Here is a 503,200-nt window from a genome sequence, read left to right as displayed (position 1 = left end):
CTCCTTTAAATCTGCCTCCCTCTGCAGCCCCATGGGGAGGAGAAGTTCAGCTCTGCAGATATTTCGGTTTGGAGGTTCTTCCTGTGATTTTTGATTGATTTTAGAAACTCTTCCTCTGACAGCACAGCGTCCCGTGTGTTACATTACAGCCTGCGGAGGGTCCTACGGGGGTCCCCAGCTGATACTTCTGCACCACCTGTCATCAATAATCTATAAGCAGAGGATTTATCACTCCCTCGCCACCATTATAGCGCCAGATACGTGTGCATTAACCTGTGAGCCGCTGCTCTTCACAGGGAATCATTGGCTACATTGTAACTTATAACAATAGAAAACTTTCCTGGATCAATGCAAGATTTACTGGAGCTGCTGCTCATGGTGGGAGAACCACAAGTCTCAGAGGCGATATATCACAGACCTGAGGATTACTTTAGGGTCACGGGTGAGAATAATTTCCTGCGGATTCTGAGCTTCTGGTCACTTATATCTTTATATTTATCTTAGTTTTGGATCAATAATTCACCTCAATGTCTGATATTTCCACATCACTGCCATATAGTCCACACAGAGATCAGTGAGGTCAGTAACGATGGTGGCAGCCGGGCTGACAACCTCTCAGTCAGGATAGACAGTACAGGCTGGTTGTCAGCAGTAATAGATGAGCTGGTACCAGTGATGCGTCTCTAATATCAGCAGATCACGTGGCCGCTATGGGGTCCAGGAATCGCGGGGGCTCAGTGTCCTAGATACAAATGAAACCTATAATGGAGCAGGGAGCCGTCAGCTCTCTTCCATCACTTTCCCTGTTGGTCTGAGCTGTTATGTCTCAACGTAGCAATCATGATGGCGTCACTACACTGTGTCCACTGTTCAGATCTTCAGACTACACGCTACAGACCGGAAGGGCAAGGGAAGAATGGAAGGCTATGTGGGGGTCATTCTACTGTGGAGGGCTATGTGGGGGTCATTATATTGTTTGGAGGGCTATGTGGGGGCCATTATACTGTGTGGAGGGCTATGTGGGGGTCATTATACTGTTTGGAGGGCTATGTGGGGGCCATTATGCTGTTTGGAGGGCTATGTGGGGGTCATTATATTGTTTGGAGGGCTATGTGGGGGCCATTATACTGTGTGGAGGGCTATGTGGGGGCCATTATATTGTGTGCGTGCTATTTACAGTGTAGAGGGTTGTGTGGGGTCCTTCATACTGTGTGGAGGGGTGTGTGGACCATTATACCGTATAGAGTGCCATCATACTGTGTGGTCTCATGTCTAATCACATGTCATTTTATCAATGATGTCATCATCAGGGGGTGGAGCTGACAACCTCTCACACAGGATGTACAGGCTGGTTGTCAGCAGTAATATAAGTAGCTTACAATGGATAAGAGAAGATATAACATGTCTGTATTGTGCCTCTATACTCCAAGTGAAGATCATTTATAGTCCCTGAACCATGAGTCGCACATTTCCCACCATTTAGAGCCACGTGGAGGGCAGAGCAGTGGCACCTGCGCCTCTCGGTTTTATCTTGGTGTCCTTTTATTAGTGAAGGGTCCTCTTGGCATCAGGACTGGATGTTTGGCACTTGGTGCATTGTGTTCGTGATCCTCGCAGAGGCATCAGACTCCATATCAGTCATCGTCCTTCTAAGAGATTTTAACAAGGCACAAATAGATGAGTCAGAAAGTCTGCTCTTGTGTTCATATTTTACTTCTTGTAAGGGTCAATCATGATGATTCCTGCAGACAGCGTCAGTCCAAATATTTTACCAAAATCACTGTGTTTAATATCTGGGAAACATCGGTTCAGCCACTATGTGGTTTATTCATGCTTTCTGCTTTTTCCAGGGTTAACAATCACTGGTCATGATTCTGCTGGAGATGAATGTGACTGTCACTCACGAGTCTGTCATGTCATCTCCTGGGAGATCGGTGGTTAGGAAATCATTATGTATTGTGAATTGCAGGTCTTCCATTTAGCCTATTTGTTTTGTTCCTCATATTAAATGGATTTAGTTTCTTTTAGTGTTGATGCGGTTACCGACTCTTTCTATGCTTCTTATAAACATGCAGCTCCATCTCACAGCTGCTCCTGACCTGCTCATTTCCTCTCTCTATAAAATCTGGAATCCTGGTTCCCTAGAGTTGCTGTGCTGTAATTGAAGATCTTTTTGTGGTGGAGATTGTTGTATGCTGTTTTTGCGTGTATGCTTTCCTCATTGACCTTTTTCCCATTTGGTTTGTACCCTTCCCTATATTCCGCTCTACTTTTGGTCAGGGTTTTTTACGTTAGGTGCTTTTTGTTATCCCTGTTTGTTTTACGTGATTATACACTAGCATTTCCATCTCAGGCCTCTTGGGGAGGGGGAAGAGATAGGTTGGGGTATATAAGGAAGACAGTAAGGCACGTGGCACAAACCTCCTCACCATCAGAGGTACCTTTGGGAGGAGGGATAGTTAGTGCCCCAGTCCTAGGGACATTGCAGGGCCCCTTTCCCTAATCTCATACAGTCAGAGCGGGATAGTGTCTGATACATTCAGAGACAATATGATCTTGGGCAGGCTCAGTGGATGATAGTCGTCTATTCGTTAGTAGATTTCTGTAATGATCTGTGCAAGAATTGGCAAAGAAGACAAGTCTCCTATGGCACTTCCCTGAACCTCGTCTTCCATTCAGATTTTAGTATCAGCTGGGCCCAGTCTAAGGTTTGCAGGTTGGCCACGTTTCCGATTCCCTAAATTCTAGTGGAGTAAACAGGAAAGTATTGGATGGTCAAAACTTAGAGAAACTTAGTATCAGAGCTGTTATTACACTCAACCAGAATTCAGTATTGTGGGACAGAGGGTCAGGTAGATTCATCAGGCAGGATCAGAACCAGTACCACATAGAACCTGCAGGTTAGTCAGGCAGTCAGGTCACAACTTGTCTGATTACGTTCAGAATTAGATTAAATGACAAACGTTGTCAGCATAGACACCATTTCATCTGGCCCAGCGACGGCCGTAGCTTTACTTTAAATAAACCACTTTTAGTTTTCAGTGACCAAACAGTGGTGCCCACTCGTAATGTGCTCCGCAGCATGTAGAGCCATGGCATCCAACAACAAGACTGATTGCAGTGACACGGGATGAGGTCCATTCATGACACTAGTAATCTAATGGCAACAACCAGATTGGCAGAGAACAGATTTACTTCAAGCTTTTTTCATAGATTTTTCTCGGTTCTGATTCTTTTGTTGCCTCCATCACAATCCCAAGCGACACTTCATTATTTTATCTTCCTTCCTCCTGACCCTTGATCCTCCTCTAAACTATGGTCACGGCTTTCACCTTCATTCCCTACATCCTGCCCTTGACTATGATCCACTGGATTTGATTTTCTGTCCATTGTTTCTGACCACGGTTTTCGAGTTTCCAGTCCTTTTCAGTTTCATTATTGGACTTAAGTTTTTTTGAGAATTTGGGGAAGTACCCATTAGTCTTGGTTCCTCTTCTGGTTTTCCACCATTCTGAGATAATACCATCAAACGTGCTTCATATGGGATTGTACAACTTGTAGTCACCGGAGAAGGCTCTGATACATTGAGGGGCCTGGCTGAATTGGTCCTATATTATCTAGGATAATTTCAAGTATTTTATCATGGATTTCTGGTGTACAGCAAATGTCAGTGACTGTACTGTATCTTATCTACCGCCATGGCTTCTCATACACTCTCCGGCCATTCCTCTGTAAGGTCTTTGTCTCTTCTCCCATCCACACCATGTCCCCTTATTGCTATAACTAAAGCCATTGTCCAGGATCCTTCACCTTATTAGCGCTCCTCCTCTCAGTTTCAGAATAAAAGTTGCTTCACCAGAGACTTACTTGTAGTTTATAATAATTTCGTCTTAAATGATAAGATATGATCCCTTCAATGATAATCACCTGGTGATAAAACCTTCAGTGGAAGTAAATAACATTACACAGCGTGACGTGTGACACATAGTTAAAATCTGTGTTTGATCCCCTCCCTCATGCTGTCCTCAGATTACATAGCAAAAACCTGCTGATCAATTCCCATTAAATAGATAATGCAACTTCACTGGAGTCAGTAGTTATTGCTGTATTCTAATGTAGCAGATTTATAAAATATTCACAGAGATGCGTGTAAAAGTTAATTCCTTTAAATAATCCTAAAAAATAATCACTATGAAATCAAAGTTAAAAAAGCAAAAAAAACATAAAGGACATATAATATAAACAATGAGACTCCTCAAAAATACAGTGGAGATTCCCACAGAATTTAGATAGCAACACTTTTCATTTAACCCCTTTCCAACTTTGGGCGTAATAATACGCCTACTTCGGAATCCCTGCCTTTGATGTGGGCTCCAGCACTGAGCCCACATCTTTCCCGGCACATGTCAGCTGCTTTGAATAGCAGACATGTGCCTCTAACAGCCGTGGGTGGAATTGCGATCCACCCACGGCTGTTAACTAGTTAAATGCCGCTATCAATCTCTGACAGCGGCATTTAACTCGTGCTTTCTGGAAGTGTACCGGAAGTCCCACCCATTGGTGACCCCGTCACGTGATTGCAGTTCACCAATGGGTTGGCATGGTTGTCATAGCTGGATTGCTGTGAGCGCAACCTGGTGGTCGGCGCTCATAGCAAGTGAGCATTTCTTCTACATACAGGCGATCAGATCATTGCCTGTAAGTAGCAGCGTTGATCAAAGTGGTAAGCTAGCATGGAGACTATTGAAGCATGCAAAAAGTAAAAAAAATGTTTTTAAAAATATTAAAAAAATATAAAAGTTCAAATCACCCCCCTTTCACCCCATTCAAAATAAAACAGTAAAAAAAATCAAATATGCACATATTTGGTATCGCCGTGTTCAGAATCACTCGATCAATTAAAAAAGACTTAACCTGATCACTTAAAAAAAAAATTCAAAATGTCAGAATTACGTTTTTTTGTTTGCCACTACACTGCAATAAAATGCAATAACGGTGGATCAAAAGATCGTACCTACATCAAAATGGCATCAATAAAAACATCAGCTTGGCGCTCAAAAAATAACTGCTCACCAACCTGAGATCTCAAAAATGGAGACGCTACAGGTCTCGGAAAATGGCGCCCTTTTTTTCTTTTAACCAAAGTTTGGATTTGCAATGACCCCCCATGGCCTCAATACGCTTCTATGCACATCCTGGGGAGAACAAACAGCGACCCCTACCTGTGACACAGGTCACTGCCTCACAGGGATCAAAAAACGAAAACGCAAAAACAAAAATACCTCTGGACGGTAAGGAGTTAAATTAACGTATCAATAGGAAACATTTATTATAACACATTATTATACTGCATTAATTAGAATGCATTGTAAATATTTTTTTATCATTTGCACAAGTAGAATTAAAAAAACTAACATTTTTGGCAAGTAAACATTTTTTGTCATAACTTGTATCTAATACCTGAAGCTTGTGATATAATGAGACTTTTCCTTTAAATTCAGCCTGAAATCTGGCGGAGAACATCACTGAACATTAGGTTACCTCGTTACTGTGATTAAAGCTCCTAAGTGGAGTAATTATGGTGGATGGTGTATCTTACTAATGATATGATCAGGACGTGACAAGTCATTTTATTCACAAAAAATGCCTCCTGTGTAAAAGTTTCATCCATCGCACTGATTTCTCGTTTTTTCGTGTAGGATTCACATTATAATTCAGTGATTATTACTGGATAATTGCTTTTTATTCTTGATTCCTTTCTGGCTCTGGATCAACTTCAGGCTTCTTAATAAATGGAACAAGTCAGAATTTATTTCCGCTGTTACTCTCCTATTTGTTAAGGAAGATATTCTCAAGGGGGTAATTGGTCGCTTCTGGTCAATGTGACACAAACTGGAGATTTATCTTCACTGTTGGAGATAAAGTAATAACTATAAATATTAAATAGAGAAATAAACTGAAGGCGCTGATTCCACCGGTTCCATAGATGATCCCGCCATAGATATGATGCTGGTAGAGGCATCTTCTTGTCTTGTCACCTCGACCACCAGAGCGAAAATCTGCAATTTCAACGAACTTGTTATTTCAGTTTCATCGTCCTTTGTCTCCAGTAAGGAGGATCTGTGCCCTCTCTAACAGATGTCCCAAATTGTCCATTCCTTTTGGCTCGATGGTTGAACTGACCTAGGGTTGATATTAAGTGTTTCTATTAGATGAAACCTCCTCAGTTTGGCAAGACAATGGTCAAACCTCTTGTGACAAATTCATCTTCTGAAGAATGTGGGTCTTGTTTTTTTAATGACCTCTTCAATAATGGCTACATATGTGGAGAACCTCTAGATTGGCTCCATCCATGGTGAATTGGTAGCTGTATCAATAGTCAGCAGAGGAGCAAAGATGTCAGGTCCCCGTATTTTGGGTCTTCTGGACCAAATACTATTTAGGGTACGTGCACATGCTGCGGATTCCGCTGCGGATTAATCTGCACGGATTTTGCAAAAACCGCAGATAATCCGCAGGTCCAAAGACCTGCGGATTATCTGCGGTTTTGCCTGCAGTTTGGTCCTGCGGATTCACTATCTCCACAATGGTGGAGATAGGAATCCGCAACGGTTTCCGCAGAAAGAATTGACATGCAATTCTTTCTGCGGATTCAAAACCGCAGCAAATCCGCGCGGTTTTTTCCGCAGCGTCGGCACAGCGTTTTTTTTTTCCCATTCAAATGAATGGTACTGTACACCGCAGCTAAAACTGCTGCGTGTCCGCAGCGGCCAAAACCGCTGCGGAAACGCAGCGGAATCCGCAGCGTGTAGAGTATACGTTCATTTGACATCTTTTTTTTTATTATTTGCAAACATATGGATGTGATCCTTGCAGTTTACATTTACTTTTCTTTAGAATCTTTAGGTTTATAAAAGTAAAAACTATGGCCTCCGTTTTCGTGGAGCTGGACATTACATTCATGTGGTCCCCATGGCTGGGTGTCCATTAGACGAGTCTCAGTCCTTCTCAGCCCTTATTCACACTTAGATCACTAGACAAATGGTAAAGTTTGAATACAAGAGGTTAGGACAGTCCCAAATAGGGTCACCTTGATGTGGTGGGATGGCTTTTTTTTTTTAGCAAAATGTTAACTAAGTCCCTAAATATTATTTTCAAGCACTATTGCTATTTACAGCAGAGAATTTGCTTATTTTGTTTTAGGCTGTGTGCCCACGATGCGATTTTTAAGCGTTTTTGCCGCAATTTTCGGCGCAAAAACGTTTAAAAATCTTATACATGACACACACCATGCATTCCTATGGCATTCCGCACATGCTGTGCTAATGCTGCGCTTTTTTCCGCGGCGGAATCACATCGCGGAAAAAATCGCAGCATGCTCATTCTTTTGTGCGGAATCGCAAAGAATTGCCGCGATTCCGCACCCATAGGAATGCATGAGAATCGCTTACTTGCCGCATGTTCCCGCATGTGGCTATGCCCACCATGCGGGAAGTTAAGCGTCTCATGTGCAGTTGGTACCCACGGTGTGGAGGAGAGAGGAGACTGTCCTCCAGGCACTGGGTACCATACCACTAAAAAAAAAATAAAAAATAAAAAATCAGGATATATTTACCTTCCGACGTCCCGCGCTGCATTCCCGGGCCTCAGCGTTCCCAGTAATGCCTTGCAGCAAGGTCCTGTGATGACGTGGTCTCGCGAGATCGCTATAGTAACGTGAGACCAACGTCATCACACGTCTCGCAAGGCATCGCTGCGAACGCTGAGGCCCGGGATGGCAGCGCGGGACGTCGGAAGGTAAATATACCCCGATTTTTTTATTTTTTTTATCATTTTTAACATTTTATCTTTTACTGTTGATGCCGCATAGGCGGCCTCAATAGTAAAAAGCTGCTCACACTTGTCAAACACTATGTTTGACGAGTGTGACCAACCTGTCAATCACTTTCCAAGTGATGCTTCAAATCGCTTGGAACGTGCTTGAGAAAATCGCGGCAAAATCGGGAAAAGAATCGCGGTAAAGTCGCGGTGAAATCGCGCAGACAAAAACGCGTGATTTCTGGGAAGGAGTCCAGTTTTCATTGTGCGTTTTAAAACTTTTTTGGGGTAATTATATAGGGCCTGATACTTACAATTTACTGAAGTCACTCTTTTACTCTTGTGGTATTTGCTGGTGGTTCTTTACAACAAATTTTTCATAATGGCACACATGGTTAATGATTAGGCTAAATAACCCTGTTCTTTATTTTTGTCTTTATTTCTTTTTTGATGACTTTTCAGCATGAAAAGAGGAGGGGGCTGGAGCGAGAGGTATAAAAAAATATGCAACATTTGCTAAAAGTCACATTTTATGAATTTGTCTGAAACATGTGGATAAGTAAGATTTGCAGAAAAAAAGACTTTAAATGAAAAACAGCAAAAAAAGTAGCGCAAAATGTTTAGAGAATAAAGTGAAACAGCCAGAAAGGAGAAAATTACTCCAGAAAACTGGAGATATGGCAATGATGCATTGGGGACACAGTGTTACCCTATGGCCCCCGTCACACGTCTGTGTAAAACCAGTACCAGAAAAACGAGTATTGGTGCCAGTTTTGGATCAGTGTGTCCATTTTTGCCATCAGGGTTTTTTACGGTATGGATGAAGAAAGCTGAAATTACAAAGCTTGTCCTTTACAGCGTTAAACATGTATGGTACACGGATGATACGTGCTTTTCATGGACCCATAGTCTGTTTTTGGCCCCTGTCATCCGTGGTGCTTAAAAAAATGGACATGTCTCTGTGTGTGAAAACACGGACCTGTGAAGATCATCATAGGTTATAATGGGTACGTACGTGCTGGAGCCGTGAAAAAAAAGATGACCCACGTACTGGAAACATGTGACGGAGCCTAAGACACACGTTCATTATTCTCTACTATTACTTTAAATATATATTTTGTCTATTTTAGGTCTCAGTCAGAAATGAATTTTTTTCTCTTTCGTGAAAAATAAAAATGACTCATCAGTGCACTGGAATTTTTTTTTATCAGGATCTGGTCACCTGGTCAGTGTGAGCATTTTTTACCAGCAGTGTAAAAAAATAAAGAAAAAATTACAAAGTTGCTCCAACCCATTCAATGGCAAAAGCAGCAGCACATGGATTGCGCAAGGACGTCGTCCACCTGCTGTCTGTGATTTTCACAGGTTCCATAGACTTCTATGGGTGATTTTAATCCATGACTCGATAAAAAAAAAAAAAAGACTTGTCTGTTTTTTTGTTTTTGTGGAGACACTCAGTCCACAGAAAAAACATGGACAAGTTAGCAGCCATGTAGACTGCAATGGGTACTTGTTTTTGCCATTAAAGGGCAGTTTCACACGTCCAGATAATTCCGGTACCGGAAAAACCGGTACTGGAGCTATCCGTGTCCGTGCGCATACGGAGGTCATCCGTGTGACATCCGTTTGCTATCCGTATGTCCGTGTGTACCATCCGTGTGCTGTCCGTATGCTGTCCGTGAGTCCATGTTTTAGAAAAATTATTCTTAATGTTAACCCTTTGACTTTTAAAAACGCACACGGATCGCACACGGACAGCATCCGTGTGCGGTAGGTGTTTACACTTACCCATTGACTTGTATGGGTCCGTGTGATCCGTGCTGTTGTACAAAAATGGACATGTCAGCGTGTTTTACACACGGACACACGGTCCGTGAAAACACACTGACATCTGCATAGACACATTCATGAGAATGTGTCTACGCGTGTCAGTGTCTCCGGTACGTGAGAAAACTGCCACCACACGTACCGGAGACACTGACGTGTGAAACTGCCCAAAAACAGTGATTGGAACATGTACTTGAGACACGGATGTCTGAATGAGGACCTAGCGCAGTTGGTCAAAGCTGCTGCCATTATGACCGTGATTGCTGGGAAGGCTGCACAATGACGTTTACATGTCACACACTGCACAGTGAACAGATAACAATTGATATGTTTTCCTTCCCACTAAAAAAAATAACAAAGTTTTCAATGTAACATAAGTGATCTGAAATAGGACCAATATACAACTCATCCTGCAGAAAACATTCCTCATACATCAATTTCCACAGAACAAAAAAGTTACGGCTCTTGAAAGGCAGAAATTAATAAAAGTAAATTGATTTTGTCATAAAGATGTTAATAACCGAATAAGTGAAGTTTTCCTGCGGTGCTTTGTGTTAATGCTGCTGCTCATGACGTTCTCACTTTGACTGATGTAGAAATATACTCAGGGAGACGCCTGTGACCCATCTGCTGGGTCCAGAGATGTTCATCCTCCTGATCATCTGCTGTCATCACCGCTGTTTTCTACGGTTATTAATGCGCACATTTTACTTCTCGCACCAGATCGGTCTCCGCTCACGCGGAGGATCCCGGGATTATGGCGCCTCCTTGTGGATAAAGGGTCTGGAGAATTATAATGAAAAAATCTACAACTTTTTAGCATATGTTGTATTTACATTTTCAAGCCGTCTGCTTGCTGTCAGTGAATGAAAACTTTATGTATGCAGATTTTCAGCCTTTGGATGTAAAGTCTGAAGGTACGTTGTATCCAGTCTAGAAAGTATCCTCTATACACTAAACAGACTGGCACTTGTTACCTGAATTGATACATTGTTACCCCAGCACAGGTGAGAGATGAGTGCAGCTGTTTAGCTCACAGAGCATTGTCTACACTAGATACAACTGTATCACATCCTCAGCAGTGAGAAGAATTAGGACTGAGGTTCAGTCTCCTTGTGTAGCTGTAACGTGCTTAATTAAAGTTATTTCCATCTCGCACATTAATGCCTGTCTACAGAATCCACCTCTCAGACCGGCAGTCATCTCAAGAACATGGGGGACGCGTCTCCCTTCACTTCTACGGAAGTTGTGAAAATTCCCCTATAAATGCAATCTATTGTTCGCAGATATTAAAACACAGAGAAACACAGTACAACAAACGTGAAAAAATACTCTGCTGTAAAAAATCTAACAATAAACAGCAAGTGCTAGTAAAAACATGATAACAAAACAGGCTATTTAGTTGATACTTTTTTTGCAAAAATTGTATACTTAGCCGCTTTACCAGATTTGCAGATATTGGGGTGTTCTGCTCAGGTGCAATATTTTCTCCAATCACAAGATAAAAAATAATTGTACTCGTGTTGGAATTGGCTAAAGAGTTAGACTTTGCTCTAGATCTCCTGCAAGAAATGTTTAGGTTCTGATCTCCCCATATAAAGTAAAGAAAGGTGGCCACAAGCATTGTCAGTCATAGGAAGTTGCCAGGCCCGCAAGTTTAAAATAATGGTGACACATCTCCTTTAATAAATGAGTTTAGTTTTTGAGGTGCCAATGATATCATTCCAGATTCCATTGGAAATTAGTGTCAGTTCCAAAAGTATTCTCATTTTCTACTAATTTACCTTTTTTTAACACAAGGAGATGTTCCCATGCTCCCTGCCATGATTCTGTTGAATTCTCTGCATTGCATTAGCTGGCAGGGCGGCCAGGCACTAGCCCAGAATTATAATTAAGTAAGATTGGAAACACTCAGAGGATCTGGCTGCTCAGAATAAAGATGGTTCAGTATAGGCATATAATAAGAGGAGACAATGAGGTCTGAAACATCTCAGCCACAGAACCTTCTCATCCAGGCTTATGTAAATGAGACTTAAAGGACATAGACACTCTTTCATTGACTTTTTTTTCATTTGCTTTCTACATGCAAAAATTAGATAACTGGCTAATAATGCATTGGAAAATTCCACCCATTCTCTAGTGCAGAATCTACGCAGCTACTGTACATAGCTGGCTGTGTTGCTGTATATCTCCTGTGCATGGCTGGATGTCCTGCTATAGAGTCCGTGCAGCTACTGTACATAGCTGGCTGTGTTGCTGTATATCTCCTGTGCATGGCTGGATGTCCTGCTATAGAGTCCGTGCAGCTACTGTACATAGCTGGCTGTGTTCCTGTATATCTCCTGTGCATGGCTGGATGTCCTGCTGTAGAGTCTGTGCAGCTACTGTACATAGCTGGCTGTGTTGCTGTTTATCTCCTGTGCATGGCTGGATGTCCTGCTGTAGAGTCTGTGCAGCTACTGTACATAGCTGGCTGTGTTGCTGTATATCTTATGTTCATGGCTGGATGTCCTGCTGTAAAGTCTGTGCAGGTTCTGTACATGGCTAGCTGTGTTCCTGTATATCTCCTGTGCATGGCTAGATGTCCTGCTGTAGAGTCTGTGCAGATTCTGTACATAGCTGGCTGTGTTGCTGTATATTTTCTGTGCATGGCTGGATGTCCTGCTGTAGAGTCTGTGCAGCTACTGTACATAGCTGGCTGTGTTGCTGTATATCTCCTGTGCATGGCTGGATGTCCTCCTGTAGAGTCTGTGCAGATTCTGTACATAGCCATCTTTGCTGCTGTACATAATTAGTTGTGCTCCTGTGGTGTATTATTGCTGTACATAGCTGGCTGCGCCGTTGCAGAATTTGTATAGTTCCTGTAAATAGTGGATGAACTACCATAGAGTCTCTGCACCTCCTGTGAATTAGTTGCAATTAAATATGAGCATTTCCAGATTCGGTTTGGTTCTGATTCGTAGAATGGACCACCATTCACCGAACGGTTCGACAAATGTACCAGAACCCCATTAGATTCAATGGGAGGCAAAAACAAAGGCATAGACAACACCTTAAGGGGTGACAAAAAGCTTCCCAAACAGCTAAAATTAGGGGCAGACACCAATGGAAAGTGTCATCAATTGACTTCCAGTGGAAATTTGCAAATGGCACAGCAGCTGTCAGCCATGGGCAATGCATGAGGTATCAGGGTCTGGCTCAGCATTTACAGCTTGGAATTGAAGATTCAATGAGGGCCTGGTGGTTAAGGGAGCGGTGTAAGCCTTCTTAGCTGGGAGACCTCACACCTCATGCAACACCTCCCAATTATTTTTTTTTATTTTTTTTTTAACAAACATCAGTTTCATACAGTATTATTGTTAGAATAATGTAAGAATAGTAACACAGGTAGTTGAATTAAAGAAAAATTGTCACACAGCACCAAGTTTCAACAGAGTAGAAACAATATAATAGGCCTCTGACACACCTTCTACTTACACGGACAACCCACCAAATGGAGACCCAACTTGGACTCTCCACATTTCAAAAATATAGTTTGTAACAACAGCAGCAGTATCAACAGCAGGCACAGAAGCCACCACAAAGGTGGCACACACTAATAACGTGAGATCAATACATGACACTAAAAATGACACCATGGCCTAGTCTGCCCAATCTGCGACTGGGGTGTAAAAGTCATCAGAGATCTATGACTTGCTCATTTTTATGAAAGTTAGGCGGTTTACACTTTGAGGTGACAGCTTGATGCGCTTATCTGTCAGGACACCACAGGCAGTGCTGTAGACACGTTCTGAGAGAACGCTGGCTGCCAGGCATGACAAAACCTCCAAGGTGTGACAGGTGAGCTCCGGCCACTCTTCTATTTTTAAAGACCAAAATGTAAAACCCCCTGATGGCATTGATATTGAGCTCCAGATACTCCTGCACCATCCTCTCCAGTCGTTCATAACATGTCACACTTGTACTCTGTTCTGCTGGTGCACGGGCTGGTCTAAAATTTGTGTTAAGCGATTCACCAAAATTGCTTATGCCACTTACGCTGCTGCTAATGTTTTTTGCTATGACACCTTGAAACTCCCATGGTTACATGTCTACAACTGGGATGCAAACTGTGTGCCTCACTGCTGTCTTGGGGAAAACCACTCTTCAGATTGTCTGCAAGCGTATTTTGATATTCCAGCATGCAGGCATCTCTTTCCAGGGGGGGAAAGCATCTGGCTAAATTTACTCAAGTTCCGTGGATCTAACAGAGTGGCAACCCAGTAGTCAGCACTATTTTTAATCCTAAGAACATGGGCATCATGTCTAAGATAGTGCAGCAAGAAGGCGCTCATGTGTCAGGTGCTTCTATGAGGTCCAAGTCCATGCTGTCTTGGTGGTGGGGTAACACTCAAGGTTGCTTCCTCCGTCCCCTCCTGCCAACCACAGACAGCAGAGAGCATATCATTATCCTCTTCATCTCTTGACTGTGGCACGTCTATCACCTCATTCTCCTCAATTTGTTCCTCGGCTCCTGCATCTTCACTCAGTTCTTTTGATACCGTGAGCCCCCTTTGATAGCTGTAAGTCACTCTCCTATGGCACTTGCCTGTGCATCGACAGTCTGGAAATTTGAGATATTATCCCTTCTGCATCCTCCCCTGCTCCCAACTCTTCCCCTGGGACCACCACCTCCTCATGCAGACTATTCAAAGTGTGCTCCAGCATGTAGATGACCGGAATAGTGATGCTGATGATGGCATCGTCAGCACTATCTTAGTAGCCATTTCAAAACTGTGCAGAGGACCTTCACCTGTGCCCAGTTTGCAAGCGTGATTTGCACCTGCTTTGGCCCAGGCTATGCAAAAGGACATACTGCACCAGGGCTTGTTGCTGCAGGCGCTGCAACATGTGTAGAGTGGAATTCCACTGTGTTGGAACATTGCAAATCAGTTAACCGGTAGGCTGAAAGACCTCTGTAGCGACACAAGTCGATGACTTGCGGGGTGTGATCGTCGGAAGTGAGCCATTGCTCTAACTCGGCCTGGATACCTGTCCAAAACTCTTGAGCTGTGTGACTGCGATCTCCAAGGCATATTAATTTGAACACTGCCTGATTACACTGAGCCCTGGCAGAGCAGTATGGAGGTGGGGGAGATTTGCTCTGCACTGTTGGAACTCATGTCTGATTTAAGGGAGAGGCTGAGAGCACAAGTGGAGGCCCTAGAGGAGGTGGAGGAGGCAGTAGCAGTGAAGGAACTGTTAGATACAGAGGTCTATCCTGCAAAGACTTGTGAAGCAGCCTCTTCCCAGACTGCCCCCCACAGCCACCCATCAGTGAGATGTAACACTCCTGCCCATGTTTGCTTATCCATCTGTCAGTGGTGAAATACACCCTGCCAGATATAATTTTTTCAGGGAATGGGTGATATTGTCAGCGACATGCTGGTACTGGGGGACTGCGATGGCTATCAACTTTTGGAAACTGTCTGAATCCACCAGGTGGAAAGGCAGCTTTTCTGAGGCCAACAGATTTGAGATGGTGGAGTTCAAGCTCTTAGCTTTGCCATGTGTAGGAGGAAATATTCTTTTACGTGACCATAACTGCGGTACAGTGGGCTGGCTGCAGTGCTGAGAGAGGGCGGAGTACGGTGAACCAGACAAACTGCTGGACCGTGAGAGGTGCAGGCGGAGATGTTATGGTGGATCGAGAAAGATGTATTGTGCTAGGTGATACAAAAGTAGCAGTCATATCCACTTCCATAACAGCTGACCGGCTCTCAGTCACCCCAACTGTGGTGGGTAAACAAAGTTTATGGAGACCTGTGTGTAAACACTTGGAATGGTGACGGAGGAGGAAGAAACAGCAGATGGGATTGATGGGACTACCGGTGGTTTGCAAGGTCTGCTAGTCCGCAAGGTCTGCTAGTCCGCATTTTAGCGCAGTAAGATTCCCACACTAAGGCATGTTGATCGCGCATGTGCCGATTCTTGCATGTCGTCAAATTATTGAAATTTTTACATATGAGTTTTTTTGCTTTGCAAATTTGACAGATAATGTGTGTTGGGTCGTTCTTTGCAGTCTCAAAAACCACCCAAGCTAGGCAACCCTTGCATCCCCTGCAAACTGCACACTCCTAACCAGTGATGGCCACAGCCAGAGTTGAGGCTGAGGAACCAGTGCTTGTCATGGTTGCATTACTTTATGTCTGTATGGGAAGCTAAAACGCAACCTTCTCATCTTCCTCCTCCTCCTCTGCTGAGCTACTCAGCTGCCTACCTCTGGGTTCACACCAAGTGGGATCTACAACCTCATTGTCATCCTCTTTGTTCTCACCCTCCTCCTCTTCCTGCCCTGACACCGCAGTACAGTCCACATGCACCTCTGGTATCTGAGTTTCATCAGGATCATCTCCACCCTTAGTGGTTAACGTCTGGTGACAAGGGTCTGGATTCTGCTCAGATCCTACTTCATCGGCCCCAGATCCAACATGAAAAAATGTTGGGCATCGGTACAGAAACTTTCCTCCTCTTGACTCTGTTAATTTTTCGAAGCAGACCTCTGACCTCTGATGGCCATGGAATCGAAAGTATGAACAGCTCTGCAGAATGACCCGAGGTTCTCCACAGTCAGTTGGGCATTTGAAAAGTTTTGACATGGGGGGGAAATGAGTGATTGGGAGGAAGAGGAGGACAGGCCTCTTGATGCAGCACTTGCCATCCACTCGAGCACATGCTTTTTCCGAGCCTCATCTACAAGATATACCGCTGTGCAGCTGCCAAAGAAAGGGAGTAGAGTAGTCCGGCCAGTAACAGATGTTGTCAGTGGTCTTTGGATAGGATGAGACAGTGTTTGTTCAGTTGTGCTTTCATTCACAGTAACACCTAACTGAAGTACACATCGACCACCAAGCCTATTCCCCCTACCACCACAACCTCGCTTTTTTCCACTCATGTTGTAAGTAGCCTTCCCCTCTTGTACCCTGCTGTTTCTCAACCTTAAGGTACCGTCACACTTAGAGATGCACCAACGATCCCGACAACGATATGACGCGGTCAGGATCGCTGGTGCATCGCTAAGTGGTCGCTAGTGAGCTGCCACACAGGCAGATCTCAACAGCGACATAGCAGCGGTCGGCAGTCGCTACTTACCTGTCAGACGAGGCGATGAAGACGTCATCCCGCCCGTGCCCACGCGTCGCTCGTCTCCACAGCAGGAAGTCCAGCAGGAAGCTGACGACGAGAAACGGACCAGGCCGTTCTCGCGCGGTCAGCGGGGGAGCCGGTCGGAGGTAAGTATCACATGTAGCGATATCGCTAGCAATATCACTGCTGCGTCACAAAACCAGTTACGTTATAGCGATATTGCTAGCGATATCGCTAAGTGTGACGGGGCCTTTAGACCCACAGCTGTCAGTCACCTGTCACTAAATGAACAATCACATTATTTTCTTAGATACTGTGCCTGAACAACACTGTTATGCCTCACGATTTTTACGTGAAAAATCTACTTTGATGCTGAAAGATCAATTTCACACAGGACAGGATCCTGTCTATTTAACTGACAAGTTCACTTTCAGCACCATCACTAGCGCAGTAGCGACCTCTCTGCACTGTGACACTGAGCAAATGGCGCCAGCAAAACAAGATGTCCACTTTTTATATGGCCAGGGACATGTAAATTCAGCAACCAATCACACAAGACCTTGTGTCATGACATTGTGGATGATTTCTGTGCCCTGATTGGTTGCCATGATCAACATGCATAAAGTCAAGTGAAAAAAGTGTGCACCGTTCTTGTAATCTCTACAGATGCTCCTTTAACCTCTCTACAACCCCTCCCCCCATCAAACATGTCCCCCCTGCTCATCATATAGCACCACTATCCTAGCCAAAGTCATACAACAGCATTAGGCTGGTTTCACACTTGTGTTTTTTTGCGCTGTTTTAGCGCAAAAAAAGCATGCGTTTTTTTCCCTATACTTTAACATGGGTGCGCATATACTTGCGTTTATACGCGTTTGTATGCGCATGCGTTTTTTGTAGTGTGCGCTCGAGCGCACAAAATGCATCCTGTTGCATTTTTTGTGCGTCCGACTTGCCCCCAAAAAATGCATGCGGACGCAATGCGTTTTTTTTTACAGCAAAACATCCATTAAAGTCTATGGGTGCACATACGTGCACATTGTAATGTGCACGTATGCGCAAAAAAACGCATGCGGTTCTTTAAAAAAATGCACCAAAACCTGCAAAAAGACGCACACAAACGCATGATGCGTTTTTTTCATGCGTTTGTGTGCGCAAAAACGCGCAGCAAAAACACGCAAGTGTGAAAGTACCCTTAGTGGAAACACGATTATTTACTGTGACCAACTTTTGCCGACTTTGAGTAAAAATGCTTGTGAAACTGAAAATGAATTCAAGTGTTCTACAGTCGTGTCCAATTTGAGATTGGCGAATGTTTTCCGAACACGCTCGCTCATCTCTAGTTGCAATGCTGCTGATGAGTCTATACACCTCTTGTACTTAGCTGGCTGTGATGTAGCAGAATTTGTGAAGCTCCTGTACATAGCTGGCTGTGATATAGCAGAATTTGTGCAGCCCTTGTACTTAGCTGGCTGTGCTGTATCAGAATTTGTGAAGCTCCTGTACATAGCTGGCTGTGATGTAGCAGAATTTGTGAAGCTCCTATACATAGCTGGCTGTGCTGTATCAGAATTTGTGAAGCTCCTATATATAGCTGGCTGTGATGTAGCAGAGTTTGTGAAGCTCCATAGCTGGCTGTGATGTAGCAGAATTTGTGAAGCTCCTGTACATAGCTGACTGTGATGTAGCAGAATTTGTGAAGCCCTTGTCCATAGCTGGCTGTGATGTAGCAGAATTTGTGAAGCTCTTGTACATAGCTGGCTGTGATGTAGCAGAATTTGTGCAGCTCCTGTACATAGCTGGCTGTGATGTAGCAGAATTTTTGAAGCTCATGTACATAGCGGCTGTGATGTAGCAGAATTTGTGCAGCCCTTGTACATAGCTGGCTGATATAGCAGAATTTGTGAAGCTCTTGTACATAGCTGGCTGTGATGTAGCAGAATTTGTGAAGCTCTTGTGCATAGCTGGCTGTGATGTAGCAGAATTTGTGAAGCTCCTGTGCATAGCTGGCTGTGATGAAGCAGAATTTGTGAAGCCCTTGTACATAGCTGGCTGTGATATAGCAGAATTTGTGAAGCTCCTGTACATAGCTGGCTTTGATGTTGCAGAATTTGTGAACCTCCTGTACATAGCTGGCTTTGATGTTGCAGAATTTGTGAAGCTCCTGTACATAGCTGGCTGTGATGTAGCAGAATTTGTGAAGCTCTTGTACATAGCTGGCTGTGATGTAGCAGAATTTGTGAAGCTCCTGTACATAGCTGTCTATGATGTAGCTGAATTTGTGAAGCTCCTGTACATAGCTGGCTGTGATGTAGCAGAATTTATGAAGCTCCTGGACATAGCTGGCTGTGATGTAGCAGAATTTATGAAGCTCCTGGACATAGCTGGCTGTGATGTAGCAGAATTTATGAAGCTCCTGGAGGTAGCTGGCTGTGATGTAGCAGAATTTATGAAGCTCCTGTACATACCTGGCTGTGATGTAGCAGAATTTGTGAAGCTCCTGGACATAGCTGGCTGTGATGTAGCAGAATTCATGAAGCTCCTGGACATAGCTGGCTGTGATGTAGCAGAATTTGTGAAGCTCTCCTGGATGTAGCTGGCTGTGATGTAGCAGAATTTATGAAGCTCTCCTGGACATAGCTGGCTGTGATGTAGCAGAATTTGTGAAGCTCCTGGACATAGCTGGCTGTGATGTAGTAGAATTTGTGAAGCTCCTGGAGGTAGCTGGCTGTGATGTAGCAGAATTTGTGAAGCTCCTGGACATAGCTGACTGTGATGTAGCAGAATTTGTGAAGCTCCTGGACATAGCTGGCTGTGATGTAGCAGAATTTGTGAAGCTCCTGGACATAGCTGGCTGTGATGTAGCAGAATTTGTGAAGCTCCTGGACATAGCTGGCTGTGATGTAGCAGAATTTGTGAAGCTCTCCTGGATGTAGCTGGCTGTGATGTAGCAGAATTTATGAAGCTCTCCTGGACATAGCTGGCTGTGATGTAGCAGAATTTGTGAAGCTCCTGGACATAGCTGGCTGTGATGCAGCAGAATTTGTGAAGCTCCTGGACATAGCTGGCTGTGATGTAGCAGAATTTGTGAAGCTCCTGGACATAGCTGGCTGTGTGATGTGGATTCTCTGAAACTCCTGTTTGTAGCTGGTTGCGCTGCTGTACAGTGTGTGCGTCTCATGATTGACATAATTTAGTCATGCTGTTCTTTCCCTTTTAAAACAGAGAACTGGGGCGAATAATGAGATTACACCCGAATGTTGTATCAGAGACTCTTTAGTCGTAGGGAAGAGGAAATCACAGAAAGGCCTGTATAGCAGAAGAGATATTGGTACAGGAATGAGGCTGTGCTAATCACAGAATACATCTCCAGCATGTACAAATGTATCATTCCTTACCTTCTCCTGGTGCAGGATGAACATTTGTTTTATCCATTCTTTTAAGGTAATTTTATAATGGCACAAGATTTTGATTGAACGTGTCTGTTTATTTGCTAAAGATCTTATAGCTCAGCGCTGTACAAATTTTATTTTTCATTTCAGTTCAATGTATCCAAAAGGGCTTAGTCATTAATATGCATCTGCATACGTTTTTTTCTACAGAGTGAAAAAACAATACTTTAATGCAGGATATATGGTAAAAAAGTTTAGTGTCCAGTGACAGTCATTCTTTTAAATGAGATGCCTGACTGCGTCCCCCATGGATCCTGCACCAGCACTACTGAGGTCTGAGCCCTGATAGGAAGTATTGGCGTGTCATTCAGGCCGATGATTGACTGCAGCAGCTTAGGAGACTGGAAAGGGATGGCATCACCCATGTTTTGGATGAAAATCAATGTAAGCCATTGTATACATATACATTCCTAGCAAAAATGGTTGTGAACAGAGCCCTACCTAACCTCACTGATACATTGTAACAAACTCAGCAGAATAAAGATCTCTGCTGCCCAGATAGTTTATTTTAGGCCTCACTCACATCAGTATTTTGCAACAGTGTTTTTTATGCCAAAGCCAGGAGTGGAACATGCAGAGGAATATGATCACCGAGAGACTGACACCTGTTGCGTGTTGCGTAGATACTCCTGGTTTGGGCAAATTCTGATGAAATACTGAGGTGTGAATGAGGCCCTGCAGAGTATTTTCTAGACTGATACACTGTAGGAAACTATTGGCCTAAAACCCTGAGGTCTCAGAGCTCTTATATCTGAGCACGTTATAATGTGTTAGTTTAGAACATTCCGTACAAAGTAAACGCATCAGCAGCAACATCCATCCTGCCTGACAGTTTGTTACAATGTATCAGGGCATCATGCATCGTCTGGAGTCCAGGCTTTGTATTGTCAGGGATTTTATGTCATTTTTTAATACCATTGGTCCTTCATCCCCATCACTGGGGCCTTTCCTGTTTTGCACTCCCTGTGGTCAGTGATCTGCTGTAGGAGAGGGTAGAAATCCTCCATCCGTGGGGGCCGTTGTCAGGTTGCATATGACATTGGAGCATAAATTGGGGATGTGTGTGTGATTGATGGCGGGGCCTCCCGATAGTCGCAGGCTGCGCTATTCTTATATTACACATATTCAGCCTCAAATAAAAGCGTTTATAAATTGAATTATCTGGAACAATGAGTCCTTGTGCTGTGATTTCTCCGTCACGTTCTGCCATGTAATGAGCAGTTTCCGGACACAATGTCATTACCGCACCCGTGTGCCACAGATGATTGTTCACGCCGCAGCTTCCACAGCAATAATTTGTCGAGGTTTTAATTCTGAACTGACAACTGGAAATGCACAAAGAAACGTAATGAAGATCTATGGAAGCTTCACCTGTTAATACTGATGTGAGAAAATACATGTAGATATTCCAGAATCTACACTGAATCCTCAATTATTTTTTTCTTTTTATGCAGCGCTCACCAGGATTTCTTTTAACACCAGGAATGGAAATCGGAATCCTAAATCTGAAAATAACTCATTGATTGCGATAGAAGGAAGTAGTGGGCATGCTCAGTGACCTGTGCAGGGAGGCAGAGGGTGAGATGTCCACACTGCATATTAAAAGCTATAGATTATCGTAAATGTGATAAGTGCAGGTGTTACTGTACCGTGCACAACACTGTATCCATCACCGAATCACTTACTTGTGGGTGTGCTCTGCGTTATGTGCAGAGGTCACTGTGTAGAGAAGGGAAAGGAGGTGCTGGACTATAACACTTAAATACTGTATGGAGGAGGGCGGCGAGCATGCCATTTTATGCACAGGGAGGAGATGGACAATCTGAACTGTATCTATACTGATCACTTCTATGAGTGAAGGAGGGGTACATGGCTGGTTTGCTGTGGGACACAACTGAACTCTTTGCCCTGAAACCCTTCCTCTAAACAGGAGTCAGACCGGTGTAGGGCGTTGTGCTGTGGGGTTTGTGCTTTACTCACTTGTAGTTTGAGAGTCCTTGTTACCTCCCCATTCATAGGACCGGATCCAGTTGCAGCTACAGATATGACAGAAGACCATAGGTCCGGTTCAACAGGTTCAGCTTTTCTGTGCAAAATTGATAAAAGCAATTGCGGCACACATATTGAGACAGAGTCCCTTTTTGGTGCTGTTCCCTTGGTCCTGTGCCTTATCAGTCCTTGACTCCATTCTGCCCGACCTGTCCCCACCTCAACATCTTTTGTTGGTCCCAGGAGCTTCCTATCTGGCAAAAAAGTTTCCTTGAATCCCACATACTTTCCTTTTGCTGTGACCCAGCTGACATCTTCCAGGGGCCAGGGAGACATACATGACACTCAGTATCTCTTCTGGGCCCTAGGCCCAAGACTATTCCGGCATGCACACGAAGCTTGGGATGTGTCTTTCTTTTGTAAGGAGTCTTGTCTTCCGCTTTTGCTTTGTTTTTTTAGATCCTGTTGACAGTCATAATCTAGCACTTCCTGACTCTCCTCCATTCTGACTCTCACTCTTTCACTGACTAAATTGGAAAGTGCTTCCCCTAAAAAATAATCTAAACCCTCCCAACTAGTGGGCTACTCCAGTGTATTAACTATATGTTTTCCTGTGTAATGCAAACTATATCCCTATGCTGGTAATGGTACCCCTAACGTATAGACCTCCCCCATTCCCAGAGAAGGCCTTGGGGGAAAGCCTCAAAGAGAACCAAGACATAAACTGACCAAAAGGATAAAATACAAGAACTTTTATCACACACAAATAAACAGCAAACATCAGCACATAACCCTCTTGTTGCCACAATGTCTTCCAGTCATCCCCCCCTCGCATGAGTGTGCTGAGCATGCTCTGTGATGTGCAGAGGTCACTGTGTAGAGAGGAAGAAGCTTGCCATCACTGATTGACTTATATGAGGGAGGGTTTTGTGCATGCTCTGTTACATGTGTATTTAGATATTCTCCAAAATAAAGTGACACTGAAAATAAAACATGAACTTTTTAAACTTGTGACTTAATTATCCATTTTCCTATCAAATTCATGCAGACTTGATGTTATTACTAAGAGTTATTGTCACTTACCCTATGTGTTACAATCCAAAAGCGTACCAGGATGCCGGCTCAGGCAAGTGGGGTGCAGTTGTTGGTTCTCCAGGTGCTTAGAACCAGGAGTGAGACCAGGATGGACTTGGAAGATGCCTAGCATTGAGGAAGAGAATTCTAGGAGACTGTTAGTTGACATAAACTAATCAGGGGGTGCATAGTCTAAGGATGTGTGCACACGCTGCAGATTTTTTCTGCATAAAAATCCGCATCGCTTGGCAGAAATAGCAGGGTAAAACGCATGCAGTTTTCCCTGTGGATTCCTATACGTTGTCCAGCGGAATTGATGCAGATTCTATAGCGGTTTGGGCAGTGCGGATTGGAGAGAAACAGAGAGAGAGAATGTTCGTTGTTCCCGGAACGAAAACTGCAGCTGCTGTTCCGCAAAAAAGTGACATGCTGCGGAAAATAAACCGCAGCAAATCTGTGCGGAAATTTCCGTATGTGCACAGCGGATTTGCTATTCCATAGGTTTACAAGGTACTGTGAGCCGCATGGAAACTGCTGCAGATCTGCAGGACCAAAACCGCTGCGGATCCGCAGCAAAAAACACAACGTGTGCACGCACCCTAAGGGGCACTCAGTTCTTTTCTCTGTTCAGTCTCCATGGTCGGTAAATCTGCTAACCAGAGAAATCATCAATGGTACATTGCAGGTGACGTTAATTAGGATGGGTTATTCTGGAAATTTGCCACACAAGGGTTCCAAGGAGAAAACATCTTTCAATAGTTGACATTGACTGCAAGGTGTGCTGGGATCTGTAGTTTTAGAGTTATTAATAAGGTTAGTCTGTAGCCAAGACACGATGGGAGTGATTACATTTTATATACGGTACTGTAGATATAATGGTGATAGGATTTTTTTCCTATAACATTTTTAACTCATCATTACTGTATAAAATATAAAGTCATTTTTGCATCTCTTAAATGTATATACCAGTTTTTCTTTCATGGAATACTTTGATACCAATCTCGTTTCCTGTTACTAATCTGCAGGGAAATTTATTTGATTGAGAAGATCCATATAAGATGTAACCAGAGTGCGGTCACATTCATATATCATAATTACAGCCTATGGGAAGTGGGAGGACTGTGCATAAAAGCAGAATAATGAGAATTAATAATCAGACATTTACATCGTACAGTAAACCAAGCGACTCCCGAGCCCTGGTGCTGCCAGTGCTAGTGCATAAAACCAGAAAGGGGTAAATTTAAGGTCACTGCGGAGAACTTGGTATGGTATGTATTAAAGCATCTAAAACTGACAACTTTCAGTTCTGACTTCTCCTGTAAAATCATTATGCACTAATATAATTCTTGGTGATCCAGGTGTGCAGTGTCCTCCTCCTGTGCAAACTCTTCTTCCTGCGCAGTCACTGTGTTCCGTCTCCTCCAGTGCGATCAGTGGATGCAATCGTCACCGTGTTCAGGTCTACCTCCAGGGCGGTCGCTGTGTGCAGCCTCTTCCTTCAGGGTGGTCACTGTGTGCAGCCTCTTCCTTCAGGGCGGTCACTGTGTGCAACCTCTTCCTTCAGGGTGGTCACTGTGTTCAGCCTCTTCCTCCAGGGCGGTCTGTGTGTGCAGCCTCTTTCTCCAGGGAGGTCTTTTCCTCCTATGCAATCAGTGTGTACAGTTGTCACCTATTGCTCCTGAGCAGTCTTTTCCTCCTGTGCAGTGTCTGCAGTTGTCACCTCTTCCTCCAGGGCGGTCACTATGTGCAGTCTTTTCCTCCTGTGCAGTGTCTGCAGTTGTCACCTCTTCCTCCAGGGCGGTCACTATGTGCAGTCTTTTCCTCCTGTGCAGTGTCTGCAGTTGTCACCTCTTCCTCCTGGGCGGTCACTGTGTGCAGCCTTTTCCTCCATGGCGGTCTGTGTGTGCAGCCTCTTCCTCCAGGGCGGTCTTTTCCTCCTATGCAATCAGTATATACAGTTGTCGCCTCTTCCTCCTGAGCAGTCTTTTCTTTCTGTACAGTGTATGCAGTCATCACCTCTTCCTCCAGGTCGGTCAACATGTGCTGTCTTTTCCTCCTGTGCAGTCACTGTCTGTTATCTTGTGCTCTTCCAATCCCTCTTTTCATAATTCTTCATAAACTCCTGTGTGGTAAAGACTGTCAGCTACTGGCACAGAGACAGAGGGGTGATGTGTGGCTTCAGATCTCTGCTTACAGTACACTTTCTAGTGCTAGAAAGCGGCCGCAGATGAAATACATGGGGACAGAGTTTATTAAAGACACACAGCATAGGAGTCCTTTTCCATAATCTACTGGAATCTTTCACTCGGCACCTTATACCCAATCTTTTGCCATCTCTTACTGTTTGTGAATAACATTGGACCGACGAGGCTCATTCTCTGCTGACAGCGAGTTCACAGCTTTACAAATGTCTAGCTACTCTATAATTGTATGCAAGAGTAACATTCATAGACCGGAGCTGGCAAGTCTGACGAGACCTCGGATCACCATCAGTGTTCACGTGTACAGCATTTTACACTTATATCCCCAGGTTCATTAATATATGACAGTATGTACTGTTATGTGATAGGTGATGACTGGGCAGGGAAATGGTGGAAGAAGCCTTCATGTCATCACCTATAAGCTCTGTACAAGAGAATGGGAGAAACAGCAGCCGGGAGCTTTATAACAGAAACAGAAAAGCCATATAAAATGAGCTGCTGGCAGCGCACAGAATGTTACTTACTAAGTTTTTTGTGTGCCATATCTCTGTGATTTAAGGTCATAAAAATTCAAAGTTGGAAAATTGCGAAATTTTCAAAATTTTCGCCAAATTTCCATTTTTTTCACAAATAAATGCAAGTTATAGGAATGAAATGTTACCATTATCATGAAGTACAATATGTCACGAGAAAACCTTGTCAGAATCACCAGGATCCATGGAAGCGTTTCAGAGTTATTACCTCATAAAGGGACAGTGGTCAGAATTGTAAAAATTGGCCCGGTCATGAACGTGCAAACCACCCTTGGGGGTTAAGGGGTTAACGCATATGGTAAATGGTGTATAAAAAAAATGATTGTCTTCTCAGTCACCACATGGACTATAAAAAATACAATAAAAGTGATGAAGACATCATATAAGGTACCAAGAACAGTAAAAACTCGTCATGCAAAAACCTTCACACAGCTCCACCGGCAAAATAAAAAAGCTATGAGTCCTGGAAAATGGGGACACAAACCAAAGATCTGACATTTTTAAAACCAGGTAAAAAATATGATGACATTTTATATTTATATTATATGATATTACATTTATATTATAAAATTATATTAAATATGTCTATCTTTGGTGTCGCTATAAAAGTACTGACCGACAAAATAACATTGAATCATTGAATGAAACCCAAAATACAATGGCGGAATGTTTTCACCATTTCAGCCCATTTTTCATGTGAGTTGAATGATTTCATTTAAACTACGGTATATCTTGTTCTTGTTGAAGACCTCCCATGGCTATAATGACACAATAATGAAAACGTTACGGCTCTCAGCAGAAGGGAGGCGCTTGCTGACCCTAAGAAGAAGAGCCGGTCTATAATCACACACATAATAATAATCAGTGGCTGCTGGGACGGATGTTTCCTTAATGAACACATACTATCTGATAACATTGACTTGTTATAAACTGATCAGATCAATACTATTAACCTACAAAATAATAAATGTGACAACTATTGCTGGGACAGACTCTTCTTACGGATTTCTATACCTAGAATTCCCTGCACTTGGATTAATGCGGTTTTGTAGTTGTACATTTACCAGTCCTATAAAGGTCACATACTGTGGGATATAACTGCATAAATGACATGGAAATCGCGGGTCCTCCAGGGGCGGCTTATACAGGAAAAGGTTTATTTGTGCTTTAATATACAGAAAGGCCAGAATTATTCGTTCGATAATGCAGACAACCGCACTCAGCACCGGCAACCCAGCTCTATTATCAAAGGTCAGAATCCCAAGCTTTTTATGAACATACTTTGTAATAAACGTTGTAGAAGGAAGGAAGGAAGGATCTCAACTCATCTGCTGACAGTCTATATTAATACGGTCTCCTACTTATACATCATTACAGCCAGACGTTGAGAAATCACCAGTAAGAAACTGTTTATATAGTGTCACAATACTCACAATACCCCGAAACAGCTGTATGTGGATGGATACCATGTTTTGGCATCGGTGGTTTCCTTCATTGGAGACTGCCCTTCCCGTGGTTGCTCCTTCCCGGGCAAAGACCTGGCTGGTCATTGCTTGCGTTGAGAAACACGTGATGGTGTCTCCGCGGCTTCTGTTTTGCATGTTTTACATATTTCCCATAAGGGATGGGGGCAGTGCTTTAGAATCACTGCATTGAGAAACACGTGATGGTGTCTCCGCAGTGTCGGATGTTGATCTCCATGAGTTCATTCATCCTCCTTTTCATAGTCTTTTTACTAGGCATTGCTCCTACCAGCCAGTTTCCTACTCCACACTGATGAGGGGCAATACCCCGAAACAGCTGTATGTGGATGGATACCATGTTTTGGCATAGGTGGTTTCCTTCATTGGAGACTGCCCTTCCCGTGGTTGTTCCTTCCCGGGCAAAGACCTGGCTGGTCATTGCTTGCGTTGAGAAACACGTGATGGTGTCTCCGCGGCTTCTGTTTTGCATGTTTTACATATTTCCCATAAGGGATGGGGGCAGTGCTCTAGAATCACTGCGTTGAGAAACACGTGATGGTGTCTCCGCAGTGTCGGATGTTGATCTCCATGAGTTCATTCATCCTCCTTTTCATAGTCTTTTTACTAGGCATTGCTCCTACCAGCCAGTTTCCTACTCCACACTGATGAGGGGCAATACCCCGAAACAGCTGTATGTGGATGGATACCATGTTTTGGCATAGGTGGTTTCCTTCATTGGAGACTGCCCTTCCCGTGGTTGCTCCTTCCCGGGCAAAGACCTGGCTGGTCATTGCTTGCGTTGAGAAACACGTGATGGTGTCTCCGCGGCTTCTGTTTTGCATGTTTTACATATTTCCCATAAGGGATGGGGGCAGTGCTTTAGAATCACTGCGTTGAGAAACACGTGATGGTGTCTCCGCAGTGTCGGATGTTGATCTCCATGAGTTCATTCATCCTCCTTTTCATAGTCTTTTTACTAGGCATTGCTCCTACCAGCCAGTTTCCTACTCCACACTGATGAGGGGCAATACCCCGAAACAGCTGTATGTGGATGGATACCATGTTTTGGCATAGGTGGTTTCCTTCATTGGAGACTGCCCTTCCCGTGGTTGTTCCTTCCTGGGGAAAGACCTGGCTAGTCATTGCTTGCGTTGAGAAACACGTGATGGTGTCTCCGCGGCTTCTGTTTTGCATGTAATACTCAGTTATGGAGACACAAGATAAATAGATGTAGCCAAGAAAATCTGTATCGATTTATCATCTACCGGTGTATCTAGTCATATGAGCTAAAGATAAGACGATAGATATGAGATAACTAGATATAAATATCGGATAAATGGGAGATATTAGTTGTGCTGTGGACATTCATTTGCAGTCACAATTATCGCCCCCATTTGTAAATTAAGTTTAGTAGAAAAATGTTACAAACTTTCTGCTGTTTCCAATAAACCAATGAAACAAGAGCGACGTAAATCGCTGAACAATCAATATAACAAGTGGTTTCATCAAATTCACCACAAAATGCCACTTTTACTGACCGCTGCAGTCACAGAGTTATTAACCCCCTGAATAAAATCCATGGAAAGAGCATCTGTCTCCTGCACCCGATGTACCGTAATTACCAAGGACTTCATTAGTTACAGCACAAGTGCTGGAGATGAAAACACATCAAGTACCCAGACCTACTAGGAGATTGCTGGCTGTAATGTCAGATGACGTGTTAGAAATATGGAAAATTCAAGGGTGTGGTCCAAACAATTAGGATAATTATTGCTTTGCTCAAACCGGGAAAAGGATACAAAAAGAAACCAAGTCTGTGAATGTTCCTACAGATAAAGGTGGAAGAGGAGCTCACATAGGGACTTAGTAAACAGAAAGTATGTCAATTTTGCTATTACATCTTATTTACAATGGCAGGAACATTAGATCTGTTATATATAGTGGCATGTAAAAGTTTGGGCACCCCTGGTTATACTTACTCTTACTGTGAACAGTTCAGCTTAAATAATCTCTAAAAGGAATAAAGTTATAGATGACACAATTCCTTTGTATTTTAGGCAAAAACAAGATGTGTAGTCTCTTGTTTACATTTTAAAAATTATAGAAAGGAAAATGGGCCAGTGCAAAAGTTTGGGCTTTTTTGTAGATTTGCGTACTCAGATAACTTTGACCAAAGTGTCAGACCTTAATTATCCTGTTAGGGTTATGGCTTGTTCACCATCATCGTTAGAAAAGGTCAGGTTATGCAAATTTCACAGCTTTATAAAAACACAGCCTCCTCTAACCTTGTGCCAGAAAACAGCAGCCATGAGATCTTCTAAGCAGCTGCCTAGCACTCTGAGAATGAAAATGGTGAAGGCCTACAAAGCAGGAGAAGGCTATAAGAAGATAGCAAAGCATTTTCAAGTTGCCCTTTCCTCAGTTTGAAATGTAATTAAGAAATGGCAGTTACCAGGAATAGTGGAGGTCAAGAGAAGGACTGGAAGACCAAGCAAAATTTCAGTGAGAGCTGCTCGTAGGATTGCTAGATCGGCAAATCAGAATCCACTCTTGCCTGCAAAAGACCTTCAGAAAGATTTAGCAGACTCTGGAGTTGTGATACACTGTTATACTGTTCAGAGACACCAGAACAAATATGGCCTTCATGGAAGAGTCGTCACAAGAAAACCTCTCCTGTGGCCTCAGCATAAAATTCAGTGCCAGAAGTATGCAAAATAGCATCTTAAAAAGCCTGATGCATTTTGGAAACAAGTCCTGTGGACTGATGAGGTAAAATAGAATAATTTGGCCACAATGATCAAAGGTATGTGTGGAGAAAAAAGGGCACGGAATTTTAGGAACAGAACGTCTCGCCAACCATTAAGCATGAGGGTGGATCAAATATGCTTTGAGGTTGTGTTGCAGCCAACGGCACTGCGAACATTTTACGTGTAGAGGGTAGAATGGATTCAATGAAATTTAAACAAATTCTTGATGCAAACATAACACCATCTGAAAAAAGCTGAAGGTGAAGAGAGGAAGAGGATGGCTGCTACAAATGGATAATGATCCTAAACACACCTCTAAATCCACAATAGAGGACCTCAAAAGGCGCAAACTGAAGGATTTACAATGGCCCTCACAGTCCAATGATCTGAAAATCATTGAAAATCTGTGGCTAGACCTCAAAATAGCAGAGGATGCAAGACGACCCAGGAAGCTCACAGAACGGGGGGAATTCTCCAAGTAAGAATGGAGGAAAATCCATCAAACAAGAACTGAAAGACTCTTTTCTGACTACAAAGGGGTTTACAAGCTGTGATGCACTAAAAAATGGAAAGGGGAAATAAGGAAAGTCATCTCACCAAAATGCCTTGCATCTTGTTCATGAGTATCATCCGCGCAGCGCAGACTCAGGCAATGAAGGAAAAAATAAAAGAAAGTTCTCCAGCGATGAAAAAAATGGTCCCAATGGAGGGATAAAAACAACTTTTTATTTAAACCATTTAACATGGTACCATGACTAAGGCTTATCACTGAAACGCGTAGGTTTCTCATATGTGCATCATCTGTACACTTACCCATATTGGTCGCTAACAATTTTAAATGGTTTGGATAAAATGTTTTTATCCCTCCATTGTGACCATTTCATCATCGCTGGAGAACTTTCCTTTTATTTTTTCCTTTCAAAAGGGGACACTACTAGGTAATAAACCATGCAGGGTGCACAAACTATTGCATTGGTCTATTTTACATTTTGTAATTTTTAAAATGTAAAAGATGAAAATATATATTTTTTCCCCAAAATATAAAGGAAATGTGTCGATAACTTTAGGCCTTTTAGATGATTTCATCTTCAACTTGCTTAACTGTTCACAATAACAATAATTTTGACCAGGGGTGCACAAACATTTACATGCTACTATATATACACACATATATGTATAATATAAATATATAGACACAAACACACACTTACAGTATATAATATATACTGTGTGCATTGTATAGTGTTGTAAAGTATTTTCTGACACCTGCTTGAAACTTTTGCAACTCAGAAATTCTTTAAAAAATAGAAATGTTAATATTTTGAATTTTATTAATTGATCAATTAAAATCCCATCAGTATCAGGTGACCGCCCGTCGCTTCCATCATCAGTATCTGGTGACCGCCCATCGCCTCCATCATCAGTATCTAGTGACTGCCCGTCACCTCCATCATCAGTATCTGGTGACCGCCCTTCGCCTCCATCATCAGTATCTAGTGACTGCCCGTCGCCTCCATCATCAGTATCTGGTGACCGCCCATCGCCTGCATCAGTATCTAGTGACCGCCCGTCGCCTCCATCATCAGTATCTGGTGACAGCCTGTCGCCTCCATCATCAGCATCTGGTGACTGCCCGTCGTTCTCCAACATCAGTATGTGGTGACTGCCCGTCGCCTCCATCATCAGCATCTGGTGACCGCCCATCGCCTCCATCATCAGTATCTGGTGACCTCCCGTCACCTCCATCATCAGTATCTGGTGACCGCCCATCGCCCCCATCATCAGTATCTGGTGACCGCCTATGGCCTCCATCATCAGTATATGGTGACCGCCCGTCGCCTCCATCATCAGTATCTGGTGACCGCTTATTGCCTCCATCATCAGTATCTGGTGACTGCCCGTCGTCTCCATCAGTATCTGGTCACCGCCCATTATCTCCAACATCAGTATCTGGTGACCATCCGTCACCTCCATCATCAGTATCTGATGACCACCCATCTCCTTCATCATCAGTGTCTGGTGACTGCCCGTCGCTTCCATCACTTCCACTCGTCACTTGTACACAGGTTATGGAGGATCTCGGCAGGAGGTTGTGCCAAACATCTTGGAGACCTGACCCCAGATCTTCTGTGTATGAGGGTTCTGCGGATCCTTCTATCTCCTCTTTGATCCCAGACAGACTGGATGATGGGAGATCAGGGATCTGTGGGGGCCGGATCATCACCCCTAATTCTCATCATTCTTAATGACATTGGCTCCAAATTTATTCTGCAGTCCGGCAGTGACCCCCAAGATCCAGCCAATCAGACGCCACTTTTATGGTGTTACATGATGGGAAAGTGCCTGACTGAAATTCTCAGAATTGAGAAAAATGGGCAACATTAACCCCTTGACAGCCGATGACAGATATTTAGGTCATCGGCCGTGTCCCTGTCTTTGATGCGGGCTCATACGATGAGCCTGCATCTTTCCCCACACTTGATGGGTGATTTAAATAAGCCATCAAGGGCCCACGTCTGTTAACCAGTTCAATGCCGCCGTCAATCACTGATAGCGGCATTTAACATGCACCGACCGGAAGCACATCAATGATCCTGCCCCATCAGAGCCCCTGTCACGTGATCACGGGGTGACAATTGGTTATGACAGTCGGGGGTCTGCTGAAGACCGTAGAGCCAGTCATCACCACCCTCCTGTGAATGTTGGCTTATGGCCGGCGTTCATATATCATGATTTTTGCTGCACATAGCAGTGCTGAAGAACTGCTATGTATAGCACAGACTCGCAGCTTCAAGTTTCCCGAGAGGACTATTAAAACACGAAGAAAAAAAAAAGTTCAAATCACCCCCTTTTGCCCCATTAAAAAAATAACGTGTAAACTAAACTGTTGATAAAAGCTGCGGCAGGTGGTCGGCTGGTAAATAGTAAAACACGCAAGTCGCTGTCACTTTATTATAGATTGGTAAATGTTTCCTGGCGCCGTCTCCAGCGGACGCCCGTGACTCCCTCACATAATAGGATTTATTTCTATAGTGTGACATAACTTTTTATGGCCAACAGCAGCTCGTGTTTTGGGTAACAGATTTGAAGATTTTATTTTGCAGTTTGATGAGCAGATGTCTGGAGTAAAATATGAGCTAGAAATGTGGAAAAGTCTTTTATGGTCTCAAGACAATTATTTTCACAGGAATATATAAAGTTATTTAAAATTAAATTACAAAAACACAGAAAATTACCAAATAAACTGCAGCATTCTGAGTCAAGAAAAAAATAATTATCATTAACTTTTCCAGTAGAAAGAAGAGGAAAGTGTATAGTGGCATCATTCTATCTATAAAATATCTATCAAATTCACAGAAGCTTTATTGGCAGAACTAAATAAACATTAGCATTGCCAAAGCCAGCGGAAAATAAGGAAACGAGGAGATGGGACGGTGGGTATTAGTGGTGGTCAAGTCTCTGGAGCACTTACTTTCCCAGATTTCTGCCCAAGCGACACCCTCTGCACTTTGAGTGCTTGTGCCTATTCGGATTCTTGGAATATTGGACATCAGAGAGATCCGGTGCCTTGTTTTACTCTTCCAGAGGGAGGATTGGAGCATTTGAGGGTCCACAGGTCTCACGTCTCTTTCTCTTTAGGCCACTACGTTGTCTCCTGTTTGATGCACTCTCTCTATAGAGGCGTTCGTAGTGTCATGCTCTGCATTGAATTCATCATTTCCTAGGTCAGTAAAGCCTGAACAGTCTGGTCTAGCATTGCCGGTAGACCTGCGCGACGTGCATTACAACTTTCTGGGATACATCTTCAACCTTTTTATAGTTCTTAATATGAAAGGCACAGATAACATCCTGATCACATGTGGATTTTAAGCTCAACAGCTTCCAAAGGGGTTTACAGATTTCACATGGAGTCCTTCTAGTCCGGAGTCGTGTCCCTGGAAGATGGGGAGTTTCTGTCATCAGTGGGTAATATTCAGGAGTCATACTTCGTATTGCCCATTACCAGGTCGCCCCAGTAATTTCCACATTTCCCTTTAGGTTCTTTCCACCTCCCATTTCTTGCCCTCCTCTTTGCTTTTGCCTCGACTCCCAGAGTCTTCTCCATCGTCCTTGCACCTCATGGCCATGGCATTTCTTTGCACCAAGGTGTAGTCGTACCACTAGCGGACACAGACTGAAGAGGCCCTCGTGTAAGAACAGTATATTGGGCCTTTACAGTCCAATAACTCACCATAATTCACAATTCCACCTGCTTTGGAGATGGAAGTGGGCCCCGTTATCTCTTGGGCTCCTGTGTGGTTGCACCAATGAGAATTCTCCCCCTGAGGAACATGATTGCGCTATAAATGCAAAGCATTATCAAAACAATAAATAAAAGTAATAACGTCCGTAATAAAAGCACATGTGTTTTCTGCTGACTGTCTCCGCCTGACAGCAGCATGGTCATATGGCAGCTTATTTCTGACCAATCATTGCATGGACGACTGCCCTCCCTGGATGAATTCATAATTCATTATATGAAATTCATGAAATGTGAAGTTTTTATTGAACTGAACTTTTTATATTCTAACCTTTCTAAATAAAAGAACGAAGGACGAAAACATTAAACATAAAATCCTCTGCTACCACCTGAGGAGCTATTTGGCCCCCTGGATGGGTCACTTGATGTCGCACAGAGCGGCTACTCCTCGCAGGATCCAGTGGTCCGGGGGCTCACTGGTCTTCAGAGACACAGTGGTCACATAGTGAAGGTCAGTGCGCTCAGGCTTCTTATACACAGGACATATGTATGAACCAGTTTTTGTCACACCAGGTGAATTCATTGCAAATAGATGCACCACCGGCAGCATGGTGAACAAGACCTTTGGGATGCACTCAGTCAGTTTTCCAGTCTTCCTGTCCCAACCGGCTCCCTCCAGGAAGAGGCCATGTATGTACACTCCTTCCTGCGGGACACATAATAGGATTACTATTACTAATGCACAGGTAAAACCACACAAAAATATGTGAGAACAGGAAAGTGAGTCGGTGTAAGTGTGGAGACATGATTCTCATTGAACACATTTCAGTATGGAGAAGTGATTCGGTGAGATCGGTGATGGGCTGTGATCACATTGTCTTATTGGCCTCTGTGTAATGTAAAACACATACATATCAGTCAGATAATGTACTACACCTCTCATGTGCTGCATTGTCCGAGCCTGACAGCGTTACACAGTGTGTGTCTATTAGCCGGTCTCCTGCAGTCGATCGCACCAATATAGAGACAACAATGTGATCACCGGTGTGTATATTCATCACACGCCGCAAAGTTACAAGTGTCAGATATATACTGTATGTCACTGAGTGTTACATGGTTATTTTTTTTTTTCCATTTGTTTTTTGCACCATACTTGTGTAATACACTTCAGAAGTATTGCAGTGTATTATTGCCTATCAGCATAAATTTATTAGACTCATGTCTGGCAAAGCCTAATAGGAGTTACCAAGATGGCAGACCTGGGGGCCTTCATTAATCTTATTTTTATTAATTAATTTAATTAATGAACCAGTTGCCATGAAAATTCATTAGCACACCATGATCAAATTGAAGGGGTGATATCGCAATTCTAGTGCATCTAAGTAGTAAGTACCTGAATTCGGAACTAGTGTTTGTCTCGCTCGTTGCTGCAGAGAGTCAGCGATAATACGCGGCTGACACCCGCTGCATGTGGACTGAGCTCCATACATTACATGGCACTGAAAACATACATAGGGGTCAAACAATTAGTCCTAGGTCCTAATGTTATTACATAGGAATATTGCTGGTGGAGGTCTGGTAAACCCACCACCTTTCTCCACAATGTTGCATTTCAGGTCATGGATTTACTAGTTCACTGCATAGTGGGTGCGTACTCCGCAGGATCCCATGATCATCACATTGACAGTCAGTCAGCAATCCTTCAACAGTGGGAATGAAAACGGTGGATACTCACAGCGGGTGGAGCACGGATTTCTTCCTTCATGTGTTTCAATACTACATTTTGCATGGTCACACAGTCCAGCGTCCAGCCCTTGTGCTCCCGAGCAAATTCTTGTCTAATAGCGGTCAGGAATCCTGGAAAACACAGCGGATTAGGCCTCTTTCACACTTCAGTTTTTTGCATCAGTCAAAATCCGCCAAAAGGACGGATGGTGGATCCGTTTTTCCGACGGATCCGACAAATGAAGAATTTTAAAGGAATCGCTGCCGAGAGAGAGAGAAAAAAAAAACAAAAAAAAAAAAAACGGATGCAACGGACGGCAATCCATCACAATCCGCCAGTAATGGAAGTCAATGGGGAAAAAAAACGGATCCTCAAAAGAAAATTGCGGATCCGTTTTTTTCAAGACCTGGCGGATTGTGACTGATAAAAACTAAAGTGTGAAAGAGGCCTTACTAAATAGAGACAATATGGGAAACTGAAAACTCGGGATATAATTGGTTAACCGCACTTAAAAGATCGTCAAGTGAAAAACATTTGATTTCAATATGCATCTTTATCCTCTGCAAACCAGAGCGAACTGCGGCATTGTGCACCCCGGAGAATTAGTGACGAGGGACATTATCATGTGCCACCATATGCTGTAATATCTCTGATCCTTACACATACAGTGGGGGAAATAAGTATTTGACCCCTTGCTGATTTTGTACGTTTGCCCACTGACACAGACATGAACAGTCTATAGTTTTAAGGGTAAGTTAATTTTAACGTTGAGAGATAGAATATCAAAAATAAAATCCAGAAAATCACATTGTATAAATTATATAAATGTATTTGCCTTTTGCAGTGAGAAATAAGTATTTGATCCCTCTGACAAACAAGACTTAATACTTGGTGATAAAACCCTTGTTGGCAAGCCTAGCAGTCAGACGTGTTTTGTAGTTGATGATGAGGTTTGCGCACATGTCAGGAGGAATTTTGCTCCACTCCTCTTTGCAGATCATCTCTAAATCATTAAGATTTTGAGGCTGTCGCTTGGCAACTCGGAGCTTCACCTCCCTCCATAAGTTTTCTATGGGATTTATGTCCGGAGACTGGCTAGGCCACTCATGCCCTTAATTAATGTGCTTCTCTTTGAGCCACTCCTTTGTTGCCTTGGTTGTATGTTTTAGGTCATTGTCTTGCTGAAAGACCCAGTCATGACCCATTTTTAATAATGTCCTGGTGGAGGGAAGGAGCTTGTCACTCAGGATTTTACGATACATGGCTCCATCCATTCTCCCATTGATGCGGTGAAGTAGTCCTGTGCCCTTAGCAGAGAAACACCCCCAAAACATAATGTTTCCACCTCCATGCTTGACAGTGGGGATGGTGTTCTTTGGGTCATAGGCAGCATTTCTCTTCCTCCAAACACAGCGAGTTGAGTTAATGCCAAAGACCTCAATTTGTGTCTCATCTGACCAGAGCACCTGCTCCCAATCACTCACAGAATCATCCAGGTGTTCATTGTCAAACTTCAGATGGGTCTGCACATGTGCCTTCTTGAGCAGGGGGACCTTGTGGGCACTGCAGGATTGTAAACCTTTATGGTGTAATGTGTTGGCAATGGTTTTCTTAGTGACTGTGGTCCAAGCTGCCTTGAGATCATTAACCAGTTCGCCCTGTGTAGTTTTAGGCTGATCTCTCATCTTCCTCATGATCAAGGATACCTCACGAGGTGAGATTTTGCATGTTGCCCCAGATCGATGTTGATGGACAGTCATTTTGTATTTCTTCCATTTTCTTACTGTTGCACCAACAGTTGTCTCCTTCTCACCCAGCGTCTTACTTATGGTTTTGTAGCCCATTCCAGCTTTGTGCAGGTCTATGATCTTGTCCCTGACATCCTTATAAAGCTCTTTGATCTTGCCCATGTTGTAGAGGTTAGAGTCTGACTGATTAATTGAGTCTGTGAACAGGAGTCTTTTATAAAGATGACTATGTAAGACAGCTGTCTTTAATGCAGGTAACAAGTTGATTGGGAGCGTCTAACTGGTTTGTAGGAGCCAGAACTCTTAAAGGTTGGTAGGGGATCAAATATTTATTTCTCACTGCAAAACGCAAATAAATTTATATTATACAATGTGATTTTCTGGATTTTAGTTTTGATATTCTCTCAATGTTAAAATTAACCTACCCTTTAAATTATAGACTGTTCATGTCTTTCTCAGTGGGCAAACTCAGCAAGGGATCAAATCAAATACTTATTTCCCCCCCACTGTATCCCAGTGATTATTAGACTGTTTTCTCATTACACATTGAACTTTATATTAGTGATAAATTTAAGTCAATATTTTTTGCCTTTTTTTTTCTGAAAATATTTACAATTTTACAAAAATTAATAGAAAAATTAGCAATTTTCAAAATTGTTATTAATATTCTCGGTCAACAAACTAATAATGCCACATCAAAAAAAGTTAATTAACATTTCTCTTTCCGGCTTTATATCAGCAACATTTTTAAAATGTCTTTTTATTTTGTTAGGATGTTGTTAAAAGTTTAGCAGAAAATGTTTAAAGGAAATTAACAAAACTGATCCATTAAGTTTTGAAAGGAAAACGCTCAGTGTTTATATAAACAAAAAGCTCCACTAAAATTATAGAAAATTGCTTCTTGTAAGGTCCTCAACTGAACCAAATCATCGCTGAGCCCCAATCGCTGAGCTATTAAATCACCAATTTCTATTTTTCTAAATGATGTGCTGCCTTCATTTTTTTGCAAAAAAAAAAAAAAAAAAAAAAGGTGCACACAGGAGCTTCTCACAAAATTAGAATATCATCAAAAAGTGAATTTATTTCAGTTCTTCAATACAAAAAGTGACTCTCCTCTATTCTAGAGAGTCATTACACACAGAGTGATCTATGTCACGGGTTTATTTCTGGTAATGTTGATGATTATGGCTTACAGCCAATGAAAACCCAAAAGTCATTATCTCAGTAAATTAGAATAATTAACAGTAAACACCTGTGCAGGCTCCTAAACGTTTATAAAGGTCCCTTAGTCTGTTTCAGTAGCTCCACAATCATGGGGAAGACTGCTGACCTGACAGGTGTCCAAAGGCAGTCACTGACACACTCCACAAGGAAAGTAGATTTTCCATTTCATTTGGAAATCACGGTCCCAGAGTCTGGGGGAAGAGTGGAGAGGCCACATTCCAAGCTGCTGGAGGTCTAGTGTGAAGTGTCCACAATCAATGATGGTTTGGGGAGCCATGTCATCTGCTGGTGTAGGTCCACCGTGTTTTATCAAGACCAAAGTCAGCGCATCCGTCTACCAGGACATTTCAGAGCACTTCATGCTTCCCTCTGCCGATATCATTCACCAGCAGGACTTGGCACCTGTCCACACTGCCAAAAGCACCAATACCTGGTGTACACATAACAGTATCACTGTGCTCGACTGGCAGCAAACTCGCCTGACCTTAACCCCATAGAGAATCTATGGAGTATTGTCAAGAGGAAGACGAGAGACACCAGACCCCACAATACAGACAAGCTGAAGGCTGCTATCAAAGCAACCTGGGCTTCCATAACCCCTCAGCAGTGCCACAGGCTGATCACCTCCATGCCACGCCGCACTGATGCAATAATTGATGCAAAAGAAGCCCCCACCAAGTATTGAGTGCATTTACTGAATTTATACAGCAGAAAAGGGGCAGCAGTACTTACCTGCACAGGTCTCCGAACAAACGCAGCAAACCCATGTAGTAAAGATGGTGGCAGCATAAGTGCAAAATACTAATAAGACAACCACTCACAGCCTACCAATTCATGGAGGGGGTGATTGCTCAGCATATTATTGCACAAAAGAGGCTTGTATAGGAAACTGTTCACATGCAGGTAATGCACAGTATCTGGTTTACAGCCTATTAGTAACGCCCATACTATTTGATCAGGTGGGCTGGCCAGCACATGCATCCCAGGTGGACACTCTAGTTTATAAGACCTAACGTGCTGGGTTTTTTCTGTACCCTGAAAATTAAAGTGCAAAAAAATACATATAAATATGTGAGGTATTAGTCAATATTTTGGTCAAGATATGCAAGCTCGCAACCCGTGTCAAGGGTCCTCACACTTGCGAGTGCAGTGCCCTCTTTTGTGCAATCATATACTGAGCAATCACCCCTCAATGAATTGGTAGGTTGGGAGTGGTTGTCTTATTAGTATTTTGCACCTGTGTTGCCGTCATCTTTACTACATGGGTTTGCTGCATCCTGCATTTGTTCGGAGACCTGGGCAGGTAATTACTGCTTCCTCCTTTTCTGCTGTATTAATTCAGTAAATGCACTTGAATTTTTGGAGGACTTTTAGTCCTCTTTTTGTGGTTTTGCATTTACTGAACAGACATTTCAGTAGGACAACATTTTGGATTTTAAAATAATTTTTGAAGCTTGTGTTATAAAGTATTCTAATTTGCTGAGATAATGACTTTTGGGTTGTCATTTGCTGTAAGCCATAATCATCAACAGAAATAAACATGTGAAATAGATCACTCTGTGTGTCGTGTTTCTGTATGAGTTTCACTTTTTGTATTGAAGAACTGAAATAAATTCACTTTTTGATGATATAATTTTGTGAGAGGCTCGTGTACACACACACACCTAGACTATCTGATCCGTTACACAGGTTGGATGACACTGACTTTACTGCACTGATTGTTTCTTGGTTTCCCGGGCGCTGTGGAGAGCAGTCGCGCACCATCACAGTTTATGTGCCGCACCGCGTGGTCACACCGCCCCCACAGAATGTATTTAATGAATGTTTGTAGCAATAAAACAGCAGTGTGTGAATAAATGTTTTTATGCGGAAGGGATTACTGCTGCTGGAGAGAATATATTCAGGTAAAGAGATGAGTGCAGCGACGGCTGAGGCCACGTCTGGAGCGAGACACCACCATAAAAGAGAAACTGGAGTAACTGGTGACTGGTTTAATTGCTGTTTGAGTGCACGTTGTAGAAGTACAAACCCTGTGGATTGAAAAACCCCGCCATCCAGAAGACGTTCGGTCTTTCATCATAAATCCATGATGTGAACTGATTGTTTCTCTTCAGCAGCTCGGTGAACCAGAATCCGAGGGTAGCAGAGGCCCAAGACACTTTCCTCCAGATCCCAGGAACACGGGCGTTGTACATGTCGTCCAAGATGGCTCTAAGACTCTGAAGAAATGAGAGAGAGAGGTCAGTCCACTTCTCTGTAGTGAAGTCAAAAATTTTCATATTCTGGTCAACTATTTATTAGTTGTTTTTGGTGTGGGAAACCTGGGTGACAATCAATATGGCTGCTGTCACAGTTTTCATTAGGGTTGTCATCTAGTGCTCCGAGACCCATGAATTTCTCATAGATTTGCACCATCTGATGAGAATCATATACATCTGCAGGGCTAAAGCTAAGCCCTCAATCTACATAACACTGCCACTGCGGGTTATAGTTAATTTACAGACAAAATGCACAATTCGTGGAGAAAGGTTGAACTTGATGCACCAAGGATTTTTTTTTTTTCAACCTATGTAACAACCTGATGCAGGTCACATAGGGGCTCCCTCACCTACCCAGGATCACTTATAATTAAGAGAAGTTCAAAAATATTTTTCTCTTCAACATCAGAAGAGAATGACAAGTTATTTGGTGGTAACTAAAGACAAAGTACCAGATACAGAACATATTCCACATGTGGAAATATACAGTGCCTTGAGTCTTCATATCCTGTGAAATTTTTCACATTTTTTTCACTTTACACTCACAAACAAAAAAGTTTATTTGCAATTTTCTGTGATGTCATCACTAAGTAGCAAGTATTTGTGACGGGTAAAGGGAATGATACAGGGTTTACGAATTGTTTTAAAAATATGAATCTGAAAATTGTGCCATGAATTTGCCTTCAGCCCCAATGTCAGTACCTTGTAGGACCACCTTTTGCTTCAGTTACTGCTGCAGTCTTTTGGGGTCTGTCTCTGTACCTTTCTCTGTAGTCTTTTGGGGTCTGTCTCTGTACCTTTCTCTACAGTCTTTTGGGGTCTGTCTCTGTACCTTTCTCTGCAGTCTTTTGGGGTCTGTCTCTGTACCTTTCTCTGAAGTCTTTTGGGGTCTGTCTGCCCAGCTTTGCACATCTAGAGGTGACATTTTGTCCTTCCTCTTTGCACACTCGCTCTCGCTCAGTGAGATTGGACGGAGACATCTGTGATAAACAATTTTCACGTCTTGTCTCAGATTGTCTGGATTGGAGTCTGTGACTGGGCCGTTCACATACAGGAACATGCTTTGATCTAAATCCTCCATTGTAGCTTTGGCAGGATGTTGAGGGTCGTTGTCTTGCTGAAAGGTAAGCTTGTGCCCCAGTCTCAAGACTTCTGCAGACTATCAGGTTTTCTCCAGTAGTGCCCTGTATTTACCTCCAATCTTCCCATCACCTATGACCAGCTTCCCTGCCCCTGCTGAAGAAAAGTCTCCCCATAGCATGATGCTGCCACCACGTTTGACGGTGGGAATGGTGTTTTCAGGGTGATGTGCAGTGTTAGTTTCCCATCACACATCATTCTTTGCATTTAGCCCAAAATATTCTCCTTTGAACTCTTCTGAGCAGAGCTACTTCTTCCACATACTTGCTGTGCCTCCTACATGGCTTTTTGCATACGTGACTTCTTATGGCTTTCAAAAATGTCTTTCTTTTTGCCACTCTTCCAAAAAGGACAGATTTGTGGAGTATACGACTATTAGTTGTCCTGTGGATAGATTCTCTCACCTGAGCTGTGGATCTCTGCAGCTCCTCCAGTGACCATGGTCCTCTTGGCTGCTTCTCTAATCAGTGCTCTCCTTGCTTGGGATGTCAGGTTAGGTGGATGTTCATGTCTTGGTAGATTTGCAGTTGGGCCATATTCCTTATATTATTGATAATGGAATGAACAGTGCTCTGTGAGATGTTCAGAGTTTGTGCTATTTTTTTATAACCTAAACCTGCTTTACTGTTCTCCACAACTTTATCCCTGACCTGTCTAGTGAGCTCCTTGGTTTTCATGATGCTGTTTGATCCCTAATGTTCTCACACAAACCTCTGATGCCTTCACAGAACATCTGTTATACTGAGAAGAAATCACACCCAGGTGGACACAATTGACAAATTATGTGACTTCTGCAGGCGATTGGTCACTCAGGATTATATTTAGGAGTATCAGACTACAGGGGGCTGAATACAAATGTACTTTGCATTCACAATTTTCAGATTTATATTTTCAAAATATTTAAAAAAAAATCAAGTGTCATTTCCTTTACACGTCACAAATATTAGCTGCTTTGGTATCACATAAAATTCCAATAAAATACATTTAAGTTCATGGAAGTAACAAGAAAAAATGTGGAAAAGTTCTTGGGGTATGAATACTTTTTAAGATACTGTACCTGCAGCTAATCAGGCCTAGATCTGCCCCAATCTCTGGACCACCTTCATAAATTTGTCCCTTTTGTCCTGACCAAACCCCAAACCTATGCCTTCCCTACCTACCAACCTAAAAATAAAAAAATCTACTGATCACCCCCTAAAACTTGCCCTAAATATTGACTACCTCCCTGAAACAGCTATGTCCTGACCTCCCCTTATAAAACAGGCTGTATTTATTGGCTGACCTCCTATAACAGTCCATCCACTGCGCTCAGGGAGCAGAGACTCCACCTTGTGCATGTCACAAGTCTGTCCCTGACCACAGCTCCTCATCATCACACTTCCCGCTCCCCATGGGCTGTATATCGCCTCTCACCTCACTCATAATGACCGTCCCGTCTATGGCGAGCCTCAGCTCACTCAGGCCACTCCTCACGATGGAGATGACCTTTTGCATCCGATCTATTTCTTGAAGAAGAATCAGATTGATTGGGCTTAGCGTTCCGGTCTGCTCCAGCTGCGCTTTCACCTTAATAGAGCAGAACATGTAAGATTTCATCTGTTTCTATGTTGCACATACAGAAATATTAATTCCGTTCATGACCTTTTTCTGAAGATATGTTTTTCCCAGCCGCCAATGGAAGAAGAGTTGTAGACTGCTCATGATGTAAATGTTATACAGCAGAACGTGTGTGATGAGATGTAAGTGCGGGCTGATGGACGCGTTACGTTACACAGCGAGCTATGGCGGGTGCATAAAGGGCAGATGCTGTATATGAATTAATGAAAGCGCTTTCTGTTTATCACAAAGCAGCGGTCTACGGTATATAGCTTCTTCTTGAGAAGACCCCCAGCAACATAACACAGAAGAAATCTAAAATACGACCCGATGCCCGAGCACTGAGATCCATCAGCGAAAACCTCATCAGTGAGCACATCGCCAGCTCTCCTGAACTTCCCTCTAAGATCTTATGGCCAGATCCATCATTTGCAGGTTGTTTCCAATGGCATATAAAAGTTTGGGTGTCCCTGATCAAAATTACCATTATTGTGAACAGTTACGAATACGAAAGTTGAAGATTAAATGGTCTCTAAAATGCCTACAGACCACACATTTCCTTTGTATTGTAGCTAAAAATATATATATTTTCGTTTTCATAATTTAAAAATTATAAAATGGAAAATGGGCACAAGCAAATGTTTGTGCACCCTGCATGGTTAGTACCTAGTAGACCTTTTGCAAGTATCAAAGCTTGTAAACCCTTTTTGTAGCCATACAAGAGTCTTTCAGTTCTTGTTTGGGGGATTTTCCTTCATTCTTCCTTGGAGAATTCCTCCCGTTCTGTGAGATTCCTGGGTCGTCTTGCATCCTCTGCTGTTCTGAGGTCTCGCCACAGATTTTCACTGCTGTTCAGATCAGGGGACTGTGAGGGCCATTGTAAAACCTTCATCTTGCGCCTTTTGAGGTCATCTATTGTGGATTGTGACGTGCGTTTAGGATCATTCTTCATTTGTAGAAGCCATCCGCTTCCTCTTTCCATATTCAGCATTCTTACAGATGGTTTTATGTTTGCATCAAGAACTTGTTGAAATTTCATTGAATCCATTCTTCTCTCTACCTGTGAAATGTTTGCCGTTCCATTGGCTGAAACACAATCGCAAAGCATGATTGATCCATCCCCATGCTTAATGATTAGCGATATGTTCTTTTCCTGAAATTCTGGGCCTTTTTTTCCCCACACATACCTTTGATCATTGTGGTCATAGAGTCTTACTTTATTCTCATTGATCCACAGGACTTGTTTTCAAAATGTATCAGGTTTGTTTAGATGTTCTTTTGCATACTTGATGCATAATTTTATGGTGAGGACGCAGGAGAGCTTTTCCTCTGTTGACTCTTCCATGAAGGCCATATTTGTGCAGGTGTCTCTGAACAGTAGAACAATGTAACACAGCTCCAGAGTCTGCTAAATCTTTCTGAAGGTCTTTTTCAGTCAAGTGGGGGTTGTGATTTGCCTTTACAGCAATCCTATGAGCAGCTCTCACTGACATTTTGCTTGGTCTTCCAGACCTTATCTTGACCTCCACTGTTCCTGGTAACTGCCATTTCTTAATTACATTTCAAACTGAGGAAAGAGCAACTTGTAAACACTTTGCCCTCTTCTTATAGCCTTCGCTTGCTTTGTGGGCCTCCACCATTTTCAGAGTGCTAGGCAGATGCTTAGAAGATCCCATGGTTGCTGTTTTTTGGTACAAGGTTAGAGGAGGCTTGGTTTTCATAAAGCTTGGAAATTTGCATCACCTGACCTTTCCTAACAATAGTGAACAAGCCTTAACCCTAACAGGTAAATTAGGTTCTGAAATCTTGGTCAAAGTTATCTGTGCATACAAATCTACAGTATTGCATTGGCGCATTTTCATTTTTGCAATTTTTAAAATGAGAAATAAAGTTACGGTACTTTTTTTTGTTGCCTAAAATATTAAGGAAATGTGTCATCTCTAACTTTAGCCCTTTTAGAGATCATTTCATCTTGCTTAACTGTTCACAATAATAGTAATTTTGGCCAGGGGTGCTAAAACCTTTACATGCCAATGTAAGTCACTTTTCTTTTATTTTGTGGTAATTGCTGACATTTTCTGCGACAAATGGCTGGCACTAGATTAATCAGTTTAGCTTAGTGTCAGTAGGAGGTGGACACGGGTCTTTTACTATACCCAAATCTATCTCAGTTTTTGTCGTTTTCCAGTAATGTCTCCCCTTTTTCTTTTTCAGATGGATCTTCTTTACCTCTGGAGGGATACAGTCTGAACAGTCACACTGTACTTAGAGACTATGAGTACAGCATGTTCTGCCACCCTGTATCCTCATGTCTAGCTGGCAGAACCTCAACCCCTAACACATGAAGAGTGTTTAGGTGATCCAAACATTGGACCTGGCTCCCATCTCCTGCCCGCTCCCCCACCAGAGCCTGTGTTTCAGGAGGCATGGACATCCCACAACCCCAAGAGGCCCAGACGTCTATTGGAGGTCTCATCTTCAGGGATGGAAAGGTACATCTCTTTTTCTTCTCTCCATCAGGTTCCTGTCCAGGGGTGACAAGGAGAAGATAAAGATGAAGATAGAGCAAGATGGATAAAATAAGGAAGATGATGCTTTCCAGCCCCCCTAAAGTCACATTTTATTTCCCTAGGGCTTTATGGATTTTATAGACCTTTTTCGGTCTATAAGTGGCCTGTTCCCTTTTATTTCTTACAGGAAACTTTTGGGGCCTCTGCGCCGCGTCCCTCCCCCCATCTCGTTGGCCGCATTTTCTAATCTTGGCCATAACTTCGGCGAGGCTTAGTTCCGGCGGTTAGCTCCGCCCCCACCTCCAGTCTTTTCGAGCAGGCTTTTCTCCTGCCTGTCGCAGACACCCCCCCTCCGCTCCCCTAAGTGACACAGAAGTTGTGCGCCCTTTTCTTTCTGTGGGCCCTCCTCTTACTTCCTGCGGTCTCAATTTGCAGCCATCTGGACCCGGAAGGTGGCGTTTCTCTGCAGGTAATACAACATCTACTCCTGCAAATTCCCTGCAGCCCTGCTGGTCTCCTGGAGCTCCTCTACAGCTTGGAAGCAGACTACAGGACCTGCATCTCCTCCTGTGAGTAAGCTCTGCACTGCAGACAGACACTCTCCTCAGCATAATTTTTTTCTGTCCCCTAACCTTCTGACATTAGTTAGTGGGTCTGCCTTCTATCATGCCTAATCCTAAAAGAGAGCGCTCTCGCCTCCCTGCTTCTTCTTCCTCTTCTACTCTTGTCAGACACTTTTTTTGCTCTTCTTATAAATGCAAACTCCCTTCAGGTCAATCCTCTCCCTTCTGTCAGGACTGCAGCAGCCCCCGCTCCTGCTACCTAGGAGTTCCCTACTGTTCCTGGTGAGAGTGGACCCCTATCCCAGAGTGGGCTACCTCTCTGTCACAATCTGTTGTGGACCTCACTAAGGTGTCGCAGACCCTGGTGTCCATTCTTGACAGACTGCCTGTTGCTCCCTCCGCTGTTGCCAGCGGATCGCAGGACTCATCGGCTATGCCTACCAACATGGGCCGTAAGAGATCTAGGCGGGAATGTCGTTCCAGGTCCTCCTTTCGCTCCTTCTCTCCCCTGGCCTCTTCTGGCAGACAGCTTCTTCCTGGTCCTCCTCTCCTAAGTCACTCGCCAAGGCGGTTTCAGTTGTACTTTCCGAGGCTGACTTGGACCTGGATTCTGACCAAGCCTCTAATATGAGAGACATAGTCCAGCGCCTTATTGTGGAGATGAACCGGACCTTTAACGTCAAGTATACCACAATGGAACTCCCAGAACAGGCAGTTTCCTTTAGACAATCAATACCAACTCGTAGGGTAGTTGCCCCTCATAAGGAATTTGAGGAGGTACTTTCCAGGTAATGGAAAAATCCGACCAGACGCTTCCAAAGAGGGAAGCGCCTCGGCATCCTATACCCCTTCACCTTTTAGCTCACTGCGAACTGGACCGCTTCTCCAACTGTGGACTCTCCAGTTTCCAGACTGTCTACCAACACAGTTCTCCCTGTTATAGATGGCGCATCCCTCAAGGACACCAATGACAGGCTCATAGAGCCCTTTGCAAAATCAGCCTTTGAAACAGCCACTTCTACATTATGCCATACCTTTGCCACCACCTGGGTGTCAAAGTCCATAGCCGCATGGGCTAAGAAGCTCCATTGGGGCATTCTTTTATGGTGACTGACCGGAGGAATTGGCCGACCTAACGGGCCAGATCTCTCATACAGGAAAGTATGTGGAATCCGCCTCCCTGGACCCTGATTCATGTGCTTCTTAAGTGTCAAGCAATATAGTGGCCATCTGACGAACCATTTTGCTTTAGGTGTGGCAGGCAGAATATCTTCAAAGTCCCTTACCAACTTACCTTTCCAGGGATCTCGTCTATTTGGCTCCAAGCTAGACAAAATTATTAAGGAGGCCACCGGAGGGACGAGTTCTCTCCTTCCTCAGGCCAAACCTCAAAGTCCTCCTTTCAAGCGCAACTTTCGGTCCTTTCTGTCTTTTTGCCATTTCTCTTCAACAGAAGATTTCGCCCGCTAAGAGAGGCTGCAGGCTCGCCATGATAGGAAAATGGTTTCCTTCAAACCTACCCCCTCCTACCGTCCCCGTAACGCGCAGGGTAAATCCACCAGATTTTCCTCTTCATGACACCTCTCCGACACCCAGGGATTCTCCCAGGCAGGGCGTCCGACTTCTGTTCTTCAGGGATGTCTGGCTTGCCTTGGTGGAGGACGCATGGGTCAGAGAGGTTGTATTTTCAGGATACAGAATTGATTTTGTTTTGCAGCCCCAAGATCGCTTCTTCAAATTCTGTCCTCAAAAGAGATGCTTCTCTGGTTCCAGGGTTCTTCGCTTCCATTGCCTCCCTTCTCAGGTCAGGAGTCATTGTTCCCGACCCAGCCCAGGAACGTTTCACAGGCTTTTATTTAAACCTCTGTGTCGTGCCAAAGGAGGACAGCTCGGTTCGACCCTTACGGGATCTGAAAGCGCTTCAACAAAAGGGTTCGTCTGCAACATTTCGTTCAGTAATTGCTTCCATGGAGTCGCAGGAGTTCCTGTGCTCCATAGACATCCAAGACGCTGATCTCCATGTCCCTATTTTCTGAGGGCATCAAAGATTCCTCTGTTTTGCGGTGTGGCAGGACCATTGTCAGTTTGTCGCCCTACCCTTCGGGCTTGCAACCGCTCCCAGGGTCTTCACAGAGATCATAGCAGCGGTAATGGCCATTCTACAGATTAGAGGTCTAGTGCTCATTCCCCGTACCTCAACGACATTCTCATCAAGGCTCCATCCTTTTACCAGGCCCAGGAAAGCCTGTATCTTTCTCGAGACCCTGTCTCGACTTGGTTGGTTAATCAACAAGGCAAAGTCTTGCCTTGTCCCGACTCAGTGCCTTATATTCCTAGGCATGTTGTTCAGCACCCGTCAGGCAAGGGTTTTTCATACCCAAGGAAAAGAGGGCAACTCTCCAGCAGGGAGTTCGCTCTCTGCAGGGTCCTAGACCTCCATCGTTATGCTCGGTCATGGCGGTCCTGGGAAGGATGGTGGCAGCTTCGGAGGCGATCCCTTTTGCACAATTCCACTCCAAACCACTTCAGCAGGCCTATTGCAGTGGGACAAATCTGTTCCCTGGACTGCTCAGTTCGGATCTCCTCCCAAATCAGTAAGTCTCTAAGCTGGTGGCTGTCAACCCTGCTCATCTAACAGGGTCACTCTTTCATCCCCATTCACTGGCCTGTGGTGATGACGGACTTCAGGCTTCTTAGCTGGGGTGAGGTCTTAAGCAATCTGAACGTTCATGGACGTTGGTCACCGGAGGAATCTTCCATGCCAATCAACATCTTCGACATAAGCGTCATTCTTCTGTCTCTCCGCCACAGGGAGAGGCTTCTCAGGGGCCTATCAGTTTGAGTTCAGACAGACAATGGCATGGTGGTGCCATATGTCAACCACTAGGGAGGAACTCTTGAGTCCCTTGGCGATGTTCAAGGTATCCAAGATCTTGCTCTGGGCAGAGATGAAGGTTCTGTAGATATCTGTGGTGCATATTTCGCACATGGACAACTGGACCGCTGACTTTCTCGGTCACAAGGGTCTCGCAGCCAGAGTGGTCTCTACATCAGAAAGTCTTCCATCAGATTTGCCTTCAATGGGGCACTACGGTACGGATGTTGACCTCATGTCTTCCTGGTTGAATAGGAAGGTCCCACAGTTTGCTTCCAGGTTCCACAATCCTCTCGCTGAGGGCATTGACGCTCTAGCGATACCCTGGTCACAGTTTGCCCTTCCCTATCTGTTCCCACCTCTCCCCCTCCTTCCCAGGTTGTTGAAAATGATTAAGGCGGAAGGGATGCTGGTCATTCTAATTGACCCAGGAGGTCTTGGGTTCGCAGAGGTCGTCAATCTTCTCGCCGACGTATCCTTGGAGGCTCCCATACAGACCAGATCTTTCCCAGGGGCCGATCTTCCACCAGAATTCTCGATCGCTCGATTTAACGGTGTGACTGTTGAAACCACAGTTCTAAGAGCCTCCGGATTTTCAGGTTGGGTGATTCAGATCATGATCCAGGCTAGGAAGCCGTCGTCGTCTCGGGTCTATTATCGGACTTGGAAAGCCTATTTACGTTGGTGTGAGTCTAATCACATCCCACCTATGTCTTTTTCTCTCCCTTCTATTCCGGCTTTTCTTCAGTTGGGCCTTGACGCAAGCCTTGCTCTTAGTACGCTAAAGGGCCAGGTGTTAGCGCTTTCCATTCTTTTCCAAAAGAACCTGTTCTCAGGTCAGAACTTTTCTCCAGGGTGGAGCCCACGCTGCGCCCCTGTACCGGACACATGTTGATCCCTCAACTTAGTCCTGGAGACCCTCAGGAGTTCTCCCTTTGAACCACTTCGATAAGTCTCTCTATCTGTTCTGTCTTGGAAGGTAGTGTTTCTTGTGGTCTTGTGGCGATCACTTTCATTAGGCGCATCTCGGAATTGGTGGCTCATTCCGGTCACCCCCCTTTCCTGGTTCTCCACCAGGACAAAGTGGTTTTGCTATACCTTCTTTCCTTTCCAAGGTGGTGTCCACCTTTCATCTAAATGAGGATATTGTCCTCCCCTTCTTTTGCCCAGTTCAATCTCATCCTCTGGAGAATTCACTAAACAAGTTAAACCTGGTCAGAGAGATGTTTGTCTATCTGGCTAGGACCGAACCCTTCTGGAAGTTGGACTCTCTCTTTGTCATTCCTGAGGGTGCGCGTAGAGGCTGCAAGGCTACGATTTCTCTCTGAATCAGGATGGCAATCTTGAAGGCATACCAGGTCAAGAACAGAGCGCCTCCCCCTGGGATTAAGCCACACTTTACCCGGGCACTGGGCGCCTCCTGAGTAGTACACCATAGAGCATCCGCTCTACAACTTTGCAAAGCGGCAATCTGATTCTCCATCCACACGTTCGCCAAATTTTACAGGGTCCGTACTTACACTTCGGCAGAAGCATCTTGACTGGACTTTGTGCTGTTCCCTCTCTAGGGACTGCTTTGGGACGTCCCATGGTTTCCTGTGTCCCCCAAGGAAGTGATAGAGAAAACAGGATTTTTGGTTACTCGCCGTAAAATCTGTTTCTTGGAGCCTTCATTGGGGGACACAGAAAAAAAAATATCAAGTGTCAGAACTCTGCTGTTTTTGGTCACTGCATCTCCCTCAAAAAATTGCAACAAAAAGTGATCAAAAGTGTAAAAAACATGGGGGCGTGGCTATGTAGTGGTCGGGAGAGGACGCGTTCAGGGAGAGCTCCTCACATCCTGACTATCCTGTTAGCGGACCAGTGGTGCCATGGCGGACTTACAGGTATCAGACCCCCTGACCTGTGGGGCATCTCGGGGCCCCAGCGGGAGGCCGAATTTCGGTGGGCTGACGGCGGTGGAGGCTGGGGTGGCCGGCGGAGCCTGCACGGGGTGGCGGCCATTTTCAGAAGCGCGCGCTCTGGCTGTGAGAGACGCGGCGCTGGCTCCCTCCTTGCAGCGCTGAACAGAACGATGAGCACACATCCTGAGGAACTGAAGGGGAGTAGTGGTGAGTACACTGGAAGATTGGGCCCGCACTCCCCTCTGCTAAATCGCCCCTGGTCGGTGCTATTACTCCAGGGTCCTCTAGACTAGTCCCCGGTTGCTGTCTCTGCAGGCACTGTGGATTCCCCCCCAGCCATAGGGCCTCTTGGTCACTCCTCAGAGCCGGGTTCCACTCTCCTGTGTGGCCCTTCTGCTTTGTGCCGCCCTTGGGACGCTTATCATAACTCTGCTGTGCATAACCTGGACCTGGGGGTCTCCTGGACACACTATTTCTGTTACCCAGCTGTGCCATATTGCTATTGAGAATGAACCGCTCCAAGGGGGCAGGAGCAGCTGAAAAATTGAAAGAATTTGCTAGATCTGACCACTCTGATACTAACCGGTCCCTCAGAAATAACCCCTCACAGACTCAGCGTAAAAACCGCCCCTCTGAGGGTGAAGAGGAGCAGGAGGAATTAACCCTCAAGCAGGCATCTGAGCAACTGATCTCCTTAACTTGGACATCACTGAAGGGGAAAATAGAGGACGTGCATACCGAGGTGAGGCGTCTTCGGCAAGATATGCAGGCCATGAGAGGGCGCATTACGGAGGTGGAGACAAGGGTGTCCAAGGTAGAGGACACCATTGCACCCATGGAAGCCAAGCATACGAAAGCGGCGGGCTCGGTAAACGCATGGAGGCAAAAGGCAGACGACCTGGAGAATAGAATGCGTCTTAACAACATTCGGGTTATTGGTCTGCCGGAACGCTCGGAAGGTCAACATCCGGATCAGTTTCTGGAAGAGTGGCACGAATTCTCCCCAACATTTGCTGTTGAAAGGGCCCATAGGGTCCCTACAAGACCTTTTCCTCCTGGAGCCCCACCTAGACCTTTCTTGGCACATCTCCACAACTGCAGGGACAGAGACGTGATCCTACGTCTGGCTCGACAGAAAAGTCCCATCAAGTTCAACAATGCCACGATCTCAATTTTTCCAGATTTTTCCATGGAACTCCAGAAACAACGAGCACAATTCATGGAAATCAAGAAGCTGCTCCGGGAGAGGAATGTTGTGTACTCAATGATCTATCGGGCCAGGCTCCGGGTGGTCCACGAGGGTTCTTCTATTTTTTTTTACAGATCTGGCGGAGGCGGCTGAGTGGTTGCGAATCCACAAAGGGTTTGCTGCGAAGGAATCCTAATGTCTTTTATTGTTAATCAGAATCCTTTCCTTTTTCTTTATTATTAACGGTCTGATTGGAGCTTTTTCCACCGGCGTCCGGATTACCAACAATACCGGACACTGAGACCAGTGATGGTTTCCCCGTGTTTATTCCGTGTTGGGAGAGCAGGACTTTGCTCCTGTACTGTTTACTTTTCCACTTTGATGTTTTTTTGTAGTGGTATTGTTTGTTCTCTAGATATAATTCGCAGCCAGCAGTATTTTCAGTTTACGTGTGGTGTCTCTAAATTTTACTCAGATATTGATGTAGGCCATGTTCAGTGGAGTAAATATGGGGTCTGAAATGATATTTATGACATGGACTGTGAGAGGTATAAAAACCCCCCGGAAAAAGATCAAAGTTTTTTCGCAGATTAGACATTACCGCCCTCACATTGTGGCCTTGGTGGAGACACATCTGACCAGGAATACAGCCCGGTGCGTGCAGAAACCTTGGGTACAATGGTCTGTTCATGCATTCCATACAAGCTACTCGAGAGGGTTTCACTGCTGGTACACAGAGATGTTAGATGGGAAGCCAGGGTAACCCGGAGGGATCCTGAGGGACGATTTGTCTTCAAATATATGCATCAATAAATACCAAGAAATATGTAATTTTATGTGTTTACAATCCGCCTCCGGCTAATTTGTCCATTCTTCAGAAGGCGGTGAGTTTCGCCCTAAATTATCCGGACGCGGATGTTATATGTATGGGGGGACTTTAATATGGTTATGAGCAATTGTCTCGACAAATTGAGATCGGATGATGGAGCAGCTGGGGGGGTTCCTAAGCCGACAACAACCCAAGCGTCGCTGTTTATGGAGGGTAGCGGGTGGCTGGATTTGTGGAGAGTGCGGCACCCTGAGTTGAGAGAGTATACATGCCACTCATCCACTAAGCGCTCCCTATTGCGCATAGATTACATATTCGGAATCAGCAGTCTGGCGATGTGGGTGGAGCATGGTAGTAGAGGGATTTCAGACCATAGCCCGGTCATCCTCAGACTCAAGTACGGGCAATTAAATAACAGTATAGCTTGGAAGTTGTACCCTTTCTGGCTGAAATTGATAGTAACTCCCGATAGAACAATAGATCAATTGCATTGTTTCATTTTGTCTCACCAGGAACCTCAGGATATTAATAAATTTTGGGATGCCCTTAAGGCGTATCTGAGGGGCTGCTTGTTCTCCACAATCTTATATTAAGCGGGTAACCTCAAGAGAGGATGGGGTGGTGGAGCGGCGAATGAAGGACTCAGAGGCTGCATACATATCTAACCAAACCAGTGGCACTAGGATTGAGTGGTTGGCGGCCCAGCGACTATACACCCAGCATATAGTCACTAAGTCTAAGCGCAAATTATTCTTTGCTCGCCAATCCTATTTTGAACTAGGAAATCAAGCAAGTAAGCTTTTGGCCTATCTGGTGCGCCAACATAATACCTCTAACACGATATTGCAGATCCGTAGGTCGGATGATTCGTTGGTGTCTTCAACTGAGGAGATTCTTGGCGGCTTTTGTAATTATTATAAGTCATTATATGAATCTAAAAGTGGCTCTGATAGTCTGCAGTGTTTGGATTACTTGTTGGATGTAACATTCCCTACCGTAGATCCTGATCAGCAAGCCTTTATGGACACTGAATTTACTGTGGAGGAGATAGAGAATGCCATAACGGACATGGCCTCTGGGAAGGCCCCTGGGCCGGACGGGTTCCCTATTGAATTGTATAGAAAATACCGGGACATATTAACGCCACAATGGGAGGGGGGAATCTATGCCTGAATCCTTTTACGAGGCCAATATCATAGTGCTTAGGAAGGAGGGGAAGGACCCTTTGGAATGTGGCTCCTACCGTCCCATATCGTTAGTGAATGTGGACTATAAAATCTTTACTTAGATTCTAGCCACCAGATTAAATTCGATTATACTGAACCTTATACATCCTGTTCAGACGGGCTTTATGCCTGGTAAGAGCACTTAAATTAATATCAGAAGAGTCCAGTCACTAGTTCAATATAGTTCCCTAATGCCAAACAACAAATGGGCACTGGCATCGTTAGATGCCGCCAAGGCTTTTGACTCTCTTGAGTGGTCTTTCCTCTCCGCATGCCTACAGAGGTATGGCTTTGGTGATAAGTTCATAAAATGGGTTAAAACACTATATATGAAGCCCAAAGCCCGTATTATTGTGAACAACTCCATATCTGAGTCCTTTTCATTAAATAGGGGAACCTGTCAGGGGTGTCCCCTTTCCCCGGCCCTCTTCGCCCTTGCGATAGAGGCATTGGCAATATGTATAAGGTCTTCCCCTGGCATTAGGGGTATAGATATAGCGGGTCGGGTGGATACCATAGGTTTATATGCAGATGATACAGTTGTGGCCAAAAGTATTGACACCCCTGCAATTCTGTCAGATAATACTCAGTTTCTTCCTGAAAATTATTGCAAACACAAATTCTTTGGTATTATTATCTTCATTTAATTTGTCTTAAATGAAAAAAACACAAAAAGAATTTTCCTAAAGCCAAATTGGATATAATTCCACACCAAACATAAAAAAGAGGGTGGACAAAAGTATTGGCACTGTTCAAAAAATCATGTGATGCTTCTCTAATTTGTATAATTAACAGCACCTGTAACTTACCTGTGGCAGCGAACAGGTGTTGGCAATAACTAAATCACACTTGCAGCCAGTTGACATGGATTAAAGTTGACTCAACCTCTGTCCTGTGTCCTTGTGTGTACCACATTGAGCATGGAGAAAAGAAAGAAGACCAAAGAACTGTCTGAGGACTTGAGAAACCAAATTGTGAGGAAGCATGAGCAATCTCAAGGCTACAAGTCCATCTCCAAAGACCAGAATGTTCCTGTGTCTACCATGTGCAGTGTCATCAAGAAGTTTAAAGCCCTTGGCACTGTGGCTAACCTCCCTAGATGTGGACGGAAAAGAAAAATTGACAAGAGATTTCAACGCAAGATTGTGCGGATGTTGGATAAAGAACCTCGACTAACATCCAAACAAGTTCAAGCTGCCCTGCAGTCCAAGGGTACAACAGTGTCAACCCATACTATCCGTCGACGTCTGAATGAAAAGGGACTGTATGGTAGGAGACCCAGGAAGACCCCACTTCTTACCCGAGACATAAAAAAGCCAGGCTGGAGTTTGCCAAAACTTACCTGAAAAAGCCTAAAATGTTTTGGAACAATGTTCTCTGGTCAGAGGAGACAAAAGTAGAGCTTTTTGGGCAAAGGCATCAACATAGAGTTTACAGGAAAAAAAAAGAGGCATTCAAAGAAAAGAACACGGTCCCTACAGTCAAACATGGCGGAGGTTCCCTGATGTTTTGGGGTTGCTTTGCTGCCTTTGGCACTGGACTGCTTGACCGTGTGCATGGCATTATGAAGTCTGAAGACTTCAACACATTTTGCAGCATAATGTGGGGCCCAGTGTGAGAAAGCTGTGTCTCCCTCAGAGGTCATGGGTCTTCCAGCAGGACAATGACCCAAAACACACTTCAAAAAGCACCAGAAAATGGTTTGAGAGAAAGCACTGGAGACTTCTAAGGTGGCCAGCAATGAGTCCCGACCTGAATCCCATAGAACACCTGTGGAGAGATCTAAAAATGGCAGTTTGGAGAAGGCACCCTTCAAATATCAGGGACCTGGAGCAGTTTGCCAATGAAGAATGGTCTAAAATTCCAGCAGAGCATTGTAAGAAACTCATTGATTGTTACCGGAAGCGGTTGGTCGCAGTTATTTTGGCTAAAGGTTGTGCAACCAAGTATTAGGCTGAGGGTGCCAATACTTTTGTCTGGCCCATTTTTGGAGTTTTGTGTGAAATGATCAATGTTTTGCTTTTTGCTTCATTCTCTTTTGTGTTTTTTCATTTAAGACAAATTAAATGAAGATAATAATACCAAAGAATTTGTGTTTGCAATCATTTTCAGGAAGAAACTGAGTATTATCGGACAGAATTGCAGGGGTGTCAATACTTTTGGCCATGACTGTATGGTGATATTAATGGATGAGGCGGAGGAAACTTTGCCTCAAGTGATTGCCACCATAGACAGAATCAGTAAATATTCGGGTTTATATATAAATTGGGAGAAGTCCCAATTTATGCCCCTTGAGGCTCTTTCTCCAGCCGTGCATCGTTCCGAAACCCGTGACAAACCAACTACTACCCTAGTGCGAAACCATACGTAGGAACACCCTTCCCAACCAATATAATCTAGACATTAATAAAGGTTTAAGTGAGCCTTACTTACTAGGCTGACTCCGCGGAACCCCACGGAACAGCCGTCACGTGTCCTCCGCGTCGAGCACCGCAACTGCGATCTTCTCCATGGATCTACGCCGACTGCAGCCCTCCTGGGCCGCAGCGCCAGCGCCCAGACCGACTGTCCGTCCGGGAACGCTTGGCAAAAAGTCACCGGCTCGGAGCCTCAAACAGGGGGGGGGGGGGGGGGAGGTCGGCGCAACACCTCCTGAATCTGGCACCCAACGCCGGGGGAACGCGACGCCGGTCCACATGACCTGTGGCCCTTGGCTGCTGAAGGGTGGCCACATGACCGTGCCACCGCCCGCTTCCCCCCAGCGCCGCGAGAAAGGAAATGAGGCCGGTGACGTCACATACCACCTCGCCACCGGGCTCCTTGCCGCGTCATGTCACCGCCGTCCACCGATGCCGATGACCGCGCCGGGTCAGGTGACCACGCCGGGTAACGTGGCCGCGACGTGCGCGTCACCACTGTGTGCCGCGATCCGAAATGGAGGGGAGGCCGGCCACGTCACTCACCGCCCCGCTGTCTTGCTGCCTGCTTCTCGACTTCTGGCTCCGGCCCCGCGATGTCTTCTGCCAATGGGGCTCATCCTCCGCTGCAAACTTAACTCCGTGCTGAGGTGCTCAGGAGGCCGTGATCATCGCTGCCGCTTCGGAGGCAGAGGGGTCCCATCTTCTCCGCCGTCGCCATCACCGGACCATCGCTGCAGCTGTTCCTTCATCCACTGCTGGCCGCGCTGCTCCATCATCCTCTTCATCTGTGCCACGAGGTATTCCATCATCTGGATCCAAAGATTCAGGCTGAAGTCCCAGATGTGAGGGGCTGACGATTCCGGACGTCTGCAAGGTAAGGAATGACCATCCCCCCACAGTTCTGCCCTATATATCCATCCCACAACTGACCACTCCCTGCCAACTCACATTGCACCATAAGCCCCATAGCTCCACCCCACACCTTCCCCACAAACACAAACAAACAAAAGCACTAAACCTTAACCCTTCACTAACCCTCAGGCCTAGTGTTCATATATCCCATAACAGCACGCTCGACTTACAACTTAATATCTACCCATTGCTGGAACTGGTTAGAGTTAAATTAGCAACATGGAGCAAATTACCGCTGTCTGTGGCTGGACGCATCAACCTGATTAAAATGATATTACTTCCCAAACTTAGCTATTCCCTTCAGCACAGTGCTGTAATGGTACCTAAGTCCTTTTTTGTGAATCTTAATTCCCAGGCCACATCTTTTATATGGGGGAAAACCAGACCCAAACTTAAATTGTCCACTCTACAGAGGCCTAAAAAGGAAGGCGGGGCGGCGCTACCATATTTCTTTCTATATTATTTGGCTGGACAGGCTAAGGCTCTCAGTGAATGGATGCCGGGTAATGATCTCCCTAATTCTGAAAGTCACTTGCTTCACGCTGCAGGAACTGATTGCCCACTGGGTTTCTTGGAGTTGGAGAAGCCTGGTGTCCCTTGTCTACTGCCCCTGCTCAGTCTGGCACGATTACTATGGAGGCAGATTAAAAAAGTGATTGGATTTCGGGATATCATAGCTGAAATGCCCCTATGGAAAAACGCCTATTTTCCGATATTACTAAATCACCCGTCCACTGACTTTTGGATTCAACATCATGTCTACCTGATAGGAGACTTGTACGATCATGGGACTTTAATGTCTTTTGAGCAGGTACAGGCTAAATGTGGTGTCCCGAGATCTCAATTTTTCCGTTATCTACAACTAAGATCTGCTCTTCAGTCACACATAAGGTGTGTGGGTGTGGGCCGTGCCATTTCATCCCTACCATTGATAGGAATACTTAATTCACAGGGTCCCCAGGGCCTTATCTCCTCTTTATATACGTACATGTTGTCGGTGGGAGCAGAGTCTGCCATAAGCTCAGTTAAAGGGAAGTTGGAAAGACTCATCCCTAATACGCAGAGAGAGGAGTGGGAAGAGATCCTGGAGTCCCCGATCAGAGTATCACCATATATTATTAATAGAATGATACAGCTCTATATAATAAACCAATAATATTTGACTCCGATACGACTTTTTAAGATGGGTCGATTCCAATCATCAAAATGCTTGCGTTGTCATGCACCAGATGCACACTTTGTCCACATGATATGGCAATGTCCCACTGTCCTACAGTACTGGAAAGAGGTGACGCTATTCTTGTCATCACTGGTGCAAGCTCCTGTCCCTCTTGAGCCACTGGTCTACTTGTTTGGGGAGTGGAAGGAGGAGATTTGGGGTCACCATGTTGGGATATTTCTATGTGAAACGCTGTTCATGGCACGGAAAGTATTGGAACTACGGTGCATGGGCAATTCATGTCCCTCTCTCAAAACCTGGATTGATCTAGTAAATACGATTGTTCCATACGAGCGCACATTGTATCAGAATAGGGGATGCCCGGGTAAATCTGAAAAGATCTGGGAGAAATGGAATTCTTCTCATCTTACATTGTAGGATGGAGACATTGCATGTGAGACACTATGGTGAAGGAGCGAATTGGTAAATAGTTGATATAGTTGTAGTCTAGTTTAGGAATTTATAATCGATCTGCATTATCTAAGCGACATGATAGAGGCCTGTGATATACAATTGATTTACATGTTTATAATATATAGGCCGTTGTTCTTTGTATATGCTTGGGGGATTATGTATGTATTACTCGTATATTAATAAGAGTGTTTATGCTCTGTATAATGTTCATAACCACGAGCAAATATGTATGCTGTACATTACATCCTTTTCTTGTTTTGAGTTCAATAAACGAAAAAAAGTGTAAAAAACATGTTGACCAACTAGTACCAATAAATTCTAAAGCTCGACATGCAAACTCTCACACAGCGCCATTGTTAGAAAAGGCTATGTGCACAAGTTGCGGATTCCACTGCGGGTTTTTCGGCGCGGAAATGCAGGTAAAACCACAGGTAAAGTGACCTGCGGTTTTCCTGCGGTTTGGTCTGCGGTTTTTCCCTGCGGTTTCACACGTCTACTATGGTAAAGGTATGAAACCGCTGCGGAATCCGCACAAACAATTGACATGCTGCGGTTTGTAAACTGCAGCAAAACCGCGTGGAAAAATCCGCACCGTCAGCACAGCGTTTTTGAAACCCCATAGGGTTTCATTGTACTGTACATGGTCAGCGGAACTGCTGCGTTTCCGCAGGGCCAAAACCGCTGTGGAAACGCAGCAGAATCCGCAACGTGTGCACATAGCCATATGGGTCTCAGAAAAGAGTAACAGAAACTAAATATTTTCTTAAAAGGTTCTGAATTGTTTTTTATGTGCTGATGTAATCATACTTGACCTGGAGATTCCTGTAGAATCAATAAATGCCAAAAAACACACCAAAAAAACTGCGAAATTGTGCTTTTTTTCACTATTTCAACTACCGTAACTTGGATTTTGTTTCCCCATTCTTCAGTACATTGCATGGTAAAGTGCATGGCGTCAATTTAAATAGAAAAGTTATAACTTTTTGAAGGACAGAAAAAAATAAAAGAACTAAAATGAAAATTGACTGAGTAGGAAAAAGGTTTAGTGTGTGAATACAGGCTATGTAACAATTCCTGCAATGTGGAATAGACTGCTGCACCCCCACCATGGGACTGGGATACGTCCACACCCCACCCGTGCAGGCAGCAGGTCATATGAACCTTAAACAGAAGAAATTAAATATTTCTGGGAGAAGTGAGGGGTAATATAGTAGTGCACCTCATGAGAATTGTAGTCCGGGGGAAGCTTCTCCAGCATATCTTCAGCTATTCGACATACAACAGCTTCTCGTGTTTCGCCCGCTTCCTCCTGGGTTTCCTGGGGCTGAAAGCGGATTATGGTGTTTAGGATGGTAGCGACTGTATTACTCTGATACCTGTAATATATGTACTGATTATAAGCAAGGGGTGACTTGCTCCATTCACGGAGAGTGGGACTATTTACAGACGGGGTCCTTACGTAATATCAGCATTGGGGTGCAGGCCGAACACTAGTGGGGAGTCAGCCGCCGGAAGAAACTGGATGTGGTTCAGGAATTGCTGCACGGTCTTACAGTGAGGGATCTTATATCCCGTGTAGAAACAGAAGATGGGATCAAAGATCTTCTCACTGAACCAGGCCTAAAGGACAATAACGTAAGACAAGCATTTATATTACACAGGATATAATGCAGAAAGCTCAGAAGTTACTGTGACTCCCATAGACATTAATGGAGAAACATAAGGGACCACTGACCTCTTACTTCTCCTTTAGATATGGGAGGAATAAACAAACCCATGTAATGTGTCCGGTGGGAGACAGTCCACCAGATATGCAGGTACGTGTCCAGTGAGGGACACAGACCTCCTGGATAACAAGTACATGTCCAATGAGTGAGATAGACCCTCAGATTTAACAGGTACATGTCCGGTGGGAGAAAGTCCCCCAGATATACAGATACGTGTCCGGCAAGAGACACAGACCCCCTGGATATAACAGGTACATGTGTACATGTCCATCGAGTGATATAGACCCCTGTTGTGAATTCACTTTCTGGCCTGCCTCTGGTTGTTAGTGAAGGTAGTGGAGCTGGTTGTATTGACAGAGGAGTCGCGAGTTCTCTTTCCGGGCTCCCTCTGGTGGTTACAGGAGGTAATAGAGCTGATCTAATTGACAGAGGCCTGCCACCTGATAATGAGGACGACGATTGGACATCTGGAGTCTCTGACTGGATTTAAGACAGCCGACTCCCTCTATCCCTGCTGGTGATTTTTCCTGCCTCCTGAGGTCTTAGTTTCCAGTTCAGTCCCTGCATGCTCAAGCGAAGTGTTCTTTGCTATTGTTCACATTTGATTTGGTTTTGTCTATTCAGTTTTGTGTGGTCAGCCAGCCCGGCTGGGGCTGTGCTGAATTTCCATCCTTACGTTACTGTTTGTGTCAGTTTGTTTTTTGTCCCTTACTAGATTGACCTCTTTTTCGTCTGCTTTCAGAATATGCCAGAGTGCTGATATAGTGGGAGAAGTCTAGTGACTTCAGAGTTTTTGCTATCAGAAGTGTTGGACATTTTTACAGGGTTTTTTGCGTGATTGCAGACAGTGTCTTTCCTTTCTTGTCCTTTCTAGTTAGTGTGGGCCCCATCGTTTGATCAGCCTATTTTCCTGCCTGTGTTTGTGTTTTCATCTTGTCTCACCGACAATATATGTTTGGGGGCTGTCTCTTCCTTTGGGGTCTGCTCTGGGGCAGTTTAGATTTCCCCTTTTCTTGCTTTAGGCTTATTTAGTTCTCCGGCTGTGTCGAGGCGTCTAGAATCATCATAGGCACGTTCCACGGCTACTGCTAGTTGTGTGGATAGGATCAGGGTCCCCGCTTAGTTACCAACCTCTCTGGTTTTCTGTAGCTTAGCTTGGTCTTGTTTTCCTCCTCGGTGACCCAATCATAACAGACCCCCAGATATAACAGGTACGTGTCAGGTGAGTGACAGAGGCCCACAGATATACAGATACGTGTCTGGTGAGAGACACAGACCTTCTGGATATAACAGGTATGTGTCCAACGAGTGACATAGACCCCCAGATAGAACAGGTACGTGTCAGGTGAGTGACAGAGACCCCCAGATATACAGGTACGTGTCTGGTGAGAGACACAGACCTCCTGGATATAACAGGTACATGTCCAACGAGTGTCACAGACCCCTAGATATATCAGGTACGTGTCAGGTGAGTGACAGAGACCCCCAAACATATCATTAAATACCTGGTGAGTGACAAAGATCCATAAACACACAGGCACAAGTACATGATCGTCTGTCAGGAAAGAAACTTTTGGTCACTGAAGATGGTTGTTGAAAAAAAACTTTGGAAAGTCTCCATGTACAAGAGAATTTCTCTTGTGGGTCAGGGGACTGAACTGTCGGGGGTGGAGGGAGCTCACAAGCTTCTATTTTAGTGGTACTAATTGCCCCTAAACAAAAAAACTTCTGTTTCTATGGATACATGAATGATGAATGTTATCTGTACACCCGGATGACACGGGAGGAATGACGAGACTAAACAGTGATTATCAACATTACAGAGGGGATAATTACCAGTAATGTATGTATTATTATATGTGTTATGTACAGGCCGATATTTCGTATCCATCATCCGTCTGTCTCACATCAATCAATTTGATCTCTATTACATAGCTAACAATTGTGAGGCAGTGACCTGTGTCACAGGTAGGGGTCACTGTTTGTTCTCCTCGGGGTGCGCACGGAGGTGTATTAAGGCCATGACGGGGCATTGCAGTCGCAGGAGTAGCTATGATTGCAATGATGAAGCAGTGACTGATGTCACAGGTAGGGGTCACTGTGTGTTCTCCCCAGGTTGTGCACGGAGGTGTATGAAGGCCATAGGAGTGCATGGCAGTCACGGGCGTAGTTGTGACTGCAATGCAGACTAAAAATAACAAAAATAAGTGTTAGTCTTGGACATGCTAGTGTCCGAGGCAGATGAAGGGAAAACCTGCTCTAGGATGTTGTGTTGTGAAACAGACCGTTGGATAGTAGTTGTGCAGTCCGTTTCACTCCAGGCCCAGGTTTTTCAGGTGGCTAAAGGCCACAGGTTCTTTTGTTAAAAGCCCTGCAGGAAAGGGTATGGGTGTGTCAGGGCCAGAGTGAGTTGGTGCTTGTTACTGTGCAGAGCACGGCCTGTGTGCGGCAACACAGGACAGAGCAGAGCTAATAGACCTGGCACCTGCAGCGTAAACAGCGGTGCAGCCGTCCACAGTAACTGGTTTTGGAGGTGGATGTCCTATGCCCAGAAGTGAACCGGAGGTGGATGTCTTGCGCCCGAAGGAGGACTAGTGTGTTTAACGGCTGCAAATTATGGTGCTCAGCTGCGATCCAGAGGATATCAAGAACTGTTTACGGCTGTGTGAGTAATAAGACATTGACACAGCAGTGCGGTCACCCGCGGTAACTGGTCAGAGGAGGACTGGAGTGTGCAGTGATTGCAAACTAAACGAGTAAAGCTGTGGATACGGACATTTAATACGGCGCTGCAGTCGCCCACGGTTACTGGACAAAGGGAGGTCCAGCGTGTTTAGGGACTGCAATCTAAAGCAATGTACTATGTAGTGCTATGAAATGGACACTGAATATTATATGCACTTGTGTGAATTGGACTTTTTTTTTTAATCAAGTACTTTTAATTAAGGCATATATCAAAAATGTAATACAGTCTGACACAAACTTTAGACGTGAATTGTACTTTAATGCTGTGAAGTAACACATTAAAGAGACTTTGTGTTTGAAATTTGTGGGTCACTGCCTCCTCACTGCATAAGTGTGCTACCGCTGCACTGTACAATGTATTTATAAGATATAAGTCTATCACTAGATGTATTTATGTATTTCACTCACTTATATAACACCATTAACTCCCCAGACATCAACACTGTCCCTATCGGGGCTCACAATCTACATTCCCTATCAGCCTTTGGTGTGAAAACCACGAAACATGGGGAGAACATACAAATTCCTGGCAGATGTTGTCCTTGGTGGGATTTGAACACAGGACTCCAGCGATGCAAAGCTGCAGTGCTAACCATTGAGCCACCGTGCGAATGTATCGCATATCTATTAATCTCCATTTACCTTTGCCATACAGCTGAGGAGACGTTTATCTTGCTGGTCGGTGATACTTCCTCCGTATTGCACTTTTCCAATAATGTACCTCATGGTGCTCCAGGACACCCCCTACAGGTGAAGGGCAAGAATCATCAGACGATCGGTAGACAGAGATAGACACTAATGCATCTGCTGCTCACAAAAGATCCAATACATGTAATGTACAGAGGGAGTCAGAGAGGCCCACCAGTGATCAACCCACCACAGCACAAAATAAAGTATCACATCCAATAGAGGCCACATGTCTGTATGGTTAACAGGTCAGGCCATACTCCATCTCATATGAACATGGACCAGGCTCATTGTCACCATGAATCTCCATGGACGGATCAGCAGCATTAGGCGTGCAGCACTGCGGACTCTGCAGCGGAGCAGAACACATTGTATCACACGCGTCGTCACAACCGTGGCACGAGGACAGACTTACTTTCCTGACGCCGCACTCATCCAGATGATTCTGCACGAACTGAACGCTCGCCGAGAAGTCTGCAGAGCTGAACTCATAAGGAATATTCCAGCCCAGGGTGGAGTATCTGCGCCTCTCCTGCCAAAGGAAAACGATCTCAATGGGAAACGCGAGTTTATATTTACAGCTTCATTTACCCCAAGAAAGAATCCAAATCATCACCAACAATAACAAGAAGTCCCTCTATAGAGTCAAAACTCTACATAAAAAGCTAAGAAAATCAGAGATTTTTTTTTTCACGTCAGAAAGATATTTAAGAAATAATTCAGTCAATGGGAATACACTGGAAGTCAATGGGAAGGCTAAAATGATACCGGGAAGTTGCCTGAGTGTCTTTTTGAGATTTTTGGGTCAAACAAAGGATTAACTGCTTATTGTCTAAAAAGCGCTCAAATAAAACACGGAAAGAAAACTATTTACAGAAAACTGCAAAGAAAAACTTTCTCAATAAAAAAAAAAAAAAAAAAGTATTCTTCTGGGGCTTTCTGCTCCAAAGACGCTCTCAACAAGCAAGTCAATGTGAAAGGTCAAAATGCGCCCTAATAACGACTAGTTTGCCATTGTTTTTGTTTTTTCATTATCCTATGAAGTAAACAAAACAACCAGAATACAACAGTAAAAAGTAATTCACAAAAACCACAGGAAAAACCTAAAAAAACTGCGGACAACCAAAACTAGAGGAAAAACGCTTAGGAAACAGCCCAAACACAAAAGAAACTCTAGGAAAAAAAACTTCAGAGTTTCCTAGAGCGTCTTCTGCTGGAAAATCTCACTATCCTGAGTTTAAAAGACATTGTGTACAAATGGCCTAAAAGGGGCATGCAGAGAGTTTTACAAGAGCCCTGTACTCGGGTATCACCATTCAGGACTGATGGAAACAGCCGAGCCCTGTTGTCAGCCGTCACTGCCCCACAGGCTGACATTGTAGCACACATTTTCGACTGCTGTCTCATTCACATGGGGGACACAGGACGCCTGTTTACATGAGCTGGGGGGCTGTTGTGGAGGGAGTTCTAGCAATCAGACACTCATCATTTATCCCGTGGTTCTGGGAATATGATGTGGATTGGAATAATACAGGGTTCCCCAACTCCAGTCCTCAAGACTCACCAACAGATCATGTTTTCAGGATTTCCATAGTATTGCTCAGGTGATAATTGCATCACCTGTGCAATATAAAGGAAATCCTGAAAACATGATCTGTTGGTGGGCCTTGAGGACTGGAATTGGGGAACCCTGGAATAATGTAATACTGTGGTCGGTTGTGTTTCGGCTGTTGCTTCTTCCTTACTTTTTGTACTTTTGGCTCACGGTCTCGTTTGTGGTCAGGAATGGTGCAGGAATGGGATTGTGTTAGATCAGGGTTCCCCAACTCCAGTCCTCAAGGCCCACCAACAGGTCATGTTTTCAGGATTTCCTTTGTATTGCACAGGTGAAGCAATGATCACCTGAGCAATACTAAGGGAATCCTGAAAACATGACCTGTTGGTGGGCCATGAGGACTGGAGTTGGGGAACCCTGTGTTAGATCGTACATGTCATACCTGGTGTATATGGAGGGATCCGCTGTCTCATGATGCATTATTAGACATTTCTATCACATGCTGTATATAAGTATATACAGTGTTTATCTGTATATTCACTCCTCTTATCCCTCCTGGTGCATGTATGTTACCACCATGTGCCTCACCAATATCTACAGCAAATTCTCATATGTTCATTCTGCCATCTTCAACAATATATCAGACATAGCTCTGTCATTGCTGTCAGTATATATCGTGTTAAGTTAGTACAGGTGCCTCTCACTAAATTAGAATATCATCAAACTCGTCTGACCTTAACCCCATAGAGAATCTATGGAGTATTGTCAAGAGGAAGATGAGAGACACCGGACCCAACAATGCAGACGAGCTGAAGGCTGCTTATCAAAGCAACCTGGGCTTCCATAACCCCTCAGCAGTGCCACAGGCTGAACGCCTCCATGCCATGCCGCATTGATGCAGGAATTGATGCAAAAGGAGCCAGATCAAGTATTGAGTGCATTTACTGAACACACATTTCAGTAGGACAACATTTCGGATTTTAAAATAATTTTTTTCAAGCTGGTGTTATAAAGTATTCTAATTTCCTGAGATAATGACATTTGGGTTCTCATTGGCTGTAAGCCATAATCATCAACATTACCAGAAATAAACACATGACATAGATCACTCTGTGTGTAATGAGTCTGTAGAATACAGGAGAGTCACTTTTTTTTATTGATGAACTGAAATAAATTAACTTTTTGTTGATATTCTAATTTTGTGAGAAGCACCTGTACATGGCACGTGTACACTGATTTCCATGTACAGATGTGACATCACCTGCACGGCTGAGTGTAGAAATGCCAGACTGTACAGCAATGGCTTCCACATGGGGTGTCTGCAGCCATCCAGTAAATTCTGCTTGATCCCACTATATGTCCTCTTCAGGCCAGCACGCATGCCCCGGGGGGATTCATTGGTGAATTTGATAGATGCCTGGATAAAGAAAGTCACATTGTTAGTGTATCACTCTTGTTCCTCTGAGGCATCAAAAATTAAAAAAAAAAAAAACAACTTGGCAAGTTATCTAGAATACAAAGTTTGTGAGTGACCAATTTGTCTCCATGGTAACAGACTACAAAGTCTTGTGTAGTCGGATTTGTCACTCTTCACAGTCTGATTCTTTTACGTAGCGAGTGACCTCCTGTTCCCGGCAGCACCTCTCTGTCCGCTTCTACCTGAAATTGGGCAAATCTCCAACATTTCATTACTGATACATGTTACAGTTTATATGTACACAGAGAATAGCAGACATCTTTATCCTGCATTTCCATCTCCTCACATTTGGCATTTTGTGCCCCCCAGGGAGAGCACTAGTCAGTAACAGTCTGTACCTGTAGTAGAGTTATGGGGAACTGTCTATGCGGTTCTGTCGTCATCCACACCCTGAAAGTCTTGTGAACGGCTGCTGTAGTTTCTATGGTTTCCAGCAATTCATTCATAAAATCCAAATCCAGGTGACAATTTTGGAGCAGAATCCATCCTCCCTGGGTCACAGGTGAAAAGCATCTATAAGAAGGACTGGCTGATATCCCAAGACACTGGACATGACTACGTGACAAGTGAGACATTGATCTGGGCCAGCGTATTAAAGGAACGATGACCATGTAATAATGCAACAGTACTACGAGCCTCCAGCACATATACTACAAATTAAAGTTCTGACCCAAACTGACAGCTTCATAGATCTCCACAGCTGTCAGTCTGGGTCCTAACCCCTGTAGTGCACCCATAATCTGTAGGAGCTAATGGTAGGGAATATGCATTCACTCACCCTACAGTCAGCCCCTCCTCAGCATGAAATGCCTGACAATGGAGCGATGTGTTACCCTGCACAATGACTGCAGCTGAGGTGCATTTTACCATTAGAGACATGGAAGGGTTTTGATTGTGTATATCCGTTTTATCCATATGGTACGTTTGTCATCTATTGCCTATAACGTAATTATACCGGCTCCTTCATATGAGTTATACTGTAGGGTCTGCAATATGTGGAGACAATCCTATTACAGATCAGATGTCCTCATCTGTGTCATGTCTCTAAACGCACGTCAATTCATTTCATAGAGAACTCCTTCTGTTTAGGTTCCAGTGTCCAATCACTTCCACTACGAGAGCTTGGAGAGGCCTCGCTGAAGCAGAGCTGACTTGGTCATCAGGAGTACCTGTAGCTGCTGATGAGATGTCTTATTTGATCGTCTCGGCTCTGCTACATCCGCACAGTGTACTTGTGCTGATTGTCAGGGTTGATGTAATGTCTTACGGGCTCACCTGTTGCATGGACATCTGTAGGGCTCTGCGTGCGTGGACGGCTTGTCCTGGTCCCATTGATATGGCCTTGCATCCTTTATTAGAGCAGACAGTGGTTAATACATGTGATAATATGGAGCACAGAGAGGAAGGTAAGAAATATGTTACAGACAGTGGAGAAACATCATCTGCGAGTATAAAGGGTTAATAAAGCAGACGCTGTTAATAGCCTCATATTGCTCTCCTGTCCTCTAGCCTTGGATGAATTGTACATTGTGTAAAATCTCTGTCCTAAAATATCGCATATTGTTTCTGCTGCACATGAATCGATTTTTACCTTTTCTACTAAAATTCTAATGTATTTGTTGCAACTTTTCAACATTCAACTCTTCTCAACATTGAAACTACAAGAGCAAGAAAGCGAAGTGGTGGAATTCTGGAAATCCCAGGATGGAGACGTCACTGATCTGCAAATCCAAGCCTCTGAATTTCTCCAGTCTGGAGAATGAGCCTCGAGCAGAAATCCCGGCACCTCCGGCCTCGGTTGCTGTCACTAAGGCTATTAATGGTCGTCTGAGGAAGATTCTACCGATTGCACAATTCACCGCTGTGCTAGAGGCCTTCACGAAGGAACGTCACAATGGTCCTACTCCCGGGATTATAGTGTGTGGGGGACATAATCTATGGTAACCGGACCCCTCCATTCCAGGTGCTGTCACGTACAGTGTGGGAAGACTAAGTGCAACCCGAAGGGATGAGGGGAAGGGAGCCCTAGGTAAGGGGGGAGTGGGGACCCCTAACAGATCTAGCGTCACCCTGTCTGCCATAAACGTCCAGTATATAGGTTCTGCACCTATCACCAAGCAGGAACCTAATCCCTGCCTGACTCTTGCAGTAAGCTCTGCTTAGGGAAGAATGGGAACACTAGTCGATCCCCACTACTAAAGAAAGCTGGGAGAGACGAACAAGGGGAACACTTATCTTCAGTAGACTCGGAGAGGTAACATAGACGTCCTCCAAACACCAAAGAGGAGGATAGCTGACTGCTATAGCGCCAAGCCTCAACAGGGGAAAATGGAAGTATCACCGGCGATTGCCAGAAGCAGACACAAAGTCTATAAACACCTAGTCCAGATGTGTCAACTAGTTCCAGGGAAAGGTTGCCACTGGGTCCAAGAGTCAGAAGGACTAGGAAGGCATCTGCAAAGCCAACCGCTGAGACCTTCTGCATTTAGATTCTCAAACCATGATCATTCTATTCTACCAAACGTGTAACTAACATTCTATGATTCTATATACCGCGTAACCTGTATAACTTTTTGGCTCTCCTATATATACCGTGTATAACCCGTATACCTCTTCTCGATTCTCCTATATACCTTGTGTGACCCATATACCTCTTCTCGGCTCTCCTATATACTGTGTATGACCCGTAAACTTCTTCTCAGCTCTCCTATATACCGTGTATGACATGTATACCTCTTCTTGGCTCTCCTATATACCGTATATGACATGTATACCTGTTCTCGGCTCTCCTATATACCATGTATGACCCGTATACCTCTTCTCAGCTCTCCTATATACCGTGTATGACCCGTATACCTCTTCTCAGCTCTCCTATATACCATGTATGACCCGTATACCTCTTCTCGACTCTCATATATACCGTGTATGACCCGTACCCATCTTCTCAGCTCTCTTATATACCATGTATGACCCGTATACATCTTCTCGACTCTCCTATATACAGTGTATGACCCTTATACCTGTTCTCGGCTCTCCTATATACCGTGTATGACCCGTATACTTCTTCTCAGCTCTCCAATATACCGTGCTACCATGTATGACATGTATACCTCTTCTCGGCTCTCCAATATACCGCATGTGACCCGTAAACCTCTTCTTGGCTCTACTATATACTGTGTATGACCTGTGTATCTCCGATTGGCTCTCCTATATACCGTGTATGATCCGTATACTTCTTGTCAGCTCTCCTATATACCGTGAATGACATGTATACCTCATATGATATGTATACCTCTTCTCAGCTCTCCTATATACCATGTATGACCCGTATACCTCTTGTCGACTCTCCTATATACCGTGTATGACCCGTAAACCTCTTCTCGGCTCTCTTATATACCGTATATGACCCATATACTTCTCAGCTCTCCTATATACTGTGTATGACCCGTATACCTCTTCTCGGCTCTCCTATATACCGTACATGACATGTATACCTCTTCTCTCCTATATACCGTACATGACATGTATACCTTTTCTCAGCTCTCCTATATACCGTGTATGACCCATATACCTCTTCTCGACTCTCCTATATACCGTGTATGACCCGTATACCTCTTCTCGGCTCTCCTATATACCGTATATGACCCGTATACTTCTTTTCAGCTCTCCTATATACCGTGTATGACATGTATACCTCTTCTCGGTTCTCGTATATACCGTACATGACATGTATACCTCTTCTCGGCTTTACTATATACTGTTTATGACCTGTGTATCTCTTATTGGCTCTCCTATATATCATATATGACCCGTATACTTCTTCTCAGCTCTCCTATATACCGTATATGACATGTATACCTCTTCTCGGCTCTCCTATATACCCTGTATGACCCGTATACCTCTTCTTGGCTCTCTTATATACCGTGTATGACTTGATCACCTCACCTCTTCTATTACACCCACTATCAGCAGCTCCATCCATGCAGATCTTACCAAGTCTCAGGTTCTTGGCAAGTTCATCAATTTGACTAGTGGGGTCCGTGCCCCTAGAAAGCAGGCAGATGAGTGGAGTGCGAGTATCGCTTTCTTCCCAGGTCCTGACAAGGTCAAGAATGACGGGTTCTGTGTACTTTGCATTTAATGAATTTCTGATGTATTTCCGAGCCTCAGGCAGAGTGCGGTCAGGACAGCAGGACCTGTTATGTGGATGAGAATAGATGACAGCACAGTAAGAGGACGGCACTAGGATTGATGATGTTTTGTGGCACACGTTCTCTAAGTGATACTTGACCGGTGCTTCCGCATGTCACGTCACCCTGTATTATTGCTTATAAAACTCATCGCATCTGATGTAATCAATTGTTCACCATTTGTATTATCTTTATTTCCTGTCAGTAAAAGAAAATATTCATGTCTGTGTCTAGAGACTGAAAACTAGAATTACAGCAGAGCTGCTGAGGCGTCCCGGGTGTAAAGCCGACCGCCCCTCAGCTGATTGCTGCTGGTCCGGATGTAGCTAGAAATGTATTACACGGAGGCCTTCAGATGTATGAGACCAAGCAATACGGGGTCTCACAAAGCCTTCCCAGTAGCCCCCCACTCTAGCTAGAATAGGGCCTGGAGCAGGTGCTCGGCTCTATGAAATCCACATGACTTAAAGGGGTATATTAAAGAGGTAAAATTACTTAGATCAGTGCTAGTCTCACTGCCGGAACCCCACTGATGGTCAGAATGCTCTCGTAGATGCACAACCGTGTCTGGGAAAAAAGTATCTATGGGAGTAAAGACCACCGACTGCCGCAGCGCTGAGCTCAGACTCTGAACATCAGACGGGACGATCACTTGTGCTTCTTGTGCCACACTGGTCTAAAAGTTATGGCCTGTCCAGTGCATATCTGATCACCATTGTATTCTGGAAGACCCCTTTACTACCTTATCGGTGTTTGTGCTTCCACAGGACACGTCCACGCTGCAGGGAGACAGCCATGTCACATGCAAAATTGAGCGTGTTCATAGACATCTCGCTGCAAATGAAGTGATTAAGGAGCAGCGATGATACGGCAGCGGCTGAGCGAGCTGGCGGTTCACCACTGTGGTCTGGCCTATGTCGTCAGTACAGAGCTGACGGGCAAAACTCTGCCGCAAATGGTAATAAAATGAACGTAGGGGGTAACAGAGGCGTCCGTACCTGACTAGTAAGAGTCTATGGAAACTATCCAGGGAGCTGCTGTAGCCATTAGGAATAATTTCATCTTCAGGGGCTTCACGGTCAAACCAATTCCTCCAGCCCCTTTCATTCCGGGTCACCTGTAATTACACGGTGGGATTTATAAGGGGTCACAATGCCGTCCTAATAGAGGACCCAGGTAGATACACTATGAAGATTTGTAACCATAGATGCTCGTATGGCCCAGAACTCCATTATTCACAGACACGCTGCACCAAGCTGCTCATTAATGGCCAGACCTCAATCCATCTCCTTAGAGAAGACCTGCAATGTGGGGAACGCAAGTATGGAAAGTTGTCAGATCATTGCAAAAAGTGTTCATGATGTCAAAACAAATGCGTGAGTGAAAGAGCCTTCTCCTCCATACTGTGTGCGGCCAGAAAGCAGTCAGCGAAGAGCATGTGTGCAGGAGGCCGGGGAGATTGGGTTCCTCTGAAGAGGCGTCACTAGATTTATTATTGACCTGCGCCGATGTTTAGGGACAAATTATTTTACGTCTTAGGCTAGTTTCACACTAGCGTTTTTTTGTGCTGCGCCTCGTGCGCTTTCCAAACGCATGCAGAAAACGCATTAAGCGTTTTGCATGCGTTTGCTGTTTTTTTGCGCATGCGATTTAACCAGTTTGTCGCCATGTTAACTCTAAAAACGCATGTAATTCTAAACGCATGCGTGCGCATGTACTAGCGCACGCGTGCGATCCCATAGACTGTAATGTTGTTTTTTTGCACATTCCGTGCGCTAACGTGCGCATGCGTTTTTTGGCAGCAGTTGGGCGCATAGAAAAATGCAACATGTTGTGTCTGGCGCGCCTGGATGCACACCTGGAAAAAATGCAGCGCACAAACGCACATGAACTCGTACAAGCGCTATACCATGCGCCCGCCATATTAAAGATAGGTGAGCAATGTGCATGCGCATGATAGCGCACGAGGCGCAGCGCTAAAAAACGCAAGTGTGAAACCAGCCTTAATCTACTAGTGTAAAGCAAGAAAACGAAGGTCCTGATTCATCTAGAGCTTGGCATGCCGGACTTCATGAAGTATGCAGGAATACGATGTGCCACATTTAATATGAGCTTTGTACCTCTTAATGAATTTGGTGCATCTTACAGCTGCCATTGGAAGTAATGAACTGGAGTCAGGGGCAGTAGAATACGTCTGCTGTAATTTACAATCTTTTATGGCATAATTTGTGATTTTTTTTTTCCGCCGCCCCCTCCTGGCTGAGCTCCTCCAACTTTTCAAAAAGTTGCCTGGGCTGTCCGGGACTGATGGAAAAGCGCCAGAGAATTCTGCCTAAAACTTTTAAATGAATTGGGGCCTAAGAGTTGGAGTAAGTAAAGCCAGGTACACATTACGCTTGTGCCCAGTGTTGGGTGCAGACACTCAGGATGGATGTCCTCTCTTCACCATAGGGACCCATTGTCCCTACACTTTATGGTTTTCCCCTTCTTTCTGTCACAAAGCGGCCAGACGGAGGACAGAAGACACTTTTGGCCTCCGCCTGGTGAATAGGGGTCTATGGTAATGTGTCAGTGTATGTCAGGAAAAGCTCCCAACATACACTACAGGCTTAGTGCACAGACTCATGGAGCATCGGGCGTAAGAGGAAGCATCCAACTTCTGATCTGTCACATGGAGAAAGTCACTGATAATTCAGCTTCATCCTCTTCCACGGTCCATTGGACAGGACTAGTAAATGTGCGCTGTTTCTCCAGCATTTTTTTTTTTTAAACTCTATTTTTATTAGAAAATTTTCTTTGTTAACAATAAAAGAAAGGACAGAAAGAAAAAGCCATACAAATACATATCATGTTACAAATTTGCATTATTCAGAGAGACGCAATATCTCAGCTCTAATCAAGAGCATGTATCTCTAGTAGCAGTTTGTCCAAAAGTCGATGGCGTCTACTTCTTCTTTAAGATTACATATTTAAAGAACATCTTTGACTCTGCTATCCTCTTCCCTCCCCAACAATCTTTCCCCCCCCCCCCCAACACCCTATAACCTTTTCCTCCCATGCTTTGTGGAAAGCCTACCCGCTCACAGGCCCCATGACTCTCCATAATTGACTTTCATTGGCTCACAGAAATCATTTACTTCAGTTCAGCTTTAATCTTCCCAGTGTTCCCCCCAAAGATTCTTTGTGGTACCATGTTGTGTCCCTGAAAGGAATAACTATGCGTTGAATTTCCTCCTTGTTACAGTGTTCCACAATATAATGCCTCCACTTTGTAAAAAATCTAGATGTTTCGCAAGACTTCCTCTTCTCTGCTTCCAACCTTTCCATTAGCATTACATGTTTCAGGCGACCCGAGAGTTCTTTTATGGTGGGCATGTCTTTTTGCAGCCAGTTTGTTAGTAATATTTTTTTCATGAGCATTATGATTATATGGACGACTTCCGGGGGCCCCCCCCCCCCTTCATGAGCAACGGGGGACTTCTCCCAATAATGAAATAAGATCAAATCTCTCGGGATTTCATCACCCCAATCCCATATGTTCTTTATATATTTTCTAACCGCACCCCACATGTCCGCCACGTGTTTGCAAGTCAGTAGGCCATGGAGTAAGTCAGTAAATGGGACATTACACTTGGGACACTGCGTGAGTCTATCTGGCTTATCAGAACTCCTTGGAAACTGGAAGGCGTATATTGCCCTATGTATTATTTTGAATTGAGTTTCTCTCCAACTCTCATTAATAAGGGACTGTCTAGCTTTAGTCCACCCCTTCCTTATTTTGTCTCCAATAGCCCTGTCCTCCAGCTGCGATTCCCATTTTTTATAAAAGGTATCTGGATGACTATCTAAGAGCACCCCTCTCATCGTGTTATACAACAATGTAATAGACGAAAAAATTTTTGCTGCATCAACCATTTTATCGAACTCGTTGCATGTGAACTCCGCCTGCGTGTCTACTAAGTGGGACATGATATGATACCTAATCTGTTCAAATTGTAACGTTTGAAATTTTTGGAGATCAAATTTTTCTATTATTTCGGTTTGTCTTAGCCATCTGTTCTCTGTAGGATGAACCAGATGAGCTATCTCCTGTATACCCCTATCTCTCCATTCCTTAAACAGTTTATTCTCTACTCCCGGTAAAAACTCTATGTTGTTCCACATTGGGAGGTATTTAGATATTCGGAACGAAAGTTTATATTTTTTTCTCACCGTCTTCCAGGTGGCAATAGTATCCCGGAATATCAAAGAATTTTTGATTTTGGTTGGAAGCATCTTTAATCTTGCATGCAACAAGGACCTAAGATCCCAAGGTTGGGCATATTCCTTCTCTATGACATAGGCCGAATATTTACTCTCACCATGCAACCAGTTTAAAAAGTACCTTGTCAGACACGCTATATTATAATTTCTAATACATGATAAGTTTAAGCCCCCTTCCGTCTTTGGATTCATCATCTTTTTAAGACTTATGCGTGGTTTTTTGTTCCTCCAAATAAATTTGGAGAACGCAGAAGTCAATGCTTTTACATCCTTGTGTTTCAGCAGGAGTGGGATTGTTTGAAGGTGGTACATTAGTTTCGAAGTACTCATCATTTTAATAAGTTGTATTCTCCCTGTCAAATTTAATGGCAGATCTTTCCACTTTACTAGATCATTTACTATATTTGTTATTAATGGAGGGTAGTTTAATTTGTATATAGAAGATGGCTCTCCCCCTATTTTAATGCCTAAGTATTTAATATAAGATTTCGCCATACCCACCCCCAATTGAGCTCTATTTAATTTCTGTCTATTCGTCTCGTCCCACCTTCCCAGGGGAAGCAGTTCGGATTTAACCTTGTTAATTTTAAAGCCCGCATAATCCCCATATGTATTTATCGTTTCTATAGCCGATTCCACCTGCGCAAAGGGATCTCTAAGGAAAAGCAAAATATCATCGGCAAAAAAAGTAGCAAGCACTGCCTCCCCACCGATCTGAATGCCAGGAAACCGCTGCGGGTCAGACAACTCTCTCACCAAAGGTTCCAGAGCTATATTGAATAGCAGAGGCGACAAAGGACACCCCTGCCTTGTCCCCCTGGACAATGGGAACCTGTCCGAGAGGAAACCCGGAGTGTAGATCTGGGCCTCCGGCCCTGAATATAACTCTGTGATGTAGGACAGGAAGGATCCATCAAAACCCATTCTTGCCAACACCCTGAAAAGCCATTCCCACCTGACATTATCAAATGCTTTCTCAGCATCGATTGTTAGTAATGCTGGTTTTTCACTTGGAGTGGGATTAAGGTTTACCCTGTCCAAGACCAACATGACTTTTCTCAAGTTACTCGTTGCCGACCTACCCTTAACAAAACCCGCCTGTGATTCCGATATTAGGTTTGGTAATATTTCTGCCAGTCTATCAGCCAGAATTTTAGACATAATTTTATTATCTACGTTTATTAAGGAAATGGGACGATAGGATCCCGGCGACAGGGGATCCTTTCCTGGTTTTGGTAAAACTTTGATATATGCTAATTTGCTGGACCTCGTCATGGGCTTCCCTTCTAGTATCCTGTTAAAATTTTTTGCTAAAACAGGGGATGCTTCATCCTGTAAAATCTTAAAAAATTCTCCCGAATAGCCATCAGGGCCCGGGGCTTTCCCATTCCCCAAGTTCCTAATTGTCTGTTTAATTTCTTCTTGTGTGATGGGTGTATTTAAGAGTTGTTTTTGTTCATCTGACAACTTCGGGATATCTGGTTGATCGAGTAATGTGGTCGTCGGAAATCTCCGATCCGTCTTATCCATATAAAGGTTCTTATAGTATTTTCCCAGAATATTGGCTATTTCTTTTGGTTTATTTTGTATGTTACCATTTTGGTCTTTTAGATGAAAAGGGCCTTGTGCAAAGAATCTATTCCTGACCATAGAGGCCATCAGTTTTCCTGCTTTATTTCCAAATCTATGGAATTTGGCCTCGTGAGATGATTTAAATAATTGTTCCCTCTTAGCCATCCAAGTATTAAATTCTCTTTGCTCCATTAACCAGTTATCCTTATTTATTTTGTTGGGGTGACTTTGAAACAGGGTATAAGTCTGTCTGAGCCTGTTCGTGAGTTCTGTGTACTTTTCCTGTGTTTTCCTTTTTAAAGCTGACGTGTATGAAATTATTTTTCCCCTCATGACTACTTTAATTGTTTCCCATAGTAGGGGTGAGTTAGTCTCGTGTGACCTATTGTCCTCTCTTATCTCTCCCCACCACTCCTTCAGTTTTAATTCGAAATCTTCGTTGTCATGTAGATATCTAGGAAATCTCCATAAATAGTCTGTTCCTCTAGGGAACGTATCTGCCAGTTCTATTGTCACAGGCGCATGATCCGATATCACCAGATCATGTATTGTAGACGACAACACCCTGCCAAGGACAGACGGGGAGACCAAGAAATGATCTATCCTCGACCACGCGTCTCTGGCAGGTGAATAGAAAGTGAATTCCCTATCCTGCGGGTGCAGATATCTCCAAGTGTCAGTCAGGCCCGTGTTTTTTAGCATTGGGGAAATTACTTTATCTTGGCCTCTCAGCCCCGGTGTCCCCTGTGATTCGTTTTTTCTATCTTCTGAGACATTTACCACCGAGTTGAAATCCCCCCCGATTATCAGGTCATGTGTGGGATCTTTCAGTATCTCCTGTTCTAGAAAATGATAGTATGCTTTATTATTTTCATTGGGGGCATACACGTTCATTATTTTGTATGTGCTGCCTGATGCCGTTATGGTAATCGAGTGAAGCCTCCCCTCATAGTCCGTTTTAGTGTTCACCACCTGGTGTTGGAAATTTTTATCTATCAACAGTAGTACTCCTGCCTTATTATTAATAGCTGGTGACCCGTATGTTTTGCCCACCCACAATTTTTCCATCCTCTTAAAGTCTGACAATTCCAAATGTGTCTCTTGTAATAGGGCTATATCTGGCTTAATACGTTTAAGATGTCTGAGAATCATTAACCGCTTCTGTGGGGACTTCAGGCCCCTTACATTCCAGGTAACTATCCTCATAAATTCTTATTTATTATATATTTTTTTTTTTTTTTTTTTTTAAGTGGGCCAACTGTAGTTGACTTAGTAACACCCAACACTGGGATACGAGCAAAACTTCTCTGTCCATGTGAGCCAATTTCAAAATCAAAAATACAGTTATATCCCCCACAAACAAATTGAACCAAAATTAACCTTTTCCCTGCCCCTTTATCCCCTAAGGAGCCTGGAGAACATCTCCAGGATCCTTGTCCAGATTGGCATACCATTTTTGACTTCACTTCTTCCCCGCACCTTTTCCTTCCCTTGCTCCCCTCCCCCCTTTCCCCTCTCCCATTATTGCGTGATCAGTTATAAACAGACATATAGAATACAAATCCCTCGGGCGGTCCGAGAGGTGATCAGACCCCAGAAAGAGAAGAAAACAACTATACGTCAAACCCCAATCTGTCCTCAGTAGCGACCCAAACACCATTCTTCAAACCTTCCCGGATTGTTTGGACGTTCTCTGGGCCTTCGGTGAATCCGATACTAGATTCGGGCTTCTGTCCTCCGTGTATGTCGGCCAGTTCTTTAGATGCTCTCTGGGACTGTTTGCGCTTCCCTGCGATCTTGCATCCTCTGTGTGATCGACTCTCAAGGTCTTGAGAAACTTCTCTGCTTCTTTGGGATTGTAGAATGAATGTGAAGAGCCATCTTGATGTCTAATGTAGAGGGTTGCCGGGTATCTCAATTGGAACCGCACATTGTTTTTGTGTAGTTCTGTGCATATCACACTGAAAGCTCTGCGTTGCCTGGTCACTTCAGCAGAAAAGTCTTCAAATAAGAGCACTTTTTCCCCCCTGATTTCAAGGGGTCGTCTAAGTCTTTTATAGGACTGAATGACATCATTTTTGTCCGAAAAGTTCAGGTACTTGGTAATGATTTGTCTAGGTCTTATTTGGTTACCCATTTCGGACGGGTTCTTTTGGGGGCCAATGCGATGTACCCGCTCAATTATCTTCCCCGCCCCTAACCCCAAAGCCTCGGGGATCATATTTTCGCACAGATTTCTTAAGTCCTTTATGGGGAATTTTTCAGAGATTCCTATAATCCGGATATTGCTCCGTCTGGATCTGTTTTCCAGATCATCAATTTTATCTCTCAAAATCAGGTTTTCCTTAGATAATCTAGATATTGTTGTCTGATCATCATATACATTGTCTTCCAGTGTAGATACACGTGTCTCCACTGCGGACACCTTCTCAGCGGTTTCATCTAGTTGCTTCTGCATGTCATGCAAGGCCGTTCCTATGTATTCCCTCAGCTTTGACGTAATTTCAGGCAGTAAATGTCCTGCCACCTCCCCTGCCAGCTTCTTATAGTCCATCTCAGGTATGTGCGGTCCAGGGGGGTCCCGCTCCTCATAAGCACCGCAGTCCTCCATAGCAGTGGGGGTTGCAGGGGCACAAATCGCGTCAGGAAGAGTATATGGCTTAGGGGTGCCCTGGGTCTCCCTGGGCTTCCCAATCGCGGATTCCCCAGACTTTTGTGTCGCAGCCCTGCCGTCTCTCCTTCCTCCCTGCTCCCCTCTCCTCACCGTCTGCTTTACAGCAGCTGTTGCCGCCGCTGAGGTCGGCGCCGGCGCCATCTTGGAAGGCGCGCGTGTCTCTCCCCCTCGGTTTTGAGCTGCCTCTTTACCGCTGTTCCTGAGGACGTATCTGTCCATGCAGCGGTGCAGCAGGACCGGGGCTTCTTCCCCTCCCGTTCCCGGTAATCCGGGGATCAAGTTTGCGGTGTAGATGCTGCCTTTTAGCAGGGGGTTGGGGAGCGCTGGACCCTTGCTCCTCACATGCGGGCGCCGGAACCGGAAGTCGTTTCTCCAGCATTTTATTGTAACCTCTGCATTAGGGATTTCACATTTAAGGGGTTGTCCAGTATTTTGCTAAAAGTCTGCAGTTATTCCATCAATGCCCCGAATCCTCATCGCATGTGCACCGCATGCTGTCAGGATTTTCCGGCGTTGGAGGCGAGAGAGAGTTTGCGATTTGCCTACATCCGGCCACATTCTGACTAGACGTGAGCAGCCCCGCTCACTTCCTTTGTATCGAGCGAGGTTGTGAATGTCCAGCGCTTCTCGCAAAACACCGGGCAAACGTTTTAAGTAAATTTGCACTCATCCGCAGTGTGGAATTCTGAATAATGCCATATTTCTTCCAGGACCAGAGCTCGGACTGTCAGATATTAAATCCTCGGCTTTCCTTAAGTTAAGGTTGTGTTTCATTTTGTTTTTATATTGTTATGGTGCACATAAAATAAAGTAATCAACATCACAGTCTTGATTTGAAATGCTGTACCATTATTGTACACAGCTCCTGTGCACGTGTATGTGTCTCCATGGTTACAGGCTGCATAGCAATCACGTTTAGGCCGTGCTCCCACTAGCGTGTGTAAAAAAAATAAATAAATAATAGCTCCAAAATTTATCCAGAAAAGTAGGATGAGTGTCATGTGAGTACAATGCGATTCTTCTCACATCCATATGATCTCCGCATGCAATGCCATTTTTTTCTCTCGTTGGTCTCGATGAGTTTATACGCAAGTGGGAATGAGGCCTAAGACTACGGTCACACGGTCAGTATTTTACATCAGTATTTATAAGCCAAAACAGGGAGAAGAACAATCAGAGGAAAAGTCTAATAGAAACACGGCACCACTATTTTTGACCCACTCCTGGTTTTGGCTACAAATGCTGATGTAAAATACTGATAGTGTGAACGTAACCTTAGTCTGAGTCTTCAGGTTACTAAGAGGAGACCGATGGGAACACAACAGTCTGATCTGCGGGGTCGGACCTCACACAAGGAGACGCATTGTTTAAGAGCTGTATACACAAAATCCAAACAAACAATCAGATGCATTGACACAATATCTAAGCATTTCTGTACATAAACTGTAAATGATAAAGTCCTGCATGGAGCTGCATGACCCAGATTTGCTCTCACAATTGATGGTTTCCCATTATCTGGGGGCTGACATTCTTGTGTGACTCATTGGTGATTAAATCCAAGTAGACTGGAGGTGAGTTCTGAATGCGCCTTGATATGGGACTGGAGTACGTCCGCACAATATAGGTCTCTCTATCAGAGGAAAAGCCATGTAAAGCTCTGGGATATCTGTTCAGAGCAGTTTGCAGATCTGTCCGAAGTGGCTGGCCGTAGGTCATGTGTCACGTTTCCATGCATCACTTATTTTATACAGACTGTAAAATGCAGGACTGAAATCCTGAAGGATCGCCAACTTCTATAATTATGTGTACTGTCATCAATGACTCTTATCACTAATGGCATTAATTTGCCTGCACATTGTGCACTGGCAGACTGTGTGGGAGGGTTGTCATGGACTTATGGTGCTGGTTAAAGACTTGTCTGCCACAGTCAAGTGCCTGCGGCAGGTAATGGAGTGGCGTCATTTCTGTTTCTCTATCAAGTGTTTATCATCTGTTAGCAAAACAAGCAACAAGAGACATCCTTTATTATGATCATACTTTCCCTAAAAACAAGAGGGCCACAAAACTTCTGCTACCGGGACCCCTGGAGAACAAAGATGATTGCAGAGTGAATGGCACCAACCCTTGACCTAAGGCTGCGTGCACACGCTGCGGATTCACCTGCGGATTTTTCAGCGCGGATTTGCAGGTAAAACCGCAGGTAAAGTGACCTGCGGTTTTCCTGTGGATTTGCCAGCGGTTTTCCCCTGTGGATTGACACCTGGACAATGGAACAGGTGGCAAACCGCTGCGGAATCCGCAGAAAGAATTAACATGATGCAGATTTAAAACTGCAGCAAATCTGCACGGAAAATCCGCAGCATGTGCACTGCGGATTTGAAATCCCATTGGCTAACATTGTACTGTACACTGTCTGTGGAACTGCTGCGGATCCACAGGGCCAAATCCGCTGGGTATCCGCAGCAGAATCTGCAGCGTGTGCACATACCCCAAAATGGGTTTGTCCTACCTTATTGAATGGGTAAAATTTGAAGCCGCTCATGAACTCACAGAGGGATTATTCATGTAATAGTTTAAAGCTCATTACCTAGGTTACCGGCCACCCTGCAGTCTACCAGAGGTGGCTGGCTTCCCAGGCAAGGAGCGCACTCACACGATATTTACTATACAACTTACGGCTTTGAAGTGGGCTGTATCCAGGCTCAGCCATGCGCTGGCCCAATCTGTCAATCATCCAATGCGCACTTACCCTAGAAGCAGGTAGAAGGTGCGCTCCTGAAGAGAGGATCCGGATACAACCCCTTCAGCATTAAGCCTCATAAGATACCTACTAAGATAATCTGGGTAAAGTTACAGTAATCCAGAGGAAATGGTCTGATCTGATCCTGTAGCATGTAAGCCCAAAGGGCAGGGTCCCCTCTCCCCTCTGTATCAGTCCGTGATTGTTTACTGTAAGTGATATCTGTACTTTGTATGTAACCCCTTCTCATGTACAGCACCATGGAATCAATGGCGCTATATAAATAAATATTAATAATAATAATAATAATCTGTTTAACTTAATAGTGGAGGGTCTCTGCTTGGGACGCCTGCCAACATCTATTAACTCTGTAGGGAATTAGTTTGCTAAAAAAGACAATTAAAAATAACCCAGGACTTGGGATAAATTCATGTAAAACATAGGATGGGTGAATTAGGCTGGCTTTACATGTCCGCACTAAATAAGGATGATCTGCAATTATCCCTGACCTGAAGTCACAGCCACAAATCAGCATATGAAGCTGCAGGATCAGTTCAGGAAACGCAAGGCCAACCCGAAAATCCTAATCTGTACATGGGCCATGAAATGCGAAGCTGACCTTAGGTGCAGAGATATTCTCAGCCTTTGACAAAACTTCTAGATTATGTGTGAATGTGGCCTTATGTTATATTCACTGCCCAGGCGGTTAGCGTGAAATGAGCACTTTGCTGTAGGTATCAGCTACATTCTGATTTGCCATGCATTTTATGTTTACATCATTCCTCCTGTGATCGCCAGTCCTCGATCAGCGGTCAGCGAGCTTTTATTCCAGGGGGGGTGATTCACGTGTTCAGACAGATTACCACTCCTAGGATCCCACCTAGTATTACACAGTGTATTACAATATATAACATAATAACATAATACCTGAGCCATGAGCTCTGAAAACTGAGATAGTTTGCTCAATTCCACAAGATTGAGCCAGGTCGTGTCAAGGATCCACTTGAAAGGCTTCGGAGGACAAGACTTCAGGTCGAGAGCCGCTCCACCTACAAAGTGAATCACAACAGGACGCTTTAGAATTGAGGTAAACAGAAAAATCCAATGTATCATCCAGAAGCCGCAGTGAGAACGGAAAACAGCCGCTTGTGAATTTATAATAGGGATTTTCACATGAAAGCGATATGTCACAGAATTTTGCAATGACGTCTGCAAGATTTTGCTAAGTTCCGCGTGGATGAACCACATAAGGAGTTTGCATTATTCAAAGTGAATTTCTTTAATCACTAAACGATGACTGACTTTTTACGTTTCTAATATACTTTATATTTGACCACTTTTAAGATCGCTCCTTGCTGTTAGTGAGAAAAGTCACAATGAGAGGCCACTGTGCACATGGAGCCGATGAGATTTTTCTAAATGTGCTATGATTCACTGTAATGAGGGGTATACAAGGCCCTCGGTCCGCACAGGTTTTAGTCCTGCTGCTGTTTTTCATTCATTGGCCACAAACACATATCTTAAAAATGGTGAGAAGCTGACGGTCGAGTTTTCAGTGTTTTGCTCTATTATTTGTTTGCACCAAATTCATCCTTCAATTTTTCGCCTTTTCTGAAGTCTATTTTCTGTGTCCGCCCGTTTGCTTTTGTTTTCCTTTATTGACGTTGGATATTGGGCAGAGTTCGGGGTTTACAGATGCTTTTTCCTGATTCCTCATTTGCAACATTTCAAAAAGTCACAAAATTTATCACAAATGTACTACAGTCCTCCCATGGAGCGATATTATGTACGCCTGACATTTTTCCTACATCTTGTGAAATGTGAGACTTTTTGCACTAAACGTCACAAGACTGGTTATAGACAGAAAAAAAAATAAAATGTTTGACTTTGAGCAAAATTCATGAATAGAGTGTGAGTTCGCTGTTTTGATGAATTTAGTGAAGAAAACGTCAGAAAATTACACAAGATCAAAAAAAGAAAACACAATGATGAATAACTCCTTGATTTTGTGTGACTTTTTCCATTATTCAACATATATAAAAAAAAGTCGTGAAAAAAATGCTTAAAAAAATGTCTTACAAACATGTACCAGGTGGTGTGAGCAGACACTTCTACCGCACACTTACATCTGTTTATTACAAGGCTCCGGGATAAAAAGATTAATAACTTTCAGAGAATTCAAAATGGCCCAACTTTATACAAAGGTGTGGACCTTCTAATACATTTCTGGTGTAAAATCTGCCATAAGTAATGTATGAGTAATGTCAGTCATCCTGTGTTGTATCATATCGCTACCTGCATTTACACAGGAGTACCCCAGCTGATAGCGGCCATCGCTTATCCACTGGATAACTTACTGATTTAGGTCAGTGGGGACTCTGAAACCCCCAATAACTGGTGGAAAGGAAAGTCTACAGACCCCCCAGACCCTCGCTAGAATCATAGAATCCTAGAATGGTATAGTTGGAAGGGACCTCCTGGGCCATCTGGTCCAACCCCCTGCTCAAAGCAGAATTCGCTAAATCATCCCTCCCTATGCCTTTCTCTCTAAATATCATGTTTTTGCCCAGAAAACCAGTAATGGTGCCATATATTAGACTAAACAGATGTTGAAACATCATGATTGATAAAGATCTGATGTTGTGGTAGAGAGGGCCTAATTGCCAAGAAAGCAAACTTTTACCAACTAGGTTAAAAAGGTTGTATGTGCCCCCAGTGGGCGATCCTGAGCAAGGCAAACATGAAGCACTTGCCGGGTTTGGGACCTCCTACAGAGCACCCGTGACTTAATTTGCATATCTTGTTGTTCTTGAGCTTGTTTATTTGGCAATTCTAATTCTCTTACCCATTTCCCTGATATCCATTAGAGCCCACTGCCCGGGGGTGTTAATGGGCAGAGGAGGGCTGACTGCCCTGATGTCTGTGGGAAATTTAGGCAATAAAACATGAAATTCATTTACCTTGAAGAAAAGTTTGGAGTTCCTTGTGTTTGATGTTCCCCTGCTGGAGGTCGACTCTCAGTGCCAGGAGCAGTGTGAACAGGAACCTATGCTTCTCATACAAACCTCTGGTGTAGTATCTATACGCTTCATATGTTACATATTCAGTGATGTTGCTTTTTCGCTGGTGGAGGTGAGGACTTCTGTCTGATCTGTGAGACAGCACAAGGGCAGGATCGTGGCAAGGATTTATCATCTGAAGGGAGGGAATAACGTCCTCCTACCTGGCGATGGATCTATCGAACAGCTTGAGGAACTGTCTGAGTGACGTCGAGTACATGGCATTGACTGTGCTCATCTCCGAGGCCAGGAAATACAGGATGCTTCCCTGGGAGGCGACGGGGCGATATTCCATTTGGGCTTTGCCGATTTTCACTTCTGTGTCGGCAGCGATGAACAGTTTCTCGCTCAAGTCACTGACTATATGGTGAGTAATTCTCAGAACGTCCGCTAGAGCTTTATCTTCTACCAGAGATCCTGACAATGAGGAATATACTGTTATTAGTCAGCATTTGCCCTATATCACTGTGCTAATGTGGCATTAGAGAAAAGAAATCAGAGTAATTTCCCTAAGGAAAAGTCCAGAAGCGGTGGAATAATTCAGCTGTATACCACAGATGTGCAGCGATTCTGATGCAAAATCCGCATGTGCTGGACATTCACCACAAATCTCCCTCCTATACAGTAAAAGGGTGGAAGCTGTGATGAGACGCAACAGAAATACTGTAACATCATGGACTTAGTGTGTCTTTAAAAATCCGCAGATGGAAACATTACGGAGCGTGCGGCTGAGATCGGGAACTATTCACATGCATCGTGCTGAGGATTGCACCTGAGGAATCAGCAGTAAATCCACCATGTGGACTTGGTCAAACAGGTTTAAAAAAATGATTGCAAACAATGAATGCTGCAATTCAAAGACAGAAAGCAGAGATCTTTATAACTATAAGAGGAAGTGGCACAAAGTAGACTAGAAAGTTGTGGCACTTCCCATTATAAAGTTGATAAATTGTGCTTCCTACAGTAGAAAGTGGCAAAGTGTACATGAATCACTGTGGATTGATCAGGCCCGTCCATGAGATTGCACAGATACCTGTCGTTGCACTCAGCCGCAGCAGCAGACTGTCCTCCAGCTCCTTCATTCTGCGCGTGTTCACATTAACCTCCTGCATCAGTTTAATTCTCTCTGTTTCTAGCTCCTAGAAAACACCAGAGAAGGCTGAGACCCCCCCACGGGATGTACATCAAGTGCAAACCTCATATGTGACAAGAAGAAACTGCGCTTTTGTAGTCGGATGCATTATCCCTGTGCTGTGACATCACTGTGTGAATTATTAACTATTTATCTCTGTGCTGTCAGCCATAGGAGGCTGCGCCATTCACAGAGCACATCACTCAATAGATGATTAGCGGGTTACGCCGAGGACACCGTTACCTGCTGCTCAGCCAGGACAACTCTTCCCAGGAGCAGCTTGTCCAGTCCCATCTTTGTGACAGTGAAGTCTATTATTGAGGTCTTTGCATGGATTTCCGGAGTGAAGACAGGATTCGGCAGCTTACTGGTCATGTAGAGTCTGAACTTGTCCGCTACATCCACTACTTTATGCCCAACTTTCACCTGCATCAAAGGCAAAATAACAGTGCAATAATCAAGCTGAACAGCGGAATGACGAAGTAATATATTTAATGACTCAACATTTTTTTCAACATTTGCATATGTTTTTCTACAACCAAGGTAGGTGAAGAAATAAATGCAATGACTGATAGCATCCTCCATCCTTATCCAATATCGTTATTGAAAACAAGTACCACGTTTCCAGTGTGTCATCTATTGACCATAATGGGGGTATCCGGGCAATCCTATACAAAGAACATCACTTTTAGGCTCTGTTCACATGTCCAGTAATCATCCGTTAGAACAGGTCCAGCAGAAATCAGTTAAAAAGAAAACCTTTTAACTGACGGTCTGGCTAAAAAAACGGATTTCAACTGGATCCGTTTTTTTTTTTTTAACATTGAAGTCTATGGAAAACGGCTCTGTTAATTAGTCGTCAGGTTTTTTCATTTGAAAAGGATGTGTTTTTTGCTCACTGGATCAGTTTGAAATGGAAGGAAACGGACGGCTAATTAACTGATCCCGTTGTTCATAGACTTCAAGATTAAAAAAAAAAAACAGATCCAGCTGAAATCAGTTCTTTTAAAAATGGACAAAATGTTCTGTCTGCACAACTTTTTTGACAATAGATTGCTGCTGGATCCATCCTAATGGATGGTTACTTGACATGTGAACAGAGCCAGTGGTGCTGTGCCGCTCAGCTGTAAAAGGGGCTGCATGGACCATGTAAGTGATGGAGCCTCTTCATTGTTTAGATGCGGTTTCACACCGCTTTGTATTTGCACACATTGCACTCTAGGCTCAAGTGAAACTCAGGATTTTCTGCTCTCACAGCTGATATCGGCCAAGATCCAGAGACTCGAGCTACACATTAGTATATAAATACAATGACCAGCATGTGTCACCCTCTGTAAGGTGTGGATCATCATCTCCAGTGCACAGGAGTTCAGGCTAAGGCCGGGGTCACACTAACCGACGCAAAATACAGTCCGTAGTTTACAGGCGTAATACGGATGAATGGCCCCTAAATAGTGCTCCGTATGTCATCCGTAAGCAAGGTGTGGTCGCGTATTTTGCGCATGTCAGCATCCGTATGTAATCCATATGGCGAGATTTTCTCGCAGGCTTGCAAAATGGACATATAATGGAGCCCTATGACAGGGTTTCTAACAGAAACCAAAGAATAGACATATATATATATATATATATATATATATATATATATATATATATATATTCTATGTGTCTATATCTGTTCTTTCGTTTCTTTATTAAACCTGTCAGTGTGATTTTACTGTATAGCGCACTGAATTGCCGGCTTTGCTAAAAGACACCTGGTGCGTATTTCTCGCAAGTCACATGTGTGGTCCCTGTGTAATCCGTATTTTTTGCGCACCCATAGATTTGCATTGGCGTACTACGGCCGTAGTACGCTGACAATCGCAGCATGCTGCGATTGGCACGGACCATAGAATACGGGCGAGAAATATACGGCTGTTAGGAGCTGCCCCATAGAGAATCATTGGTCCGTGTGTAATGCGTGCTTTTAACGCCTCTCACTCGTCCGTATTCCTCTCTAGTGTGACCCCGGCCTTATAGGACTGGTGTAAGGCCGGGGTCACACTAACCGACGCAAAATACGGTCCGTAGTTTACAGGCGTAATACGGATGAATGACCCCTAAACAGTGCTCCGTATGTCATCCGTAAGCAAGGTGTGGTCGCGTATTTTGCGCACGTCAGCATCCGTATGGCGAGATTTTCTCGCAGCCTTGCAAAATGGACATTTAACGGTTTTGAGGCCTGCCAACTATTTAAATCATTAGCCTGCACTGTATTTATTGGCTCAGGAACAGGTGGCTGCCTCCATTCTGTCCATTTGTGACCTTGCCTTCACTAGGTGTGTTGGGGTTGTATGTGCAACATGGCAAACAGTCTGACTTTCAACACAACTGAGTAGGTTCTCTTCAACTAGCTTTTGTCACGCCGCTTTGGCCAACCATACCCAGTGATAGTGGATCCGCGGAGGAGGAGACGCATGTGGGTCCATCCACTTTTGAGGCAACGACTCACAAGAGGTCATTTTCACCGCCTCTATTCTTCTCTGCGGGAGCTTCCGGCTAAATTCTACCAATACTGTCGCATGAGCCTTGCAACATTTGATCGCCTCTTGGAGACAGTGAGCCCTGGGATAACCTTTCAGGACACAAGGATGCGCAAAGCGATATCTGCAGAGGAGCGACTTCTACTCACAATACGGTATGTACTACACAACCACATTCTCTATGTTCATGATGTCTTGGCCAAAGTATGTATTTTTTGCTTCTTGGAGTAACTTTTATGCCCTCATCTTAGTCCACATATGTGTCAACTTACAGACCAGAATGTTATGTGTAATATGTACTGAATATCACTAACTCATTGTGCAAACAAAGATGTGTGTGTTATTTGCTCTGAAATCCTTACAAGTTTTGTATGTATGGACCTGTTTGTTTTGTAATTTGTGCATTCTAAAATATTCCTTTTCTGTTGTTCTTCAGCTTCCTGTCCACTGGCCTGTCTTATGCCGCCCTCCACCATGAGTTTCTGATTGGAAGATCTACCACTTCTGGCATAGTCAGGTCAACATGTAGTGAAATCTTGACAAGACTACATCAAGTCGTCATGCCCGAGCCCAGGATGGAAGACTGGTTGAGGATATCAAGGGACTTTGAGGAGGAATGCCAGTTTCCAAATTGTATTGGGGCCCTTGATGACAAATATATCCGGGTGCGTAAGCCGCCGAACTCTGGCTCCCAATTCTTCAATTATAAACAATACTTTTCTGTTGTATTGTTGGATCTGGTAGACCCTCAATACAAGTTTATAATTGTTGACATTGGGGCCTATGGAAGGACGGGAGACTCTCGAGTCTTCAATACTTCCATTATGGCTCGGCGGCTACGCACCAACCAGTTGGATCTACCACCACCACGCCAGCTACCAGGCTCCACTCAAGAATCTGTCCCTTATGTTCTTGTGGCAGATGAGGCGTTTCAGTTAACACGCAATGTCATGAGGCCATATCCCCGGCGCAACCTGGACCACTGGCGCAGAATTTTTAACTTGCGCCTATCACGTGCTCGGCGACTGGTGGAGTGTTCCTTTGGCATTCTTTGTACCAAATGGCAGGTACTCCAGTCTGCCATTCAGCTGAGTGAACAAAATGTTAATGAAGTAGTGAAAGCCTGTGTGGTTCTTCATCACTTCACCAGGATACATGATTGTTCCTCCTCTGCTGGTGTTGTGCGTAGGGTGAGACCACCTATCAACCATCAACGTAGACCGCTCTCTGGCCTCAAAGTGCGTGATATTTTCACTAATTACTTTCTGGCACCTGAGGGGGAAACTTCTTGGCAAGAGCATGCTGTGTCTATGTTGTAAATTTTGGTTTGATGTGTGTCCAAAAATATATATTTCTACCCCTTCTGAATCTATGACTGTTTAATTGCATTGGTAAGCGTATGTTAGTATGCTGACACGGTTTTTGAGAATTGAGACAGAGACGTAAAGTGTAGTAGACAAATTTCTACTTTTGCCTTTTTTTTTAGGGGTTTTTTTTTTCTTAAAGGCAAACATATTCTTGCCCTATGTAAAACTTGGGCTATGGTCCAAACTGGCCATTTTGCAGATTTGAACATTGTTGCAAAATAAACTTTACAAACATATCTAACAAAAGATATAATGCAATAACAACATTGCAACATTAGACAATTGGATTCCAAAGTCAAAAAGAGGAGGTCTCCATCATCAAAATGATATAAAAAATATAATACAAACATTTATTATGAATGTTTTCAAATCATATTAATAAGCCACCATGACAGGCAAGGCTACCTTACGCGTTTCTGAGACATATTACATGTCTGCAAAAAAGACAATATTTCAGCGCACTATACAGGGAAACTCAAAGGATCACATTACAAGACTCACTTGATAATACATAGAGAGAGAGAGCGTGATGTTCTTGAGGCTGTTTGCCTTGATTTGGAAAGAAAGTTAGCTGCCCACAAATTTACGAATTTTATATGGACAGCACGCCTTTTCTATGTATTATCAAGTGAGTAGTCTATTTTGATCCTTTGACTTTCCCAGTATAGTGCGGTGAAATATTGTGTTTTTTACAGACATGTAATATGTGTCAGAAACGCGTAAGGCAGCCTTGCCTGTCATAGTGGTTTATTAATATGCTTTGAAAACCTACATAATAAATGTTGGTTTTATAGTTTTTACATCATTTTGATGATGTAGAGCACCTCTTTTTTACTTAGGATTGTGATTTTTAGCACCAGTTGTAACACACTGGACATCTCCTGCCATCAGTCCGCTTATGGACACTGATGTACAGTATGCATCAACAATTTGCATGTTTTTAAGCCACTTATAAATTGTGGAATGTTGGGGTAGGAGAAGGCAGAAGAGCAGCCTGTGGTTGCTGCTGACTATTTTGAGCATCATCGCCCTGTGTGGGGGCATACTGTTCCCCATGATGTTGGTACTGACCTTCCTCCTGTGACTGTTGGGGGTAGTGGCCAGAGTAATACTGCTGAGGGGCTTCTTGTTGGGGCGGGTAGGCCCGTGTCTCATACCCACCAATATAGCCATGTCGTCCCCAACCAGGTTGGAACCAGCCTCCATCACTGGGTGGGAAAAAGTGGCCATATTGGTGGTGTTGGCTAGAGGCAGACATATGTTGCTGCTGTAGGAAAGGTTGGGTAGGGGGAGGAAGGGGGTGAGGTGTAGGGCCATGTATTTGAGGATGTTCAGACCCTGCTTGACCAAGCATCTGTGTGGGTGGTCTCATGCGCATAAGATTTCTGGGGGAAAGCTGCCACGTCTCCAGATATTCAAAAAGCTCATATGGGGTATTGGGGGGTGTGCTTGCATCAAGCAGGATCTGAAAACATCCTCGAATACGGAGCCTCACCTCACGGGAAAGGGCACGAAGATAAAGGGCAAGGCTACGTGAGTATGCCTCCTCCCCATCATCTGCATTGACTCTAGATAGGTAATTTAGGACCCCAGTGTCCACATTGGTCCTGGTGTCTTGAACAGCCATCTGCCGCCTTCTTCGTCCTTGCCGGGATGTTACAGCAGCCTGTGGGGAGCCCCGGATCTGGGCAGTTGGGCTGCTGCTCATGTTGCCCTGCTCCTCCAGTATGGGTGATGGGCCAGCAGCAGACGATCCTGGTGGTGGTGTTTGTTGGGCAGGCAATGGGTTCTCGTGTGATGACTCTTCACCCATGCTTCTTGTTGGGGGAGAAGATGGGCCAGCCACCTCATCCCCTACAGGATCAATTATGGCCTCTGTCTCTGAGCCCGTTCCTCGATCCGTAAGGTTGGATTGAGTTCTGTTATGAAATAGAACAGAGGCAAAAATACATCAATATTTTTGGCCCTGTAAAGTATGGGTGTAATGTGGTGTGAGGTATCTACTTACGGTCTCAGATCCAGAATTGGGGCAAGGAAGGAGAGGCGGTCATAATATACGTATTTTCTTTTTACGTAGCCCGCATCCCCACTCCTGGACCGCTGCTGACGTTCCCGCCGGTACTGATCCCGGATGCTGCGCCAGCGTTTCATAACATCTTCCACTGCAATGTGACAGGAAATATTATCAATTTCACATATTTGATCGGTCACATTTGCTACCAGTAGTCTAGGCATGTGGCCTTCTGGGGTGTGCTTTCTAGCCAGGGTGGCATATCTAATTGGCCCATCCAGGCCAGATACACAGGGTCTGAATAGTTCATGTATCAAGTAACTACACTTAATAACTTGGTTGGCTAAGAGGATGAGGAGCTTGTGGCCTGGGCAAAATTATGGCAGTGTGAAACTATGTGTCACATCAAAATCTACCCGCCTCATGAGGAAAAAAGTAGAAGCACAGGAAGGGGAGGGGGGCAGAATCTGTATGCATTTTTGGTTGTGAGGTAATTTTAATCATTTTTGGGCCTTGTACTTACTCAGTTTCTGCTACTCCTCACGTGGCCGATCACCAAAGTCATGGAACATCTGGCGACATATGCGCCTCCATGACGCCTCCTTTCTTGCCCGGTTTGCATAATTGGCATCCCGTTGGTCCCAGAGTCGTGGCCGCTCCTGTACGAGTACAATGAGCATCTCCACATTTAAGAAATATGGCGCCATGACTCTGCTGTACTCCGTGGAGGCGTACTTCCTGGATGTCTGGAGCGCTATTTGAGGTGATTTGCATGTCTAGGCTTCCTGATGATGGATTGGGCCATTTCCTGTCACCAGCCAAAAGACCTGCGTATTTCTCGCAAGTCACACGTCTGGTCTGTGTGTAATCCGTATTTTTTGCGCACCCATAGACTTGCATTGGCGTACTACGGGCGTAGTACGCTGACAATCGCAGCATGCTGCAATTGGCACGGACCGTAGAATACGCCCGAGAAATATACGTCTGTTGGGAGCAAAACCATAGAGAATCATTTGTCCGTGTGTAATGCGTGGTTTTAACGCCTCTCACTCGTCCGTATTCCTCGCCAGTGTGACCCCGGCCTTAGGTGTCTGCGCGGCTGATACCATGAGGGTAAAAGAGCTCCAGTACCTTATCAAAGGGGTTGCCTGAGATTTCAACCATTTACATCAGCTGGAAATATTAGAAAATAATCTTTCCTGATGAGGTAAAGGGTTCGGGCGGCATGAATCAGATGCTGGCTGTGTTACTGCAGCTGTGAACGTTTTACACTGAAACAATGCAGCTGTGGAAGGCTGTCGGGAGCCATGTATCTCAGAGACAGCCACTGGCGGCTGCTCCCAACCACGCTCCTCAATATTAGGGAGAGAACTGTCAGTCTACAAGAGCAGAGAGAAGCCCCAGGAACTGCCTCAGACCAGGCAACCATGGCACATAGTACCTGGGCGGCTTTTAGGCTGTGTGCACACGATGCGGATTCTGCTGCGGATCCGCAGCGTTTCTGGCCCTGCGGGTCCGCAACAGCTTCTGCTGCGTTGTACAGTACCATTCTTTGCAATGGGAAAACCAAAAACGCTGTGCACATGCTGCGGATTTATCAGCGGGTTACAATCCGCAGCATGTCAATTCTTTGTGCGGATTCCGCTGCGGTTTCACACCTTCACCATTGTGAGGTGTGAAACCGCAGGCTAATCCGCAGGTAAACTGCAGGTATTTTGAACTGCGGATTTACCTGTAGATTTTTCAAAATCCGCACAGAAAAATCCGCAGCACTTCCAACTACGTGTGCACATAGCCTTAGGAGGATATTTTCCATGTACTTCTGCAGCACTTCATAGTGTACCACACACGTCTGCAGTAACTCCGTCACTGACTGACACCGGCTGCCCATGGTCCCCACGGTATGTTTTCTTGCAGCGGGGTGAGGACTGGCGCTCATCACTGTCCTTGGTATAAGACACATCTTTGATGCAGGAATATAATGGAAGACATGCAGGGACCACAACACCATCAGTGCTACAGCGGCAGGACATTAACATTTTTTTTTATGGCTGAAAACGTTGACTTTCTCAAACTCCTGGAATACTGATGCAATAAATGATGGCATCCTCTTATGAATGAGGCCGCACTAATAATTACTGGATGATGCGTCACATCAAAACACAAACCTTAAAGATGGTTCCAGTTTTAATAAAGTTTTGTTCTAAAATTTTATCCAAAGACGGATCGAGTTCTTCTGCAATATCTTCAATGAGAAGGGGTCTTCCTAATGACAGGCAGTCGTCCAAATGAGCGCAGAACGATTTGTGATTGATGGAGGTCACCTGTGATATAGGAGATGATTGTCAGGGTTTATTACATCCTGTGATTAGTGAGAGCTCAATGTATTGTGTTCCCGCTACATCTGATTTATCCCGTCTGTGCCTGTTGTCACTATTTTGTACACCTATAGTATATCAGTGCATGTACAATGAATGTATGATAAACGACGGCCCCACCACTGGGACCCAATTCTGCCGTAACATGGACTCCTATTTTCATACAATGAATAAGATACATAGAAAAAGACAGTCCTAATGTATGGTGACCACCTGGAGATCATTGATTTTCTCTTTGATCTTTATCCAAGCCTTCCCTTGAGCCTGCGGATCAATAAGGAGGGGATATCTGGTTGTCTTGGTCATGATTATACCATTTTGGATAGAAATATCATCTCCGGGTAAACCCTGAAGGATCCAATCGTTCACCTACAAGACACATAAAATGAAAATGGCAGTCACAAAGTATCCACAAGATACAAACAGGAGTCATAGACCCAGCAGACATACGAGATAATGTTCATCCCCTCGCCCACAATATCACAATGTCCACCTGCAATTTCTATCATCCTTATGGTAAAACTGGAGCAGCTTGTCGCGGCATCACATAGGGAGATGCATCCAGATCACATGTAGTAGATGTCAGAAGCCCAAGATAAAATGTCACACGTGTTATCAAACTAAGACGTTCTTTCACCTAGTTTGTAACAACTATAGATCAACCGAGCACTGCAGGAAGCTGCAGAGACACAGATGTGGATGTACAGGAAAAGGCCAAGGAGAGGCCGCAGCCGGGGACAGCGCAGCAGCGTGCAGCATGTCACAGGCACCGAGCACACTTCTGCCCCCTGCAGGAAGAGCAGAGATTGGCAATAGCTGGAATTATTCACAGAATATGCAAGAAGAATTAGTGACAACTGCATGACACACGCGATACAGTGAGAAGATTGTGTGTATCGTGCAGCATTCCTCGATAGTGGCTTTGTGATCGCTTATACATACTCTTCTTGATATTTTATAATTCAGCGGTTACTACAAGACACAGCAATGGCATCAGTCACTGCGATTACAGGGGAATGGACAAAAGAAGTCCCTTTAATGGTGACATGTCTGAAATATCTGCAATCAATGCAACAACCCAGGCAATGTAAAAGACATATGGAGAGTAAGATGAGGTGCAGGTTTTCTGATGTGGAGCCGCTGCAGGTAGGTGAAAAGATCCAGTATGAAATAATAACACAAACACATGGCAGAAAAGAAGGAATTGGGGTAAATCTGGTCACTGACATCATATACATGCCCCTCTGGAGGCAGGACAAGTGATGAAAAGTAGAGAGTGAAGGGACATGATATCCAAATGATCAGGTATTTGGCAGCTTCTTCCTCCGCACTGAGGTGGGACTCTACAGCTCTCATATAGGATAGTAATAAAAAGACAGGACTGAGCAAGCAATGCCGTACATGTACCTAACCCACACGGTATATCTCCCACACAGTGCTCAAATGTATCATCTGGTGTGTGACATCCTATCATCTACATATAAAAGTAACACACAGTATATACATATATACAGGATATATATCTGCAGTAGAGGAGTCTGACGTCACACTGCCCCCTGCCTGTCACCCGTGGTATAGACATCACTATAGTATAATGACGCCTCCTTACCGTTGGCTGGTCTATGAACATGGACACTATATTCAGATTTCCGGAGATCGGGATGTTTCTGCTTCTGATTTCTGTTTCCCACGAGTCCTTCAGCAGGAGATTCCTGAACGTTTGATTGAAAGGTCCACAGTATGAGAAGAAAGCGGCCACTATGAGGACATCACCAACGAGGCTAGAAGCAAATAAGCACAGTGCCCGCAGTTAATAACCTGTGTCCGCAGTTAATAACCTGTGTCCACCTTCCAAGTCACTTTTATTGATTGCACCAATAAATGTAAACTTCAAATAAATGCAGCAACTTAAAGGGAATCTGTCACCCCTTTTTTGAGATATCATATAATGATATCATTCAATTGTGTCACATAAGGATTCTCTTAGTACTTTTGCTTCCCCCTGACCCCGCACCTTTCATCCATAAATACCTTTTTTATATCGGTTCAGATATATGTAAACTGCCGCGGTCCGGTCCGATGGGCGGGGCTTATTCACCTGCTCCTCCCTCCCTGTCTTGCTCTGCACAAGAAGAAATGCATGAAAGGTGCGGGGTCAGGGGGAAGCAAAAGTACTAAGAGAATCCTTATGTGACACACAATTGAATGATATCATTATATGATATCTCAAAAAAGGGGTGACAGATTCCCTTTAAGGTTGACTCAACCTTTTGGTTTTGCTTCTGCAGCTCCTCTGCAGACAATACATCTCCATGGTAACAGACAACAAACCCCGTGTAGTCTGACCCTGCAATCTCAGACCATCTATCATTTGTGGCCATAAATGAAAAAAAATATGACTACAGCTGCAGGAACTAAAGGCATATTGCACATTTACTTTATTTTGTATTTTATTTGTTTTGAGAAATTTCTAAAAAATGTATATTAGATGCAGTTACAAGACAGTTACACCCCTATAATCTGCCACACAATGGACAAGACAGGCTGCTAATCTGACAGTGGGGAGCAACCCTTCCATGGCTGGTCTGGCTCACTTAAGGGAGGCAGCTGCTGTATACTGAGGAGAGGAGGCTGCTGCTGTATACTGGTGAGAGGACGCTGGTGACAGGGGAGGCTGCTGATGTATACTGGTGAGAGGACGCTGATGACAGGGGAGGCTGCTGATGTATACTGGTGAGAGGATGCTGGTGACAGGGGAGGCTGCTGATGTATACCGGTGAGAGGAGGCAGGTGACAGGGGAGGCTGCTGATGTATACTGGTGAGAGGACGCTGGTGATGGGGGAGGCTGCTGCTGTATACTGGTGAGAGGAGGCTGGTGACGGGGGAGGCTGCTGCTGTACACTGGTGAGAGGAGGCTGGTGACAGGGGAGGCTGCTGATGTATACTGGTGAGAGGAGGCTGGTGACAGGGGAGGCTGCTGATGTATACTGGTGAGAGGACGCTGGTGACGGGGGAGGCTGCTGCTGTACACTGGTGAGAGGAGGCTGGTGAAAGGGGAGGCTGCTGTATACTGGTGAGAGGACGCTGGTGACAGGGGAGGCTGCTGATGTATACTGGTGAGGACGCTGGTGACAGGGGAGGCTGCTGATGTATACTGGTGATAAGACGCTGGTGACGGGGGAGGCTGCTGATGTATACTGGTGAGAGGATGCTGGTGATGGGGGAGGCTGCTGATGTATACTGGTGAGAGGACGCTGGTGATAGGGGAGGCTGCTGATGTATACTGGTGAGAGGAGGCTGGTGACAGGGGAGGCTGCTGATGTATACTGGTGAGAGGAGGCTGGTGACGGGGGAGGCTGCTGATGTATACTGGTGAGAGGACGCTGGTGACAGGGGAGGCTGCTGTATACTGGTGAGAGGAGGCTGGTGACAGAGGAGGCTGCTGTATACTGGTGACAGGAGGCTGGTGACAGGGGAGGCTGCTGTACACTGGTGAGAGGAGGCTGGTGACAGGGCAGGCTGCTGCTGTGTACTGGGGAGAGGAGGCTGGTGACAGGGGAGGCTGCTGCTGTATACTGGTGACAGGGGAGGTTGGTGACGGGAGGCTGCTGCTGTATACTGGTGAGAGGACGCTGGTGACAGGGGAGGTTGCTGATGTATACTGGTGAGGACGCTGGTGACGGGGGAGGCTGCAGCTGTACACTGGTGAGAGGAGGCAGGTGACAGGGGAGGCTGCTGTAAACTGGTGAGAGGACGCTGGTGACAGGGGAGGCTGCTGATGTATACTGGTGAGAGGACGCTGGTGACGGGGGAGGCTGCTGCTGTACACTGGTGAGAGGACGCTGGTGACAGGGGAGGCTGCTGATGTATACTGGTGAGAGGACGCTGGTGACGGGGGGAGGCTGCTGATGTATACTGGTGAGAGGACGCTGGTGACGGGGGAGGCTGCTGATGTATACTGGTGAGGACGCTGGTGACAGGGGAGGCTGCTGATGTATACTGGTGAGAGGATGCTGGTGACGGGGGAGGCTGCTGCTGTACACTGGTGAGAGGAGGCTGGTGACAGGGGAGGTGCTGTATACTGGTGAGAGGAGGCTGGTGACAGGGGAGGCTGCTTTATACTGGTGAGAGGAGGCTGGTGACAGGGGAGGTGCTGTATACTGGTGAGAGGAGGCTGGTGACAGGGGAGGCTGCTTTATACTGGTGAGAGGAGGCTGGTGACAGGGGAGGCTGCTGTATACTGGTGAGATGAGGCTGGTGACAGGGGAGGCTGCTGTATACAGGTGAGAGGAGGCTGGTGACAGGGGAGGCTGCTGTTCACTGGTGAGAGGAGGCTGGTGACAGGGCAGGTTGCTGCTGTATACTCGGGAGAGGAGGCTGGTGACAGGGGAGGCTGCTGTATACTGGTGACAGGGGAGGTTGGTGACGGAAGGCTGCTGCTGTATACTAGTGAGAGGAGGCTGGTGACAGGGGAGGCTGCTGCTGTATACTGGTGAGAGGAGGCTGGTGACAGGGGAGGCTACTGCTGTATACTGGTGAGAGGCAGGTGACAGGGGAGGCTGCTGCTGTATACTGGTGAGAGGCTGGTGATGGGGAGGCTGCTGCTGTATACTGGTGAGAGGAGGCTGGTGACAGGGGAGGCTGCTGCTGTATACTGGTGAGAGGAGGCTGTGCTGTATACAGGTGAACGGGGAGGCTGGTGCTGCTGTATACTGGTGAACAGGGGAGGCTGCTGCTATATACTGGTGGCAGGGGAGGCTGGAGCTGCTGTATACTGGGGAACAGGGAAGGCTGGTATTACGGAGTAGTCCGGTATCACTGGTCATATCAGCAGTGCCAAGATCAGCCATGGCCTCACCGACAGCACAATGGTGTCTAATGAAGGAGACATCATTATTAGTGGTCCTAACAAGCTCATTTTTGTTGTATCTCAGTGAAGGATATAACAAAATCAGGTGATGGTAGGTAACTTCTGACAGACCGACAATCCTGATAATGTGATTCTTCAGATTATCGGCTGTGCTGTCCTCAAACGTTTATATTATCTGCTCCGTTTATTCATTATTTGTGAAAGATAGAATTCAGATGGCACCTATAACCACTCACATCATTACTTTCATGCACAAGGTAAAAATTCCGGCAGCAATGTCCTTGTAAAGAGCCAAATCCTTCCCGTTAGGCACAATGTACAGCTGTAATTACAGAACATCGTGACAACACAAAAGGGGCCGCCGCTAAAGGTCAATCAGCGCAAAAATTAACAGGAGCAAAGGCTTCTACATCTAATACGTATTAATGTCCTGATCTCGCAGGAACACGTTGTCAGGCCGCCCACACCAAGGTGATTGCACCCTTCTACACCAGGGGATGAACATGCCGATGTATATACCCACAGACTACAGATTTGTGTCATTTGCATGGAGGTAGTGATACAGACAAGAGTGCACTCTGTGGATATGAGGTAGGTGCAAGCTGAACCTGGAACTTAGTCCAGACGGTCATCTAGTGAAGAGAAAACAGCTGCATTCTGGGAAATTTTGATTTCCAATGCAAAAAAATTTGTATTGAAGACACCACAGGGGAATAGTGCGTTGAGGTAACGTTTCGACCCTATGTCGGGTCTTTTTCAAACCTCACTAGAAAAGACACATACAAAGATAGACATTAGGCTATATACAGTGATAATCACAAAAATGTACAAACTCTGTAGAGGTTTAAACAGATATACATATTTACACAATTACATATTTACACTATGTACAAAATCATCATGTACAGGATCGTTGTGTGCAAAATCATTGTAGAACAAAATTGTACAAATCAATGAGTTAGCCCATAGGATATTGGAGTTAGATCCAGTAAATATTGATTGAAGCAGGAGCTGGGTTACGGTAAGGCCAGCATAATAGAGCAAATGACATAAATGCAACTTAATTAGGCTGTGCAAGCATGGAGACTGACCTTAAAGCACAAGAGAAAAAGAAGCAATCAGGGCAGTATGAATGTGCAGGAGGGGCTGAAAAAAGATGAAAAAAAAACAAGAGATTTGGACCAGTATAGGACACTGCAGTAAGGAAAAGAAAGGGGGTAGGAGGGACAGAGGAGAGGCATACCTAAAGTGCCATACGTAGAAGTCCGGTCTGGCAGGGACCAGGCAGAGGTTCTGAGATGAGCTGAGGGAACAGGAAATGCAAGAGTTAACAGCATGAAAGCATTCTAAAGTAGCTCACAGTGCAGCAATGCTGCAGGACATACCTGGAAGCATGGGGCAGCAAGCGCTGTCTGTGGTGTAGTGTGCAGGGATTGCTGCACTGTGAGCTACTTTAGAATGCTTTCATGCTGTTAACTCTTGCATTTCCTGTTCCCTCAGCTCATCTCAGGACCTCTGCCTGGTCCCTGCCAGACCGGACTTTTAGATATGGCACTTTAGGTATGCCTCTCCTCTGTCCCTCCTACCCCCTTTCTTTTCCTTACTGCAGTGTCCTATACTGGTCCAAACCTCTTGGGTTTTTTTTCATTTTTCTTTTTTCTTTTGGAAGTGCATTGAGCAGCAGGGTGGTGTGCTGGTAAAAGGGAAAAAAAAACAAACAGACTTTTAAATCTTCTGCCTGAGCGAGTGTCAGTGAGCTGAGTGTGACCTGAGCGTAAGTGCGAACTGTGTTAAGTGTGTGACTTGTGATTCAGTGACTTTGGATTCAGGGAGTTTCCAAGGGAGGTATTACTGAATTGCTGTTATATTTTATTAATACTTTTTATTTATTTTTGCTTATAATAATAATAATAATAAATTTTATTTTTATAGCGCCGACATATTCCGCAGCACTTTACATTTCAGAGGGGATTTGTACAGACAATAGACATTACAGCATAACAATAATCACATACAGTAGATTATAACAAATACCAAGAGGAGTGAGGGCCCTGCTCGCAAGCTTACAGTCTATGAGGAAAGAGGTAGACACGAAAGGTGGGTGGTAACAGTTGCCCTGATTGTATGGACCAGCCATAATGTTAAGTGTGTATCAGTACAGACACAGAGGGCTAATGGATGCATAAAGCATGTGGGAACATGATGCTGGGAACCTGGTTATGGTAAAACTTTTGGCTCTGCCACACAGGGATAGGTTAGGTTAATGTGTTGAGGCGATAGGCCAGTCTGAATAAATGCGTTTTCAGGACACGCTTAAAATTGTGGGGATTGGGGACTAATCGTATTGACCTGGGAAGTGCATTCCAAAGAATTGGCGCGGCACGTGTAAAGTCTTGGAGACGGGAGTGGGAGGTTCTGACTATTGAGGATACTAACCTCAGGTCATCAGCAGAACGGAGGGCGCGGGTAGGGTGGTATACTGAAACAAGGGAGGAGATGTAGGGTGGTGCTGAGCCATGGAGGGCTTTGTGGGTAAGGGTAATAAGTTTATACTGAATTCTGGAGTGGATGGGTAGCCAGTGTAATGACTGGCACAAGGTAGAGGCATCGGTGTAACGATTGGTGAGGAATATGATCCTGGCTGCAGCATTCAAGACAGATTGGAGAGGGGAGAGTTTTGTAAGAGGGAGACCGATTAGAAGAGAGTTACAATAGTCGAGACGAGAATGAATAAGAGAAACAGTAAGAGTTTTTGCAGAGTCAAAAGTAAGAAAAGGTCGAATTCTAGAAATGTTTTTGAGGTGCAGATGACAAGAGCGAGCCAGTGATCGAATGTGGGGGGCAAAGGAAAGCTCGGAATCAAGTATGACCCCAAGACAGCGGGCATGTTGCTGGGGAGTAATAGTGGAACCACAGACGGAAATGGCAATGTCGGGTGTAGGTACATTAGTAGCGGGAGGAAACACAAGGAGTTCAGTCTTTGACAGGTTCAGTTTCAGATATAGTGAGGACATGATATTAGACACAGCGTTTAGACAATCGCCAGTGTTTTCTAGAAAGGCTGGCGTGATGTCAAGAGAAGAAGCGTATAATTGGGTGTCATCAGCATAGAGATGGTAATGGAAACCAAATCTACTGATTGTTTGACCAATAGGGGCAGTGTACAAGGAGAAGAGGAGGGGGCCTAGAACCGATCCTTGAGGAACCCCAACAGTAAGGGGAAGGTGAGAGGAGGAGGAACCGGCAAAAGAAACAGTAAAGGAGCGGTCGGAGAGATAGGAGGAGAACCAGGAGAGAACGGTGTCCTTGAGGCCAATGGAATGGAGCATAGTGAGGAGGAGCTGATGATCCACAGTGTCGAATGCTGCAGAGAGATCCAAGAGAATTAGCATGGAGTAATGACCATTTGATTTAGCTGTTAGCAGATCATTAGAGACTTTAGTGAGGGCAGTTTCAGTGGAGTGTAAAGAGCGGAAACCGGATTGGAGAGGGTCGAGAACAGAGTTTTCTGAGAGATAGCGGATAAGACAGGAGTGGACCAGGCGTTCCAGGAGTTTAGAGATGAAGGGAAGATTAGAGACAGGTCTATAGTTAGCGGCACAGTTTTGGTCGAGGGATGGTTTTTTAAGTAGTGGATGTATGATGGCATGCTTAAATGAGGAGGGAAAAATACCAGAAGAGAGAGAGAGGTTAAATATTTTAGTTAGGTGAGGGGTGACAGCAGGGGAAAGGGACTGGAGGAGATGTGACGGAAATGGGTCGCTGGTGCAAGTAGTTGGGCGAGAAGATGCAAGGAGCCTGCTTACTTCTTCTTCTGTGACTGGTTCAAAATCAGAGAGTGAGTTAGATGCAGTGGGGGAGGGAGGACAGTGCATGGTATGAGGGGATTTGGAGATAATTTCCTGTCGGATCTGGTCAATTTTTTCTTTGAAGTAATTGGCCAGATCGTCAGCTCGGAGCTCCGTGGTTGGGGCCTGTACTCTTGGATTGAGTAGAGAATGAAAAGTGTCAAAGAGACGTTTCGGGTTATTGGACAGTGAGATGATGAGGGTGTTGAAATAGGTTTGTTTGGAGAGGCTTATCTTTTTGTCTGGTGCAATCCCCATTAGGATGTGCTCCTCTATTGCCAATGCCATCCAGTGCACGACTTGTCTCATGTATGAAATCCTTGAACAGCCAGTCGAGGGTGCATACTGCTGTGCGAGATGTGAGCACGTTGTGCATTTGGAAGCAAAGTTACTGGATCTAAATGTGCAGCTGGTAACACTGAGATCCATAGACAATATGCAAAGGAGTCTCCTGCTCACTGAGCAGACGCTCAATGGGATAGATGAGAGGGGGATGCTAGGTTGGAGCTGCAGGACAATGAAGCAGCTAGCTGGGTGACAGAAGGCGGGGTAGAGGGCCAGGGAGGCTAGTCCTGATCTGGCACACCCCAATAAGTTTGCTAAGTTGGCAGATGAGGGGAGTGTTAGTGCAGGAGTAGCACTGCTGCAGCAAGGCAAGTCCTCTGAAAGCCGGAGGAGTGTCTGCTCCAGTAAGGGGGGAAATAGGAGAGCAGGGCAGGCCAGACAGGTGCTGGTAGTGGGAGACTCAATTATTAGGGGAACAGATAGGGCAATCTGTCACAAAGACAGGGATCGTCGAACGGTGTGCAAGCTTAAAGCAAGGACCTCCAAGGTGGTATTTTCGGAAATACTTCCTGTACCACGTGCCACGCCAGAGAGGCAACGGGATTTTAGGGAGGTTAATAAGTGGCTCAGGAATTGGTGTAGGAAGGAGGGGTTTGGGTTCCTGCAGAACTGGGCCGACTTCTCAGTTGGCTACAGGTTCTACGCTAGGAACGGGCTGCACCTCAATGGGGAGGGTGCAGCTGTGCTGGGGGAGAAAATGGCTAGAAGGTTGGAGGAGTGTTTAAACAAGGGACCGGGGGGAGGGTATTCCTTTTATAGGAGGGGAAGACAGTGCAGATAGAAAACTGGGCACAAATAATGAAATTGGGGGTGGCAGGGGGGGTGGGGTTAGAACAGTTAATAATTTAAGAAAGAATAGAGGTACAGAGAGATACATAAAGTGCATGTATACTACTGTCAGAAGCCTCGCCAACAAGATGGAGGAATTGGAGTTAATGTTGTTGGAACATAATTCTGACATGGTGGGTATATCTGAGACATGGCCGGACGAGAGCTGTGACCGGGGGGATAATTTACAGGGCTATAGTCTGTTCAGAAATGACCGATCAAATAAGCGAGGGGGAGGCGTGTGTTTATATGTAAAATCCTTAAAACCCATCCTGCGTGATAATATATATGAATCTAATGAAAATGTAGAGTCCCTGTGGGTAGAGATAAGGGGAGGGGGGAAAAATAATAAATTACTGATAGGGGTTTGTTATAAGTCTCCAAAAATAATGGAAGCAGCAGAGAATATCCTCATAAAGCAAATAGATGAAGCAGCGACTCAAGGAGAAGTCATTATTATGGGGGACTTCAACTACCCTGAAATACATTGGGGAACCGAAACCTGCAGTTCCAGCAAAGGTGATAGGTGTCTGACAACTATGAGAGACAATCACCTTTCACCACTGGTTCAGGACCCAACAAGAGGGGGGCACTGCTAGACCTAAAATTAACCAACAGGCCGGACCGCATATCAAATGTAAGGGTTGGGGGTCACTTGGGTAATAGTGATCACAAATTAATAAGTTTTCATGTGTCCTGTAATAAGATGTGTAGTAGAAAGGTTACAAGGACACTAAACTTCAGGAAGGCAAATTTCCAACGGATGAGAGATGATCTTGGTGCAATTATCTGGGACGATATCCTGAGACATAGAAATACACAAAGAAAATGGGAGATGTTTATTATCCTCCTGAATAGGAGCTGTGCACAATACCGTATGGGAATAAACCTGCGAGAAATAGGAGGAGACCACTATGGCTAAATAGAGCTGTAAGGGGTGCAATAAGGGACAAAAGAAAGCATTTACAGAATTAAAGCAAGTAGGTAGTGATGAGGCATTAACTAAATACAGAAGATTAAATAAATTCTGTAAAAAGCAAATCAAGACAGCAAAGACTGAGACAGAGAGACTCATTGCCAGAGAAAGTAAAAATAATCCCAAAATATTCTTTAACTACATAAATAGTAAGAAGCTAAAAAATGATAGTGTTGGTCCCCTCAAAAATAGTCTTGGTGAAATGGAGGATGAGGAAAATGCCAATATGCTAAATGATTTTTTTCAACAGTATTTACACAAGAAAATCCCATGACGGATAACATGATCAGGGATTAAAAATTCTCCATTAAATGTCACCTGCTTAACGCAGCAGGAATCACGGCGGCGTCTAAAAGTCACTAGAATTGATAAATACCCGGGCCCGGATGGGATACACCCCCAAGTACTGCAGGAATTAAGCACAGTCATAGATAGACCATTATTTTTAATCTTTAACCCCTTTCTGTCATGTGACGTACTATCTCATCCATGTGCCCTGGGACTTAATTCCCAGGGACGGGATAGTACGTCACAGTGATCAGCGGCGCCCACGTGGTGAGCGCCGCTAATCGCGGCCGGGTGTCAGCTGATTATCATAGCTGACACCCGGCACAATGTGTCAGGGGCGGTCACAGACCGCCCCCGACACGTTAACCCCTTGCACACCGCGATCAAACACGATCGCGGTGTACCGGGGGTTAAAGGGAAGCATCGGCAGGGAGGGGGCTCCCTCCGTGCTTCCCTGAGCCCCCCACAGCAGCGCAATGTGCAGCGCTGCTGCGGGGGGCTCTATCCCTGCAGGTCCCCGAATCCAAGATGGTGACAGGGACCTTCGGGGGCCTGCAGGGAGCTGGCTTCCTCAGTGTCTGCAAAGCGCAGGCATGAGGAAAGCCTGTGCAGTGCCTGTGACAGAACGCTGATTTTGTGAGTTCATTTTCCCCTTCACTACTGAGGCCCGAGGAACTCCCTCTTCTGGTAAAGAAAGGTAGTGAGCCTGATTATCAAACACCTGAGGCTGATGATGATGACTGGCTGAGTGGAGTTACTGACTGGATATAAGGCTGCCGACGCCCTTCTGCCCTGCGGGTGATTTCTCTGTGGGATCCTTGAAGACCAGTCTGAATTCCTGCTCCTCTAAAGCTAAGTTTTCTGCTCGGCCTTTTGCATTTGTGCTTAGACTTTGTTTTGCTTTGTTTTTCTGGATTTCTTCCATTCCCTGCTGGGGTGTGCTGAATTCCTTTAGCTCTGTCTTCTGAAAATACCTGAGTGCTGATTTAGTTTTTGAAGCCTAGCTGCTTCAGGGTCTTTTTCATATCAGCTTGTTGGCTTATGTCTTTGATAGGGTTTTGGCAGATTGCAGACAGCAACCTTCCTTTCCTGTTCTGTTTAGCTAGCTTGGGCCCCATCGTTTGCTCAGCCTATCTTTCTATCTGTGTGAGTGTTTTTTCATCTTGCTTCACCGTCATTATATGTTGGGGGCTGCCTTTTACTTTGGGGTCTGCTCTGGGGCAGTTTAGATTTCCTTTTCTGTCTTTAGGCTATTTAGCGCTCCGGCTGTGATCGAGGGGTCTAGGGCATCGTAGGAACCCCCCACGGCTACTGCTAGTTGTGTTGATAGGTTCAGGGGTCTGCAATCTGATAGTTGCCAACTTCTCTGGTTTTCTGGACGTAGCTTCTATTTTTGTGTCTGCCTCCTACGGTGACTCAATCATAACAGCTGATCTGTCACAGTGATCTGTGATGTGACAGATCAGCAATCTGTCACATGACAGGTATGTCCCCTGGGACAATGTAATAAAGTTAAAAAAAATTAAAAAAAATTTCCCTAATAAATTCATTTTTTTGAAATAAAAAAAACAAAGAATAAAAGTACACATATTTGGTATCGCCGCGTCTGTAATGACCCGCCCTATAAAACTGTCCAATTAGTTAACCCCTTTAGTGAACCCCTTAAAAAATAAAAAACTAAGCAAAAAATAATGATTTATTATCATACCACCAAACAAAAAGTGCAATAACGCGCGATCAAAAAGACGCATATAAATAAACATGGTACCGCTGAAAACAGCATCTTGTCTCACAAAAAACAAGCTGCCACCCAGCATCATCAGCGAAAAAATAAAAACGTTATAGCTCGCAGAATAAAGCGATGCAAAAATAATTATTTTTTACATAAAATTGTTTTTATTGCATAAAAGCGCCAAAACATAAAAAAACGACCGAAGTGAGGTATCGCTGTAACCGTACTGACCCGAGGAATAAAGCCGCTTTATCAATTTTACCGCACACGGAACGGTGTAAACGCACCCCCCAAAAGAAATTCATGAAATGCTGGTTTTTGTTCATTCTGCTTCCCAAAAATCGCATTAAAAAGCGATCAAAAAATGTCACGTGCCCAAAAATGATACCAATAAAAACGTCAACTCGTCCCGCAAAAAATAAGACCTCACATGACTCGGTGGGTCAAAATATGGAAAAATTATAGCTCTCAATATGTGGTGATGCAAAAACTATTTTTACAATAAAAAGCGTCTTTTAGAGTGTGACAGCTGCCAAATATTAAAACCGCCATAAAAGTAAATCAAACCCCCGTTATCATCCCCTTAGTTAGGGGTGTGTTGGGGTTAGGGTTGGAGTTATAATTGGGGGGTTTCCACTGTTTGGGCACATCAGGTGCTCTCCAAATGCAACATGGCGTCTGATCTCAATTCCAGCCAATTCTGAGTTGAAAAAAATCAAATGGTGCTCCTTCCCTTCCAAGCTCTGCCATGCGCCCAAACAATGTTTTACCCCCACATATGGGGTAACAGCCTACTCAGGACAAATTGCAAAACAACTTTTGGGGTCCAATTTCTCCTAATACCCCTAGGAAAATAAAAAATTGGGGGCAAAAATATCATTTTTGTGGAAAAAAATGATTTTTTTATTTTCACGCCCGGGAGTTATAAACTTCTGTGAAGCACTTGGGGGTTCAAAGTGCTCACCACACATCTAGATAAGTCCCGTGGGGGGGTCTAGTTTCTAAAATGGGGTCACTTGTGGAGAGTTTCAATAGTTTAGGCACATCAGGGGCTCTCAAAACGCACATGACACCCGCAGACCATTCCATCAAAGTCTGCATTCCAAAACGTCACTACTTCCCTTCCGAGCCCTGACGTGTGCCCATACAGTAGTTTTCTCCCACATATGAGGTATCATCGTACTCAGGACAAATTGGACATCAACTTTTGGGGTCTAATTTCTCCTGTTACCCTTGGGAAAATAAAATAATGGGGACTAAAAGATCATGTTTGTTGAAAAAATACGATTTTTTTATTTTCACGCCCAGTCGTTATAAACTTCTGTGATGCACTGGGGGGGTTCAAAGTGCTCACCACACACCTAGATAAGTTCCTTAGGGGGTCTAGTTTCCAAAATGGGGTCACTTGTGGGGGATTTCCACTGTTTAGGTACATCAGGGGCTCTCCAAAAGCAACATGACACCCGCAGAGCATTCCATCAAAGTCTGCATTCCAAAACGTCACTACTTCCCTTCCGAGCCCTGACGTGTGCCCACATAGTAGTTTTCTCCCACATATGGGGTATCGGCGTACTCAGGACAAATTGGACAACTTTTGGGGTCCAATTTCTCCTGCTACCCTTGGGAAAATAAAAAAATTGGTGACTAAAAGATCATGTTTGTGGAAAAAATACGATTTTTTTATTTTCACGCCCGGGCATTATAAATTCTGTGAAGCACGGGGGGGTTGAAAGTGCTCACCACACATCTAGATAAGTTCCTTGGAGGGTCTAGTTTCCAAAATGGTGTCATTTGTGGGGGGTTTCCACTGTTTTGGTACATCAGGGGTTTTCCAATCGCGACATGGTGTCCGATCTCAATTCCAGCCAAAAAAGTCAAATGGCGCTGCTTCCCTTCTGAGCTCTGCCATGCGCCAAAATAGTGGTTTACACCCACATATTTCGGGTATCAGCGTACTCAGGACAAATTGCACAATAAATTTTAGGGTCCTGTTACCCTTGGAAAAATAAAAATTGGGGGTGAAAAGATAATTTTTTGGGAAAAAATATGATTTGTTAATTGTACCGCTGTACGTTATAAACTTCTGTGAAGCCCTTGTGGGTTCAAAGTTCTCACCACACATCTAGATAAGTTCCTTGGGGGTCTAGTTTCTAAAATGGGGTCACTTGTGGGGGGTTTCCACTGCTTAGGTACATCAGGGGCTCTCCAAACTTGACATGGCTTCCGATCTGAATTCCAGCCAATTTTGCATTGAAAAAGTCAAAGGGCGCTCCTTCCCTTCTGAGCTCAGCCATGTGCCGAAACAGTGGTTCCCCCCCCACATATCAGGTATCAGCGTACTCAGGACAAACTGCACAATAACTTTTGCAGTCCAATTTCTCCTGTTACCCTTGGTAAAATAAAAAAAATTGAACCTGAATATTTTTTTTGTGAAAAAAAGTTAAATGCTCATTTTTTTTTTAAATATTCAAAAAATTCCTGTGACGCACCTGAAGGGTTAATAAACTTCTTAAATGTGGTTTTGAGCACCTTAAGGGGTGCAGTTTTTAGAATGGTGTCACTTTTGGGTATTTTCTATCATATAGACCCCTCAAAGTGGCTTCAAATGTGATGTGGTCCGTAAAAATAAAATGGTGTTGCAAAAATGAGAAATCGCTGGTCAACTTTTAACCCTTATAACTTCCTAACAAAAAAAAATTTTGGTTCCAAAATTGTGCTAATGTAAAGTAAACATGTGGGAAATGTTAGTTATCAAGTTTTTTGTGTGCCGTATCTCTGATTTAAGGGCATAAAAATTCAAAGTTGGAAAATTGCGAAATTTTAAAAATTTTCGCCGAATTTCCGTTTTTTTCACAAATAAACGCAAGTTATTTGAATGAAATTTTACCAATAACATGAAGTACAAAAAGTCACGAGAAAACAATGTCAGAATCACCGGGATCCATGGAAGCGTTTCAGAGTTATTACCTCATAAAAGGACAGTGGTCAGAATTGTAAAAATTGGCCCGGTCATGAACGTGCAAACCACCCTTGGGGGTTAAGGATTCCATAATAACAGGGTCTGTACCACAGGACTGGCGTATGGCAAATGTGGTGCCAATATTCAAAAAGGGGACAAAAGCTGAACTTGGAAATTATAGGCCAGTAAGTTTAACCTCTACTGTGGGTAAAATCCTGGAGGGTTTTCTAAGAGATACTATACTGGAGTATCTGAAGAAGAATAACCTCATGACCCAATATCAACATGGGTTTACAAGGGACCGTTCCTGTCAGACTAATCTGATAAGCTTTTATGAAGAGGTGAGTTCAGGACTGGACCAAGGGAATGCAGTGGATATGGTGTACATGGACTTTTCCAAAAGCTTTTGATACGGTGCCACACAAAAGGTTGATACATAAAATGAGAACAATGGGGATAGGGGAAAACATGTGTAGGTGGGTTAAGAGCTGGCTCAGGGATAGGAAACAAAGGGTGGTTATTACTGGAGCACACTCGGACTGGGTCACGGTTAGGCCTCTTTCACACTTCCGTTTTTGACAATCAGTCAAGATCCGCCAATTTTGAAAAAAACCGGATCCGCCATTTTTCTTTGCGGATCCGTTTTTTTCACCATTGACTTTCATTATTGGCGGATCCTGACTGATTGCCGTCCGTTGCATCCGTTTTTTTGAGGATCCGCCACAATGTTAGTGTCCGTCAACATCCTCAAAGATTTCCAAACGGAGCTTGCAACGTTTTTTTGCCCAGCGGATCCTCCAGACAGTGAATTAACCCCAAATTCTGTCTGGGTGTCGGACAAAAAAAAATCTGTCTCTCTCTCTCTCTCCTTCTCGACCAGCGGTTTCTTTAAATTTCCTCATTTTCAGGATCCGTCTAAAAACGGATCCTGTGCCATCCGTTCCCATCAGTTCAGAACGGATCCACTTGTCTGCCTTTTTGGCGGATTTTAACTGATGCAAATAACTGAAGTGTGAAAGAGGCCTTAGCATTGGGGTACCACAGGGGTCAGTTTTGGGCCCGCTTCTTTTTAACATATTTATTAATGACCTTGTAAGCACAGAGAGTAGAATTTCAATATTTGCAGATGACACTAAACTCTGCAGGGTAATCAATACAGAGGAGGACAATTTTATATTACAGGAGGATTTATGTAAACTAGAAGCTTGGGCTGATAAATGGCCAATGAGCTTTAATGGGGATAAATGTAAGGTCATGCACTTGGGTAGAACGAAGATGTATAATTATGTGCTTAATTGTAAAACACTGCGCAAAACTGTCACTGAAAAAGACCTGGGTGTATGGGTGGACGACAAACTCGTATTTAGTGGCCAGTGTCAGGCAGCTGCTGCAAAGGCAAATAAAATAATGGGATGCATTAAGAGAGGCATAGATGCTCATGAGGAGAACATAATTCTACCTCTATATAAGTCACTAGTGTGACCACACTTAGAATACTGTGTACAGTTCTGGTCTCCGGTGTATAAGAAAGACATAGCTGAACTGGAGCGGGTGCAGAGAAGAGCGACCAAGGTTATTAGTGAACTGGGGTGGTCTGCAATACCAAGACAGGTGATTACACTTGGGGTTATTTAGTTTGGAAAATCGAAGGCGTAGGGGTGATCTTATTACAATGTATAAATATATGCGGGGACAGTACAAAGACCTTTCTCATGATCTTTTTACTTTTAGACCTGTGACGGGGACAAGGGGGCATCCTCTACGTCTGGAGGAAAGAAGGTTTAAGCATACTCACAGACGCAGATTCTTTACTGTAAGAGCAATGAGACTATGGAACTCTCTGCCATATGATGTTGTAATGAGTGATTCCCTACTAAAATTTAAGAAGGGACTGGATGCCTTTCTTGAAAAGTATAATATTACAGGGTATATACACTAGTTTCCTTGATATTGAGTTGATCCAGGGAGCTAGTCTGATTGCCGTATATGGAGTCGGGAAGGAATTTTTTTCCCCAATGTGAAGCTTACTGTTTGCCACATGGGGTTTTTTTTGCCTTCCTCTGGATCAACATGTTAGGGCAAGTTAGGACAGGATATGGGTTGAACTAGATGGACTTAAAGTCTTCCTTCAACCTTAATAACTATGTTACTATTTATGTCATTTGCTCTATTATGCCGGCCTCGCCGTAACCCAGCTCCACGGCTGCTTCAATCAATATTTATTGGATCTAACTCCAATATCCTATGGGCTAACTCATTGATTTGTACAATTTTGTTCTACAATGATTTTGCACACAATGATCCTGTACATGATGATTTTGTACATAGTGTAAATATGTAATTGTGTAAATATGTATATCTGTTTAAACCTCTACAGAGTTTGTACATTTTTGTGATTATCACTGTATATAGCCTAATGTCTATCTTTGTATGTGTCTTTTCTAGTGAGGTTTGAAAAAGACCCGACAAAGGGTCGAAACGTTACCTCAACGCACTATTCCCCTGTGGTGTCTTCAATACAAATTTTTTTGCATTGAAAATCAAAATTTCCCGGAGTGCAGCTGTTTTCTCTTCACTGGATTTGCATGGAGGTGGCTGAAATCCATGTGCTACTGCCCAAGTGACTGGATGCAGATAAGAAACAGGTAGCGATTATAATCTCTGGGGTTACAAGGGATCGGACAGTTTTTGCTTTTAAAGGGCCCGTCACACTAAGCGATATCGCTAGCAATATCGCTATAACGTCACCGATTTTGTGACGCAGCAGCGATATTGCTAGCGATATCGCTATGTGTGATACTTACCTCCGACCGGCTCCCCCGCTGGTTATCGCTGATTGCGCGAGAACGTCCTGGGCCATTTCTCGTCGTTGGCTTCCTACTGGGCTTCCTGCTGTGGCGACCAGCGACAAGTGGACGCGGGTGGAGGAAGTCTTCATCGCCGCGTCTGACAGGTAAGTAACGACCGCTGCTGCGTCGCTACATCGCTAGTGAGATCTGCCTGTTTGGCAGCTCACTAGCGACCACTTAGCGATGCACCAGCGATCCTGACCGGGTCATATCGTTGTTGGGATCGCTGGTGCATCGCTAAGTGTGACGGTACCCTAACGTTTTAGAACTAATAAATAAAAAGTGCATTATACTTCTATAAAACAAACCTGCTGCCAGGGGACTAGACAGTAATGTCACCCCTTACATACTCTGTGTACTGCTATTAGGGATGAGCAGACCCGTGGAAGTTCAGGTTCGTCTGAACTTAAGTCCAAAGTTCGGTTTGGGTACCAGATCTTGACCCAAACTTGACCCTGGACCCCTTTTAAGTCAATGAAGACCAGAACTTTGGTGCTGCAAAATGGTTGTAGTAAGGGCTAGGGGGCTGAAAAAAGAAGCAAAATGGGGGTAACAGAAGGACAAACAAATGTGGAGAGGGGAATTGCTTAACCTGACATATAATAAATAAAAATTAAGGTGGAGGGATCCAAGCGGAGGAGTGGAGCATTGCCTTGCAAGACTAGTTTACAATATTTGTTAACAAATAATAAAATAAAATAAATGACTTGGGGTCCCCCCTATTTTTAATAACTAAGCAAAGGGACGGCAGACAGCTGTGAGTGGGTCTTATTAGGCTGGAAAGGGAACCACTTTGTATTACATCGGCGCATCAGGGATTATTTTTTAATAAATCAGTAAACCAGGGAATGTGTCGGGGAGTCTTTATCCAAATACTTTTTTTTTCTTGTGTGGGTTTCTTTAATTTTAAATACGGGGTTAGTTATGGGGGTGTCTGATAGACTCGCCACTACTAACCCTATGGCTTGCTGCCAGCTGACATTACTAAGCTGACATCAACCCCGAAAACTATTTGTGACGAAAGCACACCCTGTGCCACCAATATGTCAAGATCCCACCACTGACACGGGTATGTCAGCGGACGGAGGGATGCGACACACTGCCGGCACACGGCTATCACAGGCACAGTGGGGGCTTATCTTAGTTATCCCGCCACTGGTACCATGTGACAAAAATATACAGCAAGCTAATCTTGCTCTAACAAATTACCGCATGGGGGGTTGTTTTGGATGCCCCACCACTGCTAACAACCTTCCAAGAACTGCGGGAATTTATGGATATCCCACTTTCTCAGTTCCACTTTGGAACTCGCAGCTCTCCGGCGCCCCCTTACCCTCAGGTCAGACAGGGAACTGCACCTAGGATAATTAGTCGCCGCATGGGCTGCTTGTTGTGCATGGGTAATTAGACTACTGCAGTAAGGGAATTATCAATGCGTTGGCCGCGGCCACCCATTCAGCATGTAAGACCCTTCCGTACTGCCAACTAGCTGTCACGGGGGCTTAGTTCAACTAAGGCTGAAATACCCGGGGCCCCTGTGGTGTCCCTTTACTAGGGGAAACCCTGTCTGACCCTCAACCCAGGGTTTTTGCTGAAGGTGCAAATGCCTGAGCCTCCGACCTTTCCTTATCTCCTGCTCAGCCCTGCACTTAACCCTCCACCCTCCACCCAGTGAGAAGTCACCACCAAAGCTCCCACACAAATAATGACAGACAGGGAGAACTTAAACTGCACTGCGCCGCACACACACAGGAATAAACAGTAATGTGAACCGGGCACAACTAAACACAAATATGGGAAGGAGAAAGGATAACGACGGATCATACGACACCAGATATGAATCTCTCTCTCTTGAACACCTCCACTCCAGACCGGAACCACTTGGTATGAAACACAAGCTATAATCGGCGACGCCCATAGGCCAGCATGACTATTTAAAGACCGTGGGCGTGACTAACCATCCAACCTGGTCTCCAGCAGGATTAACCCCCGAGAGCCTGAAGATCAGGCCGGCGCCACTGAGGCTATAGTGGCTGGAGGTGGAACTACCTCTGCCTGCCGGATGCTGTGGTGTGAACAGCGTCCGACATGACAGTACCCCGTCTTCTACGAGGGACCCCAGGGCCCTCAAGACTCATAGGACCCGGCTTGTCCGGATGACGACGGTGAAAAGAACTGACCAGCCGATCCGCATGTATGTCTGAGGCTGGAACCCAAGACCTCTCCTCTGGACCATACCCCCGCCAGTGCACCAAATACTGAAGAGTACGGCGTACTACTCGAGAGTCCACTACCTTGGCGACCTCGAACTCTAACTCGCCATCCACCATGACTGGAGGTGGCATCGGCGTTGTGTCCACAGAGCCTACCACCTTTTTCAATAAAGCCCTGTGAAACACGTTGTGTATCTTGTACACTGCGGGAAGTTCCAACCGATAAGCCACTGGGTTAATAATGGCAGAAATCCTAAAAGGCCCAATAAACCTTGGACCCAGTTTTAAAGAAGGGATTTTGAGTTTTATGTTCTTCGTAGCTAACCACACCCATTCACCCACACACAGGTCCGGACCTGGCACGCGTCTACTGTCAGCCACCCGTTTGTACCTGGCACTCATGCTCAACAAACGCTGTTTCACCCGCCTCCAGACTGATGACAATTGGGCTCCTAGCTGATCCTCCTCCGGGACACCCCCGGAGTCACCCTGACGTAAGGTACAAAACTGAGGATGTTGACCGTACACACAAAAGAATGGAGACTCTCCTGATGACTCTTGGCGGTGATTATTTAATGCGAATTCGGCCAGAGGAAGGAAAGTAGACCACTCCTCCTGGTTGTCGGACACAAAGCATCGTAAATACTGTTCTAGATTTTGGTTCATGCGCTCAGTTTGTCCATTAGACTGTGGATGAAACGCCGATGAATGTGACAACTTGATCCCCAACCTTGAGCAAAAAGCTTTCCAAAACCTCGCCACAAATTGCGTACCCCTATCAGATACTATGTCAGATGGTACTCCGTGGAGTCTGACCACCTCCTTCACAAATACCTGAGCCAACGTCTTAGCATTGGGCAAAGAGGACAACGCCACAAAATGCGCCATCTTTGAAAAACGGTCAACCACCACCAGGATGACCGTGTTCCCTGCCGAGGCTGGCAAGTCAGTGATAAAATCCATGGAGATTTCTGTCCATGGCCTATTGGGTACCCCCAGAGGCTGTAGCGTGCCAGCAGGACGGGTTCGGGGTGACTTAGCCCTAGCGCACGTGATGCAAGCTGCCACGTACGAGACCACGTCCTGCCGGATTTTGGGCCACCAGAAACGACGCGATACCAGCTCTAAGGTGCCCTTCACCCCTGGGTGACCAGCCAGTACCGAATCGTGGTGTTCCTTCAACACCTTAGGCCGAAGATGCAGGGGTACAAATGATTTGTTGGCGGGAAGTCCTGGTGGTACCTCCTCTTGGGCCTCGGCAATCTCCGCCTCTACCTCAGTCGTGAGAGCCGAGACCACTACCCCTTTCTGGAGGATGGGTACCGGCTCTTCCCGAGGTTCTCCCCCCGGAAAACACCTAGACAAAGCATCCGCCTTGGTGTTTTTAGCCCCGGGACGGTACGTCACAAGAAAATTGAAACGAGTAAAAAACAATGCCCAGCGAGCCTGCCTAGGAGACAGACGCTTGGCCGACTCCAGGTAGAGCAGATTCTTATGGTCGGTGATAACTGTGACCTGGTGAGCCGCCCCCTCCAAGAAGTGTCGCCATTCCTCAAAAGCCAGTTTGATGGCCAACAACTCCCTGTTGCCGATATCATAATTCCGTTCGGCCGGCGACAACTTCTTGGAGAAGTAGGCGCATGGATGCATCTCGCTCAAGGACGAGCCTTGAGACAGTACTGCCCCCACTCCCACCTCCGACGCATCAACCTCTACCACAAAAGGTTTAGACACGTCTGGTTGCACCAGAATGGGGGCTGAAGCAAAACTATTCTTCAGACGCTCAAATGCACGTATAGCCACCTCAGGCCAGTTCGCCAGATCGGCACCCTTTTTTGTCATGTCCGTGAGCGGTTTGGCGACAGTCGAAAAGTGTTTTATAAATTTCCTATAATAATTCGCAAACCCAAGGAACCGCTGGAGTGCTTTCAGACTCTCCGGCCTCTCCCATTGCAACACCGCTTGCACCTTAGCGGTGTCCATTTTAAAACCAGCTGCGGACACAATATATCCCAAAAAGGGCAACTCCTGGACAAAAAATAAACATTTTTCCAGCTTAGCATAGAGCTGGTTCTCCCGGAGCAACTGTAACACCTGCCTAACATGCTGCAAATGAGTGTCCCGATCGCTAGAATAAATGAGGATATCATCCAGGTATACAATCACAAATCTCCCCAGGACATGAGCAAAGACATCATTAATAAAATGTTGGAAAACGGCAGGCGCGGTGGTCAACCCAAACGGCATAACCAGACTCTCAAAATGACCCTCAGGAGTGTTAAACGCCGTCTTCCACTCATCCCCCTGACGGACCCTTATGAGGTTATACGCCCCCCTGAGGTCCAGCTTGGAAAACCATTTTGCCCCCGCTACCTGGTTGAACAAATCCGGGATCAACGGCATTGGGTAGGGATCACGGATAGTAATCTGGTTTAACTCTCGGAAATCCAGACACGGGCGTAACCCCCCATCTTTCTTCTTAATGAAGAAAAACCCCGCGGCTACAGGCGAGGACGAAGGCCGGATGTGACCTTTACTCAGACTCTCCGCGATGTAGTCTTTCAGAGCTTGTCTCTCAGGACCAGAAATATTAAACATCCTGGCCTTAGGTAATTTGGCCCCGGGTTTTAACCTAATAGCACAGTCATAGGCTCTATGTGGAGGCAGTTCTGAGCAACCCTTCTCAGAGAAAACATCCGCGAAATCCTGCAAAGCCTCCGGCAGGCTGGGAGTCACGGCGGACACACATGTGGCCAAGCAATTGTCTTGGCAGAAACCACTCCATTGTACTATGTCCTGAGTTTTCCAATCAATTACCGGGTTGTGCCTGGACAGCCATGGAAAACCCAGGACCATTTGAGCTGGGAGATTACGGAGGACCCTACATGTAACCGACTCAGAATGTAGGACCCCAATGTGGAGTTTCACCTCTGCCACAAACTCAGTAATCTCCCCTTGAGGGAGGGGAACAGCATTAATGGTCACCACCTGTATGGGGTGAGGAAGTTTTTCAATCTTAAACCCGGCGGTGTGTGCAAACTCCTCATCTATGAGATTGGTGGCGGAACCGCTATCCACGAACACTGATATAGGTAGCTCTCTGCCGGCGACAATAACCTTGGCAGGGAGCATACATTGAGATACCATCATGGAGGATATGCATACGCTCAGTTGGGTCTCCTCCATACCCTCTGAGCTTAACAGTTTTCCGCCGGTGTGACCCTCTTAGGTAGTACCGGGCAAACGTTAACATAATGACCACCTTTACCACAGTAGAAACATGCTCCAGACTTCCGGACTCCCGGAGCGCGAGGCTGAACCTGTGCCACGCCAGCAATCTGCATAGGTTCAAGGGACTCATCTACTTCAACCACACCTGCACCTCTGTTTTCCCCCAGAGGTAGCGTCTCCTGTGCCCCCTGACGAAAACGGCGATCAATACGTATCACCAAACTCATGGCAGACTCCAATGATGCCGGAGTCTCATACATCAGGAGGGCTTGTTTCACCCTCCCTGATACCCCATGAATAAACTGGCTCCGCAGTGCTGGGTCATTCCACTGTGTGTCTACAGCCCAGCGGCGAAATTCCGAACAATAGTCTTCTGCCAAGCGCTCCCCCTGGCGGAGGGCGCGGATTTTAGATTCCGCTAGAGCCAGTCGGTCAGGGTCATCGTAAATGAGCCCGAGGGCAGAAAAAACATTATCGACCGAATGAAATGTAGCAGAGTCAGGTGGTAAGGAAAATGCCCATGCTTGGGGGTCACCACTCAGTAATGACAACACCAGCCCTACTCGCTGGGCCTCATTACCTGAGGATATTGGCCGCATGCGGAAGTATAATTTGCAGGCCTCCCGAAATACAACAAATTTGCGGCGATCGCCTGAAAATCGTTCTGGCAGCGGAAACTTCGGCTCTGCACCGATACCTGCAGATGCCGTTTGCACCTTTGCTACTACCAGGCCCTGCTGCTGAACTGCCCCATTCAACTCGGAGACCTGTATGGACAGCGCCGCCAACTGGCGGGTTATGGAATCTAATGGATCCATGGACTCCTGAAAAAATGTGGGCCGATTATAATGTCACGGGGGCTTAGTTCAACTAAGGCTGAAATACCCGGGGCCCCTGTGGTGTCCCTTTACTAGGGGAAACCCTGTCTGACCCTCAACCCAGGGTTTTTGCTGAAGGTGCAAATGCCTGAGCCTCCGACCTTTCCTTATCTCCTGCTCAGCCCTGCACTTAACCCTCCACCCTCCACCCAGTGAGAAGTCACCACCAAAGCTCCCACACAAATAATGACAGACAGGGAGAACTTAAACTGCACTGCGCCGCACACACACAGGAATAAACAGTAATGTGAACCGGGCACAACTAAACACAAATATGGGAAGGAGAAAGGATAACGACGGATCATACGACACCAGATATGAATCTCTCTCTCTTGAACACCTCCACTCCAGACCGGAACCACTTGGTATGAAACACAAGCTATAATCGGCGACGCCCATAGGCCAGCATGACTATTTAAAGACCGTGGGCGTGACTAACCATCCAACCTGGTCTCCAGCAGGATTAACCCCCGAGAGCCTGAAGATCAGGCCGGCGCCACTGAGGCTATAGTGGCTGGAGGTGGAACTACCTCTGCCTGCCGGATGCTGTGGTGTGAACAGCGTCCGACATGACACTAGCCCAACCATTTGCACACACCATGCTGCCACCAGCCACAATTCACTTAATCAAAGAGTTAATTAAGAGGGTCCGTGGCAAACCCCCAAATTAGTAGCGATTATCTAAAAAAGGCGCATAGTTCGTTTCTTAGAGCATGAAGACAGACTGATAATTTTATCATTTATTCCCAAAATGTGGGCAGTGATTGCACGGATAAAAGTTGTTACAAAGTTGAGACATTAAATATGTACATTACAAATATAAAAATAACATGGATGAAAAAACAGAAATTACACTTACAGTTGCTTATGGTTCTTTAGGCAACCCATGTGGCTCAGGGGAGGGGCAGCCAACCACACATCCCCGGACATCTGCAGGTCTTTCTAGCATGGCATCTGCAGCTTCAACTGAGGAATTGTAAGGGAGGGGTACCTTATAGCCTAGGGTCGGTTACATCACGAAAGGGGCAGTCTGAGGGAAGTTCAGTCCCCCTTTCTCCAAGTTGCCATTTAACTAAGAAACTTATGTAATTATTATTTCTCTGCCGCGAGGGAGGTGCACGCTAGAGCTTCTTTAATATCTCTCATTGTTTTATTTCACCCGCATGTCTCAGACAAAGAAATGCTGTCCCTTAACTAATCAACATTCCTTTCTACAATAGGAAATGGACGGTGTCCTGTTACCAAATGCAGGCAGAAAGCTGTAAGTGAATAAGGAGAGAGAAACAAAAGGAGGGGGGCTGCAGCTGTGTGACAAGGAGATTTTCTCCTAGAATGGAGGATCCTGGAAGGTTCCAACAAAATCATGCCTTACAGTACATTACACTTTTATCCCGATTGCCATCTCACCAGGGCAATCGGGAAGAGCTAAGAGGCTTAGGCCCCTTTCACACATCAGGTTTTTACATTCAGTCACAATCCGTCGTTTTTTGAAAAAAAACGGATCTGGCGAGTGATGCTGCTGGATCCGTTTTTTTCTAATAGACTTGTATTTTTGGAAATTCAAAAACTGAAAATTGGGGCGTGCAATATTATTTTTCCCTTTTACTTTCAGTGCAACAAACTCACTCCAGAAGTTCATTGTGGATCTCTGAATGATCCAATGTTGTCCTAAATGACTAATGATGATAAATATAATCCACCTGTGTGTAATTAAGTCTCCGTATAAATGCACCTGCTCTGTGATAGTCTCACGGTTCTGTTTGAAGCACAGAGAGCATCATGAAGACCAAGGAACACAACAGGCAGGTCCGTGATACTGTTGTGAAGTTTAAAGCCGAATTTGGATACAAAATGATTTCCAAAACTTTAAACATCCCAAGGAGCACTGTGCAAGCGATCATATTGAAATGGAAGGCGTATCATACACTGCAAATCTACCAAGACCCGGCCGTCCCTCTACACTTCATCGCAAACAAGGAGAAGACTGATCAGAGATGCAGCCAATAGGCCCATGATCACTCTGGATGAACTGCAGAGATCTACAGCTGAGGTGGGACAGTCTGTCCATAGGACAACAATCAGTCGTACACTGCACAAATCTGGCCTTTATGGAAAAGTGGCAAAAAGAAAGCCATTTCTCAAAGCTATCCATAAAAAGTGTCGTTTAAAGTTTGCAACAAGCCACCTGGGAGACACACCAAACATGTGGAAGAAGGAGCTCTGGTCAGATTAAACCAAAATCTAACTTTTTGGCAACAATGCCAAACAATATGTTTGGCGTAAAGGCAACACAGCTCATCATCCTAACACACCATCCCCACTGTCAAACATGGTGGTGACAGCATCATGTTTTGGGCCTGCTATTCTTCAGCAGGGACAGGGAAGATGGTTAAAATTGATGGGAAGATGGATGGAGCCAAATACAGGACCATTCTTGAAGAAAACCTGTAGGAGTCTGCAAAAGACCTGAGACTGGGACGGAGATTTGTCTTCCAACAAGACAATGATCCCAAACATAAAGCAAATTCTACAATGGAATGGTTCACAAATAAACGTCTCCAGGTGTTAGAATGGTCAAGTCACAGTCCAGACCTGAATCCAATCGAGAATCTGTGGAAAGAGCTGAAAACTGCTGTTCACAAACGATCTCCATCCAACCTCACTGAGCTCGAGCTGTTTGCCAAGGAAGAATGGGCGAGAATTTCAGTCTCTCGATGTACAAAACTGATAGAGACATACCCCAAGAGACTGCAGCTGTAATCGCAGCAAAAGGTGGCGCAACAAAGTATTAAAGGGGTTGTCCGGGCTTTACACATAATCTCAGTACATATCTGGGCTGCAGAATGCTGACAATAAGTAATTTACCTTCTGTGGCCAGTTTGCAGCTTTTGCTAGATATCATCTCTTGCTTGTAAGAAAAACGTCCAGGGGGGTGTGTTCTGGCATTGAAATGAGAACTGGTCGTGACTGCAGCTCTGGGTGTAACTGGAGTACAATACATTAGGTAAGATTACGGGTACAATAAACCAGCCGGTATTACAGGCATGCTACACCAGCCTGTGTTATGGACACGATGCACCAGGCTGTATTTCGGACATGCTACACCAGGCTGTTAGAGCACCAGGCTCTGAAGACAAAATGGTGGCGCAACACATGACCCGGCCTTTATAAAGACCGGGTCATGTGGTGAGCTGGTCAATCACAGACATACCAATACTTGAGATGGCTGTGATTGGGCCGCATGTGACCACAGCATTAGAGCTTGTTGATTGGCTGTGCTGCAGCCTTTCAACAAGCTTTATTAGCCTGCCAAAACTGAGCAGTAACACGGACTTCCGTTTCGAAGTCCGTGTTCGGGGTTTGGTAGCGAACACTAGGTGTCAGAAATGAACCACTAACTTTAATGTTCGGTTTCGCTCATCCCTACTGCTATGTACTCCTCTTCTGTCATTATTCCTTCCATCTCCATTAATTGAATACCAAGTCTGGATGAACTGTGTGCTCACTAAAAGACATAATTTAAAGGGGTTTTTCTTTAATTTACCAAGGGTGGAAATCTATGTAAAAGAAAGAAAAAAACAGAAATTCCCCCTGAAATTCCTTTCCTCCCTGCTCCAATGCCGCAGCTCTGATGGTCTACACTGGGACAGGAAGTAATGGTGTCCTGACTCCTGACCACCGGACTCTGCAGCCAATCAGTGGCCTTAGCTGTCAGCTAAATGGTGGTCATGGACATCATCACTTTCGATCCTGGTGTAGACCCGTCAGCAACAGGGTTTGATGGCCGTCTGTAACCATGGAGACACATTGGTCAGCATAGCGGCTGTATGCACTCACTAGTTTTGTACTTCTATATCCTTTGAAGTGAATCTATTTTGCATTGCTCCGCAGCATACGAAAATCCTTGTGAGGGCTGCTCTGAGTTTCTCTTGGTTTTATCTACCCAGTATACTTTGCATTAATAATGCCGACAGTGATGGTTTTCATTATAATTTGATGCACCTTTTTTTATATATGGATTTTTTTTCAAAAAATTATATAATATATACTGTATATATTTCCATATGTAAACATATCCTAAGACTCCTGCATTTGTAATTTCCTAAGAAATGTTGATGTTGGACTTGCTGATATGGACAGAAGAATATTAGCACATTCACAGTCATCACATCGACGGCTTTTTAATTTTTATGTCAATATCAGTAGTTTTTATGAGAAACCATTTGGCTGAACACATAGGTCAGCGCTTCATGTATATTAAACACCGGTTATACACAGAATATAATGCACTTGTGACATTTTCATTTCCACCATTTACTGTTCATAGTAAAATAATGAATTTACTGTATTACACGGCTTGTCATGGTTACGGGGGTAACCAATGTTCTTCACCGCACCGTGCTCATCAAATAAAGTGAATTATCGAAATGTCCTGACGGTAACTGAATCACGCCATTGTGTTTCATTTTCTAGTAATGTTATCTTAAATCTGACTTTTACTTTTTTTTTTCTACCTATACTGGCAGATAAAGATATATAGAGACCAGTACTTTCCATCTGAGCACACGAATATGGAGGATGACCTGGAATCAGGTTTACTGGTCCTCTAGTGATAATCTCCTGCTGATAACACTGTGATTACATCAAAACTACAGCAAGCATGTGTACAGAGCCTCTACCGGCAATGATACGTCAAACTCATAATATCTCAGGGATGGAAGTCAAGAATAAGGTATTTAAAATTTCATTATTTGCTGATGACGTTTTACTGACCCTCACCAAACTTCATATAACATTCCCTAACCTCATAGTCACTTTGAAGGAGTATGGACAGCTGTCGGGATATAAATTAAAACAGAGGCCTAACCCTTGAACATTCCCCCTATTATCCTTGACTATTTAAATACAAACTTTAAATTTAGATGGAAAACCGAGGTTATTAAACGCTTGGGGGTTAATCTGTCCTCTTCCTAAAACAATTTAGATAACGGTAACTCTCCGTCTCTTTTTGGAGAGTTGAGGAGGCTTTTGACTAAGTGGAGGCCACTTTCGCTCTCACTGATTGGCCGGATAGCTTCAGTTAAGATAACTCTCCTGCCTAAGCTACTTTATTATTTTGAGACTCTCCCCACTAAGGTCCCCCTTGGGAAAATTAGGTCTCTCCAAGCTGCTATAATGAAGTTCATATGGAACGAAAGACGCCATAGAACATCCAAAAGTGTTCCCACATCTCCTACATCACAAGGGGGCTTGTCTGTTCCGGATATCGTTAAATACTATTGGGCAGCATTCCTGAGGAGGATTCCCTCGTGGGCTTCATTATGGGCTTCCAATATCTGGACTGAAATAGAAAAGATAAGGTTGGCTCGATCCACCCGAACTCCCTTTTACGGTCGACAGATACCATTTACTTTGTTGGGCCCTGTGCAGTTTACGAGGGATCTGTGGCTCTCATGTGCAGGGCGTTTTGGTTTGGTCTCTCCCACTTCCCCAATGATATCTTTTATATACCAGCCTCTGATTCCAAACATTCTGGAACCGACAATCGTCCACCCGTGGATTTCAGCAGGATTATTTAGATTTGCAGATTTGGTGGATAGAAACACATTGGAAATTCTCTCGTTTGATGATATAAAATCTTAATTTGCTCTAACAGAGTTCTTCCAGTTCATGCAGATTAAGCACCTGGCGTCTTCACTATAAAGCTCATTGAAGGTTTCTCAGCCAACAAAATTTGAGAGGCTTCGTAAGGAAGTCACGTCAACTAAAGGGTTAAAATCAGATATTTAGAGGATCTTGGGTTCTCCTACTGATCCCCCCTTGAAACATCCGTATATGGTTAGATGGGAGTCTCTTCTGGGAAGGACGTTGTCTCCCCAATGCTGGCAGAATATATGGGAAAAGGCGTCCAAATCCTCTATCTGCACCCTTTATAAGGAAAACCAATATCAAATGTTGATGTTTTGGTATCACACTCCAGAGCTCCTTCATAGACTGAACCACCAGCTCCCAAATATTTGTTGGCGTTGTTGCATTGCACCGGGTTCTCAGTTCCACATTTTGTGGTCTTGCCCTGGGCTGGCAGGATTTTGGGAAAAGGTGAAAACCTTAATACAAAAGGTTCTATATGTGGAGGTGTGAGCTGGACCCTGCTATATACCTACTAAATGTTTCCCATAGAGTGATGGAGAAGAATTTGACCAGACCGCTGCTACATCCGTTGACGGCAACTAGGTGTTTGAATGCCCTTCATTGGAGACAGACTACTCCCCCATCTTATCAGAAGGTTTTGGATAGAATAGCCGACATCTGCAGGATGGAGCACATGACAGCCTTAATGAATGCGAGTTTGGACAAATTTGAGTCCGTCTGGGCTCCCTGGGACTATTTTAGGGCCCAAAACAACAGTTAACAGCATGTTGGTTTTTGAACAAGTTTCTTCATCCCTTCCCTATCTGCATGTCTCATCTTATTTAGTATTGTGGTTTTATAAAAATTGTAATACGAGTATGGAGTCATCTTACCTTGGCAACATTTAGAACTGCTATTGCACTTTCTGTTTTTTTCTATTCTATTGCACAATATGTTTTGATGCCACTGGGGGAACGTTTTCCAAGAGTTCATTCTAATTGTAATCCATTCTTTCTGACCCTCTAATTTGTAAGCCAAATTGTGGTTCTTTTGTCTCATTTCTGATTGTAAAATTTAATAAAAACTACAGTTATTAAAAAAAAACTACAGCAAGCAGACGAGTAAGTGACACATCACTGGACTCAGTGTCTCTGCCTCTACATTATACTACTATCAGATTAGGTGGCAAAAACCTGGTAAAAAGATTCCTTTAAATGTATGGTTGTTACCTTTCTGTGTAGGAGAGAAGTGTCGTCTCTCACATCCCCTAGGGCCCAGTGCAACTATATGTGATGTAATCTGAGAGCAGTATTGTGCCCACTCCCGTCCAATAAAGCCAGCATGAGCCAGACCTCAGTAAGCGGTGGCACCTGTCCTGAACCCTGCAATAAATCGCAGCCTGTATTTCTCATTTCAGGTAATATCAGTAAATGCTGGACACAGAGGATGAGTGGTGAGTGGGCTTTAGGTCTCTCTCTTTGCATCGGTGTCTGTATGAGGCTTGCGTTGTGAGAGGGGAGAAACAGCTGCTGATTGAGTCACAGCACAACTTTCCAGGATCAAATCAAGATGACCCAATGTACTTAAGCTGGAGTCACACATAGCGACTTACCAGTGATCCCGACAACGATATCAACGTGTCAGGATCGCTGGTAAGTCGCTATGTGATCACTGGTGAGCTGTCAAACAGACAGCTTCACCAGCGATCAGCACAGCGATTCCAAGCGCCCGGCATCGCTGTGTTCGTTAGCGTTGATGCCATATCCCTGTAAAAAAATAGAATAAAAAATATTGTTATTCTCACCTTCCGACGTCCCGCGCAGCCATCCTGCCTCTCTCCACGCTCCGGTCCCAGTGATCCTTTGCAAGAATGACCGCGAGACTTCGCGATCCCGCGAGAACGGACGTCATCGCGGTCATTCTTGCAAAGGATTACTGGGACCGGAGCATGGAGAGAAGCAGGATGGCTGCGCGGGACGTCGGAAGGTGAGAATAACAATATTTTAAATTTTTTTTATTATTTTTTACAGCTGATCGCTGGTCTCCCGCCTGTCACACACAGCGATGCGTGGTGGCCAGCGGGAGACCAGCGACGAAAAATGTGTCCAGAGGTTTCTTGCAGCGATCAGCGATACCGGCAGGGGGGCCGGTCGCTGATTGCTGTCACACACAGCGATCTCGCTGGTGAGATCGCTGTTGTGTCACAAAAATTGTGACTCAGCAGCGATCTCGCTAGCGAGATTGCTATGTGCGACTCCCGCTTTAGAGAGCTATAAACAAAAAAAAAACAACATAGCTATATTATAATAGTATTAGACATCTGCATGCACCCTGGGATGGTGGATATTTTCTTGCAGTAATAGGTGCACTATAAGGCTACGTTCCCACAATCAGTATTTGGTGACTTTTTTGACGTTGCAGAATTTCCGCACCATTTCTCCACCTTTTATGTAAATTAGGTTACTTACATTTTTTCATTGCCTTTTTCTGAGGGCGTGTTTTAACATGCGTTTATATGGTATTTTTGAAACTTAGCGGGAATTGACATTCTTACATGCAGATTACATGTGATTTTGATATGTTTATGTAGTGGGAATGCGCTAAAAACGCATGAGCATTTTTTACCAGTGGATTTTCCACATCTATTGCAAGTCTATGGGGATATTACGTACAAAAACTTGGCGTACATGCAAGAAAAATTAACATGCTGTGGATTGGAAACACGCACTGTAGGTGAGCTTACGCAGCATAAAAAAGAAGCACAGTGGGCATGGGATTACTAGAAATCCCATCCACTGTGCTGGTACTGTAAAACGCTGCATTTTTGTAGAAGTAAAAATATGCAGTGTCAAAATCGCGATAAAACTCATCGTGCAAACAGCAATGTTCAGCACACCCGCTTAGTTTTGGAAGTTGGCAGTTTTTCACTTAACATCTTTCTGATGTCTTTTCTGATGTGGCGTTTTTTTAAATATTGTATGTATTAATAAAGCTGAAGAATGGTCGGGTCACTTTTTTAAACCGTTTTGCTGCTTTGCAAATGTGAAGCGGTTAAAAGAAGTAACAAAAAAATCCGGGACATATTCACAGCAAGTCGCTTTTGCATTGCTGCACATTATGCGAATTCCTTTTGGGGTATTTTTTACTACTTTTTCAATTAGTTTTCAAACAAGATCTTCCTGAAAAAGACGCAGTGTGCGCTTATACTAATACTACGTGTGCTGGTATAAAGTATGCAGCCCCGCACGCTTAGAAGAACGCAGCAGCTACCTGTTCATCTGACATATCAGCACTCTGCTTTGTTCGCTCCATCTAATCTTCTCTCCGCTGAGACCTTCGGTCAGGGCTGATGCATTTTCTATTTTCTTTCTGCAAAGTTCTACCTCACGGAGAAGATTCTAGGAGAATAAATCGTAAGCGTGTATTACAACAGTCAATCACATTTTTCTTTATGGGGTTGGAAGCTTCATTTTTTATATACGGTAAGTAATGTGTTACAAACAATACATACAACATACCAATGTAATTTTATTCCAAGTTTACCTAATTTCTTGCATAGTAATGTGAAGCCCCCTGGTCAATGAAGACGCACGCATGGCAGGGAACTGGCCTTCTTTACATGGCCGCTAAAGGAGGGACACGTGACCAAACCGATCCATTAGATTCCTCCATTGTAAAGAAAGTGCAGTGCAGAGTCTTTTTTGTACAGTATATTCTTATATGCCAGGATTAAAGTCTTTACATCGGTAACGAATCAGCTGCTGATGTCGCACCGTCTTACCACGGTTCTAATGGCATTTCAATAACGGACGATGGATCTGAACGTTTTTGGGGATCTGAGCCGTCCTTTTCCAGTTTTGCTTGTCACTGGAGAGCGGCTGATGGTCCGTCATTTCTTTGTCTGTAAAAGGTGTCTGTCTTTATGAGGACAATGAAAGGACAGATAAAATATTTCATCTCCGCCGCCAGTTTTTCCAACTTTTTTTGTTAAATTCTCTTTTTATTAATGTATAATTGATAGATGGTAAGTACAAGTCGCACATACAGTACAGACCAAATGTTTGGACACACCTGTGGATTAACACATGTGGAATGGGGTGCTACACCAGATGACCTGGCCTCCACAGTCACCAGACCTGAACCTAATCGAGATGGTTTGGGGTGAGCTGGACTGCAGAGTGAAGGCAAAAGGGCCAGGGGAAGAGTCTTGAGGAGATCATCTGCATATTCCCAGTGCCTTCTGGGATAAGTGAAGAGTCTCCGCGAGCTCAACGATCACTGGGTTTTGGCTGTTGCAGCTGAAAAGAGGAAATCGGAAAACCAGGGGAAGAGTCTTGAGGAGATCATCTGCATATTCCCAGTGCCTTCTGAGATAAGTGAAGAGTCTCCGCGAGCTCAACGATCACTGGGTTTTGGCTGTTGCAGCTGAAAAGAGGAAATCGGAAAACCAGGGGAAGAGTCTTGAGGAGATCATCTGCATATTCCCAGTGCCTTCTGGGATAAGTGAAGAGTCTCCGCGAGCTCAACGATCACTGGGTTTTGGCTGTTGCAGCTGAAAAGAGGAAATCGGAAAACCAGGGGAAGAGTCTTGAGGAGATCATCTGCATATTCCCAGTGCCTTCTGGGATAAGTGAAGAGTCTCCGCGAGCTTATCCGATTTCCTCTTTTCAGCTGCAACAGTTTTGGCTGTTGCAGCTGAAAAGAGGGAATCGGAATTTCGGCTCATCTTTCATCGTTTTTAAGAAATCTCAATATGGAAGAGGCCAGGAGCCATTTGGTGAGCTGCATTTCTTGCTACATGTTCACAGACTTACCAGTGGAAAAGCCAAACTTCACATGCCACAAATGCAAGCTTGTGTCCCTGTTGGAGGAAAAGTTGCAAAGTCTCGAAGAGAGGTTAGCTACGTTGAAGATCATTAAGGAAGGTGAAGAGTTCTTGGACAGAGCAGAATTATCTCTTCATGTTACAGAAAGAGAAGAAATTCGAAGTGCACCTGAAGAAACAGAGGAATGGAGACATGTGACCCAGAGAAGCAGGAGGATCAGGAGGCAGTCAGCACCCATACTCCTCAGGAACCAGTACCAGGCTCTCACGCAGGAAACCAATGAAGAAATACATCAGGATAAGACTTTGCCCACAAACAGCAACCTTGTGCGCCTTCAGAGTCCTCCTGGATGGAGAAAGAAAAATGTTGTGAAGAAGAAACGGAGAGTGGTGGTCATGGGGGATTCCCTGTTGAGAGGAACAGAGGCCGCTATCTGCAGACTGGATATAACTTCAAGAGAAATGTGCTGTCTTCCAGGTGCAAAAATTAAAGATGTGTCTGACAGGATATCAGGACTCTTCAGACCTACAGATGACTACCCATTCCTGCTACTACATGTGGGGACAAATGACACCGCAAGAAACGACCTGGAAACCATCTGCAGAGACTTTGAAGACATAGGCAAGAAAGTGAAAGAACTGGGAGCGCAGGTGGTCTTCTCTTCCATCCTCCCAGTGGATGGCCATGGAACAAGGAGGTGGAATAAGATTCTGCAGGTGAACAACTGGCTACGTCGATGGTGCCGTCAGCAACGATTTGGATTTCTGGATCACGGAGTGAGGTACCTTTACGATGGACTACTTGCTAGAGATGGGGTGCACCTTACGAAGACTGGAAAACATGTATTTGGAAGTCGTCTTGCTACACTTGTAAAGAGAGCTTTAAACTAGAACAACATGGGAAGGGAAGCAAAAGACTAGAAAAAGCCATACACCTGACAAATGCTATTGAGAACTCTGCTATTAGAAGTGGAAAGGAAGAACAAAGACAAAAGAATCTAATTAATAAAAATATTGGAGAAAGAGAAACCAATCACAAACTAAAATGTTTCTATACTAATGCACAAAGCATGGGCAACAAACAAGGAGAATTGGAACTACTAACGCAGGAAAAGAAATATGATGTCATTGGAATCACTGAAACTTGGTGGGACAATACACATGATTGGAATACAAGACTAGAAGGATACAACTTATTTGCAAGAAACAGACTTGATAAACGAGGAGGGGGTGTCGCATTGTATGTTAGAAACGCGTATATCTGCACAGAGATTGAAGCTTCAGAGACTGGGAGATCTGTGGAAACTGTTTGTGTAAGAATACAAGGACAGAACAATGGAAAGGACACCATTGTAGGCATTTACTACAGGCCGCCTGTGCAAGCTGAAGATATGGATGAACTCTTTATGCATCAAATGGCCAAGTTCTCCCAAAAATATGACATAGTTGTCATGGGAGATTTCAACTATCCAGACATTTGTTGGGAATCTCTCTCAGGCAAAACTAACAGGTCAAGGAAATTCTTATCCTCTCTTGCTGACAACTTTATCTTTCAAAAGGTAGGGGAGAAAACAAGGGGAACTGCTACCTTGGATCTAATCCTTATAAACAGGGAGGAAATGGTTGAGGAGGTAAAAGTGGCTGGGACCCTAGGAGGTAGCGACCATGCTATTTTAGAATTTTGGATAACTAGAGGAGGAAGACCTGTGAAGACTCAGACATCAAGGTTAGATTTCAGAAAGGCAGATTTTAAGGGATTCAGAAAGAGAATTGGAGGGATCCAATGGCTGGATATCCTTAAAGACAAAAATGTCCAGGAAGGATGGGAAATCTTGAAAAATGAAATTCTCAAAGCACAATTGTTAACAATTCCGAAAAGAGGGAAGAATAGGAAGCATTTAAGGAAGCCAGGATGGATGAACACAGAACTTAAGCACATGCTAAAAAGGAAGAAAAAAATGTTTATAAAATGGAAAGAGGGAGGCATATCTAAAGAAGAATATAATGCTGTCTGTAGAACCTGCAGGGCACAAATCAGATTATCTAAAGCTGACAATGAATTGAGGCTTGCAAGAGATGTCAAAAGCAATAATAAAGGATTTTGGGGATATGTCAAAAGTAAAAGAAAAGTCAAAGATGCTATAGGATTTTTACAGGATGAAAATGATGAAATGGTAAGACAGGATGTTGAGAAGGCCGAACTTTTAAATTCCTATTTTGCATCTGTTTTCTCTCAGAAAGGAAATGTGACATCAACTGTTCTTCACTGTCCTATTAAGGGAATAGAAGAATCCAGGATATCTATTAACAGAAAGATAGTGAGGAAACACTTAGCTAACCTAAATGAATTCAAGTCTCCAGGTCCAGATGAATTACACCCCAGAGTACTGAAGGAGATAGCAGAAGAAATTTTTGAACCCCTCTCCATAATATTTGAAAATTCTTGGAGAACAGGAGAAGTCCCAGAAGACTGGAGAAGAGCAAATGTTGTTCCTATCTTCAAAAAGGGGAAGAAGGTGGACCCAGGCAACTATAGGCCGGTGAGTCTGACTTCTATACCAGGAAAGATCTTTGAACAAATTATTAAACAACATGTATGTCAGTACCTGGATAAGAATGAAGTGATTAAACAGAGTCAGCATGGGTTTGTAACTAATAAGTCATGTCAGACTAACTTAATTTCCTTCTATGACGGAATCACTGATTGGGTGGATCAAGGAAATGCTGTAGATATAGTATATCTTGACTTCAGCAAAGCATTTGACAAAGTATCTCATACAATCCTTATTGAAAAAATGACTAAGTATGGAATGGACAAGGCAACTGTTAGGTGGATTCATAATTGGCTTAGTGATCGGACCCAAAGAGTGGTCGTAAATGGCTGCACATCCAGTTGGAAGAATGTCTCAAGTGGGGTACCACAGGGCTCTGTCCCGGGCCCTGTATTGTTCAACATCTTTATCAACGATTTAGATGAAGGAATTGAGGGTAAACTGATTAAATTTGCTGATGACACAAAGCTAGGAGGGATAGCTAATACTAGAGAAGAGAGAGAGAGGATTCAAAAAGATATAAATAAACTGGAGAAGTGGGCAGCAACTAACAAATGGTTTTTAACAGGAAAAAATGCAAAGTATTACATCTGGGCAATAAAAATGAAAAAAAGCATATACAGAATGGGAGGAATAGGCCTAAGCAACAGAACATGTGAAAAAGACTTGGGTATACTAATAGATCACAAACTGAATATGAGTCAACAGTGTGATGCAGCAGCAAAAAAAGCAAATGCAATTCTAGGATGTATTAACAGAAGCATACAGTCTAGATCACGTGAAGTCATTATTTCCCTCTACTCCTCTTTGGTCAGACCTCATCTGGAATATTGTGTCCAGTTTTGGGCACCACATTTTAAAAAAGACATCAACAAACTGGAGCAAGTTCAGAAAAGAGCAACCAGAATGGTGACCGGTCTGCAAACCCTGTCTTATGAGGAAAGGTTGCAGGATTTGGGATTGTTTAGTTTGCAAAAGAGAAGACTGAGAGGAGACTTAATAGCTGTCTACAAATATCTCAAGGGCTGTCACATTGTAGAAGGATCATCTTTATTCTCATTTGCACAAGGAAAGACTAGAAGCAATGGGATGAAACTGAATGGGAGGAGACACAGATTAGATATTAGAAAAAACTTTTTGACAGTTAGAGTGATCAATGAGTGGAACAAGCTGCCACGAGAAGTGGTGAGTTCTCCTTCAATGTATGTCTTCAAACAGAGGCTGGACAGACATCTGACTGGGATGATTTAGCGAATCCTGCTTTGAGCAGGGGGTTGGACCAGATGGCCCAGGAGGTCCCTTCCAACTCTATGATTCTATGATTCTATGATTCTAACAAGACTGTTGGAAGACCATTTCCGGTGACTACCTCTTGAAGCTCATCAAGAGAATGCCAAGAGTGTGCAAAGCAGTAATCAATGCAAAAGGTGGCTACTTTGAAGAACCTAGAATATAAGACATATTTTCAGCTGTTTAACACTTTTTTGTTAATTATATAATTCCACATGTGTTAATTCATAGTTTTGATGCCTTCAGAGTGAATCTACAATTTTCATAGTCATGAAAATAAAGCAAACTCTTTGAATGAGAAGGTGTGTCCAAACTTTTGGTCTGTACTGTACATAACATATGTAATGACCAGAATGGAATAAGACGTAGAAAATAATTCCCACTGCTGAAAATATCAGTTACATGGATTGCGGCTTTTACGTTTTGTCTTTTTTTCATGTCACATCTAACTGAACACAGTCAATGTAGAATTTCATAAGACAACTTGCAACAAGTCCCAACTTTATCTCAACTATAGTATCAAATTTCCATTATAAAGCTTTGTGAATTCTTGCACTGATTTTTTTTTATTATTCATTTGCTTTGTAAATGTTTGTGTCACCATATGGGAGAGTCTTTCATGGACTGTTAAAAGGATAAAATCACTAAAGGAAATTGGCTGTGCTGTTAAATGAGAGCAAGCTAGTGAAGAGCGTGACATTCTAGACACAGACCTCACATCCAGCCTATATTACTGTGAGATACACACATAGCTCACCTCCACCCTATATTACTCAGAGACACATAGACATTACATCCAGCCTATATTACTGGGAGAGACACACAGACATCACATCCAGCCTATATTACTGGGAGAGACACACAGACCTCACATCCAACCTATATTACTGGGAGAGACACACAGACCTCACATCCAGCCTGTTAGACGTCAGGTTCCTGCAGCTGCACAGCGGGAATCCAGAGCCTTGCACCCAGTGGTCTCCCATTCTCCACCAACCGCTCAGGAGCCTGCACAGCAATCTCAGCGTCCCAGACGCTCTGCTCAGACCAGCTCCGTAGGACTGGTTGTTGCTGCCACCTATGGGTCAGCAATAGCAGCGCAGGCTGTCCTACAGCAAACCACTCCAGAGGCTAAGTCCTCTCGTCCCGCTACTGGGCATGCTCATAAGACGATCTCCCATTGGAGATCGGGAGTCACATGCTCAGGTCCTTCTCCTGATCTGATTGGTCCATCTCAGAGATCTGGAAGGTCCCGGCAGCGCACGGCTATAAAAGGCCCGCATGGCCGCTCGGCCATGCGCTAGTATAGACTCTTCTTGCTAGATGTGTGAATGGTGATGGATGTATGATTCTGGTGACTGACTTATTAAGATTCCCCTCCCTCTGATATTATGCATGTGGATAGGGAACCATTGAAAGAGTCAGCGCCAGTCAGTGGCAAACCTTAGGCCACTGTGCACACCGCACCTCTAAACTAACGTCCGGTGGTGTCGCGTCTCTCACGGCACTATCGCATAGCGGCTGTGTCTGCCGCCGCGCTGCATTCAGCAGCACTTATCGGCGTCCGCAGTAGCGACGCCGCACACACGGTAGGTCTAGACGGACACCGTCCCCTGTCTTGGACCCTGTCCTGTGACTTGATACCGTGCGTGTAATTTTTCTGTGACCTGTGAGTCTAACAGGTTCGGTGTTTATGTTTATGTTACAGCACCTCTGTGAGTTAACAGAGTCCGCTCTGCACACATGGGGTGACGTTAAACCCGTGCGCATTATACCGCCATATAGTGCATCTGCCATTGTCTAGCAGCAGTTTTAACACCTACTGCACGGTGGACCCCGGGCAGCGAACGCACTTTCTATTATTTAATATTTAGTGCGTTCCGCCGTCCCTAACACAGCCTATATTACTGGGAGAGACACACAGACCTCACATCCAGCCTATATTACTGGGAGAGACACACAGACCTCACATCCAGCCTATATTACTGAGAGAGACACACAGACCTCACATCCAGCCTATATTACTGGGAGAGACACACAGACCTCACATTCAGCCTATATTACTGGGAGAGACACATACACCTCACATCCAGCCTAAATTACTGGGAGAGACACACATACCTCAAATCCAGCCTATATTACTGGGAGAGACACACAGACCTCACATCCAGCCTGTATTACTGGGAGCTAAACATAGACCTCACATCCAGCCTATATTACTGGGAGGGACACACAGACATCACAACCAGCCTATATTACTGAGACACATAAAGCTCTCATTCAGCCTATATTACTGGGAGAGACACACAGAGCTCACATCAGCCTATATTACTGGGAGAGGGACACAGAGCTCTCATCCAGCCTATATTACTAGGAAAGACACATAGAGCTCTCATCCAGCTTATATTACTGGGAGAGACACACAGACCTCACATCCAGCCTATATTACTGGGAGCAATACATAGATCTCACATCCAGCCTATATTACTGGAGGAGACACACAGACCTCACATCCAGCCTATTTTACTAGAAGAAACACACAGAGCTCACATCCAATGTATATTACTGAAAGACACACACAGACCTCACAATCAAGCTCTATTGCTAAGAAAGACACACAGAGCTCTCATCCAGCCTATATTACTGGGAGAGACACACAGACCTCACATCCAGCCTATATTACTGGGTGAAATGCATAGATCTCACATCCAGCCTACTGTATATTACTGGGAGAGACTCACAGACTTCACATCCACCTATAATACTGGGAGAGAATCATACAGCTCTCATTCAGCCTATATTAATAAGAGACAAATAGACCTCACATCCAGCGTATGTTACTAGGAGAGACACACAGAGCTCACTTCCAGCCCATATTAGGGTACGTTCCCGCGGTCAGTAAACGCTGCAGGTTGGATGTACGCAGCGTCCAGATGTTACAGCATAGTGGATGGGATTTCAAGACATCCCATGTCCACTATGCGTGTACCGACACCTGCAGATCACCCGTGGAAATTGACATGCAGCACGTCTTTCCAGACCGCAGCATGTCAATTTTTCTTGTGGAGACGCAAGTCTCCGCAAGATAAATATCACCCGTACATTGTACAGTTGTGGCCAAAAGTATTGACACCCCTGCAATTTTGTCAGATAATACTCAGTTTCTTCCTGAAAATGATTGCAAACACAGATTCTTTGGTATTATTATCTTCGTTTAATTTGTCTCAAATGAAAAAAACAAAAAAGAATTGTCCTAAAGCCAAATTGGATATAATTACACACCAAACATAAAAAAGAGGGTGGACAAAAGTATTGGCACTGTTAGAAAAATCATGTGATGCTTCTCTAATTTGTGTAATTAACAGCACCTGTAACTTACCTGTGGCACCTAACAGGTGTTGGCAATAACTAAATCACACTTGCAGCCAGTTGACATGGATTAAAGTTGACTCAACCTCTGTCCTGTGTCCTTGTGTGTACCACATTGAGCATGGAGAAAAGAAAGAAGACCAAAGAACTGTCTGAGGACTTGAGAAACCAAATTGTGAGGAAGCATGAGCAATCTCAAGGCTACAAGTCCATCTCCAAAGACATGAATGTTCCTGTGTCTACCGTGCGCAGTGTCATCAAGAAGTTTAAAGCCCATGGCACTGTGGCTAACCTCCCTAGATGTGGACGGAAAAGAAAAATTGACAAGAGATTTCAACGCAAGATTGTGCGGATGTTGGATAAAGAACCTCGACTAACATCCAAACAAGTTCAAGCTGCCCTGCAGTCCGTGGGTACAACAGTGTCAACCCGTACTATCCGTCAGCGTCTGAATGAAAAGGGACTGTATGGTAGGAGACCCAGGATGACCCCACTTCTAGCCAAAACTTACCTGAAAAAGCCTAAAACGTTTTGTTAGAATGTTCTCTGGTCAGATGAGACAAAAGTAGAGCTTTTTGGGCAAAGGCATCAACATAGAGTTTACAGGAGAAAAAAAGAGGCATTCAAAGAAAAAAACACGGTCCCTACAGTCAAACATGGCGGAGGTTCCCTGATGTTTTGGGGTTGCTTTGCTGCCTCTGGCACTGGACTGCTTGACTGTGTGCATGGCGTTATGAAGTCTGAAGACTATCAACAAATTTTGCAGCTTAATGTAGGGCCCAGTGTGAGAAAGCGGAGTCTCCCTCAGAGGTCATGGGTCTTCCAGCAGGACAATGACCCAAAACGCACTTCAAAAAGCACTAGAAAATGGTTTGAGAGAAAGCACTGGAGACTTCTAAGGTGGCCAGCAATGAGTCCAGACCTGAATCCCATAGAACACCTGTGGAGAGATATAAAAATGGCAGTTTGGAGAAGGCACCCTTCTAATATCAGGGACCTGGAGCTGTTTGCCAAAGAAGAATGGTCTAAAATTCCAGCAGAGCATTGTAAGAAACTCATTGATGGTTACCGGAAGCGGTTGGTCGCAGTTATTTTGGCTAAAGGTTGTGCAACCAAGTATTAGGCTGAGGGTGCCAATACTTTTGTCTGGCCCATTTTTGGAGTTTTGTGTGAAATGATCAATGTTTTGCTTTTTGCTTCATTCTCTTTTGTGTTTTTTCATTTAAGACAAATTAAATGAAGATAATAATACCAAAGAATTTGTGATTGCAATCATTTTCAGGAAGAAACTGAGTATTATCTGTCAAAATTGCAGGGGTGTCAATACTTTTGGCCACAACTGTATTGGACGTCGTGAATCCGCACGGTTCAATGAACACATGTGGAATCATCTGCGTTCAAAGGCCGGCAGCAATTTGGTTGCAGTGGACATGTGCTGAGTCCAAAGCGCTGCCAATTACTGACCGTGTGCACCTGGCCTTACCGGGAGAGACACACAGATCTCACATCCAGACTATATTACTGGGAAAGACACACAGAGCTCACAATCACCCTACATTACTGGAAGAGACACACAGACCTCACAATCAAGCTCTATTGCTAAGAAAGACACACAGAGCTCTCATCCAGCCTGTATTACTGGGAGAGACACACAGAGCTCACGCTCACATCCAGCCTATATTACTGGGAGAGACACACAGAGCTCACAACCAACCTATATTACTGGGAAACATACACTGAGCTCACATCCAACCTATATTGCTGATAGACACCCAGAACTCAGATTCAGACGAAATTACTGCGAGACACACTGAGCTCACATCAGGCACACATACAGTATCTATGACTAGGAGAGACACACAGAGCTCACATCCAGTATCTATGACTAGGAGAGACACACGGAGTTCACATCCAGGGTATATTATGTCTGAAAAAAAATCAGCTATCCAGTTGTCCACTTCTGGAATGTATGCCATAAAAAGAGCAAATATGAGAGTCTCCAATTAGTAGATTGAAGCAATGGAGAAAGGACAGGTAATTGGCATAAAGTTTCAGGATGTTGGCTGGAAGAAGAGTTTCTTGTGGTGACAAGGCCCCCTGTTCTGATTGCAAATAAAAGAGATCCTTCAGCCATGAAGGCTGGTGTTAGTTGTGATCAATGTTCAATGAAGTAGGTAGTAGTTAGATAGTTGTAACAGAGAACTACCCAGTTAGGGCATAGCGAACTGCTAGTGGGATCTGAATCTGATGGAACAAGTTGGTTAATGACCAGTTCGAATAAGCTAAAGTCATTTGTTGAAATATATATACCCAACCAAGTCAAAAGGTATGAGGTATTATAGTGGTTGTCCATGCTTTGTGATAGAGGGTCAAAAAGATGTCAACCAGGCAGGAGATGACTGAGATGCCTTTGGATCAGGAACTCAATGTGTATAGTAGCATGAAAAAGTTTGTGCATCCCTGGTCAACATTACTGTTATTGTCAACAGGTAAGTAAGTTGAATATGAAATGATCTCTAATAGGGCTAAAGTTAAAGATGACACATTTCCTTTGTATTTTAGGCAAAAAAATATATATTTTCATCTTTTACATTTTAAAAATTACAAAAAAGAAAATGGATTGATGCAAAAGTTTTGGCACCCTGCGTGGTTAGTGCCTATTTGCACCCCCTTTTGAAAGTATCACAGCTTGCAAATGCTTTTTGTAGCCAGACAAGAGTTTCCCAATTCTTGTTTGAGGGATTTTCCTCCATTCTTCCTTGGAGAATTCCTCCAGTTCTGTGAGATTCCTGGGTCATCTTGCATCCTCTGCTATTTTGAGGTCTAGCCACAGATTATCAATGATATTCAGATCAGAGGACTGTGAGGGCCATTATAAATTCTTCAGATTGCGCCTTTTGAGGTCGTCTTTCCCTCTACCGGTGAAATGTTCCCTGTGCCATTGGCTGCAACGCAACCCCAAAACATGATTGATCCACCACCATGCTTAATGGTTGGCGGGATGTTCTTTTCCTGAAATTTTGTGTCCTTTTTTCTCCACACATACTTTTGATCAGTACTTGACTGCTGTTTCTTCTTGCTGGGAGAATTTACCTACCAAAAGGGAGTTGGACATAAGGGAATGTTACACATCTGTCTCTGGTCCAGGCCCTGCTCCCTTCACCTCAGTCTGCTGCCCTCTGTTGTGCTCCTTGTTGGGCTCTGCAGGTTGCTCATTGTGTTACATCATCTCCATAGGCCTTTTAAGGCCCACTAAGGCACATACCCTGCATACCTATAGTTCAGCAAGTTAACCCTTTTTTTGCTATCTGTGCATTAAACCTTGCTTCATTCCACTGCATCTGTACTTCTGATCCTGAGTCTCCTGTGTGTGTCCTGAGTCCTTGTTTCATGCGTGCCTTCTCTGCCTACTGCACTGACTCCTGGGACTCTTGTACCCACCCGAACCTTGGGCTTCAAGGATCCACTTCACCAGGTGAGTCGAAACAGAATAAGGACAAAATCCTATGTCCAGATCTTTTGAAGAGCTTCGTGTGCCAAGGATAGTTTTGAGGAAAATTATAGTTTTTGCAGAGGCCACTGTATACAAGAACTATATCCAAATGTAAATCAAAGAGGCTAAAGCCATTGGAAAGCCAACTTGTTAGAGCTTACCAAGATTAATCAGCTGAGCGTGGAAAATAGACGCTGCGAGTTTAGTGGTTTGTTAGAAGTTCTCATGTATGTAGGTAGTCTTGCAAAAGCTCTCAGGCTACAACCATCATTTCAGCTGGAAGGGCACCACACAAGATTCCCTGTTGTAGGAGACATTCCCATTCTTCCAAGAAGAAGCCGGGCTAGAGGGCAAAACTTCCTGCCTTTAAGGTTATTTAGCCTAAAATTCAAAATAATGGTAAAAACCATACTTACCTATGCCCAATTATAGTCACTCGCAAAGCTCCTCCTTGCCTCAGCTCCGGTGGAGAACCAGCACCTGTCACCCTGTCATTTAAATACATCAGATGGGGATAGAAAGAGACAACCCCATGGCTGGTGGGTAGCAGGAGCTCGCTGCACTGCTCCGCTCTGCTATTTTAGATGAAGGGGGGTGTAACAGAGATAGGATCTACAGTTTGCCCTCCATATTCTGAGCCACAGGAGGACATTGTTGACCCCATTTTAAACCTAATACTTAAAAAGAGAAAAGAATAACAAACTAATGTAAAATAAGAACTAAATGAGAGCGGTCTGCCTCCTTTCGACAATACGCTAATCACATTCACACATCCTTGGGTCTTCTGACTCGAATTTGACAGCCTCATACATTTCGAGAGACAGACTGGGCATCACAAGATAATCACTAACATGTTTTTTCTCAAAAGTGTCTGTAGCTTTAAGATACCATGCATAAAATAATGATCGTCAATGACCATCTTCACGTCTGGTCTGAAGGTAAGTGATCCACACTCACCATTTTTTGTAACCTGGCTCCATCGAGTTTGGCGCGTGCCATCTCCAGCTCTGCTTGTTTTTCATCCATCTGCAGCTGCATCCTCGTCAGGTCACAAGTAGTGACTTCCAAATGGTGACCGAGCCTCCGCAGTTTTGACTTGCAACAAAATAATGTAAAAACAAACATGCAACAATCAGTCAATTGTTTTCTTCCCAATTATGAAATTCAAAGGAGAGCACAGAGAATTCTAGAATAGTGCTATGTGATAACTGTTTAATGCAATATTAGAGGGGTTGTCCAGGACTATGACATTAGAGGGGTTGTCTCGTGACTCTATCTTCAGGAGAGCACCGCTCGTAGACCTCTTGACTTCCTGTTTCCTGGGAGATGGTACCGTCCTGATGATGGACAGCTCAGACCACCAGCATAATTTCCTAGATCTCATGGACTGTTGCTCTCCGATGCTGTAAGCAGAGGCATCTTTGCAAGGTGAAAAGCCTGCGAGTGCTACAGCCATTGCCCTAGGGAGATGTGACCAGAAATGATAGACTGCAGTAGTGGTATCCCGGAAACACACAGTAAAAAAAGAATAAAAATACAAGAGAGGGAGACATGTTAGTCACCTGACGCAGCGCTGGGAAAAGCTGGATTGGCCTCTTCTTGTACCTGATCATCACAGTAACACCGGAGCATATCAGCTGCCATAGCGCAGTATTGGCAGCATGAATCACCATACAGGTTCCCTTCAAAGGAAACCGGTCACCGGGTTTTCCCAATATAAACTACGGCCATCACTTTTATGGCCTATTTTGCAATGAAAGAGAGTCACCCACATGCACTGTTTGAAGATCCGGAGCAAAGGAAGCGTCCATTTCTTGGACGTGAACAATTGAAAAGAAAGAAAAATCCAGCTAAACAAAAATCCAAAAACTCTTCTTTATTGGTGTGAATAAAAAACACTCCAGTCAGCGATTTAAAATGCCATGGTAGAAGGTAAAACAACAAGTTTCAGGTAGTGAAACCCTTACCCTATTTTACAGTATTTTACTTATCTGTATCTAAGCCCCCAATCCCTCTGCATAGTATAAAAATACCTTTTATTATCCCCCCCATATGGTGTGGTCTGGTCAAATAGGCGCCAGCACATGAGCATTACAGTACTTCGCTATACCCTTGGCAGGGCAGAGAGAATTGCGCCTATGCAGAAAAGTTATGGAAAAAAACGTTTGGATGACGAAGGACGCGTCATCCATATGAAGTAAGCGGGAAGACAGCAACGAAGCAACACCCATCAGACTGGACTGCACCGTATGAGAGAATAATATAAGGTATTTTTCTGCAGAGGGGATTGGGGACTTACATACAGCTTAGTAGAATACGTTGAAAGGAAGATTTTGAGTATTCACACTAAAATCTCTTTCTCAGAGCCTTTATAGGGGGGTAGAGAAAACCATGGGTGGGGATCCAAGATGTCTGCCGAGGGAGCAGGGCACGTTCAAAGGAGCTCCTGCTTCATCTGAAGCAATCCACAACATCTAGCCTCGGAGCCGAAATAAAAAGGCCCCGGAGCTACCAAGACCATCTAACCTCACCAGAGGTTGCCTTATTTCCATCCCAAAGCCCTTTCTCCCATCTATAGAAGAGCTATAGCTGATACACACGGGAGACGGCGAAGCGTGGGTCAGACACAGGACCTAGAAGGCTGGATCTCCTTGCGGATCGTAGATGTCCGTTCACAGCAAGTGGATTGGAAAGAAAGGAACGGAGAAAACATCGATCGCAGGCAGTATAAACAGGTACCTGAACGGGGAATCCTGAGAAGCGGAAGATCGGGTGCACTGAAGCCGGCGGGCGACTGGAGACGCGGCGGGAATTCCCCTCCAGGAGGCCTAACGTCCATCTCCCCTCGCAGCTGCACGAGCCGTCCCCGGAGACAAATACAGATCCGCTTATCATTTCATCGATTCCGGTGGAACTAAGAGTGAGTCCTTGGGTGAGGTGGGAAGCGGGAGGGTGACGCTCCCCTCTTGCTAAGGCCTCTTTCACACTTCCGTTTTTTACAATCAGTCACAATCCGCCAGGTTTTGAAAAAAAACGGATCCTCAAATTTTTTTTGAGGATCCGTTTTTTTCCCATTGACTTGCATTAATGGCGGATTGCTGTCCGTTGCATCCGTTTTTTGTGAGGATCCGCCAAAAGTTGCTGTCCGTCACCATCCTCAAAAATTTCAAAACGGAGCTTGTAACGTTTTTTTCTCTGGCGGATCCTGCAAACACCTCTCTCTCTCTCTCTCTCTCTCTCTCTCTCTCTCTCTTAAATTTCTTCATTTTCAGGATCCGTCTAAAAACGGATCCTGTGCCATCCGTTCACATCAGTTGAGAACGGATCCGCTTGTCCGCGGATTATAACTGATGCAAAAAACTGAAGTGTGAAAGAGGCCTAAGCGGCAAGAATCTAACACCGCTGTTATCTGCTGATAGGCCTATAATTAGGTCCCGAAACTACAGTGACTTACATTGATAAAACGCTCCATAAGGCCTATTTGACTTTAAGATAGCCGCTCCCCCCTTCCTCTAAAGGTGGACTCGTGCAGTAGTAACCCTTTCAGGCCACCCTGAGCACAATCCTGCATCCCTTATATGTTCTGAAGACCGTGTGGTGCTGAGGATTCCTCACTGCGGGGTTAAGTGGAGTTTATCTGAGTAAATCGCTCATTCCTTTTTTTTTCTACTATGATTTGAAGAATTTGACATTTTACCCACCGGGGAAAAATAATTAAGGTGGTTCCGTGTGATGATTGAGAGAGATGAGGCTCTCAGAGGTTATAGGGAAGTCGCTTCCTATATCACAAAATAATGCCTACTGCTGAAAGAAACCGTTAAGCAGCTATTAAGGAATTTTCTTTTCTCTTCCTATACTCTTAATCTATAAAGTGCAACACTAGATGAGCTACTGAAAATTGTATGAACAAAACAGCACGTGATCCCCATCTAGTGGACATTTGAAACATACCAGCTGAGAGATCTCTTCACTCTAGCTTCAATTCTGTTACAAGATATCACATTTCTCTGCACTGTTCACTACCTGCAATTCCCAGCAGCGCAACGCACTGCATTACTTAAATCTATTAACAAAGAAGGACCATGGTCAAGATTGGAAGACCAACTGAAGTTAATGCTAATAGTGGCCCACAAACGTCCAAAAAGATGGAAAAATTTATCACAAAACAAAGCGGACCTAAGCAAGCACCACCGCAATATAAAGATGCAGACGACGATCTGGGGCTGGACGATTTACAAGAGGATCCCTCTGATTTCTCGGACTCAGATAAACCGATATCCAGGGGCTTCATTAAAAGCATTTTGTCTTCAGCCCTGGCTCCTTTAGCAAAAGACTTATCAACAATCAAAAAAGCTATTCAGCAGATAGGAGTCAGGGTAGAGGAGCGAGAGGAAGCACATTCAAAATTTTCTGCCTACTCTGGGGACCTAAAATCTGGTCTTCAGCAACAAGAGGATCATATCAATTCTCTTTATACAGCAATGGAAGACATCGAAAATAGGAACAGAAGAAATAATCTCAGAATCCGGGGTGTCCCGGAGGCCCCCCGACCAAGAAGATGTGCCAGCCATTCTCCATGAACTTTTTCTACCTATGCTAGACCCAGAGGAGGGAAAGATGTTAATTCTCGAGAGAGCACATAGGGCATAGAAACCCAAGCCCAAGCAATCAGAATTTCCAAGAGATATGTGTAGAATTTTGGACTTCCGCATGAAAGAAAAGATTCTAAAAAAGACAAGGTCGCTAAGCACCTTGGAGTGCAGGGGCTCTAAAATCCGTGTTTTCCAGGACCTGGCACCATCAACCTTGTCCAAAAGATATTTACTGAAACCTTTTACGGATGCTCTCAAACAGAGACAATTTTTTCTTCGTTGGCTTTTCCCATTCGGCCTCTTCATCACGGCAGACGGCAAGAGATTTACTGTCAAGACATCCTCTGACATCGCCAAGGTGTGTACAGAGCTGGACATTCAATTGGATCAGATACCGGATCTTTGTCTTGCCCGAACCGAATTCAGCCTCCCGGACCTGTCATCACAAGAATCCTGGAGAAGAGCGGGCAACTCCAAAGAGCAAAGAAATAGAAAAAGGCAAGCAGGGAAGCAGAACTCTTCCATCGTTTGAATTGGAGACCCTTATCCCTTGATCTTCCTGGCATGTAACCTCTCAGATGATCTATAAGGATTATCTCGCCTTCACATGGAACAATTTTACAAATTAGTCATGTTTTCTTCCGTTATACTCCCCCGATGGCTACTATAGTAGTATTCGTAATTTTGTTTATAACAGCAAAAGTTACTAATTTAGGGCAACAAGCCCTTGTTGTTGACTACATGTTAACGTTTTTGTCTTTTACCTTTCTCTCTTTCCTTTCACAACTTTTCCCTTGTCCGTCGGCAAATCACCTGTTATTTCACTCTGAGCCCTGGTATCCACTGACCTGTCACGGCTGACCGAATGCAAGAAACGACAATTGCGTCATACAATGTAAGAGGATTGAACGCACCAATTAAAAGAGCACAGGTACTGGCACACATTAAGAAATTAGGGACTGATATTGCACTTCTGCAGGAGACCCATTTTATATGGGAAAAAACCCCGAGTTTTGAGAAACACTTCTATAACACATGGCTCCACTCATTTTCCACTTCCAGGAAGGGGAGAGGAGTGGCAATTGGTTTTGCAAAAAATACACCCTTTCATTATCTAGATCAGCTCCACGACAAAGATGGTACTTTAGATATAATGTCATAAAGGGGATTTTCGCTCATAAACTGGTCACGTTAGGTTGTATATATGCCCCTAATGCAAAACAAGACTCCTGGTTTTCTAGAATTATGAAAGAGATAAGCCAGTTTACAGAGGGCACTTTGATTCTGGGGGGAAATCTGAATGTTCCTCTTGAGCCACCAATAGATTCCTCTACTGGGAACTCTAGCATTTCAAAAAACGCATTAACATGCATCCGAACAACTCTACATCTGCACCAATTGATTGACACTTGGAGATTTATTAACCCTACGGCACGTGATTTTTCACATTTCTCGCAGGCACAATCGTCCTAGAGCAGAATTGATTACCTATTCATCCCATTCCAGACATCTTCATATCTGAGAGACTCAGAAATAATTCCGAGCGTTCACTCCGATCACTCCATATTATTAAACAAACTTCTGATAGGCCATAGACCAATCAATAACCCTTGGAGGTTAAACGAAAATTTAATTGCGGACGAACCTTCCAGAAATAAAATAAAAAAGAAAATTCAGGAGTTCTTTGAAATTAATTTGAGTGAAAATACCCAATTCTCAACTATCTGGGAGACTCACAAGGCCGTAATCAGAGGTGAATTGATCTCTATAGCCTCGCATAAGAACAAAAGCAGGAAGGAAAACATGGAGACTCTATATATAGAGATTCAAACATTAGAATGGGATCAAAAGTCAAGTCAACTCTTGACCCCAATACCCTAACCCTGCTTACTCGGAAGAGACAATCTCTTAGAGATTTACTTAACAAAGAATCAATAAAAATCTACACCAGATGGAAACACAGGGTTTTTGCACATGGGGACAAAATGACGAAATTTATGACATCCATGATTAAAAAACGTAAAGCTAAATCTCTTATCTATTCGGTTAAAGGTATGGATGGAATCAAAATTACAAACCCAGATGGAATAGCTTGCGCCTTCAAGGAGTACTTGTCATGATCTGAAGTGATCTGACAGTTTTAAATTGCACTGGGTGAACTTTTTTTACTTTGGAAAGTTCCAAGGTGTCTTGACTGTCCCCGGTGGTGGTTAGTGGTATTGCACTTTAGGTTTTTGTGCACGTATTTATGTATCAGGTGTGACACCCTATAAAGGTGAGCTAGGGGTGTGCAATCACTGCCTGTGATATTGTGAGATTGTTTTCACTCTGGGGGAGAGCCTGGAGGAAGGATGGAGCTGGTGAGGAGTCCTGCGCAGCTTAGCCAGGGGGGACGTGTTTCAGCTATGGTGTCTGGACGAAGGGCTGGCATGGCGTGGTGGTGTCGCAGTGATGGTGTCAGCGGGAAGTGTCTGCATGGACTGGTGGAGTGGCGACTATGGAGAGTGGCACTCACCATGTGGGACTTGGCTGCTGAGCTGGACTCAAGCATGCTTGACTTCGTGTCAGAAGCTGAACTCATCCTTGGGACTCTGGTACTAAGCAGCTGCAACTGGTGGTGGACTCTGCTCCGAGGCTGCACTAAGGTGAAGGATCCTGTTATGGTGATGGATCCAGGTGGAGGAGAAGATGCACGCAGGTGGTGGGCTCTGTTGCTAGGAGCATACGCAACAGAGCAAAGCTAAGTGGTGTTTCCCCTGTATTGTCTCTTTCCCTCATGTGTGTTGTTAGTGCAGTGGTGGGATTAGTTTCCGCACCGACCTATTCCCTAGTGAGGGTTTAGGTTCAGGGCGAGCTAGGGCGTTGAGGTACGCGTGCGGCGCCCGGTGCGAAACCGGCATAGGGAACGTTAGGAGTGCAGGGACACCTGCTCAGGGGAGCTTAGGAGGTCTCCACGTCCCCCATTCCCTATTGCAGGGCCCACCATTGTTGATGTTTCCCAGGTCCCCCTTATTATTTAAATTCGCCGTACTGGAGGCGGGGTTTCCAGATTTTATGTATAACGTGTAATTCCCAAATTCGCTAGGTGGAGGCGGCGTATCCACCTGCACGTTTTATTATTTAAATGCGCCCCACTGGAGGCGGTGTTTCCAGGGTCACGTGTGTTATGGGTTCGCCTTGCGGAAACATCTGCGTCCAGACACACGTGACCATGACAGTACTACTCAGCCTTGTATGACTTAAGACCGGGAGAGAGTGTAGAACAACTTGAAAAAAGACGAATTAATATAAAAGAATTCTTACAAAATTTAAACCTCCCAACTTTATCTGAAACTCAGCAACTGGAGCTAACCGCCCCATTTACAATCAGGGAACTCCAGTCCACCCTTTCGAGTTGCCCTATGGGCAAGAGCCCAGGTCCAGATGGCCTTCCGACATCCTATTATAGGGCTTTCCGGGAGATACTGGGTCCGCACTTATTAACGTTGTGTAATGACATATTGAGGGGCGAAGCTTTTGCGGGACAAACATTAGAAGCACATATCTCATTAATACGCAAAGAGGGCAGGGATCCCGGACTGTGTAGTAATTATAGGCCGATTTCACTGTTGAACAATGATTTAAAAATATTCGCAAAGATGATGGCCACAAGGGTTAGCTTGATCCTAGACACACTTATCTCTTCTGAACAAGTGGGTTTTGTGAAGGGAAAGGGGAGATAACTCCCTGAGAGTACTGTACCTGATGCAACATGCGCATAATCATCACAAACCTCTAGTTTTGATAGGTACAGACGCAGAGAAGGCATTTGATAGGGTGGACTGGACATTTATGCGTGAGACCCTGGTGAGGTTTGGCTTTCCCCCCATGGTTATCGAAGCCATCTTTCAAATGTACAAGTCTCCATCCGCAAAAGTAAGGGTAAATGGGATTTCTCACCTCCCTTTGAGATCAAAAATGGCACACGTCAGGGCTGCCCCCTCTCACCAGCGTTGTTTGTCCTAACCATTGAATCGTCAATTCAGAGTATTAGACAACACCTGGCAGTAGAGGGCATTAGGATTGCGGACTCCTCACATGTAGTGGCGGGGTTCGCAGACGACCTTCTCTTGCTCCTATCGGACCCGGAGAGAGAAATCCCAGCGGTACTGGAGAAGTTTGAGGCTTTTGGAGAGCTTTTGAACTTCAAGATCAACTTAGTGAAATCTGAGGCGATGGGAATAAACATAAGTCCTAAAATGATCCAAAATCTAAAAGCAGCTTTTCCAATTAAATGGAACTCTAAATATATTAAATATTTAGGTATTAAATTAAGCCCACATTGGAACTCCCATTTCTCACTCAATTTCGTGCGCCTTCTTGATAATGCTCTGGAAACCATCAAGTCGTGGAGAGCTCCCTATGTCTCCTGGATGGGGAGAAAAAACCTCAAAGGATTTCTTTTACCCAAGTATAGTTACATCTCCAGAATGTTACCAATTACAGTTCCAGACTTGTTCTTCCAGAGAGTTCGGTCTCTTTTAGGAAGATACATATGGGGGGAGTTTAAAACCCAGAATAAGTTATAACACACTTTCCCTGCCTAAACACAAAGGGGGTATGGGAACACCAGATCCACAAAAATACCACACAGCGGCAACTTTATCACTACTAACTGACTGGGTGAGGGACAGCAACCAAAAGCTCTGGACAGGAATTGCGAATGAGTCATTATCACTACCAATCACTACTATACTACACTCGTCTACCGTCTTTTTAAAAAAAGTTTTCTCCCAAAACGCAATAACAAAGAACTTGATTAAGTCCTGGTCTAAATTCTCATCCTCACTGATGCCGCTCCCATCGCCTCTGATAAGAGTAAGAGACCTACCTGGCCTTTATTTAGACCGCTCTTATATTAAAGACACTGACTCATTACATAAGATAAGCGAAAGTCTGGATGATTTTATGGAAGATGCAGCGATCCTCCCTTTACAAGATTTACAAGCGAAATTCCCGCACTACCATATTAACTTTCGTCATTATAGTAGACTCAAAAATTCGTTCAGGTCATACTTACAATCTGGATTCCCATTTAGAGAGTTGACTGCTTTCGAAAAGTTGATGACCCAAACAAATAAACCAAAGGGTGTGCTGGGTAAGCTTTATCAAAGGCTCTTGACCCACTCTACCTCAGCTAAAAGAGCGTTCATATTAAAGTGGGAAAGAGACCTAGAGGTTGAGTTGCAAGAATGGGAGGTTGACAAGATATATAAAAATTCGCATGGTCCTTCTGGCTGTGTAAAGGTCCAAGAAAATTCTTATAAAGTCCTTACTAGGTGGTATGCCACCCCTGACACAAAAAAGAAATGGCAACCTGAGGCATCCTCTAATTGTTGGAGATGCCTTGGAGAGATTGGATCGTACATGCACATTTGGGGGCAATGTGATAAAATTCAGCCATTTGGGAGACAATTGCTTAAAATTTCGACAAAACTTTGTCAACTCCCAAACCCCCCATACTTGAAATTGATCTTTTTGAATTGGTCTGGTGAATTGACACAATTTAAACACAAAAAACTTCTTTTGTACTTATTAGTGTTACACCGCTCCGCCATACTCACCCGGCCTCCGCTCCCACGCCGCAGTCGCCCTCCGCTCCCACGCCGCAGCCTCTCTCCACCCGACGGCCGTGGCGGTCACATGAGAGGCCCGCGACCGATGCCTTACCTGCATGCTATGCGCATGCGCCATAGGCCGCGCCTCCTTCCTGCTTCTTATGCTCTGGCTGTGCCCTGACCCGGAAGCACCTTTGGACCAATGGCTGACCAGACGGGGCCATATCTGGCCGCTTCCCCCTGAGGGAGGCGCCTGATCGTTGTGTTTCCTGACACTCTGGCCTCGCTCCATCCACTCTGCTCCTGCAGTTCCTGTCTCGGCTGCTCCTCACAGCAGCTTCTCAGACCTGCTACCCGTGTTCCTGGTTACCTACTCCAGTCCTGCCTTCAGTGTTCCTGTCGTCCTACTCCAGTCCTGCCTTCAGTGTTCCTGCCGTCCTGCTCCAGTCCTGCCTTCAGTGTTCCTGCCGTCCTATTCCAGTCCTGCCTTCAGTGTTCCTGTCGTCCTACTCCAGTCCTGCCTTCAGTGTTCCTGTCGTCCTACTCCAGTCCTGCCTTCAGTGCTCCTGCCGTCCTACTCCAGTCTCAGTCTTACTCCGGTCCATCCTGAGCCGCCCCTCTCGGTACCGGCTACCGTGGTACTCGAACCCCTGGGCCTGCTCCTAACGGTCCCTGTATAGGGGTCGGTTCCACCTGGCAGCTTGCCCGGGGTCCCTCGGTGCCACGGTCCAGAGGGTCCACTCTCGGAGTTTCCCGCTCCAGACCACCCGCGCTAACAATTAGCAGCAGCTAAAATGCTAATTCCTCTATATTGGCTATCACAGAACGTCCTTCTCTGGCAGAATGGCTACAGAAAGTCAATCAAATATACGATATTGAAGAAATAATAGCTAGCACGACCTTTGGGACAAGTAAGTTCAACTTGATCTGAGCGCCATGGATATGCTTTAGAGAAACAGATGAGTACTTAAAACTACTAGACACTCAGTAAAATATCTTCAATTTATCTTAAGGTCAAATTAACAGAAAGTAGTATTGGTTGATCTTTCGAGCGAATAATGTAAATTCGCGGCTGACTGGACATTATTCCCCACTGTTCCCCCCACCCTACCCTACCCCCAAACTCTTTTCCTCTCTAGAACCTGCACTTTCCCTTACTTCTATCCTGTCTGTTTAGTTAAAAGTTCATATTTTACTGCGACGGCTCTAGACATATTTATTCTAAATTTATGTCAATGATCTTGTAATGGACTTATTCACAGAAGTTTCTGAAGCATTGCAACTACTTGTTCTATCAATAGCAAATTGTAATAAGTAGTAATTAGGAAATTGCTGATAATTTTTCAACGAGATCGTACATATTAGCTATGAATCTGATGGATATGAACCTTGCTTGTCGCATGTAATGTAATTTCTTCTTGTTTAAAATCAATAAAAAAAAGTTTAAAACAGAAAACCATGGGTGTAAGCTGCTGCCACTAGGAGGTTGACACTAAGCAGCAAGGAGCTAATCATTCTGTGAGAAAGCAGTAGGAGATGCAACAAGAAGGAATATCCCTTACTGGCACAACATAGGCATATACAAGGGTGGGTGCTGTGTCCTCCAGTGAAGGCTCCGAGAAAGAGATTTTATGGTGAGTACTCTATATCTTCTCTTCATTGGGGGATACAGGAAACCATGGGATGTCCTAAAGCAGTTCCTAGGATGGAATGAAACAGCTACTCAGCTAGTGCCAGTTGAAGCATAGGTGAGAACCATGTACAGTAGAATTTGGAAAAGGTATGGTCAGAAGACAGGAAGTGGCCTTTCAGAGCTGTAAAGCAAAAGCTTGATGGTGAAGAGCCCAGGAAGCCCCCATGGCACGTGTGGAGTGACAGTGATCTCGAGCAGCGATATCTTTACTTGCTATGCTTCCCGGATGGGAAAATGAATCCATCAGGCAACGGTGGCCTTGGAAGAGGGAAGACCTCTATGAAGAGCTTCAGGAACCATGAAAGAGAATCCAAACGTCTGAAGGATGAGGTCCTGGAAATGTAGAGGCGCAATACTCCGACAAGATCCAGCTTGTTGAGAGACATCTTCAGAGGATGAGAGGAAGGAAGTACGATGTTTTTTTAACTAGATGAAAAAGAGAAACCATCTTAGGAGGGATTAACCTCGATGTAGGCCCACCTTATCCCCATGGAACCCCAGTAAAGGCGAACAATAGGAAAGAACTCAAAGTTCAGAGACACGCCTGATGAAGGTGATCACTACAAAGAACGAGACCTTCAAGGAAGGGGAAAGGAACATTCCGAATGGATTTAAGAGGTAAACCCTGAAAAACAGTAAATCCCAAACTGAGATTCCACGGCTCGGGGGGTGAAGGGAGGGTCAGAGTGAGGAACTCCCAGTAGGAAAGTCTTGATTTGGAGACGAAAGGCCACGTTGTTGTAGAAAAGGCTAGAAGGCAAGGGGAACCTGACTCTGTAGGAAGTTGAGTGACAGACCGGAGACTAGGACTGACAGAAGGCCAGGAGAGAGGGAAGAGAAGAAGACACTAGCATGACCTAACAGGTCTCATACCATCAAAAAAAACCTACCAAGTGGGATGGTGTATGCGGGAGGAAGACTGTTTCTGCGATTTTATTATAGTTCTAATAACCTGATCAGAGAAACCAGTTGCCTACAATGCAGCAGCTATAGCATCCAAGCCGTAACCTGAAAGACTGTGAATTCTGGTGGAAAGGGCGACCCTAGATGAGTGGGTCTGGACAAATCGGAATCCTCCATGGGCGTCCGCAATCAGAATGATTACCTCCACAAAAGGGGCACTCCAGGGCCAGTCTGCCCTCTGGGGACAGACCCGAACTAGATGACGAACTCTTCTTCCGCCCAGAACTCCTAGAAGAGGAAGAGACATGAAAGGAAGAATTGCCACCCGGGAGCACCAGGACATCGGAGACGACTGGCATTGCGGAACATGAAAGCTAACTGAGAAACCTTGTTGATCCCTATGTACACCCTGACGATAACATTGTGTGTGCACTCCCCTTTGACCGACCAAACTGGTCAAAGACCGTTGGGGACAAGGACCAATTGCCCGCGGAGGGGCTCTCGCGGCATAGAAAATTGACTACTCAGTAGACCAATTTAGGGATGAGCATTATGAGAAAGACGCCGGCATGATCTGTTGAACAGGCTGCTGGTAGACTGATCTGCACCTTAGATCCGCCTGATGATAGATGTATGCCACAGCCGTGGTCGAGTAAGATTTAAAATGAGCCAGAGGGTCCGACAAGGAACCTGCCAAGAGAGGGGAGAAAAGGAGAAGCTCGGAGAAAAATGGCTCTGAGAATTGAAACATAGAAGGAAAGATAAGGCCTTTCTGAGCCTACCAGCAACAGTAATCCCTGAGGGATGAGGATAGAACACCGCCACTTACCAAGGAGGAAGTCTAGGGAGAAGACTACTTTGTCCCAGAATGAGGACAGAAAAAAGGCTAAAACACCCTGTGGACGGCAACACGTAACCTGATGTCAGATATTACAGTGGGCGTCAATAAAGGCTACTTCCAGACGCCGTACTTTATATTGGGAAAACCTGGTGACAGGTTCCCTTTAAGCGGATTTATAGTCTGTATTGGGCCATGTTCCCACATACAAAAATGTTGTTTTTTTCCACTTTTCCTTTTTGTTCTGCAGGAGTAAATATGTAATAAGAGTCTGCTCTGATAGAGTTTCTGCTGCTTAGTTCTTTTTATGTTTTTCCCCTTTCATTGATTATTTGGTGTGGATTTGAAGCAGGTATTTTTCATTGTGTTTGTAGTGAGAAACTCTGGGATTCTACAACTGAATTTTTTACATGTGCTTCTTTTCAGGTTCCTATAGGGAAATACACGCACCAAGAACGCACAGTACAAAGGCATCTTTAAACGCACAATGAGCAGGAGTTTTCGTGAAATCACATCCACTTTTCTTGAATAGTTAAAAAAAAAAGTTTCAGAAAAACCGCAGCATTTACATGTGGTAACATGCCTTATTCTGCAGCGCTGCCTTCCCAATTCTGCTGGTTGTCATAAGATTATCAAAAAGTAATCGTTACCAAAGTTTGGATGAGAAACCCCTCTGACATGTACAATTGTAAAGAGGTTCTCTCTCATGCGCCAGAGAAGACCCCTTACCTTTAGAGGCAGTACTTCCTTGTTGATTTCATGAAAGGTCGCCATTGACTGCGTCCATGACAGCAAACAGGCAGCTTTACCAGAGAGCTTCTTAGCATTGTCCATGGAGTAATCTTCCATACGGAAATAGGGCTGCAGTAATTCCACCATCTCCCCGTTCACAGAGTCCTTTGGGTACTGATGAAGGGACTGGAGGAATCCCGGCGAGCTCATGAGCTGTGGACAAACATCCCTGTGGTGATTCCTTACAGCACAAGCATCTATTACCGTAGAGTATGTACAGCATGTCACATAAGCAAGAGGTGGAAATCTACTTGTTACACATTTCTTACAGACCATATTTCACAAATTGTGGGAAATGATTTTACTGGAGATTTGTTTGATTGTTCCTGGCGGCTCAGACAGGGATGTTATGTTATCATAAGGCCAATTTCTACAAGATCCGTGGTAGAAACCTCCTGATAACGTCTGACGGACTCGGCGTCACTCTGACAACCTATCAGTCATTTATAATGAATGAATAATCTGTCCGGTGTGTACATGAGGAATATGGCAGCAGGGTAGCTCAGTGGTCAGCACTGTACTATATAAAGGGCAGCAGGGTGGCTCAGTGGTCAGCACTGTACTATATAGAGGGGCAGCATGGTGGCTCACTGTACTATGTATAGGGCAGCATGGTGGCTCAGTGGTCAGCACTGTACTATATAGAGGGCAGCAGGGTAGCTCAGTGGTCAGCACTGTACTATATAAAGGGCAGCAGGGTGGCTCAGTGGTCAGCACTATACTATATAGAGGGGCAGCATGGTGGCTCACTGTACTATGTATAGGGCAGCATGGTGGCTCAGTGGTCAGCACTGTACTATATAGAGGGCAGCATGGTGGCTCAGTGGCTCACTGTACTATATATAGGGCAGCAGGGTGGCTCAGTGGTTAGCAGTGTACTAAATATGGCGCAGCAAAGTGGCTCAGTTGTAAGCACTGTACAATATATAGAGCAGCACGGTGACTCAGTGGTGAACACTGTTCTATACATAGGGCACCTGGGTGGGTCAGTGCTGAGAACTGCACTGTATATGATGCAGCACGGTGGCTCAGTAGTCAGCACTATGCAATATATAGGAAAGCAAGATGGCTCAGTGGTTAGCACTGTACTATATATAGAACAGCACAGTGGCTCAGTGGTCAGTGTTGTTGCTTTGCAGTGCTGGGATTCTAGGTTCAAATCCCACCAAGGATAACATCTGCAGGAGTTTGTATGTTCTCCTCGTGCTTTCGTGGGTTTTCTCCGGGTACTCCAAAGACTGATGGGGAATGTGGATTGTTTGCTCCAATGGGGACAGTGATGATGATGTCTGTACAGCACTGTGGAATTAATAACTATAAAACTGAGTAAAATAAATACATATTTTTGGCCATTATATGACTTGTATCCTGCGTTTATCACCAGTTTTCCCTTCTGAGGGGTCTATCTCATCAGTTGTCTCCGAGCTGGTTGATAGCTATCTGCTATCATGTCTCTTATACACACATGTTCAAGAACTGCTGCTATAACAGTACTGAACTGAACTGCTCCATGATGTGCTCCAGGTGGTGTGTGCTCCACGTGGTGTGTGCTCCATGATGTGCTCCACATGGTGTGTGCTCCATGATGTGCTCCATCATCTCCATGATGTGCTCCACATGAGGTGTGCGGTATTATGTACTCCAGGTGGTGTGTGCTCCATGATGTGCTCCACATGGTGTGTGCTCCATGATGTGCTCCACATGGTGTGTGCTCCATGATGTCCTCCACATGGTGTGTGCTCCATGATGTCCTCCACATGGTGTGTGCTCCATGATGCGCTCCACATGGTGTGTGCTCCATGATGCGCTCCACATGGTGTGTGCTCCATGATGCGCTCCACATGGTGTGTGCTCCATGATGCGCTCCACATGGTGTGTGCTCCATGATGCGCTCCACATGGTGTGTGCTCCATGATGCGCTCCACATGGTGTGTGCTCCATGATGCGCTCCACATGGTGTGTGCTCCATGATGCCCTCCACATGGTGTGTGCTCCATGATGCCCTCCACATGGTGTGTGCTCCATGATGCCCTCCACATGGTGTGTGCTCCATGATGCCCTCCACATGGTGTGTGCTCCATGATGTCCTCCACATGGTGTGTGCTCCATGATGTCCTCCACATGGTGTGTGCTCCATGATGTCCTCCACATGGTGTGTGCTCCATGATGTCCTCCACATGGTGTGTGCTCCATGATGTCCTCCACATAGTGTGTGCTCCATGATGTCCTCCACATGGTGTGTGCTCCATGATGTGCTCCACATGAGGTGTGCTGTATTATGTGCTCCAGGTGGTGTGTGCTACATGATGTGCTCCAGGTGGTGTGTGCTCCATGATGTGCTCCACATGAGGTGTGCTGTATTATGTGCTCCAGGTGGTGTGTGCTCCATGATGTCCTCCACATGGTGTGTGCTCCATGATGTCCTCCACATAGTGTGTGCTCCATGATGTCCTCCACATGGTGTGTGCTCCATGATGTGCTCCACATGAGGTGTGCTGTATTATGTGCTCCAGGTGGTGTGTGCTCCATGATGTGCTCCAGGTGGTGTGTGCTCCATGATGTGATCCACATGGTGTGTGCTCCATGATGCGCTCCACATGGTGTGTGCTCCATGATGCGCTCCACATGGTGTGTGCTCCATGATGCGCTCCACATGGTGTGTGCTCCATGATACGCTCCACATGGTGTGTGCTCCATGATGCGCTCCACATGGTGTGTGCTCCATGATGCCCTCCACATGGTGTGTGCTCCATGATGCCCTCCACATGGTGTGTGCTCCATGATGTCCTCCACATGGTGTGTGCTCCATGATGTCCTCCACATGGTGTGTGCTCCATGATGTCCTCCACATGGTGTGTGCTCCATGATGTCCTCCACATGGTGTGTGCTCCATGATGTCCTCCACATGGTGTGTGCTCCATGATGTCCTCCACATGGTGTGTGCTCCATGATGTCCTCCACATGGTGTGTGCTCCATGATGTCCTCCACATGGTGTGTGCTCCATGATGTCCTCCACATAGTGTGTGCTCCATGATGTCCTCCACATGGTGTGTGCTCCATGATGTGCTCCACATGAGGTGTGCTGTATTATGTGCTCCAGGTGGTGTGTGCTCCATGATGTGCTCCAGGTGGTGTGTGCTCCATGATGTGATCCACATGGTGTGTGCTCCATGATGCGCTCCACATGGTGTGTGCTCCATGATGCGCTCCACATGGTGTGTGCTCCATGATGCGCTCCACATGGTGTGTGCTCCATGATACGCTCCACATGGTGTGTGCTCCATGATGCGCTCCACATGGTGTGTGCTCCATGATGCCCTCCACATGGTGTGTGCTCCATGATGCCCTCCACATGGTGTGTGCTCCATGATGTCCTCCACATGGTGTGTGCTCCATGATGTCCTCCACATGGTGTGTGCTCCATGATGTCCTCCACATGGTGTGTGCTCCATGATATCCTCCACATGGTGTGTGCTCCATGATGTGCTCCACATGGTGTGTGCTCCATGATTTGCTCCACATGAGGTGTGCTGTATTATGTGCTCCAGGTGGTGTGCGCTCCACGATGTGCTCCAGGTGGTGTGTGCTCCATGATGTGCTTCACATGGTGTGTGCTCCATGATGTGCTCCACATGGTGTGTGCTCCATGATGTCCTCCACATGGCTGTGTGCTCCATGATGTGCTCCACATGGTGTGTGCTCCATGATGTGCTCCACATGGTGTGTGCTCCATGATGTGCTCCACATGTTGTGTGCTCCATGATGTGCTCCACATGGTGTGTGCTCCATGATGTCCTCCACATGGTGTGTGCTCCATGATGTCCTCCACATGGTGTGTGCTCCATGTGCTCCACATGAGGTGTGCTCCATGATGTGCTGCATTATGTGCACCACATAGTGTCTGCTTCATTATGTGCTCCACATGAGGTGTGCTGCATTATGTGCTCCGCATGGTGTGTGCTCCATGATGTGCTGCATTGTGTGTTCCACATGGTGTGTGCTCCACATGGTTTGCCCCACGTACTGTGCTGCAAGACTGCCTAATGTCTTCTATGACTTTAATAAAGCAAAACCTGTAACATTGGCGGCAGATGTCACCTAATTTCATAGAATGATCAGGCTTACCTTTAGCGACTCTCCCCAGGATGGCTTACAGCAGGGCCTGGCAGGGTCCATGACTACTGAATCAAGCCTTTTTTGTAACAGCAGAAGGCAGCAATCCATGATTCTCATAAGCAGGTGTGATGGTTTTATCAGTTTTCGAAGTGCTGAAATATCTGTAGATTTTATTATCTACAAAAAAAAAATAAAAAAAATTAAAACCACAGAAAATAAAAGTATGTTACACCTTAGATCAGTAAAAAGTGAGGACAGCTGTAAGATTCAAGAGAGGAAAATTGTGCCCAGACCACCATCACCACCAGATGTATCCTGTCCAGACCACCATCATCAGCAAACTGCCAGGAAACCTGCCAGATGTGTCCTGCCCAGACCACCATCACCACACTGCCAGATGTGTCCTGCTCAGACCACCATCACCACCAAATTGCCAGGAAACCTGCCAGATGTGTCCTGCCCAGACCACCATCACCACTAAACTGCCAGGAAACCTGCCAGATATGTCCTGCCCAGACCACCATCTCCACACTGCCCGATGTGTCCTGCCCAGACCACCATCACCACCACACTGCCCAATGTGTCCTGCCCAGACCACCATCACCCTGCCAAATGTGACCTGTCCAGACCACCAAACTGCCAGTAAACCTGCGAGATGTGTCTTGCCTAGACCACCATCATCACCAAACTGTCAGATGTGTCCTACCCAGACTACTATCACCACCAAACTGCCAGGAAACCTGCCAGATGTGTTCTGCCCAGACTACTATCACCACCAAACTGCCAGGAAACCTGCCAGATGTGTCCTGCCCAGAACACCATCACCAACACCACAGTGCAAGGGAACCTGTCAGGTGTCCTGCCCAGACCACCATCATCACCATACTGCAAGGGAACCTGCCAGGTGTGTCCTGTCCATACCACCATCACCACCACCCTGCAAGGGAACATGCCAGGTGTGTCCTGCCCAGACCACCATCTCCCCCACACTGCGACAGAACCTGCCAGGCGTGTCCTGCCAAGACCACTGTAAGGAGGCCAGGGTGGCAGTCATGGCAATGAGGTGTACTGTTCCCACACCCTGGCGCCCCACAGATGAAAAACAAAATCTTCTGTCGTGTGCGCGCCTCTTCCGGATCCGATTCTTCGGCATCTGTGGTCGTCCTATATAGCTTTCTTCTCTGACCGCCTGAAGGGAAGCCACACCTCCAATTCTCTCGCCCACTAGTCCCTGGAGTGTGGGCCCGTCTCCGCCCGGGCCACAGACCGCTCCCAGCCCTGACGTCCAATGCATCCATGAAAATACATGATCCTCCATTGCATCACGACAGGTAATGGCGTCTCTCCTTCAGACAAGCTGGCTTGCTCTTCTGGGCCCCACCAGTTCATGGGTGGAGTTACTTCCGGCTGCCCCACCCATTCCTTTAGATTCTGCTGCAGGGGTCGGGGCGTCTTCTTCCGCCGCACCCATCTTGGGCGGGCACCAGTCACAATTGGCCGTGGCCTCATCTCAGGCCACTGTTTCTTTCACATTGGCGCCTTTTCCTTCTCAGGATGCCCATGATGGGCGGCACCACCCTCAGTTTTCGCACCACTGACGCCATCTTCTTGTCAGTGTTCGGTGCCATCTTTAAGTCATCAATAGCCACCATTTTTCACGGCTGTCACCTGCAAAGTTCCTCCGCATTCTGCTGACTATGCCAATTCTGTAAGGCAGCCAGGGTGGTAGTCATGGCAACCAGCTGTAGTGTTCCCACACCCTGGCGCCCCACAGGTGAAAAACAAAGTCTTCTCTGTAGTGTGTGCAGCCAAGTACTCACTGTCACTGCCAGGTTCCTCTCAGACTCTGTCACTCCGGCTTCACAAAACGTTTCAGTGTTACAAGACTTTTCAAACAATATAACTTTACTGGACAGCAATACTTTCATCACACAGGCAGCACACGGCAAACACAGAGTCAACTTCATATCTGTCCCTGCCATCCTGACAGACTCTATCTTCTCCTTCAGCTTCCTTCTCCTGGCAAGCTCACCTATCTCATTGGGCAGTCTGTGTCCCACTTGTATCCCTGGACAATCTGTGTCGCATCTGTTTTCGTGGATAATCCATGTCCCATTGGTATCCTTTGACAATACGTGTCCCATATGTGCCTTTCCTGTTATCAGCTCTTTATGCTGGGGCCCTTACTGCTATGACAGCTTTATCCCCCCAGCCTGCAATACTCTGCTCCACTACTGCTCACACGTCCTGGCTTTCAGATGGCTGGGCTTCTGCCCTCATCAGGAAGTATCCTGATTATCCTTTCCTGCTCTGTGCTGCCCCTCCGACTAACTTAACCCCTGTGCTTCCTATCTCCTATTCTATACTGTTCCCTATCTCTAATATTCCCCCCTCTATTCTATCCCACTATTTTCCTATATTATGTACCTATTCTAGCCCTAATCCTATGGACAATACATTATAATACATGATATCACAGTATATCAACAGTGAGGTGCCGAGGTGAACATGCAAACGGCGTCCGGGAAAGAGGAGGTTCCCCGCCACCTCCTTACTCCACCATCTCCACCACACTGCAAGGGAACCTGCCAGGTGTGTCCTGCTCAAACCACCATCACCACCACACTGCAAGGCAATACGCCAGACGTGTCCTGCCCAGACCATCATCACACTGCAAGGGAACCTGCCAGCAGGGCTGTGGAGTCAGAGTTATGGAAATTGAGGAGTCGAAGTTTTGGCCTTCCGACTCCACAGCCCAGGCAGGGCTGTGGAGTCGGAGCCCATTTTGGTGAAGTCGGAGTCATGGAAATTGAGGAGTTGGAGGTTTGGCTTACCGACTCCACAGCCTTGCCTGCCAGGTGTGTCCTGCCCAGACCACCAACTCCACCACACTGCAAGAGAACCTGCCAGGTGTGTTCTGCCCAGACCATCATCACCACCAAAATGCCAGGTCTGTCCTGCCCAGACTACCATCACACCACACTGCAAGAGAACCTGCCAGGTGTGTCCCGACCAAGCAGTAGACAGCCCCATGTGTCAGTGGGTAACGGGCATGATGGATTTGTAGAATAGCAGACCCCCAGGGGTACAATAGCAGCTATTTTATGATTCCTGTTGCATGAACTTTATTTACTGCAACCCCACAGACATGACCCCATGTAGCCACTAGATGGCAGAGTAACATCAGCATGAATGGCATAGCTGGGCAGCGTCTGTACCAGTCTCACATTTAATGCAGCATCTGCCTCCTCCAGAGTGGGCCGTACAGCCTCTAGTTTACTTTCTGCTGTATGTTTTTCGCTTTCCAGCTCCTCCATAATTTTCTGCGCTTTGTCTTTCACCAGCTGCATTTCGCTCTTCACTTTAGCTTTTGCCTGAGCTGCTAATGTTAATTCCACCAGCACCTGCAGGTTCACACAAAACAGGACGGAATGACAGCAATATAGGGAAAAAAAAGAAGAAAATGACTCTGGACTCTATATAAAACCTTAAAGCGTAATCTCTGCCCTTCATGTCTCAGATGGGGATAACTACATCCAGCTCCGACTCCAGGAGAGCAGCCAAGCTCCAATGTGACTCCTGTGGCACTGACTAGGTCGGCCTGTGTCTGCCCCATCTCTGAGCGGAGCTGGATGGAGAAATTCTCACTCAGCCATTAAGGTTTATTCCCATCTCAGCTTTTAAGACATAAAAAGACATAGGGTACCTAGCCTGGAGAATCTCAAATGCCCTTACTCTCATCTACTTACCTTGTCAAAATTCACAGATGCCTGGGACAACTCTCGCTCCTTCACTACTAGCTCCTTAAAAAACATTTTCACAGATTCATTTGCTTCTGCTAACTTAAAGAGCCCTTAGAAAAGAAAAAGAGAAAAAGGAGATTTTTGTGTACTCACCGTAAAATCTCTTTCTCTTAGCCTTTAATTGGGGGACACAGAACCGTGGGTGTTATGCTGCTGTCCACTAGGAGGCGACACTATGCATAATCTGAAAAAGATTAACTTTGGCTCCTCCTCTGCAGTATACACCCCTGGACGGCGTCAGCCTTCTCCAGTTTTGTGCAAAAGCATTAGGAGGAATATACCAGAAACATAACCATGCCTGTAAAAAAAAAGGCTACTATAAACAGGCTCAAACAACAATATGAGAACCCAACCGTAACAACGGCCCGCAAGGGCTACAGGGTGGGAGCTGTGTCCCCCAATTAAAGGCTAAGAGAAAGAGATTTTACGGTGAGTACACAAAAATCTCCTTTACTCTGTCGCCTTATTGGGGGACACAGAACCGTGGGACGTCCTAAAGCAGTCCCTGGGTGGGAAGCAGTGGACGAATATTGTGCCGACAGTCCCCTAGACTTGGAGTACTGCCGCCTGCAGGACCCGTCTACCCAGGCTCGCATCCGCTGAGGACTGGGTATGCACTCTGTAGTGTTTTGTAAATGTGTGCAGGTTAGTCCAAGTGGCTGCCTTACACACTTGATGTGCTGAGGATTGATGCCGAATGGCCCAAGAGGCCCCTACCGCCCGCGTAGAGTGTGCCGTGATACCGGCCGGAAGAGGAGAATTGTTGAGGCGGTAAGCCTCTTGAATGGTGGACTTGATCCACCTAGCAAGGGTGGCTTTGGAAGCCGGTAGGCCCTTGCGAACGCCTTCTGGAAGAAGGAAAAGTGAATCAGACTTCCGGAAAGGAGCAGTCCTAGACACGTAAACACGCAATGCCCTGACAAGGTCAAGCGTATGCAGAGCCTTCTCTACCCTATGAACGGGAGCCGGGCAAAGAGACGGTAGTGATATTTCCTCATTGAGGTGGAAGCTGGACCCGACCTTCGGAAGGAAGGATGGTACTGTACGGAGAACCACCTTGTCCTGATGAAAAACCAGGAAGGGTTGTCTGCAGGAAAGAGCTGAAAGTTCAGACACCCTGCGTAGCGAGGTGATTGCCACCAGGAAAACCACTTTCTGCGATAGAAAGCGGAGTGAGACCACCCTAAGGGGTTCAAAAGGAGGTGACTGTAGTGCTGTCAAGACCAGGTTGAGGTCCCACGTCTCCAACGGACGTTTGTAGGGGGGAACCAATCGGGAAACCCCTTGGAGAAAAGTCTACACTTGCGGCTTGTTAGCAATACGCCTCTGAAAGAGCACTGAAAGCGCTGAGACCTGGCTCTTCAGCGAGCCCAGGGATAGCCCGGCGTCCAGGCCTGACTGAAGGAACCCGAGGGCCTTTGGAAGAGAATAGGGAAGTGGAATCTGCCCACGAGAGTCGCACCATGTGAAGAAAAACCTTCCAGGTACGATAGTAAATCCTGGCTGAAGTTGGCTTTCGAGCCCTGATCATGGTTTTAACAACGTCCGGTGAAAAACCTGCTTGGGTCAAAACCCAGGTCTCAATGGCCACTCCGTCAAATTGAGAGCCCCTGAGTTCTGGTGGAAGAACGGGCCTTGTGACAGGAGGTCGGGACGTGTGGGGAGACGCCAGGGAGCGTCTGCTGTGAGTTGCACGACGTCGGCGTACCATGTACGCCTGGGCCAGTCTGGAGCGATCAGAATGGTGGGAACACCCTCTTGTTTGATCTTCCTCAGGACTCTGGAGATCAGGGGGAGGGGTGGAAAAATGTACAGAAGCTGGAACTGGGTCCAGTCCTGAACCAGGGCATCTGCTCCGAGCGATCGCGAATCGCGCGTCCTGGCCATGAAATTGGGAACCTTGGCATTGAGATGGGATGCCATCAGATCCACGTCCGGGGTCCCCCAACGATGACAGATCTGACCGAAGACTTCGGGATGGAGAGACCATTCCCCCGAGTCCATTCCTTGTCGGCTGAGATAGTCGGCTTCCCAGTTGTCCACGCCCGGAATGTGGACCGCGGAGAGTACCGACCTTGCATCCTCCGCCCACTGTAGGATACGCTTTACTTCGGTCATCGCCTGGATGCTGCGGGTGCCGCCTTGATGGTTCACGTATGCCACTGCCGTGGCATTGTCCGACTGTACTCTGATATGAAAGTCTGCCAGCAAGTGATGGAAGGCTTGCAACGCCAGGAAGATGGCCCGAATTTCCAGGATGTTGATGGGCATGGTCGATTCCCTTGGTGACCACCTGCCTTGCGCTCTGTGATGTAGGTGCACCGCGCCCCAACCCATAAGGCTTGCGTCGGTGGTCAAAACCTTCCATTGACCGGAAAGGATTTTCCCCTTGCAAGCGAGGTTGGCTTGAGCCACCCGTGCAGGGACCTCCTGGTGTTTGCTGATAACCGGAACTCCCTGTCGAGGGAGAACGGATTCCTGTCCCAGGACTTGAGGATGGCCAGTTGAAGGGGTCTGAGGTGAAACTGGGCAAATGGTACCGCCTCCATTGCTGCTGCCATCCTGCCAAGTACTCTCATGGTATACCGGAGAGATCTGGGGGACTTGCGGAGGAGTGTGTGAACTCCCAGACGGAGAGCCAGTGCCTTGTCCCTGGGGAGGATCACCAGACCCTTGGAGGTGTCGAATAGCATCCCCAGGAAGGTCAGAGACTGACTCGGGGTAGTCGAGGACTTCTGTAAATTGACTAACCATCCCAGGCGCGTCAGAGTGTTGATCGTGATCGAGACGTTGACCTCGCCGTCCTTGAGGGTGGAGGCCTTGATGAGAAGGTCGTCCAGGTATGGAACGACTACTATGCCTCTGGAGTGCAGAACATCCATGGTAGCTGCCATGACCTTTGTAAATGTTCTGGGGGCCGTGGCCAGACCGAACGGGAGGGCCACAAACTGATAATGGTCTTGGTTAATTGCGAATCTGAGAAACCTCTGATGGGAGGGAGCAATTGGTATATGCAGGTATGCGTCCTGTATGTCTATGGAGGCAAGATATTCTCCTTTTTCCATAGACGCAACGATTGACCGGAGGGATTCCATGCGGAAGTGACGAACTCGAACGTACTTGTTGAGTTGCTTGAGGTCTAGTATGGGTCGGACGCTGCCTCCCTTCTTGGGCACCACGAACAGGTTGGAGTAGAACCCTCGGAAGCGCTCTTCTGCTGGGACTGGCACTATGACTCCTGCTCGCAGGAGGGAAGAAACCGCTTGACGGAAGGCCTGAGCTTTGAGCGGGGATTTTGGAGGGACAGATGGAAAAAAACCTGTGTGGTGGGCTGGTAGTAAACTCGATTTTGTATCCTGAAGACACTATTTCCTTGACCCACTTGTCTTCTGTAATAGGCAGCCAGACCTGCTGAAAGAGTAGCAGTCGTCCGCCAACAAGTGGGGTGTCTTCGAGAGGGCATGAGTCAGGACGAGGGAAAAGTCTGAGGTTTTCCTCCTTTAGGTTTTGCCTGGCTTGCCTTTGATTGCCAGTTCCTGTCCGGCCTCTGTGCCGCCGTGTGTTGTCCCTGTGGGGGGAACGATTACGGTTTTGTGCTGGGCGTGAGACGGACCAGCCCGAAGAATTCCGAAAGGATCGGAAACGAGATTGATTACGCCTTTTAAACGTGCGTTTTGGTCTTAGTTGAGGGAGGGAAGTACTTTTGCCCCCGGTAGCATTGGATATCATTGTATCCAGCTTTTCACCGAAAAGACGGCCACTGAAGTACGGGAGATTTGTTAGGGACTTTTTTGAGGCCGCATCCGCTTTCCATTCTCTTAGCCAGAGAATACGCCGGATTGTAATGGCGTTTGATGCTATTCCCGCTATTCCTCTTGCAGAGTCCAACGCTGCAAGGACCATGTAATCTGCCACCACTGCAATTTGCACCGCCTGGTCCGCCATCTGAGGATTTGAAGCTTGAAGGCCCTTTTGCAATAGAGCAGCCCAAGCCATGATGGCCTTGGCTGCCCAGACTAAAGCAAATGCGGGAGCCAAAGAGGCACCTGCCGCTTCAAAGATTGAACGAGCCATGCGTTCGACTTGTCTGTCTGCTGTGTCCTTGAGGGTTGATCTGTCCGGCAGCGAGAGAAGTGTTTGTGCTGCCAGCCCAGAGACTGGAGGGTCCACTTCAGGCGGATCTGTCCAATCCTTGGTGTCTTTCTGTGGAAAGGGGTATTTTGCTTCCAAATACTTGCGATTGGCGAATTTTTTCTCAGGCTGCGAAAAATGCTTAGAAAGGATTTTTTGGAATTCCGGGTGATTAGGGAAGACCTTCGATGGTTTCTGAACACTTTCAAAGGAAATGTTGTGTTCTGGTGCTTCCGGGGTTGGATCTGAAATGTCCAGCACCCGAAGGATGGAAAAGACGATATCCTCAACTATCGCAGTATTGCTAGGGGGACTAGGGAGCAAAGCGTTCTCTGTTTCGTTATCTGAATTGGAGTCACATATGCCCTCTGAGTCCTGCGCATCGCTAAGGAGCTCCCTAGCGGGCGAACTAGAGCGGAGGTTTCCCGTAGTCTGGGATCATTGTGGAGATCCGCATTGTCCTTCTCTATCAGGGGACGGCCTCGGTGACCTGAGGCCACTGTGTCTTTCCCTGGAGGGGGAAGACCTATTGCTATGTGAGGACACAGCTGAACGCGACCTGTGGGTCCGCTTACGCCTCGAACTGTCGGAAGCGCCCTGATCATGAGACCGGACGTCCCTTTGCTGGGTAACGTTCATAGCCGAGACATGACCCTGCAGAGCCTGCAGTAATGTGGAGGTCAGGTTATCTATAGACTGTGTCATAGACTGCGACATCTGAGTTGCCCATTCCAGCGCAGTAGCGGTCGCAGAAGCGTTGGTAGGGACTTCTTGGGGTTCTGCTCCGTTTTTTTTTTTTTTTTTGGGTACAGTCCCGGCAGTGCGGATACGTGCTGCCGCTGGGGAGAGTGCAGACTGCATAAAAGCAGTCTTGCCTGGTTCTTTTCTTTGAGCCCGACATAGTACCTAGGCTGATTAATAGAGACCCTACAGGGGTATCTACGCAGAGGAAAAAGGAGTAGGAGAGCGCTATAGGTTATAGGAATTCACAGCTGAGTACCAAGGACCCAGCTGTGATCTTACCCCACCGGTGCTCCCCTTAGGTCCAGCGCTGATAAGCCCCATGTCCTGTGCCCCCCGGAGACTCTGTGCTGCCTTCCTCCAGGTGCAGCAAGATGGCCACCGGATTCTGAGGTGGAGAGGGAAGGGGGCGGAGAGCTGGAAAAGGGCGCGCTGGGCCATGTAAAAGCGCGCCCTTCCTGCCTCGATCCGCCCCTTCTATGACACTGCAGTGTCATTTTCGTCATCCGGGGGGGGCGTGCCAGGGGCGGGCTGGGGGGCGGGGAAAAGGCGGCGGCTTCGGCTAGGCCAAAGGCGGCGGCTTCGGCTAGGCCGAAGCCGCGGTCTAAATTAGAGGCCTGATGCCCAGGAGGGCTCCAGAGCGGCGCGGTAGTCCGGGAGGGGGTCGGATTTGCACCGGACCCCCCCAGAATGGGCGACTGGCTAGCGGTGGGGGCAGCAGTGCTAGCGGTTCCTGTGTGGGGGGTCCCTGGAGCGCCATGGAGCCACTGCTGCTGCAGAGGCAGGGGCGCAGAAAGCCCTGTCTCTGCTGTGCCACGTCTGCCTGCACCCTCCCCCGGCCCCAGCAGGATCCCACAGCTGGGCTGGGGTCCCTGGTGCAGAATGCTGTCTGTACTCCGACCCTACCTGCAGCGTCTCAACCTAATGCCCCCTGCGGGGGATTAGGGAGGGTGCGTCTGTCACCGTCAGGGGGTCTTCATCCTTGCCTCAACCTCAACCCAGACCCTGAAGGGGGTTGGGGAAGGAGGGGGGGGTCTCAACTTCGGACCAGTACCCGAGGGACTGGGGAAGGAGCGACATGGGGGACCGCCATCTCTACTTCAACTGGGCACCCCTAAAAAGGGGGCCAAGGAAGGAGCCATGCCGGGAGTCTCGCTGTAGACCCACTTTTCTTCATCTGTTCCGACGAAAGGAAAAAAAGAAAAAAAGGTGTGCCTCCTTGCGACACTAAGCAAAAACTGGAGAAGGCTGACGCCGTCCAGGGGTGTATACTGCAGAGGAGGAGCCAAAGTTAATCTTTTTCAGATTATGCATAGTGTCGCCTCCTAGTGGACAGCAGCATAACACCCACGGTTCTGTGTCCCCCAATAAGGCGACAGAGTAATATTACCTGCAGCCATAGAAGTGGATGAGAAACTGTAGGATGCAACATTGTATGAAAACTACAAATATGAACATACAAAATAAGAACCACAAGATCAGGAACGAGATGAAGGGAAGGATGAGCGAAGCCGACTGCAATGACTACAATCACGTTCTGGAGTATTACACGTCATACGGTCACGCGACTCATTTGACTGCGGCGTTTAATATTGTTCTTTACTTTTCTGATTGCTGTCGGTCAGGTGCAGGAGATGAAAGATGTGGCGGAAAAAAATTATAAAGTGTTGTTGTGTATTATAATGTAAAACCTGATCTTTAGTTTTTGTCCTGAACCCTGGAAATTAAAGGGTGAAGTGACACGGGCCATGGCAGGACCGATCAGAGCCGCATTTGTGTGTGTCCATTGCATGCAAACAATCACAGTTTCCATTTACTGACTACAAGCAGAGATCCTAAAACTTGCAATGAATTGCTACAGGAAGGATTTGATAAAACTGTATCATTTATTTGCCAGGATACTCATTTAATGATTCCTTCACAAAAGTCTTGTTTTCTTGCTTTTGTTTTAACTTGCAATTTTTTCAGTAGTTTTTCTTGCTGTTAGGCCGGGATCACACATGCAAGGCATACGGCCGAGTCTCACATGTTAATACCCGACACTGCCGCCGGCACTCAGATTGGAGCGTGCAGCCGCATAGCAATACATGGAGCCGCACGCTCCGCTCCTGAGTGTCGGCGGCAGTGCCGGGTATTAACATGCGAGACTCGGCCGTATTCCTCGCATGTGTGATCCCGGCCTTAAAAAATCTACAGAATACACTGAAAATTAAAAGTTTTTTACAACTTGCTGCAGAGTTTGTTGTTACAAAAAAAACAAGACGAAAAAACCCTTGAAAAGGACCAACAAAAATGTGACATTATTTCCTAGCACACTGGGACTGATTTACTCGGCCACAGCTGCCTGTTGCCTGTGCGGAGGTTTACTTTGTGACGTCTTTTACTCTCTGCACCTGACACTTTTTGTCATCACACTCCACAAGGTGGAAAGAAATCGCATTTAGAAGTGGTCTAAGTCCCAAAACTGTGTTCAAAATTGCACTGAAATCTGGCATAACAAAGCGGACCAAAGTCAGCCAAATAATTTTCAAAATTATCAAGCAGTATGGATGCTGGGATAAATCTGGGGCATTATAAAAATATAGAGAAATGGAATAAAAACAGCAGCACTGTGGATAAAGCTGGTACTGGGGACGATTAACCCTCTCACCTTTGTTCATGAGCTCGGCCTGCTCAGTGATATGTTTCCATTTTTCAGTGTAGATGCTTTTGTAGCCGTTAATAAATGACAGATACGACTTTGGCGTTACATAGGTCCTCCTCCGAAATCTGAGGGGAAATAATAAGGAGCTGTTACATAAGAGGAAACAGCCAGATCTGCAATAGCAGCAGATTTATATTGACAAATCCAATTCATTAATGGGGGACACATTAACAATTTGTGGAGGTGTTCATGTCCGGAGGTGGCCACGTTCGGAGGTGGTGATGTCCAGAGGTAACTCTGTCCGGAGGTAACCATGTCCAGAGGTGGCCATGTCCATAGGTAACCATGTCCGAAGGTGGGAATGTTCGGAAGTGACCATGTCCGGAGGATGCCACAATTGGAGGTGGAGATGTCCAGAGGTAACTATGTCCGGATGTAACTATGCCCGGAGGTAGCCATGTCCCTGTAACCATGTCCGAAGGTGGGAATGTTCGGAAGTGACCATGTCTGGAGGATGCCACAATTGGAGGTGGTGATGTCCAGAGGTAACTCTGTCCGGATGTAACTATGCCCGGAGGTAGCCATGTCCATAGGTAACCATGTCCGAAGGTGGGAATGTTCGGAAGTGACCATGTCTGGAGGTTGCCATTTCCAGTGGTAGCTATGTTCAGAGGTGAACATGTCCGGAGGTGGCCACGTTCAGAGGTGACCATGCCCAGAGGTGGCCACGTTCAGAGGTGGCCATATCTGAGGGTGACCACGTTTGGAGGCGGCCATATCTGGAAGCCACTTATCTCCAGCTTCTTACATGCTTGCTCTTTAGGAGGATCAGTACTGCTGTGCTATTCTCAGACCCCACACTAATATGAGGAGATATGATATGCCTCATACACCTGTCCCAATTCTATAAAGGTATGGACAGGACCTCGGCCGACCCCCTACAAGCCCTGCCATCAATGTGTGGTGGAAGTAGCAGGACCAGGGAAGTATTATTCTACATTGAGGGATTCTCATCGATGTCTGACCACAGGGGCCCCTTCTGCTCTATGACACAGTAATGTGTAAGTCTTCTGGTCTTTGTTCTGGGAGCTGGGGGTCAGTGGATGGACCCTCGTGATTAAACATGATATCATCAATATGCTGGACATCACAGGTAAAATACTCTTACTATGAATCACTGTCGGTTACCGGTGAAAGTAACTCGCACAAATCTCTGACATCTTGTCATGAATTACACCCATCGCCTCTATCACATGGGATTTGACTTCAGAGCTGCATGCGATGTGGAAGCCTGACAGGCAGTGACTGGAGACTTCTAATAAATCTTGCATCGCCCATTGATTGAACCAATCCATTGTGCAGCCGGAGATGAGAGCTGGAAACTTCAAAGACCGCATCCGAAACTTGTCACCAACCTGGACGGGACAAATATATACAGGTATATCAGGAACGTTCCCCAAAACAGGTATGGACCAGAGTGTTCACAATCACTATATCTGTACACAGCATGCTCTGATCATCCATTTATACCTCTGTCTGTAATAAGTGACAACTATGAAGCCTCTCTATTAGTATACCAGGTTACTTACTGGAAGAGCACGCACACTATGGACCTGTATACCGGATGTGCCCATGCTTGTACTATCACATTTATATAATGCATTGTCACCCACATCAAGTAAATTAACGGGGCATTGCCATGCTCTCCGAAGCATATTAATTTACATGCTGCATTACCGTACGCTCCCGACCTCCAGTCTGCCAGAAGCATGTGAGAAATTGTGCTAAGGTCTGATGAGACCAATGGGGAGTTTGTGGCCATAATTCCAAAAGGTGCAAATCTAACACTGTGCATCACCAAGAGAAAACCATATCCACAGTGACGCATGGTGGGGGCAGCATTGTGCTTTGGGGATATTTTTTGGCACCTGGAACTGTGGCTTCAGTCAAGGTGGAGCAACAGTTCCAAATATCAGACAATTTTGCACAAAAATCTTCAGGCTTCTGATAAAAAGCTGAAGATAAATTTCACCTTTCAGCACGACAACGACCCTAAGCGACCTCTAAATCGCCAAAAAGAACAGCTTCCCCGGAAGACGATGGAAGTTCTGGAACGGCCGAGCCCAGATCTGAATCCAAGGGACAATCTGTGGCGACCTGAAGAGGGCTGCAGGAAATGCCCTCGCAATCAAGGGAGAGCAGGCAAAAAAATCGCCAGTTCTAGATGTGCCACAGTGATAGACGCCGACTCAAAGAGATTGAATACTGACAGAAATTCACAGGGGACTGCAAAAAAGTGTTACTGTAGGGTGTGCAGATTTATAAAAACACTTTATCTGAGTTCTTTATTTTGATTTGTATACCAGAAAAGATTTCAGTTTATTTCTCAATGGATTTATACAGATTATCGGCGACATAAAAGGTGGAAAAAGTTCTGAAATTATTCTTCTTGGCAGGAATTTTTTTTTTAAAAGAAAAAACCTGACTTTTTACCAGGGGTGTGTAGACTGTATATTTTAGGGTAAAAGTGACTGTTCTATTACTGAAAGTACCATAATTACACTACATGGAGAGCATTCATACTTACAGGTGAAAAGCAGAGTATGACATGCAGGTTCCTCCTACACCTGGATACAAAATACTCATATAAATGATCAAAGGTTGGACGGTGATGTGGAAATTCCCCCTTCATTACTGGTAGCAAAGACTCGGTGATCTCTGACAGTTCTTCCTGAGAAAACAGACTAGGAACCTTTGAGGAAAGTGATGAGTGAAAGTAAAATATTAATCTCAGTTTCAGAATAATACATAGTAACATAGTTTTGAAGGCTGAAGGAAGACCTTATGTCCATCTAGTTCAGCCTATTTTTAGTGCAGCTGTTCTGCATTGTTGATCCTGGGGAAGGCAAAAAACCCACAGAGTAGAAGCCAATTTTCTCCATAGGGAAAAAAAACATTGACATATTATTGCTGCATTCTAGTGTGTGAATTATGTCCACTGCGCCAAACTTATATCCCCATACCTCTGTGGACGCTGGCTGTTCTGTCCAGCCATATAATTGCTGTCTAGAAAGTCATTTTTGTGTGTATTAATCCTTCATATATTTCATACTGTAAGGTAACAGCACCACCTGCTGGCCATTTAATGCATAGATTCTAGTTTAATTTGCAATGTATTGTGGGATTGTTCCTGTTACATCAAAGTCTTGTTTATGACACTGTGAGGGGAAGAGCAGCCATTATCCCTCCATATGTCTTAGGAGAAACTACATCATTCGTGTTCTTCATGCATCTTAAACAGCCTGCTCTAAGCATAGTTGGTAAGCACTATCTAGGTGTTATAATCCTGTGTTTATAACGTTGTTGTATTAAATAGGTAATCATCAGCTATGTATTACCTCACGGTACCTATGTATTACCTCACGTTACCTATGTATTACCTCATGGTACCTATGTATTACCTCATGGTACCTATGTATTACCTCATGTTACTGTGTATTGCAGACTATCTGTATTTTTATGCTCTGTGCAGTTATATATTCTGAAATGCTCCTGTTATTGCATCCTATAGTTTCACCCTTTCCTGTCACATCTGCAATCAATAAAAGAAGGTAACAATTTTACAGCCTCTTTTTCTTAAAAAAGACAGGGTGTTTAGCTACATGTCTCATTGCACACCCTGCTAACATGTATGAGGACAGTATAGTGAAACAACTGCTGAGAACAAGTTCAGAAAATCTGACGTTACAGAGCCCGCCATTATCAAAGCATACAGTTATTGCATACGGATATTGCAGCAACCTCCTAACGGTCGGACCGAATAATCGGACCATACGGAGCCCGCCATTATGCACGTACAGCCGACAAAGGGATATCACAGCGGTCGCCTAACTGTTGAATCATGTCTCAAGGACGAGCATCCTCTTTCAAGACGAGATCACGAGTTGGTTCCTCCAAGACATCATCCGTCAGCAATGCCACCGCTATTGCCCGCGCAAAAGCTGAAGCGGCAAAAGCAAGAAGCACCTTTGCTGAGGAGCAAGAGATAGAATTGAAACTACAACAAGCATGCCTGGATGAAGAGAAAGCGCGTCTTGAAGCAACATTATAGAAACTTGCTATTGAAAAAAAACAGCAGCTGCCACAGCAGAAGCAGAAGCCTTAGAAGCTGCCGTATATTCTGACGACGAACGCAGCAGTGTGCTAGGCCTACAACAAGTTACTCACGATCCATTGCAGCGTACTGCAGAGTACGTCCATCAGCATTCCGAATCAAATGACGATCCAGACCCACAGGCGAAGACACAGCATTTTGTCAACAAGCCAAGCCAACCAGATAATTCGGACCCCCAGAAAGCCAACTATCAGTCTCCCTACCAAAAGCAAAGAAATACACTTTGGGATGATACTGACTACAATAATCTTTCTCCAGAACAGAAGATCCGGAATTTGTCCCGGCTTAAAGAGAATCCTTTCGCTTCAGAAAGGTACTACAGCAGTTGGACCAAACCAGAGACATCTAACAGGTATGATCGCACAGCACACATGTACAACACTCCATCAGCTGGCATCAGTGCCAATCAAGCCACGATGGACTTTGCCAAGTTCCTTGCTCGACGTGAGTTGGTCACTAAGGGACTTGTAAAGTTCAGTGATCGTGCTGAAAGCTACAGGGCTTGGCGAGCCTCCTTCAAAAATACCATAAGAGACATAGGTCTATCATGTAGTGAAGAAGCGGATCTCTTGGTAAAATGGCTAGGAAGTGAGTCTGCCGAACACGCAAAGAGAATCAGAGACATTAATGTAAATTATCCAGATGTCGGCCTCAAAAGAATCTGGAATAGACTTGATGAATGCTATGGCTCAGCAGAGGTTATAGAAAGTGCCTTGTTTAAAAGAATAGAGGACTTTCCTAGAATAGCGAACAAGGATTATTCAAAGCTCAGAACATTAACTGACTTGTTAATGGAGTTGTGTGTAGCAAAAGCAGATGGAGATCTTGTGGGGTTGACATATCTCGACACTGCTAGAGGTGTGAACCCCATAGTTCAAAAACTCCCATATAACCTGCAAGACAAATGGGTTACATATGGTTCTAGGTATAAACAGACTTACAATGGACCATTTTCTCCATTCAATGTGTTTGTAGATTTTGTCTCAGAACAAGCAAAAATTAGAAATGATCCTAGCTTTGATTTCATGCTGTCATGTGCCAATAACTCTGTTAGTAAACCTCGTAGAACAACTGTAGAGGTCCACAAAACTAACATTTCTTCCACAGGTTCAGTTCGCAAAGAATTCAGCTCCGGTCAACAAGACAAATCCAAGGACCCAAGCAGGCAGTGTCGCTTACACAAGAAGCCACATTCCTTACTTAAGTGCAGAGCTTTCAGAGAAAAGTCATTGGAAGAAAGGAAGGCCTTCCTTAAGGAGAACCGCATCTGCTACAAATGCTGCTCTTCAACATCCCACTTCGCCAGGGACTGTGAGGTTAGTGCAAGGTGTACCGAATGTGACAGCACCGAACATAACTCAGTTCTACCCCCTGGACCACCATCGGATGCTTTGCCCCAAGAGCATAGCGGGGAGCTGAATGACTCAAATACTGACACTCCAACCATTACTTCTAAGTGTACAGAAGTTTGTAGAAATCTCATAGGAAGCAAGTCCTGCTCTAAAATTTCCCTAGTGAGAGTCTACCCGGCAGACGAAAAGGACAAAGCCATCAAAGTATACGCGATTTTAGATGATCAGAGTAACAGGTCATTAGCCAAGTCTGCCTTCTTTGATTGCTTTAACGTCAGAGGACCCAGTGCCCCCTACTCTTTGAAAACTTGTGCCGGTATAGTAGAGACAGCTGGTAGGAGAGCAACAGGCTACGTAGTCGAGTCTATAGATGGCCAAATGCGTCTGCCCTTACCAACCATATTGGAATGTAACCAGATTACTGGACAACAGGTCAGAGATACCTACGCCTGAAGTGGCATCGTATCATTCTCATCTGAAGCGTATAGAACGCCTGATTCCTAACCTTGACCCAGAGGCTCAAATAATCTTGCTCCTAGGGAGAGATATTCTACAAGTTCACAAGGTTAGACAACAGATCAATGGCACGCACAATGCTCCATATGCTCAGAGACTCGACCTTGGGTGGGTCATTGTAGGAGAAGTCTGTTTAGGAGGTGCATCCGACAAACCGACAGTGGTTAACAACATGTTTACCAGGACTCTCGAGAATGGACGTCCATCTCTCCTTCAACCATGTGAAAATCACTACTTCATAAAGGAGTTGCTACACAGCACTTCAGCACCAAGTATCTTAGCGAGTCGTGCCAATGATGATTGCATTCAGAATTGCGACCAAGATCACCTTGGGTGTACGGTCTTCCGCAAGACCAAAGAAGATAATAGTACAGCAATGTCATTTGAAGATAGACTGTTCCTAGAGATGATGGAGCAAGGAATGGTGCAGGACAAAACGAAGAGCTGGATTGCATCTCTACCCTTCAAGCCTCAAGACAACGTTTGCCTAACAACAGAGAACAAGTTTACAAACACTTTGTCTCCCTCATGCACAGCTTCCATAATAAACCAGAGATGAAATACCATTTCTTTACCTTCATGGAGAAAATATGTAAGAACGGTCATGCAGAGTTAGCACCTACACTTCAAGACTTTGAGGACCACTGGCACCATGTTAAACACGTCCACACAGCTCTACAGCTAGAGCAGTTGGAGAGTATGGTTGTCCGGGCTGTACGGCGGGAGAACTGTGCCAAAGAGGTCGACTGTTTGGCCAGTCAACGACCAATACCAAAGGATAGTGTTCTGAGGAAACTCGAAGCAGCAAGAGAACTGCAACTCTCTTCCAACTTGGATATGAAGGATGTAGAAAAATACCTAAGTGTACATGGGTGTACTTGGACTTTTAACCCACCACATTCTTCACATATGGGAGGTGTATGGGAGAGAATGATAGGTGTCGCAAGGAGAATCCTCAGGAAGGATCTGCAAGACTGACACACGAAAGCTTGACAACATTCATGGCCGAAGTGTCAGCCATCATAAACGCCAGACCGTTGACTCCAGTTTCCAGTGATCCTGATGACCCAACTGTTCTCACCCCAGCCCTGCTGCTTACGCAGAAGACCGACCCTAATTGCTCTCCACCTGGAGAATTTAATGTTAAAGACCGTTACAGAAGTCGATGGAGACAAGTACAGAGTCTCTCCAATGCCTTTTGGGACAAGTGGAAAAAACAGTACCTGCCTACTCTGCAACAGAGGAGAAAGTGGCAAACCAGCAGGCCTAACCTCCAGCCTGGCGATATAGTACTAATGAAAGACTGTCAGTCTTGAAGAAATGAATGGTCTCATTACCCAGACATTCCCAAGTAAGGATGGAATCGTACGTAAGGTGGAAGTAAAAATAGGAAAACAAGGCGAGACCAAATTGTTCCTCAGGCCAGTAGGGGAACTCGTTCTGCTGTTCTCGTCCAATAAACACAATAGTGACGTCGGCTGACGTCAAGCGGGGAGTGTTCTGTCCAGCCATATAATTGCTGTCTAGAAAATCATTTTTGTGTGTATTAATCCTTCATATATTTCATACTGTAAGGTAACAGCACCACCTGCTGGCCGTTTAATCCATAGATTCTAGTTTAATTTGCAATGTATTGTGGGATTGTTCCTGTTACTTCATAGTCTTGTTTATGACACTGTGAGGGGAACAGCAGCCATTATTCCTCCATATGTCTTAGGAGAAACTACACCATTCGTGTTCTTCATGCTTCTTAAACAGCCTGCTCTAAGCATAGTTGGTAAGCACTATCTAGGTGTTATAATCCTGTGTTTATAACGTTGTTGTATTAAATAGGTAATCATCAGCTATGTATTACCTCATGGTACCTATGTATTACCTCACGGTACCTATATATTACCTCATCGTACCTATGTATTACCTCATGGTACTGTGTATTGCAAACTATCTGTATTTTTATGCTCTGTGCAGTTATATATTCTGAAATGCTCCTGTTATTGCATCCTATAGTTTCACCCTTTCCTGTCACATCTGCAATCAATAAAAGAAGGTTACAATTTTACAGCCTCTTTTTCTTAAAGAAGACAGGGGGTTTATCTACATGTCTCATTGCACACCCTGCTAACATGTATGAGGACAGTATACTGGCCATAATATAGATTCTCACCCTGCACTTTCTTATAGGCATTTCCAGGGGTTTAGAGGGTGGCATCATGATGTGGCTTCAGGAGATCACCGTTCCCGGCCACCGGCTTCCTGATTTGCCAGCTTTGGGCAGTTCGAGGTGGCGGCATAGTTGTGCCACTGGTCGGACTGTGCTCTCGCTCAAGCTACTAGCAAAAGGCAGCTTAGTCTCTACAGCAATGCAAGGAACACTGAGGCTGGTCGAATCCAGCGATCCGGCCATCTTCAAAGCGTCGCGAGCAGGCAGTAAAACCCAGAGCCTGCTCACATCGTCCTTACCTAAATAACTAGACTGCGGTACATTAGACTGTACACTTAAAATACAATTTAAATCCCTCCGCTCTTGAGAACAGAGAGGATTACTAATAACTAAACTGTAAAGTTTCTCATTTTTACAAACAATTGGCAATTTTACCCATTTAAGAATGTGAGAAAGGCTCAGATGGATTGGTGAGATTCACCCTCACGGATCTGTCATAGATCCTTTAAAAGATAAGCTGGTTGATCCCCACAGTGCTGCTTCAGCAGTGAGAAGTTACATTTTGAAGATCAGTCTGCAAGTGCATTGGGGTGAGACGATGCACTTACAGCTCCTCAGCCTCCGCTGTATTCCATAACTAGCAGCACCCTCCCATGGCTGATTCACATGTCAGTGGTCAGTGTACCAGAGAATGCAACCTGTCAATCAGCTGGGGGTGGGGAGAAGTGGTGATGGTATTTCGCGAATACAGCGGCAGCTGAGGAGCTGTAAATGCATCGTCATGCCCCAATACATTTCCAGACTGAACTTCAAAATGCAATTTCTCGCTGCTAATGCAGCAGGATCATAAAATTGATCGACTGTCTTATCTTTTACAGGTTTACACAGTCATGTTAATTTTGCTGGGTAAGTGTTTGACAGATTGCCTTTAATGTCTATTAGTGCTGTAGATGAACACATCCTTGATGTATAAGTTAGAAAAGTCCCATGCATTATTTTATAGGAAAACCCATGAACATGTAATGGTCAGGAAGACTTAGCAGCTCTAACAATCATTTCCCAGTATAAATACAAAATAACGTCCCACGGCTTGATTTAGATTGACATGTAACCTGCAGTCGTCAGACTCACCACTGTGGTTCTGTGTTTCCTCATTATCTGAAGACTTGCTTACACTTGCCGCTGTTTCCATCATTAAAAGTTATCACTAATCCAAAAAGTGCTAAATTTATTTTGGGTTAACCCGTGTAAGTATGTGGGCTAGTCTTCAGATAATGAGGAAAGCCAAAGTGGCTTCAGCCCTCACAGTCCAGAGAGCAGGCCTCCGATAAGTCCATGTTAGAGCTGAGTGGCGGCTCCGCTATCTCCATCAGTACGGGGGAGAATAAATGGAGAAGAGGTGCACGTGTGTGATCACCGCTATAATAAGATGGCGCAATTCTGAGCCTTGTAGTTTGGATCGGTCGGGGTCTCAGCAGTCAGACCCCCAGCACTCTGCAAGTCATCACTCATCCTTATGATAGAGGATTAAGGGCTATTCACAAAATTACAAGTTAAGGCCGGGATCACACACAGCGAGATACGGGCGAGTCTCGCAGGTTAAAACCAAGCTCTGGCGCCGGCACTCTGGAGCGGAGCATGCAGCCGCACAGCAATACATGGAGCTGCACGCTCCGCTCCAGAGTGCCGGTGCCAGAGCTTGGTTTTAACCTGCGAGACTCGGCCGTATCTCGCTGTAGTGTGACTCTGGCCTAATAGTAGAGCTGGTTACTATAACACACTGCTCAGCTGAGCGCTTCCGCCCTTATGTTTAACACCTGGTTGGTGTCTCAGCACCTGGACCTACACTAAGAAAAACATCTAATATGTCTCACTGACGTTGAAAGTATAGTTACTCTTTAACCATCCGATGCTGGTGCCATAGCTGCTAAGTGTACAGATCAGAGATTCACCTCTCCAGAAGAAAGAATATGATTTATATATTCCAAGAAGGATTCTTCTCTAATATCATTATCTGTAAAAATAAATGTGATTCCTATTCCGTCGGCTCCAGCTGTTTTAAAAAGCACCTTTAAATCCTCCAACAAGTTAGATACTCCGTAAGATCTGGGGACGAGATTGGATATGTCAGATTTCTGCTGCACGTGAAGGAGAGAGATGTCAGCAGCTAATTACACACAAGTATCATGATTCCATTGTATAATAAATCACTTGTAAGATTGCAGGACGTTTGCACTTGTGTTGTTCGGATGCACAATTACCCCAAGAATGCACGGAACAAGTATTGCAAAAACACATCCATGGCATGGATAAAAGGCTGATACAAAGATGACAGGTGTAAGGTGACGGTGAGGCAGAGTGCAGCATTAGAGTGGTGTAGAGTGAGGGAGGGATAGAGTGTAGCATTAGAGTGATGTAGAGTGAGGGTGGGATAGAGTGCAGCATTAGAGTGGGACGGAGTGAGGGTGGGGCAGATTGCAGCATTAGAGTGGTGTAGAGTGAGGATGGGGAAGAGTGCAGCATTAGTGGGGAAGAGTGAGGGTGGGGGAGAGTGCAGCATTAGAGTGCTGTAGAGTGAGGGTGGGATAGAGTGCAGCATTAGAGTGGTGTAGAGTGAGGGTGGGGCAGAGTGCAGCATTAGAGTGCGGTAGAGTGAGTGTGGGATAGTGTGCAGCATTAGAGTGATGTAGAGTGAGGGTGGGAAAGAGTGCAGCATTAGAGTGGGATGGAGTGAGGGTGGGGCAGAGTGCAGCATTACAGTGGTGTAGAGTGAGGGAGGGATAGAGTGCAGCATTAGAGTGGTATAGAGTGAGGGTGGGGCAGAGTGGTGTAGAGTGAGGGTGGGGCCGAGTGCAGCATTAGAGTGGTGTAGAGTGAGGGTGGGACAGAGTGCAGCATTAGAGTGGCGTAGAGTGAGGGTGGGACAGAGTGCAGCATTACAGTGGTGTAGAGTGAGGGTGGGACAGAGTGCAGCATTAGAGTGGTGTAGAGTGAGGGTGGGGCAGAGTGCAGAATTAGAGTGGTGTAGAGTGAGGGTGGGACAGAGTGCAGCATTACAGTGGTGTAGAGTGAGGGTGGGACAGAGTGCAGCATTAGAGTGGTGTAGAGTGAGGGTGGGGCAGAGTGCAGAATTAGAGTGGTGTAGAGTGAGGGTGGGGCAGAGTGCAGAATTAGAGTGGTGTAGAGTGAGGGTGGGGCAGAGTGCAGAATTAGAGTGGTGTAGAGTGAGGGTGGGGCAGAGTGCAGCATTATTCACAGTCCTATCACACTGAGTGTGTTTTGGCTGTCTATGTACTCTATGTAGAAGAGACTCAGATTATCCCTTGCAGCTATAGCCTCAACTGGAAGATTAATCAACGAAGCAGCCCCAAGTCAATACTGAGCGTGCAGAGAGCAGAGTGCAGAGGTGCTGGTTACTGCGCCCTGGCACCAGCCACAGAACTAGTCACTCCAGCCACCATGACACTGCATTCTCTGCTGCCCAGTAATAGTCAGCACAGGAGAACATCTTTTCAAATAAAGCAATCAAGATAAAACATTTGTCAATAAAAGGGGGGTAGTCAAAGCCCCTATAACATGGAGGACCACATAGCAGCTTGCATCAGGGTGTTGGGAAGTCATATGGATCTGTATTACTCCACTTTCACACAAAGTAATAATCTTACAGTTCCTGCACGATGTATGGGTGGAAACAGTCAGCAAGCTATGCACAATCTATAACAACATGACTGAGTTTTTATAATGCAGGGAAGTGAGAGTCTTTCATCATCTGTACAGCACCAGGTGAAAATCAGAAAGTAAACCAGTGAAGTTCTGTGCAGGTAATGCTGGAAGATTACAGGAACACCTCTTCTATCAACGCTGTTATATGGAAACAAGGTCCCACTGATCTGAACAATTCTGTAGTAATCTCATACGTGCGACATAATTTACCTTGTGAGAACAATCTGGAATGTTTTATATCCTGCAATAAATGAGGCCAGTCGGGACAGGCTTTTCTTTCCTGACCCACTAACTCCTATTAGCAGGGCATTCCCACCGGGGGTGCGGAGGATGCGTGAAATCTGTGGGAAATATAATGACAGCAGTGGAATTATTTACATCCTAGGACAATAGCCCAAAATGAAGAAGACACAATGGACACAGAAGGAGATTATTACTGTAAAAACTAAACAGCTGCACAAGGCTGTGCTTCATGTGGTACAAGGTGTAATATTTTTAGCACTGTTTTGGGGTAAATATAAATTACGGCGTAATTTATATAATTTTTCTTTGAGACATAGGTATGCGACAGTATCCCTGACTTCTACAGCCCCAGGATCCCTGAGGCTCGACAGAAGTAAACTCTGGGTTATAGGGTGATGGAAGTCGGGTTCACAAGAACTGCGGGGGTTATAACTAGGACAATAAAATGCCCCTACACTGGCCTTACCCATAGCGCTAACATTGGGCTCACTAATACACATTGCTGTCATTGCCATTTACCCTAATAATATGCATCACTGTATCATTGAAAAACACCAAATCCCTCGGAGATCCCGTCACGGCCTCATTATAAAGATTTTGAAATTGCTTCAGCTTTTCAGTCAAAACTTCTAAGCCGTGAACCTGAAATAAAAGTGACCTGTTGAGACAGAGCTGCAGCAGTCACACACTTCACGTCTTACGGTGTCGATATCGCTCTCTGAGAGATCACATTACCATCTCGTATACTTTTGGGGCTTCGAGTACATTGCCTTTTTCATATTCAGCAGCTTCAGGTGCTTCCCTCAGAAAATCCACAAAATAGAAATCATGTTGTACTGCTGACACTAAGTGTGGATCCACCAGTTCCCGTAGGACTTGTGCGAGAGATTTATTAAACCAACTATGGTCTTCATGACACACAAACCTGAAACACACGGAGAATTGTTCCTGCAGACATCCAGATTGCACAGTTATGGTAATGACTCTGTTATACATCACCAACAATGGAAGCAAAAGGAAAATGTCAAGTGTTAAAAGGTTTGACCAATGTTTCATGCTGTGAATGTTGGGGAACTTATTGTAAAACCCCCTTTACATTTAGCGATGCACCAGCAATCCCGACCACGATACGACGACCCGGTCAGGATCGCTGGTGCATCGCTAAATGGTCGCTAGTGAGCTGCCAAACAGGCAGATCTCACAGCGATGCAGCAGCGGTCGTTACTTACCTTTCAGACGTGGCGATGATGACGTCCTCCTGCCCGCGTCCACGCGTCGCTCATCGGCGCCAGCAGGAAGCTCAGCAGGAAGCCGCCGACAAGAAATGGACGTCAACGATCTCACATGATCAGCGATAGCCAGCGGGAGGACCGGTCGGAGGTAAGTATCACCTGTAGCGATATCGCTAGCAATATCGCTGCTGTGCCACAAAATCGGTGACGCTTTAGCGATATTGCTAGCGATATCGCTATGTGTAAAACCCCCTTAAAACCCCATTGGGACAGGATTTCCTATAATAGGAGAAGATCATGGAGCGCCTTCAGGAAAGGTAGGACATAGCACAGCACCCCCTGAAATGTACGAGTGCCCCTGTAAGGCCGGGGTCACACTTGCAAGTGTGATGTGAGAAACACAAGAGAGTCTCTCGCAACAATACCCGGCACTGCCGCCGGCACTCGGACCGGAGAGTGCCGCTGCATGTATTTCTATGCAGCCGCACACTCCAGCCCGAGTGCCGGCAGTAGTGTCGGGTATTGATGCGAGTTTCTCGCTTTACACTTGTTCAGACCTGGTGAGCCTTCATGTACTGAGACCCCACTCCATGCTAATGGAAAAGGATCTATTGGAGGGTGTTGTTAAGACCAGCAAACCATTTCCTAGAACAGTTTTCCCCCATCGCTGTCAGCAAAGATATCGAATGATACTTATGGAAAAAGAAGCTTCATAAACTGACACAAGGGTAACAATAAATATCAGTTTCTTACCTGTCGGCAATAACTCTCTGACATTCATGCCTGAAAAGAGCGAGGAGGATGGGTGCAGTACTGCACTCCTCTGCCTTTATAGCCAACATTCCTTGCCAAATTCGGGAAAGGTCTCGTAGACTGAAGATGTAGTGACATTTGGAAGGTGTAGGAAGCATTTTCACCTGTGGGATAATGAACATCATGTATTACATCAGGTGAGGCAAAAACGGTCTCTAATGAAGGTACTATGAGATGCCTCCGCTCCCCATAGTCAGGGCACTATACGTATGTGCAGTATCACTTACAGTCCATGTTTCTGATAGGAGACGATACTCGGCATCACTCACCTTTGTCATTTGCCATAAAGCTCTGCTTGCCGGCACCAGTTTCTTTACCAAATTGCAGATTTCCCTTTTAAAGTTTCTACTGGAATTAAAGTGTCCGCAGCCTATGGTTCCTGTGAAACAAAGACAACAGGTATAAATGACGGAGACGACAGGTATGAATGATGGAGGCAACAGGTATAAATGATGGTGGCGACAGATATGAATGCTGGAGACAACAGGTATGAATGATGGAGGCGACGGATATGAATGCTGGAGTCAACAGGTATAAATGCTGGAGACAACAGGTATAAATAATAGAGGCGACGGATATGAAATCTGGACACAACAGATATGAATGCTGGAGACGACAGGTATAAATGATGGCGGCAACGGATATGAATGCTGGACACAACAGGTATAAATGATGGAGGCGACGGATATGAATGCTGGACACGACAGGTATGAATGCTGGAGATGACAGGTATGAATGCTGGAGACGACAGGTATGAATGCTGGAGACGACAGGTATGAATGCTGGAGACGACAGGTATGAATGCTGGAGACGACAGGTATAAATGCTGGACACAACAGGCATAAATGCTGGAGACGATGGTTATGAATGCTGGACACAACAGGTATAAATGATGGAGGCGTCGGATATGAATGATGGAGACAAAAGGTATGAATGCCGAAGACAATGGGTACGAAAGCTGGAGATAACGGGTATGAATGCTGGGCACAACAGGTATAAATGATGGAGGCGACGGGTATGACTGCTGGAGACTACAGGTATAAATGATGGAGGCAATGAGTATGAATGCTGGACACAACGGGTATGAATGCTGGACACAACGGGTATGAATGCTGGAGACGGGTATGAATGCTGGACACAACAGGTATGAATGCAGGAGACAATGGGTATGAAAGCTGGAGATAACGGGTATGAACAATGGAGGCGACGTGTATGAATGATGGAGACAACAGATATGAATGCCAAAAACGACAATATGACATTTTTAGCTCACATGAAATTGTCTACACTGTAGCAAACTCTCAGCTGTGACAAGTACAAGGTCGCTGGAGGTTTTCGGCTTCTGAATGTACACAAGAGAACTTTAAAACACTTAGTACACAAGGATCAGGCCATTAGCGTAACAGATCCAATGCGAGAGCATCAGATGCGATATGCTAATGACTCGGCTCCAGCTCTGCTGTGAGCGGGAGCCGAGTGTCAGTGATCTGTGCTCTGATCCTCTCGTATCAGGGAATCGCAGCACACCTGCAGAGAGGTGGACAAAGTAATTTTTCCATCTCCTCCTTTGCCGGTGTCTGCGGAAATGAGACTGCACTCGGGTTACATCCCTGTACAGTGTGATGTTTCTCACGCACCCATAGACGTATATGGGTGCGTGCGATCCAAATCCAAGATGCAGTTGCAGCATGCTGCCAAATTGGTATGAGAATATAATCGCAGATGTCAGCTGCCCTACAGAGTAACATTGGACTGAACGTATCCGATTACATCGCAAGTGTGAGTGAGCGCTCAGCCAGGACACTGCAGACAATAATGAAGAAAACACAGAAAATAGAAATAAGATTTACCAAATATATTATCAATAGATGCGTCGGAGGGTGGTGTATAGCTGAAAATCATAAAGTGTCTCTTTAAACGCTGTGGGATATCGCTCCGTCCCCCTCCTGGATGCACCATGGCCCCGATAATCTGCACGTCCACCATAGTTTTGAATTCTCCGGGCTTCTCCAGGCTATACATCCCTTTCATTTCTATCAGTTGGCGAATTATTTCACTGGTCGTCTGCAGCAAAAGGCACATGTCATTAGGAGAGATATGTGAGGTAAAGCAGGTCGGAGGGGACGGTCTGCCTCCAATCTGACCACTATTGTGGGATTCTGTAAGTTAAAGGGCCGTGATGCTACTTTTTTTAGGAAGGAGAATAATCACCATATAGGCTAGATGTGTCTCCCAGTAATATAGAATGGATGTGTCCCTCTCAGGAATTCAGGCTGGATGGTTCCCTCCCAGGAATACAGGCTAGATGGTTCCCTCCCAGGAATACAGGCTAGATGGTTCCCTCCCAGGAATACAGGCTAGATGGTTCCCTCCCAGGAATACAGGCTAGATGGTTCCCTCCCAGGAATACAGGCTAGATGGCTCCCTCCCAGGAATACAGGCTAGATGGTTCCCTCCCAGGAATACAGGCTAGATGGTTCCCTCTCAGGAATACAGGCTAGATGGTTCCCTCCCAGGAATACAGGCTGGATGGTTCCTTCCCAGGAATACAGGCTGGATGGTTCCCTTCCAGGACTACAGGCTGGATGGTTCCCTCCCAGGAATAGAGGCTGGATGGTTCCTTCCCAGGAATACAGGCTGGATGGTTCCCTTCCAGGAATAGAGGATGGATGGTTCCTTCCAAGCAACATAAAATGGATAGTTCCATACCAGTAATTTATGGTACGTCTGGAGGTCTGTAGGTCCTTCTCTAACTCATGTATCATGGGGTGATTTCTCCTTCTGCTGCTCATGGGTAATCTATTCCCCTTTGGGCTGCCAGACAGTGATACTGAAGAGGGAGTGATTCTTCTCCCCCTGGCATGAGGGCTGTTCTCTTGGTTTACCCTGGTACACAGTCTATAGCCTTCCCATCGCCCGCTGCTTTTCTCCAATCGACAGCTTGTGTGTTTTACCCTACCTTAAGATTTAGATACTTCCTTCCTGCTAATATTTTTAAAACTAAAAAAAGTGAGGGGGAAATCAGGGAGAGCCAACACGGCCAGGAGCATTGTGCTGTTGGACTTCTTCCAGTGGCAGCAGCACAATCAGCTATGTGTTAGAGCTCCACAGATTACACAAAATTAGGAGATTTTTAATGAAGATAATTATAAAGTGCTTAGATCTGCATCGAGGAAGCAAGGGTGTCCATATCCTATAAATCAGTTATGACCAAATGAACGCCTTTCCTTTTTATGTAAGTTGGTGTACGTACAGTGAGCAATCCCCCACTTGACAAACTCAAAGACTGGTGATGGATAAATCAAGGAATCAGTCTGATATCAGGATTATTGTCTTACAAAGTACATGAGGCTTGTCTTACTGATTTTGGTATTTCAATTCCTATTTAGTATATCCATATTTAAGTGAAACTGCACATGCTAAACTAAAAATGGTCAAAATAAAGTTTTTGAATCTGTTTTGAGGATAAAAGGGCAGAAGCACATACAGTTCATCCCAGGAAGAAGCTTTCAGGCGAAGCCAAGAGTCAAGCAAGAACTTGCATGCTGAGCTCTTTCACTATCTTACGAGTTGTTATTGAAATAGATTTGTGAGAGTTTAGTAAAATCCTTTTTTGGACAAGTGCATCTGGCTGGCTGCCATGTATTCGGATAATGTTTTAAGGTCTTTTAAATTCTGAAGATTTTGAAGGATGAAGATCATTCTTTCTATATCAATCTATATGCTGAGACTGCAAGTGTGGTGAGGGAGGAGAATCCAGGAGGATATTCTGAGGTGCCCAAAAGCCCGTTGATGCGGTAAAGTTCATTTCATCTCACCTTGTTATGGAACTGATTAAGTCTCATAAAGGATGATGATATTAATAATGATCAGTACCAAGCATTTCACAGTAGATCAGTAATTTTTATAATGACATTCATACTCCGGTAGTTACAGAAAATGATTCCTATGCTGCTCGCACTGTGATAAGATACCTGGTCTCCCCAGTCATTGACAGCCGGCAGGTTAATGTCATCAATGAACACGCTCATCTTTCTACCTCCTGAAGGGCCGTATGTGCTGCCTATGCGCTTCTCCACGTAGCTTTCCATTGCTCTCTACAAAGCAACATGAGACACAGAGCTCGGTGTATAAATAGGAAAATAACAGCAGAGAGGGTGCTATACACAGGTCGCCTTCCCGCCATCTGCCCTGCAGTCAGTCTTTTTTCACTATAAGGCCAGGATCACACATGCAAGGAATACAGCCGAGTCCCGCATGTTAATACCCGGCACTGCCGCCGGCACTCTGGAGCGGAACGTGCGGCTCCATGTATTGCTATGCGGCCGCATGCTCCGATCCTGAGTGTCGGCGGCAGTGTCGTGTATTAACATGCGAGACTCGGCCGTATTCCTCGCATGTGTGATCCCGGCCTAAGAGCCTGGCATTTAATGCAGAACCTCGAGAATGATCCAAGTGTAAAATGTCTCTGATCCTAGAGCAGATGTATCGGGGTAAGAGACGGCAATCACAAAGGTCTGCCTCTGATTTTTTCCAACTTTTTCTATTCTAAATAAATATAAATATAGTGTTCTTTTAGCTACAAAAATATTTTTTTCATTCACATCCACAGATTGTTATGACATTATTAGAGCAACTGCAAGAAAGTAATTCAGGGTAAGATTTTTAGTGGATAATTTGTGAAATTGAGGCCTAACTATTAATTCAGAAGTCAGCAGTATTATAAATGATGATAACTTAGCCACGGTTTACCATCCATATTACAGCAGAAGCACCAGGAGCCACCACAGCACTACTGAGCATAGGCGGTCATAATACTGGAGGTTAGATCAGACTTGTAGGCGATCTTTTTTACTCTTATGTGTCATACCTGAAAGATTGCGGGGTCAGTAGCTGGAGAGAAGTTTACTGATTTGGACACATGCGCTTCTACGCTGTATTGCTTCATGTAAGCTTTTATCATCACCGTTTTCCCGGTGGCCTGTTCTCCAGTCAGTAGAACGGCCTAAAAATCACAATGAGATCTGGTCAGCAACAGCTGGATACATGGACACAAACCATCCAGGAGGAATCGGGGGCAGAGGTGCACGTCAGCAAAGAACAATCTTCACACGTCTATACAGACGGGAGACATCTTTACTCCGTGTATATAAGAATGTGGACGTTTAGATCCTGGCTGCTTCTCATACGCTTCAGTCACCAAAATCATTACATCTAATATAATGCAACTTACCACACGTCTGTGAATTTATGTGAAAGCATCTCGTCTTACCTTTTGCTGTTTTGTAATCGTGTCTATCAGGAACTGAGTCCGGACAATTTCAATATTAGGTACTAATATGGAGGAGTAATCTGGAATGCTATTGCTCGGACAGGAATAATGTGGCACTCTTTTATTCCAATGCTCCCAGTCACCTACAAATAAAAGAGACTGGGAATTAGCTCAAGGACCTAAAATCTGGCCCGTAAGCACAAATTGTATTGTCAATATAGAGAATGAGATGATTTCATCACACCACTAGGAGGAGCTGACGGCACAAGCAGCCATAACTATCGTATAATGACCATAGGTAGAGCTGCACCATCAGTAGAGGCGCTGTACAAAACAAAGATAAGGCTGGTTTCACATTAGCGCATTTTCAGCGCGCGCACGGCCGGGGGTAGCTCCGCCCCCGAGCCGACTCTCTGCCCGGCGTGCCCGCCCCTTGCTTGTAGCGCCGCCTACTAGCGGACAGCGGCGCCTGCGATCGGCGCACCCTATCTTTAGCATAGGGTGCGCAGATCGTGCGCAGGTCGTGCGCTAGTTGCGCTTTGACCTGCGCTGCGCACTTTTGACGGTGCGCCGTGCGCGCCAAAATCAAACTTTTCGGATTTTGGCACGCACGGCGCACCGTCAAAAGTGCGCAGCGCAGGTCAAAGCGCAACTAGCGCACGGCCTGCGCACGATCTGCGCACCCTATGCTAAAGATAGGGTGCGCCGATCGCAGGCGCCGCTGTCCGCTAGTAGGCGGCGCTACAAGCAAGGGGCGGGCACGCCGGGCAGAGAGCCGGCTCGGGGGCGGAGCTACCCCCGGCCGTGCGCGCGCTGAAAATGCGCTAATGTGAAACCAGCCTAACAATGTATGTAGTGGATGCACTGACACAAGGACAATTTTAGTAGGACAGTACGAAGATACAGGACTATCAGAGGAACCTCCTGACTCATTACATGTACTACACATGGCACTTTAGAAAACATAATCCAGAGCAGCGATCCACTGTGCGAGACGTATTCCCCAGGGATCTATGTCAGGTGGTGTCTATGCCATCTATGTCAGGTGGTGTCTATGTCATCTATGTCAGGTGATGTCTATGCCATCTATGTCAGGTGGTGTCTATGTCAGGTGGTGTCTGTGCCATCTATGTCAGGTGGTGTCCATGTCAGGTGGTGTCCATGTCAGGTGGTGTCCATGTCAGGTGGTGTCTGTGCTATCTATGTCAGGTGGTGTCTATGCCATCTATGTCAGGTGGTGTCTATGTCAGGTGGTGTCTGTGCCATCTATGTCAGGTGGTGTCTATGCCATCTCTATCAGGTGGTGTCTATGTCAGGTGGTGTCTGTGCCATCTATGTCAGGTGACATAGACACCACCTGACATAGATAGAACAGACACCACCTGACATAGATGGCATAGACATCACCTGACATAGATGGCACAGACACCATCTGACATAGACACCACCTGACATAGATGGCACAGACACCACCTGACATAGATGGCATAGACATCACCTGACATAGATGGCACAGACACCATCTGACATAGACACCACCTGACATAGATGGCACAGACACCACCTGACATAGATGGCATAGACACCATGTGACATAGATGGCATAGACACCACCTGACATACACACCACCTGACATAGATGGCACAGACATCACCTGGCATAGATGGCACAGACACCACCTGACATAGACACCACCTGACATAGATGGCACAGACATCACCTGGCATAGATGGCACAGACACCACCTGACATAGACACCACCTGGTATAGATGGCATAGACACCACCTGACATAGATGGTACAGACACCACCTGACATAGATGGCACAGACACCACCTGACATAGATGGCACAGACACCACCTGGCATAGATGGCATAGACACCACCTGACATAGATGGCACAGACACCACCTGACATAGACACCACCTGACACAGATGGCATAGACACCACCTGACATAGATAGCACAGACACCACCTGACATAGATTCCCCAGGGATTAAATAAGCAGCGCAGCTTACCATTTTCATCTACTAGGAAGTCAAACATTGACTGTCGAGCCTCTATGTCTGCTTCTGGTAAGTCCAACTTGCATTTATGGTTTCTAAGGAAGGCCTCAAAGCGATCACGACAGTCCTGTTCAAGAAGAGCCCCTAAACTCCACATCAAGGCGAAGATGAAGAGTCTGTGAAGACGGCCATGGTCTGTCACGCTGTTCTCAGCTGTTGTAGGCATACAGCCCTGCAAGATATTAATGGACTGCGGGAGGAAAACAAGATGCATGTTCACACAGGTGACAAGGAGTAGCTGAAGGGGCATTAGAAAAAAAGGAAACACACAAACGTGATGCACTTGAAAATAAGTCCACTTTTTATTTATTTCTTTTTTGTGCTTTTTGTGTGTGGCAGAACTGCACACAGCGTCTTCACCCTCTCTTCTGGGAGGAAGTCTCAGAATCATTATCTGATCCGACCAATATACTATGGCCCTGAGTATTGAAGACCATTGTTGTTCCCGCCAGACTTGAGGAAGGGGCACGTGCACATGAATGCATGAGTGCACGAGTCTTAATGAATCAGGAGCATCTGAAAAGTCCAGTTTAGGACTGGAGTAAGATTTCTGGGGTAATGAACACTGCTGTTCGCCATGAATCAGACGAGCTGTAGCGTCACACTTCCACCTAAGCTTCACCCATTTTGTTGGAGTTGGGTGCGAAAATGACAAAAGTCTAAAAAATTTTCCTCAACCTGAAGTTGCACAAAATGTTTGCATCTTATCAAAGTGCTTTTCTGGTTTAAACAAATTTCCGTTTACATTTTGCAATCAACGAATGAGAAACAATTATTTTTTTCCACCTGAACGATTTTATGCACAATAATGGAATGTTCTGGACATATCGCCCGGTCATCCATCCATTGCCACAACGCAATGATCATGAACAATGAGTAGTTCGAAACTAACTGATTGTATACTTGAATAAATTATTCTATACACACTGAACATTGGGGTATAAGCAATTAGGTAAAACAATAATCCAAAGGAAACAAAGAAGAGAATTCGTGTGAGGAGAAAACATCTGGCATAGTACCTACCTGAATAATCCAATCTCATAAAATAATAAATCCTTGCTGCCACCTGACATAGATGGCATAGACACCACCTGACATAGATGGCATAGACACCACCTGACATAGATGGCATAGACACCACCTGACAAAGATGGCATAGACACCACCTGACAAAGATGGCATAGACACCACCTGACATAGATGGCATAGACTCCACCTGACATAGATGGCATAGACACCACCTGACATAGATGGCATAGACTCAACCTGACATAGATGGCATAGACTCCACCTGACATAGATGGCATAGACACCACCTGACATGGATGGCATAGACTCCACCTGACATAGATGGCATAGACACCACCAGACACAGATGGCACAGACACCACCTGACATAGATGGCATAGACACCACCAGGCACAGATGGCTCAGACACCACCTGACATAGATGGCATAGACAGCACCTGACAAAGATGGCATAGACACCACCTGACATAGATGGCACAGACACCACATGACAGACACCACCTGACATAGATGAAACAGACACCACCTGACAGATGGCACAGACACCACCTGACATAGATGGCACAGACACCAACTGACATAGATGGCACAGACACCACCTGACTTAGATGGCACAGACACCACCTGACATAGACACCACCTGACATAAATGGCATAGACACCAAGTGACATAAATGGCATAGACACCAAGTGACATAAATAGCATAGACACCACCTGGCATAGACACCACCTGACATACATGGCATAGACACCACCTGACATAGATGGCACAGACACCACCTGACATAGATGGCACAGACACCACCTGACATAGATGGCACAGATACCACCTGACATAGATGGCACAGACACCACCTGCCTGACATAGATGGCATAGACACCACCTGACATAGACACCACCTGACATAAATGGCATAGACACCAAGTGACATAAATGGCATAGACACCACCTGACATAGACATCACCTGACATACATGGCATAGACACCACCTGACATAGATGGCACAGACACCACCTGACATAGATGGCATAGACACCACCTGACATAAATGGCACAGACACCACCTGACATAAATGGCACAGACACCACCTGACATAGATGGCACAGACACCACCTGACATAGATGGCACAGACACCACCTGACATAGATGGCATAGACACCACTTGACATAAATGGCACAGACACCACCTGACATAGATGGCACAGACAGCACCTGACATAGATGGCACAGACACCTCCTGACATAGATGGCATAGACACCACCTGACATAGATGGTATAGACACCACCTGACAGAGATGGTGTAGACACCACCTCACATAGATTGGCGTAGAAACAACCTGACATAGACACCACCTAACATAGATGGCACAGACACCACCTGACACAAATGGCACAGACACCACCTGACATAGACACCACCTGAAATAGATGGCGTAGACACCACCTGACCTAGATGGCATATACACCACATGACATAGATGGCACAGACACCACCTGACAGAGATGAAATAGACACCACCTGACATAGATTGGCGTAGAAACAACCTGACATAGACACCACCTGACATAGATGGTGTAGACATCACCTGACACAAATGGCACAGACACAACCTGACATAGACACCACCTGACATAGATGGCGAAGACACCACCTGACACAAATGGCACAGACACCACCTGTCATAGATTGCATAGAGACCACCTGACATAGATGGCACAGACACCACCTGACTTAGATGGCACAGACACCACCTGACATAGATGGCATAGACACCACCTGACATAAATCGCACAGACACCACCTGACATAGATGGCATAGACACCACCTGATAGAGATGGTGTAGACACAACCTGACATAGACACCACCTGACATAGATGGTGTAGACACAACCTGACATAGACACCACCTGACATAGATGGCATAGACACCACCTGACATAAATCGCACAGACACCACCTGACATAGATGGCATAGACACCACCTGATAGAGATGGTGTAGACACAACCTGACATAGACACCACCTGACATAGATGGTGTAGACACAACCTGACATAGACACCACCTGACATAGATGGCACAGACACCACCTGACATAGATGGCACAGACACCACCTGACAAATGGCACAGACACCACCTGACATAAATTGCATAGACACCACCTGACATAAGTGGCATAGACACCACCTGACATAGACACCACCTGACATAGATGGCATAGACACCATCTGACATAGACACCACCTGACATAAATGGCATAGACACCACCTGACATAGACACCACCTGATATAGATGGCATATACACCACCTGACATAGATGGCACAGACACCACCTGACATAGATGGCATAGACACCACCTGACAAAGATGGCATAGACACCACCTGACATAGAAGGCATAGACACCACCTGACAAAGATGGCATAGACACCACCTGACATAGATGGCATAGACACTACCTGACATAGATGGCATAGACACCACCTGACATAGATGGCATAGACACCACCTGACAGATGGCATAGACACCAACTGACATAGATGCCATAGACACCACATGACATAGATGGCATAGACACCAGACATAGATGGCATAGACACCACCTGACATAGATGGCCTAGACACCACATGACAGATGGCATAGACACCAACTGACATAGATGGCATAGACATCACCTGACATAGATGGCATAGACATCACCTGACATATATGGCATAGACATCACCTGACATAGATGGCATAGACATCACCTGACATAGATGGCCTAGACATCACCTGACATAGATGGCATAGACACCACCTGACATAGATGGCATAGACACCACCTGACATAGATGGCACAGACACCACCTGACATAGATGGCACAGACACCACATGACAGACACCACCTGACATAGATGAAACAGACACCACCTGACAGATGGCACAGACACCACCTGACATACATGGCACGGACACCACCTGACATAGATGGCACAGACACCAATTGACATAGATGGCACAGACACCACCTGACTTAGATGGCACAGACACCACCTGACATAGACACCACCTGACATAAATGGCATAGACACCAAGTGACATAAATGGCATAGACACCACCTGACATAGACATCACCTGACATACATGGCATAGACACCAGCTGACATACATGGCATAGACACCACCTGACATAGATGGCACAGACACCACCTGACATAGATGGCATAGACACCACATGACATAAATGGCACAGACACCACCTGACATAAATGGCACAGACACCACCTGACATAGATGGCACAGACACCACCTGACATAGATGGCACAGACACCACCTGACATAGATGGCATAGACACCACTTGACATAAATGGCACAGACACCACCTGACATAGATGGCACAGACACCACCTGACATAGATGGCACAGACACCACCTGACATAGATGGCATAGACACCACCTGACATAGATGGTATAGACACCACCTGACAGAGATGGTGTAGACACCACCTCACATAGATTGGCGTAGAAACAACCTGACATAGACACCACCTGACATAGATGGCACAGACACCACCTGACACAAATGTCACAGACACCACCTGACATAGACCCCACCTGAAATAGATGGCGTAGACACCACCTGACCTAGATGGCATATACACCACATGACATAGATGGCACAGACACCACCTGACAGAGATGAAATAGACACCACCTGACATAGATTGGTGTAGAAACAACCTGACATAGACACCACCTGACATAGATGGCGTAGACATCACCTGACACAAATGGCACAGACACCACCTGACATAGACACCACCTGACATAGATGGCGAAGACACCACCTGACACAAATGGCACAGACACCACCTGTCATAGATTGCATAGAGACGACCTGACATAGATGGCACAGACACCACCTGACTTAGATGGCACAGACACCACCTGACATAGATGGCATAGACACAACCTGATAGAGATGGTGTAGACACAACCTGACATAGACACCACCTGACATAGATGGTGTAGACACAACCTGACGTAGACACAACCTGACATAGATGGCATAGACACCACCTGACATAAATCGCACAGACACCACCTGACATAGATGGCATAGACACCACCTGATAGAGATGGTGTAGACACAACCTGACATAGACACCACCTGACATAGATGGTGTAGACACAACCTGACATAGACACCACCTGACATAGATGGCACAGACACCACCTGACATAGATGGCACAGACACCACCTGACAAATGGCACAGACACCACCTGACATAAATTGCATAGACACTACCTGACATAAGTGGCATAGACACCACCTGACATAGACACCACCTGACATAGATGGCATAGACACCATCTGACATAGACACCACCTGACATAAATGGCATAGACACCACCTGACATAGACACCACCTGATATAGATGGCATATACACCACCTGACATAGATGGCACAGACACCACCTGACATAGATGGCATAGACATCACCTGACATAAATGGCACAGACACCACCTGACATAGATGGCATAGACACCAACTAACATAGATGGCATAGACACCACCTGACATAGATGGCATAGACACCACCTGACATAGATGGCACAGACACCACCTGATATAGATGGCACAGACACCACCTGACATAAATGGCATAGACACCACCTGACATGGATGGCATAGACTCCACCTGACATAGATGGCACAGACACCACCTGACATAGATGGCCTAGACACCACCTGACATACATGGCATAGACACCACCTGACATATATGGCACAGACACCACCTGACATAGATGGCATAGACACCACCTGACATATATGGCACAGACACCACCTGACATAGATGGCATGGAGATGTAGAAGAGTGGAAGGAGGTGATCAGAATAAGAGCGGGCAGACATTCACCTGCGTGATATAATTGTTCTCCAGAAGCTGCATTTTTGGATGAAGTTTCAGATTCATGAATGTATACGAATCCTGAAAGACTTCATCATACAAGCCTTGGAAAATATCTCTCTCTTCGGCAGGAAGTTTCTTTAGCCAAGCCTGTGGAATGAAAGAAGACATAAATCAGTAAGTAATTATTAGTAAAAATTGCAGTCTCCTCTGCATTGCGCCAAACATATATTGCAGGGGACCTGATGAAGGCTGGGTAACTGTACCTGTAATACCGGCCTCCAGGGGAGGACTGAAGAGCTAAGGAGGACAATGCCCACCCGAGACACTGTTCCTGGTGACGCATTCACTATGCTATCCACCTCAAATAGCAGCCTGCAGCATGGAGACATTGGGATACGGTCGCTGTTTGCCAATGTGAGCGTTTTCTCATCATCCAACACGGAATTCAGGTTCTCAATCCATATGGGATCTACAGGACCATCCAGGACAATCCAGACGTTTTCACCTAAGAGTAAGCAATAAGTTTCCAAACAAAAAGATAAAAAGGAAAACATACAAGATTCACAACATCCAAGTTTTTTAGTTAATAAATTCAGCTTTGGGGACATAATTCAGCTTAGAAGATGACTGAGCAGAAGAGAGGTAAGAGTTACAGACAAGAGACGAGCTCACAGACAAATCACTGGCGCTCGTTTGGATTTCTGTCATTGTCAGTGATACATAGAGGATGTAGAAGACAAACACTTCAAAATTTATTATGAAATCCCAATACAAAAAGTACAAAGTTGTAACCGAACATAAACGCATTTAAGAAAAAACAAGTCAATCTTCTTAATCATTCTAGTGTATAAAAGAAGGGAAATGTGCTGATACCTTTTTTTATTTTCAGCGTCTTCCTCCACAAGGCAGAGAATATTCCATCCTTCCAGTCATTGGTTGCTGTGTTCACTTGTCCAAACATCTGAGGGGCCGTAATGGCCTTCGGGTTGATGCGCAGCTCACGATGTGGAAGCCCACCCTCTGTCAGGGCTTTCATGAGCACCGTAATAAGTGAGGACTTTCCAGAACCACTTGGGCCAAGCGTCATTAGGCCGTGACGCGCTTCAGAGGCTTCGAACAGCTGTAAGACAATAAATTACCAGATGCTTGACTCATATGCCTGACGCCATTCTGGTCAGATAATCCCACATATTTCTTGCACACTTTTTTCCGAGGGTATGGCATTGTAGAAGTTCCTGCTGGCACAAGGTGCTGGCAACAGATCTCAATCACCCCACGACATGGAACATACAACAGCCGTAGGCTGACTGCACATCCTAGGGACACCATCAATATAGTGCATGGAATAAAGGCTCATTCTCATCATTAACATGGAGCACTTTGGTAAGGTGTCTGATCAAAGATGGGTGAAGACTTAGAGGGGTCCGATTACCAAAAGGTGAGAACTTCCAAATGCACCGTTGGATTGGATTAGTGGCCACCAATGTGTCACGGCTCAATTCTTTCTCTATTGGACATCAAGAAAAAGCTGGGCACGGCTCTCATCCCTTTAGCAGTTCCAACGACAATGAAAGCAGAGCTGACACACATGCACGGCCCCCAGTCTAATGTAATGAGGCAGTTCAGAGCCCTGTTCTTGGAATTAATGGGAGTCCCAGTGGTTTGACAAACACCGTTCTACAAGTTATCACCCATCCTATGGATAATAATTTCTAATGGAATACCCCTTTAACTCCCCTCCCGACAGTCGGCGGACATGTATGGCACGTGTCCACGGCGTATTAGTATTATACAGCCAGCACCCGATGCTACAGCAGTGACTGGAGCAGGCGCTGATCACTGCTGTTTAACCCTTTGGTGGCAATAAAGTGGCACAAACTGGCGGCGAGCTGTTCGAGATGCCCTTTGCCCCTGCAAATCCATCAAGGGGAAAATATAAATATAGGTTTTGCTCACTCAAATCATACTGACCTTGAGAATAAGGTCTCCAGTAGAGATGAACGAATTTGTTCGGATTCGGTTCCGAATACTATCGGCATCGAATATTGTTTTTGCAGCCGAACATCATTAGAGTCAATGGGAGTAGAAATTACTGAATATGTTCGGAACCGATCATAAGACAAACATTCGGCACGAATATTGCTTGAACGTGGCTCCAATATGTCAAAATCAGATTCGGTCATCTCTAGTCTCCAGGTCATCTTTACTCAGCAATGAACAAAGTAAAACACGATCCAAAAAACAATGGTGGAATTAAGCTTTCTTTAACATTTCACCAGACTTTGAAATATTTTCCCTCTTTTTCAATACATTTTATGGTAAAATGAATGGTGCCATTCAAAACTACTATTTGTCGTGCAAAAAACAAGCCCCTATTCAGCTATGGAGACAGAAAATAAAAAAGTTATGACTCTTGGAAAAAGAAAAACTGGAAGTGCACAAGCAAACATTGAGAGCGGAGGGAAGGAGATAAAAGGGACTGTCCACTCCCTGATAATACAGCTTAATCAATGCAGGACCCAAATTAAAGTAAAATAGCTTCTACTCCCCTCTTGCAGCGGCGCCATTCCAGTAATGTCGGCACCACTGTTCCTGACATTGACATGACATTGGTTTGTGACATGTCGGCTGCAGCCAACAAGTGGCCACTTGCCAGCTGAGGTGCAGCCGATCATTGAGTGCAGCCGACAAGTGACAACAATGTCATGTGACGGCAGGGCACAGCGGCGCCGACACTGCAGGAGCCCGGTAGACACTGCTGTCATTTTAATTTCGGTCCTGGATCGATTAAGCTGGGGCTGTCCGGGAGTAGACAACTCCTTTAAATATCACAACTTGAAATGAAAGCCTTCGGTTCAGTACCTGGATTAGTTTATGGTTCCAGGGCGGGTGATTTATGAGTCCAGATATTGCCACTTGATTTGAAACAGAATTCTGAAGATCGATGCATGAATTGCTGTCTGACTGGAAGCCGGGAAAAAGGTCATTGATCAGACCGTGGAAGAGAGGTTCATCTTCTTTAACCTGGGAGGAAAGTGAAAGGGATTTTACAATAATTCACATTGTAATCCCAATGTCTTGTCCCTGATAAAATAGTACAATAAGCTTATAGTTGCCCCCCACTATAGCAGCGATGCCCCTCTGACTCTGCTCCAGCTCTTTGTCTGCAGGGAACACTACAGCGCACGTCATCGCTGCAGCCAATCACTAGGTTTGGAGATTTCATGCTGACTACGTCGCCATTAGTGCTAAGCCCAGTGATCAAGCCGATAGGGTTAAAAAACAGATATGTGGGAAACCCCATAGATAAATGAAAAAACAGTAAAAACAAAACCTAGCTCCACATCTCTCAATGTAAATGATGTACAGCAATGTGCAAAAGTTTTAGGCAGATGTGGAAACAATGCCGCACAGTAACAAGTGTTCCAAAATAACAGTGCTAAAAAATTTATTTTTATCAGTTAACAAAATATGAAAGATTAACGAGAAATGTAAATCCCATCAGTCGTAATGGCTTGATCCATGTCCCTGGGTGCCTCATATGTTTCCACCATCAATACTGTAGATTTATCCACAGGCTCATCTATTATGACGCTTTGTCCTGGATCCCAGTAACAGTTCCTGACGGTGATCTGCTGTGGGACTCGCTATATAATCTATTCTAGCTTTTCATTTTTCTTCCCATAAGCTCTATTATGACATTTGGTCCCCTGCTGTGCTAGTACACTACCATAGTGGTATATGATACACCTCTGGGGAATTTTCCATCTGATTATCTACAGTATTCTCCAGTATCCCCTTTTTTCTGAAAACTGTTTTGACACTTGTCCATCATTTCTATGACATTGCTTCACCACCTGTACATGGGATCTGTATACTGACTATGGGATAAGAATTTGCATATGTAAATTTGGCTGTTGGCTAATTATGTTTTTCTAATTTAGGCCCCTGTTTTGGACAGAGCTGATGAGTCGGTAAGCCAAACCTCCGACTTTGACATTTCTCTGACTCTGACTCCACAGCCCCAGTCACTGCTGAGCATGGACATAAGGTGCAGCACAGATTCATCACAGCTAAACAGCGAGATCCTGAGATCAGGAACAGAACTGACATTTATTGGACATTTCGGAACTTTCCTAAATTATTCTGAAAATGTTTACAGCACATCCTGCACCCAATGTATCATATATGTTAGGAGTCGCAGTCGGTCCATTTTATACCAACTCCACCAAAATGGACACTGACTCAGACTCCACAGCCCTGGTGGTGGGGTCAACCTCTGTTTTAACACTTGCTTTTAATATATTCTTCATATTCTTATTATGTGTTTACTGTATAATAAAGATTTTTTCAATTTTATGTTGGCTGTTTTACTCCTGGAATTTCTGTAGCATTTTTAGTGTTTTCAGGAGAGCTTCACACAATATGGTCTAATGTAGGTCTCTGTATCTGGTGACCGCCCGTCACCTCCATCATCAGTATCTGGTGACCACCCGTCGCCTCCATCATCAGTATCTGGTGACCACTCTGAGGGGCCGGATTATTACTTCCAGGACTCCTCTTTCTTAATCACAGTGCCTGGATGTTGGGGGTCATTGTCCGGCTGAAGAATATATTTGGAGCTGATCAGAAGCATCCCTGATGATATCACATGGTGGGTAAATATCTGTCGGGATTTCTCAGTATTGACGACACCATTAATCCTGACCAAATCCCAAACTCCATTTGTGAAATACATCCACAGACCAGCTGGAAACTCCACCGTGCGTCACTGCTCCTGCAGACCGTCATCATCCTGCCGCTCTCCAGCCCCCGGGGATAAGCTGCTTCTGTTACAGCTGAATATTTTACCCATCAGTCCAGAGACTGGCTGATGTTTTTTTTTGCCACCTGACTAATCACATAAAGTCTCCGACTTTTTGAAAGTGACAAGTGTACCTAGAAAAAGTGATGGAGCCAACGGGCGGCCACCAACTATCCATGTGATTTATATTTCTTTTTTCTTCACCCCTTTTGCATTTGGTTAATTGCTCACAGTAAACTATTTTTACGTTTCTATTTTTGAAAGCTTCTCGCTTTGCAGCATTTGTTCCACACCTGCCTAAAACTATTGCACAGTAGTGTATTACTGCCTCCGTCTCTCACTGTAAATGGTGCAAATACAGATATTACTGCCTCCTTGTCTTATTTTGTAAATTATTCACTTATGCGGCTTCTTAAACCTGTAAACTATAAGTGTGTCCCCACTACCAGGACAACACTCACCATTTACACATTAATGAAATCACCTTCGCTTCTTTTTCACATTTACACAAGGTGACGGCGGGACACTCACCAACTTGGAAAGGTTCATGTCTCGCAATGCTCTCACCACGATGCTGGATTCACTCTCCTCCCGTCGTGCTCTTTTCTGTGACCCCAGTGTTCTCAAAACCGACAGGATGTTTCTCAATCCAAAGTCATAATGAACCTTAATAATGATATATTTCACTGATTTATAATAAGCCATAAGAATGCATCCACATACATTAAAGTGCACTGACAGCGTTCAACGCCCACAGAAAACAACTGGCAAAAGCGTTTTTACAACAATTTTTTTTTAGCCCCTAACAGTAATTACAGGAACATGCAAGTACAAATCACACACCCCACGGTCATATCTCATTACATAGATTGAGTTGGGAAAACTCCTGAAAATCCACATAAGATGGGAAATCCTGGGCTCAGTGCAGAGAAGCCAAGGTGAATATTTCATCACATACTCATTAAGGAATTCCTTAAAAAAAACGTTGAACCCTTGGGGTTGGGGTAAGGCTTCGTTCTATCACACTGCAGAAAATGTAAAAGAAAAGTCTCCAAATGTATACAGTGACCCTATTATTTAACCTATTAATGAAAAGTTTACAGTATAACAAATCTTGCATCTTGTACACCCCATGGACACATACTGTACAGGCCCAGAAAACTCTTGTTATGACCCTAAGCCCAGGCATACGTTAATGGCCACACACACACACATTATAAATACACTGCTCAAAAAATAAAGGCAACACTTAAACACCACCATGTAACTCCACGTCAATCACTTCTGTGAAGTCATCCCGTCCAGTTATGAAGCAACAGTGATTGTGAATAGATTTCTCCTGCTGTTGTGCAAATGGAACAGACAACAGGAAGAAATGATCAGCAATTAGCGAGACACCCCTATAAAGGAGTGGTTCTGCAGGGGGTGAGCACAGACCATTTCTCTGTTCTCATCCTTTTTGGCTGTTTTGGTCACTTTTGCATTTTGTCATTGCTCTCTCCCCTCGAGATACTGTACAGTAGCATGAGGCGGTGTCTACCACCCACAGAAGTTGCTCAGGTAATGCAGCTCATCCAGGATGACACATCAATGTGAGCTGTGGCAAGAAGGGTACTTGTGTGTCAGCACAGTGTCAGAGCATGTAGTAGACACCAGGAGACAAGACAGTACACCAGGAGACGTGGAGGGGGCCGTAGAAGGGTAACAACCCAGCAGCAGGACCACTGACTTCTACTTTGTGCAAGGAGGAATAGGAGCAGTGCCAGAGCCCTGCAAAATGACCTCCAGCAGGCCACTAACATGCATATGTCTGCTCAAACTGTCAGAAACAGACTCCTTGAGGGTGGTATGAGGACCCGACGTCCACAAGTGGGTGTTGTGCTTATAGCCCAACACCGTGCAGACCGATAGACATTTGCCAGAGAACATCGAGATTGGCAGATATGACACTGGTGCCCTGTGCTCTTCACGGATGATAGCAGTTTCACACTGAACACATGTGACAGACGTGACAGAGTCTGGAGATGCCATGGAGAATGTTTTGCTGCCTGCAACATCCTCCAGCATGACCAGTTTGGCAGTGGGTCAGTAATGGTGTGGGGAGGTATTTCTGTGGATGGCCGCACAGCCCACCATGTGCTAGGCAGAGGTAGCCTGACTGCCATTATATACCGGGATGAGATCCTCAGACCCACTGTGAGACCATATGCAGGTGTACTGGGTTTCTTCTGATACCTAACAAGGCTAACCTCATGTGCCTGAACTGTCAGCAGTTCCTGCATGATGAAGGCATTGATGCTATGGACTGGCCTGCCTGTTCTCCAGACCTGAATCCAATCGAGCACATCTGGGGCATCATGTTTTGTTCCATCCATCACGTTGCACCACAGACTGTCCAGGAGTTGACTGATGCTTTAATCCTGGTCTGGGTGGAGATCTCTCAGGAGAACATTCGCTGCCTCATCAGGACCATGCCCTGGTGTTGCAGGGAAAATCATACAGGCACATGGAGGCCACACACACTACTGATTATCTTGAGGCATTTCCACTGAAGTTGGATCAGCCTGGAATTTGATTTTTAGCATCATTCCAAATCCAGACCTCCATGGGATATTAATGCTGATTTACATTGATCATTTTTATGTTTTATTGTTCTCAACACATTACACTATGTAATGAATAAAGATTTGCAACTGGAATATTTCATTCTGTGATATCTAGGATGTGTGATTGTAGTGTTCCTTTTATTTTTTTGAGCGCAGTGTAATATATACACACACACACACACGCGGTTACCTGTTTCGACAACTGTTCTTCACAGAGATTATATAGGGCATGACATTTCTGAGACAAGGACACATTGTGCAGAAACCCGTAACTGGCGAGCTTTACTCTCAATATCATCTAAAAGAGCAGAACTAAGACTTAGTACATCTATAATATAGAAGAAAATCATCAGAAATGGTAAAGGAGGACTGGTTAACTATAATGGGGACTGATCAAATATAGGAAGGCAGGGGGTCATTAGTGTCATGTCGGACACTGTTCGCACCAGGGTGTCCGGCAGACAGCGGTAATACCCCATCCTACCACTTGGTTCTCAGCGGCGCTGGTTGGTCTTCTGATCCGGCTTGGATTGGGTTAACCAGGTTGTCATTCTGGCTGAGGGCTTAGCACGCCCTCTGTCTTTAAATTGTCCTGCGTGACTATGGGCGTCGCCGACTATAGCTCTTGCCTTGTGCTAAGCGATACCGGTCTGGAGTGGTGGTCTAAGGAGCATACGGTTTCTGGTGTAGCATATTCCATTGTTGCCATTTTGCCTGCCTGTGTTGTATTTTTTGGTTGCCCTTGCACATTATTGTATTCTCCTGTGTGTACACGGTGTGGTGCGTTTCCTTTATCCCTGTCCATACTTATTTGTGGGGTCTGGTGTTTGGTCTCCTCACTGGGTGGAGGGTGGTGGGTTCAGCTTAGGGCTGGACAGGAGACAAGGACAGGGTGGAGGCCCAGGCAGGCACACCTTCAGTGTAAACCCTGGGTTGAGGGACAGACAGGGTTTCCCCTAGTCTGAGGGACACCGCAGGGGCCCCGGGGTTTCAGCCTAAAGTTACCTAGGCTTCCCATGACAATTAGCTAATAGTATTCCATTCAATAGATCGGAAGGTGGAAGGTTTCCTGGATAATCAAGTGATATAGGAACCCATCAGCTTGTGTTTCGCCCCAATAGTTCCCCCTTTTCCTGTAGGATTTCTGTTACTTTAGTGTTGTAGGTAAACGACATCAGGTCTGTAATGTCCGCTCTCAGAAGCAGAAGCTGATATTTGTGTTTGCTGTGTCCCCAATGACATGAACGAGAAGGAGTCATTACAATATTCTGCACAAACATCACCTGTCTGTCAGGTACCATCATAGAAACTGTTCTAAACTGTATCTTCAGGTTCTCAGGGAGCTCCTGTCGGTCGCCATATCCTGGGTTCTAGGGGACACAAACATGCAGTTTGGTGGCGTTCCCAATCATTGGATAGTTCAGAAAATGAGAAAAGTGAAAAAAAAATTACCATGGTCAAAAATAATCCACATTCTGGATTTAGGTTGACAATGTCCCCATCACTGAAAATAAACTGCTTTCTTAATTCTTTTCGTGCAGTGAGGACAATACTGATTTGATGCGCAGCCACTGATTGCACCTGGAAATCGATACGGGTGAATTCATCAAAACAGCCCCAGGACCCTGACTGAGCGAGGCCTGAAAAGGAGAAAAGCGGAAAATATCTGCAACTGGTGAATGTGAATCACATGTGAAAAAGCAATAATGCAAATATTTAAATAAAATAGCAATTATTCAAATGAAATTGGTGCAGAAACTGGATGTAGGGAATGTCTCAATTTTTTGTTTTCTTTCCACTCTCTGCATCAATTTTGGAAAACTTTTAAGACTCTTGATTTTACAGCATTTAAAAGACCAAAATACAACTTAGAAGTTTTGCATTGAAGATCCCAGAACACATAAATTATACTAAAACAATGACAAAGGCCCCTGATGTGAAGCATCAACTACTTGAAATGCTGTAGAATTTTTGCGCAACTCAAACTTGTGCAGAGATTTAGCAACTTTTGTAATTTTTTGTTATATCCGGCCAGCTTCGCCTGGGTGGGAGGAGATGCATCAAGCACGCTTGACAAATGTGGTGTAAATTATGACATGGATGCGCCCCAGCCTCTGTGTAGTGTTACGTTTCCTGCGGTGGTGCATGGTAGTTGAATAATTAAGGGGAGCATCTTACTCCAGCACTTATTTTGCTATGGCTGGCGTACAAAACCCCAGCCATAGTAAAAAAAAAAAAATAAAAAAAAAAATAAAGAGAGAGTAGACTAGGGAAGCTTTATATGCATTTTTTCCAAGTCAGGAATCCAAATCTGAACGGAAGAAGTGCGAACAACTTCTCTTACCTTTAAATATTCTTCCTAGCCCCCTAAAGTCCATCTGATCAGAACAGTTGAACACCAACACGTATTTCCCCAAAGCTTTTCCCATGTCCTTCACAGTTTCCGTCTTCCCAGTTCCAGCCGGACCAACCACAGATCCTCCCATGTTCATTGCGATAGCATGAGCCAGCGCGATGTAACACCTGCAAAGGGCGGAAGAAGGTGAAAGTCTGGGAAACTAATTATCTTCTATCAGCTTTACAGACCGTGTGCAGTGACCACTCACATAAACACGTGCAGACTCCAGAAATCTCTACAAACGCGCTCTTTAAAAGGCCGGGATCACACATGCGAGAAATAAGGCTGAGTCTCGCATGTTAATACACGGCCCTGCCGCTGGCACTCAGCACCGGAGCGTGCGTCTCCATGTATTGCTATGCGGCCGCATGCTCCGATCCAAGTGCCGGGGACAGTGTCAGGTATTAACATGCGAGTCTCGGCCGTATTCCTCGCATGTGTGATCCCGGCCTAATAGGCACAGGCCCGAAGTCCCGAAATACAGACAATTCACACACGAGCAAGAATCCGATGAGGAATCCTTAACCTCTTTTAGGACCAGGCGATTTTTCATTTTCCTACCATCCTTCTAAGGCCTCTGTCACACATCAGTTTTTTGCCATCAGTCACAATCCGTCGTTTTTGGAAAAAAACGGATCCAATGACTGATGCTGCTGGATCCGTTTTTTTCTCATAGACTTGTATTAGCGACGGATTGCCGCACATTTCATCCGTCAATCAACGGATCAGTCGGAAATTCTTTGTCCGTCAGCCAGAGACAACGGACATAGCAACGCTTTTGGTCTACGTCGAAAAGTCGGACAGCGACAGATCCAGCGCCATCCGTCGTTGGCTATAATGGAAGCCTATGGGCGCAGGATCCGTCGCTGTCCGTCAAAAGACGGAAACCGGCGACGGATTCCGTTTTTAAAATGGAGCATGTCCGGAATAATTCCTATTCCTTTAATTTAACCCCTACAGCTGTGTTTTCCATTCAGGCACATATAAAAATCCTCTCTCTCTCGGGAAAAATTTACCTCAAGCTACAGCTGCTGCGACGGATTCGTCAAAAAAACTGATCCGTTGAATCAGTTTTTCACAATATGCCCAGGATACGTTTTTTCAAACTTTGACAGATTGTGACTGATTGGAAAAAATGATGTGTGAAAGAGGCCTAAGAGTCATAGTTTTTTTCTTTTATTCTGCTAACACAGCTGTACGAGGGTTTGTTTTTTTGTCGGCAGTGTTGTAGTTTTGAATGTCGACGCTCTCCCGGATAATGTAGTCAAAAACAAGAAAAAAAATCCAGGTGTGGTGAAATGTGGTGAAATGGAGAAAAGTATAAGTATGCAATTCACTGTTTTGTACAATTATGCCAATATCAAAAACTCATCTTAAAAGATTTTTGGCATAAATAAGGACATTTCCAAAATAAAATGTTGGTTTTCGTCTGAGCCCCATAACGAATTCTTTATTCTTTATTCTTCTTGCAATAGGCCAGAGTGAGGGCTTGTTTTTTCAGTGTCAGCTGATTTTATTAATACCATTTTGGGGTACTAACAATATTTTGGTCACTTTTTACAGCATGTTTTAGGGGAAGTACACAGATGGAAAACATAATTTCATTCTTTTCAATTTGGCAATCATCGTATGAGATAAATACTTGCATATTTTATTAGTTTGGATAATTACCTTTGCATCGAGACCAAGTACAGTATGTTACATTTTTTTACGTTTTGCTATTTACTTTTAGGAGAAAAAGGGGTGAATACTAATTTAGACATCTGAATTATTATGCAGAAGAGGGGTCTCAATCCCCGGACACACACCATCACAAGGGCTGATGATTTGCCATGGCATCCGTGGCCTTGTACAAGTGATCAGTTTCACGTTTCCTAAGCATAGAAGATAGCATAAAAATGTAGAAAACAATGTAAAAGAGCACTTGGGATCTGAAATGATTCTTTTTTACATTCAGTAACTAAAAAAAAATAATAATACTTGGCATTGCCATGTCTGTAAAAAAAAGTCCATTCTATGAACATATAAAACTATTTATCTGGAGCCCTGCATCCCCGGCAGCTGCTGCCTCTGCTCCTGCATGTCAGTTTATCATGGGAATCCGGGGCACACCTCAAATGAGGCACATCTAGGCCTTCTGACTGTCCTAGGTGGGTACACTAACTCACTGTTGTGCTCGGGTACAAGTTTGTCTACAAACTAATCAAGCTCTAACTTTCCACTGGGCTCTGCTACATCTATGTATCTCTTGACAAAACCAAGTCTGTCCTACCACTGGTATTCAATCTTAAGTGTGCCTCAAGACAAACTTAGCTCTGTTAGAACCACTTGGACCTGCTGTTCCAAGGTGCATCCTACATACTCCGCTCTTACAATAAATGTTCTAGGTGCCGTTCAGCATAACCAACTCTAACGTTCCAACATACCCAGCTCTTCTGCTCCAGGAGCCACCCAACATACCCAGCACTGCTGCTCCAGGAGCCACCCAACATACCCAGCTCTGCTGCTCCAGGAGCCACCCAACATACACAGCTTTGCTGCTCCCGGAGCCGACCAACATATCTAGCTCCGCTGCTCCAGGTACCGACCATCATATCTAGCTCTGCTGCTCTAGGTGCCGACCAACATATCCAGCTCTGCTGCTCCAGGAGCCAACCATCATATCTAGCTCTGCTGCTCTAGGTGCCGACCAACATATCCAGCTCTGCTGCTCCAGGACCGACCAACATATCTAGCTCTGCTGCTCCAGGTACCGACCATCATATCTAGCTCTGCTGCTCCAGGAGCCAACCATCATATCTAGCTCTGCTGCTCCAGGAGCCGACCAACATATCCAGCTCTGCTGCTCCAGGAGCCAACCATCATATCCAGCTCTGCTGCTCCTGGAGCCAACCATCATATCTAGCTCTGCTGCTCCCAGAGCCGACCAACATATCTAGCTCCACTGCTCCAGGTACCGACCATCATATCTAGCTCTGCTGCTCCAGGTGCCGGCCAACATATCCAGCTCTGCTGCTCCAGGAGCCAACCATCATATCTAGCTCTGCTGCTCTAGGTGCCGACCAACATATCCAGCTCTGCTGCTGCAGGAGCCAACCATCATATCTAGCTCTGCTGCTCCAGGAGCCGACCAACATATCCAGCTCTGCTGCTCCAGGAGCCAACCATCATATCTAGCTCTGGTGCTCCAGGAGCCGACCAACATATCCAGCTCTGCTGCTGCAGGAGCCAACCATCATATCTAGCTCTGCTGCTCCAGGAGCCGACCAACATATCCAGCTCTGCTGCTCCAGGAGCCAACCATCATATCTAGCTTTGCTGCTCCAAGAGCCGACCAACATATCCAGCTCTGCTGCTCCAGGAGCCAACCATCATATCTAGCTCTGGTGCTCCAGGAGCCGACCAACATATCCAGCTCTGCTGCTCCAGGAGCCAACCATCATATCTAGCTTTGCTGCTCCAAGAGCCAACCAACATATCCAGCTCTGCTGCTCCAGGAGCCAACCATCATATCTAGCTCTGGTGCTCCAGGAGCCGACCAACATATCCAGCTCTGCTGCTCCAGGAGCCAACCATCAAATCCAGCTCATCTGAACTTCGCTGCACTAACCCCTATGGTCCATGCTGCACATCCTGACTTATATTTTTGTGTTATTTTTTTTTAAAGCCATTAAATCTAAAAAGAAATCTTCACACATTTAGTATTGCCAAAATCTTTTTATATAGCGAAAGCTTTAAAAACACAATGAGAGCATCAAGAACTGAATGGAGTTTTTATCAGTTCCATCCCATATATAACTTTTGTGGTAACTTAAATAGTAGCAATCAAAATGACAACTCTTCCAGCTTTGTTGAGAGAAAAATAAAAAGTTGTGTCTTGAAAACAGTGGATGAAATTTAGAAAATGGCCATGACGGGAAAGGGTTAAATGCACATATTTGGGGTAAAACGCATTCTTGCAAAGGATTTTAGCTGTGTAGCGTTTTTTACATCATCCATCTGGTGGTCTGTTAGTGAGCTCCTAGTAACTCTCTTCTCTTCACCATCTGTTTTGTGGAGATGCAGCAGCGAGGTGCAGTCAGAGTAGTGTTCAACAAATTGTAATGAAAATGATGACAAGTACAAAGATAGACTGCAAAGAGTGAATGCATTCATAGATACTGACATACTGACACTACATACCACATCACTATATGGCCCTGTACACACCTGACATTCTGACACTACATACCACATCACTATATGGCCCTGTACACACCTGACATTCTGACACTACATACCACATCACTGTATGGCCCTGTATACACCTGACATACTGACACTACATACCACATTACTATATGGTCCTGTATACACCTGACATTCTGACACTACATACCACATCACTATATGGCCCTGTATACACCTGACATTCTGACACTACATACCACATCACTATATGGCCCTGTATACACCTGGCATACTGACACTACATACCACATCACTATATAGCCTTGTATACACCTGACATACTGACACTACATACCACATCACTATATAGCCCTGTACACACCTGACATTCTGACACTACATACCACATCACTATATGGCCCTGTATACACCTGACATTCTGACACTACATACCACATCACTATATGGCCCTGTGTACACCTGATATACTGACACTACATACCACATCACTATATAGCCCTGTACACACCTGACATTCTGACACTACATACCACATCACTATATGGCCCTGTATACACCTAACATTCTGACACTACATACCACATCACTATATGTCCCTGTATACACCTGACATTCTGACACTACATACCACATCACTATATGGCCCTGTATACACCTGACATTCTGACACTACATACCACATCACTATATGGCCCTGTATACACCTGACATACTGACACTACATACCACATCACTATATTATTATTATTATTATTATTTATTATTATAGCACCATTTATTCCATGGCGCTTTACATGTGAGGAGGGGTATACATAAAAACAAGTACAATAATCTTAAACAATACAAGTCATAACTGGTACAGGAGGAGAGAGGACCCTGCCCGCGAGGGCTCACAATCTTCAAGGGATGGGTGATAATACAGTAGGCGAGGGTAGAGCTGGTCGTGCAGCGGTTTGGTCGATCGGTGGTTACTGCAGGTTATAGGCTTGTCGGAAGAGGTGGGTCTTCAGGCTCTTTTTGAAGGTTTCGATGGTAGGTGAGAGTCTGATATGTTGTGGTAGAGAGTTCCAGAGTAGGGGTGATGCGCGAGAGAAATCTTGTATGCGATTGTGGAAAGAGGAGATAAGAGGGGAGTAAAGAAGGAGATCTTGTGAGGATCGGAGGTTGCGTGCAGGAAAGTACCGGGAGACGAGGTCACAGATGTATGGAGGAGACAGGTTGTGGATTGCTTTGTATGTCATGGTTAGGGTTTTGTAATGGAGTCTCTGGGCAATTGGGAGCCAGTGAAGGGATTGACAGAGGGGAGAAGCTGGGGAATAGCGGGGGGACAGGTGGATTAGTCGGGCAGCAGAGTTTAGAATAGATTGGAGGGGTGCGAGAGTGTTTGAGGGGAGGCCACAGAGCATGAGGTTGCAGTAGTCAAGGCGAGAGATGATGAGGGCATGGACTAGGGTTTTTGCAGATTCTTGGGTGAGGAATGAACGGATTCGTGAAATATTTTTGAGTTGAAGTCGGCAGGAAGTGGCCCTCTATATGGCCCTCTATACACCTGACATATGGGCAGCACGGTGGCTCAGTGGTTAGCCTTGTTGCTTTGCATCGCTGGGGTCCTGGGTTCAAGTCCCACCAAGGACAACATCAGCAAGGAGTATATGTTCTCATGTTTTTTTTTGAAAAACCAGGGGAAGAGTCTTGAGGAGATCATTTGCATATTCCCAGTGCCTTCTGGGATAAGTGAAGAGTCTCCGCGAGCTCAACGATCACTGGGTTTTGGCTGTTGCAGCTGAAAAGAGGAAAACGGAAAACCAGGGGAAGAGTCTTGAGGAGATCATTTGCATATTCCCAGTGCCTTCTGGGATAAGTGAAGAGACTCCGCGAGCTCAACGATCACTGGGTTTTGGCTGTTGCAGCTGAAAAGAGGAAATCGGAATTTTGGCTCATCTTTCATCGTTTTTAAGAAATCTCAATATGGAAGAGGCGAGGAGCCATTTGGTGAGCTGCATTTCTTGCTACATGTTCACAGACTTACCAGTGGAAAAGCCAAACTTCACATGCCACAAATGCAAGCTTGTGTCCCTGTTGGAGGAAAAGTTGCAAAATCTCGAAGAGAGGTTAGCTACGTTGAAGATCATTAAGGAAGGTGAAGAGTTCTTAGACAGAGCAGAATTATCTCTTCATGTTACAGAAAGAGAAGAAATTCGAAGTGCACCTGAAGAAACAGAGGAATGGAGACATGTGACCCAGAGAAGCAGGAGGATCAGGAGGCAGTCAGCACCCATACTGCTCAGGAACCAGTACCAGGCTCTCACGCAGGAAAACGATGAAGAAATACATCAGGATAAGACTTTGCCAACAAACAGCAACCTTGTACGCCTTCAGAGTCCTCCTGGATGGAGAAAGAAAAATGTTGTGAAGAAGAAACGGAGAGTGGTGGTCATGGGGGATTCCCTGTTGAGAGGAACAGAGGCCGCTATCTGCAGACCGGATATAACTTCAAGAGAAATGTGCTGTCTTCCAGGTGCAAAAATTAAAGATGTGTCTGACAGGATATCAGGACTCTTCAGACCTACAGATGACTACCCATTCCTGCTACTACATGTGGGGACAAATGACACCGCAAGAAACGACCTGGAAACCATCTGCAGAGACTTTGAAGACTTAGGCAAGAAAGTGAAAGAACTGGGAGCGCAGGTGGTCTTCTCTTCCATCCTCCCAGTGGATGGCCATGGAACAAGGAAGTGGAATAAGATTCTGCAGGTGAACAACTGGCTACGTCGATGGTGCCGTCAGCAACGATTTGGATTTCTGGATCACGGAGTGAATTACCTTTACGATGGACTACTTGCTAGAGATGGGGTGCACCTTACGAAGACTGGAAAGCATGTATTTGGAAGTCGCCTTGCTACACTTGTAAGGAGAGCTTTAAACTAGAACAACATGGGAAGGGAAGCAAAAGACCAGAAAAAGCCATACACCTGACAAATGCTATTGAGAACTCTGCTATTAGAAGTGGAAAGGAAGAACAAAGACAAAAGAATCTAATTAATAAAAATATTGGAGAAAGAGAAACCAATCACAAACTAAAATGTTTCTATACTAATGCACAAAGCATGGGCAACAAAGAAGGAGAATTCGAACTACTAACACAGGAAAAGAAATATGATGTCATTGGAATCACTGAGACTTGGTGGGACAATACACATGATTGGAATACAAGGCTAGAAGGATACAACTTATTTGCAAGAAACAGACTTGATAAACGAGGGGGAGGTGTCGCATTGTATGTTAGAAACGCGTATATCTGCACAGAGATCCAAGCTTCAGAGACTGGGAGTTTTGTGGAAACTGTTTGTGTAAGAATACAAGGACAGAACAATGGAAAGGACACCATTGTAGGCATTTACTACAGGCCGCCTGTGCAAGCTGAAGATATGGATGAACTCTTTATGCATCAAATGGCCACGCTCTCCAAAAAATATGACATAGTTGTCATGGGAGATTTCAACTATCCAGACATTTGTTGGGAATCTCTCTGAGGCAAAACTGACAGGTCAAGGAAATTCTTATCCTCTCTTGCTGACAGCTTTATCTTCCAAAAGGTAAGGGAGAAAACAAGGGGAACTGCTACCTTGGATCTAATCCTTATAAACAGGGAGGAAATGGTTGAGGAGGTAAAAGTGGCTGGGACCCTAGGAGGTAGCGAGCATGCTATTTTAGAATTTTGGATAACTAGAGGAGGAAGACCTGTAAAGACTCAGACGTCAAGGTTAGATTTCAGAAAGTCAGATTTTAAGGGATTCAGAAAGAGAATTGGAGGGATCCAATGGCTGGATATCCTTAAAGACAAAAATGTCCAGGAAGGATGGGAAATCTTGAAAAATGAAATTCTCAAAGCACAATTGTTAACAATTCCGAAAAGAGGGAAGAATAGGAAGCATTTAAGGAAGCCAGGATGGATGAACACAGAACTTAAGCACATGTTAAAAAGGAAGAAAAAAATGTTTATAAAACCGGAAAGAGGGAGGCATATCTAAAGAAGAATACACAGGATGAAAATGATGAAATGGTAAGACAGGATGTTGAGAAGGCCGAACTTTTAAATTCCTATTTTGCATCTGTTTTCTCTCAGAAAGGAAATGTAACATCAACTGTTCTTCACTGTCCTATTAAGGGAATAGAAGAATCCAGGATATCTATAAACAGAAAGATAGTGAGGAAACACTTAGCTAACCTAAATGAATTCAAGTCTCCAGGTCCAGATGAATTACACCCCAGAGTACTGAAGGAGATAGCAGAAGAAATTTTTGAACCCCTCTCCATAATCTTTGAAAATTCTTGGAGGACAGGAGAAGTCCCAGAAGACGGGAGAAGAGCAAATGTTGTTCCTATCTTCAAAAAAGGGAAGAAGGTGGACCCAGGCAACTATAGGCCGGTGAGTCTGACTTCTATACCAGGAAAAATCTTTGAACAAATTATTAAACAACATGTATGTCAGTACCTGGATAAGAATGAAGTGATTAAACAGAGTCAGCATGGGTTTGTAACTAATAAGTCATGTCAGACTAACTTAATTTCCTTCTATGATGGAATCACTGATTGGGTGGATCAAGGAAATGCTGTAGATATAGTATATCTTGACTTCAGCAAAGCATTTGACAAAGTATCTCATAAAATCCTTATTGAAAAAATGACTAAGTATGGAATGGACAAGGCAACTGTTAGGTGGATTCATAACTGGCTTAGTGATCGGACCCAAAGAGTGGTCGTAAATGGCTGCACATCCAGTTGGAAGAATGTCTCAAGTGGGGTACCACTGGGCTCTGTCCTGGGCCCTGTATTGTTCAACATCTTTATCAATGATTTAGATGAAGAAATTGAGGGTAAACTGATTAAATTTGCTGATGACAGAAAGCTAGGAGGGATAGCTAATACTAGAGAAGAGAGAGAGAGGATTCAAAAAGATATAAATAAACTGAAGAAGTGGGCAGCAACTAACAGAATGGTTTTTAACAGGGAAAAATGCAAAGTACATCTGGGCAATAAAAATGAAAAAAGCATATACAGAATGGGAGGAATAGGGCTAAGCAACAGCATATGTGAAAAAGACTTGGGTATACTAATAGATCACAGACAGAATATGAGTCAACAGTGTGATGCAGCAGCAAAAAAGGCAAATGCAATTCTAGGATGTATTAACAGAAGCATACAGTCTAGATCACGTGAAGTCATTATTTCCCTCTACTCCTCTTTGGTCAGACCTCATCTGGAATATTGTGTCCAGTTTTGGGCACCACATTTTAAAAAAGACATCAACAAACTGGAGCAAGTTCAGAAAAGAGCGACCAGAATGGTGACCGGTCTGCAAACCCTGTCTTATGAGGAAAGGTTGTAGGATTTGGGAATGTTTAGTTTGCAAAAGAGAAGACTGAGAGGAGACTTAATAGCTGTCTACAAATATCTAAAGGGCTGTCACATTGTAGAAGGATCAACTTTATTCTCATTTGCACAATGAAAGACTAGAAGCAATGGGATGAAACTGAATGGGAGGAGACACAGATTAGATATTAGAAAAAACTTTTTGACAGTTAGAGTGATCAATGAGTGGAACAAGCTGCCACGAGAAGTGGCGAGTTCTCCTTCAATGGAAGTTTTCAAACAGAGGCTGGACAGACATCTGACTGGGATGATTTAGCGAATCCTGCTTTGAGCAGGGGGTTGGACCAGATGGCCCAGGAGGTCCCTTCCAACTCTACCATTTTATGATTCTATGACATTCTGACACTACATACCACATCACTATATGGCCCTGTATACACCTGACATACTGACACTACATACCACGTCACTATATGGCCCTGTATACACCTGACATACTGACACTACATACCACGTCACTATATGGCCCTGTATACACCTGACATACTGACACTACATACCACATCACTATATGGCCCTGTATACACTGACATACTGACATACTGACATTACATACCTCATCACTATATGGCCCTGTATACACCAGACATACTGACACTACATAACACATCACTATATGGCCCTGTATACACCTGGCATACAGACACTACATACCAAATCACTATATGGCCCTGTATACACCTGACATACTGACACTACATACCACATCACTATATGGTCCTGTATACACCTGATATACTGACACAAGATTCAAGATTCAAAGAAGCTTTATTGGCAGGACTAAATACACATTAGTTTTGCCAAAGCAAGTGTACAGAAGGGAATAGGGATAGGGACTGTAGGAAAGGTGGATGGGGCAGATCCAAGATGGGGCTATAGAAGTCCTTGGCATAGGGAAGGTGGATGGGGGCATGGGGGCAGATCCAGGATGAGGCTATAGAAGTCCTTGGCATAGGGAAGGTGGATGGGGGGTTGGGGCATATCCAGGGTGGGGGCCATAGAAGTCCATGGCATATCATAGTTCTCATTCTCGCAGTCTATGACATTCGCTCACATATTGCACTGCTATCTCCACTGCTCTCTCTTCTTCCCCCAGCAGGATATATGTTTTCTCTTCCTCCTTCATGGTGGTGAAATCCGGGAAGAGATGTGAGTCTCCCGAAGTGAGTGTCCCTCACTGCTGAGTACTTGGAGCAGTGTAGCAGGAAGTGGGTCTCATCCTCCAGGGCCTCCTGGTCACAGTGTTGGCACAGTCTTTCCTCCCTGGGCTTGTAGCTCTGCCTGTGTCGGCCGGATTCGATGGCCAGACTGTGGGCACTGAGTCTATACCGGCTCAGGATCTTGCGGTCTCTGGGGTCTGGGAGTTTCTCCAGGTATGGAGCCAGTCTGTAGTCTCTCTGTAGACTCTGGTACATGGTCAGTTTCTGTGAGCTGATGATGTCGTTCTTCCAGTCACGTACGAACCTCTCCTGGCCTTCGTCTACCATCTTCCTGATTCCAGCTTTTGTCAGGTTGTTGTGATTGGTGTTCTGGTCAGGTTGGGATTGGGTGAGCTGTTCCGAGGATCCTGGTTTTTCTGTTTCACCTACATGTGTCAGGGCTTTATGGTGATGGGAGCTTGGATTACTCCTACGTAGGTGAGCCCGGAATGACAGTGCCCTCTTTAGAACCGTTAGGAGTAGAGGGAATCTGCCCAGATCGGCCCGGCAAGCACTGTTGGAGGTGCTCCGATGGACTTGGAGAAGGTGCTTGCAGAATTCCAGGTGGAATATTTCTGTTGGGCTTGAATCCCACCTTGACCAGTCTGGGTAGGTGTGAGGACCCCAGACTTCGCTGCCATACAGGAGGATTGGGGCGATGATAGAGTCAAAGATTTTTAACCAGACCCTCACTGGTGGCTTTAGATGGTAGTTTCCTTCGGAGGGCATAGAAGGTTTTGCATGCCTTGTCTTTCAGGGTCTCTATGGCTTGTTTGAAGCTCCCTGATCGGTGAATCTCTAGGCCTAGGTAGGTATATTTGTCCGTTCCTGTAAGGGCGCAGTTGTTGAGGATAATTGAAGGGTGCTGGTCTGATTTTCTCTTTCTCTTCTGGAACACCATGATGTTGGTTTTCTTTAGGTTGACCGGTAGTGCCCAGGTGGAGCTGAATTTCTCTAAGATTTTCAGGTTGTCTTGGAGGCCTTTCTCGGTTGGTGACAGAAGCAGCAGGTCATCTCCATACAGCAGGAATTTCACCTGCGCGTCGTGGAGGGTGAGACCTGGTGCTGTGGAAGATTCCAGAGCGGTAGCCAGCTCGTTGATGTAAATGTTGAAGAGCGTTGGGCTTAGGCTGCAGCCTTGTCTGACTCCCCAGCTCTGCTGGAAATAGGCCGTTCTTCTGCCGTTCACCCTCACACTGCAGAGGTTCTCGGTGTAGGAGCTTTTGATAACATCATAGGTCTTTCCTCCTATTCCGCTCTCCAGCAGTTTCAGGAATAAGCCTGGGTGCCACACCGAATCAAAGGCCTTTTTAAAGTTCACGAAACAGGCGTATATCTTCCCGTTCTTTGTATTGTGGACGTGGCTCTGAATGAGGCTGTGCAGGGTGTAGATGTGGTCAGTAGTGCGGTGGTTTGGCATGAACCCTGCTTGGCTCTTGCTGAGGATGTTGTGCTCGGTGAGGAAACTGAGGATCCTCTTGTTCAGGATGCTGTTGAACAGTTTTCCCAGGTTGCTGCTGACACATATGCCTCTGTAGTTGGCTGGGTCATACCTGTCCCCATTCTTGTGGATGGGTGTGATGAGGCCTTGATTCCAGGTACGAGGGAAGTAGCCGGCACTTAGCACAATATTGAAGAGTTTAACCATTGCGGTTAAACGGACACTACATACCACATCACTATATGGCCCTGTATACACCAGACATACTGACACTACATAACACAACACTATATGGCCCTGTATACACCTGACATTCTGACACTATACCCCACATCACTATATGGCCCTGCATACACCTGGCATTTCGTCACTACATACCACCAGAGTTCTGGGCCAAATCCTCGCCAAAAGTTGTTCAAAACTTTTACCAGTCTTTCAAACAGTTTTTGTTACAGAATTTACTATTAAAAAATCCACATCAAACATGGCGTGACCCTGATTTAAAGCACATTGTATTTGGGGCAATGACAGCCACACGGAAAACTTACCGATCGGTGAGTTGTGTAATGACAAGCCGGTCAGTACAGGCCAGAAATTCATTCTGATACACAAAGTCCACTTCTGTGATGGACACGAGCACTTTGTCCAGATAACCCTTGAAGTAGAAGCGGCTCTGCTTCTGCCACTCAAAGTCTTTTGCCGATCGGATGTGCAACTTCACCTACAACAATGAGATAAGAGCAATAAAGCCGCGTACAGAGCGATGATATAGAGCAGCAAAATAAATATACAAGCTAGTACTGCACTACATACCACATCACTATATGGCCCAGTATACACCTGACATACTGACACTACATACCACATCACTATATGGCCCTGTATACACCTGACATACTGACACTACATACCACATCACTGTATGGCCCTGTATACACCTGACATACTGATACTATATAACACATCACTATATGGCCCAGTATACACCTGATATCCAGACACTATATACCACATTACTATAGGGCCCAGTATACACCCCACATCCAGACACTATATCCCACATCACTATATGGCCCTGTATACACCCCACATCCAGACACTACATACTACAACACTATATGGTCCTGTATACACCTGACATACTGACACTACATAGCACATTACTATATGGTCCTGTATACACCTGACATACAGATACTACATACCATGTCACTATATGGCCCTGTATACACTTGGCATACTGACACTACATACCACGTCACTATATGGCCCTGTACACACCTGGCATACTGACACTACATACCACGTCACTATATGGCCCTGTATACACCTGACATACTGACACTATATACCACATTACTATATGTCCCTGTATACACCTGACATACAGACACTACATACCACATCACTATATGGCCCTGTGTACACCTGATATACTGACACTACATACCATGTCACTATATGGCCCTGTATACACCTGGCATACTGACACTACATACCACGTCACTATATGGCCCTGTGTACACCTGATTTACTGACACTACATACCACATCACTATATGGCCCTGTATACACCTGACATACTGACACTACATACCACATCACTATATGGCCCTGTATACACCTGACATTCTGACACTACATACCACATCACTATATGGTCCTGTATACACCTGACATACTGACACTACATACTACATCATGGGTCAGCATGGGTTTGTAACTAATAAGTCATGTCAGACTAACTTAATTTCCTTCTATGATGGAATCACTGATTGGGTGGATCAAGGAAATGCTGTAGATATAGTATATCTTGACTTCAGCAAAGCATTTGACAAAGTATCTCATAAAATCCTTATTGAAAAAATGACTAAGTATGGAATGGACAAGGCAACTGTTAGGTGGATTCATAACTGGCTTAGTGATCGGACCCAAAGAGTGGTCGTAAATGGCTGCACATCCAGTTGGAAGAATGTCTCAAGTGGGGTACCACAGGGCTCTGTCCTGGGCCCTGTATTGTTCAACATCTTTATCAACGATTTAGATGAAGGAATTGAGGGCAAACTGATTAAATTTGCTGATGACACAAAGCTAGGAGGGATAGCTAATACTAGAGAAGAGAGAGAGAGAGGATTCAAAAAGATATAAATAAACTGGAGAAGTGGGCAGCAACTAACAGAATGGTTTTTAACAGGGAAAAATGCAAAGTACTACATCTGGGCAATAAAAATGAAAAAAGCATATACAGAATGGGAGGAATAGGCCTAAGCAACAGCACATGTGAAAAAGACTTGGGTATACTAATAGATCACAAACTGAATATGAGTCAACAGTGTGATGCAGCAGCAAAAAAAGCAAATGCAATTCTAGGATGTATTAACAGAAGCATACAGTCTAGATCACGTGAAGTCATTATTGCCCTCTACTCCTCTTTGGTGAGACCTCATCGGGAATACTGTGTCCAGTTTTGGGCACCACACTTTAAAAAAGACATCAACAAACTGGAGCAAGTTCAGAAAAGAGCAACCAGAATGGTGACCGGTCTGCAAACCCTGTCTTATGAGGAAAGGTTGCAGGATTTGGGATTATTTAGTTTGCAAAAGAGAAGACTGAGAGGAGACTTAATAGCTGTCTACAAATATCTCAAGGGCTGTCATATTGTAGAAGGATCATCTTTATTCTCATTTGCACAAGGAAAGACTAGAAGCAATGGGATGAAACTGAATGGGAGGAGACACAGATTAGATATTAGAAAAAACTTTTTGACAGTTAAGAGTCATCAATGAGTGGAACAAGCTGCCACGAGAAGTGGTGAGTTCTCCTTCAATGGATGTCTTCAAACAGAGGCTGGACAGACATCTGACTGGGATGATTTAGCGAATCCTGCTTTGAGCAGGGGGTTGGACCAGATGGCCCAGGAGGTCCCTTCCAACTCTACGATTCTATGATTCTACTATATGGCCCTGTATACACCTGACATTCTGACACTACATACCACATCACTATATGGCCCTGTATACACCAGACATATTGACACTACATACCACATCACTATATGGCCCTGTATACACCAGACATACTGACACTACACACCAAATCACATTCTTTATGTACTTGTGTGTCCCTTGTCTTACACATGCTTACTATACTTGTCTATATTTCCCCTTTTCACATGTAAAGCGCCTTGGAATAAATGGCGCTATATAAATGCATAATAATAATAATAATAATAATAATAACATTACCAGGTCATTGAAGACGTCTCTCTGGTGTAAGTGAGTTGTGATCAGACTTTCAGTCTTCAGCCTTTGATACTTGCTCATGCTGTGGACCGTCTGATGTATTAGTTCATTCAAGATTTCTAGAAACTTCTTGTTGGTGCTGTGCATGACTTTCTTATCTTCGGCTGCGGCACACAAAGCCTCTTCAGCGTCGTGTGTCCATGATATCTGAAGGCTTACAATGCAGACCTGTAATAAAGACATTGTGATCTCCATGAGCTCGGGAGGAGCAGGGATCACATACACTGCACCAGGTACGGCGACGAGAGGTGATAGGGCCCCACACTGAGCGCCAGAACAGACGCTGGCCAGAGGATTGAGCAGACAATTCTGTAAGATAAAGGATGGAAAATGCATTTACCTGCACTGGAAGGTTGTGAAAACTGTTGAGAAGCTGAAATCCATCATCATTCATCCGCTGACATACTGATCGGATGACTCCATTTAATGAACTCTGCTGCATGAGAAGAAGATTCCCCAACCAATACTCGACTGGACTCTGGGCCCAAACCGGACGATCCAACTGAAAAACACCTGCTGTCATCTCCTGTCACACAACTAAGAGATAAATGTGTATATTACAGAGGCGGAAGGAGAAAGTGTGCAGATGTAACCCAGGATCAGTAGTGTATGTACACAGTGACTGCACCAGCAGAATAGTGAGTGCAGCTCTGGGGTATAATACAGGAGGTAACTCAGGATCAGTAATGTAATGTATGTACACAGTGACTGCACCAGCAGAATAGCGAGTGCAGCTCTGGAGTATAATACAGGATGTAACTCAGGATCAGTAATGTATGTACACAGTGACTGCACCAGCAGAATAGTGAGTGCAGCTCTGGAGTATAATACAGGATGTAACTCAGGATCAGTAATGTATGTACACAGTGACTGCACCAGCAGAATAGTGAGTGCAGCTCTGGAATATAATATAGGATGTAACTCAGGGTCAGGAATATAATGCATGTACACAGTGACTGCACCAGCAGAATAGTGAGTGCAGCGCTGGGGTATAATACAGGATATAACTCAGGATCAGTAATGTAATGTATGTACACAGTGACTGCACCAGCAGAATAGTGAGTGCAGCTCTGGAGTATAATACAGGATGTAACTCAGGATCAGTAATGTAATGTATGTATACAGTGACTGCACCAGCAGAATAGCGAGTGCAGCTCTGGAAAATAATATAGGATGTAACTCAGGGTCAGGAATATAATGCATGTACACAGTGACTGCACCAGCAGAATAGTGAGTGCAGCGCTGGGGTATAATACAGGATATAACTCAGGATCAGTAATGTAATGTATGTACACAGTGACTGCACCAGCAGAATAGTGAGTGCAGCTCTGGAGTATAATACAGGATGTAACTCAGGATCAGTAATGTAATGTATGTACACAGTGACTCCACCAGCAGAATAGTGAGTGCAGCTCTGGAGTATAATACAGGATGTAACTCAGGATCAGTAATGTAATGTATGTACACAGTGACTCCACCAGCAGAATAGTGAGTGCAGCTCTGGAGTATAATACAGGATGTAACTCAGGATCAGTAATGTAATGTATGTACACAGTGACTCCACCAGCAGAATAGTGAGTGCAGCTCTGTTCAGCTGTTGCTCATTGTGCTAATTGAGCGTGTCTTCGCTGCTGATCCTGTTTTGTGCTCCTGAGCTCCAGAGATGCAACACCTCTCCACCCAGGGACCTGCTCTCTCTCCTACCCAGGGGAGGAGTGGGCTTCCTGGGATGAGTGAAGGAGCCAAGTCCCAGGCTTCTGTTTCCCGGATGAAGCCAGTGGAGGACAGAAGAAATCAGCAATCGGCCTGCACATCAGAGGACTTGGGGGTGAGAGGCTCCACCAGGAGTCGCAGCAATCGGAGCCCCTGAATGCAGTTGCCGCTGATCACTTAGTTGAGAAGCCGCAGCAGTGTGAGGGGGCTGTTGGGGCTGGGCGTTCAGATCCTCCCAAAGTCCTATTCTTTGTTGGCGCCGCTGCTCAGCAAGATCCTGATGTAAAGGATAAGCGGTGCCTCACAGCAGCAAATGGTCAGCGGCATCTGATGTCAACTGTTAAACAGCGGAAATTACTAGCTGATTGTCACGATACTAGTGGAGACAACTGGACACCAGTGGCTAGGTCAAAGAGACTGCAGACACAATGGGTTGCGCAAGCAATATTGTATTAATTATCTGAATGCAATATAGCATATAAGTCCAGATAAGTGTTTAGTCAATCGGATAAATGGTAATAGCAGAGTTGATACTCTGCGACACAGCATTCAAAGTCACTGAGCAATGCGGCCACAAGACACAGACTCTTGCAGAGCGGAGGAACACACTAGCTGGCTGGAGTTCATACTTCACCGCCGGTGTAGTCAGGCAGAGGTTCCTGAAGTCAAGTGTTCAGCAATCACTCGGTCAGCAGGCAGGGATCCAGACGTGCAGGTCGACGGAGGACTTTGCCATTAAGAGAGGACCAACAGGGATAGTAAGTCCAGGCTTGGGACTGCAGCGGCACAAAGTCCAAAACATAATACTCAATTAATGAAACAGAACAGGTGCTGGCTTTATATACAGCTTTGGCAGGAAGCAAGATGGCCGACTTGTGAAACATCAAAATCCATGTTAACTAAGGGCAAGAAAAAACAGATTCTAGGACTAGATACTGACATTACTCCCACCTCAAGGACGGCCTCCGGACGACCCTAAACCAGGCTTGCCAGGGTACCTTTGATGGAACTGCTCAATCAGTCGGGAGGCATTAATATTATCCACGGGTTCCCAGGAATTCTCCTCTGAGGAATAGCCTTGCCATTTAATCAAATACTGCAGTCGATTTCTGTAGATTCTTGAATCCAGAATCCTCTCAACGATGAACTGCTCTTGACCATCCACAAGAACGGGATCAGGAGGAGATGAACGTCCTGGAAAAGGATTTGGTACTACAGTCTTTAGTAGGGAAGTATGAAAGACAGGATGTATCTTCAGTGTTCTTGGGAGTTTTAAGCAACATGCAACAGCACCTACCAGGCCACTGATCCTATAGGGACCGATGTACTTCTGTCCCAACTTAGGGGAAGGGATCTTCATCTTTAAATTCTTCGTAGATAACCAGACTAAATCTCCTACCTTAAATGTTGGTGTTGGTTTGCGAAATCTGTCAGCTGCATTCTTGTACCTCTCTTGTGCGGAACCCAAAGTCTCTTTCAGAAGTTTAAGGTTCTGTTGAAGTGAAGAGATCCTGTCGGCAACTGCTGGTAAACATGTATCTACCGGTAATCTGGGGAGAATGCTAGGGTGATATCCCAGGTTAGCGTAGAATGGAGACTGCTTGGTGGAGGCACTCTGGGAGTTGTTATAAGAAAATTCAGCCAATGGGAGTAGCCTTACCCAATCATCTTGCAAATGGCAAATGTAGCAGCGAAGATATTGCTCTAGTGTTTGGTTGGTACATTCTGTCTGCCCCTTGGACTGTGGGTGGAAAGCAGAAGATAAGTTAACTTCTATGCCTAATGCTGAACAAAAGCTTCGCCAAAACTTTGAAGTAAATTGAACTCCACGGTCAGAAACAACTTCATCCGGAACCCCGTGCAGGCGAAAGATGTTCTGGATAATTAGGTCAGCAGTGTCCTTCGCAGAGGGTAAACCGGAACAAGGGATGAAATGGGCCGCCTTGGTCAGGCGATCGACCACCACCAAAATCGCACTCTTTCCCTTGGAAAGGGGCAGTTCTTCAATAAAGTCCATAGTAATAGATCCCCACAGGCGAGACGGCACCGGCAAAGGCTGTAACAGACCAGTAGGGGAGGCACGTGGAACCTTGAATTTGGCACATACCTCACAAGATGAAACGTACTTCTGGACATCCGTCCGAAAACCTGGCCACCAGAAGAAGCGAGATAAGAATTCTTGAGTCTTCTGAATTCCTCTGTGCCCTGCAACCTTAGAATCATGAACCAATCTCAACACTCTTAACCTCATGGCTTCAGGAATGTAGAGGCTCCGTTCCCGAGTCCAAACTCCATTCCTAAAAAGAAGGCTTATCTCATCAGATGGCTGAGACAGGAAAAGATCAGAGTTGTAAGCTTCTTTGATGACCTGCAACAAATCTTGATTATGAATGACTCCTACAAAATTGCAATCAGAAAGTATGGTCTTAGGTGGAGCATCTGGAACAGCGTCAGTGGAGTACATCCGGGATAGAGCATCTGCTTTTCCATTGCGCGAACCTGGTCTATAAGAGATTGTAAAATTGAATTGATTAAGGAAAAGACTCCAGCGGGCCTGCCGTGGGGTCAGGGATCTTGCTGACCTGATGAACTCAAGGTTGCGGTGATCCGTGAGGACCACGATCGGCTGTGAAGCTCCTTGCAGAAGATGTCTCCACTCCTTGAAGGCGGCGATGATAGCCAGTAATTCTTTATTTCCTACATCGTAGTTCTTTTCGGCAGGAGACAGTCGCTTGGAAAGAAAAGCACAAGGATGAAGTAAATTCTTCTCACCTGTTCTTTGGGACAGTATAGCCCCGGTAGCACAGTTTGAGGCATCTACTTCAATAATGAAGGCGAGTTCCGGGTCAGGGTGGATCAGTACCGGTGCTGACGTGAACTCGGTCTTGAGCCGAGAGAATGCTTCTTGGGCTTGAAGGGACCAAATAAATGCTGTCTTCTTCTGTGTCAACTGAGTGATGGGCGAGACGATGTCAGAGAAGTTCTTGATGAAACGTCTGTAGAAGTTAGCAAATCCGATGAAGCGTTGGACCTCTTTGACGTTCTTGGGGATTGGCCACTTCTGAATCGCCTTGATCTTGCTGTTATCCATACTCAGACCCTGTGGGGAAATTACATAACCTAAGAATTGGATCTCCGACTTGTGAAATTCGCATTTCCCCAGCTTGATGTACAGATGGTGTTCCCTCAACCGCTGCAAGGCAGTCTTGACATGTTGCTGATGTTCCTCCATGGAGCTAGAAAAAAATCAAAATGTCATCCAAATAGATTACGACAAAAAGATCAAGAATGTCCCTGAAAATATCATTTACTAGATGTTGGAAAGTTGCTGGGGCATTGCAAAGTCCAAATGGCATGACCAAATACTCAAAGTGTCCATATCGAGACCTAAATGCTGTTTTCCATTCGTCTCCAGATCTTATACGGACTAGATTGTATGCCCCGCGTAGGTCCAATTTTGAAAAGACCTTGGCCTGACGAACTCTCTCGAGAAGCTCCGGAATTAATGGCAGGGGGTAGCGGTTCTTGATGGTTACCTTGTTAATTTCTCGGTAATCAACACAGGGTCTGAGGGATCCATCCTTTTTAACGAAAAAGATGGGTGCACCGGCTGGAGAGGATGAGGGCGTATAAATCCCTTAGACAGGTTCTCGTCTATATATTCTTTGACAGTCTTGAGCTCAGGACCGGACAATGGATAAATATTACCAAAAGGAATGGAAGCAGCAGGCAGAAGCTCGATTGGGCAGTCATAAGAGCGGTGTGGTGGTAATTTATCTGCATTATTTTTATCGCACACATCCGAAAATTCTTTATAAACTGCCGGTAACCTTAGGTCCCATGATGGGTTGCCTGGAGATGGATTAATCGATTTCTCAGAAGTTACCTCTTTAGCTGGGAAGCGTAATCTCTTAGTCTCCCAGTCAATGATGGGATTTTGAGCCTGCAACCAGGGTAAACCCAAGATAATAGGGAAATGTGGAGAGGAAATCAGAAGGAAGGGCAATTTCTCCTGGTGATCATCTCCCATGAGGACCTTCAGTGGTTCAGTCTGCTGGGCTACGGGCCCCGAGGTCAAAGGGTACCCATCCACAGTCTCCATCAGAATTGAAGATACTCTTCTCTGTGATCAGATTCCATATTCTTTGGCAAAAGAAGTGTCCATGAAGTTACCGCTAGCCCCAGAGTCTATCATGGCGGAACTGTCCACCCAACGGGAGTCAATCCAGATCTTGATAGGAAGGTAACAATGTGAATCTTTTTTCTTATTGCAAGGGTATGAAACTGCAGAAGATAGAATAACAGCATTAATGGGTAGTATCGTTTCGGATGTAACAGAGTTCATATCTGAAAAGTCATAATCAGGAACGGTTGCTGCAATTTCGGGTGGCCCTGATTCGGAAGTTATGGAGTATGATTCAGAGAAGTTGCGTTCTACCACGGCTGCAGTTGTCCTGCGAGAACGATTGGGGCAGTTGATAATAAAATGTCCTGACTTCCCACAGTAAAAACATAAATTCTCCTTGAAGCGAAATTCCTTCCGTTTGTCACTTACTCGACTTCGTAGAGAATTTACCTGCATCGGCTCAGGTGCGGACTCCTGAGGACTTGGGTCCGGATTCTCCTTAGGAAGGAAAGGAAGAAGCGATTTATTGCTGCGGTTCATCTCAGACCACCTTTCTAGTTTTCATTCGGAGATGCGAGCGTCTAGGTGAATACAGTGATTGATGAAATCACCTAGAGCAGTGGGAGCCTCCACACGTGCAAGCTCGTCCTTGATAGAACTGGACAACCCCTTCTTAAATATTGAGTACTTTGCTGCACTATTCCAGGTGGTGTCCTGAGCCCACCTTCTAAAATCCATAGCATACTCAGTCACTGGGCGTTTACCTTGACGCAAATTCAGCAGGGCCGTCTCAGCTGTAAGGCCACGGTTCGGATCGTCAAACATCTGCCCCATGGCGGCGATAAACATATTGAAGTCGTTCAGACATGCATCCTGTGATTCTATCAGAGGGTTTGCCCAGGCAAGAGCCTTATTAGTCAGCAACATGATGACAGTCAATACTTTGGATCGGTCCGTAGGAAACTGTGTGACATGTGCAGCAAAGTATAAACGACACTGGTTCAGAAACCCACGGTATTTGTCTCGGTCGCCACCAAACCTAAATGGCGGTAGTTTGGGGATGGCAGGAACAGAAGCCTGAGATTGTGCCTCCAGAGCCGCAACTCGGCCACGCAATTCCTGAAGGGTCTGACTGAGTACTTGCATATCATATTTAGTCTGCCCCTCTAGGCCTTCTATTCTGTTCTTCCATGTCTGCACTTCAGCGTGTACAGTGGCAGTGATATTATTTAGCATCTTAACACGCACTTCTAAAGTCTCTGACCCAGCGGCATCCATTTTTTATGGCTTGAGTATCCTGTCACGATACTAGTGGAGACAACTGGACACCAGTGGCTAGGTCAAAGAGACTACAGACACAATGGGTTGCGCAAGCAATATTGTATTAATGATCTGAATGCAGTATAGCATATAAGTCCAGATAAATGTTCAGTCAATCGGATAAATGGTAATAGCAGAGTTGATACTCTGCGACACAGCATTCAAAGTCACTGAGCAATGCGGCCACAAGACACAGACTCTTGCAGAGCGGAGGAACACACTAGCTGGCTGGAGTTCTTACTTCACCGCAGGTGTAGTCAGGCAGAGGTTCCTGAAGTCAAGTGTTCAGCAATCACTTGGTCAGCAGGCAGGGATCCAGACGTGCAGGTCGACGGAGGACTCCGCCATTAAGAGAGGACCAACAGGGATAGTAAGTCCAGGCTTGGGACTGCAGAGGCACAAAGTCCAAAACATAATACTCAAGCAAAGAAACAGAACAGGTGCTGGCTTTATATACAGCTTTGGCAGGAAGCAAGATGGCCGACTTGTGAAACATCAAGATCCATGTTAACTAAGGGCAAGTCTAAGGGCAAGAAAAAACAGATTCTAGTACTAGATACTGACACTGATGATGCAGAGGGCACACATAAGGCGAGGGGTGAGGTCGCCTCCAGTTCTGTGGCGGAGACTGAGCCCCTTGTGCCTGATGATGCGGAGGTCAAAATGTCACCCCCTGTTGTCACTGGTCCAGCAGGAGTGAATGTGGTGGGGGGTGTGGATGAGGAAAATTCTTTCTCAAGTGGTGTGGTTGCTGGTTTGGTTGGTGTTGTAGAGGTGGGTAATAATGGTACTATTGGTGTTGATGTGGTCAATGGCCCGGTTGCCCCCCCACCCATGGTGGCAGTACCTGTTAACAGTTATGCCGTTGTCACCTGGGGGGAAATAGTGCATCCTCCTCGCCTCCAGACTCTGGGGACGGCATGTTGCAGTGCCGTCTCTTGGAGTCTCTAAAGAAAGGGGACAGATCACTAATGGTAGAGGGTCAAGAGTTTGATCCATCCTTCTGGATGGAGAGGCATGGCCTCGGGGGCCTTGCGAGAGCAAAACGGTGGGGACACAGTATGGTCCCTCCCAACAGCCGGGCCGGGTAGTGTGCGTAGAAATGTAGTCCGTCTTCAGTGGATGGGCAGTGATGCGTGTCCTCCAAGGTCTAAGGTTGTGGAGCTCCTGCTGAAGATGGGCTTCAAAGTGACAGACATCTACGCCTTGATACATCCCTATTCCACGCCTGAGTTTGATGTCAGCTTTGTTCGGCCAGAGGGGCTTGAGCTTTTCTGGTTGAATTGTAAGTTGGAAAAAATTGAGCCCGGCTGGTGAGACTTTGCCATTCAGGCGGTGTCTTGCCAAAACCAAGTCAAGAAAGTGACCGTGATGACGTGTAACGAATTACTTTCTTGTTATGACATCATGACGAGGCTTGGCCGATATGGAGAGGTGGTGGAGGTGCCGAAGAAGAACCGTGACGAGTTTGGTATCTGGTCAGGGGCCTGGACGTTTATGGTAAAACATAAGCATTCAGGTGGTACGGTTGCCCACATTCCATCATCTGCCTTCCTAGGTAGGGATCGTATTTAGGTCTTCTACCAGGGGTAACCGAAGCTCTATCACAGGTGCGGCGACCCCACACACTTCAGTGCAAGCTGCAATGTGCAGAAATGTGCATTGTGTGGGGATGTCAGCCATCTTGCTGCATCTTGTGTGGAGATTAGGTGCCACCTGTGTGGTGACTTAGGTCACCCATTCAGCTGTTGTCCTGGCTCCTTTGCTAATGCAGTCATGACCCCGGTGGGAGAAAGCCGTGAGGCTGGTTCTGCTGGGGAAGAAACTAGCAGGGGGGAGGGAGCTGAGGGGCCAAGGAGGAAAAGCAATAAAATGCGCCAGCCCAGCTGAGGCGTCTAGACATGCGCAGACAGGAGAGGAAGCTGGGCAAGCCCCGGGCTACTGAGGTGGCCCCTGTCCTGGATGCCAAAATTGCTATCGAGGCCCCGAGGGATTATGAGTTGGATGAGGAGGGCAAGAGGAGCCACAGGGAGGAAAGTGCCACTGCCTCCGAGTCCTCCCATTATGAAAGAATGGATGAGAATAATAGGCAGTGGCTAGACGACAATCGTAAGGTCGGCACCAAAAAGAAGAGAAAGAAGGGAGATAAAACATCTTCTCCCGCTCTGACCAAGGTACCTAAAGAAGGAAAAACTGACTCCCCTCTGGATGGTCTTTGTAACCGGTTCCAAGCCCTTGAGAACATCTCTTCCTCTGAGGAGGAAGCTGAGGGTGAGGTTCCAGCTTCGGCGAGGCTTAAAGGGGGTGCCGAGTCTTCTTCTGGGAATGTAAGGTCCATGGAGGGAGGGACTAGCTCAGAGTCCAGAGACTAGGACGATAAAAAGAAAAAGCTTGTGGGAATGGACACCTCTGTGCCATTAAAGAGGGGGAAGGATTCTTCCTCTGAGGCAAAGGATAAGGGGAGTGGGAAGAAGAATGCCATCTAACTCAATCACCAATGATGGCGGTACCCACTCTGTTGATGCTGGCGTCCATTAATGTCACCAGCATAAAATCAAATACAGCTAGATTTGCGGCCTTTGATTTTCTCAGCCGTGTTGAAGCTGACATTTTCTTTTTGCAAGAGACCAGGCTGCCAAACATGGCAGAGGTGTTTAAAGGTAAGAGGGAGTGGAGACTCGGGCCCTCCTACTGGTCTCTTGTGGCCGAGCCGTATAGCGGAGTGGCAGGCCTTTTTACCGCACCAGTGGAATGCCGACAGGTTATTGAGTTAGAAATGGGGAGGTGCATGGTTCACACCCCCTGAGGAAGCTAATATCACTGTTGTGAAACGTACGCTGGGGTGGACCTGGTGCACCTGAGCGGCTATAATAACTGGCAGGCTTCATGTCTTTCACTATGTGTCTTTTGTAACTAATAAAATGTACATTTTATTGTAGTTTTGCGACTTTTTTTCCTCCCTTTTTTCAATTGCTATCAAGTCGGCACTACTCCTATTTATATGGGTATATTTAGCACACAGTTGCGTGATTTATAAGTATGCATTATTGGAGAATTCTGCTATTATTTCTATATGTAAACTGTGAAAGTGTTCAGAAGTGGCAGATATTTTAAGATATTGATTCTTCTTTCTAGTATAACATAATATTATAAAAATTAGTACAGAAAATTCTTACCTTGATTACTTCTCCTTCTCTTGACACTACGGATAAGATCTCATTGTACTTTGTATCAGAGAACTCTACCTCATTAATATTTGCAGAAATTGCAGCTAGATGAGGCTGAAATAAATTTATATGATTAACACCATCTAAACGCCCTGGATCCTGTAATAACATACACAAACTCCACTTTCTTTTTGTTGAATGTCAGGAATCACACATCTGATTGAGGGGAGCCACATTTGCTGCTGTGTTCCAACGGGGAATAGAGATCATTGCTTTATCTCCCTGTGATGCCAGATAACTTTTAATGTCATTGACATTGCACTTTATGTAATAGATCATCATTATTGTAACAGCCAAATGCTAATTATTTAATTTACTTATTTCTTCACTGATAGTCTGTCTTAAGCTGTCACGCCGTCCATCAAATCCCAATTGAACCCTGGCCTTCACCTTTTAAATGGACCTGGATTTACAACGGGATGCCCCGTTACAAACAGACAGACAGACAGAATTAGACGTTTATATAGTAGATTATACTTGGATTTTGTGCGAATCACTTGCTTGTCCAAGAATCTCCAAAAGTGCGGGGTCAGACACAAAGAAAAATCTTTGAAAAATCAGTCTTTTTCCCTCCAAATACCTGAAAGAGAAAACAAAAAAACATTCACCTGCCGTCTGTCAATGCTGCTTATTTTAATAATTGAATATAGGATGTCTTCTGCCGTTTAGGTTTGTGTCAGCTTTCCTCTTTCTAAACTTAAAGGGAATCTGTCACCCCTTTTTTGAGATATCATATAATGATATCATTCAATTGTGTGTCATATAAGGATTCTCTTAGTATTTTTGCTTCCCCGTGACCCCGCACCTTTCATGCATTTCTTCTTGTGTAGAGCAAGACAGGGAGGGGGGAGCAGGTGAATAAGCCCCACCCATCGGACCGGACCGCGGCAGTTTACATACATCTGAACCAATATAAAAAAGGTATTTATGGATGAAAGGTGCGGGGTCAGGGGGAAGCAAAAGTACTAAGAGAATCCTTATGTGACACACACAATTGAATGATATCATTATATGATATCTCAAAAAAGGGGTGACAGATTCCCTTTAAAGGGAAAGTGTAATAGTCTGTAGAAAACAACGGACTGTATGGGTGACAAATTGCACTGTACATACAGTATGTAGTAGGGGAGGAGGATGTTGGCTTTCAGCAGAGGTATTCACCAGTCATAAATAGCTCTGATCCAATGTGCTCTCATGCTCGTCCATTTATTTCCTATCAGTCTCACTTGTTTACAAATAAGATGAGAGACCGTACAGTGCAAAAATGTTATTCAGTGGTGCAAGAAATGCCGCAAAGTCAGAATGTTTTACAAAATAGAAAATCTAATAGTTTATTTTTATCCATTAACAAAATGAAAGTAAATTAACCCCTTAGTGACAGAGCCAGTTTGCAGCTTAATGATCAGGCCAATTTTTACAATTCTGACCACTGTCCCTTTATGAGGTTATAACTCTGGAACGCTTTAATGGATCCCGCTGATTCTGAGACTGTTTTTACGTGACATATTTTACTTCATGTTAGTGGTAAAATTTCTTCGATAAGTCTTGTGTTTATTTATGAAAAAAACGGAAATATGGCGAAAATTTTGCAATTTTAAAACTTTAAATTTTTATGTCCTTAAATCAGAGAGATGTGTCACACAAATTTCTTAATAAATAACATTTCTCACATGTCTACTATACATCAGCACAATTTTGGATGCAAATTTTTTTTTTGTTAGGAAGTTATACGGGTTAAAAGTTCACCAGCGATTTCTCATTTTTACAACAAAATTTACAAAACCATTTTTTTTAGGGACCACATCATATTTAAAGTCATTTTGAGGGGTGTACATGACAGAAAATACCCAAAAGTGACACCGTTCTAAAAACTAGACCCCTCAAGGTGTTCAAAGCCACATTCAAGAAGTTTATTAACCCTCTGCGTGCTTCACAGGAACTAAAGCAATGTGGAAGGAAAAAATTAACATTTAACTTTTTTTTGCAAAAAATTTACTTCAGAACCAATTTTTTTTTATTTTCACAAGTGTTAAAAGAGAAAATGAACCCCAAAATTTGTTTTGCAATTTCTCCCGAATACCCCGATACCCCATATGTGGGGGTAAACCACTTTTTCAGCACACAGCAGAGCTCGCAAGGGAAGGAGCCCGTTTGACTTTTTCAACGCAGAATTGGCTATAATTGAGATCGGATGCCATGTTGCGTTTGGAGAGCCCCTGATGTTCTTAAACAGTGGAAACCCCCAACAAGTGACCCCATTTTGGAAACTAGACCCCTTAAAGAACTTATCTAGATGTGTGGTGAGCACTTTGAACCTTCAAGTGCTTCACAGAAGTTTATAAAGTAGAGCCGTGAAAATTAAAAATATTTTTTATTTACTCAAAAATGAATTTTTAGTCCGCTATTTTGTATTTTCACAAGGCTAACAGGAGAAATTGGACCCCAAAAGTTTTTGTACAATTTGTCCTGAGTACGCTGATACCCCATATGTGGGGGGAACCACTGTTTGGGTGCATGGGAGAGCTTGGAAGGGAAGGAGTGCCATTTTGGAATGCAGACTTTGATGGAATGGTCTGCGGGCGTCATGTTGCGTTTGCAGAGCCCCTGATGTGACTAAACAGTATAAACCCCCCACAAGTGATCCCATTTTGGAAACTAGACCCCCGAAGGAGCTTATCTAGATGTGTGGTGAGCACTTTGAATCCCCAAGTGCTTCACAGAAGTTTATAACGCAGAGCCGTGAAAATAAAAAAATCATTTTTATATCCTCAAAAGTGATTTTTTTAGCCCCCAATTTTTAGCCCTTCAAAGTTGGTAAATAGTGGAAACCCCTCAATTATCGCTCTAACCCTAACCCCAACACACCCCTAAACCTAATCCCAACCCTAGCCCTAATTCTAACCCTAATACTAATTCGCCCTAACCCTAATTCTAACCCTAGCCCTAACCCTAATCCTAGCCCTAGCCATAACCTTAAACCTAGCCCTAACCCTAATGGAAAAAATATATATTTTCTTTATTTCATTATGTTTGCTTAACTAAGGGGGGGTGATAAATGGGGGGTGGGTTAATCACTATTTTTTTTATTTTGATCACTATGATAGTTTATCATAGTGATCAAAATGAATGAATGGAATCTGCCAGCTGGAGCCTGCAGATTCCTGGCGGGCGCACAGCGCATGAGCACGCCATTTTCCCGGGATCCAAGGTGGCGGCGTCCACCGGAGGACGTCGGCAGGACGCAGGACCACCGGGAGGGGACCCAGGACCACCGGGAGGTACAGGGGGGGGGAAATCGGGGACCCTATTTCTCTCTCCTCTGATGTGCGAACACATCAGAGGAAAGAGAAATTAAATGCAAAATTGCCGCTTTTTTTTTTGCGATCGCCGTTATAGGGTTAATAACGGCGATCGCAAAAGCGACCCGATTCATGTTCTCTGGGGTCTCGGCTACCCCCTGCAGCCGAGACCCCGGAGAAAATCCGACACTGGGGGGCGCTATTTACTTACTTTAAGTACCCTTAATTACCACCATTAAAAGGCGTATCGGCGGTCATTAAGGGGTTAACAAAGGAGCAATGTAGGTCCCATCAGTAACTGATGACCGCCCGTCATCTCCATCATCTATCTGGTGACAGCCCGTCCCCTCCATCATCAGTATCTGGTGACAGCCCGTCACCTCCATCAGTATCTGGTGACCGCCCGTCCCCCCTCCATCATCAGTATCTGGCGACCACATGTCGCCTCCTTCATCAGTATCTGGTGACCGCCCATCGCCTCCATCATCAGTATCTGGTGACCGCCCGTCGCCTTCATCATCAGTATCTGGCGACCGCTTATCGCCTCCATCCCTTCTCCTTGTCACTTGTACACAGGTTATGGAGGATCTCAGCAGGAGGTTATGCCAAACATCTTGTAGACCTGACCCCAGATCTTCTGTGTATGAGGCTTGTGTGGATACTTCTGTCTCCTCTGTGATCCCAGACTGACTGGATGATGGGAGATCAGGGATCTGTGGGGCGGGATCATCACCCCCAGGACTCCTCATTCTTAATGACATTGGTTGGATGTTGGGAGTCGTGGTCCGGCTGTAGAAGCAGACAGATGGCATTACATGATGGATAAGTATTGATTTTATTTACATTTCTCTTTCGTTCATTCACTTTGCATTTTGTTAAATGATAAAAATAAGCCATTAACACTTCTGTTATGGAAGCGTCTTACTCAGCAACATTATTGTGACACCTGCCAGGTTCTAGACAGCTGTATGAAGCCATAAAGTAGCCGTAAGAAGTACAAGAGAAGCAGCGCAGCACAGAAGCCTTTCACTCGGCTGACACAATAGTGTTTCTAGCAATCAGCTCTTATTCTGAGCAGAAGTCAGCTGTGCTGCTGGGAGGATGCCATGAGCAGCATCACACGTCGCCATACCCTGTGAGGGACTTCCGGCAGATTTCCAGCTGTTCGTGCAGATGAGGCAGCAGGTTGGCCATGGTCTCATCCCCGGCACAGCACTGAATGGCATTGGCATTTTCATGCGCTCGCTGCATTACCTTCATCCAGGTCTTGTCTATGCTCTGGAAGCGCTTGACCTCCTGAATGTGAAGAAAAGATTTATCTATCTCTCTCTCTCTCTCTCTCTATATATATATATATATAGATATATACACACTCCTACAGTTCAGCTGTGTTCACACAGAGGCCTCTCACCTGTGGCAACTGGCTGGCTATATCTCCAGAAACAAAGACGGCTTCCAGATATATCCAGAGGGTCTGAACCAGTAACCACTCCTCTAGAACATCGAATGACATGCTCAACTTATGGATCCAGCTCCGAATTTGGTTTTCAAAACGTTCATTGTATCTAGAACACAAAACGCAGACAATGATTCACTAAATCATCACTCACAGAATAGACGTCCTGGCATGGTACCCATACTGCACCCTCCTAGACAATTTAGGACAGTGGGCCACACACAATCAGGGAGACTCAGAGGTGCCAGGGGACTCGGAGGGCCAGAGGAGGCCGGAGTAATCCAATGAGTAACGCTCGCTGAACACTCCAAATGTTTATTAGATACAGTAATTATTATTATTTATTATTATAGCACCATTTATTCCATGGCGCTTTACATGTGAGGACGGGTATACATAATACATACAAGTACAGTAATCTTAAACAATACAAGTCACGACTGGTCCATGAGGAGAGAGGACCCTGCCCGTGAGGGCTCACAGTCTACAAGGGATGGGTGAGGATACAGTAGTCGAGGGTAGAGCTGGTCATGCAGCGGTTTGGTGGATCGGTGGTTACTGCAGGTTGTAGGCTTGTCGGAAGAGGTGGGTCTTCAGGCTCTATTTGAAGATTTCAATGGTAGGTGAGAGTCTGATATGTTGTGGTAGAGAGTTCCAGTGTAGGGGGGATGCAGGGAGAAATCTTGTGTGCGATTGTGGGAAGAGGAGATAAGAGGGGAGTAGAGAAGGAGATCTTGTGAGGATCGGAGGCTGCGTGCAGGTAAGTACGGCGAGATGAGGTCACAGATGTATCACAGATGTATGGAGGACACAAGTTGTGGATGGCTTTGTATGTCATAGTTAGGGTTTTGAACTGGAGTCTTTGGGTAATGGGGAGCCAGTGCAGGGATAAACAGAGAGGAGAGGGAATTGCGGGGGACAGGTGGATTAGTCGAGCAGCAGAGATTAGAATAGATTGGAGGGGTGCAAGAGTGTTAGAGGGGAGGCCACAGAGCAGGAGGTGGCAGTAGTCAAGGTGGGAGATGATGAGGGCATGGACTAGGGTTTTTGCAGATCCTTGGATGAGGAATGTACGGATCCGGGAAATATTTTGGAGTTGAAGTCGGCTGGAAGTGGAAAGGGCTTGGATATGTGGCTTGAAGGAGAGATCAGTGTAAAGGATTACCAGAGGCAGCGAGCTTGAGGGACTGGGGAGAGTGAGTAGCCATTTACTTTACTGGATAGGTCCTTTGGGGGGGGGGGGGAGTCGAGTGAGATGGGGGGGAAAGATGATGAATTCTGTTTGTCCATATTAAGTTTTAGAAATCTAGAGGAGAAAAAGGATGAAATAGCAGACAGACATTGTAGGATTCTGGTTAGTAGGGAGGTGATATCTGGTCCAGAGATGTAAATCTGTGTGTCATCGGCATAGAGGTGATACTGAAAGCCATGAGATTCTATGAGCTATCCGAGGCCGAAGGTGTAGATGGAAAAGAGCAGGGGCCCTAGGACTGAACCTTGCGGGACGCCGACAGATAGGGGATGAAGTAAGGAGGTGGTGTGCGAGTGGAAGTGAATGTACGGTCTGAATGACAAGATCCAAGATAGGGCGAAGTCAGTGATGCCAAGAGATGAGAGGGTCTGTGGTAATAGGGAATGGTCTACTGTGTCAAAGGCAGAGGACAGGTCCAGGAGGAGGAGGACAGAGTAGTGTCGCTTGGTTTTGGCGGTTAATAGGTCATTAGTGACTTTAGTTAGCGCAGTTTCAGTGGAGTGATGTGGCCGGAATCCATATTGTAAGCGGTCGAAGAGGGAGCAAGAAGAGAGGTGGGAGGACAGTTCAAGATGGACGTGTTATTCCAGTAGTTTTGAGGCATAGGGGAGAAGTGATATGGGGCGATAGCTAGATACAAAGGATTGCTCTAGAGAGGGCTTTTTGAGGATAGGTGTGATTAAGGCATGTTTAAAGCTTGAGGGGAAAACACCAGTTGCCAGTGATGGGTTGAAGAGATGGACTAGGGGTGGGATGAAGACTGTGGTGAGGTTTGGGATGAAGTGGGATGGGATCCGGTCAAGTGCACAGGTGGTGAGATGTGATCTTGAGAGTAAAGGGAGAGTCGATCTTGAGAGTAGAGTGGAGAGTCGATCTTCTGTAATGGTGGAGAAGCTGCTTTTGGAGGAGGAGGAGGAGGGCTAAGCAGTTAGGAGGAAGGGCTCTGGGGGTTGTCGACAAAAACTGTCTCTGATGTTATCAATCTTCTGCTTGAAAAAAGACGCAAAGTCTTCGGCTGAGATGAGTGGAAAGGGAGGGGGTGCTGGAGGACGAGAATAGAATTGAAAGTGTTGAATAACTGTTTAGGGTTGTGAGACAGAGAGGATATGAGAGATGAGAAATAGGTTTGTTTTGCTGTGGCCTTGAAAGTAGTGAGGGACTGTCTGAATGCGATACAGTCCTCGTTGGAGTGGGATCTTTTCCATCTCCGCTCAGCAACCCTGGTAGCCCGTCTCAGTTCTTTGGTCAGGGTGGTGTGCCAGGGCTGTCTGATGATATTCCGAGCTTGGGTATGTGTGAGAGGGGCGACCGATTCCAGAGCTACAGCCATTGTAGTGTTATATAGAGCGGCAGTGCCATCCGCATTGTGTAGGGAATCCTTTATAAAGTGAGTACAACACGATATTCAGGAAGGGTGATCTATGACTGTCGCAGGCTGGGATGCTATGGCATTGATCACTCCTATTGAAAACTATTGTGTACTTGCTTTATAAAGGATTATATGTTAAGGATTCCTATAGTCTGACAAATATTTGAAGAGAAGGGAACTTCATCCACGTCTCAGAAATAAATGGAGTGAAGAAATTATGCAGTCTCCTCTTCTCTCCTATTACTGCAGGACAACAAGAGACATTAAGCTGATATATGACCGAACTCCAGCTGACAATAAAATTGTTTTAAATCAGACGCTCCTGATTTATTAAGAGGTGCATTTCTGCAAATGAATCAGATGCATCTGACAAGTTTTGTGCGTCTCATCACACATTCTTTAAGGAACGTCACAGCTCCTCTTGCAATAGACAAGTTATGGCGTCATGCCCCAGCTTTGGTCATTGTGGCAGAGCTTGGAGAAAATGGCGTGGAAATGCCAAAAGTCGCTAAATTTTTGCAACTTTACAAAGCAATTTTCACCAGTATTCTGGCAAAACTGTTTTGATGAATTGGGACCACTCCGTGCTGGGCAGTAAAATATTGGAGGTTTAGGGTACTGTGGTGTAGTAACCACTGTGTATGTAACCCGATTGGTCCAGTGTGGAAGGTCCCGCTGAGATGGAGCTTCATGGCTAATAGCCTGTGAAGTGGCTGTGGTGAATGGCTGCACGTGTCTGAGAGTTCCCAGGGGAGGGAATGAACGTCTGCAGTAAGCTGAAGCAGCCATGAGGAAACCGTGACGTGGGTGAGATAAGTGAGGCTAAGAGAGCCTTTATGCTGGACATTGTACAACCTGTGTGAACACAGGGTTTACAGAGTGAAACTCTGCCATGGAGGCTCTGCTATTTATATGAAGTTTTGTTGCTGCTGTGGGTTTATGTTGTTGAATAAACTGCATGGACTATGCTTGCTTTATGGAAAATCTGTGCCGGATCTGATTTTGTGGCTGCTGAGCGAGTATCCCCTACCTGAATAACAGCGCTACCTCACAATGGAGAAAGCTATGGGCATTGTTGTAGCCTTGTTGATGGGAGCAACGGAAAAGGACTGCAAAGTCGGTTGCTAAGGGCAACGCTGAGCCAAGAAGGCTGACGGTTGGGGAAGCCACTGCCCGGCTGTGGTTCTGGAACCGTGGGGCGGCCTAGTGAGTAAGGCACTGTCCGGATCGGTGAGCCCAGTGCGGCCGTTATAGGATACCTCTGCGGTAGAGGGGTCCGAGAACCTGCGCGGCCAGCAGGTGACGGTCGTGAAAACCGTGTTGTACTGACTGGGGTCAGTGAGAAAGAGACTGGTGATTGATAGGGTGCCTCTGTGGAGAAGAGGTATCCGAGGACCTGTGTGTTCGTGTTGTACTGACCTGGGTCAGGGAGAGAGACTGTGTACCTGGAGGTTTCAGTGAGCAAGGTCCTGGAGGGTCAGTGTTGGGAGATTCTAGGAGAAGAATCGGATCCCTGGAGCATGTGGTATGACCTTGGACCTGGTGAGGTGTGAGTGTTGGGCAGTCTCAAGAGGAGATAGATGTCCTGAAGAGCACCCGCTAAGCCACTGGACCTGGTGAGGCCGGTGTGTTGGGAAACCCTGGGAGGAGGGCCGCTCCCTGAATAGCACCCGGTTCACCCTGTGTGTTGGACGGTCTCAGGCGGAGACGGAACGTCCTGAATAGAACACAGACAGGACACGTGAGTTTTGTGTGGTGTGTTGGTGTGGCCGGTGTGTTGGGAAACCCTGGGAGGAGGGTCGCTCCCTGAATAGCACCCGGTGCGCCCAGTGTGTTGGACGGTCTCAGGAGAGGCGACGGAACGTCCTGAATAGCACACAGAAAGGACACGTGAGTTTTTGTGTGGTGTTTTTTTTCTTCTTTTCTCAACTTAGCCTGCGGTGGCTCAGTGGGAGTCAAGAAGGTGACAAGCGGCTTCCTGTAACTCGGCGGGGTTACGAAGAGGACAAGTGGCTTCCGGTAACTCGGCGGGGTTAGGAAGGGGACAAGCGGCTTCCGGTAACTCGGCGGGGTTACGAAGAGGACACCAGTTGCTGTGTGTGTGAACAGCAGCCGGTGGTGTCGGTGATCAGTGACAGCAGGAGCTGTGGTGGTGCCAGGAAGGACTTGTGTGGTATCGTAAGAGAGACAAACTGTGTTGTGTGAACTGTGGTCTGAGAAGACCGGTATAACGGACATGGGGAAGTCCCGAAAGGGGGCGGTGGCCCAAATCGGGGTGGCGTCCCAGAAGGGGGCGGTGACCCAAATTGGGGTAGTAACCCAAAAAGAAGTGGAGTCCCAGAAGGGGGCGGTGACCCAAATTGGGGTGGTAACCCAAAAAGGGGTGGAGTCCCGGGGGCGGTGACCCAAATTGGGGTGGATCAGGAAATGGCAGCACTGGTTGCCTCACTGGGTATGTCTGGGAAACCGCAGTGTGTCTGTATGAGTTTTGAGGAGTGCGGCATGTATTTTCCGGATAATGACGGGCCACAGGTGTGTACCGTGATGCTGCACCGGGAAGGAGTCTTTGGTAGATTGGACTCAGAGAGTCATGTGACTCTGACAGGAACTGCTCTCGTTTTAGCTCTGACCGAGAAAAACGCCGGGGTTCGCTGTAAACATGGGGTCACGGTGAACTATGCAGTAGACAGAGTAATGTTTGAGGGGACCAAAGGTGGTGAGTGCTAAGGGGGCGGGATACCACGGGACATAGTCTATGCCTTGGAGAGGGGCCGGGACTTTGTTTTTTTTGATGATGTATGGTCGGACAATGGAGACGTTTCGACTGTGGGGCCAGCAGACACTGAGACAGTGACGGCTCCTGACGTGGACAGGTCAGAGGTAGAACTGTCCGGAAGAAGAAGTACATCTGCCCAACTTACTGACCTGACGGCTCGTGATATGACGGATGGTGGACTGGGAGATGAGACGACTGGGGGGAAAACACGGTTAAACGGTAACGGGACGGTTCACTCGGCTGACAGGACTGACCCAGTGGTACCCTTTGACAATCATAGAATCATAGAATCGTAGAGTTGGAAGGGACCTCCTGGGCCATCTGGTCCAACCCCCTGCTCAATATAATCAAAGAAGTAGTGGTGCGACATGTGCTGGCCAAAAGGGAACAAGATCATGAGATACAGTTGATAAAAGAGACAGTGGAAGAACATCTCGAACGAGAAAGAGTCCTGAGACAAATGGCCGAGCACACGGTGGAGGGGCTCAAGAAAGAAGTCTTGGAGCTCAGAGGCCACCTGCCCACCTGGCAAAGTGTGAACAAGAACCTCAAGGAAGAGATGGAGGAACTCCTAGGAGTTGTAAAAAGGCTTCTGCGGGAGAAGTTGGACGAAGACTTACAGGGGGTGAGCGCGAGTGATAATAAGACAGAACTGCCAGTAGCCATCGTGGCAAAGGGTCATAAAGTCATCAAATCGTGTGAAGTTGGTGAGTTAAGAACTGAAGAAGACAGTCACCCGGTCGGGTCAACGGTAGTGAGGGAAGTGTCCGTGGTAAAGCTAGAGCTTTCGGTCCAGGAAAAGAGCAAGACCACGACCTTCCAGTCTGTGATTGATGTACCAGAGGACATGCAAGAAGCCTGTGCTGAGGAAGGTGTGCATGAGGCTTTCAAAGAGGCGGTCAAAGCGTGTAAGGTGCACTGGGCACCTGAGACTCGGCAGTTGGTGATAGTATCAGCCAGAGAAGATACATCAAACCGAGCTGTCCTGAAAGAGATGCATCTACAATGTCTCCACACCAAACAGCTGGTCAGGCGGAGTAACATGAAGGCTGCTCGACGCCTAGAGTTAGCAAGGGAGGCTATGGATCGGCTGGGTTTGCGGAAAGATGTGGTTCCGGTACCCAAAGCTCTGATTGGGAGAATCATTGGAAGATCCGGGAAGGTAATGCAAGACCTTGTGAATATCTCCGGTGTGGTGAGGGTGAGGATCCCTCCTGATGATGAAGACCAGGTATCCAGTGAAGTGGGTAGGATTCCCATCATGGTGGTTGGCGCCGTGGAGAGCCTGAGAGACTTTCGGATGCTCGTGGAGTATCGAGTGGGGTACCTGCAAGAGATTGAGCAGTTAAGGCTGGACCGCCGGCGAATTAATAAAGAAGTACGGAATACCCGGTGGCGGCCGCCTCCAACCCAAGATGTAAGGACCCGAAGGGTTCCTCCAAGCAGTGACGTGGCAGATGGCCGAAGAATGTCAGCAAGTGGTAGTTCGACTGGCAGGATGAGGTTGAGAGACCGTAGTTCCTGTGAGATGCTGAATGAGTCAGACTCAGGCCAGACAGTTGGCCCAACTAAGACTGATAACCGTACCAACCGGGGGAGCGGTTCGGGGAACGGAACAAACAGGGAGAGGAATGTGGTGACTAGACAGTGTCTGATGACGCAGACAGACTGTAACTGGAGGGCCAAAGATCAGGGCCGATATTCTGACCGCTGGGGGCGGGGGAGGCCTAACGAAGAGATGAGGCCGTATGATAGGAGATGGTTCTCTTGACCTGTGGGGCAAGGTGTAATGAGTGCCCGGTCGCGAGACCCTGGTGTAATGCGTTCAACCCCACAAGTTTGAACAGAGGGGGGAGGTATGTGGTGTAGTAACCACTGTGTCCGCTAGGGGGCGCTGTGTGGATATCCCAGGAGAAAGGATGAATAGCAGAATACTGAATGGCCATTATGTATCTCAAAGTGGGCGGCTTTGAGATGGAGACTTATGTGTTGATCAGCAGTGATACTGCTGAGGTGCTGCTTTAATGTGACAGGGAGAAGTCTCCAGGTAACTAGGGAGATGGGCGGGCCAGTTACCTACAAACCCACCCAGGGGGTGTGTTTAAAGAACACTTGTAAAGAGTGTGTAAGTGCTTGAAGGACCTGTGATGAGGTCAGAGTCATTTGACCCGGTGGGCGTGGCTATGAACCATATAATGTGGCCAGGGTAGGTCACATGTGGTGAATGCAGGGACCCGATTGGTCCAGTGTGGAAGGTCCCGCTGAGTTGGAGCTTCCTGGCTAACAGCCTGTGAAGTGGCTGTGGTGAATGGCTGCACGTGTCTGAGAGTTCCCAGGGGAGGGAATGAACGTCTGCAGTAAGCTGAAGCAGCCATGAGGAAACCCTGACGTGGGTGAGATAAGTGAGGCTAAGAGAGCCAGTATGCTGGACGTTGTACGACCTGTGTGAACACAGGGTTTACAGAGTGAAACTCTGCCATGGACGCTCTGCTGTTTATATGAAGTTTTGTTGCTGCTGTGGGTTTATGATGTTGAATAAACCGCATGGACTATGCTTGCTTTATAGAAAATCTGTGCCGGATCTGATTTTGTGGCTGCTGAGCGAGTATCCCCTACCCGAATAACAGCACTACCTCACAGTACATACCCACTTACGAGAAAAAAAAACCAGTCCGTAATCTGGACAGAAAAAACAGACGAGTGACATGCGAGTACAATGCGATTTTCACACCTAGCATCCGATTTACATCCGAGTGCATTGCGATTGCTATCCGATTGCAATGCGAATTTAACAGGAGCTTTTACACAGAGCAGATCTCTGTCATTTATACATCGCTTTCAAAGGAAATATTCTTCAAAACACTCACACACACATATATAATAGATATAGGTAGATAGACGAAAAGCCAACAATTCCTGTGCGCGTACAGTAAAATCACACTGACAGGTTAGCATAGATAGAATATATTTTATAAATATATATACACACACACACATATACATACACACACACACCACTGCAAGATATTCAGTTTATCTGATGTCTTCGAATTTCCAATCACTAAATTGTGTATTTATTTTCAGAAAATGAGAATTGGTCAAAATAACAAAAAAAATGCAGTGCTTGCAGACCTCAAATAATGCTAAGAAAACAAGCTCATAATCATTTAGAAACAACAATACTCATGTTTTACCTCAGGAAGAGTTCAGAAATCAATATTTTGTGGAATAACCATGATTGTTAATCCCAGCTTTCATGCGTCTTGGCTTCTTTCCACCAGTCTCTCACACGGCTTCTGGGTGACCTTATGCCACTCCTGGTACACATATGTAACCATTCTTCATTGTTTGATGGCTTGTGACTATCCAACTTCCACTTGATTACATTCCAGAGGTTTTCAATGGGGTTCAGGTCTGGAGAATGGGCTGGCCATGACAGGGATTTGATGTGGTGGTCCTTCATCCACACATTGATGACCTAGCAGTGTGGCATGGCGCATTGTTCTCAGAGTTGGGGAACGTTGCCTGAGCAGAAGGAATCAACTGTTTTTCCAGGATAACCTTGTAAGTGGCTTGATTCATACGTCCGCAAAGATTATTCTGCCCAATTCCAGCCTTGCTGAAGCATCCCCAGATCATCACTGATCCTCCACCAAATTTCACAGTGGGTGCAAGACACTGTGGCTTGTGCGCCTCTCCAGGTCTCCGTCTAACCAGTAGACGACCAGGTGTTGGGCAAAGCTGAAAATTAGACTCATCAGAGAAGATTACCTTACTCCAGTCCTCTATGGTCCAATCCTTATGGTCTTTGGCAAACTTCAGCCTGGCTCTCCTTTGCTTCTCACTGATGAAAGGCTTTTCCCTACCTTTACATGACTTGAGCCCTGCCTCTAGGAGCCTGTTACAAACTGTTCTTGACGTGCACTTCACTCCAGCTGCCATTTGCCATTCCTTTTGTAGGTCTTTTGATGTCATCCTGCGGTTGCTGAGGGACATTCAAATAAGATGACGGTCATCCCAGTCATTGCAAAGTCGTTTTCGCCCTCTGCCGGTCTGTAGCTTTGTTGTCCCCAATGTCTGCTGCTTGACCTTGTTGTAATGGACTGCCGTCTTAGAAATTTTAAGGATGGAGGCAACATGACTCTCACTGTATCTGTCTGCTAGTAAAGCCAGAATTGAGCCCTTCTTTTCCTCACTCAAGACTTCTTTTTAACTCCTTTGGCATGGTTAAATGTTATTTTTTCATTCCTATTACTTTAGGGATATTACTAGCACTTTTTTTTGCCATCCAGCTTGTCCTATTGCAAGAGGATTGTGAACACCACAGCAGGGTGTTTTATATTTTCCTTTGTTAAATAAGATTTGGCTCAGGTGAACACCTAATCAGTAGAGAAGTGGATTTTTATAGAACTGTGCAGTCGTCTCTTAATTTATGCCAGAGCTGTATGTATATATATATATATATATATATATATATATATATACACACACACACACACACACACTGTACATAGATGTCAGTGACACACACACAGATATATGTATTTATATTGCATAGAGAGATAGATAGAAGAAAAGCTGGTAATACATCTGCTGGGTTCTGTAAAATCACTGCAGGAGCCGACAGGATAGAAGAGATGGATTACATACAGTAAATACATACAAAATGGGTAGATATATAGATGTCAGTGACAAATACAATTAGTACAGTGTGTGCAAATTACTGGACATGTATTTAATTAAAGATTATTTTTTGGAAACAAAAGCTGCTGAATTACCAGTTTTTCTTCTATGTAATATAAATACACATATATGTGTGTGTGTGTCACTGACATGTACCGTATTTTTCGGACTATAAGACGCACCGGACCATAAGACGCACCCCAATTTTCAGAAGGAAAATAGGGAAAAAAATAATGTGTCAAATGGGGGTCCGTCTTACAGTCCGAATTCAGCTTACCTGGGAAGGGATCCGGCACAGGTGGAGAAGTAGTCACAGGGGTCATTCAGTGGTCCAGGCTCGTGCGGTGGCAGCGGCTCTGTGCTGGGGCAGCTGCGCTGGGGCTGGTGGGCTGTGCTGGGGCAGCTGTGCTGGGGTAGGGGCAGCTGTGCTGGGGCAGGGGCAGCTGTGCTGGGGCAGCTGTGCTGGGGCAGGTGGGCTCTGCGGTGGTGGCAGTGGGCGGCGCTCTGCGGTGCGGTGGTGGCAGCGGGCTGTGCTCCGGTGCAGGGGCGGCGGCTCCGCCGGCGTTTCTTCGCAGCCCGGAGGCCCCCGCACACCCCTTGCTGGGCGCCGAGATCTCGGGACGAGATCTGAAGCTGCGCATGCGCCGTCCCCGGACCGGCGGCCATCTTGCCGGCGTCCATGCTCCCGGAGGCCACCACAACATGGCGGCGCCCAGCAAGGGGTGTGCGGGGGCCTCCGGGCTGCGAAGAAACGCCGGCGGAGCCGCCGCCCCTGCACCGGAGCACAGCCCGCTGCCACCACCGCACCGCAGAGCGCCACCCGCTGCCACCACCGCACCGCAGAGCCTCGCCCGCTGCCACCATCGCACCAGGTACCGTGCATTGCGACCATAAGATGCACCCCCCACTTTCCCCCAAAATTTTGGGGGAAAAAAGTGCGTCTTATGGTCCGAAAAATACGGTATATACAGTTGTGGCCAAAAGTATTGACACCCCTGCAATTCTGTCAGATAATACTCAGTTTCTTCCTGAAAATGATTGCAAACACAAATTCTTTGGTATTATTATCTTCATTTAATTTGTCTTAAATGAAAAAACACAAAAGAGAATGAAGCAAAAAGCAAAACATTGATCATTGATCATTTCACACAAAACTCCAAAAATGGGCCAGACAAAAGTATTGGCACTCTCAGCCTAATACTTGGTTGCACAACCATTAGCCAAAATAACTGCGACCAACCGCTTCCGGTAAACATCAATGAGTTTCTTACAATGCTCTGCTGGAATTTTAGACCATTCTTCTTTGGCAAACTGCTCCAGGTCCCTGATATTTGAAGGGTGCCTTCTCCAAACCGCCATTTTTAGATCTCTCCACAGGTGTTCTATGGGATTCAGGTCTGGACTCATTGCAGGCCACCTTAGAAGTCTCCAGTGCTTTCTCTCAAACCATTTTCTAGTGCTTTTTGAAGTGTGTTTTGGGTCATTGTCCTGCTGGAAGACCCATGACCTCTGAGGGGGAGACCCAGCTTTCTCACACTGGGCCCTACATTATGCTGCAAAATTTGTTGGAAGTCTTCAGACTTCATAATGCCATGCACACGGTCAAGCAGTCCAGTGCCAGAGGCAGCAAAGCAACCCCAAAACATCAGGGAACCTCCGCCATGTTTGACTGTAGGAACCGTGTTTTTTTCTTTGAATGCCTCTTTTTTTCTCCTGTAAACTCTATGTTGATGCCTTTGCCCAAAAAGATCTACTTTTGTCTCATCTGACCAGAGAACATTCTTCCAAAACGTTTTAGGCTTTTTCAGGTAAGTTTTAGCAAACTCCAGCCTCGCTTTTTTATGTCTCGGGGTAAGAAGTGGGGTCTTCCTGGGTCTCCTACCATACAGTCCCTTTTCATTCAGACGCCGACGGATAGTACGGGTTGACACTGTTGTACCCTCGGACTGCAGGGCAGCTTGAACTTGTTTGGATGTTAGTCGAGGTTCTTTATCCAACATCCGCACAATCTTGCATTGAAATATTTTGTCAATTTTTCTTTTCCATCCACATCTAGGGAGGTCAGCCACAGTGCCATGGGCTTTAAACTTCTTGATGCTCACGGTAGACACAGGAACATTCAGGTCTTTGGAGATGGACTTGTAGCCTTGAGATTGCTCATGCTTCCTCAGAATTTGGTTTCTCAAGTCCTCAGACAGTTCTTTGGTCTTCTTTCTTTTCTCCATGCTCAATGTGGTACACACAAGGACACAGGACAGAGGTTGAGTCAACTTTAATCCATGTCAACTGGCTGCAAGTGTAAGGTACTCCTGGGGTGGACCCACTAGACCGTGGCAACGAACCCCCCAAGGGCGAGCTGACCAGGTGGACCACCCCCTATACAGGGAGTGTATGGGGCAGGCCCACGGGGGACTATCACCACGGCAGCCGGTACCCGGGAAGGTCAGGGCGGTCAGAGAGGTGGATCCGAAGGGCAGGCACTGGACAGACGACACGGCTCGGAGACACAGGAGAGACGGCAAGTCTTGGCGAGACAGGAGGAATGGCAAGGCTTGTAGACACAGGAGGGAAACGGGCGAGGACTGAAGCCACAGAACCTAGGAGAGGAAACACAAGAGGAGAAAGGTAAATGCACGGAAAAGGCAGGGGAGCGCTAGGAGAGCGGCCAGAGTCACTAGCAAAAACTAATGATAGTCAGGCATCGCCTCCAGAAGGAGGCGGCCTGATATAGGGAGAGCGAAGGCCTGCCGGGTCATGACCTCCAGCTGGAGGAGGAGACGCGCGTCCTCAGGCGGGGGAGAGCGCGCGCCCGGCCATAGTGAGGAGACGCACCCGCCGAGGAGGAGGAGCGGGAGCGCGCACCAGGGGGCCGGACAGAGGCAGGCGTGGGCTGTGGACGGGGGACCGGGAGAGGCCGCAGCGAGGCCCGCAGCGGCCGGTGAGGCAGAGAGGTGACCCCCGGAGAGCGGGTGAGCCGGGGCCGGAGGGAGGTAAGAGAGGAGGTCCGCGGCAGCCGCCGCGTGACAGTACCCCCCCCCTTACGCGCCCTCCCCTGCAGACCGGACAAAAATTTAGCCAGGATTCGAGGAGCTTGGATATTCTCCTGGGGTTCCCAGGATCTCTCCTCAGGACCAAAGCCCTTCCAATCAACCAAGAAAAAGGTTTTCCCTTTTTGCTTTCTCATGGCCAAAATATCTCTCACCTCAAATACATCGTCTGCGGCGGCAGGCGGAGGTGAGTGAGGAGCTTCAGAAAGGAAACGATTGAAAATAACTGGCTTAAGCAAAGACACATGGAAAGCATTAGGGATGCGGAGAGAGGCGGGAAGACGCAATTTATAGGAGACATCATTGATACGGGACAAGACCTCAAAAGGTCCAATATAGCGGGGACCCAGTTTGTGGGATGGGACCTTGAGGCGAATAAACTTGGAGGCTAGCCAAACTTTGTCACCTGGGTGATATGGTGGGACATCCAGGCGCCTCTTGTCTGCGAATCCTTTTACCCTGTTACGCACCAACTCGAGAGCGGTCTTGGTCTCCTGCCAGATCCTGGAGAATTCGCCGGACAGAAGATCAGCCGCCGGTACACCCGAGGCGGGGGGAACTGGTAGAGGTACACCAGGATGTAGACCGTAGACAACAAAAAACGGGGATTTGCCAGAAGATTCACTGATGTGGTTATTATAGGAAAACTCAGCCCACGGGAGTAATTCAGACCAGTCGTTCTGGTGGATATTAGAAAAGTGCCGGAGGTAGTTCACCAAACTCTGATTCGTCCGTTCTGCCTGACCGTTGGACTGTGGATGATAAGATGAGGAGAAGTCAAGGGTGACATCCATCGATTTGCATAGAGCTCTCCAGAAGCGAGAGGTGAATTGGACTCCTCTGTCCGAGACAATATGTTGGGGCAGACCATGGAGACGAAAGATGTGCTGGACGAAAATCTTCGCCAAGGCGGAAGCCGATGGCAAGCCAGGCAAAGGGATGAAGTGGGCCATTTTAGAGAATCTATCCACTACTACTAAGACGACAGTACAGTTGGCAGATGAGGGTAAGTCCGTAATAAAGTCCATGGCAATGTGTTGCCAAGGCGACGAGGGTACTGGAAGTGGATGTAGAAGACCAGAAGGCAGCTGCCGAGGCACCTTGATCTTGGCACACGAGAGACAGGAGGCGACGAAATCCCGGACATCCTGGGAAAGGGTCGGCCACCAGTAATAGCGGGACACCAGAAGAAGTGTCTTTTTATGGCCGAGATGACCTGCCAGTTTAGAAGCATGGCCCCAGTGGAGAATTCGTCTTCGGTCCGTCTCAGAAACAAAAGTCTTACCAGGTGGGGTAGCGAGGAGAGAAAGCGGAGCCACGGTGATGAACCTGGATGGATCCAAAATATGTGCAGGTTCCTCCTCGACATCCGTGGAAAGAGAGGACCTGGACAAGGCGTCGGCTTTGAGGTTCTTGTTGCCTGGACGAAAATGCAGATCAAAATCGAATCGGCCAAAGAACAGAGACCACCTGGCCTGCCGAGGGTTGAGTCTTTGTGCAGACCGCAGGTACGCCAGATTCTTATGGTCTGTGTAGATTGTGAAGGGATGTGCGGCGCCCTCCAACAAGTACCTCCACTCTTCTAGCGCTAACTTGATGGCAAGCAGTTCTCGGTCTCCGATGGAATAATTCCGCTCAGGGGTGGAGAAGGATTTTGAAAAGAAACCGCACGTAACGAGCCTGCCGGAGGAGGACCTCTGAGACAAAACAGCTCCGGCTCCTGTTGCGGATGCATCCACCTCAAGGACGAATGGTTTGTTGACCTCAGGGCGACGGAGTACGGGGGCCGTGGCAAAGGCACGTTTCAGAGATAGAAAGGCTTCTTCTGCTTCAGGGGTCCAAACGTGTGGGTTGGCTCCCTTACGGATCAAAGATGAGATAGCGCCAGTCAAAGAGGAGAAATGGGAGATGAACTGCCGGTAGTAGTTTGCGAAGCCGAGAAAACGCTGAATGGCTCTCACCCCTTGAGGACGTGGCCAGTTAAGCACGGCCGAAACCTTCTCAGGATCCATACGCAGACCAGAGTCGGAGATGATATAGCCCAGAAATGGGAGAGAGGACTGCTCAAAGGCACACTTCTCCAACTTGGCGTACAGACGATTCTCCCTCAAACGGAACAGGACGCGCCGGACATCTCTTCTATGAGTGGACAGATCAGGAGAAAAGACCAGGATATCGTCGAGGTACACAACCACGCAGGAATACAGAAGGTCTCGGAAGACGTCGTTCACAAATTCCTGAAAGACTGCGGGAGCGTTGCATAACCCAAAGGGCATGACGAGATACTCATAGTGTCCATCTCTGGTGTTGAAGGCGGTCTTCCACTCATCTCCAGAGCGAATACGGATGAGATTATAGGCTCCACGGAGATCCAATTTAGAAAAGATTCGTGCCCCACGCAGCCGGTCAAACAACTCGGGGATGAGAGGTAGCGGATATCTATTCTTAACGGTAATCTCGTTGAGACCACGATAGTCAATACAGGGGCGCAGGGACCCGTCTTTTTTCTTGACAAAAAAGAAGCCCGCTCCAGCGGGGGAGGAAGACTTTCGGATGAAGCCCCTAGCCAAATTCTCCTGTACATATTCGGTCATGGCCTGGGACTCGAGTGGACTCAACGGATAGATCCGCCCTCGGGGCGGAGTCGAGCCGGGAACAAGCTCGATGGGACAATCATATTGCCGGTGCGGAGGAAGGACCTCTGCTTCCTTCTTATCGAAGACGTCCGCGAAGGCCCAGTAAGCCGAAGGCAAGTCCGCAGGACCCGAGACAGGAGACGAGCATTTGAGGGGTCGTACTGGGCGGAGACATCTGGTCTGGCAGAAACGGCCCCAACGAAGGATGTCTCCGGAGCGCCAATCCAGAACAGGTTCATGCATCCGCAACCACGGAAGACCCAGAAGAACGGTGTGGGACAAAGACGGCAGCACGAAGAAGGTTATCTTTTCACGGTGCAAGACCCCGATCTGTAAGTCCAGCTCTTCAGTGACCAGGGTAACGGCTTCGCGCAAGGGAGCACCGTCGACAGAGGCTAACTGCCGGGGAACCTCCAAGGACCTGACAGGTATCCCTAATCTCTTCACCGCCTCGAGTTGGATGAAGTTTCCCGCAGCCCCCGAATCAATATAGGCTAACTCCGAAAAACGTTTGGAGCCCAGGAAAAACACAACAGAAAGGGTCAAGGGTAGAGAGGTGTCAGTGACACCTAGGGAGGCCTCTCTTACCTGTCCTAGGCGGAGGAGTTTCCCGGCCTCACAGGACAGAAACGTAGGAGATGGGAGGCGCTGCCACAATAGAGACAAAGGCCATGAGCGAGTCTGTCCTGGCGGCGAAGCTCCGCGGGCCTTAGTCGGTCCACTTGCATGGGTTCGGGAGCTGTGGCTGCGGCGGAGGACCGTGAGCGTGGTGGGCTGTGTGTAGGAGGAGAAAAACGATTGGGCCTTCTCTCCCTGGCGATCTCGCGGGAACGCTCCCGGAAACGCAGATCAACTCGTGTTGCCAGCGAGATGAGGTCCTCCAAAGTCGAGGGTGTATCCCGACCTGCCAGCTCGTCCTTGATTCGGGATGATAAGCCTCGCCAAAAAGCCCCAACCAGGGCCTCATTGTTCCACCCCAGCTCCGAGGATAACGTACGGAACTGGATGGCGTATTGTCCAACCGAGAGGGTACCCTGGCGCAGGCAGAACAAAGACTCGGTAGCAGAGACCAGGCGACCGGGCTCATCGAAGACCTTACGAAAGGTCTCCAAGAAAGTCGCGAGCTGGGAGACAATCGGGTCATCGCGTTCCCACAAGGGATTCACCCAGGACAGTGCCTCACCCTCAAGGTGGGAAATCATAAAGGCCACTTTGGCCCGGTCGGAGGGATACTGTAGGGGAGCCAACTCGAAATGCAACTGGCACTGGTTAATGAACCCCCGACAGAGTTTGGGATCTCCGCTATAACGTGGGGGTTTAGCCAACCGGGGAGAGGCGTGTGGAACAGCCACAGGTGCCGGAACTGCGGCTGCCGCCTGTAGGGCTAGTAAGCGGTTATCTACAGAGGCGATGTAGTTCAAAATATGGGCCTGGGTGTCGCGCTGCTGGGCCAGTTCCTGCTGCAGGCCGGAGATCTGGGAGGCAACTCCCGGAAAGTCGGGAATCCATCGATTTGAGGAACGACATGATCCTCGCTTGGTTCTCTCGAAGGAACAAAAGTTCCTTTTGGGTCGGGGCCGAAGTACCAGCGGGATCCATGGCCTGACTATACTGTAAGGTACTCCTGGGGTGGACCCACTAGACCGTGGCAACGAACCCCCCAAGGGCGAGCTGACCAGGTGGACCACCCCCTATACAGGGAGTGTATGGGGCAGGCCCACGGGGGACTATCACCACGGCAGCCGGTACCCGGGAAGGTCAGGGCGGTCAGAGAGGTGGATCCGAAGGGCAGGCACTGGACAGACGACACGGCTCGGAGACACAGGAGAGACGGCAAGTCTTGGCGAGACAGGAGGAATGGCAAGGCTTGTAGACACAGGAGGGAAACGGGCGAGGACTGAAGCCACAGAACCTAGGAGAGGAAACACAAGAGGAGAAAGGTAAATGGACGGAAAAGGCAGGGGAGCGCTAGGAGAGCGGCCAGAGTCACTAGCAAAAACTAATGATAGTCAGGCATCGCCTCCAGAAGGAGGCGGCCTGATATAGGGAGAGCGAAGGCCTGCCGGGTCATGACCTCCAGCTGGAGGAGGAGACGCGCGTCCTCAGGCGGGGGAGAGCGCGCGCCCGGCCATAGTGAGGAGACGCACCCGCCGAGGAGGAGGAGCGGGAGCGCGCACCAGGGGGCCGGACAGAGGCAGGCGTGGGCCGTGGACGGGGGACCGGGAGAGGCCGCAGCGAGGCCCGCAGCGGCCGGTGAGGCAGAGAGGTGACCCCCGGAGAGCGGGTGAGCCGGGGCCGGAGGGAGGTAAGAGAGGAGGTCCGCGGCAGCCGCCGCGTGACAGCAAGTGTGATTTAGTTATTGCCAACACCTGTTAGGTGCCACAGGTAAGTTACAGGTGCTGTTAATTACATAAATTAGAGAAGCATCACATGATTTTTCGAACAGTGCCAATACTTTTGTCCACCCTCTTTTTCATGTTTGGTGTGGAATTATATCCAATTTGGCTTTAGGACAATTCTTTGTGTTTTTTCATTTAAGACAAATTAAATGAAGATAATAATACCAAAGAATTTGTGTTTGCAAACATTTTCAGGAAGAAACTGAGTATTATCTGACAGAATTGCAGGGGTGTCAATACTTTTGGCCACAACTGTATTTATTCTATGTATATGTATCTATTCTAGCTATTCTATTCTAACATGTCAGTGTTATTTTACTGTAGCCGCATATGAATTGTTGGCTTTTCAAAGGACACCGGTGTGTAAAAATCGGACAGCATTCACATGGTGCGAGTGCTGTGCGCTTTATTCTCACATCCGTTGACTTGCATTGGCGAGTCTCATTTGAGATACGCAGCAAATCGCAGCATGCAGCAATTTTTTTTTCTCAGTCCGATTTCAGCTTAGAAAAAAAATTGCAGATGAGATGTCACTCACTGAATAACATTGGTCAGAATGCAATCCGATTTTTTTCTCAGATTGTACTCATCCGTTTTTTTCGCAAAAGATGTATGAGCCCTAACTCCGATATACATTTCCCATTACCTGCTATTAAGCGATGATCCAAGAACCATCAGACTGTCCTCTATTGTTCGCATGGTCTCTGCAGCTTCTGCTCCATTTATTAGCAGCTCTCCTCTGCATTTAAAGGTTGAAAAATGTAAAATCTGCTTGTTCCAGACGTCTGTTATATGCGCCAGTTTGCTTTTAATGTCCTTCTCCTTCACAGCTGATATACAGATATCCTGCAGTGTGAGATATAAGAATCACAGCCCATGGAAAGTGACTAAAAGAATGAACTATAACCAGAACTTTATGTTTAGCACCAACATATTCTGCAGCGCTGTACAGAGCTTGTCATTACTGATATTAGTCCCTGTGCCCACTCTTCCCTCTTTTGACGATTGTTGCTATGTCACCCAGGGGGCTAACAATGGCCCCTATACACTACCATTGCAGTACACTTAGCGGAATAAAGCATACTGTATTATAAAAGATGTAGTCAAAAACATATTAACAAGTACAAAAAAAGTATTAACCCCATTAGTGACCGGGCTATTTTTTTTTTTAAATCTGACCAGTGTCACTTTATGTAGTAATAACTCTGAAATGCTTCTACATATCCCATTAATTTTCAGATTGTTTTTTCGTAACACATTAGATGAATTTAAGTTGATATTTTTATAAATTTAAGCAAAACATATCAAATTCGTAAAAAAATGTAAAAAAAGAGATCAATTTTCAAACTTTGAATGATTATCCCTTTAATCCAGACAGTCATACCACACAAAACATTAATAAATAACATTTTCCTCATTTCTTCTTTTCATCAGCACCATTTGTAAAATATTTTATTTTGTTAGCTTTTTAGAAGATTTAAAAATGTTGCAGCAATTTTTAATTTTTTAAGGAAATTTACAAAAGTTATTTTTATTGGGACCTGTTCCGTTTTTAAGTGACTGTAGGGGTTGTAAGGTAGCGCTTATTATTCATGTTGGGGACACACACTTGGCAGATTAACAGGGTCCGGCACAGGGTTTTTCACATAAAACGTCCATACGGTTTATTGTTACACAGCATAAACCATGGAAGCACAAAGGAAAAAGTAACAGTCTTATATCCAACAGAATGTTCATGACAGGGCTCCGCTCTGTTAGACCAGTGGTCACATAGGCTGTGCCATGTCCAGCACGCGGGCTCTCGCCTAAACACAGTTAGTTCACCCTGTCCGATGTTACCTCTTAGTTACTCCTCATGCAGGACGTCCGTTCCCTTCTGAGGACTGTCCCACACACACAGGCCAATATACACAGGCCTCACCAGGTCCGCGGCCTCAGCATGTGCTCTTCAGGGAGGCAGCACACGTTCCAGCACCTAAGCCTTCCAGGACCTTCCACATGGCCCAATCAGATCCACCTTCACGGTTGAGCCAGTGATGTCCAAATTATTCCACAGATTCAAATCTCGGCAACGAGATCATCCCCCGAGATCTCGGGACGAGATCTGAAGCTGCGCATGCGCCGTCCCCGGATCGGCGGCCATCTTCCTGGCGTCCATGCTCCCGGAGGCCACCGCAACATGGCGGCGGCCAGCAAGGGAACTGCGGGGGCCTCCGGGATGCGAAGAAATGCCGGCGGAGCCGCCGCCCCTGCACCGGAGCACAGCCCGCTGCCACCACCACACCGCAGAGTGCCGCCCACTGCCACCACCGCACCGCAGAGCCCCGCCCGCTGCCACCAGCCACCAGGTTAGTACCGTGTATTGCGACCATAAGACGCACCCCCCACTTTCCCCCAAAATTTTTTGGGGAAAAAATGCGTCTTATGGTCGGAAAAATACGGTAAGTCTCAGAAGACCAGAGAAGTTGGTAACTATGCAGATTGCAGATCCCTGATTTACTCGCACAACTAGCAGCAGTCGTGGAGCATTCCTACGTTGGTCCTAGATGCCTCGTCACAACCGGAGAACTACATAAGCCTAAAGCATGAAAAAAGGAAACTAACTGCCCCAGAGCAAACCCCAAAGGAAAGACAGAAAAATAGGCTGAGCAAACGATGGGGCCCAGCTAACTAAAAAGGACAGAAAAGGAAAGACACTGTCTGCAATCTGCCAAAACAACCTACAAAAATAATGTCCAACACTTCTGATAGCAAAATTAACCCTGAAGTCACTAGACTTCTAAACCTATATCAGCACTCTGAAATATTCTGAGACAGAGCAAAAAGAGGCCAATCTAATAAGGGACAAAAAGCAGATTGGCAAATACTGATTAATAGGAGTGGAATTTCAGCATAGCCCCAGCAGGGGCAGGCTGATTACACAAAAAACTGAATTGACCAACAAGCGCAAGTGTGAACATTAGCAAAAAACAAACTTAACTTGAGAAGACTGGAAGAGAGCTGAAGTCCAGGACCTGAGAAGCAGACTGAATCACAAGCACCTGGATAGGGCGTTGGCTGTCTTATATCCAGTCTGATACTCCAGAGATCCAATCGTTATCTTCCTCATCAGTTGGCAGATCACTACCACTTAAACCAACCGCACTACCTCCTGTCACCACCAGAGGGAGAACGGAAGGGGAACTCAACTGGTGGAGCAGAAAATGAGTTCATGACACAGCTGAATGCGATCTGCGCACCCTATCTTTAGCATAGGGTGCGCAGACCGTGCGCTGGCCGTGCGCTAGTAGGATTTTTGCGTGCGCTGCGCACTTTTAAATGTGCGCTGAGCGCACCAAAATGCAACATGGTGCGTTCGGCGCACACCGGCGCACCTTCAAAAGTGCGCAGCGCACGCAAAAATCCTACTAGCGCACGGCCAGTGCACGGTCTGCGCACATTATGCTAAAGATAGGGTGTGCAGATCGCATGCAGCCGTGTGCGATAGTAGGAGGAAATGACCGGACGGGGCGGGGCTTAGCGGCACCGTGCGCTGCATGTAAAATGCGCTAGTCTGAAATCAGCCTAACTGGCGGGGATTGGAGTTTCTCAGAGGTATAAGAAGCTCTCCCTGAACCAAAGAGAGGTCACAATAATTAACCCCAGGCGTGCAGGCCAAAGCCTGCACTGGGCTCCAGACATTAACCCCTGATGTGCAGGTCAAAACCTGCACTGGGATCATGACAGGTTGAAGCTAGGCAATGTCCAATCAAAACACTGAATGTTTCATGAAAAAACTCTTCAAATCCTCTTATAGGGTATGGGCACATGAAGCCTATTCAGGCGACAGAGTCTCCGAGCTTTTCTAGGTGAAGGCACTTCAGGAAAACAGTGGCGGACCTTCTCCTAAGGCAGCTGTTGCTGTAATTTTTTGCATCGGCTCTTCCGGACGTTTTTTGAGCTTTCCCATTGACTTGTATTTTGAAATACAGAATACCTTCTGACCGGAAAACGCCAGAAAAATGTACAGGTCACGTCTTTAAACCTCTTGGCGTTTTTAGAAACCTGGTTAAAAGACGTTCAAAAGCCTGAACATGTGAACGAGAGGCTATATCACAGTTAAGCAAATATTCATTCTTTTTGAGCATTTTCACTTGAAAAAAAGACATTGTCTACATAGCCGCTTCGATTTGGAAGAGGATTTTGAGTTTCCTTTCAGGTTCTGATTCAAAAACGTCTAGAAGTCTCAGTGTGGCGTTTACTAGATTCTGCTTAGAAAAACTCAGCACAAAGAGTCAGGGTCTGATTAAGTATTCTGGCATAAAAAGCTTTGAAAAGGTGCAAACTTGTCATGATCCAGGACGGGGTTTCGCTTTGGCCCGTCCTGGTCAGACAGGGGGTTAATTGTTTCTGCCTCTCTCAGAGGGGAGCGGACCAATCAGTCTCTGGAGTAAATTCTGCGTTGCTTGACCTCAGCCCGACAGGATGAATGGTGTTCTGTGTTACCGTTGGCCGAGTTTGCGTTTAACAACCACATTAACCAGTCTACGGGTACATCTCCCTTTTTCTGGAACTATGGGTTTCATCCTCATTTTGGAGAATTTTCCCGTTTGAACTCTGGGTGTCCTGGGGCGGATGAGACTATCCAGCGGTTGGGGGAGGTATGGCGGGAGGTCCCGAGTAACATTACGAAGGCCCAGGATAAATGTAACTTTTTTGCAGACAAAAAATGATCCGCGGGACCGGTGTTTCAGATTGGGGATAAGGTATGGTTATCTACCAAGAATATAAGGCTCAAGGTCCCCTCTGCGAAGCTTGGACCTAAGTTTATAGGTCCCTATGAAATTACCGAAGCAGTTAACCCGGTGGCTTTTTGGTTGCGTCTCCCGCCATCTCTACGGATCCCCAATGTTTTCCATAGGGCCCTTTTGAAACCTGTGAGGTCCGGTGGGGAGGGATCATCAGCTTCCCCTCCACCGATTTTGGTAGACGGGCAGTCTGAGTATGAGGTGGAACGAATTGTCGACTCTAGGTTGGTCCGTCGTGCCCTTCAATATCTGGTACATTGGAAAGGCTACGGTCCTGAAGAACGGTCGTGAGTTCCTGCTCGATCGGTTCATGCGGATCGGTTGGTCAGGGCCTTTCACGCCAAGTATCCTGAGAGACCTGGGGGTCCAGTGGCCCCTCATTGAGAGGTGGGTACTGTCATGATCCAGGACGGGGTTTCGCTTTGGCCCGTCCTGGTCAGACAGGGGGTTAATTGTTTCTGCCTCTCTCTGGCAGAAGGTGGCTATTTAATGCTCACTGGACCTAGGTCCGGTGTCAGTTATACTCCTGCCCTCGGCTGAGTTAGTTGACCTCTTGTGTACGTGTGCCTTGTGCCTGATAACTTGTTGCTTGTTTGGTTTTGATCCGGTTCTGTCCCTGTAACGAGTTCTGCCTGTCCCTCTTGTACCGCACCGCCCTCTCGTGTATGACTCTCTGCTTGTGACTTGACTATTCTCTGCTCATCCCTTTTGTACCGCACCGCCCTCTCGTGTATGACCTCTGCTTGTCTGACATGCGTTTTCCGCTCCTCTACTACAGTATTCCTGCAGTAGGTACATTACATCATCTGCAGTAGTAGGACGCTAAGCCCCGCCCCCTGCAGTCACATGATCGTAGGTCCTGGTACTCCTTACTATTTTCCGTGCCTCAGGTCCTGTCTGCTTAAACCTTCACTACCGTATTGGGCCCCGTGCTCTCCCGCACTGTGGGTAAGTCACCCTGCTCAGCCGAGGCAGTTGCCGACGCTGACAGGATCCTGACAAAACTTTTGTCGAAGCCCAAGGCTGTGCTAAAATTTTGTGACTTTTGGCATTCTCACTCCATTGTGACCCAGCTCTGACAAAGTGGGAAGGACTGGGGCGGGACTGGGGCGTAGCAACCGACACTCCTCAAATTCATGATGAGCAGCGGCGTTCCTTTGCCACAAATCTTACTACACATGCCACTTGTCTGATTGCGCAGATTTATTAATATGGCACTTCCGGTAATCATAAACTTGGCACGGCCTTGTGATTCATAAGGATGATTGTTTATTTGTGGTAGCAATCCACATGGACATTAGTCTACAGGAAAATGCATGCACAGAATATAAGAACATTCAGTTTTATCACAGTAAAAAGCATGGCAATAAAATAGATTCAGGATTTTTTTCAAACCAAGTAATAAAGGAAACTCACTGTAATTTTTTCTTTATACTGAAGAATTGAGGCTTCCATAATGTTACCTAGACAAAACGAATCGGACTGAACATCGAGCCTGCGTCCTAAAAGATCTGCGATACGGTCCCAGTGCCAATTCATCATGGCTTCATTTGCCATCATTTCCAATAACGGACAGGATTCGCTGAAGTCATTTATTATTTTCATAAGATCCAGGAAAAGTTGCCAGGGTTCTAGGTCCTTTTTAAGTTCATTACATCTTTAAAGAAAGTGAGAAAACATTCAGACATCGATGGTTCGTGTATTGGATCTACTTCTTTATACAATTATTTATGGCTTCTACTTTTTCCTGTAATCGTTCAGCTCTCTGGTAATGCTCTGCAGGTTTACAGCTGACCAGACAGTCTTATTGTACCCACTAACGCTCTTCATCACCACTTCATATAATCCATACAGCTTCTGTAATCGTCCGAGCTCCGTCCTGTGGAAGGAAATAAAAGATTCATGTTTATCCACTTCCCTCCCAGGCGATTTTCTATTTTTCCTCATTTCCTCCTCTCATTCAAGAGCTATAAGTTTTCCATAGACATCACCACATGAGAACTTGTTTTATGCGACACGAGTTGTACTTTTGAATGACACTGTTCACTTTATACAATGTACAGAAAAATAAGATAATTCCATGTGCAGTGAATTAGTGAAAAAAAAAACAAAACACTTCTACCATTTTTTGGGCCTTTTTTTTTTTTTTATATAGTTTTTGTTGTGCGCTCAAAAAGACCGAAAAATTAAATTCATAACATCCTTCAACTCTGGACTGTGTATACACCCTGCCACGAGAAGGTATGACACTAGGTAACCTGGTGGGCTATGTAGGACACCAATGGATTATAACAAGGCAGAGTGCTATATGATGTTTTATCAGAGAGCACATGGCCCAGTGTTATTCTATGGGGCGCTGCAGATCTGCAATTATTTTATCATATTGATTCAGAAGCAAACTACGATAATCGGATCATGCGCACATATAGAGTCGCATGTAAAAATTTGGGCACTCCTGGTCAAAATTACTGTTATTGTGAACAGTTAAGCAAGTTGAACATGAAATGATCTCTAATAGGGCTAAAGTTACAGATATCACATTTCTTTTTTATTTTAGGAGAAATATAAATATATATATAAATCAAGAAAAAAGGACAGCACTACCAAAATAATATAGTAGGTGCAAAACCTATTCAGCAGTGTCCAAACAGCCAAATTAACAAAAGGAAATAAATAGGCAGCACTCAAATTAAATGTCAAGCTTGACAAAGACGGGTTACCGTTGAAACGTTGCCACCTGAGGATCAGTAAAGTATCCACTGTTTTCACATTTAATTTGAGTGCTGCCTATTTTTTTCCTTTTATAATACAGTATATGTAATGTCATTTTTTAAATTTTAAAAATGCCAAAAAGCGAAACGAGTCAATGCAAAACTTTGAGCACCCTGCATGGTTAGTAACTGGTAGTGCACCCTTCTGCAAGTATCACAGCTTGTAAACACTTTTTGTAGCCAGACAAGAGTCTTCCTATTCTTGTTTGGGGGATTTTCCTCCATTCTTCCATGGAGAATTCCTCCAGTTCTGTGAGATTCCTGGGTTGCCTTGCTTCCTCTGCTATTTTGAGGTCTCGCCACAGGTTTCCAATGATGTTCAGATCAGGGGACTATGAGGGCCATTGCTAATCCTTCAGCTTGCGCCTTTTGAAGTCGTCTATTGTGGATTGTGACGTGTGTTTAGGATTATTATCCATTTGTAGCAGCCATCCTCTTCCTCTTTTCACCTTCAGCTTTTTTACAGATGGTGTTATGTTTGCATCAAGAATTTGCTAAAATTTCATTGAATTCATTCTTCCCTCTACCCGTGAAAATGTTCTCCGTGCCATTGGCAACCCCAAAACATGATTTATCCATCCCCATCCCCATGCTTAATGCTTGGCAAGATGTTCTTTTCGTGAAATTCTGTGCCCTTTTTCTCCACACATACCTTTGATCATTGTGGCCAAACTTCTATTTTACCCTCACCGATCCACAGAACTTGTTTCCAAAATGCATCAGGCTTGTTTAGATGTTCTTTTGCATAGTTCTGGCCCTGAAATTTATGGTGAAGATGCAGGAGAGGTTTTCTTCTGATGATTCTTCCATGAAGGCCATACTTGTGCAGGTGTATGTGAACAGTAGAACAATGTACCACAAAACCAGAGTCTGCTAAATCTTTCTGAAGGTCTTTTGCAGTCAAGAGTGGATTCCGATTTGCCTCTCTAGCAATCCTACGAGCAGCTCTCACTGAAATTTTGCTTTGTCTTCCAGACCTTATCTTGCCCTCCCCTGTTCCTGATAATTGCCATTTCTTAGTTATATTGCAAACTGAGGAAAAAGCTATTTGAAAACGCTTTGCTATCTTCTTATAGCCTCCTCCTGCTTTGTGGGCCTCTACCATTTTCTTTCTCAGAGTGCTAGGCAGCTGCTTAGAAGATCCCATGGCTGCTGTTTTTTAGCACAAGGTTAGAGGAGGCCGGGTTTTTATAAAGCTGGGAAATCTGCATCACCTGGCCTTTCCTAACAATGATAGTGAACAAGCCATAACCCTAACAGGCTAATTAAGAATTCTGACCTTGGTCAAAGTTATCTGAGCACACAAACCTAACAAGGGTGCCCAACCTTTTGCATAGGCCCATTTCACTTTTTGTAATTTTAAAATTAAAAATATGACAATATTTTTTTTTCCCTAAAATATTAAGGAAATGTGTCATCTCTAACTTTAGCCCTATTAGAGATTAAATTATCTTCAACTTGCTTAACTGTTCATACTTACAGTCATTTTGACCAGGGGATGACCAAATTTTTACATGCCACTCACTGTAGAAGTCTATGGGTGCATGTGAAACATCGGACTGCACTCGGCTGTCATCCCAGTGTAGTCCGATGTACGCTAACAGAAACAATGGAGAAGATTGAGAAATTACAAGAAAATTGTATCACACTAAAATGACACTCGGATCAATCTCTGACAATGTCAATATGGCCCGATTCTCTACTGTGACAGAAGATACAACAGTGAGAGTGACCCCTGAGCGTGGTGTCCATAGGAAATAAACTCTAGCTGTATCAGGCTGTCTGCTGGTTTTTAACCTTTTTAATCCTCTTTCTCCTAAGTGATGCAGATGTTGTCCACTTTAGGTCACATTCCCAGGGAGGGCACAAAATGTACTGCAAAGCAATAGTAGTACCTACCTGAAGATGCCATTCATCGCCCATAACTACTACCAGAGTGGAGTGCCTGTATCCTTAAGATCCATACAAGGTCAACAAAGGGGTGATTCTTGACGGAGACCTTTGATGTTGAATGGTTAGTATAATTTGCCTATGCCCCCCTCCCCTCCTCCATGATATCTGGTTAGTATTTGTCCAACAGGAATCTCCTTCCTGTTTATTCTCCATGACCAACCTTCTCTCATTATATAGCACCACTGCAACAATTTTACCTTCTTTGGTACAATTCCAAGGGGATCTTTGGCTGTCCCAAAGGTCCTCCTCTCTCCAACTGAATGGCAGGAGGATATTCTCAGCCCTCATCTCATTTGCTACATGCTTCACAGTTCCTTTGAAAGGTTTCTCTTGGTTAGTGCAGCTTGCGACCTGCGCTGTAGCCACTTCTCTGACTGTTGAAGGCTCTACTTAGATCCTGGTCTGCTAACCCAGCATTGTAAAGGACCTTTACACTTTGCAGGAAAGACTCTTTAGAAAACATCTACATGACATCAGCAAGGGTGCTGCTGGGGGCAAGAGTAGGAGCACAAAATTCCAGCCATCTTTAAATTCGTACGGATATTCACTACGAGGCGACAGGTCTTCTCGACCCTCAATCTCCAAGCAGCCCTCGTTTAGGCCTAAACCATCTAATAAATAAATCTGCTGCAGAATCGCCACTCTCCACTGCATTAAGGTCTTCCCCCCTCTTGCTTCACCTTTGCAGTGGAGGGGACATTTCTCTACTTCAGAGAGATTTTAATCTCTCACATTATTGAGATGGTATCTCTGTGTTATCAAATCTGCTTATCTGCCCCATGCACGTTTTTTCCTTTGTCCCATCCGAAGGCTCAATCTTGCAGGCTCTGCCATCCACAACTTTCATCTAAGGTGTCATTTACCCCATTCCAGACTCTGCTCTGAACATTTCCAGGGAAACCACTTTAACCTATCAGTTCCTAGAAAGGTAAGATCAGACCCTTTCTGACTTGGAGACTACCAATTTGTACGAGTCCAAAGATTCTGCATGGAATCCCTGCATCCATGGTGACCTGTCACGCTGGGTGAAGGATAAGTGCACAATAACAGGAAGAGGAAAGGGGGAGCCCAAACACTAGGGAAGAGGGGAATGGAGACCCCTAGGCAGATCTAAAATCACCTGTCTGCCCTAAACGTCCCAATATAGGTTCTGCACTTATCGCTGAGCAGGAACTTAATCCCTGCCTGACCCTAGCGATAAGCCCTACATAGGGAGGGGACAGGGTAGGCACTAGTCAGTTCCCACTAAAACTAAAGACAGAGAGGGAAGACAGATGGGGGGAAAACACATAGCTTGAGAAGACAGCCAAGATATCATGCCAGCAATCCTCCAAGGGTCATCAGGGAAAGACACTAACCAACTGCTAGAACTTCCAACAAGACTGAGACAAGTATGAACTACCACTCGCACCATGCTGCAGCAATTGAATGTATTTAAACCTTCAGCACATGTGTGATTATCAGCAAAAGGTGGAGGTAACTATTGGGTCCTAGAGGGAGAAGAATATCCCTCCATAACAGATGCAAAAATCAAGAAGGTGCTTGAGCTAAACGCAAAGAACTTCTACAGCTGGATCCAGGATCACTGTCTGTCACACCCGTGACATGACGTCAGAGGAGCTAGAAGGATCCCTCTTTGCTGCAGACATTTGCGACTTGTATCTCCATATACCCATCACACAGTCTCACCAGCGATCTCTTCATTCCCCGTTCACTACACTCCCCTTCACACTATCGACAGCTTCCAGTGTCTTCAACAGATGATGTTACTCCATGCAAAGGAGTGGCAATCAATCCATATCTGAATGATCTTTGATAAAGGCATCATCCAGAGATAAGAATTTTTCTGGTTTCCCAATCACCTTAGATTTCTTGAAGCTCTTTTTGGTTGTATTATCAACTGACAGATGCCATGTTTGATGCTATGCAGAGCATGGAGTTTCTGAGCATGACCTTTAGCACCCCGAATGAGTCTGGTTTTCCTTCCATTGGAAAAGCTCTCCTTTCATTGACCTGGAGCACTTATTTCACATGGGCAGGATTATCTCAGTCTTTGAGGCAGTACCCTTCTCAGTTTTGCTCGTCTCTGAAAGAATCCTGCCTCCGGATCAACCTTCTGGAACTTGAGAGCCATTTTCCTGGCTTTGAGAAAATGGAAAACGGTCTTAGGAGCGCAGGAAAGAGACTCAGAGAAGAGATGGGTTTAAACCACAACGCATTTCGACGGGGGATCCGTCTTCATCAGGTGAAAGTTTATTAATGACATAGGGGATGAGGTATTTAAAATTCCAACTTTAAACTTCCACCTAATAAACTTCCCCCTATGTCATTAATAAACTTCCACCTGATGAAGACGGATCCTCCGTCGAAACGTGATGTGGTTTAAACCCATCTCTTGTCTGAATCTCTTTCCTGTGCTCCTAAGACCGCTTTCCATTTTCTCATTGCTCCTATCCTCCATTGGAGGTTTTCGGCTGGAGCTGCGGCGGAGACCTGACATCCTTGTCTGCCCCTGGGTTGCTTCCTAAGCGCTCCTTTATGATCGCTTATCACTGACTCTTATTTTCCTGGCTTTGGCCCAATTGCACTCCCCTTTTCAGGCACCATCCAATTCAAGTGCAGACAAATAACTTGACTGTGGTGGCCTACTTGAACCATCAGGGTCGCTCCAGGAGCCATCAACCAAAATAGGGATCCCTTACTCACAGTGCCCGGATTTCCCCTAACCATTTTGCGGAGGTGACTGCCACGAGAAATGCAGTATTCATGGAAATAAAGTTAATATTAGATTCTTCCTGAGGTTCAAAGGGAGGTTTGCACAGAGTCCCTAGCACTAGGTTTAAGTCTGGTTTAGGTCCTATGGTGGAACACCATTTCTGATTGTGGGTCTTAATCTAGTAACAGCTCGAGTAAACCTTGCAACCCAAGGGTGGTCTGCTAGAGGGAAGTCCACAAAGGCACTAAAAGCAGAAAGCTGTACTTTTAGCATGCTAGGCTTTAGTCCCTTCTCGAATCCTGTCTGGAGGAATTCCAGGATTTTGGGAATGTATGGACCGGATGACTCTGAAGTGGATTCCCCTACATAACAGCAGAATTGTTTCCATATCTTGGAATAGATTGTTGAAGTCAGCGGTTTTCTACTTGATTTGATAAATGGTTATTACCTTATTCCATAATCCTTTGAACCTTAGGATCTGCCTCTCAGGATCCAAACTGTCAGGTGTAGAAAGGACGAATCTTAATGCAAAAGGGGACACTGGGACAGCAGGTCGCATCTGACTGAAAAAGGGAACAGGATTCTCCAGGGCCATGTAGTGTAGCCCTAGGAACCAATGTCTCTTGGCCAGAAGGGGGCCACAAGTATTACTGTAGCTTGATGTTCCTCATGACCCATGATATAAGGGGAAAAGGGAGAAATGCATACAGAAGATCCTCTTCCCAACTTTACGATAGGGCATCCACCCCTTCTGGATTGTCTCTTGGATCTATGGAGAAGAACCTAGCCACCTTTGCAATCTTCCGGGTTGCAAACAGATCTATATGCGGAACACCCCACCTCTGTGTTAGCTGGTGGAACATTTCTCGATTCAGCTCCCACTCGGAGGACCACAGTGTGTCCCTGCTGAGAAAGTCTCCTACTCTGTTTTCGGAGACCTTCAAGTGAACTGTCATGACGGAGAGAATGTTCCTTTCTGCCCACCGAAATATTTGTTCTGTTAAGAACTGTAGGAGTTGGCCTCTCGGACCTCCCTGGAGACACAGAAAGGAAAAAATTTCACATGATCTCTGACCTTATCTTTAACTCTCTGTAATTGGATGATCATTTTTGGTCTTCCGGGGACCATGTACCCTGCAAGTACTGTCCCTTCATTTCTGCTCCTCATCCTTTCAGGCTTAAGTCGGTGGTGATACGGATGAAGGGAGAAAGGATCCACGGTATTCCTTCTCCAAGATTTTTCCCGGATGTTCAACAAGATAGGGAATTTTTTAGGCTTGCCGAAATTCTGATTTTCTTGTATAGGCCGGATGGATGTCTGTTCCAGACTGACAGCATCGTCCCTTGTCGCTGTCTTGAGTGGGCCCAACTCCACCATACACTTGGGATGCAGGATGTCATCAGGCCTAGGACCCTCATGGCATACCTGATGGAGACTTTCCTCTTTCTCTGCAATTAACAAATCTTGTCTCTGATTTCTTCCTGCTTTATGTGGGACAGGGAAGACATCCTGCGTTGGGAATCGAGGAGGACTCCTAAGAACACTTTTTGAGCACCTGGGCGCAAGTTGGATTTTTGCTAGTTGACACGCCATCCCAGGCCCAATAGTATGTCGATAGTCTGGGCAAGCTGCTACCTTAGTTGGATGGTAGAGTCCGCTACTAGAAGGATGTCACCCAGGTATGTGACCACAATAAATCCCTTCTTTAGAAAAGCCGCCACCTCCATCATTACCTTCGTAAACATACGAGGAACTGAGTTAAGGCCAAAAAGTAGACATGTGAACTGGAAAAGGTGGATTGCTCCCTGATGTTCCAGAGGAAACCCCAGAAACTGGCGGTGGTGTGGGTGGATTGGCACGTGGTAATATGCATCTCTTAGATCTAATGTGCACATGGTGGAGTCCTTCTCTATCGACTCAATGCTTGATCTTATTGTCTGCATTTTGAATTTTTTGTACCTGATCTATTGATTTAGGGGTTTTAGATTTATAATGGTACGATATTTGTCCAAAGGCTTTTTTATGGAGAAAAGGGAGGAATAGTGACCCTGACAAATCTCTGAAATGGGTAGTGGTTAAGCAGTTCCAGACATCCCCCCCAGAGTCATTTTGATGTGGAGAGCGACTGGGGTCTGGTGGTGCAAAACCGTTGATGAGGGAGATAGGAGAAGACTATCCTGTACCCTACCTCTATGGTCTGCAGGATTAACTAATTGTCTGTAATGGTCCGCCACTTTTCCAGAAAAAACTGCAGTCTCCCTTCTATCTTCCTGGCATCAAGATCTCCAGTGTGGGCTGAAGAAAACTAGGTGGATCTACCTCTGCCCCCTTGGGGTAAATTCACCTTCCTGCCTTCCCCTTCCTCTTATACTGCCTGTGGGACTGATGGGGCATAAGAAAGGAGTGGTACTTTTTTGTTTTTTTTCTTCCGGGAACCCTTTGTTGTCTTCAAAGGCCCTCTCTAAAATGTCATCTAGAACTGGACCAGACATGTGTGCCCAATAATGGGATATTGCAAAGCTTATTTTTAGAATGGATGTCCTTTGACCACGTTTTAAGCCAGATGACCAGACGCGACGAGTTAGATAACACATTACTTCTGGCAGCAAACCTCACGGATTCAGCAGAGGAATCTGCCATAAACTGTGTCACCATTTTTAAGATAGGGAGGGACTCTAACATAACCTCTCTAGAGGTGTTAGATTTCCATTGGGAGGTTAGCTCGTCAATCCAGATACACGTGGACCTGGCTTCCAAGGTGGCGGCTATATTAGCCTTAATGATGGCTGCTGAACTCCAACTCCTCTTCAATAGTCCTTCTGCCTTCTTTTCCACAGCATCCAGCAGGCAGGAAGAGTCTTGGTATTGAAGTCTTTTTTGCGACCTTGGCGATCGGGATGTCCACTTTTGGGATTTCTTTCCAAACCTTGTCTTCCTACAGATCGAAGGGGAGACAGGCAATAAAGTCTCTGGGGATGAAAAGGAGATTCTCTGTGTCCTCCCATTCTTCCAGGATCATTGCCTTAATATGTTTGTTGACGGGGAACACTATTTCTTTGAGTCCTCAGCCCTCCAAACATTTCATCCTGAAACGTGTGGCACTTGAGTCTCCTCCACCTTCATGGTAACTCTTACAGCCCTGTACAGATCATCCTTATTTTCAGATGAGAAAAAAATACTTTTTCCTCTCCTCCGAATGGCATCTGGGGAATACTTTCTTCCTCCCCCTCAATGTCCTCATCTGAATAATACGAGTATGGGATTGTCAAGGAGTGACCAGTCCTCTGTGACGCGACCCGCAGGACGGCACTCAAACCAGGACAAACAAGGGGAACACTGGGGGGAAACAGTTACAACGGTGGATCCCTGCAAGAGGGAACGGGGACGTGGAGACCTCCTGCACTCCCCTGTGGCAGTGTCCCTGAACACTCCTAATGTTCCCTATACAGGCTCTTCACCTGTCGCCGAGCAGGATACCTCAATCCCTAACTCGCCCTACACCTAGCCCTTACTAGTGAACTGGATGGTGCAGACACTAGTCCCACCGCTGTACTAATACACACAAAGGAAAATACAACAAAACAGGGAAAACACACAACTTAGCTTTGCTCTACTGCAATTGCTCCAAGCAACAGAGTACAACACCCGGATCCAGCTTCCACCTGAATAGCTGCTAATTCCAAGCTCTGGCTGAGCTGCAAGGAACTCCTCACAATAGCTCCTTTCTTCACCAAGGTTGGTTGGGAATGAACAATATCACCAACAGTGATTGAGAACACCTGACACTCCTTTATAGGTAGGAGCCAGGGTAATCACACCTGCTTGGTAATTTACGTGTAATAACCCCAGCGGCCACCGGGGGCAAAACCAGAACTAAATCAACTACAGTGTAATAACCCCAGCGGCCACCGGGGGCAAAACCAGAGCTAAAGCAACTACAGTGTAATAACCCCTGCGGCCACCGGGGGCAAAACTAACCTTAACCCCTTTTTGCCATGAGACGTACTATCCCGTCCATGTGCCCTGGGACTTAATTCCCAGGGACGGGATAGTACGTCATACCGATCAGAGGCGCACACGTGGTGAGCGCCGCTGATCGCGGCCGGGTGTCAGCTGATTATCACAGCTGACACCCGGCACAATGTGTCACGGACCGCCCCCGACACATTAACCCCTTCTACACCGGGATCAAACACGATCGCGGTGTACCGGGGGTTAAAGGGAAGCATCGGCAGGGAGGGGGCTCTATCAATTTTACCGTACGCGGAACGGTGTAAACGCACCCCCCCAAAAGAAATTCATGAAACGCTGGCTTTTGTTCATTCTGCGTCACAAAAATCGGAATAAAGAGCGATCAAAAAATGTCACGTGCCCGAAAATGGTACCAATAAAAACGTCAACTCGTCCTGCAAAGAATAAGACCTCACATGACTCGGTGGGTCAAAATACGGAAAAATTTAAGCTCTCAATATGTGGTGATGCAAAAACTATTTTTACAATAAAAAGCGTCTTTTAGCGTGCGACAGCCACCAAACATAAAAACCACCATAAATAGTAAATCAAACCCCCCGTTATCACCCCCTTAGTTAGGGAAAAATAATAAAATTAAAAAAATGTATTTATTTCCACTTTCCCATTAGGGTTAGGGCTAGGGTTAGGGCTGAGATTAGGGTTAGGGGTGTGTTGGGGTTAGGGTTGGAGTAATAATTGGGGGGTTTCCACTGTTTGGGCACATCAGGGGCTCTCCAAATGCAACATAGTGTCTGATCTCAATTCCAGCCAATTCTGCGTTGAAAAAAATCAAATGGTGCTCCTTCCCTTCCAAGCTCTGCCATGCGCCCAAACAGTGTTTTACCCCCACATATAGGGTATCAGCCTACTCAGGACAAATTGCAAAACAACTTTTGGGGTCCAATTTCTCCTGTTACCCTTAGGAAAATAAAAAATTGGGGGCAAAAATATCATTTTTGTGGAAAAAAATGATTTTTTTATTTTCACGCCCAGGCGTTATAAACTTCTGTGAAGCACTTGGGGGTTCAAAGTGCTCACCACACATCTAGATAAGTTCCTTAGGGGGTATAGTTTCCAAAATGGGGTCACTTGTGGGGAGTTTCAATAGTTTAGATACATCAGGGGCTCTCCAAACGCACATGACACCCGCAGACCAATCCATCAAAGTCTGCATTCCAAAACGTCACTACTTCCCTTCCGAGCCCCGACGTGTGCCCATACAGTAGTTTTCTCCCACATATGAGGTATCAGCGTACTCAGGACAAATTGGACAACTTTTGGGGTCCAATTTCTCCTGTTACCCTTGGGAAAATAAAAAAATTGGAGACTAATTGATCATGTTTGTGGAAAAAATACGATTTTATTTTCATGCCTGGGCATTATAAACTTCTTTGAAGCACTGGGGGGTTCAACGTGCTCACCACACATCTAGATAAGTTCCTTAGGGGGTCTAGTTTCCAAAATGGGGTCACTTGTGGGGAGTTTCCACTGTTTAGGTACATCAGGGGCTCTCCAAAAGCAACATGACACCCGTAGACCATTCCATCAAAATCTGCATTCCAAAACGTCACTACTTCCCTTCCGAGCCCCGACGTGTGCCCATATAGTAGTTTTCTCCCACATATGAGGTATCAGCGCACTCAGGACAAAACTTTTGGGGTCCAATTTCTCCTTGTACCCTTGGGAAAATAAAAAAAATTAGTGACTAAAAGATCATGTTTGTGGAAAAAATACGATTTTTTCATTTTCACGCCCGGGCATTATAAACTTCTGTGAATCACTGGGGGGTTTAGGCTAAGTGCACACGTTGCAGAAAATTTCTGCACAAAAACCTGAATCCCTTCCCAGAAACCGCACCTATTTTTCCGCGGCGGTTTTTTGCGCGTTTTTGATGCGTTTTTTCCGCAGCGGTTTCTAAAAGCATGGGAGAAGCCTAAACCCCGGAAAAATCCGCAAAATTAATAAGCATGCTGCGTTTTTTACTGCGATGCGGTTTTTTCGCGGTAAAAAACGCATCAATGTGCACAAAAAGTGCAAAATGCATAGAAATGACTGTGCAGCTTATTTTTAGCGGTTTTATAGTGAAAACCGCGGTAAAAACCGCTAAAAAAAACGCTGTGTGTGAACACAGCCTGAAAGTGCTCACCACACATCTAGATAAGCTCCTTGGGGGGTCTAGTTTCCAAAATGGTGTCATTTGTGGGGGGTTTCCACTGTTTTGGTAAATCAGGGGTTTTCCAATTGCGACATGGTGTCCGATCTCAATTCCAGCCAAAAACGTCAAATGGCGCTGCTTCCCTTCCGAGCTCTGCCATGCGCCCAAATAGTCATTTACACCCACATATGGGGTATTGTTATGATTGAGACACCGTAGGAGGCAAAAACAGAAATGCTAGCTAAGTCCAGAAAACCAGAGAAGTTGGCAGCTATCGGATTGCAGACCCCTGAACCTATCAACACAACAAGCAGTAGCCGTGAGGGGGTTCCTACGATGCCCTAGACCCCTCGATCACAGCCGGAGAAATAGCTAGGCCTAAAGAAAGAAAGGGGAAACTAAACTGCCCCAGAGCAGAGCCCAAAGCAATAGGCAGCCCCCAACATATAATGACGGTGAAGCAAGATGAAAACACTAACACAGGCAGAAAGATAGACTGAGCAAAGACGGGGCCCAATCTAGCTAGATAGAAAAGGACAGGAAGGCTGCTGTCTGCAATCCGTGAAAAACCCTATGAAAATAAGAGCCAACAGACTGACAGTGAAAAAGGCCCTGAAGACGCTAGGCTTCAAAAAAACTATATCAGTACTCAGGTATATTCTGAAGACAGAGCTACAGGCAAAAGGAGATTCAGCTCACCCCAGCAGGGAATGGCAGAATCAGAAAAGCAAGGAAAACAAAAACAAAACACTAATGCAAACAGGCAAAGCAGAAAAACTTAGCTTAGAGGAGCAGGAATCAGACTGGTGTCCTAGAAGTCCACAGAGAAATCACCCGCAGGGCAGAAGGGCGTCGGCAGCCTTATATCCAGTCCGTGACTCCACTCAGCCAGTCATCCTCATCAGGTTCAGGTGCCTGATAATCAGACTCATTACCTTCCTTCACCAGAATAGGGAGTTCACCAGACCTCAGTGACGAAGGGGAAAATGAACTCACAACAGGGTATCAGTGTACTCAGGACAAATTGCACAATAACTTTTAGGGTCCTGTTACCCTTGGGAAAATAAAAATTGGGGGTGAAAAGATCATTTTTGTGGAAAAAAATATGATTTTTTAATTGTACCGCTGTACGTTATAAACTCCTGTGAAGCCCTTGTGGGTTCAAAGTTCTCACCACATATCTAGATAAGTTCCTTGGGGGGTCTAGTTTCCAAAATGGGGTCACTTGTGGGGGGTTTCCACTATTTAGGTACATCAGGGGCTCTCCAAACGCGACATGGCGTCCGATCTGAATTCCAGACAATTTTGCATTGAAAAAGTCAAACAGTGCTCCTTCCCTTCTGAGGTCTGCCATGCGCCGAAACAGTGGTTCCCCCCCACATATCTGGTATCAACGTACTCAGGACAAATTGCACAATAACTTTTGCAGTCCAATTTCTCCTGTTACCCTTGGTAAAATAAAAAAAATTGAACCTGAAGTATTTTTTTTGTGAAAAAAGTTAAATGTTCATTTTTTTTTTAAATATTCAAAAAATTCCTGTGACGCACCTAAAGGGTTAATAAACTTCTTGAATGTGGTTTTGAACACCTTAAAGTGACACCTTTTTTAGAATGGTGTCACTTTTGGGTATTTTCTATCATATAGACCCCTCAAAGTGGCTGTAAATGTGATGTGGTCCGTAAAAATAAAATGGTGTTGCAAAAATGAGAAATCGCTGGTCAATTTTTAACCCTTATAACTTCCTAACAAAAAAAATTTTGGTTCCAAAATTGTGCTGATGTAAAGTAAACATGTGGGAAATGTTACTTATTAAGCTTTTTGTGTGCCGTATCTCTGTGATTTAAGGGCATAAAAATTAAAATTTGGAAAATTGCGAAATTTTCAACATTTTCCCCAAATTTCCGTTTTTTTCACAAATAAACGCAAGTTATATGAATGAAATTTTACCACTAACATGAAGTACAATATGTCACGAGAAAACAATGTCAGAATCACCGGGATCCATGGAAGCGTTTCAGAGTTATTACCTCATAAAGGGACAGTGGTCAGAATTGTAAAAATTGGCCCGGTCATGAACGTGCAAACCACCCTTAGGGCTTAAGGGGTTAAGCCACAGGCTTAAAGGAAAACAAAAAAAGGTTACATGTGCTAAATCTGTCACAATCCAACCTGGATCATGAAAGGATTCTTCCAGCTCCCATCTGTCTCTCTTATGATGGGAGGTACTCTGTGCTTTCTGCGTGGGTACAAGATTAGCGACGGTGCTCTGGACCTCAGTTGGCCTTCATATTACCACCATGGCCTTTTCTCGCTTTCCTGGGTAGAATGCACGCTGCACTGCCCCGATCAGAAGTACCCCTCTAAATCGGAAGTGCGCTCCATGCTGGAACGCACGCACTTCATCGGAAGCCGCACCTGGTCGGAAATGCGTATCACGCTGGAACGCACGCCAGTAAGGGCGAAATGGAAGTACGGTGGCCGGCGGCAGCATGGAGCCAAGAGCTCCGTCCTGCTCCACCAACAGGCTGAGGGACCCTCGTCCTGTGACGTATCATCCCGGAGCCTCTTGACAGTAGGAAGGGAAGAGATCCAGTCCCTTCCGATCCCACTGAGCTCCTCAAGTAATTTCTTTGCACTTCTCCTCTTGCTGTGCTCTGTCCTGCTAGGGACAGGAAAAACACTGAGGGTGAGGTGGAAGGGGAATGGTCTTTTAACCTCTTGTGTGCATCCTGTCCCTAGAGGATGAGTAGGACTATCTCCTGTTGTGCTGTTATAAGGGACGCCCTGGGGAAATAATGTTATTTTTTTATAGATTGGACTTTTGCGTATGTTACAAAACCAAGCAAGCAGAACCTTTTTTATTTAATTATTTTAAACTGGAAAAGAGGAGAATGATTCCATATACGGTATATATTTTTTTAAACTTTTTCAAAAACTTTTTTTTTATCCTGCTTAGTTAAGATGAACCTGTGATTGCTCACTAGCTTATTATGTATGCTGCAATACCACAGTATTGTGGAGCGTGTGCTATCTTATGCACCATATGGACATAGTTTTTGAAGCCAATTTCAGGAGTTTGAAGATTTGTCATATACAAGAATCCATTCCTTGCTTTGGCTTCAAAAACTACGTCACAAGCACATGTACCATAGAGTCTGTTCACATGTGGCATTATGATTGCTGAAATTCCTGTGAGTGGCCCAATTATGTTAATAGCATTATCAGAATGTTACATGCCTGCAGCCGAAATAAGCAGACAAAAATCACAGCGGCTACAAGAAGTCACTTTAGGCCAGAGATACACTAGCGTTTAAAAATTAGGTTCAAATTTGATCTAGAAAAGTGGGATAAGTGTGATGCGAATTTCATGTGAGTACAATCTGATTTTTAACACTTCCGATTTCCATGCGATTTTAAGATATAAGATTTTTCAAAGAGCAATTCTCTATGTGTTTTACACATAATTTTCCAGGGAAAATATTTTTCAAGATATATATGGAGATTAGATACATATAAATATAGGATTGAGATATATAATCAGAGCTTTGCACGTGTAGTTTACTCCACATGTATTTTGTTACTAAAAAAAAATTCCCCCAAAAATAGTGTGAGGTCCCCTGAAAATGTATTAACCAGCAGAGGGAAAGCAGATAGCTAGGGGCAGATGTATATAGCATGGGAAAGGGGTAATACCCATGGAGCTTCCCAGGCTATGAATATCAGCTCACAGCTGTAAACTCAACCTTTCCTGGTTATTAAAATGGGGGGGAGATAAAAAAAAAATATCCCCCTATAATTAATGACCAGCAAAGGCTAGAAAGACAGCTGCATGCTCATATTAATAGCCTAGAAAAGGATAATGGATATTGGCCCCGTTCAAGACTAAAAACATCAGCTTTCAGACGGTCCAGAAATGGCACATCCATAAGATGTGCCAAATCTGGCACTTAGCCTCGCTCCTCCCACTTGCCCTGGTGCAATGGCAAGTGGGCTGATAGCTGGGGGTGGGTTTATGTCAGCTTTGTATTGTCAGGTGACATAAAGGCCGGAGGTTAGTAATGGAAAGGTGTCTGTAAGACGCCCCCATTACTGACATCATAGTAATATTGTATTAAAAAAACACACACCCAGAATAAAGTCCTAATTGAAATAATGACCCAAACTCCTTTAATGAATCTACAAATCAAGCAAAAAAAAAAGCACAAATTTTAAAATGCCTCATAGGCAACACTGTGTACGAAGCCATATTACGATTGTACTTCTATACGCCTTCAAATTTCACTATTTTCTGATAATTCAAGAGAACAAAAAATGCCAAGCATCTCAATAATAGTTATAACAAACTAATTCTGCATTACCTCCTCCTATGTAAAATCTCATATTCAGTCACAGGCAGGCCGAAAAGCTGTTCTCCAGAAGAATAAGTGATGCATCGTCTCCAAAGTTCATTAAAATGTGTCTGTAGTAAATATTATGGAAATACAGACTTTTAACGAATGTTACAACTGCCCACAGCTATTCCATTGATGGAAATACATCCTGCTTACCTGGAATATCTGCAGCCTTGCACTGGCCTCCTGAGAGGTTATACCAGGGACCATTGGTCCTTCCTGTCGCAATAAAAAACAGACACAGGGAAACAGATTTGTCAATCTACAGGATGCCAGCTTAGGGGACAATGGCCCCAGCTGAAAGAATGCAGATCTACTCCATTGACCATCACTGACCCATGGATGCGTTTGTGAAAGCCAGGAATGGGACCCTCCGGTCGCCTGGCTCCATGGAGATGTTCGGAGAAGCCAGATTGTGACCCTCCGGTCAACTGGCCTTGTACCTGAATGGACTGTCAACTTCCTAAGCTTGTCATTACCTTCTCTCTGTGCATGACAGAGGTGGGGTAGTCGGCCCTGGAAGCTGAAGCCAGGTTGTGACTCTATGGTCAACTGGCCTTGAAACTCAATGGGCTGTCATCTTCCGAAGCTTACCGTTATTTACTCTCTGTATGCGAGCCACAGATGGGGTAGTCAGCCCTGGAAGCTCTGAAGTCACATCTGCTCTTATCCCTGCAAGTTAGTGGAAGGGTGAGACTCTAATGTGCACCATCTTGGGTATTTTACTGGGACAGTCCTATGTGTTATCTGCCTGTTTTGTGGTTCAATAAAGTATTGCCACACTGTTTTACCCTCACCCGGTGTTGTCTGAGTAGCGTTACGCTCAGAGTGAAATGAGAGCGGGTGTACGGGGGGTTGGTTCCATCTGACAATGTGGCCCTTGCACCAAAAAAGTTTTTCTACTAATTGTGTAATGGTTTATTATTATAACACCTTTTATTTCATGGTAATTTACATATGAAAAGTAGTGTACATAATAAAGAACAAGTACAGTAATCATGAACAATATTAGTCAGTGACTGGTACAGGAGGAGTGAGGACTCTGCCCGTGAGGGTTCACAGCCTTCAAGAGATGGGTAAGGATACAGTAGGTGAGGGGAGAGCTGGTAGTGCAGGGGTTTGGTGGAATGATGGTTAATGCAGGTTGTAGGCTTGTCAGAAAAGGTGAGTCTTCAAGTTCCTTTAAAGTTTTCAATGGTAGGCGAGAGTCTCATACGTTGGGGTAAAGAGTTACAGAGTAAGGGGGGATGCAGGGGAGAAATCTTGTATGCGATATGAGATAGGAGGGAGTGAAGGAGATCTTGTGAGGATTGGAGGTTGCGTGCAGGTAAGTACCAGAAGACTAGGTTACAGATGTATGAAGGAGACAGGTTGTGGATGGCTTTGCATGCCAAGGGTAGGGTTTTGAACTGGTTTCTCTGTGCAATGGGGACCCAATGAAGGGATTGACGGAGAGGAGATCCCAGGGAATAGCGGGGGGAATAGGTTGATTAGTCGGGCAGCAGAGTTAAGGATAGATTGGATGGAGGCAAGAGTGTTAGAGTGGAGGCAACTGAGCAAGAAGTTTCAGTAGTTAAAGCAGGAGATGATGAGGGCATGGACTAATGTTTTTGCAGATTCATGGTTAAGAAATGTGCGGATCTGGGAAATATTTTTGAGTTTGAGTCAGCAGGAACTGAAAGGCCGTTGGATATATGGTTTGAACGACAGAGCAGAGTCTGCAATATGATCGGTCATTTTGGGCCTTCATAATTTTATGTAAAACAGAATGTAAAGATAAAATTGTTTATTTCCTACAAATCTGAGTTGAGCAGGTGAGCCGGCGCTGATGAGTGAGGTTTTTATCTAATCCATACAAGACTTGCACTCTCAGACTTCCAGAAACTGCACTGTGTGTAGCGATAGCGATAATCTGAAAATAACAGAGGTTTACACTGCTAATGATGGACAACTCTGGGATCGTGGTAGTGGCAAACAGCCACCAGATCCAAGGTGAATGTCACTATTCCACCCTGCCTTAATTTCTAGCTTTTTTATGTCATGGACATTCCCATTAACTAAGAGACTGAGAGAATGCACAACATTCTGCAACATTAGTGGGTGGGGACCCACTGCGCCACTGGTCAGGATTACCCTGGAGGGGCGTAACTAAGTAACTACTTGGTATTCACCAAAGCCTCCAATGGTGAGGGTAGGCATGGCCACTGATAGCCACTTGTTATCACTCCAGGCAGTCCCTGGGACTGCAAGAGCTGACCAAGGGGTCAGAGACACAGGCACAAGGTACAAGAAGATGAAGAAAAACATCTGGTCAGAAAATCCAGGGTCAGGGCAGGCAGTACAAGATCAGAGTATAAAGCCAAGGTCAGGAGCGGAGAGGTCAGACAGGTCAGCTATACAAGCCAGGTCAATAACGGAACAGACAAAACAGCAAATATGCACCCACGGGATCCACACATGAAAAATGCACACACGGGATCCAGAGACAAACAACTGGAAACCAACGATGGAGGAGTAGTGGTAGGAGGAGCTGCCTAATAAACCCCCTGCTGCCTAGTGATAGGCTGGGGAATGGAAAAAACCCTACTGGACACAGCAGGGTTAACTTCCAGCAGGATTTGGCGACGCCTCTCTATAGCCAGGTGCAGATTCTCTAGGAGCAGACCTGGCAGCTTGAAGAGATGGCATGAAGCTGGGGAAGCAGAGCGGTGAATGCAGTGAGTAGTGTTGCGCTGCAAAGGCGTGCAAGGTGCCGGCTTGACACATTCCTCCCATGATTTGATTCATAGAATCATAGAATCGTAGAGTTGGAAGGGACCTCCTGGGCCATCTGGTCCAACCCCCTGCTTAAAGCAGGATTCGCTAAATCATCCCAGTCAGATGTCTGTCCAGCCTCTGTTTGAAGACTTCCATTGAAGGAGAACTCACCACTTCTCGTGGCAGCCTGTTCCACTCATTGATCACTCTAACTGTCAAAAAGTTTTTTCTAATATCTAATCTGTGTCTCCTCCCATTCAGTTTCATCCCATTGCTTCTAGTCTTTCCTTGTGCAAATGAGAATAAAGTTGATCCTTCTACAATGTGACAGCCCTTGAGATATTTGTAGACAGCTATTAAGTCTCCTCTCAGTCTTCTCTTTTGCAAACTAAACATTCCAAAATCCTGCAACCTTTCCTCATAAGACAGGGTTTGCAGACCGATCACCATTCTGGTCGCTCTTTTCTGAACTTGCTCCAGTTTGTTGATGTCTTTTTTAAAATGTGGTGCCCAAAATTGGACACAATATTCCAGATGAGGTCTGACCAAAGAGGAGTAGAGGGAAATAATGACTTCACGTGATCTAGACTGTATGCTTCTGTTAATACATCCTAGAATTGCATTTGCCTTTTTTGCTGCTGCATCACACTGTTGACTCATATTCAGTCTGTGATCTATTAGTATACCCAAGTCTTTTTCACATGTGCTGTCACTTAGCCCTATTCCTCCCATTCTATATATGCTTTTTTCATTTTTATTGCCCAGATGTAGTACTTTGCATTTCTCCCTCTCTCTTCATAAAGGAAATTTTTCCCTTTGCCCCATTTCCCTGCCTGTTTTAATGAAATTCTGACTAAAGGTGGCACCTTTTTAGAATGACTAGACTGAAATATTTATTGCAAAGACACCGTCAAGCTCCACCTTACCTTGTCATATTCAGTGTCAAATGCCACCACGTCCCTCTGAAGAATGACTACAGACTGGGAAAGCCGGCTAATAAGATCTGGCTGTATACGGCTCAGCTCATCTTGAACAGACACCTAACACAGGACAGATAACTCATCATTGGGCTTAATAGGTGACTACAAATAAAACTATGCAATCACTGACTATCAAGGCTTGTCTGCTTTAGATCACTTATCGGTGTAAATCCAGGATGTATTGCATTGATAGAGGGGGCTTCACAGCCTGGACTGGCTGCAGGGAGCCCAGCTATGCTACTTACTGAACCCTTAATGACTGAGAATAATGTTCTATCTTTTTACTCTGGTGTTTACCATTTTTTGCTTGCCATAGTTATATGAGGCTCTGGTATTTGGTACATATACATTAATATTAATTTTAGGTACATTATTTTCATTATGGCAACAATTCAATTCCTCTGCAGTGTGCAGGTCATTTTAATAATGATTTTTTTTTTACTTACTCTTTGTTATTTATTACTGACTCCACACTTTGCTTAAGTGATTCTTAACTGTAAAGTATAGGAATATATATACTGTAGGTTGTGTATTATTACACCCAAGGGCTCCCTAACACAAGCCAACATGGCCAGACAGCCCTAGGGGTTCTTAGTGGACCCCGTGCTCTCTGCTCTTCCAAGGTAAGGACTTCAATGGCATCACAATCGATGTGATGTAAAGGGGCCCCTATCCCCTATAGTGCCTCCGACCTCAGCAGTAACTTGCTGTTGGGGTTATTAGCGATGAATCTAGTGCTGTTTCTAGTCTCTGGGTTCAAACAATTAAGGCTTCATTCCACCAACAGCAAGCAGAGAGCTTTATTGCCAAAGTAATTCTAGTATCCGGGATTGCAGGTGGGTTTTGGTGATTTTTAAAAAATAATTTGCTTGCCCTTATCCACAGTAGACTAATGTGTTGGATTGTGCGATTGTGTGTGAGGTCGGATTTACACTCAGTGGTTGATTTTTCACAGTTACTGGCAGTGATCAGCCTCTAATACAAGCAGCAGGTAATATTCTGTATTATGGGGCAGGCCCCCTTCTAGGCCAGCTGGTGTGCCTAAATTAGTAGTTGCTTTCTGATAACCTATTATGTAATCATTTACATTAGAGGGAACACTTACTACTTTAGAAACAAGTTTTGTAAAAGAATATCTCAAAGCATCGACAACTTCAGTCTCTTCTCTTGTGACGTGAACTTGAAATCTACTTAAGATGGCGTACGCTTCCTAAAAACAGAAAGTAATATAGTTACAATGTGATGCGCGAGAAGGAAGTCATCCCGCTGAGGTTGAATCTCCTCACCTCCACAGGGCCCACGCCCCGGTCTATTCGCATTTCATTCTCTCTGATGATAGTCATAACCTTCAATACAGACTGCACATCATCTAAATCAAGAATCGGGCGAGATAATATCTTCAAATTCTCGCTTATAAACTCGGCCATGCCCGTCATCTTCGTCTTGTATTCTTCGTTCAGGTATCTGCATAAGAGCAGTTTCCAAGCTTTGGCCTCGGTAATTATGGAGGCTTTAATGGGAGCTAAAACAGAAAGTGATGGGAATGAAATGACAATTATCACTGGATACAACCAAGTATTATGGGATGTTTTCAGCAAAGCACGTATTGCGGCTGATCCTCAGTAAGGAATCTACCGCTGGACAATATCAGGACGTACCTGTGCAAAGTTCAATGAATCCTACACATAAAGCTGAGCTTATCTGACTGACGTCTTGTTCTATCACATCGTAATATACAATTCTTTCTTTGATTTCATCCAGAGATTGTTTTTTAGTCATATATTCCTGCAGGAAGTAAATGGGTTGATGTGAATTGGTCGAGACTAGGAACATTCAATCTTTAGGTGAAGTAGATCACAACAGTCCAGTGACTAGTTCTAAGGTGGCAAGTGCTCTGGTTTCCATCAATAAACTGTAGCGCCAGCATCCCTGCACGCTTCCTCCCGCCCCTGGCAAGGATGCCGACTTATTCACTGATATGGCCCCCGCCCTGCATTTCATTTCCTTCTCCTGGGGGTCTGCGCATGGTTGGCAAATTCCCAGACACTGTGCTTAGGGCACACGCGTTCCCGCCCTCTTAAAGAGACAGAATGCGCCATCCTAAAATGTCCCATCCAATGGCTGGGAGACACTTATTATTTAAGGCACCTCCACCAGGTGGGAGGTGCCTGAGCAACATAATTAGTCTGTTCCTAACACGCTTGCTAGTTGTCAGGTCACCAGTACTGTCAGTCAGTTTACTTGTCTGCCCGTACTTGACTTTTGTCATTGTATCCAAGCCGTGCCCGCCTGCATCTGCCTGCCTGTATATCATCTGTGCTCACCAACACATGCCTGCACCAGCTGTGCCAGTCTGTATACCAGCCATACCTGCCTGCATCAGCCATGCCGGTCAGTAAACCAGCCGTATCTGTCGTGTCTCCCAGTGTTCCTGTCGTGCCTTCTAGTTTTTGCCAAGTCTAACTCTGAAATCAGGGGCTCTAGCGAAATGTCAGGTGTTAGCCTAGTCATGCCCTCCAGGCTCTCCTCGGATCACGACACAGTGGTTCCACCACCCGTTACAAAACTCTTCCCCTTGAAAATTGCCAACAACAGAGCCGAGCAACACCAATACATCCTACAGGGAAATCCCATCAATCATAATCAAGGCGGAGAAGGGTAGTGGGGTGACATGAAAGCAAGAGCACCAGCTATTACCAAATTATTTAAAGCAGGGATACAGGCTCTCATTGAAGACACCAAACTTAAGGGGACTTATTTTCATGTGAAAAAACATGGAAAAAAGCTCATAGCCGGAACGCCAGAGACCCATCTGTTGACTGTTTTGGAGTTTTTGACCTCATCAGTACAGCTCAAAGCGGAGGTGGGGCTCTTCAATGAGTGTATTTTTCCTTTAACCCAAAGCTTATTGGACATTATTTCAATATCCTGACTAGGAAATCTGTTTCGTTAGGGCAGCACGGTGGCTCAGTGGATAGCACTGGGTTTCCTCCCACATCGAGGACAGCGATGATGTGTGCAAAATGTAAAGCGCTGCGGAATATGTTAGTGCTATATAAAAATAAAGATTATTATTATTTCGTTATACATGTTCTGCATTTGGCAAGTTCCGTTATTCACCACACAAGCAGCCAGCTAGTTTTTAGACACTTAGAGCTGTTTCCAGCACAGCTGGGAACACAAGATCAGAAGAGAAAAGTTTTTGTGTGATTAGGAGGGGTCACATTAGTTTATAAATGTTTCTTACGCGAATTGTGTTATAAGGTGGAAGGTCCTAGGACGGAAAAAGAAACAGCGGCGCTATCTAAGCGTAGTGAGTTTGTGTCCAATAGTATAAAGCGAGTAGCAGAGTAAACTTACTCACCCGATGTAGTTGTGCTGATTGGTATTGTTATAATTTTGCCAAGAAAAACTGGGTCAACTTATTGACTTGAGTATAAGCCGGGTATGCATTGACCCCTCAACCCTGTCCTGGTATGCGTGGCTCCCCCCGTTGCTGTCCTGGTATGCGTGGCTCACCCGTCACTGTCATGGCATGCGTGGCTCCCCCCATCGCTGACCTGGCATGCGTGGCTCCCTCCATCGCTGTCCTGGTATGCGTGGCTCCCCCCGTTGTTGTCCTGGTATGCATGCCTCCTATTAAAAAAAAACCCCTTCCTACTCACCCACCTGCGTGCCCTCGCAGTATCTTGTTCCGGCTTCCAGCAGCTCTTCCTAATGAGCGATCACGTGGCCCCGCTCATTAAGGAAATGAATATTCCCTCCACGCCTATGGGAGTGGAGACGCATGCATATTCATTACGTTAATGAGCAGGGCCACGTGATCGCTCTGCACAGGAAGAGCTGCTGGAAGCCGGAACCAATGAGATGCAGGGCACACAGGAGGGTGAGTAGAATGTCTTCTGGAAGCCGGCGGCTGCAGCTGTCACTGTGCGCACTATAAGAGAAATGAATATTCATTTCTCTTGAGCAGCAGCACAGGCTTTAGCTGCAGCCGCCGGCTCCTGCCTCTGTCACACGCCGCTCCACCTCCCCCGCCAGCTTTCTTGGGACAATTGACTCATGTATAAGACGAGGGGGACATTTTCAGCACAAAAATGTGCTGAAAAGCTCGGCTTATACAAGAGTACAAGAGTATATACGGCAAATTTAAAAAAAAATGGAATATATACACACACACACACATATTATACACTACCGTTCAAAAGTTTGGAGGTCACCCAGACAATTGTGTTTTCCATGAAAACTCATACTTTTATTGATCAAATGAGTTGTCAAATGAATTTAAAATCTAGTCCAGACATTGACAAGGTTCGAAAAAAAGATTTTTATCTGAAATGATAATTTTCTCCTTCTTACTTTGCTTTCTTCAAAGAATGCTCCCTTTGCAGCAATTCCAGCATTGCAGACCTTTGGCATTCTAGCAGGTAATTTGCTGAGGTAATCTGGAGAAATTTCACCCCATGCTTCTAGAAGCCCCTCCCACAAGTTCGTTTGGCTTGATGGGCGTACCATACGGTCAAGCTGCTCCCACAACAGCTCAATGGGGTTGAGATCTGGTGACTGCGCTGGCCACTCCATTACAGATAGAATACTAGCTGCCTGCTTCTTCCCTAAATAGTTCTTGCATAATTTGGAGGTGTGTTTTGGGTCATTATCCAGCTGAAGGATGAAATTGGCTCCAATCAAGCGCTGTCCACAGGGTATGGCATGGCATTGCAAAATGGAGTGATAGCCTTTCTTATTAAAAATCCCTTTTACCTTGTATAAATCTGACACTTTACCAGCACTAAAGCAACCCCAGACCATCACATTGCTTCCACCATGCTTGACAGATGGCGTCAGGCACTCTTTCAGCATCTTTTCAGTTGTTCTGCGTCTCACAAATGTTCTTCTGTGTGATCCAAACACCTCAAACTTGGATTCGTCTGTCCATAACACTTTTTTCCAATCTTCCTCTGTCCAATGTCGGTGTTCTTTTGCCCATATTAATCTTTTCCTTTTATTAGCCAGTCTCAGATATGGCTTTTTCTTTGCCACTCTGCCCTGAAGGCCAGCATCCCGGAGTTGCCTCTTCACTGTAGACGTTGACACTGGCGTTGAAAGTGTACTATTTAATGAAGCTGCCAGTTGAGGACCTGTGAGACGTCGATTTTTCAAACTACAGACTCTAATGTACTTGTCTTGTTGCTCAGTTGTGCAGCGGGGCCTCCCACTTCTTCTACTCTGGTTAGAGCCTATTTGTGCTTTCCTCTGAAGGGAGTAGTACACACCATTGTAGGAAATTTTCAGCTTCTTGACAATATCTCACATGGAATAGCCTTCATTTCTAAGAACAAGAATAGACTGTCGAATTTCACATGAAAGTTCTTTTTTACTGACCATTTTAAGAGTTTAATGGAACCAACAAATGTAATGCTCCAGATTCTCAACTAGCTCAAAGGAAGGTCAGGTTTATAGCTTCTCTAATCAGCCAAACTGTTTTCAGCTGTGCTAACATACTTGCACAAGGGTTTTCAAGGTTATTCTAACCATCCATTAGCCTTCTTACACAGTTAGCAAACACAAAGTACCATAAGAACACCGGAGTGATGGTGGTTGGAAATGGGCCTCTATACACCTATGAAGATAATGCATTACAAACCAGGCGTTTGCAGCTAGAATAGTCATTTACCACATTGACCCTAAACTTTTGGATGGTAGTGTGTGTATATATATATATATACACATATATATATATATATATATATATATATATATATATATATATATATATATATATATATATATATATAGGTACAGTAAAGGGTGTTTTACTGTCCTAGCAGATTAATGTTTGGCCGGGTTTTTCCTTAAAGACGGGACCTGAGATGATGTCAGGGTCACGTGATCATCCCATGTGATGTCTACCTCACTGGTGGGAGGGGTTAGGCCCTATGAAATGGAGGTTGGTAAATGCCACAGTGTGAGTGTGTTTCTGGAAACTACAGGGACTTGTGTGGACGCAGCCTGCAACTTGTAAATAGGATTCCCGTGCTGCAGGACTGTTGCAGCAAGACTCGGAAGAACCGCGGGAATGGCACCTGGCGGATGCCGCAGGACCTGGCAGCCACTTAGTTACGCCCGTCCCGTGCAAGGGGTGAGTCTAGGACCAGTGGTTCTCCAAGCTGGAGTAGGTGTTTTATTCCCCTCATGTTTTGTTAAGCTGCTGGTTACTGAGTGACATTAAAACCACTGAAATTGGACTTTATACCTGTGTGTTGCCTCGTTACTGCTGCCCAGCTACTGCCTACCAGAGTGAATCCCTACAATTGGTGGACTGAATGCGGGCACAAGCAGTGAGGCCAGGTTGTTTTTATTTTTGATTTGCACCCCTGCCTATGTCCTGGGTGAAACGAGTGGCAGAGACCCAGGCAGGGAACTTTCCAGAAATGGAGGCCACGGTAAAAACGCTCATAGAGGCCATGCGATAGCAGCAGCAGGCTATGCAGCAGCAGGTTATGCAGAAGCAACAGGAGGCCATGCGGCAGCAGCAACAGGAGGCCATGCGACAGCAGGTTATGCAGCAGCAGGCTATGCAGCAGCAGCAGGAAACCAATCAGCTGTTGATACAGCATATCACGGCAGCGCAGACCAAAGGAGCTGACCGGGGAATCCATGAGGTCCGGAAAGCAGTTCGTATAGCGATTCCGAAGATGGAGAAATCGGGCGATGTGGAGGCATACCTGGAGATGTTCGAAGGAGTCGCTGAGAGAGAGAAGCTACCCCGGGACCATTGGGCGGATGTACTCGCTCCGTTTCTGACCCCAGGACCTTTGAAGGCGTATCAGGACCTACTCACAGAGCAAAGGGCGGACTACATGGTCGTCAAGGGTGAGATACTGGCTTGTCTTGGGGTAAATGTGTTAGTGCGGGCCCAGCGGGTACACAAGTGGGAGTTTACCCCCTCCAAGCCGGCCCGGTCCCAGTAATACGAGTGGTTGCAGCCTGAGGTGTTGTCCCCCCACAGCCATGCTGGACCGCATAGTGACTGATAAATTTTGGAGGGCTTTGCCCCACTCCCTCCAGACATGGGTCGGTCAGGCATCCCCTACTAATGCCATGCAGATGATAGACCTCATAGAAAGGTATGGGGCTACCAAAGAGTTACAGGGAGGGACCCCTCGAAAGGTAACCGGAAGGTTCCCTAAGTCCCCGCCCCTGGTTCGGCGAGCGGAGCCCAGGAAGGCCGCTCAGGACTTATCTGGGGAAGGAGCCCAATAATCTGCTGGCGGTGCCAGGAACCAGGTCATATGAGAGCTGATTGCCCCCACCTGACTGAGCCCATGGACACCAATTTTGGGTACCGCCAGTCCCATTATGCCGAACCAATGTGTGCAGTGGGCACCCCGAAAGGCCCCAATATGGAACATTTGTGTCAGGTGGAAGTGGAGGCCCGGCTGTGGCCCTATTGGACTCAGGGAGTCTTGTAACCCTGGTACGAGCCAGCTGGATACACACCAGTGAGTATACGGGTCAGAAAATTGGGGTGTTGTGTATACATGGAGACTTAAAGACTATCCCACCGCACTAGTGGTAATCAGCACGCCAGCAGGGAGGCGGTGCCACGAGGTGGGGGTGGTGACTAATTTACATTATGAAGTGATAATTTGAAGAGACTTTCCGTTGTTTTCTGTGCTGTGGCCGTCGGTGGTCCAGTCCACTGAGCAACTGCCGGCACCAGAGGCAACCAGGTTACATTCTCCAGAAGGGAGTCATGAGCCTGGTGGCCCGGAGGAAGAAGTGCTGGCGGTAGGAATAACCTTCCCTTCGGTGGAGGAGGGGGAGAGTTCTCCCATAGAAGTATTGGCTGGAGAGGTGGAAGACTTGCCGCTGGGACCCAAGTTGTCAGACTTGAATGTATCAGGTGATAATTTTGGTACAGCGCAACTCCGAGACCTCACTTTAGCCAGGGCCAGAGAAAATGTACTGTTTGTCAATGGGGAACCCCAACAACCTGGGGCAGATACGGTGTTTCCACGCTTTGAGTTGAATCAGGATTTGTTGTACCGAGTGGAGAAAATACGTGGGGAAATGGTAGAACAGTTACTGGTACCTCAGACATATCGAAGGCTGGTAATGGATTTAGCGCATGCGCATGTACTTGGGGGTGCATTTGGGCCAAAAGAAGACCCTCGACCGAATTCTGCAGCGATTTTACTGGCCAGGGGTTCATGAAGAAGTTAAACGGTACTGTAGCTCCTGTCCAGTATGCCAGGTAACCAGTCCAGGTAACCAGTCCCCAGCCTCACTTTCGGAGCCCTTTGGTGCTTTTGCCAATTATAGAGGTACCCTTCGAGAGAGTGGCCATGGACCTGGTGGGGCCTCTCAATAAGTCGGCAAGGGGACACCAACACATTCTTGTAGTTCTAGACTATGCTACCCGATATCCTGAGGCCATTCCTCTGAGCCACACATCAGCTAAGCTTATAGCAAAGGAACTCATGGGTATGTTTTCACGGGTGGGAATTCCGCAAGAGATTTTAACAGACCAGGGAACCCCCTTTATGTCAAAAATTATGAAGGAACTCTGCCGGTTGTTAAATGTTAAACAGTTGCGTACCTCGGTCTATCATCCCCAAACAGATGGTCTGGTAGAAAGATTCAATAAGACACTGAAGAGCATGTTAAAAAAGGCAGTTTCCAAAGATGGGAAGGACTGGGATCTGTTATTGCCATATTTGTTATTTGCAGTGCGGGAGGTACCTCAGGCATCAACGGGTTCTCGCCCTTTGAACTATTGTACGGCAGACATCCACGGGGCTTACTAGATATAGCCAAAGAGGCCTGGGAGAACCAACCTACTCCCCACAAAAGTGTGATAGAACATGTTGCACAAATGCAAGAGAGAATGGAGACAGTCCTACCTTTGGTCCGGGAACATATGGAGGCAGCACAACGGTCACAGAGTCGGGTCTATAACCGGGAGGCTCGGGTAAGAACCTTTAGCCCTGGGGATCGAGTTTTGGTGCTTGTGCCTACCGTAGATAGCAAATTTCTCGCAAGGTGGCAGGGACCCTACGAGATCATGGAGAAGGTGGGACCAGTAGACTACAAGGTACACCAACCAGGGCGGAGAAACCCAGAACAGGTTTACCATATTAATTTGCTTAAACCCTGGAAAGATAGAGAGCACCTTGGTGGGGATAGTCCGCTGCCAGCGTTTCAGATGGAAAAGGCTCCGTTACCTCAGGGCGAGGCAGGAGAAGCCCAACCTGTGGTCAAAATTGCAGATACTTTGTCTCCTAAACAGGTTCAGGAGGTCCGGGATTTCATCAGCCGAAATACAGATGTTTTTTCGGAGCTCCTTGGACGCACCTCCCTAATCCAACATGAAATTGTCACAGAGTCTCAGGCCAAGGTCCGATTAAAGCCATATCGAGTGCCTGAGGCCCGGCGACAAGCCATCTCGGAAGAGGTAAAAATGATGCTACAGTTAGGGGTCATAGAAGAGTCTCAGAGTGAGTGGGCCAGCCCAATAGTTTTAATACCCAAGCCTGATGGGTCTCTAAGATTCTGTAACGATTTTTGAAAACTCAATGACATTTCAAAGTTTGACATTTACCCCATGCCCCGGGTTGACGAGTTGATAGAGCGCTTTGGGCAAGCACGGTATTTTACAACTCTGGACCTCACAAAAGGTTACTGGCAGGTACCCCTAACAGAGGCGGCGAAGGGAAAGACAGCGTTTATAACACCTGAGAGGCTGTTCCAGTATAAGGTGTTACCCTTTGGGTTGCATGGCGCTCCAGCAACGTTCCAGCGGTTAATGGATATTGTTCTCCATCCCCATCGCCGCTATGCCTCAGCCTATCTAGATGATATTATTGTGTTCAGCACCGATTGGGAAGGCCACTTAGCAAAAGTACAGGCAGTGGTAGACTCCCTGCGACAAGCAGGGCTAACTGCCAACCCAAAGAAGTGTTTCATAGGGTTGGAGTAAGCCCGGTACTTGGGTTATGTCATTGGGAGGGGAGTTCTCAAGCCCCAAGTGAACAAGGTCGAGGCAATTCAGAACTGGCCACGTCCCCTCACAACAAAACAGGTAAAGGCCTTTTTGGGTTCGGTGGGATATTACAGGCGATTCATTCCCAACTTTGCAACCCTGTCCGCGCCTTTAACAGATTGTTTAAAAGGAAAAAAATCTGTGATGGTCCACTGGAATGATCAGTTAGAGGAGGACTTTACAAAATTAAAAGGGGTACTGTGTGGTACACCAGTCCTGATCACTCCAAATTTCAAATAAGAGTTTGTGGTGCAGACTGATGCCTCTGAGATAGGCCTCGGTGCCGTGCTGTCTCAGGAAGTTAACGGGGAAGAGCATCCCGTTAGTTTCCTAAGCCGGAAGCTTACCCCAGCTGAAACCTGGTACAGTATTGTGGAGAGAGAGTGCCTGGCCATCAAGTGGGCACTGGAATCATTGCGCTACTATTTGCTGGGGAGAACATTTCGGTTGGTGACAGATCATTCCCCTCTTACGTGGATGAGTCAAGCTAAGGAGAGGAATGCCCGAGTCACCAGGTGGTTCCTGTCTCTGCAAAACTAAGTTTTCAGTAGAACATCGCGCAGGCAGACTACAGGGGAATGCAGATGCCCTGTCCAGAGTTCACTGTATGTCATGTGTCCACCCCTCTAGGGTTGAACATAGGGGGAGGTATGTGGTACCGTAAAGGATGTTTTACTGGATGGAAGATATGTTTCTCCTAGCAGATTAATGTTTGGCCGGGTTTTTCCTTAATGACGGGACCTGCGATGATGTCAGGGTCACGTGATCAGCCCATGTGATGTCTACCTCACTGGTGGGAGGGGTTAGGCCGTATGTAATGGAGGTTTGTAAATGCCACAGTGTGAGTGTGTTTCTGGAATCTACAGGGACTTGTGTGGACGCAGCCTGCAACTTGTATATAGGATTCCCGTGCTGCAGGACTGTTGCAGCAAGACTCGGAAGAACCCCGGGAATGGCATCTGGCGGATGCCGCAGGACCTGGCAGCCGCACAGTTACGCCCATCCCATGCAAGGGGTGAGTCTGGGACCAGTGGTTCTCCAAGCTGGAGTATGTGTTTTATTCCCCTCATGTTTTGTTAAGCTGCTGGTTACTGAGTGACATTAAAACCACTGAAATTGGACTTTATGCCTGTGTGTTGCCTCGTTACTGCCGCCCAGCTATTGCCTACCAGAGCGAATCCCTAATTTATATATATATATATATATATATATATATATATATATATATATATATATATATATATATACATACACTCACTGGCCACTTTATTAGGTACACCATGCTAGTAACGGGTTGGACCCCCTTTTGCCTTCAGAACTGCCTCAATTCTTCGTGGCAGAGATTCAACAAGGTGCTGGAAGCATTCCTCAGAGATTTTGGACCATATTGACATGATGGCATCACACAGTTGGCGCAGATTTGTCGGCTGCACATCCCTGATGCGAATCTCCCATTCCACCACATCCCAAAGATGCTCTATTGGATTGAGATCTGGTGACTGAGGAGGCCATTTGAGTACAGTGAACTCATTGTCATGTTCAAGAAACCAATCTGAGATGATTCGAGCTTTATGACATGGCGCATTATCCTGCTGAAAGTAGCCATCAGATGTTGGGTACATTGTGGTCATAAAGGGATGGACATGGTCAGCAACAATACTCAGGTAGGCTGTGGCGTTGCAACGATGCTCAATTGGTACCAAGGGGCCCAAAGAGTGCCAAGAAAAAATTCCCCACACCATGACACCACCACCACCAGCCTGAACCGTTGATACAAGGCAGGATGGATCCATGCTTTCATGTTGTTTACGCCAAATTCTGACCCTACCATCCGAATGTCGCAGCAGAAATCGAGACTCATCAGACCAGGCAACGTTTTTCAAATCTTCTACTGTCCAATTTCGATGAGCTTGTGCAAATTGTAGCCTCAGTTTCCTGTTCTTAGCTGAGAGGAGTGGTACCCAGTGTGGTCTTCTGCTGCTGTAGCCCATCTGCCTCAAAGTTCGACGCACTGTGCGTTCAGAGATGCTCTTCTGCCTACCTTGGTTGTAACGGGTGGCAATTTGAGTCACTGTTGCCTTTCTATCAGCTCGAACCAGTCTGCCCATTCTCCTCTGACCTCTGGCATCAACAAGGCATTTCCGGCCACAGAACTGCCGCTCACTGGATTTTTTTTCTTTTTCGGACCATTCTCTGTAAACCCTAGAGATGGTTGTGTGTGAAAATCCCAGTAGATCAGCAGTTTCTGAAATACTCAGACCAGCCCTTCTGGCACCAACAATCATGCCACGTTCAAAGGCACTCAAATCACCTTTCTTCCCCATACTGATGCTCGGTTTGAACTGCAGGAGATTGTCTTGACCATGTCTACATGCCTAAATGCACTGAGTTGCCGCCATGTGATTGGCTGATTAGAAATTAAGTCTTAACACACAGTTGGACAGGTGTACCTAATAAAGTGGCCAGTGAGTGTATATATATATTTATTGTGGCAGGGCTAGGGGTCGTGTAATCGATGGCCGATATGTGCCTCATAAATGGCTTTTCTCTATAATGTAAAGCATACCAGATATTATTATTGTTGTTATTTGAAGGACCTGTGGTGAGGTCACAGTCAGGTGACCAGTCAGCTGCTGGGTTCGTGGGTGTGGCTACAGCCTTATAATGTGGCCTGCTCCTGAACCAGGGAGCTGTGTGTGGGGAGGACTAAGCCTCCCATGTGTGCTGAGACTCCTGTTCTGAGTCTACAACCACGGACATTTGTGTTCTTTTGCCTGAGCTAAAGGTTCCTTTTTGGCGTTACACTGCCTTGTGCGTTTATGACGTGAATAAACCACATGAACTTTGGAAGAACCTATCTCATATTTGTCTCCCGCTGCACCTAAGCGAGTCACATCCCTACAATTGGTGGAGAATGCGGGCAGCGGTCCCAGCAGAGACTTGAGACAGTGGCTGCATGTCCTGGGTGAAGTTTGCAGCGGGGCAACATTCACTGCCTGGAATAACGGAGGACCTGCTGAAACACCTGGTCCAGTCCAAGGCACTGCAACAGGAAACCAACAAGCTGTTGTTACAGCAGATCCAGGAGTGCAGGACGAGCGCCCCAACCCCAGGTCGGGCTGATGCCACCGACGTCGGGAAGGCGGTAAGACGCGCATTACAAAAAATGACCCCTGAGGATGATGTGGAGGCCTTCCTGACGGTGTTTGAGAGGGTGGCTGAGAGGGAAAAACTTCAGCCAGAGTGGCGGGCGGAGGTACTGGCCCCATACCTAATGGGGGAGCCCCAGAAGGCGTACTTTGACCTGACCGTACAAGATGCTAGAGAGTATCCCAAATTAAAAGCGGAAATTCTCGCACGCTTGGGGGTAACAATGACTACCAGGGCACAGCGAGTTCATCGCTGGGCCTATCACCGGGACAAACCCCCGCGCTCCCAAATGTTTGACCTGTTGCACCTGGTCCAGAAATGGCTGCAGCCAGAGTCGGCTTCCCCTGCACAGATGGTAGAGCGAGTTGTGATGGATCGGTTTGTGCATTCCCTGCCGAGACCTCTACAGACTTGGGTTGCCCAGGGTGATCCCCAAAATGCTGATGAACTGGTTGGGCTGGTCGAGAGATACCAGGGGATGGAAGGTTCCTTGGGGAAGCAGCCCATTCCGTATTGGGGGTCCCAGCAGGGTGCGAAGTCCCAAAAAGGGGTGGGGCGTCCAAGGTCAAAAGGGGCGGGGGAGGCGGTGCCCAAGGTCCCTTCGGGTTATGTTATTTGCTGGAAGTGTCACAGGCCAGGACATATAGCTGCCTGTTGTCCCCAGACCACCGACCAGATGAACTGCAGCATGGGACGCCGTAGTTCATACTACGCATATCCAGCTTGCAGTGTGAACTCGCTACCTAACAACGGGCCACAAGCGTGTCCCGTGAAGGTGAACGGTCGAGCAGTAATGGCGCTTCTGGACTCCGGGAGCTTGGTGACCCTTGTGAGGGCCAGTTTTCCTCTCCACATACTCCCGGGTAAAAAGATTGGTGTTCGGTGCATACATGGCGATGCAAAGGACTACCCTATGGCTAGGGTGAATATTGAAACGGCGCATGGCACCGAGTCGCATGAAGTTGGCGTTGTTCAAGACTTGTTGCACCCTATAATTATTGGCTGGGATTTCTGTCTGTTTTGGGATCTGTGGGGGATGGGTTCTGAGTGTGCTAGCAAGAGCAGGGAACCAATCCACTCCACTGAGGTATCGCCACCACCTGAGGCAGACGGGTTTCCTTTATGTGTCCTTGTTGGGGATGAGGAGGAAGGGTCCCCTGTACCTGACATCCCGGAGTTAGGGGTGGCCGGGGAGAATTTTGGGACTGCCCAACATAGGGACCCCACGCTAAGGGAAGCCTTTAACAATGTCACCATTATTAATGGGGTTGCACAAGAGCCGGGAGCAGACACAAGGTTTCCCTATTTTATGTTGAGTGGGGAATTGTTGTACCGGGTCACGAAAATAAGGGAGGAGGGGGGAGAGCAGTTAATAGTACCAGGCCCCTATAGACGGAAAGTGTTGGACATGGCCCATTCACATGTCTTGGGGGGACAACTGGCGGTGAAAAAAACGCAGGAACGGATTGTACAGAGGTTCTATTGGCCTGGGTGTCACCGGGAAATAGCAAACTATTGCAGGTCCTGCCCGACATGTCAGTTAACTGCCCTCACATCTCATTTTCGGAACCCTCTTGTGCCACTGCCCATTATTGAGGTGCCATTTGAGAGAATTGCCATGGACTTGGTCGGTCCCTTAGTTAAATCAGCTCGGGGCCATCAGTATATATTAGTCATCCTGGACTATGCCACACGCTATCCTGAGGCCATTCCCCTGAGAAACTCCTCCGCGAAGAGTATAGCCCGCGAGCTGGTCCATGTGTTTTCCCGGACGGGTTTGCCGAAGGAGATCCTGACCGACCAGGGGACACCTTTTATGAGCAAGGTGATGAGAGAATTGTGCAGAGTCTTGCAAATTTCCCAGTTAAGGACTTCAGTGTACCATCCGCAGTCAGATGGCCTTGTTGAGAGGTTTAACAAGACACTGAAGAGCATGCTGAGAAAAGTGATAGAGGAAGATGGTAGAGACTGGGATTGTCTCTTACCGTATTTACTGTTTTCTATCTGTGAAGTTCCCCAGGCCTCCACCGGGTTCTCGCCCTTCGAGCTTCTGTACGGCCGGCATCCGCAAGGTCTCCTAGATATAGCCAAGGAAACCTGGGAAGCCGAAGTCACGCCCCACAGAAGCGTCATTGAGCATGTGGCACTGATGCAGCAGAGGGTTGCGAAGGTGATGCCCATTGTTAAAGAACATCTCCGCCAGGCACAAGAGGCTCAGGCCAGGGTCTACAACCGGTCAGCCAGAGTGAGGCAGTTCAATCCGGGAGACCGAGTTCTCGTGCTAATCCCGACGGTGGAGAGTAAGTTCTTGGCCAAGTGGCAAGGGCCATATGAGGTGGTGGAGAAGCTGGGAGATGTAAACTACAAGATCCACCAACCCGGAAGACGGAAGCCATACCAGGTTTACCATGTCAACCTCATCAAGCCGTGGCAAGATAGAGAGCCAACGGTAACTCCGTGCTTGCTGGGCAACCTAGAAGGGGAGGTTGGAGCGGTTACCATAGCGGAGGCGCTATCGAAGGCCCAGAAACAGCAGTGCCGGTAGTTACTCCAGAAAAACAGGGACCTGTTCTCAGAGGTGCCGGGGTGCACGAAGGTGGTGGAGCATGAAGTTCTGACCGAGCCACATGTGCGGGTGAACATGAAACCGCATCGTATTCCTGAGGCCCGGCGAGAGGTAATCTCCAAGGAGGTGCTGCATATGATGCAGCTCAGGGTCATTGAGGAATCCAAGAGCGGCTGGTCGAGCCCGATTGTCCTGGTTCCAAAACCTGATGGTGAATGGAGGTTCTGCAACGATTACCAGAAGCTGAATTAGGTCTCCAAGTTCGACGCTTATCCCATGCCACGCGTTGATGAGCTCATCGAGAGACTTGGACCGGCCAGGTACATAACCACTTTGGATCTGACAAAGGGATATTGGCAGATTTCCATGGCACAGGAAGCCAAGGAGAAGACGGCATTCTCCACACCAGACGGGTGCTTCCAGTATGTCCGGATGCCGTTTGGCCTACAGGGAGCTCCGGCAACCTTCCAGAGGGCGATGGATAGAATCCTTGTGCCTCATAAGCTATATGCTGCCGCATATCTAGATGATATCGTCATCTTTACCCCGGACTGGGAGACTCACCTGGAGAAGGTCCAAGCAGTGTTTGATGCTCTAAGAGAGGCGGGGTTTACAATAAACCCAAAGAAGTGTGCCTTGGGGAGAGAAGAAGCCAAGTACCTTGAATATGTAGTGGGGCGTCGCGAGATCAAACCCCAAATCAATAAAGTGGAGGCAATTCAAACATGGCCGAGACCTCTGTCAAAGAAGCAAGTTAAAGCTTTCCTGGGGATTGTGGGATATTACAGGAGGTTCATCCCAAACTTCGCCACAATGGCTGCACCTCTAACTGATCTGCTTAAGGGGACAAAGTCAGTCATGGTCAGCTGGTCCGAAGAAGCAGAGTCAGCCTTCCAAGAAATGAAGGGAACGCTTTGTAAGCAACCCGTTTTGGTGGCCCCAGACTTTAAACGTGAATTTGTCCTCCAGACAGATGCCTCAGATGTCGGGGTAGGAGCAGTCCTCTCCCAAGAGATACGTGGGGAGGAGCATCCTGTTCTCTACTTGAGTAGGAAGTTGACTTCTTGTGAGAGAAATTACTCAGTTGTAGAGAAGGAGTGTTTGGCCATAAAATGGGCAGTGGACACATTACGGTACTACCTGGTGGGACGGAAGTTTAGGTTAATATCCGACCATGCCCCACTCAGGTGGATGAGGGAAACAAAGGGCAAGAATGCTAGGGTCACCCGCTGGTTCTAAGCCCTACAAGACTTCAGCTTCCATGTAGAGCATAGGGCCGGGAAGCTACATGGGAATGCCGATGCCCTCTCCAGAATCCCTTGCCTGGTAGGTGAAAGTGCCAAGCCCCACGGTTTTAGGCAGAGGGGGGAGGTATGTGGCAGGGCTAAGGGTCGTGTAATCGATGGGCGATATGTGCCTCATAAATGGCTTGTCTCTATAATGTAAAGCATACCAGATATTAATATTGTTGTTATTTGAAGGACCTGTGGTGAGGTCACAGTCAGGTGACCAGTCAGCTGCTGGGTTCGTGGGTGTGGCTACAGCCTTATAATGTGGCCTGCTCCTGAACCAGGGAGCTGTGTGTGGGGAGGACTAAGCCTCCAATGTGTGCTGAGACTCCTGTTCTGAGTCTACAACCACGGACATTTGTGTTCTTTTGCCTGAGCTAAAGGTTCCTTTTTGGCGTTATACTGCCTTGTGCGTTTATGACGTGAATAAACCACATGAACTTTGGAAGAACCTGTCTCATATTTGTCTCCCGCTGCACCTAAGCGAGTCACATCCCTACAATATATATACACACACACACACACACACACACACACACACACACACATACAGTACATATACAAAAAACAACAATAAGGATTCAAAAATATATATAAATAGTAAATAAATAAATATATGTATATACACAGCTCTGGCGAAAATTGAGACACCATTGCAAAATTTTCAGTTTGTCTGATTTTTCTCTTTATAGGTATATTTTTGAGTAAAATGTAAATTGACCTTTTATTCTATAACGTACTGACAACATGTCTTCGAATTTCCAAGCACTAAATTTTGTATTTATTTTCAGAAATGAGAAATTGTCAAAATAACAAAAAAATGCAGAGTGCTTGCAAGACCTCTAATAATGCTAAGAAAACAAGCTCATAATCATTTAGAAACAAAAATACTAATGTTTTAACTCTGGAAGAGTTCAGAAATAAATATTTTGTGGTGGAAAAACCATGATTTTTAATCACAGCTTTCATGCGTCTTGGCATGCTTGCCTCCACTCTTTCACACTGGTTTTGGGTGATCTTATGCCACTCCTGGTACAAAAATTTAAGCAGTTCTTCTTTGTTTGATGGCTTGTGACTCTCCATCTTCCTCTTGATTACGTTCCAGAGGTTTTCAATGGGGTTCAGGTCTGGAGATTGGGCTGGCTATGACAGCGATTTGATGTGGTGGTCCTTCACCCACACATTGACTGACCTAGCTGTGTGGCATGGCACATTGTCCTCAGAGTTGGGGAACATTGCCTGAGCAGAAGGAATCAGCTGTTTTCCAGGATAACATTGTAAGCGGCTTGATTCATACGTCCTTCGCAAAGATTAACCTGCCCAATTCCAGCCTTGCTGAAGCATACTCAGATCACCGATCCTCCACCAAATTTCACAGTGGGTGCAAGACACTGTGGCTTGTACGCCTCCCCAGGTATCCGTCTAACTGTTAGGTGACCAGGTGTTGGGCAAAGCTGAAAATTAGATTCATCAGAGAAGATTACCTTACTCCAGTCCTCTATGATCCAATCCTTATGGTATTTGGCAAACTTCAGCCTGGCTCTCCTTTGCTTCTCATGGATGAAAGGCTTTTTCTACCTTTACATGACTTGAGCCCTGCCTCTAGGAGCCTGTTACAAACTGTTCTTGCTGTGCACTTCACCCCAGCTGCCATTTGCCATTCCTTTTGTAGGTCACTTGATGTCATCCTGAGCTTGATGAGGGACATTCGAATAAGATGGCGGTCATTCCTGTCAGTGGAGAGTCGTTTCGCCCACTGCCGGTCTGTAGCTTTGTTGTCCCCAATGTCTGCTGTTTGACTTTGTTGTAATTGACTGCCTGTCACGCGGGGCTTAGGTAAACTAAGGCTGAAATACCCTGGGCCCCTGTGGTGTCCCTTTAACTAGGGGAAACCCTGTCTGACCCTCAACCCAGGGTTTTTGCTAATGGTGCAAATGCCTGAGCCTCCAACCTTTCCTTATCTCCTGCTCAGCCCTAAGCTTAACCCTCCACCCTCCACCCAGTGAGGAGACAAACCACCAAAGCCCCACACAGTAATGACAGACAGGGAGAACTTAAACTGCACCACGCCGCATACACACAGGACTATACAGTAATGTGAACATGGCACAACAAAACACAAATATGGGAAGGCGAAATGGTAACAACGGATCATACGCCACCAGATACGAATCTCTCTCTCTCCAACACCTCCACTCCAGACCGGAACCACTTGGTATGAAACACACGCTATAATCGGCGACGCCCATAGGCCAGCACGACTATTTAAAGACCGTGGGCGTGACCAACATCCAACCTGATCTCCAGCTAGATTAACCCTGGATAGCCTGAGAAAATCAAGCCGGCGCCACTGAGGCTATAGTGGAGGGAGGTGGAACTACCTCTGCCTTCTGGACGCTGTGGTGTGAATAGCGTCCGACATGACAATGCCGTCTTAGACATTTTAAGGATGAAGGCAACATGACGCTCACTGTATCCCTCTGCTAGTAAAGCCAGAATTGAGCCCTTCTTTTCCTCACTCAAGACTTCTCTTTTCAACTCTTTTGGCATGGTTAAAAGTTATTTTTTCATTCCTATTACTTTTGGGATATTACTAACACTTGTTTTGCCATCTAGCTTGTCCTATTGCAAGAGGATTGTGAACACCACAGCAGGGTTTGTTATACTTTCCATTGTTAAATAAGATTTGGTTCAGGTGATCACCTAATCAGAAGCACATTAAGTAGAATGAGGTGTACTCTGGTTGGAATTGAACTGACACTGGAACAGAATGGCTGCCAGACATGTAACATAGTAACATAGTTTTTGTTAGAAGTCAGATTTCTGCCTCTCCTTTGCTGAAATCTAGATCCTCACATTCTGCAGTCTTCTGCTCCTCATCTGCTGTAGAGGAGACTGCAGAGGAGATTGCCTTGCGGCAACTCTCTCCAGAGGCTAAGTCCTCTACTCCTGCGTCTGAGCATGCTCATGGGACGAACTCCTATTGGAGTTCGGGAGTCAGGTGTTCAGGTCCTGTGTCAGAATCCCATTGGCTCCTATTGGAGACCTGGAGATTTCCGGAAGGTCCCGTTCGCTATAAAAAGCGCGCATGGCTGTTCCGCCATGCGCTAGTATAGCCATACTGCTGCTGTATGTTTGTTGATGGATGCATGGACTGGTGAATGACTCATTGGAAACCCCTACCCTCTGATACTACGTTTGTGAGAGTGCCTGAGTTATTGCCAGTATCAGCACAAGCGCGCTATTGCTCCATTGCCTCAGCAGCCTAGCGTCAGCATTGCGCCTGCTAGTTAGCAGTGTCTTCACAGCGGCTCTGCCTTTGCCGCGCTTCAGTTGCTGCTCTTCGTGCGTCTGCGGTTGCGATGCTCTACACCCGATCTTGTAGGTAGGTCTAGACGGAGTAAGTACCGCCATCTAGTGCTACTCCTGTGACCAGATACCGCGGGTGCAGCGCTGTAGTTCTGTGTCCTAAACAGACTCAGCGTTTTTGTGTTTTGTTTCTGTTACTTTGTGAGTTCAACAGAGTCTGAGCAGTGCACATTGGGTGCCATTAACCCCTGTGCACGTTACCGCCAGATTGCTCTGTCGTCGCCTAGCAGCAGTTATTACATCTTCTGCACGGTGGACCCCAAGTGGCGAAGGTACTTTATTTATATTTTTATTTAGTGCCTTCCGCCACTCCTAACAGTTTTGAAGGCTGAAGGAAGACCTTATGTCCATCTAGTTCAGCCTATTTTTAGTGCAGCTGTTCTGCATTGTTGATCCTGGGGAAGGCAAAAAACCCACAGAGTAGAAGCCAATTTTCTCCATAGGGAAAAAAATTCCTTCCCCTAAGCTGGGTCAACCATCTACCTATAATATTATGTTATTCGTAACCTTCTATACTGTTACTCACAAGAAAAGCCTCCATTCCTTTCTTACATTCATTCAGTAAGTTGGCCATCACCACTTCCTCAGGAAGAGAATTCCAGAGCCTCACTGCTCTTACCGTGAAGAACCCTCTTCTATGCTGGTGCAGAAATGGTCTTTCCTCCAAACGAAGAGAATGCCCCCTTGTTCTTGTCACAGTCCTTGGTACAAACAGTTCATTGGAGAGATCTCTGTATTGCCCTCTGATATAGTTGTACATATATATTACGTCTCCCCTAAGTCTTCTCTTTTCTAGAGTAAATAGACCTAATTTTGATAACCTTTCTGGGTATTGTAGTGAACCAACTCCATTTATCATTTTAGTAGTCGCCTTTGAACCCTTTCAAGTTCAGTAATGTCTTTCTTGAGCACAGGAGTCCAAAATTGCACACAATACTCCAAGTGTGGTCTGACGAGTGATTTGTACAGAGGGAGAATTATGTTTTCATCCCGTGTCCCCAGACCTCTTCTAATGCATCCCATGACCCTATTTGCTTTGGTGGCAGCTGCCTGACACTGGGCACTCCAATTTAGCTTCTTATTGACTAAGATGCCTAAGTCTTTTTCCATGTCTGATTTCCCCTGCATTTTCCCATTTAGTAAGTAATTGTAGCATCTGTTTCTCCTTCCCATGTGCATAACCTTACACTTATCTGTGTTAAACCTCATTTGCCATTTTTCAGCCCAATTCTCCAATTTACTCAAATCTGTCTGTAGTTGCAAACTGTCCTCCTTTGTGTTAACTACCTTACATAGTTTTGTATCATCTGCAAATACTGATATTTTACTGTGTAAGCCATCCACTAGATCATTAATAAATATATTAAATAGTAGAGGTCCCAATACAGACCCCTGTGGTACCCCACTAGTAACCCTGGCCCAATCTCAGTATGCACTATTAATAACCACTCTTTGTTTTCTATCACTAAGCCACAGGGGCGTAACTAGAACTGATTGGGCCCCATAGCAAACTTTTAAACGGGGCCCCCTTAAAGACACACCCCCTCAAAACCACCCCCCCTTCAAGACACACCCCCTTACTGATAATGCATACTAGAGTCACATTAAGTAACAGAATTAGAAATAATGAAACACAATTATTCCTAATCCTGTTACTCAGTCAATACAATCAAATTAGTTAAGCATTGATAATTTTATATTTTAAGTTGCTGACCCAACACCACATTGTATACAGCGACCAGCAAGACATGGTATATAGCGCCCAGCACCACCTGGTATATAGCGCCCAGCACCACCTGGTATATAGCGCCCAGCACCACCTGGTATATAGCACCCAGCACCACATGGTATATATATAGTGCCCAGCACCACATGGTATATAACACCCAGCACCACATGGTGTATATAGCGCCCAGCATCACATGGTATATAACACCCAGCACCACATGGTATATAGCACCCAGCACCACATGGTATGTAACACCCAGCACCACATGGTATATAGCACCCAGCACCACATGGTATATAGCACCCAGCACCACATGGTATATAGCACCCAGCACCACATGGTATAAAACACCCAGCACCACATGGTATATAGCACCCAGCACCACATGGTATAAAACACCCAGCACCACATGGTATATAGCGCCCAGCACCACATGGTATATAACACCCAGCACCACATGGTATATAGCACCCAGCACCACATGGTATAAAACACCCAGCACCACATGGTATATAGCGCCCAGCACCACATGGTATATAGCACCCAGCACCACATGGTATATAGCGCCTAGCACCACATGGTATATAGCACCCAGCACATGGTACATAGCACCCAGCACCACATGGTATATATTACCCAGCACCACATGGTATATAGCACCCAGCACCACATGGTATAAAACACCCAGCACCACATGGTATATAGCGCCTAGCAGCACATGGTATATAGCACCCAGCACATGGTACATAGCACCCAGCACAACATGGTATATATCACCCAGCACCACATGGTATATAGCGCCCAGCACCACATGGTATATAGCGCCCAGCACCACATGGTATATAGCGCCCAGCACCACATGGTATATAGCGCCCAGCACCACATGGTATATAGCGCCCAGCACCACATGGTATATAACGCCCAGCACCACATGGTATATAGTGCCCAGCACCACATGGTGTATATAGCGCCCAGCACCACATGGTGTATATAACACCCAGCACCACATGGTATATAGCGCCCAGCACCACATGGTATATAGTGCCCAGCACCACATGGTGTATATAGTGCCCAGCACCACATGGTATATAACACCCTTCACCACATGGTATATAGCGCCCAGCACCACATGGTGTATATTTACCGGGTAGCCCGCCAGGCCAGACAGAGCCTGCCCCTGAGCCTCTCTCCGTTATACTCAGTCACCTCTCTCTTTGTCTCTTGCAGCCCCCGCCCGGTGCTTGTTCCATCTTCTCATCTCAGCAGTGTTCTTCCTGCTTTCAGCGTCCACGTGGTGCCGCTCATTACATATGCGCATATGTAATGAGCCGCTCAGTACTTATGCGCATAGGTAATGAGCGGACGCTGAAAGCAGGAAGAACACCGGAGAACTGAAGATGGAATAAGCACCGGCCGGGGGCTGCAAGTGCAAGAGACATGCATTGCAAGGGGAGGAGTTGTAGTTAATTGCACTACCCGGGTAGCGCCGATTGGAGCCGGGGACCCGGGCCCCTATATGGGCCGGGCCCCAAAGCAACCGCTTCGGCTGCTACCCCGGTAGTTAAGCCACTGCTAAGCCAGCTACCTACCCATCTACACACATTTTCCCCTAGCCCGAGCTTTCTCATCTTACTTACCAATCTTTTATGTGGGACAATGTCAAATGCTTTAGAGAAGTCGAGATAAATGACATCCAATGATTCTCTTGGGTCCATTTGAGAGCTTACATCCTCATAGAAGCTGTTCAGGTTAGCTTGACAGGAGCGATCCTTCTTAAATCCTTGTTGATATGGAGTTAAACATTTATTAACATTGAGATATTCCATAATGGTATCCCTTAGAAACCCTTCAAAAATTTTACCCACAACAGATGTTAAGCTTACCGGCCTACAGTTTCCAGGTTCCCTTTTACACCCTTTTAGAGAAGCTGATTTTTATAAAACTGTGCAGTAGTCTTAATTTTTGCCAGAGCTGTACATAATAAGAGAAACAATCTAACAATGTAATAAACATGATATAATAATTTACTGACTGAAATGACCCATTCAAGTAGGGATCTATGCTTTTTAATAAAACAATATATTCTCAAAACACAATAACTCAAGATAATTTACAATGTATATACAATATATGCCTGTAATTTATGCTTGTATGTGCACAAACATGAATTTTATGCTTTACAACAAATATTATTTATTTTTATAGCGCCATTTATTCCATGGCGCTTTACATGCAAAAACGGGTATACGTATTAAAAAAAAAAAAAAAAAAAGAAAGAGTACAGTAATCTTGCAATCAATACAAGAGACCGACTGGTACAGGAGGAGAGAGGATCCTGCCCGAGAGGGCTCACAATCCACAAGGGATGGGTGAGGATACAGTAGGTGAGATAGCTGGATCAGAATAGTGCCAGAATCTACCATGGTAAAAAATATCTTCACAGTCTTAGTTACTCACCGGTTAACGGTATTTTTCAGAGTCCATGACAGCACCACCTGAGAGAGGGGATCCGCCCTTCAGGAACAGGAAATCCTACAGATACATAAGGGCGGCACCTCTCCCACGCATCAGTTGGTTTACAGAGCACAAGAGGACCACCAAGGTCAACAGCATAATTTATGTACAATACTTTACTCAACTATTTATTACCAGTGTACATATAAGAGGAAGAAGTGCACACCCAAACTAAATAAAAGGGAGGGAATCTACGGGTGCTGTCATGGACTCCGAAAAATACCGTTAACCGGTGAGTAACTAAGACTTTATTCAATGGTCCATGACAGCACCACCTGAGAGAATTACAGAGAGTAATAATTACTTAGGGAGGGACTACAGTCTGCAGAACCCTTACACCAAAGGAAAGGTCTGAGGAAGCACCCAGGTCTAGTCTATAATGGTTGTAGAAGGTGCTCGGAGAGGACCAGGTAGCTGCCTTACATATTTGGTCGATCGAGACTTCCGATCTCTCCGCCCACGAGGTTGCCATGGCTCTGGTGGAATGCGCCCTCAGCTTGCCAGGAGCTGACCTGCCCTTCGAGGTGTACGAAATGGCCTCCCTAATCCACCTAGCTAGCGAGCTTTTTGAAGCCCTAAGGCCCTTCCTAGTGCCCTGATAAGAGATGAACAAGGCATTATCTTTTTTCCAAGGATCGGTAACCCGCCTCTTTTTTTTTTTTTTCCAATCACCTACTGTCTGCCATATACGTGACTGACACAGTTTTTTAGGGTAGGCGTCTGGCAAGGGACAACTGCAAAGGGCGCACTCCCTGTTTTTTGCTTTACCAGAGCACTTCTTCCCCTATAGGAGAGAAAAATATAAGGGGAACACTGCATCAGGGCACATTCATGAAGCTCTCTTACCCGAGCAGTAGGAATAGGCACCGGATCACGGGGGGGAGGCGAGCTGGATCCTTCAGCCTGGAGGAACGTCTGCGGCTGGATTGCCCAGTTCGTTTTTTCTGCTGGGAACTTGCCTGGGGCCTCTCTGAGGCACGTTCCTGCTCTCAGTCCTGCTTGCTGGGCCACAGGAGCTTCCGGCTCATCCATTGCTGCAAATGGGCCAAAAGCAGCCCTGCAGCGTTTCTGTGGCCTTTTATGATCCTCCCCCCGGAAATCCGGGTCAGCAGGCGATGTGGCCAGGGGTTCCGTTTCCTCCCTCCCCTCCTTTGGGATGTCCACGCCTCTTCCCCCTGCGTCCCGCCTCCCTGCCGGAACCTGCGCGGCCGCTACACAGCGGCGAACAACAGAGAAAAGGTGGCCGGTGTCCGACTTCCGGCCCGACGCCGCTGGCCCCGCCCCCCGACCGCATCACTTCTGGCGGTCCAGTGAACGCGCGGGGGAGAGCAGAATGATGGCGGCGCTGCTCCATGACCCGACCCGGCACGACCAGCTCCGTGCCAGCCGGCCCCGGATGACGGCCTGGACCGCACCAGGAGACCAGGACGGACCGAGGGGTTCAGGGGCAACAAAAAAAAAAAAAAATACTCACGTGTCGGCGGAGACAGGCATCCTCCGGACCCCGCTCCCACCTGCTCCGCACACTGTCGTGGAGCCCTACCTGGACCCACCGTGGCGCTTCCAGGGACCGCGCACTGACCGAGGTAGGAGACCCCCCGCTACCTAAGTCGGTCAGCCGGCCTGGGGATTCCTCGTCCATGATGGTATGCTCTGTAGGGAATCCTGTCCTTTTAGGAATAGGAAACCAACTGATGCGTGGGAGAGGTGCCGCCCTTATCTATCTGTAGGATTTCCTGTTCCTGAAGGGCGGATCCCCTCTCTAAGGTGGTGCTGTCATGGACGATCGAATAAAAAGATGTTTTTTAAACTAAAGAAGAATTTAAATATGCACGTCCCTTACCCTGTGTGTCCCCCCACCTATTTGTTGGTAGAGGATATAATGTTGGGCAGATACATTCCTAACATACACCTGAGGAAGTCTGCTGTGTAGCTGAAACGCACTGTGTGGATGCTTATTGTAGTGACACGGGGACAGTGTCACTGGGATTAAGCTCGGGGGTGCTAACAGGGGAGACAGAGTGTACAGAGACCGAGGAGCGAAGTGCGCACAGAACCTGAGCCAGTCACGTGATCATAGGGGGTGGAGCTAACCGGTCACATGAGCACAGGGGCGGAGCTACCCCGCGTGAGGACAAGAGCTGGCTGAGGGCACAGAATACAAAGGACAGAATCAATAACGTAGTCAGAGAGCAAAGCAGAGGATCATTAGCCAGACAGGAACGAGGTAACCGGGGACAAGACACACAAGTAACCAGAGGCAAGCCAAGGGGTCAGATAACCAGGAGGGACGTGTCAGTACCGAGCAGAAAGACAGAGACAATAGTCAGGGGGCAAACTGGGTCATACACAACAAAGAGACATACGCAGAGGAACAACGATACAGAGAGTAACCTGGGTCAGAGACCTCAGACCGAGTAGGCGGAAGTATCACTGACACTGAACCCAGAAACTACCAGCAATAAATAGCTGCCCCAGAACCAAAGAGAGGCGGACAGACTTAACCCTGACCTGACCAGGAAGGAGCCAGAACCACCCCGACCTGAGTCATGACACATATCTTTTTAAACTCTTAAAAATGAATCAGCGTTTTGAATAAATACTCACTGAAGCAACCTACCGGATCTGTCCTTGACACAAACGTGGTCATCACAAGACAGTGCTGATCCTGGTTTTCATTTATGACGAGTAGCGTCAAGTTATTGATGTATTTGATGCAGTTTAATTTACATGCAACATCAGAACAGAGACAAGGCAGGATGGCCATTGACATCGCTGTGCAGAAGAGGCCGTTATCCAGAGCTGCACTTTCACTGTCCCGGTCTTCTCATTTAATTGTTGTTTGCCAAGAAGAGGTGGCAGCCATCGTTACCTACCTCATACCCAGCTTCCCGGCATTGTCTGCTTCATTCACATCCACTTCTGCATCCAATCTAATAGAACAGCTCCTCAAGAGACTTCTCACACCAAGAGACATTGCAAAAAAAAGAGAATTTCAAAGATTTACCTTTATTTTAGAATCTCTATTTTCCGTCCACAGATTTCTGTACTTTTCGAAGACTTCGAGTGCTTTCCTTGCATTGTCTTTTAGTAAATGCACAGAAGTAGACAGAAGCTTGACAAGATTAGAAATGGTCACACTCTGAGAAACACAGGAATAAAAGTTTCTTGCTGTACGGTCTTCTTTTATCATTTCTGCAAAGAAGTAAATAAATGAAAACTGCACAACAAATGGTATGATTGCGAGGCAGAAAAAGGTAATTGGCTTGTTTTTCAGCCTCACCAGCCTGGCTCCCCAGCCAGTCGATTCCCTGATAGCGGGGGGGGGTGCTAGTTGTTCAATATTAGTAAACAAGACAAAATATCAGCACAATGACTGCAGCTGACTGCAGCTAATACATACTGTCATCTGCTCTTCTTTGCCACCCAGAAACATCATTTGGATAGTTTGAAGTGGTAAAATCTAGGTCAGAAGCGCTTTCAGGCACCGTCCCCTGCTCCCACTGATAAACGCCGCAGTTCACTTCCAGTGCCATGTGTATCACATTATTTATCGCCTGCTGGATGTTGTCCAGGCTTGGAAGCATTAACTGTAAAGAAAACAGATTTAGGTTGAAAATAAGAAGTTAGGTCCGTATATTAGGTTAATGACAAGCCAGGACTCTGGTTGCCGTAAGGAGATGATGGGGAAGACCACCTAATGTACCGTGAATACCATGTAAGGATGTATTCCTGATTTTTCTTAACATTTTATACCCTGCCGCATCTGCGATCAGAGAGGCCACTGCCTGATCCGGTCTCACGTTACTGCACCCCTTGATTGGATTTGTTTAGACCAGTTTTCATGGTGCATTTTTAAGCCAGGTTTCCTTGCATAAAAATGTGCTTCATACATGTGTCAGACTGGAAGTGAATCGGCCCCAATGTGTGCAGGATTATCCTCCAATATTATTTATACTTACAATGTCATCCACGACCAGGTGAACTTCTGTCGTCAGGAAGGGATTGTCACATTGATCAAAAGGGGCACTAAAAAAATGTAAGACAGGAAGATATGATCATGGAGGCACATCTGCAAGCTTCACATGACAGAGCTGAACTAATATTAAAAGGGGTATTCCCATTTCCAAACTCCTATTCCAATATGTAGTAGGTGTAATTATAGTAATAATATCAGCAAATACCTCCAATTAGAAATGTAGTATAGTTTTTCTGATTCCCTATGTCTCTTTCCTGATACGCAGGCATTGCAGGACCATAGGTATCCATGGTTACGACCACTAGCAGCTAGCTAACTGTCACTTTATCAGTAGTCGCAACCATGGATACCTAAGGTCCTGCAATGCCTGCACATGAGGAAAGAGACAGAGAATCAGAAAAACTATACTGCATTTCTAATTGGAGTTATTTGCTGATATTAATTTTACACCTACTACATATTGGCATAGGATGTTGGTGATGGGAATACCCACTTAAGTCTGCTATTCTGCTATGAATATGACTAATATTTTAAATATACATATAAATTGAGTCACTTTGATAAGAATTTCCATTACTATTATTTCTATTTTTTGCAGTTTTCCATATTTGTATTGAGAACTGCCAGGATGTGGTCATATGGCTATTTAATATGCTGTGACCACGGCCAAGACTTCACTTTGGACGTCATGACACAGAATTTATATATCGCTGGAGGGTTAGACACCTGGGACACAACTGTTAGTAAAAAGATCAATTTACATATACTAATGCCGTTATATAAGTAACTGGTGACAGTCAACCAGCAAAGGTCTTTTAACACAAAGATGGGTTAAAGGGATTGTCCAGGCTTTCTATATAATTTGTGTGTGTACCTAGGAGGCAGAATGCTGAATGTCTGTAATATACTCCCTGTCAGCACGATATCACACCTAGTCTGGTGAGCAGCTATCTCCTGATTCTGGAGGAGCTGCTCACTCATGGAATAGAGTTTTCCTGTCTGGCAGAGACTGGTTGTAACCACCTCCTAGGTTCTGCCTGATCCACCCCCTCCTGCTCCAGTCAATGCAGCTCACAGTGCAGGCAGCAGGGAAAGGACTCAGCCGGTTGGACGGACCAGGAAGGAAAAAGCTTCTGCATAGGAGAGTATAATGTGCTGTGTGCATCCATGCCTCCCTCATCCATCCATGCCTCCCTCATCCATCCATGCCTCCCTCATCCATCCCTCTCTCATCTATACATGCCTCCCTCATCCTTCCCTCTCTCTGTCATCCATGCCTTCCTCTCTCATCTAGCCATGCTTCCCTCATCCATCCACGCCTCCCTCATCCATCCATCCCTCCCTCTCTCATCTATACATGCCTCCCTCATCCTTCCCTCCCTCCGTCATCCATCCATCCCTCTCTCATCCATCCATCCCTCTCTCATCTATACATGCCTCCCTCATCCTTCCCTCCGTCATCCATCGATCCCTCCCTCTCTCATCCAACCATCCCTCTCTCATCTATACATGCCTCCCTCATCCTTCCCTCCGTCATCCATCCATCCCTCCCTCTCTCATCCAACCATCCCTCATCCCTCCCTCCCCTATCCATCCACACATCACTACATACTGAGGATTTGCAGCATATGAGGTATATATGTAGATATACACAAACAAACACACATCACTATAGACTATTCACAGTACTCGTATGTCAGGGGACATGTAAAGCTCTATCACCACTGTGGATGTGATGTGGGGACATGTGATGCTCTATCACCACTGTGGATGTGATGTGGAGACATGTAAAGCTCTATCACCACTGTGGATGTGATGTGGGGACATGTGATGCTCTATCACCACTGTGGATGTGATGTGGAGACATGTGAAGCTCTATCACCACTGTGGATGTGATGTGGGGACATGTGATGCTCTATCACCACTGTGGATGTGATGTGGAGACATGTGAAGCTCTATCACCAATGTGGATGTGATGTGGAGACATGTGAGGCTCAATCACCACTGTAGATGTGATGTGGAGACATGTAAAGCTCTATCACCACTGTGGATGTGATGTGGGGACATATGAAGCTCTATCACCACTGTGGATGTGATGTGGGGACATATGAAGCTCTATCACCACTGTGGATGTGATGTGGAGACATATGAAGCTCTATCACCACTGTGGATGTGATGTGGAGACATATGAAGCTCTATCACCACTGTGGATGTGATGTGGAGACATGTGATGCTCTATCACCACTGTGGATGTGATGTGGAGACATGTGAAGCTCTATCACCACTGTGGATGTGATGTGGGGACATGTGATGCTCTATCACCACTGTGGATGTGATGTGGAGACATGTGAAGCTCTATCACCAATGTGGATGTGATGTGGAGACATGTGAGGCTCAATCACCACTGTAGATGTGATGTGGAGACATGTAAAGCTCTATCACCACTGTGGATGTGATGTGGAGACATGTGAGGCTCAATCACCACTGTAGATGTGATGTGGAGACATGTAAAGCTCTATCACCACTGTGGATGTGATGTGGGGACATATGAAGCTCTATCACCACTGTGGATGTGATGTGGGGACATATGAAGCTCTATCACCACTGTGGATGTGATGTGGGAACATATGAAGCTCTATCACCACTGTGGATGTGATGTGGGAACATATGAAGCTCTATCACCACTGTGGATGTGATGTGGGGACATATGAAGCTACTGTATATCACCACTGTGGAAGTGATGTGGAAACATGTGAAGCTTAGATTAGCGTAAAATAAAAAATTGGATTTCGGGGTTGGACAACCTATTTAATCTCATACCAGTAATACTCACATACACCTCATGCACAATTGAGAAGATATAGTGATACCTACTAGTGTAGGTGCAGTGGATCTTTTGCATTGTTATATTTGTGCCAATAAATGCGGCAACGTATTTCTGCAGTCAGAAATGTCACCACAAGTTATGATGGTGCAATGGAACATACCTTGAAAGAAGTAATTTCCTTTTCAGAAAATCAAGTGAAAGGCGAGTGCATTTCTGAAGACTGTTGACCACCAAACCAATAAAATAAGAGCACAGCTCTTGACAGTGCTGAAAAAAAACAATGCAAACAATATTTTGTTTGTGGCGTTATAAAAATATTGTGGCATTATAAAACCTTATTCGGACAGAGAAGAATGCAATAAAATACATGCCCATATTAAATATAATCTACGAGTACATAACAGGCCGCATCCTGACTGCTCGGTGATAATATGACCTCCCCTAACACATGTTTTCTGTCTTTGATTTGTATTCCTGTAAAGATGCCTGGCACTACAGGGAACAGGAATATTTTTTGTGCTGACGTAAAATAATTTCCCATAAACTACAATAATATCAATGAATCAAAGAAAAACTGCTTAGTGAATTCAACAAAGTTTATTGTCACAAGTTCTTCATGGTTCACACTATCAGAGATAATGTCTACTTTGCGTGACCTTCAATTTTTGACACATGTTTAAGTGTTTTCTTCACATTCATTTGAATAGGTAAAAAATGCTGCAAAGACTTGAAAGAATTAACACTGCAGATTTCAAATAAAGCTTTGATGGTTCAAATCCACATGGAAAAAAAAATAAGCAGCATGTGCAGGAGGAGATTCCAGAAGTCCCATTCTCCTTGCTGGTACTAACGAGTAGCGATTTTTGCCTTTGAAATGCATGAGAAATAAACGCAACGTGTGAACAAACCCAGAGGGTTTGCTTTTGTTTAAGAGTTCCGATTTGTGGTGCACAATTATAAGGTAGATTATCTCCCAAACACATTACTATTGAAAATTATTAGTCTGTTGGTTTTATTACCAAACGCCCTCCGTATTTCTGCATGTTCAATATTTACTGGTGTTGTACCTTACTGAATTCTACATCCTCCGTCTGTTCCTCCACGACCTCTTCATGTTCAACATTGGTAAATGCAACACGTCTAGCTACAAAACAGCGACAACATATCCATCAAGATCTCTTAGTAATATAACCCAAGACCTCAGGCTTGCAGGGTTGTATCTCAGTTCGTTGATGCGTCTGTCTTAGGGCTCATTCAGACGTCCCTTTTTTCACGTACGAGTTCAATCTGTGCTTTTTGCGGATAGCACTCGCACCTATGACAATCTATTGGGCTGTTCCTATACCCACGTCTTTTTGAGGACCGAGTCGTCTGTTCAAAATCATGGAGACATGTCCAACAGTGATCCAAGTATAAGATCAAAATTGACAATGCAGTCTACGGGTCCGGGAAAAACATCAGCAGCAGAGAATTATTATTTTTTTTAATTTTTCGATTCTCATCTGAGAAGAGTTGATGAAACTCAGATCAAACTAGGATGAATCTGTGATAAAACTCAGAACAAAATCACTACTGAGCCTCATATGTGAGAAAAATCAGACTTCTGAATGACAACGTCCACCCAACATGTACAAGTGACATTTATCAGTTAATCATCCTTTAGAGCAGCAAAGTTTGGTAATTACTGTATGTCTCTTAATTATGGCGATTTTCTAGTTAATACCCATGGTCATGTCTTGTGGTCAAATTTCCAAAAATGACAACAGGACGTGCTGCCATATTGGATGTCACTTTTGATGCTATGAATGGTAATACTGTAGGAAAGGAAAAGTTAAAGGAAAGTAGTTAAAATGTAACCTTTAATCATATAAGATTAAAACATTGGCAGAATGTGCACATATTAAAAAAATACATAAAGCTTACATGTTTCGGGTACAAAAACCCTTAATTAGCTAGATTTTTCTACCCAAAAAGCATAAATTTAAGATTAAAGTTTAAGATTAAATGCTACTTTTTAACTCCTTTGGTGCTGGAGAACATCCCTTTTAGGCCATTTCTTTTTATCACCTGGTATAAAAACAGCTACTGAAACAAAAAAGAACACAGAACAATGTTATATCCTTGTAAATGACAAGGACGTTACTACCAAGCTGCAGATGAAAACTTAACCTGTCACTGATTGTTTGCCCCCAGATAAATATCCAAATTCACTAATAACATCTAACGTCTAAACTGGTAATAAAATTTATATCATTTGTTAAATCATTCTCGCTATATTGAGGCCATGTTCACACAATGCACTCAGAATGCATTCTTTTTTCCATCATGTTTTTTTTAGAAACACAGGAAAAAAAGGAAACCATCTTATTGCGATTTTGGAAATTTGCAGCAAAAAATGCAGTACAATTTCATCATGTGAACATGGCCTTATTGTTATCCACTGCCAAATCAAGACCACTGCAGATTGTAAGTCCTTGTGGTCAGCGTTGGACCCTTCTTGTTTTGACCTTTCTTTGTATTGCTAAATGGCTCGGTGAACAAAACACTGATATTTTGGGTCCATGGCCAGGAAACTCAAGAGCTCAGTCCCATTGAGAACCTGCGAGCTAAAATACAGAAACAATGAGCTGATGGCCATTTAGAACGTTAATTCTATAACATTATACTACTAATCCTGCACTGGTTTTAGGCTATGTGCCCACGTAGCGTTTTAAAACGCTCACTAAAAAACGGACTCCTTCCCAGAAATCGCGCGGTTTTCACCGCGATTATGATAGCGATTTTCCCGCGACTTTCGCGTGCGATATTCAAGCACTTTCCAAGCGATTTGAAGCATCGCTTGGAAAGTGATTGACAGGTTGGTCACACTCGTCAAACATAGTGTTTGACAAGTGTGACCAGGTTTTTACTATTGAGGCCGCCTATCAATAGTAAAAGATAGGATGTTAAAATGCTAAAAAAAATAAAAAAAATCGGGGTATATTTACCTTCCGGCATCCCGCGCTGCCATCCCGGGCCACAGCGTTCCCAGTAATGCCTTGTGAGACCTGTGATGACGTAGTCTCGCGTTGCTATAGCGATCTCGCGAGACCGTTGGAGTCACGCGAGACTACGTCATTACAGGGCCTTGCCGCAAGGCATTACTGGGAATGCTGAGGCCCAGGAATGCAGCGCGGGACACCGGAAGGTAAATATACCCCGATTTTTTATTTTTTATTCTTTTTTTTACAGGGGTATGGTACCCAGGGCCTGGAGGACAGTCTCCTCTCCTCCACACCGTGGGTACCAACCGCACATGAGACGCTTAACTTCCCGCATGGTGGGCATAGCCACATGCGGGAAGTCAGCGATTCTCATGCATTCCTATGGGTGCGGAATCGCGGCAATTCTTTGCGATTCCGCACAAAAGAATGAGCATGCTGCGATTTTTTCCATGATGCGATTCCGCCGTGGAAAAAAGCGCAGCATTAGCACAGCATGTGCGGAATGCCATAGGAATGCATGGGGGGCATTCTGTACACGATTTTTAAACGTTTTTGCAGCGTTTTCGCGCCGAAAATCGTGGCAAAAACGCTTAAAAATCGCTACGTGGGCACACAGCCTTAATATACAGAACATTCGCAATATTTGACTCTGTTTATATGTGACTTTCAATCATAAGTAAAAATGTTGTAAGACTAAGTGCTGTTCTGTAGCAGGCCCCCTACCTTTATTTTTGCCCATTTTCTTCATCTTTGTTGTGTGTTTTGGAACGTGTACAGCTTGAAAAGTGCTAATGATGTCCATCACAGCTCGCTCTATCAGTTCACTTCTGTGGTTCACATATTTTGCCATTTCTTTAGTGTAAATCTGAACATAATGAACATGCACAGTTAGGGTCAACGCTTCTGCACAGGAGAACCTGTGGTCATGTCAGCTTACATCTTACTTGTATTTTATCTGTCTTACTCCCTATGGGCAATTTGATGTATACATCTCCATGCAGCACCACAGAGCACATTGTCACTTACATCAGATTCAGTAGATTTTCTTCCAAATGTTCCGCTGCTAATTTCTGGGGTAATTTTTTTTTTACTATAGATGGAACACATGCATTACACAAGTCCTGTATATCAAGTGCAAACAATGTAGAATTGTGTAAGAATGAAGCATCTTCCACATAATCCCAGGAGCAGGGAGCGGTCAGAGCAGCCGCAACCGTAAAATACAAGGTGATATAAGATGTCAGAACATCACGTTCTGTTACAGAACAAGGTAACTTGCAAATTAACAACTTCCCTCTTCTTACCAACAAAAATTATTAGTGGAAATCACCAATTGTTACCCGAGTGTTTGTCTCTTATGGTCCCCCCTCCACATTCATTCTCCCTCTCAGATTCTGCCTTGTGTGACAAGTTATTTTTCATTAATAGAATTGGGTGATGCAGGACCATTAGGAGGCTGACATTCTGTGAAATAGTTTTATCTCTCCCTGATGCGCTTTGCCCGCTCCTCACACAAGAGGCAGCTCAGTTTAAGCTTTACAGTTTTAGCCTAGAGCCCTGTTAAGCATGCTGAGATGAGGAGACTTAAAGCCGCAATGCTCCTCTGGGAAATATGCAAATTGTCTCTTCAGAGAGGAAGAGGCCTAGAACTGTAGTGCCACCTATTGGAAGTAGCAATCCTAAAAGTCAATGTCGACCCTTTAACGAGCCTTTGCAAGTGCAACAGGTAACCCGGCCCAACTCTCTCAATCTACGGTTGAGTCTCTAGAATGTTTGCCAGCAGAGCTTGCCCACCAGTGTTTACTTGCTCAAGTGGATCCCACGGCTTTCTCGGACACATCTTGAGGATCCAGGACGACAGGACAGCACCACAATAGCAATTGCGCTTGTGTTATAGAAATCCAGTGCAACACGGAGAAATTAAGCTTTGAAGCTGCATGTAAATTAGCCTAAATATGCATTGGGGGCGTCTCACACACTGGATTACTACAGGACACGACTTCTTTCTATTGCTCTGAGACTGGTGCAACCATTCCATGACTTTCATAAGAAGCATCCTTACACCTTCCCTTTAATGTTATTTCAGTTACTGTTCATCTCTACACAGAAATTATCAATATGTTATTAGTCCTAAGATGCTCCAGAAAGGGATCAGGTCATCTCTTCTTGTCCAGCTCCACGATGTAGTGAAAAATATTCTTTATTCACTCAATAGAAATGAGGTTTAAAAGCCAGCATGAGTTACAAGGCATGCGATCGATTTTGATCGATCGCATGCCTTGTAACTCATGCTGGCTTTTAAACCTCATTTCTATTGAGTGAATAAAGAATATTTTTCACTACATCGTGGAGCTGGACAAAGTTTTTTCTCATTGCCTTGGATTGTGCGCTTTGACACAGCGGTCTCGTGCTCCGATGTTGGAATGCTATGTCTGGTGAGCTGGATTTGTATCCTGATTTATCATCTCTTCTTGTCCTGTACATGTGCAGCACATGTCTGTGCCAATACTCGGCATAGTCAATGATTTTTACACTGACAGATTTATCTGTGCACACTACCTCATTACTAGCAAGCAGATTTTCTACTGTGTCTGGTCCATCATCAGGAAGAACGATGAGTAAGGTCTCGGCGACATCCTTCAGGAGAACATCGATGCGGAGTCTATGGATGTAATTCACCTGTGGGTATTAGAAATGGATATGTTCACACATTGTGGCTGCTGCAACCGACACAAAAAAACCCCACAAGGTTATGTACACCTCTCTCTCATTATTCTGGCATTTGGCAAATATTAATAATTATGGTAATCCTAATTGACCTAAAACGGGAAAGGTTTATTCTGATTTCAGGTCAGATATTGAGAAAAAACTGCAGATGTGTCTTTATATATAGAGGATGGAAACTTCAGGTTTCGACTGTATTTGTAACAAAATATCTTGGTTTTACAGTTACTGAGCTAGAAAAACATCATATATGATATAACAGGAGACCTAAATCAGTAATATAACTATAGAGAAGACACATCCAGGCCAGCACAGGGAGATGTGCATGGAGGGCAGAAACTTGTAATCTGCGCAACTTCCAGATTGGCAGAAAAAAGCTGACTGTTTTCTCCAGGTTTACCAATGACAGGAAGCTGTGGTGTGTAAACTTTTCATTTTGTTTTACCAACACTCATTAATGAGACTAGCTGGGTACGGAGTCTATGGCTTCCTTCACACATTGGTGACACACATCTGGGTACTGTGCAAGTTTTTTATCTTACAAACCACTCAGACCCACAGAATACAATGGACGTATTCACATGCCTGTTAAAATCACGGATCCGTGAGTGTCATCCATAAGACTCAGTGCAAGGTCCTAACCTGATCGGATTTGTGGCTCAGACGTGACCATTGAAGTCTATGGGAGACACAGACACCAGTACAAAGCCTTCCTATTTGTTTACATACTGTACTTTACAGACCAAGAACTTCAAGGGTTTTTTATTAGCTGGAAGCGAACACAAAAGAGAAAAAATGGAAGCAAATAGGAAGCAGCTAGGATGACATCAGAGATAAACATTGGTCCATTTCTCTTGGATGGTAACACACAGACATATGACTCTGACCTCATTGGTATACAGCTCTCTACCGAAGGGACAAAAACCGTCTCCCTAGAGACACCTGTTCTCTCCACCAGGTGGCACTAGCAAGAACAGAGCTCAATATATAGGAAAGGAAAATATTGAGAGTTGATATTGCACATAAACCTTCAGTATATATGGTGTCGATAGTACGGAGCAAGCGGCCCTGTAATGGAGAATTCTGGGAGGTGGTATAAGAAGCAATGGAGTATTAGTAAAATACACTGCAGCACTGCAAATGGTGAAGATGGGGAGAAATAACTGGACTATTTAATCACTTATACGCAACACCCCAGGCCAGCTCTCTGTAAATTATGCATATGTACAGTTGTGGCCAAAAGTATTGGCACCCCTGCAATTCTGTCAGATAATACTCAGTTTCTTCCTGAAAATTAATGCAAACGCGTTGAAATCTCGTCATTTTTTCTTTTCCGTCCACATCTAGGGAGGTTAGCCACAGTGCCATGGGCTTTACACTTCTTGATGACACTGCGCACGGTAGACACAGGAACATTCAGGTCTTTGGAGATGGACTTGTAGCCTTGAGATTGCTCATGCTTCCTCACAATTTGGTTTCTCAAGTCCTCAGACAGTTCTTTGGTCTTCTTTCTTTTCTCCATGCTCAATGTGGTACACACAAGGACACAGGACAGAGGTTGGGTCAACTTTAATCCATGTCAACTGGCTGCAAGTGTGATTTAGTTATTGCCAACACCTGTTAGGTGCCACAGGTAAGTTACAGGTGCTGTTAATTACACAAATTAGAGAAGCATCACATGATTTTTCGAACAGTGCCAATACTTTTGCCCACCCTCTTTTTTATGTTTGGTGTGGAATTATATCCAGTTTGGCTTTAGGACAATTGTTATTGTGTTTTTTCATTTAAGACAAATTAAATGAAGATAATAATACCAATGAATTTGTGTTTGCGATCATTTCCAGGAAGAAACTGAGTATTATCTGACAGAATTGCAGGGGTGTCAATACTTTTGGCCACAACTGTATAGATGTATATTATACACACACATATACTGACATAATATTAATACAGTGTAACTTCAGCTATCTTTATGTAATGTCATTATTTATCTTTTCCTTTCCATTACCTTAGTTACAACCTTGCTGACCACTTGAAGATTTGCATCTAAAGCTTCAAGGAAGTGCTCCAGTGAAACAGACGACCATGTGAAAGCTGTGAGGCCCTGGCGTAAAGTGCACTCTATCTACAAAACATTTTACAGAAAAATAGTAAATCTTTATTCACTGTATGAGGAAAAACATGTTGGCAGCCCCGTCTACAACAGCACAGACATGGAATCCAAACAGGAGGGTCTGGAAGTACAAAACACTGAAAACCTGAGCTCCCTTCATAGCAGAAATGATTACGACATGGGTTTGTGTGAACATGTTATGTGCCCAGCATTTATGACCAGTGACACCGCTATTCCTGGTCAGTAACCTGTGCATATAATACGGCAGTGCTGTTTTAACGGATGAAATCTCGCTCTTTACCACTGAGGGGGCCACAAAAGGGATGTGGGATCCCGGTATCGCAGTACCCAAAAGTACGGACCTGACTTTTCCCAGTTAGGGAAGAGGCATTAGACACTTTCTAATTAATGTTCATTAGTAAAATCATCTATCTGCAGCTGCCCGCCGTTTTCTTATGTATAAAGGTGATAGGTTCTTTAAGGAAAGTGGCCGTCAGACCTTGTGGGGCATCACAACCACGGAGCAGATCTCCTACAACTCTTACTGCTCCAGCGGTTGCTACCTCCTCATACTGACGCTTTCCATCACTCAACTTATTTCTTGCATTATCCCTATGTCTTTTGTGTATAAATATGTGATTCTTCAGATGTCGTTTATATTATGTCTGATGCCTGATGAAGTGGAAATGTCATCCTCTTCCAGTCCGCTAATAAAAGGTAACAATTACTGAGGACGCTGCATTTTCTATCTGCTGGATAGACAGTAACTATACAAATCATCCCTCCTCCTCACCTTTCTTAATTTCTCAGATAACAAATCTGAAAACACAGGAAGGATCTGATCACAAAGAGTCTGGTACGTCTTCATTAACTTCTGTTTGTATAAAGGAAAGAAGAGATGAAGTGTCACTTTACTACTGCTTACATTAACAGATTATTTCTTTGTGTAAATAATGTAATGTGATAAATATGTCAGGTAATTTACTGAGAATGTAATATATCAGAGTAATAAGAAGCCACAAATGCGGCCTCCTAAAGGTTCAAGGATATTTCTTCTATGCAAGGTGTGAAGTAAGGCCTCTTTCACACATCAGGTTTTCGCCGTCAGGCGCGATCCGGCGCTTTTGACAGAAACCGGATCCGGCGAAATGCAATGCCGGATCCGGTTTCCCCCCCATTGACTTGCATTTGCGCCGGATCGCGCCGGATGGCCATGCGTTTCATCCGGTTTTCGCCGGATCCGGCAATGTGTCGCGATCCGGCGTCTGGAAAAAACGGCTACTGTAACGTTTTTTGTCTCCGGCGAAAAAGCCGGACACGCCGGATCCGGCGCGTCCGGCTTTTCACACAATGAAAGCCTATGAGCGCCGCAATGCACCGGATCCGGCGAAAGCCGGATCCGGTGGCCGGATCCGGTTTTTTTGGTCTGAGCATGCTCAGTAGCTCTGCCCACAAGACATATATAAAAGCAAGACAGTGGGACCCACAGCCACACCCAACATGCCACCCAAGCCAAGAACCAGGAGAAGGCAGCAGACATCTGCAGCACCATCAGCACCACCACCACCCCAAATGGAGCAGCAAATGGAACATGCTGAGGAGGGGAGTCCAGAAGCAGATGAGAGACGGTAATTATCAAATCCCCCATTCCTCCAAACTAGGGCCATGGAATATCAAGATATTCATTGGCCCTTTGTTTCTCTTTATTCAACAGCCGCCAAAGAGATGCAGCAGCAGCAGCAGAAATGGCATCATTGGCAGCAGCAACAGCAGCAGCAATACCCACAGCCATGGAGTCTGGCCATCAACAGGACAGCACATCTTCTTCTGGGAGCCCTCCCTCGCATCGTCAGCGTTTGACGGTAAGTTTTTATTTCCAAAATCCATCATCTCTGTAATATATGTCTATTCATTGACTTTTATTTCAAAACAGGAATCACAAGATGAAGAGGAGCTCCCAGAAGAAGAAGGAAGGGGTGGACAGACACTTGGAGTGGGCTCACAATTGGTAAGTTTTTTGCATCAAACGCAGAAACACAACATCACACTACACACAACACATAGAAAACAATGTTCTGCAGACCACACACAGCAAACAAATGCCTACATCCAAAGACATAACATTTTTTGTTTTCTTCTCTAGTATTCCCAATCTGGTGCTCGGCCAAGAGGTCCTCGCAGTGCCTCCCAGGGTCGTCGGCGACAGCAACGCGGCGGTCACCAGCGTGTAAGTATAAATATTTTTGCTTTGTTTTTTTGCACTTTTTATTTCATTTCTTTTGTGGAGGCTAATTATGTTATTTTTGTCTTTTTCTTTAACAGCCTTCACAGCGTGCTCCCGACTCTGACGGTGAGGATGGAGGGATTGATGTGGACCGCCTCATCGATCTCGTCAGAGAAAGGGAGCCGCTCTGGAATATGGCTGACCGCCGCCACGCTGACCTGATCGTTACCCGACGACTCTGGGAGGAAATCTGTTCTCTCCTTGTGGGCCGCTGGGAGGACCTCGAAGCTCGGGACCAGATTAAAGAGCGTAAGTATATACAGTACCGGTTGCTTGATGTAAACCAGTGTTTCCTGAACTCCAGTCCTCGTGGTCCCCACGGATCATGTGTTCAGGATTTCTATTTACTATGGAAATCCTGAAAACATGACCCCTGGGGACCATGAGGACTGTAGTTTGTGAAACACTGATGTTGTATACTAACCACTCCTTTCTCGTTTCAGGGAACAGAATTGTGAATCGGTGGCGGTCTGTGAGGGATCGTTTCAAGAAGGAGTTCAATAAAGAGATGCGGGCCCCGAGTGGATCTGGAGGACGCAGGAGCAAGTACAAGTACGCACAAGCCCTGTCGTTCCTCCGGGAAACAATGCTCACCAGAAGGTAAATATTACACACCACATGTGAAAAAAATGTTAGATGTAACTTTTTTTTTTCAGCCAGGGCCATACCATGTCAGTATTTTAATTGTTTTTTTTTCTCTTTATTACACAGCACGGTGAGCAGCACTCGGGAGCCTGCACGATTGGACCCTTCTGAGGCGATCCCTGAGGAGACCGGCACCGAGGGACACTTCGACCGCCCCGGTACATCTGCACCTTCCCAGCCTTCCCACACATTTGACCCATCTGTCCCATCCACCAGCACAGGAGCATCGTGGCCGCCTACATTACATGAAGCTGCTGGTGAGGAGATCGCTTTCCCTTTACCCCACCCTTCTGCCCCTGCCACCTCTAGTACACCTGCGGGTACTGGGCGGCAGCGGCAGAGGGGTCAGGAAAAGAGTTATGCGCCAGAGTTCTTGCATCTGAATGCATCTTTCCAGAACTGTCTCAAAGTCTTGTCAGAGCAAATCTCCGCAGGCTTTCAGCAGATCAACTCCAGCATTCTGGAGGTGAAGACACTTCTGCAAACCATGCATTCAGAAGCAAGATCTTCGCCAAACCACACCTTTTTCAGGTCTGTTGTGGAGCGCATGGAAATGCTATCTCCTACCCAGCAGATGCATGTAATGCATTCGTGCCACGGTGCTCTACAGCAGGTTACCTCCCAACCTCCACCTCCCACCACTGTAGTTCCTCCACCTGCACCCCCTCCAGCCACTTTCCATCCTCCCCCTCCTATTACATCTGCACCCCCTCCAGCCACTTTCCATCCTCCCCCTCCTATTACATACCAGCAACCTCACCAGTACCAGCAACCTCCCCAGTACCAGACATCTCCCCACTTCCAGCAACCTGCCCCGTACCAAACTCCTTCCCCGTACCAAACTCCTTCCCCATACAACTTTCCATCAACATCATCTGCTCCTACAGTCCCTGCCCAACCCTCCACTCCACCGCCCACCACCTCTTCTGCCTCCCACATGTCCACCCATTCTGTATCTTTTTCCACACCTTCACCTCTAACTGTTCCTTCCCCACCACGATCCCAGTCCTCTCTCCACACACCCAGTGTCGAAGTGTCCCGCAGCCCCTCCAGCAGTATTTCCACCCCACAGTACACAGATTTGTAATGTGTTTTTTGTAATAAAAATGCCCATTGGGTTTAAAACCTTTATTAAAAAAGTTTTTTGCACTTTAAAAACATTTTACAAAAAAAAAAAAAAATTTAAATAAAAGTTAAACTATCGTTTCACAATGGTTGTCTGTCATTTCTTTCTGCGGCGAACTATGTTTTAAAAAAAGGTTAAATACAGGGTATTTCAAAGGTAAAAAGGTATTCAAAACCAGGTATATAACTGTGGGTAAATTTTAGCTTTTTGCCACAGTTGTGTTCCTGGTTGTGTTTGAAGCAAAGTATTTCACCTAAAAAGTTGTGTTTATTGTTGGTGATTTCCTACCAATGTACACAACTTTTGTTAAAAGGTGAAATACTTTGCATAAAACACAACCAGGTACATACCTGTGGCCTAAAGGTAAAAATAGTAAGACCATGACAAGATAGCCAACTTTGGTTGGCAAAGGTATATACTGTTGGTCCAGAAGGTACACAAGTTTGGTTAGGGCACAAATCTTTCACACTCTGTCATCCTGCCAGTGTACTCTGCCTTGAGGTGACATAAAGTATAGTGCAAAATTGTCCCTCATTACTGAAACCGTCACAGAACTTCTAGTGGTAATATTTCCAATGACAACATCCATCTTCGCCAGTAACTTGCTCTTCTCTCCAACCTGCACTTTCTTCTCTACAACCTGTCAAAGAAGGGCTGTAGGAACATGCTATATCTAGTTTTCCAGTAGCCAATCCCGTTCGGAAGGCCACAAGGGTAAATTTTAAAAACCGGATCCGGCGTAATCCGTCGAAAAACGGATAGAAAGACGGATAGAAAAACGGATGAACCGGATGAGACGGATCCGGTTTTGTCTGTCAAGAACAAGACGGATCCGGCAGAAAACCGGATCCGGCACTTCAGGTTTTACAAAACATTTGCCGGATCCGGCATTCCGGCACGACGCCGGATCGCGCCTGACGCCGAAAACCTGATGTGTGAAAGTAGCCTAAGGCTTCTCAAACATTCTTCTGTGGCTGCAACAGACGACCTAAGAAAAAAGTCTGGGCCTCATCAAACATGCAAAGATGATCTCTGGGCTTTATTAGACAAGCGAAGATTTGTAGGCCTCATCAGAGAGACCAAGATGATGTCTGTGTCTCATCAGACAGGCCAAAATGATGTCTTAGGCTGGTTTCACATTGGCGTTCGGCTGCATACTTCCTTTGTTAAGCTCCGCCTACTTCCACACTTCTTCCGTTTAGCTCCGCCTACTTCTGCATGTGTGGGCCTCATTAAACAGACCAAGATGATGTCTGGGTCTCATCAAACAAGCAAAGCTGATGTCTGGGCCTCCCACACATATGTCAAGATGATGTCTGGGCCTCCCACACATAGGTCAAGATCATGTGTGGTCCTCATCAAACCAAAATGATGTCTGGGCCTCAGACAGGCCAAGATGGTGTCTGGGCCTCCCACACATAGGTCAAGATGATGTCTGGGCCTCCCACACATAGGTCAAGATCATGTGTGGTCCTCATCAAACAAACCAAAATGATGTCTGGGCCTCATCAGACAGGCCAAGATGATGTCTGATCCTCATCAGACAGGCCAAGATGATGTCTGATCCTCATCAGACAGGCCAAAATGATGTCTAGGCCTCATCAGACTGTCATGGTCATGCGTGGCTGGACACAGCGCCTCCAGCAGGGCGGATTTAGATGACCCGCGTGACCCTGGATACACCGCCTCCAGTTGGGCGAATTTAAATAATAAAACGTGCAGCTGGATACGCCGCCTCCAAAAGGCGAATTTCGGAAATACACGTATGTCTGGAAACCCCGCCTCCAGTAAGGCGAATTTAAACAATAAAAGGGAAAACCTGGGTAACAATAACAATGGTGGCCCTGCGATAGGGAACGGGGAAGTGGAGACCTCCTGCACTCCCCTGAGTCAGTATCTCTACACTCCTAACGTTCCCTAGGCCGGTTCCGCACCGGGCGCCGCTCAGGATACCTGTCGCCCTGACTCGCCCTGCACCTAAACCCTCACTAGTGAAGTGGACGGTGCGGAAACTAATCCCACCACTGCACTAAAACACACATAAGGAAAAGAAACAAAACAGGGAAACACCACTTAGCTTTGCTCTGTTGCTTACGCTCCCAACAACAGAGCCCACCACCTGTGTGCATCTTTTCATCCGACCGGATCCAACACCATAGTGCAGCCTTGGAGCAAACAGAGTCCACCACCTGTGTGCAGCTGTCCAGAAACACAGTCCAGCATATGAGTCCAGCTTTCCAACAAAAGAGTCCAGCATCGAGTCCAGCTTTCCAGCAACCGAGTCTACACCATAGCTGCCACTCCACCAAGCCATGCAAGAACTCCTTGCTTACACCATAGCTGCAACTCCACCAAGCCATGCCAGCCCTCCTCGCAGACACCATAGCTGGCACTCCAGGACTCTCACTGAGCTGCCCGGGACTCTCCTTCAGCTCCATCCTTCACCCAGGCTTGCTTGTAACTGAGGACTATCACCAAAAGTGATTACCACACCTGACACTCTTATAGAGCAATCACACCTGTTTTATAATTACATGCACAAAACTAAAGTAACCAAGTGTAATGACGCTCACCACCACCGGGGTGCAAATTTAGAACAAAAGACACCACGGTGCAATAATCCTAATGGCCACCGGGGGCAAAAACCAAACCTAAGCACAGAAAAAAAAAGGTTACCTGTGCTTTATCTCTGTCATATCCAACCTGGATCATAACAGTACCCTCCCATTAATGAGGGGTCTCTGGACCCTCAAGACCGCTCCTCATTAGGGAACCACCTACAGCGGGGACGCCCAGATCTAGAGTTCACCCCAACCACTACCTGACACTTCAGGTTAATGACAAACGCACCGCTGGTATAGGCAATGTATGTTCTGGAGGCACCACACATCTCAAAAGCGCCGACCCGAGGAACGAGTTATGTATGTGTATGTTTGGTATGAGCTGGTAAGACTCAGCAACACACGTCCACAAGATGTTTTTTGGTGGCCACCCATACATGCTCATTTACACACAGGTCCAGACCTGAACATTTATTGCCACACATTCGTTTGTCATAATTCGGTGAACTCATTCTGGGATCGACAACAGAGGCGTCCCCCTGTGTCACTACACTCACACTATTCACCAAGGGAACACCACCCTCCAACCCTTTACACCACGAGGTCTGCGCCTCCCAGGGTTGGCTAATTGCGAGGGTTGAGATTTGCCCCTACTCCCCTGCAGCACACCTGATGCTCGCACCAGAGAGGGAGGAGCCTGGGATATGGAGGATAAATACACTCCCTGGTCGCCTTCCTCCACACGACCAGGAAGGGGCGGCTTCTTCGGTGGTATGGAAGATTTGGCGTGAGCCCCACGGACTATAACACCAGTCTGCTCACTACTGGGACGTACCCCTTCACCTCGGGGAACCCCAGACAGCACCATGGGGACATCAACTCCACCCACCTGTCTAGGTGCGTCCGACTGTATGAGCAAGTCCCGCTCCCCAGCAGCGACTTTAGGGGGCTTCATTGCCAGCCGCTATTTGATTTTCCGGTTGAGTCAGAGGGAAGGCCCCAGACCCTGATTACTGCTGCTGGAACTGCTTACACACCATGCAGCTCCTCACTCACCTCAGTGAGGCCCAGAAGCAAATGCTCACAGGTCTGAACATGGCCCGAGGCTCACCAGAAAAAATGTATGGTTGGTGATAAACCAGGAACTGGTGGCAGCAAAGTGTCATGGTGGTATTGGGAAACCCTGGCAGTGATGGATCAGAAGTTTAAGTGTGTGCAGTTGTGGCCAAAAGTATTGACACCCCTGCAATTCTGTCAGATAATACTCAGTTTCTTCCTGAAAATGATTGCAAACACAAATTCTTTGGTATTATTATCTTCATTTAATTTGTCTTAAATGAAAAAACACAAAAAGAATTGTCCTAAAGCCAAATTGGATATAATTCCACACCAAACATAAAAAAGAGGGTGGACAAAAGTATTGGCACTGTTCGAAAAATCATGTGATGCTTCTCTAATTTGTGTAATTAACAGCACCTGTAACTTACCTGTGGCACCTAACAGGTGTTGGCAATACACCAAGGTTACTTACCGGTAGCCGGTTTTTCCGGAGCCCATGACGGCACACATGAGAGAGGGGATCCGCCCAGTCAGGACAGGAACCCTACTGAAGATAAAAGGGCGGTACCTCTCCCTCGCTTCAGTTGGTTTACAGAGCATGAGAGGCCCCCTGGGTTAGTACACATGGTAAAACTATCACCACATTATATCTAACTAAAAAAAACACCCAAACTAAAGTGCACACCAAAGGAGTGAAAAGGGGGGGAATATACAGGTGCCGTCATGGGCTCCGGAAAAACCGGCTACCGGTAAGTAACCTTGGTGTTTTCCCGTCTCCCATGACGGCACACATGAGAGACTTTTGTAGAATAAGACACCTTAGGGAGGGACCACCGCTTGCAGCACCCTTCTAGCAAAGGTTAGGTCAGTAGAGGAAGACAGATCAAGTCGGTAGTGTTTAAAAAAGGTGGAAGGTGAGGACCAAGTAGCGGCTTTACAAATTTGCTCAATCGATACCTCAGCCTTCTCTGCCCAGGAGGTAGCCACGGCTCTGGTGGAGTGAGCCTTGATGCCTTCTGGAACCGGAGCGCCACTTGCGGAGTAGGATAACATAATGGCCTCCCTGATCCATCTGGCAATGGTACTTTTAGCTACCCCGTGCCCCTTTCTACTACCCTGAAAGGCTACAAAAAGGGACTGATCTTTCCTCCACTGACTAGTTATTGATATATTGTATTATGGCTCTTCTTACATCTAATGTATGGAACTTTTGCTCCCCCGTGTTTCTGTGATTGTTACAGAACGACGGCAAGGAGATCTCCTGAGTCCTATGAAACTTTTGGACTACCTTGGGGAGATAGGCCGGGTCTGGTCTTAGAACCACTCGGTCATCCAAGATCTGTGTATAAGGAGGACATATAGACAGAGCTTGTAGGTCGCTGACTCTTCGGGCTGACGTTAAGGCTACCAGTAAGACCGTTTTAAGTGTAAGTAGCTTTGGTGACAGCTCTAGTAGTGGTTCGAAGGGATCTTTGGTTAAAGCCTCCAAAACTAGGTTCAGGTCCCAGGGTGGTATCTTTGGGATAATGACCGGCCTTGACCTGCCACAGGACTTAATGAACCGGGACACCCACCTATTGGCTGCTAAATTGGTTATATAGGGCCCCCAAAGCTGAGACTTGAACTTTGAGTGTGTTAGTGGCTAACCCCAGTTGCAGCCCCGACTGTAAGAACTCTAGGATAGGTCCCACTGGAGCTACATCCCCTAAAGGTTCCCTCAGGAAGTCTAGGAACTTTTTCCACGTTCTACCGTAGATTTGGGATGTTATTGGTTTCCTACTTTTCAACAGGGTGGAGACTAACCCTGGAGAGAATCCCTGGCGACTCAGTAGCGCCCTCTCAAATTCCAGGCTGCTAGATGGAAGCCCTTCACCTGAGAGTGGACCACTGGTCCCTGGGAAAGCAGGTCTGGAATCTCTGGTAGTATCCACTGACATGAGCCTCAGAAGGGAGAACCAAGGCCTTCTCGGCCAAAAAGGAGCTATAAGAATTATTCTTGCCCGATCCTCCCTGATTTTTCTGACTACTACTGGGATCATTGTTATCGGGGGAAATGCATAGGCCAGGATGAACTTCCAGGGTATTTGTAGGGCATCTACTGCGAAGGGGTTTTCCCTTGGATTTAGCGAGCAGAACTTCCTGACCTTCCGGTTGTGTGCGGTAGCGAACAGGTCTATTTCTGGTCTGCCCCAGGCCTGAACTATTTGTTGGAAGACTCGGGGGTTTAGGGACCATTCCCCTTGTCTTAGATGCCTGCGACTCAGGAAGTCTGCTTGTATATTTTCTGCCCCCTTTATGTGCAATGCTGTGATGGATAACAGATGTTGTTCTGCTAGCTGGAAGAGTAGTCTGATATTTGCATGAGGCCCCGAGATCTCGTTCCCCCCTGATGATTGATGTAGGCTACTACTGCCTGATTGTCCATCATGACCCGGGTGTGGCGGCCCTGAAGTAAGGGAACGAAATGTTTCACGGCTTTTTCCACTGCCCATAGTTCTTTTACATTTGAATTCTGGTCGCTTTCTAGTGAGGACCAGGTCCCCTGTATTGTATGGGATCTCAGGTGTGCTCCCCACCCTGTGGCACTCGCATCTGTCGTAATGATGTCCTCGACTGGTTTTTGCCACGGGACACCAGCTGTTAGATTCTTTTCTACAGTCCACCAGAGCAGGGAATCTCTTACAGCCACTGAGAGACATAGTTTGCCTTCTAAATGCCCTTTTAATTGTTTCTGCGCTGACAGGACTTCCCACTGTAGTTGCCTTAAGTGGTACTGCGCCCATGTTACTGCGGGTATACATGATGTCAGTGAGCCTAAAAGGGACATTGCGTTCCTCAGTGTCATATTTGGTCTTTGTATTGCTGTGCGAGCTAGGCCTCTTATCTTGGTCACTTTCCTCTCTGGTAGGAGGCAGCGTTGTTGCTCGGAGTCCAATATCAACCCTAGGAAGGATTGCTCTTTTACTGGGGTTATCCTTGACTTGGGGATGTTTACTATCCATCCTAGTCCTACTAGAGTTGCTATTACTTCCTTCACTTGAAGTGTGCAGTGGGATTCCGACCTCCCTATTACCAGAAAGTCGTCTAAGTATGGGACGATCACTATGTCCCTGGATCGCAGAAAAGACATTACTTTGGCCATCACTTTGGTGAATACCCTGGGGGCTGTAGACAGGCCAAACGGAAGGGCTGCGTATTGGTAGTGTCTCACCTGCCCCTGGATATAGAGCGCTACTCTCAAATATCTCTGATACTCCCGATGGATTGGGATGTGATAGTAGGCATCTTTTAAGTCTATCACTGCCATGAGGCAATGCTGGAACAGGATCTTTGTGGCCGTGTTGATTGACTCCATTTTGAAGGAGCAATTGTCTATCCACTGATTGAGTCTCCTCAGGTTGACAATGGTTCTCCAAGAGCCGTCTGGTTTTTGTATTAAGAAGAGGGGGGAGTAGAACCCCCTTCCTTCTTCTTGCGCTGGGACTTCCTGTAGGACTTGTTTTTTCACTAGTCCCAAGACTTCCGTCTCCAGGGCCAGCTGTTGCTCTTGGGCTTTCCTTCTGGGTGTTATTATGAAGGTATGCCTGGGCGGACGGATGAATTTTATTTTTAAGCCGTCCTTGATTATATTTAGGACCCATGTACTGGGGGGGGAGATATTTGCCCAGGCGGAAAGGAAGAGAGAAAGCCTTCCCCCTACCTCCGGCCCAATGTCATTGGGGAGATTTTTCGGAGGAAGTGGAGGGCCCTTTAAACATATAGCCCGATCCTCTTTTTTCTTTAAAGTCCCAGCTTTTTCTATCTCCCGGGGGACGACCCCTGTTAAATCTCCTCCTCCGAAAGGGCTGCTTCTTAGGTTCTCCCGGAAATCGGGGAAAGCTTTTCTTCCTATCCCCCGCATGCTCCAAAATCTCTTCTAGTTTTTTCCCGAAGAGGAATTGGCCATCGCATGGAATGGAACATAACTTGTGCTTAGAGGGTAAATCTCCGGGACACCCTTTAAGGCACAGGGCTCGTCTTGCCGCATTTGACAGGCTTGCTGCTCTAGCTGTCAATCTTGCGGAGTCTGCAGAGGAATCGGCCAGGAAAGCCGCTGCTCCGTGCACCAATGTTAGATTAGCTAGAATTTCGTCTCTAGGAACTCTATCCTTGATCTGGTCCTCTATTTGTTGCAGCCAGACCATGAGGGCACGAGCGGTACAGGTACCGGCTATTGCTGGCTTCAATCCCCCTGCTGAAGCTTCCCAGATGTGCTTCAGAAACCCATCTGCTTTCTTATCAAGCGGGTCTTTCAACACGCCAGAATCTTCTAATGGTAGGGATACCTTTTTTGAGGATCTGGCTACAGCCCCATCAATTTTTGGGACTTTTTCCCAGGTTTCTGAGTCCTTCTGGTCAAAGGGGTACCTCCTCTTTGATGTGGAAGGTAAGCCCCCTGACCGCTGTCTTTTTCCATTCCCTGTCAATTAGCGCTTTTATTTTATCATTTACAGGGAAGGTACGCTTTCGCTTTTCCTCCAGTCCTCCAAACATTACATCCTCTAATGATTTGGGAGTTTTTTCTTCTTTAAGGCCCATTGTAGCTCTAATGGCCTTGACCAGTTTTTCTACGTCCTCCGTTGGGAAACATGGACGGCCGCCTATATCGCTGTCTGAGGAGGATTCTGAGGACTGCGTAGAGGAAGAGGAGGTGGAGGGGGACAAAGATCTATCCCGCCCCTTCTGCTTTGGCGAGGCCTCTGAATCGGAGCTCCTTCTACGGTTTCTTTTCTTTTTAAGGGCTGCCTTTAGGGAACCTTTCACCTCCTGATGTATTAACTCCTTCAGACTAGTCACCAAATCAGGGGTCTCCTCCTGTATAGTCCTGTTAATACAGTCAGCGCAGAGATCTTTCTGCCACTGATCTGCCAGCGGGTTTTTACATAGGGCGCATTCTCTATTTTTGGTTTTGCTGCTGGCCTTCCTCGCCCCCTAGTGATCAAACAGAAAAAATGGAACCCCATTACCATAAGGGTGACATTCACATAGATCACTCACCACCGCTGTCAATCAGGGGTACCGATCTCGGAGGCTCCTCAGATGCACTCGTGACGTTTCTCCTGGACGTCCCAGAGTCATGCCGATTGCGCTTATGACTGCCGCTCCCACCACTTGAGCGACTGCTCCTGGTATGTTTGTGGCTCGGCCTGGCATCTGGCGAGAGGTCTTGCTGCTGACGCTGCTGCTGTCGCTGCTGCTGACGCTGCTCGTCTTGCCCCACTTCCATTCTGAAGCCTTGTGCATGAGTGCGTCTTCTGTGGTCATCCCCCTTATGTAAGGGGGATCCACTGCACTCTCCGCCTCCTCCGGTTACCCCCATAGCCCCTCCCCCCTGCCATACCGCCGGGATCTCTCTCCACCGATCGGCGTTCTTCACGATGGGCGCCGCCATCTTGGATTGTCGGCGCCGCCTCCGACGTCACGCGGGCACGCCCCTTCCCCAGCGTGCTCTGCGCGTGACGTCAGAGGAGCGCGACCCGGAAGCGGCCGCTCCCTCAACGCTCCTGAGCTGCTCCAGAGTAGGGAATCACCGGCAGAGGGGGAGAGGGGGGGCGCGGCAGCCACGGCAGAGCCCCAGGACCCCCGCCGTGCTGTTCCTGCGCCCGCTCGGACGCTGAGCCCCGGAGGACCCGCGGACGGCGCTTCCTCCATCCCGACGCCCAGCGCTCAGGAGCCCAGCCTGATATTCTACGCCGGCACGGGAGAGGGGCAGGTAAGTGTGACCTGCTGTCTTCAGCACGGGTCCCTGTCAGGACAGGAAACCCAACTGAAGCGAGGGAGAGGTACCGCCCTTTTATCTTCAGTAGGGTTCCTGTCCTGACTGGGCGGATCCCCTCTCTCATGTGTGCCGTCATGGGAGACGGGAAAAACTAAATCACACTTGCAGCCAGTTGACATGGATTAAAGTTGACTCAACCTCTGTCCTGTGTCCTTGTGTGTACCACATTCAGCATGGAGAAAAGAAAGAAGACCAAAGAACTGTCTGAGGACTTGAGAAACCAAATTGTGAGGAAGCATGAGCAATCTCAAGGCTACAAGTCCATCTCCAAAGACCTGAATGTTCCTGTGTCTACCGTACGCAGTATCATCAAGAAGTTTAAAGCCCATGGCACTGTGGCTAACCTCCCTAGATGTGGACGGAAAAGAAAAATTGACAAGAGATTTCAACGCAAGATTGTGCGGATGTTGGCTAAAGAACCTCGAATAACATCCAAACAAGATCAAGCTGCCCTGCAGACAAAGGGTACAACAGTGTCAACCCGTACTATCCGTTGGCGTCTGAATGAAAAGGGACCGTATGGTAGGAGACCCAGGAAGACCCCACTTCTTACCCCGAGACATAAAAAAGCCAGGCTGGAGTCTGCCAAAACTTACCTGAAAAAGCCTAAAACGTTTTGGAAGAATGTTCTCTGGTCAGATGAGACAAAAGTAGAGCTTTTTGGAAAAAGGCATCAACATAGAGTTTACAGGAGAAAAAAAGAGGCATTCAAAGTAAAGAACACGGTCCCTACAGTCAAACATGGTTAAGGTTCCCTGATGTTTTGGGGTTGCTTTGCTGCCTCTGGCACTGGACTGCTTGACCGTGTGCATGGCATTATGAAGTCAGAAGACTACCAACAAATTTTGCAGCATAATGTAGGGTCCAGTGTGAGAAAGCTGGGTCTTCCTCAGAGGTCATGGGTCTTCCAGCAGGATAATGACTCAAAACACACTTCAAAAAGCACTAGAAAATGGTTTGAGAGAAAGCACTGGAGACTTCTAAGGTGGCCAGCAATGAGTCCAGACCTGAAGCCCATAGAACACCTGTAGAGAGATCTAAAAATGGCAGTTTGGAGAAGGCACCCTTCTAATATCAGGGACCTGGAGCAGTTTGCCAAAGAAGAATGGTCTAAAATTCCAGCAAAGCACTAGAAAATGGTTTGAGAGAAAGCACTGGAGACTTCTAAGGTGGCCAGCAATGAGTCCAGACCTGAATCCCATAGAACACCTGTGGAGAGATCTAAAAATGGCAGTTTGGAGAAGGCACCCTTCTAATATCAGGGACCTGGAGCAGTTTGCCAAAGAAGAATGGTCTAAAATTCCAGCAGAGCATTGTAATAAACTCATTGATGGTTACTGGAAGCGGTTGGTCGCAGTTATTTTGGGTAAAGGTTGTGCAACCAAGTATTAGGCTGAGGGTGCCAATACTTTTGTCTGGCCCATTTTTGGAGTTTTGTGTGAAATGATCAATATTTTGCTTTTTGCTTCATTCTCTTTTGTGGTTTTTCATTTAAGACAAATTAAATGAAGATGATAATACCAAAGAATTTTTGTTTGCAATCATTTTCAGGAATAAACTGAGTATTATCTGACAGAATTGCAGGGGTGTCAATACTTTTGGCCACAACTGTATTTCCTGCCTGAGACTAGAGATATACATACCCCCCTCACTGCAGAGTGCCTGATAGCCAGTACACGACCAGGCAGCCTTTCAAGCGACTACTTATCCTAGGTGCAGTTCACTGACTGACCTGAGGGTAAGGGGAACGCCAGAGAGCTGGAAGTTCGCAACCAGAACTGAAAGTGTACACATAAGTTGTGGGGATTTATATATCTCCCGACCATATATATAATATATAAAATCCTAACAACTGGGGGGCAAACTTCCCCCCGAATCTTTGACACTGGGTCTCACTAACTTTCAATTGTACTTTTCTTTGCTTTCCGGACCCACTATATTATAACAATTATATAAAGAGTTGACTATGTTGCTAAATCATAGGAGATGACGATATTATACACAATCTCTAAAAACTGCCTCTGCGGCCGCTCCTCACTCACAACTAAGGAGCAACTCCCTGGTGAGACCAACCTGACAGTTTGAGAAGCAATGGTGTAAAATAGAAAAAGTATACCTTCTTTTCAGAGCATTTTTTACATTATTTTCCCTGCACTGCTTTAATGCATTTTAATTTTGGATTATCCACATAGACATAGGATCCAAGGAGTAACATTTCTCCTTGCAGAGAGTGACCTGTCGAGCCTGGCATGCGATGGTGTGGAGACTTGAAAGCCTTGCAATGCTCCTCTGGAAAATTAAATATACAAATTGTCTAACCTATAGGAAGTAGCAATCTCGTCAGTACCCCGAAATACAGTGTTTACAAATTGAGATTATGGTTTGGTTTATATCCTAAGTAATGTGGTAAGCCTAGTTGGAGGGTCGATATTGACTTTTGGGATTGCTGCTTCCAATAGGTGGCGCTTTCCTCCCTGAAGAGACAATGTTCACATACAGTCATGGCCAAAAGTTTTGAGAATGACACAAATATTAATTTTTACAAAGTCTACTGCTTCATTTTTTCTAATGGCAATTTGCATATACTCCAGAATGTTATAAAGAGTGATCAGCTTAACAGCAATTACTTGCAAAGTCAATATTTGCCTAGAAAATTAACTTTATCCCCCAAAATACATTTCAACATCATTGCAGCCCTGCCTTAAAAGGACCAGCTAACATCGTTTCAGTGATTGCTCCATTAACACAGGTGTGGGTGTTGATGAGGACAGGGCTGGAGATCAATCTGTCATGATTAAGTAAGAATGACACCACTGGACACTTTAAAAGGAGGCTGGTGCTTGGCATCATTGTTTCTCTTCTGTTAACCATGGTTATCTCTAAAGAAACACCTGCAGTCATCATTGCACTGCACAAAAATGGCCTAACAGGGAAGAGTATCGCAGCTAGAAAGATTGCACCTCAGTCAACAATCTATCGCATCATCAAGAACTTCAAGGAGAGAGGTTCCCTTGTTGCCAAAAAGGCTCCAGGGTGCCCAAGAAAGACCAGCAAGCGCCAGGACCGTCTCTTAAAAGTGTTTCAGCTGCGGGATCGGGCTACCAGCAGTGCAGAGCTTGCTCAGGAATGGCAGCAGGCAGGTGTGAGTGCATCTGCACGCACTGTGAGGCGGAGACTCTTGGAGCAAGGCCTGGTCTCAAGGAGGGCAGCAAAGAAGCCACTTCTCTCCAGGAAAAACATCATGGACAGACTGATATTCTGCAAGAGGTCCAGGGAGTGGACTGCTGAGGACTGGGGTAAAATCATTTTCTCTGATGAATCCCCTTTTCGATTGTTTGGGACATCTGGAAAACGGCTTATTCGGAGAAGACCAGGTGAGCGCTACCACCAGTCTTGTCTCATGCCAACTGTCAAGCATCCTGAAACCATTCATGTGTGGGGTTGCTTCTCAGCCAAGGGAATGGGCTCTCTCTCAGTCTTGCCTAAAAACACAGCCATGAATAAAGAATGGTACCAGAATGTCCTCCGAGAGCAACTTCTCCCAACCGTCCAAGAGCAGTTTGGCGATCAACAATGCCTTTTTCAACATGATGGAGCACCTTGCCATAAAGCAAAGGTGATAACTAAATGGCTCAGGGAACAAAACATAGAGATTTTGGGACCATGGCCTGGAAACTCCCCAGATCTTAATCCCATTGAGAACTTGTGGTCAATCATCAAGAGACGGGTGGACAAACAAAAACCTTCAAATTCAGACAAAATAAAAGCATTGATTTTGCAAGAATGGACTGCTATCAGTCAGGATTTGATCCAGAAGTTGATTGAGAGCATGCCAGGGAGAATTGCTGAGGTCCAGAAGAAGAAGGGTCAACACTGCAAATATTGACTTGCTGCATTAACTTATTCTGTCAATATAACCTTTTGCTACTCATAATATGATTGCAATTATATTTCTGTATGTGATAAAAACATCTGACAAACACACATAAAAACCAGAGGACAGCAGATCATGTGAAAATATAATATTTGTGTCATTCTCAAAACTTTTGGCCATGACTGTAGAAATAGAATGAGATGAGGATAATTCACAAAAAATAAAAACACACAAGCATGAAATCTGCACGTGACTTCATCAATGAAGTTTTATTAATGCGAAATACCAGGAAGTGTCCAAAACAAAATATTTATTTAATATACGGTAAAAACATATAAAAAAAAGCACTCAACAAAGCAAGCAGTCTAACTTAACCAATAAGTGCAGAAACGATGCACAAAATCTGCAGCATCAAAAATTCATAAAATACGGTGGGAACAAAGCCTCGCGTAGCCGCTTCTCAGCAGACGTATTGAACAGACATCCTAGTCGCCCAGCAAGCACCCGGATTAGCTGATTACGGAGATCCCCCAGCACCGCCCCGGGATGTTTAAACTCGGGTAACCCAAACATAAAACACTGGCAAAGTGTCATGATCCCAGTGCAGATTTTTGACCTGCACGTCAGGGGTTAATGTCTTGAGCTCAGTGCAGGCTTTGACCTGCACGCCTGGGGTTAATTATTATGGCCTCTCTTTGGTCCAGGGAGAGATTTGTATAGCCCTGAGAAATGCCAATCCCTGTCAGTTATACTCTTGCCTTTGGCCGAGTGTTTTGACCCCTGTGTGCCTGTTCGTTGTCTTATAGCTTGCTTATGTGGTTCTGATCCTGTTCTGTCCCCCCCCCCCCCCCGTTGTGAGTTTGCCTGTTGATTCTGTACTGTGTATCTGCTTCTCTGGTTTCTGACTTCTTGGCTACGTCTGTCATGATGCATGCTGGATCGTGACAGATAAAAGCACTAGTAACCTTTTTTATCCCTAAAGCTGGTGGTTTCAGTTCTAGTTTTGCCCCCGGTGGCCGTTAGGGTCATTGCACTTGATGTTTTCTTTGCTTTGCCTTTTGCCCCCGGTGGTCACTGGGATTATAGCAGCCTTTGGCCCCTGATCATTTGACGATTCCCTTTTCCTATATAGGGTCACATGGTCTATGAGCAGGTGTTGGTGATATTGCTCATTTCCAACCATGACTGGTGAAGGAAGGAACTACAGAGAGCAGCTCAGGGGAGCTCTGGTGTAAAGTCTGGTGAAGGAAGGAATTACAGAGAGGTGTTCCTTGCAGCTCTGACAAAGCTTGGAGAAGTAGCAGCTATTCTGGAGGAAAGCTGCATTCTGGTGGTGGACTCTGTTGCTGGGAGCAATAGCAACAGAGCAAAGCTAAGTGGTGTTTCCCTGTTTGTATTTTTCCCTTGTGTGTATTAGTACAGCGGTGGGGCCAGTGCATGCACCACCCAGCTCCCTAGCAAGGGATAGGTGTAGGGTTTGCTAGGGTGACAGGTTCTGGCTCGGCGACAGGTGAGGAGCCTGTATAGGGAACGTTAGGAGTGTGAGGGACAATGACTCAGGGGAGTGCAGGAGGTCTCCACGTCCCCGTTCCCTATCGCAGGGCCCATTGTTGTAACTGTTTCCCCTTCCCCCGTGTCTTGTTGTTTTAGTTACCGGCCTGCGGGTCGTGTCACACAGGACAGTTACACGTGCCATGTCTTGTTGTCTTAGTTACCGGCCTGCGGGTCGTGTTACACAGGACGGGTCCACGTGACATTATCACCAACCATAACATTGTTTTCTGCTGAGCCATGGACCCAATGCAGACCTTTGCCCAAATGCTGCAGATCTTTACTGATAAGATTAGGGGGCTGCGCGGTGAGTTGGTGCAGCAGCTGCAGCTGTTGGTGGGCTTTGGGGGTCTGGTTCAGGCACAGGCTCAGCCAGAACCCAAAATATCCCTCCCTGACAGGTTTTCTGGAGGGAGAGATCAATTCTTGGTATGTCAGCAAGCCTGCAAACTATACTTCAGGCTGTGCCCTCATTCATCAGGGAGTGAAGAGCAACGGGTGGGAATCATTATGTCACTTCTTAAGGGGGATCCCCAATCCTGGGCCTTCTCCCTGCCAGACGATTCACCATCATTAGAGTCCGTGGACAAGTTTTTTGCAGCTTTGGCGCTTGTGTATGGGGATTCTGATGGCGTCTCCCTGGCGGAATCCCGACTCCGTAGGTGTAAACAGGGAGCCCGGGTTGCTGAGGAGTACTGCTCAGAGTTTACGAGGTGGGCCACTGACACTCAGTGGAATGACCCTGCACTTAGGAGTCAATTTGAGCAGGGTCTGTCTCCAAAGTTGCAAGATACTCTGGTGCAGTACACCGCCCCCAGGTCGCTGGAGGCCGCCATGTCCCTTGCCATCTGGGTGGATAGACGCCTTAGGGAGAGACATACACAAAATGTGCCCCTGTTGTCCTCGCTAGGGAGGAGGACGCACCAGTGCGGATGGAGGAACCCAGACAGCCCGGTGTTGTTGGTACAAAAAAGGGGGTGTCTGCGGCTCGTCGTGGTGGGGGGGTATGCTTTTCTTGTGGGAAGCCGGGCCATTTCATGAGAGCCTGCCCAGTGTGTGCCAAGTCTCCAGATGAACCTATGCAAGTAGGAGGAGCTAGTTTGTGTACGGAGCTGCCTACGGTTCGGGGAGTGGTGTCAGCATGTTTTTACTGTGGGCAGACTGGTCATGCCCAACCCGCGCCAAATTATCTGTGCCATCTGAGAAGCCGCATTCCCCTGGTCGCTTGGAGTGAGGCGACCAGGGAGTGTATATTTCCTCCATTTTGCCCTCCTAAGGTACTATGTCAGCAGAGGTGTTGGCTGGCGGGGTACAGGAGGTTATACCGGTGCTTGTGGACAGCGGAGCAGGAGTCAGTCTGGTGGATGCTCTCCTTGTCCAGACTCATGGCCTGAGGTGTAGGACGCTAGCCCAACCTATAAGCGTCCAGGCCATAAACTCTGTTCCACTGAGCCAGGGAAGCTTGACCCAAGTTGTAGAAAATATCCATCTACGTATAGGACATCATGAGGAGTCCTTGTCATGCTACGTCTAGGAGGGAATGCCAGTACCTATCGTTTTAGGCCTCCCTTTGCTGAAAAAACACAAACTGGTAATAGATTGGCGGGCGAGGGAAGGGGTCAGCTGGGGGCAGTCATGTGAGGGCTGCTGCCTAGGGACTACTGTCTCTGCCGTCTGGGAGGCGCAGACCTCATGGTGGAAGGGGTTGGAGGGTGGTGTACCCCGTGGTGAATTGCGGAGGTGAGAGTGTGGTGACACAGGGGGACGTCTCTGTTGTCAATCCCAGAAAGAGTTCACCGAATTGTGACAAACGAATGTGTGGCAATAAACGTTAAGGTCTGGACCTGTGTATGAACGAGCATGTATGGGTGGCCACCAAAAAACATCCAGTCGAAGTGTGTTGCGGAGTCTTACCAGCTTGAGTTACCCCCAAACATACACATCTCGTTCCCCAGGTCGGCGCTTCGGAGATGTGTGGTGCCTCCAGAACATACATTGCCAATACCAGCGGTGCTCGTTTGTCATCAACATGACGTGCAGGTAGTTGCAGTGGTGAACTCTGGATCTGGGCGTCCCCTCTGTAGGTGGTTCCTTGATGAGGAGCGGTCTTGAGGGTCCAGAGGCCCCTCATTAAGGGAGGGTACTGTCATGATCCATGCTGGATCATGACAGATAAAAGCACTAGTAACCTTTTTTTTTTCCTTAACCCCTTTCTGCCATCCGACGTACTATCCCGTCCATGGGACCTGGGCCCCTATGCCCATGGACGGGATAGTACGTCGGCGCGATCAGCGGCGCCCACGTGGTGAGCGCCGCTGATCGCGGCCGGCTGTCAGCTGATTATCACAGCTGACACCAGGCACAATGTGTCAGGGGCGGTCACGGACCGCCCCCGACACGTTAACCCCTTGCACACCGCGATCAAACACGATCGCGGTGTACCGGGGGTTAAAGGGAAGCATCGGCAGGGAGGGGGCTCCCTCCGTGCTTCCCTGAGCCCCCCACGACAGCGCAATGTGCAGCGCTGCTGCGGGGGACTCCTTTCCTCCAGGCCCCCGAATCCAAGATGGCAACGGGGGCCTTCGGGGGCCTGCAGGAAGCTGGCTTCCTCAGTGCCTGCAAAGCGCAGGCATGAGGAAGCCTTCTGCAGTGCCTGTGTCAGATCGCTGATCTGTCACAGTGATCTGTGATGTGACAGATCAGCGATCTGTCACAGGACAGTGATGTCCCACCTGGGACTATTTAATAAAGTTAAAAAAAAAATAAAAAAAAGTGTAAAAATAATTTTAAAAAAATCGCCAAATATATTAGAAAAAAAAAAAAAAATATTCCCCCAATAAATCCATTTTTTGGAAATAATAATAAAAAAAAACAATAAAAGTACACATATTAGGTATCGCCGCGTCCGTAACGACCCGCCCTATAAAACTGTCCCATTAGTTAACCCCTTTAGCGAACCCCTTAAAAAATAAAAATAAAAAACGAAGCAAAAAATAATGATTTATTATCATACCGCCAAACAAAAAGTGTAATAACGCGCGATCAAAAAGACGCATATAAATATCCATGGCACCGCTGAAAACGTCATCTTGTCCCGCAAAAAACGAGCCGCCACACAGCATCATCAGCGATAAAATAAAAAAGTTATAGCTCGCTGAATAAAGCGATGCAAAAATAATTATTTTTTATATAAAATAGTTTTCATTGCATAAAACCGACAAAAACATAAAAAAACGACCTAAATGAGGTATCGCTGTAACCGTACTGACCCGAAGAATAAAACCGCTTTAACAATTTTACCGCACGCGGAACGGTGTAAACGCACCCCCCCCAAAAGAAATTCATGAAACGCTGGTTTTTGTTCATTCTGCGTCACAAAAATCGGAATAGAAAGCGATCAAAAAATTTCACGTGCCCGAAAATGGTACCAATAAAAACGTCAACTCGTCCCGCAAAAAATAAGACCTCAAATGACTCGGTGGGTCAAAATACGGAAAAATTATAGCTCTCAATATGTGGTGATGCAAAAACTATTTTTACAATAATAAGCGTCTTTTAGCGTGCGACAGCCGCCAAACATAAAAACCGCCATAAATAGTAAATCAAACCCCCCGTTATCACCCCCTTAGTTAGGGAAAAATAATAAAATAAAAAAAATGTATTTATTTCCATTTTTCCATTAGGGCTAGGGTTAGGGCTAGGGGTGTGTTGGGGTAGGGTTAGGGCTAGGGTTAGGGCTAGGGTTAGGGCTAGGGGCGTGTTGGGGTTCGGGTTGGAGTTAGAATTGGGGGTTTCCACTGTTTGGGCACATCAGGGGCTCTCCAAATGCAACATGGCGTCTGATCTCAATTCCAGCCAATTCTGAGTTGAAAAAGTCAAATGGTGCTCCTTCCCTTCCAAGCTCTGCTATGCGCCCAAACAGTGTTTTACCCCCACATGTAGGGTATCAGCCTACTCAGGACAAATTGCAAAACAATTTTTGGGATCCAATTTCTCCTGTTACCCTTAGGAAAATAAAAAATTGGGGGCAAAAATATCATTTTTGTGGAAAAAAAATGATTTTTTTATTTTCACGTCCGAGTGTTATAAACTTCTGTGAAGCACTTGGGGGTTCAAAGTGCTCACCACACATCTAGATAAGTTCCGTGGGGGGGTCTAGTGTCTAAAATGGGGTCACTTGTGGGGAGTTTCAATAGTTTAGGTACATTAGGGGCTCTCCAAAGGCAACATGACACCCGCAGACCATTCCATCAAAGTCTGCATTCCAAAACGTCACTGCTTCCCTTCCGAGCCCTGACGTGTGTCCATACAGTAGTTTTCTCCCACATATGGGGTGTCAGCGTACTCAGGACAAATTGGACAACAACTTTTGGGGGTCCAATTTCTCCTGTTAGCCTTGGGAAAATGAAAAAATTGGGGACTAATTGATCATGTTTCTGGAAAAAATACGATTTTTTTATTTTCATGCCCGGGCATTATAAACTTCTGTGAAGCCCTTGGGGGTTCAAAGTGCTCACCACACATCTAGATAAGTTCCTTAGGGGGTCTAGTTTACAAAATGGTGTCACTTGTGGGGGGTTTCCACTGTTTAGGTACATTAGGGGCTCTCCAAAGGCAACATGACACCCGCAGACCATTCCATCAAAGTCTGCATTCCAAAACGTCACTACTTCCCTTCCGAGCCCCGACGTGTGCCCATACAGTAGTTTTCTCCCACATATGGGGTATCAGCATACTCAGGACAAATTGGACAACAACTTTTGGGGTCCAATTTCTCCTGGTACCCTTGGGAAAATAAAAAAATGGTGACTAAAAGATCATGTTTGTGGAAAAAATACGAATTTTTTATTTTCACGCCCGGGCGTTGTGAACTTCTGTGAAGCACTGGGGGGGTCAAAGTGCTCACCACACATCTAGATAAGTTCCTTAGGGGGTCTAGTTTCCAAAATGGTGTCATTTGTGGGGGGTTTCCACTGTTTTGGTACATCAGGAGTTTTCCAAACGCGACATGGTGTCCGATGTCAATTCCAGCCAAAAACGTCAAATGGCGCTGCTTCCCTTCCGAGCTCTGCCATGCGCCCAAATAGTGGTTTACCCCCACATGTGGGGTATCAGCGTACTCAGGACAAATTGCACAATAACTTTTAGGGTCCTGTTACCCTTGGAAAAAGAATTGAGGGTGAAAAGATCATTTTTGTGGAAAAAATATGATTTTTTAATTGTATGGCTTTATGTTATAAACTTCTGTGAAGCCCATGGGGGTTCAAAGTTCTCACCACACATCTAGATAAGTTCCTTAGGGGGTCTAGTTTCCAAAATGGTGTCATTTGTGGGGGGTTTCCACTGTTTTGGTACATCAGGGGTTTTCCAAACGCGACATGGTGTCCGATCTCAATTCCAGCCAAAAACGTCAAATGGCGCTGCTTCCCTTCCGAGCTCTGCCATGCGCCCAAATAGTGGTTTACCCCCACATGTGGGGTATCAGCGTACTCAGGACAAATTGCACAATAACTTTTAGGGTCCTGTTACCCTTGGGAAAGTAAAAATTGGGGTGAAAAGATCATTTTTGTGGAAAAAATATGATTTTTTAATTGTATGGCTTTATGTTATAAACTTCTGTGAAGCCCATGGGGGTTCAAAGTTCTCACCACACATCTAGATAAGTTCCTTAGGGGGTCTAGTTTCCAAAATGGTGTCATTTGTGGGGGGTTTCCACTGTTTTGGTACATCAGGAGTTTTCCAAACGCGACATGGTGTCCGATCTCAATTCCAGCCAAAAACGTCAAATGGCGCTGCTTCCCTTCCGAGCTCTGCCATGCGCCCAAATAGTGGTTTACCCCCACATGTGGGGTATCAGCGTACTCAGGACAAATTGCACAATAACTTTTAGGGTCCTGTTACCCTTGGGAAAGTAAAAATTGGGGTGAAAAGATCATTTTTGTGGAAAAAATATGATTTTTTAATTGTATGGCTTTATGTTATAAACTTCTGTGAAGCCCATGGGGGTTCAAAGTTCTCACCACACATCTAGATAAGTTCCTTAGGGGGTCTAGTTTCCAAAATGGTGTCATTTGTGGGGGGTTTCCACTGTTTTGGTACATCAGGAGTTTTCCAAACGCGACATGGTGTCCGATCTCAATTCCAGCCAAAAACGTCAAATGGCGCTGCTTCCCTTCCGAGCTCTGCCATGCGCCCAAATAGTGGTTTACCCCCACATGTGGGGTATCAGCGTACTCAGGACAAATTGCACAATAACTTTTAGGGTCCTGTTACCCTTGGAAAAAGAATTGAGGGTGAAAAGATCATTTTTGTGGAAAAAATATGATTTTTTAATTGTATGGCTTTATGTTATAAACTTCTGTGAAGCCCATGGGGGTTCAAAGTTCTCACCACACATCTAGATAAGTTCCTTAGGGGGTCTAGTTTCCAAAATGGTGTCATTTGTGGGGGGTTTCCACTGTTTTGGTACATCAGGGGTTTTCCAAACGCGACATGGTGTCCGATCTCAATTCCAGCCAAAAACGTCAAATGGCGCTGCTTCCCTTCCGAGCTCTGCCATGCGCCCAAATAGTGGTTTACCCCCACATGTGGGGTATCAGCGTACTCAGGACAAATTGCACAATAACTTTTAGGGTCCTGTTACCCTTGGGAAAGTAAAAATTGGGGTGAAAAGATCATTTTTGTGGAAAAAATATGATTTTTTAATTGTACCGCTGTACGTTATAAACTTCTGTAAAGCCCTTGTGGGTTCAAAGTTCTCACCACATATCTAGATAAGTTCCTTGGGGGGTCTAGTTTCCAAAATGGGGTCACTTGTAGGGGGTTTCCACTGTTTAGGTACATCAGGGACTCTCCAAACGTGACATGGCGTCCAATCTGAATTCCAGCCAATTTTGCATTGAAAAAGTCAAACGGCGCTCCTTCCATTCTCAGCTCTGCCATGCGCCGAAACAGTCGTTCCCCCCCACATATCAGGTATCTGTGTACTCAGGACAAATTGCACAATAACTTTTGCAGTTCAATTTCTCCTGTTACCCTTGGTAAAATAAAAAAAATTGAACCTGAAGTATTTTTTTTAATGAAAAAAAGTTAGATGTTAATTTTTTTTTTAAATATTCAAAAAAATTCCTGTGACGCACCTAAAGGGTTAATAAACTTCTTGAATGTGGTTTTGAGCACCTTAAGGGGTGCAGTTTTTAGAATGGTGTCACTTTTGGGTATTTTCTATCATATAGACCCCTCAAAGTGGCTTCAAATGTGATGTGGTCCTAAAAATAAAATGGTGTTGTAAAAATGAGAAATCGCTGGTCAACTTTTAACCCTTATAACTTCCTAACAAAAAAAAATTTGGGTTCCAAAATTGTGCTGATGTAAAGTAAACATGTGGGAAATGTTAGTTATCAAGTTTTTTGTGTGCCGTATCTCTGTGATTTAAGGGCATAAAAATTCAAAGTTGGAAAATTGCGAAATTTTCAAAATTTTCGCCAAATTTCCGTTTTTCTCACAAATAAACGCAAGTTATTTGAATGAAATTTTACCACTAACATGAAGTACAATATGTCACGAGAAAACAATGTCAGAATCACCGGGATCCATGGAAGCGTTCCAGAGTTATGACCTCATAAAGGTACAGTGGTCAGAATTGTAAAAATTGGCCCGGTCATGAACGTGCAAACCACCCTTGGGGGTGAAGGGGTTAAGCTGGTGGTTTCAGTTCTAGTTTTGCCCCCGGTGGCCGTTAGGGTCATTGCACTTGATGTTTTCTTTGCTTTGCCTTTTGCCCCCGGTGGTCACTGGGATTATAGCAGCCTTTGGCCCCTGATCATTTGACCATTCCCTTTTCCTATATAGGGTCACATGGTCTATGAGCAGGTGTTGGTGATATTGCTCATTTCCAACCAAGACTGGTGAAGGAAGGAACTACAGAGAGCAGCTCAGGGGAGCTCTGGTGTAAAGTCTGGTGAAGGAAGGAGTTACAGAGAGGTGTTACTTGTAGCTCTGACAAAGCTTGGAGAAGTAGCAGCTATTCTGGAGGAAAGCTGCATTCTGGTGGTGGACTCTGTTGCTGGGAGCAATAGCAACAGAGCAAAGCTAAATGGTGTTTCCCTGTTTGTATTTTTCCCTGATGTGTATTAGTACAGCGGTGGGGCCAGTGCCTGCACCACCTAGCTCCCTAGCAAGGGATAGGTGTAGGGTGTACTAGGGTGAAAGGTTCCGGCCCACCGTTGTAACTGTTTCCCCTTCCCCCGTGTCTTGTTGTTTTAGTTACCGGCCTGCGGGTCGTGTCACACAGGACAGTTACACGTGCCGTGTCTTGTTGTCTTAGTTACCGGCCTGCGGGTCGTGTCACACAGGACGGGTCCACGTGACGTCTTGACTATCCGTTATGTCTAGCCCTTTGGTAATTGTCGTGCTATCTCGTGCTTTGACCCCGGCCTGATCTGGTTTATGTCCCTGTTTATGCCAATTTGTAACTTTGTTCCGTAATTACCATTCTAGGAGTTTTCCTGCAGCTCATAGCTCTCCGAGGTTAGGCCACGCCCCCAGCAGTCACGTGCTTCAGGTCCTGCGGGTCTGAAGCACGCATCTTCTCTGCTGCTGCCCCCTCCACAGGTATCTCTGAGCACAGTTTGTCTTACTCAGGACACGTGCACTGGCTCAGTGAGCAAGTGCAGTACGGTGTTCCTGACATTATAACTGACCGTGAACTTTTTTTTTTCTCTCACTTCTGCAGCATGGACCCAATGCATGCCTTATCTGAGCAGGCGAAATGCTTGACTCAGTCGCTGCAGAAGCTAAGTTTGGAACACCAAACTCTGGCCCAGTCCCAACGGCAGGTTGCGGACTCGGTTCAGGGGGCGCTTTCCGCAGGCTTTCAGCAGGTGGGGAATAGAGATATCATTTTAGTCCCACCCAAATCCCCGGTTAAGTTACCAGATACATTTTCTGGTGACAAAAATGAAATTAGAGCATTTAGAGAGGGCTGTAAACTCTTTTTCTCCTTGACACCCTGTTCCTCTGGGGAGAAACAGAAGGTGGGGGTGGTTATGTCCCTGCTTACGGGGTCCCCACAAGCCTGGGCATTTTCTCTTTCCTCTTCTGCCCTGGAGAGAATGAATGTGGATGCGTTTTTTGAGGCCTTAGGACTTATTTACGATGAGCCTGATAGAGTGCGTTTGGCTGAGGACAAGGTGATGAGTGTCTGTCAGGGGAAGCACTCGGCCGAGTCGTTCTGTTCTGAATTTAGACGTTGGGCAGCCAAGATTTCTTGGAGTGATGCCGCACTTCGGGGGCTGTTCCGTAGAGGCCTGTATGAACGTCTGAAGGATGCCCTGGCACTCCATCCTCCACCTGACTCCCTGAAGGATGCCATGACCCAAGCGGTTCGCATGGATCGCAGACTGCGGGCAAGAGGTGTTATGCAACTTGAAACATCATTATTATCCAGTGGAGTTGAGACCCTGACTCCTCCAGTGGCTATGGAGGTGAGCGCTGTCACCTGTGATGAGAAGGAAAGACGTCGCCGGGAGAAGCAGTTGTGCTTCTATTGTGGGGAATCTGGACATTGAAAGAAGGACTGCCCCTCCTGTCCGTCATCCTCCAAGGTGGCGGGAAACGACTAGGTCTGGGTTGTAGTCGAGGAGGCTACCTAGACCTTCAGGTACCTTTTTCCTCACTTGCAAAAATTTTGCTTCGGGTGGAACTGGAACTTGGTGATGGTCCTGTTCAGACTACCGCCTTTGTTGACTGTGGCTCTGCTGTTAACCTGATTGCTGCCCGGATTATGACTCTTAATAAGATAGGGACATTCAGGCTTCAGGATCCTGTTAAACTTGTGGCAATTAACTTGTCCTCTCTTACCCGGGATGGTATCTGTTTCAGGTATGAACTTTTTTCTCTGAAAGTGGGTTCCACTCATGTGGAAAAATTAACTTGTCTTGTGTTAGATAACTTGCCTGCAAGACTGGTACTGGGGATGCCTTGGCTACAACGCCATAATCCTACCATTGATTGGGTGATGGGAGAGATCACTCAATGGGGATGCAAAGATAAATGTTGTAACCTGGGGCCTCTTGTTAACTCTGTTAAAACCGTATCTGTGTTGTCTGTCGGTCTGGAAGGTATTCCGGAGTACCTGAAGGATTTCGAAGACGTATTTTCCGAAAGTGAGGCTGAGGCGCTGCCACCACATAGACCCTACGATTGTGCCATTGATTTAGTACCCGGAGCCAAGTTACCTAAGGCTCGATTGTTCAATTTTTTCCGGGCCTGAGCGCCAAGCCATGAAGGAGTACATAGCTGAGAGTCTCCGCAAAGGGCACATCAAGCCTTCTGTGTCACCCGTGGCAGCAGGATTCTTCTTTGTGAAGAAGAAAGATGGTGGTTTGCGGCCATGCCTCGACTTTCGAGAACTTAACAAGATAACGGTTAGGAACACTTATCCACTTCCCCTCATCCCAGACCTATGTAGCCAGTTATCTGGGGCCCAATGGTTCTCCAAATTAGATCTCCGGGGGGGCCTACAACCTGATAAGGGTTCGGGAAGGGGACGAGTGGAAAACTGCGTTCCTCACATCAGAGGGACTCTTTGAAAACCTGGTTATGCCCTTTGGGTTAACTAATGCCCCCGCTATTTTCCAGAACTTTATCAATGTTGTGTTTTCTGACTTGATAGGCCGTTTTGTTGTCATTTATTTGGATGACATTTTGGTGTATTCCCCAGACAGTCAGTCTCACTTACAACATCTACAGACAGTTCTTCAGAGACTCAGGGAGAACCACTTGTTTGCTAAATTGGAAAAATGTTCGTTTTTCGTACAGGAACTGTCTTTTTTGGGGCTGATTGTATCTTGTGGGGGGTTTCGTATGGACCCTAAGAAGGTGCTGGCGATCGAAGAATGGGTTCAGCCTCGTGATCTCAAGGGGCTCAAGCGCTTCTTGGGATTTGCGAACTGTTACCGGAGATTCATTAAAGGTTTCTCTCAAGTGGTTAAACCACTCACAGATCTTACCCAGAAGGGGGTTGATGTAAAAAATTGGTCGGAAATCGCTAAGGAGTCCTTCTCAGCTCTTAAGAAATGTTTCATGGCCACCCCAGTGTTGGTCCAGCCAGACCCGTCCAAACCATTTATTGTGGAGGTGGATGCTTCTGAAGTAGGGGTGGGGGCAGTGTTGTCCCAGGGTCCGGCCACCCTTACTAATCTCAAACCCTGTGCCTTCTTCTCCAAGAAGTTCTCATCCGCTGAGAGAAACTATGATGTACGAAATAGAGAACTTCTTGCAGTCAAGCTGGAATTCGAAGAATGGAGGCACTTTTTGGAAGGGGCAGCTCACCCTATCACTTATCACTGATCACAAAAATTTGGCATACCTTGAATCTGCTAAGAGGCTTACTCCTAGACAAGCTCGTTGGTCACTTTTTTTTTTTTCACGCTTTCAGTTCTCCATTACTTTTCGACCAGGGTCCAAAAATGTTAAAGCAGATGCCCTGTCCAGAAGTTTTAACCCGGTGTCTCCCCCCAAGCCGCCGTCCTCCATTCTTCCCCCAGGGGTGGTAGTGGCGGGGGTCTCATCAGAGTTGGAATAAGAAATTTTGAGGGCTCAGGCCCTAGCTCCGACGACCAGGCCAGGGGATAAATTGTTTGTTCCAGATTTATTGCGGCCTAGACTTCTGCAGGAGTTTGATGAGTCTAGGCTGTGTGCTCATCCCGGTATCACGGCCACTAGAGAGGCAGTAGGCAGGGTTTTTTGGTGGCCTTCACTGGGGTCCGATGTCAAGAAATTCACTGCTGCTTGTGGAGTTTGTGCCCGTTCAAAAAGCTCGCATAACCGGCCGGCTGGGGAACTCATAGCTTTACCGGTTCCTGATAGGCCATGGACTCATCGCTCCATGGATTTTATTACCGGTCTTCCACCTTCCAGGGGCAATACCGTGATCTGGGTGGTGGTGGATAAGTTTTCAAAACAGGCCCATTTCATTCCCTTGGCAGCACTACCCTCAGCAGAAACATTGTCAAGGTTGTTTGTGCAGCATGTGGTCCGATTGCATGGTGGTACCCCTGAATGTGGTGTCTGACAGAGGTGTGCAGTTTGTGGCCAAATTTTGGAGGGCATTCTGTATGAAATTGGGCATCTCACTCTCCTTCTCATCGGCATATCACCTGGAGAGTAATGGTCAGACGGAACGCACCAATCAATCCCTGGAACAAATTCTCAGGTGTCTGACCTCCGCCAGACAGGAGGATTGGTTTGATGCGTTACCGTTGGCAGAATTAGCTTTTAACAACCGGGTGAGTCAGTCCACCAACATGTCCCCATTCCTAATCAATTATGGGTTTAAGCCTCATTTTGGGGAGTTTTCACGGGTGGATTCCAGTTGTCCAGGGGCAGAGGGGTCCGTCTAACGGTTAAAAAACCCCTGGGCTGAAGTCCAGCGTAATATCTCTCGGGCCCAGGGGAGGTACAAATATTTTGCTGACAAAAAGAGGGCCCCGGGACACATGTTTCAGGTGAGGGAGAAGGTTTGGCTTTCCACACGTAACATCAACTTGAAGGTACCATCAGCTAAATTGGGACCAAAGTTCATTGGTCCGTACGAGATTGTGGAGATAGTCAACCCGGTGGCATATAGGTTGCGTCTCCCCGCCTCCTTAAAGATATCCAATGTATTCCATAAATCTCTGTTGAAACCCATGGGGTCTGTCACGGAGGACTCCGAGTCTGTTGTTCCTCCAGTGTTGGTGGAGGGTCACTTGGAGTATGAGGTCGGACATATTGTGGACTCTCGGCGGGTGTACCGCTCTTTGCAGTACCTGGTCCACTGGAAGGGATATGGACCGGAGGATCGCTCATGTGTCCCTGCTCACTCTGTACATGCAGATCGCCTGGTTCGGGCTTTCCATGCCAAGTACCCGGGGAAGCCAGGGGGTCCAGAAGCCCCCCGTTGAGAGGGGGGTACTGTCATGATCCCAGTGCATATTTTTGACCTGCACGTCAGGGGTTAATGTCTTGAGCTCAGTGCAGGCTTTGACCTGCACACCTGGGGTTAATTATTATGGCCTCTCTTTGGTTCAGGGAGAGCTTTTTATAGCCCTGAGAAACTCCAATCCCTGTCAGTTATACTTTTGCCTTTGGCCGAGTGTTTTGACCCCTGTGTGCCTGTTCGTTGTCTTATAGCTTGCTTATGTGGTTCTGATCCGGTTCTGTCCCCCGTTGTGAATTTGCCTGTTGATTCTGTACTGTATATCTGCTTCTCTGGTTTCTGACTTCTTGGCTATGTCTTGACTATCCGTTCTGTCTAGCCCTTTGGTAATTGTCATGCAATCTCGTGCTTTGACCCCGGCCTGATCTGGTTTATGTCCCTGTTTATGCCAATTAGTAACTTTGTTCCGTAGTTACCATGCTAGGAGTTTTCCTGCAGCTCCTAGCTCTCTGGAGTTTAGGCCACGCCCCAGCAGTCACGTGCTTCAGGTCCTGCGGGTCTGAAGCACGCATCTTCTCTGCTGCTGCCCGCTCCACAGGTATCTCTGAGCACAGTTTGTCTTACTCAGGACAAGCGCACTGGCTCAGTGAGCAAGTGCAGTGCGGTGTTCCTGACACAAAGCTTATGGCAACATGTTGGCTCAGTGGTTAGCATTATATATGGTGACTCAATGGTTAGCACTGTTGCCTTTAAGCATCGGGGTCCTGGGTTCAAATCCCACCAAAGAGAACATCTGCTAAGAGTCTGTTTTCGCGTAGGTTTCCTCTGAGTTCTCTGGTTTACTCTCACACTTCAAAGACATAATGATAGGGAATGTAGATTGTGAGCCCCAATGGGGACAGTAATGATGATGTTTGTAAAGGGCTGTGGAATTAATGGCGCTAAATAATAAAGTAAAAGAAATAAATAAGCCAAATCTGCTTGCAACTAATTACATGCAATTTTGGTTGTACCAACACGGCGTCATGGTTGCACCTTCTTGTCTTCAGGCAGGAGATTTTACTACATGTGAGTACAATCAATTATGTCATTTACAGCACTTACTTCCAGCTGGAGATGATTTGAGTTCAGGTCTGCTTCTATTGTAAGAAATACTTCCGCTTCCTCTGGAACATCTAAACCCATCTTTATCATGCACTTTATTTCTTGGAAAATCTCTAGAAACTTAGGATCAAAATTAATGAAGACCTGCTTGGTTTCAGGATGGCGAACCAACAGCTTTGCCTGCAGGGCTGAACAAAACAAAGACATTAGACACGTATTGAATAACTGGAACAACAAATGTCTTCTGCCACAAGCAACCCAGACTCCTGCAATTGGCTTACTTACCAACTTGAAGGTTGTTGAAGAGGTCCTCATACCAAGCTCGGTGGTGCAAGACCTCAAACTCCACCAATACATAACCGATGCTATTATGAAGCTGCACCGCGGCTTTACCCTCCGGGCTTGTCAAGATGTCAGTATAATTCTTGACAGAGGAAAATATTTTGTTACAAAAACCTGCATTTGGTTATTTTCAGCACCACAACAATTTCTTACTTTACTTTTTAAGTTTACAGTTGTTAAACCTTTTGCCATTTTTTGTACAGCTATATAGTTGGCATTGAAGATTAAGGGTTGTCCTTTTTCAACCAGTTTTAGCCCATAAGCAAACTGATGTATAAAATAACATTCTGAGCCTTACTGACCCTTCCTAGGTCCAGCGCTGCCTCTTTGCCTCCGCTCTGGTCTTTGTCGATCGGCTGCAGTCGTGACATCATGTCCACAGCACTGCAGTCAATCGCTGAGCTCAGTGGCTATTACGATGCAGACAACCCCTTAACAGCAATGAATATAAAGGCATACAGAGATGCAGGCCATAACCTAATCATTAGCACTGAAGCCTGGTGATAGCTCCATAAACACCTGAGAGCGTTATGTGATATTGAAAGTGAATCCTACCTTCAGATAGGTGATGGGCTCATTTATCTTTCTGAACAGCTCTCTTGACCATCGGATACGACCAGCCACAGGGGGCATGCTCCTGACAGTGGGGGGATCCGTCTTGTAATGTTCATAGTGCTAAAGAAAGTAACAACGAGCTTATTCCATTGTAACCATATAAGTTCTGATTCACTAACTGCGTTTTGTTTTTAAGTGACTTATTTTTTTTCGTGGTATTCATTCCTATTTTTGCACCAAATTCCTCAAAATGGTGAATGTGGGTTGATAAATTTTATGCAATCTCAAACATGCTCTTTGTTTGCATCTTAATTTTTTGCGCCTTATCAGGTCAAACAAGTTGACTGATGCTTTACAATGTGACAAGGTGCAAAAACAAAATTAGCCAGATTTTGGTTTCAACGAGGCTACTGGAGTACTACTGTGCAAAAACACTGCAACATTTCCAAAAGTCGCAAATCCTAAAGAGACAAAATGACGGATTCATCATTTATGTGCTTCAAAATGGTGCACCTGGTTTATGGATTTTATGCAAAATAAAAAATGTTGTTCATTTTTGTATTTTTGAAATAAAAAAAATGCAAAAAAAAAAATGAACAAACATATAAAATAGACTTGAATAATGATGCAAATTAAAAAAAGTATTTGGCATTTATCAACAGACAAAAACTACAAAAATCCTGATAAAAAAACGCGGCACATGGATAATGAATTGGACCCACAGAATGCTAATCAACAAACATAAAATCACAAAAAAGACAAAAGAAGGAATTCCCCCCACCCCCCAAACAATAAATAAAGTGCAATTCTACACAGACATTTGCAAAAAGCAAAAACATTCAAAACTGTAGACTGCTAAACGTGTAATAAAGTCCAAGATCTATGAATAAACAAAGAAAAAGACATGCGCAAAAGCAATTTGGGATCACCAAACATAATACCATGTAAGTTTATTAGACAAGACAAATGACATTTTTTTTTTTACACATTTAGGCTATGTACCCACGTATGCAGAAAAAAACGGACTCCTTCCAAGGAAAAATGCGCATTTTTTTGAGCGATTTTTGCGCGGTTTTTATGCGTTTTTTACAGGAGCATACTCCTGCTCATAGAATATAGTTAGAAATGCGGATTTTTCAGCGAAATTTATGAGCATGCTGCGTTTTTTACCGTGATAATTTTTTTACATGGAAAAAACGCATCAATATGCACAAAAAGTGCGGAATTCATTCAAATGAATGGGATGCTTCTTGTAAGCGCTTTTTTAAGCGTTTTTGCCGGTAAAGACGCTTAAAACAAACACGAAAAAAACGCTTACGTGGGTACACAGCCTTAAAAGAGCAAGAACTGCTACACATGATGTATTCTACCAGTGTGTCCACAATAAGGCCGGGGTCACACTAACCGACGCAAAATACGGTCCGTAGTTTACAGGCGTAATACGGATGAATGACCCCTAAATTGTGCTCCGTATGTCATCCGTAAGCAAGGTGTGGTCGCGTATTTTGCGCATGTCAGCATCCGTATGGCGAGATTTTTTCGCAGGCTTGCAAAATGGACATATAATGGAGCCCTATGACAGGGTTTCTAACAGAAACGAAATAATAGATATAGACACATAGAATGCATATATATATATATATATATATACACACACATACATATACACACACACAAGTCATCGAGATAAACATATATATATATATATATATTTTTTTTTTTTATTTTTTTTCACAGAGTTCTTCATAGCAGAATAGCTGCTAATTAAATTGCCAGCTTCTATCAAATCATTCCCCAACCCGACATGAAATGACACATGGTTTACATTCAGTAAAGCATTTCATTTCATGTTTTTTTATATGTCCTTGACTAATAATTAGATGCGGGTTTGTGTGCAAAATTTGGGAGTTGTAGGTGTTATTTTAAGGGGTTAATTCTTTGGTAAAAAATGCGTGGGCTTCCCATTGCCTTGTAGCGGTGGCGAATGGGTTAATCTAACAAAGGGTTAATGTCATCTTACAATCGAATGGTGACATTAACCCTTTGTTAGATTAACCCACTCGCCACTAATATAGGGCATTTTTTACCAAAGAATTAACCCCTTAAAATAACTACAACTCCCAAATTTTGCACACAAACCCGCATCTAATTATTAGTCAAGGACATATAAAAAAAACATGAAATGAAATGCTTTACTGAATGTAAACCATGTGTCAATTCATGTCGGGTTGGGGAATGATTTGATAGAAGTCGGCAATTTAATTAGCGGCTATTCTGCTATGAAGAACTCTGTGAAATATAAATATATATTTGTCACAATGACATGTATGTATGTATGTATATATATATATATATATATATATATATATATATATATTCTATGTGTATATATCTATTCTTTCTTTCTTTATTAAACCTGTCAGTGTGAGTTTACTGTATAGCGCACTGAATTGCCAGTTTTTCTAAAAGACACCGGGTGCGTATTTCTCGCAAGTCACATGTGTGGTCTATGTGTAATCCGTATTTTTTGCGCACCGATAGACATTGGCGTATTACGGGCGTAGTACGCTGACAATCGCAGCATGCTGCTATTGGCACGGACCGTAGAATATGCCCGAGAAATATACGGCTGTTGGGAGCTGCCCCATAGAGAATCATTTGTCCGTGTGTAATGCGTGCTTTTAACGCCTCTCACTCGTCCGTATTCCTCGCCAGTGTGACCCTGGCCTAAGACGGAGGCTGGGATCACACATGCGAGAAACACGGCCAAGTCTCGCATGCTAATACCCGCCGACACTCGGGAGCGGAGCATGCGGTCACATAGCAATACATGGAGCCGCACGCTCCGCTCCAGAGTGCCGGCGGCAGTGCCGGGTATTGAGACGCGAGACTCGTGCAAGTCTCTCACAAGTCTGACCCAGCCTAAGGCTGGAGTCGCACTAAATGTATGAAAAATTGATCCGAGTCTCCCTACTGAGAGTAGCACTAGTGCAATGCAAGTGTCAGGCGAGTAGAATCTGATTTTTCACACCTAGCATTCAATTTACATCCGAATGCAGTGCGATTGCTATCCGACTGTAATGCGATTTTTAACATGAGCTTTTACATAGAGCAACTCTGTCATTTATGTCATAGGAAATATTCTTCAAAACACACACACACTATATACACTCACTGGCCACTTTATTAGGTACACCATGCTAGTAACGGGTTGGACCCCCTTTTGCCTTCAGAACTACCTCAATTCTTCGTGGCAGAGATTCAACAAGGTGCTGGAAGCATTCCTCAGAGATTTTGGACCATATTGACATGATGGCATCACACAGTTGGCGCAGATTTGTCGGCTGCACATCCCTGATGCGAATCTCCCGTTCCACCACATCCCAAAGATGCTCTATTGGATTGAGATCTGGTGACTGAGGAGGCCATTTGAGTACAGTGAACTCATTGTCATGTTCAAGAAACCAATCTGAGATGATTCGAGCTTTATGACATGGCGCATTATCCTGCTGAAAGTAGCCATCAGATGTTGGGTACATTGTGGTCATAAAGGGATGGACATGGTCAGCAACAATACTCAGGTAGGCTGTGGCGTTGCAACGATGCTCAATTGGTACCAAGGGGCCCAAAGAGTGCCAAGAAAAAATTCCCCACACCATGACACCACCACCACCAGCCTGAACCGTTGATACAAGGCAGGATGGATCCATGCTTTCATGTTGTTTACGCCAAATTCTGACCCTACCATCCGAATGTCGCAGCAGAAATCGAGACTCATCAGACCAGGCAACGTTTTTCCAATCTTCTACTGTCCAATTTCGATGAGCTTGTGCAAATTGTAGCCTCAGTTTCCTGTTCTTAGCTGAGAGGAGTGGTACCCGGTGTGGTCTTCTGCTGCTGTAGCCCATCTGCCTCAAAGTTCGACGCACTGTGCATTCAGAGATGCTCTTCTGCCTACCTTGGTTGTAACGGGTGGCAATTTGAGTCACTGTTGCCTTTCTATCAGCTCGAACCAGTCTGCCCATTCTCCTCTGACCTCTGGCATCAACAAGGCATTTCCGGCCACAGAACTGCCGCTCACTGGATTTTTTTTCTTTTTCGGACCATTCTCTGTAAACCCTAGAGATGGTTGTGCGTGAAAATCCCAGTAGATCAGCAGTTTCTGAAATACTCAGACCAGCCCTTCTGGCACCAACAATCATGCCACGTTCAAAGGCACTCAAATCACCTTTCTTCCCCATACTGATGCTCGGTTTGAACTGCAGGAGATTGTCTTGACCATGTCTACATGCCTAAATGCACTGAGTTGCCGCCATGTGATTGGCAGATTAGAAATTAAGTCTTAACACACAGTTGGACAGGTGTACCTAATAAAGTGGCCAGTGAGTGTACATGCATTATACTTTAGATATATATAAATATATATATAACTCAAAATCTGTAGTAGCCCGCTCTGTACAAATCCACAGTTCTTGCCCGATTTGGGTGAAATATGGCATGCCCCCTCTCCACCCACAGGAGCAGAATACTGCGCATGCTACATCTCGCTAGCGTCCCCCCGTCATGAGATTGGGTCCCCCGAAGTTAGGCCCTATACATATAATGGAGAAATGTGAAGGTGAAAGTAAAAGTGCTGAGGGGAAAACAACAGTTGTGCAAAACAAAATACATATGGGTGTCTGCACACGCTGCGGATTCGCAGCGGATTTGGCCGCTGCAGATCCGCAGCAGTTTCTGCTGCGGTGCACTGTACCATTATTCCCTATGAGAAATGGAAACCGCTGTGCAGACGCTACAGAATTTTCCGCGCGGATTATCTGCGGTTTTTAAACCACAGAAAGAATTGACATGTCAATTCTTTCTGCGGATTCCTATCTCCACCATTGTGGAGATGGTGAAACCGCAGGATAATCCGCAGATAAACCGCATGTCTTTTGACCTGCGGATTTATCTGCAGATTTTGCAAAATCCACGCGGATGAATCCGCGGCAGATTCCGCAGCGTGTGCACGTACCCTAAAGGGCCTGTCACACTAAGCGATATCGCTAGCAATATTGCTATAACGTCACTGGTTTTTGTGACATTATAGCGATAATGCTAGCGATATCGCTATGTCTGATACTTACCTCCGACCGCTCCCCCCGCTGGTTATCACTAATCGCGCAAGAACGTCCTAGGCCACTTTTCATTGTCTGCTTCCTGCTGCGCTTCCTGCTGTGGAGACGAGCGACGCGTGGACGTGGACGGGAGGACGTCAGGATCGCCTCGTCTGACAGGTAAGTAGCGACCTCCGACCCCTGCGATGACGCTGGTGAGATCTGCCTGTGTGGCAGCTCACTAGCGACCACTTAGCGATGCACCAGCGATCCTGACCGCGTCATATCGCTGGTCGGGATCGCTGGTGCATCGCTAAGTGTGACAGTACCTTAAGAGAGACAGAAGATTTGGCACTGCTCCTTAACCCCAAAGCAGTTCCATGACTACTATTCAAGTCGAAAATCACACACCTGGACCGACCGCCAAAATACCGTCAGAACGGGTGCTCAATCCAGAAAAGCAAACATGTAATCTGATTTTGCACAAAAGAAAAAAAAAGACTGATGGTACTCACCGTTCTGTCGTGAAAATTCTTTATTAATTAAAAGGCACTCTTCTGTACGTTCCTCCCATGCCACTGCCTTTTAATTAATAAAGAATTTTCACGACAACGGTGAGTGCCACCACTTTTTTTTCTCTTTTGTACAAAATCAAACAACAGTTGTGACTGACAGGGACGGATTATAGCGACGGCGCCAAAGAGCCGCTGCTAAAGGGGTCGCACACCACACACAACATACAAACACCATACAAACATCACACAGACAGCACACACCAACCCACAAATGCAACACCACACAAATGCCACAACACACCACACAAACACCAGACCACTCTAGACACACACAATGCAAACACCACCCCACAAATACCACATGCACACCACACACACACACACGCAAGGACAACACACGCATGCAAATACACTCAGATAGATGCACCCTACACAAATAATAAAAATATAAAGTGGAAAAAAAAATTGCTGTAGCACTCTGAAAATGTCAATTTCAGGGTGACACTGAATTCTACTTTAGCTACCATAACCAACAATTTAACATATTTTTTTTGCGAGCTAAGCCGCAAGTATTCTACTAGTATATAATATATATACTATATATAAAAAACTTCCTTCTCACCCCCCCAATGGGGTTTGTCTTTGTTGTCCTTTCTCATTCTCGGGTCCTCTACCAGAGGCCTGGGAGTTAGAGGGTTCTGCGCAGGATCTTAGTTGTTCCCAGTATTGCGTTTTTCTGGACAGAGAGCTCAGATGTTGCTCCTGGGATCTGTTGTAGCCATTCTTCGGACTTAGGAGCAGTTGAAGCAGGGATGCCTATCACCACAGTTACCTTCACCTTCCACATCTTCTCCAGTTCTCCTTTGAGGCCCTGGTATTTATCCAGCTTCTTATATTCCTTCTTTCTGATGTTGCTGTCCCTTGGCACTGCCACATCTATTATCATTGCTGTCATCTGATCCTTGTCCACTATCTCAATGTCTGGTTGGTTAGCCAACACCTGCTTATACGTCTGGATCTTGAAGCCCCACAGGATTTTAGCCCTTTCATTCTCCACCACTTTTTCTGGGGTCTCCCACCTGGACTTAGGGGGGCTTAGCCCATATGCTGTGCAGATGTTCCTGTATACAATTCCCACTACTTGGCTGTGGGTTTTGGTATACGCTGTCCCTGCTTGCATTCTGCATCCTGACACTATGTGTTGGATGGTTTCTGAAGTTTCTTTGCATAGTCTGCACCTCGGGTCTTATTTTGAGTGGTAGATTCCTGCTTCTATGGATCTGGTACTTAGTGCTTGCTCTTGTGCTGCTCTGATTAGCGCCTCTGTGCTGTTTTACCCTTTGATGGTATTTGGATGTTGCTGCTTTCCTTGCCTCCTCATCATGGTTCCCATATCCCTGTGGGATGCCGAGGTACTTGTAGCATGTCTGTATATCTGCTAGGTGCCCTGCTGATAATTCCACTCCATCGGTCTTGAATACCTGGCCTCTCTTTATTACCAACAGGCCGTACTTCTCCAGTCTGAAGGACATCTCAATGTCTTCACTGTAGATCATTGTCAGGTGGATCAGAGAATCGATGCCTCGTTCGTTTTTCGCGTACAGCTTGATGTTATCCAAGAGAAGACACACTAACAAAAAAAGAAGTTACTGTGTCAACAAAGGCGGAAACAAATGACACTCAAAAACACTCACGAGCAACAAGCAGTGCGTCCGGAAAGAAAAGAAGAGTGGTAGTTATGGGCGACTCAATACTAAGAGGCACGGAGGCAACTATCTGCAGGCCGGACATAACCGCACGAGAAGTATGCTGCCTCCCAGCAGCAAAAATCAAGGATGTGGCCAACAGGAAACCAACTATCCTCAAATCCAAGGACGACTACCCTTTCCTACTGATACATGTAGGCACAAACGACACGGCAAGAAATGACCTACCAACTATCTGCGAAGACTTTGAAATTCTGGGGAAAAAAATAAAGGAACGGAACGTACAGGTTGTTTTCTCATCAATCCTCCCAGTCGATGGTCATGGCATCAGAAGATGGAATAGGATACTAGAGGCGAACAACTGGCTACAACGGTGGTGCAGGCAGCAAGGATTTGGATTCTTGGACCATGGCGTGAATTACCTCTATGATGGACTTCTCAAAAGAGATGGGATACACCTCACAAAACCTGGGAAACACACATTCGCCAGAAGACTTGCCACACTCATCAGGAGGGCTTTAAACTAGAAGAGGGGATGACAGAAAAAACAGCAGACAAGAACATGCAGCAGAAGGACAAACTAATCAAGGATACTAGATGTGGTACAAAAGACCCAAGACAGGGTACTCAGAAGGAAGCTAAGAAAAAGGAAGCAAAACTTCTTTCCTGCATGCTGACCAACGCAAGAAGCCTGACCAATAAGAGTGAAGATCTGGAGTTGGTAATGTATGAGTTAAAATACGACCTAGTAGGAATAACTGAGACATGGTTAGACGACAGCTATGACTGGGCGGCTAACTTGCAAGGATATGATTTGTTTAGGAGGGATCGTAAAAAAAGGAAAGGGGGTGGAGTCTGTCTATATATAAAGTCCACTTTAAAGCCCACACTAAGAGAAGATATACAAGAGGGAAACGAAGAGGTGGAGTCTCAATGGGTGGAGATACAAGGAGGGAAAACTAATAAAATCCTCATAGGGGTTTATTATAAGCCACCAAATATAACAGAAGCCACTGAGAATGTATTATTGAAACAAATAGACAAAGCAGCAAATCACAATGAGGTGATTATTATGGGGGACTTCAACTACCCCGACATAGACCGGGAAACTGAAACCTGCGGATCTCAGAAAGGAAACCAATTTCTGTCAGTGACCAAGGATAATTAGACTAGGATTAGGGCACGGATTAGGGCAGACTAACCTCTGCCCTAATCCGTACCTCCCACTCCCGACTCCAAGACTTCTCCCGTGCTGCGCCAATCCTCTGGAATGCTCTACCCCAAAATATTAGGACCATCCACAATTTGCATAGTTTTAGGCGCTCGCTCAAAACACATTTGTTCAGAGCGGCCTATCACATTCAGTAATCAAAGTCATGTTTGTGTGTGTGTAGCCCATTCACTATCTCCATCTAACCCCCACCCCCTGAAGATGGCTGGACCGTCATTGTAAATACATCATTGTAAATACAAACCTGTGCTTTGTATCCCCCCCACCTCATTGTAGATTGTAAGCTCCACGAGCAGGGTCGTCTTATTTCGCTTTAATTATTGTATTGTTAACGTTGTTACTTATGACTGTTGTGTTTGAAACTGTTCAACTGTAAAGCGCTGCGGAATATGTTGGCGCTATATAAATAAAGATTATTATTATTATTATTATTATTATTATTATTATAATTATCTGTCACCACTTGTGCAGGGCCCAACTAGAGGGACAGCCCTTCTGGACTTAATTTTAAGCCACAGGCCAGATAGAATAACAGAAGTCCGAGTCGATGGGCACCTAGGGAACAGTAACCACAATATAACACAATTCCACTTGTCTTCAGTAAGGTGCCCTGAGAGGGGGTTACGAAAATGCTGAATTTTAGGAAAGCAAAGTGTGATCAGCTTAGAGAGAACCTTCCCCGAATTGATTGGGACAATGTCCTCAAAAATAGGAGCACAGAAAATAAATGGGAAATATTTAAATCAGTTTTACACACCCACTGCGAGCTAGCCATACCGTACAGAAATAAAAGGGCTAGGAACAGGAGAACACCAATGTGGCTAAATAAGGATGCAAAAAGGGCAATAAATAACAAGAACAAGGCATTTAAGAAGCTAAAACAAGAAGGCAATGAAGAAACATTAAAAAGTTATAGAGAAAAAAATAAAATGTGTAAAAAACAAATACATTTAGCAAAAGTGGAAACTGAGAGACTCATTGCTAAGGAAAGTAAAACAAACCCCAAACTATTCTTTAATTATATAAACAGTAAAAAGATTAAAATTGATGGTGTTGGCCCTTTAAAGAACAATGAGGGTGAAATCATAGAGAGCGATGTGGGAAAAGCAAATGTTTTAAATACTTTTTTCTCAACAGTGTTCACACAGGAAAAGGATTTGCCAGGGGAAATGCAGAGTGAGAATGTAAACTCCCCATTAAGTATTACCGGCCTAACCCAGGAAGAAGTGCAGAACCGCCTTAGTAAGATGAAAGTGGACAAATCACCAGGCCCTGATGGCATTCACCCTCGGGTATTAAGGGAGTTAAGTAATGTGATAGACAGGCCTCTATTCCTTATATTTAAAGACTCTATAGAAACAGGGTCTGTTCCTTTTGATTGGCGGCAAGCAAATGTGGTACCAATATTCAAAAAGGGGTGTAAAAGGGAACCTGGAAACTATAGGCCGGTAAGCTTAACATCTGTTGTGGGTAAAATTTTTGAACGGTTTCTAAGGGATACCATTATAGAATATCTCAATGTTAATAAATGTTTTTTTTTAATCAGATCTTTTTTATTAAACATTCAGGAATCAATACAGAAAGAATATGACATCTTATATAGCTAGTAAAAATTACATTGAGAGCAGATATTATTTAAAGGGTAAAACTCTTCCTGTGTAAGAATAAATAAAAAGAAGAAAATCTCAAAACACAGATATTTGCATAAAATTGAGCCTATAAACAACATGGCTCCACAAACAAACAAAAATCAAAATTATACAACAGTGCCTCATTTCAGTGGGAAAACCATCCCCGCCAGCCGCGCCACTCCGCATCATATTTCGCCCCCCCCCCCGCGGATATCAGGTCCAATCCAACCCAGCCCCCTCCCACCGCGCCACTCAAAATCTACTTCGCCACAAAGGGCACTAGACTTTATTTTCACCCCCCAAGCATCCGCTCACCGCAAGCACAACAGCAACTGGTCCAACATCGCATCCCGTACCAGTGCGCCCGAGGGGAGACCCGGTGACTCCATCCATGGCTGCCAAATTTTGTAAAACTTTCTTATTGCATTTCTTTTTAAATAAGCCCCCCTTTCCAATCTGATGACATTATTTAGTTTATTTTTAAGCTCTGACAATGTTGGTGGCATAGGATCCAACCAATGATATGCAAGTATCTTTCTTGCCTGATATAGGATACGTGCTACTCCCAGGGCCACTGCAGAGTCTGGGTCAACCCCCTCCTCCCACAAATTCAACAAACATAGACGAGGTGACGGTCGCATTGTAATATGGTATACCTGGGCTATGAGTCCCAGGGTCTGCCTCCAGAAATCCCCAATGTGCCCGCACTCCCACATAACATGCATCAAGTGGGCATCATCCTGCCCACACCTAACACATTGTGTATTGGGCCTAAGTCCCATTTTAAATAATAAGCTGGGTGTTTTATATACCCTGTGAATGAGATATATTTGCGAAAGCCGCTGGCACTCAGAAACCGCCATTTTAGGGACCTGTTCTAGAATATCGGACCACTGGTCCTCCGTCAGGGGGCCAACGTCCCGTTCCCACTTATTCTTAGCAGCAGTCAGTGGATATCTCTCCAGATGGGCAGGCAATAATCTTTTATATAATTCTAAGTCCCCTAGAAGATTCAGATGTAAGTAGCATATGTAGTGTTTGATTATGTGTCACTATCACCGGATTTGTCCTTCTCTGTTTTTCCAATGCATGTCTTAGCTGTAAGTACTGATAAAAGAAGACATGTGGGAGGTGAAATTCTGTTCTCAATTGTTCAAAACTCTTAAGAGTATTATTTTGCAAAATTTGTGACACCAGATAAATCCCTTTATCTTCCCATCTTCCGAACCCCACCAGCCTTTTGATCTCTTGCAAATCCGGATTTCGCCACAATGGCCACAACTCCGTAGGCCCATTTATCTTCAAAAGAGACTTACCCCTATCCCACACCTTGAAAATCATAGCCAACGTGGGTTATCGTGCCCCATTTATCTGCCGTCTTCCCACCTCCAACCGGCACCCTGGATATTTCCATACCGATCCTTCCCTCACAATATCACCACCATTGTCACACGCCCCGTCTCTACCCCAACCCTTAAGATGTTGCATCTGGGAGGCTATAAAGTATATGAATGGGTTTGGCACCGCCAATCCTCCCTCTTCCTTCCCTCTCTGCAGTATCTCCAAGCGAATCCTAGCCTGTTTTTTCTTCCAAATTAATTCCCGGAATAATGTATTTATCTTTGCAAAAAAGTCCCTACAGATCCACACCGGAGAATTATGTATCAAATATAATAATTGTGGCATCATTACCATTTTGATTAAGTTAGATCTACCAATATTCGACAACGGCAGGCGACACCAAGTATGTACTTTTGCTCTAAATCGCTGCAACAGGGGTTCCAGATTCAGAGCCAGAAAATCCTTCGGGGCAGGACTAGCAATTATACCCAGATACTTAAACTTCCGAACTACAGGGACCGGTATCTGCAAATCTGAGAAATCCGCCGGGAGAGGGTCTATCGGCATTAAAGCTGATTTGGACCAATTAATCCGAAGACCAGACCTCAGCCCAAATTCTCGAATGACCTCCATTGCCGGCAAAATCGAGGAATGTACCTTATCTAAATATAGAAGTAAATCATCCGCGTACAATGATATCCTCAACTCCACAGTTCCACACCTGAATCCCATTATTTCTCTGGACTTCCGAATTGCAACTGCCAATGGCTCCACCGCAGTAGCAAATAGCAAGGGCGAGAGCGGGCACCCCTGTCTAGTACCTCTCCCAAGAGGAAAAGACTCAGAGACCCTGCCATTAGCCCCAACCTTCGCCACAGGCGAGCCATACAACAGCCTCACCCAATTTATAAATCTGTGTCCAAAGCCCATTTTCCGAAGTACCGCCCACAAAAAAACCCACTCCAGACTTTCGAACGCCTTAGCGGCGTCTAAGGACAAAATTGCTCTTCCCCCCAACTCCCCAGAACTATGTTGAATCCCCAAGTATAGTTTCCTAAGGTTCATAGATGTGGCTCTGCCTGGGATAAATCCCGTCTGATCCTTCTGTATAACAGATGAGATAACTCGGGACATCCTATTGGCGAGTACCGTGGCCAATAATTTAACATCTGTTGATAGTAGGGAAATCGGGCGATATGAATCCGGAACCTCTGGATCCTTTCCGGGCTTTAATATTAAAACTATCAAAGCTTCCCTCATAGATGGCGGGAGGACCCTCTGCCTTTCAGCCTCTTCAAATACCTTAAGTAGCTTAGGTAGCAGTAAGGGTGCATAGGTTTTGTAAAACTCGCCAGGCAGGCCATCCATTCCTGGAGCCTTTTCATTTTGCATCTGACCAAGCGCCTCCTCCAACAGGATGTCCCGATCCAATGAATCCCTATCGCTATCAGCCAATGCAGAGAGAGAGCATCCAGGTACTGCTCAATCTCAGTCTCCGTGAGACTGCAATCTGATGTGTATAGTCGCATATAATACCTCCTTATCTCACTCACTATGTCCGCACTGTCCGTCACAAGACCACCCGAGTCCGTTTTTAGCCTATTGATATATGAAGATCCGTCCTGTGCTCTAATGACCGTGGCTAATAAATGTCCTACTCCCTCCCCCTCTATAAAATATTTTTGTTTGAGGAAATAACGTTTATTTGCTGCCGCCGACATGAGGTTTTCCCTGAGCGACCCCTGTGCCCTCTCCAAAGCTTTTTTAGTTTCCTCTGTCGGGTTGAGTATCACCGCAGCCTCCGCAACAGACACCTCCTGGATCAGGCCCCGGGTGTAGCGTCTATTTTGGCTTTTCCGTGTGCATATTTCTCTAATATATAAGCCCATGACATAGGCTTTCATGGAATCCCAGACTATGTGTGATGATGCAGAGTACTCATTAAGTTGAAAATATTCTAGAATGGCATCATGCAAAGATCCCCCTATAAGCTGGATCCAGAAGGGATTAAGCTTCCAGATAGGTCTAGACAGGGTGAGGGGGTGTCCCCATGAAAGTGTGAAATGTAGCGGCGAGTGATCAGATACACTTCTAGGCAGGTAGGCCACCCCTCGTACATATGGGGTCATGAGTGTATTCCCAATGGCCAGGTCTATCCGTGACATAGCGTGGTGGGAGCTAGAGTAGCAGGAAAACTGTCTGGCTGTGGGGTTTTGGACACGCCAAAGATCTACCATACCCAGCTCCACTAACGTTCTAGCAAATGAGGTTGAGGCTGCATCTTCTGATATGTTTCCCGAATGCAACTTATCCAAATAGGGATGCAAATATGTATTAAAATCTCCTATTAGAAGAGTTGGCGCAGGGGGAAAGGAACCCAAAATAGACAAGATTCTTTTTACTGGTTCGACTGAATAGGGCGGGGGGATGTACATGGCAACCAAAATAAATTGTATACCGTATAACGTGCAAAGCAAGCATACAAATCTGCACCCAGGGTCAACCACTGATTTAGTACATGAGAAGGGGATGGACCTGTGCACCAGCACACTGACACCCCGCGCATGGGTCGAGTACGTGGAATGATATTCATGTGAAACCCATCCCTTTCTTAGCCAATGAATATTATCTTTCACCATGTGGGTCTCGGACATACACAGGATAGCCGGGAGAAATTTCTGCATATTAGTAAATATAGCACATCTCTTATTTGCATCCCCGAGCCCCCTAACATTTCACGCTACAATATTAAGTGATATCGCCATTAGAACAGACTAAAAAATGAGAAATCAGAACATACTCCACTCCCGAGGGAGAGAGGCAATCTCCACCATCCCTCGGTACAATGAATTGGGTGACACGGCCGACGCACATCACATCCCACAGAACAATTAGGAAATACAACAACAAACGAAAAAAAACAAAGGAGGGAGAGGGAGCACTGCACACCAGTGTACAGCGCCCCTACCCTCAAACACAAGTGTAACTTGCACATTTCTCTCAAATAGAGAGAATCAGGGCTAGAAAACTCGCCCAGAGTCCATGCAGGGAGGAGTGTCCACAGCTTGTCACTGTAACGAGTGTCCACAGCAATCCGGTCAGCTCCCGCCCTGAATCCGAAATGGAATGAACAGTAGTAATTATACCAGCATAGCGTCCTAGACAAAAAGGAGTAACAACACCTGGTGGCGAAAAAAGGGAGAACTTCAAGTATTCTTCCTCCTCATGGACCTCTCATTAATATCCAGCCAGGACAGCGCCATTCCCGCAGTATCAAAAAAGTGCGTTTCTCCATTCACATCAATCCGCAGTCTAGCAGGGTACATCATGGAATATGTCACCTGTAAGTCACGTAGGCGTTTTTTAATCTCAATAAATTGCGCCCTTTTACGCTGCACCTCCAGGGAAAAATCAGGGAAAATGGAGACTTTCCTCCCATTAATAGCAAGTTCCTTAATATCTCTGGATCTGCGCAGGATAGCATCTTAGCATCTCTATCTTTAAAGTGTAGGAGCTTGAGCAAGATGGGACGCGGGGGTGCTCCCGGCGGGGGGGCACGCGTAGGGACCCTGTGTGCTCTCTCAATAGTAAAGAATGGGGACAAAACATCTTTGCCAAAGGTGTCCATTAGCCATTTTTCAAAAAAGCCCAGTGAGTCAGTCCCCTCCGTCCTCTCCGGAACCCCCACCAGTCGCAGATTACTTCTACGGGAGCGGTTCGTTAATAAATGTTTAACTCCATATCAATATGGATTTATGAAGGATCGCTCCTGTCAGACTAACCTGATCAGCCTCTATGAGGATGTAAGCTCTAAAATGGACCAAGGAGAATCATTGGATGTCATTTATCTCCACTTCTCTAAAGCATTTGACACTGTACCACATAAAAGATTGGTAAGTAAGATGAGAAAGCTCGGGCTAGGGGAAAATGTGTGTAGATGGGTAGGTAGCTGGCTTAGTGATAGAAAACAAAGAGTGGTTATTAATGGGGCATCCTCAGATTGGGCCAGGGTTACTAGTGGGGTACCACAGGGGTCTATATTGGGCCCCCTACTATTTAATATATTTAGTAATGATCTAGTGGATGGCTTACACAGTAAAATATCAGTATTTGCAGATGATACAAAACTATGTAAGGTCGTTAACACAAAGGAGGACAGTTTGCAACTACAGACAGATTTGAGTAAATTGGAGAATTGGGCTGAAAAATGGCAAATGAGGTTTAACACATATAAGTGTAAGGTTATGCACATGGGAAGGAGAAACAGATGCTACAATTACTTACTAAATGGGAAACTGCTGGGGAAATCAGACATGGAAAAAGACTTAGGCATCTTAGTCAATAAGAAGCTAAATTGGAGTGCCCAGTGTCAGGCAGCTGCCACCAAAGCAAATAGGGTCATGGGATGCATTAGAAGAGGTCTGGGGACACGAGATGAAAACAGAATTCTCCCTCTATACAAATCACTCGTCAGACCACACTTGGAGGATTGTGTGCAATTTTGGACGCCGGTGCTCAAGAAAGACATTACTGAACTTGAAAGGGTTCAAAGGCGGGCTACTAAAATGATAAATGGAGTTGGTTCACTACAATACCCAGAAAGGTTATCAAAATTAGGTCTATTTACTCTAGAAAAGAGAAGACTTAGGGGAGACCTAATATATATGTACAAGTATATCAGAGGGCAATACAGAGATCTCTCCAATGAACTGTTTGTACCAAGGACTGTGACAAGAACAAGGGGGCATTCTCTTCGTTTGTAGGAAAGACAATTTCTGCACCAGCATAGAAGAGGGTTCTTCACGGTAAGAGCAGTGAGGCTCTGGAATTCTCTTCCTGAGGAAGTGGTGATGGCCAACTCACTGAATGAATTTAAGAAAGGAATGGAGGCTTTTCTTGTGAGTAACAGTATAGAAGGTTACGAATAGCATAATATTATAGGTAGATGGATGACCCAGCTTAGGGGAAGGAATTTTTTTCCCTATGGAGAAAATTGGCTTCTACTCTGTGGGTTTTTTGCCTTCCCCAGGATCAACAATGCAGAACAGCTGCACTAAAAATAGGCTGAACTAGATGGACATAAGGTCTTCCTTCAGCCTTCAAAACTATGTTACTATGTAGAGGAGGTGGCTGATGGTGCTTCCACTCTTAAACTTGTATCCATATGTGTGATGTTTGAGAGCTGATATGTAAGGGCACATCCTGCTCTGACGGCTCTGCCTGAAGTCATTATAGAGAGGTAGCAAAACGTGTAAGGAAAAAAGCAGGGAAGGAACTGTAGACAAGATTGCGGCTCTACAAGACCTGAAACTGCAGAGGCTGGTGGAAAGGAAAAAAGACCAGAAGAATCACCCCTGCACATCACCACCACCTGTGATCCATGCCTGGGTAGCACTGCAGGAGGGCCGCTGGTGATGGGCAGGGTTGGTGGTGTCAGAGCGAACAGCACTGCAGGAGGGCTACTAGTGATGAGCGGGGGTTTTGGATTTAGAAGGGACATCACTGCAGGAGGGCTGCTGGTGATGGGCGGGGGTGGTTAAGTTACATAAGGTCAATGTCATGGCAAATAGTCCGGATCTCAATCCATGACAAGGCTCCAACCTGCAAAGCAGATCTGGCAACAGCAATCAGAGAAATTTTGAGCCAGATTGATGAAGAGTACTGTGTGACACTCATTAAGTCCATGCCTCAGAGACTGCAAGCTGTTATAAAAGCCAGAGGTGGTGCAACAAAATACTAGTGATGTGTTGGAGTGTTTTTTTTTTGTTTGTTTGTTTTTCATGATTCCATAATTTTTCCCCTCTGCTTGGTTTAAAAGAGTAAACATTACTGACTGCCACATTTTTTGTTCTTGATTTCTTTTAGTGTTTTTTAAAGCCAGAAAGTTGCCATTTGAATTGACTGTAGTTTTGTGCCATGTCTGTGATCTGATTTTTTTCTACAAAATTAAACAACTGAATGAACATCCACCAAGGCTGGTGATTCCATAATTTTTGCCAGGGGTTGTATATGTCAAGAAACACTATGAAAAAAATAATGAAATAAATGTCTCACTTTGTCACTGGTTTCTAATTCATCTTAAAAGCTTTGAAAAACTCTACAAAACAATGAAGGAAAACAACATGCAGAGAGGCCTGTGAGAAGTGCCAGTGACAGTGCGGCTCACACCCCACACCAGGACAGTGATATTTAGAATAAAGGACTAACATTTTTAGTGAAGTGAAGCATCTCCATGTAATTCTGAAGAATACAATGAATGATATTAGGAACTTGGGAATCCAGGGCCGGGATCTTCAGTCTCTGAAACCTAAAGATAAAAACAGCAAAAACTGATTTTTCTACCGTACTGTTAGCTACTTCAATATGCTAAACTGCAATAATACAGCCACACCAGTGCTGCGAACGCTGCTGCTGACGGATTTCATCTAATTTTACTAATTTATCACCAACTATGTAATGAATATTCACACTATAGTAAATAGAGATCAATATCATGCCTACAATATAGGCACTTACATACTAGTCATTTCACAAATGCAAAATCAAATCTGATCCCCTGACAATCTGCCATCTTTTACAGCAATGATGCTGCCAGCTCGTGTCACTCACTGCAGTTCAAATTCACCACAGTGAAATTCTCCCGGTGAACTCGCCTCTACTTTTCACGGTGCCAGAGGGGTTCTCACCAAGGTCACTGCAGTTCAGCCCGGCTGGGTCGGAGCCTCAGTGACCGGAAGCAACCTTGATGACGTCATCGCTAGTCACTGATGCTGCGCTTGCAGCAGCTCATTCACCAGTGGTTCTCAACCTGGAGTGTCGCATTTTGGCACCATCCAGGTTGAAAACTGTTTATCCCCAGACATGGATTATGGTGTGGGACAGAACGATGGACAGGTGAGGGATATTGTTGTTTTTTATTTTTGTTTTATTACAGGTGACGAGGGATTCAGTGGAATTAGGCGTTAAGTGAGTATAACTGTGTTTGTCATTTTTAAATAAAAATGGAAAAGTGTTTTGTTTTATTTCAAACTAGCTGAAGAGCCCGGCGCTGCCCGGGCATAGTAACTAACTGTGGTTAGTTATAGCAAATTATAATTATCCTCCATCCCATAGTCCCGTGCTCATATACCCATCATACATATCCTCCATCCCATAGTCGAGTGCCCATATACCCATCACACATCCTCCATCCCATAGTCCCATGCCCATATACCCATCACACATCTTCCATCCCATAATCCCATGCCCATATACCCATCATACATATTCGCCATCCCATAGTCGAGTGCCCATATACCCATCACACATCCTTCATCTCATAGTCCCATGCTCATATACCCATCACACATATCCTCCATCCCATAGTCCCGTGCCCATATACCCATCATACATATCCGCCATCCCATAGTCCCGTGCCCATATACCCATCATACATATCCTCCATCCCATAGTCCAGTGCCCATATACCCATCACACATCCTCTATCCCATAGTCAACCATTATGACATCATAGAGAGCGGCGAGGCTTGCAACCTATGATGACATCAGCGTCGCCATGGCAACCATTATGACACACACACACTTTTTCCCCATTATGTAGACAGGGGCAAAATTGTTTGGTGAATTGGAACGCGCGGGGTTAAAATTTCGCCTCACAACATAGCCTAGGACACTCTCAGGGTCCAGACGTGTGACTGTGCCAAATTTTGTGGCTGTAGCTGCGACGGTGCGGATGCCAATCCCGGACATACACACATACATACATGCATACTGTGGTGTAGTAACCACTATGTCCGCTAGGGGGCACTGTGTGGAGGTTCCAAGAGAAAGGATGAGTGGCAGAATCCTGAAGGATGGTTATGTATCTCAAAGTAGGTGGCTTTGAGATGGAGACTTAGTTATGCGTATTGATCAGCAATGGTATTGCTGAGGTGTTATTTCAAGGTATAAGGGAGAAGTCTCTAGGTAACTTGGGAGTTGGGCGGGCCAGTTACCAACAAACCCACCCAGGGGTGTGTCTGAAAACGCCTGTAGTAAAAGACTATGTGAGGGTGTGAAGGACCTGTGATGAAGTCATAGTCACGTGACCCGGTGGGTGTGGCTATAGACCATATAATGTGGCCAGGGTAGGTCACATGTGGTGAATGCTTGGACCCGGTTGGTCCAGTGTGGAAGGTCCCGCTGAGATGGGGCTTCCTGCCTGACAGCACGTGTGGACACTGTGTGTAATGGCTGCCAGCACCTGTTAGTTCCCTGGAGGGAATGAATGCCTGCTGCATGATAAAGGAACCGTGAGGTTACCCGGACGTGGGTGAGATAACTTGGGGCTAGGAATCCTGCACATTGAATACTGCACAGCTTATGTGACTATAGGACATTGCTAGCATGGACGCTATGCTGATTGTGCTGTTAAGTGAACTTTCTGTTGCTATCCTGGTTTATGAGGATTAATAAACCGAAAGGACTGTGTTATGGTTGATGAAAACCTGTGCCAGAACGGTTTTATCGCTGCCAAGCGAGTGTCCCCCAACCATGAATGACAGCGCTACCTCACAATACATACACACACTTGAGCTTTATATATTAGATAAAGGACTTTATTCTGGCTGTGTGTTTATTTACAATATAACTATAGTATTAGTAATGGATAGGTGTCTTATTGACGCTTCTCCATTACTAAGCCGTGGGCTTGATGTCACTGGACAATACAAAGGTGACATCAACCCCACAAATATGAACCCCACTTGCCACTGATACAGGGCAATTGGGAAGAATCAGGCAAAGCACCAAAATTGGCACATCTAACAGATGCACCTTTGCTGGGCAGCTGCGGGCTTGCTACTTTTAGGCTGAAGGGGGCCTATATCCATGGCCCCCTATCAGCCTGAGAATACCAGCCCCCAGCTGTCTGCTATAGCACGGCTAGTTGTCAAAAAATGTAGGGGGAACCCACACCATTTTTTTAATTATCTATGTAGGGGTGCAGGCGTAAACAGGTAGGATATGGGAATGCTGCACAATATTAGGCAGCTGCAGAAGCTCTCACATTCAGTGTTAATGTGCTCTACTAACACAATAAATGATTTCCATTTGGCAATCATAGTCTGTAAATATTGGCAGACAATATACAAGAGCAAAAACGGAAATTTTTTGTAATTTTTTTTACCATTTACAAATTTGTATTATAGTAGTTTTATACTATCCTTTGATTATATATACAGTTTATATATACAGTATATATATGTATAATATATATATATACAGTATATATATGTATTATATATATATATATATATATATATATATATATATACATACACGTACATATACACACACAACAGTCCCAGTCTAAAAACTAAAAATTTTCAATTGATCAAGATTAGCATTTTGCTTGTCAGTCTTGATTCAGTGTGCGTTAGAGTAAATCCATTAATAGGTGTGCAGCTCTTAGTGACTTTGGCGCATCTTTCAACTGCTGTGCCCCACAGCTAGAAATGAGAACTGTACTGTGGTCAGCAACTGGTGCACATTTCTGTCATAATTTAAGTAATTTTCATGGTGTAATTCATATTGAGTTAGTTGGCTGTGCTCGGCCAAGACCAGTGATGTTTGAGCTCCTCCAATGAAAAGTGAGCAGAACGGTAAAAACTACAAAAGTGACAACATTTTTGCACAACTTTGCTTGGAGCAAATAACTGTAAAATGCCAAGCAGGGTTACACCAGAAAACTGTTGAAAACTGCTTGATGGATTGGGGACTGTGATATAGAAATTAGTTCATGTAGTCACATAAAATGTAGAATAATCAAATTATTGATATAAACTCCTTGTTAACATAGTATCTACTCTTATCCCCTGTAAGATTTGTAGCATATTATACCCTAAGGGCTCATACTCACTTGCCAGAGACTCACACGATTCTCGTGCGAGTCTCTCGCATGAAAACCTGGAACTGCCGCCAGCACTCGGACCGGAGTGTGCAGCGGCATAGGAATACATGCAGCCGCACGCTCTGGTCCGAGTGCCGGGGGCAGTGCCACGTTTTCATGCAAGAAACTCGCACAAGAATCATGCAAGTCTCTCTCAAGCGAGTATGAGCCCTAACCCTACAGATTGTATCACACATGAATGCACATTTCTGCCGTTCTGCATCCCACCTGTGAAGAACCCGGATGGCTTGTTGTGGGGATCTGAGTCTTCCAATGTGATTACTCATAAAGTCCTGGAGCTGCTCCTAAACATTCAGATAAGCACATTACCACAAGCCCCATTCATTTTATCCATAAAACCATGTGAATATCATCAATTAACAATGTTCTATGACAGGTTGTAATCGAGAAAGCTAAAGCTACAGTGAGAGAACATATGAGAGAAATATTGTAACTTCACCTAGACAAGGGCCGACCATGTGTGTACATACAGACAGACTTGTCAATCATCTGCAGCAGCACTGAGAAAAGCCGGTCAGGGACAGGACTAGTCTCTTTCCGCTGTGGTTTCTGGAACTTAAAGTTTATTTTCTCTGAAACTTCGGATCATGTCAGAAATGAAGAAATTACCAGGCTGCAATTGTGCTGCAGAGTCTGATATGACTGCCATGGTTTGGGCAGCATGAGCCACACACAATAGGTTATTTTTTTTTGTTATAACACAAGTGGGGTAAAAAAGGAAAAGCTTAAAAGTAACTAAAAAACCCACCTAATTGCTTGCAAACCAACAATAGATTTTACACTTCCAGGCAGTCTGCATATTACTCTGCAGCTGGAGTCCCCGTACAGAAGGCAGAGATGGTTTATTACCACCTCTGCCTTACTGAAAACTTCGAATGCTGTTTATACAGAATAAAAATAAAGAGCACTGACAGCTACGGCTTGTGGCTGAATTTTCCCTGAAAGTGTGACTAATTTACCAGCCACGGTGACAGGGAAAAGAAGATGGAAAACAAAAACATTTAAAACATGTTGTAATGCCCCCAAAGATCTTTCATGACCTTACTGGGGGAAAATATGAGAAGTGAAATAAATTAAAGCAGAAAAATAAATGAAAAAAAATAAAAAATAAAGCAGCTGCTGCCCCCATCGACAGCTAAAAAAAAAAAAATCACATGTGTATAATATCTAAAAATTATTGTTACCAATTGAAGAACAAAGTTTAAATTGTATCAGTGTTCCTTTTTGCTCATAATTAAATAAGAAAGAAAAATAAACAAAGCAAAAAATAAAAGTGTAAAAATTGCTGCAGAATGCTATGGATTTAAAATATTTCCAACCCTTCTCCTTTTCAAAAAAAAAAACTCCAGACACAAAGTGTGAATGCAGCCTAAGTTCAGGCTTCATGTTATGGCTTTGAAAAGGTTTTATATAATGTCTAGAGTGTAAAGAAGCTTGAATGGTTTTCTTTTTCCATGTTTCGCACTGGCTTTTTTTTCTTGGCATTATCTTTAAATGCAGTTTTTGAAGGTACACTGAGCTGGTCATGGCAAAAAAGTTTTACAAAATCATGTACCGATATCTTAAAACACCACTAAAATGGCAGAACCCAAAGCTTTGTTAGATCAGACAATTTCTATCTTGTTTCCATGAAAAACTGTTAAATGTCATTAGTGACAGTGGCCTAATAGTGATTTACCTCTAAATCATTTATCTGTTGAATGAAATCTGTAAAATCGGCATCAAATTCCGCTTTCTTCATATCCAGAATGTTATGTGTCCTTCTTTTAATGTCCTGGTAAATCGTTGTAAACCTTTCATTAAAGCAATCGATTCCTTCAATCGTTGATTTGCTTAAAGTCGAGTAGGTCTGCACAATCGACAATATTTTTGTAATCTATAAAAACAAAAAAATACAGATGGCTGCTCTGTTCCAGCTTCTCAAGTATCCTAGGAGGTGCTGACAACAGGTCTGGGAGTCCACATTGGGCATCCATGCCTCAGATAGAGAGATTGTGACTGTATTTTAGGCTTGAGAAAGCCCTTTGTCTCCTCACTGTTGTGATGTTTTATATGTTTTGGAATAAGGATTGGATTTTTAGAAGGATCTCTATGGTGCTTTGGATATCTTTGAATCAGAGAGAAAGCCAGCTAGGTCATATATCTGCATTGTGTCAGAGGCCCCCACACTCCATGCACCCAGGGCTGCAGATTATTACATGTACATTGTGTGGTGGTATTAATTTTGGTGGACCTTCAGATTTATAAAGTCCTGTTGTACTTTTATCCAGACAGGGCAGATGCCAAATTGAGATAGCGCCAACCTACTTCCCGTCATAGGAAGAAGAGACGTTCATGATTTGTTGTTGACTGACAATTAGGACCGGCAGCGTTTTTAAGCCGCTGGACAGAACTGTGTAGTCTGTTAAGCTCCTATATGAGGCAGATTTACAGGAGCTTCTCACAACATTAGGTATCATCAAAAAGAGAATTGATTTCAGTTCTTCAATAAATAAAGTGACTCTCCTCTATTCTACAGAGTCATTACACATAGAGTGATCTGTTATGAATGAGTCACCGTAGGAAGCAAAAACAGAAACACAAGCTAAGTCCAGAAAACCAGAGAAGTTGGCAGCTATCAGATTACAGACCACTGAACCTATCAACAACAACTAGCAGTAGCCGTGGGGGGTTCCTACGGTGCCCTAGATCCCTCGATCACAGCCGGAGAACTACATAGGCCTAAAGACAGAAAGGGAAATCTAAACTGCCCCAGAGCAGACCCCAAAGCAATAGACAGTCCCCAACATATAATGACGGTGAAGCAAGATGAAAAAACACTCACATAGATAGAAAGATAGGCTGAGCAAATGATGGGGCCCAAGCTAACTACATAGGACAGGATAGAAAAGCTGCTGTCTGTAATCCGCCAAAACCCTATCAAAACAAGAGCCAACAGCTGATAGGGAAAAAAGCCCTGAAGACGCTAGGCTTCAAAAAGACTATATCAGCACTCAGGTATCTTCTGAAGACAGAGCAAAAAGGAATTCAGCACACCCCAGCAGGGAATGGCAGAAATCCAGAAAAACAAGGAAAAACAAAACCAAAACACAAATGCAAAAGGAAGAGCAGAAAACTTAGCTTTTGAGGAGCAGGAATCAGACTGGTCTCCTAGAATCCCTCAGAGAGATCACCAGCAAGGCAGAAGGGCATCGGCTGCCTTATATTCCGTCAGCAATTCCCGTCACCCAGTCATCATCATCCTGCCCAGATGCTTGGTAATCAGCCTCACTACCTTCCTTCACCAGAAGAGGGAGTTCATCAGACCTCAATGGTGAAGGGGAAAAGGAACTCACAACAGTGATCTATTTCACGTGTTTATTTCTGGTAATGTTGATGATTATGGCTTACAGCCAATGAAAACCCAAAAGTCATTATCTCAGGAAATTAGAATACTTTATAACACCAGCTTGAAAAATGATTGTAAAATCAGAAATGTTGTTCTACTGAAATGTGTGATCAGTAAATGCACTCAATACTTGGTCAGGGCTCCTTCTGCATTAATTAAGCAGCTTGGATTGTGGCCTCTCCACTCTTCCTCCAGACTCTGGGACCTTGATTTCCAAATGAAATACAAAATTTACTTTCATCTGACACCTTGGACCACTGATCAATAGTCCAGTTATTTTTCTCTCCTCTGCAGCATCGGAAGAGTACAGGAGAATTGAAGCTAGACAGATACTGCCAGATTCAGTGCAACACTTACAAGGGCAAAAACAAAGAATTTGCAAGCACTGCACTCCTTGTCATAGAAAGCAACTACCGTATTTTTAATAGACTGCAGAGGTGGCCGGTAACATAGGTGATGAGAAATAACCTATAGAATAAAAAATCCCTCCATTCTTTCTTTTCTGCCCTAAATTCATCTGGGTAAAACAGCGACAATGACAGATAGGTAAAGTTGCAGTTGTTAAATAATTCACACCAAATCTTTATAATCTTGCAAAAAAGTACTGCTGCATGTCTTTATAACCTGTACATAACATGAATCTGGTATTGTGTTTAATTGAATCTCCAAGTATGTGAATTGTATTTATCACATGATGTACCATAATCCAGGCAACACACAAATCATTCTTATTATGTACCTTATCAGTCCGCTCACAGAAAGCTTCTAATTTTCCAAATATACAGATCTCTGATATATCAAAAACATTTTCATTGTGTATTTTACAGTCTCTTTGTTTTCTATTAAAACACTCCTGATATTCCTGAATCAGAAAGGTGCATTCCTGCAGAAAAACACAAGTTACAACACAAATGTAAAATAAAAAAATACTAAAACTGTTACATCAAAAAGAAGAGAAAGAAATACTTCTGAAGTGAGAACGCTCCAAGGGCTAAAGTCTGCCTGGTATCTGAGGACAGGGTATAGCTCACCAGGCAGAGCCAACTCTTTTTCTTACCTAGCGCCGAGCTTCCTAGTGGCAGGGTCCTGAATCGTCCAATTGTATTAATGAGAAATTAAAAATTAAATAATTATTTTCATATTTTCCACTGTCAGCCCATGTTCTCTTTTGCCTAGGAAAGTAACAGTAATGCATACTGCAAATGTGGGCATCATCTTTTCACTCCGGTATGACGTCACAGCTCCCCACTTATGCTGCATTGGCCACATCCCATAGGCAGAAATGAGGCTCCCGAGATTAGACCAGCAGCAGGTCCATACATAGCAGTCCTAGTAAGGACCATAAACATAGATATGTGACTCCAGCCTTAAACATACATTTTTTTATTTTTATTAAATTTTCAAAATTTTACAGGAAAGGAAGGAAGGGTTAATTAAGGAAAGAAAAGTAAAAAGTAGAGAACTCTGCTCTACAGTGTTGATTCACACATAAAGAAAAATACAGGTAAAGAAAATTATCATTTCACTCTTATACATTAGGTATTAAGGCAGTAATACTTTTCAGTATTATCCTTCTAATATCCTTTTATGTTAAACACTATTTAATTACCACTAAGTCTAACGGTAAAGACATAACCATACAATACAAAGTCATTTTGATTGGAATTTAAAGTTCCATAAGTCCCACCTGGTATGGTAGGAAGCTAAAGTATTATTAATGAAGGCAAATCTTTGTCCATAGAGCTATGGGCTCGGACTTTATCTAAGATGTCAGAGAAGGAAGGGAGGTCAGATTTTAACCACCAGAATGCAATTGTGTTTTTGGTAGTCAAGAAGATGTGTAACATAGCATACCTTATTGAAGGGTTAATTTCCACGGAGTTCAAAGAAAGTAATGCTAATTGTGGTGTAACTTGAACTTTTTTATCGGATAGGATACCTATGTGATCTGTGACCTCTTTCCAAAGGTTTTTTAATTTCGGGCAACCCCAAAAGATGTGGTATAAATTACCTGGGAGGCCGCAGTTTCTCCAGCATAGGGAAGAATATTTGGTACTTATGTGAGACAATCTTATTGGGGTGTAATGCCACCTTATCAGTGTTTTATAGAAAGATTCCTGCAAAATCGTAGAAATTGTTGAGGCATTAGGGAATTTGATAGCCTTTTTCCAATGTTCCACATCCAATTTAATATTAAGGTCCGATTCCCATTTCTGTATATAGGCATTTTTAACAAATTCAGTATCATCATTAAAGAAGGAGTAGACATTCTTGAGGCTCCAAATCGTCTTGTGGTTGATATTTGTAAACATGGAGGCAATTATTCCAAGATTGAGGCTATGTGCCCACGTAGCGTTTTTTAAACGCTCAGGAAACGGGTTCTCCTTTCCAGAAAACGCACGGTTTTGCCGCGATTTTTGTGCAAAAAAATGAGCGTTTTTGATGCGCTTTTTTCCGCGCGTCTTTTGGACTATAGGAAATAGCCAAAAATGCAGACCTAAGCGGAAATTAATGAACATGCTGCGTTTTTTACCGCTAAGCGTTTCCTTAGCGGTAAAAACGCATCCATTGGCACAAGAAGGCCAAAATACATTTAAATGAATGGGATGCTTCTTTTAAGCGTTTTTGATGCGGTTTGACCCCGAAAAACGCATCAAAAACGCTTAAAAAAACGCTACGTGGGCACACAGCCTTAAGGCTCTGCTGTTTAATAGTTTCCGCAGGACTTCTTTCAGGATAAAATAAGATGGGAATTGGGTAAATGGAATGTTAAATTTACTTTTAATCTCACTGAAGGGTAAGGCGTGTTGGCCATCCCATAAATATACGTATTTTAAAGCAAATGCAGGCAGCTTCCCAAGGTGACGAAAGCAACCAGATCGGGATCTAAGCAACAGGGCCAACACAAAGAAGCTCATGTCCAAAGGTGCGGCAGTAAAAAAGAAGCTGTATGCAATTCAAGTCATCATTCACAAGTCAGTGAATATCATGGATTGGACAATGAACATTTTATAAAGCTGTTCCCATGCTACAGACCAGTGATGGCAAAGTTTTTAGAGACTGAGTGCCCAAACTGCAACTCAAAACCCACTTATTTATCGCAAAAATGCCAACACAACAATTTAACCTGAATACTGAGGTTTTAGTTTAGAAAAAAAACAACTCATACACAGAGCAGGCGGGGGCAACAGAGAGCAGGCAGGGGCGACAGAGAGCAGGCAGAGGCGACAGAGAGGAGGCAGAGGCGACAGAGAGCAGGCAGAGGCGACAGAGAGCAGGCAGAGGCGACAGAGAGCAGGCAGAGGCGACAGAGAGCAGGCAGGGGCAGCAGAGAGAATAAAGTTGAAACCAGAAGTTTCCATCCTCTCTATATAAAGACACATCTGCAGGTTTTTCTCAATATCTGACATGAAATCAGAATAAACCTTTCCCGTTTTAGGACAATTAGGATTACCATAATTATTAATATTTGCCATATGCCAGAATACTGAGAGAGAGAGAGAGAGAGAATGTTTTAAGGCACTTTTATTACTTCCTGCAAAGTCAAAAGTTTACATACACTAATATTACTATGCCTATAAACAATTCTGGATGGCCCATAAGATGCGGTCATGTGTTTGGATGCTTCTGATAGTGTTTTTTTGCAACATCTGAGTTAGTGACACCTGTGGATGTATTTTAATGCACACCTGAAACACACTGCTTCTTTGTGTAGCATTGTGTGAAAGCCTCCAGAAGTCAGCCAAGATATCAGGAAGAGAATTGTGGACTTGCTCAAGTCTGGCTCATCCTTGGGTACAATTTCAAGATACCAGAAGATGATTCATTCATCTGTACAAACAATTATACGCAAGTACAAACAAGATGGGAATGTCCAGCCATCATACAGCTCAGGAAGGAGACGGGTTCTGTGTCCCTGAGATGAACATGCTTTGGTCCAACATGTGCATATCAACCCAAGGATAAAAGCAAAAGACCTTGTGAAGATGATGGCAGAAGCTGGTGAGATTGTTTCAATATCCACAGAGAAACGAGTACTGCATCAACATGGGCTGAAAGGCCACTCTGCCAGGAAGAAGCCATTACTCCAAAAGAAACATAAAAAAGCCAGATTAATGTTTGTAAATACACACAGGAACAAAGACCTTAATTTTTGGTGACCTGTGGTCTGTAGAAACTAAAATTTAACTCTTTGGGCATAATGACCATCGTTATGTTTGGAGGAAAAAGTGAGAAGCTTGGAAGCCTAAGAACACCATCCTCACTGTGAAACACGGGGGTGGCAGCATCATGATGGGGGGTTGTTATGCTACAGGAGGGAATGGAGCACTTCACAAAATAGATGGCATCATGACAAAAGAAGATTATGTGGCAAAACAGAAGCAGCATCTGAAGACATCAGCCAGGAAGTTTAAGCTTGGGTGGAAATGGGTCTTTCAAATGGACAATGACCCGAAGCATACTGCCAAAATGGTAACACAGTGGCTTCAGGATAACAAAGTCAATGTTTTGGATCAGCCATCACAAATCCCTGATCTCAATACTATTGAAATTGTATGGGCAAAGTTGAAAAGGCCGGCGCGAGCAAGGCCACCTACAAATCTGGATCAATTACACCAGTTTTGTCAGGAGGAATGGGCCCAAATTCCAAACAACTATTGTGATAAGCTTGTGGAAGGAGATCCCAAACGTCTGACCCAAGTCATTCAGTTTAATGGCAGTGGTACCAAATGGCACATCTAGCTGAAGTACGAGCCAGTGTCGCTAGGCTCCTCACCTACAGGACCCAGTAAGTGCTCTAGTGCTGAGTCAATAGCACGCGTGCCCACAGGGAGGGCTTTGCTTGCCCCCTCTCGCACACGTGCCATAGGTTCGTCACCACTGCTAGAGACTATACCAGATGCATGTTTTATCTACAAAATACACTGAAAGAACAGGTATGTGAAACATTGACATCTGATTAAAAATGGACATGTGATGCTAGATTGGTTTTTGTATACAAGAAAAATGGACATTGTCATTATCATTACTTACCCGAATTTTTACCATTGCAGTTCTTGCATGTTGATCCCAAATGTTTAGTCTTGCCCTTTCAGTAACACATGCTTTACAGGCAGTAATTATTTGATTTGTGACCTAGAAATACAATTTAAATTATAAGAATAACAAATTATTGTACGTCCACATTTTATCACCATTTTAAAGCTCCAGAGCTGAAATCACCCAGCATTCCATGCTATTTTATAGTCACTGCACTAGGGACAGTGCAGCCATCTACATTCAAACCTCAGTGTGACACATCCTAGTGTCGTCCGTTTCTCTTCTCCGACAGCACACTGACCTAAAAAGTTTTGTTGGGCCAAATACTAAACAGTTTTAAAAACGGATCTGTGTCTCTGGTCTGCAAGATTCAGAGCAGGTCACATTCCCATCTGTTTTGCAGATCAAAACTCAGCCATTAAAGTTTATGGGATTCATTTAAAACGGGTGACACAGGAGACAGATATTGTACTTCTGATACATTGTTTACAGCTAACGGATAAAAAATTAATAAATCAATAAAAAACAAGTTACAACTTCAGCTATAGTGAAGAAAAGTAGAAAGCAACAAGGATTACATCCGGGAAAAAAACAAACTATCCGTGTCTCTCAGATGATAACACTCATACAGTTGTATGGATGTAAGTCTGTAGATCTGGAGCTCAGCAGATCAGTACTGTATTCCACTGCCGAATTTCCGCATGCAAATCTGTTCCCAAAATCTGCAATGCGTGAACATAACCTAAAGCTGGCTTTATGAACTGCTGTACGGTAATATACTTTGTGTTTCAATTCCTCATCACCGTTACAAGCCTTGCTATCAGCGACCTCCTCAGGAGCCATCCTCAACCTGCCACACGCTTATTTTGTGGCAGATCCACTGCTGATTTCACCCACATACACGGAATTTGTGAAACATGCAGCTATGACAGGCTGCGACGTACATATTTTAAAGCTGTCAAGTTGTTTTTTGTTGTTTTTTTATTCTGGTGGACTTGGTGCCAAATTTATCAAAATAACATGCTAAGTTCAATGAATTTGGCACAAATTTAATATACTTACCGCTGCATTTTTTTAAACTTTTAGGCTATGTGCCCACGTATGCAGAATTTTCCTGAGAAAAACCGGACCCCTTCCCAGGAAATCCGCATTTTTTTTCGCGTTTTTTTGTGCAGATTTTTCACGTTTTTTCCGGAGCATCTTCAGGGTGTGTGCACACACTGTGGATTCTGCTGCGAATCCGCAGCGGTTTTGGTCTTGCGGATCCGCAGCAGTTTCTGTTGCGGTGTACAGTACCATAATATCCTATGGGAAATGGAAACCGCAGTGCAGACGGTGCAGATTTTTCCACGTGGATTTGCTGCGGTTTCTAATCCGCAGAAAGAATTGACATGTGAATTCTTTCTGCGGATTCCGCTGCGGTTTACCATCTCCTTCATTGTAGAGGTGATAAACCGCAGGGCAAAACCGCAGGCTAATCCGCAGCGTGTGCACACACCCTAATACAATGAACAGTGGCAAATCCGCAGATTTTCAGCAAAATTAATGAACATGCTGCGTTTTTTTCCGCGATGCGTTTTTTTGCGGAAAAAAACGCAGCATGGACACAAAAATTGCGAAATGCATTCTAATAATGGGATGCTTAATGTATGCATTTTTTTAAGCGTTTTTGCAGGGGAAAAATGCTAAAAATCCTGAACGTGTGAACACAGCCTTAGAGTAAACCTTTGCACAATTTCTTCAATAGGCTTTAAAATGATGTTCAAAAAAGCAAAAAAAAAAAAAGATACATTTTGTACTCCACTAGCGTTGTGGAGTACCATTGCGTAAAAATTTTTTTTTGAAAAGCCACAAATGACGAATTAGCAAAAAACATCCTGATAATGAAAACATGCTCATATTGTCAGACAACCAAAAATGACAAAGGCTGAAAGAAAATAGTGCAAAAATGGTAGAGAAGCCATAATGAATTTGGCACAAAAATAAAAAAGCCTAAACACCAAAATTTTACTTGAAAAAAAAAATAAAAATAAATAAAATCAACAAGAATGATGAATTGGACCCGGCTATTCAGTCACACATTTAGGATTTTACCCAGATTTTATCCCATGCATTTCAATGTAATTTTCCCAATCATAACAAAAGGCAAATATTTGGTGCTAATATAATCATAAGTAGTATGCACAGTGACAGCGCACTACCAGGCTGACTCTGATGAGAAGTGGCAAGCCAGCAAGCGAGCACACTGTCAGCGCACATTGGAAGAAGAAAACGGGTCGAGCTGGGTTCTACCCTTTCAATGCTCTCCGACAGTGATCTCTCTGGTTCGTCACTTCTTATCAGAGTAGGTAAGAAAGCGCACTGTCGCTGTGGATTAAAAAGAATATTGCACAGTGACAAGATCCTAAAGAACATATTGTCGGCATTGACAACTGATGCATGCTCATTACAGAAGGGACTAGGCCAGCCCCTGAACAGACGTCGGTGATAGTGCTTCATTTCAGGGTGTGGAAACTGGCTGCAGAAGCGACAGCAGCCTTTGCCCTTTGATGGTAGTTTTGAGTATCCCAGCATGCACGGGGGGTTCTCAGGTAAAACACAAAAATAAAGCAGTTATATAGCGTAATGTGAACCTAGCCTTAATGATTTCTTCCTGGCTCAGGGACATGATGTGCCTGGAAGAAATCTCTTCCTCCTGTCTTCATTATCATACAACTCCTCTCCCACGCACGACACAGTGCCATGTGATGTGCAGTTGTGGTGTTGGAATCCCGAACCTGTGGCCTGCACTTGCTCGGGCATGGGTACCTTATCCGCCCTTCTATGGGCAGTGTCTCATATTTCTTCTGCGCAGCGAACTGGAAAGAGTCCACTTCCTGTGCTTTGTACCCTATCTGTCCCCACAAAGGTCATGGTCAGGTGCATGCGAATCACCGCGAGAGGCTCACTGATGGCGGCAGACAAATGTGGAAGACGTTCCAGGACTTGAACCAGAGCCCCCTAACATGCGTTTTTGCTGCAGTGGTGTTCCTGCCAAGGGAATCAGAAACCTTGCAGAAATTTCTGCTAGGAAATACTCAACGTGCACACATAGCCTAACAGTCCATCTAAGTTTTTAAGTTAAAAAAACAATCAATTTACCTTCTTGAAAAGTTTTGTGATATGTTCTGATGTTTGGTAGTACATAGAAACACTATAGATGGCCTGCATTACATTCAGCAGCCTTGGCACACCAGTAATCATTGAAGCCTATAAGGTGAAAAAACAATATTTAGTCCTGATGTGACTTCCAGTTTACTATGTTCAAGTATTGGCTATATAATGATTTCTGGACTTTGCAATGATGACTTATAGGTGGAGTACTTTGTGAGGTAAGACCTCAATAGGTCTCCTGTAGTTCTAAAAGCCTTGAATGGCAAAGGACTCGTTGAAGCGCCGCTATCGCGAAATGGCCATCATCCACAGAAGGTATTCGCTCCTCTCCCACTGTACCTGTGTCATGGACTAAATAAAGGAATGTTTTATCGGATAGCGAGTGCCACCTTTTTTCTCTGTTTTTGGACTACAAAAACATTGAACGTTTGTTGAATTTATGATTACTTTTGTATGTTAAAATATTGTTTCGAATTTCAATAAAAATTTTAATTTGAAAAAAAAAAAAAAAAAAAAAAAAAAAAAATAATATATATATATATATATATATATATATATATATATACGGTATTCAGCAAAAAAAAATATATTTTATGGTTATAAACAGACTTTATGAACTAAAACAATACAAAAGGTGTACAAAAATGCAGCTTAGCACTTCTACTTTGTCTACATTTTTGCATGACACTCAATAAACAAACTATACATTTCTATGGAGTTCTCTAATTTCCCAGGGTGCAGAAAATAAACCCAAAGTCAGGGTGTTTCCATAGTGACTTTCTAATGGATAATTATGAGAGATTTATCAATCTGTGTAGTCTGAGTGTAACACGGATACTGCAACAGAGTGGGGTCAGACAATTGCAGCATCTAGTACACGAACTTGTGCACTTATTAGAACTGGGGAATAAAAGTCGGCATTGAGTGGCTGAATGTCATCCGCTCAATGCCGACTTTTATTTCCCATTGACTTGCATTGGGGTCGGGTTTTGGACGAAACTCCGACTTTTTTTGCCCTAGTCGGACCAGCTTCATCTGAAACAAATTTTGTTTCATGAAACCCGATCCGACCAAAGTGGCTCAACTCACTCTATTCATTACCTTATTAAACAATGCAGGTTTTCCTTGCTGGCAGTGCAAGGGTTAATCAGGTCAGTTGCTCTCCATCCTGAATTGTCTCAGCTGATCAGTGTTGACCTCTCCCCTTTGCTATAGATGCTGGTCACTGGAACTTGGGAGTGATTGGAGTTGGTGGTTGGAGAGTTTTTCAGGAGATTGCTGCGTGGAGTTGGATTGTGTGCTTTTCTGTATCCTCTCACATTTGATTTCCCCTTCCTATACCCCCTCTGTTTCCCACTCTGTTGTTTTGTGAGTGTATTTGTATGATTGTAGTTTCCTTTTATCCCTGTCTGCTAACCCTGTCTACCTGGTTAGTGTTTTCCAATACACTTTGAACTCACACCTCTCTGGGAGGGGGAGGGATCAGATAAGGGTTAACTTAGGAGCATAGTTAGGTACGAGAATCGGGCATCTCACCCTTAAGTAGTGAGGACATGGACAGAGTATGGCGCACCTAGTTCTAGGGATCGGGTAGGAGCCCAGAGTCCTTTGACACTAAGTTTCTGGCAGGAATACACAAGAAATGTGAGGATTAGCGTATGTGCACACGGAGTTTTTTGGATCTGCGGATTTTGTAGTAAAATCCGCAGATAAATCCGCAGGACTAAAGTCCTGCGGTTTATCTGCGGATTTGCCTGCGGTTTTGCCCTGCGGTTTTACACCTCATAATGGATGAGGTGTGAAACCACAGCGGTTCTGCACAAAAGAATTGACATGGTGCGGATTGTAAACCGCAGCAAAACCGCGCAGAAAAATCTGCAGCATGTGCACTGCGCTTTTTTTTTACATAGGAAATAAAGGTACTGTACAACGCAGCAAAATCTGCTGTGGACCCGCAGAGCCCAAACCGCTGCGGATCCGCAGCAGAATCCGCAGCGTGTGCACATACCCTTAGACAGCGACATACTATGAGACATAAAAAATGAGTCAAAAAAGTTAGCAGGACTTCAGGTTTAATATACTTAACTCATTCACTAACATTTTAAAGGTCCTTCCCGGGCAGCATGAATCGGAGTCTGGATGTGTCATTATAACCATTGATATTTTACACCTTTAGGGTGTGGCATTTCAGGGAAAGGTTACTTTGAAAAGCCGTCCAGGGACTGTGTCTCAGATGACTGGTCCAAGACAGCAGGTCCCAGGCAGCTTGTCCTTGACCCGCTCCTTGTGATCGGCATAGTGGGGTTTCAAAGAATGTTTTCTCTGATATGCTGCAAGGATTCAGAGTACAACTATGTGCTTATAATAATGCAGACAGACTCTGATTCCTCTGTGGTTTGGTACAGAAATGTGATGGGTCAGTATTGTATGACATGATGTAGAATGCCATATTAGAAAAACATGTTTTCTGGACCCAACAGCCAAAAATAAAGGCTTGAATGATAAAGCCTCTGGATGGCCACACACTACAGGTGAGCATTTATAAATCGCAATGACTGGATGAACTGCTCTTTTGTGAACTCAGATCATTGACCAGAATGATTTTTCTGCAATGAGTACAAATAAAAGCAAAAAAAACAAACAAACTAATAGCTATCAGCCACCTAACCACTCTCAATATTCTTCTCTACAAATATCGTCACTGCTAATTTTTTTCTGGAATACACTCAAGACAGCAAGCTTGACTCTGCTAGGTAAAGCGTCGGCATTTCTGAGTATTATCCTAAAACATCTTACCAAGTCAAGAGTGTAAAGCGGCTGACATGATTGCTCAAGGGCACGCAAAAGAATGACATTGTCTTTGGACTCGTTTACTGCATCTGTGATCCTGAGATCTAGCTCCTTCCACATCTGTGCAGACAAAAGTATAATAATACAGAACAAACTGCACAGAAGCATTTTAATGTATTTTCTAAAAGATTGCTGATAGCATGATATATATATATGGCTATACATGAAATTGGATTTGTGTACTTACCGTAAAATGCTTTTTGGTTGCATAAATTGGGGGCACAGGACTGTGGGTGTACGCTCTCCAATATAAGAGGCTTCCCACAGAAAAGTGTTGGTTCCACCTGGTGGGCTATACCCCCTCCTTAGACAGTAGGCAGCTCAGTTTAATGCCAAAAGCAATAGGAAAGATCCCGGACCAAAATAATACAAAAACAACATGAACTGATCACAGAGAGGAACAGCACATAGACCACGGGCAACGACTGCAGGGCTGTGGAGTCGGTAAGCCAAACCTGCGACTCCGACTCCTCAATTTCCCTTACACTGACTCCGACTCCACGACTCCGACTCCCACACATATTGCTTATATTTAAGTGAAAAATTTATTGTAGTACAATGTGAACCTCAGACATTTAATCATTTTTATGATCCAATAATCAAGATATTTAGATAGAACAGAATATATATTGGTGTACTACCCGGTTTTCATTCTTTTTGGTACAGATACGATATGGATAGACAGATATGGATAAATGGATAGATAGAGCAGATTTCTAATCTGCTTTTGCTATTGAAAACATTATCTATGAGCTCAAAAACCTTTCAGGTGATGCAGTTTTTTAAAAAGATGATCAGCTTTTGCAGCAGAAAAACGTATCCTCAAAAAACACAGGAAAAACGCTGTGTGTGAATGTAGCCTTAGATCAGGAATATAACAGCCATTTATAGGACATTTCATAACTTTCCCAAACTCCTATGAAAAAATATTCAGCACATCCTGCATTGAATTACTGTACCCAATTTATTATATATTTTAGGAGTCTGAGTCGGTCCATTTTATACCGACTCCAACTCCGACTCCACCAAAATGAGCACCGACTCCGACTCCACAGCCCTGGCAACGAGAACTGATCAAAGGGAAGGAACACCAGGAATAGGGTGGGAGCTGTAACCCCTGAAGATCACTGCGCATCAGAAGGTCACAACCCCATAAGGAGCAGTGACTTCCGGGCCTGGTCACAGCTGGAAGTACTGTTGTATTGCTAAGAGGCTGAAGATGCAGCAGACCCGATGATGAAAGAAGAGGATCAGCCGGAGAGGCTGCTCGCCATCTGGTCCTTCTCTTTCCACCATGACAAACAGCATCTCTAAGACTTCTGGCTGCATTCAGGCCCCGGAGGTCACGACGTTGATGTTGCGACTTTATGACACGCAGTAACCTTTGAGCCCTAGACGCGTCCAGAAGTCCTTGTCAACAGTGAGGAGGCCAGACATGCAAGGCGCAACGATGAAAAGAAGGGGACCAGATAGCGAGCGGTGAGCAGCAGGGCGGCTGCAGCAATCCGTGTTGACTATTAGTTTGTACTTTTTTTTCTTGGCCCTGTTACAACTTACATACACATCCATGTTACGCACAAAGCTATATATGGTACTTATCTAGTTCATAAGTAAGGCACTGCCTGTTCTATGTAACGATCTCTCCGGACCATTCCTGGCAGCAATTATCCTGATCCCTGTAACATCACGTCGACAAAGCAGTTCCTTCTCTTCTGCTCTGTTCTGTCGGCGATGCATCACTACCGATGTCATGCAGATAGACAGCCGACACTGCCAAAGAGAAAGAACTGCTCTGTCAACCTGATATCACAGGAATCAGAAGAAGAGCCACTAGGAGCGATCCATGACAGTTCCATACCGCGAGAGGTAGTCGCAGGGCAGGACAGACATCCTTTAAGGGACACAGTACCGTGGGACGCCATAAAGCAGCTCTAGGAGGGTGGGGAAAAAAAGAAAAGTAACTGATCATGCCTATTGCTTAGCAGAAAGCGGCCAGCAGTACCTTACACCTCAAGAAGACATTGACAGAGGCCATAGAGTGGATATTACTGAATTTCACTAAAGGTCTTCTCAAAATAAAAAGTGAGAAAGCGCTGATTAACATACCACGAGGCCTGGTGGTCAGGAGGGGACCAGACCACCCAGAGGGCGAGAAGAAAGAAGTGAACTAACTGTGAAAAGAAACAGATTCAAGTAGTCAGGCTTCCCACCAGCAGTGCACCCTTAGCATTGCTGGCAAAAGGAAAGCCCTGGAACAAAAAAAGGCCAGGGACTGCCAGAAGTGGCCATGTGTAACCAGATGGTCCCTAAAAAAATAGGAAAACCCCAATGAGATGCAAAAAACACGGTATAAAAAGGGATCAGCACCACAAAGGAGTAAGCTCTGGAAAAATAATTACCCAAAGAGAAAGTGAGCCCTGGGGAAATAAATATGAAGGCCTGGCCCTGACAATTATAGGTCACCCCCAACCCCCCCCCCAAAAAAAAAAAAATTATGACAGGCGGCCTAGGGTACTCAAAAATAAAGGGGGGGATAGGAATAATGTTTCACTAACTTAAAAAAACAATGGGCCTAGGAAGCCTCTAGGGATAAGGAAGTATGACTCCATCTCCAGACATCCATAGCGTCACCTGTTCAGTGGCCTCTCATGATTGTGGGGACACCGGCACTCTGCTGAGGCAGCACCATCGAGGAAACGGTGAAAGGAAGTAAAACAAGTCCGCAGGGAGGTATACTACTGTAGAATACATGATGTGTCCTACTTGGCATGCTGAAACAACTGCACCATCTGGGAACAACAGGAAAAAAATGAAAAAGATAAACAACACGTCATGGATGCCGCCTACGAACACTGGGACACCTGTTTTTTCCCACTAATCAGTTCTTTGTCCCTCATTGCTATTAACCAGAAAATGGGATTTTTGTATATACCATAAAATCCATTTCCAGTTGATTACATTGGGGCACATGGTTCTCACACTATTCCTGGTTCTCCTGTTCCTGGAGCTGTTCTAGTTGCCTGTGGCCTATGTGTTCCCTTCCCCTGGTTATAGGTCATGTTGCTTCCTAAATTATGGGTTCGTCTTTTACTGATTTTGACACAAATCTGAGCTGTCTCACGTTAGAGGAGAGGGCATAGCCCACAAGGCGAAGCCAACACACTTTGAATACAATCAAAGAAACATGTCTGTCTCTAATATTAACGTCCATGTGATCTGATGACCACTCGGTGCTGGGTAGTGGGTGGAAGGAAGAAAAATATATATCACTATCCCCGATCCCAAAGAAAATAAAAGGAAAAGGAACAAGAAAGGAAAGGAAAATCACAACAGCTAGCGCCTAAGTGACCAAAACTGTTCACGCCATATACAGTTGTTGCCAAAAGTATTGACACCCCTGCAATTCTGTCAGATAATACTCAGTTTCTTCCTGAAAATGATTGCAAACACAAATTCTTTGTTATTATTATCTTCATTTAATTTGTCTTAAATGAAAAAACACAAAAAGAATTGTCCTAAAGCCAAATTGGATATAATTCCACACCAAACATAAAAAAGAGGGTGGACAAAAGTATTGGCACTGTTCGAAAAATCATGTGATGCTTCTCTAATTTGTGTAATTAACAGCACCTGTAACTTACCTGTGGCACCTAACAGGTGTTGGCAATAACTAAATCACACTTGCAGCCAGTTGACATGGACTAAAGTTGACTCAACCTCTGTCCTGTGTCCTTGTGTGTACCACATTGAGCATGGAGAAAAGAAAGAAGACCAAAGAACTGTCTGAGGACTTGAGAAACCAAATTGTGAGGAAGCATGAGCAATCTCAAGGCTACAAGTCCATCTCCAAAGACCTGAATGGTCCTGTGTCTACCGTGCGCAGTGTCATCAAGAAGTGTAAAGCCCATGGCACTGTGGCTAACCTCCCTAGATGTGGACGGAAAAGAAAAATGGACAAGAGATTTCAACGCAAGATTGTGCGGATGTTGGATAAAGAACCTCGACTAACATCCAAACAAGATCAAGCTGCCCTGCAGTCCGAGGGTACAACAGTGTCAACCCGTACTATCCGTCGGCGTCGGAATGAAAAGGAACTGTATGGTAGGAAACCCAGGAAGACCACACTTCTTACCCCGAGACATAAAAAAGCCAGGGTGGAGTTTGCCAAAACTTACCTGAAAAAGCCTAAAACGTTTTGGAAGAATGTTCTCTGGTCAGATGAGACAAAAGTAGAGCTTTTTGGGCAAAGGCATCAACATAGAGTTTACAGGAGAAAAAAAAGAGGCATTCAAAGAAAAAAAACACGGTCCCTACAGTCAAACATGGCGGAGGTTCCCTGATGTTTTGGGGTTGCTTTGCTGCCTCTGGCACTGGACTGCTTGACCGTGTGCATGGCATTATGAAGTCAGAAGACTACCAACAAATTTTACAGCATAATGTAGGGCCCAGTGTGAGAAAGCTGGGTCTCCCTCAGAGGTCATGGGTCTTCCAGCAGGACAATGACCCAAAACACACTTCAAAAAGCACTAGAAAATAGTTTGAGAGAAAGCACTGGAGACTTCTAATGTGGCCAGCAATGAGTCCAGACCTGAATCCCATAGAACACCTGTGGAGAGATCTAAAAATGGCAGTTTGGAGAAGGCACCCATCTAATATCAGGGACCTGGAGCAGTTTGCCAAAGAAGAATGGCCTAAAATTCCAGCAGAGCATTGTAAGAAACCCATTGATGGTTACCGGAAGCGGTTGGTCGCAGTTATTTTGGCTAAACGTTGTGCAACCAAGTATTAGGCTGAGGGTGCCAATACTTTTGTCTGGCCCATTTTTGGAGCTTTGTGTGAAATGATCAATGTTTTGCTTTTTGCTTCATTCTCTTTTGTGATTTTTCATTTAAGACAAATTAAATGAAGATAATAATACCAAAGAATATTTGTGTTTGCAATCATTTTCAGGAAGAAACTGAGTATTATCTGACAGAATTGCAGGGGTGTCAATACTTTTGGCCAGAACTGTATAATAATGAACATAACAAAAGGGGAAGCAAAATATAAACTGGTGCACGGTACTGATAGAAAACACAACAAAACATGAAAACAGACACTTGTACACTTTTTCATATAGAGGATAAATAAGAAGCACCATGAATCACTAACAAATAGAAACTAACATTTTTTGAGTAACTGAACTAAAAAAAGGTTACAGCTTGTGAATCCGCATATACTAAAAACTAAACTCTGCCTGACCATCACCAGGAGAAAATGGCTTAGCCCTGAACTAGTTAAATACCACTAACCAAAGCTTCCTGTAGACCTAATATCTTACCTTTATTAGTTTGGATTTTGCCACAACCAACACAGTGATGATGGCTTTAAAGTTGTCTCCCTTCACCTGCTCAATAATAAAGCTGAATCTTACATACAGTCGTATCCAGTGGTCCAGCTCAGTTATAGGACCTGAATCATCTGCTTCTTTTCTTATTTGTTCACTTTCAGACATAACCTGTAAATAGGAAAGAAGAAAGAAAAGCAAAACAATAAGGTTCAAACAAGGTGTTCAAAAGCAGAAACCACTTAAGGAAATGCTCTTTTTGGGAGAATTTTTTGCTGAAATGTTTTTTGAAAAGACAGAGCATAGTTTGTTGCGGTTCCATCAAGATCTACTTAAAAAAAGTGACAGTATATTTTCTTTTTACATTAAGCATTTTTCAAGACCTCTTTATGAAACAAACGAACCAAACTTCTCAGGAATGGAATTCTCATGGAAATAATTAGGAAGAGTTTTAAATGTATTTTTTGAGGGGGATTTTAGAATATGTCTGCTCAAAAAAGAAAAAAAAACCTGAAGGCTACGTTCCCATGCTGAGCTTTTGGTGAGTTTTTGATGTTCATATTTTCTGCAGCATTTCTGTATCTGTTTGGACCTGTGCACACGCTGAAGATTTAAAGATTTTTTCAATTTACCTAGGGCTGGGTGAGGGCTTATTTTTGATCGCCGGTTATTGCATTGTTGCGGTGGCCAAAAAAGGAGTAATTCTGCCATTATTATCTTTTTCTCATTACTCATTATGAGAATTTTGATGATTTTTAAAAATTTATTTTATTTTGAATGGCGCAAAAGGTGGGCGATTGAAACTTTTGTGCTTTTTTTCTTCATATTTTTAAAACTTTTTTATTTTTTTTACTGACTTCAAAAGTCTTCATTCGATCACCTGTACATCAGCCCAGCTATGTGCAGCAGAAATCATGATCTACTTGTATGAATTCTTCCCAATGGCCGGCGCTCATATGAGATTTACAATGGCAGGCAAACCCCCCGGTATTATGGCAACCCATCGGTGCCCAGCGATAATGTGATGGCGTGCCGATGGGCGAGTTTAGTGACGCGCATCTAGCCAGTTCATGCTAAATGTTCCTGTGGGAACACAGCCTAAACATTCCTAATTAGTTATATCTGAATGATCTAACTGAGGTGTCATGCAATAGGATTCCCAGTCCAGCAAATGGGGCCTGTACTGTGGCTTTTACCTTTGATTGCACATGGGGGTAACAGGAATTTTTTTTTCTGTATGATTTTGTACAAATACAGCAAAAATAAAATATGACATGCAGTAGGTATGAGGCTATGTGCACACGTAGTTTTTTTGGTGTGCGGATTCTGGAGAAAAAACCGCAGGTAAATCCGCAGGACAAAAGTCCTGCGGTTTTGCCTGCGGTTTTACACATCATAATGGATAATGGATGAGGTGTAAAACTGCAGCGTTTCTGCACCAAACAATTGACATGCTGCGGATTGTAAACCGCAGCAAAACCGCGCGGAAAAATCAAGCAGCATGTGCACAGCGTTTTTTAATTTCCATAGGAAATAAAGGTACTGTACAACGCAGCAGAATCTGCTGCGGACCCGCAGGTGCAGAAACGCTGCGGAACCGCAGCAAAATCCGCACCGTGTGCACATACCCTTAGGCTCTTCTCAGCGATTGATGGCTTCATGTATATGACATCTGGCATAGCCCATATGACAATACAAAGAGATGGCCCAATGCAACCGATAATCCAGCCCCCTGTACTGCATAAAAATTAAATCGTTATTACATCATTTAAAAATGCTTGTGACTGATAACATCACTTTAATCTGACATGTTCCATTGTCACCAAGGAGCATTTAGTTGTAGTATAAGATACAACAGTAGCTGAGTTACACATATGTTCCAATGGTGGGAAAGCAGAGTTGTGTGTTTACAGTGCAGGAGACTTTAAGAAATCTCATGTACGTCCACAGTGGAGATGCTACATGTGACCGCAGCCTGAAGATGCCGCTGAAAAGCAATTATCAAGATGAAAGAGAAAAGACTGGTAATTAAAACCAGGGGCTGCGGACATAACACGAGTGCAACTGCATCGGGGTCCAGAGGTAAAGTGGGGGGGGGGCATGCAAGTTGTAAAGCATAATAAAGCCAATCTGGCCTACTGCCCATGGTACAAAAAACTGACAGCAGTATCTAAATGGTTAAAAGCGGCTGTTAGACACAGATGTGGCTATGTATCAAAGCCCGCATCTGCTGTATCTGGTGGGCCCTAATGTGGTATTTCCATCTCCAAGATCCTATCCCAATATGTTGTAGGTGTAATAATATTAATAACATTAGCAAATACCACCAATTAGAAATGCAGCATAGTTTTTCTGATTCGCTATGTCTCTTTCCTGATATGCAGGCATTGCGGTACCTTAGGTATCCATGGTTCCTACTACTTATATAGTGACAATTAGTTAGCTAGTTGCTAGCGGTCGTAAGCATGGATACCTAAAGTCCTACAATGCCTGCACATTAGAAAAGGGATAAAGCTAATCAGAAAAACTATACATTTCTAATTGGAGGTATTTGCTAATATTATTAGTATTATACCTACTACATATTGGGATAGGATCTTGGAGATGCAGACCACTTCACATTTGCAGATCGCAGCACTGACATACTGTACATTTACGGTACTTCTTTTTGTGCAATGAAGTTAAAAAAGAGGGATTTTGGGTTCTTACCGTAAAATCTCTTTCTTGGAGCCTTCATTGGGGGACACAGATGACCATGGGTGTATGCTGCTGCTGCTAGGAGGCTGACACTATGCAAAACAAGAAACTTAGCTCCTCCCCGGCAGTATACACCCACCGACAGGCACCAAGCACCTCAGTTGGTGAAAAAAGCAGTAGGAGAAGCAACCAAAACCATAAACATACAGTGGGGAAAAAAAGTATTTAGTCAGTCAGCAATAGTGCAAGTTCCACCACTTAAAAAGATGAGAGGCGTCTGTAATTTACATCATAGGTAGACCTCAACTATGGGAGACAAACTGAGAAAAAAAAATCCAGAAAATCACATTGTCTGTTTTTTTTTCATTTTATTTGCATATTATGGTGGAAAATAAGTATTTGGTCAGAAACAAGCAATCAAGATTTCTGGCTCTCACAGACCTGTAACTTCTTCTTTAAGAGTCTCCTCTTTTCTCCACTCATTACCTGTAGTAATGGCACCTGTTTAAACTTGTTATCAGTATAAAAAGACACCTGTGCACACCCTCAAACAGTCTGACTCCAAACTCCACTCTGGTGAAGACCAAAGAGCTGTCAAAGGACACCAGAAACAACATTGTAGCCCTGCACCAGGCTGGGAAGACTGAATCTGCAATAGCCAACCAGCTTGGAGTGAAGAAATCAACTGTGGGAGCAATAATTAGAAAATGGAAGACATACAAGACCACTGATAATCTCCCTCGATCTGGTGCTCCACGCAAAATCCCACCCCGTGGGGTCAGAATGATCACAAGAACGGTGAGCAAAAATCCCAGAACCACGCGGGGGGACCTAGTGAATGACCTGCAGAGAGCTGGGACCAATGTAACAAGGCCTACCATAAGTAACACTACGCCACCATGGACTCAGATCCTGCAGTGCCAGACGTGTCCCACTGCTTAAGCCTGTACATGTCCGGTCCCGTCTGAAGTTTGCTAGAGAGCATTTGGATGATCCAGAGGAGTTTTGGGAGAATGTCCTATGGTCTGATGAAACCAAACTGGAACTGTTTGGTAGAAACACAACTTGTCGTGTTTGGAGGAAAAAGAATACTGAGTTGCATCCATCAAACACCATACCTACTGTAAAGCATGGTGGTGGAAACATCATGCTTTGGGGCTGTTTCTCTGCAAAGGGGCCAGGACGACTGATCCGGGTACATGAAAGAATGAATGGGGCCATGTATCGTGAGATTTTGAGTGCAAACCTCCTTCCATCAGCAAGGGCATTGAAGATAAAACGTGGCTGGGTCTTTCAACATGACAATGATCCAAAGCACACCGCCAGGGCAATGAAGGAGTGGCTTCGTAAGAAGCATTTCAATGTCCTGGAGTGGCCTAGCCAGTCTCCAGATCTCAACCCTATAGAAAACCTTTGGAGGGAGTTGAAAGTCCGTGTTGCCAAGCGAAAAGCCAAAAACATCACTCTCTAGAGGAGATCTGCATGGAGGAATGGGCCAACATACCAACAACAGTGTGTGGCAACCTTGTGAAGACTTACAGAAAACGTTTGACCTCTGTCATTGCCAACAAAGGATATATCACAAAGTATTGAGATGAAATTTTGTTTCTGACCAAATACTTATTTTCCACCATAATATGCAAATAAAATGAAAAAAAAACAGACAATGTGATTTTCTGGATTTTTTTTTCTCAGTTTGTCTCCCATAGTTGAGGTCTACCTATGATGTAAATTACAGACGCCTCTCATCTTTTTAAGTGGTGGAACTTGCACTATTGCTGACTGACTAAATACTTTTTTTCCCCACTGTATGTACCAACTCAACAAGGGACTCTCAGACCCAACAGGGTACTACTTAAACAGGGAGGGTGCTGTGTCCCCGAATGAAGGCTCCAAGAAAGAGATTTTACGGTAAGAACCCAAAATCCCTCTTTCTTTATCGCCTTATTGGGGGACACAGATGACCATGGGACGTTCCAAAGCAGTCCCGAGGGTGGGAACAGCAATAAAGGAACGAAATAAGGAAGGGCTTAGGTCGGTCGATGCGCCACCGCCGCCTGCAGAACCTTCCTACCAAGACCTGCATCAGAGGAGGCCTGGGTATGAACCCTGTAGAACCTCGCAAAGATGACTAGGTCGCAGCCCTGCAGAGTTGTAAGGCCGAAGCCTGGTGCCGCACAGCACAAGAAGCCCCTACAGCCCGGGTGGAGTGGGCTTTCACCCCCGGAGGGGGCCGTTTCTCCTGAAGACGGTAGGCTTCCAGGATGGTAGACCGAATCCAACGAGCAATTGTGGATTTGGAAGCCGGAAGACCTTTCCGGCGACCCTCAGAAATGACCAGCAAGGAATCAGATTGGCGAAAGGAAGCGGTCCTGGCAAGGTAAACACGCAAGGCTCTCACTACATCCAGGTTGTGGAGCGACTTTTCCAGAGGATGAGCAGGCGCAGGACAAAACGATGGAAGGACGATATCTTCGTTAATGTGAAAGCGGGATACCACTTTCGGAAGGAAAGAAGGAACTGGCCTGAGAACAACCTTATCTTGGTGGAGGATAAGGTAAGGAGAACGACAGGATAAGGCCGCCAGCTCAGAAACTCTCCTGATGGATGTAATGGCGATTAGAAAAGCCACCTTCCATGAAAGAAAAGACAGAGGGATATCCTGAATCGGCTCGAACGGCGCCTTCTGGAGAGCGCCAAGAACAAGATTGAGATCCCATGGATCTATCGGAGAACGATGAGGAGGAGCCGCATGGGCGACTCCTTGGAGAAAAGTCTTCACTTGCGGTAGCTAGATCCGTCTGGAAGAGGATTGCTAGGGCAGATACCTGGCCTTTGAGAGTACTGAGGGATAGGCCCACATCCAAGCCGGATTGGAGAAAACCAAGAATGGGAGGAATTGAGATTGATAGTGGAAAAACATCGTTTTCGTCACACCAACGAAAAAAGGCCTTCCAGTACCTATGGTAAATGCGGGAGGAAGCCGGCTTCCGAGCCTTAATCAAGGTCTGAATGACCCGGTTGGAAAACCCCGATTCCTTCAGAATCGCGGCCTCAACGGCCATGCCGTTAAACTCAGAGACTGAGAACTCTGGTGGTAAAGGGGGCCTTGCGAGAGAAGATCTGGACGGTCTGGAAGCCTCCAGGGGACGTCCGTGAGCATGTTCACCAGCTCCGCGTACCAAGGGCGTCTCGGCCAGTCTGGAGCCACTAAGATGACCGGGATGCCCTCTGACTTTATCTTTTTGACCACTCTTGGGATCAGGGCAAGTGGAGGAAACAGGTAAGGTAGGTGGAACTGGGACCACGGAATTACTAGGGCGTCGTAACCGACGGCTAATGGATCCCTGGACCTGGCTACAAAGTGAGGAACCTTGTTGTTCATCCGAGAGGCCATGAGATCGATGTCCAGGGTGCCCCAGCGCTGGCATATCTGACTGAAGACTGTGGGATGAAGGGACCATTCGCCTGTCGCTAGACCTTGGCGACTCAAGAAGTCGGCTGCCCAGTTTTCCACCCCTGGAATGTGAACGGCGGAAATTGCCGGCACATGACGCTCTGCCCAGCGGAGAATCCTTGCCACTTCTGACATCACCTGCCTGCTGCAAGTACCGCCCTGGTGGTTTATGTATGCCACGGCCGTGGCGTTGTCCGACTGAATGCGGACCGGTTTGCCTACGAGAAGATGCTGCCAACGAAGGAGAGCGAGGAAGATTGCCCTGATCTCCAGAAGGTTGATGGGCAGAAGAGTCTCCTGGGGGTTCCAACGCCCTTGGGCCGTTCTCTGATAGTAGACCGCCCTCCATCCTAGGAGACTAGCATCGGTGGTGATGACCTGCCACCGAGGCGGGAGAAAGGATCTTCCTCGGAGAACTGACGCCGACAACGTCCACCAAGTCAGCGATTGTTTGACTCTGAGCGGAAGAAGAATGGGGCGATCCAGAAAAAACGAGGTCTTGTCCCAGACTGACAGGAGGAACAGTTGGAGAGGGCGAGAGTGTGGAATTGTGCAAATGGCACTGCTTCCATAGAGGCTACCATCTTCCCCAGGACTCTCATGCAGGACCGAAGGGACATGATCCTCGAACGCCGAAGGGACTGGATCCCCTTGCGAAGGGTTGAAAACTTGTCCCTCGGTAGGAACACTCGGGCTAGATTCGTATCGAACTCCATGCCCAAAAAGGTCAGACGCTGGGTAGGGCACAGAGTGGACTTGTCCTTGTTGACTATCCATCCCAGGCGTCTGAGGGCATCCAAGGTTATGTGAAGACTGTGAAGACAGTCTTGGCGGGACAAGCCCTTGATCAGGAGATCGACCAGGTAAGGGATGATAAGAATCCCTCTGGATCGAAGGATGGCCATGACTGTTGCCATCACCTTCGTGAAGACACGAGGGGCGGAGGCTAGGCCGAAGGGAAGGGCCGCAAACTGATAATGATTGTTCTGAATCGCAAAGCGGAGGTATCTCTGATGCCGCCAAGAAATGGGGATGTGGAGGTAGGCATCCTGTATGTCCACCGAGCAGAGAAACTCTCCGGGCTCCATCGAGGCTATTACCGAACGCAGAGACTCCATCTTGAAGTGGCGGATCTTCACGTGGCGATTGAGCAGCTTGAGGTCCAAAATTGGGCGAAGGGAGCCGTCCTTTTTCGGGACTACAAAGAGATTCGAGTAGAACCCTAAAAACCGCTCGTTTGTAGGAACTGGAACGATGACCCCGGCGGAAAGGAGAGAGGAGACGGCCTGAAGGAACCCTGGAACCTGTGATCGCTGTTTTGGGGTTCGAGACAGACAGAAACGTCTGTTTGGGAGGGAAGAAAACTCGATTTTGTATCCGGATGTGATGATTTCCCTGACCCAAGCGTCGTCGACAACGGATAGCCACGCGTCCTTGAAAAAGGAAAGTCTGCCTCCCACCCTGGAAAGCTTTCCAGGTGGGGGTGACCCGTCACTTAGATGAAAACCTTCCGGATCGAGAGCCTGAGGACCTGGAAGGCTGACCCCTGTATCTCCAGCGAGGGGCCGGCTTATACGATGGCTTTCTCCGGTCATTGGAAGCAGTGTTCCGGTCCTGCTGGGATGAACCGTCTGTGGGAGAGAAGGGGCGAAAGGACCTAAAAGGCCGAGAAACCTTCTTGTTAAAGAACCTCTTAGGGCGGGACTGGGGAAGGGAAGTGCTCTTTCCACCAGTGGCATCCGAGATTATCTGATCCAGCTTGGCGCCAAAGAGCCTAGTGCCGTGAAATGCCAGGTTGGTGAGCGACTTATTTGAGGTGGTATCCGCATTCCAAGACTTCAACCAAAGAATGCGGCGTACGGCCACAATGTTGCTGTTAGCTCTAGCTAAGCACCCTGCCGCGTCCAAGGAGGCAGCCAGAAGGTACTTGCCTGCGTGATTAATTTGGTCTGCTAAATCTGCCAGCTCGTCCTGAGGAGCTGCCGCTGAAATGCCCCTGCGCAGAATTTTCGCCCAAGCCAAAATGGTTTTCGCCACCCCTAGCGGATGCGAAGATAGGGCAGGGGGATGCACCGGATGCCTCAAAGATAGACTTAGCCAACGACTCTATTTGCCTGTCTGAAGGGTCCTTAAGAGAAGCTCCGTCCGGAAGGGAAAGAACCGTCTTAGAGGAAATACGAGAAACTGGTGGATCTACCTCGGGAGCTTTGGTCCATTTCATGACTAGATCCGCATCGAAGGGATAAAGTACATCTAAGTACTTGCGGCCTGAGAAACGTTTCTCAGGATGTTGCCAGTGATTGGCTAAGGAAGTATCGAAATCCTTATTAGGAAAGGTTCGAGATGGAGGCCTCGCCTTCTTAAGGGAAACAGATCATTCCTGAGGGGGGGCCTTATCCTCCTTTATCTTGAGTGTTTGGTATATAGCCGATATGAGACTAGCTACCATCTCCCGAGTTCTAGCTATGTCGTCCGCCTCTGAGTCTGATCCAGATTGTGAATCCTCGTCTGACCCAGGATCGTCTGCCGATGAGGGAGACGAGGAGCGTAGCCTGAGAGAAGCGGAGGGACCCTGCGAACCGGAAGAAGAGCCAGACAGGACCCGCTTCCTAGAGCCCCTACCTGGTCTGTCCGTCTGAGGGCCACGGTCTGGTGCTGTCGACTCACTATGCGAGGCGGTCGGTGCACAGGTGACTGCAGATAACTGAGATAACCGCTCTAAGACCTGGACCAGCGATTGAGACACCTTTGTCAGCTCAGAAACTGACTGAGACATCGCCACGGCCCACTCAGGGGGTGGGGTGGTCTCCGCCCGGGGTTCGGAGTGCTCCTGAGGGGCAGATATGGTGGAAGGGCTGCAGGTCGGGCAGAGGGGAGACGACTGACGCGAAGCCCACTTCTTTTTACAGCGCGCGCAGGCGTAGTGAGTAGCGGTGGGTCTGGAGCAGAAGGCCCTTGCAGGGTTGGGCATAAGTCTCAGTGGTAGAAAACACTACCTGAAGAAAAACTGCGGGGGGGGAAGCTAAGTTAGGCATCAGGGATAGTCAGTGTCTAGCCTACCGAGGTTCAGAAGAAACTAGCGATGTGTCCCCTAGGCAAGGTCCGGAGAGAAGGAGGAAGAAGCTCGGCAATTCAGGAAGGAACGCTGGCGGTGGGCGGAGCTAAGCCACCGCACCGTGCGATTGGCTGAGACCCCAGTGGGGAGGGGGGCGGTTAAAGACACTGACAGGGCTGAAATGAAAGCAGCCCTGAGATAGGCTGTAGAAGCACGCGAAGAAAGCGCGCGCAGGGAGAGGGAGGACCGCTTTTGAAAATCAAAGTGAAAGCGCTCCCTCAGCTTTCACTAGCGACGGCGCGCCCGGGCTCCCTGTGGGCTGAATACTGAGGACCAGGAGCGCCCCCCCCCCCGCAACAGGAGGGACGCGCGCCTGTCAGAGCGCTGGGTCAAAAGAGCGGGGAATTCAAACAGGAGGAGAGGTACTCTGCTGTACGTGATTGCTGAATCTGGTCCTTGATTGGTCTGTGAGCGCAGGGCTGCAGGGAACATTCAGACAAGCTTACCTGATGTCCCTGAAAAGGCTGACCACAGGGGCCCACGATAGAGCGCAGGCCGCTGGGAGAGGCGATCCTCAGTACCCGCACCAGCCGTATGGTGCAGAAGACGGCTCCAATCCCCGTGTCAGGGGAAACGTCACCGCTGGCGACCGCCGTCTTCCTCTCAGCCCTGTCCTGGGAGAGGGATGAGGAGGGCAATCGGCAAGGACCGGACACCTATCCATGGACCCTAGCACCCGAAGGTGATAGGGAAAGGTCCTGCCTGCGGGCCTGAGAGTTGCGATGTGGGCAATACCACATTGCTCGCTCAGCCGCATTAATAGGAAAAGCAGGATGAACACACATCCCGTTTCCTGATGCTGTATCTGGAAAAGAAAGGGGAAATCATTAAAAAACACAACTAAAACCTGAAAAGAAAAGGATTAAATGCGGATCTGGGGAGATCCCGGTCCGCCTCCTACAGACACTAAGCACAAAATGAGGTGCTTGGTGCCTGTCGGTGGGTGTATACTGCCGGGGAGGAGCTAAGTTTCTTGTTTTGCATAGTGTCAGCCTCCTAGCAGCAGCAGCATACACCCATGGTCATCTGTGTCCCCCAATAAGGCGATAAAGAAATCTATTTGATAGTATGGCGCTAAGAGATACACCTCATCTCGCAACACATTTAATCTCAGTATTTTGACCAAAGTTGGTTTCAATATGGGAATATGCCCTTTTATGAGGTCTGGTTGTCTACAATTAATGATGTAGGGTGAGGAAACCACAAGTCGACTATGGTTGTCCTTTTATCTTTAGATGTTGCATGTGTGCACATATCAAAGTCTTGTTTTCTGATTAGCTATTGATATAGCTCTCCTTAATGTATTGATAGAGCAGCCTTATTGCTTTAGTCTACTGTGAATTGCCGGACATTCAGGTATATACAGCTTCACTGGAACAAGCTCTACAGCTCTTACAAACTTGCCAATAGGCAAGAATCTCATAACGTTTAGGATTGCACACATATAATTCTCAATAAATAATCAAAAAATATGTTTCTTAATTGGTCTATATAGTCAGTATCTACCACTGGCAGAATACAAGCATAATCTAAATGAAACGCTCCTTGCACTTTCCACGAGTAGCTGCATGTCTGGACATTACCTTCTGAATCTGGCTGAGCCACACCATCAGCGCCCCTTCACATCTGGCGATCATTGCTTTATCCGACACGGTTGCTCTTACACCCTCAAAGGACTGCAGGGTAGCAAAGTTGATGGATTGAATGGTATCGAGAGTCACTGCTCCCTCAATGGTTATTTTCACTCCTAAAGAAAGAAAATGGATCTGTGAACCAATATTTTGTTAATATTAAGAAGTTGTTTTCTTGCTAAAGGGTTATCCCCCCCCTACCTCCTCCCCGAAAAAAGGGACAAGTTATCCCCTATCCATTAGTTTTACCCTAGTGTCCATAGAAGGCAGATGTGACCGGCATCAGGCATACTGCATATTTTTTCTTTTTTTTCTTCCATTTTCTTTTTATTGGGTTTCGCAAATGAGCCGACCTCCTTCCCATCATCCTAGGAAAGAGACATCGTGCACCCAACAGTACTGTATCACTCTGCGGGCCACAATATTGCAAGTCATCAGTCCAGACTACACTTTATTCACTGTTCCGGTCCCATTGCCGAGTCTACTGCTGTTCCCAATGTCAAGTACTGACTGCAGCGCTGACGACGTGACCATGCAGCAGCCAATCAATGAGCTCTGAGCGGGGCATTCTGTCTACACTGGCAGACTCCGCGCTGGACCAGTGAGTAACAACAGTCTGTTCATTTCCTTTTTAATAAACTGCACAGGAGGCATCTCATATATTGATGATCCCCTCATTATTTCTCCTTAGTCAACAACTCCTTCCCTTTCAGCTTATTACAGAAGGCCTGAACACTTCTCCCACCAGGGTGTGTGGGGCCTTCTATGCGTTGCTGTTTCTGGCACAATTTTCAGACTAGCATTGTTGGTGCCACTTTCAGGGGTCTTGTTCAATTGGGCAGGGTAGAGAGCCTTCTAAGACCCACCTCCACTACATAATTTCCCCTAATAGATTTGGCTATCCCCTGCTTTCTGGGCTTCTACCTCCGACATCATTTTTCAAGCTGGTGTTATGAAGTATTCTAATTTACTGAGATAATGACTTTTGGGTTCTCATTGGCTGTAAGCCATAATCATCGACATACCAGAAATAAACCTGTGACATAGATCACTGTGTGTAGTGACTCTATAGAATAGAGGAGAGTCACTTTTTGTATTGAAGAACTGAAATAAATTCACTTTTTGATGATATTCTAATTTTGTGAGAAGCTCCTGTATAATAATCGTTGCCACAGGGTGAAACAGTGCACTTCTTTCCAAAAACAGTACATACTAACAGCCATTTAGGCAAACTCAGAGGTTTTGCTCTCTTTGAAACTCTTCCTCTTCTCAAAGAGACCATAAGTAGTCCTCCTGGTCTTGGTGGAACTTTCACTTTAGATGGAAACTCACTGGCACATCTGCTTTAAGCCTACTACACTTAACCTTTCTAAAACCGCACCTTTGTGAGTGTCTTCTCACACCTAAAGCCTCCTCTAGAATAGATGAGGACTTTCTTTTTATAGAGTCTTGCTTACTCACATGTATGTTACTTCTGCTAGGGAGGTATTTGCAGGCTACAGGATAAGAGTTTTCCCCCTTGCGCCCAAGCAGAGTCTTACCCTCAACTCCTCTGAGGGCTCTACCTCTCCTATCCACTATTTTTCCCAAAGGCATTCACACTCTCCAACGTAAAGGGTTATTTTCTAAATGCAGCCATCCAGCTGATGCTTGTAACTCAGTGACTGCACCCCCACATATATCACACATACATAGGATATCACGTGGTTACTTTTAGGCCGGGGTCACACTAACCTGCGCAAAATACGGTCCGTAGATTACAGGCGTAATACGGATGAATTACCCCTAAATAGTGCTCTGTAGGTCATCCGTAAGCAAGGTGTGGTCGCGTATTTTGCGCATGTCAGCATCCGTATGGCGAGATTTTCTCGCAGGCTTGCAAAATGGACATAAAATGGAGCCCTATGACAGGGTTTCTAACAGAAACCAAAGAATAGATATAGACACATAGAATGCATATATACAGTCATATGTTTAAGTTTGGGCACCCCTATTAATGTTAACTTTTTTTCTTTATAACAATTTTGGTTTTTGCAACAGCTTTTTTAGTTTCATATGTCTAATAACTGATGGACTCAGTTATATTTCTGGATTCAAATGAGGTTTATTGTACTAACAAAAAAAGTGCAATCTGCATTTAAACAAAATTTGACCGGTGCAAAAGTATGGGCACCCTTATCATTTTGATTTGAACACTCCTAACTACTTTTTACTGACTTCCTGAAGCACTAAATTGGTTTTGTAACCTCATTGAGCTTTGAACTTCATAGCCAGGTGTATCAATTCATGAGAAAAGGTATTTAAGGTGGCCACTTGCAAGTAGTTCTCCTATTTGATTCTCCTATGAAGAGTGGCATCATGGGCTCCTCAAAACAACTCTCAAATGATCTGAAAGCAAAGATTATTCAACATAGCTTTTCAGGGGAAGGATACAAAAAGTTGTCTCAGAGATTTAACCTGTCAGTTTCCACTGTGAGGAACATAGTAAGGAAATGGAAGAACACAGGTACAGTTCTTGTTAAGCCCAGAAGTGGCAGGCCAAGAAAAATATCAGAAAGGCAGAGAAGAAGAATGGTGAGAACAGTCAAGGACAATCCACAGACCACCTCCAAAGAGCTGCAGCATCATCGTGCTGCAGATGGTGTCACTGTGCATCGGTCAACAATACAGCGCACTTTGCACAAGGAGAAGCTGTATGGGAGAGTGATGCGAAAGTCTTAGTTACTCACCGGTTAACGGTATTTTTCGGAGTCCATGACAGCACCACCTGAGAGAGGGGATCCGCCCTTTAGGAACAGGAAACCTACAGATACAAAAGGGTGGCACCTCTCCCACGCATCAGTTGGATTACAGAGCACAAGAGGACTTCCAAGGTTAATGCATGATTTATGTACAGTATTCTTTACAATTATAAACTTTTATCACCAGTGAGCATATACAAGAAATAGACGTGCACACCCCAATTAAACTAAAGGGAGGGAATATACGGGTGCTGTCATGGACTCCGAAAAATATCGTTAACCGGTGAGTAACTAAGACTTTATTCGGTCGTCCATGACAGCACCACCTGAGAGATTTACAGAGAGTAATATCAACTTTAGGGAGGGACTACAGCCTGCAGCACCCTTATACCAAAAGAGAGGTCCGTGGAAGCACCCAGGTCTAGCCTATGACGACTATAAAAGGTGCTCGGAGAGGACCAAGTAGCCGCCTTACATATCTGGTCAATGGAGACTTCTGATCTTTCGGCCCATGAGGTCGCCATGGCCCTGGTGGAATGCGCCCTCAGCTTCCCGGGTGGCGACCTGCCCTTTGAGGTGTATGCTATTGAAATCGCCTCTCTAATCCATCTGGCTAGTGTATTTTTTGATGCTCTACAACCTTTTCTGGGGCCTTGATGAGAGATAAATAGGGCATTATCTTTCTTCCAGGGATCGGTGACTGTCAGATATTCTATGAGGCTTCTCCTGACATCCAGGGTGTGTAGTTTGTTTTCCTTCTCGTTAGTTGGATTAGGGAGAAAGGATGGAAGAACTATTTCCTGTGTCCTATGGAAACTAGAAACTACCTTCGGCAAGTACGCTGGAGCAGGTCTAAGTATTACCCTATCCTCTTTGAACTGTAAATAAGGAGGACACCTAGATAAAGCCTGGATATCGCTTATTCTGCGGGCTGATGTTAGAGCTACCAGGAAGGCTACCTTGAGGGACAGGTTTTTTAGGGAAGCCGACGAGATAGGTTCGAATGGGGTCTCTGTCATAGCAGTGAGGACTAGGTTCAAGTCCCACGGCATGAACCTATCCTTCATTATTGGCCTGGATCTACCTGCCGCCTTAATGAACCTGCTTACCCAATAATTACCAGCGATGTTACAGCTAAACAGGGCCCCCAAGGCTGACACTTGTACTTTAAGGGTACTGGTAGAGAGCCCCATGTCCCGACCTTTTTGTAGGAACTCTAATATCTGCATTATAGGCGCTGAATCCCCAGCGACTACTCCTGAGTTTTGAAGGAATTTTTTCCAAATTCTGACATAAATTTTTGTGGTAATGATTTTTCTACTCTTAAGTAGGGTGTTAATTAGGTCTGAGGTGAAGCCCTTCTCTTCTAATAATGACCGTTCAAACTCCACGCCTTCAGATGAAGGCCAGCCACCTGAGGATGGAAGACTGGGCCCTGGGACAGGAGATCCGGGATGTCCGGTAGAACCCAAGGATCGGACACCGACATGGTCCTGAGGCATGAGAACCATGCTCTCCTGGGCCAAAATGGAGCGATGACTATAACCCTCGCTCTGTCTTTCCTGATTTTCCTCATCACTAGGGGTAGAAGAGATAGGGGAGGAAAGGCGTAGGCTAGTTTGAAGTCCCACTTTATCAGGAAGGCATCTACCGCCAGAGGATTCTCTCTGGGATTTAGGGAGCAGAATTGTTTCAATTGCCTGTTGTCTCTGGTGGCGAAGAGGTCTACCTCTGGATATCCCCACTTTTGAACAATCAGATTGAATATGGAGGTGTTTAGGGACCATTCCCCTTGCTTTAGTTGATTGCGGCTTAAAAAGTCTGCCGTGATGTTGTCTCTTCCTTTTATATGCAACGCTGTTAAAGATAGAAAGTATTGTTCTGCTAGATCGAACAACCACTCTGCTACAATCATCAGGGGTCTGGAACGGGTCCCGCCTTGGTGATTGATATATGCCACGGTGACCTGATTGTCGGAGAACACTCGCACGTGATGGCCCTGTAGATACACAAGGAGCTTTTTAGCCGCCTGTTCTACTGCTGTCAATTCTTTTAGGTTAGATGACATTCCTAACTGATCATGTTGCCATTGGTCCTGGACTAATATTTCACCCATATGAGCTCCCCAACCGTAAGGACTAGCATCCGTGGTGACTATGCGGGTTACGTTATACTCCCAGGGCACCCCTTTAGACAAGTTATCCTTGTCTAACCACCACTCTAGGGACTCCCTTGTGTTACGGGACAAGGTTAGCTGACCCTCCAAGTAACCCCCAAGGACTTTTTGATGTAATAAGACCTCGCTCTGTCGTTTCCTTGCATGAAACTGGGCCCACTGGACTGCCGGGATACAGGCCGAAAGAGAGCCTAGAAGGGACATGGCTTTCCTGAGGGACATGGTGGGGTTATTGGAGGCGTTCAGGATCTGATAATGGAGGCGAACAAGCTTCTCCGGAGGCAGACGGCATTCCTGTTTTTCAGAATCCAGGGTTAGGCCCAAGAATTGTTGGACTTTCATTGGTTGCAACCGAGACTTTTTGACGTTCAGCAACCATCCTAACCGTTCTAGGGCAGACATTGCCTTTTGTAGCTGTTGTAAACAATGATTCGCCGTTTTACCTACAATAAGAAAATCGTCCAGGTAGGGGATCACCAGAATGTTCGATTCACGTAGATGGGCCATGACCTCCGCTATTACTTTAGTAAACACTCGGGGAGCGACTGCCACTCCAAAGGGGAGGGCCGCATATTGGAAATGTCGAATTGACCCATCGAACTGAACCGCCACTCTGAGAAACCGCTGATGGCCTGCATGGATGGGTATATGGTAGTATGCGTCTTTTAGATCTAACACCACCATAAAGTAGTTTTGGAACAGCAATTTTATTGCAGATTTAATTGTTTCCATTTTAAAAGGACGTATGACCAAAAACTTGTTGAGGGCCTTAAGGTTTATTATTGTCCTAAAGGAGCTGTCTGGTTTGCGGACCAGGAACAGAGGGGAGTAGAATCCCTTCCCCATTCTCCCTCTGGAACCTCTATCAGGACTTTCTTGGCGCACAGGTCATGAACCTCGGCCTCCAGGGCAGCTTGTTCTGAAGCAGATGACCTGAGTGGGGTGATTTTAAATTGATCAAGGGGAACCCTAGAAAACTCTAGTCGTAGTCCCACGGCTATTATCCCCAATATCCAGCTGCTATTAGAGATCAGAGACCAGGATGGGTAGAAGGCAGCTAGTCTCCCTCCTACCGGGGCAACTAGTCATTGGGACGGGACCGGGCTTGAATATCTCCTGGCCAGCATTTTAACCAGAGCGCTCTTCGCACTGCATTAGATAGACCCGCGGCTTTAGCCGCCATTCTTGCAGAGTCTGCAGAAGCATCGGCTAAAAACGCCGCGGCATTCTGAATGATCGGCAAACTTTTCCGAATAGATGATCTTGAAGCTCCGTCTTTTAGCTCGGAATCCAGCTGATCTAGCCAGACCATCATGGATCTGGCTGTAAAGGTGGCAGCTACCGCTGGTCTTAACGCGCCTGCTGACATCTCCCATGTCCCTTTAAGAAAAGAATCCGCTTTTTTATCTAGCGGATCTTTCAAGGAGGCCATATCGTCAAATGGTATGGCGGATTTTTTAGATGCTTTGGCTACTGCTGCGTCTAGTTTCGGGGCTTTATCCCATTTGTTTACTACCGGGTTATCAAAGGGGTATTTCCGCTTAAAGGCTGGTGGCATAGAGCCCCTTTTTTCCGGTCTCTTCCATTCTCTGTCAATTAGGCTCTGAACCTTATCGTTTAATGGAAAAGCTCTGCGTTTTTTGGGGTCTAGACCCCCGAACATTATGTCCTGTGCTGAGAGTTCCCGTTTTTTGTCCGCTACCCCCATGGTGGACCGTATTGCTTTCACTAATCTGTCCATCTGGTCTAAGGGGAAGCAGAACCGGCTAGAGTCTTCATCCGAGGAAGACGACGAGGAGGCCGAGGAGTTGTCACCTTTCCCAGGGGCAACTGAGGTCTCCGAGCCTGAACCACTAGCCTCTCTTCTCCTAGAAGGTTCTCTTTGAGGTAAGACTTTCATTTCTGCCCTGATCATCTCTCTCAGGTTTGAAGTGAAGTCAGGTGTCTCTTCCGCTACCTGGATAAACGGGGGAGAGTATAAGGGCCTGACAATCTACCCCTGGACTCCCTGTCTTTAATAACCCCTACCGTTTGCCGAATGCATGGTTGGCATAATTTTTTAAGGTGGCCATCTGGTAGGGGGGAACTACAGAGGGCACATTCCCTGTGCTTCTGTTTTCCCGTAGCCTTCTTCCCCTGAAAAAAAACCATAAGGGAACACTGCATCAGGGTACATTCACGGAGATCTCTTACCCATGCAGATGAAGCAGGTACCGGATCACGGAGGGAGGCAGGGGGGTCCTTTCTGGAGGAACTTTCGCGGCTCTGGTCGCTAGTTCGTCTCTGTTTCTTCTGCTGGCCACTCGCATGCGGTTTTGTCGTGGCCTGTTTTTGCGGGCGCTCCTGCGCCTCGTCCTGCTGGTCTAAGGGGGCTTCCGTTGTATTTATTGCTGGGGCCTTCAGAAGCACCCCTGCGGCGTCCCCATCTGCCTTATATGGCCTCCTGGTGTCCGGGTCAGCAGGTATCCTGCCATAGCACCACCCACCCGGCCTTTCGCGCTCCCTCCCCCATGCTCCGGCCCCCCTCGCCTTACCCGGGTCGCCGCGCGACCCCCGGACGGGCATGCACCCGCGGCGCGCGCCGGAGGCCGGTCGGCACCCGACTTCCGGTATCGGCGCTATCGCTCCGCCCCTTCCGCCGCGTCACTTCCGCCGCTCATAAGAGCCCTGCGGGAGCGCGCGCGAAGGAGCCGCGCAGCGCCTCCTGCCCGGAATGCCCCCCTGCGCACGCCGCCATGAGCCCGCCAGGGGCCAGCACTGACCGGGAGGACCGGGCCTGGGGAAGCGCAGCAGGACCGGGGCATACATACCAGGTGCTGGCGTTTTGGAGACGGCATCCACCGGACCCCTGCTCCACCTGCTCCGTCCACTGCCGTGGTGACCTACCCGGCCCCACCGTGGCGCTTCCAGGGACCCCGCACTGACCGAGGTAGGAGACCCCCTCGCTACCTGGGTCGGTCAGCCGGCCTGGGTACTCAACGACGACTCCATGACGGACGATCTGTAGAGAGTCCTGTCCTCTAGGAACAGGAAACCAACTGATGCGTGGGAGAGGTGCCACCCTTTTGTATCTGTAGGTTTCCTGTTCCTAAAGGGCGGATCCCCTCTCTCAGGTGGTGCTGTCATGGACGACCGAATAAAGAAGCCATTTCTGCAAGCATGCCACAAACAGAGTTGCCTGAGGTATGCAAAAGAACATTTGGACAAGCAAGTTACATTTTGGAAGAAGGTCCTGTGGACTGATGAAACAAAGATTGAGTTGTTTGGTCATACAAAAAGGCGTTATGCATGGAGGCTAAAAAACACAGCATTCCAAGAAAAACACTTGCTACCCACAGTAAAATTTGGTGGAGGTTCCATCATGCTTTGGGGCTGTGTGGCCAATGCCGGCACCGGGAATCTTGTTGAGGGTCGCATGGATTCAACTCAGTATCAGCAGATTCTTGACAATAATGTGCAAGAATCAGTGACGAAGTTGAAGTTACGCAGGGGATGGATATTTCAGCAAGACAATGATCCAAAACACCGCTCCAAATCTACTCACGCATTCATGCAGAGGAACAATTACAATGTTTTGGAATGGCCATCCCAGTCCCCAGACCTGAATATCATTGAACATCTGTGGGATGATTTGAAGCGGGCTGTCCATGCTCGGCGACCATCAAACTTAACTGAACTGGAATTGTTTTGTAAACAGGAATGGTCACAAATACCTTCATCCAGGATCCAGGAACTCATTAATAGCTACAGGAAGCCACTAGAGGCTGTTATTTTTGCAAAAGGAGGATCCACAAAATATTAATGTCACTTTTATGTTGAGGTGCCCATACTTTTGCACCGGTCAAATTTTGTTTAAATGCAGATTGCACATTTTCTGTTAGTACAATAAACCTCATTTGAATCCAGAAATATAACTGAGTCCATCAGTTATTAGATATATGAAACTAAAATAGCTGTTGCAAAAACCAAAATTGTTATAAAGAAAAAAGGTTAACATTAATAAGGGTGCCCAAAATTTAACACATGACTGTATATATATGTATTCTATGTGTCTATATCTATTCTTTCGTTTCTTTATTAAAACGGTCAGTGTGAGTTTACTGTAGAGCTCACTGAATTGCCGGCTTTGCTATAAGACACCTGGTGCGTATTTCTCGCAAGTCACACGTGTGGTCTGTGTGTAATCCGTATTTTTTGCGCACCCATAGACTTGCATTGGCGTATTACGGGCGTAGTACGCTGACAATTGCAGCATGCTGCGATTGGCACGGACCGTAGAATACGGATGAGAAATATACGGCTGGTGCGAGGGACCCCATAGAGAATCATTTGTCCATGTGTAATGCGTGCTTTTAGCGCCTCTCACTCGGCCGTATTCCTCGCCAGTGTGACCCCGGCCTTAGGCCTCATACTCACTGGCGATAAAATCGGACGATTGCAATCCGATTTTTAATCGGATTGCACTCTGATCCATGTTAGTGAATGGGTGACATCTCACTTGCGATTTTTTTCTCAGCCAAAATCGGTCTAAGAAAAAAATCGCAGCATGCTGCGATTTGCAGCGATTATTGCCAATACAAGTCAACGGGTGTGATTAAAAAAACGCACCAAAAACGGACCATCCGTTTTTAACGGATACATCACCATTCTGTGGTATACAACACTGTAAATGGTCCTGTAAATGACTGTAGAAAAAGAGTTGCTGGGGAAAAAAAACGGATGAAAAACGGATGGAAAAATAAAAATATCACATAGAAATCGCATGACACTGGCATAACACTCCACCCTTTTTTCCAGTCCAGAAATCGGACCGTTTTTTAAATCGCCAATGGGTATGAGGCCTTATAGTAAATAAATGTTAGTAAAACAGATAATACATGAAAACAACTAATGGCTTGTGCTATAACTCACGTAATAAACAAGCCAAGTACTGCTCAATATTCTCTTTAAATCGCTGTATCTCGCGGTCTCCGTGCCTCGTCTGCGCTAACGGTCCCCGTTTGTCTAAAGCATTCATGTCCGGCAGAAACACCTTACGAAGTAAATCACTAACTTCAGAAATCAATCCTTCTGTGGCGTCCAACACTGAGAAGTGCAGCTCCTAGATTTACAATATGGAATCTGAAGATGTAGGATCACATTTAAAATAACACATGATACATATCAGAAACTCTTACAAAAGGCTTAGACAATAAAGACAAAGTGACAAATAGACAGGAGTAATACATGTATGTGACACATGAACATCTGAATCAGGCATACAAATAAGAAGAAAGGTATAACCAGTATTTTGGGGGACATGAGATTTTGCAGAATTCGGAAACTATAGCAGTAAAGCGCAATAAAATTGTTTACTAATTTAACTGCACCTTCCTCAATAATTCTGAACTTATCTGGATATAAGGAGTGTGGTTAAATTGAGTCGTTATAAACACCAAATTTATAAAGTAATGTTCGAGGCAAAAAATACTGATGTACAGAACACCTGCATAGCAAGCTACAAAATTACCATGTCATGAGATATAATGTGGAAAATGTGCTATATTTCCAGTAATTGATACTTTTAAGCATCTTGTGACATATAATAAGTGTCCAATTGTATGTGATTCAGGACAAGGCTGCATTATACTGTAATACCTAGTGAGTTCAACGCACGTTGAGTAAGAGCTTGCAAAAATTTCTGCAAGGTTTCTGCAACCCCTTGGCAGCAAAAACACTGTGTAAAAATGTGCGGCATTTTTGCATGCGTTATTTGCATGCATTTTTTTCCTGTGCATTCAATGGGTCAAAAACGCACTAAGAATTGACATGCTGTAGACTTAAACGCACAGCAAATCCTGAAAGGAAAAATACCGATCATGTGCACAACACTTCAGGATTCTCATTGGCTTTGCTGGTATAAGGATTTCCTAGCGTTTTTGGGCCAATTTTGCACGGAAAAAATGCATAAAAAATGCACCGTATGGACACAACCTTAGGCTGGGTTCACATTGCGTCTTGGCAGTCGGTTAGACGGACTGCGTTACACCACGGTATAACGCAGTCCGTTAACGCTGCTATTCAGCCCCATTGTCGGGCGCATCGCGACGCATGTCGTAAAGCGGCACGCGTTCGCGACATGCCATCATTCAGTGACGGAGCCTCGGACACGTGCTGCAGCGTCTGAGGCATCATCAGCGCTAGCGGTATTAAATAATGCATATGCGTTGAATGGGCTTTGTTAACGCGATGTGAACCTAGCCTTATAGAGTTAGACAGAGTATTCGATTTCAGGAGACATACAAAATATAATGACTTACAAAAAATAATCTGAGTGATGATGTCTAGACCAGAAAAAATATTTCACAACTATTTCATAACATGTAAAACATATCCAGAGATCTGAAACATTTTAGTAATCTGCAGATCCCACGTGCACCAGATTAATGTATTGTTATTGTGAAGGTAACAATGTTATCAAAACCCAGTAATTGTACTTGATTAAAAACTGAGATTTTATAACATTATAATGATGTATGAGAGAAAATGGTTTTCACTTCCAAATCTGACGCATCTCGTCCAGTCAATTGTGGCTGTGTTGTAGATGAGACAAGATTACCATCTATGATCTTCCTGCACCATCGGTCTCTGCTCCAGTTTTATTTCCAGATGTACTGAGCAGTGATTGCTCGTATATGATTTGACAGATTGTGATATCCATATGCACAATGACTGTATACTAGGAATAATTTATCCTTTTATTTATGTAGATTGATATACTTCAATAAAAATTACAGTTTGAAAAAATAAATCTATCTGGACATAGTTACTACTTTTGGGTTTGAGTCTCCCCATGTGATTGAATTTCTGCCTCGCTTGTTTGAGCTGTGGAGACATTGTGCATCTTGACGATGTCTCCCACCATTTTCTACAATGCTCCGTGCAATTTGCAGTGATGTAAGGCAAGTACAGCCTCAGCTTATGGGCAGGAAAGAGGATGAGCATAAGGCTATGTGCACACGCTGCGGTTTCTGCTGCGGTTCCACTGCGGTTTTGGCCGCAGCAGAACTGCAGCAGTTCTGCAGACAGTGTACAGTAGCATGTTATCCTATGGGATTAACATTCTGCTGTGCACATGCTGCAGATCTTTAACTGCGGAAAAACTGCGGTTTTGAATCCGCAGAAACAATTGACATGTCAATTGTTTCTGCGGATTCTGCTGCGGTTTGCCACCTATTCCATTGTCCAGATGGCAAACCGCAGGCCAAACCGCAGGTCATTTTACTTGCGGTTTTACCTGCGGTTCGGCAGATAAAAATCCGCAGTGTGTGCACAGCGCTGCAGAGATGTTAGCAGATGTCACCACTAGGTGGCAGTGCTGCAGGGTAGCTGTTACCCAGACACCTAATTTATCATGGGGAACAGGGCATTTAAAAACTTTTTAATTGTGCATTTTTTTTACTGTTTTCAAAGAGCCAGATCTTTATTTTTAAATGATTTAAAACATGCATATATTAATGTGAATACATATCTTTAATGCACTGAACACTTACACAGTACATAGCTATGTGTTGTTCGTTTTGGAGATCCAATCTTTAAGGGATTTGCATATTTTCCCTATGCTATGTGAATTTCCTCTTACATTAGACACCAGATAATTGCATCCTTAGCAGATTGGCCCTAGTCTCAAAATAAGGAACTTTCTACATCTTCGATGATTTACAATCTCTAAGATATTTTGGAACCACCATCACTTGGCCCCCTCCTTACTTACCTCATGCATGTTTTTCTCTGTTATCATTACATTGTTGTTACATCTAATAAAGAACAGGCAAAGTCCTGAGAATATTTCATCCACACTTCCTAAGAGAAGTCTCATCATCGTGCCTCCTTTTACAGCTCCTGGAATGGTTCGGCCACTCTCTAAGTAAAACAAAGCAGATATACAGCTTGTGGCTGACAGATACTAAGGCAAAAAACTCACCAAATACAACGTGTGAACATAGCCTAACAAGCTGCTTTTTACAATACCAGCTAAAGATGTAAGAAATCTCATGCACATGCTTGTTTTCTCTCCTGACTTACGGTAACTGGAAAACTGCAGTGTTTTTTTAAATTTGCAGCATGTCAATGCTGTCACTGTTTTTGCAGCATTTTTTCACCCTCAGGCTGTGTGCCCACGTTGCGATTTTTAAGTGTTTCCGCGGCGTTTTTTAACGCGCGATTCTGCCACGGAAACGCTTAAAATAAGCGTTCCATGCATTTTTAATAGAAAACGCACATGTTGTGCCAATGGTGCGTTTTTTACCGCTGCGGAATCGCTTAGCAGTAAAAAATGCAGCATGTTTATTAATTTTGCGGAATCGCCCGCGATTACGCATACCATCAGTTATATGAGCAAAAATGCATAGGAAAAACGCATGTCAAAACGCTTGACAATCGCGACAAAAACACGTGTCAAAAAGCACATGCGATTTCCCTGGCAAGGGCATGCGTTTCTGCTCAGGAAAAAAATTGCTTGAAAATCGCTACGCGGGCACAAAGCCTTAGAAATTAATCAAAGTGGAAAGAAAAACCATGCAAATAATTTTGCTGTTATTTGTGGAATTTTTTAGAATTTATTTGTGAATAAAACTAACTTTATTAAACATGTACTGTAGACAGAGCACACGTAATCAGCACCAAAACAAAACTTCAAAAAAAAAACGCTCCAAAAGTGTTGCAAAAACAGGATTTTTTGGGTTGCTTACCGTAAAATCTGTTTCTCGGCGCCTTCATTGGGGGACACAGAGACCATGGGTGTATGCTGCTGCCACTAGGAGGCTGACACTATGCACAAAAAAAGGTTAGCTCCTCCTCCGCAGTGTACACCCCACCGACCGGCAGGAAGTTCCTCAGTTAGTGAGAAAGCAGTAGGAGAAGTAACAGAATAGATTGAAAGCAGAACAAACAACTCAACTGTAACAAACCGACAAACATAAGAACAGGAGTTGTAGAACATGGGAGGGTGCTGTGTCCCCCAATGAAGGCTCCGAGAAACAGATTTTACGGTAAGCAACCCAAAAAATCCTGTTTTCTCGTTCGCCTTATTGGGGGACACAGAGACCATGGGACGTCCCAAAGCAGTCCCTGGGGTGGGAAACAAACTTCCATCAGGCCAGTGGACTCGCCACCGCAGCCTGCAGAATCCTTCTACATAGGCTGGCGTCCGCCGAAGCGTAGGTGTGGACCCTGTAGAATTTCACAAAGGTGTGAACCGATGACCACGTTGCAGCATTGCAAAGCTGCAGCGCGGAAGCTCTGTGGCGCACCGCCCAGGAGGCACCCACCGCCCGGGTAGAGTGCGCTCTGATCCCTGGAGGGGCCACTCGATGCTTGACCCAGTATGCCTCCAAAATTGCCGATCTGATCCAGCGCGCAATAGTGGCCTTTGAGGCTGGGTGATGAACAGAGAGTCTGACTTCCACAAGGAAGTCGTCCGGGCTAGACTCTCAATGCCCTGACTAGGTCCAGCTTGTCCAAAGACCGCTCCCGAGGGTGAGCTGGGCTGGGGCAGAAGGATGGCAGAACAATGTCCTCATTGAGGTGAAACGAAGATACCACCTTCGGAAGAAAAGAGGGCGGAGGCCGCAGAACTACCTTGTCCTGATGAAGGACCAAAAAAGGAGAGCGGCAAGAAAGTACCGCTAATTCCGACACACGCCGGATGGAGGTAATGGCCACCAGAAAGGCCACTTTCCAAGAAAGGAGGGAAAGGGAAACGTCCCTGAGAGGTTCAAAAGGAGGACCCTGCAGAACCTGAAGAACCAAATTAAGATCCCAAGGATCCACGGGAGCTCGGTACGGAGGAACCGTGTGAGCCACACCCTGGAGGAAGGTTTTGACCTGGGGCCGGGAGGCCAGCGTTTTCTGAAATAAAATGGACAGTGCCGAAACTTGACCCTTCAAGGAACTGAGAGCAAGCCCCGCATCCAGCCCTGCCTGAAGAAACGCTAGAATAGAGCGAAAAAACCAAGGGCGCGATGTCATTGGCCTCACACCAGGAGAAATAGGCTTTCCAAGTACGGTAATAGATCTTTGAAGAAGGCTTTCTGGCGCGGATCATGGTATGAATTACCCGATCAGAGATTCCTGCCCGTCTCAAAACCTCGGTCTCAACAGCCACGCCGTTAAATTGAGCGACCGAGAATTGGGGTGGCAAATCGGGCCTTGAGACAGCAGATCTGCCCGTCGGGAAGCTTCCAGGGGGCGTCCGCGAGAAGGTTGACAATGTCTGCGAATCAAGACCTTCTGGGCCAATTCGGGGCGATGAGGATGACTGGAATCCCCTCTGCTTTGATTTTCTTCAACGACTTGGGAAGAAGAGGCAGAGGAGGGAACAGGTAGGGGAGCACGAACTGTGACCAAGGGACGGCCAGAGCGTCGGCGCCCACTGCCAGAGGGTCCCGAGACCTGGACACGAATTGTGGTACTTTCCTGTTGAGGCGAGATGCCATGAGGTCTACATCCGGGGTTCCCCACCGACGGCAGAGCAGATGAAACACCTCCGGATGTAGGGACCATTACCCTGCCGCGAGACCCTCGCGGCTGAGGAAATCGGCGGCCCAGTTGTCCACGCCGGGAATGTGAACCGCGGAAATCGTTGGAACAAAGGTCTCTGCCCATTGAAGAATTCTGGACACTTCCACCAGGGCTGAGACACTCCGTGTCCCCCCTTGGCGGTTGATATACGCCACCGCTGTGGCATTGTCTGTCTGAATCCTGACAGGCAGGCCCTTGAGGCGCCTTTCCCAGTGGACGAGAGCTAGATGGATCGCCCGTATCTCTAGGACATTGATCTGCAGAGCTGATTCCTGAGTCGACCATCGACCCTGAACAGTGTGATTGCGGAACACTGCACCCCAGCCGATGAGGCTGGCGTCCGTAGTGACAATCTGCCAGTGAATGGGAAAAGACCGCCCCAAGAGAATGAGGGGAGACGTCAGCCACCAGTTGAGAGACCGCCTGATGCGGCAGGAAAGGCGAACCGGACGATCCAGAGAGAGAGCCGACCTGTTCCACCTGGACAAAATGGCCTGCTGGAGTGGCCTGGCGTGAAATTGGGCAAAGGGAACTGCCTCTATCGCCGCCACCATCTTCCCCAGGACCCTCATGGCTGACCTGAGGGATGGAAATCGTGTGATCTGTAATGATCGCACGCCCTGCTGCAGGGAAAGAATCTTGTCTTGTGGGAGAAATACCCTTGACCGACGAGTGTCGAACAGAAGGCCCAGAAACACAAGGCGTTGAGTAGGGACCAGACAGGACTTTTCCCGGTTGACGATCCACCCAAAACTGGACAGGGTGTCTAGAACGATCGCCACACTTAGGCGGGCCTGTTGAAAGGAGGGGGCCTTGATCAGGATATCGTCGAGGTACGGAAAAAGAACGAGACCTCTGATCCTCAACAAGGCCATCAACGCCGCCATAATCTTCGTGAAGACTCTGGGAGCGGTGGCGAGCCCGAAAGGAAGCGCGACGAACTGGTAATGTTCGTGAAGAATCGCAAACCGCAGGAACTTCTGATGTCCGGGAAATATGGGCACATGTAGATAGGCATTTTGGATGTCTATGGAACCCATGAATTCCTGCTCCTCCATGGAAGCAATTACCGAGCGAACTGACTCCATCCGGAAGTGGCGAAGGCGAACTCTCTTGTTGAGTAACTTGAGATCCAAGATGGGTCGAACTGTCCCGTCCTTTTTCGGCACCACAAACAGGTTTGAATAAAACCCTGTGAAGCGTTCAGATTCGGGAACGGGCACAATCACCCCGGAACTGAGAAGAGAGGCGATGGCCGAACCGAACCCCGGGACCAAGGCCGGATCCCTCGGCGGACGGGATTGTAAGAAACGATCCCGTGGAAGAGAAATGAACTCTATTTTGTATCCTGTTGATACAACCTCTCTGACCCAAGCGTCCTCTACTGAGGCGAGCCAGACGTCGCTGAAGAAGAGAAGTAGACCTCCCAATTGGAAGGGACCCACGGGAGACCGATGGTAGTCATGCGGACGTAGACCGTTCAGATCTAGATCTGGACGGTCTTCCCTGGGAAGAGTGGGACCGCCAGGACGGAGTGGGCCTGAAGGAAACCTTCTTTCTTTCCTGACGTGCCTGTGGCCTTTGCTGGTTGGAAGGGTTTTCCGCCGTATTGAAACGGCGGAAAGTCCGACAGGGACGAAACTGACGCCTTGGAGGAGGTCTGCGAGGCTTGAAGGGGAGAAGAGAACTCGTACCTCCGGTAGCGTCCTTAATAATCTGATCCAATTGTGATCCGAAGAGACGCACTCCCTGAAAAGGCAGATTGGTCAGAGACTTTTTAGAGGACAAGTCCGCCTGCCAGGCCTTGAGCCAAATTGTACGTCGGATTGCCACGATGTTACTTGACGCCTGAACTGCGCAAGATGCGGCATCCAAGGAGGCAGAAAGCAGATAATCCCCCGCATGGGAAATCTGATTGGCGAGATCGGCCAAATGCTCTGGTCGTGCCTTATCCAGAATGCCCTGCCGAAGGTCATCTGCCCAAGTGGATATGGCCTTTGCTGTCCAAGAAGAAACAAAGACTGGACATACCGCTGCTGATGCCGCTTCGAAGGCAGATTTTGCTAGAGATTCTATGATCCCATCATTAGAATCTTTTAGCGACGCCACACCTGACAGTGGAAGGACCGTATTATTAGAAAGTCTGGACACGGGAGGGTCCACCGAGGGAGAAGCGGCCCAGTTGTCCGTGAGCTCTTTAGCAAACGGGTACAGCACGCCGAGACGCTTTCCTCTTTGAAAGTGTCTGGTCGGATCTTCTCTCTCCTTTGTAAAAATCTTTCCAAACTCAGAATGGAAGGGAAACACCCTGGATGGTGTTTCCGCCCATCTGGACGAAACCTCCTGATCTGAGGATTTCGCAGGGGCGTCAGCGATGTCAAAGGTATGGTGAATCGCGGCAATGAGGTTTTGCACCGTAACCTTCATGTTCGCATCCTGGTCCGAATCCAGCTCTAAGACCCCTTCCGATTCCGAAAGCGCTTCGCCTGACTCGGGGGAGGAGGCCCGAGAGGGAGACTGCTGGGGACTATGGGGTGAGGTAGGACGAGGGGAGGACTCCGCCTGGAGGTCCTGCCTGGGCCTCTTGCGACTGCCGCTGGCTGGCTCAGATGGGACGTCCTGAGACGTGCTGGGTCCCGCCGAAGCTCCCAAGGGCAACTTGTCCAGAACGGCTACTAGGGACTGAGACACCTTGATGAGGTCTGCCACTGACTGTGATTGAGAGGAGGCCCAACCCGGCATGGGGGGCTCACTCGCCCCTGGGGCTATGGATGGCTCCTGAGCGGCGTCGGGCTGGACGCAGAGCGAGTACGATCAGACTTAGCGTTGGACATAGTGAAAAGAGAGGCAGTGCCGGCTGGTTGGGGGACAGAAGGCAGAGAAGGGTGTCAGTCTGCAGGTGCAGAGCTACTCACGGTCCGGTGTCCCCAAGGGCGACGCTCTCTGATCTGGCTGCAGGATGAGGCCAGGCCAATCCGGCTGAAAAAAGGCCCAGCGACCGAAATCCGGCAGGGAATGAGGTCCGGCTGGCAGGCTGAGAAGATGGCGACCACCAGGGAAAGGGCGCGCTGCCAGAGGGAGAAGGGCGGAGCTCGCCGCAGAGATCCCCTTAGCACCGCCCGCTGTCCAATAGCAGGCTGGTGTGAGGCAAGGGGGCTGGGAAGGTCTAGGACGGGCGGGAGAGAAGCCCGCTTAGAAGGGGCAGGGGGCGTGGCCGCGACACAGCGGTAGGCCCGAGATGAAGCCGGGGCCTAAATTAATAGCGCCGGCCGCCTGTCAGCAGGGGGTCGGCGCGGAAGATGCGCCGCAACACCGGGCCGCAACCCCGGGCCGCGTCCCTGCTTCCCACAGCCCGACCCCTGTATACCCCTGCCGGGATGAAGAAACGGGGGGGGCACAGAACAAGGCCCGAAAGAAAAGGGGCCTTCATGGATGCGGCGACCGTGGGGAGAAGCGGGCGCGCAGGCCCTACCGTGGTCCCCTGGCGACCGCCTTAGGATGAAAATGCCGGGGGACCGCTAGACCGCATACTCACCCAGGCCGGGGGCCACAATAAAGGTACCTGAGAATCCCACGCTGTCTGTCGTCTTTATGGAATCCACGCCTCGTCCAACCGTCAGGCTCTGGTAGGCGAGATGGTGGGAGGCGGGGGGCAAGGACCGTCCGTATAGCTGGCACGCACCTGTGCGAGGCTCCTGGTCCTGCCGCGGAGACCTATGAGGATACGGGGTGGCAGTACACGCCGTACTCATAGTCTCTTTGTGGGAGTACGGATGTGACTGTTCACTCCGTATCCCTCCGAAACCTGTAAAGGAACGACGCACGACGAGGTAGATAGGGGTCTAATAAAAGACCCGTGTCCACCTCCTACTGACACTAAGCTAAACTGAGGAACTTCCTGCCGGTCGGTGGGGTGTACACTGCGGAGGAGGAGCTAACCTTTTTTTGTGCATAGTGTCAGCCTCCTAGTGGCAGCAGCATACACCCATGGTCTCTGTGTCCCCCAAAAAGGCGAACGAGAAATGGGAGTTTTAAAAGCAGTGTTTTTACTGCCAAAAGACCAGTTTTAGCTGCAGAAAAAAAGCAGCAAAAAACTATGCTTGTGAACATGACCTAAGAAAGAAACGGAGGCGCCGAACAGTTACAAAATGATATATCTACTGAGATTAAAAAAAGCAGATAAAGGTGGTGCGATTGTTGTTCTTGATGACAATCCCAATGTCTATAAGGGCTCATACACATATGTGAGAAAAAACGTTCGATTTCCAGACCGAAAAAACGGACGAGAGCTATGCAAGTGCCATGCGATTGGCTTGCGAGTGTCATGCGTTTATTTAATCGCAACATCCGTTTAACACTAGAACTCCCTGTAACGGGGTCTAACAAGCTGGGGTACCTCTTTCAGTACCACCCCGTGTTTTCGGAGGTCCGCTCTGCGTTGGCTGGAGTCTGAATGAATGACTCTGGCTGGAATCCCTGGGTTACATGGACGCATATAAAAGATCACTGCTTCTCCATGTATTTCCAGTCTGACAACACTTTACTCACAGGACACAGAATATATCACACAGATACAGAGGGCAGGCCAGACATGCATTACAAAAGCCGCAGGTGGCCGGAGCCTGCCATGTTTACTGTGGAAATTACAAAGGTGGGGGGAGGGCGGACAAAAGGGGAATGCTGATACATTAGGGACATGCATCTCTCATAGAACCTATTATACATCCATATAACTGCACAACATATTTTGGGTGCTAAGTGGTTCTGTAACACGTAACACTCCCGATGGAATCATTATGACTCCATGCAATTTTCATGTCTCTTCTGTTACTACATTTTTCCAAATTCCGGCTTGAGACTCGGTGACTTTTACTCATTTAGGATGCAAAAAAAGATTTTGTGACAATAAATCATTTTTGAAAAAAAAGAGTATCTTTTTATCCAAAATGTACCTTTCATTACCAAAGGGAGTCATTTTGACTCCCTATAAAATGACTCCCTTTGGTAATGAAAGGTAAATTTAGAAAAAAAGGTACTCTTTTTTTTTAAAGTTTTTGTTTCTGAGGCCGGGGTCACACTAGCGATTAAATCGGACGAATGCAATGTGATAAGAAATCGCATTGCATTCGTCCCAATGTTATTCTATGGGGCAGCTAACATCATGCGTTGTTTGATCGGATCCGATCCTCGGACCGAGACAATCGCAGCATGCTGCGATTGTCGCCGATTTTCGGATCGGATTCGACAATGCAAGTCTATGGGGGCGAGAAAAAATGGGATTACAAACGGACCAGATGTGTGACTTGCGATAAAATCGCACCCGGTGTCCTTTAGCAAAAGCCGGCAATTCTTCCAATACAGTAAAATCACACTCACCGGTTAAATAAAGAATGATTAGATCTAGACACACACATATATATATTTTATACATGTCATAGAGACACATTTATACATATATTTCTAATTCATACACAGTTCATCATAGCAGAATAGCCGCAGAAACATTTGCCGGCTTTTGTATAATCATTCTCCTGCCAGACATGAAATGACACATGGTTTACATATAGTTAACCATTTCATTTCATGTTTTTTTTGTTATGTCTATCATTATTAATTAGATGAGGGTTTGTGGGTAAAATTTTGGAGTTGTAGGGGTTAATTTAAGGGGTTAATTCGTTGTATTAAATTACGGGGACTCCCTGCAGCCTCAGTGACGTCAGCAGGCGTCCCTGCAATTTAATACAACAAATTAACCCCTTAAATTAACCCCTACAACTCCAAAATTTTACCCACAAACCCTCATCTAATTAATAGTGATAGACATAACAAAAAAAACATGAAATGAAATGGTTAACTATATGTAAACCATGTGTCATTTCATGTCGGGCAGGACAATGATTATACAAAAACCGGCAAATGTTTCTGCGGCTATTCTGCTACGATGAACTGTATGAATTTGAAATATATGTATAAATATGTCTCTATGACACGTATAAAATATATATATAAATATATATATATATATATATATATATATATATATATATATATATATATGTATATGTATTTAATGTGTCTAGATCTATTCATTCTTTGTGTGGGGAAACCTGTCATTGGGCTCCATTATATGTCCATTTAGCTACCCTGCGAGAAAATCTCGCCAGACGGATGTCAAACGGATCCTTACATGCGATTAAAATCGCATCAATGAAGAAAAATCGCATCAAAAACGGATTACTGGTTAAGATACCTTTGTGCGATTTCGGACCGTTAAAATGGGACCGATTTTTTATTCGTTGTGTGTGACTCCAGCCTAAATGTTATTATTTCTTTTAGTTTTTATTTACTTGTAAGTTTAGAATAAATGTTGGCTTAGACTTATAATTGGCATTTTTGCAAATATACTTGACATACACATCCGTCCGTGAACCAGTGAACTCTCGAGCGGACTACATAATTGCTGTAGAATACGGCCTGCTGTTTTATTAATTGCTAACATGGCTGGAAGAAGTGTGCTAAAGCCTGACGATATTCTTGCTATTTTGCATTTTATACCATTCTATAAAATTAAAGTTACAACAATTCCAGGAGCAAGAAACTATAAAAATAAACGAAAAAAAGTCAGGAGTCCAAATGAATCCATGCGGTAGTTCTTGGGGGGGGTGACCAGTCCGGTAGTCCTAGTGTTAACATCCGTATGTCATGCGTATGCAATCCGTATGTGATGCGTTTTTCTCAGGATTTCCAAATGCAAAATTATCCTTGATTTGGAGGGGATTGCCCTATGCAATCCCTATATAAACCCCCTTTAGCAACATGTGTGATACTGAGCACATCCATATAATCTTCTGAATTTTTTTGGTTGCCCCCAAAAGGAAGTATGGCTGCTAGGAATCTCAGTTTGAATACTACTGAGGAGCTATTATTTAACTGGGTGTTATCCCGGGAGTATGAGGTTGGCTATTCACCTCTTTTGGCTCCGAGTAGGCGGCGAAGATTTTGGGTTCATCCACTACTCGCCCTGCCAGAGGCCATTTTGCAAGGCTCTATCAACATCTACGAAGCCATCCTGACAAATTTATGGCCTACACCAGAATGTCACTGAGGACCTATGACATCTTACTTGCGGAGCTTCGTCCAGGCAAAACGTTTCAGACCTCATGTTTCCGCAAAAGTATTTCTGCTGAAGAACGGTTTCTCCTTACCCTGAGGTATGTTTATTAAATGGTATTTTCACCTATTATGAATGTTTGAAAATGTTTTTGATGCTATTTTTCATGAAGCATATGTTTGAATAGAATACTAAAGGGAACCTGTCACCTCTTTCTGATGTGGCCAATGCATTTCAGGGCTAATCTACATCATTATAGAATGCTATAGATAAGCCATGAAAGGCAGTGGCCGCATCTTATAGCGGCAAAAAGAGAGGTTCCTTTAAGCTCTATAACCTTTAAAATATTAAGAATACCTACATCTAAATGATTGCTAATACTTTTAAGCAATGTGTAAGTAACCTAACCAAAAAGCTTCTACCTCCCTGTGCGATGCTCGTCGATGTCAGATTCACTATTGACATCAGCATCAGAGAGGTTAAATGTCGGCGTTCGGTGCTAGCACTGATCATGGGAGTTGCTGCAGGGTGTCAGTACTCATATAGAGCTGACAAACACACTCAATCACGGCGGCGCTTAGCGTGAGCCCGTGCGATCGTGGCGCCGTACATGTACTGCGGTTTGAGGGAACGGCACATGTCAGGAAGGAGGTTAAATGAAGTGTTTCTGTGCTGAGATAATTTTATAAATGTGCCCATGCTGTGTACTGTGTAATGGCTGTGTCTGAACATGGTCTGATCATACCACAGTTCTTGGGCAGGGGATGAGGCAAAGAGTACACAGACATCACAGCCGGAGATCGCTAATGATTCTTTCTTTCAGGTAAAACATTGTTTAACCCGTTTCCTACATTAGACATACTATTCCGTCCATGTGACCTGGGACCTAAGTCCGAAGGACGGAATAGTACGTCATAGCGATCAGGGGTGCCCCCCCGTGGGGAGCGCCGCTGATCGCGGCCGGGTATCAGCTTATCACAGCTGACTCCTGGCACTATGTGTCAGGGGTGGTCACGGACCGCCCTCAGCACGTTAACCCCTGGCACACCGCGATCAAACATGATCGCAGTGTACCGGGGGCAAAGGAGAGAAGCTCGCAGGGAGGGGGCTCCCTCCATGCTTCCCTGAGACCCCCGAAGCAGCGCGATGTGCAGCGCTGCTGTGGGGGCCTCCTTCCCTGCAGGTCCCCAGATCCAATATGGCGGCGGGGACCTTCAGGGAGCTGGCTTCCTCACTGCCTGCAGAGCGAAGGCATGAAGAAGGCTCCAGCGATGCCTGTGTCAGATCGCTGATCTGTCACATCGATCTGTGATGTGTCAGATCAGCGATCTGTCACATGACAGTGATGTCCCCCCTGGGACAGTGTAGTAAAGTAAAAAAAAAAAAAAGTGTAAAAATAATTTATAAAAAAATAAATTAATTAAAAAAAAAAATATTCCCTAATAAATTCATTTTTTGAAAAAACAAACAATAAAAGTACACATATTTAGTATCACCGCGTCCGTAACGACCTGCCCTATAAAACCGTCCCACTAGTAAACCCCTTTATTGAACCCCTTAAAAAACAAAAATAAAAACTAAGCAAAAAATAATGCTTTATCATCATACCGCTGAACAAAAAGTGCAATAACGCGAGATCAAAAAGACGCATATAAATATCCATGGTACCGCTGAAAATGACATCTTGTCCCGCAAAAAATGAGCCGCCACACAGCATCATCAGTGAAAAAATAAAAAAGTTATAGCTCGCAGAATAAAGCGATGCAAAAATAATTATTTTTTATATAAAATTGTTTTCATTGCATAAAAGCGCCAAAACATAAAAAACGACATAAATGAGGTATCGCTGTAATCGTACCGACCCGAGGAATAAAACCGATTTACCAATTTTACCAGTCGGGGAATGGTGTAAGCGCACCCCCCAAAAGAAATTCATGAAATGCTGTTTTTTGTTCATTCTGTGTCCCAAAAACTGGAATAAAAAGTGATCAAAAAATGTCACGTGCCCGAAAATGGTACCAATGAAAAGTCAACTCGTCAAGCAAAAAATGAGACCTCACATGACTCGGTGGGTCAAAACATGGAAAAATTATAGCTCTCAAAAAGTGGTGATGCAAAAACTATTTTTACCATAAAAAGCGTCTGTTAGGGAATGACAGCTGCCAAATATAAAAACCGCCATAAATAGTAAATCAAACCCCCGTTATCACCCCCTTAGTTAGGGAAAAATAATAAAATAAAAAAAATGTATTTATTTCCATTTTCCCATTAGGGCTAGGGTTAGGGCTGAGATTAGGGTTAGGGCTAGGGCTAGGGTTGGAGTTAGAATTGGGGTATTTCCACTGTTTTGGTACATCAGGGGCTTTCCAAACGCGACATAGCGTCCGATCTCAATTCCAGCCAAAAAAGTCAAATGGTGCTGCTTCCCTTCCGAGCTCTGCCTGTCGCCCAAATAGTGGTTTACCCCCACATATGGGGTATCAGCGTACTCAGGACAAATTGCACAATAACTTTTGTGGTCCTGTTACCCTTGGAAAAACAAAAAAATGGGGTGAAAAGATCATTTTTGTGGAAAAAATATGATTTTTTAATTGAATGGCTGTACGTTATAAACTTCTGTAAAGCCCTTGGGGGTTCAAAGTGCTCACCACATATCTAGATAAGTTCCTTGGGGGGGTCTAGTTTCCAAAATGGGGTCACTTGTGGGGGGTTTCCACTGTTTAGGCACATCAGTAGCTCTCCAAACTTGACATGGCATCGGATCTGAATTTCAGCCAATTTTGCAGTGAAAAAGTCAAACGGCGCTCCTTCCCTTCTGAGCTCTGCCATGCGCCCAAACAGTGGTTCCCCCCCACATATCAGGTATCAGCGTACTCAGGACAAATTGCACAATAACTTTTCCAGTCTAAAAATTGAACCTGAAGTAATTTTTTTTGTGAAAAAAATTTAAATGCTCATTTTTTTTTAAACATTCAAAAAATTCCTGTGAAGGACCTGAAGGGTTAATAAACTTCTTGAATCTGGTTTTGAGGACCTTGAGGGGTAAAGTTTAGAATGGTGTCACTTTTGGGGATTTTCTATCATATAGACCCCTCAAAGTGACTTCAAATGTGATGTGGTCCCTAAAAATAAAATGGTGTTGTAAAAATGAGAAATCGCTGGTCAACTTTTAACCCTTTTAACATCCTAACAAAAAAAAAAATTTGGTTCCAAAATTGTGCTGATGTAAAGTAAACATGTGGGAAATGTTACTTATTAATTTTTTTGTGTGCCATATCTCTGTGATTTAAGAGCATAAAAATTCAAAGTTGGAAAATTGCAAAATTTTCGCCTAATTTTTGTTTTTTTCACAAATAAGCGCAAGTCATATGAATGAAATTTTACCACTAACATGAAGTACAATATGTCACGAGAAAACAATGTCAGAATCACCGGGATCCATGGAAGCGTTTCAGAGTTATTACCTCATAAAGGGACAGTGGTCAGAATTGTAAACATTGGCCCGGAAATTAACATGCAAACCACCCACGGGAGTAAAGGGGTTAAAAACGGGCAGGGAAATGTTTTACTCTCAAAAAGAATCAGCTGTGATCCTACTGCCCAGGAGACATGTGGTATATCAGACCATGTTCCTGCACGGTCAGACACAGACATTACACAGTACACAGCAGGGGCCAACTTATAAGATTATCTCAGCACAGGGACATTTTATTTAAACACGTCCAATTATGAAAATTATTATTGTTCCAAGATCTGTTGATTAAATGAACTTTTATTCGGGGGGAAACCCCTTTAAGAATAAATTGGAGAGTGTTAAGGGTCTTCTTGTTTCTTCAGTCATATACTTATGTACATCGGATATTAATAATCTATACACAAATAAACCTTGGGGTGACGCTACAAGATGTATGAGGGACCGGTAATTTTTCAATCACACATTGTGTAGTAAATATATAATGTTCTTGATCTCTTTAGCGGAGATGGTTCTTACCAAGAATTACTTTAGGCTCTTGGTTTCTACTACTTACATCTCCAGGGGGCTTTGATAGGGTCCCCTGTGGCCTCAAGTATACGAAACATCATTATGGATACATTAGAAATGAATGTGTAATTAATCATGGTGAATGTTCCTGTAATATTTTGAAGTTGTTTAGATACATTGATAAAGTGTTTTTATTATGGACAGATGGTGAGGCGTGCTTGGAGATTTGTGAGCTATATAAATGTCGGCTGTAAAACTACTGAATTTGTGATTAATTATAACGAAAGTCAGTGTGATTATCTAGATGTCCATGGTGTGAAGTTAGATGACAGACTACAATTTTCAGTATATAGTAAACCACCGATAGAAATGTTTTATAAGAGATAGCATCTCATGTATTTAACCCCTTCACACCCTGGCGTGTTTTAAGATTTTTTCGCTTTTTTTCCCCTTCCCTCCTTCCAAGAGCCACAATCTTTAATTTTCAATCCTCATAACCATATGAGGGCTTGTTTTTTGTGGACGAGTTGTACTTCTGATTGTCACCTTTCATTGTACCACATAATGTACTGGAAAATGGTGAAAAAATTCCAAGCGGCTTGAAATTGCAAAAAAACGTGCAATTCCACAATATTTTTTTTTTTGTTTACTATTTACCATGTTCATTACATGGTAAATCTGACCTGGCAATATGAATATCCAGGTCAGTAACATAGTTATTAAGCTTGAATGAACACTTTAAGTCCATCTAGTTCACCCCATATCCTATCCTAACGTGCCCTAACATGTTGATCCAGAGGAAGGCAAAAAAAACCCCCATGTGGCAAACAGTAAGCTTCACATTGGGGAAAACATTTCTTTCCCGACTCCACATACGGCAATCAGACTAGCTCCCTGGATCAACGCAATATCAAGGAAACTAGTGTATATACCCTGTAATATTATACTTTTCAAGAAAGTCATCCAGGCCCTTCTTAAATTTTAGTAGGGAATCACTCATTACAACATCACATGGCAGAGAGTTCCATAGTCTCACTGCTCTTACAGTAAAGAATCCGCATCTGTGAGTATGCTTAAACCTTCTTTCCTCCAGACGTAGAGGATGCCCCCTTGTCCCCGTCACAGGTCTAAGAGTAAAAAGATAATTAGAAAGGTCTTTGTACTGTCCCCGCATATATTTATACATTGTAATAAGATCACCCCTAAGCCTTCGATTTTCCAATACGATTACGCAGATATGAAACATGTATAAGTAATAAAGGTACATTTGGAAATTTGCAAGAAAAAAATGTTTGCTTTTGGCGCCATTTTTCAAAACCCTTAACATTTTCATTTTTATGGGGCTGGGTGATGGCTTATTTACGGCACCCTGAGCTGATGATTTTGTTGATAGTATTCTGGAATAGACATGATGCTTTGATCATTTCTTACTGCATTTTATTGCAATGTTGCGAAGGCTAAAAAAAAATAATTCTGCTGTTTTAAGTTATTTTTTCGTTATGCCATAAACCAATCGGATTAATCAGATTGGACTTTTACAAATGAAGCGATACCAAATATGTGTATTTCATTTTTTTCTTATGGTTTTATTTTTAATGGGGCAATCTTGTGGGGTGTTATTTGTTTTTCATATTTTTAAAACCTTTTTTCACAAGATTTATGGTAATCGTTCCAGCTCCAGCACTGCTATGCAAAGAGAAAAATCACAATCTCCAAAGAACGCCGGTTTTTCGGGTACCGAAAATATCTGGACGTGTGTAACCGCCCTTAAATAAACACTTTTAAATGAGACCTGAAATAATTTACCTATTCCTGGAACTTCAGCTTCTTGATAGAAAAACAAAAGTGATCTGCATCCTCCAACAGAGAAGAACTCATCAAACTCCTGAAACTTTAATACAGAAAAGTCAGATGAATTTGTAAATATGTTTAGTGTTTTTTTAACCTGTGGGCAAAAAAAGTAGCACAATGTAAGCCTGGAAACTTACGGATGAAGCATCTAATACAAGCTCTGCAATAGCATCACATTCCAAATCAAGTCGATGTGATAATATTTCAAATATATACTCGTATAAAGAATTAATTTTTTCTTTTCGTCTTTCTCTTGCTTCTTTGTATTTTGCCTGAAAGTCAGAAAATAAAATTATTAAGAGACAAAAGCACAAAATAAAAAAAACAACAACCTAGTATAAACTGTAAGGGCTCATGCAGACACGGATTTCGGTCTGATCTCAGACAGTAATGAATGGATTGGCCGCGGCTCACCTCACCCAACTGGTAGAAACTCACAGAAATAAACACCTACATTTACAATCCATGCAATAAAGCTTAAATGCATTAGCAAACAACAATAATGCCAATAAATAGAAAATGCAAGCCAATAAAAGCATAATCAATTTTTCAATTAATATATACTCAAAGACAATGTTAAAAAAATATTACATACCACAGGTAAAATATAAACGGGGGGAACCTGCAAAGCAATTGTCAATCCATAGTAAGAATCTTACTATCATATATATAAGGCCAGAGTCACACTAGCGAGAAATGCAGATGAGTGCTATGCGAGAAAAAAAAAAAAAAAAAATCGCATAGCACTCGTCCCAATGTCAATCTATGGGGCATGCTGCGATTGTCACCATATTACGCCCGTAATACGCCAATGCAAGTCTATGGGGGCGAGAAAAATACGGATTACACACGGACCAGACGTGTGTATTACGCGCCCCGATGCTCACTTGGGGTCACCCTCCTCCCGGTGCATCCCTCCTAAATCCTCGCGCCGTGCCCTGTCTGGCTTTGCAGGGTCACGGCGCGTCAGAGGCACGCACATGCGCACTCGCTCGTTTCTGACCGCGGGGCATCCTGGGAGCACGTGACCCGGTGGCTCCGCCCCAACATGGCGGCGCCCACCGGGTATTTCTGTCTGGCGTCTTGAATGGTAAGACGCCTGTTTGTCTTTCTCTGTGGCGCTTAGCGTTCCTGCGCAGCGTTGCCCCGACTCTCAGGTCCCCTCTCTCTCTAGCCTGTGCTCTGCTCTCCGCTCTTTAGCCCCGTCTGGACCCCCGCTCAGTTCCCTCTGCTGCCTCCGTGCCTGACCCTCGCCCGGTCCTTCCCTGCTGCTGTCATCGGTAGCTCCTTAGCTAGGGTTCCATCTGTACCCCTAGTTCAGTTTTCCCCTAACCTTCCTTCCTTCTTTCTTCCAGCGTTCCTGTCCTGGCTCCATCCTGTTCGGTCCTGGTTCCCTACGTTCTGTTCCCTCCTGCTCCGGTTCTACTCCAGCCTGTATCCTTTGGCCTTTCCCTCTGTACACTCCCTGGGTCGTCCCTTTGGTTCCGGCTGTCGTGGTCTCACCCCCCTTGGGCCTGCCCCTAACACTCCCTGTATAGGGGGTGGTCATCACCTGGGCCGCTCGCCCTCGGGGGCTCTGGAGCCACGACCCAGAGGGTCCACTCTCCGGTTCCTACTTAGAACCGTAACAGAACAAACAGGCCATGGACCCCGCTGGAGCCGCTGCGGCTCAAAAGGAGTTGCTGTTTTTGCGGGAGAATCAAACTCGTATCATGGCTTTCATGAAATCCATGGATTCTCGTCTTTCCGGGCTCCAGTCCTCTGACCCTGGGAATGCCTCCCAACTGGCTGGACTGCAGCAGGAACTGGCCCAGCAAAGAGATACCCAGACCCATATCCTTAGCTATATGGCCTCCATAGATGACCGCCTACTCTCCTTACAGTCGGCTGCTGCAGCCCCCGTTCCAGCCCAGGCGCCTCACCCGCCACCCCGTTTAGCTAAGCCGCCCCGCTATAACGGGGATCCCAAGCTGTGCCGAGGTTTCCTGAATCAATGTCGCCTCCATTTCGAACTCCTGCCCCTGCAATATCCCACTGAGCGGGCTAAGGTGGCTTTTATTGTCTCCCATCTTGAGGGAGACGCTTTAGCGTGGGTTAACCCCCTCTGGGAACGTGATGATCCGGTAGTCTCCCAGCTAAGTACTTTCTTCGAGATGTTTCGTCAAGTGTTCGACGAACCGGGTCGCCTGGCCTCTACTACGGAATCTTTATTTAACCTCCACCAAGGGTCCCAAACCATGGGTCAGTATGCCATCCGATTCCGAACCTTATCTTCTGATTTGGGATGGAATAACGAGGCCTTGGTAGGGGCCTTTTGGCGAGGCCTCGCGGGTCGAATTAAGGATGAGTTAGCTGGGCGGGATACTCCCACAGCCTTAGAAGATCTCATTTCGCTAGCCACACGTATCGACCTTCGGTTCCAGGAACGTGCTCGCGAGAGGAGACCTCCCCGTGCTTCCTCAACTATCCGCGGTCTACCCTGTCTCCGGCCCGGAATATCCGCTTCTGCTTCCATGCCTGAACCCATGCAAGTAGACCGGCTTAAGGTATCTGGACAACGCCGGGAGGAAAGACGCACTCACGGTCTCTGCTTCTACTGTGGTAGTGACTCCCATCTGGTCCGTACCTGCCCGGAACGTCCGGAAAACTCCTCCGCCTAGGTCAGGTAAGAGAGGCCTCCCTAGGTGTGTATGATACCTCTCTACCCCTCACTCTGTCTGTCTTGTTGCACGTTGGTGGAAAACGTTTTTCTCTAGCAGCCTATGTGGATTCCGGCGCAGCGGGAAATTTTATTAGGCTCAAAGAAGTTCTTAAATTTTCGGTCCCGGTCAAGACCTTAGAAACTCCACGGATCCTTGCTTCCGTGGACGGTAAACCTCTCCAAGAGACCATTACCTTGGTCACCCATGAGGTAGAACTCCAGGTAGGGGCCCTACACAAGGAGAGGATTGCTTTTTATGTCCTAGCGAGCATCTCTCACCCTATCCTTCTAGGCCTTCCCTGGTTACGAGCCCACGGCCCTACCTTAGACTGGCATAAGGGTAATATCCTGCGCTGGGGGGAGTCCTGTAGGTCTGGGTGTCTGCTGCCGGTGCGTCCCGTGGGTGGTTCTCCTTCCCCCTCCTTACCCTCCGGGTTGCCCATTGCTTACAGCTCTTTTTCGGATGTTTTTGACAAGAGGGAGGCCGAGAACCTTCCGCCTCACCGACCCTATGATTGCCCCATCGAGCTCGTCCCTGGAGCCACCCCTCCGCGGGGTAGGATTTATCCGCTCTCGCCGGCAGAGACGCAAGCCATGTCGGAATACGTTCAAGAGAACTTAGCCAAGGGTTTCATACGGAAGTCTTCCTCTCCTGCGGGCGCACGCTTCTTTTTTGTCAAGAAGAAGGACGGGTCGCTCCGCCCGTGCATTGATTACAGAGGTCTGAACAGCATCACGATTAAGAACAAGTACCCGTTACCCCTCATCCCCGAACTCTTTGATCGCCTGAGAGGGGCGCAAATATTTACCAAACTTGATCTTCGAGGAGCCTATAACTTGGTCCGAATTCGCACTGGGGATGAGTGGAAGACCGCATTCAACACCCGTGACGGTCACTATGAATACCTGGTGATGCCGTTTGGCCTCTGTAACGCACCAGCGGTATTCCAGGAGCTCGTTAACGATATTTTTCGAGATCTCCTTTACTCCTGTGTCGTGGTTTATCTTGACGACATTCTTGTCTTCTCTCCAGATCTCTCCACCCATCGACGAGATGTACGGCAAGTGTTGCAGCGTCTAAGGGAGAACCACCTATTTGCCAAGTTGGAGAAATGCGCCTTCGAACAACCGTCTCTGCCGTTCCTTGGGTATATCGTTTCGAAGTCTGGATTGAGGATGGATCCCGAGAAAGTGTCCACGATCCTGGCCTGGCCCCGTCCCCTTGGTCTCAAAGCCATTCAACGCTTTCTCGGCTTTGCTAACTATTATAGGCAATTCGTTCCTCATTTTTCCACCATAACCAAGCCCATCTCTGCTCTCGTTCGCAAAGGAGCCAATCCCCGCCTCTGGCCTCCCGAGGCAGAAGACGCCTTTCAAACTCTGAAGAGAGAATTCGCTACAGCGCCCGTTCTCCACCGTCCCGATGCCGAGAGACCCTTCATTCTCGAGGTCGACGCATCCTCCGTGGGAGCGGGGGCGGTTCTCCTGCAAAGAACCTCCTCTGGCCGGACTGTCACCTGTGTGTTCTTTTCTAAAGCCTTTTCTCCCCCCGAACGCAATTACTCCATCGGGGACAAGGAACTACTGGCAATCAAACTGGCTTTAGAGGAATGGCGTTACCTTCTCGAAGGAGCTGTCCATCCCTTTACGATATTTACCGACCACAAGAATTTGGCCTATGTTCAGTCTGCCCAAAGGCTCAATCCCCGGCAAGCCCGATGGTCCCTATTTTTTGGACGCTTTGATTTCGAGCTCCGCTTTCGTCCGGGTAATAAGAATATCAGAGCTGATGCCCTATCAAGATCATTTCTCCCGACCGATGAAGAGGAGAGCCCCGCTCACATCATCGATCCAGCAAAGATCGTCACCCTAGCCCCTCTAAGTTTGGTCAACCCACCACCATGCAAGACCTTGGTATTGGACCATGACAGAGTAAGGGTTCTGCACTGGGGACACTCTTCTAAGCTCGCCGGGCATGTCGGAGCCAAGAGGACTCTATCCCTCATCTCCCGCCATTATTGGTGGCCTTCACTCCGCCAGGACGTCCTGGAATTTACCGCTTCTTGCTCATCCTGCGCCCGGAATAAGATTCCACGACAGCTACCCTCTGGTCTCTTACATCCTTTGCCGGTTCCATCAGTTCCCTGGAGCCACATCGCCATGGATTTCATCACGGATCTACCTCCATCTTCCGGCTGCTCTGTCATTTTGGTGGTGGTAGACCGTTTTTCCAAAATGGCTCATTTCATCCCGCTGCCTGGTCTGCCTTCTGCGCCCAAGTTGGCGAAGATCTTCGTGCATCATGTTTTCCGACTTCATGGTTTTCCCCAGCACATCGTGTCTGACCGTGGTGTTCAATTCACCTCTCGTTTCTGGAGAGCTCTCTCTAGCTCAATGGGGGTAGTCCTGGACTTCTCCTCCGCCTATCATCCACAATCCAACGGCCAAGTGGAGCGGATCAATCAGGTGTTAACCACGTATCTGCGACATTTTTCTAATGCACACCAAAGTAACTGGGTCTCACTGCTTCCCTGGGCGGAGTTTGCTCACAACAATCACCCCAACGAGTCCTCTTCCAAATCTCCCTTTTTTGTAGTTTTTGGGCAGCATCCGGGCATTCCTCTTCCCGTGTCCCCCACCTCGGGCGTGCCGGCGGCGGACTCCTTGTCCTCAGAATTCTCTAAAATTTGGGAGGAGACTAAAAGGTCCCCTGAGAGAGCTAGCGATCGGATGAAAAGATACGCCGACAAGAGGCGCCTGGACACCCCTCCTTATCATCCAGGCGATAAGGTCTGGCTGTCCTCGCGCTTCCTCCGACTTAAAATCCCCTCTTATAAGTTAGGTCCACGGTACGTTGGTCCTTTTGAGGTTTTGACTCGCATCAATGATGTGACCTATAAACTAAAATTGCCTGCCTCCCTGCGGATCCCCAACACTTTCCATGTCTCGCTTCTCAAACCCACAGTGTTTAATCGCTTTCAGCCAGCCTCGTCCCACGCTCCGCAACCTAGCTCCGCTGGGGACGTCTTTGATGTCAGGGACATCCTGGCAAAGAAGACCGTCCGAGGTAGAACCTTCTTTCTGGTAGATTGGGAAGGATTCGGTCCTGAGGAAAGGTCATGGGAGCCCCGGGAGAATATCAATGCTCCTCATATCATGAGGTTTCTATCCCGCCTGAAGAAGGAGTGGAGTAAGAGAGGGGGTACTATTACGCGCCCCGATGCTCACCTGGGGTCCCCCTCCTCCCGGTGCATCCCTCCTTCATCCTCGCGCCGTGCCCTGTCTGGCTTTGCAGGGTCACGGCGCGTCAGAGGCACGCACATGCGCACTCGCTCGTTTCTGACCGCGGGGCATCCTGGGAGCACGTGACCCGGTGGCTCCGCCCCAACATGGCGGCGCCCACCGGGTATTTCTGTCTGGCGTCTTGAATGGTAAGACGCCTGTTTGTCTTTCTCTGTGGCGCTTAGCGTTCCTGCGCAGCGTTGCCCCGACTCTCAGGTCCCCTCTCTCTCTAGCCTGCGCTCTGCTCTCCGCTCTTTAGCCCCGTCTGGACCCCCGCTCAGTTCCCTCTGCTGCCTCCGTGCCTGACCCTCGCCCGGTCCTTCCCTGCTGCTGTCATCGGTAGCTCCTTAGCTAGGGTTCCGTCTGTACCCCTAGTTCAGTTTTCCCCTAACCTTCCTTCCTTCTTTCTTCCAGCGTTCCTGTCCTGGCTCCATCCTGTTCGGTCCTGGTTCCCTACGTTCTGTTCCCTCCTGCTCCGGTTCTACTCCAGCCTGTATCCTTTGGCCTTTCCCTCTGTACACTCCCTGGGTCGTCCCTTTGGTTCCGGCTGTCGTGGTCTCACCCCCCTTGGGCCTGCCCCTAACACTCCCTGTATAGGGGGTGGTCATCACCTGGGCCGCTCGCCCTCGGGGGCTCTGGAGCCATGACCCAGAGGGTCCACTCTCCGGTTCCTACTTAGAACCGTAACAGTGTGACTTGCGAGAAATATGCACCGGTGTCCTTTAACAAAAGCCAGCAATTCAATGCGCGATACAGTAAAATCACACTGACAGGTTTAATAGAATCCGTCCAAACCGTACAAGCGCTCCTAGGCGCGAAACGGCCATCGTCAGATTTTGCTCCCTCCTGTACTCACTCCCCCAGCCATAATGTTTTAACATCTGGCAATAAAGTAAGGAATTTTTCTGAAGATCGGTGAGTGCTATCTATTTACTTCTTTGCGGATTTCAGTACACTGTGCTTTCCAAGATTAGCACCCGAGATCACGAGGCATATTCGGCAACATGTTGCGATACCGACAGCGTGGAAACATAGCGGTACCGGCGGTGCCGTCCGCCTTTCTTCTCTTGTCTCAGTGATATATATATATATAAATATATACACACATACACACACACATAGAGACACACACACACACATCATTACGAAACCGAACATGAAATGACACATGGTTTACATACAGTAAACTGTTATGAATGAGTCACCGTAGGAGGCAAAAGCAGAAATACAAGCTAAGTCCAGAAAACCAGAGAAGTTGGCAGCTATCGGATTGCAGACCCCTGAACCTATCAACACAACTAGCAGTAGCCGTGGGGGGCTCCTACGATGCCCTAGGCCCCTCGATCACAGCTGGAGGACTACATAGCCTAAAGACAGAAAGGGAAATCTAAACTGCCCCAGAGCAGACCCCAAAGTAAAAGGCAGCCCCCCCACATATAATGATGGTGAAGCAAGAAGAAAGAACAAAACACAGACAGAAAGATAGACTGAGCAAAGATGGGGCCCACGCTAGCTTAGATATGAAAGGACAGGAAGGCTGCTGTCTGAAATACGTGAAAAACCCTATGAAAATAAGAGCCAACAAACTGACAGTAAAAAAGGCCCTGAAGACGCTAGGCTTCAAAAAAGCTATGTCAGTACTCAGGAATATTCTGAAGACAGAGCAACAGGCAAAAGGAGATTCAGCTCACCCCAGCAGGGAATGGCGGAATCCAGAAAAGCAAGGAAAACAAAACACTAATGCAAAAAGGCAAAGCAGAAATCTTAGCTTTAGATGAGCAGGAATCAGACTGGTTTCCTAGAAGTCCACAGAGAAATAACCCGCAGGCCAGAAGGGCGTCGGCAGCCTTATATCCAGTCATTAACTCCACTCAGCCAGTCATCATCATCAGCCCCAGGTGTTTGACAATCAGGCTCACTACCTTTCTTCACCAGAAGAGGGAGTTCCTCGGGCCTCAGTAGTGAAGGGGAAAATGAACTCACAACAGTAAACCATTTTATTTCATTTAGTTTTTATATATGTCTCTAATAATTAGATGAGTGTATGTGTGTAAAATTTTGGACACGTAGGTGTTAAATTAACGGGTAAATTCGTTGTAAAAAATTGCGTGGGCTCCCGTGGTATTTTCTCCGCCAGAGAGGGAAAGCCAGTGAGGGCAGATATTAATAGCCTAGAGTGGGACCATTGTTTTTGAGACCCCCTGGCTAAAAAAATCTGCCCCCAGCCACCCCAGAAAAGGCACCTTTTCAGGCACTTAGCCTCTCTATTCCCATTGCCTTTAGTGGTGGCTAATAGGTTAATAATGGGTAATGTTACCTTGCTATTGAAAGGTGACATTAAGCCGGGTTAATAATGGAGAGGTATCAATAAGAGACCTATCCACTAATAATCCTATAGTAGTAAAGGGTTAAAAAAGGCACACACACACACACACACACACACACACATTAATTAATTAAAAATTAATTTAATGAAATAATTATACAAAGTTTTTGACCAAATTTATTATACTGCCAATCCAACAGAATCCCTTGTTGTCCTTTAAAAAAAAAAAAAAAATAAATCAAAAACCAATGTAGGCTATGTGCACACGTTGCGGATTCCGCTGCGGTTTTTTCCGCGCGGAAACGCAGGTAAAACCGCAGGTAAAGTGACCTGCGGTTTTCCTGCGTTTTGGTCTGCAGTTTTGCCCTGCGGTTTCACACCTCTACTATGGTAGAGGTATGAAACCGCTGCGGAAACCGCACAAACAATTGACATGCTGCGGTTTGTAAATCGCAGCAAAACCGCGCGGAAAAAACCGCACCGTCAGCACAGCGTTTTTGAAACCCCATAGGGTTTCATTGTACTGTACTTGGTCAGCGGAACTGCTGCGTTTCCGCAGCGGCAAAACCGCTGCGGAAACGCAGCAGAAACCGCACCGTGTGCACACAGCCTTACTTGGGCTTTGGCACAGTGGTTTCACCACCCAGCCTGTTACACACACTGTACTAATTGTATATGTCCCTGACATCTGTATATCTGTTCTATGTGTATTTACTTTATGTAATCCATCTCTTCTATACTGTTGGCGCCTGCTGTGATTTTACACTACACCGCTGCTGAATTGCCAGCTTTTCTTCTATCTATATAACATATATATGTGTGTGTGTCACGGACATCCATATATCTATGTATTCTATGTGTATATATCTATTGTAACCTGTCAGTGTGATTTTACTGTACGCGACAATGAATTGCCGACTTTTCCAAGGAGATTGGTGCATAAAAATCGGACATCACTCGAAAGGTCCGAGTGCTGTGCGATTTTTTTTTTCCTCTCCTTGCACCCATTGACTTCTATTGTGGGATGCGATTCAATTACAATCGCAGCATGCTGCAAGTTATTTCCAGTCTGTTCGTGATCCGATCTGCAAAAAAAAAAAAAAAACGCAGATGAACACACAATCATAGAATAACATTGGTCTGAACGCAATCTGATTTTTAATCAGATTGCACTCGTCCGATTTCATAGCAACTGGGAATGAGCCCTAAGGCCGGAGCCACACTAGCGATTAAATCGGATGAATGCAATGCGATTAAAAAAATCGCATTGCATTCGTCCCAATGTTATTCTACGGTGCTGTTAACATCATGAGTTTTTTATCGGATCCGTTCCACGGACCGAGACAATCGCAGCATGCTGCAATTGTCACCGATTTTCGGATCGGATTCGACAATGCAAGTCTATGGATGCGATTAAAAATCGCATTGAAAACGCACCACACGTGTGACTTGCGATTAAATCGCAAGACTTCTCCTGGTCAATAGGAAAGAGCATCAGGCATTGGATGTCAATTTGATGCTTAGATGCGAATAAAATCGGTTCATCGCCGGAAAATGGGATGACAGACGGATCCCTGGACAAGAATTCTTTGTGCGATTTCGTACCGTTAAAATGGGACCGATTTTTTATTCGTTATGTGTGACTCCAGCCTAAAAGTGATTTCAGGAGCATTTCTCTGAGTTTATTTGGATTATTCAGGGTTAGCAAAATATGTCTGCCTTTTACAAAAAACAGTGGCATGCCTGTCTCCAGATTGTGTGTGGTGTTGTAGCTCTGCTCCATTAATTCAAAGGAGCTGAAGAAGGAAGCCATGTTTTTTAATCTTTTTAGCATTTTTTAATAATAATAATAATAATAATAATAATAATAATCTTTATATAGCGCCAACATATTCCGCAGCGCTTTACAGTTTAACAGTTTCAAAACACAAGTCATAAGTAACAACGTTAACAATACAATAATTAAAAGCACAATAAGCCGCCCCTGCTGGTGAGAGCTTACACTCTACAATGAGGTGGGGGAGATACAGAGTACAGGGGTGTATTTACAATGGTACAATGATGGTCCAGCCATCTTGAGGGAGTGAGGGATGGATGGAGACAGTGAATGGGCTACACACGCACACTTAAGGTACTGTCACAATTAGCGATGTACCAGCGATCCCGACCAGCGATATGACGCGGTCAGGATCGCTGGTACATAGCTAAGTGGTCGCTAGTGAGCTGCCACAGAAGCAGATCTCACCAGCGACATCGCTGGAGACGGGGATCGCTACTTACCTGTCAAAAAGGCAATCCTGCGTCCTCCCGCCCGGCTCCACGCGTCGCTCGTCGTCACAGCAGGAAGCACCGCAGGAAGCAGACGACGAGAAACGGCCCAGGACGTTCTCGCGCGATCAGCGATAACCAGCGGGGGAGCGGGTCGTAGGTAAGTATCAGACACAGCGATATCGCTAGCAATATCGCTATAACGTCACAAGTTATAGCGATATTGCTAGCGATATCGCTTAGTGTGACATGCCCTTTACACATAGAATGACTGTGATTAGTGAACGTCATAGGCCGCTCTGAACAGATGTGTTTTGAGAGAGCGCCTAAAACTGTGCAAATTGTGGATAGTTCTAATTTCTTGGGGTAGAGCATTCCAGAGGATTGGCGCAGCGTGGGAGAAGTCTTGGAGTCGGGAGTGGGAGTTTCGGATTAGTTTAGAAGTTAGTCGAAAGTCTTTTGCAGAGCGCAGCGGTCGGCTAGGCCGATAGACAGAAATGAGGGAGGAGATGTAGGGGGGTGCCGCACTGTGGAGAGTTATGTGGGTGAGAACAAGTACTTTGAATTGGATCCTATAATGAATGAGCAGCCAGTGTAACGATTGATGAAGAGCGGATGCATCCGAGTACCGATTAGCCAGATGGATGACCCTGGCTGCTGCATTAAGTATGGACTGGAGAGGGGAAAGTCGAGTAACGGGGAGGCCAATTAATAGAGCGTTGCAGTAGTCCAGGCGGGAGTGGATCAATGCGACAGTGAGGGTTTTTTTTGTTTCCATGGTGAGAAAAGGGCAAATTCTGGAGATGTTCTTTAGGTGTAAGCAGCAAGAGCGGGGAAGACATTGTATATGGGATGTGAAGGAGAGATTGGTGTCAAATACAACACCCAGACAGCGCGCCTGCCGCAGGGGTGTTATTGTGGTGCCACCCACGGAGAGGGAAATGTCAGGTTTAGGGAGGTTAGTAGACGGCGGGAGCAGAAGAAGTTCAGTTTTTGAGAGGTTAAGTTTCAGATAGAGAGCGGACATGACGTTGGAGACTGCGGACAGACAGTCACTGTCATTCTGTAGTATAGCGGGGGTAAGGTCGGGGGATGACGTGTATAGTTGTGTGTCATCAGCATAAAGATGGTACTGAAAGCCAAATCTGCTGATGGTCTGTCCAACTAGGGCCGTGTAGAGAGAGAAGAGGAGGGGGCAAAGGACTGAGCCCTGAGGTACCCCGACAGCGAGAGGAAGAGGAGATGACGTGGAGCCAGAGAACAAAACACTGAAGGAGCGGTCAGAAAGATAGGAAGAGAACCAGGAGAGAGCAGTGTCCTTAATGCCTAGTGACTGGAGCCTATGGAGTAGGAGACGGTGGTCAAGTGTCGAAAGCTGCAGAAAGGTCGAGAAGAATGAGCAGAGAGTGTTCACCGTTACATTTTGCTGTCAGTAGGTCATTGGTAATGATGAGTGCAGTTTCAGTCGAATGTAGGGGTCGGAAGCCAGACTGTGAAGGGTCTAGGAGGGAGTGAGTGGAGAGGTAACGGGTAAGGCGGGAGTGAGCTAGGCGCTCCAAGAGTTTAGAGATGAAGGGGAGATTGGAGACTGGTCTGTAGTTGTTTGTGCAGGATGGGTCGAGAGAAGGTTTCTTTAATAATGGAGTAATGATTATGTTTGAAGGAGGATGGGAAAATGCCCGAGGAGAGGGAGAGATTAAAGATTGTAGTTAGGTGAGTTGTGACGACTGAAGAGAGAAACTGGAGGAGTTGTGAGGGAATGGGGTCGGTAGGGAATGGGGTCGGTAGTGCATGTAGTCGGACGAGAAGAAGAGAGGAGTCTGGAGACTTCTTCTTCTGTGATGGGATCAAATGTGGAAAGTGAGCCAGGGGAGATGCAGGAAGGGATGGGAGTCACAGCACTTGGTGGTTGGGAGCAGATTTCCTGATGGATATTATCTATTTTTTCTATAAAGTGGGAGGCCAGGTCATCTGCACAAATGTCTGAGATAGGAGCTTGTGCTTTTGGCCTGAGGAGGGAGTGAAAAGTGTCAAAAAGTTTCTTGGGGTTGTTGGCTAGTGAGAGCAGGGTGGTGAAGTAGGTCTGTTAGGCGAGGTGAAGGGCAGCGTTGTAGGTTCTTAACATAAATTTGAAGTGGATGAAGTCTTCTGGTGTGCAGGTTTTTCTCCATCGGCGTTCAGCACTCCTAGAGCATCGCTGGAGAAATTGAGTTTGCAATGTGAGCCAGGGCTGTTTTACTCTGTGCTTGGAGGTTCTGAGGGTGAGGGGCGCTACCTGGTCAAGGGTGGTTGTAAGAGTGCTGTTGTAGTGATGAACACCCAGATCAGGACAGGAAAAAGAGGAGATTGGGGACAGGGAAGATTGTATGGAATCTGAAAGTGTCTGAGGGTTAATGGCTTGCAGATTTCTGAATATGTGATAGGTAGGAGTGTGCTGGGGTGAGCGAGGATTTGTGAATGTGAAGGAGAGAATGTTGTGGTCAGAGAAGGGAAGCGGCGAGTTATTTAGGTAGGAAATTGAGCAAAGCCGGACAAAGACCAGGTCAAGGGTGTTACCGTCTTTGTGTGTCTCTTTTAAGCTAAAATAATCCTCCACATTCATTAAATACCCACATCGTGATTTTTGTTGTTGAATTTATCTTAAATACATCAAATTTTAACAAACTATGCCATGCGTGAACTAATGATTATTATACCTAATGTTTAGAGTACATAAGCATACCTGTTTTTGCCTTAATGTTTCCTGCAGTCTCTGCACAAGGCTTATGCTGCGTTGATGCTTGACAGGGTCCAGATCAAAATGTGCACTTGTAACCGAAGTGATGCTGATACTGCTGCCTACTGATGTCACTTTTTCTCTCCCATCTGTCCTAGCAGTTTTGGAAGATTCAGCAATTCTTTCAGATACTCTTTTTCTAACTTTACGAGACCCTCTTTGTGATGGTTGTAAGGGAGGAGGCTGTTGAGCAGTAGCAGTAACATCTGCTGTAGGTGCTGTTTCCTCTTCTGGATCTTTGAGAACTGTTGTATTATCCGGCTGCTCCATCCCCACAAAAACCTGAAAAGCAAACAAGTCATTAATTAGAACAGAACATGGCATGGCATATCCTGTAGTTTCTCAATGACCATCACGTGACATGTCTTTCACTCCGTTTTGGAGCACCGGGAATCTATGTAGATGGAGCCAAGACAATACACCTCTCTTCATTACAAATGCCCAGAAGAAATGTCTTCAGCGTGGACTGTGGGACTATAATGAGGAACAGCTTGACCCAGATGGCTAGTTGGGAGTAAATATAATATGGCGAACATAATTAAAACTTAATTTTCTGAACAATTTCTCAAAACCCCAAGTAACTGTCCAACGGTTTGCTTTTTTCTTGAAACTAGGCCCAGAATAGCCCAAAAATAAAAAAAAAAATAGGTGAAAATTCCTTGCATCCCTTTTGGTCACTGCAGTGACACTCACTTGCCGCTGCCCATTAAGGTACACCTGGGCACAGACTCAGCATTAGTGTCACGGGTTTACCATGACAGAGAGGAGCCAGAAGACTGCAATGTCTGATTTCTCCTACTCCTGCACTGATTAGAAGCACCTTCATATTAAACAGTGTAGGTTTATTTTAGCAGTGCAGGGGTTAATCTGCTCAGGTGAGAGCTCCTAGAAGCTTTCCTACATTAAGGCTCTCAGCTGTTCACTGTTAGCCACTCCCATCGCCTATACAATCTGGGCCCTGGCTGGCACTCAATGTCAGAGTAGCTTATGCTGCATGGTTAGGAGATGGTGGATTGTAGTTGCTGTTTGAGAAGCCGGTTGGTGAATTTATCTGAGACTGCTGGTAGGTTTTGGATATGTGCTAATTCTCCTCCATCTCCTACTTAGATTTTACCCCATCCTCCACTCCCCGATGTTTACTTCTGTTGTTTAAGTATATTTGTATGATTGGTATTTTCCTTTGCCCCGATACACAGGTCACCAGTGGGGATGATACACCCGGGCACAGGTCACCAGTGGGGATGATACACCCGGGCACAGGTCACCAGTGGGGATGATACACCCGGGCACAGGTCACCAGTGGGGATGATACACCCGGGCACAGGTCACCAGTGGGGATGATACACCCGGGCACAGGTCACCAGTGGGGATGATACACCCGGGCACAGGTCACCAGTGGGGATGATACACCCGGGCACAGGTCACCAGTGGGGATGATACACCCGGGCACAGGTCACCAGTGGGGATGATACACCCGGGCACAGGTCACCAGTGGGGATGAGTCACCAGTGGTGATTGTTATGAATGAGTCACCGGAGGAGGAAAAAACAAAAATACAAGCTAAGTCCAGAAAACCGGAGAGGTTGGTAGCTAGCGGATTGCAGACCCCTGATCCTATTCACAACAACTAACAGTAGCCGTGGGGCGTTCCTACGGTGGTCCTAGACACCTCGTCAGAGCCGGAGAACTACATAAGCCTAAAGGAAGAAAAGGGAAATCTAAACTGCCCCAGAGCAGAACCCCAAAGCAATAGACAGCCCCCAACATGTATTGACGGTGAAAACAGATGAAAACACAAACACAGACAGAAAGACAGGCAGAGCAAACGATGGGGCCCTCACTAACTAGATAGGACAGGAAAGAAAAGCAACTGTCTGCAATCACGCAAAAACCCTGCCAAAAATAATGTCCAACACGTCTGATAGAAAAAGCCCTGAAGTCACTAGACTTCAAAATCACTATATCAGCACTCAGGTATATTCTGAAAACAGAGCAAAGAGATCAACTGATCAGAGACAAAAATGGAGTTCAGCCAGTCCCAACCAGGGCTGGTTGAACACAAACACTAAGTAAACCAGACAAAATCTCATGGAGCAATAGCAGAGCCAAAACTTAGCTTTAGTAGACAGGAAACTAAACTGGAGGCCAGAGCTCAGAGCAGAGAGGATCACAGCAACCCTACAGGGCGTCGGCGGCCTGATGTCCAATCACACTCCACCTGTTCAGATGACAGGTTTTTCCCATCCAAATCAATTTCACTACCTCCTTTCACCAGCAGAGGGAGTTCATCGGACATGAAAGGTGAAGGAGAAAATGAACTCATAACAGGTGATGATACACCCGGGCACAGGTCACAAGTGGGGACGATACACCCGGGGCACAGGTCACCAGTGGGGATGATACACCCGAGTACAGGTCACCAGTGGGGATGATACACCCAGGCACAGGTCACCAGTGATGATGATACACCCAGGCATAGGTCACCAGTGGGGACGATACACCCGGGCACAGGTCACCAGTGGGGACGATACACCCGGGCACAGGTCACCAGTGGGGACGATACACCCGGGCACAGGTCACCAGTGGGGACGATACACCCGGGCACAGGTCACCAGTGGGGATGATACACCCGGGCACAGGTCACAAGTGGGGATGATACACCCGGGCACAGGTCACAAGTGGGGATGATACACCCGGGCGCAGGTCACCAGTGGGGATGATACACCCGGGCACAGGTCACCAGTGGTGATGATACACCCAGGCACAGGTCACCTTTTGTAATGATACACCCAGGCATAGGTCACCAGTGGGGACGATACACCCGGGCACAGGTCACCAGTGGGGATGATACACCCGGGCACAGGTTCCAGTGGGGACGATACACCCGGGCACAGGTCACCGGTGGGGACGATACACCCGGGCACAGGTCACCGGTGGGGACGATACACCCGGGCACAGGTCACCGGTGGGGAGGATAGACCCGGGTACAGGTCACCGGTGGGGAGGATAGACCCGGGCACAGGTCACTGGTGGGGACGATACACCCGGGCACAGGTCACCGGTGGGGACGATACACCCGGGTACAGGTCACCGGTGGGGAGGATACACCCGGGCACAGGTCACCGATGATGATGATACACCCGGGCACAGGTCACCGGTGATGATGATACACCCGGGCACAGGTCACCGGTGATGATGATACACCCGGGCACAGGTCACCGGTGATGACGATACACCCGGGCACAGGTCACCGGTGATGACGATACACCCGGGCACAGGTCACCGGTGGGGAGGATAGACCCGGGTACAGGTCACCGGTGGGGAGGATAGACCCGGTTACAGGTCACCGGTGGGGAGGATAGACCCGGGCACAGGTCACCGGTGGGGACGATACACCCGGGCACAGGTCACCGGTGGGGACGATACACCCGGGTACAGGTCACCGGTGGGGAGGATACACCCGGGCACAGGTCACCGGTGATGATGATACACCCGGGCACAGGTCACCGGTGATGATGATACACCCGGGCACAGGTCACCGGTGATGATGATACACCCGGGCACAGGTCACCGGTGATGATGATACACCCGGGCACAGGTCACCGGTAATGACGATACACCCGGGCACAGGTCACCGGTGATGACGATACACCCGGGCACAGGTCACCGGTGATGACGATACACCCGGGCACAGGTCACCGGTGATGACGATACACCCGGGCACAGGTCACCGGTGATGATGATACACCCGGGTACAGGTCACCGGTGGGGACGATACACCCGGGCACAGGTCACCGGTGGGGAGGATACACCCGGGCACAGGTCACCGGTGATGATGATACACCCGGGTACAGGTCACCGGTGGGGACAATACACCCGGGCACAGGTCACCGGTGATGACGATACACCCGGGCACAGGTCACCAGTGGGGACGATACACCCGGGCACAGGTCACCAGTGGGGAGGATAGACCCGGGCACAGGTCACCGGTGGGGAGGATACACCCGGGCGCAGGTCACCAGTGGTGATGATACACCCAGGCACAGGTCACCTTTTGTAATGATACACCCAGGCATAGGTCACCAGTGGGGACGATACACCCGGGCACAGGTCACCAGTGGGGACGATACACCCGGGCACAGGTCACCGGTGGGGACGATACACCCGGGCACAGGTCACCGGTGATGATGATACACCCGGGCACAGGTCACCGGTGATGATGATACACCCGGGCACAGGTCACCGGTGATGACGATACACCCGGGAACAGGTCACCGGTGATGATACACCCAGGCACAGGTCACCTTTTGTAATGATACACCCAGGCATAGGTCACCAGTGGGGACGATACACCCGGGCACAGGTCACAAGTGGGGATGATACACCCGGGCGCAGGTCACCAGTGGTGATGATACACCCAGGCACAGGTCACCTTTTGTAATGATACACCCAGGCATAGGTCACCAGTGGGGACGATACACCCGGGCACAGGTCACAAGTGGGGATGATACACCCGGGCGCAGGTCACCAGTGGTGATGATACACCCAGGCACAGGTCACCTTTTGTAATGATACACCCAGGCATAGGTCACCAGTGGGGACGATACACCCGGGCACAGGTCACCAGTGGGGACGATACACCCGGGCACAGGTCACCGGTGGGGACGATACACCCGGGCACAGGTCACCGGTGATGATGATACACCCGGGTACAGGTCACCGGTGGGGACGATACACCCGGGCACAGGTCACCGGTGATGATGATACACCCGGGCACAGGTCACCGGTGATGATACACCCGGGCACAGGTCACCGGTGATGATGATACACCCGGGCACAGGTCACCGGTGATGATGATACACCCGGGTACAGGTCACCGGTGGGGACAATACACCCGGGCACAGGTCACCGGTGATGACGATACACCCGGGCACAGGTCACGAGTGGGGATGATGATACACCCGGGTACACTCACAGCGTTACCCAGTAACTCACCACAGACTACAGCCTCCGCGCACTGAGGTAACGACCGCATCACCAACACTGGCGGAGGGATTTCATTTAAACCTTATGTGAGGGGAATATGGCCTTGATAAAAACTGTCCTCTTTATTACAAACAAGCAGACGTGAATATCCGGCTGTAAACTGCGCGGTGACAAGGGAAGGCCGGTGTAATCTGATGGACTATATTCTGTGGAGGAATACTGATTGATCCCTAGGTAAAGCGTAGAAGAAAAACGGCGGGAAAGTGCGCGCGGCGGAGTCTGAGGTAAAAGTGGCTGTGACCGCGGAGGACGAGGCCCCGGCCCACGGCGGAAACTCGCGTGTAGCCAGGAGCAGATCCCCGCGGCAGATCGTGATTGCTGACTTCCAGTGGTGATATTCCCGCGGGCGGCTGTGACTGCAGATCTCACCCTCTGCATTAGATGGGGGGAATCCTCAGATTTGTCCTGTGGGGCTTTCTGAGGAATATTCCACTCATCTACAGGAAAAACCGCAGCAAATCCGTCACGTGTGACCAGTGACCAGGCCTCAGTGTAGACGGAGTGACATAAGCCCTGAAGTTCACAGGTGAGGTACACAGTGGATACGGAAAGTATTCACACCCTTTACATTTTTCTCTTTCTTTCATTGCAGCCATTTGGTAAAATCAGAAAAGTTCATTTTCTTCTCATTAATGTGCACTCTGCGCCCCATGTTGGCTGAAAAAACAGAAATGACCATGGGAGATTTCAGTTTTTTCTTTTTTAATAAATTTGCAAAAATTTCTACATTTCTGTTTTTTTCAGTCAAGATGGGGAGCAGAGTGCACATTAATGAGAAGAAAATGAACTTTTCTGATTTTACCAAATGGCTGCAATGAAAGAAAGAGAAAAATGTAAAGGGGTGTGAATACTTTCCGTATCCACTGTAGTTTGTCATCATGGGGGATCGGACCATCGCTGAGCCTAAGAAAGGGTCACAGCCCCACAAACGGGGCGATCCCTGCAGGTATGGCTGTCTGAACAGCCGTGGGGATCCAACATGGAGCACACTGAAGACCCCCGGTTACACCTGAGCCCGCTCCTCACTACTGCTGACCTGCTCCAGGTCTCTTGGCACAATACTGGTGCCCGCTTGTACCGGGGTCCTGGGCTCCGCGTCCTTCCCCTGGGTTCGCTGCCCTCTGTTGTGCTCCACGTAGAGTTTTCTACGTTCCCGGGACTGGATCACTGCCCTCTACCGTATTAAGTCCCCATTCAGACGTGATACAGGAAAGATGTATATCTTTGTACCGTGTTAGCCAGTAAATAGAAGAATATTCAGGATTGAGTCCTCAGTGGTTGATGCCTTTTTAATGACTAACTGAAAAGATGGTGACACATTGCAGCTTTCCAGACTCCTCAGGCTATGTGCACACGGTGCAGATTCTGCTGCGTTGTACAGTACCTTTATTTCCTATGGAAATAAATAAAAAGCTGTGCACATGCTGCGATTTTTCCGCGCTGTTTTGCTCCGGTTTACTATCTGCAGCTTGTCAATTGTTTGGTGCAGAAAGGCTGCAGGTTTAGGCTGAGTGCAGACGTACTTTTTGGCCCTGAGGATTTTTCCGCACAGAATGGAAGAAATCCGCAGGTCAAATGACCTGCATTTTTCCTGCAGATTTCTTCCATTCTTCATGCGGTTTTTGTGCGGTTTTCCACTGCGGTTTCCCCCTGCGGATTTGGAGACAGGGGAGGTGGAAAACCGCACAAAACAAGTGACATGCTGCGGATTTTGTACCGCAGGAAAACCGCACGGAAAAATCAGCAGCGTCTGCACAGCGGGTTTTTTTTTTTCATTGATTTTAAGGCTACTGTACATCACAATGCGGATATGCAGCGTTTCTGCGTGGTAAAATCCGCTGTGGATCCGCTGCAAATCTGTATCGTGTGCACACAGCCTTACACCTCATCCATTATGCGGTTTTCTCTACAAAATCCACACACCAAAAAAACTACGTGTGGACATAGCCTCAGGTCTCTTCATCAGGCATAGTTAGGCTATGTGCACACGCTGCGGATCGGCTGCGGTTTTGGCCGCTGCAGATCCGCAGCAGTTCCACACAGGGCTGTGGAGTCGGTAAGCCAAACCTGCGACTCCGACTCCTCAATTTCCCTTACACCGACTCCCACACATATTGCTTATATTTAAGTGAAAAATTTATTGTAGTACAATGTGAACCTCAGACATTTAATCATTTTTATGATCCAATAATCAAGATATTTAGATAGAACAGAATATATATTGGTGTACTACCCGGTTTTCATTCTTTTTGGTACAGATACGATATGGATAGACAGATATGGATATATAGATAGAGCAGATTTCTAATCTGCTTTTGCTATTGAAAACATTATCTATGAGCTCAAAAACCTTTCAGGTGATGCAGTTTTTTAAAAAGCTGATCGGCTTTTGCAACTGAAAAACGTATCCTCAAAAAACACAGGAAAAACGCTGTGTGTGAATGCAGCCTTAGATCACGAATAGAACAGTCATTTATAGGACATTTCATAACTTTCCCAAATTCCTATGAAAAAATATTCAGCACATTCTGCATTGAATTACTGTACCCAATTTATTATATATTTTAGGAGTCGGTCCATTTTATACCGACTCCGACTCCACCAAAATGAGCACCGACTCCACAGCCCTGGTTCCACAGACAGTGTACAGTACCATGTAAGTCTGTGATTTACAATCCGCTGTGCACATGCTGCGGATTTTCAACTGCGGCAAAGCTGCGGTTTTGAATCCACAGAAAGAATTGACATGTCAATTCTTTCTGCGGATTCTGCTGTGGTTTACCATCTATTCCATTGTCCAGGTGTCAAACCACAGGGGAAAACCGCTGGCCAATCTGCAGGTAAAACCGCAGGTCATTTTAGCTGCGGTTTTACCTGCGGATCCGCAGATACAAATCCACAGCGTGTGCACATACCTTTTAATGGCTAAGGCTATCAGCCACTGAGGACGCTCAATTCTGAATATTTTTCCATTCAGACTTGAGCACCTGTGTCTTGGGATTGAGACTCTGCTCCTGTGTTTGATGTGCGTCACCATCTGTGCTTTCTCTGTTCTTGCATCCATCCATTCTGCTGCTCCTGATGTTCCTGTGTGTGCCATGTCCTCGCTGTCCGTGTGCCCACCTGGAGCTGCGGCTCAGAGGATGCACCTGACCTGGTGAGTCTAACACGCCCCTGCATTATGCTGTGCTGTTGCAGCCACATATATCCCCAGCCTATACATTCAGCTGAGTCTGCAGCGGCCCCCTCCACGGTGTACTGACGTCTTTGGAGGCAGATCAGGTCGTCTCTGTAATGTCCTTTATGATAAATTCTTCTCTCTTTGTTCTTCACAATGAATCACTGAATGAAGTGACAGGAGCAGCGATGAATCGTGATGAGCGGGCGTGTACAGAACTGCAGTGTGTAAGCCATGACGGGCTTGACTCGGGCGTCACTGACCTCAGCGCTGGCGATAGATATGGAGGAGACACCGGAGCTCAGCGATGTGGACTCAGCAACCCAGGTACTGTCCGTACGCACCCTGTACACACTACACGTACACTGCAGGCGAGGCTCGGTGCGACCGGCTCATCGCTGACGGCTGCCTGCTGTGAAGCTACAACTCCAGGCAGGTTAAGCTGCTGGGAGCTGCAGTTGCACAATAGTTGGAGATCCACAAGTTGCATGATAATAATACTCATTTTTACCTCTATATTCATTTTCATGCTGCTGCTTCCATATATTAATACTATACAAAGAAAAGAAGGTACAGATGGAGATTCCGTCAGCAAAAGTCACAACTTTTATTGTATGTGCGTATTTATTATTACATTTTATTGCTGCACACACCTAGAGAAATGACAGCATTGCCAGTGGTAAAATGCTGGGAGGTTCGCACCACCTGACACTGTCCCAACAGGAAGCCCGGCTCTGCTCCAACCCTGCACTTATAATCACACGGTTATTATACCACAGGGCAATCACGATCTAACCCAGATTCAATTACATGTAATGGAGCACACGCCTTCAGTCACAACAGAATGCAGCGACGGCGTCCTACAGGACTAATCCTGCATCATGTGTCAGGTTACAACCAAGGAAGACAAGAAGGGAGAACCATGGAGCCCGAGGCTTCGGGATAGCACCAGGACCCATCTATCTATATGGAAATGGGTTTAATGTCAGAAGTCCACTTAGTTCTAGTGATGGGGAATCTTCTTGTTCAGCACAAAACATTGTGGACAACTGTAGCTTTAGCTTTATGGGAGCAGTTTGGGGGAGATGCTTATCTGTCCCCCATGACTGTGCTCAGTGCACAAGAGCCATACATACATGGGGAGGAACATGAGCAGCCGCACAGCGCCCTATACAGAAATGGTGGGGAGAACATGAGCGGCCGCACAGAGCCCCATACAGACATGGTACAATTTTAAAGAAAGAAGAAAAGGAATGGGCCAAAAAAGGGGATCACCTAAGGCAGGATTTTAGTACCAAAAATGTAACAATCTTTATTGAGACACAAAAGACAAGCACATATTCAGTTAAAAACATTAAAATTCGTCACATATGTGACATACAAAAATCATTAGGTTCAAAATGGAACCAAAAGCTCATGGCTGTGACACTCCACCACAAATAATTATGATCTAAAGAAAAAACCTTTTAGCAATATAAATGGCATACCATCATATGGACACCTTGCAGGTTCAATTAATGATAAAACCTAATGCATATTATATACACAATCTGAGTACAATAACTCTAGGGTTAGATTTTACTAGAGGTGAATACAGCATTTCTCATATGCAAACACAAGGGCATTTATAGTATATAACCAAAATTATTTGCTCCCATAAAAATACCTTGGTCCTTAGCATGGTTTAACAAGTTAATGTGGGAATTGCAAACACATGTATACACTTGCCCCTATATGTCGCACCCTAACCAGCTTTAATGAACCTGCAGGAATGAGCAGTGAGGCTTAGAAAAATTATTACAACATATCCCTAAATTATCCTTATAATTGGCCTATATGTAGGCAGTGTAAGATCTAAGGGAGGAAATTCCACCTATCATCCCACCACACAATATCCACCTTTTCAATACCTCAATCTTTTGGCACGCAAGATCCAATGGTAAATGCTACAATAGCCATCTATAGAAAGAATAGCATATATCTCTAGGTAATCTATGCCAAATGGCCATCAGTACTGTGGAGTGAAGCCTGAGACAGCTAATGTCTATGGATGTAGATGAGGACAGAGAAGCCCCCGGAGGTGGATGTGGAGAGCACATACTTTTCTCCTAATGATTTTTGTATGTCACATATGTGACGAATTTTAATGTTTTTAACTGAATATGTGCTTGTCTTTTGTGTCTCAATAAAGATTGTCACATTTTTGGTACTAAAATCCTGCCTTAGGTGATCCCCTTTTTTTGGCCCATTCCTTTTCTTCTTTCTTTAAAATTGTTGCATATTTGTTTGGGTCGGGTATTGGATCCCTTGTCAGTGGTGCCCCCGTGTGTTTTCTTTCTCTATACAGACATGGAGGGTAAAACATGAGCGGCCGCACAGAGCCCAATACAAACATGGAGGGGGGAACATGAGCGGCCACACAGAGCCCCATACAGACATGGAGGAGGGAGAACATGAGAGGCCGCACAGAGCCCCATACAGACATGGAGGAGGGAGAACATGAGAGGCCGCACAGAGCCCCATACAGACATGGAGGAGGGAGAACATGAAAGGCCGCACAGAGCCCCATACAGACATGGAGGGGGGGGAACATGAGCGGCCGCCCAGAGCCCCATACAGACATGGAGGAGGGAGAAGATGAGCGGCCGCCCAGAGCCCCATACAGACATGGAGGAGGGAGAAGATGAGCGGCCGCCCAGAGCCCCATACAGACATGGAGGAGGGAGAACATGAGCGGCCACACAGAGCACCATACAGACATGGAGGGGAGAACATGAGCGGCCACACAGCTCCATACAGATGTGGAGGAGGGAGAACATGAGCGGCCGCACAGAGCCCCATACAGACATGGAGGAGGGAGAACATGAGAGGCCGCACAGAGCCCCATACAGACATGGAGGGAGGGAACATGAGCGGCCACACAGAGCCCCATACAGACATGGAGGAGGGAGAACATGAGAGGCCGCACAGCTCCATACAGATGTGGAGGAGGGAGAACATGAGCGGCCACACAGAGCACCATACAGACATGGAGGAGGGAGAACATGAGAGGCCGCACAGAACCCCATACAGACATGGAGGGGGGGAACATGAGCGGCCACACAGAGCCCCATACAGACATGGAGGAGGGAGAACATGAGAGGCCGCACAGAACCCCATACAGACATGGAGGAGGGAGAACATGAGCGACCACACAGAGCCCCATACAGATATGGAGGGGAGAGAACATGAGCGGCCGCACAGAGCCCCATACAGACACTGAGGAGGGGAGACTATGCGTGGCCGCACAGAGCTCCATACAGACATGGAGGGGAGAACAAGAGCGGCTGCACAGAACTTGGGCCTCAACCCCATCGATCACCAATAATTGAGATTGTGAGACCTCCCAACATCAGGGTCTGACCCCACAAATGCAGGGGGTGTGGGAGGGGACACATATTTTTTAATTTTCTCTATATTAATGTCTATGGATGTAGATGAGGACAGAGAAGCCCCCGGATGTGGGGGGGGGCACATATTTTCCCCATATTAATGTCTATGGATGTAATTTAGGACAGAGAAGCCCCCAGAGGTGGATGTGGGGGGCACATACTTTCCTCCATATTAATGTCTATGGATGTAGATGACGACAAAGAAGCCCCCGGAGGTGGATGTGGTGGGCACATACTTTTCTCTATATTAATGTCTATAGATGTAGATGAGGACAGAGAAGCCCCCGGAGGTGGATGTGGGGGGCACAGTTGTGAGTTCATTTTTCCCTTCACTATTGAGGTCTGATGAACTCCCTCCTCTGGTGAAGGAAGGTAGTGAGGCTGATTATCAGACACCTGGGCAGCTAGATGATGACTGGGTGGCTGGAATTGAGGACTGGATATAAGGCTGCCGATGCCCTTCTTCCTGGCTGGTGATTTTCCTGCTGGATTCTTGGAGACCAGTCTGATTCCTGCATCTCAAAGCTAAGTTTTTCTGCTCTGCTTTGTACTCTTCTGTTTTGTTTTTTGTTTTGCCTTGTTTTTTGGGAGTTCTGCCATCCCCGGCCGGGGGTGAGCTGAATTCCATTTTTGTCTCTGATCTGTTGATCTTTTGCTCTGTCTTCAGAATATACCTGAGTGCTGATATAGTCTTTTGAAGCCTAGTGACTTCAGGGCCTGTTTTTCCTATCAGTCGGTTGGCTCATTTTGATAGGGTTTTGCGGATGGCAGACAGCAGCTTTAGAATCATAGAATCGTAGAGTTGGAAGGGACCTCCTGGGCCATCTGGTCCAACCCCCTGCTCAAAGCAGGAATCGCTAAATCATCCCAGTCAGATGTCTGTCCAGCCTCTGTTTGAAGACTTCCATTGAAGGAGAACTCACCACTTCTCGTGGCAGCCTGTTCCACTCATTGATCACTCTAACTGTCAAAAAGTTTTTTCTAATATCTAATCTGTGTCTCCTCCCATTCAGTTTCATCCCATTGCTTCTAGTCTTTCCTTGTGCAAATGAGAATAAAGTTGATCCTTCTACAATGTGACAGCCCTTTAGATATTTGTAGACAGCTATTAAGTCTCCTCTCAGTCTTCTCTTTTGCAAACTAAACATTCCTAAATCCTGCAACCTTTCCTCATAAGACAGGGTTTGCAGACCGGTCACCATTCTGGTCGCTCTTTTCTGAACTTGCTCCAGTTTGTTGATGTCTTTTTTAAAATGTGGTGCCCAAAACTGGACACAATATTCCAGATGAGGTCTGACCAAAGAGGAGTAGAGGGAAATAATGACTTCACGTGATCTAGACTGTATGCTTCTGTTAATACATCCTAGAATTGCATTTGCCTTTTTTGCTGCTGCATCACACTGTTGACTCATATTCAGTCTGTGATCTATTAGTATACCCAAGTCTTTTTCACATGTGCTGTCACTTAGCCCTATTCCTGCCATTCTATATATGCTTTTTTCATTTTTATTGCCCAGATGATACCGTCATAGAAGGAAATTAAGTTAGTCTGACATGACTTATTAGTTACAAACCCATGTTGACTCTGTTTAATCACTTCATTCTTATCCAGGTATTGACATACATGTTTAATAATTTGTTCAAAGATCTTTCCTGGTATAGAAGTCAGACTCACCGGCCTATAGTTGCCTGGGTCCACCTTCTTCCCCTTTTTGAAGATAGGAACAACATTTGCTCTTCTCCAGTCTTCTGGTACTTCTCCTGTTCTCCAAGAATTTTCAAAGATTATGGAGAGGGGTTCAAAAATTTCTTCTGCTATCTCCTTCAGTACTCTGGGGTGTAATTCATCTGGACCTGGAGACTTGAATTCATTTAGGTTAGCTAAGTGTTTCCTCACTATCTTTCTGTTTATAGATATCCTGGATTCTTCTATTCCCTTAATAGGACAGTGAAGAACAGTTGATGTTACATTTCCTTTCTGAGAGAAAACAGATGCAAAATAGGAATTTAAAAGTTCAGCCTTCTCAACATCCTGTCTTACCATTTCATCATTTTCATCCTGTAAAAATCCTATAGCATCTTTGACTTTTCTTTTACTTTTGACATATCCCCAAAATCCTTTATTATTGCTTTTGACATCTCTTGCAAGCCTCAATTCATTTTCAGCTTTAGCTAATTTGATTTGTGCCCTGCAGGTTCTGCAGACAGCATTATATTCTTCTTTAGATATGCCTCCCTCTTTCCATTTTATAAACATTTTTTTCTTCCTTTTTAGCATGTGCTTAAGTTCTGTGTTCATCCATCCTGGTTTCCTTAAATGCTTCCTATTCTTCCCTCTTTTCGGAATTGTTAACAACTGTGCTTTGAGAATTTCATTTTTCAAGATTTCCCATCCTTCCTGGACATTTTTGTCTTTAAGGATATCCAGCCATTGGATCCCTCCAATTCTCTTTCTGAATCCCTTAAAATCTGCCTTTCTGAAATCTAACCTTGACGTCTGAGTCTTCACAGGTCTTCCGCCTCTAGTTATCCAAAATTCTAAAATAGCATGGTCGCTACCTTCTAGGGTCCCAGCCACTATTACCTCCTCAACCATTTCCTCCCTGTTTATAAGGATTAGATCCAAGGTAGCAGTTCCCCTTGTTTTCTCCCTTACCTTTTGGAAGATAAAGTTGTCAGCAAGAGAGGATAAGAATTTCCTTGACCTGTTAGTTTTGCCTGAGAGAGATTCCCAACAAATGTCTGGATAGTTGAAATCTCCCATGACAACTATGTCATATTTTTTGGAGAACTTGGCCATTTGATGCATAAAGAGTTCATCCATATCTTCAGCTTGCACAGGCGGCCTGTAGTAAATGCCTACAATGGTGTCCTTTCCATTGTTCTGTCCTTGTATTCTTACCCAAACAGTTTCCACAGAACTCCCAGTCTCTGAAGCTTCAATCTCTGTGCAGATATACGCGTTTCTAACATACAATGCGACACCCCCTCCTCGTTTATCAAGTCTGTTTCTTGCAAATAAGTTGTATCCTTCTAGTCTTGTATTCCAATCATGTGTATTGTCCCACCAAGTTTCAGTGATTCCAATGACATCATATTTCTTTTCCTGTGTTAGTAGTTCGAATTCTCCTTGTTTGTTGCCCATGCTTTGTGCATTAGTATAGAAACATTTTAGTTTGTGATTGGTTTCTCTTTCTCCAATATTTTTATTAATTAGATTCTTTTGTCTTTGTTCTTCCTTTCCACTTCTAATAGCAGAGTTCTCAATAGCATTTGTCAGATGTATGGCTTTTTCTGGTCTTTTGCTTCCCTTCCCATGTTGTTCTAGTTTAAAGCTCTCCTTACAAGTGTAGCAAGGCGACTTCCAAATACATGCTTTCCAGTCTTCGTAAGGTGCACCCCATCTCTAGCAAGTAGTCCATCGTATAAGTAGTTCACTCCGTGATCCAGAAATCCAAATCGTTGCTGACGGCACCATCGACGTAGCCAGTTGTTCACCTGCAGAATCTTATTCCACCTCCTTGTTCCATGGCCATCCAGCTTTCCTATCCTGTCCTATGTAGTTAGCTTGGGCCCCATCATTTGCTCAACCTATCTTTCTATCTGTGTTAGTGTTTTCATCTTGCTTCACCGTCATTATATGTTGGGGACTTTCTATTGCTTTGGGGTCTGCTCTGGGGCAGTTTAGTTTTCCCCTTTCTGTCTTTAGGCTATGTAGTTCTCCGGCTGTGATCGAGGGGTCTAGGGCACCGTAGGAACCCCCCACGGCTACTGCTAGTTGTTGTGGATAGGTCCAGGGGTCTGCAATCCGATAGCTGCCAACCTCTCTGTTTTTTCTGGACTTAGCTGGTATTTTGTTTTTTCCTCCTTCGGTGACTCATCATAACAGGGCACATTCTTTCTCCATATTAATGTCTATGGATGTAGATGACGACAGAGAAGCCCCCGGAGGTTGATGTGGGGGGCACAAAAACTCTTACTGTTTCTCTTATTCATTCTCGTCTCGACTATTGTAACTCTCTTCTAATCGGTCTCCCTCTTACCAAACTCTCCCCCCTTCAATCTGTCTTGAATGCTGCAGCCAGGATCATATTCCTCGGCAATCGTTACACCGATGCCTCTACCTTGTGCCAGTCATTACACTGGCTACCCATCCACTCCAGAATTCAGTATAAACTTATTACCCTCACCCACAAAGCCCTCCATGGCTCAGCACCACCCTACATCTCCTCCCTTGTTTCAGTATACCACCCTACCTGAGCCCTCCATTCTGCTGATGACCTGAGGTTAGCAATCTCAATAATCAGAACCTCCCACTCCCGTCTCCAAGACTTTACACGTTCTGCGCCAATTCTTTGGAATGCACTTCCCAGGTCAATACGATTAGTCCCCAATCCCCACAATTTTAAGCGTGCCCTGAAAACGCATTTATTCAGACTGGCCTATCGCCTCAACATGTTAACCTAATCTATCCCTGTGTGGCACAGCCAAAAGTTTTTTACCATAACCAGGTTCCCCGCATCATGTTCCCACATGCTTTATGCATCCATTAGCCCTCTGCATCCGTACTGTTACACACTTAACATTATGGCTGGTCCATACAATCAAGGCAACTGTTACCACCCACCTTTCCTGTCTCCCCTTTTTTCCTCATAGAATGTAAGCTTGCGAACAGGGCCCTCATTCCTCTTGGTATCTGTTATGATCTATGTGATTATTGTTATGCTGTAATGTCTATTGTCTGTACAAGTCCCCTCCGAAATGGAAAGTGCTGCGGAATATGTCAGCGCTATAGAAATAAAATTTATTATTATTTCCTCCATATTAAGGTCTATGGATGTAGAGGACGACAGAGAAGCCCCCGGAGGTGGATGTGGGGGGCACATACTTTCTCCATATTAATGTCTATGGATGTAGATGAGGACGGAGAAGCCCCCGGAGGTGGATGTGGGGGGCACATACTTTCTCCATATTAATGTCTATGGATGTAGATGAGGACGGAGAAGCCCCCGGAGGTGGATGTGGAGAGCACATACTTTTCTCCATATTAAGGTCTATGGATGTAGATGAGGACAGTGAAGCCCCTGGAGGTGGATCCATATTAATGTCTATGGATGTAGATGAGGACAGTGAAGCCCCTGGAGGTGGATGTGGGGGGCACATACTTTCTCCATATTAATATCTATAGATGTTAGTGAGGACAGTGAAGCCCCCGGAGGTGGATGTGGGGGGCACATACTTTTCTCCATATTAATGTCTATAGATGTAGATGAGGACAGTGAAGCCCCTGGAGGTGCATGTGGGGGGCACATACTTTTCTCCTTATTAATGTCTATGGATGTAGATGAGGACAGAGAAGCCCCCGGAGGTGGATGTGGGGGGCACATACTTTTCTCCATATTAATGTCTATAGATGTAGATGAGGACAGTGAAGCCCCCGGAGGTGGATGTGGGGGGCACATACTTTTCTCCATATTAATGTCTATAGTTGTAGATGAGGACAGTGAAGCCCCCGGAGGTGCATGTGGGGGGCACATACTTTTCTCCATATTAATGTCTATGGATGTAGATGAGGACAGAGAAGCCCCCGGAGGTGGATGTGGGGGGCACATACTTTCTCCATATTAATGTCTATGGATGTAGATGAGGACACATGTGAGAATATGACAAGTATTTATAATCTCTGGAATATTCCTTAACATTTAAATATAATAATTTGGAGATGACCTAAAGTAAAAAATGTTATGTTTTTGGGGGGCTTCTTGTGTGTGTGTGTGTGGCCCCTGATTAGTGACAGGACCTTCACAATGTTATAACCCTTTTCACTCCAGAAAACTGTTGTGAAGTACATTCTGTCTATAACTATGAAGCCATTAAATGCAAATGTTTGTTTTTTTTTCTTTGGCCATTTTAGGACTTCATATTCCAGCAGACCATGCTCCGGATTAAAGATCCCCAGAAATCCCTGAAATTTTACAATAAATGTCTTGGAATGAGGTAAGTGTAAAACAACGGTGACCTGTTCAATATTACAAAAGTCTTTAAGTGGTTGCATCAGTCATTCAAGGCGCCCTTTAATTTGCGTGTGTTCAGAAGGTCGTATTTTCCGATGTGGAATTCAGACAGAACCAATGTTAGTGAGATATTGGTCTATGTGGGGTAAGGATCACAGCATGCGTTGGTCTGCATGTGAATAGCAGGCAGCTCCTGCGCTTGTCCATTTCGCAGATGGGTACCCAGAGCTGCGCACACAAGTCAGTCGTGTGTTTTTTTGTTTTTTTTTGCCCAAGTTCAGCACATGGACCAGTTAGCATACATCCCAGTGCACATGGACCAGTGTTAACATACATCCTAGTGCATATGGACCAGTTACCATACGTGCTAGTGCACATGGACCAGTGTTAGCATACGTCCTTGTTAGGCGTTGGGTTCCAGCCTCTGCACAGGAGGAAGCCCGAGCCTTGCCTTCGGCGGTCTCCCATTCCTCTCAGGCCGCAGAGGAGGCTGCTCAGCAGACTCGTCAATCCTAGCGCTCTGCTCAGATCAGTACTGTGAGTTTGGTTGCTGCTGCCACCTCTGGTCCAGCTATAGCAATGCATGCTGGTCAGCAGCGAGCTACTCCAGGGACTAAGTCCTCCTTTTGGTCCATTGAGCATGCCCTTGGGACGATCTCTCATTGGAGATCGGAGGTCACATGCCCAGGTCCAGCTCGGATTGGACCATCAGGAAGGTCCCGAAAGGACGCTGCTATAAAAAGTTTGCATGGCCGCTCGGCCATGTGCTAGTATAGACTCATTATGTTATTGGTATGTGTGATGATGGATGCATGATACTGGTGAATGACTCATTATGTTACCCCCCCCTCCTTTGATACGCATGTGTTAGGGTATCTGAGTCAGCGCCAACGGGTGGCTATGTTTCCGCCAGTGTGCTCCTAGCATTGTCACACACTAGCGTCCGGTGGTGTCATCCTGTACAAGGCACTGCTGTATCGTGCCAAGTCAGCACCCGCCAGTGCAGCACCATGCGCAAGTTGTGCGCTGTTTAGCCCAACCTTGGGCGATTGGTGGCACATGCCAGTGAGGCGTCGTGCACACTTGTTCGTCTCGCTCACTCCGCAATTGCGGCGCCGAACGCTGCTGGTCTAGAGGGACCCTTTCCCTTGTCTCTGGGGCAGGGTCTTGTGACCGTATAGCAGTGCTCCCACAGCCGAGTCCTGTGAGGTTAACAGGCTCTGGCTTTACTTCCAGCGGCTCTGTGAAGTAAGAGTTCGCTTCTATACGTACCGGGTCAGTGGTTACCCGTCAGTGTTCAGATATTATGCCGCCATTACCAAGCAGCAGTATACCATCTCTGCACGGTGGACCCCAGGTTGCGATCGCACGCTCTTATATTTTATCTTTAGTGCGATCCGCAACCCTAATACGTCCTAGTGCACATGGACCAGTGTTGGCATACGTCCTAGTGCACATGGACCAGTGTTGGCATACGAGCTAGTGCAGGGTTCCCCAACTCCAGTCCTCAAGGTTCACCAACAGGTCATGTTTTCAGGATTTCCTTAGTATTGCTCAGGTGATAATTGCTTCCACTATGCAATACAAAGGAAATCCTGAAAACATGATCTGTTGGTGGGCCTTGAGGACTGGAGTTGGGGAACCCTGTGCTAGTGCACATGGACCAGGGTTGGCATACGTGCTAGTGCACATGGACCAGGGTTGGCATACGTGCTAGTGCACATGGACCAGGGTTGGCATACGTGCTAGTGCACATGGACCAGGGTTGGCATACGTGCTAGTGCACATGGACCAGGGTTGGCATACGTGCTAGTGCACATGGACCAGGGTTGGCATACGTGCTAGTGCACATGGACCAGGGTTGGCATACGTGCTAGTGCACATGGACCAGGGTTGGCATACGTGCTAGTGCACATGGACCAGGGTTGGCATACGTGCTAGTGCACATGGACCAGGGTTGGCATACGTGCTAGTGCACATGGACCAGGGTTGGCATACGTGCTAGTGCACATGGACCAGGGTTGGCATACGTGCTAGTGCACATGGACCAGGGTTGGCATACGTGCTAGTGCACATGGACCAGGGTTGGCATACGTGCTAGTGCACATGGACCAGGGTTGGCTTATTGTCACTAATGTGTCACCTCCTTCTGTGAGTTTGGGGGTTAGTAAGTGAATATTGTGAATCGCATGTCATCCATTTAGCCTGTGTTTCGTGTCCCATGTTAAATGGATTCCGTTTCCTTTGTTGCTGAAGTGGTTAACTACCATTTCTGTGCTGGTTAGAAACATGTAGCTCCATCTCTCAACTGCTCCTGATCTGGTCATTTCTTTTCTCTAAGGGCTGAGCCAGATGGCCGTATAACTCGTGCGATAATCGCATCCCCCTGCACAGACTGGCCTGGCACCTCTCCTGACCTGAGCAAGACAGTATGATGTATTTCTATGCAGCTGTCAAGCTCAGGTCTGGAGAGCCGACAGCCAGCACAAGGTTCACGTTGCGATTCTCACACGAGAAATGTGGCAGTCTGTCTATGCCCTAGACAACTGTCCAGGCTTTCTCTTCCTCGCCAGTGATGGTTCTACTTTCTGGTTCCCTGTAGTTGCTGTGCCGGGTTGGAGTTTGTTGTATGCTGTTTTTGGGTGTGTGCTTTTTACCTATTCCTATTTGGTTGTTGCAGTTTACCATGTCCCTATACAGTGGGGGAAATAAGTATTTGATCCCTTGCTGATTTTGCAAGTTTGCCCACTGACAAAGACATGAACATTCTATAATTTTAACCCCTTCCTGACATCAGACGTACTATCCCGTCCATGGGACCCGGGCCCCTATGCCCATGGACTTGATAGTACGGATCAGCGGCGCCCACGTGGTGAGCGCCGCTGATCGCGGCCGGGTGTCAGCTAATTATCACAGCTGACACCCGGCACAATGTGTCAGGGGCGGTCACGGACCGCCCCCGACACGTTAACTCCTTGCACACCGCGATCAAACATGATCGCGGTGTACCGGGGGTTAAAAAGAAGCATCGGCAGGGAGGGGGCTCCCTCCGTGCTTCCCTGAGCCCCCCACGGTAGCGCAATGTGCAGCGCTGCTGCGGGGGGCTCCTTCCCTGCAGGCCCCCGAATCCAAGATGGCGACGGGGGCCTGCAGGGAGCTGGCTTCCTCAGTGCCTGCAAAGCGCAGGCATGAGGAAGTCTGCAGCAGTGCCTGTGATAGATCGCTGATCTGTCACAGTGATCTGTGATGTGACAGATCAGCGATCTGTCACAGGACAGTGATGTCCCACCTGGGACTATGTAATAAAGTAAAAAAAAAAAAAAAAGTGTAAAAATTTTTTAAAAAATCGCCAAATAAATTGGAAAAAATAAATATTCCCCCCAATAAATCTATTTTTTGGAAAATATAAAAAAAAAAAAACAATAAAAGTACACATATTAGGTATCGCCGCATCCGTAACGACCTGCCCTATAAAACTGTCCCATTAGTTAACCCTTTTAGCGAACCCCTTAAAAAATAAAAAAAAACGAAGCAAATAATGATTAATTATCATATCGCCGAACAAAAAGTGCAATCACGCGCGATCAAAAAAGACGCATATAAATATCCATGGTACCGCTGAAAATGTCATCTTGTCCCGCAAAAAACGAGCCACCACACAGCGTCATCAGCGAAAAAATAAAGTTATAGCTCGCAGAATAAAGCGATGCAAAAATTATTTTTTATATAAAATAGTTTTCATTGCATAAAACCGACAAAACATAAAAAATGACATTGAGGTATCGCTGTAACCGTACTGACCCGAAGAAGAAAACCGCTTTATCAATTTTACCGCACGCGGAACTGTGTAAACGCCCCCCCCCCCCCCCCCCCCCAAAAGAAATTCATGAAACGCTGGTATTTGTTCATTCTGCGTCCCAAAAATCGGAATAAAAAGCGATCAAAAAATGTCACGTGCCCGAAAATGGTACCAATAAAAACGTCTACTCGTCCCGCAAAAAATAAGACCTAACATGACTTGGTGGGTCAAAATACGGAAAAATTATAGCTCTCAATATGTGGTGATGCAAAAACTAATTTTACAATAGAAAGCGTCTTTTAGCGTGCGACAGCTGCCAAACATAAAAACCGCCATAAATAGTAAATCAAACCCCCCGTTATCACCCCCTTAGTTAGGGGAAAATTAATAAAATTAAAAGAAAATGTATTTATTTCCATTTTCCCTTTAGGGCTAGGGTTAGGCCTAAGGGTAGGGTTATAATTGGGGGTTTCCACTGTTTGGGCACATCAAGTGCTCTCCAAATGCAACATGGCGTCTGATTTAAATTCCAGCCAATTCTGAGTTGAAAAAGTCAAAAGGTGCTCCTTCCCTTCCAAGCTCTGCCATGCGTCCAAACTGTTTTACCCCCACATGTAGGGTATCAGCCTACTCAGGACAAATTGCAAAACAACTTTTGGGGTCCAATTTCTCCTGTTACCCTTAGGAAAATAAAAAATTGGGGGCAAAAATATCATTTTTGTGGAAAAAAATGATTTTTTTATTTTCACGCTTGGGCGTTATAAACTTCTGTGAAGCCCTTGGGGGTTCAAAGTGCTCACCACACATCTAGATGAGTTCCTTAGGGGGTCTAGTTTCCAAAATGGGGTCATTTGTGGGGGGGTTTCCACTGTTTAGGTATATTAGGGGCTCTCCAAAGGCAACATGACACCCGCAGACCATTCCATCAAAGTCTGCATTCCAAAACGTCACTGCTTCCCTTCCGAGCCCCGACGTGTGTCCATACAGTAGTTTTCTCCCACATATGGGGTGTCCGCGTACTCAGGACAAATTGGACAACAACTTTTGGGGTTCAATTTCTTCTGTTACCCTTGGGAAAATAAAAAAAAATTGGTGACTAATTGATCATGTTTGTGGAAAAAATATGATTTTTTTATTTTCATGCCTGGGCATTATAAACTTCTGTGAAGCCCTTGGGGGTTCAAAGTGCCCACCACACATCTAGATAAGTTCCTTGGGGGGGTCTAGTTTCCAAAATGGTGTCATTTGTGGGGGGTTTCCGCTGTTTTGGTACATCAGGGGTTTTCCAATCGCGACATGGTGTCCGATCTCAATTCCAGCCAAAAACGTCAAATGGCGCTGCTTCCCTTCCAAGCCCTGCCATGCGCCCAAATAGTGGTTTACCCCCACATTTGGGGTATCGGCGTACTCAGGACAAATTGCACAATAACTTTTAGGGTCCTGTTACCCTTGGGAAAATAAAAATTGGGGGTGAAAAGATCATTTTTGTGGAAAAAATATGATTTTTTAATTGTACCGCTGAACGTTATAAACTTCTGTGAAGCCCTTGTGGGTTCAAAGTTCTCACCACATATCTAGATAAGTTCCTTGGGGGGTCTAGTTTCCAAAATGGGGTCACTTGTAGGGGGTTTCCACTGTTTAGGTACATCAGGGGCTCTCCAAACGTGACATGGTGTCCGATCTGAATTCCAGCCAATTTTGCATTGAAAAAGTCAAACGGCGCTCCTTCCCTTCTGAGGTCTGCCATGCGCCGAAACATTGGTTCCCCCCCACATATCGGGTATCAGCATACTCAGGAGAAATTGCACAATAACTTTTGCCGTCCAATTTCTCCTGTTACCCTTGGTAAAATAAAAATAATTGAACCTGAAATTTTTTTTTGTGAAAGTTAGATGTTCATTTTTTTTTTTTAAATATTCAAAAAATTCCTGTGACGCACCTAAAGGGTTAATAAACTTCTTGAATGTGGTTTTGAGCACCTTAAGGGGTGCAGTTTTTAGAATGGTGTCACTTTTGGGTATTTTCTATCATATAGACCCCTCCAAAGTGGCTTCAAATGTGATGTGGTCCGTAAAAATAAAATGGTGCTGCAAAAATGAGAAATTGCTGGTCAACTTTTAACCCTTATAACTTCCTAACAAAGAAAAATTTTTGTTCCAAAATTGTGCTGATGTAAAGTAAACATGTGGGAAGTGTTAATTATTGTTTTTTTGTGTGCCGTATCTCTGTGATTTAAGGGCATAAAAATTCAAAGTTGGCAAATTGCAAAATTTTCGCCAAATTTCCGTTTTTTTCACAAACGCAAGTTATTTGAATGAAATTTTACCACTAACATGAAGTACAATATGTCACGTGAAAATAATGTCAGAATCACCGGGATCCATGGAAGCGTTTCAGATTTATTACCTCATAAAGGGACAGTGGTCAGAATTGTAAAAATTAGCCCGGTCATGAACATACAAACCACCCTTGGGGGTGAAGGGGTTAAGGGTAGGTTAATTTTAACATTGAGAGATAGAATATCAAAAATAAAATCCAGAAAATCACATTGTATAATATACATTTATTTGCATTTTGCAGTGAGAAATAAGTATTTGATCCCTCTGGCAAACAAGACTTTACACTTTGTGGCAAAATCCTTTTTGGCAAGCACAGCAGTCAGACTTATTTTGTAGCTGATGATGAGGTTTGCGCACGTCAGGAGGAATTTTGCTCCACTCCTCTTTGCAGATCATCTCTAAATCATTAGGATTTTGAGGCTGTCACTTGGCAACTCGGAGCTTCACCTCCCTCCTTAAGTTTTCTATGGGATTAATGTCTGGAGATTGACTAGGCTACGCCATGACCTTAATGTGCATCTTTTTGAGCCACTCCTTTGTTGCCTTGGTTGTATGTTTTGGGTCATTGTCTTGCTGGAAGACCCAGCCATGACCCATTTTTAATGTCCTGGCGAAGGGAAGGAGGTTGTCACTCAGGATTTTACAGTACATGGCTCCATCCATTCTCCCATTGATGCGGTGAAGTGGTCCTGTGCCCTTAGCAGAGAAACACCCCCAAAACATAATGTTTCCACCTCCATACTTGACAGTGGGGATGGTGTTCTTTGGGTCATAGGCAGCATTTCTCTTCCTCCAAACACGGCGAGTTGAGTTAATGCCAAAGTGCTCAATTTTTGTCTCATCTGACCACAGAACCTTCTCCCAATCACTCACAGAATCATCCAGGTGTTCATTGGCGAACTTCAGACGGGCCTGCACATATGCCTTCTTGAGCAGGGGGACCTTGCGGGCACTGCAGGATTGTAAACCTTTACGGCGTAATGTGTTACCAATGGTTTTATTGGTAACTGTGGTCCCGGCTGCATTGAGGTCATTAACAAGTTCCCCCGTTTAGTTTTAGGCTGATCCCTCACCTTCCTCATGATCAAGGATACCCCACGAGGTGAGATCTTTCATGATGCTCCAGATCGATGTTGATTCACCCGTCATTTTGTATTTTTTCCATTTTCTTACTATTGCACCAACAGTCGTCTCCTCTCCCAGTGTCTTATGGTTTTGTAAACCATTCCAGCTTTGTGCAGGTCTATGATCTTGTCCCAAACATCCTTATAAAGCTCTTTGGTCTTGCCCATGTTGTAGAGGTTAGAGTTTGACTGATTAATTGACTCTGTGGACAGGAGTCTTTTATAAAGGTGACTATGTAAGGCAGCTGTCTTTAATGCAGGTAAGGAGTTGATTAGGAGCGTCTAACTGGTCTGTAGGAGCCAGGACGCTAAATGGTTGGTAGGGGATTAAATACTTATTTCTTACTGTAAAATGCAAATAAATTTCTATAATTTATGCAATGTGATTTTCTGGATTTTATTTTTGATATTCTATCTCTCAATGTTAAAATTAATCTACCCTTGAAATTATAGACTGTTAATGTCTTTGTCAGTGGTCAAACTTACAAAATCAGCAAGGGGTCAAATACTTATTTCCCCCCCACTGTGTGCCTTTTGGTAGTTTTGTATATTACTGACTTTCTCTGTTATCCCCGTTTGTCTTATTTGTTAATACACTAGCGTTTCTGTACTGTGCATCCCAGGGGGAGAGGGTGAGAACAACTGAGTAAATAACAGGAGAACAGTGAGGCACGAGGCCCAAACCTGTTCACCCTCAGAGGTACCATTTGGCAACAGATTTAGTTAGAGCCTCAGCCCAAGGGACAGTGAAGTGCTCATGCACAGTCAGTGTAACACAGATGTGCTGGCGCTCATGGGCCAGTGTTGGCATGCGTGCTGGCGCTCATGGGCCAGTGTTGGCATGCGTGCTGGCGCTCATGGGCCAGTGTTGGCATGCGTGCTGGCGCTCATGGGCCAGTGTTGGCATGCGTGCTGGCGCTCATGGGCCAGTGTTGGCATGCGTGCTGGCGCTCATGGGCCAGTGTTGGCATGCGTGCTGGCGCTCATGGGCCAGTGTTGGCATGCGTGCTGGCGCTCATGGGCCAGTGTTGGCATGCGTGCTGGCGCTCATGGGCCAGTGTTGGCATGCGTGCTGGCGCTCATGGGCCAGTGTTGGCATGCGTGCTGGCGCTCATGGGCCAGTGTTGGCATGCGTGCTGGCGCTCATGGGCCAGTGTTGGCATGCGTGCTGGCGCTCATGGGCCAGTGTTGGCATGCGTGCTGGCGCTCATGGGCCAGTGTTGGCATGCGTGCTGGCGCTCATGGGCCAGTGTTGGCATGCGTGCTGGCGCTCATGGGCCAGTGTTGGCATGCCTGCTGGCGCTCATGGGCCAGTGTTGGCATGCCTGCTGGCGCTCATGGGCCAGTGTTGGCGCACATGGACGCTTGGTGGCATGCATACTGGCGCACATGGACCAGTGTTGGTGCACATGGACCAGTGTTGGCATACATGCTGGCGCACATGGACCTGTTGGCATACGTGCTGGCGCATATGGACCAGTGTTGGCGCACATGGACCAGTGTTGGCATGCATACTGGCACACATGGACCAGTGTTGGTGCACATGGACCAGTGTTGGCATAGGTGCTGGCGCACATGGACCAGTGTTGGCAAACATGGGCCAGTTTTGGCGTACATGTTGGCACACATGGACCAGTGTTGGCATGCGTACTGGCGCACATGGACCAGTGTTGGCACACATGGACCTGTGTTGGCATACGTGCTGGCACACATGGACCTGTGTTGGCATACATGCTGGCGCACATGGACCTGTGTTGGCATACGTGTTGGCGCACATGGACCTGTGTTGGCATACGTTTTGGCGCACACGGACCAGTGTTGGCATGCGTACTGGGGCACACGGACCAGTGTTGCCATACGTACTGGCACACATGGACCAGTGTTGGCATGCGTGCCGGCGCACATGGACCTGTTTTGGCATGCATGCTAGCGCATATGGACCTGTTTTGGCATGCGTGCTGGCGCACATGGACCTGTTTTGGCATACGTACTGGCGCACATGGACCTGTTTTGGCATGCGTGCTGGCGCACATGGACCAGTGTTGGCATACGTGCTGGCGCACATGGTCCTGTGTTGGCGCACATGGACCAGTGTTGGCATAGGTGCTGGTGCACATGGACCAGTGTTGGCAAACATGGGCCAGTTTTGGCGTACATGTTGACACACATGGACCAGTGTTGGCATGCGTACTGGCGCACATGGACCAGTGTTGGCACACATGGACCAGTGTTGGCATGCGTACTGGCGCACATGGACCAGTGTTGGCACACATGGACCAGTGTTGGCATGCATACTGGCGCACATGGACCAGTGTTGGCATACGTGCTGGCGCATATGGACCAGTGTTGGCATACGTGTTGGCGCACATGGTCCAGTGTTGGCATGCATACTGGCGCACATGGACCTGTGTTGGCATACGTGCTGGCGCATATGGACCAGTGTTGGCACACATTGATCAGTATAGGCATATGTGCTGGTGCACATGGACCTGTGTTGGCACACATTGACCAGTATAGGCATATGTGCTGGCGCACATGGACCAGTGTTGGCACACGTTCTTGCACACATGGACCAGTGTTGGCGCACATGGACCAGTGTTGGCATGCGTACTGGCGCACATGGACCAGTGTTGGCACACATGGACGCTTGGTGGCATGCATACTGGCGCACATGGACCAGTTTTGGCATACGTGCTGGCACACATGAACCAGTGTTGGCATACATGCTGGCGCACATGGACCTGTTGGCATACGTGCTGGCGCACATGGACCAGTGTTGGCACACATGGACCAGTGTTGGTGCACATGGACCAGTGTTGGTGCACATGGACCAGTGTTGGTGCACATGGACCAGTGTTGGTGCACATGGACCAGTGTTGGTGCACATGGACCAGTGTTGGTGCACATGGACCAGTTTTGGCATACGTGCTGGCACACATGGACCAGTGTTGGCATGCATACTGGTGCACATGGACCAGTTTTGGCATACGTGCTGGCACACATGGACCAGTGTTGGCATACATGCTGGCACACATGGACCAGTGTTGGCATACATGCTGGCACACATGGACCAGTGTTGGCATACATGCTGGCGCACATGGACCTGTGTTGGCATACGTGTTGGCGCACATGGACCAGTGTTGGCACACATGGACCTGTGTTGGCATACGTGCTGGCACACATGGACCTGTGTTGGCGTACATGCTGGCGCACATGGACCTGTGTTGGCATACGTGTTGGCGCACATGGACCTGTGTTGGCATACGTTTTGGCGCACACGGACCAGTGTTGGCATGCGTACTGGGGCACACGGACCAGTGTTGCCATACGTACTGGCACACATGGACCAGTGTTGGCATGCGTGCCGGCGCACATGGACCTGTTTTGGCATGCATGCTAGCGCATATGGACCTGTTTTGGCATGCGTGCTGGCGCACATGGACCTGTTTTGGCATACGTACTGGCGCACATGGACCTGTTTTGGCATGCGTGCTGGCGCACATGGACCAGTGTTGGCATACGTGCTGGCGCACATGGTCCTGTGTTGGCGCACATGGACCAGTGTTGGCATAGGTGCTGGTGCACATGGACCAGTGTTGGCAAACATGGGCCAGTTTTGGCGTACATGTTGACACACATGGACCAGTGTTGGCATGCGTACTGGCGCACATGGACCAGTGTTGGCACACATGGACCAGTGTTGGCATGCGTACTGGCGCACATGGACCAGTGTTGGCACACATGGACCAGTGTTGGCATGCATACTGGCGCACATGGACCAGTGTTGGCATACGTGCTGGCGCATATGGACCAGTGTTGGCATACGTGTTGGCGCACATGGTCCAGTGTTGGCATGCATACTGGCGCACATGGACCTGTGTTGGCATACGTGCTGGCGCATATGGACCAGTGTTGGCACACATTGATCAGTATAGGCATATGTGCTGGTGCACATGGACCTGTGTTGGCACACATTGACCAGTATAGGCATATGTGCTGGCGCACATGGACCAGTGTTGGCACACGTTCTTGCACACATGGACCAGTGTTGGCGCACATGGACCAGTGTTGGCATGCGTACTGGCGCACATGGACCAGTGTTGGCACACATGGACGCTTGGTGGCATGCATACTGGCGCACATGGACCAGTTTTGGCATACGTGCTGGCACACATGGACCAGTGTTGGCATACATGCTGGCGCACATGGACCTGTTGGCATACGTGCTGGCGCACATGGACCAGTGTTGGCACACATGGACCAGTGTTGGTGCACATGGACCAGTGTTGGTGCACATGGACCAGTGTTGGTGCACATGGACCAGTGTTGGTGCACATGGACCAGTGTTGGTGCACATGGACCAGTTTTGGCATACGTGCTGGCACACATGGACCAGTGTTGGCATGCATACTGGTGCACATGGACCAGTTTTGGCATACGTGCTGGCACACATGGACCAGTGTTGGCATACATGCTGGCACACATGGACCAGTGTTGGCATACATGCTGGCACACATGGACCAGTGTTGGCATACATGCTGGCGCACATGGACCTGTGTTGGCATACGTGTTGGCGCACATGGACCTGTGTTGGCATACGTGTTGGCGCACATGGACTTGTGTTGGCGCACACGGACCAGTGTTGGCATGCGTACTGGCGCACACGGACCAGTGTTGCCATACGTACTGGCGCACATGGACCAGTGTTGGCATGCGTGCTGGCGCACATGGACCTGTTTTGGAATGCATGCTAGCGCATATGGACCTGTTTTGGCATACGTACTGGCGCACATGGACCTGTTTTGGCATGCGTGCTGGCGCACATGGACCAGTGTTGGCATACGTGCTGGCGCACATGGTCCTGTGCTGGCGCACATGGACCAGTGTTGGCATAGGTGCTGGCGCACATGGACCAGTGTTGGCATAGGTGCTGGCGCACATGGACCAGTGTTGGCAAACATGGGCCAGTTTTGGCGTACATGTTGGCACACATGGACCAGTGTTGGCATGCGTACTGGAGCACATGGACCAGTGTTGGCACACATGGACCAGTGTTGGCATGCGTACTGGCGCACATGGACCAGTGTTGGCACACATGGACCAGTGTTGGCATGCATACTGGCGCACATGGACCAGTGTTGGTGCACATGGACCTGTGTTGGCATACATGCTGGCGCACGTGGACCTGTGTTGGCATACGTGCTGGCGCACATGGACCAGTGTTGGCATACGTGCTGGCGCATATGGACCAGTGTTGGCATACGTGCTGGAGCACATGGACCAGTGTTGGCATGCGTACTGGCGCACATGGACCAGTGTTGGCACACATGGACGCTTGGTGGCATGCATACTGGCGCACATGTACCAGTGCTGGCGCACATGGACCAGTTTTGGCATACGTGCTGGCACACATGGACCAGTGTTGGCATATGTGCTGGAGCACATGGACCAGTGTTGGCATGCGTACTGGTGCACATGGACCAGTTTTGGCATACGTGCTGGCACACGTGGACCAGTGTTGGCATACATGCTGGCGCACATTGACCTGTTGGCATACGTGCTGGCGCATATGGACCAGTGTTGGCACACATGGACCAGTGTTGGCATGCATACTGGCGCACATGGACCAGTGTTGGTGCACATGGACCTGTGTTGGCATACATGCTGGCGCACATGGACCTGTGTTGGCATACGTGTTGGCGCACATGGACCAGTGTTGGCATGCGTACTGGCGCACACGGACCAGTGTTGCCATACGTACTGGCACACATGGACCAGTGTTGGCATGCGTGCCGACGCACATGGACCTGTTTTGGCATGCGTGCTAGCGCATATGGACCTGTTTTGGCATACGTACTGGCGCACATGAACCTGTTTTGGCATGCGTGCTGGTGCACATGGACCAGTGTTGGCATAGGTGCTGGCGCTCATGGTCCTGTGTTGGCATAGGTGCTGGCGCACATGGACCAGTGTTGGCAAACATGGGCCAGTGTTGGTGTATGTGCTGGCGCACATGGACCAGTGTTGGCGTACGTGCTGGCGCACATGGACCAGTGTTGGCGTACGTGCTGGCGCACATGGACCAGTGTTGGCGTACGTGCTGGCGCACATGGACCAGTGTTGGCGTACGTGCTGGCGCACATGGACCAGTGTTGGCGTACGTGCTGGCGCACATGGACCAGTGTTGGCGTACGTGCTGGCGCACATGGACCAGTGTTGGCGTACGTGCTGGCGCACATGGACCAGTGTTGGCGTACGTGCTGGCGCACATGGACCAGTGTTGGCGTACGTGCTGGCGCACATGGACCAGTGTTGGCGTACGTGCTGGCGCACATGGACCAGTGTTGGCGTACGTGCTGGCGCACATGGACCAGTGTTGGCGTACGTGCTGGCGCACATGGACCAGTGTTGGCGTACGTGCTGGCGCACATGGACCAGTGTTGGCGTACGTGCTGGCGCACATGGACCAGTGTTGGCGTACGTGCTGGCGCACATGGACCAGTGTTGGCGTACGTGCTGGCGCACATGGACCAGTGTTGGCGTACGTGCTGGCGCACATGGGTTGTTTTTCACACAAAGCTCGGGGCCACATTGCTAAAGATTGCAGTTTGTGCTAGTTTGGTTCGATTTACAGACGGGTGCATGTAAATATTGGACCTCTCCTGCGTCTACCGCTGTGTGCTTAATACCTGACAGTCATCTAGAACCATGCAGGGAGAAGCCAGACTGTGACTAGTCACATCTATTCCTATGGTTCTTCACCAAACCCTTAACGATCTGGTATCGGGGACCATAGGAATAGTTGTCAGAAGACTGGACTCCGTCTTCATGGTGACAGGTTCCCTCTAAACTATAATCTCTCTGAAATGCTGAAGAAAACCCTGCAATTGTGCAGTCAGGACCTGATATGGGCAGCATGAAGCAATGATAGGTCCCCTTTCCATCAGCTATATCTATCATATAGGGTCTGTAAAGCTGACACGTTGTCATTTCGTTGGAAATGGGCAGCACGGTGGCTCCTGGGTTCGAATCCTACCAAGGACAACATCTGCAAGGAGTTTGTATGTTCTCCCCGTGTTTGCGTGGGTTTCCTCCGGGTACTCCGGTTTCCTCCCACACTTCAAAGACATACTGATAGGGAATTTAGATTGTGAGCCCCCATCGGGGACAGTGATGAAAAAAATGTGTGCAAACTGTAAAGCGCTGCGGAATATGTTAGCGCTATATAAAAATAAAGATTATTATTAAATGCAGCTTTGGATGTGACCAGAGAACAATGGTGAATTTACGTGGACAGCTAAGTATTGTAGATCTGTGCGTTTTTAAGGTCCTTTCACACAGGTTGATAGAAACTCTGAGGGGACTGAATGATCATTGACCGGCTGTGCTGCCCCCATACGGGACACATACTTTCACAAGTACGTTCCCTGTTTACACGAGGAGGTCGGCTGCCGGCAATGATTGCAGAAGCCCATGTCTCTATGAACCAGCTATTTTACTAATTTGTTAGCTGCTTAGCGGCCGATGTTCGGGAATGAGCGCTTGTTCGCCAAATTTTCTCGGCCTTTGTGAAAGTTATTTTCTGATAGAAACTGAGTAGATCAGGGAATATCGCCGTCATTTATACAGAAGCTCATGGTTTGTTTGGCGTTTCTCCTTAGTCTCCTCCTGAAGCGCGATTTCCCCTCCATGAAATTCTCACAATACGTCATGGGTTACGAGGATAGTAAGGACATCCCAGCAGACATGAAGGAGAGGGAGGCCTGGGCCTATTCTTGCAAAGCCACCGTCGTGCTGACACAGTAAGTTCTCATAAGGAAATTGTCAATGGAAACCAAAGATGGACTCCGACCATCCTTGCTGAAACTAATGTCATTACTTAAAGGGGTTTACTGTTTTTTTTTTTTTTTTTTACTATTGACGGCAGCCCTGAACATGGCACATCTGAAGTGGCACATTATGTGACGGGCACTGTGTCTCCGGGTCATGGTTTCATGGTCTTAATTGGAAAATCCACTTGATTTCCTTTAATGTCACAGCCGATGAGGTTCCTTTTTGTTGGTGACATTCACCAGTCCGTATTTATGCTCCATGTTCAGGACGTTGTGCCCGGCCATACAACAGACCTCCAGATCTGGGCGAGCAGCCTCATAGTTCAGGTCAGGAGACCACATACAGTAGTTGGGCCGGGCACCATAAAATGCGGGCCACATCACCACAACTAATGGCTCCCGCAGGTAATGTGTGCACGTCTCTATTTTATGCAGCAACTGGGGCAACAGGATTGATGATAAACCCTTTCACAACGGCAACTCCGACCCGCTGGGCTTTGGTGAGTTCTGTCCTGTAAGGCCTTTTCTGTGTAGCTTCACCCCAGTCACAGACTATGACATTACACATGCAAATATTCTACTGGGGGGGGGGGGGGGGGGGAAATCATCATTTTTTGGTGTTTGCAGTATCGCTTTGTAATATTTCTCACTATATATACACCAGTATGGGGAGGTTAGCACAATATTGGAGCAGCGTCATCCGGTTGCATTTCATTCAGGATTTCTCTTAGGCTGCGTTCACACACAGCAGTTATGTTGCAGCTTGAAACCTGTGCCGCCTGCAGTCTTACTGTTTCCCTGCACAATCACGTCATGTTGCAGAAAAAAAGTGCTTCAACTGCAAGACGGATTTTAATGATTAGTTTGGACTAGTCATAGCTTAATAAACGAAATAGCATTAAGTTATAGATGGATTTGGAAAAAAAGAAAGTGCAGATCATGTCTTTGAGGCATCTCCTAATGGGATCCACTGCACATCAGGCACTGTCCAATCAGAAAGCTGCAAAACACGTCTGGGAAACAATACTTTCCTATAATGCTTCAAAAATCTCTTCGTAACCCCTTCAGGAATTGGGAAACATCTGCCAAACCTCCCCAAATAAGGAGAGATTTCTGCTTAAAAAATACTTAGAATTTTTAGCTGCCTACCAAATCTCAGTCTGAATATAGCTCAAGGGAGATCAGCAAGCTCAAGAAACGGGTGTAACACATTCACAAACACTACAGGAACGTTTTGACCCCTAAAGGTTCGTGCTGCAGAGTCACATTACATAGGAAAAGGCACAAGGATTATTGGCCCATGGGATTCACTATGTGCTGCACCTCTAGTAAATCTACGTCTGTGTCAGCAGGAGTTTGGGCGGACCGTGGTCGGAGTGTGTGTGTGTGTGTGTGTGTGTGTGTGTGTGTGTGTGTGTGTGTGTGTGTGTGCGGGCGGGCCGTGGTCGGAGTGTGTGTGTGTGGGCGGGCGGGCCGTGGTCGGAGTGTGTGTGTGTGTGTGTGTGTGTTGGCGGGCTGTGGTCGGAGTGTGTGTGTGGGCGGGCGGGCCGTGGTCGGAGTGTGTGTGTGGGCGGGCGGGCCGTGGTCGGAGTGTGTGTGTGTGGGCGGGCCGTGGTCGGAGTGTGTGTGTGTGGGCGGGCCGTGGTCGGAGTGTGTGTGGGCGGGCCGTGGTCGGAGTGTGTGTGTGGGCGGGCCGTGGTCGGAGTGTGTGTGTGTGGGCGGGCCGTGGTCGGAGTGTGTGTGTGTGGGCGGGCCGTGGTCGGAGTGTGTGTGTGTGGGCGGGCCGTGGTCGGAGTGTGTGTGTGTGGGCGGGCCGTGGTCGGAGTGTGTGTGTGTGGGCGGGCCGTGGTCGGAGTGTGTGTGTGTGGGCGGGCCGTGGTCGGAGTGTGTGTGTGTGGGCGGGCCGTGGTCGGAGTGTGTGTGTGTGGGCGGGCCGTGGTCGGAGTGTGTGTGTGGGCGGGCCGTGGTCGGAGTGTGTGTGTGGGCGGGCCGTGGTCGGAGTGTGTGTGGGCGGGCCGTGGTCGGAGTGTGTGTGTGTGGGCCGTGGTCGGAGTGTGTGTGGGCGGGCCGTGGTCGGAGTGTGTGTGGGCGGGCCGTGGTCGGAGTGTGTGGGTGTGGGCGGGGCGTGGTCTGGGTGTGTGTGTGGGCGGGGCGTGGTCTGAGTGTGTGTGTGTGTGGGCGGGACGTGGTCTGAGTGTGTGTGTGTGGGCGGGGCGTGGTCTGAGTGTGTGTGGGCGGGGCGTGGTCTGAGTGTGTGTGTGTGGGCGGGACGTGGTCTGAGTGTGTGTGTGTGGGCGGGACGTGGTCTGAGTGTGTGTGTGGGCGGGACGTGGTGAGTGTGTGTGTGGGCGGGACGTGGTCTGAGTGTGTGTGTGTGTGGGCGGGACGTGGTCTGAGTGTGTGTGTGTGGGCGGGGCGTGGTCTGAGTGTGTGTGTGTGGGCGGGGCGTGGTCTGAGTGTGTGTGTGTGTGGGCGGGGCGTGGTCTGAGTGTGTGTGTGGGCGGGGCGTGGTCTGTGTGTGGGCGGGGCGTGGTCTGTGTGTGGGCGGGGCGTGGTCTGTGTGTGGGCGGGGCGTGGTCTGTGTGTGGGCGGGGCGTGGTCTGTGTGTGGGCGGGGCGTGGTCTGAGTGTGTGTGGGCGGGGCGTGGTCTGAGTGTGTGTGTGGGCGGGGCGTGGTCTGAGTGTGAGTGTGGGCGGGGCGTGGTCTGAGTGTGTGTGTGGGGGGGTGGGGTGTGGTCTGTGTGGGCAGGGCGTGGTCTGAGTGTGTGTGTGTGTGTGGGCGGGGCGTGGTCTGAGTGTGTGTGTGTGTGTGTGGGCGGGGCGTGGTCTGAGTGTGTGTGTGTGTGGGCGGGGCGTGGTCTGAGTGTGTGTGTGTGTGTGTGGGCGGGGCGTGGTCTGAGTGTGTGTGTGTGTGGGCGGGGCGTGGTCTGAGTGTGTGTGTGTGTGGGCGGGGCGTGGTCTGAGTGTGTGTGTGTGGGCGGGGCGTGGTCTGAGTGTGTGTGTGTGGGCGGGGCGTGGTCTGAGTGTGTGTGTGGGCGGGGCGTGGTCTGAGTGTGTGTGTGTGTGGGCGGGGCGTGGTCTGAGTGTGTGTGTGTGTGGGCGGGGCGTGGTCTGAGTGTGTGTGTGTGTGGGCGGGGCGTGGTCTGAGTGTGTGTGTGTGTGGGCGGGGCGTGGTCTGAGTGTGTGTGTGTGGGCGGGGCGTGGTCTGAGTGTGTGTGTGTGGGCGGGGCGTGGTCTGAGTGTGTGTGTGTGTGGGCGGGGCGTGGTCTGAGTGTGTGTGTGTGTGTGTGGGCGGGGCGTGGTCTGAGTGTGTGTGTGTGTGTGTGGGCGGGGCGTGGTCTGAGTGTGTGTGTGTGGGCGGGGCGTGGTCTGAGTGAGTGTGTGTGGGCGGGGCGTGGTCTGAGTGAGTGTGTGTGGGGGGGGCGTGGTCTGAGTGAGTGTGTGTGGGGGGTGGGGCGTGCTCTTTGTGGGCGGGGCGTGGTCTGAGTGTGTGTGGGCGGGGCGTGGTCTGAGTGTGTGTGGGGGGCGGGGCGTGGTCGGAGTGTGTGTGGTCGGAGTGTGTGTGTGGGTGTGGGCGGGCCGTGGGCGGAGTGTGTGTGTGTGTGGGCGGGCCGTGGTCAGAGTCAAGAGATGCCTGACAACATAAACATCAGTAAGGAAAGGACACAGGTATCTGTGAGCAGGTAGGAAAAATGGCCTCTTACTCCAAAGTGCCTCTTCTGGGGATGGATTTTAGGGAGATAACCACAGGCCCCTCTTCTTAAGCACCGATTATTTCCCATTAGGTCTCCATTTGGAGTAGTAGTCTTTATTCGGGGTCCCCCCACAAGCTTGCAGCCATGGACACTGTTCTCTTTACATGCTGGTTCCTAAAGAGTCATTATTTGCCGACCCCCGAATGAGATGTGGCCACGTACTTCAATTCCAGTAACCTCCGCTCCCCTGATTACAGGTCATATCGGCATTGCTGTCCCCGATGTCTCCGCTGCCTGCCAGAGGTTTGAGCAGCTCGGGGTTACGCTCCAGAAGAAACCCGATGAAGGTAAAAGTATTATTATTATGGCACAATACAGTGACCTCCCTGACTTTTACGTGGAGCTTCAGTTTTGGATGAAATATGTAGCACAATCTACAATCATGTAGTGGATTGGATGTTCCCAGCATCTGGGGAGAATTTCATGTCAGTTGCACCTTTTACAAATAGATTTTCTTAGGTAATTGGTGACGTGTTCAATACTTTTGTCACCTGCTGTATATCTACTATGCAATCGTCTCTGTCTGTAACGGAAATCCCGTGTTGCCGATTAGTCGCGCCCGCCCGGGCGCGACCAAGCAGTGACAGGCGCGGCATTCGAACGACGCAGGTTGCCGCGGGTCATCTGCCGCACGGAGGTCAGCGGCGAAGCAGCCGGGAGATGACCAGCGCAGCTCAATGTGCGGATGGTACCCAGGGTCCGGAGGAGAGGATACTGTCCTCCAGGCCCTGGGTACCATAAACCTGTAAAAAGTAGAATTAAAATAAATATTGATATACTCGCCTTCCGACGGCCCCTGGACTCTTTCCCTCCTCTCACCACGTGCCTGGCATCTTCCGGTCCCAGTAATGCTTTGCGTGAAAGACCGCTGATGTCGCACTCTCGCAAGAGTGACGTCATTTCCGGTCCTTCGCGCTAAGCATTACTGGGACCAGAAGATGCCGGGAGCGTGGAGAGCAGATTGGGGGCCGTCTGAAAGTGAGAATAACCTCTTTTTAAATTATTTTTTATGTTCTATCTTTTAGTATTCATGCTGCATAGGCCTCATCAATAGTAAAAAATTCATCACAATCCTAGAATACCCGATGCGTTAGAATCGGGCCACCATCTAGTATTCATATAAACGTCAATTGGGAAACAACCTAATGTATTAATAAAGTGCATAGTGCTGAATGGGAGGGAATAAATGTGCTGCAGATTAGGTGCGTAGCTCAAATGTGGCTGTAAGGTGAGAAAGTGACACCAATTCAGAAAGATGGCCGAAACATCGTCACGTGTCTTTCACTTTTCCTCATGACTAATTACTGTGCAGGTCTGGTGTAAAGGCCGCGTCCTCCGTACCATACCGCAGACGTGTATAGTGTATTCTGCAGAATTATGAATGCAGCTCTGATGAGTGCTGCTCTGAGAATAAACCATTATTACTCATTAATCAGGGTGGTAACATTCCCAGCCTTAGGAGCTTGTGCATACTGTCTGTGGTTTTCTTACTCATCCCCATGTTATTCTATGGGGCTGTACATATATATTTTTTTTCTTCAGACCCAGAGGCCCACAGAAAAAATGGGAGACGTGTCTGATTTTGACCTGAGTGTTGGATCAGAATCGGCAGTGGAAGTCTATGGGTCTGTGGAAAAAATCAGACCGCAATTGGACGACATCTGAGTGTGATCCGATTTTCACAGACTGACATAATGAAGGTGGAAACTTTTATCTGTTCACCTCCGAGGAAAAACTGATTCAACTCTGATTAGAATAATCGGCCATTTTTTCTCTGATGGAGAGAGGACAGTCGTGTGCACCGGCCCTTATAAACATATCATAAACTTCAAAAAGTAATGAGAGCAGAGTGTGACGATGAGGTGCGATCCCGGCTCCCGCTGATGCTTCTCAGTGATTAACCATCCGCTATAAATACCTTCTTTTACCCTTTTGCATTTCTCTCAGTGAGGAGGAAGGGGCTGACCTTTATTGAAGACCCCGACGGTTATTGGATTGAGATCTTCTCTCCTAACAACATGGCGTCCATCCTGACAGATGTCTTACAAGCTCCTGCTTCCTGACCGCAGAGGTGAACAACCACCCCTATCTGCTGCTGATAGTGAGTCGTCCTCCTTCCTCAGGATACAGGGGCCACATTGATCCTCGGAGGATGTTTTTTTTTTTTTTTTTTTTTTTTTTTCTTCCGTGCTCTTTTACTGTAGATACCAAAGCAAGAAAAATGTGCAGTTTTCCCACGGGGCCATGATGTTTGGGATGTGACTGTCATAAAAATAGCAAATCGGTGCAGGTTACTGATCGTCATGACAAACTTTATCTAATAAAATATTTTCCTTTTTTTTTTTTTCTACTTTTATATATATTTTGTTTGTTCATTGAGGATTTTTTTTATTTGGTGCTTTATGATTTACGATACGAGACAATTATTACACAGGCTGATGGAAGGAAATAGTAATGTGATATAAACCTTGACACTGATTTTTCTTTTTTTTTTTTATTGCTCATTAGTTTGTTAAATGTAAAGTTAAACAACTTTCTATTCATTAAATGTTTCTACCATTTTGCTGCAGCAGAGAATGTGTAAGTCCTGTATGTAAGCGAGTGCTCTGCGGAAACGTTACAGATCCGTCCTGCTGCAGTTTCTGATGGAACTCTGCTCTCACTTCCTTCCCTCTATGTTGGAGATCACAGGAGGGAGGTGGAGAGGGTGTAGCGGCCCGAGATCGCAGGAGGGAGGTGGAGATGAGGTACGCGGCTCGAGATCGCAGGAGGGAGGTGGAGAGGGTGTACGCGTCTCGAGAATGCAGGAGGGAGGTGGAGATGAGGTACGCAAGTATCTAAAGGCTTATGGAGAGCAAACAAGATATAGATAAGGAGCAAAGTGCATGGAGAGGAAATGGGTGTGGGAAGACTGCAGAACCCTGGATACACACAGACATCACATCCAGCCTGTATTACTGAGCGAGACAATCCCACAAGCGAAAAATAGTTAACTTTGATTAGGCTGCAAACTGCATGTCAGGGAGTCTGAAAATGAATGAAAACTAGTGCAGGCTGACACAAATGTATTAACTAAAGATAACTACTAATATACTCTGGTTTATCAAGACCAAAGCGCAGCTGTCTACTGGGACATTTTAGAGCTCTTCATGCTTCCCTCTGCCGACAAGCTTTTTGGAGATGGAAATGTCATTCTCCAGCAGGACTTGGCCTCTGTCCACACTGCCAAAAGTACCAATACCTGGTGTATACACAACAGTATCACTGGGCTTGATTGGCAGCAAACTCGCCTGACCTTAACCCTATAGAGAATCTATGGAGTATTGTCAAGAGGAAGATGAGACATCAGACCCAACAATGCAGACGAGCTGAAGGCTGCTATCAAAGCAACCTGGGCTTCCATAACCCCTCAGCAGTGCCACAGGCTGATCGCCTCCATGCCACGTTGCATTGATGCAGGAATTGATGCAGAAGGACCCCGGACCAAGTACTGAGTGCATTTACTGATCAGACATTTCAGGAGGACATTTCAGATTTTACAATCATTTTTCAAGCCGTTGTTATAAAGTATTCTAATTTCCTGAGATAATTACTTTTGGATTTTCATTGGCTGTAAGCCATAATCATCAACATTACCAGAAATAAACCCGTGACATAGATCACTCTGTGTGTAATGACTATAGAATAGGAGAGTCACTTTATGTATTGAAGTGAAATAAATTCACTATTTGATGATATTCTCATTTTGTGGGAAGCTCCTGTATGTGAAGATCATTTCTACATGTTTTCCCTGTGCACAGTCGGATACTCCCGTTGATGCCCTGATTTGACCTTTTCCCGCTGGACTCTACGTGCTGCAGAGGGAGGATTGCGGTAGTGGTGACCCTGCTGTCAGTGATCGGCTAGTCAGTCATGTCCCGTTTCAGGAGACAATCGGTGAGACGCTACTTATTAGTTTTAATGCCATTTTAGCACTTAACATAAAAGTGGACAACCCCTTTAATCAGTAACGGCCCGTTTTTAGCACATTCCCATTTGATTGGTCGGACCTCCAGTACAGCAGCCTATCGGTACAGAGACAGCGGATCACACCGATAGCCTCTTCCCTGGCGACTGTACCAGACCTGGTCACTTACCTTCTGAGCCGCTTCAGCTCATATAACCCCATGCACACTGTATCACTACACCGGCGGCTGCACATTGGGGTCACCAGAAATACAACAGATCGGGACACGAGCGATCATCCACTACACAACCTGCCAGAAGGGAAAAATGGGAATTTCTGTTTCTCGGTTATTTTCTCCCCGCCGGACATTATCCTCCTCTATGGAGAAGCTTTTATGTCCCATTCACACGCCGCAGCTGCTTCTGTTTTATCAATGTCTGATTCTGAACAGAGCTGCTGGAAAATTGTAGTTGAAGGCGAGTGTGGTGCCGCACACATTAGACGGTGGCCCAATCGTCCGGCTGACCTCTCTCCCACTCCTCCATACACAGGGACGCTTGGCCGATCGCTCCAAGGAGCTTTTTTTAGGATTTCATTTTTGACAGTCAACAGACCCCCATGTTACAGGAAAGGGTTAAACCCTAATAATCGATCACCTCGCCTGTCCTGTCGGTGCAGCTCCCTGCCTGATCTTCAGGAGAAGATGAGGTCCACGCCGGAACGGGACACGAGGCCTGGTCAGGGACCAGCAGCAATGGGACAGGGGAGGGTGACCGCACTTTAACCCATTCTTCGCCCTCCGTCTATTATGCTTTGGGGCACAAGAAATAGCAATCGGGGCAAGGATGAAATTGAATTGGCCCAACACAGACCCTGGCAGATTCGTTCCTCCAGAATCTGAGCTTTCTCTAGAGATCTCATCTCCGCACTCATTCTTTTACCATCATAAATAGAAACCTGTGAATAGTAATTGTAAAAATACAGGAAGTGTGTCCAGACCGGCGAGCTTTTATTAACAAATCAAATGTTTTATAATCGTCCTCATATAAAGTGCCCCCCGAGATGAGGATTACACGGGGTATATGTTGCTAGTTACAGCATGTGACTTTCAGTCTATATTTACACCTTTCCTCTAATTCTTTCATCCTGATTGGTGTAAAATGCCCGGAAATAAAGAAGCATAAAGTGTAAAAGTCGGCGAGAGCCGCAAACCTGCATCAGCCCCACAACCTGGAGACACAATGTGGGAAATAGAGCCCCCTGCTGGAGGCACAGGCCAACTACTGTCTGCTGCCATCTAGTGGAGCAAGAGCAGAATGCAGCACTCCTGGATATTGCACCCAAGGTCTTCGCTTTTTCGTTGCAATCTGTGGTGGATCTCCATGCCAAAACTTTATCTCCCAGTTTACCTTTGTTTTCACTTTTAAATATTAAAATAAGCACACATGAGTTAAGAATGGCACTGAGCCAGAGATAAGGATCCGGCTGAGAGAATGTGCAGCCTGTAGCCTCTGCTGTAGAGCTGTGCATCGCCTGTAGGAGGCGCTTCTGCTGTGTCCAGACTGAGCAGCGCAGTCCCCATAGTGACCAGCAGGAGGCGTCCAGTGCTGAGCATTAGATGTCCGGCCCTCCAGGGGAGACGCTTCTAATATTTATTGGATTTAGCCTGAACGATTTTTGTTTAAATTGTCAAAAACTTTAAGGCCACGTGCACACGTAGATTTTGGTCCTGTGGATTTGTAAAAATCCACAGGTAAAATCTCAGGTCAAAAGACCTACGGCTTCGGCTTCACACTTCTACAATGGAGCAGGTGTGAGTCTATGTGCCCACGTAGCGTTTTAAAACGCTCACTAAATACCAGACTCCTTCCCAGAAATCGCGCGTTTTTTTCACCGCGATTTTACCGCAATTATGATCGCGATTTCACCGCGATTTTCGCGTGCGTTATTCAAGCACTTTCCAATCGATTTGAAGCATCGCTTGGAAAGTGATTGACAGGTTGGTCACACTCGTCAAACATAGTGTTTGACAAGTGTGACCAGGTTTTTACTATTGAGGCCGCCTATGCAGCATCAGTAGTAAAAGATAGGATGTTAAAATGCTAAAATCGGGGTATATTTACCTTCCGGCGTCCCGCACTGCCATCCCGGGCCTCAGCGTTCCCAGTAATGCCTTGCGAGACCTGTGATGACGTAGTCTCGCGTTGCTATAGAGATCTCACGACACCGCTAGAGTCACGCGAGACTACGTCATCACAGGACCGTGCCGCAAGGCATTACTGGGAACGCTGAGGCCCGGGATGGCAGCGCGGGACGTCGGAAGGTAAATATACCCCGATTTTTTTTTTTTTTTTTTACAGGGGTATGGTACCCAGGGCCTGGAGGACAGTCTCCTCTCCTCCACACCGTGGGTACCAACCGCACGAGACGCTTAACTTCCGGCATGGTGGGCATAGCCACATGCGGGAAGTAAGTGATTCTCATGCATTCCTATGGGTGCGGAATCGCGGCAATTCTTTGCGAATCTGCACAAAAGAATGAGCATGCTGCGATTTTTTCCGCGATGTGATTCCGCCGCGGAGAAAAGTGCAGCATTAGCACAGCATGTGCGGAATGCCATAGGAATGCATGGGGGGCGTTCTGTACACGATTTTTAAACGTTTTCACGCCAAAAACGCTTAAAAATCGCTACGTGGGCACACAGCCTGAAACCGCAGCGGGGGGGGGGGGTCGGCCCAACAAGGAACGTCAGATCCCGGATCCCACCTGCTCCTCCTGGGGGGCAGCTCCGGGTTTCCGGACACTGTCTGGTAACATTCGCTGATCTCAAAGCTCAAAATCCACCATCTACCTCCCCTGTACGCGGCTCTGCCGCTCCGTCTATGGTGAGTGACGGTCTCCGCTCCACCTTCCTCGCTTCCAACTACTCGTAGCTCCGCCCTGCCATGGCGTATGGAGCTTTGACACCTTGTCAACCAATCAGAATGAGGAGGCGGGGTTCTTTCCAATTAGGCGACATCTAGAAGCCAGGTGCCGGAAGCCCCTCCCACTGTTCGTTGATTGGTTACAGGTGGGTTTTATGGGTGGTACCTGGCCTGGTGACGTCAGCGGGCTGTGGTCCAGAGGAGTCGCTGACATGGCGGCGGTGCAGGAGCTGCACGGATTGAGCGACGAGGCGGCCGCTGCGGCCTGCAGAGACCCAGAGCCGGAGACCAAGGTACCGAGAGCCCGCGGCCACAGCTCTGATCCAGAGACAGCACCCCGCAAGATGTCCCAGCAGGCTGCAGCTCCCACCCCCTCACATGCCCCCCGATCTGTCACCGCATTAGTGTTAGTGGTCGTCGCGCTCCCCCCCCCCCCCCCCTCGTATGACGCTTTCCTCCCCCCTTGTGTTCACCCACCTGTCTGAGGCTGCCGTCCCCCCCCCCCCCCCCCCCGGTCCAAGGCTGCCGTCCCCTGCGCGCCCCCCCCCCCCGGTCCAAGGCTGCCGTCCCCTGCGCGCCCCCCCCCCCCCCCGGTCTAAGGCTGCCGTCCCCTGCGCGCCCCCCCCCCCCGGTCTAAGGCTGCCGTCCCCTGCGCGCCCCCCCCCCCCCCGGTCTAAGGCTGCCGTCCCCTGCGCGCCCCCCCCCCCCGGTCTAAGGCTGCCGTCCCCTGCGCGCCCCCCCCCCCCCGGTCTAAGGCTGCCGTCCCCTGCGCGCCCCCCCCCCCCGGTCTAAGGCTGCCGTCCCCTGCGCGCGCCCCCCCCCCCCGGTCTAAGGCTGCCGTCCCCTGCGCGCCCCCCCCCCCCCCCGGTCTAAGGCTGCCGTCCCCTGCGCGCCCCCCCCCCCCCCCGGTCTAAGGCTGCCGTCCCCTGCGCGCCCCCCCCCCCCCCCCCGGTCTAAGGCTGCCGTCCCCTGCGCGCCCCCCCCCCCCCCGGTCTAAGGCTGCCGTCCCCTGCGCCCCCCCCCCCCCGGTCTAAGGCTGCCGTCCCCTGCGCGCCCCCCCCCCCCCCGGTCTAAGGCTGCCGTCCCCTGCCCCCCCCCCCCCGGTCTGAGGGGAGCTTCAGGCGCCGGCATCGTCTTCCCACAACATTCAACCTTCATTCCCAAAGAACATCGCTGCGCAGCCGCACTCAGACGCCATCAATCGTGCACAGCTGTGGTGTGCCGCTCTGCCTCCTTGCTGGCGGGGGGGGGGGGTTGTGGTGTGCCGCTCTGCCTCCTTGCTGGCGGGGGGGGGGGGGGTTGTGGTGTGCCGCTCTGCCTCCTTGCTGGCGGGGGGGGGGGGGGGTTGTGGTGTGCCGCTCTGCCTCCTTGCTGGCGGGGGGGGGGGGGGGTTGTGGTGTGCCGCTCTGCCTCCTTGCTGGCGGGGGGGGGGGGGGTTGTGGTGTGCCGCTCTGCCTCCTTGCTGGCGGGGGGGGGGGGGGGGTTGTGGTGTGCCGCTCTGCCTCCTTGCTGGCGGGGGGGGGGGGGGGGTTGTGGTGTGCCGCTCTGCCTCCTTGCTGGCGGGGGGGGGGGGGTGTGGTGTGCCGCTCTGCCGCCTTGTTGGGGGGGGGGGGGGGGGGGTTGTGGTGTGCCGCTCTGCCGCCTTGTTGGGGGGGGGGGGGGGGTTGTGGTGTGCCGCTCTGCCGCCTTGTTGGGGGGGGGGGGGGGGGGGTTGTGGTGTGCCGCTCTGCCCGCTTGTTGGGGGGGGGGGTTGTGGTGTGCCGCTCTGCCGCCTTGTTGGGGGGGGGGGGGGGGGTTGTGGTGTGCCGCTCTGCCCGCTTGTTGGGGGGGGGGGGTTGTGGTGTGCCGCTCTGCCGCCTTGTTGGGGGGGGGGGGGGGGGGGGGGGGGGTTGTGGTGTGCCGCTCTGCCGCCTTGTTGGGGGGGGGGGGGGGGGGTTGTGGTGTGCCGCTCTGCCGCCTTGTTGGGGGTTGTAGTTCGTCTTTTGCTCGTGTCTCTTCATTGTCTGCTGTTTTTTCTTCCTTTCAGGATTTCATGATGCAGCAGACGATGCTCCGGATCAAAGACCCCAAGAAATCGCTGCTGTTCTACACCCAATGCCTTGGCATGACGTGAGTCTGGAGACACCCCCCCCCCCCCCCCCCCCCCCAATACCTTCTATTTTTCGCTGATTAAATATTAAATCCCACTTTGCATCCCAGATTGTAAATGCCCCGTCCGCATCCACACAGGGCGACTATGGGGCACTGGCGGCGGGGGGGGTTTCTAATCACATATGCAGCGTCTTCATGGGGTGATCATGGGTCTTTAGGCTGTGTCCCTGGGTTATTACGGGGGGGCTGTCGGGTTCATCGCTGTTTGCTCCCCTCAGGCTCCTCCAGAAGCTCGACTTCCCCTCGATGAAGTTCTCCTTGTATTTCATGGGCTACGAGGACAAGAAGGACATCCCAGAGGACATAAAGGAGCGGACGGCCTGGACCTTCTCCCGCAAGGCCACCCTGGAGCTCACACAGTAAGGTTCACGCTCCTCTAGGTCAGCTGACTGTTAGCTCTGTTGTTCCCCATACTTTGCACTGCAGCTATGATTGGTGACTCCTGCTTAGCTGCATCCTTTGGAGCAGGGTTCCCCAACTCCAGTCCTCAAGGCCCACCAACAGATCATGTTTTCAGGATTTCCTTAGTATTTGCTCAGGTGATAATTGCTTCACCTCTGCAATACAAAGGAAATCCTGAAAACATGATCTGTTGGTGGGCCTTGAGGACTGGAGTTGGGGAACCCTGCTTTGGAGTATAACACAGGCCGAGACCAAACTGTTCTCTAATGAAAAGCCCAGGCAGCTGTGCTGTCACTCCCCATGCTTTACACTGCAGTTTGGCTCCGTTGGTGCACAGGTACTGCAGCAGAGGGGTACACGGGGTCTGCTCAGTGATGTGGGGTCTTCCCTGCCCCCTCTGACCTCAGGTGTTGTTTCCTGCAGTAACTGGGGAACCGAGAACGATGAGAAGCCGTATCACAATGGGAACTCGGACCCCCGAGGGTTTGGTAAGTTGTCACCAGATCTGCAGCAATGAGCAGGGACAGACACCAGGCCATTGTCTCCTGTTACCAGCCATCCCGGCACACTGCTGCTGCGGCGCCCTCATTAGCTGATCTGTCCTCTCTGCTTCTTTTTTCTCCAGGTCACATTGGCATCGCAGTACCGGACGTCTATGCGGCTTGTAAAAGGTTCGAGGCTCTCGGCGTCACCTTCGTTAAGAGACCAGACGATGGTAAGTAAGACTCGAAACTGCTCGGCCGAGAGCTGCGGGAAGTAGGAAAACTGAGCTGTAACCTGCCTGTGCTCCAGTCACAGCCGGAGCTGCCACATCTGATCAGGGGATAGAGTCTGAGAGCAGCAGAATCTTGATCGCAGCTCTGGATGTGACTGGAGGATGTGCGTGTCCCATAATGGTGCACAGCAGAGCTTCCAATGTGAGCGCAGAGCACAATGCCTCTCTTTCAGCTTTGACTGCAGCAGTATGTGGATTTTTGAGCTTTGACTCTTATTTTTCAGGTAAGATGAAGGGATTGGCGTTTGTTCAGGATCCCGACGGTTACTGGATCGAGATTCTCAGCCCCAACAACATGGTGTCCATTGTGTAAATGCCGTGGATTGCGCTGGCCGCCACCTGACGCTGTTTTCACGTGGAAACTTTCAGTGTTTTTGCTGCAGAAGTCGTGGGCGGCTGTCACCCTGCAGAGCGTCACACGACATCCCTGAGACTGCGCCGTCCGTCATGTGACTCCCCGCCCCCACTCCAGATCCGCCATTATCAGTGTTACCCTAGATGTAGTGCCTTAAACGGAGCGCACCAATTAGAGCGCAGTCACCGGGCTCATATGATCAAAGCGCTCAAATATTCTAATAAACTGGAAAGTCTTTGAGAGAGTGTCTGCTGGGAGTTGTAGTCTTTGTATGAAAGAGGCATCCTGAAGTGATGAATAATACTTTAAAGTACCACAAAGGTGTAGGTTTTATTTTTTTTTTTTTTCAGCGATGGAGTGGCTCTTTGGATTATTACACTGCTCAAAAAAATAAAGGGAACACTTAAGCAGCAGAATATATCTCCAAGTAAATCAAACTTCTGTGAAATCAAGCTGTCCACTTAGGAAGCAACACTGACTGACAATCAACTTCACATGCTGTTGTGCAAATGGAATAGACAACAGTTGGAAATTATTGGCAATTATCAAACCCTCAATAAAGGAGTGGTTCTGCAGGTGGGGACCACAGACCACATCTCAGTACCAATGCTTTCTGGCTGATATTTTGGTCACTTTTGAATGCTGGTTGTGCTTTCACACTCGTAGTAGCATGAGACGGACGCTGCAACCCACACAAGTGGCTCAGGTAGTGCAGCTCATCCAGGATGGCACATCAATGCGAGCTGTGGCAAGGTTTACTGTGTCTGTCAGCGTAGTGTCCAGAGGCTGGAGGCACTACCAGGAGACAGGCCAGTACACCAGGAGATGTGGAAGGGGCCGTAGGAGGGCATCAACCCAGCGGTAGGACCACTACCTCAGCCTTTGTGCAAGGAGGTGCACTGCCCGAGCCCTGCAAAATGACCTTCTGCAGGCCACAAATGTGCATGTGTCTGCACAAGTGGTTGGAAACTGACACCATGAGGATGGTCTGAGGGCCTGACGCTCACAGCCCAACACCGTGCAGGATGCTGGGCATTTGCCACAGAACACCAGGATTGGCAAACTCGCCACTGGCGCCCTGTGCTCTTCACAGATGAAAGCAGGTTCACACTGAGCACATGACAGAGTCTGGAGACACCATGGAGAGCGATCTGTTGTCTGCAACATCCTTCAGCATGACCGGTTTGGCAGTGGGTCAGAAATGATGTGGGGTGGCATTTCTTTGGAGGGCCGCATGGTGTTTGGCTGTGAGCACAACCCCCATCTGTGGACATCGGGCCCTCAGAACATCCTCATGGAGTCGGTTTCTAATCGTTTGTGCGGACACATGCACATTTGTGGCCAGCTGGAGGTCATTTTGCAGGGCGCTGGAAGTGCTGCTCCTGTTTTTCCTTGCACAAAGGCGGAGGTAGCGGTCCTGCTGCTGGGTTGTTGCCCTCCTACGGCCCCCTCCACGTCTCCTGGTGTACTGGCCTGTCTCCTGGTAGCACCTCCAGCCTCTGTACACTACGTTGCAGACACAGCAAACCTCCTTGCCACAGCTCGCATTGATGTGCCATCCTGGATGAGCTGCACTACCTGATCCACTCATGTGGGTTGTAGAGTCCGTCTCATGCTACCACGAGTGTGAAAGCACAACCAGCATTCAAAAGTGACCAAAACATCAGCCAGAAGGCATTGGTACTGAGATGTGGTCTGTGGTCCCCACCTGCAGGACCACTCCTTTATTGAGGGTGTCTTGATAATTGCCCATAATTTCCATCTGTTGTCTATTCCATTTGCACAACAGCCTGTGAAATTGATTGTCAATCAGTGTTGCTTCCTAAGTGGACAGTTTGATTTCACAGAAGTTTGATTTACTTAGTTATATTCTGTTTGTGTTCCCTTTATTTTTTTGAGCAGTGTGTAATGTGTGTACAAGTGAGGGGTGGGTGGGTGTGTGTATATGTATATATATACACATATACATTTCTGATCACACATGGGACATTGCCGCACGCAGGGCAAATGGTGGAACATTTTATGGTCCAGTTTCTCCTATTATCCCTTTTGAGAAAACAAAACTTGGGGCTAAAACAAGATGTTAGTGGAAAGTTCTTCATTTTCACAGCCCAATATTACACAGTTGTGTGGGGTACCTGTGGGTGTAAGATGCCCCCTTCTCCCCCAGATGAATTCTGTGAGAGGTTTAGTTTCCACAGTGGGGTCACGTGTGGGGGGGGGGGGTTCCTGCTGTTCTGGCTCTTCGGGGGCTCGGCCATTGTGACACGGCGTCTGCAATCTCTTCTAGCAAATATTGTGCTCCAAGCGTTGGCCGTCGCCTCGAGCCGCCGGCCCACCGAGGCCCTGCACACAGGGGAGACCTCACACAGCGCACCGTCCAATCGCTCCTGTTACCCTTGAGAAAATAAAAAATGTGGGACGAAAGCGACAATTTAGTGAAGGACATCTACTGTAACTTTCCATTTACAGGTTACTGATTCCTGTGAAACCCTAAAGGGTTAAACCTTCTGACTGTGGGCTCGGAGGGTGCAGATCTCACCACGGGGTCTGGTGCACCAGTTTTCTGACATTTCGGCCCCTCGGTCACTTCAAGAGCGAACTGGACCCGAAAAATAAATGTAATTGAAAAATTGCTGATGAACATTTCACTCTTCTAAGGCTGTGGGCCCACGTAGCGTTTTAAAACGCTCACTAAAAACCGGACTCCTTCCCAGAAAACGCGCGATTTCACCGCGATTATGATCGCGATTTTGCCGCGATTTTCGCGTGCGATATTCAAGCACTTTCCAAGCGATTTGAAGCATCGCTTGGAAAGTGATTGACAGGTTGGTCACACTCGTCAAACATAGTGTTTGACAAGTGTGACCAGGTTTTTACTATTGAGGCCGCCTGTGCAGCGTCAATAGTAAAAGATAGGATGTTAAAATGCTAAAAAAAATAAAAAAATCGGGGTATATTTACCTTCCGGCGTCCCGCACTGCCATCCCGGGCCTCAGCGTTCCCAGTAATGCCTTGCGAGACCTGTGATGACGTTGGTCTCGCGTTGCTATGGCGATCTCACGAGACCGCTAGAGTCACGCGAGACTACGTCACTACAGGGCCTTGCCGCAAGGCATTACTGGGAACGCTTAGGCCGGGAATGCAGCGCGGGACACCGGAAGGTAAATATACCCCGATTTTTTTATTCTTTTTTTTACAGGGGTGTGGTACCCAGGGCCTGGAGGACAGTCTCCTCTCCTCCACACTGTGGGTACCAACCGCACATGAGACGCTTAACTTCCCGCATGTTGGGCACAGCCACATGCAGGAAGTCAGTGATTCTCATGCATTCCTATGGGTGCGGAATCGGGGCAATTCTTTGCGATTCCGCACAAAAGAATGAGCATGCTGCGATTTTTTCCGCGATGCGATTCCGCCACGGAAAAAAGTGCAGCATTAGCACAGCATGTGCGGAATGCCATAGGAATGCATGGGGGGCGTTCTGTACACGATTTTTAAGCGTTTTCGCGCCAAAAATCGCGTCAAAAACGCTTAAAAATCGCTACGTGGGCACATAGCCTAATAACGTAAGAAACGAGAAGTCTGCGGCCGCGAAGACGGCGGCGATGGCCGATCCCTGCACGGTGTGGGCTGTTATACCAGAAAAAGAAGCACAAGGTCTACACTTACACGTTTGTGAAGATTTTTGGCAGATTTTGAGATATTTTTTTAAACGCAAATTATATCGAGTAAAACTGACCACCAACATGAAGTAGAAGACCCGACGGAGAGACGTCAGTCAGCTCTCATCACCTGTCAGTCAGCTCTCATCACCTGTCAGTCAGCTCTCATCACCTGTCAGTCACCTGTCAGTCACCTGTCAGTCAGCTCTCATCACCTGTCAGTCAGCTCTCATCACCTGTCAGTCAGCTCTCATCACCTGTCAGTCACCTGTCAGTCACCTGTCAGTCAGCTCTCATCACCTGTCAGTCAGCTCTCATCACCTGTCAGTCAGCTCTCATCACCTGTCAGTCACCTGTCAGTCACCTGTCAGTCA

General features: G+C 46.0%; 3 protein-coding genes across 5 annotated transcripts; 2 read left to right on the top strand and 1 right to left on the bottom strand.

Moving 5' to 3' along the window:
* Positions 1-33,405: 33,405 nt before the first annotated feature.
* Positions 33,406-452,369, bottom strand: DNAH8 (dynein axonemal heavy chain 8). Its single transcript, XM_073556422.1, has 93 exons — positions 452,038-452,369; positions 438,876-439,010; positions 438,694-438,778; positions 422,988-423,136; positions 420,146-420,335; positions 410,270-410,433; positions 399,412-399,588; positions 394,038-394,151; positions 391,230-391,337; positions 388,083-388,184; positions 383,788-383,931; positions 381,339-381,536; positions 379,868-379,944; positions 375,915-376,018; positions 365,302-365,432; positions 358,192-358,311; positions 357,580-357,718; positions 357,295-357,482; positions 325,144-325,224; positions 324,246-324,362; positions 322,073-322,192; positions 320,237-320,378; positions 317,597-317,673; positions 316,690-316,796; positions 313,686-313,752; positions 313,127-313,313; positions 312,731-312,918; positions 286,720-286,846; positions 286,348-286,583; positions 286,167-286,271; positions 285,008-285,121; positions 281,481-281,543; positions 281,292-281,392; positions 265,067-265,204; positions 264,742-264,982; positions 259,185-259,384; positions 240,332-240,485; positions 240,053-240,216; positions 236,099-236,201; positions 235,571-235,675; positions 225,576-225,737; positions 225,179-225,403; positions 222,482-222,654; positions 209,613-209,791; positions 208,721-208,908; positions 208,552-208,638; positions 207,459-207,566; positions 205,194-205,328; positions 202,721-202,882; positions 200,732-200,978; positions 200,122-200,363; positions 199,865-200,005; positions 193,861-194,098; positions 191,840-191,982; positions 191,438-191,572; positions 190,542-190,664; positions 188,418-188,631; positions 186,837-186,946; positions 186,508-186,671; positions 185,258-185,447; positions 185,042-185,164; positions 184,490-184,620; positions 182,509-182,662; positions 174,941-175,105; positions 173,542-173,768; positions 172,360-172,478; positions 164,784-164,887; positions 164,262-164,438; positions 161,044-161,211; positions 156,855-157,070; positions 143,460-143,597; positions 130,244-130,371; positions 97,934-98,105; positions 96,538-96,693; positions 96,115-96,270; positions 88,287-88,469; positions 87,945-88,050; positions 87,076-87,328; positions 86,813-87,003; positions 84,780-84,901; positions 73,602-73,720; positions 72,407-72,609; positions 69,689-69,762; positions 68,752-68,904; positions 68,198-68,353; positions 65,797-65,913; positions 65,337-65,438; positions 61,682-61,842; positions 61,442-61,598; positions 43,979-44,131; positions 41,197-41,386; positions 36,205-36,326; positions 33,406-35,175 (listed from the first exon to the last, which is right to left on the bottom strand). Exons 1-93 carry the CDS (start codon positions 452,359-452,361, stop codon positions 34,888-34,890), a joined length of 14,136 nt encoding a protein of 4,711 aa, XP_073412523.1. The 5' UTR covers positions 452,362-452,369; the 3' UTR covers positions 33,406-34,887.
* A 5,029-nt stretch (positions 452,370-457,398) lies between these two features.
* Positions 457,399-491,185, top strand: LOC141060023 (lactoylglutathione lyase-like). Of its 3 annotated transcripts, none has more exons than XM_073556280.1 (8): positions 457,399-457,663; positions 460,267-460,294; positions 460,490-460,642; positions 469,661-469,743; positions 484,684-484,824; positions 485,290-485,354; positions 488,806-488,895; positions 490,556-491,185. In XM_073556280.1, exons 3-8 carry the CDS (start codon positions 460,550-460,552, stop codon positions 490,669-490,671), a joined length of 588 nt encoding a protein of 195 aa, XP_073412381.1. In that variant the 5' UTR covers positions 457,399-457,663; positions 460,267-460,294; positions 460,490-460,549; the 3' UTR covers positions 490,672-491,185. The 3 variants fall into 3 exon arrangements, with proteins under 3 accessions (XP_073412381.1, XP_073412380.1, XP_073412382.1); XM_073556279.1 differs by having other exon boundaries at positions 460,115-460,294; XM_073556281.1 differs by lacking the exon at positions 460,267-460,294.
* Positions 491,186-495,611: 4,426 nt separating this feature from the next.
* On the top strand, positions 495,612-499,406 carry LOC141060021 (lactoylglutathione lyase-like). Its single transcript, XM_073556278.1, has 6 exons — positions 495,612-495,771; positions 497,505-497,587; positions 497,848-497,988; positions 498,455-498,519; positions 498,657-498,746; positions 499,031-499,406. Exons 1-6 carry the CDS (start codon positions 495,634-495,636, stop codon positions 499,117-499,119), a joined length of 606 nt encoding a protein of 201 aa, XP_073412379.1. The 5' UTR covers positions 495,612-495,633; the 3' UTR covers positions 499,120-499,406.
* The last annotated feature ends 3,794 nt before the right edge of the window (positions 499,407-503,200 follow it).

Source organism: Dendrobates tinctorius, unplaced genomic scaffold, assembly GCF_039654945.1.
Source record: "Dendrobates tinctorius isolate UK_male_01 unplaced genomic scaffold, ASM3965494v1 ptg000232l, whole genome shotgun sequence".
Classification (NCBI taxonomy): domain Eukaryota; kingdom Metazoa; phylum Chordata; class Amphibia; order Anura; family Dendrobatidae; genus Dendrobates; species Dendrobates tinctorius.
Note: the sequence above shows the minus strand (reverse complement) of the source record. Positions and strands in the feature narration are given on the sequence as shown.

Bases quoted from the DNA above. Each gene is read 5' to 3' on its own strand.
- DNAH8 (XM_073556422.1), bottom strand. From the start codon at position 452,361: ATGGAGCAGCCGGATAATACAACAGTTCTCAAAGATCCAGAAGAGGAA. The intron at 399,589-410,269 runs GTAATGTCCAGA...TCCTATTTACAG, and splicing joins GGCTCAGCCAGATTCAGAAG to GTTATGTCTGAAAGTGAACA. The intron at 73,721-84,779 runs GTATTATGTTAT...GTGTAATTACAG, and splicing joins TTTCAGAGCTCATGGCTCAG to GTGACCCGGAATGAAAGGGG.
- LOC141060023 (XM_073556281.1), top strand. From the start codon at position 460,550: ATGACGGGCTTGACTCGGGCGTCACTGACCTCAGCGCTGGCGATAGAT. The intron at 460,643-469,660 runs GTACTGTCCGTA...TGGCCATTTTAG, and splicing joins ATGTGGACTCAGCAACCCAG to GACTTCATATTCCAGCAGAC. The intron at 484,825-485,289 runs GTAAGTTCTCAT...TATTTTATGCAG, and splicing joins GCCACCGTCGTGCTGACACA to CAACTGGGGCAACAGGATTG.
- LOC141060021 (XM_073556278.1), top strand. From the start codon at position 495,634: ATGGGTGGTACCTGGCCTGGTGACGTCAGCGGGCTGTGGTCCAGAGGA. The intron at 495,772-497,504 runs GTACCGAGAGCC...TCTTCCTTTCAG, and splicing joins ACCCAGAGCCGGAGACCAAG to GATTTCATGATGCAGCAGAC. The intron at 497,989-498,454 runs GTAAGGTTCACG...TGTTTCCTGCAG, and splicing joins GCCACCCTGGAGCTCACACA to TAACTGGGGAACCGAGAACG.